This window comes from Geotrypetes seraphini, chromosome 5, assembly GCF_902459505.1.
Source record: "Geotrypetes seraphini chromosome 5, aGeoSer1.1, whole genome shotgun sequence".
Classification (NCBI taxonomy): Eukaryota; Metazoa; Chordata; class Amphibia; order Gymnophiona; family Dermophiidae; genus Geotrypetes; species Geotrypetes seraphini.
The window spans coordinates 5,683,259-6,183,887 of NC_047088.1; the positions used below are offsets into that span (position 1 = coordinate 5,683,259).

A 500,629-nucleotide genomic window follows, 5' to 3' on the forward strand; every position below is an offset into this window, starting at 1 on the left:
GGTCTGACATTGGATGGATTTTATTCAACTTTTGAGATCTGAGCTCAAGAAGCATTACCTGGGCTGGATTTACTAAATGTAGGGGACAACAATCTTTAGTAAATAGGTCCCTCAGTTTGTACCTGGGGCGACAAATGGTAAAGTAACCTGCAAAGGGCATCAAACGAGTCAGCAGGTTTTTAAGGTCAACTTTCCTAATTCAGCTGCTCTAAATCCAAGAGAATGCTTTAATTGTGCCAGAAAATCAGAATCATTCATAGACTCTGACCTACAGCAACTCTGTGTACAAAATAATCTCAGTAAAACATCCTTGGCTTATCAAGTCACAGCTTTGGGGTGTGGTTTTCCAAAAAAGTGCAGCAGAGTTGACATTAATTTTCAAAGAGAAACAATGAGGTGTTTGGAATTTAGTGTCACATGCTCTGAGTCTGGACAGACTAGGCCTCACCATCAGTCACTCTGTGGGCCTGACAGCACTGGGCTTTCACCTCTTCAGCACGATGACATTTGGGACTCTAGGTTTAGCGCTATTAGCTTATCTAATCATTTAGGAGACACCAGGTCGTGCCATTGGCAAAAGGGGACAATAGTAATGTAGTACTCCTCTGAAGCCCCAAAGAACAGATGCGTTGCTGCTGAGAAGTGAGCTGGAACCTCCACGAAGCCTGAAGGAAAGTCACTCCAGAATGCTGTGTATCTGCGTCAGCAAAACAGCTGTCTCTGAGCCTGCAAACACATAAAGACCACATATTTATTGATGAGTGGACTTTCCTGATGCTGTGCAAAATCTAACCCATTTGGAGAAATTGCCCTTGAGAGAAGCCTTGTACTGAGACACCCCTCCCTCTTTAGGCCTTACAATGGAGGCTGTACCCATGTTGGTATGACCTTGAATAGAGCCCTGAAGAAGAAATTCAAGGAAGGAATTTTCCATTCTCTAAAGAATAATAATTAAAAGACAAAGATTGGAAAAGGAAGGTGTCCCCTGTCCCATATAACAGAGCTAAGGGAGTATCTGGTCACTGATGGTGGTACTGTGGGTCTATGGCACCCATGCACCACTGTTTAGCCACAAACGTCACCTGCCACGCCCTCCCCCCTTCAACACAAGCTTCCATGCAAATGGCTCAAAGGCTCTGCACATACGTTTGATTTCAGTGCTGCTGAGTGATCCTTGAGTGCACCTCCCTCCTCCAGGCCAGTACCCAGGGGTCGATGGTTGCTCCCTCAACCACCACTCAGTATGCCATAGTAATGAGTACATGAATCACTAGGCACTTTGGTAATAAATGTGAAAGAAGGATAGTCGTATATACTCTCAGACACAATAGGACATAATCCCACTGCTAACAGTACTTCTTTCAAAAATGCTTTTATAATTGCATCTTTGGGTCCTCAGAGGGCCACCACACACTCAAATCATTTCATTGTGTGGGGCTTTATGCTCCCATTCGTCATTGGGCCCATACTTCTTATTTAAACTTTTTTAAGATAATGTTGAATATAAATACTAAAGTACTTAGCTTTAGGTTAAACGTTATTCGGGGGGGGGGGGGTAGAAATATCCGCCAACATGTTTCGCCCTTACAACTCAGGGCTTTATCAAGACTACGCTAGCGACGTGATGGTGGCAGTAAAATGATTACTAAACACAACGAACGGGTGAGGGAGTCTTGATAAAGCCCTGAGTTGTAAGGGCGAAACATGTTGGCGGATATTTCTACCCCCCCCCCCCCCCGAATAACGTTTAACCTAAAGCTAAGTACTTTAGTATTTATATTCAACATTATCTTAAAAAAGTTTAAATAAGAAGTATGGGCCCAATGACGAATGGGAGCATAAAGCCCCACACAATGAAATGATTTGAGTGTGTGGTGGCCCTCTGAGGACCCAAAGATGCAATTATAAAAGCATTTTTGAAAGAAGTACTGTTAGCAGTGGGATTATGTCCTATTGTGTCTGAGAGTATATAGTAATGAGTACAGCACAAGAACTGGTTACACAGCTTAGCTCAGAGGGTAAGCACTGGAAGAGTTCTTGGGGCAAAAAGAATGTGAACCTAGCTCAAAAGTTGGATTTTGGTACAGAAAATTAAGATCGTATTTGCTTTCAAGAAGCCTTTAGCTGATCCCTTTTAAGTATTAGGACAAAAGTCTGAAGGCAAAACCAAAATAAGAGAAAGAGAAGCAGCCACAGAGCAGAGTGGTGTGATAATTTAGGCTGACCTGTTAATATCATCAGCTAAAATAAAAACCCTCATTCCTTGGACATTGACCTGGGAGGAGAGAGCTAAGGCCCAGGAGGTGGACTAACCAATGATGTCTTGGGCATGAGCCTCCCTAACTGTAGGAGGAATAATGTCCACCCCCCCCCCTTCCCTTGTGTTTCTTCCTTAGTCTGTCTCCGCTGATTGGCCCTAGACAGGGTCCAGCCCAGAGAGCAGGAATTTATATGCCATGCTTCTGGTATAGACCAGCACTGGGTCGTTAACTGTGGTATGTGTGCTTCTCAGGGATTCCTGTATTCCCTGGCCCATACCCATTTCCTATGTTTTCCAGCTGGGTGCGATCCCTGGTTTCAAGCACTTGTGTTCTTGCTCTCCTGTTCTGAGTTTAGGGTTATAAGTCCAGAAAAAGGAGGATGGATTGAGACATGCAGGTTTTACTTCCATTGCTTTCAATCTGTCCTCTTTTCTGGAGCCATAAGGTAACCCTACCCAGCTGGCCCTATGTGGTGTATTCGTGAATTGTTTGTCCATGCTCCTCTCTATGGATCATGCTTCATATTCTATGCCAAAACAAAAACAAGGAAAACTGCAGACGGGCGTACAATGGTGCAGGCAAAGTTTATTGGATAAAATGCGGTTAAAAACATCACCTAGGGGCAAACAAGGCAAAGGACCCGACACGGTCCGTGTTTCAGAAAACACACCTTCATCGGGGGTCCCAAATGAAGAAAGAATCCATTAAAGCCGCAAAAAAGCTTTTTGTCTGTTTGCGAATAACTCCGGGATAAAGTCTATACGTGTGCTGCTAGAAAGTATTCTATGCCTACACACGGATTCCCACAGAGGGATTAGTAAGGAAAATTGCCTATTGATGACAGATAAAGGCCAAATGCCCCTCCAGTCTGACCATCCACAGTATCCATTATTTCCTCCTCTGCCTAAGAAATCCCACCTGGTAGAGAAAGACACAGGGACAAATTTATCCCTGTTCCTGGGAGATCTATCTCCATCCCTGTCTTGTCCCCATTCCTGCAAGCTCTGTTCTCATCTGCACAAGCCTCAAACACTTTAAAATCCATAAGTGTTTGAAGCTTGTGCAGATGAGGACAGAGCTGGCAGGGATGGAGACAGATCCCACGGGGACAGGGACAAATTTGTCCCCGTGTCATTCTCCACATGCCTATCCCAAGCTTTCTTGAATTCACACACAATCTTTGTCTCCATCACCTTTATCAGGTGACTATTCCATGCATCTACCACCCTTTCTGTAAAAAAGTATTTCCTTAAATTACTCCTGAGCCTTTCACCTCTTAACTTCATCCCATGCCCTCTCACTCTGGAGTTTCCTTCCAATTGAAAGAGAATCGCCACATAGGTATTTGAATGTCTCTATCGTATCTCCCCTCTCCCACCTTTCCTCCAAAGTATACAGATTGAGATCTTTAAGTCTGTCCCCATACGCCTTATGATGAAGACCACATACCATTTTAGTAGCCTTCCTCTGGACCGACTCCATCCTTTTCATATCTTTTTGACGGCGCGGCCTCTAGAATTGTACACAATACAATATTCTAAATGAGGTCTCACCAAAGTCTTATACAGGGGCATCAAAACCTCCTTTTTCCTACTGGCCATGCCTCTCCCTATGCACCCTAGCATTCTTCTAGCTTTCGCCGTCACCTTTTCAACCTGTTTGACTAGTGGCATAGTAAAGGGGGGAAAGGCATAGGGGGCACTCCCTGTTCCTTCCCACTCCTCCCATGCTGCGCATGTGCCTTCATTTCCCATTCCATCTGTACCTCTAGCTCTTCGCCGGTGTGAGCAGCTCCAACCTGCTGCTTGTGCCGGCCTTGACATTCCCCTCTGACATTATTTCCCGGTCCCATGACTAGAAAGAGATATCAGAGGTAGAGCTGACACCGGCGCAGGCAACAAGTTGGAGATGCTGCTATGCTGGGGAATCTAAACAGGCATTGAGGAAGGGAAGGGGCTCGCGGGGGGGGGGGGGGTGCCTACCACCCTCACTAAACCAGTGTGCTTGGCCTTGCATTTCTTAGCATTAATTCTTAGCTGCCAATTTTCAGACCATTCTTCAAGCTTCACTAGGTTCTTCCTCAAGTTATTCACACCATTCGGAGTGTCTACTCTCTTGCAGGTCTTGGTATCATCCGCAACGAGGCAAATCTTACCCGACAGCCCTTCAGCAATGTTGCTTGCAAAAATGTTAAAAAGAACAGGCTCAAGAAGTGAACCTTGAGACACACCACTGGTAACATCTATTTCCTCAGAGCGATCTCCATCTTCCACGCAACCAGTTCTTGACCCAGTCTATTACTATAGAGTGAGGGCACTCAGTTGATTTATTAGATACTGTCAAAGGCTTTGCTAAAATCTAAATACATCACATCTAGCACACTTCTCTGGTCACCCAGTCAAAGAAATTGATTAGATATGTCTGACAAGAACTTCCTCTAGTGAATCCACAGTACCTTGGGTCCTCGAATCCACTGGATTCTAGAAATGTCACTATTCTCTCTTTGAAAAGTGTTTCCATGAATTGACTCACCGGCCTCTAGTTCCCTACTTCTTCCTTACTTCCACTTTTGTGGAGAGGGACCACATCCACATCCACCTTCTCCAGTCCTCTGGTTCCACTCCTGATTATGTACACATTTAGGTTGCCTTTTTTTTATTTATGTAAACGCCTCAAAGCCTGATTAGGCAGTATAACAAATTTTTAATGAACTTGAACTCTACAGAAGCACTGAAAAGGTCAACCACCAGAACATCCCTAACTTTCTGGATGTGCCCCATCCGTGTGTGTTGATGCTAGCACTAACTTTATCCAGTTTTTCTGAACACTCCCATGCCCCGGAGGAGGGAAAGGGAGAAAGCAATAATGAGAGGCACTGAGACCCAAGAGAACTCAAGACCAGGAGAGGAGAGAGGCAGAAGGTTGAAAAAGATGGCCGCTTTCACTTCGATTACCTGAAGTGTCTCTCTCCCTGGAACATTGTCTGCAAATGAGAACATTAAGTAGGATCAGCACAAGAGTGAAAGAGTAGCCTGGTGCTTAGAACCAGGGGAAAAGAGATTCAAATCCCACTGCCATTCTGTCCACTTAAGCTACTACTGACAAGGTTAGTCACACGTACATTTCACAGAGCAGATCTAGCCCCTCACTATTAGCAGACCACTTTCCCACATTATTCTTTAGTATTAGCTTCAGCCTCTTAATTCCTTGATTCCGGTGAAGCTTTGGAACATCTAATACTTCTTTTGAAATGATTCCCCTCCTAATGTTTTTGCCACTCCCCATTTACCCTCCTTTTTTATTAATTTTACTTCGATGTATTTTAAACAAACTTTCCCTCCCCTACTTTCCTTCCGTCTCATGTACATTAATCCGAATTTGTCTAGTATTTTTAATATTTGATAAAATATTGCTTTTATTTATCTATTTTAATTGTCCTTTACAATCTTTTTATATTGTACACCGTCTAGACATTTGTTTTGATAGACGGTATATCAAAAATAAAGAAACTTGAATTACTCTGGAAATGCCTCGAAAACCCCCATCTTAGGTAGTGACTCGTGAGTGAATCACCATCGCCCATGAAAAGGCATGAGGCCTAGAACGTACTAAATGGGCCATTTTAATTGAGAGCAGAATCAGCACAAAGTATGTACAGGTCTACAAAAATGCTCTCCCCATTCACAGTTTACGAACCCAGAGCAACTGGACTACAGAGCATCTAGGTCTGAAAACTGATGTTCAGGTCCATGTCTGCAGAATAGCAATAGTACAACACAATGAAAAATATTCCTGCACTTAGGAGCAGACACAGCAGAAGTAAAAAAAAAGGACTTTGCATGGACAAATATCAGTAGAGACCATTGCACTATTTTAACAAGCTCCAAATCAGCAGGAGTTTTCTGCAATTCTGAGATCATTTTCACCCCAGAAAGGTAAACTCTCTCTTTCCCCTCCAAGTCCATATGAGAAGCAGCTATGCCTGACTCAAGGCAGGTGTAAATGTAGACATTTTCCCAGGAATATATTACTCCTGGCGGAATCCTGCGTGACTGCGCAATGCAGAATTTCTACAGAATTGCACAGTTGTATGGAATTCCCTTTTCCTGTGCAAAATCTCGATCGTGTCAGCTTCTTCGGGTCGCAGTATTGGCAGCAATTCCTAAACACTGCTTGTCGTTAACCCAGAAGTCTATCTGTGGCTTGTAGGTTAGTGGTAGGCAGCATGTGAGAGTCATTGCCAATTCCGTGACCTGAAGAAGCAAGCCTTAGAGTACAGGGGAGGAGATGAAGAAAAGTTGCTGGCACAGGGGGAGGGAAGGGGTGAGAGGAAGGAAAGATGCTGGCACAGGGGGAGGAGAGGGAGAGAGGGTGTATGGAGGGGGATAGATTTGACACAAGGCACAAAGAAGGAAGATAGAGAGAGGTGTTGGACATGGGGATTGGTGTGAGGGAGGAAGGGAGGGATACACAGGAGGGGGGAGGGAGGGCGAGAGAGATAAACAGGAGGTGGAGGGGGAGAAGGAGGGAGATGTATCCAGGAGCAGAATGGAGAGATGCCTGGAAATGGGAGTGAGGTAAGAGAGTGGGAGAAATGCTGGACCATGGGGGAGAGTGCAGCAGAAAAGAGATAGGGAGATGTCAGGCTATGAGGGCAGGGAAGGAAGGAGGATAGAGCAGATACTGGGCTATAAGAGTGAAGGAAGGAAGATGCTGAGAATGGTAGAACCCTGATGGGGAGAAGAGGGGTAGAAATATGGTAATGGGGGTCATTGAAGATGAAAGGGAATGGAGGGCTAAAGAAGGAATGAGATGGGCAATGAGAAAGATGATGCAAATTTGATAGGTAGCTGAAAAGTGAAAAAGAAGAGAAGGATAAGAAAGAAGGAGAAAAGAGCTAAAAAGGAATGATCACTATGTCTGAGCAAGTGTAGTGAGGGAATAGACAGGAGAGATTAGAAAAGACAAATGGAGAGCAGCCACTTGAAAGAGAATTAGACGACAGGAAAGCAGAAAAAAGAAACTGGAAGCAACATGATGGAAAAAGAAAACATCCAGACAATAAAGATAGAAGAAAACCATTTATTTTAAATGGAATATGAATAATAATTAGCAAAAATATTGTTTCAATTTTGACAAATAAATTTGCAGCTTTTGCTAGTTTTGTGAGCAGAATTTTGAAATTTTTGCACTTAATTCCACCAGGAGTAATAATTAGCACTGGAAAATACAGAATATAGAATTCTCTAAATGTAGGTTACCAGATTTTGCAAATGGCAGGCCCCATGCCTGCCCCCTCGACCTGCACGAGCAACGAGCGACATCGGACGGCATTTGCACATGTGCTGGTGTGACGTCATGAGGGCACGTGCATGCGTGAATGCCATCCTGACATTGTTCGTTGCCAGAAGCTTTTCAAAACCGGGACAAAGTGTCGGGTTTTGAAAAGCCGTCCAGATCCCCGGACATGTCCTGGGAAATACGGAAGTCTGGTAACCCTATCTAAATGGTGCTGTGTTTAGCTCTGACCCCCACCTCCCCTTTTATCTGTTTGGTATGATCTTGATGTAAAGAACCTACCGCTGGAGGATGAAGGCCCAGAGGATGACGGTGAACGAGATGCAGTCTATGACTATCCAGATCATTTGGTATGTATCTGGGGGCTGAAAGAAAGAAAGAGAAAAAAACAAGGATGAGATTCTGGTGTGCTGGCCCAAGACCCCTCAGGCTCAGTGGTATGAGAGTGTAGAAATTGAAATGAGGTTTCCAGAGGGTGAGCAGCAGAGTCAACCCAGATTGCAGATGGAATTCTGGGATTCTTTCATCATCTTTTCTATTGCTGACAAGTAATGCTCTTTTAAGTCACATGATCTTCCTGAGCCAATCAGGACCTCTATTTCCCATCCATCTATATGGAAACAGAACAGGTCGGTCTAACATTGGATATGCCGAAATCAAATCTAAAGCTTTGTAAGGGGGCAATTTTTCTTACTAAAGCTTGACAATTTGATCAAGTAACCAGTTCCTAGTTTGTTTTAGATTTCAATTTAAGGAACTAGTACTTGCCTGAAAGGCACTTTATTAAGATAGTCCACTTTACCTATCAGCTCTCTGCCCATATATTCCAACTAAATGGTTTACGGCAGGGTTGTCTATCTCTTTTCTAAATATTTGACTACTTGATTCATTTGATTCCTAATAATGTTCAATGTTTAGAACTTTTTGGTAACGCGGTCTATAAGCACAATGTTATGTTATGTTATATTGTTGAACATTGGTCCTCCAAGGCCGAAATGCAGTCGGTTTTCAGTATTTCCCCAATGAATTTACATATATTAAAGAATTTATTAAAGAACAATATATTCACTCATTCTCTTAATCATTACAATACATAAATAAATTTTCAAAATCACCCCACTTATAATACATACAGAGCCCTCCCTATCTTTATCTTATTAAAAAAAAACCCTTGAAGTGTCCATTAGATATAAAATTTGTTTATATTGATAATAATAATAATAACAGTTTATACACCGCAGGACCGTGAAGTTCTATGCGGTTTACATGGATTAAAAGATGCTACAAATTGAGTAGAATTAACAAAGTTAAAAGCTAGTGATTAACAGCTCTAGAGATCAGTTATTGTGGACTAAGATTGTACAGTCAGTTGCCTAAATACTTAAAAAGCTTGATTAGGAGTTTCATTTCATTTCCATAACCTCTTTAAGGTTCATTGTTTATCCCCTCCCTATTGTTTTTACCATAATTTGTCTTCTTTCCTATCAGCAATTTGTATTTCTCTACCCATCCTTTCCTCTCATTTTTACGTTTGTAATGTTAGTCTTTAACATGTTAAGTATGTTTAGTTTTTGCTGTTTTGTTGTTCCCTTAATTTTATGTAATTTTAATGATATATTCATCGCTTAGAAATTTGAGTAAGCGATTAATCAAATATACAATAAACTTGAAACTTGTTTCCTAAATTCCCCATAAGTAGTAAGCATAAGCATTTGTTCCAGATCTTTACCCCATAATGCTGCTTGATGTGAGAAAAGATGTTGATGTTACTTTTAAATTTATATCCTCTAACTGGTGGGGAAACAAAATTCAGATGTGAGCTTCTCTTATGTGCGTTGGTTGTGAGAGAGAAAAGGTCAGTTATATATTTTAGGGTTAAACCGTGTAGTACCTTAAAACAAAAACATCCAAACTTGAACTTCACACATACCTCCATCGGCAGTCAGTATAGAAGTCGGTAGGAAGGTGTTACATGATCGAACTTCTTCAACCCACAAAGTAGCCTGACCGCCGCATTTTGTACCAGTTGCAATCGCCGCATATTCTGGGAAATTGCCAAATAGGCGATCTCTGTCTCGTAGCACCATTCCAATCAGATCTTCATTATCTTTTAGATTAGGAGTTATTGATGGCTTTGAAGCTAGTTTAATTAATTGAAAAGTCCCGCTGTATAATTTTGAATTGGTAATCAATTAATTTACATGAGATCTATTTTCATGCACTGCTTCCATTGTATGTAAATAGATCTTATGGATATTCATTTGGGAAATCCTGTAAACCTAACCTGGCGAGAGTCAAGGTTGGACAACTTTGGTATATCGCCTTCCCTGCAGAGCAGACCATAAGCTACTTATTCCTAACCCTTCCAAGACAAAATTGGTCTAATTGGTGTTGGTTTTTTTAAGGGGGGGGGGGTGCTAGCGCCAGTACTGGAATAAGCTTCCAGTATCTCAGACAACAGAATGAAAGCTCTGACCTTTGTGGCACTCTAGGCAACCATCTAGTATGTGCTCTGGAGCAGTGTTTCTCAACTCGATCCTGGAGTACTCCCTTGCCAGTCAGGTTTTCAGGATATCCACATTGAATTTACATAAACTTGATTTGCATACATTGCCTCCATTATATGCACATTTCTTTCATGCATATTCTTTGTGGATATCTTGAAAACCTGACTGGCAAGGGGGGACTTTAGGACAGAGTTGAGAAAACCTCCTCTGGAGTATGAAAGCTGGCCGGGCTGGCCATACACAGGAAATGAAGACGGAAAACTGACAGGGACGACGGTCAGTCTAGAAGAGGTATGCAGACAGATTAATAGGTTTAAAAACGATAATCCCCGGGACTGGATGGCATCCACCCGAGGGTAATCAAGGAACTGAAAGGGGTTATAGCTGAACTAATAGCCAATCTGTCGATCAAATCGGGAAAGATTTCAGAATCCTAAAAAGTGGCGAATGTTATGCCGATCTTGAAGAAAGGTTCAAAGGGAGATCCAGGAAACTACAGACCAGTGAGTCTGACTTTGGTACCGGGAAAGATGGTAGAGGCACTGATAAAGGACCGCATCATCGATCACCTTGACGGACACAAACTGATGAGGACCAGCCAGCATGGCTTCAGCAAAGGAAGATCTTGCTTGACAAACTTACTGCACTTCTTCGAAGGAGTAAATGGGCAGATAGACAAGGGTGACCCGGTCGACATCATATATCTAGATTTTCAGAAGGCGTTTGACAAGGTCCTGTATGAACATCTACTTCAAAAAATTGCGAGCCATGGAATCAAGGGTGATATACTAATGTGGATTAAAAACTGGTTGGCAGATAGGAAACAGAGAGTGGGGATGAATGGACAATACTCAGACTGGAAAAGCGTCATGAGTGGAGTGCCGCAGGGTTTGGTGCTCGGGCCTGTGCTCTTCAACATATTTATAAACGACCTAGAAATTGGGACGACGAGTGAGGTGATTAAATTTGCAAACGATACAAAGTTATTCAGAGTACTGAGGATACAGAAGGATTGTGAAGACCTACAAAGAGACATAAATAAACTCAAGGAATGGACTGTGAAATGGCAAATGAGTTTCAACGTGGATAAGTGCAAGGTGATGCATGTCGGTAAGAAAAATCATATGCACGAATACAGGATGTACGGTGCTATACTTGGAGAGAGCCCCCAGTAAAGAGACAAGTCAATGAAACCATCTGCACAATGTGCGGCGGCGGCAAAAAGGGCAAACAGAATGCTAGGAATGATTAAGAAGGGGATCATGAACAGATCTGAAAAGATTATCATGCCATTATACTGGGCCATGGTACACCCCACCTGGAATACTGCGTCCAACACTAGTCGCCTTACATGAAAAAGGACATACTACTCGAAAGGGTCCAGAGCAGAGCAACAAAAATGGTTAAGGGACTGGGGGAGTTGCCGTACAATGAGAAGCTAGAGAAACTGGGCCTCTTCTCCCTTGAAAAGAGGAGAATGAGAGGGGACATGATCGAAACATTCAATATATTGAAGGGAATTGACTTAGTAGAGAAAAAGAGATTGTCCACCCTCTCCAAGGTGAAGAGAACGAGAGGAAATTCGCTAAAGTTAGAAGGGAATGGATTCCGTACAAACATAAGGAAGTTCTTCACCCAGAGAGTGGTAGAAATCTGGAACGCTCTTCCGGAGGCTGTTATAGGGGAAAGCACCCTTCAGGGATTCAAGAAAAGGTTAAATAACTTCCTGCTGAACCAGAACGTACGCAGGTAAGGCTAGACTCAAATAGGGAACTGGTCTTTGACCTAAGGGCCACCACGTGAGCGGACAGCTGGGCACGATGTACCACAAGTCTGACCCAGCAGCGTCAAATCTTATGTTCTCATGTTCTTGGGGGTATGTGGCACTGGCCACCACCGAGAATATTGCCTGCCCACCTGTATTGAATTTCCAGTATCGCCGGTAATTTCTTCAATCTAAATATTGGCTAATTTATGTCTATGTTATGAAGTTGGACAGTATGTTTGTTTTGGTGTCTCTTGTGTCTGTGAAAATGTCTAGTTTTTGAGGTACTTGAGGCCTCAGCTTATGAGAATGAAATATCTGCTTTTCTCTCATAATATTGGTCTTCCATCTTGATCTTTTCTTTCATTTTTTAATGTAAGTTGCCATAGTCTGCTGGCAGATTGACGTGATAGCAAATTGAAATAAACTGTAAATGTTAAATGATACAATAAGTACAAAGTCTAGAGTTGCTGTTTGAATGAAATCTGCTATCTTCAATGCAAATGAAATGTTGTGGAAGCTATTCAAAGAAATTAACTAGTTAGCTTTAATTAAATTAGTTTGTCTGTCATTGAGCTAAACTTGTGACTAATATCAATTTATATCACAGTTTACAAAACTCACACAGATTAGGACAGCCATTTGTGAGCAGTCAGACACTCTTAGAAGTTCAAATGTAGTGGGCGGAGCATCACAGGACATCACAGCACCCTAGGTTGTGAGGTAGTTACACTAGGTGGCAGGAAGATGGTTAAGGAGTGCTCTGTCTGTTCCACCCCCTCTTCCAATGGCTCTGTGGCTGACCATCATGCTAATTGTCTAGCTTTGAAAACCCACCGAGGCAGGCACCAGGCTAGCTCTTTTCAGCCTGGCTAAATCCATACATACAGTGCAGAGAAGATTTTAACCCTATTTATTTATTTTTTTGGGGGGGGAAGGGAGGAGTACTGATGCTTCAATGCCTAAAGTTTCGTAGTTAGAAAATAATTTTAAGCATGTAAACCTCTCTTTTATGATAAATACATCATGGTGGTTAATTAGTATGAATCTCCTAGTACTAGCTGGACCTGCCCCAATGCTATTTCTATGTAGAATTAAAGGGACAATTTAGGGAAGAGGAGAACAAACTAAATCAACCCCGCTGATAATCAGCAGGAGTTTTTTGATTAAGTCCCACAGACCACATCCAGGGCCAATATTCACTGGCGTTTAATCAAAGAGTTCTGCTCAATACCTGCCCTGACCACCGTGGAGCCAGTTTGGGGGCAGCATGACAGATAGCTAGACAGATCAGACTGCTTAACTAGGAGACCTAACCTGACTGAACAAATATCCACATACTGGAGCTATCAGTGGTGCCCAAATAACTCCCAGCAGCCACTGATGACCTGAACATGGCCTAGCACTGAAAATGCAGGTCTAAATCAGTCTATGGCAACCAGCATTTATAAAAATGCTGACTGTCATGAGATGAATATTGACTTAAAAGTTTCCTTGCAACATGTTTACCCATACAACCTGGCTCAAAATTGTGCTGCCAGGGCGGTAACAAAAAATGTAGAAGCCCAGGTCAAATGGCAAGATCTGTGATCTCCTACACTGTCTCTGCCCACAGCCCTATCTTCTCATTGTACCCAACCTCCAACCTGTGAGTTTCTGCCTCTTAATGTAGAGACTGAGCTGAGCTAGAGGACCATCCCTCCCCTCAGTGCTGATTCTTCTCCTCTTACACCAGCGGATTTCTTCTGCTTCCTTCTTTCCCTGCATGAGATATTTCTCCACTCGCTCCCTCCTCTGAAACTGCATCATACCATCCCTTCCTCTGGTTTCCTCAGTGTAGAACGGCAGTGTCTCTTTCTTACTATGAGCCAGCTGGGCTTCTTCAGCTGCTGAAGGATATGGCAGGCATTGGTAGTGACAGAATCCACACCTGCACACCAGAGCATTGAGAAAAGCCACGGTTTGTCCACCACATACAGGTTCACCTTTACATCCTTCTGATACACTCTGTGGGGAGAGCAATTTATATCATTTTCTTTAATGGGTTTTATATGTTGTTCAATAGAGTGCACAAATTGACAAACAGTGGAGTGACATAGTGAGGGTGAGAGGCGCCCCTTCCTTTCCATCGTCTCCAGCCCCTCTTGCCATGCACGTACTGCTTCCCTTCCCCCATACCTCTGTAACGTTCCTGGCACAAGCAGCAACCCCCAACGCTGTTGTGCCAGCGTTGGCTCTTCCTCTAATGTCACTTCCTAGGTGGGGGTCCAGGAAATGTTGTCGGAGGAAGAGCTGATGCTGGTGCGCTAGAAGGCTGGGGTTTGCTCCAGGAATGTTACTGAGGTCGGGGGAAGGAAAATTGCACACACATGCAGCAGTGGGGGGTGGGGAAGGAAGACGGGTGGCCTTTGCCCTCACCAAGACGTCGGCAGGGGCTACCCCCCCCTTACTGAACAGTGGTACACAGCGAAACTAGCTGAATACAATACCAAACCATCAAACACATAGATGATTCCTTAGCCAAGTATCTGAATCTGCATTTAAAATCCATTAGAAATGTCTTCGAAAAGTGCTCAGAATCGAGCTTCCAATTCACGCTCATTGTCGCATAGTGACTCTTGCTACGCTGCATCCTTAGAACTTTAGGCAGCTTTAGACCTAAAGAATCACTCTCTTGTTCTCTCACAATAACTGGGAAACCTGCCATTAAACAGCTTTACTTTGGTGTACCCTACGTTCAGTCCTATCTCCAACCCTGAGTCCCTTAGCATTACTAATTCAAGAGGCCGGAATATCATTTTGCATATATGCAGATGATATTCTGCTTCTTTCCGATAGTCCTGACATTACACCCCTTCAAAACAGTCTTATTCAACTTGATAAATGGCTCAGTGATCATCATTTACCCCCCCCCCCCTTCCCCCACTTTTACTAAGCTGTGGTAGAGGTTTCTACCAAGGCCTGAGACACTAAATGTTCCTACACTCACAGAATTCCTATGAGCGTTGCAGCATCTAGCACTCTGGCCCATGGTAGAAATCGCAGCTTAGTAAAAGGGGTCCTTAGAGCTAAACCGTGGCTGTCCTGCTCATACAGCACCACTCTTTGGCACCTCCATCACTCCAATCACTCCATTTTGCTATCTTGGTGTGATTTTAGATTCCCAGTTATCTTTTATGCCCCAGGTTTCCACCATCTGCAAATAGTTTCTTTGTTTTGAGGCTACTTTGCTCAATTAGGGCCTACTTCAACAGGATTCTCTTCATTCATTAATCATCTCACTTTTGACATCAAGATTAGACAACTGCAACTTTGTTTATTTAGGATTGCCCAATTATGCTTTACAAAATTCATCTATATATTTAAGGACATCTGCAACAATATCACTTCTTGTCTCTGGAATCTTGCATTATCTTCAAACTTATCCTTCTAATGTTCAAGGCTTTCCATTGTGGTTTCCGTATTCTCCAGGACAAACTCTTAGATCTCTTAATGATCATCAGCTCTTTTTACCTGCTTCCCCCTGTTGCCCAACTAGAACAAATGGTTAAGGGGCTGGAGGAGTTGCCGTACAGCGAGAAATTAGAGAAACTGAAAAGAGAAGACTGAGAGGGAACATGATCGAAACATTCAAGATACTGAAGGGAATAGACTTAGAAGATAAGACAGGTTGTTCACCCTCTCCAAGATAGAGAGAATAAGAACATAAGAAGTTGCCTCCGCTGGGTCAGAGCAGAGGTCCATCACGCCCAGCAGCCTGCACCCGCGGCGGCCCATCAGGTCTATGAGCTGTCAGGTGTTCCTTGATTTAGCCCTATAATCCCCCTTTTTCTTCTATCTATGCTCTTTCTAACCTATTTCTACTTTTATCTGTACCCCTCAATCCCCCTATCCTTCAGGAATTTATCCAATCCTTCTTTGAATCCCCGTTGCGTACTCTGCCCTATCACAAGCTCCGGGGAGCGCGTTCCATGTGTCCACCACCCTCTGAGAGAAGAATAACTTCCTGGCATTGGTTCTAAATTTATCTCCTTTCAGTTTCTCCGAGTGCCCCCTTGTACTTGTGGTTCCCCATAGCCTGAAGAATCTGTCTCTGTCTATCTTCTCTATGCCTTTCATGATTTTGAAAGTTTCTATCATGTCTCCTTTAAGTCTTCGCTTTTCCAGGGAGAAGAGCTCCAGCCTTTCCAACCTAACAGCATATGAAAAGTTTTCCATACCTCTTATCATCTTTGTCGCTCTTCTCTGGACCCTCTCAAGTATCGCCATGTCCTTCTTGAGGTACGGTGACCAATACTCCAGATGCGGGAGCACCATCGCATGATACAGCGGCATGATGACTTCCTTTGTCCTGGTCGTGATACCCTTCTTAATGATACCCAACATTCTGTTTGCTTTCTTTGAGGGTGTTGCACACTGTGCCGATGGTTTCATTGTTGTATCCACCAGCACACCCAAGTCCTTCTCAAGGTTGCTTTCCCCTAGCAATGATCCCCCCACTGTGTAGCTGAACATCAGGTTCTTTTTCCCTATATGCATGACCTTGCATTTCTCTATATTAAAGTGCATCTGCCACTTTTTTGCCCATTCTTCCAGTTTGTTTAGGTCCCTTTGTAGGTCTTCGCATTCTTACGCAGTTCTAACCCTGCTGCAGAGTTTGGTGTCATCCGCAAATTTAATAACTTCATACTTCGTCCCCGTTTCCAGGTCGTTTATAAATATATTGAACAGCAGCGGTCCCAGCACCGACCCTTGCAGAACACCGCTCGTGACCTACTGCCAGTCCGAGAATTGGCCTTTTACTCCAACCCTTTGCTTTCTTTCTGCCAACCAGTGTTTAATCCACTCTCTAAAGTTAAAAGGGGATAGATTCCGTAGAAACATAAGGAAGTTCTTCTTCACCCAGAGAGTGGTGGAAAACTGGAACGCTCTTCCGGAGGCTGATATAGGGGAAAACACTATCCAGGGATTCAACACAAGGTTGGATAAGTTCTTGCTGAACCAGAACATACGCAGGTAAGGCTAGTCTCAGTTAGGGCACTGTTTTTTGACCGGAGGGCTGGCGCATGAGCAGACTGCTGGGCATGATGGACCACTGGTCTGACCCAGCAGTGGCAATTCTTATGTTCTTATGTTTTATACACGTCCCAGTGCTTTTTTCATTATGGTAACCTGGAATTCTGTGCCTTTGCCTATTAGAGGAGAACTCTCATTAACATTGTTGAAGACCTGGCTCTTTTAAAGGGCATTTAATGTACATGACTGAATGGCTGAGGTTGTTATTATTATTTTAATTTCTTACATGCCACTTCTTTTTTGAAGTGACTTGCAAGTATTTCTCCTTATCTGTCCCAGTGGGCTCACAATCTAACTATGGTACCTGGGGCAACAGAGTGTTAAGTGACTTGCCTAGGGTCACAAGGAGCAGTGCAGGGATCAAACCCACAACCTCAGGGGTTCTAACCACTAGGTCACTCCTCCACTCCAGATTTTTAATGAAAAAACAGGATGAATGGCCCGATCCCATTCCACCCCGCAACACCAGCCTCACACAAATCTCATCTCTACAGTACAAAGAAATAAATAAAATACCTCCTTAAAACCAAAAGCATAAAGAAGAGGAGGAAGCTGTGAGGGAACAGGGAGGAGAGAGATGCAGGACATATCAGAAGAGAAAGGCTATGGGATTGCCAGAGAATGTTGTAAAAGCAGTCATCTTAGCAGGGTTTAAAAAAAGGTTTAGCTAATTTCCTAAAATAGAGATTCACTACTTAATCCTAGGATATACAGCATAAAATCTGTTTTAGCAGGAGACTGTTCCACGCCTCTACCACCCTTTCTATTAAAAAAAAGTATTTCTTTAGATTGCTCCTGAGCCTATCATCTCTCAACTTCATCCTATGACCTCTCATTCCAGAGTTTCCTTTCAAATGAGAGACTCGACTCATGTGCACGTACGCCACGTAGGTATTTAAACATGTCTATCATATCTCCCCTCTCCCGCCTTTCCTCCAAAGTATACAGATTGAGATCTTTAAGTCTGTCCCCATACGCCTTATGATGAAGACCACACACCATTTTAGTAGCCTTCCTCTGGGCTGACTCCATCCTTTTTATATCTTTTTGAAAGTGTGTCCTCCAGAATTGTACACAATATTCTAAATGAGGTCTCAACGGAGTCTTATACAGGGGCATCAATACCTCCTTTTTCCTACTAGCCATACCACTCTTTATGCACCCTAGCATCCTTCTAGCTTTTGTCATTACCTTTTCAACCTGTTTGACCGCCTTAAGATAATCACATACAATCACACCCAAGTCCCGTTCTTCTATCATGTACAAAGGTTTTTCACACCCTAAACTGTACCGTTCCTTCGGGGTTTTGCAACTCAAATGCATGACCTTGCATTTCTTAGCACTAAATTTTATCTGCCAAATTTCAGACCATTTGTCAAGCTTTGCTAGGTCTTTCTTCATGTTATTCAAACCATCCAGGATATCTACTCTATTGCAGATTATGGTATCACACTGTCAAAGGCTTTGCTAAAATCTAAATACACCACATTAGCACACTCCGTCAATCCAATTCTCTGGTCACCCAGCCAAAGAAATTAATCAGATTTGTCTGACAAGACCTACCTCTAGTGAATCCATGTTGACTCCATTCCTGTAATCCACAGAATTCCAGAAACTTGACCATTCTCTGTTTAAAACTGTTTCCATTAATTTGCATATCACACAAGTCATATTTACCGGCCAGTAATTCTCTACTTCTTCCTTACTTCCACTTTTGTGGAGAGGGACCACATCCGTCATCCGGTACAACTCCTGACTCTAGAGACTCATTGGAAAGGTCAATCAGTGGAGTTACCAGAACTTCCTTAAGTTTCTTCAGCACCCTAGGATGTACACCATCCGTCCCCATTGTTTTGTCTATCTTTATTTTAGCTAGCTCCTCACAAACACAACCCTCTGAAAATCGATCAGGGTCTATTACTCCTCCATCCCTATTCACGTTTGTCTTCTTGGATCCCGCTCCCGGTGCTTCAGACATGAACACAGAACAGAAATATCTGTTAAGCAATTCGGCCTTTTCTTTATCAGCTTCTACATATTCCTCCTCTTCACTTTTGAGTCTCACAAAGCCACTTTTGCACTTCTTCCTATCACTAATATGTCAAAAAAATGTCTTGTCTCTCCATTGTACCATGTCAGCTATTTTTTCTTCCATTTGCATCTTTGCTTTCCTGACTACATGACCAGCCTCTCTTAACTTTTCTAGATATTTTTGCCTGTCTTCCTCTTCTGCGATCTTTTGTAGTTTATGAAAGCTAACCTCTTATTCCTTATCTTTTCAGCTACTACTTTGAAAACCAAAGCGGCCTTCTTTTCCTCTTACTTGAACTTACTTTCCACACATAAAGATCTGTCATCCTTGCAATAACTCCTTTCAGTTTTGTCCACTGCATTTCTTTTTTTTTAAATATATTTATTGAATTGTATTTCAACTCCTTCCAGACATTCCTATCCAGACAACAATTCCTTGACATAAACCCCCATCCAAAGTTAGTTTTTTTTTAAAGTTTAGAACCTTTACTTTTCAACGAGTCCTCTTTATATCCATCTTAATATTAAACCATATCATGCAGTAATCACTGGATGCTAGATGATCACCCACTGTAACATCAGAAACACTTTCCCTGTTTGTAAGCACTAAGTTCAGTATGACGCCATTCCACGTGGAATCCATTACCAACTGCTGAACAGTTCTCCTTGTAAAGAATCCAGGATAACATAAACATAACATAAAAATCAACTTCTAGACCACATAATCTTGCAGATCTATGTGGTTTACAAAAGATTACATCAACTTACAACCGAGCAATCATCACAGAGTTTAATTATCCAAAAATCTAGAGACTAAGTAAGTTTTCAAACGCTTTCTAAATTCCAGAATTGAGAAATAATAATAATAATAATAGCTGTATTTATATCCCGTCATACCTTTCAGTTCAAGACGGTGTACAATAAGAGGTGTCGATAACAGCGAGTTAACGTCGGTTGAATTGGGAAGGTGGATGGTTATGTGGTTGGTCAGCATAGAAGGTGGGAGGGGGAACGAGTATGGTGTTGAATCATTTTGGAGGTTCAGACCAATTTGTCGAATAAGTGTGCTTGTATGGATTTTCTGAATGTGTGGTATGTTAGTGAGTTCAGGATTAGGTCACATAGGGTGTTGTTCCATATCCTTCAGAGAGGGTGGGAGCCACAAGGCCCCGCAGCAGCCCAGCATAGATCAGCGGCAGGCTCTTTCAGCACGCGTATGGTTCTGTGGGTTGGTGCGTGCTGGATTCCAATAGAGGTAAGGGTTTGGGGGTGGGCTGTGGGGAAAGAGAAGCCAGTTCCCGAGGTGGGGTGACACGCTCGCATACCGAGTCAACGTGACTTAAAGTTTGCTCAAGTGTTTTGCTTGTCTTGCAAAACTCTTCCAAACCGTGTTACTCGCAAACCGAGGTTTGACTGTATTCTGAATGTCTGCTATTAAATCTCTGTCCGTGAAGGAGACCTGCATATCACACCAATTTAAATATATTTGCCATTCCCTCTTTCCATATTGATCCACTCTGCCTCTTCCTTGCTCTGCAGATCCTGCAATTGTATGGCTTTAATATGATCTTTAACATATAACACTGCTCCCCCCTCCTTTTCTTCTTTCCTGAACAGATTATAGCCCTGTATAACTACATCCCAGTCATGGGTCTCCGTGAACCACGTCTTCGTGATCGCCACTATATCCAACGTATCTTCTTCCATCACAGCTTCTAGATCCAGAATCTTGTTTCCCATACTTCGAGAATTAGTATATACCGCTTTACAGACATTGCCCCCGTTTCCCATCTGTGTAGAGGTATGCAGTGATTTACTTACCTGAAGGCTTATACTCACCTGAGCCTTTGATCACCCTGGCCTATCGCTTCTAGTTTAAAGCCCTCTTCAGTAGATAGCCAGCCTGCTGTCGAAGACACTTCTTCCCTTCTTTGATAGATGTACACCATCCCTGCTCAGCTGCCCTTGGAAAATCATCCAATGGTCCAAGAAGCCAAAATGCGCTCAATGACATCGTTCACGTAGCCACGCATTCATCTCCAGGATGCAAGCTTCTCTGCCCTGGCCTTTACCCTTGACAGGGAGGATAGACGAGAATACCACCTGTGCACCTGACTGCTTCACCTTCTCTCCCAGAGCCACAAAGTGATTTTTGATATGTTTTCAGGGTTACCTGGCAGTATCATTAGTGCCAACATGGAGGAGCAGATGGACGCTTCCTTACTCCTCAGAAGGAATTTGCAAACTACCACTACCTTACACCACCTAATGGTCATGGATCCAGCAATTTTATGGTTTTCAAGTTTTGGTCCTTCCTCTCCCTGGGATGCTCTCATCTCCTCCACTTCCAGGGCAGCATGCCAGTTCTTCAGTTCAAGGGTGGGTAGAGTCAGAGTACCAATCTTGCAGGGTTCCGTAATCTCAGTCCAGCTGTCTTCCCTCAGCACAGCATCTTTTTCCCCACTGCTGGAAATCTTTGACGCCTCGTGAACCATTTCATCGATGTACCTCTCATTCTCATGGATGCCACCTACTCTCAGTTCCTTTATTTCCTTCATGAGGGATTCAAGCAGAAGGCAGCTTGCACATAGAACCACTCCTTCTGCATGGGTAACATTTTCTGTCTGCACAGAGACAGAAACTGTAACCTGAGCAGTAGCTTTGGTGACACGATGTTTCCCAGCCATACTGTGGTTGTAGAAGTACTTACACCTGGAAGAAAAAAGAAAGAGCAGAAAAATCCTGTCTGAGCTATGCCCTGTTCCTGGTTGGGGTGGGCGGGAGTGAATTAATACCAAACAGAGACGTTCCTCAACAGCTATATGTGCCTAATCTGATTTTATACCCCGAAATGCAACCTAAAATATCTTTAATGCTGAGCCTCTACAGCCACTCTCTTAGAACCAGGCTTACTGAGTGTTAGGCACTAGGCCAGCATTCCTCCCCTCAAGGATCACCTGTGATCTCTAAGAAAGTCTTCATAAGAACATAAGAGCTGCCATCTTGTGTCCTCTTGCAATTTAACAACTTTGTGTCATCAGCAAATTTAATTCTCTCACTAGTTATTCCCATTGATAAGTTAAAAAGCAACCGTCCCAGCACAGACCCTTCTCCATTGAGAATACTGACAATTTTACCTTACTGTCTGTTTCTATCTTTTAACCAGTTCTTAATCCATAACAGGATATTTCCTCCTATCCCATGACTTTCTAATTTTCTCAGGAGTTTTTTTTATGAGGTATTTTGTCAAATACTTTTTGCAAATCCATATACACAATATTGAACGGCTCACCTTCATCCATATGTTTATTCACCCCTTTGAAAAATTGTAGTAGATTGGCAAGGCACAATTACTCTTGGCTAAATCCATGTTGGCTTTGTCTCATTAATCCATGCTTATGTATATGCTCTGTAATTTTGTTCTTTATAATAGTCTCTACCGTTTTGCATGGCACTGATGTCAGATTCAGTGGTCTATAATTTCCCTGATCACCTCTCAAACCCTTTTAAAAAGTGGCATTACATTGGCTATCCTCTAGTCCTCCAGTGCTATGCTAGATTTTAAAGATAAGTTATAGATTACTAACAATAGCTCTGCAAGTTCAATTTGTCAATTCTATCAATACTCTGGGTTGTATACCATCCAGTCCAGGTGATTTGTTACTCTTCAATTTGTTAAATTGCCCCATTACATTTTCCAGTGTTACAGAGATTTGTTTCAGGTTCTCTGGCTCATCAGCTTTGAATACCATTTCTGGCTCCTTACACAATTACTTCCTATCTATACAAGGAACTCCTATTCATATCAGCATTTTCACATATAAATTATATATAGCAGCCAAATGTACTGTAGAACATGTTCATATACCCTCATTTTTCCCTAAACCAAGCCCCTTTTTAAACCTATAGCCTGAGTTATAGATACATCCACCATGGCTAAACCTAATCTCAATGAACATGGAAATGTCGGGTGTTTTTTTAACAGCTTTACTAATTTTGATGATTGTAGAGAATATTACAAAGTTTGGTTAGGGTCTGGGGTTTGAATTAAGTATTTATGTTAAATGGCGTAGCAGTGGACAAGGTAAAGTCTTTGCTCTAATGAATTTTGGGCATGCTTAGGAAACCTGTGGACAGTAACAGTAAAAGGGATGAGAGGTCAGGAGGGGAAGCAGCAAAATCTCCAGATGGGCAGACTGGATTTACCAATTTGGTCTTTATTTGCTATGATCAAACACTTGCCCACTTTCCAAGCTTTCTTAGATCACTTCCCAGTCTGGCTAATCCCCCAACTTTGTTGAGGCCTTGGCATCATACACAAAGAAGCAAACTTTTCCTTCTGAGGCTCCATACTATCACAGAGATATTAAATGGAACCAGGACCTATCTTGAGGCACTGCGTTAAGCTCCTGACTTTCCTCAGAGTGAAATTCATTTATCATTCCCTTTGCTGTGTGTCAGCTCCACAAAGTCATCCAGGTCTGGGTTTGTTCTATTGCATCTCTGGACCTTTTTTTCCTAGAAAAAAAATAAACTACAGACTTGGAACGTCAGGGTGGATGTGTTTTAGGTTCTAGCCCTGATTCCTTCTAGTCCCAATTGCTTGTGCTCTTACCGGATCTCTTCAATACTCATGTTTTTATAGGACAAATTAACTCTCTTCAGAGGCTCCGTGTCATTCTGTCTTTTGCATCCATAAATCTGCTGAAATCCTGGAGCCTGGCGCACAACATCCTCTCTGAATTCATCAGGTAACCAGAGAATCTGTAGAGAAAACAGTCAGTGTGACAACCACAGTCTCAAGTACGCTCACGTGCTACTTGTTCATTTTCCCTGACTTCATCTTAATATTGCCTTTTCCAGGCTTCTGGAATCATTCTTGTCCTCTCATAGGGTATATTCTATTCATCCGCCTGACATTGTCCACTTTCACTTTGTTAGTTTTTCAGAGAGCCATCAAGCTCCCAGTAACTGGCTGTCCTTCTGTCTCTCTTCACTGGACACTGAGAAAAAGTGTTTGTTTTGCTCTCACTCTATATCAGGGTTGTCCAACGTTGGTCCTCGAGGGCCGCGATCCAGTCAGGTTTTTAGGATTTCCCCAATGAATTTGCACGAGATCTATTTGCATGCACTGCTTCCATTGCATGCAAATAGATCTCATGCATATTCATTTGGGAAATCCTGAAAACCCGACCTGGCGAGGGCCGAGGTTGGACACCCCTGATATATGTTGTTGTATAGTTAGCATAGAAAGTTCAACTCTGAACTCACCTTCATAACATAACATAAAACTCACTTGTATACCGCAAATACCATTAAGTTCTATGTGGTTCACAAAGGCTAGTAATACAAATGAATAGACATCCGATTTCTAACTGCCAAAAAAATTCCCTAAAAAGATACGTCTTTAAGGCATGTCAAAATTGTTGATATGAATTTGAGAATATAAATATGTGAGTTAAATCCCTAGTCCATATAAATGATTTGTTTCTTAGTATGTAACATACAGTAATTTATTTACCAAACAATTGAATAAACAAAAGTTCATATAAGATGGAATATAATTTAGGGTAGCTCTATAGATCTCTCTGGATACTTTGGTTGCCTTTAGTGTATAAAGAAATGCATCTCACTCTCAGGAATGACTAACCGGGATTCAGAATAATACTGACGTCGATCGTCTCATTTCATTTCTTATAAACCACTTCTGAGTTATCAAAGCAGTGTGCATTCAAAGATACTAGGTTTGTACCTGAAGCAGTGGGATCTGAACTAGGCTTCTCCTCCCCTCTCTACAATCCATGCAAGAGAACCAGGGTAGTTCAACATTTCTGCTTTTTCCTCATCACCCTCCATGCATTCTTGTCTCCTTTCAGTGACTGTCTTTTCTTCTGCTCTTTTCACTCTTCTAGCATGCATTACCAGTGTCTTTGCTGTAATGTTCTCTTTCAGATCTTTTGCGCTTTTTGAATGCTAGTCTTGCTTCTTTTCAGTCACCTCTTTGAAAAGACAATACCGATCTCTTTCCTCACTCACTTGAGAAAGATATAGCGGTGCTAGAAAAGGTTCAAAGAGCGACCAAGATGATAAAGGGGATGGAACTCCTCTCGTATGAGGAAAGACTAAAATGGTTAGGGCTCTTAGAAAAGAGACGGCTGAGGGGAGATGTGATTGAAGTCTACAAAATCCTGAGTGGAGTAGAATGGGTACAAGTGGATCGATTTTTCACTCCGTCAAAAATGACAAAGACTAGGGGACACTCGATGAAGTTATAGGGAAATACTTTTAAAACCAATAGGAGGAAATATTTTTTCACTCGGAGAATAATTAAGCTCTGGAACACGTTGCCAGAGGATGTGGTAATAGCGGATAGCGTAGCTGGTTTTAAGAAAGATTTGGACAAGTTCCTGGAGGAAAAGTCCATAGTCTGTTATTGAGAAAGACAAGGGGGAAGTCACTGCTTGCCCTGGATCGGTAGCATGGAATGTTGCTACTCCTTGGGTTTTAGCCAGGTACTAGTGACCTGGATTGGCCACTGTGAGAATGGGCTACTGGGATTGATGGACCATTGGTCTGACCCAGTAAGGCTATTCTTACATGAAGACAGTGCGCTGCACAGGGCCTCTATTTCTCTTTTACTCCTCACTTACAGATCTCATACGGAAGCACCTGAAACTGTCCCTCCTGGGAGTTTATTCTGTCTCCAGCTCGCTTCAAAGGATCAGAAAGACCACTTTTCTCTGTGGCCTACTGAAAATGCATTAAAGCATTTTGCAATTATTTACCTGTCAGCAGCTGCTATTTATTTTTACAAATATTTTGGGGAGGGGGCGTAGGAATGGAAGTGCTCTCCAGAAGGCGCATTCATAATAGTACAGTGGTGCCTCACACAACAAACTTAATTGGTTCCAGGAGCAAGTTTGTTATGCGAAAAGTTCGTTATGTGAAGCGCGTTTTCCCATAACAATACATGTTAAAAAAAATAATTCGTTCTGTAGCATAAAATATGCTAAGATGACATAAAAAAAGATAAATTTTTTGTTATTATTTTTATTTAGATACATCTAAAAACATACATCTCCCTGTCCTTTTACTTCCACTATCTTCCTATCCCATCTCTATTCCCTTTTGTCCCTCTCCCCATGATCAATCATCTCACCACCTCTCTCTGCCCTCACCCTCAGGGTTCAAGATTGCTTCCACTCTTTTTCCTGTTGTTCTCTCTGCCTGTCACCCTATGATTTAGCATCCCTTCTGCCCTTGTCCAATATTTCCCCTTCTCTCCCTCCCTCTTATCCCCTGCTCCAACATACCGTATTTCGACTGCCCTTCCATCCCCAGGCCTGCCAACTTCCACTCATTTACTGCTTTCTCCCACCTCTGCCAAAGCCCGCCCCCCCCCCCCCCCGCAGTGATCGGCAACACCAGGCACCCCCCCTCAATCGGTGAAACAGGGCCCCCCCTCGATCGGCGAAACAGGGCCGGCGACTGCTTTCTCCCACTGCTGTTGAAGTCTGTAAACAACTTTAACACAAGCCACGGGGCTCTAACAGTGCGTATGCTGCCAACAGCTTCCTTCCTCCTTCCTCTCCCCTCATGATGTAACTTCCCATTTGGTTGATGGAGGAGGAGGAGGGTAGCCGGTAGCGTCACGCACACTGCGCGGAAGGATGCAGCTCGGGCGACTTCGTTGTGTGAAACGAAGTCCGTTGTACGAATCAAGACAAGAAGTTCGTTGTGCGCAGCGTTCGCTGTGCGAGGCGTTCGTTATGCGAGGCACCACTGTACATGCTAACAGGAAAACGTTGATTCAACACAGGAGCACTTAACCCCTCTTATATAGAAGATAAGTGTTCCTGCATTAATATTTTGCAGGTCTCACATGATAATTTAACCCCCAAAAAGCGGACTTATTTTAGGGATACGCTAGAAATGGGCTTAGTGCGTGGGGAAAGTCCCATATTAAAACCTATTAAACCCATTTTTTAGGGCCACTTAAAGAGCCCCATAGTGATGAGCACAACTCACCAGTTCTTGGCTGATGTTGGACTTGAGAATGGTCTCCAAAGTCACATTGACAAACGTTTCACTGTAGTTATGGCTTTTTGGAGGAGCTCGAAGGTCAAAGATGACAGACATGTTGCGAGTCCCAGCAGCTTCTAAGAGCTCTGACAGGGCAGGAATCTTCTGCTTGCCCACTTCTTCTTTATCTTTCCCGGAGAGGGTTCTTGCTGCAGGGAATGGCTGCTTCTGATAACGAGAACAGAGTGAGAATACTAACCTTCCCTGCTTCAATCAGACACGAGCAGAATCTATCTGTGCTCACCCAAAACACACATTCATAGGATCCATCATCATTCCATACACACATCAAAATCCATCACCCCACCCCATTTTCAGTACAGACCATCAACATGTATCTGGTCGGTTTACATTGCTAAAAATTTAAGTAATAAAAGTAAAATTTAAATGTGGTGGAATGAGGATAAGACTATGGCAAAGACATTGACAATAATAGATACGAGATGTGCTAGGGGGGGGGGAGATTTTAAATTACATTAAAAAATATCCTCCCATTCACATATCAGAATCCATCTCTCACTACCACCCCATCCCCAGTGCCTTCCCATATACCCATCAAAACCCAGCACTTTGGGCCAACCACTGGCTCAGCTGGTGAATGCTATGCACTGCCTTGCAGGTGCTTCTGAAATTGGTTCTTGATAAGTTTACAGGATCTGTCAGAGGAGGTGCCAGCAGAGGCATTTCCCAGACAGAAAAAAGGGGCCGTCACTTGGAAAAATATGCTATATTGAACATGAAATTAATTTGGCTACTGGATTTTTCCTCAACTATAAAAAAAGTTTGTATACTTCTACAGCTAAAATCTGTTTCAACTGCTTTTGTATCTGTCTTTCTTCTTGAGTTCTAGGACTGGGGCCTCCTAATTTGTACCGGTCCAGCCTCCTACTTGGGAGGACATCATGACTGTTGTTGAAGGGTGACCCCTACTGGCCATGGTTCAGGTTCTGTGATTGCCAAGCTCCAGAAGGAGTCTTGCTGTATAGCCCCTGGTCCAGAACCATTATTAGAACAAAAAATCTGGGTGTATTGAGGGAGGGCAAAATATAAACAGCAGAAGATTCCCAGACAGTTGTGAACAAAGCCTTGTGGCACCAGATGCCAGCCTGCTTCTAACTGGAATTCAAAAAGGATCAATTCAAAACCACAATCCATCATCAGAATCCACCCAGCAACATATGTAGACCAGCCCAAACTGTAGAATCTATCAGCACCAAGTCCGTTCATCAGAACTCATCAACCACTAACACCAGGATACTTCTATATTTGCCCTTTCAGGGCAGTATCCTCTTCTTTTATTGACATCTGACCCATCTCTTTCAGGCCTTATCCAGTGGTTAATACAGGGGTCATGATCTTTACCTGCAAAAACCAGGTGCCAGCATCAAGCTGTTGGAGCTCTGCCCAGGTGAACGAGCTGCTGTCCTCTTGCTCTCGGTCAGGAAAGACTGTGGCCACATTAGTGGTCCGGTACAAAGTCTCATCATGCATAAGAAAAGGAAATCCATCCGAGCTAGAGGAAAAAGAACCTGATCAGGGCAGCAAGATTCTTTTTCCAGATCTCCAGCTGGTCAAACTTCACATATCAAGAAATGTTCTTCTGATAAACACGTGTATTAAGCTACTTACAGGTCAGGATTCAGCTGGCAGTGGTCAGCATTTCTTGAAACACAGATCACCACTGGCTACTGGCTACATTAAACCCGGGGATCTGATGCTGGGCCCTATCTGGCAGCAGCACTGACTATCCAGGTCTTGACAATCTTTGGCCAGGGGCAAAATTTAATACCTAACTAGGCAGAATATCACTAATGCCCCCTCTCCTCAATCTGCCCCTGGCAGTCAGAGACAGTATTTCAGAGCACTGTCTGTTTAAATACAGCTGAATATTGGCTCCCGGGCCCCCCAGCATGATTTAACCGGGCAGGAAAGGCTTTAACAACCCCTTGGGTTTTATATCACCTATTTATCTGTTCAGTAGCTATGATGTTTTAATCATTCCCATAGTAACTAAAACTCCCTTATCTTGTATTTGTCTGCTTTGAATAGATTGTAAATTCTGTGGAGCATTGACTGTCTCTTATGTATTTATGTATAATGCTAGCCCTGCAGAGCTGATAAATAATAGTAAGACTTAATGGGGATTGAGAGGAGTGGTGTACCAAGGGGGGGGCCGCCCCGGGTGTACGCCCCAAGGGGGTGCACAGCTGGCCACCCTCCAGTGATCTCCCTAGGCCCTACCTAGGTTGGCAAACTGCGGCTCGTCTACAGCAGGTGTGCCCAACCTGCTTCCCTTCCCTTCTCACCGCCATCGGGAACAGGCCGACACCGAGTTCTCCCTGCTTCTCTTCCCCGCGGGGCCGACCAACTCTCGCCACCCAAAGTCAATTCTGACGTCGGAAAGGACGTTTTGTTCCTGATGGTGGCAGTGGCAGCCTTTCTCCAGCGGCGGAGGCAGCAGCATGTTTCCCAATGGCGGTGGCATGGGGGAGGGCTGGGAGAAAGAAAGAAAGAAAGGGGGAGTCAGGGAGCCAGAAAGAAAGAAAGAAAGGGGGCAGGGTGAAACAAAGAAAGAAAGAAAAAAATGGGGCATGGAGAGAGAGAGAAAGACAGACATACAGAAAGAAAGGGGGCATGGAGAGAGAAAGAAAGAAGGGGGCAGGGTGAAAGAAATAAATAAATGGGGCACGGAGAGAAAGACAGACATACAGAAAGAAAGGGGGCATGGATATCCACAATCAGATCCTTATCAATTTGCTGCGATTGAGTCGGAGGTCTGTAGACTACACCCATGTAGATAGAAGTTCCATCTTCTCTTTTCAGAGCGATCCATATCACTTCTTCCTCTCCCCAGGTCCCTTGCATTTCAGTCACTTGGATATTGATCTTTACATAGAGAGCTACTCCTCCACCTTTTTGACCATCTCTGTCCTTCCTAAAAAGATTATATCCTGGTATGTTTGCATCCCATCCATGTGATTCACTGAACCATGTGATAGCGACAATATCTAGATCTGCCTCTAACATCAGGGCTTGCAGATCATGAACTTTGTTGCTTAGACTGCGAGCATTTGTGGTCATCACTTTCCAGCTATTTTTCAGCGATAATCTCCTTTTTCGTATGGATTTTTGTTTCGTTTCACTTTCCATTGCAATACTGTATTTTCAAATTAAAAAAGTGGAGGGAAAATCAATTTAGAGCCCAATTTAAAAAAACCAGGTACTTATGACTTGGATTGGCCTCCGTGAAGATGGGCTACTGGGCTAGATGGACCATTGGTCTGACCCAGGAAGGCTGCTATTATGTTCTTATATGGGTGGGTGGGGTTAGGCTGGGGTCAGCCAGGTGGAGGAATGCAGCGAGTCTTATTCTGTATTATCCAACTTTTCAGTTATCTGATAACCTCACAATCGGTGGCGTACCTAGCATATGTGACACCCGGGGCCCATCATTTTTTGACACCCCCCCCATCTATATGAAAAATATGATTTTTAGTAGCAATCCACAAATCGCACAAGAGTGTACCTAGGAAAAGGCAGCATCTTAAACACTGCAGTGAGCACTAGAACACCAACACATACATTGTAAAACTAAACAAGCCAGATCCTGCACAGTCAATTAATCCTTTACAGTCGATGCTATCAGAAAGCCATGCCCCTTTCATACACACAGACAGATACACCCTTGCCCAATATGGAATAATCACAAACTAAAAATAGAAATATGTAGACAAAAGTTAAACTGAACTGCCAAGAAACCAGACTCTGCATACAATGCAACACTACAACACCACAAAAACAGTAATACATGTCCTCTAATACTGTGCAAAATATAAAGACAGTAGATGTAAATTTGAAAAAACTGATACATAACAATCACCACTTTACAAATTAACAAATAAAAATAAAACAAATAATGAGAAATAAGAAAGTACCATTTTATTGGACTAATCCATTTTTCAATTAGCTTTTAGAGGCCAAATCTTTCTTCAAAACGGTACAGTATTCTGCTCTTATGGTATCCTGTCCTGACCTGAGGAAAGGGGTTTAGTCCAAAATATTGCCTTATTTCCATTTCCTATTTATAAACTTTTATCAATACAGTTACAAAATTACTTGATTCTAAGTAAAGCAACAAAAAAATCTTTCTACCTTTTGTTGTTTCTGCTTTAATCATCTTCTCTTTGCTCTCTTCTTTCTATACAGCGTTTGTTTGCCCTCTCTCCCTTTCATGCAACATCAGCCCTCTCTTTGCCCCTTCCACCCAGCTTCTTCCCTCTCTCTCTATCCCTTCCATCTACTGCCCACACTCTCTCTCTTCCATATGGCATCTTCCCTCTTTCTATGTCTCTTCAATAAACTGTATATCCTGTTACCCTTCTCTCCTTTGCACATGATTCATTTCAGCTTCACCCCCTTTCCATTTTTCTGTATCCACCACCTCCCCTATGCTTTGGCATCTCTCTCTTTCTCTTCTCCTTTCCTTCCTTCCTTCCCACTCCACACCATGGTCTGGTATCTCTATCTCCTTCCCTTCCCTTCCCCCATGCCATAGCATCTCTTCCTCCCCCTCCATGGTCTGGTATCTCCTTTCCTTTTTTCCTTTCCCTCCCTCCCATGGACTTGGCATCTCTGGTTCCTCTCCCTTGTCTTCCTTCTCCCTCCTTCCCTCTCTCTCCCCAATTGGGTGCTGCAGCAGCAGCATTTCTCCCCCCCTTCCCTGTGCAAAGCAGTATTTCTCCCCCCTTGCCTGTGCAGCATTTCTCCTCCCCCCCTTGCCTGTGCAACATTTCTCCCCCCCCCTTGCCTGTGCAGCATTTCTACCCTCCCCCCTTCCCTGTGCAGCAACAACATTTCTCTTCCCTGCCCAGCATTTGCCAGTTCCCCTGCTCAAAGCCGCGAGCGTCTATACCTCACGCAATCCACGGCTGCATTGGAAGCCTTCTCTCTGACGTCATGAATATGTGGAAACTCAGAAGGTTTTACAGCCTAACCAGATGGATTTCTCTTCCCATCATAGCACATAGATAGCTCATATATTGGCTATGCTTCTAAACATTCAGTCAGAACTGGTCAATAAACAAACTGTCCTCCCGTTATCTCTAGACCCAACTGCAGCTTTAGATATGATAAATCATGAGCTGCTCTTATTTCGTCAGGCAGATATCGGGATAATGAGTTAAGTGCTCCCGTGGTTTTGCTCTTATCTCTCCAGCACTACATATCCTTTGTGGAGTCCCCCAGGGATTCCTCTTCCAACCCCTGCTCTTCAATATAAATATATAGGTCTTAATTGGCCTCTTTAATACAGTCTTTGCAGTTGATACTATATATTTATACTGATGATATCCAGATTCTAGGACCCTTAAAGTCTGTAGATGCCTCTTCATTGGCAGCAGTCAGAGATATATTGGCACAGGTCAAATAAATTGTTGATTAATGTTCGAAATACATGTCTTCTAGTATTTTGTAGGAGCCAACAACTTCCCAGGTCAGCCACATTATTATGGTCTCAGGGGTCATACTGAACTCTAATCTTTCCTTCAAAATATATGTGTCATCTATTGCCAAGACTTGTTTCTTTCGCTTACACCGAATTAGGTTTGTATGATCAGGCTGCATTACACATTATCATCAATGTATTTGTCATCATGCATATAGATTATAACAATGCACTCTTGAGGGGTGTAAGCCAGAGGGAGATCAAATAACTGCAATTAATACAAAATAGTGCTTTCAAATGACTTTTAATGCCAAGACATTCACTCATGTGACCCTAATGTTGCAAATTGAACATTGGCATCCGGTAGAACATCATATTATGTATAAGATTTGGTTGTTGGTTTTTAAGATCTTATATTTGGGTTCCCCGTTGCTTTTTTCTTCACATTTTTTTGCCCTATACCCCAACAAAGGCCTGGTGCTCCAGCCAACACCTACTGACTATTCCTTCAGTCTGAGATGTGCTCTAGATACATTCTGGAAATCAGTGTTTAGTGTAGTTGGACCTACACTGTGGAAAGTCTTTCCTTTATCATTACATATGGAGGACTCTCTTTCCCTGTTCAGTTATGGTGAAGACCCTTCTATTTCACCGATTTAATACATGAGCTAGGCCAACTTAAGAAAGCGGACTGTTTCAAACTCTGGAGTCTAGTGGAAGACGGCAGATTTATTCTTTCTCTGTTATTTTCTATTAGATTGTAATTCTTTTCCATTTATTATTGCTATTGAATGTAAGCTGCTTTTGAGGACTTGACCCTAGGCGGTAACCTTGCAACCTTGAATCAACACTGAAGTAATATAGTAACTAAGCAAATGACCTGCATGGTCCATCCAGTCTGCCCAACGGTCACACCCATCATCAAGGCAATGTTGAGCCAACAATCTAGTAATTATTCATTTTACTTGCTAAGTTCTTCTATAAGATGTCCTCGCTTCCCCCCAGATGATCTGAATGGGCACACTTGCTCCTGACTGTAGAAGTCCGTCCGGCATCAGCATCACTCCTGTACATCATATACGAAGTTATAGTCATTGATCTGATGAGTTTTGTGTTGATACCACCCTCTTTCTATTTAGAGATCCTTTGTGTCTATCCCAAGTATTTTTTAACTCTATCACTGTTTTTGCCTCCACAACCTCATTCCAAGCATCCAGCACCCTCTCCATGAAAAAGTATTTCCTGACATTACTCCTAAGGCTACCTCCCCGCAACCTCATATTATCTCCTCTATTTTTACCGCTTTTCCATCTCTGGAGAAGATTTGTTTGTAGATTAATACCATTCATGTATTTAAACATCTGTAGTATATCCCTTCTTCCCTCTAGAGCAGGGGTGTCAAAGTCCCTCCTCGAGGGCTGCAATCCAGTTGGGTTTTCAGGATTTCCCCAATGAATATGCATTGAAAGCAGTGCATGCAAATAGAACTCTTGCATATTCATTGGGGAAATCCTGAAAACCCAACTGGATTGTGGCCCTCAAGGAAGGACTTTGACACCCCTGCTCTAGGATATAAATATTCAGGTATTCAAGCCTCTTCTATGTCTCTTGGTGCAATCCTGATATCATTTTTGTTACCTCCCTCTAGATCCTTAGCAAGATAGATTCTCTGGGGCCTCACCAGTGACTTGTACAGGGGCACTAGCACCTCCCTTTTACTGCTGGTGATTCCTTTTTCTATGCAGCTCAGAATCCTTCTGGTTATAGCCACCACTTTGTCAAATTTTTTGCAGCCTTGAGGTCCTCAGACACTATCATGCCAAGACCCCCCTCCCAGTCTGTGCATATGTCTGATTAAACTGCTTAAGTTTAAGTGGGTTAGAAATTTTTTAAATAAACAAATCAGCTTCTCACCCCCTAGCACATACGAATAGCCTTCCTGGGTCCATCTAGCCCAGTAGCCCGTCTTCACAGTGGTCAATTCAGGTCCCTAGTACCTGGCCAAAACCCAAAGATAGCAACATTCCTTGCTACCGATCCAGGGCAAGAAGTGGTTTCCCCCGTGTCTTTCTCAATAACAGACTATGGACTTTTCCTCCAGGAACGTCCAAACCTTTCTTAAAACCAGCTTTGCTTATCACAACCTCTGGTAATGCATTCCAGAGCTTAACTATTCTCTGAGTGAAAAAATATTTCCTCCTATTAGTTTTAAAAGTGTTTCTCTGTAACTTCATTGAGTGTCTCCTAGTCTTCTACACCAGTCAGGATTTTGTAGACGTTTACTCCCCAAGTGCATCTCTCTGCATGAAAGTTTAGCCGCATTTGCAGATCTGTTCTCATATTTTCTGTTCCCTCTGGTCAGTAACCCAGGATCATAAAGGCTGTAGAATTCTGAAACAGCTAAAATATTTAAGTAAACCTAAAATATTCCATTAGAATAATCTATTGGTGATAATATCACATAGTTTATAAATGTTCTAAAAGGGTGCATGGTAATTAATGCTTGTAAAGGAGAAAGAAATCTGTTTAAGAAAGGCTTTTTTTGTCTTTGATTAAATATGAGACATGATAGTTCATTTAGTATCCAATATTACCCCCAGATTACATTTTCTGGGTTATAACAACTTTTTTGAATCAGGAATCGCCACAAACTCACCAGGGCCTGCATTTATTTCAGCCCCTTTCCCTACAGCCATCGAGTAAATTAATTTATAGTTTCAGCTGCCGCAGTAAGATCTAAGAGCTAGATGCACTAAAGTCAGTAATAGTTGCTAAATCCGTTTTGACTGCTTTAGTGATGATCGCATTTGCTGAACTGATGCCCAAAACGGCTCACTGCATGTTTTTCCCCATGCAAACTAGCCGAGTGATTGATGCACTAACATCGCTTGGTGATGCACCAAAAAAAAAAAAAAAAAAAAGCCATGGGTTTTAGCAATCCCCTCAAAAAAATAAAGACATACACACCCCATCCCCCCTGCCGAAGACATCCCTCCTCGATGTCCTCCGACGAACAGCACCAAGGACTGACCCCCCTCCCTCCCACACCAATGAAAATCAGCAGGAGGGATGCCTACTCCCTCCTGCCATACCGACTCCCCTGTGCGAGAAAAAATTAGCAGGAGGGATGCCCATTCCCTCCTGCTACCGGATGCTCCCTCAAAACCCCTCCCCACCACCTTTGTCAGAAGTCGGGAGCAGGAGAGAAGCTCTATCTCTCCTGCTCCCAGACCTGCCAGTCCAAAATGGCGGGCCTTCCCCTCCCCGATGCATCATGTGAGGCATGTAGAGGGGCCTAAGGCCCTAATTGGCTCAGATGCCAAGGGGAGGGGCCTTAGGCATCTGAACCAAACAAGGCCTTAGGCTCCTCCCTCTGTATCCTGGGATATAGAGGGAGGAACCTAAGTCCCTGAATGGCTTGACTTCCCCATGATGCACTGGGAATGGGAAGGCCCGCCATTTTGGATTGGTGGGCCTCGGCGCATGAGGGACCAATCTTTACACCTGATCCCGACTTCTGACAAAGGAATGGGAGGGGTGGGGGTGGGGGGGTCAGCATGGCAGGAGGGAGTGGGCATCCCTCCTGCCAATTTTCGATGGTGCAGGGGGGTCAGTCCCTGGTGCTGGTTTATTGGGGGGGGGATATTGGGGAGGGCCATCATTGGCGGGGGGGGGCTTTTTCTTTTAATTAGACAGATATTATGCATGTGTAACACATGGACAATATCTGTGTCCATTTTAAGGTAGAACAATTTTTTATTGATTTTCAAATAAAGCACAAATTCACACACCGGGCAAAGCCCCAAACCAGAGCAAAGTCATATATCTTAAAGTAATAACCAAGAATAAACTGCATGCAACCCCACCCCCTCCCAGACCAGGGCAAATCTACCGTGTTAAACAATAAACCAAATAACAGCTATTGATGGGACCACAGCCGCACAAAACCAGAAAACACAGTGAGGCACTGCATCCGCCAAGCCAGTTGCATCTGTGTCCATAAAAAAAAAAAAAAAAGGTTTCCTGCCCCAAATAGCTGAGTGGCAGGAGGCTGCTTCAGGGCTTCCCCTGTCGGCTCTGCGCATGTGTTAGAGTTGCATTCACAATGATTCATTGGCGGGATCAGATGGGAATTACAATGAACCTCCGCTCAAATCATTTGCATGCAAACCTTTTTGTGCATCAACAGCTCTTTCGGATCATAGCAGACCCACACAGTCTTACCAACCCTGTTTAGTGCATTTAGCTCTAAGTCCCACATGGATAAACTATAATCTACTAGGGAGACATGTAGGGCTGCCTAGGTTCGCCTAAGGCTACTGCCTAGCTTTAGATGGGCTTGCGGGCCTCCCTAGGCTTCTGGAGGCGCCTTCAATATAGGTGGCCTGCCTGGTGAGCATTTTTTTTTTAAACGTGCGTCCTGATTGGCTGATTAGACAGCTGTAGGATGCCTAAAGCTGCCTACAATTGGGACGCAGTTTACAGAATCCGGGCTAGATGCCTCTTCTCCTTTACAGGATAGGAGCCCGTCAGTTCAGGAGGATATTCCCAGGGTAATGCAGCATGGAGGAGTCCTGGGCAGGGTTGTGTTGCAGGAACACCACTAATGCATATCCACCGTAGTTAAGTCATACACAGGGTTTTGGTCCTAAGATAGTTATCCAGAAAAAGGCACTGAATATCACTGTTATCTAGCTCTACTTCATTTCCCAGTGGTGAGGTGATGCCCAGTGAAAATTATCTAGATAATGCTGCTGAAAATCCAAATATGGCCCTTGTCAAGGGCACCTTTGCCAGCTGATTAGCGCATTGGCTTGTGTTGGGAAGGCTGAAATACTCACTCACTTATTGAAACTTGGCCTCTAACTTTGCTGCATATCAAGCGATGCAAACGATTACAAGCAATTGGAAAAATGTTTTGTTTAGGCTATAAATATGAAAAGATGAATGCGGATATGTTGGGGCAAAGCAAAGTATTTCAATTGGTCTGGGGGCCGTTGACATCCTTTGTTAATTCAACAGAATTGTCTGTTTATTTTTATGCATATCCAGGACAGAGTGGGTGGGTGGGAGGGGGATATCTTTTTGGTTTATTTCTTGATTGAATAGTTGTAAGGAAGGAGTGGGATATTTTTCTACTGTATTGATGGAATTTAAGTGCTTATGTTGATTATTAATGTTTGTAAAATTCATGGCACTTTGTATTAGTTTTGAAAATTGGGCTCTGTGCATCCTTACCTTACCCTGACGTCACTTTCAAATGCATACGCATCACAAGCCACCATCTTCTCAAATGACATCATTGTGTTCTCTGGTGCCACCTTTGTAAGAAGAGAGCTGAGTCAGCATTTTCTGCATCCTAGGAACAGCTGAGCAGATCCACAGCAGGCCAAGCACAAATTCTCCAGGAGTGAACCTGAAGATCTGTCACTGCACACTACAGGATTGCGAGGCAGATTCAAGCTGGGTGGCACCAGTTAGATATCCCACAAGGGGTTCTTCTGGGCTCCTGGGAGAGCAATCCCAATCAATGGAGAGTCAGGCCTGACGGTACTTCTGCACGTGCCAGATAACGGTACACAGGAGGAAGAAATGACCTTCCTCCTCTACTGCCTGGGTCTGCATTAAATTCTGCACAGCATGAGCAGAATTTTGTGCGTCCTGAGGAGGTGAGGACTTTTGCTCTTGCAGAATTCTGCCAGGAGTACCTGAAGGCGACTGCCTTTGTCTGGTTAGACACGGAGGAAGGTGGGAGAAGAGTCTATAGAAGTCAGATCTCATTCCTCATTTTCTGCCCCTGGCTCAGGCATGGAGTACTCACCATGGGGGCTCCACGGTGCCCAATCAGGTGGGGCTTTGGAGGCAGGTGACTGGACTCCATGATGCAGGGGGAGCAGATAAGCAGAGGCAGCAGATACAAGGTTATTACCACACATAGATACAGGAGCAGAACAAATACTCTCAGTGCTGCAGACAGAAAGGCGGATGTTTGTTAGGTTCACGAGTACCTCATACAAATAGACAGGCAGCATCAGACTTTCCCCTAGACCCTGAGTCTGTGCAATAGGGTCCAGTTAATGCTAGAGACCCTTCACAGTACTGACAGCATTGAATGTCTGAGAGTCCCCTAAATCGATTTGGCTTTCCCAAATTCAAAGTAAAGACCACTTAGAGATTCAACTACTGAAGTTAGTTCCCGCCCAAGAGGGTTTACAGCAGGGCTGCCCCCAAGTCCGGTCCTCAAGATCTACTGGCAGGCCAGGTTTTCAGGACATCCAAAATGAATATGCATGAGAGAGAGATTTGCATACCAAGAAGGCAGTGCAGGCAAATTTCTCTCATGCTTGTGGATATCCTGAAAACCTGGCCTGCCAGTAGATCTCGAGGACCGGGCTTGGGCAGCCCTGGACAGACTAACAGGTCAATATTTAAATTCTACAATTAATGCTTTATTTCTTTGCTGCCTTTACAATAAACCCAGGATGGGTCATCATCAAATAGCCAGTCACGGCATTTCAATAAAATCTGGATATTCAGTACTGTATCCCTAGCGGACTAGGTCCTTTAAGGCTTTTATGTGGATAACCTATTTTTATGTGGATGATTTTGGTGTATCTTTGGAACTTTGACTCTCTCAAATAAAGTCCATTTAGGAACATCGTCACTCCACAGAGTTTTTTTTTTGTTTTCGTCAGAAAGTGAAGCAGCCTTTTTGCTGTCTAATCTCATCCATACAGTTATCCAGTTAAGAGACTCGGGATGGCCGCTACCTGTCTAACCGGTAACCCACATACTGGGCCAATATTGGAACCTGCTGAAATGAAATAAAAATTCACATAGGAGTGTTGTAGGTTTTAATCTATTTTCTAACTGTGTTTGGTTAAGTTTTTCCTGTTATGTTTTCTGATTTTCTAATAAGGAGGAGAAAAGTTTCAAGCCCCCAGGACAGGTAGAGCATAGGTCAAATACCGACCCCAATTTCATTCATGCTTTTAGAATATGTAGTATCTGTCTGGAACGCCATAAGGCATTTCTCTGATAATTAGCTTCCAGATCTATCTACAGTCTGTAAGCCATAATTGCCTCCCACAGGATTCAATTGCGTCTCTCTCTCTTTCCTTCTGTCCCCACTGAGATTGGATGCTAGAGCATTAACTTCCAACAGTATTTTAAGCCAAATGCCCAGAAAGGACCATCCTCCGCTATGCCTCACCCTTGATGCTTGGATCCTGTTGAAAAACAGGCCAAGAAGTGATGAGAATAAATCTGTAGCAATGACCAACATTCCAGTACCTTTCTCTTCAGTATGGAAGAAGAAGCTTGCGATAACCCAGGCAAGGAGTGTCACACCAGCAACAGCAGCAATGTGTAGGAAGGGAGCGGTTGCCTGGGCAGAAAATAAAGAGAAGAAAACGGAGCACTTTGAGAACGGGTCATCCAGGTGTGAAGAGCCCAGAAGAGTCTATCAAGACACATGAGTGCCCTCAGGTCCTTATGAAATACTAGCAGCAAAGCAGCAGGAATTGCAGTGAGACTAAAGCCATGGCCATTTATCGCAGCTCCTGAGCAGACACTGCATGTTAACTGTGACACCACTTGAGTTCTGCCCAAACCAGATCCCAAAATATACTTTCATGTAAAAGCCATGCATTCCTTGGGTAATTTTATAAACGGTCTTTCAGGTAAAAAAAAAATTCCTGTGTAAAATTACCCTGTTTTAAGCATAGTTCCAAAAATATTCTGGCTGAGTGGGAGACAAAAGAGGTAATGGTCAATGGAGGAAAGTCAGTGGAGGAAAGTCAGAGGAGGGGTGGGACAGCAGCGGAGGAAACAGCACTGAAGCAGAGCAAAGATCACTGGCATCGTGACCTTGTTGCAGGCTGCTTCTCTAGGTAAATGGTGCAGGGAGGCCAGGGGGATGAGCGGTCCTTCGAGGTGGTTGGGGGTGAGCGGTCCGGCCTTCAGGGGGGAGACAGGCCTTCAAGGGAGAGACAGGCCTTCAAGGGGGACAGTAAGGCAGGCCTTCAAGGGGGGGGGACAGGCCTTCGGGGTGGGATGCAGACCTTTAAGGGGGGGTCAGGCCTTCAGGAGAGGGAGGGGGCCCTGGTGTAAAAGTACACGAAGGGAAGGGGGGGTTCAAAGAGATGTGCATATGCCGGACATTGGGTGGGAAGAAATAATGGGTCTGAAAATAGAGGAGAGGGAGAGAGTTGATGGACCATGGGTTTTAGGGAGGGAAGGAACAGAAAGGGAGAGAAATTGAACACAAGGGATGGTGTGGAGGGAGAGATAGAGATACTGGATAAGAGGGTAATTGGGAAAAGAAAGGGAGAGATGGTGGACCCTTGGGTGGTGGGGAAGGAGGGAGAGATGCTGGATGAAAGGGTAGTTAAGAAAAGGTGGATCTGTGGAGGGAGACGACAAAAAGGAAAGATGTCAGACATCCGGGGGAGGGAAGGGAAATGGAAGGGGAGGACAGAGATGGCAGATGGATGGTTAGCATGCAGAAAGAAGAAAGAAGGAGACCCTGGCAAGCAAGTTATCAGAAGACAACCAGAGCCTTGGACCAACAAGATTTGAAAAATAACCAGACAACAAAAGGTAGAAAAACTAATTTTATTTTCTGTTTTTGATTACAATATGTCAGATTTGAAATGTGTATCCTGCCAGAGCTGGTGTTAGACTGCAAACGTGAGCTAGGATTTAACAGAGAGAGGAAAAGTCCTTTTTGTTTCTTTATTTTATTTACACCATAGCGCCAGTGTGGTTATGAGAAGCCAAAGGGGGGTGAAAAGCTATAAAATAAACCCACCAGGATGTTTGAAAAAAAAAAAAACCCACAAAAAAACACCCAATTGGGCAGGAAAATCGAATCGAAAAAGCAATTCAATAGGCTGAATCGAATCAAAATTTTTTCCTGAATCAGGCAGCATTAGTTTGCGCTACTGTCTTAGACTTTAGGACCTGGGATTGGGGAGAGATGGCATCCTCAGTACTTTATAATGCAAGTGAAACGAGGATTTGGTCAGACTTTTGAAGGGTCTGCAAAAGAAAAATATTGTATAGGCCGGGGACATGAGACAGCAGGAAACGGGAACTTTTCTTCCTTCTATTTTTGTGAATGGAAAGGCTGAGGATTTCAGAGAGTTCAGTTAAAATATGTGCTTTATAAGAAAATATAATAATGTGTTTTATAAAGTTTATAAGCATTGCTGGCCTACCCGGTGAGGTGTTTCTAGTGGTGGTGGCAGCGTGTCAATGTGTTGAGAGGAAGAGGTGGTCTGGGAAATTCTGCTGAGCAAACTCCGGGCCCATTTCCACCCCCCAGTTAATCCACTCCACTCAACTGGTTCACACACTGAGTGGGTATTTGGATGTTGTTCCTGGGTAGTTGTTTTGGGATCTCTTCCATTGGTTTGTCAGTATCTTCATTCTGATCCAAGGAAGGAAGCTTTGTTAACCTTAGCATTGACCTTCAGAATATGTTTGTAATAGCGCTGCTTGTGTGGCATTAGGCTATGTAATGATCAAAAGAAAAAACCTTTGCACATTTTTGCACTATATGGTGGGTGTATGAGGAGATTCACATTTCCTGCACAGCTAAGTCCGTGTGAAGTTACCTTGTGCTGTATTTGACATCTAGCAAGGTCTCTGTTTGGAAGGAAAGATCTAAGCTTAAAAATGAAGTGGCCAGAAGTTATGGTAAAAGCAGATAGTGTAGCTGGTTTTAAGAAAGATTTGGACAAATTCCTGGAGGAAAAGTCCATAATCTGTTATTAAGACATGGGGGAAGTGTCTGCATGCAAGTCTGCCCAGTACTGGCCTTAGTTCAATATTTAATATTATTTTCCGATTCTAGATCCTCTGTGTTCATCCCACGCTTCTTTGAACTCAGTCACAGTTTTACTCTCCACCACCTCTCTCGGGAGCACATTCCAGGCATCCACCACACTCTCCGTAAAGTAGAATTTCCTAACATTGTCTTTGAATCTATCACCCCTCAACCTCAAACTATGTCCTCTGGTTTTACCATTTTCCTTTCTCGGGAAAAGATTTTGTTCTACGTTAATACCCTTCAAGTATTTGAACGTCTGAATCATATCTCCCCTGTCCCTCCTTTCCTCTCTCCCCTGTCCCTCCTTTCCTCTAGAGTATACATATTCAGGGCTTCCAGTCTCGCCTCATACGTCTTCTGGCGCAAGCCTCCTATCATTTTCGTCGCCCTCCTCTGGACCGCCTCAAGTCTTCTTACGTCTTTCGCCAGATACGGTCTCCAAAACTGAACACAATACTCCAAGTGGGGCCTCACCAATGACCTGTACAGGGGCATCAACACCTTCTTCCTTCTACTGACTACGCCTCTCTTTATACAGCCCAGAATCCTTCTGGCAGCAGCCACTGCCTTGTCACACTGTTTTTTCGCCTTTAGATCTTCGGACACTATCACCCCAAGGTCCCTCTCCCCGTCCATGCATATCAGCTTCTCTCCTCCCAGCATATACGGTTCCTTCCTATTATTAATCCCCAAATGCATTACTCTGCATTTCTTTGCATTGAATTTTAGTTGCCAGGCATTAGACCATTCCTCTAACTTTTGCAGATCCTTTTTCATATTTTCCACTCCCTCTTCGGTGTCTACTCTGTTACAAATCTTGGTATCATCTGCAAAAAGGCACACTTTTCCTTCTAACCCTTCAGCAATGTCACTTACATACATATTGAACAGGATTGGCCCCAGCACCGAACCCTGAGGGACTCCACTAGTCACCTTTCCTTCCTTCGAGCGACTTCCATTAACCACCACCCTCTGGCGTCTGTCCGACAGCCAGTTTCTGACCCAGTTCACCACTTTGGGTCCTAACTTCAGCCCTTCAAGTTTGTTCAACAGCCTCCTATGAGGAACTGTATCAAAGGCTTTGCTGAAATCCAAGTAAATTACATCTAGCATATGTCCTCGATCCAGCTCTCTGGTCACCCAATCAAAAAATTCAATCAGGTTCGTTTGGCACGATTTACCTTTTGTAAAGCCATGTTGCCTCGGATCCTGTAACCCATTAGATTCAAGGAAATACACTATCCTTTCTTTCAGCAACACTTCCATTATTTTTCCAACAACTGAAGTGAGGCTCACCGACCTGTAGCTTCTAGGTTGTCTTTTGTGTCTTTCCATCCTTTTCTTAACACCACTAGGACAGTCTGACCCAAATGCCAGCAAACAAAATAAATATATAAGGTTAAAAGTATCAAATCTGTATTTTGTATATGAAATATTTCTGAAAATAAGTACCCTCTATTTTGTATTATGTTACAGAAAGGGTGGCAGATGCGTGGAACAGCCTCTCAAAAGATGTGGTGGAGACACTGTGTCTGAATTCAAGAAAGCCTGGGATACGCACGTGGGATCTCTTCGAGAGAGGAAGAGATAATGGTTACTGCAGATGGGAAGACTGGATGGGCCATTTAGCCTTTGCTGCCATCATGTTTATGTTTCTAGATAAACACATATTTTCTGGCATTTAACTCAAGCTGCAGACATTTTCAAAATTCTCAGGTACATGGAACCAAAAGTATATGCACATATTATTAATCTAATCCTTTCTCAGAGGCACACGTAGCCTGTTGGAGGTTTCTGGATTACCACAACAAATATGGAAGAGTAACCCTGAAAACCCAACTGGTCGAGTGAGCCTTCAGGAGAGGGTTGAGAAGCATTCTATCAAAAGAATTTCTTTATTATTTATGGCTTGAGCTTTAGGTTCACATATAGTATATAGAATTAAAAGAAATAAAACAAGAAGAATAAAGATAATACCTTTTTTATTGGACTAACCTAGGGCTAGATTCATTTACCTTCCCGATCATGTCCGATCTGTGTGCAATCCATGGCAGGCCGACAAATTTTCAACACATCCTCATGCAAATGGGGGCGATCAGAGGCACGCCCCCCACCGACCGCACAGATCTTCTTTGCCTGTAGATGGTCTGCGCATGCTCACCGCGAAGGAAGAGCTGGAAACTTTTGCGAGCCTTTGGTTTTAACCCATGGGTTGGCTGTACCGTGGGTTAAAATAACGGAGTCGGGGCATAGAGCAGGGCGACAAGAACAGGAGAATCGGAGCAGAGAGCAAGGTTTTTGCACAAGCGACTGGTCCTCAGCAGTTGCTTGTTTTTTGGATCGGGCAGCCCAGTTGGTGTTCCTGAAATTGTTTTGTGAATTGTATCCTTCCTACTTTGCATGCCGTTCCCCCTCATTTGCATGCACTAATCAGATCGGAGGATGATTGGCACAGAGGTTAGTGAATTGGGTCGGAGGAAAATCAGGTCAGTACATGATCGCAAACACGATCGGCGAGCTTAGTGAATCTCGCCTTTAGTGCATTGTTTGATTGGCTTTCAAAGGTGACCCTTCTTACTGAATCTTGTTGTGTGGGTTTCCAAAGTCTTACGTCCCTGGGCACTTTCAGAATTCTCACCATAAAATCATTGATGCAATGTTCTGGTTTGTTGAAATGTTGTCCCATAGAGGTGATATCCTTGTTGGCATTACTGTTTTTAATTTAGGATATGTGTAAATTAGTTCTATTTTTTTGCATCTGGCTTGTCACCTTTGATAGCTAATCAAACAATACACTAATTTAGTCCAATAAAAAGAAGGTATTACCTATATTCTTTGAACTCTACATATTATCTCAAACAGTGGACTAACATGGCTACCAGACCATTTCACTCAGGTTCACATATGAAACCAATGTGTCTGTTTGAGTTGTGCTTATGTCTGGAGTCAGACTTCCTGAGGAAGCAGTAGTGAAATGTGCCACGTTGGAGTCTACAGTTTTTCTCTGGTGTAAATTAACAGCTGTGAAAGCAAATTGTTTCCAACTTCTGAGCTAAGTCTAAGAAATATTTGAGAGAGAAATTTTCAGAGAAATGGATCTTGTTAGGCCAATGAGGTCTTTTGCCCCCCATATTGGGATCTGTACAATGCTTACAAGTTTCATTTGGTCTCTATGGGGCAGCCTTTGCATTCTAGTTTTGTGAAAGAAATCTCCCTTCATACTTTGAGTTTGGTCCCTTGTGAAATGTGTTTGAAAGCAGAGGATTTTTCCCACCCTTCTAGTCTCTGGTTGCTGAGAATATGCGATAGAGCTCCGATGATTTGGGCTTGGACTTGTACATGAGCAAAAGAGAGAGGGACTCTGTAAGGAGTTAAGGAAACAGATACAGAATTGTGGGGACCAAACAGCCTCTTTGAAACTAGTTGTTTTTCTGATCACTTCTTGTTGGTTCATGAGCCAATCGCCATTCAGCTTTAATTTATGTATTTATATACCACTTTTAACCTAAGTGGTGTACATTCAGGTGCTCAAGCATTTTCCCTATCTGTCCTGGCAGATTTGCACTCTCTCTAATGTACCTGGGGCAATGGGGGATAACGTGATTTGTCCAGGGTCACAAGGAGCAGTGTGGGATTTGAACCCACAAGCTCAGGGTTTTGTCTATCTTCTAATTCTCTTTCCAGTGTCTGCTGTCCATTTTTTCTCTCTTCTCTCTTGCTCCAATCCCTGTCTCCAATATATTAATTTTTCCCTTTCAAAATTTCTCCTTTTTTCTTTTCTGCCTCATATTGACCAGGAGTTAATGAAAAGGTTTATAAGTGGTTCTGCGAAGTTCTCATATAGGATGTGGAACATTACACATGATAGCTTGAAGGTGATGTGAGCATTAATATGTAGCCAGTCAGTCTACTGTAGAAAGGTGAGATGGAATTGATTGTGATCATTGTATTATGCAGGATATAAGGAGGACCCCATAACCAATATGTATTAGATACAATTTTAGGTAAGACCTTATAAAAAGATGTAGCTGAATAATGGACATCCTTCAGAGCACATGGAATACATATTTTTTCTGTTATGGAATATTTTGGATTCATGTCTGGAACAAGATGCTGAAGCCATAACATTGTTGTTCCCTGAAAATAAGCTGAAAGTCACACTAACATATTTGTTGCTTGTAGAGTTAGGGGAAATCATATGACTATAACCATGTGACTGTAGCCTATAGAAGTGAATTGTCTAGCAAATGAGAAAGTTTCTGTAAACTAGATATTTGCAGTAGAATAGAGCATGCTTGCAAGGTCAGCATGACCTCATTGAGCATGTTGTTCACTTTCTTCTATTGCGGACAGAGGTGAAACCAATAGCATGTGATGAGTTAAGTCATTGTTGCTAAGGAAAAGTATTAATGAAGTATAATTAACAGGAAACCATGTGACTTGCATAGAACTAATAGAATATTGTTGAAGTATGCAGTTTGTAAATGGATTGTAATTGGAAGATGTGCCAACTACGTATGTTTAGTAATGAATGAATTGATGATGTCATTATCCCAATAAAATAGCCAGTCACCGGTAATTGAAGGAGACTTTGGCTGCCAGCTTACCAATTTAGTAAATGGTCAAACCCTCCTCAAGGCCTTGACTATTAACCACACTTTTGTGTTAGACTTCTTTCTGTGATCTCCTCTGAGATAGAAACAAGAACCGAGGGATATATTTAAGAACTGAGGGTCATGTATGTAGCCTGTCCACATAGGCATTTAGACCAAACAGAATCATATTTTTTCAGTTTGAATATTAGTCTTATTGATATATTTTGTATCAGTTGTAGTTTGTGCATGAGAGTAGAGTTAATACCAACATTGAGAGAGTTACAATAGTCTAGCTGGGAAAGCACAAGCATCTGTGTCAGTATGGCAAAGTGATGACTATGGAAGAAGGATCTGATTAGTGCCATAGGTGTAGAAAGATTTTTTTTCCATAGGTTAGCGATTTGGGGCTCCTAAGATAGCATATATTGATCTGTGTCTGTCATAATTTTGAGCAGGAACCGTTTCTTATATGTTTAATGTACAGCACTGATACCGTTATAAAAATAGTAAGTAGTAGTAGGGTAGAGTCGAGTATATAACTCCAAGGATCTTAGAGGTTCCTGAGGGTAATGTGACAGTTGTAGTGACTGTTTGTGAAACCACTGAACTTTGGTTTTTGTTGTGTTTAATTTGAGTTTATTGATTGTAGCCCAGGTATGTATTTTATCTATGCTGCTGGATACTTTTTGAGAGACATCATGTGCATTGTGTTTGATCGGAATGAGCAGGAGGATGTCATCTGCATAAGACAGTAAGCATCCATTGTTGTTGAAATTAATGTGACCCAAGGAATTCATGAAGAGGTTGTACAGTAGTGGGGAGAGTGGCAATCCTTGAGGAGTGTCACAGAATGCTTTCCAGCTCTCTGGAGAATGTTCCATCTTCCCAAATGAGGTATTTTCTTAATCTGTAGGAAATCTTTCAACCAGCTTAGACAGTGTCCTCAATGCCTATTTCATTTACTTTGGTTAAAAGTAGGTGGTGGTTGACTGAGTCAAAGGCGGCTGATGTATCAAATTAGAGTAGAACTGCCTGGAGTCCCATGCTTAAGGTTTGTTTGATTTTGGTGGCTAAGGTTAATAGAAGTTGTTCTGTGCTATGTTGTGATAGAAACCCAAACTATGAAGCATGGAGGCTGGAGAATTTTTTTGATGCACGTTGAGGGTTGTTTACAGAAGTTTAGTAAGTATAAAGATGCTGGTAATGGGTCTGTAATTTGAAGGATTTGAGAGATTTGTGTTTTGGAAATAGTGGTAAGGGTAACATGACCCTTTTGAGGTGGTTGTTGGCCATTCTGGGGGTGTCTGCTAATAAGCATGCTGCTGTGAGTGGATAGTTTTTTGGGTTTTTTTTTAGCTGGGAGACTATGTCAGATGTTGTTAGAGGCTTGAAGATATTCCAAATTCAATCAGTCGTACGGGGTCTGTTGTCCTTGGGTGTAGTGTGTATTCTGGTGTTATAGTGATGGTTGTCTTATCAACCTCAATTTCTACATTTTGGATCTTGTTTAAGAAGAAGTCAGCTAGTATTTGGGCATTTGACTAGGAATTAATGTCGGATAGACATAATTTTGGAGGTGTAGTCCTAGTGTGCATTAGGCAAAATAGTTTATCGATATCAAAATTTTTCTTTCCTATTATGCAAGCATAGTGGGGGGGGGGGGGTTTGGCTCCAGTGATATTGAATATGCACGGTGCTTTGTAGGAATGATCAGACTAATTTTCTGCAATCTCACTCGTTCTCACTGAACTTAACAGCTGAACCAATAAGTATGAATAAGGGACAGCAGTGCTGCTGGATGTGTGCACAGGGAGTGGAATCAACTCACAGGGAATGGAAGCCCTGAATATGTATACCCTAGAGGAAAGGAGGGACAGGGGAGATACGATTCAGAGGTTCAAATACTTGAAGGGTATTAGCGTAGAACAAAATCTTTTTCAGAGAAAGGAAAATGGTAAAACCAGAGGACATAATTTGAGGTTGAGGGGTGGTAGATTCAAGAACAATGTTAGGAAATTCTACTTTACGGAGAGGGTGGTGGATGCCTGGAATGCGCTCCCGAGAGAGGTGGTGGAGAGTAAAACTGTGACTGAGTTCAAAGAAGCGTGGGATGAACACAGAAGATTTAGAATCAGAAAATAAGATTAAATATTAAACTAAGGCCAGTACTGGGTAGATTTGCACGGTCTGTGTCTGTATATGGCCGTTTGGTGGAGGATGGGCTGGGGAGGGCTTCAATGGCTGGGAGGGTGTAGATGGGCTGGAGTAAGTCTTAACAGAAATTTCGGCAGTTGGAACCCAAGCACAGTACTGGGTAAAGCTAAGAAGAAAAAATTAAAAAATTTAAATTGAACCAGGTTGGGCAGACTGGATGGACCATTCGGGTCTTTATCTGCCGTCATCTACTATGTTACTATGTAACTAAATTTTGGACAGCCTAATCTTGAACTGTAACCATGGCAAATTATAACCTATAAACTGTATATTATCTATGTTTACATTCTGAACTCTTTGAAAAATGGCTTCAACAAGTTGTCCTGGACATATTTCCCGTTCTCCCCAAAGAGCTCACGCAATTGTAGCGAAAGGTTGGATGTTCAAAGCATAGCAGAGACCTACCTGAAGAGAGACGTAGACAGCGGCCCATTCTTCCTTCCATTTGAAATCCAGACTTACAACGCAGGCAGCCACAATCACTGCAGTGACAACCAGGAGGATCTGAGAAGAAAATGCAGGGTTTATATGCATCTAAGCCACTATTAACATAGGAGTGAGAAATGTGTGAGCAAACAATCATTCTCGAGCCCGCACCCTCCTTGGGGAGTCCTCGGGTGGTTTACATCACTCTTCTCCATTGCCTCTGATCTTTCCGAGTGGCTGCATCAGACTCTCTGGCTCTATTCAAATTTAGTCTCAAAGCCCACCTGCCTGAGGCTATTTTTTTATGTCTCCTGTGTATTTCTCTTGAATAGATTAAGTCTCTTTTGCACATCCGGTGCTCTCTAGAAACAATTAAAGCTGGCAGCAGTACCAGTCTGCACCTGTGTGAAAGAGGAGCTGGATTGCAGAGGATTCCAGAGAGGAAAGACTGCGTTTAATGGTCTGAAAGGGGGCAGGTGACCCAAAACCCAGGGCGCAAGATAGTTAATGCTTTGGAACTGACCTATACAAGCACCAACTCAAACTGGACTGTTTTCCAGAAAGTTCAGTAAATCATTTCTGCCTTCTACGCCAGAGGCTCGCTGCCAATGAGTGGGGGCTCTGTGGGGGCCTCAGTGACTTTTCTAAAACTGGGTTGCGTGTGTGTGTGTTTGTCTGAGGAGAAATGGAGGTGTTTGAGGCTGATGAACTATCGGGCTCTGTTTGTGTGTTGCTGTGTGGGGGATGTGTGTTGCCAAGCAAAGAAAGGATGAGTGTATTAGTTGAGAGCAGATGAGAGGCAACAGAGTGTTTGAGCAGAGAGGGCTGTTTATTTGGGAGCAGTCGCTGGATCTGGGTGTGTCAAAGCATTTGGTTCCTGCAATCTGGGGAGAGCAGAGGTCTTGAGGGTTCTTCTTTTCTGCTTCCCGACTACCGTCAATAATAATGGCTGCCACCAGCGCCAACAGAAATGTTGCAGATCTGCTGTCCAGAGATCCCGCTTGCGACATGGTGCTTCCTGAGTCATGGATTGGCAGATACATATGAATGGATGGATTGTGTCATTCTGTTATTGAAGTGAAACCAGAATTTGAATATATATATGTTTTGTATGAAAAGCAAGAAGTCTGGGACTGGTGTATTGCATTCGGGTTCTGTGGGGGGGGGGGTTAATATGGGATTGCATGGTAAGCAAACTCAAAACAATTAAACATTTAGGAGATTTTTGTTCAGCTAAGAATTTTCGGGTTCAGTGATTGAGACCCACCGATCGTGGTAAATGGACAAATGCCGAGTGTCTATGTGTGTGGTATGAAGGTAAGCAGAGAAAGGACTGAACTGAGAAGGAACTGTGTGCGTATGTAGACGTGCCAAGTTACCCATGTCTTCTGCGCTTATGCACCTTATTTTTGTGGATCGACTTAAGAAATGCCTTTTCTCCTGGCTCTCATTGGAAGCCCATTGACTCAACCCCACTCTCTTCATTGAACATGACAAATGGCCCAGTTCCAGGCTGGAGATTTTGCGATAGTCCTGGTTTTGAACTTTAGTGCCTGATCCTCCTCATTGAAATCCCATAAGGCACCTGAATGGGAAGGTCAGACATCCAGGACCATCCCAAAATCTTCAGCTTGGAATTACGCAACTTGGCAGAGATCAGGAGAGAGGGAGGCATAAGGAGGTGTAGGAAGAGTTAGCTACACATTGGAGAAGAGATGGCAGAGGGGAAATATGGTGTAGAATGGGTACAAGTGAATTGAATGACAAAGACATGAAATCACATGGAAATTCCTTTAAAACCAATAGGAAGAAATATTTTTTCACTCAAAGAATGGTTAAACTCTGGAATTTATTGCCAGAGGATATGGTATCAGCAGTAGCTGGGTTTAAAAAAAGGTTTGGACACGTTCCTGGAGGAAAAGTCCATAGTTTGCTATTGAGTCAAACATGGGGGAAGCCGCTGTTTGCCTTGGATCAGTAACATGGAATGTTGCTACTATTTTGGTTTCTGCCACTGTAAGGACCATTGGTCTTATGTCTGATCAAGGAGTGTATATGCTCAGATCTGCACATACGTCCCTGTGGGTGTAATTATTGTATTGTGGATTCTAAGGGAGGCATCTGTAAACGGACCCATCACATTCTTACCTTATGGAACCAGTGTAAGTTCAAGGACTTTCTGCAGAGTATCAATCCCAGAGAGAGCAGCTGTGAATGGAAGAAAAAGGAAAGTTCACTGGGGTCAGAGTGTGGGGAGGAAAAGGACAACCTTGATTAGAACCACAAATCGACTTATTGAAGAGTTAGTACCATTTTCATCCTCACACTTCTATCTATAGCTTTCCCAAAGAATTACTTCTGTTTTTGGAAAAGTAATTTTTGATAAATTAAAGGCATTGCCATGTGCACCTTCGTGGCTCCCAATGTCGCAAATCTACAAGTCACTTGGTTTAAGGAAGGCGGAGGAGGGGAGATATGATAGAGACATTTAAATACCATTGGGCATCCCTCCTGCCGGGGATGTTCAGGGGAGGTGCTGGCAGGAGGGATTGGGCATCCCTCCCACCAGGAGGGAGTGGGAATTTCATCTGCCAGCTCGTTTGCGGTGGGGTTCGGGGGTTCCATGCTGCAGCCGCTCTAAGCGGCAGGGTAATTCCCCCATCCCCATTAGCTTCCCAAAGCTGCGAGTCTATAACTGGCACCCAAACTTGGATGGGAGAGGAGGGAATTTCTGCTGCAGTTTCCCAGGCTTACATTTCAGCTGCCTCGATTCCAGCAGCCTTTTATTTAGGCGTCAGAAGGCGTTTCAACTCTGCCTTTTCTGACCATTGGCAGGGCACCTATCGACGCTGGCTGTAGAATTTCCCCCTAAGTGTATGGCCTTCGATGGAGACCACGTTGTTTAACTTGCTCTTTTACTAAAAACTTGTCAAACCACCCTCGTAATGTCTTTTATATATGTGTATTATACAGTTCTGGATCCTGATAGGCACATTTCACCGATATACAGCCACATCAGTCCAAAGATAAATTCAAAGTCAGACATCCCAGAGGTGTAGAGTCTGTGTAGGACCCACTGAGAGACACACCTGTTTGTAAGAGGCTTTATAGGGCCCACAAAGGCGCAATCATTGTTTGGTATCACAGGGACTGAAGAAACAGGAAGATCCTTTGAAAAATACCCTCGCCCATCAGTCTCCAATTTACTAATAAAAGTTTTAACCAAATTATGTTCCTTGAATAATTGAATTTTCACGTTTAGTTGATTAGTTACATAGCTAATACCTACTGCTGTTCCCCAACTTTTTAAGCCTCCAGTTTAGCTAGTTATTTGCCTCATTTGGGTACAGCGTTTGTTGCTCTGCTGAGAATGAAACTCTCTTTGAGATGTACTTACCAAAAGCAGAGATGAGTAAGTCACCAGGGTGGAAGCCAGTATGAGGAAAATAAGGGACCAGTCCATCCACACGCCATGGTTCCGGAATATTTGCCTGTTTTTGTGCAAAGAAGTCAGTCAAAATGGAGAAAAGAGCACTAGGCAAAAGTGGTTCTATAATGGTTATATGTGTGCACTGCAGAAGAGGCAGCCATGGAAGAGAGGGAAGAGAAGAACACAGAAGGTAGGGAAGATAAATGTGGATGGAAGGAGAGAGCACGAGCAGGGAGGAGGAGTGTGGAACTGAAAATGCTAGAACGGCCAGGAAAAGCGAAAGAGAGGGGCAGAAGGGGAGATGTGGTGAAGGTAGAAAGGTACGGCAGGGAGGAAGCAAGGCTGTCCTGTGGCTGAAAATGAGCCCTAGAGCTAGTGGACGATCGTTGCCCCACTGCAGACGAGGGAGCTTGACTTACTCATTGAAGTTGTGGAAGTCATTCAGTGTGATGAGTAGGATGTAAAGCCACGCCAGGGTGAAAAGGAAGGTGAAGACAGTGAGAGTGAACCAGAATCCATCACAACCCTGTCAAAGAAGAAAAAGGCTCAGCAACTTCATCCTGTCAGAGAGATGCTCAAGAGACTGGAGCAGTTGATTTCTCCCCCCCTCCCCCCCCCATAGTAACTGAAATCTGAAGGAGTCAAAATCTATAGTAACTCCAGAAGAGGTAGCAAGTTTCAGAAACAGGGCCTTCAGGGAGCCTCAGGCCCAGGCCTCACATGAAAAAGAGGCCACCACAGTTTGGCTACTGCAGTTTCCCTTGATTTTAAAAATCATTCATGTACAACATCCATGTCCATGATTTCCTAAAATATCTTCCCGTTTAGAAAAGGGAAATAAAGCAACACATGTCTTAATTGTTTTAAGTGCAGCTTCATATATTTAGAGACTACTTAAGCATTGCATTTGCAATAATTGTTTTCACCCCTCATTGACCAGCTCTAGTACTGTTTTATTTTGAAAAACTTTTACATTTCAGTTGTTCACATTTCTTGGACCAAAATGTCCTTGTTCTTATCACTTTCCTAATTCTTTCACTTATTTGAGTGCCGTTTGTGAAATGTCAACTGAGGACTAGTTTCACCCGACATGTTTTGCCTCAAGGATGTCCCCTAATGGTAATGCTGACATTTCATCTCACCTACGTACAACCATAGTCTATAAATATATGAGACTGCGCTTAATGTGATAGATGGTGATTTAGTGAAGTAAGTGTAAGCAGAGAATTAAGCCAATTGTAAGACATTCATCGTTTTATTGTCATTTTTTTAACTGATGATGGTTAGCTGTGTAAGGACGGGCAAGCAAATTTCAACCAATCCAAAAAATTGTAACCCATTCTGAGCTCATTGGGGAGAACAGAAAACAAATAAAAGAAATAATTCTACAACGAAAAATCTGCCTCTCCTGCATTATTTTGTTTGTTTTAATTATGAGTTCGGTGATGCCTGCGCCTTCTAATTTGCACCGGATTTGGTCTTTGTGATCCTATGAAAAGCTCTATCTACCGGAGTCAAGGCTCCGAGAGATGCAGGAAGAGGCAGTAATCATCCCTGCAGCCGATGTCAAGGCTACAATCGGTCTCTCTCTCTATGCTGGAGAACACAGCTTCCCAGTGTTGGTAATGGGACACAACATGCCTGGTTTGCAGCCTATATCTCCTTTTGCTAGACACCTGAGGCATTTGTGTGGGGGATTTCCTCACAGACTGGGCCTGACTTCAGAGGAGCAGCCAATGTTTGTGTCTAAGGGGTAAATCTTCTGCTATTGGAGCATACAACCTTCCTGGGTTAACAGACTCCTTTTCAAGTTCATTGGTGGACAGCCTGCCTCTGTTGGCAGAAAGTCCTGCTGATACAGGTTGTTTGTGTATCCATTAAACAGGCTGTGGGCAAATCAGAACAGCCACCCATGCTCTTTACATGCAATAAGGTAACCCCAGCATGTGGCAGTCCAGATCAATTGGGAATCCTGATTTCATACCTTGCTTACTCTGGCTTTCTTGCTGTCTATCCACTGGCAACTGTGGAAGCCAACAAAGCAGGGGCCACAGAAATGGCCACAGTCAAAGTCTTCAGCCATCACAAACCGCACCTGGGCTACAGCTCTTAAGGCCTAGAAAAAGAGGACAAAGAATTAACCTCTAGAACAATGGAAAAGGGAGGTTGTTGGAGCGGAAATAGCCATTTGTGTGAAGAAGCTCATCTTGTAATGAGGCTGAAGTGGCTGATGGCTCCTGCTAATGGTAACAGAACAAAACGAGTGGCTTTAAAATGTAAAAAAATAAAGAGTCTGTTTATATTACAGTATATTTCTGACTTATAACCCCATTAGCCTAATGAGTTCAGGGCAGTTTACAATAATGTAAGAGACCGGGCTATCCCTGGGACATTAGAGTGTTTAATAGGGACTCCCCATAGTATTAAGGTACATTAATAGCAACAAAGAAACACTGGCAGGTCTCAGAGGAACTTCACACAATATCTTTCCTACATTTAGTGAGTCATTGAAATAAGTCTTTATCATCAGAATTCCAGGTCTTTCCTCTGCCCTCTTCATACATATCGTTAGCTGAATTACTTGGATATTCTAAAACATAAGACTGAAGGTTCATCAAGCCCAGTATCCTGTTTCCAACCGTGGCCCACCCAGGTCCCAAGCGCCTAGCTAGATCCCAAGTAGTAAAACTGATTCTATGCTGCTTCTCCTAGGAATAAGCAGTGGATTTCCCCCAAGCCATCTCAATAATGACCTATGGACTTCCCTTTTAGGAAATTATCCAAACCTTTTTTAAACCCCGCTATGCTAACTGATTTCATCAAATCCTCTGGCAATAAATGGTAGAGTTTAATTACATGATGAGTAAAGAAATATTTTCTCCAGTTTGTTTTAAATCTGCTGCTTAGTTCTAATATTTGTCCACTGTTGGAAACAGGATATTGGGCTAGATCAGGGGTGGGCAACTCGAGGGCCAGAATCCAATTGGGTTTTCAGGATTTCCCCAATGAATATGCATTGAAAGCAATGCATGCAAATAGATGGCATGCATATTCACTGTGGAAATCCTGAAAACCCGACTGGATTCCGGCCTTTGAGGACCGGAGTTGCCCACGCCTGGCCCGACCCAGTAGGGCTATTCTTATGTTTCACATTTCTATAAATACCTCATCTTAATGCTGTATCAGCCCCAAGGTCTCTAGCAGTGGGAAGCTGCAAAGAAGGGGTCGAGTGTCCTCTCCCACCGACTTTTCTTCTATCTCAATGCAAGTAGAACGTTTGGCATGTTGAAAGGCTATGGGAGAAGCCGCCCTTAAGACTCTTGCATGAATATTATGAAGACATGTTGATGCATGAAAAAATGGGAGAAAAGTGATAATGGCAGATAAAGGCCAAATGGCCCATCCAGTCTGTCCTTCCGCAGTAATAACGGGAAGCAGCACTAAAGCCATGTTCTAGGAAAACCCAGAACATGTCCAACATAGTAATGCCTGGCTTAATCCCTGCCAGGGAGCACAGTTTACTATGCTGGAAAAGAGGGTAGAAGCCCAGCATGGAGCCTTCTAAGTTTAAATACCAAAAACAGTCTCTGGGCCATATAGTTTATTTGTAACTCGCCCTTCTCTAGAGCGGGGAACAATCAAACCTCAAATATCACACTAAAACATATTAAATACTCCAGTGTAAATCTTTGCAATAGTCTAGCTGAGATTCCATTCATCTAATATCAGTCGACTCTAGGCAAAAGCCTAATGCAGCTGGAGTTACTTCTTGAACATACACACCGTATGTTTCTTTGCTTCTTTAAATCCACAGATAATTTGTTCCCCTCATAAGGGCCAGCTTGTACACATGAGGACAGGGACAGACTTGCCTCCATGTCATTCTCTAAACTTCTCCCATCAGATACTTTTCCCCTTCCCATTGGGGTGTTTTTCTGATTCAGCTTTCCTGTTCTGACCCTAGGAAAAGTGTGAGAAGGCTCAAAAGCTAGCCCAACAGAAATGTATTCCCTTATGTTTTTTATTCATCTTTATTTCTACTCCCTTATTATTGAAAAGTAAAAACCATATGGATGACATCTGTGCCTTTTCCTCAGTCACATCACTTATATCAATTAAAGAAATATCTCAGTGTCAATGATTTGCTGAGCCTGATATAAGCTTTGGTAATTAGCAGGTTGAATTATTATAATCAGGGCTGGTTCTTTCTTTAGGTGAAGCAAACAGTCATCTAGAATTTGAGGATAGTAAAAAATCTGTAGACCTTTGAGACTACACACCACAATTTTGAAGACACAGTTTCAAAGTTGTGAATTGGTACTTCTTGGATATGTCAACCCAGACATGTTCAGTACTTGGGGTCTACTGGCAGCAGCCAAAAAGAGGAGTAAATTCTGGATAGATATAGGGGATATGAAAGAGAGCGCACGAGATTGGATGCTGGATGGAGATTGCGCTGGGCAGGAAAGAGACGCTTTGAAGTGAGGGCAAATACATTTGGGTGAAGCTGGGGTGCTGACAAAACAAAGACCATGCTGGGTTGGAAGAAGATTCAAGGGGGAACTTGTCCTAGGGGTGTCCGCCTGACCAACACCCATGCACCAGCCATACTTGACCCCTGTTTGGTGTCCAATTTCAGCCATCCCCAGGAACCTCACTTTCAATTTAATCAAGCAGCTTCTTTCATACGCTTGTTCCAAATATGACAAGATCTCAGGCATGGAAGGCAATCCCCTCCCTCTTGAATGGGTAATCTCTCTAGAGACCTTGGTTTAAAAAGTCTTCGAAAACTGGGTTGTTTAGGACCTTTGGCCCCGATACATAAATATGAGAACAGCTGTTTCTCTGTAGTCTAATAACTGACCTGGGCCAGTGGGTTTTAAAAAATCCCATTACTTCTACTTTTCAGTCCTTCCCTCGCCCAAGTCCAGTCGCTCAGTCTTTGAGAACTAACCCTATTGACGCAGCTGGCATTTTGCTTGTTGCAGGTTCCCAATCAGGTCAATGAACCCACTATTTACAAAGTCACACTGCAGACTTCAGAGCCTACCCTGAAGAAAGCCACAGCATGGTAGCTGAAACGTCGGTTTCTACCTGACAAGACGCAGCGAGATCCGGAAACCTGTAACAAGCACCTATCCAGGAAGATTTACAGAGCAAAGATACTCTTCTAAGGTGCTTGGACTTCAAATCTTTTATTTCTTGGCCCAACCAAGTGTGGCCATTCTAACCTTTTCTCTCCTACACAGGGCCTTATACTCTACACCCACAGCACTTCCACTAAGGGAAGCCATCTGCTTATATACTGGTTACTTGTGAAAGCACACACAATATTTAAAACGTGTTGTCTTGTATTTAAGTGTTTAGATGGCTCTTGTTCTTGTTTCTGTCTTTTAGGGGCAGAAATCTTTTATGTATCAATCAGTGAAATTCTGGAAACATATTCCTAGTAGATGTTCAAAGTTGCTATACGCAATCCTCCACCTCCAACACAGCCCATCTGCTAGTCTGACATCTCCACTGCAACCTGTCCGCCTTGGGAGGCCCTGCTGGGAGTGAAACTATCAATAGTATAGCTTTCAGCTTCTCAGATGTGCTTATTATTACATGAGTGTAATATATTGTGTTTTATTTACTCATAATGCAACTGATGAATTTTGATATATTACTGTAACTTGCCTTGAGTAAAGCGAGCGATCAACTCTGCAGTTCTGCTCGTGATTCTCTTTACCAGCTCTCATTAAAAGGTGGAAGGCACTGAGAGCCTGATTTTGTCCATGAATGGCATGGGCGAGGCCGGCTCATATGGCTGCAGGGAATGGCACTGTGAAAGCACGGGAGCTGTGGATCCGGTTCCACAGGGGTTTCTGGCCTTCCTAGTAATGCTTTGTTTCGCTGGGCTGCCTGAATGGCACCATCTCTTCCAATCACACTGCTCAGGTTTTTCATTCTCCCCCACCTCTCTCTGGGAGGTGAAAAGGCAGCTGGAACTGCACACAATTATATCATGAAAGGAGCTTTCTTTCCCAAGCAGAAAACTCGCTTCGAAAGGAATGAAGCAGCCCCTTCTAACTGGCTCCATCGGTTATTGACCCCCAAGTGCACCTGGCTGGGCATATCTTTCTCGATAAGTACAACTGTAAGACATCGTGGTGTGTTAATAATATGAGCTGATTTTACTCCTCCAGTGTGAATTGGGGGGGACGGGGACATTGTTCAGCACAGAAATTGGAGGATGTCTAGCCTTTAGAAACAGGCATGGCTTTCAGGTTTAAAAACCAGTTACCTCTAATGCACAGGGCTTCCCTAGGTTCTCCCACCTCCAAATATCTACTCTCCCTTGTGGTACCTCAGGGGCAGTGCTCAATTAAGCAGAACCACACAGTAGCTGACAGGTGAAGATTCAGCCTCGAAGGTGTCTGAGATCAGAAAAGAGTCAATTTCTCATGTTAGGATTGGTGCAACGATGCCGTCTGTGGCAGGCGCTAAACTTTGCAATGCGTTGCCTGGAATTTTGTGATACTGGGCTGGGAGGATGAATTTTAAGAAAATGCTGAAAACTCAATTGCTTGTTAGCATTTGCCTGTGTTAGGTTTTTAGGGGGGGGGGTCTTTTCCTTTTTTACAAGTGCTGCTTTGCAACTGTGTTTAACCTGTTATGATTGCAGTTAATATATGGTATGTAAATTTTTAAATAAATAAATAAGTTAAGCCAAACTTTTTATGGCCTCACATCTTGTTTAATTTATTGGAATTGCTGCAGAGTTTGACCAATTTATAGCTAAAAGTTTTTACACAGCAGAAAGTATACTACATGCTTCAGATACTGTCAAGAATGCAAAATCGGCCCAAAGGGTGCAAAGAATAGCTTACAGCCCACTTTCCCAAGATTTAAGAAGACTTTCCCACTGAAGACCTCTGTAGACAGGGCTGAGGGATGAGATCATTACTTAAAAGCAACTACAGTAGAGGTGGCCAACAGAAAGGAAGGACCAGCAAGAAAGAGCAAGCTTTCACTTTGGGATGCTCTTTGGACTTGTGTTGCCACAAAGGATTGCAAATTTCACAGGATTAATTGAGCTCTCCTGACTTTTCCTAACATAAGAATAGCCTTACTGGGATAGACCAATGGTCCATCAAGCCCAGTGGTCAATCCATATCCCTAGTACCTGACCAAAACCCAAAGAGCAGCAACACTCCATGCTACCAATCCAGGGCAAGCAGTGGCTACCCCTATGTCTCTCTCAATAACAGACTGTGGACTTTTCCTCCAGGAACGTGTCCAAACCTTTCTTAAAACCAACTACGCTTTTCATGTTCCTGAATGGTAAAGAGCAAACACACTGTCATGGAGCTTGTTTTCTACATACCTCTTAGGAAACTGTATGACCCTGATACAGGTGTTTCTGCTGAAACCCAATCAAATTGGATCAGTTTTGTAATAAAAAGCTTGTTGGTGTTTCCTGGTTGTCCATCCTTCCTTTTGGCCACCTCTGCTGCCTTGTGATTTGTGGAGTACATCGTCCTGTTGTGTTCTTATTGCCAGATATGGGCCACCACTTGCCAGGGAGCGAGGAGAATAAGAGCTATGGAGCTGGGACAGGGGCACAGGAGAGCCTAAATGCACCTGGCCACCTGCTACGACCCAAAGACAATTACCAGCCATTTAGAAACATAATGGCCTTAAAGTCTACCCAGCCCCACAGTAACCTTGGCCTAGAACCAGCTTTTAGAGAAGCTGTGTTGACAGGAGACTTTGACTCTTGTGCAAGTGAGTCAGTGAGTCGTCCGCCCTGGAGGAAGGCAGGCTGAGTGGCAGCTGTATCTCATGCACTTAAGTGTTTCTGCTTTCCATTTCTTTCCACAGTCCCAAACACCTGAGTATTACAAGGGTAATTTAGCAGCAGCTGGGGCAGAGAGCAATGATTAGGCCTGTGAACTTTAGGCTATATGACAGCTATTACTGCTACTATTTATTATTTCTATGGTGCTGAAAGGCGTACGCAGCGCTGAACATTTTAACAAACAGTAGACAGTCCCTGCTCAGAAGAGCTTACTATCTAATTTAGACAGGACATTTCAGGGTTGGGGAGGTTATAGTGGGTCTAGGTATTTGACAGCAGTGAGGGGGAGTAAAGAGTTGAAGGCAGTTTCAAAAAAGTGGGCCTTTAGCTTGGATTTGAACACTGCCAGGGACGGAGCACGACGTATTGATTCAGGCAGCCTGTTTCAGGCATATGACGCCGCAAAAAAAGAAGGGACGGAGTCTGGAGTTGGCAGTGGAAGAGAAGGGTACAGATAAGAGGGGCTTGCCCGATGAGCGGGGATCACGGGGGAGGGAGGAAGCATAGGGGGAGATAAGTGAGGAGAGATATTGGAGGTTTCAGAGCATATGTACTTGTAAGTCAGCAAGAGAAGTTTAAACTGTATTCAGAAATGGACGGGGAGCCAATGAAGTGACTTGGGGAGAGGGGTAATGTGAGAATAGCGGCTCTCACGGAATATGAGTCGTGCAGCAGAATTTTGAATGGATTGAAGAGGTGATAGATGTGTGTGTGGAAGGCCCGAGAGAGGACGTTGCAGTAGTCTAAGCGCGAGGTGATGAGAGCGTGGACAAGTGTTTTGGTAGTGTGTTCAGAGAGAAGAGGATGGATTTTGGTAATATTATAGAAGAAGAAGAAGCGACAGGATTTGGCGGTTTGTTAGATCTGAGCAGAGAAGGAGAGGGAAGAGTCAAAGATCACCCCAAGGTTGCAATCCAACGAGACAGGGAGGAGGATAATAATAAAAATAATTTTATTCTTATATAACACCAAAGTCATGAACCTTCGAGGCGGTTTACAACAAGATGTGCTGGACAATCAGCGAAGAGTTTACACCAGTGTTCTTCAACCACCGGTCCATGGACCAGTGCTGGTCCACAGAAATTTCCTGCCGGTCCACAGGGCCAACACGTGCATCAGGCCCAAAACAGTGTTCTTCAACTGCCGGTCCATGGTGCGATCGATGTGGAGTTATCTTCGAGCCAGTTCCCTCTTCCTAACTGATTCAGTGCACAAAGCCATGGGTAGTGGCTCCTACGAGCATCCTGCGCCTGAACCGGAAGCCTTCTCTCTGACGTTGCAACGTTGCAACATCAGAGGGAAGGCTTCCAGATGAGGCACGGGACGTGCAAGGTACAATTAGTACTATTATGGGGGCGGGGTCTGGGGTGAAGATTGGGTAGAGATGGGCGGAGTCTGGCCCACGACTTAGCCCAGTGTTCTTCAACCGCTGGTCCACAGAATAATTCTTTTATTTCTGCCGATCCCTAGGTGTAAAAAGGTTGAAAAACACTGGTTTACACTATATTGTTATCAAATATAAGTCATGATGATTCGAGGCAGTTTACAATGAAAGGAGCTGGACAAACAGCGAAGTGGTCACAATACAAAGTCATCGAATACAAGCTTACAGAAAGGAAGAAAAGGAAAGTTTATAAAAATTCTTAGGTTACAATTCGATTAAATAGATTCGTTTTTACAGATTTTCTAAAATTGAGGTAGGATGAGGAATGCGTGATGATTTTACCCAGCCAATCGTTCCATTTGCCTGCCTGGAAGGCGAGCGTTCTGTCTAGGAATCTTTTGTAGTGACAGGCCTTAATTGTCGGATAAATAATAACAACTTTATTTTTATATACCGCAATACCACAAAACAGTTCAGAGTGGTTTACAGGAGAAGAGACTAGAAACATAGAAAGATGACAGCAGAAAAGGGCCATAGTCCATCAAGTCTGCCCACTCTATTAACCCTCCCCAAACTACCCTCCAAGGGGTCACTCACCTCTACACTACCCTCGTAGAGATCCGACGTGGGCATCCCAATTTTTCTTAAAATCTTGTATGCTGCTGGCCGCGATCACCTGCTCCGGGAGTTCGTTCTAATGGCCTACCACTCTTTCTGTGAAGAAGTACTTCCTGGTATCCCCATGAAATTTCCCGCCCCTGATTTTCAGCGGATGTCCTCTTGTGGCCGAGGGACCTTTGAGAAAGAAAATGTCGTTTTCCACCTCTATGCGACCAGTGATGTACTTAAATGTCTCAATCATGCCTCCCCTCTCCCTACACTCTTCGAGAGAGTATAGCCACAATTTGTGCAGCCTGTCCTCGTATGAGAAATCTTTGAGCCCCAAGATCATCCTGGTGGCCATGTGCTGAACCGACTCAACTCTCAGCACATCTTTACGGTAGTGTGGCCTCCAGAATTGCACACAGTACTCTAGATGAGGTCTCACCATGGTTCTGTACAATGGCATTATGACCTCCGGCTTCCGGCTAACAAAGCTTCTACGGATACAACCCAGCATTTGTCTAGCCTTGGATGAAGCCTTTTCCACTTGAATGGCTGTTTTCATGTCTCCACTAATGATCACCCCTAAATCCCTCTCTGCTGCAGTCCTAGCCAAGGTCTCGCCATTCAGTGTGTATGTTTCTATTATAGGGGAGTTGTTTCTATTATAGGGGAGTAAAAGTCAGGGAGTGGGTCATTGGTATGGGCAGACTCGATGGGCTGTGGCCCTTTTCTGCCGTCAATTTCTATGTTTCTATGTTCTGCACGGATTATTGTTGCCAAGGTGCATGATCTTGCATTTTTTCACGTTGAAGCCCAGCTGCCAGGTCGTGGACAAATGTTCCAGTAAAAGCAGGTCTTGCTTCATGCTGTCGGACAACTCATTTTTACTTACAGTGTTACATAATTTGGCATCATCGGCGAATAATGCTATTTTACCTTGAAGCCCCTGCGTCAGGTCTCCTATGAATATGTTGAAAAGGATCGGACCCAGGACCGAGCCCTGCGGCACTCCACTGGTCACCTTCGACGTTTTAGAGAGGGTACCGTTAACCAACACCCTCTGAAGTCTACCGCTCAGTCAGTCGTTGACCCATGCAGTTAGTGTTACACCTAATCCCATTGATTTCATTTTGTTCAATAGTCTACGGTGGGGGGATGCTGTCAAAAGCTTTACTGAAGTCCAAGTACACGACGTGTTTCTTTTTCTGTCACTAATATACTTGAAGAAAGATTTGTCCCCCTTTTTGATGTTCTTTGCTAAGTTTTCTTTCTTCTACTCGAAGCTTGGCCTCTTTGACTGCCAGTTTGACAGCTGCTGACTTGGCCATATATTTTGTTCTAGCCTCTTTTTCCTCTGAACGTTTATAGGAAATGAATGCTCGCTTCTTGTCTTTGACGAGATCTGATATCTCTGCGGTGAACCATTGAGGTCTCTTGTTTCTTCGCTGTTTACTTACCGATTTTATGTAGTGGTTTGTTGCTGTGTGTAGAGTAAATTTCAAGGTTGACCACATAGCCTCCACATCATTGGTCACCGCTTGGTGTTGCAGTGCCTGACAGACAAAATCTCCCATGCGTTTAAAGTCCGTGCCTCGAAAGTTGAGTACTTTTTGTCTTGCTTGATCTAGAGAAACCCTTTTTGAGGTTGAACCATATCATGTTGTGGTCGCTGGAGGCTAGCTTATCGCCTACCGAGACCTCTGAGACGCTTTCTCCGTTGGTGAGTACCAGATCCAGTATCACCTGGGCCCTAGTAGGCTCCAACACCAATTGCTTGAGTCGTGCTCCCCTTATGGAGGACAATAGCCTTCTGCTGCCGCTGCTAGATGCTGAAAGTGCGTTCCAATCTGCATTGGCATATTGAAATCCCCTAGCAGTACCGTATCCCCCCATAAGGTGATATTCTCAATGTCGTTGATTAATGCAGTGTCCTTGTCTTCCTGCTGTCTTGGAGGTCTGTATATTACACCAAGGTACAGGCATTTTTCATTGCCTCTGACCAGGTTAACCCAGAGGGATTCCCTGGTGTACTTGACATCTGTGATTCTCATAGTTTTGATGCCTTCTCTGGTGTATAGTGCCCCCCCTCCCCCTACATATACAGCAAAGATACAGAGATTTAGTTATCAAGTGTATAATATAACCAGTAGCAATTACAAAATAATCCAATAACAATTACAAGGGAGTGCAGAAAGGGGATAGGAAAAACCGGGGGAGATGAGGTAAATAGGTGAGAAGGGAGAGAAAAGAGAAGGAAGGGAGGGAGACGGGGTTGAGTTTAGTAGTTTGGTCAGGAGGGAGGAAGTTAGAGAAATTTATCACAGAGGTATGATTTGAGAGATTTCCTGAAGGATAGGTAGGATGGGTGAACAGATGAATTCTACGTGTGAGCCTAATAGAACTATCCAGATTAAATATTGATTTGTAACAAAGACAGAAAAATTTAAACAGAACTCGGGCTTCCAGGGGCAGCCAATTAAGTTTTTGATAATAGGGACTTATATGTTGCCATTTCTTCAGCCCAAAAATCAGTCGAACTGCTGAATTCTGAATAACTCTGAGTCTTAGAATGGTTTTTTTGAAGGATCCTAAGTAAATGATGCTGCAATAATCGCTCCAGGTTCTGCTGTTATAAGATGGGTCAAGAGCAAATATGTGTATTTTATATCACACTGATATCATCTGAGTGCAGGTCTTTCTGTGTGTGTGTGGGGGGGGGGGGTGAGAGGACCTCTTATCAAGAAACTTACCCCCTCTTTCACTAAAGCATGCTAGCTAATTTAGTGCATACTAAACGCTAACGCGTCTATAGAATATAATGGATGCATTTATCACGCCCTTAGCAAGTAAAAGGAATAATGAGTGAGACTGCTGGGCCACACAGGTCTTCATTGGACAAATTTTCCCCATCTCTGCAGGAACTCAATTTCCCTGTCCCTGCCCCATTCCTGTAAGGTCTTAGGATTTTAAAATGTTGGAGCCTTGTGCAGATGAGGACAGAGCTTGCAGGGACGGGATGGGAAAATTAGTTCCCTTGGGGCTGGGGAAAAATCCATCTTGGCTGCTCAGTCCGTGCTAAGAGCTGGTAAGCAAGATGAAATATTGTGTATTTGGGCATGGAGTATGGCTAAATTTATTAAAGTGAATAAAAATACAGGAATCACATGGACTGGAAAACACAGATCTCATGACCTTTTGTTCTGAAAGTGGATCTGTCTGGAGGACAGTCTTTTGAAAGATGTCAGCGCAGCAGATTGAAAACGATCCTTAATTCTTATACACCCATTTCGCTTTTTCCCTTTCAAATATACAGACCAGTGACAACTAAACCAGTCCCATAAGAGAAGAACCTGTCAGACCGGCACAGCTGCATTTCCATATAGCAGAAAGTGCCCCGAGCAGCAACAGAACCGTGCCCTTTCAAAGTACAGGCACCTGCATGCCAGCAGTAGGTGAAGTGCTGACATATTATTGTCCAGAGCGATGCTTGAGAGATGGAGCATTCAAAGCCTCACTTTTCTTGTTCTGAGGTACAACCAAAGCGCTTTACACATATATAATACAGACTCAGAAGTTTTGGAAAGGAAGGGGTGATAAGGAACCCAGTTGCCATGGCTCTGAGCTGCCCCTTCTCCTCCCTAAGAGTTCTGCATTTAGGGCACCTAACAGTTAAATCTAGCATTGCAGACAGATAAGTATAAACAGAACCTTGGAAGACAAGAATGCAGAACTGAAGGACACAATTTGGGCCTTAGGTAAGACAATTCTGCACGGCCGTTTCATCGCTGGCAAACGCTTACCTTGCAGAATAAGGGGCATATCAAAGAAGGCTCGTTCCCCCCCCCCCAGGTGAAAGAAGACTTCCGTGGCCCCCCAGTGGTTCTTCATGCCCAATTAGACTGGTGAAATAGGGAGGCATTACTCCTCGCCCATCCCCCACTGATGCTTCAGGCCCGATTACTTCAAGGTTTGAAAGAGGTGGTGAGGACCCTCCACTTATACTTCAATCAAGTTATCTGAAGGCTATTGTCATAGCAAACTGATAACATCAGCAGCCCCTGCTGTATTTATTTTGAGTTTTAGCTCCGAACGGTTTACAGGCAAATATTCACAGTGGAGTACATTTGGACAATACAAGGACTATACAGCCATTTAAGTAGAAGATTAGAATGGAGAAGAGAGGGGAGAGGGGAGGGCAGTGGCGTACCTAACATATGAGACACCCGGGGCCCATCATTTTTTGGCACCCCCCCATCTGTACGAAAAACATGATTTTTAGTAACAAGCTACATGTCACACATGAGAACCTAGGAAAAGGCAGCATCTTACATATTGCAGTGAGCAGTACATCAATACACCCATTGTAAAACTAAACAAGCCAGACCAGCACAGATCAATCCTACACCGTCAATCCTAACAGAAAACCATGTCTTTCGAACACACAGAACACAGAAAACACCTTCGCCTAGTATGGAATATGTCATCACAAACTAACCCCTCCCCCTTTTACAAAACTCTAGTGTGGATTTTAGCCACAGTGGTAACAGCTCTGACGCTCATAGAATTCTTTTACAAAACGCTCCACAGTTTTGTAAAAGGGGGGATAAAATAGAAATACATAGACAAAGGTTAAATTGAACCAGTAAGAAGCTGGACTCTGCATACAGTGCACCACAGAAACAGTGACACATGTCTCCTAAAGCAATAAATAAATAGAAATTTTTTTTCTACCTTTGTCTTCTGTGGTTTCTGCTTTCCTCATCTTCTTGTAACTCTCTTCCTTCCATCCACTGTCTGCCATCTCTCTGCCCCTATATGGCATCTTCTCTCCTTCTATGCCCCTTCCAAAAACTGTATGCCTCCCCCTTCCATCTCTCCTTTCACCCTCATTGGTCTGGCATCTCTCTCCTCTCCTTCCCTCTCCCACACCTCTCCTCTGCAATCCCTTTCCCCTTTTTTCCCCTCATTTTCCTTTTCTGCATCTGTCTAGATTACGTTCTTACTACCCTCTCATCAATGCCCTTTTTTACTGTCTACCTTTCCCTCATCCCTCCAGTGTTTCCCTAACTCAATCCTTTTCTCCCCATCATGTGCCCTCCTTTTATTTATCCCCTCCTTCCATCATGTACCCTCTTTCTCCAACCCTTCCATCTAGTACCTTCTCCTCTCTCTGTCCACTTCCATCCAGTGTCTGCTCCCCTCTTTCTCTCCTCCCATTTCCTTTCTGCATTTGCTCCCTTATCTCTCTCATTAGCACAGGGGTGTCCAATGTCGGTGCTCGAGGGCCGCAGTCCAGTCGGATTTTCAGGATTTCCCCAATGAATATACATGAGGTCTATTTGCATGCACTGCTTTCATTGTATGCTAATAGATCTCATGCATATTCATTGGGGAAATCCTGAAAACCCAACTGGATTGCGGCCCTCGAGGACCGACATTGGACACCCCTGCATTAGCACTTCCATCCACCATAGGCTCCCCACTACCATCCAATGTCTCCCCTTTCTCTCGCCATCCACCCCTCTTCAATCAGCATCTGCCCCCTTTCTCTCCCTCCAATATCCTTCCCCCTTATGTCTCTCCCCTTTCTCTGTACATCAATTCTATCCACACCACCCTTCCATACCACCCTGCCCCCTTTTCTTTCCCTCCACCACTCTTCCATTCCAGCAATCCTGCTCCTTTCTCTCCCTTCAGGCAGCAAGGTCCCACGATGATTGTAGCTGCCAGCTGCCAGTCCACCCCACTCCGATGTACTTGCTCTGGAGCAGACTCAGCAGCCGCATGCTGGAAGGTCCCACGATGACTCATCTGTTGACTCTGCTCCAGAAGAAGTAGGTTACGTCGGAGGGGTGGACCCGGCAGACGCAGGGAGTTGTGACAAAGTCCCGCAATGACTGCGTCTGCCGGGTCCACCCTCTCCAATGTAACTTACTTCTTCCGGAGCAGAGCTGGCAGACGAGTCAGCGTGGGACCTTCCCGCACCTCAGCATAGCTGCCAACTCTGCTGCAGCGAAAGTAAGTCAGAGGTAACGTGACCATTTATTTTTTTCATCAAAAGGTGGCATCTATTAATTGACTGTGTATCCTTTCTTTCATTTCTTTCTTTTTGCACTCAGGCCCAATACTGGTCCCTTTCTATTCCCTCCCTCCTTCCTTCCCATGTCCTTAGTGCTCCCAGTCCCTCCGTCCTGTGTCCTTAGTGCCACCAGTGCTTCCGTCCCGTGTCCATAGTGCCCCCAGTGCCCCGTCCTGTGTCCTTAGTGCCCCCAGTGCCTCCATCTCATGTCCATAGTGCCCTCAGTGCCTCTGTCCCGTGTCCATGGTGCCCCCAGTGCCTCAGTCCCGTGTCCATAGTGTCCCCAGTGCCTCCTTCCTGTGTTCATAAGGTCCCCAGTGCCCCCTTCCCAGTTCATAGTGCCTCCTTCTCATGTTCTTAGTGCCTCCGTCCTGTGTCCATAGTGCCCCCAGTGCCCCAGTCCTGTGTCCATAATACCCCCAGTGCCTCCGTCCCGTGTCCATGGTACCCCTAGTGCCTCCATCCTGTGTCCTTAATGCCCACAGTATCTCCGTCCTGTGTCCATAGTGCCCCTAGTGCCTTCTTCCCGTGTCCATAGTGCCCCCAGTGCCTCCGTCCTGTGTCCATGGTGCCCCCAGTGCCCCTGTTCTGTGTCCTTAGTGCCCCCAGTGCCTCCGTCCTGTGTCCATGGTGCCCCTAGTGCCTCCTTATGTCCCTCCCACTACCTTCCAGATTTTGGCCACCCCAAAGCCAGCCTGCCTCTCTACCTATCTCCCTCCCTCGCTAAAGCCAGCCAGCTTGCCTGCCTACAACCTGCTCTCCCTGCCGCAGAAAAAAAAAAGTGCCTCTCCCTTCCTCTCCCCCAGCCTGCGCCGCTACGATCCTACCTCCCCCAGCCAACAAGCCAATCACTGCCTGGCTGGCCCGGAACATCCTCTCCGATGTCAGAATTGATGTCGGAAAAACTTCTTGTCGGTGGGGGGAGGTAAGATCGTAGCGGCGTGGCTGGGGGAAAGAAGGGCAGGAAGACCTGGACCTGGCTGGCTGTGCAACCCCCCCCCCCCCAAGCCGTGCACACGGGGCGGATTGCCCCCCACTTGGTACGCCACTGAGAGAGGGGGTTTAGGGGGGAGAGGCATAGGCTGTGGTTGAAGTTTAGTTGAAGAGGAGGGTCTTTACTGCTTTCCGGAAGGTCATCAATGAGTTCTGTAGTCTGATTTGTAGAGAGAGTTGGTTCCAGAGTTGGGGGATGAAGTAGCTGTAGGAGCGTTTGTGGGCGGTTTGTGACAGGAGGGACCTTCCTGGGGAGATGCATAGGCGTTTCTCTATTTCTGAGCGGAGGGGGCGGGTGAGGATGTACAGGGCTAGCTTGGATTTTATGTAGGTAGGAGGTCTTAAGTAATGCCATGCTCTTAAGCTTTACCATGTATGTAAACTTGTAATCTGTTCTGAATAGAAATCCAAATCAATAAATATGTGCTCTCTCTCCCCCCCCCCCCCCCAACGATGCTTTGATAAAGTGATCTGAGACAGCATGTGTCAAAGTCCTCACGAGCCACCGAGAAGAGACCACCCTGCTTTACAATGCATGAGATGCCCAAGACAATCGGGATTGTGGCCATCCTGAAAAGCCACTGGAGCTGTCACTTCTGGAACTGGGCAAGGAATCGATTTCCTCAGCTCCCAAAAGGACACAAGTTACAACAAGTATTTAAAGTCCTGAAAAATGTGCCACTGTTTTGAAGGTCGGGAAATGCAGGCAGAAAGCAAGAAAGCATGAAGCCCCCGGGGTCTCCCCCCCCCCACCCCCAGAAACCTTAGACACCTTGCAGTACTTGCCCAGCCTAGAAGGACGACTGAAGAGCAGCAGCCCGACGCAGTCCCTTGCAGCCTGGCATTGTGGAGCTCTCTCTTCAGTGACTGCTGCCGAGAGACAGGCGCCACCTGCAGGTCACGAGCTGACACTGCAGGGAAGGAAAGCCTGAGACCAGACTGAAGCAGGATTGAGCAATCCAAAGAAGAAAACGTGAACAAGCTGACTGGGCGTGCAAGACGGTGAAAAGGGCTAGCAGAAGAGGACAGAGCAAAGCTGCTTCTGAGAGCCCAGATCCAGCACTCCCGAGAGGAAGCAGCAGCTGGGAATTTGTGGCTCCCTCCAGTCACCAGCACTCCCCAGCCAATCGGGGTTCAGGATTCCAATAGCCAAAGCACTAGAGCCACTATATGCTCGGAGATGAACAGAAATCCCATTCAGCACCTGGACATTAGGCTAGTCCCTATTCCCACCTGTCCCCAATCAATTCTATTCTATCCCCATCTTACATTCAAAAGATCTTGTAAATTCAATCAAAGCATAAAATGCTTCCTGTAACTGTTAACATTTAACACAAAACCATAGGTATAACTTTGTGAAATATGAAAGACAAACATTTACTAATATGGACTCTGACAAAACAATCATTTCAAACGATGTAAATATAAATCATCTACAGAGCCAGAGCCAATTTCTGTTCCTTGACTGATCATCCTGAAACTGAAAAAATAGTGTGGTAATAGGAGTTCCGAGCAGGCAACGTGTCAGTTTCACTTACATGTGGGACCTCTATTATTATCATTAGGTGTTTTTATATACCACCCATCAAGGTTTATCTAAGCAGTTTTACAATCAGATACTCAAGGATAGCCTTACTGGGTCAGACCAATGGTCCAGCTATCCCAGTATCCCATCTTCATGGTGGCCAATCTAGATCACAAGTAACTCTCACGACGTCAGAGAGAAGGCTTTCGATGCAGCCACGGATTGGGCAAGGTGTCGACGCCTGAGGCTTTGAATGGAAAACTGGCTGCAGCAAGGAACGGTCAGAAACGCTGTTGCTAAACAGGACAGGAATGAGAAATGTTGCTGCTGCACAGGGAAGGGGAGGGAGAGAAATGCTGCTGCTACACAGGAAAGAGGGGGAGAGAAATGCTGCTGCTACACAGGGAAGTGGTGGGGAGAAATGCTGCTGCTGCGCAGGAAAGGGAAGGGGGAGAGAGAAATGCTGGTGCTGTAGCACCCAATTGAGGAGACAGAGGGAAGTAGGGAGAAGGAAGACAAGGGAGAGGAACCAGAGATGCCAAGTCCATGGGAATGAGGGAAAGGAAAGGAGATAACAGACCATGGAGGGGAAGGGAGAGATGCCAGGGCTTGGGGGGGGGGAGAAAACGAGATGGATTCCAGACCAATGAGGGTGAAGGGAGAGATGGAAGGGGGAGGCATAAAGTTTCTGGAAGGGGAATTGAAGGAGAGAAGATGCCTTATAGAAGGGGCAGAGAGAGGGTAGACGGTGGATGAAAGGAAGAGTGACAAGAAGATGAGGAAAGCAGAAACCAGAGAAGACAAGATAGAAAAAAATTATATTTATTTTTTTGTTGTTTTAAGAGACATGCATCGCTGTTTCTGTGGTGTTGCATTGTATGCAGAGTCCAGCTTTTTGGTGGTTCAATTTAACCTTTGTCTACATATTTCTATTTTATCTCCCCTTTTACAAAACTGTAGAGCATTTTTTAGTGTAGGCCGTGGTAGTAACAGCTCTGATGCTCAGAATTCTATGAGAGTCTGAGTTGTTACCACCATGGCTAAAAAACACTACAGTTTTGTAAAAGGGGGAGGAGTTAGTTTATGATTACATATTCCATACTAGGTGAAGGTGTTTTCTGTGTGTTCAAAAGACATGGTTTTCTGTTAGGATTGATCTGTACTAGTCTGGCTTGTTTAGTTTTACAATGGGTGTAATGATGTTGTACTGCTCACTGCAGTATGTAAGATGCTGACTTTTCCTAGGTACTCATGTGTGACGTGTGGCTTGTTACTAAAAATCATGTTTTTCGTACAAATGGGGGGTGACAAAAAATGATGGGCCCCGGGTGTCACATATGCTAGGTACGCCACTGCCCAAATGGTTGCAATATTCCTTGCTACAGGGCAAGCAGTGGCTTTCCCCCATGTCCGTCTCAATAGCAGTCGTTGGATTTTTCCTCCAGGAACTTGTCCAAACCTTTTTCAACCCTTTATTTGGCATTATTGCTCAGAAGCAACATGTGTCTTTTATGGCTCTTATGGGAGATCTGAATCTCCAAATGCCCATTTACTTGGCACTGTTGTTCTCGTTCAACATCAAGTTACGTAAAGCAGCTGTTTCACCATCTGCCAATTAAAGGATTAATACCAACTACATTAACTGCTCTTACTACATCGTCTGAGTGATAAAATATTTCCTCCTATTGGTTTTAAAAGTATCTTCCCTTAACTTCATCGATTATTCCCTAGACTTTGTAATTTTTGATGGAATACAAAAATCGATCTACGCAGGATTTTGCAGATTTCAACCCTAGCTCCCCTCAGTCATCTCTTTTCCAAGCTGAAGAGCTGTAACCTCTTTAGTCTTTCCTCATATGAGAAGAGTTCCATCCCCTTTATCATCTTGGTCACTTTTCTTTGAACTTTTTCTAGTGCCGCTTTATCTTTTTCGAATTGAACGCAATACTCATGGTGAGGTCGCACCATTGAGTAATACAGAGGCATTATAACATTCTTAGTTTTGTTAACCATCTCTTTTCTAATAATTCCTAGCATCCTGTTTGTCATCTTGGCGGCCGTCACACATTGGGTGGAAGGCTTCAGCATATTGTTTATGATGATACCCAGATCTTTCATAAGTGCTGACCCACAAGGTGGACCTTAGCATCCGGTAACGATGATTTGGATTATTCTTCCCAATGTGCATCACTTTGCATTTGTCCACATTAAATTTTATCTGCCATTTGGATGCTCAGTCTTCAAGTTTCCTGCCTGCAATTTTTCACAATCTGCATGTGTTTTAACAACTTTTAACAATTTTGTATCATCTGCAAATTTAATCACCTCATTCATCCTTTCAATTTCCAGATCATTTATAAATAAGTTAAACAACACTGGTACCAGTACAGATCCCTGTGGCACTCCACTATTTACTCTCCTCCATTGAGAAAAATGACCATTTAACCCTAGCCTCTATTTTCTGTCCGATAATCAATTCCTAATCCCCAACTGAACATTGCCTCCTATCCCATGACTAATTTTTTCAGGAGCCTCTCATGAGGAACTTTTGTCAAAAGATTTCTGAAAATTTAGATATACTATATCAACCGGCTCACCTCTGTCCACATATTTATTCACACCTTCAAAGAAGTCAAGAAAATTAGTGAGGTAAGACTTCCTTTGGCTGTCCCATTCTATCATGTCTGTCTACATGTTCCACAATTATATTTGTTGTAATTGTTTACACTATTTTGCCCAGCACTGAAATCAGGCTTACTAGTCTGTAATTTCCTAGATCAGGGGTGCCCAATATGTCAATCACAATCAAACGGTAGATCGCGAAGTCAAAGTGAGTCTATCGTGAGCCCATCCCAGGCTCCGTGATAGACTTGCATTGCCTTCACAATCTACCGGGCTGATCAGCCTTTCTCTCCCCGACGTCAATTCTGCCATCGGAAAGGAAGTTCCGGGCCAGCCAGGCAGCGATTGGCGTCGGGAAGAGGAATGCTGGTTGGCCCGATGCAGGAAGCAGGGAGGGCTTGGGGCAGCGATGGCTTGGGGGCCTGTTCCCCGATGGCGGCAGCAGTGGCTTGGGGGAGAGCAGGGAGAAAGAAAAAAAGAGAGCAGGCAGGGAGACAGAAGGAAAGAAGGGAAACAGAAAGAAAGAGGCATGATGAGAGAAAAAAAGAAAGGGAGGCAGGGAGAGAGGAAGAATAAGTTGGGGGAGGGAATGAGGTCTGGAGGAGAGGAAGCATACAGGCTGAAAGAAGGGAAGAAAGATTGGATGCACAGTCAGAAGAAGAAAGTGCAACCAGAGCCTCATGAAATCACCAGACAACAAAGGTAGGAAAAATGATTTTATTTTCAATTTAGTGATCAAAATGTGTTCGTTTTGAGAATTGATATCTGCTGTCTATATTTTGCACTATGGCTCCCTTTTACTAAACCGCAATAGTGGTTTTTAGCGCAGGGAGCCTATGAGCGTTGAGAGCAGTGCGGGGCATTAAGCGCAGCTCCCTGTGCTCAAAACTGCTATCACGGTTTAGTAAAAAGGGAGGGAGTATTTTTGTCTATTTTTGTATGGTTATTACTGAGGAATATAAATGATAATTAACATTTTCTCTGCATACAGTGTGCTTTGTTTTTTTTAAATTTTATTGTTTATCGGAATTCACAAGTATTGTTCTATGGTAAAAAAAAGTTTGGATGTTTCCTGATTTAACTCGCCAAACACAAGAAAGAAGGAATCTATTTCTTGCAATGAGATCTGAGGCACTGAGCATTGGTGTCTCATTCCTTTTGGCATATCCGTGCAAGTGTATGATTAAGTATTTGGGAATTAAATATGTCTTCTATGCACCGGAACAACTGAGAACATTCTTGGATATGAAAAAGTTGGTGACGTGAATGTTTGGGAGAGATTAAGAAGCGCTCTTATGGATATTGGGACCTCCTGTTAAGCCTTTTCCTTATTTTTAGGGGGCCTTAAATATGATTCTCTTCTCTTTACCAAGATCTGCCCTCCCTGTTATTGGGGTCTAAGGAAGATAGCAATCCTTAATTATTTGAGTTTCTTTCTGTATTTCTTGCACAAAAGTTTATTTTATCTTGTTGAAATTGTTAAATATCAATAAAAAATAAAATAAATTTTTATTGTTGGTAGATCATTTTGACTTGGTCATTTTAAAAGTAGCTTGCAAGCCCAAAAAGTGTGGACACCCTTGTCCTTGATCTTCCCTGGAACCCTTTTTAAAAATTGGCATAACATTGGCCACCCTCCAATCTTCAGGTACTACAGACTATTTTAGTGTCAGGTTACAGATCACTAACAGCAGATCAGCAATTTCATGTTTCAGCTCATTCAGTACCCTGGGATGTAAACCATCTGGTCCAGGTGATTTATCACTGTTTAATTTATCAGTTTGGCTTAGTATATTTTCCAGGTTCACTGAGTTTTTTTTCAGCTCTTTTGCCTCATCACCCTTGAAAACCATTTCCAGTTCAGGTAGATCTCTTACATCTTCTCCCATAAAGAGCAAAGCAAAGAATCCATTCAGTATCTCCACTAAGGCCTTATCTTCATACGTGAGATCCTTGAGCCCCAAGACCATCCTAGTGGCCGTTCGCTGAACCGACTCGATCCTCAGCACGTCCTTTCGGTAGTGTGGTCTCCAAAACTGAACACAGTACTCCAAGTGAGGCCTCACCATGGCTCTGTACAACGGCATCATAACTTCAGGTCTCCTGCTGACGAAACCTCTTCGGATACACCCCATCATTTGTCTTGCCCTGGAGGAAGCCTTCTCCACTTGATTGGCAACCTTCATGTCCTCACTAATAATCACCCCTAGGTCGCGTTCCGCCGTGGTCCTAACCAAGGTCTCACCATTTAGTACATACGTTCTACGCGGGTTTCTCTTACCCAGGTGTATTATCTTGCATTTTTTAGCATTGAAGCCTAGCTGCCAAGTAGTTGACCATTGTTCTAGCAACAGAAGGTCGTGTGTCATATTATCAGGTAATAAGCTTTTGCCTACTATGTTGCAAAGTTTGGCGTCGTCAACGAACAGTGATACCCTTCCTCTAAGTCCTTGCGTCATATCTCTTATGAATAAGTTAAATAGAATCGGGCCCAGGACCGAGCCCAGCGGCACTCCACTGATCACGTCCGATGCTTCAGATTTGGTACCGTTCACCACCACCTTCTGAAGTCTACCGCTCAGCCAATCCCCAACCCATGTAGTTAGAGTGTCTCCTAATCCTATCGATTTCAGCTTGTTCAGTAATCTTCGATGAGGAACGCTATCAAATGCTTTACTGAAGTCCAAATATACCACGTCCAGTGACTCTCTGGCGTCCAGTTGTCTAGTAACCCAGTCAATAAAGCTAATCAGATTAGATTGGCAGGATCTACCCTGGGTGAATCCGTGTTGGTGTGGATCACGCAGTTTTTCTTCGTCTAGGATTGTGTCAAGATTCTGTTTGATCAGTGTTTCCATGAGTTTACACACTATAGACGTGAGACTCACTGGTCTGTAGTTTGCTGTCTCTGTCCTGCAGCCCTTTTTGTGGAGTGGGATTACTTTGGGGGGTTTTCCAGTCCAAAGGGACCCTTCCTGTGCTTAGGGAAAGATTGAAAAGAACAGATAATGGTTCTGCCAGGACTTTCCTTAACTCCCTGAGCATTCTGGGGTGTAGGTTATCCGGTCCCATGGCTTTGAGTCTTGATAGTTCGTCATAGACGCTACTGGGCATAAATTCGAAATCTTGAAACGGGTCTTTCTGGTTATCTCCCGTCTGCAGCTATGGACCAGCTCCCGGCGCTTCGCGGGTGAACACTGAACAGAAGTATTAGTTTAGTAGTTCTGCCTTCTCAGAATCTGATTCCGCAAAGTTACCGTCCGATTGCTTCAGGCGTACTATCCCATCTTTGTTTCTTTTCCTGTCACTAATATAGCTGAAGAAAGATTTATCCCCTTTCTTAATTTTCCGTGCTAGCTCTTCCTCCATTCGGAGTTTGGCCTCTCTGACTGCTGTTTTGACAGCTTTAGATCTGTCTAGGTAGTCCTCCTTCGCCCCCTCCCTGCCTAGATGTTTGTAGGTGATAAATGCGTCTTTTTTCTGTTTAACTAGGTCTGAAATTTCTTTACTGAACCATTGGGGTCTTTTGTTTCTCCTGCATTTACTTACTGTCTTTATGTATCGGTCTGTTGCTTCGTGTAGGATGGACTTCAGAGACGACCACATATCCTCCACATTGTCAGATATTGCTTGTTTATGTAGCTCCTGATGGACAAAATCTCCCATGCGGTTGAAGTCTGTGCCTCTAAAGTTGAGAACCCTTGTTGCTGTGTTTGTCTTAGGGAAACCTTTCTTGAGGTTGAGCCATACTTTATTATGGTCGCTGGAGGCCAGTGTGTCTCCTACTGAGACTTCCGTGATGCTATCTCCGTTGGTGAGAACTAGGTCTAGTAACGCCTGGTCCCTGGTGGGCTCCAATACCAATTGCTTGAGACGTGCACCCTTTATGGAGGTTAATATTCTTTTGCTGCTACCCGTAGTCGCGGAGAATGTGTTCCAATCTGCATCTGGCATGTTGAAGTCTCCTAGCATTACTGTGTCCCCGCGCAGTGTGATGTTCTCTATGTCCTCGATTAATTCCATGTCTTTGTCCTCCTGTTGCCTGGGAGGTCTATATATCACCCCAAGGTATAGGCATTTTTCATTCCCTCTGGCCAGGTTAACCCATATGGATTCCCCGGTGTATCTAACATCTGTGATTCTGGTGGTTTTGATGCTTTCCTTAGTGTATAGTGCTACTCCTCCTCCCAATTTACCCTCTCGGTCGCAACGAAGTAGGTTGTACCCTGGTATAACCATATCCCACCCATGCGATTCCGTGAACCAGGTTTCAGATATCGCTATCACGTCAAGATCGGCGTTTGTTATCTCAGTCTCTAATGCTAGAATTTTATTGCCCAAGCTGTGTGCATTAACATACATAGCCCTCCATATCTGTGAAGAGATTCCTTTACGAGCTAGTGTGGCTCCTAAATTATCAGTGATATTTCTCCCTGAATTATTGTGGATATCATTGGTACTTACCTTAGACTTGGTAGTGTGAGTGCGACTTGCCTCCTCAGGGTGGTTTCTTACTGCTCTGGGATATAAGTATGTACCCTCCCCCAACTTACCTAGTTTAAAGCCCTATGGAGTAGGCGGGCTAATCAATGTCCAAATACGTTTCTACCTCTTACTTGCCAGTGCTCATGTCTATTCCTTATTTTATTACTCCCCCCTTTTACAAAGCTGTGCTAGTGGCTGCTGTTGTGGTAATTACTTCAACGTCCATAGGGAATTAATGAACATTAGAGTGTTTGCCAAAGAAGCCCTTAATTTGGATCCTTTTTCCATTCTTTAAAGGATGTTTTTTTGGCTCTAATAGTCTCTTTCACGTCATTTTTTAGCCATGTCATTTTGAGCCAATCAGGGCCTTCTGCCCCTCCCACTGCATCCCAAGGTGCACTGGGAGGGGGAAGCCCTGTCATTTGCAACACGCAGCCCTATAGGCAGGAGGGAGTGAGCTTCCCTCCTGCCGCTTTCTCATATGAAGGTACGGGGGAGGGGGGTTTCTGGGGATGTGGGAGGGGGCCAGGAATGTTGGGTGGATGTTGTGGTTATGCAGCCTATACCTGCTAGGAGTGTCCCCAGAGCAGTGCACAGTTCAAGTGTAGACACTCCACAAGCAGCCCCATTTAAACCCCAAACTGAGACATTGGATGACTTTCCTTCTTTGACCTATAGAGGGAGAGGGAGAGCAGAAGTGCAGGTTTCCCATCCCCCACACAATCCTAGGTTAGTTCCCAGGAAATCATTTTCACATGAGGGTTTGGGGCATGGCTGCAGACTGTTATCCCAAAGAGCTGAGCTGTTAGAGAGGCAGAAGCAGAATCAGAAGGAGAAGGAGCAGTTAGAGGACAGGCAGTGGCGCTCAGGGTTGAGAGCTCTGAATGGCAGCAACTATCTGGAAAGCATGGAGCTGTCTGAGGCTGGAGCGGAACCGCCTCTCTGCATGCCTGAAGTCCCTCAGGACATGGAGTTGGAACCTGAGCCATATGCTGAGCTACATAATGAAGTCCTGCCCGTGAAGGTTTGCTGTTTCAGAGGCAAGTAGTTGAAACTGCCTAAGTGAGTAACTGAAACCTGGCTTACCTAAGTTGCTTCCAAGTTTTCTTTTTGGTAATCCTGAAGGAGCCGAGGTGCTTGGGGGCACCTATGAGAACTGTAAAAGACTGGTTTTGAATTTTGAGTTTTTTTTTTGTTTTTCCTGGGTGAAGGGTTAATCCAGTCCCAGGCAGTGGGGTTCACTCCGTGTTTTCTGTGGTGGGTTTGAGGGCCTATTTTTAGCAAAGTTATAACCACGCAGAGCACATTGCCTGGCCAGAACGTCAGCTGCTGGGAGGGCCAGTGCCATAGCATTGGCACAGGTTGAAGATAGCAGCACAAGAGACTGTTTTGTTTTTCCTTTGAAACTTTCCAAGTGTTGAACTTAGTTGGCTGAGGAACCAGCAACAGCTTTGAGGAATGCTTGCATTATGTGTTTGGGACTGTATCTAACCAACATTTATTCAGAGACTGTTTAGCTGTATATTTTGATTGTTTTTGGGACTATTCTTGATAACCGAACATCCTGACAAGTTTGTGGTTTTTTTTAAAAATGAAACTGATGAATGTGGAAACAAGCAAGCTGGCTTGATTTAAAGAATAAACCCTGTTATTACCTGAAGATTACCTACCTGGTGTGGTGGTGTTTCCTTCTGTAAATCTTTTTTTCTTCCTTCCTTGTACTGCCCGCAGCGGCTCACAAGTTTTCCTTGTCCCGGTGTCCCAGGACCCATTGCCCTGAGGCTGCCGGTGACAATTGGGGGGGGGGGGGGGGAGGCAGAGACGTCAGGGGATTTTGGAGGAAGTCCAGGATATCAGGGGGATGAGGAGGATGTTGGGGGAGGGGTGTAGGGCTCCGTAGACAAGGTAGTTGGTGGGTATGTCTACAAAACTTGTTTTTGTATGTTTTTCATGTGGACGTTTTTATTTTTGAAAATGGGCAAAAAAAGGTAGTCGTCTAAGGACCAAAAAACATATACCTAATTAATTTTCAAAATAGACGTTTGGCAGCTTTGAAAATGGACATTTTTCCTACTGGGTTTGAAGACGTCTTGCACATAATGTCCAACTTCAGACTTACCACAGTGAGTGAAATAAACAATTGCCACACTCCTTCGTTTCACCAATGATGCTTGTGCAGAGAAGCCGATGAGGAGGCTGTCTACTGTTTAGCTCAAGCTTTACATGAAATAAGATGTTTTAAGTGTAGCCGCTGAGATCACTTTAGTAGTGTTTGCTAGTCCTTCTGATAATATAAAAAAAAAGGTCAAACTTTCTTAATTTCTACCTCTATTAAAATCTTGGGTGTTATATTGGACAGCCACTTAACTTTGGATGATCACACAGATCTATTGACAAAAAAAAGTTTTGCAATTTTGTGGAAACTTCGAACGATAAAATTTTTTTTTGACAGTGTATCATTTAGGTTACTGATACAATCTTCCATTTTATCTGTTCTGGATTATTACAATATAATATATTTGAGGGGGAGGGTAGGGTAAATTTATTGTTACATATTGTATAAGGTATTGATTATATGATAAGGAAGGGTGGGAGATAAGAGCATATTATTTGTACCATTGATGATTATTAAGTGTTATATTTATTGTTAATTTGTTTGGATATATTGTTACACTTATTGTAAATTTGAAAATGAATAAAGAATTTAAAAAATATATATATATAATATATTTGGGATCTCATAAAAAGCTTCAGAAAAGATTAAGACTTATCCAGAACACGGCAGTCCGTCTGATTTTTGGTCTGAAAAAGTATGACCATGTTACTCCATCTTATCAACAGTTGCACTGGCTGCCTTTTGAGGCTAGAGTATTGTTTAAATCTGGTTGTATCTGCTTCAAAGTCTTCTTTGGTATGACGCCTACTTATCTGTCCTCATGCTTTGAATGATATAAACCTAAATCTTGCTGATACATGGGATTTTTTGATAAATTACTTGGTTTTCAGGCAAGTAAAATGAACTTATGGTTAAGTACCATCATTTCTCAGGCCCATTCATATATGTCTTTTAGGAAACTGCTAAAAACTGATTTGTTGATAAATTTGTAAACTGATGTTTTAGAATCCTGATTGGTAAATAGTATATTGTTCTTATAGTGTGTTTATTGTAGTTGATTTTAACGCATTTTAAATTAATTTTATTTTACTTACTGATTTCTAGTTAATTTTATTTTACTCACTGATTGTATAATTTTTATTGTATGTAAACCGCCTAGAACTGTGGTATGGCGGTATACAAAAATATAATAATTATTATTATTATATACTGCTTGACGAGAATAATAGATGTTTCAGAAGGAAATTAATTGAAAGGATTATTGGTGAAACGAATGAGTGTGGCAATTGTTTATTTCAACCTCAGACTTAGGCATACCTTAGATTATGCCCCTCCATCTGTCTTGTCATTCTGTCCCAGGGAATGGTAATATAACCCTACCTGTATATTCCTTCCCTTTACACATAGAATTTCTATCCATATGGATTCCACACTGCTATCTACGAGGTCTGTTCAAAAAGTTCCAGGACAGTTTGAATTGCACACTGATGGGAAGGTCTTTTGAGATATGCTAGATGACATTGAGTAGCTTGAAACCTCCTTTTTCCCCGTTTGTTGATATCTATTTTTGTCTCTGAGTTACAGCAGCTTTTGTGAAAGTGTGTTTTCGTAATAGGCTATTTTTCATCATGTGCGACTTCAATGAACAGCGCTACAGCATAAAGTTCTGTTTTAAATTGGGTAAGACCGCTACAGAAACGTATGAAATGTGGCTTACAACCTTAATTTGTAGTAGAGGACAACAGGAAACCCTGGAAATCCACAGGGATGGGATGGGAAAGGAGGGATAAAAAAATGAATTGGAACGGAGACTAGATTTTCCTGTGCACATACTGACTCAGAAACTTGACACCACCACCCTCAAAAGCTCAGTTCTTTTTCTTCTGTCGCTGGTCTTGTCACTCTCCATACAGCCCCCAGCTTACCATTTCCTTCATACAAGCATGCTATGCCTGTTTCCCCAAGGAAGTCTCTGCTGACCACAAACAAGTTATATGTCTTTTGGGCAGCAACAATGCAGTGGATACAAATTTACATTGATCTTGTGACAATTCCTGGTCTTCCAGTTCCTCCTCATGCCCCAAGTTTCAAGTTTCAAGTTTATTAACACAATTTGATTAATCGCCTATTATAATCACTAAGCGATGTACATAGCAAAAATATATCAAGTAAAAAGGGGTTAACATTTTAACAAAAGAACATTTAGCTTGAACAAACATACAGTTGGGAAGGAAAAGATAAAAGTTACAATTTTTGTTTGGGGTAGAATAAGGTAATAACAATAGGTAAAGGTAAAGGGGAGTAATAACCTCAGCAATTTTAAATTTATTATACTTTAAAATTGCTGAGGTTATTACCTAGGCATCTGTGACCATGTTACCCCTGCATTAGCTTCCATGCACTGGCTGCCCATTCAAAAATGCTGCACCTTCATGGCCCTGGTCCTCGCTTTCAAAACCTTCCATACTACATGAAACCTAAACTTCAAATCTAATTCCCAAAGCGACTACTGAGGTCCCAAGGAGAAAAATAACTGACCTCCTGGCCGCTCCCTCAAAACTGAAACAGCCCGCAAACGCTCCTACTCACATTTCATACCCAGACTTTGGTACACCATCCCCCCATCTGTTAGATCACTAGATGGAGTCTGAAACTTCAGGAAGGCCATGAAAACCTTCCTCTTTACAAACCCAGTGCCTTAAAGTCATTCACCCAGAAATGCCACTCAGTCAATGCACCTATGCCACCTAACCTCACCAGATGCTACTCAGTGCATATGTTTTATTGTCATGTCATCTCTGTCCTGGGCTCCTTTGGGAGGACAGGCTAAAAAATTGAATAAATAAATAAGACCATTGGAGCTCCTTCTGCAGTATCCATGCAAGAAACACCAACACCCTAGTCCTGTTGAGTGCCCCAGGTCAGGGCACTCAACCAGCATGTGCATCAGTGTACCATTCATATGTTTACATCACATACCTTCTTCATTCATCCATGTCAGCCTTTACTCCATGACATTTGATTATATAAGTTTGATTTAAGATCTTAAACTGCATCTCCTGAAAGAGACCATTGCAGGATTGATGGGGAGCATATTAAAAAAATTCCTGCATAGTATGCTCAGAGATAGTATCACCTAGGTCTGTGGATCAAGACTGGGTGTGAGATATCAGAAAGGGGTGTCCATTCGTCCCTTCCCAGTCTATACCAAATGGAGACATAAGCTGCCTAAGAAAAAACTGGTCTATTTTCAAAACATATCCCCCCTTGAGGTGATTTGGAATATTCACTGAAATAATAGTGCCAAAGTTGGAGATATGTGAAGAACGTCTTCTAAGTTCATCTTGTGTGGGACAAATTCCCTTTGAGGCTGGGTCTGCAGTGTCCTAGGTCTTGCTCCTTCCCAAACTACTTCATTCTAGGTGCTCCACCAGCCCCAATTGTGTACAAAATGAATCATAACCCAGTTATTCATATCACCCCCTATTTGCCTCCTCCACCAACACCAAGCTCCTCTGAAAGAATCAAGTAAAATTTTGCATCCCGTGGTCACCCCCTGCCTCCAGCCACCAAAGGATATGTAAGCCAGTACACTACAGGGCCAAGTCCCGACTGCATATTTCTCTCAAGTTTCAAGTTTTATTGATTTTGATAAATCGCCTATTTTGTTCTAAGCGAGCAACAATTAAAAAGAAATGCTATACATAGTTTTAAAAGAGGTACATAACAATACTGACAAACTTGAGAAACAATGGGAAGGGATAAAGTAGGTTAAAGTTACATATTGCATTTCTCAGAGGAGAAGAAAGTGAAAATATGACAGAGGAAAAAACATTAGGGTTGGGGGTTTAGAAAGTCATATTGAGAGAAGTTGAGAAAAAAGAAATGGGAATTATTTAAAATTGCTGATTAAAAAAAATTAAAAAATAATAGTAAGTGAGAAGGTTTTAAATATTAAAAGAAGTTTTAAAAAAGAAAGTTTTTAGATTAGATTTAAATAAGTTCAGGTCTTTGGTTTCTCTAATGTATAAAGGAAGGGCATTCCAAGTAAGGGGAGCCATGACTGAGAATATGTCATGACGTCTGGTTCCGCTGATCTTTAGAGAAGGTACAGTAAGTGTTCCTTTCGTATGAGCCTCATGTACCCATTGCAAGAGTGTGGCAATGTTCTAAATGTGAAGGAATGGAAGGCCCAGTCCATCCCAATCTTGCCCCGTACTAATTTATAACAATTAATCTGGGTCATGCAAGCCCCCAAATAAAAGAGCAAATAATAGATCTAAATTTAGCAAGGTTCTGATAGCATTTAGCCTGTCTATGTAGAAAGCTGCACAGGAATGGGGCCCAACGGGACTCCCATAAAACCCACAGGGTAGCCCTGGGACTGTGGTGATCCTGCGAGGTTCCCCTCTGGGTCCTTGGGGAACGGGGTTGCAGGGATCCCATGGATGATTGAGGCACCTTGAGGGGCTTGAGTGTGTTACCTCAGCAGCGCCTCCTACCTGCCCTCCAGCCGCACTTGCCCCTCCACAAAGCAGCATTCAGCACTCCCAGCATGCTGCCCATAGTTGGCCCAGAAGCCTTCCCCCTGACGTACGAGAGAAGGCTTCTGGGTCAGCTGCGGGTGGGAACCACTGCTCATGGCTGGAAGGCAGGAAGGAGGCCCACCTGAATGGTTCTGGAACACACTCACAGGAGGAGGGTATGAACTTGGGCCAAATGAGGGAGGGGGAGAAGAAGCACATTGGGGCATGGGACAAAAGCTGGAAGGAAAGGAGGAAGGGGCACAAACTTGGGACACAGAAGGGAGTGAGGGAGCATGTTTGGACACAGAAGGAAGGGGGCACAAACTTGGGACATAAAAGGGAGGGATGGAAAGAGATGCTGAAATGGGGAAAGGGAGAATTGTTGGGCAAGAGTGAGAGGGAAAGAGATGGTACACATAGGGAAAGGAAGAATAAGGAGAACTGTTGGACATAGGGAGGGAGTGAAGTAGAGATTGAAGTAAAGGCTGCTTTGTTTACCTCATTGGAATGACTACGAGACAGCATTGTTTGTTCCAAAAACAGACAATATTTGTTTATTGTTAGTATAAAAACTTAGAAAATTACAGCAGCAAAGGCATAGCAGAAAAATATATTGTCAGTTCAGAATATGCAATGGAGAGAAGAACTTGCACCCATATGTTTAGCAGGGGGCTAGCAGTTCCCCGTAGCATAAGTAAGTGAATCTCTCTGGCCCTACCTGTGATGCACATGTTTTTTTATACAGAGAAATTCTTCCTTTGTTCCAAAAAGCCTATCCCCGAATTCTAGTCATGCGATTCCCTATTGGTACAAAAAATTTATACCTAACTATTCCTCCTCTCAGTCCACGCCTCTCTCACTTCTCCCCCCCCACAAGAGGGGCCCTTGCAGAAACAGAAAATTCTTGAACTTTCTTCCTCCAACGCAGAGATCCTTATCACCTTGCAGATGCTAATTAGTGGTTTTACAATTCTGTGCATCTTCAGGATGGCGTCCTTATATGCTGAAAGTTGGCAAAGGTGACCTTTCAACAACCCAGCTGCTTTGTTCCCATAACTCGGTTCAGAGACAGGGAGCAAATGTTGGTACCAAGTTCTCTCATCTCGCTACACCCACATCGTCCTGCAGGGATCCTTGCTCATTATAAATGTTTTATGGCTTTCCAGGGTGCCTGGCATATGAGGCCATACAGCACTGATAACAGTTCAGCAGAACCTTGGAGAAATATCCTCCCAGTAGGGAAAGGAGACAGGAACTTTGCAGCACAAAGGCCAGCTGGGTTAGCATTTCAAAGGATACATATATTCACAGACAGCAAGGTACAGGCTGGGCTTGGCTATGGAAAAATATAGGTCTGTAGTGTCCAGCATACATGAGTGAGGCCAGTATGTCCAGTTTATCCATCTGTATGTCCAGGTTATCCATGTCAAGATGCATGGGGAAGAGAAAGATGAGAGGGAGAAATGTTGGATGTGGTGGAGAGGGAACAATGGGACAAACAAAGGGATACAAGAGGGAGGAATGTTGGACATGATGCTGGAGAGAGGTGGTAGGAGAAATGTTGGGCATGGGGCTTGTGGGCAGGGGCAAAAGATGCTGCACATGGTCTGGGGGTTGAGAGAGGAAGAAATGTTGGATATGGCAGTAGAGGGAGTGGCAGAGAATCACCCTGGATCCCTCCTTCTTTTGCTTCTCTCTTCCCACTCCCTTTCCAGCAAGGGAGGGAAAAAGATAATAATAATAATAACTTTATTCTTCTATAAAGCCACAATCTTGCGACTTCTAGGCGGTTTACAATCAAGAGTGCTGGACATTCAGCGAAATACAATAAGTAGATATTCAGAGGAAATACAGAGATCAGAGACCTCAGGAGGCAATAGTATAGAAATATATAAATATAATATATAAATATAAAAGTATAGAGATGGTGGACAGTGAGAGAGAGGGAGACATGTTGCAAATGGAGGTGAAGGAGAAAGGTAAAAATGCTATGCAGGAGTGGGGAGGGGAAAAAGAGGGAGAATGATCCAGGATAGAAGGAAGTGAAGATGTTGTACAAAGGGAGGGAGGGAAGAGAGAAATGCTGGACTGTGGTAGGAGGAACCAATAGACAGCAACCGCTTGAAAAAGAATTTGCAGAAAAGAGAAACTGGAACCAACTTGATGGAAAAATAAATCCCCAAACAACAAATATAAAAAAAGGAATTTATTGACTGAAATATGTTAGCTTTGGGAAATGTATATAGCAGATGTCTTTGGATTGTGTTCAACAGAAAAGGAAATACATTTCTGGTTTTATTTCTCAAGTGTTGAAGTACTTGCTGACCGTAGCTGTGGCTAGTGGGGATCCCCAAGCACTAGCAGCTGAGGACCTCCTCCAAAGGCAGCCAAAACTTCCCTCCATCAACCATAGCAATCGCTGGCAGCATCCCTGGGCCACTGAGGTGCCAGCATCTGTGACTCAAGGATGCTGCTGCCTACCAAGCTTGGCAAAGAGACCCCTGACCATCTTCAGAGGAAGTCCTTAACTGACATAGCTTGAGGGTCCTCATCAGCTGGAGTATTTATATTTTATATTTACATTAGAGGCTCTGGTAGAGACCCATTTACAAAGTATGTATTCTTCCCAATTAATATTTCCAAGTTTAAAAAGTATCTTTGCTTATTTGTAAATGGGTCTCTACCAGAGCCTTTAATTTGGTAGCATCATTAAATACAGGCAGTCCCCCCAGTATATTATGGTATAATGTCCTGCCCTAAGAAAAGATGTGTACTTTAGAGGAAAGGAGGGAGAGAGGAGATATGATAGAGACATTTAACTACATACATGATGTAAATGCACGCAAGTTGAGTCTCTTTTATTTGAAAGGAAATTGCAATGAGAGGGCTTAGGATGAAGTTAAGGGGTGATAGGCTCCAGAGTAATCTAAGGAAATACTTTTTACAGAAAGGGTGGTAGATGCATGGAACATTCTCCTGGAAGAGGTGGTGGAGGCAGAGACTCAAAAGGGCCTGGGATAGGCACATGGGATCTCTTAGAGAGAGGAGAAGATAATGGTTACCAGTGGCGTACCAAGGTGGGGGGGGAGGTCCACCCCGGGTGCAGCCTTAGGGGGGGTGCACAGCTGGCCCGGCCCCTATTGCGCTCCCACCCTCCCAGCGAGAGCAGCAAACCTCCCTCCAGTAGCGTCGGCTGCTTCGCGGCTTTCTCCTCCCTCTGCCGCGTCACTGATGTCATCAGTGACGCTTCACTGGCAGGAGAAAGCCGCGAAGCAGCCGACGCTACTGGAGGGAGGTTTGCTGCTCTCACTGGGAGGGTTGGAAAGGTTCACTTGGGGGAAGGGGGTGGTTGAGATAGGAGGATCAGTGGGGGTTCGGCTTGGAGGAAGGAGAAGCAGTCTGCCTCGGTGCTCCAAGGCCTGGCACCATTACCTTCTTTCGGCAGCAGCAGCTTTTACAATTCGCTGCTGTTGCCGGCTTCAGGCCATCCGCTCTGCCGGGTCCTGCCTACTTCCTGTTTTCATGAAGACAGGACCCGATAGAGAGGAAGCCTGAAGCCGGCAACAGCAGTGAATTGTGAATGCTGCTGCTGCCCGATGAAGTTCAAGACACCAGGCCTTGGGTGACAGGAGGAAAGGGAGCAGAGGGGGAGAGTGTTGCTGTACCCAATTGGAGGGAATGAAAGGAGATGCCATGGCTTGGAGGGAAGAAGAGAAGCCAGGGCATGGAGGGAAGGAGGAATGTATGCCAGATCAAGGGAAAAGGAAGGAGGAAAGGAAAGAGGAGATGTCAGAGCATGGAGAGGGGGCGAGAGATGCCGGGAATGAGGGAAGGGATGATGCCAGACTGTGAGGTGGGAAGGAAAGAAAGGAGAAGAGAGAGATGCAAGAGCATAGGGGAGGAGGTGGTGACAGAGAAAAAAACGGAGAGGTGACAGAGTTGAAATCAATTATGTACAAAGGAGAGAAGGGGCACGGGATAGTTTGTGGAAGGAGCATAGAAAGAGGGAAGATGCCATATGGAAGAGAGAGAGAGGGTGCACACTGGATAGAAAGAGCACAGAGGGCAGTGAATGGAAGGGGCGAGATAGAGGGTGAACAGTACTTGGAAGGGGTAGAGAGACAAACAGACACTGAATGGAAGTGTGGGGGAGAGGAAGGACAGCTGCTGAATGGAAGTGTGAGGGAAAGGGGGAGCAAATACTGGAAAGAAGTAGGGAGGAGAAAGAAAAAAGGGCACATGCAGGATTGAGGGAAGAGGATAGAGTTAGTTACTGGAAGGGGTGAGGGAAAGATGTGGCAAGCTATAGGTAGACACAGTGAAAGAGGGAAATTGAGGACTGAATAGTAAAAAAGAATTGACAGAGGCAGAAAATAAATTGAGAAGGAAGACCAGGAAAGAACAGGAGGAAGGGAGCGGAGAGATGCCAGAGCAGAGGGGAAGGAGAGGAGACAGATACCAGACCAATGGGGGTGAAAGGAGAGATGGAAGGGGGAGGTATACAGTTTCTGGAAGGGGCATAGGAGAGAAGATGCCATATAGGGGCAGAGAGATGGCAGACAGTGGATGGAAGGAAGAGAGTAACAAGAAGATGAGGAAAGCAGAAACCAGAGAAGACAAAGGTAGAACAAAAATTTTCTATTTATTTATTGCTTTAGGAGATGCGTGTCACTGTTTCTGTGGTGTTGCATTGTATGCAGAGTCCAGCTTCTTGCTGGTTCAATTTAACCTTTGTCTATGTACAGTATTTCTATTTTATCCCCCCTTTTACAAAACTGTGGAGCGTTTTTTAGTGCCAGCCATGGTGGTAGCAACTCTGATGCCCAGAATTGTATGAGCGTCAGAGCTGTTACCACCGTGGCTAAAATCCACACTAGAGTTTTTAAAAGGGGGAGGGGTTAGTTTGTGATTACATATGCCATACTAGACGAAGGTGTTTTCTGTGTTCAAAAGACATGGTTTTCAGTTAGGATTGACTGTGTAGGATTGATCTGTACTAGTCTGGCTTGTTTAGTTTTACAATGGGTGTATTGATATTGTACTGCTCACTGCATATGTAAGATGCTACCTTTTCCTAGGTACTCATGTGTGATGTGGCTTGTTACTAAAAATCATGTTTTTCGTACAGATGAGGGGGAGGTGGGGGGTGCCAAAAAAATGATGGGCCCCGAGTGTCACACATGCTAGGTACGCCACTGATGGTTACTGCAGATGGGCAGACTGGATGGGCCATTTGGCCTTTATCTGCCATCATGTTTCTATGTTTTAGCCTTCAAAAAATGTATTAAGAGATGCCATTAAAAAACATATCACCTTAATCTCCATTGTAATATGTCAGTTTTTGAAATTTACATCTGTGTTTATATTTTGAATAGCAGAATGGGGGGGGGATATGCATAACTGGATCACTTTCCTTGGTTTTTACATTATATGCAGTCTGGGTTTTGGGGGTGGTTTAATTTAATTTGTGTACATTTCTATTTTTAGCTTGTGGTTTATTCTGTACTTGGTGAGTATGAAAGACCAGATTTTCCGTAAGAATTGATATCTGTGTAGTTATCAATTCATACTAAAATGAGGCTTGTTTGGTTTTCTGTTTTGCATTACTTCACAGTTAATACAGAATGCCTGCTGATCAATATGCATTCCATTTAGATACAGTATTTTCCTGTCTGGCTGTATCGGAGGCAACAGGGTAAGTGACTTATGCAAGCTCTCAAGGAGTGGCAGTGGAATTTGAATCTTTAAGCATTGAGTTAATATAGATGAAACATATTTAGTAATGAAACCAGAAACACAAGGCCAGATCGGAAGCCCCCTGTAACACAGGATTTCTGTTTCAGAGCTGCTGACCATCACTGAACATGGCCAAGTGTTAAAGAGCCTACGAGTTTTGCCAGAAAGCGTCAATTTTCAAGTTTATTTGGAGGCGATTGCAGCAATGGAGCAGTATTTCAGTAAGCAAACATCAGATACAATGTGTGGAGTAACTTGTACGTTTCATGGCTCCACATCATTCCCTCCTTGGTTGGGCTGAGAACGTTTCAGCAGCCCCTCATAAAATATCCAAGTTCTTTTCAGACCTAGTAGCCCAATTATTTAATACTACTGTAACCCTGTATTTATTTATTTTAGTTTACATTCAGGTCATTTGTCCCAGGTGGGCTCACATTCTATCTAACGTACCTGGGGCAATAGAGGATTTAGTGACTTGCCCAGGTGCAGAAGGAGCAGCAGGTAGTGAGGCTGTAGCTGACTACTAGACCACTTCTTCCTCCACGCAGCAAGAGGGCGCAAGTGTGTTTATGCAGCAGCCAGTGGTCCTAAATGTATGGAACTTAACTCATCCAACATGGGCTTGACTGTTCATTCACAGAGATACAGTGTGTATAACCATTTAGACTTCTGTCTACAATAGACACACCCACTCCGATCCTGGTCCAGTGATAGTCATCTTCAATGCTTTATAAAGATGCCAATTTAATGTGGAAACTTCCACCTTGCTCTGCTATCAAAGTGCTCCCTGCAGGTAGTGCAGAGACCTCGAAAACAGGCTGGAGGGTTGGTGTTTTTTTTTTTTTTTTTTTACTTTACTATTATTTGATTATTCACCTCAGCCAAATAAGTTTCAAATGGAGATACAATGAAAAAAAAAAAGAGTGGAATAGAGGTTTTTAATCAAAATTTAGACACAACCAAAAAAAGATACGGATCAAACAAAGGAAACAGCCCAAACAGGGACAAAGATGAACTTAATACATGCAACCTGACATGGCCCGTTTTTCAACAGGAAACCTCCGTCAGAGATCTGAGAATCACAAAGTCCCTATTTACTTTGAATGATTTGTTGGGAAACTGAGTGTACACTGGCTGTTAATTATCATAAAATGAAGTTACAATTGCATGAACAAAAATTCTTGGAAAGGAAAACCAAAGTAAATGGGGACACTGTGATTCTAAGACACCTGACGCAGGTTTCATGATGAAACATGTATTAAGTTTATCTTTGTCCCTTTTCTTCAGGCTGTTTTCTTATTTAAAAAACCCAAGCTTCAAAGTTCTGTTTTAAAGGATCCTGAGGAGCAGGCACTGGTGCCTTCAATTACAAGAGGCACTCCATGTGCTCTTGGAACATTGCCCTGAGCCAGCCATAAAGACTGAGGCTCAGCTGGAGTGGCCTTCCTTCACAGGCATTGGGGTAAAGCTGGTGCCTTTGTCTTGGAGGCCACTGCACTGGCTGGTTTCTTGTAGAGCGAGTGACCCTCACACCAGAGGAGCATTAAGGATGTGCTCATGCTTTTATACAAATCATTAGTAAGGCCCCAATTGTATTGTGTATAATTTTGGAGGTCATATCTTGTCAAGGACAATCAAAAGACTTGAGTCAGCTCATAGGAAGGCAACAAAAATAATATGGGGTTTGTGCCAAAAGACATACGAGAAGAAACTTGAAGACCTCAATATGTAGACCCTACAAGAAAAAAAGATGGGGGATATGATACAAATATTTGAAAGGTATTAATATGCAAACTATTTTTTTTTTAGGAATGAAGAAGCAATGTAACTAGGGTTTATGAGTTGTTGCAAGATGGGAGACCTAGGAACCAATATCAGGAAATACTTTTTAACAGAAAGGTTGGTGGATGCCTAGACTACCCTCCAGCTGGAGGTTGTGAAAACAATGATGGAATTCAAGAATGCTTGGGCTAAAAACAAGAGGAAGACCTTGGACCTGGAGTGAATTTTGACCACAGCTTCAGAGGTTAGAAAGACAGACCAATGCTGCTGGCCAGACTTTAATTGTCTGTGCCCCAAAATTGGCAGGGAGAGACAGATGGAGATGCAAATTTCCAAAGCACTTAGACTTACAATATGACATAGTAAGACCAAGTGCTTTGAAATGAACCCTTAAGTACTGTATAACCTGTGCAGAATGTTAGATTCAACTGTGGCCACTTTGTTGTGCCAACATAATGCTTTGGTGCTCTTGCTACCATGCTATGAGGGAGTAAGGCAAATGGTTCTTGACCGCCTCCTGAAGCATAGCATCAGAGTCCCTCAGGACAATGAGGATGCCCAATCCTTGACATGGAGTGTCATTAGCAGTAACCAGGAAGATGGAGACTATTTCAATGTTGATGTGGTCACAGTGCCCAATGCAGCTCCCACAGCCAGAGAGACTGATGCCTCCAATTCAAAGTAAGTTGATGGCCCAGACTTCAGTCAAGTTTTAAAAAGGGTTCCAGAGGTGATTTAAAAAGTTAAGACTGGCAAGTCCAACATTGGTGCTAGTTAAAATGGTAGACACTATTAGAAAGAACAAAATGACAGAGCACATACATAAACACAGATTAATGAGAAAGCCAATACGAGTTTAGCCAAGGGAAATCTTGCATCATCAACCTACTACAGTTCTACATCTAGATAAAGGTGAGCAGGTCAATATTGTGTATTTAGATTTCCAAAAGGCATTTGATAAAGTACCTCATATGAAAGATTCCTAAGGAAATTAGTTTTCAAGTTTATTTCAATCTTGATATCCTGCAACTTACAATAGAAAGGGGGAAAATGGTTGTGTTTAAACAATGCATGAAAGTGAAGGAAAAGGGGAAAGAACTATAATAACTGATAGAAAAGGGGGAGGGGAAAACATGGAGGTAATGTCCTATTATAGATTAAGAACTAGTTAAAGCATAGAAAACAGTAGGGTTACTGTATATATTCAAATATAAACTGAAATTTTGGGGCCAAAAATGGGGTTCTCAGTTTATATTACAGCCTCCTTTGGATGAAGGCGCTTTTTTCTTCCCCTCTCCACCCGATGACCAACAATGCTATTTTCACCCCTCCAGATGAACTATAATAGAGGTGAATATTCTGTTTGTTATGTAGTTGAAAAACTTTAGGAGTAGATAGATAGTAGCAGTGTTTTTATATCATTGCCATTTTCCCTCAACCCTGAAGAAAAGTTTCACTTGAAACATGCATGTCGTGAGAGATGCATAATGCATGCGGATTACATCTAGCATTTTTGAAATAATATCAGATTAGTGAGCACAAAAAAAATGGTCAGATAGCTGAACTCAAGATATCGTAGCAGCACTCTCCGCACATCCAAGTTTTTCAGAATCTGGTCCTTCTTAGAATCTGTGGACTGGAAAGCCAGCAATCTGACCTCCTGATTAATATGGAAAGCCGAAACAACCTTCAGCAAAAAAGACAGAATGGTGTGTAAAGAAACTCCAGCCTCTGTGATCTTGAGGAAAGGCTCTCTGCAAGAAAGAGCCTGTAGCTCAGATTCTTTTTGCTGAAATAATAGCTACAAGAAAGACCATCTTGAGCATTAGATACATCAAGGATGCTTTTTTCAGCAGCTTGGGGCCCGATTGAAGCCTTGCAAGACCATGTTAAGGTTCCAGGATGGAAATGGGTGTTCTACAGTGCCCCCTTTTAGGAATCTGGCTATGTCCAGATAAGACACAAACGAAGCCTTACACTCCCTAGTTCTGAAGCGAGAGAGTGCTGCCACTTGGACTCTTGAGGGATGTTACTGTAAGGGCCCTGGTCAAGGACAGTCTGGAGGAAAGCTAACCCCACCGAGGTCGGAGCAGAGAAATGTTTCCCATGCCTTAGCATAAACAGAGACCATCAAACACAGAGGATCTCTAAACAGAAAATAATGGATATACATTGAAAGAACTAAGGCCAGTACTGGGCAGGCTTGCACAGCTTGTGTCCCTTATATGGACATTCAGTTGAGGACGGGCTGGGGAGGGTTTCGATGGTTAAGATGGGCTGGAGTGAGCTTTGATGGAGACTCCAGTATATGGAACTAAGCACACTACTGGGCAGGGCTCTGGCCCAGAAATATCCAACAAAAAGGACCATTTAAACTAAATTAATTTATGGAGCATGTATGGTTGGGCAGACTGGATGGACCACTCAGGTCTTTATCTGCCATCATTTACTATGTTATGTTACTATGTCTAGGCTTTTTGGCTCTGAGCAGAGTAGCAATGAATCTCTTTTGAATATCCCTTCCTCTCTGACACTGTGCGCTCAAGAGTCAAGCTGTAAGAGAAAAGCAATCCGGATCTTCTATAACCACTGGTTCCTGCGAAAGAAGGTCTGACTGAACACAAAGTCAGACTTGCACCCCTCTGAAGTTACACTAGATCTACATATCACGGTCTGCGTGGCCAATCTGGAGCTGAGAAAATGACTTCTTCCCAATGGCTTGCAATCCTATGGAGTATCATGGGCAACGGAGGAAACACCTACAAGAGCTCGTTCTATAGCAGGGGTCTCAAAGTCCCTCTTTGAGGGCCGCAATCCAATCAGGTTTTCAGGATTTCCCCAATGAATATGCATGAGATCTATGTGCATGCACTGCTTTCAATGCATATTCATTGGGGAAATCCTGAAAACCCGACTGGATTGCAGCCCTCAAGGAGGGACTTTGAGATCCCTGTTCTATAGCCACGGTTGGACCAGAACATTCAGACTTGTGCTTCCTTGCTTGGATCATCAGCTGAAGAATCAATCAGTCTTCTTGTTTCTTGCTGTTGCTTTCAGACCAAATGCTGGGCAACCCCCAACAACAAACAAATTGGAAGGCTGCTGCAGTGTCCATTCTCCCGAATCCAGTGATGTCTACTAAGGAAATTGACCTGGACATTGTCCACTCCTGCTACATGAACTGTTGAAACAGTCTGAAGATGAAACTCTCCCCACCTGAATAGTAAGTGGGCTTCTACACTCAGTGTACTCTTTGTGCCTCCCTTGTGATTAACATACATCACTGCAGTAGCATTATCTGAGAAGATTCAGACCGCTTGTCCCTCTAGACTCTTTTCAAGCCTCTGCAACGCCAACTGAATGGCTCAAAGTTCCAATCTATTGAACAACTACTTCCTTTAGGAGGCCAACCAACATCCCTGGATTGGGCATCCATTGTAGTGAACCCACCCAGCTGAACAGGCTGGCATCCATTGTCAGAATTACCTATGAAGCCATTACAAGGGTCATGCTGTATGATAATGCCTATGGACACTGCAATAGCAGCACACTCTGGAGAGGATGCTTATGAACCTTTGCCCATGGAACCATATCTATTGTGGCTGCAATGGAGCCTAGCACTTGGAGGTAGTACCACGTGGACAAAGCTGGTTTGGCAAACATGTTTGTTATCTGGGTGCAAGTCTTCTGTCTACATGCCTCTGGAAGACAGACAACCTTTTGCTGTGTTGAAAACAACTCCCAGGTATTGGGACAGAACCAGTTGGCTCTTTTGGAAATTCACTATCCAACACAGGCTCTGCAGGACCTGGACCATGTGAACCACCGCTTGTTCTTCCTGGAATAATGAAGCTCTGATCAGTCAATCATCTAAGTATGGATGAACCTGCAAGCCTGTCTTGCGTAGATGGGCAGCTACCACCACCATCATCTTGGTAAATGTGCAAGGTGCTGTCACCAGCCCAAAGGGAAGAGCTGAGAACTGGTAATGGTTCTCCAGGACATGAAATCTCAGGAACTTTGGTGTTCCAGAAAGATGGGAATGTGCAGGAAGGCTTCCGTCAAATCCAGATAGGCCAGAAATTCCCCCGGCATCATTGCCGCTATGACTGATCATAGTCTCCATGCGAAAGCACAGGACTTTCAACGCTGCATTGATGTGTTTAAGATCCAGAATTGTCAATTGTCCGAGTATTACCCCATTGTGTTATAGCAAAGGATTATTCTTGGGCATGACGAAGTACATGGCACATCTGCCCGAACCTGAATCTTTAGAGGGCACAGACTCTATAGCATGAATATCTAACAGCTTCTGAACTGAAGCTACGACCTTGCTTGCTTTCTCTGGTTAGTCCATTAAAGGCTGGGTGAATTCAAGCTTGTGAAGGCTCCGATTGATCTCCAGCACCCAATGGTCTGTTGAGATCTGCACCCAGGCCTCAGCATACTCTGAGAGCAGTCCCCCTATCTTTAGGGGAACTGCTCTGGACCTGGCAGCATTGTGCTTTCTTAGAGGTTGAAGCAGAACGAGACATGAAGCTTTGATTCCACCTGGGACCTGAGAATCTCTCTGGATCCCTGGAAGGATCTTTGAAAAGAAGCTCCTCCTGAGTACTGCTGAAAGCACCTGGAGCCCCTAGAGGTTCAAGGTCTGCTGTCAGGTAGATTTCAGCCAACGATCTGCCACGCTGGCCATGAGATCGTCTAGTACCCTTCCAAACATTTGTCCCTTGAAAGGAAGTCTGCTAAGGATAGCATTTGGAGGTGGAATCTCCCATCCATTGCCTGATCCAGAGCATGTTGCGGGCTGAGATTGAATAAGTCAAAACTTTGCTCATGACTCTGATATCAAAGAGCATCGGCTACGTAATCACTCCTAATAGGAGCTGGGATCAAGGCGTGCCCTCTGCCAGCTCAAGCCCCCGCAACCTGGTATGACAGGCGAATGTCACAAAGAAAGCTGCTTTGATTCCCAAGGCTAATGCTTCAAATTTGTCTTAAGAATTCTATCCTTTCTGCGATCCTGAATATCCTTTAATACCATGCCTTCATCACTTGGTTGAGACATAAGTTTTGTTACCTGTGTTACCAAGGAATCTACCTTGGGCTGAGTAAACAGCTGCTGACACTCCTGTCCCATCAGATACAGCCAAACCATTGTCTTGGCTACTTTAAGGGACCCTTCAGGAGCATCCCAATGCTCGGTGACTAATACACTGATATCAAGATGTCAGGGAAACAAAGAAGACTGGGCTTTCACTCTGTTTATTATAGAGCAGAAAGCAGAGGGGATATGTTGGGAGTCCAAGTTTAATTGTCATAAAGAGTCAGCAATAACACAGCTGAGGGTTTTTTGAATAGCTGGCAGACCGTGGGGGTCATCCCCCTGATCGAGGGCCAACACAGTATCTTATGCACTCACACCTGCGTGTGACTCTGCATCTCCTGACAGAGAGTGCTCGTTCTGTGACAGTAAAGGCATACAGATAGATCCCCCTCATCCTCCGAGCTTCCCTTGGAAAAGCCCACTATATCCTGGACAGTATCTGACACTGAGGCAGAGGCACCATAAAAGTCCATGCCCCCTCATGTGCCTCCTGGTGTGCTGCCAGACTTCCCTTGGGGATCTTGGTCATCCGTGTAAGCTCCCCACATCAGATTGACAAATTCTGGAGAAAATGACAATTTAGGCTTTGTGGAGTGGAAGATTAAGTTTATACCTTTGATAATCTGTTAATCCCTGGAGGATTCCATACGCTAGGTGTTCAATCCCAACCCGCAGTCCAGGTATTACAGAAATCCACAATTTTTATGAGCACATGCTCCACCCCCTTAGCCTGAGTACTAGTAAACAAATCCAGTTAAGTCCCAAAGCCAAGCAACATACTTGAACAAATCCATAACAAGGGGGTACGGGGAGAATCCCCATCAACAGAAGTAATTTATGAACTGGTTTGCTCTGCAAAATATTAACAAGTGATAACAGGCACAAAGGCAACTCAGAAAATCATTGAGGAATAATGTAGTACTATCCTGTAATGTGCAGCGAGCACCTCAAGAAAGGCTAATATGTATACTTCGGTAATGTGTATACTCACAGACACGCCCCACAAGATCTGCCAACTGGCTGGAAAAACTTCAAACCTGTAATGAGAGTGACCAAAGCAGAAAGGAGCAGGCTATTCCAAACAACTGAGGGAAGACAGAGAGGGTGGGTCTTATGGAATCCTCCAGGGACTAACAGAAAGAAGATTATTGAAGGTATAAACCTAATCTTCCATTCTGTTACGTCCCTTCCAGATTCCATATGCTAGGTGACGTGCCAAAGCTACGGTAGCTAAGAAGGGACAGAAGATCCCGAAAACGGCATCAGAATGCACAGCCATAACAACTCAGTAAAAGCGGGCAAAAGTATGAAGGACCAAAAAGCCACCCTGCAAAATTCATCAGGATGAATTGCACGAGATTCCCCCCATGACGCAGCCACACCTTGTCAAACGTGCTTTAAATGAGATCAGCGGCTGCTTGTCGCGGGTGATGGAAATCGCGGAAATGGCCATTCTAATTCATCGAGTTATCGAGGATTTGGATGCCGAACTACCACGGTGAAGTGCAGCAGTGAGAACAAAAAATGTGATCAGACAGCCTGAACTCAATAGTCCTTTCCAAATAAAGGAGCAAGACCCTCTGTACATCTAATTTGCGTAAGATCTTATCTTTGAGCTCCAAACCTATTGGATGAAATGCAAACAACCTAACCTCTTAGTTGACTTAAAGCTGAGACCACCTTCGGCAAGAAGGAACGTACAGTACTGAGGAAACCACCTGCATCCATAATAAGGAGAAAGGGTTCCCTGAACGAACGAGCATAAGCTCCAAAATACACCGTGCTGAGATAATGGTGATCAGAAAAACTCACCTCAATCATTGGGTCCAGAAGAAGTTTATCTTTTAGAGGTTCAAAGGGATCCTCACCAAGGCCCTGTAAAATGATGTTAAGATTCCATGAAGGGAAAGAAAGACGCAAGGGAGATTGCAGACAAAGCACCCCCTCATACACCTAGTCACATCTGGAAGAGCAGTAAGCAAACTAGCGCCTTTGCGTGCGCGCAAACACAAAAAACCTGCAACCTGAACTTTCAGAGAGGACACTGCCAGACTTTGTATAAACCCTCCTGAAGAAGAACCAGGATTACCTAACTGGGAGCCTTCTCAAATCCCCCTGACTCCTAGTACCCCACTGTGGGAAATCCTTTCAGGCTTTGATAGAAGAAGCCATAGTAGATGGTTACTTTGAGTGCCAAAAATTTGACATAGCTACCTCCAAATAACTGCGCGTCATCAAGGCTGAGCGCTCAAAAGCCAATGCTGCAAGACCAAAATGCTGTGGGTTCTCCAGGGACACCGCTCCCTGACTTGAGAAGATATCGATAAAAAAGGAAGCTGGAGCTTCTCGTCCTGCTGAATACATACAAGAACCGCATATTATGGGCAGCGAGGCCAATCTGGAATCACTAGAGACACCAGGCCGGGATGCGTCGCTGTCTGGCGGATGACCCAACCAACCAGAGGCCATGGAGGGAACATCATATAGGAACTAATGAGCCAACCAGGGCCAAACCAAGGAATCCGGCCCTAACTTCCATGCTGTTTGTCAACTGCAATAATGTCCAGCCTTCAAAATCTCTGACAAAGCCTACAAGACCCTCTGGGGCAAGCCCCAGCTCTTGTAAGATCAGACAGAATGCCTCCTGCGAGAGGAACAATGCTCCTCAGACCACACCCATCACCATGGGCCGCCGAGAAAGACAGAAAATGTGCTTCCGCCCAGAGGAACATCACCGATCTTTCTGGCCTGAGAGCACTAAGGCTCCCTCGTGATGTACATACGCCACTGCCGTGGCATCAAAGAAATTTGTACCACTGATCTTTCTGAAGGAGCTTGAGAGCGAGTAGTGCCAACCGAATTTCTCAAAGATCCAGTAGACTGGTTAACCAACATTACAAACCAGGAGTCCACTGCCCCCGAATGAAGCGGCCCCCAGAGAGCCCATAACCCAACAGGCTGGCATCTGAACTAAGAGTCATCCACTCAGAAATCTGAAGAAACCAGCCCTGGCTGAAAGCCAGCCCCTGAAGCTACCAGATCAAATTGCTGTTAGCTGGCTCCGTCCATGGGAGTGGCATCTGAAGGGTGAAACTCAGCAGAGATCACCAAGATAGGAGGGATGCCCGTCAAGGGCACATGGGTGCTCTGGCCCAGGGGATAGTCTCCAAGGAGGCTGCCCAAGACCCCAGAACCTGCAGATAAAACCAGGCCGTGAGAGCCGGAGAGTCCAAGAGAATTCTAAACCTGTTGACAAAGGTTCTCTCTACTTGCCCTGAGAAGAAACATACAACCCTATCTGGAGACGAAGAGGAGCTCTAGAAACTCCAGGGACTGGGAGGACGCCTAGTGCTTCTTCATGAACTTGCCAATGCCTGCAGCAGAGACACTACCATCCCCACCGCACCTTCATACACCCAATGGGACAGAGCCCAAATCACCCGCTGTCCCAGGAAGAGTAGACTTGGACCCCTTGCTGGCAGAAAGCCGCCTCAACTACAATCACTTTGATGAAAAAGCGGGAGCCATCGCGAGGCTCAAGGGGCAGAACTGTGAACTGGAAATGCTGTTGCAGAACATGGAAACGCAGAAACCTGCGATGCTCTGGGCAGAAGGAAATATGGAGGTAAACCTCTGAGATCCAAGGACACTTGAAACTCCCCTGGAAACAGCAGCTAGCACCATGTACTCCATTGTCCATTCAGAAAAAAGTGAATACTCAAGAAGTGGGTGACCGACTGTAGATCCAAAATATGTCTCCAATCCTCTGAACCTTTCTGGCTCGAGGAAGTATAAGGAGTATCTGCTTAATCCCCCATTCGTAGTATGGAACAGGTTCCAGCATCCTGAAAACTAAGAGGCGTTGTAGAATATCGCAGACATTCCCGACAGAGAGAAACTAAGCTGAGGTGGGCAAAGGAGGACTAACAAGTGTCTGATGAAAGTCAAGCACTCCTGACAAAACTGTATATGCACAGGAACCTAAGGACACCTGGAACTGGAACCTTGGTAACATGGGCGTAGCCCTGGGAATGTCTGTTCGACAGCCAGTTTCTAACCCTAGAGACATTCCCAGGGCTACGCCCATGTTACCAAGGTTCCAGTTCCAGGTGTCCTTAGGTTCTGTGCATATACAGTTTTGTCAGGAGTGCTTGACTTTCATCAGACACTTGCTAGTCCTCCTTTGCCCACCTCAGCTTAGTTTCTCTCTGTCGGGAATGTCTGCCAGAGGGTGGTGGTTAATGGAAGTTGCTCGGAGGAAGGAAAGGTGAGTAGTGGAGTCCCTCAGGGTTCGGTGCTGGGGCTGATCCTGTTCAGTATGTTTGTGAGTGACATTGCTGAAGAGTTAGAAGGAAAAGTGTGCCTTTTTGCAGATGATACCAAGATTTGTAACAGAGTAGACACTGAAGAGGGAGTGGAAAATATGAGAAAGGATCTGCAAAAGTTAGAGGAATGGTCTAATGCCTGGCAACTAAAATTCAATGCAAATAAATGCAGAGTAATGCATTTGGGGATTAATAATCGGAAGGAATCATATATGCTGGGAGGAGAGAAGCTGATATGCATGGACGGGGAGAGAGACCTTGGGGTTATAGTGTCTGAAGATCTAAAGGCGAAAAAACAGTGTGACAAGGCAGTGGCTGCTGCCAGAAGGATGCCTGGCTGTATAAAGAGAGGCGTAGCCAGTAGAAGGAAGGTGTTGATGCCCCTGTACAGGTCATTGGTAAGGTCCCACTTGGAGTATTTTGTTCCATTTTGGAGACCGTATCTGGAGAAGGACGTAAGAAGACTTGAAGCGGTCCAGAGGAGGGCAATGAAAATGATAAGAGGCTTGCGCCAGAAGACGTATGAGGAGAGACTGGAAGCCCTGAATATGTATACCCTAGAGCAGGGGTGCCCACACTTTTTGGGCTTGCGAGCTACTTTTTAAATGACCAAGTCAAAATGATCTACCAACAATAAAATTAAAAAAAAACACAAAGCACACTGTATGCATAGAAAATGTTAATCATCATTCCTATTCCAGGGTTTTTCAGAGGTCAAAGCAGATGACTCTAAGCACTATCACCTCAGTAACAACCATACAAAAATAGACAAATATACCCCCTTCCCTTTTTACTAAACCACGATAGCAGTTTTTAGCGCAGGGAGCTGCGCTGAATGCCCAGCGCTGCTCTCGACACTCATAGGCTCCCTGCGCTAAAAACCTCTATTGCGGTTTAGTAAAAGGGGACCTTAGTGTAAAATATAGACAGCAGATATAAATTCAGACACATTTTGATCACTAAATTTAAAATAAAATCATTTTCCCTACCTTGTCTGGTGATTTCATGAGTCTCTGGTTGCACTTTCTTCTTCTGACTGTGCATCCAATCTTTCTTCCCTTCTTTTAGCCTGTATGCTTCCTCTCCTCCAGACCTCATTCCTTCCCCCAACTTTTCCTTCCTCTTCCCTGCCCTTTCTTTCTCTCTGCCTCCCTTTCTTTTTTTTCTGTTTCTCTTCTTTCCTTCTGTCTCCCTGCCTGCCCTTTTCTTTCTTTCTCCCTGCCCTCCCCCAAGCCACTGTCACTGCCATTACCATCGGGGACCAGGACCCAAACGCCACCAATAACAGGCCCCAAGCTCTCCCTGCTTCGGCCAACCCGCATTCCTCTCCCCGACGTCAATTCAGCCGTCGGGAAGAGGAAGGCTGATCAGCCCAAGATCGTGATCAACCTATTGGGGGAAATGCTTCCGGGTCCTGCCTTTGCGGAAACAGAAAGTAGGCAGGACCCGGCAGGAACAAGAACAAATGCTTCACTAACCTGTCTCCCGCATTAGCCCGTAGCGAACGCTTGCTTCAGGGCTCTCAACATGTGCGTGCCGGCTTCCCTTCTCCCCTCCCCCCCCGGACATAACTTCCGGTTTCGGAGGGAAGAGAAGAGAAGCCGGCACGCACACGTTAGAGCCCGGAGCATAAGTTCGCTACGGGCTGAAATCTCCAAGCCGGTTTTTTGGGGTTTTTTTAATGTTCAGCAGCGGCAGATGACAGCTGGGCGGACCGTCCAGCTAAAAGGCCCTAGGGAGAACACTGGCGAGGAAGGCTGATCGGCCCGTAGATCAGGACGGCAACACGAGTGCGATCGACTCGAGTTGCCTTCCTGAGCTACTGGTCGATCGCGATCGACGCGTTAGGCACCCCTGCCCTAGAGGAAAGGAGGGACAGGGGAGATACGATTCAGACGTTCAAATACTTGAAGGGTATTAACGTAGAACAAAATCTTTTCCAGAGAAAGGAAAATGGTAAAACCAGAGGACATAATTTGAGGTTGAGGGGTGGTAGATTCAAAGGCAATGTTAGGAAATTCTACTTTATGGAGAGGGTGGTGGATGCCTGGAATGCGCTCCCGAGAAAGGTGGTGGAGAGGAAAACTGTGACCGAGTTCAAAGAAGCGTGGGATGAACACAGAGGATCTAGAATCAGAAAATAATATTAAAAAATTGAACTAAGGCCAGTACTGGGCAGACTTGCACGGTCTGTGTCTGTATATGGCCGTTTGGTGGAGGATGGGCTGGGGAGGGCTTCAATGGCTGGGAGGGTGTAGATGGCCTGGAGTAGGTTTTAACGGAGATTTCGGCAGTTGGAACCCAAGCACAGTACCGGCTAGAGCTTTGGATTCTTGCCCAGAAATAGCTAAGAAGAAAAAATTTAAAAAAATTTAAATTGAATCAGGTTGGGCAGACTGGATGGACCATTCGGGTCTTTATCTGCCGTCATCTACTATGTTACTATGAAAAACCTGAGTATCTCTGATGACATCTGCAGAAGGAATGAAGAGAACTACGAACCCCTTCCGACGTCTAGCGAAACTGGTTCACAGGGAGCAATATAGGGCGGTGTTTGTAACACCAGAGTAGAAGTCATCCAGACCTATATCAACAAGAATCTGGCCCTTGAAAAGATGGCTGCTGAAGGTGATCCTTGAGGCAGCATCCTTATCCAAAGATGGATCCAAAGAGTTTGGTGCTCAGACACTGCACCAGCAGAGAATGTACTAAGAACTTAAGAGTTCATAAAGGGCACCCAGCACAGCAGCCACACCAATTAGGAGCAGCGGGGGACAGGTATGCACCATAAGGAAGTGGCCACCGCCATTCAGCTACCTGAAGATGCTAGAAAAGAATATTTTGTAACACAACAGCTTCCTGTGATCCTGAGAGTCGTGAAACCTCACTCCCCCATCATTATTATTATTAGAAATACTAAAGATCTCAACTCATTTAAAATTAAGTTAAAGACATTCCTCTTTAAAGCTGCATTCAACCTCTAAATTCTCAATCTTCCATGTAAATTTTAATTTCAATCTCCTATACCCAAACCCTAATGTTTTTTCCCTCCCCCCCTCCAACCTGCTTCTTCTCCGCACTAGGAAACAAAAATTTTGTAACTTTTTCCCTCTCGTTTTCTCCAATGCATTCCAGTTTTGTATAACCTGTTAGTATTGTCAGTTTGAAATTGCTCTGTTTTATTTATTGTAGAAATTTTATTAATATTTTTTATGTTTTTACCCCAATTGTACATTTTATGTAATTCGCTTAGAAATATTAAGCGAACCATCAAATTTAAATAAAACTTGAAACTTGAAACATTAGGGAGAGTGCATGCTGGAAAACCTGTGTCATGGCGGAATCTACATCAGGCTGTTCAAACCTGCCAAAAAGCACCCCTGCCTCCCCTCACCCACTTGACAATAAAACTCCACTATGCATCAATAAACTCAACTACCCTATTCAGCCCACCATGAAAATACTAGGTGTTATTCTAGACCAATGCCTAACAATGAAGGAACAAGTGGATTCCCTGTTCAGAAAAGGTTTCCTTACTCTCTGGAAACTCAGAACCATTAAATCATACTTCGATACGTCAACATTCAGAATCCTAGTGCAATCCCTCATACTGTCAGCTTGACTACTGCAACATCGCCTATCTAGCAATCTCACAAAAGAATATGAGACGTCTCCAAATAATGCAAGATGCTGCGGTCAGACTTATCTTCGGGCTGAAGAAATTCGACCACGTGACACCCTACTATTGGCAGCTGCACTAGCTACCAACGGAATTTGCCTGCCTCTGCTTCAAAGTACTATACGGCCTGACCCCCAAGTACATAACGGACCTTTTCGCATTTTCTAATAACAAACTCAAGAGAAACACATACCCAAAACTCATTTCCCCTCCACTTAGAGGCTGCAAAATGAAAAACCACCACGAACACCTTCTCTCTCACCAAGCAGTCCTATGGGGCAAAGACCTAGACCAACTGCTTTCGCCCACTACATACGGGGAATTCAGGAAACACCTAAAAACATACCTGTTCCAGAAATACCTAAACAATTGACCCGCTCTCCCTCTCCCCTCCCTATTCCATCTGAACTTACAGCACTGTTATAAATATAATCTGTTATCTTCATCTTATCGTAACTTTACGTTGCTATTTATCCCCAACAGGTCCTGTTGGACATTACCTACTAAAATGTACATATTACATTTTTGCTCAGCAAATTGTATTTCTATACTATTGCCTCCTGAGGTCTCTGATCTCTGTATTTCCTCTGAATATCTACTTATTGTATTTCGTTGAATGTCCAGCACTCTTGATTGTAAACCGCCTAGAAGTCGCAAGATTGTGGTGGTATAGAAGAATAAAGTTATTATTATTATTATAAAACATAGACATAGCTTTAGCAGATCAGAAAGAGCTTTCCGGAGATCACATTGTTCTGAAATCAGACCCAGGAGATGTGGACCGAAGCCAGAGAATTGGAAGGATTAAAAAATCCAAATGGAGCTCATTCAGAACATCAGCTGTAAAGAGGCGGACAGAAGCCTGGTGAAAATGTGAAGGATCAGGACCTCCAAATCCGGACATTCAACAGGGTGGCATCTGGTGGACACTCAAGGTGGCTGAAGAGACCAATCTCAGCAATGGCAGGAGACAGAAGAATCATAAAAACTGCATGACAACTACTGCAATCGAGGTCAGGCACGGCCAGACAAGAGAGCTCTCGAACAAGAAACTTTGCCACAGACCAAAAAAGCCCCTACGTGCATGCCGGATGCGTCAAATGAGCGGGGTGAGGATACACCATTCAGAGGAGCCGAATAAAATCCGGTGAAAAGATCAACTCTACAACCATGGCAGGGTTCTGTTGAGGCATATGTGTCGCGTCAAAAAGTCCTTGGACTCAGAACGCAAGCTTACTGAGCCAGACTCCAGAACGGCCTCCGGGCAAGTTTTCTTTGAAAGGCATGAATCCAGGCTCCCTAGCCCAAGAGGACACGGAGCTCCTGCCCTCTCCCCACAGCGTGCCATCAATGTCTACATTCAATAGATTAGAGGCTGGGAAGCCCATCCCAATCAATTTTGAGTCAAATTGAGGGGGTTTTTTTGAGGCAGAAATAAAGTTAAAAAAAAAGATTGATTTTAAAATCCAAGATGGCCGCCATCACAAATTCACACCAAAAAACAAACAAACAAACTCACTCCCCCCCCAAAAAAAAAAAGCGATTTGGGGTCTGGGAAGGTTGGGGACCTGAACCCTACCCACAGAAACTGAGAAAAACGACTTTTAAACATTTCACAAGCCACTCCTTAAGTTCCCATAGGAAATGGAGGTACTCACAGTTCTGTAGTGCCTTTGCCTGCCAGCATTTTTAAAAGCAGTTGAGTGGAGAAAGGGGACTTTCTGCCTCAGAAACAGCACCAAATGCCCAAAATGAAAGATCTTTGGACTGCCAGCTGGCCAGATACCGACTGCAACCTCCATCCGCATGGATCCTCTGCCACACGGTCAGGGGCAAGAAAGGCAGCCTGCACCTTGAAACCCGGGTGGGTTTCCATCCAGACACACACAGCGTGCTCTAAAAACCTGCGACAAGGTCACCTGCCAGCAGACTTCCACGGGAAGGGACACCGGGTACTTCAGGAAGGTGGTACACAGCAGGCTGGCTCCACAGATCCACCAGAGTTTCTCTGTGAAGCTGCAGTCTGGCACTGTGGGACTGCATCCTCTTTTCCAATAGAGGACCACTGGGGAGGGGTCTTAAGGCACTGAAGCCACAGATAAACAAACTTTAATAGTAAAGTAAAAACAAGAAGCAGAGCTACTGCAAAAAAGACATCTACACAGACTACTTGCAGAAATTGAAACTGGCTCTCAGGCTAAGGGGGGTGGAGCATGTGCTCATAAAAGTTGTGGATTTCTGCAATACCCAGACTGTGGGTTGGGCTTGAACACTTAGTGTATGGAATCCGGAAGGGTCGTAATAGGCTTGCGTCTCTTGGACTCAGCGGTACCCACGCTCCTGAACTTAGGATTAGAGAATGACATGGTGAAAAAATTGGTCCCCGTCACCGCCCCGTCCCACCATCCTCTGCACCGCCCCGTCACCGCCATTCCCTTCACCGCCCTGTCACCGCCACTGCAACCCCATTCACCGCCCCGTCACCGTCACCGCTGCATATATAAAAGCCTCAAACGGGTACGATTTTAAATACTTTTCTTTATTTACGTATAAAGGAAACATTCTTTAAAACTTAGTTAAATATTAGTTAATAACTATACAAAAACAAACACGACATGTACTTTTAATGCTTACAATGTTAGCCTACATGGTAAGTAGACGCGGCCGCTGTACCTAATCGCGGCAAATCGTGTACCTAATCGTGTACCTAATCGCGGTCACTATGCTAATCGTGATTAGCATAGTGACCGCGGCTACGGCTGCAAGTCTCCCCTCCCCCCAGCGATCACGGCAGGAGGGCACCCAACCCCTCCTGTAGACCCCCCCAACGGCCCTCCCGACAATCGCAGCAGAAGGGTACCCAACCCCTCCTGCCGGTCCTCCCAATGGCCTCCCCTAAGATCGCCGGCAGGAGGGTACCCAACCCCTCCTGCTGGACCCCCCCCCAACGAACCCTCCCACCCCGGAACCCCCTTAGTCTTACTTTCCAAGTTGGACCGGACGGCTCCTCACACGTATGGCCAGCAGGCTTGCCTCCGTCCAAATGAGGCGGGCCCGCCCCTACCCTGCCCAACCCACAGGATCCTAGGGCCTGATTGGTCTAGGCACCTAAAGCCACTCCCGCTATAGGAGGGGCCTTAGGTGCTTGGGCCAATCAGGCCCTAGGATCCTGTGGGTTAGGCAGGGGAGGGGAGGGGCGGGCCCGCCTCATTTGGACGGAGGCAGGCCTGCTGGCCAGACGAGCGAGGAGCTGTCCGGTCCAACTTGGAAAGTAAGACTAAGGGTGGTATTTCGGGATGGCGGGGTTTGTTGGGGGAGGGTCCGGCAGGAGGGGTTGGGCACCCTCCTATTGGCGATATAGGGGGCCGTTGGGGGGGCCGGCAGGAGGGGTTGGGCACCCTCCTACCAGTGATCATAGGGGGGCTGTTGGGGAGCTGGCAGGAGGGGTTGGATATCCTCCTGCTGCGATCGTCGGGAGGGCCGTTGGGGGGGGGGTTGGGGTAGGCAGGAGGGGATGGGTACCCTCCTGCCGCGATCGTTGGGGAGGGCTGGTTCTGTCGGCATGAAGGGCTGAGCACCTTCCTGCCGGCGATCGTCGGGGGGGGGGGGCGGGTTCTATTGGCAGGAAGGGTTGATCTGACAAATGAGGAGCCAGTATATTGGGGGGCGGAGTCAATGCGGCAACGTGCAGGTGAAACACAGGTAAATAGCGGTTCCTAGAAGGGGGGATATTGGCCTGCGGGGACAAATCTATTCACCGTTTTTGCGGGCGGTAAAAGGATTTGTCCCCGCGTCTGCGGCGATTTGCTAATGAGGTCACCATAACCCGCAGTCAAACCGCAGCCACGCAGCGGTTCGCTGCGGGGATCGCTCCCCGTGTCATTCTCTACTTAGGATGACCACCATTCTGGAGCTCTGGAAGGGATTTATTCCCAACTAATAGACCTCCAACTGTTCCTCAGTCCTAGAGAACAAAGGAGAGGCTAAGCCGGCTGCTCCAGCCCCACTTTTACATGCTGCATGGCACATGGCACAAATCTGGCATGAATTAAGGGTAAAGGAGCCTGAGGACTCCATCCCTGCTAATTCTGATGTAAAACTAGGTGGTCTGAAGGTTCTAGAGAACTTTTTTTTTAAAAAAAGTGGGAAATTCAAGATGGCTACCGTGGCAGCATTTTGACACCAAAAAAATACGGCTCCTAAATGCCTCAACTAAAATTAAAAAGCCAGAGAAAGATTTTGGAGGTGGGGAAAGCTAAGGGAAGGAGCAGAAACCTGAAAAAAAGGGCTTTTAAAGAAATATACAGAGCATATCAGAAAGACTCCTTCCGCTTGTGTGCAGAAGGAAAAACTGAAGGGGGCAACAAAACCCTCTTGTGAAAGAGGGATTCAAAAGCTGAAGTGGATTCCTTTTGCACGGCTTGCGAGCATGGGGATATTATCTGTCTGTCCAGAATGACACACCTATTGCACTAGAAAAATTATTACTATCCCTGGAAATGAGTTAAGAACATAAGAATAGCCACAATGTGTCAGACCAATGGTCCATCTAGCCCAGTATCCCATCTTCATGGTGGCCAATCTAGGTCCCAAAAAGGGAGCCCAAGAAGGCCTCAACGAGACAATCAAGGCACAAGTGCTTTCATTTTGTGACTTGCTCTCTTTTCACTCATGACCCTCAGCTTCGTTTTGGACACCAGATATTTTCCTGTTTTTTCTAAATTTGACCTGTATTGAATACTCTATTTTGTGATAGAACTACCAGCCATTGAGACTCTTGACAAAGGCATAGATACCGAAACACTCTCAGTGTCAACTTTGAAGTCCTCACAGTGGTACTATCAATAAAGTGAACTTTGAACTTTACACCCGTGGCTGAATTATTGACATCTAATCCTCATGACTCCTTTGTTGGGCCAATCTAGGCCACAAGCACTTGGCAAAAATGCAAATAGTAGCAACATTCCATGCTACCGATCCAGGGCAAGCAGTGACTTCCCTTATGTCTTGTCTTAATAGCAGAGTATGGACTTTTCCTCCAGGAACTTGTCTAAACATTTTATAAAACCAGCTGTGTTAACTACTCTTACCACATTCTCTACCAATGCATTCCAGAGCTTAACTATTCTCAGAGTGAAAAAAATATTTCCTCCTATCGATTTTAAAAGTATTTCACTGTAACTTCATTGAGTGTCCTCTAATAGTAATCTTTGTAATTTTTGATGGAGTAAAATATCAATCAACTTGTACCTGTTCTACACTACTCAGAATTTTGTAGACTTCAGTCATACCTCCCCCATCAGCCATCTCTTTTCCAAGCTGAAGAGCCCTAACCTCTTTAGCCTTTCCTTATACGAGAGGCGTTCCACCCCCTTTATCATCTTGGTCACTCTTCTTTGAACCTTTTCTACTTCCACAATATCTTTTTTGAGATATGGCAACCAGCATTGAACACGATGCTCAAGGTGCGGTCACACCATGGGCCCGAAGAGGAATTCCTGTACCAAGACAGGGAGCCAAGCATGAAGTAACTGGAATGGTACTTGTAAAAGCCCATTTCTTAACTGTCTAATGCAACTCCTGGGACATCACAATGAAACGACGGTCTTAGTTAACTTGTTAATTATGTATTTGTAACTATGACCCAACTGTATTGATCTACCTGTACTAGCAACTTTATTGAATGTCTATGTCAAACTGTCCGTTGTAACTTCCTGGGTAACTGATCCAGCCTCTTGTAATCCAATCTTGAACTGAATAGGTAAAGGTGGAATAGTAAACCTGATTAACAAAACAACATTCTTAGTCTTGTTTACCATCCCTTTTCTAATAATTCCTAACATAGTTTGTTTTTTTTGGCCGCTGCACATTAGATGGAAGGTTTCAGTGTATTGTCTACAATGACACCCAGATCTTTTTCTTGGGCGCAGACCCCCAGGCTGGACCCTAGCATCAGATAACTATGATGATTTGCATTATTCTTCCCAATGTGCATCACTTTGCATTTGCCCACATTAAATTTCATCTGCCATTTGGATGCCCAGTCTTCCAATTTCCTAAGGTCTGCCTGCAATTTTCAGTCTGTATGTATTTTAAAAACTTTGAACAATTTAGTGTCATCTGCAAATTTAATCACCTCACTCGTCATTCTAATTTCTAGATCATTTATAAATAAGTTAAATAGCACCGGTCCTAGAACAGACCCCTGTGGCACTCCACTATTTACCCTCCTCCTTTGAGAAAAAATGGCCATTTATGCCCGCCCTATGTTTTTTTATCCAATAACCAATTCCTAATCTACAACGGAACATTGCCTCCTAATCCCATGGCTCTAATTTTCTCAGCTCTCATGAGGAACTTTGTCAAAAGTTTTCTGAAAATCTAGATATACTATATTAACCGGCTCACCTTTATCCACATGTTTATTCACACCTTCAAAGAAGTGAAGAAAATTGGCAAGGCAAGACCTCTCTTGGCTGAACCCACTCTGTCCCACTAAATCATGTTTGTTTACATGTTTCACAATATTTATTTCTTTCTTTCATTTTGCCCAGCACTGAAGTGAGACTTAGCAGAATAATTTCCTGGCTCTCCTTTTTTGGTAATTGTCGGGTGCTTAGGACCTGGATTGGCCACTATTGGAAAAAGATAAGCACTGTTATGTGCAACATTTCTGCCCTGGGCTCTTCCTCTTTCTCCAACGGCATAATCTGAGCTACTTCCTTTCTAAAATTCCAGAGATGATTTCATCTAAAGCAGTGGTCTCAAACTTGCAGCCCAGGGGCCACATGCGGCCCGCCAGGTATTATTTTGCGACCTGTGGTCTGTACTAGAGCTGCCCGCTCTTTGCAGCATCCTCCGGATTCCCCCCTGGCTCTTACCTCCAGATAATTACCGCAGCCTGCAGAGAGGATTGCCGGTGCTGTAGCAATCATTGCAGGCTGCCATCGTCCTCAGCAGCACGTTCCCTCTGCCGTGATCCTGCCCCTGATGTCAGAGGAGGGGTGGGACCGCAGCAGAAGGAACGTGCTGCGGAAAACAATAGCTGCCTGCAAGGAATGAGATTTATAAACTATAAAGAGTTTTACCTCATGCAAAATTGTCATTTCTTTAATAAAACATTAACTACTTTTTCTGAGGCCCTCCTACAAATCCAAAATGTGGCCCTGCAAAGGGTTTGTGTTTAAGACCACTGATCTAAAGGGAGGTCAGGCTACCTGTTCTGACCAGCAAAGTCTTCTGACCTGCAGGCCAAAGAGTAAGACTGCACTCAGTCTTTTAAATAAATGCTCTATTAGGGATGCTTCTGCTAAGACTGGTAAGCAGCCAAGATCCTTACAGGGCCTTTTCTTAAACAGGGGAACTTGAAGCCTCAGTATTGATCCACACTTTTATAATTTCCTTTTCTTGTGGAATGTCGACAAAAAATGGATTATATGGTCTACTTCAAGTCTCAGCACAGCAGGCAGGCACAGATTGGAACAGACTACTAAAGCCTGCTCATGGTATCATATATTGTTTTTGAGTTTTCCATTCAACTTCATATAGTGATCCTTTGTCCTTACTTGCATACGATTTCCCCTTTCATGGTTTTGCTCGGCTTAAAAGTAAAATCTAATGACAGTATGCAAATGGAAGACTTGGATCTGGCCTCGCCTCTCCACTTCTCTACTTTACATTGGTGGAATCATTTTAATATCCAAAGCCTTGATGTTCTAAGTTTTGGTGCTGATTTTGCAAAATGTATTACATTACATTAGTGATTTCTATTCCGTCAATACCTTGCGGTTCAAGGCGGATTACATAAGTTTTCAGAGATTACATAAAAGTTTACAGGAATAGCATAAGAGATATCATAAGATATGGCAAAACATAAGAAAAACACATTTCCTCCTCTCTGACAACAAATTAAGAGGGGGAAGTTGGTAGCTCTAATTCAATGGTCCTTCTCTTACCTGAAGACAATGTTGGCCTAGTAAGCCAATAATCCCCCCACATCTATGGTGGGGAGAGGGGGAGGGAAACCACAACTACCAAGTGAAATCATCCATCTTTGGGTCATCTCAACATTTTCTTTTTCATAAAAAAGGGGCTTTGTAAGTTGATCTTCTCACATAGTAGATGACGGCAGATAATGATCCGAATGGTCCATCCAGTCTGCCCAACCTGATTCAATCTAAAAACTTGTTGGGTTTTTTTTGGGTTGTTGTTTTCTTAGCAAGAATCCAAAGCTCTGCCCAGTACTGTTCTTAGGTTCCAACAACTTGAAGTCTCCGTCAAAGTTCACTCTAGCCCATCTATACCATCCCAACCATTTAAGCCCTCCCCACATCAGGGGTCTTAAGTCCCAAACACTAGCAGCCTGCAGAAATCCCAACACAGGCACCTTAACCAATGCTCTCAGCAACTGGGTTTAGCATTAGGTTTCCTGTGCTGTTCCCCTAGTCAAAATAATGTACAGCCCCAGTCTCAGAGTCGCAAACCAAGGAGAAAAGGAGGGCCTATACGGGTATCAGACAGCCCAACAAACAAACTATGTTTGTGGGAAAATTCCTCATTTACCCAACGGTGCCTCCTCCTCCTATTTAATACGATTTTTATCAAAAAAATTTTTTTATTATTATTATTCAATCTTTAAGTTTACTTGTTTCCTTATTGCTTTTGTTAATTATGCATCTCTGCAATGTCCATTAAGAAAAGAACTTTACTTAGCTTTCAGCGTAGCATAGTAATCAATCCCCAAAACGCCAACGCGTTTCGATAATCTTTATCAAGACGGTCAGGGGAGCTGAAAAGACAAGCATAAACATAACGGGCATTAAAGAACCAAAGTTACCCTAAATTTCTTATATAAATAATTTCTCAGTACTTACATTTCAATTAAACGAACGTCACATACCAACCACCGGCATAAGAAGCACGCCGGGGTCGGCCGACTCAGAGATTTAAATAACCCGCCCTTAGGACGTCATATCCGGGGAACCACCCTATCAATCACGGAACTTTAAATTTTATTTTATTTTAATTTTAAAGGGACCATCGCCTAAACAAAAACCTAGCAATCGGCTTGAGCTAACCAATCAGTCGTTTCGTTTAACCCATTAGGTGTCATGGAGTTCAATGTGAACATCCACCGGAGTTCACTGCGGTTCAGCCTCCGGACAGTGTTGCCCCCCTCCCACCCTACTATAATACGGTCTAAAACTCTCCATTTTAGGTCTCTTAATGTATGCCCACAACTGATCCAATGACGGACCAGCGGGGAGGATTCGGACTGAGTATGGACTCTGGATTTATGTTCCGTTAACCGGATACGTATGGCACGCGTGGTTCTGCCTACATATAACTTAGGACAGGGGCACTGTATGACATAAACCACATTATCTGATCTGCAAGTAGTATTTTGTTTGATCTTATAAGTAACCCCTGTACCTGGATGAGTCCAACTCTCACCCGAAATGGTGTACTCACACCACTGGCATGACCCACATGGCTGGTGATTACCTCTGCTCATGGGGGCTCTAGCCCTAAATGAAACGACTGATTGGTTAGCTCAAGCCGATTGCTAGGTTTTTGTTTAGGCGATGGTCCCTTTAAAATTAAAATAAAATAAAATTTAAAGTTCCGTGATTGATAGGGTGGTTCCCCGGATATGACGTCCTAAGGGCGGGTTATTTAAATCTCTGAGTCGGCCGACCCCGGCGTGCTTCTTATGCCGGTATGTGACGTTCGTTTAATTGAAATGTAAGTACTGAGAAATTATTTATATAAGAAATTTAGGGTAACTTTGGTTCTTTAATGCCCGTTATGTTTATGCTTGTCTTTTCAGCTCCCCTGACCGTCTTGATAAAGATTATCGAAACGCGTTGGCGTTTTGGGGATTGATTACTATGCTACGCTGAAAGCTAAGTAAAGTTCTTTTCTTAATGGACATTGCAGAGATGCATAATTAACAAAAGCAATAAGGAAACAAGTAAACTTAAAGATTGAATAATAATAATAAAAATTTTTTTTTGATAAAAATCGTATTAAATAGGAGGAGGAGGCACCGTTGGGTAAATGAGGAATTTTCCCACAAACATAGTTTGTTTGTTGGGCTGTCTGATACCCGTATAGGCCCTCCTTTTCTCCTTGGTTTGCGACTCTGAGACTGGGGCTGTACATTATTTTCATTATTAAGAACATTTGAAAGGATATATGGTTCCCCTAGTCAGCCAGTGGCACAAAGGCACAAAGTCATTCAGTAAATGACTTACACTAAATCTCTTTATTGTTAAGATCTACAAAAATTAATGATTTATGACAAAGACTAAAAAAACAGAGCGGATGAGAAATGTTTTCAGAACAGCAGAATGGATGATGCTTCAATATGCTGCGAGTGTCTGCATTTTCTCCAGCTCCGCAAGAATAGCCGCCATTTGCACCTTCAAGTTCTGGGACTGATGTATTGTCTGACATTTCAGCAGACCATACCACCACCTTGCCCCTAGTCCTGGCACTGCCATTCTGTTCCATGAGCCTGAGTTCAGCTCACTCTCTCTCATCAGTGTGCAAGTCAAAAAAGAAGCTGGTGCTGCTGCCCAGAACACGCTTGTTTTTCTTTAGCACAGAGATCTGGTTTTCCTGAGCCTCCATATCAGAGCCACTGGTAAAGATCCTGCTGGGACTTGGCTTCTTCTGCAGCTTTAATGTTGACCCCACCTGGCCAAAGTCACTGATCTCTTTCAGCACCTGCCATGGTATTCAAAAGAGAACTTACTGTAAGTGCCAACCCCATAACATTACATGCTGCTCAATACCTTCCAGGTAAAGCTATCCCATCCAATGCCAACCCTCTTACCCACCATATACATTCATGCACTGCATGCTATTAACACTCCCTCCATCTCTGTACCTCATTACCACCCTCCAAGAACAATGCATATTCTTTTCTACCCCCCAGTTACATCATGAAGAGCCAGTGCCCTCCTGATCTGACAGACCCAGAAGAGCAACTGAGATAGCTATACAAAACATAAAAATGTATTTATATACTGCAGTACCTTAGGAGTTCTATGCGGTTTACAAAAGAAAACTGAAACAATGACAAAAACAACAAATGACCTAGAAATTACAAAATTTCTTAAATAAGTAGGTTTTCAATAATTTCCTCAACTAAAGATTTACAAACTCTATCATAAGAAGCTGCCTGAAAAGATAGGAGATTGAAAATAGCTCTTGTGTAAACGACCCTTTACCTTGCTGGGAAGTAAAACGCAAGGTGGTGTGAAGAAGGAATCTGCCGACGCCACCTCAGTGAGGTCTAGAAGCTTGGGAGAATTTTCTGATTCCTGAGAGTGATCCCCACTACTTGTGCTATCCTGAAAAAGAGAGACACAGGTATATTACACTGCTCATCACTATTTCTGCTTTATATTTTCTGCAGGTTGCACTGAGCATGTTAAAACCTCACCACCCTAAATCTACATCACATTAACACAACAGCAAAGAACCCCCAACAGAACACAGCTAAAGACAGATGATCAGTCTTATATACTGCTGTGCATCTCAGGAGGGGAGCGATGACATCTTAATGCTGAAACTAACAAGTTACACTGTTATAAAAAATAACTGCCTATGGCAGTTATATATTATTCCATGCTAATTTTCCCTCTCTTAGTCCCTCCAGACGAATGGGTTGTGCACCTCTACCAGCAGTTGGGAACTGAGAATTATTTTAAGTTAGCTACTAATAGGCTATGTCATCTCCTTTAGAGTCGGTCTTCGACTAGCTAAGCAGAAAACCTCAGTAAATTTCTCAGTGTTCCCAGTCAAAACGCTGCTGCCCACGATAACAATACCCCACTGTTAATTTTATCTATTTTTATAAATGGTAAAAACAAAAACCACAAACAAGTACATCCCACAATGAAAAACGCACATCTTCTCACCACAGCATACATACTGAGGGTTTTGTGCTGATCTGGAGAGTTCAAGTTTCAAGTTTGACCTTTATTTGATAAATCGCTTATAATAACATCTAAGCGATGTACAGTAATAAAAACCAACAGGGTGTGGTATTACAATTAATTTACAATAGTTACTCATAAAACAAACAAAATTAGACGAACAGGAGGGGGTGGGAAGGAAGGGGAAAAGTTACAATGTTGTTCTTAATTAGAGAAAGACATTGAAAGGGAAACACATTGGGTAATAAAGGGTTATTAAAAATATTAGACCTGTAAAGTGCTAAAAAAGTGGAATTTCATATGTCAAACGCGTCTTGAAATAGGTAAGTTTTTAAAATTTTCTTAAAAACAACGAGGTCAGTTTCATTTTTAATGAAGTTTGGAAGAGAGTTCCACAGTGAGTTAAAACTAGACAACAGATTTGCCTGAATTGATTCAGGAGATAGAGAGCCTGAAGAGTTATGGAATGACATAAAAACCGTAATTAGTGATGAAGTTAAAAAAAAACCCAACACACACCAGAAGAGAAAGAAAGCCAAGAAATCACTTTGGATCTCAGAAGAAACAAAACAAAACAAAAAATCTAGCAGAACAAAAGACAAGCAAAACTTTCCGGTGACAGAGAAAAAGTATCACAAATGAACTGACTATTTCAACGCCAAGTTCGGCAAGACAAAGAATGATATCTAAAGGATATTGTCAGAAAATTGAATCGGGAACATGTAAATGGAAAATCCAGATATGCCTTGGATCCATTTCCCTCTTACCTATATAAGAAAATTCCTACTCAGGCTATCTTAGCGCTTACTAGACTTATAAATTCTGCCTTTCTGTCAGGCCTATTTTCTGAAGAGATGGGCCACATTGCTCTGACCCCATTACTGAAAAAAGATGATCTAGACCCTTCTTCACCATCTAGTTATCGACCTATAGCGAACATCCCTCTCCTGACCAAAATGTTAGAGTCTATCATATCTGCTCAACTTTCATCATATTTAGAGAAATTTTCCATCCTTTTACCCTGCTAATATGGTTTCAGAACTAATTTCAGTACTGAATCTCTATTGGTCTCACTAATCTCAAATGTTCAGCAACTATATTCACGTAATAAGTTTGCAATTTTATTATAATTTTGACCTATCTGCAGCCTTTGACGTCGTTCACCACATTTTGATCTACCAACTTTCTGAGATAGGTATTGATTGTACAGTCTTAGACTGGTTCTCAAAATTCTTACGATCTTGCTCATACACACTGTTAATATGAACGGTGCCAGGTCATCTCCATGGAAACTGTTATGTGGAGTCCCGTAGGGATCACCTCTGTCCCCTATTCTTTTCAATATCTATATGTCGACCTTGAAACTTTTCCATCTATCCCCCTTTGAAACACTGTATACATACACAGATAACATCTTCGTCCTTCTCGAGAGATTTGAATCTTACTAACTTCACTAAGAATATAGAATGCATAATGAAACTTCAATCTTGGGCCCTTGCAGTACAAATGAAGCTAAATGAGCCCAAAACAAAATTACTTTGGCTTAAAGTTAGATCAGCTACCTCCGTTCATTACACTGCCTTCTGGATCTTCACTGCAGATTGAATTCTCATGCAAAGTTTTAGGTGTCATTATAGACTCAACACTTTCATGTACTGATCATCTTAATTCTCTGGTAAAAAAAAAAAAAAAAAAAAAAAGCTTTTTTTGTCCCATATGTTGAGGAAAGTGAGATCCTGTTTCCACCAACAACATTTTCTGTTTTTGTACAATCAATCATTCTTTCGAGGTTGGATTACTGCAACTCGGTCTATTTAAGTCTGACCAAGAAAAGTCTTCAAAGACTTTAGCAGATCCAGAATATGCAGCTAGGTTGGTCTTTGCAAAGAGCAAATTTGACCGCTCTTGCTACAACTCCACTGGCTCACAGTAATTTCTAGAGTCTACTTTAAAATGTAACTGCCTAACTTTCAAGATCCTGCATGGCATTCTTCCCCCCTTAATTCCTTTATTTTGAAATGCTGCGAGACCAGATATCATCAGAACTATCCAAAAGCTCAAATTATTTTTCCCCTCACTAAAAGGTGTTACCTACATTGGAAAATTAGGGAATTCTCTCCTTCAAAACTACTTTCTTTTTTTTTTTTTATAAATTCTTTATTCATTTTCAGACTTACAATAAGTGTGACAATATGTCCAAACAAATTAATAATAAATACATCACTTAATAATCGTCAATGATACAAATAATATGCCCTTATCACCTATCCTTCCCCCCCATTCCCATCCTATAGTCAAATATCATGTACATTATGTAATCATAAAATTACCCCCTTCCCCCCTCAAAGAAGAGCGACCAAGATGGTAAAGGGGATGAACTCCTCTCGTATGAGGAAAGACTAAAACAGTTAGGGCTCTTCAACTTGGAAAAGAGATGGCTGAGGGGAGATAGGATTGAAGTCTACAAAATCCTGAATGGAGTAGAACAGGTACAAGTGATCGATTTTTCACTCCATCAAAAATTACAAAGACTAGGGAACACTCGATGAAGTTACAGGGAAATACTTTTTTTTAATATCTTTATTCCTTTTTACATTATACAAACAAGTGTACAATAAATCAAGTCATACTATACATTCTTCACTTGAAACTTTACAATCATCTTATACCAGAAATTACCTCCCCTCCCTCCCTCCCCAAATATTTTTGTAACTACTCATCCTAATGTCATAAAACCCACCCATCCACCCTATACATACTAAATGGGGATAAATTCAATTATTTATTATAGTAATCAATTAATGGTCCCCACACATCTTTAAATTTCTTATAATATCCTCTCTTAATTGCCAATGTTTTTTCCATTTCATACACATGACACACCGAACTCCACCAGAAACAGTAATTCAACCCCCTGTAGTCTTTCCAGTTGTATGTTATTTGTTGGATGGCAACTCCTGTTAAAATCATTAACAGCTTATTATTATTCAAGGAGTTTTGACTTTTGGCCCTCATAGACATCCCAAACAAAACTGTGTCATATGACAGGGCCACATGATTCTCTAACATACAATTTATTTGTCCCCAGATCAATTTCCAAAAATTATTAATAAGAGGACAATAAAATAATAAATGATCTAGGATTCCAGCCTCAAGATGACAATGCCAACATCTAGGGAAATACTTTTAAAACCAATAGGAGGAAATTTTTTATCATTCAGAGAATAGTTAAGCTCTGGAACGTGTTGCCAGAGGATGTAGTAAGAGCGGATAACGTAGCTGGTTTTAAGAAAGGTTTAGACAAGTTCCTGTAGGAAAAGTCTGCTTGCCCTGTACTGGTAGCATGGAATATTGCTACACCTTGGGTTCTGGCCAGGTACTAGTGACCTGGATTGGCTACCGTGAGAACGGGCTAATAGGCTTGATAGACCATTGGTCTGACCCAGTAAGGCTATTCTTATGTTCTGTACCAGACTCTACTCCCCTCAAAGTCTGGAGACGGATGCCCTTCTTCTGGACTGGACACACAAGTTCCTTTATGCGTTTCCACCAATTCCTCTCATACTCAAGACGCTTGTCAAAGTCTGGGCTTGACAGACCTTTGCTCTGATCCCGTAAGGTTATTCTTATGTTCTTACTGAGCTTTGGAATAATTTTCCTGCCCAGCTACACAATCTGGGCTCTTTCCAATTATTCCAAACACACCTGAAAACTTGGCTATTTTCAAAAATGTAAATTTCCGCTTCCCTCTCCACCAATTCTCATTGTACTTCCCTTTTAATTTTTGTGTCGAACTTTATAGTTAGAGAAGATGCGGTATATAAGCTTAAGGTTTAGTTTAGAGCAGCGTATTAGGAGGTTAAGATTGTGGCAGAAATTCCAGCCTCGATTGGTGATGCTTAAAGACGCCAAGGGTAATCAAGGAACTGAAAAGGGGCTATAGCTCAACTGCTTCAACTAATAGCCAATCTGTTGATCAAATCGGGAAGGATTCCGGAAGACAGGAAGGTGGCGAATGTTACACCGATCTTCAAGAAAGGTTCGAGGGGAGATCCGGGAAACTACAGACCTCGGTACTAGGAAAGATGGTAGAGGTGCTGATAAATGATCGCATCATTGATCACCTTGACAGACACGATCTGATGAGGACCAGCCAGAACGGCTTCAGCAAAGGAAGATCTTGCTTGACGAACTTGCTGCAATTCTTCGAGAGAGTAAGCAGGCAGATAGACAAGGGTGACCTGGTCGACATTGTATATCTGGATTTTCAGAAGGCGTTCGACAAAGTTCCACATGAACAACTACTTTGAAAAATTGCCAGCCATGGAATCGAGGGCGAAATATACATGTGGATTACAAACTGGCTGGCGGATAGGAAACAGAGTGGGGGTAAATGGACAATACTTGGACTGGAAAAGCGTAACAAGTGGATTACCACAGGGTTCGGTGCTCGGACCTGTGCTCTTCAATATATTTATAAACAACCTGGAAACTGGTACGACAAGTGAGGTGATTAAATTTGCAGACAATACAAAGTTATTCAGAGTAGTGAAGACGCGGGAGGATTGCGAAGACCTGCAACATGACAAACACTCTCGAGAAATGGGCTGCGACATGGCAAATGAGGTTTAACGTGGATAAGTGTAAGGGGATGCATGTCGGTAACAAAAATCTTATACACGAATACAGGATGTCCTGTGTGGTACTTGGAGAGACCCCCCCCAGGAAAGAGACTTGGGAGTACTGGTCGATAAGTTGATGAAGCCATCCGTGCAATGTGCGGCGGTGAAAAGGGCGAAAAGAATGCTGGGAATGATTAAGAAGGGGATCACAAATAGATTGGAGAGGGTTATCATGCTGCTTTACCGGGCCCTCACCTGGAGTACTGCGTCCAGCACTGGTCGCCGTAGATAAAGAAGGACACAGTGCTACTTGAAGGGTCCAGAGAAGAGTGACCAAAATGGTTAAGGGGCTGGAGGAGTTGCCGTACATTGAGAGGTTAGAGAAACTGGGCCTCTTCTCCCTTGAAAAGAGGAGACAGAGGGGACATGATCGAAACGTTCAAGATAATGAAGGGAATAGACTTAGTAGATAAAGATAGGTTGTTCATCCTCTCCAAGGTGGAGAGAACGAGAGGGCACTCTCTAAAGTTGAAAGGGGATAGATTCCGTACAAACGTAAGGAAGTAGTTCTTCACCCAGAGAGTAGTAGAAAACTGGCACGCTCTTCCAGAGGCTGTTATAGTGATTCAGGGGATTCAAGACAAAGTTAGACAAGTTCTTGCTGAACCGGAACGTACGCAGGTAAGGCTAGTCTCAGTTAGGGTACATACAGTACATTTTCTTTTTGAGATTTTGCTTGGCATATACAACTGTGCCCTTGTACTTATTGATGATACTGAATGATACAGAAAGCATTAAAGAGAGATGGAAAGAATACATGGAAAATCTTTACAAAAAAAGCAATGAGGATAACATTGGAGAAATTGAACAGGAAACTGACGCCGAAGAACCAGATATTTTAAAAGTCATAGCAGCAATTAAAGCTTTATCAAATTAATCATAGGCTCAGAAGGTGCTATCATGGCCCTCACTTGACTGTATCAACAGATTTGGAAGGAAAACACATGGCCAACCGATTGGAGAAGATCATTCTTCAGTATAGGTATGTACAAAGGTGACGATAAGGACTAACAACCATAGAACAATTGTAATAATTCCACACGTCAGCATAATATTGCTGAAAATAATACAATGAAGGCTACAATCACATGTTGAACAAGAACTAGCCATAGTTCAGGCTGGTTTCAGAAAAGGTCGAGGAACAAGAGACATTATTGCCAATGTTAGATGGATATTGGAGAAGAGCAAAGAATACCAAATGCCCCTATACTTCTGCTTTAACTACAGCAAAGCTTTTGACTGTGTGGATCACGATAAACTATGGAGAACTCTAACACAAATGAGAATACCCAAACACACAACTCAGCTGATAAAGATCCACTACGAAAATCAAAAAGCTGCAGTGAGAACAGAATATAGCAACACTGGTTTCCAATAAAATGTGATGTCAGGCAAGGATGCATCTTGTCACCTTACCTGTTCAACCTTTACGGAGAAGCCATCTTCAGAAAAACAAATTTGGAAGAAGAGCGCATTGGTTTCAAAGTTGGTGGCTGAAATACAAACAACCTGCGCTATGCAAATGATACAATGCTCATTACCAGCATCAAAGATGACATGCTGTATCTACTGAGAAATGGCAAAGCTGAAAGTCATAACATGGGATTAGAACGGAACATAAGACGAAGATCATGAATATGGAAAATGATGAAGATTTTGAGCTTGAAGGTGATAGAATAGAAGTTGTAAAAGATTTCAATCTCCTGGGCTCTCTCAAACAAATAATCAACCAGCAGGAAAGAAATACTTTGTAGAATAGTGCCAAGTCGCTCTTCGATAAAGGCTTTTGACAAAGTATTCAAAGGCAAGGAAATTACATTACATTACATTAGTGATTTCTATTCCGCCATTACCTTGCGGTTCAAGGCGGATTACATCCAAACTAAAATAAGAATTACATTCAAAATTTGAAGGAATAGAATAAGCGATGACATAGAATTTTTAAGGTAATAAACGTTGGGTAAAGAGTTACCAAAGGGAAGTGGAGGTCTTTAGGAGTTAAGAATAGGGTGAAATTATGGGTTTTAGATAACGTTTGGTAGATAAGAGTAATAGAGAGATCTAAGGGTAAATAGAGTGTTGGATATTGGGTTGGGATTGATCGTGCTAGATAGGTTTTATGTGTTTTTTTGAAGAGTATGGTTTTAATATCTCTCCATGCACTCATTTTCTCAGTGGTCAATTATGGATGCGAAAGCTGGACTTTAGAACATAATTATAGCCTTACCAGGTCAGACCAATGGTCCATCAAGCCCAGTAGCCCATTCTCATGGTGGAAATCCAGGTCACTAGTACTTGGCCAAAACACCAAAGAGTAGCAATATTCCATGCTACCGATCCAGGGCAAGCAGAGACTTCCCCCATGTCTTAATAACAGACTATGAACTTTTCTTCCAGGAATTTGTCCAAACCTTTCTTAAAACCAGCTACGCTATCCACTTTTACCACAACCTCTGGCAATGCATTCCAGAGCTTAACTATTGTCTGAGTGAAAAAGTATTTTCCTGCAGTTTCATTGAGTGTCTTTACGGAAACAAGACAGAAAGAAGATTGACTCATTTGAACTTTGGTGCTGGAGAAGGATTTTGTGCGTGCCTTGGATTGCCAGAAGAACTAACAAATCGGTTCTGGAAGAGATCAAACTGGCTATGTCACTCGAAGCCTAAACGATGAAGTTACTACTGTCTTATTTTGATCACACTGTCAGAAGAGAACGATCATTGGAGAAGGACATTATGTTTGGGAAGATCAAAAGAACCAAGTGAAGAGGGCGACCTGCAATCAGATGGCTGGACATATTGAAAACAACTATGAGGTTGACAATGGAGGACTTTACCGGACTAGTATAAAACTGATCTCTCTTTAGATCTGTAATTCATCAAGTCGCTAGGACTCAAATATGAGTTGATGGCACCTAACTAATCTACACAAAGTGGCGAGTGTAGCCCTGGCCACTTTGTTGGGCAGACTGGATGGACCATACAGGCCTTCACCTGCCATCATTTACTATGGTTAATGTAGATTGTGATTTGCCAGGCAATGCCATTTGTCTAGGTCAAACCTCCAGTGTAGTTTGTACACACTGCATGTCAGAAGAGCAGGACATGGGCGTGATAGTATGTGATTATCTTAAGGTGGCCAAACAGGTTGAAAAGGCAATGGCAAAAGCTAGAAGGATGCTAGGGAGCATAGGGAGAGGTATGGCCAGTAAGAAAAGCACAGTTACTTACCGTAACAGGTGTTATCCAGGGACAGCAGGCATATATTCTCACATGTGGGTGACGTCATCTACGGAGCCCCAGCGCGGACAGCTTTTCAAGCAAACTTGATTGAAGTTTCAAGTTTGCTACACTGCACCACGCATGTGCATGCCTTCTTGCCCACTAGAGGCGCATCCCCACCTCGTGGTCCTCAGTTCCATAACCAGCAAAGAAGCCATCCCCGGGGAGGAGGGCGGGTTGTGAGAATATATGCCTGCTGTCCCTGGATAACACCTGTTACGGTAAGTAACTGTGCTTTATCCCAGGACAAGCAGGCATGATATTCTCACATGTGGGTGACCTCCAAGCCAACCAAAAAAGGGCAGGTGGGAGGATGGCAATTTAGGAAAACAGGTTACGTAACACCGACTGGCCAAACCGGCCATCGCTTCTGGACAAAGTGTCCAGACAGTAGTGGGAGGTGAACGTATGAACCGAAGACCAAGTGGCAGCTTTACATATGTCCTCCACAGGAGTAGACCGGAGGAAAGCAACAGAAGCTGCCATAGCCCGGACCTTATGCCCCGTGACTCGACCATGGAGCGTGAGACCAGCCTGAGCGTAGCAAAAAGAAATACAAGCAGCCAACCAGTTGGACAAGGTGCGCTTGGAAACAAGATTTCCCAACCGATTAGGATCAAAGGACAAAAACAATTGAGGAACCTTCCGATGAGACTTGGTACGTTGGAGATAAAAGGCCAACGCCCTCTTACAGTCAAGCGTGTGAAGCGCCGCCTCACCAGGATGAGAGTGGGGCTTCGGGAAGAACACCGGAAGAACAATGGACTGATTGAGGTGGAAATCAGACAGAACCTTAGGCAAAAATTTAGGATGGGTGCGAAGAACCACCTTGTCATGATGAAACACAGTAAAAGGTGGATTCGCAACCAAAGCCTGCAGCTCACTAATCCGACGAGCGGATGTGAGCGCAAGCAAAAAGACCACCTTCCAAGTGAGAAACTTAAGATGAGATTTGTCGATAGGCTCAAAAGGAGGCTTCATCAGTTGAGCTAACACCACATTAAGATCCCAAACTACAGGAGGAGGTTTCAGAGGAGGGTGAACATTCACGAGACCCCTCATGAAACGAGTTACCAGAGGATGAAGAGAAAGAGACCGACCCTCGAGATGCCGATGGAACGCCGCAATGGCACTGAGATGCACCCGAATGGAAGTCGTCTTCAGCCCAGACTTAGACAGATGAAACAAATATTCCAGCACCGAAGACACTGGAACTGAACTCGGGTCCAGATGGTTCGAGGAGCACCAGGATGAAAATCTGGTCCACTTCTGGGAATAACAAAGCCTAGTCGAGACCTTGCGTGAGGCTTCCAAAATCTCCCTCACCGACTGAGAAACAGGAACCGAAGTCAAGGGGAAAGGAACCAAGCGGTCAGATGTAAAGACTGAAGATTGGGATGTAACAGCGAACCCCGACTCTGAGACAGCAGAGAGGGAAAAACAGGCAGAAGCAGAGGTTCCCTTACACTGAGTTGAAGGAGCAGGAAGAACCAGTGCTGTCTGGGCCAACGAGGCGCAATGAGAATCATAGTGGCCCTGGTCGATTTGAGATGTACCAATGTTCTCAAGATCAGAGGAAAAGGAAGGAAAGCATAAAGGAACCTCCCCCCCCAGTCGAGAAGGAAGGCATCGGCCTCGAGACCGTCCCGGGAGTACATTAGAGAACAATAGAGGGGCAGTTTGTGAGTCTCCGGGGAGGCAAACAGATCCACCTGAGGAGTCCCCCAGCGGTTGAAGACCTCACGTAGAACCCGGGAGTTCAGCGACCACTCGTGCGGCTGGAGAAGACGACTGAGTTTGCCTGCCAGACAGTTCCTCTCTCCCTGAATGTAAACCGCACGCAGGAATATGTTCTGGGAGACCGCCCATTCCCAAAGGCGCAGGGCTTCCCGGCACAGAGACCAAGAGCCCGTTCCGTCCTGTTTGTTCACATAATACATTGCCACCTGGTTGTCCGTCCGCACGAGGACTACCTGATCGTGTAGCAAGTGGCAGAATGCTCGAGCCGCCAGAAAAATGGCCCGAAGCTCCAACACATTGATGTGACAAAGACGGTCCTCTGCCGACCATAGACCCTGAGTCCGCAGACCGTCGAGATGAGCCCCCCACGCGTACTCCGAGGAGTCCGTGGTCAGGACCTTGAGATGCGGAGGAACGAGAAAGAGCAAACCCCCGGAAAGATTGGAAGAGTTGGTCCACCAACGGAGCGAGCGTCTCAAAGAAGGAGTCACCGTTAATGGACGAGATACTGGGTCGCGATCCTGACGCCACTGCGAGGCCAAGGTCCACTGAGGAAGCCTCAGATGCAAGCGGGCGAACGAAGTAACGTGGACCGTCGATGCCATGTGGCCCAGAAGAACCATCATGCGCTGAGCCGATACTACAGGCATCAGCGAGACCTGGCGACTCAATCGAAGTAGAGCCTCCAACCGAGGAGGGGGGAGGAACGAATGAAGGCGAACCGTGTCCAGCACGGCTCCAATAAACTGATGGGATTGAGTCGGGCACAAATGAGACTTGGGAAAGTTCACTTTGAACCCCAGACGTTGAAGGAAGATGATAGTCTGTTGGGTCGCTGAGATAACCCCCTCCCTGGTCGACACTTTGATCAGCCAATCGTCCAGGTAGGGAAAGACCTGTAGCCCCCGAGATCTCAGGGCTGCAGCGACCACCACCATACACTTCGTGAAGACTCGAGGGGACGAAGCCAGTCCGAAGGGGAGGACCCGGTATTGAAGGTGCAACTCCCCCACTTGAAACCGTAAGAATTTGCGGAAGGCGGGATGCACCGGAACATGAGTATATGCTTCCTTTAAGTCTAGGGAGCACATCCAATCCCCTTCCTCCAAAAGAGGATACAACACCGGAAGCGACAACATACGGAACTTCTCCCGGACTAGGAACTTGTTGAGCTTCCGGAGGTCCAAAATGGGGCGTAAGTCCCCTGTCTTCTTTGGGACCAAAAAGTAACGGGAGTAAAACCCCCGCCCCCGTTGGTCGGGGGGTACAGGTTCCACCGCCCGAAGGCTCAACAAGGCCCTCGCTTCCGCGAGAAGAAGGGGAAATTGGGTTTGGCTGAATGGGTAAGCAGCCGGCGGATGTTCCGGCGGCGTGGTTAAGAAATTGAGCGAGTAGCCCTCGGAGATAATCCGGAGCACCAAAGCATCTGATGTGATCCCGGTCCAGGCCGCAGAAAAGGCTCGGAGTCGACCCCCTATAGGAAGGGGGTTCGGCGAGAGTGCGGAGGGGGCCTGCCCCCATCCGCACATCCCGTCAAAAGGACGGCGCCGGCTTGGGCGTCCCCTGCGCCTGAGGTTTTTGTTGGCCTCCCCTACCCTGCTGCGGTGGGCAGCAGGGTGGAGGTCTAGAGAAGGCCGGCGTAGACTTCTGGGGGTATCGCCGTGGGGGAGGCCGAAATGGTTTCTGTGGCGGGGCCCGAGGTTTAGGACGGACCAAGGAGGCCAGGGAGAGCTCCTGTTCCGACAGACATTTGGTCGCCGCCTCCAGGGACTCATCAAATAATTCAGAGCCAACACAGGGTAGATTGGCCAAACGTTCCTGCAAATTCGGGTCCATGTCCAGGGTACGTAGCCATGCCAGTCGGCGCATGGCCACAGCAAAGGCGGATACCCTGGAGGCCAGTTCAAATGCGTCATAGACAGTGTGGAACAGGTACAGACGCAGCTGAGATAAGTTGGACATGAAAGTGGCAAACCCCTCCTTGTGGGAATCCGGCAGGACCCCTTGATAACGAGGCAAGTCTTTGACCATGCTTCGAAGATAAGAGGAGAATGTAAAGGCATAATTAAGGACCCTGGTAGCCATCAAAGAGTTGGAATAGAGGCGACGACCAAACTTGTCCAGGGTCCGACCCTCCCGTCCAGGTGGGACCGTCGCCGAAATCTTAGCGGGCTGCGACTTTTTCAGCGCCGATTCCACCAGCAACGACTGGTGAGACAGTTGTGCTTTATCAAAGCCCTTCCATGGTATGGTCCGGTACTTGGTCTCCATCTTCGAGGGCACCGCTGTGACTGTAAGAGGGGAGTCCAAATTTCTCAGGAAGGTCTGGTGGAGGACCTTATTGAGAGGCAGACGAGGAGTTTCTCTCTGGGGAGTGGGCAGGTCTTGTTCCTCCAAAAACTCCTTCATATACTGAGACCCAGCAAGCAAGTCCAGGTCTAAGGCCCTTGCCATATCCTGCACAAATTTTGAGAAGGAAGAGGGCCCAGCAGGCGGGGAAGGAGTAAGCGAGGTCCGAGCCGCCAAGAAGGAGGGGGAGGCCTCGCGGGAATACCGAGGCTCCCTACCAGACCCCGATCCCCAGGAGGCCGTACCGAGCGACCTCGAAGGGGTCGGGGACCGCCTATGTCCCGAGGAGCCCTTGGGGGAAGTCCCCGGGGTATGAGGAACCGAGGTCCGTCCCCTCCGTCTCGGCGAGGAGTCTCTTGAACCCCTTCCTCCGGGGGTGCGGAAGAGCCTCGGATTATCGAGGCAGAGCTCCGAGACACGTAATGTCTCCCCCCCGGCCGGCGAGGAGCGACCGCGTCTCCGAGGAGAAGCACGAGAACGCTTGGGTTTCCTCGGCCAACGCCTCGTTCGAGGCCGACTCGAGGGCGAGGAGCCCCGGGAGGACCTCGAGGAAGAGGACGTGGAAGAGATCCTCCTAACCCGACGCACCTTGTCCCGAGGCCTGACACTCCTCTCAGGCTGGTCAACCGAGGTCGAGGTCGAGGGCAAGGTCGGGGTCGAGGTCGGCAGACCCCCGGGGGCCGAAGCCGAAGGCACCGAGACCGAGGCCGCCGACGCCGGGGCAGTCGAGGCCGGAGCAGTCGAGGCCGAAGCCTGCTGCAGGTGCGCGAGGGCCCCGGACAGCTCCGAGGCAATCAGCGCTCTGAGCAAGTCCTGGAAGACCAGAACCCCCATCATGGCTGGCAGGTCCGGGGCCGAGGAGGGCTCCCTGGAGGGTGACCTCGGTCTCGAGTATTCCCTCGGGGCACTGGGCTTTGCTACTCGGGTCGGGGCAGAGGACGACCAACCCGCAGTCGAGGAGCCCGAGGATGGCTTCTTCGCCGACCCTGGAGTCGAGGATGGAAGGGAGGACTTACCCGAAGCAGGCTTGGTCGAGGCAGCAGGCTTGGAGGAAGTCGAGGGTCGAGGCGAGGTCGGGGGACCGAAGGCCGAGGTCGAGGCCGAAGCCGACGTCGAGGCCTTCCCCGCCGCGGGGTCCGCAGAGAAGAGCTCCTCCATCTGGGCACTGCGTCGGCGGAGGGCTCTAGTCTGAAAAGTGGAGCACCTATCACAGGACTCGGTAGGATGCTCAGGACCCAGACAAACCAAGCACCACCGGTGAGGATCGGTAATTGAGAGCAACCGATCGCACCGGGTGCACTTTTTAAAGCCCGTCAAAGGACGGGACATGGACACAAAAACCGGCCGGGAACGAACGAGGTCCCGCGGCCGCGGCTACCGGGAGCCCCCGGAGCCGAATCAAAACTTTATTTTTTTTTCCGACGAAAACTGAAACAAAGGAAGAAAGAAAAGCAAATTAAGCACAGCGACCGTGAAAGAAACACACAGCCGCGGTGTCAGTAGGCTAAATTCGAAGAGCATAAAATCCACAGGGCTTCTGGCTCCGCGGAAAAAACTGAACTGAGGACCACGAGGTGGGGATGCGCCTCTAGTGGGCAAGAAGGCATGCACATGCGTGGTGCAGTGTAGCAAACATGAAACTTCAATCAAGTTTGCTTGAAAAGCTGTCCGCGCTGGGGCTCCGTAGATGACGTCACCCACATGTGAGAATATCATGCCTGCTTGTCCTGGGATAAAAGGAGGTATTGATGCCTCTGTATAAGACTCTGGTGAGACCTCATTTAGAATATGGTGTACAATTCTGGAGGCCGCACCTTCAAAAAGATATAAACAGGATGGAGTCGGTCCAGAGGAAAGTTACTAAAATGGTCAGTGGTCTGTGGGAACAAAGATCTCAATCTGTATACTTTGGAGGAAAGGCGGGAGAGGGGAAATATGGTAGAGACATACTTTGGTTTAGATCTTATTTGGACAATCGCTCTTCAATAGTTTCTTTTAATGATTCTATTTCTGCTAGTTTCTCAGCTACATATGGTATTCCACAAGGCTCTATCCTGTCCCCACTTTTGTTTAATATATTTCTTGCTCCTATTGGCTTCTCCGTATTTGCCTATGCAGATGATATACAACTTTTGCATCCTCTTGACCCTAATAGTTCTTCCGAAATTTCAGCTATCAATGAGAAATTAAAACAGATTTATTTATGGCTTGATAATAATAGATTATCTAATATAATAAAATGCTAGGCCGCGCATGCACACTCAAAAGTCGTGTTCCTTGATCCGTCGCGGAAACACAAGTGCGCATGCGTGCGTTTTACGTCACCACCTGCTCTCCACCTCGCGCTGATCTGTCGCGCTGTGGCACATGTGCTAGATGTGCGCATGTGCTAGATGGTGGGGAGTGAGGAGTTGGTACTTAGGGGAAGGAGAGCAGGCCCAGGAGAGCGAAAAAAGAGGCGATCGCGAGCTTTTCCCGCCCCTCTCCAGCTTCGGGAAGGGATCAGGACTTTGGAGAACCGTATTGTCTGCTGCCCACCCCTTCCCGATGTCTTCCTATTTACCAGTGCACCTCCAGTCGCATACTGAGGACCTCGCAGTCAGTCTTCCCGACCGCAGCAAGCCGCCGATCGCCTCCAGAAGCCCGCTCCGCTCCTCCAACAGCGCAAGGCCCCGAGCCCGAGTCGGCGACGAAACAACCAAAAATAACACTTCCGGGGCAGGCAGATAGCGCGGTAAGGGTGATCCTTCGGGGTGGGGGTGCGAGCGGTCCTACGGGGAGGTGAATCGGACGTCGGGGGGGGGGGGGGGGCATCAGGCTTTCAGGGTAGGGACAGGACTTCAAGGAGGAAAGGAGAGTCGGGGCGGGCGAAAACAGAGTCAGGGTCTCCAGAGGAGAGTCGGGGCGGGCGAAAGGAGAGTCGAGCAGCATGCGCGGTATACGGGTGTGCGCGGTATATAAAAATTTATGTACATAAATATGTGTTTTTTGCGCGCTATACCAGTGTGCACGTTTTACACGGGTGCGTGTTATCTATGTGAAAATACGGTACATATCCTAATGCAGTATTTAAAAACAAAGTCCAACCCAGTTGAGCTCTCACTAGCACTCAACATACCATAACATTTTCACGGTTTCGACACTTAACAGGGTCACAGTTACAACTCTCATGGCATCCCATCTTTTGTTTCCGACACCTACACAATTTATTTCCACAACGGCCTTTGCAGCAACACTGTAGAGAGAAAATCAAAAAGTTAGATAGCCTGCTTTGGCACCTTCCACATCCAGAGTGAGTGCCGACCACACTGTGTGGTCAATGGCCCTTCACTTGTCATTTTGGCCTGTGTAAAGGACCTGGAAACTTCATTTACTTGAGAGCTCAGTCCCAGTCAATCATTGCTGGCCTGGAAAGACCTGATCTCCAGAGAGATTCCAGATTGATTGCCAGTTTATTCCTTTGGCTAGTTCTTGATGGACTTGAGCTTTTGTTTGAGAGGACAGTGCTAAACCAGAGCTCATTGACAATAGCTCATTATTTCTTCAGGTTGCAGCAGCCTCCAGACTTACCCCATTCTTCTTAGCAACTTTATTAGGTTTACTGGGAACCCATTCTGCATCTTCCTGCTCATTCTGGGATTCCTCCGATTCTGAGACTAGCTCCTCTAGCCTCATGCGTGGGGTTAAGCCTGGAGCCCTGGCTGTGGTACGCCTGCAATTCCTTGGCTAATGAGACAAAAAAGGTCACATGGCTGCTGTTCCTACCCTATAGTGCACTTCAGTGATCCTACTCCCCCCCCCCAAAAAAAAAAAAAGAAGGAGCTAAGCCCTTGCTTTAGACCACACGTATCAAACTCAAGGTCCGGGGTCTGATGTTTTAAATTTTTTATTCATTTTCATATATCAACAAATGTAACATAGAAATTTTAAAAGATCACATAAAACATACACTTGAATTCCTTTCAAGTATCACTGTAAATACAATATATTATTCTGTATTTATAAACAATAATACCTAAAATATCTGTATTACCTAATATGTATAATAATTGTTGTTAAAATTTAAACCCTTCTTTACCCTCCCCTCCCAATACACATAACAATTATAATAAAAATAATGACAAATATTTTATGAGATAAATTAAATAAAATGAAACCCACCCCCCTCCCTTCTTAAGATTTTTATTATGGGAAAATGATTTCATTCATTACAGAAATCTGCTAATGGTCCCCAGATCTTCTGAAACTTGACAAAATAACCTCTCTGCTAATGCATACGGAATTCCACCAGAAGTTATAGTTTAACCTATCATAATTTTTCCAGTTATATGTAATTTGTTGTACTGCTACCCCAGTCAATATAAATAAAAGTTTGTTATTGTTTGAAGAAATTTGACTCTTTGCTCTCATTGCTGTGCCGAATAAGATAGTATCATAAGTCAAGGCTACTGGATTTTCCATCATCCTATTTATTTGAGGCCAAATTGAATTCCAGAATAATGATATGAATGGGCAATAGAATAATAGATGATCTAATGTCCCATCCTCAAGATGACAAGTGTCAACATCTATTAGACCTAGAGCTATCTAATTTTTGTAAGCGAACAGGGGTCCAAAAATCTCTATGCAAAAGAAAAAACCATGTTTGTCTCATAGATGCTGACACTGTACATCTTAACCTCCAAGACCAAAGTCGTGGCCATTGAGATGCAGTAATCTGGTGCTTAATCTCAATGCTCCAAATATCCCTAAGACCACGTGGCTGTTTTATGTGGCCTGCAGTGACTATGCCACATCTAAGCGCCTGACTGTGCAGTCCCAGTGGCATTCCAAACGCCTGAACGCACTGCCCCACTCCAAGCTCCTCAGTACCCATTTGCAGGCAAAAGGACCCAGTCCCAGTGTAAAAGTTAGGTTGGATTAGGGCGCTCCACACAAATGCCTGACCACACCACAGGTGTCCAAGGGTGAGGAAGTATCTAGACTTCTATTAAGAATAAGTATCTTAATAAAAAATTTGGCCCACGACTTAACCTGTGTTTTAGATTTCAGCCCCTTAAGTGATTGAGTTTGACAACCCCGCTTTAGACTGTTAACACACGTTACCTTGGGAGGGACATAATCAAAGGGTGAATCAGGGGACTCAATGACCACCTCATTCATGAGTCCACACAGCTTCTTTCCACTTGCCATCTGAATTAGTGTCAGTTTCTGTATAGTGGAAATAGGATGTTAGTAAGTAGGAGTGTGGTAAAAGAAAGAACTAGAGAGTTATGTAGGATTAAAGGAAGAGTACCTGCTTTAATAATTCATTTTCCTGAATGAGATGCTGGTTTTTCTCACAAAGTTCTCTCATCTTCTCAAGCTCCTCTTCCTGTAAGCCAAATGGGAAATTCTTTAAAATGAATCAAACAATGCTAAATTCAAGCTACAAGGCCTGAGAATGCAATTTTGACTTAAACCTCCCATGCAAATGTTAAATTATCGCCTACTTTACACACCTGGGGTCATTTTGACCCCATCACTTATAAAGCACTGAAAGTTGCTTCAGCTTAATAATTTAGCAAATCCTCACTGTCATGGCACTCAAGTGAAACATTTATTGGAAGAACTGGGATTGCCTTAACTTTAATTTTTGGTGGGCAATTTTATTTATTTATTTATCAATTTTACATTTTAACAAAATCAAACATTTTGTACAGAAAGATTATATGAATACGCCTTAAGAAGACTAATAAAAGAAAATATCTTATCATTAACTTCACTCTATTCACACCATCTCAAGTCCTCAAATTGATCCAAGAATCTACGAGTGAATTCAAAGAATAAACTTTATACAGAATAAGAAAAAAAGGTATCTGATGACTGATTCAAGGGGCTTATATTTCTACTTTTAGCTAGCTGTTCCTTCCTTTTCCAAGCATTTTAGTGTCAGGAAAGTTATATGTTGAGCCGGTTCAAAAAACATTTATTTTCTCGGTATCTTACTACACATTTACATGGAAAACGTAAGTGGCAGGCAAATTTATGTTTAATTTATAGACTTGAAAAAAATGAACACGGATATGCTGGGACATACTAAGAGATTTAAGTTAATCTGGGGCCCTTTGTTATCTTTTATGGATTCATTGTAATTGTTTTTTCCTTTGTTCCTGTTGGAATATTGCACCCAGGGGGAGGGAGGGGGGTATTTCTTAGTATGGTTCTATTCCCTTATGAAATATTGGTCGGGTGGTTTTTTTTTTTTTTAATTGTTGTATGGATTTTGATTGATTATAAATGCATATATGATTAATATTGTTTGTATAGATACTGTATTGCATTTTTGTTAGCTTTAGAAACTCAATAAAGATTTAAAAAAAAAAGAAAAAAAGAATTGAGGCCTACAGCATAACCGGTGATGTTCCGGTAATGTTTCAAAAAAAATTTTCTTTCTATTAGCTTGTAGACTGGTATAGTCCTTCGAATGGGTAATATGCCTCACTGCTACCAGCAGGTGGAGACTGAGATCAAACTTGTATATCAGTATAGCTTGCCCCTCTTGCTACTCCAGTTTGCCAAATAGCCAAGCAGAACCTAGGAAATTTCTTAACTGAAAAACAGTAAGGAGTGTAAGAAAACAAACAAACATCTTTAAACAACAGTTGGAACATATATAGAACTTGATCCTGGAAGTATAACATCCCCACAGCTCACCAGCTAAGCTAGCAGAGCCATCGCCACTGTTCTTATTCTCCCCGGCCCTAGAAAAATATTAGAACCCGCAGAAAAATTCAAAATCTGCACGCGAGCAAAAACCAGCAAATACTGCACAAAGACAGACAGGGTGGGGGCTATACCAGTCCACAAGCTAACAGAAAGAAAATTAGCAGGTAAAAACCCAATTTCTACTTCTGTATCGCTTGGTAGACTGGCATAGTCCTTACGAATGGGACGTACCAAAGCAGTACCCATCAAGGATGGGACCGCTGAAGGGCCGACACCAGAACATGTTCACCGAATACTGTGTCCCGACGCGTCTGACAAAGGAATGCAGAGAAGACCAAACTGCAACCTTGCAAATATCCACTGGAGGCACTAGAGAAGACTCAGCCCAAGAAACTTCCTGACCCCTAGTGGAATGAGCCTTGAGAAAGTCAGTAAAAGGCAGAAGCAATAGTCTCCTTGATCCAGCACACAATAGTAGCCTTAGAAGCGCAATCCCCTTACAAGGACCCGCTAGAAGGACAAAGAGATGATCTGATTTCCTGATCTCCTGGGTCCTCTGCACATAAGAGCAAAGGATACGACTAACATCCAACTTACGCAGCTGTCTCTGCTCAGAAGAGCCCTCCCGACAACCCAATAACAGGAGGATTACAGATAGATTGACATGAAAAGGAGAAACCACTTTTGGCAGAAAGGAAGAACAGGTCTCAAGACAACCCACTCCCTAGAAAATGCCAAGAGAAAGCCTGCAGCTCAGAAACACGTCTAGCTGAAGTAATGGCCACCAAGAAGACGGCCTTAAGAGTAAGGTCCTTCAAAGAGCAGTCGCCCAACGGTTCAAAAGGAGGGCGCACCAGAATGGACAGAACCAGATTCAGATCCCAAGATGGAACAGAGAGTCATATGGGAGGGCTGAGCAACTTGGCCGCCCGCAAGAAGCGAATCACATCAAGAATGGCAGTCAAACGCTGATCTTTCAAGAACCCCTGAAAGGCTGACAAGGCCGCAAGATGAACCCGGAGAGAAGACCAAGCAAGTCCCCTATCCAGGCCATCCTGCAAGAACTCTAAGATGTGGCAGGGAAGTATGAAGAGACCACTCCACACGCATCACACCACTCCTCAAATAGATGCCAAACCCTCACATAAGCCTGAAAGGTGGAAAGCCTCTGGGATCCCAAGAGCGTTGAGATCACTTTATCTGAATACCCCTTCTTACCTAGGCGACCCCTTTCAAGAGCCAAGCCGTAAGACAAAAGGGACCCGGATCAAACATTGGAATGGGACCTTGAGTTAGAAGGTCGTCCAAGAGAGGAAGAGGATACGCCACCAGATACTTTATCAGATCCACGTACCACGGTCGTCGAGGACAATCCAGAGCCACCAGAACCACGAGGCCCGGATGTCAAATTATGCGGAGAACTCTACTCACAGAGGGAAAACATACAACAGCCCCACCATTGGCCATGGTTGAACAAGAGTATCCAGGCCCTCAGCCTGTCCGTCTCTGCGACGACTGACGAAGCGGGGCATTTTGGAGTTGACACTTGTGGCCTTCAGGTCCATTTGGGGCTGACCCCAAGACTGTACTATCAACTGAAAGGCCACGGGGGCTTAGACACCACACTCCAGGATTTAGCACGTGATGACAGGAAGTCCGCCTAAACATTCTGTACTCCAGCTATATGGGATGCTGAGGTCTCTTGAAGGGTGACTCCGCCCAGACCATAAGCAGAGTTGCCTCCTGTGCCAAAGTGCTCCTGGTGCCCACCTGATGATCGACATAGGTCACTGCTGTGGCATTGTCAGACAGAACCCTGACTGACTTGCCCAACAGAAAGGACTGGAAGGCTAGCAAACGCCAGATGGATGGTTTTGGTCTCCAAAACATTGATCAACCATGAAGCCTCCTCTGTGGACCAGGTGCCCTGAGCTGAGTGACCTAGCCACTGAGCCCCCCAACCGAAAAGACTGGCATTCATGAGCAGCACCGTCCACTGCGGATGATCCAGACTCGCCCCTTGTACAACTGTATAGAAGAGATCGAGTAGGGCAGAAAGGTGGAGGTATTGCTCTATATGTTAAGGAGGGAATAGATTCTGTTGAAATGGTTACAACAGAAATGAAAGAGAAGCTTGAGTCACTCTGGATCAAAATTCCTGGTCAATATGGCGCAGATACGAAAATTGGCCTTTACTATCGTCCCCCAGGACAGGCGGAGGAAACTGACTCAGAAATGATGGAGGAAATCAAACAAGAATGCAAGATAGGCAATGTAATTATATTGGGAGACTTCAATTTCCCAGGGATAGACTGGAAACTAGCAACCTCCAACTGCGGCAAGGAGGCCAAGTTCCTGGAGGTACTAGGGGATTGCTTCCTGGAACAAATGGTAAAAGAGCCGACAAGAGGCAACGCCACCTTGGACTTGGTCCTAAATGGCCTCACGGGACCGATAACAGAAGTGGAAGTCATGGTTCCACTGGGAACGAGTGATCACAATGTAATCAACTTTAAACTTGACATCGGGAAAGGGAAACATGCCAAAACCTTAACCACCACCTTAAACTTTAAAAAGGGTAAATACGATCGCATGAGAGCCATGGTAGAAAAACGACTCGAGAAGATGGTGGACAAACTTGAAACGGTAGATCAGGCATGGTCCCTACTGAAAAATACTATCACAGAAGCACAAGATCTCTACATTCCGAGGATTTCCAAAGATCGGAGAACAAAGAGCAAAAGAGAACCAGCATGGCTTACCATACAGGTGAAGGAAGCCATAAAAGAAAAGAAGGACTCTTTCAAAAAATGGAAATGCATAAAGACAACCGAAGCTTGGAACAAACATAAAGATGATCAGAAGAAATGTCACAAGGCGGTGAGGGATGCCAAACAGGAATATGAGGAAAAAATAGCCCAGGAGGCCAAAAACTTCAAGCCCTTCTTTAGATACGTGAAAGGGAAAAAACCTGCAAAAGAGGCAGTGGGACCCCTGGACGACCAGGGAAGAAAAGGGTACATCAAGGAAGATAAACAAATCGCAGACAAACTAAATTCCTTCTTTGCGTCCGTCTTTACGAAGGAGGACACCTCAACAATACCTGAAGCGGAGAAAGTGTTTGCAGGAGAAATAGAAGACAGCCTCAGCACAGTTGAAGTGGACTTAGACCAGATATACTATCAGATCGACAAACTTAAAAGTGACAAATCCCCTGGACCGGATGGAATTCACCCGAGAGTCTTAAAGGAATTGAAGGTTGAAATCGGAGAGTTATTGCAAAAACTTGCAAACCTGACAATCAGAACTGGACAGATACCGGACGACTGGAGGATAGCGAACGTCACCCCAATTTTCAAAAAAGGATCGAGAGGGGAACCGGGCAACTATAGACCTGTGAGTCTTACGTCTGTCCCTGGCAAGATGGTTGAAGCACTGATCAAGGATAGCATAGTCCGGCACTTGGACGCACATGACTTGATGAAACCCAGTCAACATGGATTCAGGAAAGGGAATCATGTTTGACGAATTTACTCCAATTTTTTGAGACCGTGAACGAGCAAATTGATAGTGGGAAGCCGGTGGACATAATATACTTGGACTTCCAGAAAGCGTTCGACAAAGTTCCACACGAAAGACTTCTCAGGAAACTACAAAGCCATGGCATAGAGGGAGATATACAAAGATGGATAGGCAAATGGCTGGAAAACCGAAAGCAGAGAGTGGGCATTAATGGGAAGTTCTCCGACTGGGAGAAAGTGACTAGTGGTGTACCCCAGGGCTCGGTACTTGGGCCGATCCTTTTTAATATTTATATCAATGACCTGGAGGAAGGAACATCCAGTGAGATCATCAAGTTTGCAGACGATACAAAACTATGCCGGGCGATCAGATCGCAGGAGGATAGAGAGAAACTCCAGAGCGACTTGTGTCGGTTAGAAACATGGGCGGAGAAATGGCAGATGAAGTTCAATGTGGAGAAATGCAAGGTAATGCATTTAGGCAATAAGAATAAGGAATACGAGTATACAATGTCAGGTGCAACTCTGGGGAAGAGTGAACAAGAAAAGGACCTGGGTGTACTGATAGATAGGACCCTGAAGCCGTCGGCACAATGTGCGGCAGCGGCAAAGAAGGCAAATAGAATGTTGGGCATGATAAAGAAAGGAATCTCGAGTAGATCGGAGAAAGTTATAATGCCGCTTTATAGGGCAATGGTCAGACCACACTTGGAATACTGCGTCCAACATTGGTCTCCCTACCTAAAGAAGGATATAAAACTGCTGGAGAGGGTGCAGAGACGAGCAACAAAACTGGTGAAGGGTATGGAGAAACTGGAATACGAGGACAGGCTTATAACACTAGGATTGTTCTCCCTTGAGAAAAGGAGACTGCGTGGGGATATGATCGAGACCTTCAAAATACTGAAAGGAATCGACAAAATAGAGCAGAGAAGATTATTTACATTGTCCAATTTGACACGGACTAGAGGACATGTAATGAAGCTAAGGGGGGACAGGTTCAGGACTAATGTCAGGAAGTTCTGCTTCACTCAGAGAGTGGTTGACACCTGGAATGCCCTCCCAGAGGAGATTATTGCGGAATCGACCGTCCTAGGCTTCAAGAGCAAACTAGATGCATATCTCCTTAAGAGAGGCATATAAAGATATGGTGGACTATAAATTACGCCAGGTGTACACCTGGCAGGGCCTCCGCGTGTGCGGATCGCCGGACTTGATGGACCGAAGGTCTGATCCGGAGATGGCAGTTCTTATGTTCTTATGTCTGAAGCCACAAGCGATGACTGCCCCAAGCTAAGCCCAGAAGCAGAACAGGGTGATCCAGACTGTGCCTCTGAGGCGACCACCTCCGAAGAAGAGCATACTGAAGAGGACGCATGTGGGCCCGCAACCACCTCACTACATCAAGGGAAGCTGCCATCGACCCCAAGACTTGTAAGAAATCCTGCGGCAGAGGACACCAAGATGCCATAAGCAGGCAAATTTGAGATTGCAATTTGCTCACCTGGGCCTCCGAAAGGAAGACCCTTCCCAAGGAGGTGGTGAACAGGACTCCAAGATATTCCAGGTGCTGAGATGGAGACAATCGACTCTTGGAAAGGTTGACTACCCATCCCAGCGACTGCAGAAACTCCACTACCTGAGCCGTGACCCAAATGCTCTCCTGGAATGGCTCAAATCAACCAGTCGTCCAGATAAGGATGAACAAGAATGCCCTCTTTGTGCAACGTCGCCACAACGACCATCACCTTGGTTAATATCTGCAGAGCCATTGCCAGACCAAATGGAAGTGCTCAGAACTGATAGTGTTGCCCTAAGATCGCAAAACGCAGGAAGCGATGATGGGAGGCCCGAATAGGAATGTGTAAGTAGGCCTTGGCCAGATCGAGAGAGGTCAGAAACTACCACGGCTGAACCGCCAGAATGACAGACCGCAGAGTTTCCATGCGGAAGGAAGGCACGTGAAGAGCCCTTCAAATCCAGGATGGGTCGAAAGGTCCCTTATTTCTTTGGCACCACAAAGTAAATCGAGTACCAACCTGTGTCCCACTCCAGCGGGGGAACTGGAACCACCGCGTTAAGATCCAACAATCTTTGAAAGGTCTGGTGAAAGGCCTGCTGCTTCCATGCCACCTGCAAGGGAGAAGCGAGAAAACGGTCTGGCAAAGACCAGACAAATTCCAGAGCATAGCTGTCCCAGATCACTTCCAGAACCGACCGATTGGACGTGATGTCTGCCCACTGTGGATAAAAGTCTCTCAACCGGGCACCCACCAGAACCAAGATGGGCGCTGGCAACGAGTCATTATGCAGGATGGATGGCAGGGTATCCGGCAGGGACGCTTCCTGCACCCCAATGGGCCCCACGAAAGGACTGCATGCGCTGGAAGAACCTACCTCTTGAGAGCCCAGGAGACTGAAAAGAAGCAGCCCCTTGACCGGAGTGGAAACGGTGGAAATCATGCCTACACCCACGAGCAGCGCCGCCTTAAACCAGCGGCCTAAGCCTATCCTCAGGCAAATGAGGCACTTTAGAATCAGTGAGTCTGAACCAACTTGTCCAGGTCCTCACCAAACAAGAAAGATTCTTTAAAAGGAAACTTTGTCAACTTAGCTTTGGACGCCGAATCTGCCGACCAAGCGCAAAGCCACAAGGTACGGCGTGCTGCCACTCCTAAAGCCAGAGACTTGGCAGAAGCTCGCAAGAGGCCATACATGGCATCCGAGAGATAAGAAGCACCCAATTCAATTTTGGCAACTGCTTGCCTTAGCAAATCCCATTTCTCAGATTTATCATCAAGTACATGCTGGGCCCAACGAAAACATGCCATCAAAGCTCTGTTTAAGGAGGGACTCCAACTTACGCTCCTCCGGGTCCTTCAAGGCCGCCCCGCCGTCAACAGGCACGGAATGCCACTTAGAGATGGCTGAGACCACCGAGTCCACCACATGTGACTTCATTCCCCTTCCGGAATGGGATACAGGTGGGTCATGGAGCGTGCAAAGTGAAAAGGGGCTTCTGGCACCTACCACTGTGCGAACATGACATCCTGAATATCCTGATGCATAGGAAAAGAGTGGGAAGCAGAGAAAATCACCTTAAGCAAGGGTTCCACCGTACACAGGGGCTCCGACATGGGGTCCTCAAAGTGCAAAACCGAGGAGACCTGAAGGATTAACTCATGGAGCTCTTCCTGCTGAAAAATGCACACACCAGAGGCATCTTCGCCGGCTGGGGGGTGCTCGAACCCCTCGCTGGCGGAGTTTGGCCCCCCCCAAGAAAATACAGGAATTCTACCCAAGGGTCCAGGTCCTCAATCACTTCGTGCTCCTCTGGGAAAAAATAATCATCCCAAGAGACCCTTGGGCATTTGGATCAGAGGGGGGCAAAACCGCCGCTGTGTGAGGTCACACCAGGGAAGATGTCAAAGGTAAACCCCCCCTCCTCCAAGACCCCCGGAGTGGACAAGGAACATCCTGCAGACACCACATAAGCTTTATAAAGTGCTAACATAAATTCAGGTGGAAAGACCCCCGGCGGCCCCAAGGGACTCCCAGAACAGGGAGGTCACCTGAGGTAACAAATGAACGAGGAGGTTCCCACCGAAATTGGACCTGAAACCGCCAAAATCGGAGGTCCTGCGGCCTGTCGTGTCTGAAAAGCCTGGGACTTTCCTGACGCTGAGGCTGAGGAACCGACCGACGCAAAAAGGGAATCCCCAGCCGAACCGGCGGTAAGGAAATCCTGTGCTCCCTGACCGTCAGTGGCTGTGGAACCCCCCACGTGGGTGTCAGGGGAAGCCCGGGCTTCCCCACGATCCGAAGCTGAACTGCAAGGCACATGCGGCGGGGTGCCCTGGCCGCTGGCATCCACTACTCCGGCCTGCACAATGCTTGCACAGGCTTGCCACGAGCACCTTGAGCACTTTTCCCTTTAAAAGAGCTCATTGTGCTGAAAACCGCCCTAGCTGTAAAGAAAGTGCAGGTTAATTGAGAAAAAACACAGAAAAAAAGGCAGTTACAAAGGGAAATGAGCCGTTTAGACTAGTACACCTCAGGATTTTTAAATTTCTTTTTACTTAGTCAGAACAGAATCCACGGTTCTCAAAACTGGAGGGCTGACTAACCAGGGGGCCAGGCTGCCTGCTGAAGCCTACTACAAAAATATGGGGAGGTGGAGGAAGGTGGGGGGAGGGACCCAGCACGAGACCCGCCAGGTTTAACACCCCTGAAGTCGAACGGATCCCCATACAGAACCCGCCCAAGCTCTATCCGGCACAAAAAAGGGAACCAGGAGTCCACAAAGTTCCAACAGTGCTAAGAGAGGAGCTGAAAAGCCTTACCACCTGCTACCGGAGACCGAGGAAAACTGGAGTAGCAAGCAATACTGATATTCAAGTTTGATCTTGTCTCCACTTGCTGGTAGCAGTGAGGCATATTACCCATTCATAAGGACTATACCAGACTACCAAGTGATACAGAAACAGCATTTTTGTAAAATTGACACACATCTGCTCAAGATCACTTAGATTTTTACATATCTGCTGCCAGTTTTGCTAATGTACAACTTCTGAAGTATGTGAAAGAGGCACCTGGAACTTTAAGCGTTCTAGTAGCTGTTTCTCCTGTTCCGTGTTCATGTCTTTGGGGGACTGGTCCTCTGTGTTCACAGCTTGCTTCTGTTTTAGCTGATTCAACAGGAACAGAATCTGAAAAGGGGGAAAAAACAAAGAATCAGGTGATCAGGCAAAAAAAGATGACTCTCAGGGTAGCCATTTTCCAATGAAAGTAGATCTAGATACATACTGATAGTGTGTCTCCCACTTTCTCTTCCATTCCCCATACATGAAGTATTTGGGGTCTTAATACATTAACTTTTCTATTAGAGTGGGAAAGCCACCCTCCCATAGCAGAAACTAATACTTTTAAAGTCTGAAAGGCCCAGCATTGTCTGCCATTTGTCTACTCATCTTTTATAGGTCTTCTTTTTTAAAATTTATTTATAAATTTAGTAATTTAGTGATTTACAATATCAAAAGATATCAAGGATAAAGGTTTCTTACAGCGATTTTTAACAATATTCATACAACACAAACATTCCTTTTCAAGCCCACAAATAGTGGAGAGACATGCAACTTTCCAACTAACAAAAATAAGGAAAACAAAGAATTGGTTCTTGATTCATAATGAATCTTAACCATTCAATTACTATTGGGAATCTTACATCCACCATTTTCTCAGTGACAAATCATTAAAACAATAGGAAAAATTATTTCTGTTCTCGAGCTATTAGAAATTGTTGTAATTGAATGGGATCCCAAAATACATATTCAATGTCTTGTAATTTAACAAGACATTTGCATGGAAATTTTAAATAAAAAGATGCCTCAAGAGCTAGAGCTCTAGTTCTTAATTTCAAAAATTCTTTCCTTCTTAGTTGCGTAGCTCTTGAGACATCAGGAAAAATTCTAACGAAATTTCCACAAAATTTTATCAACCTATTTTTAAAGTAAAGTTTCATTATTAGCATTTTATCTATCTCACTCATGCTTGTTATTACCATGGTGGACCTACTCTGAATAACATCCAGTGTATCTTCCAAAAACTCTGTCAGGTTAATTTCACTTGTTACCAGCAGGGCTGTGGAGTTGGTAGATAAATGTTCCGACTCCTACTCCTCAGTTTTTTGTACTTCAGACTCCGACTCCAGGTACCCGAAATTTTCTCCGACTCCACAGCACTGGTTAATTTTCAGATCGTTAAAATGGAATGTCAAGTTGAGAGAAATGAGCATTTTCGACACTACCTTCTTTTTGCTTTTAATCAAGGTTCTAAGGCAGCAGAAGCTGCTCGCAACATTTGTGCTGTGTATATAGTGGGTGCCATAGCTGAAAGAATCGCTCGTGATTGATATGCCAAGTTCAAAAATGGAGTCGGTAGATAAATGTTCCGATTCCTCAGTTTTTTGTACTTCTGACTCCGACTCCAGGTACCCGAAATTTCCTCCGACTCCGACTCCTCGACTCCGACTCTACAGCCCTGGTTACCAGATGGTCCACCTCCTGGTCGGATTGTATTTTCTTTTGCGGAATATAATAACAATTATTGATTGGGAAATTCTCCGGATTGGGTAATTCCAGTATTTCTTTAAAAAACTTCCTTAACAAAATTTCAGAAGATAGTAAGTGAGTCACTGGGAAATTAACCAAGCGTAGATTCCTCGCTCTATGCATGTTTTCCAACATTTCTATTTTAGAGTGCAACACTGTAGAATCCTTAACAGCAGATACTGAGACAGCTTGCAATGTATTACTTTGAGTTTCAACCACAATTAGTCTTTTATCTAAAGAACTTAAGTTAGAATCCACATTCTCAAACTTTTGAGATACAGAATGTGAATAGTCCACTGTTTGTTTCACGGACTTTCTGAGAAACCCTTCAACTCTAGAAATAGCTAACCATAAATCTTTGAGGGTAATATCTTGTTTTTCCACTGCTAGTGGTTGATCCGCTACTACTCCTGAAAATTCAAGTGGTTTAGGTATTTCAGTAAAATCTAGTTTACGTGACTGAGTAGATGATACCACTAGTTCAGTAGATGTAGCGGGCATATTATTCCCGCTAGCACAAGGTACTGGATGAAGAGGGGGGTGTCCTTTCGAGGGGACTCAACGATGCTCCTGATATGGGAGAATTCATATCCGGTAAAGGTCATGATGAAATTTCTGTAGAAAATGTCAAATGTCTATCCATAGGGCCAGAAAGAGGCGTTGAGCTCTTAGGCTTGCTTTTCCTTTTACCCATAGTAACAGATTAGATTTATACTACCTGAGCTCCTGCTCCCCGGCTCCTCGTTGCTCCAAGGGGCGTGCCCTAAGGGGCGGCAGCAGCGGTTACCAATTTAAAGTAAATCAGAAGCAGGGAGGACGGACCCAATGACGTCAAGGGTCCGTCTTCCTCAGTGCCTGCCCGATTCCTCCTCCGGGCCCAGCCGCTGCTGCGGGTGCACAAGGCAGCTCTCAAGATCTTCTCCTGCGTCCCAGTAGGTAAATGGATGCAGCTCCCCTTTTATAGGTCTATATCTGTTTTGCTACTTGGGATCTAGCTAGGTATTTGAGACCTGGGTTGGCCACTGTTGGGCTCGATGGACCTTTGGTCTGTTCCAGTATGGCAATTCTTATATTCTTATGAATGGTGTTACTCCCTAGCAGCTACTGAGAGAAGTCCTTGGCTGTCCAAGTCTCTAAGCAAGCACTGGAACAGTCTTTGCCTGCCCTGCACAGCTGCTCCCACCTACCACCTGGATTGCTCTTGATCTAGGCACATTCCTAGCCCCCTGTCAGTTTGAGACAACATCCCACCACAACCTGAGAAGTATTCACCATATTCAAAACTACTCAGATCTTATAGTATATCATTGCTTTGAGACAAAAGGGGCCCAAAGGGGGCGCCGGCAAGGATTCATTGTGCAGGACGGGCAGCGGGGAAACCAGCAGAAGAATTCCCAGCCCCCCTGAAAGGACTGCATGCGCTGATAAATACGACCCCAGGAAAACCCGGAAGCAAGGAAAGAAGCAGCCCCACGCCCAGGGTGATACTTGTGAAACTCCCGCAGATGCCCATGGGCAGTGCCACCCTGAGATGCCAGGCAGGCACGGTTCTCAGGCAGGTGGGGCACCTCAGAGTCCCGTCAGAGTCTGAACCAACTTATCTAAGTTCTGTCCAAACAAAAGAGACTCCCGAAAGGGAAATTTAGTAAGCTTAGTTTTGGACGCGGCACAGCAGGGGACCCAGCTGAAACCTGCCCCTGTTAGGGGACGTGGCTTGGCAGCGCACAAGATGGAGGCGTAACCGCAGCACTCCTTAAACCCGGGCTACTAACGGAAAAAACTGAAAGGCGCTACGGAGTTTATGCCTCCCGAAAATAAAGGATAAAGTTATTAAGTATGGCAGCAGCAAGACAATCGAAGTCAGATGCGGCATGCACATCAGGTGGGGCGGCAAAACGGATAAAACATAATCAGCTGACGCCGTCGAAAGTGCCGATTCCTGCAGCAAAGCCTTTGATACAGTTCCTCATAGGAGGCTGTTGAACAAACTTGAAGGGCTGAAGTTAGGACCCAAAGTGGTGAACTGGGTCAGAAACTGACTGTCGGACAGTCAGGGGTGGTGGTTAATGGAAGTCGTTCGAAGGAAGGAAAGGTGAGTAGTGGAGTCCCTCAGGGTTCGGTGCTGGGGCCAATCCTGTTCAATATGTTTGTGAGTTGACATTGCTGAAGGGTTAGAAGGAAATGTGTGCCTTTTTGCAGATGATACCAAGATTTGTAACAGAGTAGACACCGAAGAATCCAGAACCTATACCAAACCACTCCAATGCCTGATACATAAAGGTCCATTCCACTCTATCAAAAGCCTTCTCTGCATCCAGAGAAACAGAAAAAGTCATCTCTCTCATCTTCTTTGTCAAATATAACATGTGGAATGCCAATCTAGTATTGTGATATTGAATGTCTTTGAGCAACAAATCCTGTTTGATGCATGTCTATAATATGAGGGAGAGCTTTAGCCAATCTTAACGCTAATATCTTTGCTAGTAGTTTTCCATCTACATTTATTAAAGATATTGGCCTGTAGTTTGAAACCAAAGTGGGATCTTTATTTGGCTTTGGCAAAAAAATAGTTAAAGATTCCGCCATAGTGCCAGTAATAGAACCTTTATTAAGTTGAAACTGATAAAGATTTAATAAATAAGGCAATAGGAAATTTTGATATGATTTATAAAACTCCACCGTATAACCATCACCACCTGGAGCAGATCCAACTCTAAGGGACTTCAAAGCTGTTCCTAATTATTTTAGTGATATTGGCTCTTCCAAGCTTCGTTTTACATGTTCAGGAATTTTAGGACCCTCTAACATTTTCAAAAATTCAAAACCATCTCTTTCTTTATCTAAATAAGTCTCGGAAGAATAAAGAGATTTATAAAACTTTAAGAATTGTTTTAAAATAGGCTCAATTTGTGTAAATGTTTCACCATTTTCATCTTTGATGGCAATTAATTTTGATTTTCTTTTTTCGCTTTAAGATAATTTGCCAGTATTCTTCCCGCTTTATTTGAATTACATTGAATACAATGCTTGCTGAGAAAATAAATCTTTCCTAATCAACTTAGACGAAATCTCATTATATTTGCCCTTAACCTTTAGCAGCTCCTGCTGAATAGAATATTCCCATTTTTCTATAAGTTTTGATTCTAAAAATTTAATCTCTCTCTAAATTTAAAAATTGCTTTTTAATCTGTTTTTTAAGATAAGCAGAATATGAAATAATTTGTCCTCTCATTGATGCCTTAAAAGCATCCCATAATACTTCTATAGAGATTTCATCCTTATCATTCAATTGAAAATAATCTTTCATGATTCTAGAACTTTGCAGCGCATGAAGATGGCTGAGTAGAGGATTAGCTCTGTTGTGACAGGCAAATTTTATTAAGATTTTGGCAGTTAAAATTAAAGAAAAGTGAAGGAAAAGAGAGAATTGAAGTAAGAAATGGCTTCGGGTAAAACTAGTAAAAGTAATCCGGTGAATTCAGGAGCAGGAATTAAAAAAAGAACAAAAATGGATTTGGTATCCCCGACAGCGGTCCCATTGCCTCAGGAAGAAATTGATAACAGTGATTTGATGAATGAACTTCAGAAAATTAAAGAAATAGTAAGTGATAATGCTAAAAATATAAAAAGTTGTGAAGGAGGAAATAGAGAGTCTGACAAATAGAATGTAGGCAGTTGACTTCAAAATTGAGCAGTTAGAAAAGCATGCTGAGTCAAGGACAGATACTGAGGGTAGATGGTGCTTGGTGCATGCTGCGTTGCACTCAGTAGATTTTGTGTTCCTTAATATATATGCTCCAGTTCTGGATCACCCAGAATTTTTTCAAGACCTTCAGATAGCATTAATAGAATTTGGTTCATGTTCCCTGATATTAGGAGGCGACTTCAATCAGGTTCAAGACATTTATGTTGATAGATCATCATCTTGTAAACCTTCGAGATCCAGGTCCTTCACAGCCTTACATGCCCTCAAAGACACTTTCTCACTTGTTGATCCATGGCGGCTATTCAATCCAAAAGGTAGGGAGTACTCTCACTTCTCGCCTCCACACAATACATACACAAGAATAGATTTTTTCCTGATATCCTCCTCTCTATCTCATGACCTCACGAATACCATTATCCATCCAATCTCGCTTACAGATCATGCGGCCGTTTCTCTACACTTACTCATCTCTGCTCCTACCAAACAATCCTCCTCTTGGAGACTAAACAATACTTTACTATTAGACACTGAAATAGCTGAAAGAATCAAATCCTTTACTACTGAATTCTTTGAATTCAATTCAAAGGATCCTGAGGTCTGCCCTTCCATTGTCTGGGAGGCTTACAAAGCTTCAATTAGAGGTGAATTGATTAAATTGGCCTCCTGGAAAAAGAAACAATCCCTGCAAAAAGAGAAAGACTTAGAATCCTCTATTAAAACACTAGAGTTACAACACATGTCTGCCCACTTACACGACCCGTCTATACAACAACGCATCCAAAATCTTAAATACGAATACAATACACTGGTTTCGTGCACAGCTAGGCGTGATATTTTTATCTCGACCTCGGGCCACTACATGGGAGATAACCTTATGGGTCGTCCTTTGGCCAGATATCTAAAAAATAAATCTAAGCGCCTGCACATAACAGCTGTTCAGGACTCACTGGGACAGTTGGTCAAGACTAGATCTTTGATTTCCTCTCAGTTTGAACAATTCTATGCTGCTTTATACAAATCCGAACATTCTGCCTCAGACTCTGAGATGGATTCATTTCTTGCCTCTTTGACTCATCCGTCTTTATCAGATTCTGTAAAATTAGAGCTTGACTCTCCTATAACTGTATCTGAAATAGAATCTGCAATTTTGTCCCTGCCCAACGGTAAAGCCCCAGGTCCCGATGGCTTCACTAATGAGTTTTTTAAGCAATTTCGAACTCTTTTGGCCCCACATCTTCATAAATATTATGAATTTCTTCACTCCGCTCCGGATAAACAATTTAATTTTACTGAAGCTACTATTGTTGTCATTCCCAAGCCGGATAGAGATCCCACTTTGGTTAAAAACTTCCGTCCCATATCTCTTCTTAATTTAGACTATAAGATCATGGCAAAACTTCTGTCACTGAGACTAAATAAAGCTATCCCTTCTCTAATTCATACTGATCAAGTGGGATTTATTAAACAAAGATATATAGGTGATAATCTACGCCTCTTCCATCATATCAATGCCCATGCTAAAACTCTTCCTGATCCCGTAGTTGGCCTAGCCATTGACGCTGAGAAGGCCTTTGATCGCGTGGAATGGCCATTTCTTTTTCACATCCTGAAATGGTATAATTTTGGTCCATTCTTCACAGAATGGATTGAAACCTTATATCGCCATCCTACAGCCCGCATTCTAATTAACAACTCCCTTTCTAACAAATTTTCACTCCACAGAGGTACTCGTCAGGGCTGCCCACTTTCACCTTTATTGTTTAATTTGGCCCTAGAACCTCTTCTTTCTGCCATTCGTCAATGCCCCAAAATTAAAGGCATCTCCACTTCCACTCGTCATATCAAGTTAGCGGCATACGCTGATGATGTCCTTCTCTTTATTCGTGAGCCTACTGACTCCCTTCCTGCTCTCGTTAACATCGTCTCTAAGTACTCCCTTCTATCTGGATACTCAGTCAACTGGGAGAAATCAGAGATTTTTCCTCTTAATGATCATATTTCTCCTTCGGATCTCATTCAATTCCCGTTTCCATGGGCTCGTGGGGCTGTGAAGTACCTGGGTGTTTTAATTCATAAAGATTCAATTCATGCTCAAGATCTAAATTTATCTAAAATTAAAAACTTAGTTCTAAACACAACGGCTCGATGGTCTCCATTATATCTGTCTTGGTGGGGCAGGATTGCTGCTATTAAAATGACTCTTGCTCCTCAACTAAATTATACCCTTTCAATGCTCCCATCTTTGTGCAGAAAACCATTTTTTCATTGGCTGGATAAGAAAATATCTGAATTTGTTTGGAACAAAAAAAAGCCTCGCATTGCTCTTGCCAAATTGAAAGCTTCTAAGGTTAATGGTGGTTTAAATTTACCAGATTTCTATTTTTACTATATTGCATCATTGGCCAAATATGGAGCTTATTGGATCACTAATCCTTATCCCCAAGATCCTCCAGCCTGGTTTGAGATGGAGCACTTTATATGTACACCTTTGCACATTTCCTGCTTGGCAACTATCCCAATTCCTAGAAGATTGAGGGGGTATCCCCTGCTGAGTGCAACGCGGCATGCTCTTCACTTATTAGATGGGACTGCAGAAATTTCAATTAAAGACAGCCCGTTCATATCAATTTGGAATAACCCCAAACTTCAAAAAAAAGGTAAATCATTCTCATGGAAAAAATGGCAGTGTGCTGGGTTGTGGTTTCCTCATCAACTGATGACTCTAACTACACCTGTTCCCTTTGAAATTCTCTGTTCTACCTATTCGTTGCCTCCCTCTACATATTCTCAATGGCTCTCTCTTACTGGAGTGATATCCTCTCTGCCTCTTCGATTTGATTATGGTTCATCCATTCACACTATACGCCACTGGTCCACATTGGCTATATCGAAAGGTAAAGCTATATCGTTATTTTATAGCATCCTTAGAGACAACTCCTTTACCTTCTCCTCTCATTCATTGAAACATTGGGACTCTATGCTGACAACACCGTCCTCTGATATTGACTGGGACCTATTTTGGTCATCAACAAATCGTCCTCTATTATCAGCCAGAGTTTCCCAATCAATGTTCTTCATCATGTGGAATGCAGTATGGACTCCCTTTCGAATGTGGAAAGCTAACCTTAAACAAGACTCGATATGTTGGAACTGTGCAAAAGAATCAGGAACTCTGGACCATATGCTTTTCCACTGTTCTCCAGTTCATTCTTTTTGGATTCGCATTTGGGATACCATTAAACACATTACTGGCTGCTCAACTGAAATCTCTTTGGATATTATAATTCTTCGATCTCAACATCCATGTTTTGCTCTTTCAAACTGTCCTCCTAAACTTATTGATACTATGTTTGTGACAGCCCTTATGCACATCTTAAAAAATTGGAAGACCTCTTCGCTATTAGATTACTCCTTCTGGTGGAACTCTTTAAGCATGTACCATAAATTCGAATCATATGCGTATGAAAAGAGAAACATAGCCCGACTTTCCATGAACTTGTTACCATGCAATTCACCTTGGAAATTTTTGGATTCCTATGTTCGTTCGACCTCATAGACACTCCTGTCTTCTTCTTCTTTGTTTTCTTCTTCTTTCTCTTCCTCTCACCCTTTTTCTTTTCTTTTATCTCTCTTATTTATTTATTTATTTACATATACTTCAGAATCACTGTTCTTTCCATACTGTCGATTCCTCATTATGCAATGTACTTGACTAGATGTTATGCTTGATGATGACAGTTAGATGTCTTGGCTGTGTCTTGTACTTAGGCTTGTATTTGGATTTACATTTGGTTTGTTTTTGTCATTTTTGTACTTTTGATTTTTTCTTAAAACTTAATAAAAATTATTGAACTCAAAAAAAAAAAAAAAAGAAAAGCATGCTGAGAAATCTGAGGCAGAGATGCTGGTGTGTAAAAAAGATCACAGAGAAATAGAGGCGTTGAAAAAGGATTTTGAAGACTTATCAAATCGTGAAAGAAGGAATAATTTGCGTCTGATTGGGATACCTGAGGGGACTGAGCAGAATGATCCTATTCAATTTGTGACTAATTTTATCCCAAAGATCTTGCCATTTAAAAGTTCTTTTCCTTTGGAGATAGAAAGAGCACATCGGATACCGATGAAAAGATCAAATAGTCAGAAGGGTCCCCGTCCAATAATCTTTAAGCTGCTAAGACATCAGCAGGTGATAGAGATTATAAAGCTGGCTAAAACAAATAAGGATCTTAAATGCCAGGATTCTAAGATTTTTATAGTACCTGACTTTGCAAAAGCTACTGCCTACAGAAGAAAACAGCTTTTGGATTTAAGACCTAAACTAAGAGCAATGGGAGCAAGATATGGATTGATATACCCTGCTATTATGAGGGTAACTTATGAGAATAAAACTTATAATTTTGAAGAAGCAGGCAAATTACAGGAATTTCTAGATCAATATAATTTGCCTATGGTTTCATGAAAGTATTTAGAAAATGTAATAAATAATATACTTAGATTATTTTTGGTTTATATTTTTGAGTGAAAATTGAAAGATATTTTATAAAGAAGGAAAAAGTAGAAAAAAAAATAAAAAAGGAGAAAAATATTTTCTAGAAAATTGTTGCAGTTAGGTTTAAGGGGGATCAACATTTCAAACAAGATTTAAAGAATAGAAATGAAAAATTTTAAAGAGACAATAAGAAAAGAAGAAAAGAAGATTTTGACAAGGTAAGAAGAGGGATGGAGCATATAGGAAGTGAAGAAAATATGAGGAACAATTATAAGATTTGGATGGTTTCTTAATGTGAATTTATAATTTGCATTTGAGCGTGACTGAGATAATAATATGAGGACACATAAATGCTGCATTGGAGAAATGTGGGAACTTAGAATATAATAAGATGAAAAATACAAAAGACTATTTATGTAAAGAGAAGAAGATGTGAAGATGGACTGATGGAAATGACTTGAGCATTATTTAGATTTACAATTTGCATCTGAAATTGACTGAGATATAAGGATGATGTTGCAAAAATACTTTATTGGAGAAAGATGAAATAGCAATTTGCAAGAAGATGGAATAAGAGACTGAAACAGCAGGATGAAGATGTACAAGTGTTACAGTTGTGCAGAATGGAGAATAGACTGTAATAGATTGAAGATGCAATGAAAATTAATGAGAGTTTTAAAAAATATGAGGTCTGCTTGGTTGAAATGTTTGATCCTTCTTTTGAAGTAAGGTTAAAAAAAAAATGAATATTATAGGATGGAGTGATGTATGTTCCATTGAAGTTGTGAGAAACTTAGGTTAGACAAAAAAAAAAAAAAATAAAATAAAATAATAATATTAATCTTGGGGGGTATATATTGTAAGAAATGGTTTCCGAAATATTGGGTATATCCTTTTATAAATATATTAGAGGTATAGGATGGAAGAATGTTTGGAAATTTGAATGAGGGGGGAAGTATATAATAAAGAATTATAGTAAATATGGGTATTTAGGGTATTGAAGAATGGATTGACTGCAGGAGAATTTAGTGTTGGTTGTTTGAAAGATTAGAGAAAGAAAAATGAGTATGTTATTGCCTGTGGGGAGTTTATTTTTTGCTCAGTAATATGTGCGTTTCGAAGTTTGCATTTGTGTTAGGGGAGGGGAAGGTGGAGGATGGGAATAGGGGGGGGATGGGGAAAGAGGGGAGGGGGAGACTAATATATTGGTTTAAGGAAAAAGAAAAAATGTATATTTTATGTTTGAGTGGATTATATATGTATTTTATATTTTATTTGTAAAATGGGTTTTAAAATTTTTTCTTTGAATGTAAATGGCCTTAATCACCCTATAAAAAGGAAAAAGGTATTGGAATATATTAAACAACAAAATATAGATATATGTTTCTTGCAAGAGACACATTTGTCTGGAACAGAGTCTATGAAGCTGACAGATAAGTGGATAAAACAATGTTAATTTGCACCAGCGGTAAAAAAGAAGGCAGGAGTTGCAATATTGATTAATAAAAAATGTCCAGCAACATTTAATATGGTTAAGGCAGATCCTCAAGGAAGGTGGTTACTTGTTGACATGAGCATGGGCAATACTACAATGGCGTTATTAAATATATATGCACCTAATTCGAATCAAAGTGAATTCTTTAAATCTTTACAACAATTAGTTTTACCACTGGCTACTACTAATTTAGTGGTGGCTGGGGATTTCAATGCTGTTATAGATCCAATAATGGACAAAAAGCCTAGTAGAATAATGAAATCAATGGGATTAGATAATTTGGTACAAGTATGTAATTTAAAAGATATATGGCGTATTCTTCATTTTAATGATCGGGAATTTACATTTTGTTCACATGTTCATCAATCGTTCTTAAGAATTGATTATATTTTTGTTTCAGATCAGATGGTACAGCAAGTTATAAAAGCTGACATAGAACCAATAGTAATATCTGATCATGGTGGTATATGGATAGAAGTTAACTTAGTAGATCCAGATAATTCCAAACCTGTATGGAGGTTTGATAATACATTGCTTGCTGATTCTAAATTTTGCACAGAATTTCAAAATAAAATAAATGAATATTTTAGACTTAATGATTTAGAGGAAATTTCGATTGGAATTTTATGGGATGCTTTCAAAGCAACTATGAGAGGACAAATTATATCATATTCTGCATATAAAAAGAAACTGTTAAGAAAACAATATGTGAATTTGGAAAAAGAAATTAAGAATTTGGAAATAAAATTGGTTAATAAATGGGAACAGGAGACATTTCAAATATTGTTAAAAAAAATGTGAATATAATGAAATTTCCTCTGGGTTAGTAAGGAAAGATATTTTTGCTCAGCAGGTGAAACATAGAAACATAGAAATAGACGGCAGATAAGGGCCCACGGCCCATCCAGTCTGCCCACCTTAATGTCCCTCCCCTACCTTTGCCCTGTGAATAGATCCCATGTGCCGATCCCATTTTGCCTTAAAATCAGGCACGCTGCTGGCCTCAATCACCTGTAGTGGCAGACTATTCCAGCGATCAACCACTCTTTCAGTGAAAAAGAATTTCCTGGTATCACCTCGTAGTTTCCCGCCCCTGATTTTCAACGGTGGTGTATTATGGTAGTGCATAATAAGGCTGGAAGATTATTGGCAAATTATTTAAAAGCAAAGAAAAGGAAGGAGAAAATAAGCATAATTAAAGATGAGTTAGGAAATTCTCATTCTCAAATTGGAAATATATTAAAACAATTTTTAAAATATTATAAGTCATTGTATTCTTCGGAGTCTTATTTAAATAAAGAGAAAGATGGGATGGATTTTTTGAGTTTAGTTGAAGGTCCTAAGGTTCCTGATCATATAAAAAGAAGTTTAGATAAACCTATATCATTAAAAGAGTTACAAATGGCATTGAAATCCCTTAGAGTTGGGACCGCTCCAGGTGGAGATGGATTTACAGTAGAGTTTTATAAAGAATTTCAAATTTCCCTATTACCGTATTTATTAAAATTATATCAGGATCAACTGAATAAAGGTTGTATATCAGGCACTATGGCAGAATCTTTAACTATTGTTTTGCCAAAGCCAAATAAAGATCCAACATTGGTTTCAAACTACAGGCCTATATCTTTAATAAATGTAGATGGTAAATTATTAGCTAAGATTTTAGCATTAAGATTGGCTAAAGCTCTTCTGCATATAATAGGAATGAATCAAACTGGATTTGTTGCTCAAAGACACTCTTCTAATAATACTAGACTGGCATTTCAGATGTATTATTTAACAAAACAAATTAATGATCCGGCTTTTTCGGTTTCACTAGATGCTGAGAAGGCTTTTGATCGTGTAGAATGGAGTTTCATATATAAAAAAGTTTTCTATAAAAAAATAAATAGTATTCTGGTTAAATTTATTTGGCTGGGTAAAATTGCAAGAGTGGCTTTAGTGTCTTTGCAAAGACCAATTGAGGAGGGTGGGGTAAATTTTCCCAATTTTTATAGGTATCATCAGGCCTATATCATGCGCCAAGGTATGTATTGGGTCCTCCCAGAGCTTTTGGAACAATTACCAGAGTGGTTAAGGGTGGAGAGATCACTTATCTTTCCACTTAGGCTTGATCTTTTGCTTGGTATAAAAGTGCCTAGAACACGTAAGGACAATAGAGTATTAATGGATACTTGGAAAACATTAAGGTTTGTAGACAAATTAACTACTGATTCTATTTTAAAATCGAAACAACAGACTACTTGGGTAAACTCCAAGATACAAATAGGCGGGTTTAAGGTTGTCTGGAAAGATTGGATTAAAGCAGGTATAAGATCATTAACGGAAGTAATTGATAATGGTAAGATGCTTGAATTTTCACAATTGCAACATAAATATGGTCTGAATAAAAAACAAAATTATAAGTGGTTGCAATTGAAGCAGGCTATTCAGGTGGGGTTCCCTGAATGGAAATCTTTAAATGATCATTACAGCTTAGAATTCTTATGTTTCCAGGCAGATTTTCTGGGTCACCAGGCCGCAAAGTGGTATAAAATTATATCTAATTATTTGAATAAGAAGCCTAAAAATGGATTAAGAGATATTTGGAGCATTGAGATTAAGCATCAGATTAATGCATCTCAATGGCCACGTATTTGGTCTTGGAGAATTAAAGGTACGATGTCAGCATCTATTAGGCAAACATTTTTGTTGCATAGAGCATTCTGGACCCCTACTAGATTACAAAAATTAGATTGCTCTAAGTCTAATAGATGCTGGCATTGTAAAATTGAAGTTGGAACTCTAGACCATCTTTTATTTTATTGTCCATGTATTCAGGCATTTTGGATATCAATATGGGATCAAGTTAATATGTTGATGGAGAGTCATGTGGCTTTATCCTATGACACAGTGATTTTTGGAATGTGTATGAGGGCCAAATGCCAAATATCTGCAGCAAACAATAAATTGTTGCCGATTCTTACGGGAGTGGGAATTCAACAGATAACAACTAATTGGAAAGACTGTTCTAGATTGAATTGTAATTTTTGGTGGAACTCAGTTTGTCATATGTATAAGATGGAAAGATTTCTTGCGATACAGAGGGGGTATTTTAAAAGATTTCAAGAGGTGTGGAGGCCATTAATTGAATATTATAACGAGTAAAGTTTATTCTTTTTCCTTAGGGGATAATATATAGAAATGGGATGGGATGGGAGGGATAGGGAGGGGAAAATATTGGAAATATGTTGTTATGAAAAATAAGGAGATATATGTAATAGGATGGGATATTTATTGTTGTGCATTACTGGGTATAATAAAATGTTTAAAGTGTTTGAGGAAGAAGGATGGGGGAGGGACAGATTTCATGTCAGATTAATTGTATTATCAAAAAGGGATGTATAATTATATATAAATTTGGAAGGAATATTTTATTGATATGGAAAAGGGTGGGAGGTGGGGGGGGATAAAAACATGTATAATAATATTGTTTAAGAATGCCAAGTGTGTTATATAAATTAATTGTAATAATACTGTACACTTGTTGAAAGAAATAAAAAGGAATAAAGATTTAAAAAAAAAAAAAAAAAAAAGAAAATAATCTTTCATTTTAGTTTGAAAATTCTCACAAAATATTGGATCAGCAAGCAATGTATTGTCAAACTTCCAAATAGGTCTATTAGTATTTTGATCTGTAATCTTAATTTCAATCCATACCCCACCATGATCAGATAAAATGATTGGATCAATGGCAGCTTGCATCACTTGATGTATCAAATGATTTGAAATAAAAATATAATCTATTCTTGAGAAAGAGTTATGAACATGAGAACAAAAAGAAAATTCCCGTCCATCAAAATGAAGTATTCGCCAAATATCTTTCAAATCGCAAGATTGTACAAAAAGCACAGTTACTTACCGTAACAGGTGTTATCCAGGGACAGCAGGCAGATATTCTTTACGCATGGGTGACATCACCGACGGAGCCCTCGGTACGGACCTTTTTAACTAGAAAGTTCTAGTTGGCCGCACCGCGCGTGCGCGAGTGCCTTCCCGCCCGACGGAGGAGTGCGTGGTCCCCAGTTAGGATAAGCCAGCTAAGAAGCCAACCTGGTGGGTGGGTGGGACGTAAGAATATCTGCCTGCTGTCCCTGGATAACACCTGTTACGGTAAGTAACTGTGCTTTATCCCAGGACAAGCAGGCAGCATATTCTTTACGCATGTGTGACCTCCAAGCTAACAGAGAGGGAGGAGGGATGGTTGGCCATTAGGAAAATAAATTTTGTAACACAGATTGGCCGAAGTGTCCATCCCGTCTGGAGAAGGCATCCAGACAGTAGTGAGTAGTGAATGTGTGAACTGAGGACCAAGTGGCCGCCTTGCAGATTTCCTCGATGGGCGTGGAACGGAGGAAAGCTAAAGAAGCAGCCATAGCTCTAACCCTGTGGGCCGTGACAGCACCTTCCAGTGAGAGACCGGCCCGAGCATAACAGAACGCAATACAGGCAGCAAGCCAATTGGAAAGCGTCCGTTTGGAGACGGGGCGACCTAGACGGTTAGGGTCGAAGGACAAAAAGAGCTGAGGAGATGAGCGGTGAGCCCTGGTACGATCAAGGTAGTATGCAAGGGTACGCTTACAATCCAGCATGTGCAACGCCTGTTCCCCAGGATGAGAATGGGGTTTAGGGAAAAAGGCGGGCAACACAATGGACTGGTTGAGGTGAAAAGCCGAGACCACCTTGGGAAGGAATTTAGGATGGGTACGCAGAACCACCTTGTCATGGTGAAAAACAGTGAATGGTGGATCGGCGACCAGTGCATGCAGCTCACTAACCCTCCTGGCAGAGGTGATAGCAATGAGGAAAAGCACCTTCCATGTAAGAAATTTGAGCGAAGTTGTGGCAAGAGGCTCAAACGGAGGTTTCATGAGCTCTGACAAAACCACATTCAGGTCCCAGACGACAGGAGGAGGCTTCAGAGGTGGTTTGATATTGAAGAGGCCTCTCATGAACCGGGTAACCAGAGGGTGAGCCGTGAGAGGTTTTCCGAGGATAGGCTCATGAAACGCAGTGATGGCACTGAGGTGGACTCTGATTGAGGTAGACTTGAGGCCAGCATTGGACAGAGAGAGCAGATAGTCCAGTACAGTTTCCACCGCCAATGAGGTGGGATTGTGATGATGCAGGAGACACCAAGAGGAGAACCTGGTCCACTTCTGATGGTAACATTGGAGGGTGGCCGGTTTCCTGGAGGCGTCCAAGATGAGACGGACAGGCTGAGACAGATTCTCTGGAGAGGTCAGCCCGAGAGAAACCAAGCTGTCAGGTGGAGCGAGGACAGATTGGGATGTAGTAGAGACTGATGCTGCTGCGTAAGCAGAGTAGGAAACACAGGAAGAAGAATGGGCTCTCTGGAGCTGAGCTGAAGCAGGAGGGAGAACCAGTGTTGGCGAGGCCACCGAGGAGCGATGAGAATCATGGTAGCCCCGTCCCTGCGGAGTTTGGATAAGGTCCGCAACATCAGAGGAAGTGGAGGGAAGGCATACAGGAACCGATCTCTCCAGTCGAGCAGGAATGCATCTGGGGCCAGACGATGAGGAGAGAAGAGTCTGGAACAGAATTGGGGCAGCTGATGGTTGTGAGGTGCTGCAAAGAGGTCCACCTGCGGAGTGCCCCAGCGAGCAAAGATGGAGTGGAGTGTTGGAGGGTCCAGCGTCCACTCGTGAGGTTGAAGGATGCGGCTGAGATTGTCGGCCAGGGAGTTCTGTTCGCCTTGGATATAGACAGCCTTGAGGAAGAGATTGCGGGCCGTGGCCCAGGTCCAGATGCGTAGAGCCTCCAAACAAAGGAGGCGAGATCCGGTGCTGCCTTGCTTGTTTATGTAGTACATGGCGACTTGATTGTCTGTGCACAGGAGAAGAACCTGAGGGCAGAGAAGATGCTGGAAAGCCTTGAGGGCGTAGAACATGGCTCTGAGTTCCAGGAAATTGATGTGATGTTGACGCTCCTGTGGGGTCCAAAGTCCCTGGGTGCGTAGATCTCCTAGGTGAGCTCCCCACGCATAGGGGGAGGCATCCGTGGTGATGATCATGGAGTGAGGGGGTAGATGAAAGAGCAGACCCCTGGAAAGATTTGAGGAGTTCAACCACCATTGGAGAGATTGCTGAAGAGATGATGTCACAGAGATGGGATGAGAAAGAAGATCCGTAGTCTGTGACCATTGGTTGGCGAGAGTCCATTGAGGTGTTCTGAGGTGGAGACGTGCTAGAGGAAGGACATGTACTGTCGAGGCCATGTGACCCAGGAGGACCATCATCTGTCGGGAGGAATGGAGGGATGCATGAGTACCTGACGACAGAGATGGAGCAGGGTTCGCTGACGATCGGAGGGGAGAAAAGCCCTCATTAGTGTGGTGTCCAGAACTGCTCCGATGAACTTAAGTCGCTGGGTGGGAAGCAGATGCGACTTGGGGTAGTTGATCTCGAACCCCAGGAGGTGGAGGAGAGAGATGGTGTGATGAGTGGCTTGTAGCACAAGTTGAGACGTAGGTGCTTTCACCAACCAATCGTCCAAGTAGGGGAACACCTGGAGATTGTGAGACCTGAGGAAGGCCGCTACTACGATAAGGCACTTGGTGAATACCCTGGGTGATGAAGCGAGGCCAAAGGGTAGCACTTTGTACTGATAGTGGCGGTGTTGTACCTGGAACCGCAGGTAGCGGCGTGAATTCGGATTGATTGGGATGTGAGTGTAGGCCTCCTTGAGGTCCAGGGAACATAGCCAGTCGTGTTGAGAAAGAAGAGGATAAAGCGTGGCAAGGGAGAGCATTCTGAATTTCTCCTTGACGAGATACTTGTTGAGGATCCTGAGATCGAGAATGGGACGGAGGTCTCCCGTCTTTTTGGGTACCAGGAAGTAGCGAGAGTAGAATCCCTGACCCCTTTGTTCCGGAGGTACTTCTTCGATGGCATTGAGAAGAAGGAGGGATTGAACCTCCCTCAGGAGGAGGGGGGTTTGGGAGGAGTGAGAAGCAGACTCTACGGGAGGGTTGTCTGGTGGAAGAGTCTGGAAGTTGAGAGAGTAGCCGTGGTGGATGATGTTGAGGACCCACTGGTCTGATGTGATGACCTCCCAACGGCTGAAGAATATGAGGAGACGACCTCCGATTGGTTGTGGAAGAGGTAGCGAAGGTGGAAGACTGGCTATGCCCTGGAGAGAAGAGTCAAAAGGGCTGAGAAGGTTTAGCAGGAGGAAGAGGCTTGTTGGGTTGATTGGACTGAGAACGAGCCTGTGCCTGGTGTTGGTGTTGCCGGGGCCGCCGAGATTGTTGGGAAGGCGGATTGAGTGGCCTGGCTGAGAACCTACGCTGGTAGGAGGATTGAGGCCTGAAAGGACGGGCAGGCGGAGCCTTTTTCTTGGGTTTAATCAGGGTGTCCCATCTGGTTTCATGTGCAGAGAGTTTCTGGGTGGTGGAATCCAGGGACTCTCCGAAAAGTTCGTCCCCAAGACAGGGGGCGTTGGCCAGACGATCCTGGTGGTTAATGTCCAAATCTGAGACTCTCAGCCAGGCTAGGCGGCGCATGGCTACGGCCATGGCAGAGGCACGGGAGGTGAGCTCGAATGAATCATAGATAGAACGGACCATAAATTTTCGTAACTGAAGGAGACCAGAGATGTGTTGCTGAAAAAGTGGAACCTTTCTCTCCGGGAGATATTTTTGGAGGGCGGACAGCTGTTGAACCAAGTGTTTCATGTAAAATGAAAAATGGAAGGAATAATTGTTCGCCCTGTTGGCCAGCATGGCATTCTGATAGAGCCTCTTGCCAAACTTGTCCATGGTTTTACCCTCTCTGCCAGGAGGGGTGGAGGCATAGACACTGGAGCCCTGAGTCTTCTTTAAGGTGGATTCAACAAGAAGGGACTCATGGGGCAATTGGGACTTATCGAACCCAGGAATTGGAATGACTCGATAGAGGTTATCCAGCTTGCGGGGGGCCCCAGGTACTGTAAGGGGGTTCTCCCAATTCTTGTAAAAGGTCTCCCGTAGGATGTCGTGTACGGGTAGCTTAAGAAACTCCTTAGGAGGTTGTTCAAAATCCAAAGCCTCCAGGAAGGTTTGAGATTTTTTGGAGTCTGATTCCAGGGGGAGGGATAAAGCTGCAGACATCTCCCTGAGGAACTTTGAGAAGGAGGATTGCTCAGGTTTGGAGGTGGCATCGGGTGCTGAGGGATCCTCATCAGATGAGGAGAGATTTTCGGGGGGGGGACTCTTCCCATAAGTCTGGGTCCCGGACCTCTGGGTGTGCATGCCGAGACACCGGGGTGGAAGGTGCGGTATGGTGAGTCTTGGATAAAGACTTCCCAGAGCGCACCGAAACGGTACCGGGAGAAGAGGACCGGCGTCGATCCCGGTCCCGGGAAGAATGGTGCCCTGCCCGGTCCCGAGGTGGATCCGTCGTGGTATGAGAGTGAACCACAGGATGGGCATGAAGTTGCTCAGCCGAAAGAATCGGCATGGAGGTGTTAATTGGTACCGATGGGGTGGATACCGGTGGCTCGGTACGGGGCTCGGGCCGGTCTGGTACCGAAAGGAGCGGTGCCAGGATAGTAGGTAACAGGTGCTGGAGTTGATGCTGCAGCTGTTCCTGTAGTTGAACTTGGAGGATGGCCGCAATACGGTCATCCAGGGGTGGCACCGGAACCGCTTTCTTTTGCTTCGGTTCCTTAGGTGCCGCTCCACGCCCCGGCGATGAGGAGGCCGATGACGAGGCACTCACCGAAATCGGGGCGGAGCGCTTTCGGGGTCGGCGCGAGGCCGGCAAGGTCGGTGTCGCCACTGTGGCTGGTGGACGCTCAAGGGAAGAGGGAGGCTTCTTAGCCGGCTTACCTGGCGCCAGTGGCGCCGATGCGGGGTCGGGTGGCGTCGAAGTAGACGGTGCCGATTTTGATGGTACCGCTGTCGATGCTGAGGAGTCCATCGTCGACCCGGTGCCGAACAAAAGGTTTTGTTGGATTTGCCGATTTTTAAGCGTCCGCTTTTTAAGAGTGGCACAGCGGGTGCAGGAGTCCGCCCGATGCTCCGGACCCAAACACTGCAAACACCAATTGTGTGGGTCAGTGAGGGAGATCGGGCGTGCACACCGCTGGCACTTCTTAAAACCGGCTTGCGGGGGCATGAAGGGGAAAACAGCCTCCGCAAAATCGAACCCCGAGGCCTGTATAATGGCAACAGGCCCCGCCGGGGCAAATTGAAAAAAGGGTAAAAAAATTGAAGTTTTTTTTTTTTTTTCAAATCAAAGAAAAAAGAAACCCGAAGGTAAAAAGAAAGAAAAAGTACAAAAATTTGCGAGCGGGAAGGCAAAAAGTGAGTTCAATGGCCGTTGAAAAAACACACGCGTCTTCTTCGCTCCGCGGAAACTAAGAAACTGGGGACCACGCACTCCTCCGTCGGGCGGGAAGGCGCACGCGCGGTGCGGCCAACTAGAACTTTCTAGTTAAAAAGGTCCGTACCGAGGGCTCCGTCGGTGACGTCACCCATGCGTAAAGAATATGCTGCCTGCTTGTCCTGGGATAATTATCTAATCCCAAAGATTTCATAAATCTTCTTGGGTTTTTATCCAATAGAGGATCCATAACAGCATTGAAATCCCCAGCTACTACTAAGTTTGAAGTAGCCAGTGGCAAAATCAGTTGTTGAAGAGTCTTAAAAAATTCATTTTGGTTCGAATTAGGGGCGTATACATTAAACAACGTCATGGTAGTATTTCCCATGCTCATTTTCACATTTACCCATCTGCCTTGAGTATCTGACGCCTTTAATTTGAATGAAGCAGAGCATTTTTTATTCACTAGAATAGCAACACCCGCTTTTTTCCCTATAGCTGGAGAAAAGAAGCAATGTTTGACCCAACCTCCTTCCAGCTTTTTAGATTCAATATTTGAGAGGTGGGTCTCCTGTATAAAACAAATATCCGCATCTTGCCTTTTTAAAAATAATAATGCTTTTTTCCTTTTTATCATGTGATTTAGACCATTAACATTCAAAGATAATATTTTAAGATCCATTTATATTTTTATAATACATTTTGTCCAAAATCAAACCATAAATAATACTTACAAATAACTTTTCCCAGTTCACAAAATATTTTATAATATCCCCCCTCTCACCCAACCCTTCATTATATATCTCCCCCCATCCCCTCCCACCCACCCCCAATTAAATATGAAAACTTGGATACGCAGATTGAGGTTAGGTATAAAATAACTCCCACAAGCTATTACTGAATTTAACTTTAATTACTACCAGTAGATTATTCCATGTTATTAAACTGTTAAATTAACTGTTAAATTAACTGTTAAATTAAACTGTTCTTCTGAATCAAGCAAAACCCTTTTTTTTTCCTAAATCTTATAAATCTCAGACTTGAATATGACATATCAATTCTAACGTAAGAGATGGATTATTATTACCCCTTCACTAATTTAACTATAGATTCCCAATAAAGTTTGCAATTAATAATGGATCCATACCTATGTCTCAACTTATATTATATATTAATTGTCGTCCCAGTACTAGTTTTAAGGGGCATTAAAAACTTATTGGGTCATGAAGGAATCTGTATGAACTCAAAGTCTATCCCAGATCTATAAAGGAAGCCTCCGCTAATCTTACCTTCGTTTAAAGTCATGAGGGGGATTCGAAAAGAAATCTAATATTTAAAAAAAACAAAAAACAAAAAACATTCTCTCAATGCCATCAATCATACTCGCACTTTTTTTTTTTTCCCCCATCAGCGGCATGAAATAAAATCTCCCAGCACACATTATTTTCAGTCATACTTTTGAAACGCAAACTTAAACCGGAAGTACCTCCTCTAACAGGAAATCATCCATTTTAACCAATCCTATTCTGTTCCTATACATGACGATATATTTTTGTTAATATTATTGAAGGCTTCCTTCTCCTCCTTTGTAAGTAACGCCTCTAACTTTTCTATAGCCAATCAACGTTTCTTTTTACATAAGGTCATTGAAGAAAAAAAAAAAAAATTCATATCCTGTGTTAACATCTCAATCGATCTTCGCTATTACCACGGTCTTACATGTAAGTCTACTTTTATCTATTAGTTCTATAAAACGTTTCATTCCATAAATGTAAGATCGTTTAAGATTTTATGTTCTATTCTTTCATCTCTTCTAAGAATGTTCCATGTTGTTCATCTTATAGTTCCACGCTCGTGCGATTCTATTCCGTTGCAATTTAAAAAACAAAAAAAAACATAAAAGTTCTAAGTTTTAACCGAAGATCCTTTGTATTCCTGTTAATAAAAATCAATATTTATGAATTAAATATAAATAAATTATATGTAAATAATAGACATTAACCGGAAAAATTTCCCTTTAGATGTCTTTTAAGAGGTCATTGGTTGTTCATATTGCTCCAGAAATTCTTGTAATTTTTTAGGGTCCGAAAAATTTTGAGCCTTATTTGCAATTGTAACTTTCATTACTGCCGGGTAAAGGAGCCCATATCTAGCCCCTAGTGATCTTAATTGGGGCCTCAGATCCAGGAAGTGTTTTCTTCTAGATGCAGTTTCTCTCGCAAAGTCAGGCACAATATGTATTTTTGCATCCTGACATCTGAGATTTTTGTTCTCCTTGGCTAATTGACAAATTTCCATCGCTTGTTGATGTCTCAAGAGTCTAAAAATTAAAGTCCTTGGACCCGTTTGAGAGGTTTTCTTCTGTGCTGGTATCCTGTGTGCCCTTTCGATCTCCAGTGTAGTCTTGAATTTTAATGGCAACACTTTAGGCAGGAACTGCTCCAGGAAAGTTATAGGATCGTTTTTTTCCACCCCTTCCGGCATTCCTATGATTCTTAAATTATTTCTTTTTTCGCGGTTCCGGCTGTCTTCAAGGTCTCTTTTAATTTCTTCAACCTCCTTCCATATTAATTTGCATTGTCTCATGTCTGTATTTAATTGTTCAGAATTGTCTTCCAAAATATTTATTCTGTTCTCCGTCACATCTACTCTTTTAGTAAGAATTGCAGCATCGTCGATTGCTTTCTGTAATTTTTTATTACTATCTAATACAATCTCCTTAATTTGCAGCAATTCAGCCATAACATCGGGGCTTTCATCTGATGGCAACGGAACTTTTGACGGAGTGCCCGGCTCCGGCTTTGATCTCTTATTACTTCCTGTACCGGATCCTCCAGCCCCCGAATCGCATTTGTTCTGTTTGCTAGATGCCATAGTCAGATATTGTTCAGATTTTTTCCTTTTAAAATTTAATTATTTTGTAGTATATTCTGTAAATAGAGCTTGTCTGCACGGAGCTACTCTCTCACCCAACCATCAGGATTCGCGTCCAAGCCACGCCCCCTAAGTGATGGATTTAAAACAAACTGGAGGAAATATTTCTTTTTTTTTTTTGTATCAATAAATTTTTATTGAAAAAATAAATGGAACAAAATCAACAAACCTCCCATTCGGGACCAACAAACAGGTTACAAAAAGCACAATCCAAATACATGGTCCACAACCCACAATATGCCCTCCAAAAATTCCTTCCCAACAAATAACAAAATATCCCTAACATAAACCTCCCCTCCTCAACAATACAGTAACCAGAACTTCCCAATCCGCACCCCCCTCCCTCCAATCCCCACCCATCCACTGGTTCCTCCCCTACAAAAGAAAACATCCAATACCCCCCTCCCTCCCCTCTCAAAAATCCACCAATACTCAACCCCAAAGCTTACCACTAATCAAATCCCAATCTCTGTGATGCATATCAAAATATCCATGCTGTTTAGCAGTTACACATTCCATATGCAATAAGGACCCCACCCTATCCTTCCAGTCCCCTACGGTAGGCACCACTGGCTTTTTCCAATAAGAGGCTAAGAAATATTTGGCTGCAGAGAGATCCAAACGAAGGAGTTTTTTTTACGCCACCAGACATCCCTCACGTTAGAAAGACCCAATAAACAAGTCTGAGGAGTAAGCAAAACCAACTCTCCCAACCAGGCAGGCAAACATCCAGTAATCATAACCCAATAAGGTCTAACCTTAACACAATCCAACTAAACATGGAAAAAGGTCCCTCCCCCCTCCCCACAGCGCCAACAAATATCAGGTACAGTAGGAAACATAACATGTAAACGAGCAGAAGAATAATACCAACGAGAGACAATTTTATATGCATTTTCCTGAACCAACACACACACTTTACGTATTTCAGAACATATGTCCCATTGACTCTCTGACATCTGAAACTCTAAATCTACCTTCCACTTACCCCAATATGAAAAAATAGGTTTAGTCCAACCCCAAAGAAAAGAGTACATGACAGAAATTGGATGAGGTACCCTCCCCAATAATAACCATAAATTTTCCACTTGTTCCCGTCCCCCTGGAGAATCAACCAACCACCCCTGGGCCCAGATATAATGTCTAAGTTGCAAGTAATAAAAAAAAAATCACCATCATTTAAAGTTCTTATGCCTGCTATAATCCAGTGTTTCCATAAGATTTGAGCTCCGCCAATTCGAATCTTGGAGTTTATCCATAAAGATTGATTTGTTGATTTGCTTATTGGAATAGATGTTTGATTACTAATGTATCTCAAAGTTTTCCATGCATCAATCAAAATTCTGTTCTGTTTATATCTTCTAGGCATTTTTATACTAACAACATGAACTAAATGTAAAGGAAACAGACGCCACTCCAAATATAACCAATCTGGAGCATTATCATAGAGTTCTGGGAGGATCCAATACATACCCTGGCTTAAAATATAGGCTTGATGGTACCTATAAAAATTTGGAAATTTAACCCCTCCCTTCTCAATTGGTAATATACATAGGGGGGTGGGGGGATTGGAAGATAAGATGTAGCGAAATTGAAATTTTGAAGGAATATGATAGTTTTAATGATTGGATAGAAAGATGGGAGGGGGGAGGGTTTTTAATTAATTTACATATTAAGAATATAACGTATGATGTTCAAGTGTTATGATACTATTTCATGTTGTTCTTTTTGTGCACTTGATGTAAGTTTGAAAAAGAATAAAGAAATAAAAAAAAACCAAAACAAAACAAAAATCACCAGGAGGGAAAGAGTACCTCCTTTTGCAAAACATCAAAAGGAAGGATATCATGACCCTGCATTACATCCCTAAATACCCGAATCCCCCTCCTCTCCCACCTAGCAAAAATCCCAGAGGAACTACCCACTACAAAAGTTGATTCACGACGTATAGCCGCCAAAGTAGAGGCCTCCCTCCCCATCTCCCAATGCCTCCTCATCGAACCCCACAGAATAATTAAATGCTTAAGAAAAGGGTTCTCCATCCCCCGCAACCGATCCCCAGTTGACAAAGAACTCCATTCCAGCAGGAGAGCCCATCTTTAAAAACAGCCGCACCAGCGGCGTGCAGCCTTTTGTCGCCGGCCCTCTGCACCGAGGAAAGGCGCTTGGGAGCCCTGCTCCGCCCCCCTCCCGATCCAGCAAGAGAGCCATCTTTAAAAACAGCCGCACCAGCGGCGTGCAGCCTTTTGTCGCCGGCCCTCTGCACCGAGGAGAGGAGCGTGGGAGCCCTGCTCCGCCCCCCTCCCGATCCAGCAGGAGAGCCCATCTTTAAAAACAGCCGCACTAGCGGCGTGCAGCCGCTCGGCGTGCCGACGAAGGCGCACGACAAAGGCGCGTGCGCCTTAGCGAAGCGTCTGTGCGAGGCGCCTGAGGGGAAGCACAATACTTTTCAATCAGGTAACCAAACCCTCAACACTTAAACCCTCAGTGACATTGGCCAATATCCACAATTGGGCCACCTCACCAAACCGGTGCTGACACAAACTGGTCACCTTCAGCGGAAAACTGGAACCTCCAATCCAGACAGACCTACGCATCTATCAACCCAGGCATTTCCAGACAAATACTGTTTTGTTTTTCTCCCTGTCACCCTCCCTCTCCCTAATCTCACCCACCTTCCCCCTAGAACCCTCCACGCCTCTTCCTCTTAATCAAGATAATCCCCTCCTCCCCACCGGAGATCTGAGCCATGGCTCTACCAAACTCCCATCAATGCGCACTGTTGCTCCTACTCTATCTTGTCTGCATCAGAATCTGTACAGCCAACCCTATACCCATCTCCAATACCAATTCACTACACTTCACACCGCGAGGCCAAGCCCAAGCTCCCACCATTCCCACCATATAAACCATACGACCACCCAGAGGTAGGTCCACTTCCTACCCCAACGCCACCGTCCCCCCACACTCCTTCCAAGCCCTGCACCACAAAACAACGGTCACTAAAAAAACTACGAGGCTTCTACCTAAACATAAGATCGATGAGGAACAAATCCATCTTGATCAAGGATTGGCTGAACGAAATTAACCCGGACTTTTTTCTACTCACAGAAACCTGGCTACTGTCAGATAGCGACATCATTATCAAAGATTGTCTTCCCCCAGGCTTCAAGATTCTAACTCTAGCCAGAACCTGGGGAAGGGGAGGAGGATTAGCAATAATCTACAGAGATTACTTAAATTGCACCGTTCTTAACTCTGAATCCTCGCCCAATTTAGAGATATTATCAATATCGCTAACCTCAAAATCCCTAACAGCCTCCCTGGCAACTATTCTGTTCTATGTCCCACCAAAAAAATGGAACCTAGCCAAGGAGGACTTCGCGGAATTTTTAATAACCAACTCACTAGCAAGCCCATACAACTTACTATGTGGTGATATCAATATTCACCTAGAACAAACAGACCAACCAGAAATATCAGATTTTTGGTCACTCATCTCTCAATTAGGCTACTTCATACCACCCCCAACCAAAACCCATCAAAAAGGTCATCAGTTAGACCTGGTGACTTTCTCCTCTAAAGAACCAATCAACCCCAAACTCTGCTGGAAAGAAGATAACTGGTCAGATTCCCTATGGTCTGACCATAGACTATGTAACTTCACTATTGACTGCCAGCAAAGACCTAACATAAACAATAAAACAAGAACTAATAAAACCCACACTTCCAGAGGTAAGATCGACCCACTAGAATTCTGGTCCCACTATGAGAACATCACTATTCAGAATGCAGAAACAGATCAATTCATGTCCTCATGGACCAAAGACAGCACTAACATTCTAAACAAAATCGCCCCCTTAAAAACCCGCAGAATTAGAAACATAAATCTAGAGGGATGGTTTGATTCTGAGCTACTACTGCTAAAGAGAGACCTAAGAAAGTCAGAAAGATTATGGTCTAAATCTGGTACTCAGGAGCACAGGGTTGTGTGGAGATCAAAAGTAAAAATCTACAAAAACCTCACCAAGGAAAAACGAAAAAATTTCTACGCCCAAAAAATAGGAAACGTGACAAACAACAGTAGAAATCTTTTCAACCTGGTCAACGACCTCTACAACCTTGAGACACTCACTGACACCCGGGAGGAATCCACTCTAACAGCCAGCACCCTAGCAGACTTCTTCAATTCCAAAATACAAAAATTAAGATCATCAATAACGCCCCCTGCCAATCCCCACGAGTACTTTCCTATCCTCAATGACACAAATACATCCAACTGTGATCTAGGGTCCAGAACCGACCTAAGTTGGAACTATTTCACAGCCATAGACTGGCAATCCTTTAACAAATACTACAACAAATACAATAACTCCTACTGCAGACTGGATACGTGCCCCCCAAATGTCATGAAAACTGCCCCAATCCACTTCAAAGCCAACATGCTGACATGGGTCAACGCTCTACTATCCGCCGGAAACTTCCCAGCAGAGCAAGGCCACATCTTGATAACTCCAATTATAAAAAACTCAAAAGAACCTCCCAACATCCCATCTAATTACAGACCTATCGCCAGCATCCCGCTAGTCACCAAAATAACCGAAGGGGCAGTAAATGCTGAACTCACCACATACCTGGACAAATTCGACATCTTACACGACAACCAATCAGGCTTTCGCTCTGGCCACAGCACCGAAACCATCATAGCCTCTCTACTCGACTATCTGCACTCACTCTTCAGCCAGGGTTCCAGCGCCCTAATCTTGCAACTTGACCTAAGCAGTGCTTTCGACCTAGTCGACCACACCACTCTCCTAAACTCCCTTGCGCACATCGGCATCTCCGGACAGGTTCTCAGCTGGTTCAACGGGTTTCTAAAAAATAGATCTTACAGAGTGATCAAGAACGACTCTTTCTCCCACAGTTGGGACAATTCTTGTGGTGTTCCCCAGGGCTCACCACTATCCCCCACCCTATTCAACATCTATCTCGTCTCCCTGGGAAACCTCCTGCACAGCTTCAAGCTCAAATTCTTCATTTACGCAGACGACATCACAATAATCATCCCACTAACCAGTTTCACCCTAGAGCTGCTTAACTCTATATCACACCTACTCAGGCAGATAGAACTCTGGATGCTATCCTATAGATTAAAACTAAACGCTGACAAAACTAAATTTTTCCTGGCCTCCCCCAACGATAAAATCAAAGATACCTCAATTCAAGTGAATGGATCGGACTTCCCCCTAGAACAAACCCTAAAAATACTAGGAGTCACCCTAGACAAATATCTTTCCCTTGAGAAGCACACTGATCTTACCGTCAGGAAAAGCTTCTCAGCGCTCTGGAAACTCCACACCATAAAAAAATACTTTGATGACAACTCATTCCGACTGTTAGTACAATCCTCCATTCTCAGCATCCTCGATTATTGCAACATCATTTACCTAGGCTCCATGAAAACCACCAGGAGACTAAAACTGATTCAGAACACGGCCGTCCGCCTTATATTTGGCCTAAACAAATGGGAACATATCACCCCTTACTACCATAAACTGCACTGGCTACCATTCGAATCCAGAGTACTGTTCAAGTTCGTATGCCTCAGCTACAAAACGGTGTTTGGTCTATCCCCAAGCTACCTCATCCCCCACTTTAAATTAGATCACAACAATAAGAACTCTCGCAGAATTCATCTATTCGCCTTCCCCTCCCTAAAACTATGTCAACTCAAACGATTCGTCGACAAAACCTTCTCCTTCCAGGCGGCCAAACTAAACTCATGGCTTGCCCAAATTATACTTGATGCCCCCACTTACCTGGACTTCAGAAAAAAACTCAAAACTCACTTATTCCATGGACAGAATCCCTAACACTGCCACTCGCTCCTTCTACTCCCTTCAATACACATGAACCTCCACCTTCCCCTCCTAATGTACCCTCCAATCCAACTAACTTCACTGACCGGTATTTTTCTCTCCTATTGAACACGCTTGTATATTCCTATTGTACTCCATTGTATATTCTGTCAACTTCATTGACCTGTACACCCCAAAAAAATGTTAATTCTTGTCAACTTAAATGACATGTTCATTCCAAAAAATGTTAATTCCCAATGTTATTTTCTTTTGTAATATTATTAATTGCTGTGAACCGCCTAGAACTCTCTGGGTATGGCGGTATACAAAATAAAGTTATTATTATTATTATTTCCAGTCTCGCCGAGGCTGCTGCCCAACCCAAAATTGTTCCATCTGCACCCCCAAATTAACCCCCTCCAAAGACCAATCCAAAATAAAACGAAGCTGAGCCGCCTGATAATACCAGAGAAGATTCGGTACCGCCCTCCCACCCTGTTCTCTAGGGGCCCACATAACCCGTTTAGACAACCGAGAAGCTTTATATCCCCAAATAAACCTGGAGAAGGTTCTCTGCAAACTTACCAAAAGGCCCCTGGGAAGAGGAATAGGCAGCGTTTGAAATAAAAACAACCACCGGGGGAGGATATTCATTTTCAACACCGCTATTCTCCCCCACCAGGACAACCACAGCCCTTTCCACTGCTGAAGATCTCGTCTCACCTGTACCAAAAGCGGTCCATAATTAGCTGAATAAAGGTGAGTCAAATCCTTAGTAATCTGAATTCCAAGATATCTAAATTTCTCCCTCGCCAATCGAAAAGGAAAGCCCCGTAAAATCCCCCTTTCTACCCCCTCTGCCAAGTTGACATCCATCAATTCTGTCTTATCCATATCAACTGTAAACCCTGCCAAGCCCCCATACATTCTAAACTAAACTAAACTAAACCTTAGGTTTGTATACCGCACCATCTCCGTATGCGCAGAGCTCGGCACGGTTTACAGAGGTTGAGAGGAAAGGAACTACAAAGAAGGGATATAGGAGAGGGACTGAGAAGATAGAGGGGCAGGGTACTAGAGAACGGGAGGTGATTAGATTTTTGAGAAGAGCCAAGTTTTCAAGCGTTTACGGAAGGATTGGAAGGAGCTAGAATTTCTGAGCAGGGATGAGAGGTTGTTCCAGAGTTCCGTGGTTCTAAAGGGGAGGGATGTTCCAAGTTTTCCTGCGCGGTATATACCTTTTATAGATGGGAAAGATAGTTTCAGTTTTTGGGAGGGTCTAGAAGAGAGCGGGTTTGAGGAATTCCAGAAGAGTGGGATAACGGGAGGAAGGACGCCATGTAGAATCTTGAAGGCTAAGCAGGCACATTTATAGAGGACTCTGGAGTATACTGGGAGCCAGTGAAGCTTGGAGAGGAGTGGGGAAACGTGATCGAACTTGCCTTTTGCGAAAATAAGCTTGGCCACGGCGTTCTGAATTAGCTGAAGTCTATGGAGGTTTTTCTTAGTTAGGCTTATATAGATGGAGTTGCAGTAGTCTAGTCTAGAGAGGATGGTGGATTGAACGAGGATGGCGAAATGAGAATGATGAAAGCAAGATCTTACTTTCCTCAACATATGGAGGCTAAAGAAGCATTTTTTTACCAGGGAGTTGAGGTGATCGTTGAAGGAGAGAGAGGAGTCTGATGCCTAGGACTTTGCTTGAAAACTCAAGCTGAAGAGTGGGGCCGGAAGGTAGAGGGATGGAGGTGGGTAAATGATCTGAAATTGGGCCGAGCCAAAGTAGTTTGGTTTTGGACTCATTCAGTTTCATTCAGTTACATTCGAAAAATATCCAAAATAATAGGAAGAGTACCCTCCGGGTCCCGAATATACAACAGGATGTCATCTGCAAAAAGTGCAATACGATGTTCATATGCCCCCACCTTAACCCCCTGCAAACCAGGATGCATATGGATTGCCTCTGCAAGAGGTTCAATAGACCAGTGATTCCCAACCCTGTCCTGGAGGACCACCAGACCAATCGGGTTTTCAGGCTAGCCCTAATGAATATGCATGAGAGAGATTTGCATATGATGGAAGTGATAGGCATGCAAATTTGCTTCATGCATATTCATTAGGGCTAGCTTGAAAATCCAATTGGCCTGGTGTTCCTCCAGGACAGGGTTGGGAACCACTGCAATAGACAATGCAAACAACAGAGGGGACAATGGGCACCCCTGCCTTGTACCTCTGCCGATATCAAAAAATTCAGTATAGGACCCATTTATTTTAATACACGCCTTAGGCCGAGCATACAAAGCTCGAACCCAGCTACAGAATACCTAAGCCTACTTTAACCATAACAGCCCAAAGAAAGTCCCAAATGACCCTATCAAAGGCCTTCTCCATGTCAATAGCCAGTACTGCTATCCCCTCCTGTAAGCGCTGGGCCTCCCACATCACATGCAAAGTACGTCGCACATTATCTCGCACCCGACGCCGATGTATAAATCCCGCCTGGTCTACATGAATAATCTGGGGCAAAACACGAGCCAACCGCAGAGCCAACACCTTAGCTATAATCTTAACATCCAGATTTAAAAGGGAAATAGGTCGATAAGCCCCACAAGTCGTCACGTCCTTTCCCGGCTTGGGTAAAGAAGTAATACCTGCATCCCCCATAGAGCCTGATAACGGGCCACCAGTCCAAACCCCATTCGCCACTCTGGCCAATAAGGCACTCAGTGGGTCCTGGAACTTTTTATAAAACAGACCAGAGAACCTGTCGAGTCCAGGCGCCTTTCCAGGTTTTAAGCCTCTGATCACCCCTCGCACCTCGGACTCAGAAAAGGCCTGCTCCAATCTGTCACCCCTCGTATCTTGGACTCAGAAAAGGCCTCCTCCAATCTGTCATATTCCATCTGAGACACCCTGGGTAAAGCCAAGCCATCTAAAAAATCACCCAGATGGTCCCCCAACGAACTAGACAACCCTTTATATAAATCAGCATAATTCAAAAAACAGGTCTGTATATCAGAATCCGTTCGAGATATCCTCCCACCACTCCCTTTAATTGCCTGAAACATATGTACTGATCTATATTTGCGCAGAAATCTCGCCAACTGAGCCCCAGATTTGTTTCCATATTCAAAAAGACTCTGTTTCAATCTGGCTCTCATGAAAGCGACATCCTCCAACTGAAATTGCTGCAATTCGACGTACATCCCTCAATTTACAATCCACTGCTGGATCCAACGTGTCCTTATGAGATAACTCCAAGCGCAACAACTCTTCCCTCAAATATAAAGTCTGCTCCCCTCTACATCTTTTTTCCCTCGCTCCCCATTTAATCAAGACTCCCCGCACAAATGCCTTCAGGGCATCCCAAAGAATCCCATCCCCTACCTCTCCGTATCATTTTCAACCAAATAGCGGTGGATAGTAAATTAAACCTCCTCCAGCACTTTGGGATCACCCCAAAACGATTCATTTAATCTCCAAAAAGTACACCCTTTCTGCTTACCAAACTCCGTCCAGGACACCCAAACCGGGGCATGATCAGAAATCTGAATACCCCCAATTTCTGCCTCCTCCAGGTCTCCCCACAAATTCCGATGAGACCATATACTATCCAGTCTGATATAACTGCTATTATCATGGGAATAAAAAGTATAATTTCTCTGAGTAGTATGTGTAGTTCTCCAACAGTCAAAAAAATTCACCTTAGACATTAAATCCAAAAAAGCTTTCCAGTGAGACTTAGCATATCCCGATCCCCCCCTAGAATGATCCAAAAGAGCATTAGGGGTCACATTAAAATCACCCCCCACAAATAGAACTCCCCGAACAAATTCCAACAAAGGCGCCTCCAAAGAATGATAACAAGCTGCTTGTTTAGAATTGGGACCATAACTATTGACAATAGTAAAGGACAGGAAATATTTCTTTACTCAATGTGTCCCAAGGGGACAGGGAGGATGAAGTAGCGACTCCTATCCCCCCTCACATGCCACACAACATGTGGAACATGGATGCTCCTCAGCCTGCCATTCACCACAATTAGGGCATGAATCCCAAGTATCCTGATCTGAGGGGTCCAGCTCACCTTTTAATTAAAAACAAGGTATATTGAGGAAGCTTTTAATTCCCAAATCAGGAAATCCAAGATGGCTGCCGTGGCAGCAATTTTAGCATTAAAACAGCCCAGGGAAGCCACACAATTTTTTTAAAATAGTGATTTTGGGATTTTTGAGGTGGGGGGGGACCTAGCACTAATTGCAGAAACCACTAAAAATTGATTTTAAGGACCTCCCCCAAATCGATCTGCCAGGCTGTCAGCCTGCTACTTACTGTGCCATGATGGGAGCTGCAGAATGGAAGCTGTAACAGCTTACAGGGAAATCCTCTGCCTCAACAAGCCTGGAATCCAGACTGCTTATTTCTTCTAATTGCCTCTTGGGCCTGATGCACCGGCTGGAGACCTCAACCCCCTTTGTTAACCCATACATGCTAAACAAGGGGTAGGGTGGAATACAGTCACCTCCAGTCCTAGAGGAAAGCCACCACGGAGTCATGCAGCCTGCACTCAAACCTACTAGTGGATGAACCTAGGGAAAGCTATGCTCCCAAGGGAACGGTCTCTGAGCTCGCCAGCTTAAATGCAGGCTGTTCAAAGTCTGTGCTCTCCTACAGCACGAAAAAAAGCCTAGTAAAAAAGAGCGGAAAACTACTGAACTTAAAGAAAAATAAACACGAGCAATAAAAGACAAGCTCCTACTATCTCACTTGCAGGAAGACAACTGAGGAATTGGAGGACAGCCCAGAGGTAAGAGAGGAGGAGCAAAGTATGCAAATTAAGCTTCCTACAAGATTTCTTGCAAGAAGGGATTGACTACTTGAAGGTTCAGGAATAGAGTTGGGTTGTTAGCAACATCACTTACCATTCAGCAGTCAGGCTGACCTCTTTAAAACAACATTTCTAAGTCTAGAGTGCAGTGCTTGAGAGGTGCCAAGATTTTGGTAACTCCCTTTCCACAGCAAAAGGAAAATCTCAGTTTCTTGAGTGCCTACCTTTTCCTCATGCTGCTGTTCTAGTTGCATGAATTGACACTGATGCTCTGTTGCCATCTCGGACATTAGACTTCGATCCTCGAAGATAGTTTTCTGCAGGTCTGCACAGAGAGCATTACTCTGCTTCAGGGAACTCTCCCACTTACTGCTCTGCACTTTGGAAGAAACCAGCTGCAAAGAAGAAAAAAAGACAGCAAGAGCAAACAAATTGAGTCTGGGCAACATAGCCTGTATTCTGGACTAAAATGTTATGGAAGGATGTTTCTCATATGCAGAGACTAAAGAGAACTGATTTTTAGGCTTTTTGACCCTTTTGCTCTAATCTGAATAGTCTTCAAATGTGTCCCCCCCCCACCTTCTAATGCAGTTGTTGGTGAATCCTTCCTCACATTGCAACCCTTCAGTCAGTACTGTTGGCACATGGCTAGATCTCATCTTAGAGCTTTGACTAGCATCTTCACAGCTTCTGCTGGCTCAGAAACAGAACCTGGGTTTTCATCACTAAGACACTGCAGCCACCCTAATACTACAGCTCAGAATTCAGTGGACTGAATCTCAGTATGTTTCAGAGATCATTAAAGACAAGTTAGCAGAGTGAAGGGTGTGTGTGTGTGTGCTGGAGCTTGTCAGTACAAAATTGCATAACTTATTATGTTACCTTGAGATCTACCAGTATGCAATTAAGTACCAACTAGCTCCTCCATTTTCATTCTGTTCACCTGGCATGGTGTCTCCTATCTTAAGTAGGACAAATGAATGCCCTATATGCCCACATCCTTTGTGTCATATATTTGGAATAGACTTTATAAACTGCTACATGTGCCACCCCTTAATTTTGGGGCTATTTTTACTTCTTAACCTCTGGTTCCCTTGATCACAAGCCTTGGTTTTAACCATGTCTATCAGTGAAATTCTCAGTCTTGTGTGTCTTGACTAGAGTCAACAGTAAAGAAGGGACTTGTGTATCTGCAGAAGACAGTCTATGAACAGCAGTAAGATGGAATCTGACTGTCCAGCAAAGAGCCAGCAGGGGAAAAGCATGTGATTTGGCAGAGTAAAAGCACAGTATAAAACCCCAAATCTGTGGTGCACACTTCTTCAAAAGAAAGATGATGACAGATAAAGACTATGGGCTCCTTTTACAAAGCCGCGCTAGTATTATAATAATCTTAGTTATAAATTCTGGTGGAATTCATTGTGTCACATTTATAAGATGGAAAGAACAATTGCTTTGCAGAAAGGGAATTATAATAATTTTATAAAGATCTGGGGGCCATTGGCAAATTATTGTAATGAGTAGACATCATTTTCCACTGACAGTATATTTATACATTGGAGGGAGGGGAGATGGTATGAAATTTTATTTAAAGGTTAATAAATAGATAAGATTACACTATTTATATGTTATTTTTGATTGGAATAATTGAGGGGAGGGTGGGTGGGAGGGGAATAAATTTATGTATTTACGATGATAATAGAAGGAAATTCAAGTGTTCTGTAAATGTTTTAAATGATGTAATGTTGTGCACTTGTAAGATGAAAAATGAATAAAGAATTTTTAAAAATAAAAATACAAAGCCGCGCTAGCGGGTTTAACGCGTGCGACTTTTCATCACAAGCTAACCCCTGCGCTGGCCGAAAAACTACCGCCTGCTCAAGAGGAGGTGGTAGCGGTCAGCAGTTTAGCGCGCGGTATTACATGCGTTAAACCGCTACCACGCCTTCGTAAAAGGAGTCCTATGTCTTATCTAGTCTGCCCTACCATATGAAAGCTCCGTTAGGAGGTTATTTTATCCACCATTCTTTATTTCCTCAGATTACTCTTGAATATATCCTCTTTCATTTTCATCCCATACCTCCTTGTTCCAGAACTTCCTTTCCATTCAAAGGGGCTCACCTCTTGTGCATTTATATCATGAAGGTATTAAACTGTTTTATCATACTCCCTTTCTCCTGCTTTTATTCTAATGTATACATCTTGAGATCTTTTAAGTCTATCCCCATGTCAGCATTGGATCCCCAGCAACATAAATAATTCAAAAAGCAATTTTTGGAGCCCCTCTGGGGAAGACTAACTATTGAGTAAAGAACACACTAGTTATTCTAAAGAACTTGCTAGTTACATAAATCAAAATAAGGAAAACAAGAGCAAGCTTCTATTTTCCACACTAGATAAGAGCAAATAAAAATTAGAAACTATGAAAGGATAATGTAGACAATCAGATTTAGAGTGTTACAATAGAGAAGTTACTTTATATACTTGAATATAAACTGATTTTTGAGCCAAAAAGAGGCCCAAAAAATGGGGGGCTCTGTTTATATTCAGGTCAGCGTCCACCCGCCTCCTCCCAGACATGTTGCAGGCCTACCCTGGGCCTGCTGTAAGCCTTCGAGGTCCCGCAGTGGGCCAGAACAGTAGGGAGCCCTCCTGCCTTCTGATCCAGAGACACATTCCACCTCCCAGACTTTTAAAAAAAGCTACCTTTAAAGCCCTGGTGGTCCAGCAGTGAACCAGGGCAAGAGCAATCTTCCTACACTCCTGCCCTGTGCAGAGCCACTATATGAAATGGCTGCTGCTAGTTCTCACGACAACCTTGCGAGACCACGAGAACTCATGGCCGACATTTCACTGCTGGACCACCAGGGCTTTAAAGGGAGATTTTGTCAAAGTCTGAGAGGTGGGATGTGTCAGAATTGGCCAGGACTGGAGGTGGAAGGGATTCCTCCTGTCTCAACTCACCACTGGACCACCAGGGCTTACAGCAGGACCGGGGGAGGCCTGCAAGGCATCAGGGGAGGAAAAGAGGGAGGGGGCTGGGTGCAGAGCCTGGCAGGGCACTTGAATATAAACTATCAATTTATAATCGAGTCAACCTTTTTTCCTCCTTTTTGGTGGAGGTGGTAGGGGTAGATCACCTCAGTTTATATTCAGATCTGTTTATATTTGAGTATATATGGTAAGTGAAGAAAAGTCTCAGATGACCGGGCTATTATCAGAAGCCACCTATCTACATGCAGTAGAATCTGTCTGGTATGCAATGCCCAACTCCTCTTACCTCTCCGATGAGGTACTTAAGGGCACATTTTGATTCAGGAATGGTGGCAATCATGTCCCAGCGTTGTTTCACTCGATCTTCACAGTCTGCATCTAGCAGCTTCTGTTGTAAGTCAGCAATCTGTGCACTCCTTCAGAGGGAGGAAACATTGAACATAAGCCATGAATGCCTGGATACAGGGACAACTTAATACCCATCCCATACCCATCTAGGAAAGATTAGGTTCTTATCTTGGCTAATCTTCTTTCTTGTAAATCCACACTTTATTCCAGGACCAGTGGGATATTTCTCTCTACCCGCCAGGTCTTTGTAGGAAGCCTCAGAAGTTCAGAGACTTAAACCCCTCCCCCTCATCACTGAGCCAGTATCCAGCTTCAGTGTCAGTATAAAAGCAACCAGGAACATCTATAGAGGACAACAACAAGAGAGGGAAATGGGGAGAAATCCCCAACAAGTAAATCAATTCTGCTCATATCAACAAATCAAACATTGGAATTGGACCCCGAGTCAGAAGATCGGGAGAAAGGGGCAATGGGAGAGGATGTGCCATTAGCAGATGAACCAGATCCGCATACCACAGTTGCCTAGGCCAGTCTGGAGCCACTAGGATCACGCAGTCTGCATGCTGGGCAATCTGAAAAACTGCTCACCAGAGGCCATGGAGGAAAGACATATAGCAGGCCATCCAACAGCCAAGCCTGCACCAGAGCATCTAGCACTCGGCCTGGCAATCCCTGCACCGTCTGAAGAACCTTGGTGCTTTGATGTTGACACTCGTGGCCATGAGGTCCATGATCAACCGACCCCAAGCCTGAACAATGAACTCAAAGGCTTCCAGCCTGAGACACCACTCGCCGCAATCCAGCACATGATGACTAAAGCAATCTGCCAGGACTTTGTCCATGCCGGCAATGTGGGAAGCCGAGATGTCCCGAAGATGAGCCTCCACCCATTCCATGAGTAGAAAGGTCTCCAGCACCACCAGATGACTCTTGGTGCCCCCCCTGACGATTGACATAGGCTGTCGCTGTGGCATTGTCTGAGAGAACTCAGACTGACTTTCCCTCCAGCAAGGACTGGAATTCCACCAATGCTAGCCAAATGGCTCTAATCTCAAGAACATTGATTGACCAGGACAACTCCTTCGTTGTCCAGCTGCCCTGAGCTGCGTGACCGAGACACTAGACTGCCCGACTGAGGAGACTGGCTTCTTTGAGCAGTCCACTGGGGCTGATTGAGACTCACTCCCTGAACCAGATTGGAAATATGAAGCCACCAGTTGTGTGCAGTCCTGTAACTGACTTGCTAGGAGCAGCTGTAGTTAATTTATTCACCTGCAGCCATTCCAGCAGAAGCTTACGTGATTGCAATTCTCTCAGGCTAGCCCCTCCCCCCTCTTTATTGTTTCTTTGTTTGTCCTTAGACCTGGGAAAGGAGGACTAGAGGCTAGATTGTGTTTTAGGAGCCCTCCTAACCTGGATTCCTGCTGGTGGCAAAATCTTTATTTTAGGAGGTGCTGGCTTCAATTCTTGGGATTTTAGACGTGACAGGTGCCTACCTGTCACAATACAAAAAGACGGATCCCGGAGAACTCTGTTGATACCTTTGAGACCCAAAAGGGCTGAAAAGACCCCTCTTTCTTGGGCATCACAAAGTAAATGGAATCCTGCTGGTGCAAATTCTCCTGAGGAGGCACTAGGACTACTGCTTTGAGGTCCAGCAACCTGAGCAATGTCTGCCAAAACTCCCTCTTCTTCCATGTTGCCTGACAAGGAGAGGAGAGGAAACAATCTGGGAAAGGAAGTGAAACTCCAGAGCATAACCATGCCAAAACACCTTCAGGACCCTCTGAACCATTGTGAATTTGGCTCATCCCCGGCAAAACTCCTGCAACCAGGCTAGGACTGCAACTCATGTGTTGAGAAGAAACGTCCTCTGGAAGGAAAAGATGTCTCATACTGTCCAGGGCATTATTTACAAAATCCACTCAAACAGCCCCAGACAGAACCATCACGCAAAAACCTGGCAAGGTCAGTCCTCCAGTGGGTTTTGTTTTTTAACGTTACTGAGGCACATTAGACACACTCAAGGCTGAAGCAGCATACCCAACTCCTCTCTGAAGAGAAAGGAGCCCTAAAAGGGAAAACTCACTAAGCTTAGCCTTAGATGCTGCAACCACAGACTATCCCCGAAGCCACAGGATATAGCAGGTCATCACACCTGGAGCCATGGACTGGACTAAACTAAACCTTAAGTTTGTATACTGCATCATCTCCATAAAGATAGAGCTCGATACGGTTTACAAGTAATTCAATAAATGAGGGAAAGACATAAGAAATTAGAGGTTAAGAAGAGGATAGCTAGCTTTACATTTTAAATAGATAGCTTTACGTTTCAGAGAAAAGCCAGGTTTTCAGATGCTTTCGGAATAATTGGAATGAGCCTAGGTTCCACAGCGGGGCAGGGAGGTTATTCCAAAGTTTAGTGAATTTGAAGAAAAGGGATTTCCCTAATTTACCTGCATACATGACGCCTTTTAACGAGGGGAAAGATAGTTTGAATATGTGGGAGGATCTGGTAGTGTCAGGTCTTGAAGAATTCCAGGATAGTGGGATTAGGGGAGGAAGAATGCCATGTAGGATCTTGAAAATTAGGCAGGTACATTTAAAGTGAATCCTAGAAATCACCGGAAGCCATTGAAGTTTTGACAGAAGCGGGGCAACATGATCGAATTTGCTTTTTGCGAAGATCAACCTAGCAGCAGTGTTCTGGATCCACTGAAGTCTTTGAATATTTTTCTTGGTTAGACTTAGATAGATGGAATTACAATAGTCCAGTCTGGAAAGAATGATTGATTGTACAAGGTCAGCAAAATGTTGTTGGCGGAAGCAGGATCTTACTTTCCTCAAGATGTGAAGACTAAAAAAACATTTTTTTACCAGAGTTGAGATGATCATTAAAGAAAAGTATAGAGTCAATAATGATGCCCAAAACTTTGCTCAAGAATTCGATCTGCAATGTGGGACCAGAAGGTAGTGGAATGAGCGTGGGTAACTGATCTAATTTTGGGCCAAGCCAGAGTAGTTTTGTTTTGGACTCATTCAGCTTCATTTGTATAGAGAGGGACCAGGATTGGAGTTTCGTTATGCAAGCTGTTATATTTTCGGTGAGGTTCGAATCTATCTCAAGAAGGACAAAGATGTCATCTGCATATGTAAGTAGAGTTTCAAAGGGAGATAGATGGAAGAATTTCAAAGAAGACATATAAATGTTGAAAAGAACCAGGACTGAGACACCCAACAGATTATACATGGCATCATAGAGATAAGACGATCCCAGATCAATTTTAAGAACTTCCTGATCCACGAAGGACCAGTCAGCCGATGCGCAGTCAAGAACTCTTTCAGACCACCGGACCAAAGCCCAGATCACCAGACTGCCACAATTCGCTGTCAGGGCAGCCACCTCAAAACAGAGTGTAAGCAAAACAGCCATCTTATAGTCCTGAGGATCCCCTCAGGACCAAGCCGTTCACCGGCACGGAATGTCTGCACACAAAATGCCGAGACACTGCAGGAAATCATAAAGTTATCTCTATCCCCATCTGGAATGGGGTAAATGGTAAAGTCTGGCCACGGACCGCGGCAATCAATCGCGTCCAGAACGTTCCACAGAGCTTGCCCTACATCCCGAATATCCTGATGCATAGGGAAAGAACGGGATGCTGACCAGAACCCTCTAAGAAAAGGATCGAACTCGAGGGGGTCCTTAGCTGCCTCTTCAAAGTGTAAAACTGAAGACACCTGAAAAACGAGCTGCTGCAACTCTTCCCGAGGAAAAAAAAAAAGCGCTAACTGGTGCCTCAGAAAAAAAAAAAATCTCTATCCAAAATATCAGTCCCCCAATGGATCTGGAAAATCCTCCCCAAGATCCAAGTCCCCACGGTTGCTGAGACGATGGCCGAGGGGCTTGGAATAGAGGCAAACTTTGCAGGAGACTGAATGGGGCGACTGTGGAAGGGAAATATTTCCCTGATGACCCCGGGAACCGAAGCAAGACCACCGCCTGTAAATAAGCCATGCACATGACTAACATCAAATCAGGGCTCAACAACTCTGGTGGCAATCTAGAAATCATAGCATGAGCAGAAGACACATTTAACCTTTTCCTATCGTAATAAATTTTATGTTACGCTGGTTCCAATCATAATTATTTTAGCAAAGTTTTGTATTATTCACCGTTACCATTTACGGCAATTGTAAATACAATGGCCCAATAGATGGGACAAATGATAAGTAGAAGGTGTACTGTATGTCCTATGCCATGGGACATATGATGGCAACGACATTTTTTGGAATGTTCCGTCATCCGGGACACACGATAGGAAAAGGTTAAGACCTGTTCCTGTCTCTATGATATGAGCAAGGTCACCTGAGGCAGTGGGCAAAATGGACACGTTTCCCACCAAAACTGAGGGAAGCACCATCCCTAAACTGGCACCCAAAATCAAATGCTGCACCGAAGCCAAACTCGACCCCGCTGCAATAGAATCAACACCTGTAGCCCGAGCCAACAAAAGAAACCCCAGCCTCACCAGCGGTCCGCAAGTCCAAATCTGCCAGACCGTCAGCAGCTGAAGAAAACCTCAGCATGGATGGCAGGTGAGGCTTGGGTGTCACCAGCATCTTATGCAGTGCGCGTGTGAAGGGGAGCCAGACACACGACACTTGAAACCAGGTCTCCCTCGAGGCAGCCAGAACATTTTGTGCACCCGCCAGCCACATCCACCGCTTAGTGCTCACATAAAATGCACTTGCACTGCTTTTTTGAAGCACTCATAATAAATGCGCCAAACACTCACGTACAACATCGTACAAAAACGACGGTCTCGGGACCACTTTATGCTCTATTTCTTGTGTTTTGTTTTGGGTTTTTTTAAAAACTTTTCACAGCTGTTAGATAGCTCTAAGTCTAATAGATGTTGGCACTGTAATCTGGAAGCAGGGACTCTTGATCATTTTATATTTTTCGACACCGTTCTGTTTGGTATATCTATGAGGAAAAAGTCAAATTTCGTCATATAATAACAAATTGTTGTTAATCATGACAGGGGTCGCCATTCAGCATATTACCAATAATTGGAAAAACTATTCTAATCTTAATTATACATTTTGGTGGAACTCGTTATGTCATATTTATAAGATGGAAAGAGCAATTGCTACGCAGAAAGGGACCTATAATTTTATAAAGATCTGGGGGCCATTGGAAAAATATTGTAGTAAGTAGACATCACTTTCTATGGGAGATTATAGGGGTAGGGGGTGGTAATAATAGCTTGCATTATATTTTTTAATTATAAATAGAATATTATTTTATGTTCAGCTTTTGTTTAAATTATTTTAAGAAGGGAGGGAGGGGATATATATTTTTGTTCTAGATGACATGGTAAAGATTTTCAAGTGTTATATTGAAATTATAATGGTTGTATTTCTGTACACTTGTTGTATGATTTAAAATGAATAAAGAATTCAAAAATAAATAAATAAATAATATATATATATATATATTTTTTCTGCCCCTGCATCATGGCCTTTTGGAATTCAATTTGGTCTCAAATTGTTTATTAGAAAATCATGTAGTTTTATCGTATGACACAATTTTATTTGGTCTCACTACACTTTCAACCTGGTTTACAGCACAGCACAACTACTCATGAAAGATCAGCAGAGTCCACAAAGAGAAGTACTAAACATTCCACAGGCATAGAGTTCCAGAACAAGGCAGAAAAACCCACAATTCGCACATAAGCAACGCTTCTTCTGTGAAAATTATTAAGAGGAGGAAAAAGCCTCAGATCCCCCCCTCCACCAAACTGAGAAACTCAGGTTGAAAACAGGTGGAGTTTTACAGGGTGGAATAAAGTCACTGGCATAAAAAACCTCCTCAATAATATTTCAATAGAGAAAAGCCTTGTGCAATGCAAGTGGAATACACTCTGCCTTGTATCAGGACCCTATGATCTGAAAATGATTTGAAAAGCCAAATTCTATTGAGTAAACAGAAAGGCACCGCACATCGACGGTGGCCAGCGTTTCGCTAATTATAAGCTGCCTCAGGATGTGAAGTCACAGTCAATCCTGCAAAACACAAAGTTATATATGATCAAATACTTAACGTTTGAAGGATAGTTGCTCAAACCTCTCAATGAAATGGACTGGACACTTTTCAACGTACTCTCAAATCAACTCCTCGATCAAACATGGTGGTTCCCCAAACACAGAGAGTAGATTATGCCCCGCCTATTTAAATCCCATTGGTTGTAGTCACATGGGACAGAGATAGAACAGGATTGGATAAAATCCTACATGTTGAAACCTCTCCCGAAAGTGTAGTGAGATTATATTGTTTGTTTTTTCGAGGGGCTTGTGTTGTGTTTACAATTTTATTTGGAACATCTATGAGAATAAAAAGTCAAATTTCAGCAAATAATAAACTTTTATTAATAATGACAGGAGTTGCCATTCAGCATATCACCAGCAATTGGAAGGATTACACTAGACTTAATTACACCTTCTAGTGGAAATCACTATGCCATATATATAAAATGGAAAGAATAATTGCATTACAAAAAGGGAACTATAATAATTTTAAAAAGATTTGGGGGCCATTGACAGCATATTGTGATGATTAGACACCCTTTTTTTTTTTTTACAAATAGTATGTTATAAGAATGGAAAGGGGGGTATATTCAAGTTTATTAAAATATTTGTTATAGCGCTTATTCAAATTTCTAGGTGGTGTACAGCAATAATAAAAGAAGGAGTCTTTAAAAGTAACAAAACATTTTGGAATTAAAATATTGAAAACAAGACAGTTAATTAGTTAGATTGTGAGCCTTCGGGACAGTAAGGGAATTTTTTAAGTACCTTCTTACTTCTCAATTATAATCTTAATGTATATTTTCTTCAAACCGCTTAGAACCTAACGGATGTAGCGGTATATAAGAAATAAATTACATTACATTACATTAATTTAGTAGACGTTGACAAAGAACAAGTAAGTTAAGTACACACAAATGGGAAAGAGGGAAGAACTACAGTATCTTTGAATATAATATATGTATAATATGCTTGAATTATATTATTGGTGGAAGGGGAGGGTGGGGGAGGGACTTAAATTTATGTATTTACAATGATAATAGAAAGATTTTCAAGTGATTTGTATGAATCAATTGTTGTATTATTGTTCACTTGTTGTGAGATATAAAAATGAATAAAGATTTGGAAAAAAAAAACTTCTCACAACTGTCTCAAATTAGAGCAAACCCCACATGGCTCTCTAAACTGTAATCAGTGTCAGTATCGGTGGCAAGGCGTACAGTTGAAGCTCCTCTAAACACAGAGGAGCTGGGGGGAGGGACACGACCCTTTCGAGTGTTTTCGGTGGTGGCTCAGGTCACTAATCTTACCTCTTTGTCCTCTCTCTCAGATGGACATCCTTCAGGACAACCCATCCAGGACAGTCATGCAGCATCTTTTTGATTCCGCTGCGGTGGGAATGCGGCAGACATTTCCTTTGTGGACTGGGCATGTCATATCACACTCAGTCAGGATCCTGAGGAGGTTCTCCTTTGGGACCTCGACTTCCTGGTTTTTGGGGTGATTTTTTTTTGGCAGCCGCACTCTACGATATCTTGAAAGAGTTTTGCTTTTTCAGTTTCTGCAAGAAGAATATTCTATATTCACCAGTGGTCGGGCAATTCTTCATCTAAGGCTGCGCTGAGCAAGTTGCCTTTTAAAGGTTCACTCTTGTTTGGCCAGGGTTTGGATGACCTTATGGCCGGTGTGCAGGACCTTAAGCCTAAGGTACTTCCTGACTCTACCTTACCCGACCAGGGGGACAGAGCGTATGCTGGAACCCCTACGGTAGGACAGCATTTCGAAGCATCCTCCAGACCTCACTTTGCAGGTGCAGTGCGCCGACAATCTTCCAACTTCCACCCATCTGTTCCTCCCAAGAGAAATTTATGATGCCAGGTCTCTGCCGAAGCCCCCCTGGTTCGGGGGGGTGGGTGGGGAGGAGCTTTCGGCCTTCCTTCCAGACTGGCTAAAGCTAACCTTGGACTAGTGGGTCCTAGAGGTACTCGGGGAGGGCCTTCGACTACAATTCTTCCGGCCCATGCTGACTTCTTCCTCTCCTTTTCTGAGGGAAACCGGACAGGGCCGACAGGGTGTGCGTTACGGCAAGCCGATTATTGCATCTGGCGGCCATAGAACTGGTCCCAAGGGAAGACTTGGGCTCTGGAAGATGCTCAATTTACTTCATCATATTGAAGAAAGACTCCAAAGATTGCAGACTGATTCTGGACCTGAAAGCAGTAAACACATTCCTGTGGGTTCCGCGTTTCCAGATGGAAATGGTGCATTTATAATGGCAGCAGTGGCGCCCAGGAGTTTTTGGCTTCCTTGGTTCTCATGGATGCATACCTCCACATCCCGATGTTTCTGGATCATCGGAGGTTCCTGAGGTTTCATGTTCTCAGGAGGCATTTTCAGTTCGCGGCGCTGCCTTTTGGTTTGGTGTGGGCACCCAGATCATTCAAAGTCATGGTGGTGATGGCTGCTCATCTGCGATCACTGGGTGTAGCTTGTACATCGGTACCTTGACGACTGGCTGATCAGAACTCCCTCGATGGTGCAGGGCCGCTTGGCTGGAAAGTCTCGGATGGGTGATCAATCTAAAGAAGAGTTGTCTCGAGCTGACGCAGATCTTGGGAGTACCTGGGAGTCCGGTTATTTCTTCCAGAATCCAGAAAACAAACTCAGAAGTACGATTTGGGACAAGTTTCCGGTCCCAGCACCGACAGCCTGGAAGTATCTGCAGATGCTGGGTCTCATGGTGGCAACCATAGATGTGACGTCCTCTTCAGTTATCCCTTCTGACATAGTGGTATCCCCAGAGAGATGCGCTGGAGGTGAAGCTGCCTTGGTTAGCTGCGGCGCGCAGCTGTATGCTGTGGTGGTTGAACCCGATCACTCTGCACAAAGGGCTCCCTCTAGTCTTGGACTAGGTGACCCTGTTTACGGATGCGAGTCTCTCCGGCTGGGGAGCAATTTGCATGTCGATACTGGTCCAGGGCTCCTGGGTGGCAAGTGAGAGCAGCTGGATGATCATTCGACTGGAGCTGCGAACGATCCGGTTAGCTCTCCTGAGCTTTCAAGGGAGTCTCCACCGGAAGGCCATCCGTGTTCTCGAACAATGCGATGTCTTGTCGCCTATGCCAACCGTCAAGGGGGCATGAGGAGTCCCCTGCTGGGCTCTTTGCTTGGATGGAGCATCATCTGTTCACTTTGTCTACAGTTCTTGTGGCAGGTATCGACAATGTTCAGGCAGACTTTCTCAGTTGTCAGACTCTGGACTAGAGAGAATGGTCCCTATCCGGGCTAGCATTCGAGGCCAAAGTGCGCCGCTGGGGTCGTCCCACCTTGTATCTGATTGTGTCTTCAAAGCACAGGATGGCAGATGGCTTCTTCAGCCGCTGATAGGTCAGCAGCGCAGGAATCGACGCGTGGATTCAACCTTGGCCCAGTACTTCTGTACATTTTTCCCCGTGGCAGCCGGACTTAAGAACCTGTGCACCATCTGATCCTCTCTGGGAATCTCCGAGATCCGCTAAGCTAGCCACATCAGCGGACCCCGCCGAACAGCTGTGTGACAGCAATGGCACAGAAATTGACGCAGGCACCGAGGCAATAGCATGGAGCTGCTGCTGGCTTTCAGGTGGACCAGCAAGGGAGCAAATGGACATGCTGGAATCCAAAGGCTGAACAGACTGCTGCACTGGAGTCTGAGAGGGAGATACAGGCTTAGTTCTCTTTCTCATGAAAGCCTGATCCATCATACCCACAAATTCTGGCAGAAAATAGTCCCTGGCGACCAGAGCTGATCTGCGGGACTCAGATTTGGAATGTTTAGAAGACTTGTGTGATTTTTCCTCGGAATTGCGCTCTACCCCTTTGTGGATGAACCAGGGGAAGAGATGGCTCCCAATCCTGGAGACTCGATCCAATCTGCAGGCTGTCTAGAGGGCTTACTGCAGTTTAAGCTTACAGAGCACCCTCCAGAAGCAGACAAAATTTAAAATGTCTGCGATCTCTCGCTGAAGGATCACTCCCAAAGAGTTGATCCGCAGCACTTGGGCAAACCTGTGGATCAAATCAAATCAAAACTAGAAATTGAATTGAAAAGAAATCACAAGCAGAAGAAACTGATTTCACCGATGCAGCGAGGCTGCAGGAACAAACTGAGCATGACAGGAAGCTAACAGATAGCCTAGAGGGGAGGGAACAAGTTTTAGTAGCCCTGCAGCCGAGGCTAAAGAGGATGCAAGATCCCATGAGTTCAGTCTCCAGAGGGATTGTACAAGAACTGCCTCTGCAGGAGAGACTTTCCACCTCAGGCAATCATCCTCACATGTTTTTTTAAAAATTATGTTTCTACGGTATGTATTTTAATGTAAATACTTGTTAATAATATTTATGTATTTTTCATTTTCTAAATCTCTGACTGCCAATTGGCCAAAACATGGTCTATGTTCGGTCCTTCAGTAAACTTGCTTGCATCATCCTGTTTCATGAGGCCAGTTGAATTCTAAAGACATTACATTGAAGTCCACAAGAATCTGTGTCCTGGGAACAAATAGTAAACACTGTAACTATCTGTAGTTCACTGTAACTCAGGCTCCAGAATAATGGTTACTCATTTGATAAGATCTCAGACATTATGTATTTAAGTGTAGACTTGTCCGTATCACACCCAACATGAAGAGTAGCTAGTATGTTAAAATAACAGGCCCCATACTTACCGGAGCTCCATTTCAGTCACCAGACTCTCTATCTGCTTGGCTGTAGATGTATCCTCGTCTTCAATATTTGCTAGTTCCTTCACAGTATATGTGCGCCTCTGAAAGATACCACACAAAACTTTAGGGGAAAAGTTTAAAAGCAGAAAGTAGCTACACAACTGTAACAATACCCAAACTAAAACGGACAACCACATCACTGGGCTTACGGACTCCAGGCTATGAGAAGATACCCTGCTGTTTAAAGCAAGGGCTGGGGGGGGGGGGGGGGTCTGAATTCTTAGACCAAAAACCTGTTTTTCTTGAAGTGAAGAGCAGATAAAGTGAACATTTGCAGATCAGCATCAAGAAAAACCAAAAAGTCACTCACTTAACAGGTGAAACGACCAGGTCCCAATTTGTATTAGCCTTGGCAAGTTCTGCTGTCCTCACTACAGATGCATCCGGGGACACCTCTTTAGAAAGAAATCACACACACACACACAAATATGCAAAGGGATCTCTCTTTTATTCAGAGTACTGCATGCATATATATAGCATTTCACATGGGTCAGTTTTTTTTTAGCATATGACTGTAGGAAAGACCATATATGGTAACAGGATACATAAAAGCAACTAGAAAAAGGTAGCAAACATAAGGAGGGGGGGGGGGGAAGTTTCCATCTATGGTATATAATACTGTCTTGTCTAAAGTCCAGCAATGCTTCTTATCTAAGTCCTGACGCACAGCACAGGATGTGCACAAGATGTGGGGGTAACCTTGGCAAAACTAATCAGCTATAGAACAGAAAAAGAAAAGACCTTGTGGTCTCTTGACAAACAAGAACTGTTTCAGCAGTTTTTTTTATATGTTACACAAGAAGGAATAGAATAGACTTACAAGAGGTATATGCCCCTTCAACAGGTATGCTTCAAAAAACACAGATCAGTCCTCACACAGATGACTTCAGATGAAAGCAAGGCCAGAGTGACACTATGCTTCCAGTACTTTCTGGTATGCTCTATTCAGCCTAACCGAGATGTACCAGGTTTACAGCTATAATTCAGAGACTTGTACAATTCAACAGATAAAGCTTGGAAAATGTCAGCTCCTTGGAGAGGGTTCTGCAAGTACCAATACCCAACTGCCCTTGAATATTGTTACAAGTAAGAAATGTTACTTTCTCCAAAGATAAGCAGAATAGTCACAAGGGCTATGGAGTCGGTAGATAAATCCTGCGACTCAGACTCCAAGTACCCAAAATTGTCTTAGATTCCAACTCTAAAACCCTGATAGCCACATGTAAATTCTTAGTTACAGGCTGCACAAGTTCTAGTCTATGAACCAGAGTACGATTTAGGCTGCAATAGTCAATATGATTCAGGACCAAAGCAAAAGCAAGAATTTTTAGATCACTCAAGTCACCAAAGAAGCCACTACAGAGCCAAGCAGCTGCAAATAGTTCCAGACTCATTTGTGCCTATCACATACAGATAGGCTCATGTCATATACAAGGGAATGCTGAAAAGTTCTCAGCACAACCAACTTCCTAAACGCTGAGCATTATTTTGCCACAGGAGCTGAAGAGTGTTATTTTAATTTGCAAAGTGTCAATTTGCAGAATCATAATGCTATATTTTGACATTGTTTAAGATCATTGATTGAACCATTACAATGAAAAGTGTGGAATTTTCAAGCGAAGAACTATGAGTCGTCATGAAGTTCCTATTCATGAAGAAGTAAACTCCAAAGAAAACCCATAAATTTATGATGCAAATATTGAGTGACAAAGAATGACAAGAGATTGTTTCCTGTGGTTATCTGCGGGGATGGGAATGGTGATGAATTTTGTTACTGTGTCATTCTCTATGTCATAATGCCTCATTTCACCAATGCCTAAGAGCCAGCGTCATCAGTGATTGTCTTATACTTAGCTCACATAAGAACATAACAGCCCATACTGTAACAGACTGAAAGTTCATCATGCCAGTATCCCATTTCCAACAGTGGCCAACCCAGGCTCCAAGTACCAGGCAGAACTCCAAAGAATAGCAACATTCCAGAACTGAGATTATGATGTCATAATGCCTCATTCCACCAATGCGGTTCGAGAGAGGAGTCGTGGCGGCGGCTTGAGCATAAGCGCGATTGTTGTCCCCCTACCTAGCTGCGAGGCTGCGGCGGCCTTCCTCACCCGGCTCTCACGGCTGGCAGCCAGCGAACCCTAATGCTGACATTGAATCCAAGTAAACAACCGGGACTGCCTAAAGAAACATGGTAATCATATTCTGTCCTGAAAGCCCCCGTCGCAGCTCCTTTCTCGATCCTGCTGCGGTTCGAGAGAGGAGCCGTGGCGGCAGCTTGAGCATAGTGCACAGTGAGAGCCAGGGGCGCGCATGTGCAGTCGTGTTTCCGCGACGGATCAGGGAACACAACTTTTGAGTGCGCATGCGCGGCCTAGCATTTTATTATATTAGATGTACAATCTTGCAGAAGGGGAGCTATACAAAGCTTGAATCATTTGAATAAATCCCGGACCAATACCAAACCAACCAAGTGCTTGATACATAAAAGACCATTCAACTCTGTCAAACGCTTTTTCCGCATCTAAAGAAATGGAAAAAAACGGATCTGCAATTTCTTTAGATAAATTTAACATATGAAAAGCCAATCTAGTATTATCAGAGGAGTGTCTTTTTGCCATGAAACCAGTTTGATGCATATCAATGATAAAAGGGAGAGCCTTAGCTAATCGTAAAGCCAAAATCTTGGCCAAAAGTTTACCATCCAATGGAAAGTAGATATATAGGGGTGGGATGGGGATTGTATATCATATGGAAATAGGAATATTGACAAAAGGGGGGATTTATTCTATATTATAAGAGGATATGTTTGTACATACAAGTGCCATATGATAATTGATTATAATATGTTAATTCACTTGTAAGAATTCAAAAATGAATAAATACAATTAAAAAAAAAAAAAAAAAGTTTACCATCCACGTTTATTAATGAAATGGGCCTGTAATTTGCAACCAAAGTAGGATCTCGATTTGGCTTTGGCAAAACAATTGTTACTGATTCCGCCATAGTACCTGTAATACATCCCTTAGACAATTGGGATTTAAATAAATTTAATAATTGAGGTAATAGAGAAACTTGAAATGATTTGTAAAATTCCACTGTAAATCCATCCCCACCTGGAGCGGATCCAACTCTAAGAGATTTCAACGCCTTTTCTAATTCTTTTAATGATATAGGCTCATCTAAACCCCTTTTTATATGATCTGGAACCTTCGAACCAATAATTAAATTTAAAAAATCTATACTATCCTTCACTTTACCGTCATAAGATTCAGAAGAGTATAGTTCTTTATAAAACTTTAAAAATTTACTTAAAATGCTCTCAATTTGAGAATGCATCTCACCTTTCTCATCTTTAATTGCAATAACTTTTGTTCTTCTTTTCTTTGCTTTAAGGTAATTAGCCAATAACCTACCCGCCTTATTTGAATTTCCATAATACAAAGTTTGTTGATAAAAAAGGTCCTTCCTTATCAATTTTGACGCTAATTCATTATAATTACCTTTTGCTTTTAATAAATCTTGTAAAGTGTCATGTTCCCATTTATATATCAATTTAGCTTCCAAAACTTTAATTTCTTTCTAACTTAGAATATTGATTCTTAATTTGTTTCCTAATATAAGCAGAGTAAGAAATATTACCTCTTAAAGTAGCCTTAAAAGCATCCCAAATATTTTCCATTGAAATTTCTTCTGATAAATTATCTTGAAAATATTTATTAATTTTTAATTCATCTAAAAATTTTGTATCAACAAGCAATGTGTTATCAAATCTCCAAATAGGTCTACTATACTCTTGCTGATCTATTTGAAGCTCAATCCATACACTTCCATGATCAGATATAATAATTGGGTCTATAGAAGCTTTTAACACTTGTTGAACTAAATGAGTTGAAACAAAAATATAATCAATTCTAGAAAAAGACTTATGAACTTGTGAACAAAAAGAAAATTCCCGATCATTAAAATGAAGAATACGCCAAATATCTTTTAAATCACATGAATGTACCAAATTGTCTAACCCTAATGATTTTATATCTCTACAAGGTTTTTTATCTAATAATGGATCCATAACAGCATTAAAATCTCCAGCCACAACCAATGTGGAAGCAGCCAGTGGGAGTAACAATCTCTGTACTATCTTAAAGAATTCATTTTGATTCGATTTAGGGGCATATAAATTAAACAAAGCCAGGGTATTATTTCCCATTCTCATCTCTACATGGACCCATCTTCCCTTTGGATCTGAACCTACCATTTTAAAATTAGCAGTACATTTCTTATTAATAAGAATAGCTACCCCTGCCTTTTTCCTATCAGCAGGAGCAAAAAAACAATGTTTCACCCAATTCTTTTCCAATTTTTTTGATTCTAATATAGACAAGTGAGTCTCTTGGATGTAATAAATATCCGCATTCTGCTTTTTTAAGAATGCTAATATTTTATTCCTTTTAACCTGATGGTTGAGTCCATTCACATTTAAAGAAAAAATTTTAAAGTTACTCATAACCTTTTTTATAAGAATAATCTAACAAAAATAAGTAAATCAAATTATTCCACAGTTCCTGAATATGCATCATTTTCCAAAATTCTAATTTTTATACAAAACCTTATACCTGTAACCCCAACCCTCCCTATCCCACTCCCACCCTTATTCTTCATTGAGAACTTGAAAACGCACATTTGATGGTAAGTTCTGAGATGTACCCCACAAGCTTAAACATTGCAAATAATTATATCAATATAATAAGCCAAAAAAGAATTGAGTGCATATATCATTCATTAATCAGCGATTATTACATAATCCTTAAACAAGAAATAAAATATCATTATACTACATCTCATACATTTTAATTTCATTCAAATGAGATTACATATATATATTAGATTATTAAAGACTCATCTCTCAAATTAACTCTTCTTAAAACTGCAAAGATAAGTTAAATTAATAATAATGTCATTTGAAATAAGGAAACCTATTTCTCTCAATTCATTTCCTCCCTAATATAATACCATCTTTTGCATCTTATTTTAATTAACTAATATGTGTTATCTTCTTTTAAACTCTTACCACAAAATGATATCATCTTCCCATCCATAACATAGATTCCTCAATATAATGCACAGAATAATTATATAATACTCATCTCTCAAAAAATAAAAAACCAAATATGTTATCAGAATTCTCATCTAACTCTTCATAAAATGCTGTCCAAAGAACAAACACGCAGTGTTCTTAATATATTTCAAATTCTAATGCACTTGTAATACTTCCTTGTTTTCTGTGACCCGGAAGTAAAGAAGCAATCGTTGGACTAAACCATTATCTCATATAAACCCTAATGAGACTATAAACTAAAAATAAAACAAAAGAAAGCAAAGCAGCAAATGATACTAAAACAACTAAACACTTTCCATATCATTGTATTTTCCCCCACTTTTTCATCTCAAAAACTGAGAGATACTCAGAACATTCCCTGTTTGTTGCTGTAGTTTCATCTTATTTTTCACCAATCACTTGGGCTCTTCTAGCACTGCTGCAAAGCAATGTTACTTACCGTAACAGTTGTTATCCAGGGACAGCAGGCAGCTATTCTCACTAGTGGGTGATGTCATCCGACAGAGCCCCGATACAGACGTCTCACAAGAATGTTTTGCTTGAAGAAACTCAGAAGTTTCGAGATGCCCGCACCGCGCATGCGCCAGGGCCTTCCCGCCCGATGGTCCGGGCGTGTCTCCTCAGTTCAGGTAGCTAGCAGAGAAGCCAACCCAGGGGAGGTGGGTGGGACGTGAGAATAGCTGCCTGCTGTCCCTGGATAACAACTGTTACGGTAAGTAACATTGCTTTATCCCAGGACAAGCAGGCAGGTATTCTCACTAGTGGGTGACCTCCAAGCTAACCTCAATGGGATGGTGGGAGAGTTGGCAACTTAGGAGAATAAATTTTGTAACACTGTTTGGCCAAACTGTCCATCCCTTCTGGAGAAAGTATCCAGACAATAATGAGAGGTGAATGTATGAACCGAGGACCAAGTGGCAGCCTTACAAATCTCTTCAATCGGTGTCGATCTGAGGAAGGCTACAGAGGCTGCCATTGCTCTGACCTTATGGGCTGTGACCTTGCAGGGGAGAGGTAATCCAGCCTGGGCATAGCAGAAAGAGATACAAGCTGCCATCCAGTTTGAGATGGTGCGCTTTGAAACAGGTCGTCCTAACTTGTTTGGATCAAAGGAGATGAAAAGTTGAGGAGCAGTTCTGTGTGGTTTGGTGCGATCCAAGTAGAAAGCCAAAGCACGTTTACAGTCCAGAGTGTGAAGAGCTGATTCTCCAGGATGAGAATGAGGCTTTGGAAAAAACACAGGAAGAACTATGGATTGGTTGAGATGAAATTCAGAGACCACTTTAGGCAGGAATTTCGGATGAGTGCGGAGGACCACCTTGTCATGATGGAATACTGTGAAAGGTGGGTCCGCCACCAAGGCCTGAAGCTCACTGACCCTGCGAGCAGATGTGAGGGCCACCAGAAAAACCACTTTCCAAGTGAGAAACTTTAGTGGAGCCTATCTCAGAGGCTCAAAAGGAGGTTTCATAAGCTGAGAAAGGACAACATTGAGATCCCAAACCACTGGAGGTGGTTTGAGAGGAGGATTGACATGAAAAAGTCCTTTCATAAATCTAGAAACCACAGGATGAACAGAGAGAGGTTTCCCTTATAGAGGCTGATGGAAAGCCGCAATAGCACTCAGGTGGACTCGTATAGATGTCGACTTGAGACCAGACTGAGACAGGTATAGAAGATAGTCCAATACAGAGGATAGGGAGGCTCGATGAGGCTCCTTGGAATGGGAAATACACCATGAAGAAAATCTAGTCCATTTCTGGGAGTAGCATTGACGAGTAGCAGGCTTCCTGGAAGCCTCCAAGACATCTCTCACCGCCTGGGAAAACTGGTGAGGAGTTACGTTGAGAGGAACCAAGCTGTCAGGTGGAGAGACTGCAGGTTGGGATGAAGTAGAGACCCCTGATGCTGAGTAAGCAGTGAAGGAAACACTGGAAGGAGGTACGGTTCCCTGCTGCTGAGTTGAAGTAGCAGGGAGAACCAAGGTTGTCTGGGCCACCGAGGAGCTATCAGAATCATGGTGGCATGGTCGGACTTCAGCTTGACCAGAGTCTTTTGAATGAGAGGAAATGGAGGAAACGCATACAGAAAGCGATTCCCCCAATCCAGCAGAAAAGCATCGGCCTCGAGGCGATGAGGAGTGTAGATCCTGGAGCAAAATTGAGGCAGCTTGAAATTGTGGGGAGCCGCAAAGAGGTATATCTGAGGCGTCCCCCACTGGGCAAAGACTTGATGAAGGGGTGTGGAATGGAGCGTCCATTCGTGAGGCTGGAGTAGACGACTCAAGTTGTCCGCCACGACATTGTCCTTCCCCTGAATGTAGACAGCTTTGAGGAAGGTGTTGTGGTGAACCGCCCAATCCCAGACTCTGAGTGCTTCCTGGCAGAGGGAGGCTGAGCCCGTGCCCCCCTGCTTGTTGACGTAATACATGGCGACCTGATTGTCTGTGCGAATGAGGACCACCATGTCGTGAAGCAGATGTTGAAACGCCTGAAGAGCATTGAAGATGGCTCTGAGCTCCAGAAGATTGATTTGATGGAGTCGGTCCGCACTGGTCCAGAATCCCTGAGTGCGAAGCCCATCCAGATGCGCTCCCCAGGCATATGTCGAGGAATCGGTTGTGAGGACCTTCTGGTGGGGAGGAGAGTGAAACAGCAAACCTCTGGATAGATTTGAAGAGGTCATCCACCAAAGTAGAGACTGCCGAAGAGCAGGAGTGACGATGATGTGTCGAGTCAACGGATCCGACACCTGAGTCCACTGAGATGCCAGGGTCCACTGAGGAATTCTGAGATGGAGTCTGGCGAACGGCGTCACATGAACTGTAGAGGCCATGTGGCCTAGAAGGACCATCATGTGTCTCGCTGAGATGGACTGGCGAGAAGACACAGATTGGCAGAGATGAAGAAGAGAATCCATGCGCTGAGGAGGAAGGAATGCTCTGAGACGTATGGTATCCAAGACCGCCCCGATGAAGGGGAGCGACTGTGTAGGCTGTAGATGAGATTTGGGAAAATTGATCTCGAATTCCAAACTCTGCAGGAACAGAATCGTAGACAGGGTCGCCGAGATGACCCCCGACGCCGAGGGAGCCTTGATGAGCCAGTCGTCGAGGTAGGGAAATACCTGAAGACCCTGGTTCCGGAGTGCAGCGGCCACCACTATCAGACACTTCGTGAAGACTCTGGGAGACGAAGACAGGCTGAATGGAAGCACTCGATACTGCAGATGCAGATGTCCCACCCGAAATCTGAGGAATTTGCGTGAGGCCGGATGAATGGGCATGTGAGTGTAGGCCTCCTTGAGATCCAGAGAGCATAACCAGTCGTTCTGCTCGAGGAGGGGGTAGAGAGAAACAAGGGTCAGCATGCGAAACCTCTCTTTGACTAGGAATTTGTTGAGGACCCTGAGGTCCAAAATGGGTCGCAGGTTGCCCGTCTTCTTCGGAACAAGAAAGTACCGGGAGTAAAACCCCTGATTCAGTTGGTCCGCCGGGACCGGCTCGACGGCCCGAAGCCGGAGCAAAGCCTGAGCTTCGTGAAGAAGAAGGGCGGTCTGCGTCAAGTTGGAAGGATACTCTCTTGGAGGGTGGCCTGGAGGGACCCGATGGAAATGAAGAGAGTATCCCTCCCTGATGATAGTAAGGACCCAGAGGTCGGTGGTTATGGCCTCCCAGCGATGGTAAAAATGGTGGAGGCGCCCTCCGATGGGAAAAACAGGGGGAGGCAGAACGAGGCTGGTTATGCCCTCGACGAGACAGTCAAAAAGGCTGAGGAGCCTTAGGGACAGCAGCCGGCTGAGACTTTGGCTGACCCTTCTGAGGAGGCTGCCGTTTCGCAGGTTGTCTCGCAGGCGGAGCTTGCCTCGGCTGATAACACCGTTGATAGATCAACGGCGGTCGAGAGGGTCGAGACTGTTGAGGCTTAGGCTTCGGCCGAAGAATAGACTGGAAGGACTTTTCATGATCAGACAATTTCTTCATGACTGTCTCGATGGATTTGTCAAAAAGATCCGCCCCCGCACACGGGACGTTTGCCAGGCGGTCCTGAAGATTCGGGTCCATGTCAATGGTCCTCAACCAGGCCAAACGGCGCATCGCTACAGAGCAGGCCGCTGCTCGGGCCGAGAGCTCGAAAGCATCATAGGCTGATTGCATCAACTGAAGACTAAGCTGGGACAGCGAAGCAACCACCTCCTCAAACTCAAACCGAGCCTGGGACTCGATGTAGGGTGTGAATTTCTGAAGCACAGGCAGAAAGAATTCCAAGTAGGTGGCAAAGTGGAAATTGTAATTCAGGACTCGGGACGCCATCATAGAATTCTGATAGATGCGTCGACCAAACTTATCCATGGTTCTGCCCTCACGGCCCGGAGGAACCGAAGCATACACTTGACCAGGATGAGACCGCTTGAGCGAGGATTCGACCAGGAGGGACTGATGAGAAAGCTGAGGTCCCTCGAAGCCCTTATGATGCACCGTGCGGTATCGAGCATCCAATTTTCCAGGAACCGCAGGAATAGAGTAAGGAGACTCAAAGCACCTAATGAAGGTCTGATCGAGGAGCTTATGCAGAGGAAGGCGCAAGGACTCGGCTGGAGGACGAGGCAAGTGCATGGTATCGAGGTACTCCTTGGAGTATCGAGACCCAGCATCAAGGGTAATGTCCATGTCATCCGCCATCTGTCTGAGAAATGAGGAAAAAGACAGCTGGTCCGCCAGCACCGGCCTTCGAGAAGGACTAGAAGAATACGAGGCTTCCGGCTCCACAGAGGCCTGTGAGCAGCAGGGCGAGTAAAAAACTTCAGGGTCCTCGAACTCTGGGCCTGGAGGAGGAGACCCAGCCGAAGCAGCATACCCCATCCGAGGCAATTTTTTCTGAGGCGAGACGGTGGAGTGTCGAGAGGAATGCCTCGAGGAGTGTCTGGATCGATGCCCCTCCCGATTTCTGGAAGGGGAGCGAGCCCGTCTGTGAGAATACTGGTCCCCAGAAGCCTCCAAGGAGCAGAGTGGACTCGAGGCCGTCTATCGGAGAGGCGGAAGAGTCGGAGCCTCCCCAGAAGTCGCCCAGGTTTGATAGGGGGTTCAGAAGAACTCGTCCTGCTTCCTGCTACGCCCAGGACTGGGAGGTCTCGAAGAGGGACACCACACTGTGTCATGAGGTGGAGTAATAGGTTCCAAGGGAGGCAAGTCGCCAAAGGAAGCAGTCCTCGAGGGGATAGGCTCCAAGGGAGGCATATCGCTAAGGGAGGCCTTCCTCGAGGGAATCGGTTCCAAGGGAGGCATGGCACTAATCGAGGACCGCCTCGAGTCGGACGCCGCCCTGCCGCTACTCCTCGCCGAGCAACGAGGTTGTGCGGCGGGGCGGAGGAGGAGGAGGGGGCGGCCCGCCCCTCGGAACCGGAACTTGGAGGTCACCCTGGATCAAGGCAATCAACCGGAGTCCCATGGTGGACATGAGTTCCACAAACTGAGCCTCTAGCAGGGACTTCAGCGAAGCCGATATGGAGGGATCCGCACCAAAAGGGGGCCCTTCCGCACGGTCTCCGCGCTCTTTCGGTGCTGCGTGCTTTTGCTTGCCAGCCTTCGGCACTTTAAGCACCACCGGTGGAACTATAGGGGTCGATACCTGTTCCGAGGAGACGGAGGAAGGCACCGGCGCCGAGGTCGAGGCCGAAACCGGCGTGAACGAGGCTGGTTTCAGAAGGCCCGAAGCGGCCGGGGAGGCAAAGGGCTTCGCCGAAGGAGTCGAGGCACCAGTCGATGTCGAAGCTGAAGGATCCAACGAAGCTTCCATCTTGAACATGGACTCCCACAGCAGGCAGCGGCGCTTAAACGCTCGCGCCGTCAGAGTGGAGCAAGGCTGGCACGATTTCGGAAAGTGGTCCGGGCCCAGACACTGTAAGCAGCGTCGATGAGGGTCCGTGAGCAAAATCGCGCGTTGGCACTTGCTGCACTTTTTAAAACCGGTGATCGGCCGGGACATAGGCCGGAAAAGTTCCGCCGCAAGGTTGAAGGCGCGGGGCCCCAGCCACACGGCCGACCCGGTATCGGAAGTAAAAAAAATTTTTTTTTTCAAAAAAGAAATCAAAGAAAGAAATAAATGCACGGGAGAGCCAAAAGAACCCAACCCGCGGCAATAAGAAGGCAAAAAAACAGATTCAATGGGCGCAGAATTGAAGTGAACTTCTCAGCTCCGCGTAAGAAAAAGAACTGAGACACGCCCGGACCATCGGGCGGGAAGGCACTGGCGCATGCGCGGTGCGGGCATCTCGAAACTTCTGAGTTTCTTCAAGCAAGACATGCTTGTGAGACGTCCGTATCGGGGCTCTGTCGGATGACATCACCCACTAGTGAGAATACCTGCCTGCTTGTCCTGGGATAACATAGCATTATGAAGACGGATTGCCAGGAACCATTCTCCAAGTAAGAAGCACAATGTAAAGTTTTCTTTGTAGATTCCTAAGAATTTTCCTATATGCCCCTAAATAAATCCTCAGCGTTTTTATTAAAAACAGGGCACACTCATACCATATAGCACATTTAGAACAAGATGATATAATAGAATCTGCACAGAAAGAAATTCTATAATTTACATATCTTCCTCCATCTTCTTTCCAAGTAATCCAAATAGAATGTTAACTAATATTACTGCGTGTTTGAGGACAGTTAATTCAGTTGAATTCAAAAAGGATTCCATTTCTCCAAACATAAAATATAAACATATCTTAACTTTATCTTTTTACTTCCTTTTTTCTTCTTTTCTTTTCAATCCTTCAAATAAAAAAGTACAAGTCCATCAGAACTTTTTATCTTCATCTTATGATATCATCAAATGCTCACAATCATCTAAAAAGTCTTTCAATTTGTCAGGACAATCAAAATTCATGGTTTTATTGGCATAGGTTACCCTCATTATAGCAGGGTTATAATAAGCCAAACTTAACTCCTAATTGCCTCATTTGTGGCCATAAATCCAACATTTTTTTCCTCTTATCAGCAGTGGCCTTAGCAAAATCCGGAACTATGTAAATTTTTGCGTCCTGACATTTAAGTTCTTATTTTCCTTTGCAAGCTTTATGATTTCCATCACCTGTTGGTGCCTTAACAGCTTAAAAATCAAAGGACGTGGTCTTAAATCCTTGCCAACTCTTCTAACAGGAATCCTGTGAGCTCTTTCAAACTCTAAAGGAAATTTTAATTTGAGTGGTAAAATCTTAGGAAGAAACTGTTCAAGAAAGGTGATGGCATCATTATTTTCAACACCTTCAGGGAGACCAATAATTCTCAAATTATTCCGTTTTTCCCTGTTAATAATATCTTCCATTTCTTTAGAGAGAAATTCCACTTTTTCTTTATACATTTTACATTTCTTTAACTCAGCTTCATTTGCTGACATTTTTTTCCATCTGGTCCGTTTTTAGTTCAAATCTTTCCATTCTCGCTGTGAGACTTTTCATTTCTTCTTTCACCTCCTTCAGATTTTTAGCGTTGTCCGAAACTATCTCAGTTATTAGTTTCAGTTGAGCAGAAATGTCACCATTATCCTCTTTCGGCAACGGCACTTTCGCAGGATCCAGCTTTGATCTTTTAGCACCTCCACTACTTGTGCTAGCTCCTTCGTTCTTCATCTGTTTATTTGTAGCCATAACCAGACTTGAAATCACTCAAAATCACTAAAATAAAACTAAATTAGTGACTTATTATTTCCTTCAGAAAGCTTGTGATATCAGAGGTCACTCAGCACTCAACCATCCGGCTGCGCTTCCAAGCCACGCCCCCTCTGTAATAAGACTTCTGTCTGCTTCATAATTTTCAATCCATTGCTTAGTGTACTACTCCAGGTAAGCATCCAATTCTGTTTTCTCTGCTTGACCAAACTTCTTTTCTGTAAAGTGCCCCGCAGTCAGCCGCCATTTTCATTAAACATTGAAGTCATTATTGTTCACAGCTGACGGAAAGCGCTCTCTGAAGTCAGCGAGACTGCATCCAATTCTGAAGTGCCGAGTAGGCTAGAAAGATGACATCAGTATAAACCAGCACTGCAAAGAGCGTAAAAAGCAGGAACCCATAAGCTGCTGCACAATGCCTGGAACTTCACACTAATCCAGCTGTCATCACCATATCCACCCTCAGACCGATAAAGGGCAGGAAATGTTAACTAAGACTACCTCTTTCTGCCGCAGGGTGCCAAGGTTCAGGAATTAAAGCCAGTCACACTTAGTTTATGTTTTAACTCTTATAATCAAATCAAGCAGAGATCTCAGAATGTTCATTCACATCAATATCCTCTGAAAATTCCAGCATGTGAAATGATGTAATCATAGAATTTTGCATCCACATTCTTCCAATCAGTTCCATCAGAATTTCAAATCAGTTCAAATTCAAACTGTAACCCCCCCAAAGATAAAATCCCTACAAAATAACTTATATCAGAATCAAAATAAAATAAAGAGAAAAGCAAAGAGAGAAAAAAAAAAAATTCTCAAATAAAATGTCTCCTACTGTATTCCAGCTGCAAAAATACACTCACAGTTCATTTAGTCATAGGCTGATCACATTGCTCCAAAAACTCTTAATTTCAACGGATCATCAAAGTTTGAAGTTTTATTTGCAAAAGTGACCCGCATGATTGCTGAGTATATCAAACCATACCTGGCTCAATCGACCTAAGTTGTGGCCTTAATTCAAGTAATTTTTTCCTTTTGTAAGGCGTTGCCTTTGCAAAATCCGGCACTATGTAGATTTTTGAATACTGGCACTTCAAGTTCTTATTTTCTTTTACCAGCCTAATTATTTCCTCAACATGTTGATATTGGAGCAGCTTAAAAATTAAAGGACGCGGTCCCTTTTGATTGTCAAATCTTTGTCAGGACCCTGTGCGCCCTTTCTATTTCCAAAGGAAATTTAACTTTAAGAGGTAGAATTTTAGGCAAAAACTGCTCAAGAAAAGCAACGGGGTCATTTTTTTCTACCTCCTCCGGGACCCAATCAATCTTAAATTATTCCATCTTTCTCGATTGGAACACTCCTCAAGATCTTTCTTTAATATTTCTATTTCTTTACAGTCCCTCTTGCACTGAACTATTTCCGTTTCTGCCTTTTCAACTCGTTTGTCTAATTGATCCACTTTGACATCCACTACCTGCAGACTGATTTTAAGACCTGCAAGCTCTTCCTTAACTTCCTGAATGTTTTTTGCATTCTGTAAAACTATCTCTTTAATTTGCTGAAGCTCTTTAAAGATATCAATATCCTCTGAATCATCCGTTGGCAACGGAACTTTAAAGGGGGCTGCCGACTTCATTTTTGACCTTTTATTACTTCCTCCCGCTGAATTAGCTTTTGTCAGCTTACCCGATGCCATTATACTTCAAATACTCGTCTTTTGAGATGATTTAAAAGATTTTTTTTGTAGCTTATTTAACAAATTAAGCCTTTTTCCACGGAGCAGTTCAATCACCTGACCATTCTCCGACGTCTCCAAGCCACGCCCCCTACTTAGGTATTATTATTAAAAATTCAAAGAGGACACAGTGAAGGAGAATGAAAAAGTTTTATTAAAGAAAATAACAGAGATGTGTGAGCAATGGAATCCTTTACATCTTTCTTGGTGGGGGAGAGTTCAAACAATTAAAATGATGATATTGCCTGTGGTTTGTTATCAAATGAGTATGATACCAATTTTTTTCCAGGGGTCATTTTACAAAAAGTTAAATGATATTCTTACTAAATTTGTTTGGTTGGGTAAAAGACCTAGAATTGCTTTAGTATCTCTACAAAAGAGAATTGTGGAGGGAGGGGTAAATTTTCCAAATTTTTATAGCTATCATCAAGCCTATATTTTAAGACAGGGTATGTATTGGATCCTCCCAGATCTTATGGAAAATGTCCCAAATTGGTTATATTTAGAATGGCGGCTCCTGTTTCCTTTGCATTTGTCTCATCTTATTAGTATAAAATTGCCCAGGAAATATAAAGAAAATAGAACTTTGCTTGATACCTGGAGCACTTTACGTTATGTTAGTAATTTATCACCAAATCCAATTTCTAAATCATTAAATCAATCCATTTGGCTAAACTCCAAGATTAAAATTGGTGGATTTAAAATCGTTTGGTTTAACTAATTCACAAAGTTTTAAATGGTTGCAGTTGAAGCAGGCCATCCAGGAAGGGTTCCCTGAATGGAAAGTTCTTAAATCTCAGTATAGTTTGGAATTTCTGTGCTTTCAGGCAGATTTTTAGGGTCACCAAGCCGCACAGTGGTATAAATTGTTATATGGATATTTAAATAAAAAAACAAAGAACTGGTCTTGGAGACATTTGGAGCATTGAGCTCGGGCATCAAATTTCTGCCTCTCAATGGCCACGTTTTTGGTCTTGGAGAATAAAAACTACAAGGGCAGCATCTATGAGACAGACTTGGTTTTTTTTGTTGCATAGAGCTTTATGGACCCCAGTTCGTTTACAGAGGTTAGATAGTTCAAGATCCAATAGATGCTGGCATTGTAGTTTAGAAGTTGGGACATTGGACCATTTGATATTTTTCTGTCCCTATATAAATGCCTTTTGGAAGTAAATTTGGCCCCAAATTAATTCATTGTTAGAAAATCATGTTGCCCTTTCCTATGATACTATATTATTTGGTACTTCAATGAGATTTAAAAGCCCAATTTCAGCTAATAATAATAAACTTTTATTAATATTAACAGGGGTTGCCATTCAACAGATGACAGGGAATTGGAAAGATTATACTAAATTAAATTATACTTTTTGGTGGAATTCAGTGTGCCATATTTATAAAATGGAAAGGGTATTTGTTTTGCAACAAGGTAATTATAATAAGTTTAAAAAGATTTGGGGGCCATTGATGATTTATTCTAGTGATCAGACATCTTAAACACCAGAATATTGGATAAGATAAGGGTGGGTGGGATTATGACGGATAATATATTGATAGTTGTTATTTATTGATATATGGGTGGGAGGGATAGGTTTCTTATATAATTATTTATTTGGAATAATACAAATAAGAATGTCAAGTGATGAATTAAGATATTTCTGAATGAATGTTGTACACTTGTTGTAATTTTTGAAAATGAATAAAGATTTTTTTTTTAAAAATAAAATCGTTTGGAAGCATTGGATTATTGCAGGTATACGGACTTTAAATGAGGTTGCTCTAAATGGGTCACTGCTTAGTTTTTCACAATTGCAACATAAATATGGTTTAAATAAATCACAAAATTTTAAGTGGTTGCAATTGAAGCAGGCTATTCAGGAGGGGTTCCATGAATGGAAAGTTCTTAACTCTCAGTATAGTTTGGAATTCCTATGCTTTCAGGCGGATTTCTTGGGTCACCAAGCCGCACAGTGGTATAAACTGTTGTATGGATATTTGAATAAAAAACACAAAACTGGTCTCAGGGATATTTGGAGCATTGAGATTGGGTACCAAATTTCTGCTTCTCAATGGCCACGATTTTGGTCTTGGAGAATAAGAACTACAAGGTCAGCATCTATGAGGCAGACTTGGTTCTTTTTGTTGCATAGAGCTTTTTGGACCCCAGTTCGTTTATAGAAGTTGGATAGCTCTAGGTCTAATAGATGCTGGCATTGTAGTTTAGAAGCTGGGACTTTAGATCATTTATTTTTTTTCTGTCCCTATATAAATGCCTTTTGGAAGTTAATTTGGTCCCAAATTAATTCATTGTTAGAAAATCATGTTGCCCTTTCCTATGATACTATTTTATTTGGTACAAGTATGAGATTAAAGAGTCCAATTTCAGCAAATAATAATAAACTTTTACTAATACTGACGGGGGTTGCCATTCAATAGATTACTGGAAATTGGAAGGATTATACTAAACTTAATTATACCTTTTGGTGGAATTCAGTCTGTCATATTTATAAAATGGAGAGAGTGCTTGCTATACAGCAAGGAAATTATCATAATTTTAAAAAGATTTGGGGGCCATTGATTACATATTCTAATGATCAGACACCTTAAACACCTTTTTATTATATAAGAATATAAGTAGGGTGGGATTGGGATATATGATATTTGTTTTAATTGGTTTATTACTAATGGATGGGATGGGTGGGGAGGGGTTCTTTTTATGCTTTGATGATTATAAATAAGAATATCAAGTGATTTGTAAAATTTTTGATTGAATATTATACACTTGTAAGATATGTAAACGAATGAAGATTTATAAATAAAAAAAAATACTTTGACACAACATCCTTTAGATTACTGGTTCAGTCGCTGATCCTATCTACCCTAGATTACTGTAACATCGCCTACCTGGGTATCCCCAAAAAAACTGTACAAAAATTAAGACTAGTGCAAAACACTGCAGTTCGCTTGATCTTTCGGACTGAGAAAAACAGACCACATTAGCCCCTACTACAAAAAATTGCACTGGCTACCAGTGGAGGTGTGAATACTGTTCAAATTTGCATATATCTGTTTCAAACAAGTCTGGGGCCCAACACCTTCCTACCTGCAAACACACTTCACTCTACACGTACAGCCAGAAACAAAAACATCTTTGCATACCCAAAGATCACAGGCTGCAAATACAAATCCTTCCTAGACAGAACCTTCATGTTCCAAGCAAACAGACAGCAATCCTGGCTGGGAAACCACATAAATAAAGCCAGACAGACCTACAATGCACTCCGAAAATCAATTAAAACCACTCTATTTGATAAATTCCTTGCCTAAGCAGAAGACCTGTCTCATGGATTCTTTCCTCATGTAACCCCAATGTATTATGTAACTTCTTTCTTCTCTCATGGATTCTTCCCCATGTAACTCCAATTTATTATGTAACATCTTTTCTTCATGCATTCTATAATTCGCTGATTGTCAGCCTTCTTTCAATGTGAACCTAGAAGTCATTTGACTAAGGCGGTATAGAAAAATAAAGTTATTATTAAAGGCTCATGCTACTCTGAGAATCGCCAGTGAAGGTGAGGAGAAGAAAGGGAGGGAGATAAGATGCCCAGATGGCAGCGATTGGGAGGGAGATGCCCAGACAGCAGCAATCGGGAGGAAGGAGGCTGCTGGACTGTGTGATCGGTGACCGCACGTGTTCCCTTACTTAACTGCGGAGACAAGGCCATTCACCACTCTATGGAGCAGTGAATGGCCTTGTCCCCGTACCTGCGGTGACCACTTTTCTTTTTTCCCCGTTTTGGCGGGCAACAGCCTTCATGTTATTCTCTACTGTGCATATCTTGAAATTTAGACTAGCTGAATTGAAGAATACTAGTTCATTTGTATAGAACCTTACAGGACATTAAGCGAACAGGGTATGGACGTTTTAGGTTAGGTAGGGAACACTTATAGGTCATGGACCTGGGGGACTGCCGTGGGAGTGGACTGCCGGGTACGATGGACCCCTGGTCTGACCCGGCAGAGGCAATGCTTATGTTCTTATATGGGAAGAGGAAAAATGAACTTTTAATGATAGTGTGGGGTTTATGCAGGGCTCACCCGAATTTTGGTAGGGATTTGCTCTCCAGCTGCATGCTTCTCCTTCAGCAAAGCTAGATCCTGGGCCAGTGTCTTCCTCTCATCCAAAAGACCATTTAGATGTCTCTGGGCTTCTTCTGTACTGACCAAAACCTCAACTTCATTAGCAAGCCAGTTCTAGTTAGAAACAAGTAAATATTAGCAATGAAACACTACAGTATTTCAAAACTGAAGCAAAAAAATGAAAGAAAAACCAAAACAAAACAAAAAAAAACCACCCAGACACAAGCCAACCAACTTTCCCACTATCTGAACTAGAGATCAACAGAGCTAATGCCTGGAAAAAGATATGGAGCCCAAATACTACCTTTCCCCAGTTTTAACCCCTTACATTCCGGAGTGTCATTAGTAAGCAAGTGTGCAACATGTAAGATGAACAAGCCTCCACTACTACACCTTTATCCTTGCAGCCATTCCTTCCATGCCTCGGCTCTGAGGTTCCTTGCGTCTATCTGCAGCCTCTTTTTGTTTCTGTAAAGCTTCCCGTAGTCGCTTGTTAGCAGCCCCTGCCTAAAAGAAAGTAGCACTTCATGGAAAAATGTTCAGTGGCTTACAAAAGTGCAGTCATACATTCTTGGATACATCGATGGACACTTACTTCCTCTGTTTTTCTTCGAAGGACATTAGCCTGTTTCTGGAAGTCTCTCTCTAGTTTCATCATCTCATATTGCCTTTTCCGGTCCTAAGAGAGATGTGATCCAATTAACATCTAATCGGATAAAGCACATATATAATAATAATAATAATAATAACAGTTTATACACCGCAGTATAGTGAAGTTCTATGCGGTTTACAAAAGATTAAGCAAAGGTACAAATTGACTGACTTTAAGAGGGGTGGAAGAAAGAAAATTAATAGGACAGGAAATGCATTGTTGAGGAGAAAAGTGATCAAAAGGACAGTAGGTCGCTATTGAGAGGAAAGAGATAAGTGGATCAGTTGTCTAGATGCTTTATGAACAGGTGTGTTTTTAAACGTTTCCTAAATTCCTCATAAGTAGTGGGCGAAAGCAATTGTTCTAGGTCTTTACCCCACGATGCTGCTTGGTGTGAGAGAAGGTGTTCATGGTGTTTTTTCAGTTTACAACCTGAAGCTGGTTTGGCTGGCTGATTTAACCAAGTAGGAAGTTCATGTCACATGAGAGCTCTGTATTTGCCTTAACCCTACCAGAAGTTAAATTCTTGGCTACATGAAGGACCTGACAAGCCTCACCTGCACATGTTTCCCCATCCTGGTAACTGATCACCTGCCAACTAAATCCTCATAGCTTCTAGCTAAGTACCCTATTCAAGCTACTCCCTGATGGTGTTCAGATACTGTCACCTACCAAGGCAGAAACAAACAGCTGCAAGAAGTGTATGCAGATCACAGAATCAAAAGAATTGGAAAAGTGTAGCAGCTTTCTGGATCACTGGTTAGTCTCCCATGATTCCTCTGAACATTACTTGATCATCAAATCTTTGTGACTCTGGGCTGTAGATGAAATTTGACCCTTAGGGTTACTTCCAACCATAGGGAACTAACAAAAGAAACTCATTACCTCTCCCCCTTTTTTAAAAGTATGGCTGTTTCTCTTTTCAATTCTGAGCTCTATTTTTATTATTTATTAATTTATTTAATTTTCCATACCACTGAAAGCAGTGCAACATGCAGAAAGTGAAGTTTAGATAGTTTTTCACTTTCTGCAAGTTGCACCGCTATTATCAGACGCAATTAAGGAAACATTTATAAACTATAGAGTTTTACCTCATGCAAAATTGTGATTTAGATTCTAATCTAAAGTATCAACTGCAAGAGGCAAGAATTTGGTGTAGTGCTCTAGGCTTTTTTGTAGAGGGGAAAATCAAAGAGAAATTAGGTTCTTACCTGCTAGATTTCTTTCTGTTAGCCTTAGACTGGTATAGTCCTTAGGCTTCACAGGTGGAGACTGAAAACAAACTTGTATATCAGGCTAGATTACCTCCTAGCAATCCAGTCTGCCGAATAGCCAAGCAAAACCTAGGAAAGACTTCAACTGAATAGGAGTGGAAAAACAACAAATACTTGTAAACTACTGTTGGAACATTTGTAGAACTTAATCCTGGAATAGAAAACATCCCCTCAGCTCACCAGGTAAGCCATAGCCACTGTTCTTACTTCTCCCCAGCCCTAGAAAAATACTAGAACCTGCAGAAAAACACAATCTGCACGCGAGCAAAACAAAAACCCGCAATCACCGCACAAAGACAGATAGGGTGGGGGACTATACCAGTCTACAGGCTAACAGAAAGAAAATTAGCAGGTAAGAACCTAATTTCTACTTCTGTATCGCCTGGAAGACTGATATAGTCCTTACAAATGGGACGTACCAAAGCAGTACCCATTAAGAGTGGGACCCCCGAAGGGCCGACACCAGAATACGTTCACCGAATACCGTGTCCCGACGCGCTTCAACATCCATACAGTAGTGTCTGACAAAGGAATGCAAAGACCAAACTGCAGCCTTGCAAATATCCACTGGAGACACTAGAGAAGACTCAGCCCAAGAAGCTGCCTGACTCCTAGTGGAATGAGCCTTGAGAAATTCTGGAACAGGCTTCTTCTTCAGAAGATAAGCAATAGTCTCCTTGATCCAGCGCGCAATAGTAGCCTTAGAAGCGCCATCCCCCTTACGAGGACCCACTAGAAGGACAAAGATGATCTGATTTCCTGATCTCCTGGATCCTCTGTACATAAGAGTGAAGGACCCGACCGACATCCAACTTGCGCAGCTGTCTCTGCTCGGAAGAGCCCTTCCAGCTACCCAACACCGGGGGGACCACTGCCTGATTGACATAAAAAGGAGAAACTACCTTTAGCAGAAAAGAAAGAACATGCCTCAAGACAGCCCACTCCCTAGAAAACGCCAAGAAGGGAGCCCTACAAGAGAAAGCCTGCAGCTCAGAAACACGTCTAGCTGAAGTAATAAGCCACCAAGAAGACCGTTTTAAGAGTAAAACTCAAAGAGCAGTCACCCAATGGTTCAAAGGGAGGGCACACTAGAACTGACAGAACCAGATTCAGATCCCAAGAAGGAACAGAGGGTCGTACAGGAGGCTTGAGCAATTTGGCCACCCACAAAAAGCGAATCACATCAGGAATGGCAGTCAAATGCTGATCTTTCAACAACCCACGAAAGGCTGACAAGGCCGCAAGCTGAACCCAGTTGAGAAGACCAAGCCAGTCCCCTGTCCAGGCCACCCTGCAAGAACTCTAAGATGTTAGGCAGGGAAGCGTGAAAAGAGACCAATCCACGCGCATTACACCACCCCTCAAATAGACATAAGAACATAAGAATTGCCGCTGCTGGGTCAGACCAGTGGTCCACATAAGAACATAAGAATTGCTGCTGCTGGGTCAGACCAGTGGTCCATATAAGAACAAACCCTCACATAAGCCTGTGAGGTGGAAAGCCTCCGGGACTCCAAGAGAGTTGAGATCACTATCTGAATACCCCGTCATAGATAGACAACCTCTTTCAAGAGCCAAGTCGTAAGACAGACGGGACCCGGATCGAACACTGGAATGGGACCCGAGTCAGAAGCTTGTCCAAGAGAGGCAGAGGAAGAGGATCCGGCACCAGATGCCTCACCAGATCCACTTACTATGGCCACCTGCGCCAATCTGGAGCCAACAGAACCACAAGACCCGGATGTCAAATTATGCGGAGAAGAACTCTGCCTACTAATGGCCATGGAGGGAATATAGACAACAGCCCCTCAGTTGGCCATGGTTGAATCAGAGCATCCAGGCCCTCGGCTTGACCGTCTCTGTGATGACTGAAGCAGTGTGTTTTGGCACTGACACTTGTGGCCATAAGGTCCATGAAGGGCTGACTCCAAGACTGCACTATCTGCTGAAAGGCTACATGGCTTAGACACCACTCTCCGGGATCTAGCATGTGACAACTTAGGAAGTCTGCTTGAACATTCTCCACTCCAGCTATGTGGGAGGCTGATATTTCTTGAAGACAAGACTCCGCAGAGACCATGAGCAGAGCTGCCTCCTGTGCCACCAAAGTGCTCCTGGTGCCCCCTTATGATTGACATAGGCCACCGCTGTGGCATTGTTCGACAGAACCCTGACTGACTTGCCCATCAGAAAGGACTGGAAGGCTAAAAGCGCCAGATGGCTAGCTCTGGTCTCCAAGACATTGAACCAAGAAGTCTCCTCCTTGGACCAAGTGCCCTGAGCAGAGTGACCTAGACACTGAGCTCCCCAACTGAGAAGACTGGCATCCTTGAGTAGCACTGTCCACTGTGGCTGGTCCAGATTCGCCCCTTGTACATGATAGGAGGTCTGGAGCCACCAACGAAGATTGCGCCGAGCCAAGCGCGGAAGCGGAACAGGATGATCCAGACTGTGCCTCTGAGGCGACCACCATACTGAAGAGAACACATGTGGGCCCACGACCACCTCACTACATCGAGTGAAGCTGCCAACGACCAAGACTTGGAGGAAATCCTGCGGCCAAGGACACCATACGCAAGCGAATCTGAGATTGCAATTTGCTTACCCGGGCCTCCAGAAGGAAGACCTTCCCCAAGGAGGTATCTAACAGCACTCCTAGATTCTCCAGGCACTGAGATGGAGACAACCAGCTCTTAGAAAGGTTGACAACCTTTCCCAGCAACTGCAGAAACTCCACCACCCTGAGCCGTGACCCGGGTGCTAACCTGGAACGACTTCGCTCGAATCAACCAGTCATCCAGGTAGGGATGAACCAGAATGCCCTCTTTTTGCAACACCGCCACAATGACCACAATCACCTTGGTGAACGTCCATGGAGCCGTGGCCAGACCAAATGGAAGTGCACAGAACTAATAATGTTGCACCAAGTTCGCAAAGCGCAGGAAACGATAATTGGAAGCCCGAATAGGAATGTGCAAGTAGGCCTCGGTCAGATCTAGAGGTCAGAAACTCCCACGGCTGACCCGCCAGAATCACAGACTGCAGCATTTCCATGCGGAAGGAAGGCACGTGAAGAGCCCTGTTGACCCCCTTCAACTCCAGGATGGGTTGAAAGATCCCTTCTTTTTTTGGCACCACAAAGTAAATAGAGTACCAACCTGTGCCCCACTCCAGCGGGGGAACTGGAACCACCGTGTGGAGATCTAACAATCTTTGAAGGGTCTGGCGAAAGGCCTGCTGCTTCCATGCCACTTGCGAGGGAGAAGCGAGAAAATGATCTGGCAAGGAATGGGCAAACTCCATAGTATAACCGTACCAAATCACCTCCAGAACCCACTGATTGGACGTGATGATTGCTCACTTTGGCTAAAAATCCCTCACCCACCAGAACCAAGACGGGCGCCGGAAAGGAGTCATTGTGCAGGAAGGGCAGCAGAGGACCCGGCGTGGGCACTACCCACACCACGGTAAGCCCCACGAAAGGACTGCATGCGCTGGAAGAACCTGCCTCTAGAGAGCCCAGGAGACTGAAAAGAGGCAGCCCCTCGACCACGGAGGAAGTGGCGGAAATCACACCCACGTGCAGCACCACCTCGAGCCAGTGGCCTAGGCCTATCCTCATGCAAACGAGGCATTTTAGAATCAGTGAGAGTCTGAACCAACCTGTCCAGGTCCTCACTAAATAAGAAAGGTTCTTTAAAAGAAAACTTTGTCAACTTAGCTTTGGACACCGAATCAGCCGACCAAGCACAAAGCCACATGGTATGGCGAGCTGCCACAGCAAACGCCAACTACTTGGCAGAAGCTCGCAAGAGGTCATACATGGCATCCGAGAGCTAAGAAGCACCCAATTCAATCTTTGCCACCTACCACTTGAGAAATCCCCAAGCCTCAGTTTTACAGTCAAGCGCTTGCTCGGCCCAGCGAAAACACGCCCAAGCCACCAGCCCGCCACACATCACCACCTGGACCGCCAGAGCTGTCACATCAAAACTCTGTTTAAGGAGGGACTCCAACTTACGCTCCTCCGGGTCCTTCAAGACCGCACTGCCTTCAACAGGAATGGGATACAGGCAGGCCATGGAGCGCGCAAAACGAAAGGGAGCATCCAGCATCTGCCACTGTGCGAGCATAATATCCCGAATATCCTGATGCATAGGAAAAGAGCAGGAAACAGAGTGGATCCTCTTAAACAAGGGGTCCACTTACGGCGGTGTCTTTCGAAATGCTGTCCTCAAAGTGCAAAACTGAGGAGACCTGAAGAATTTGCTCATGAAGCTCTTCCTGCTGAAAAATGCGTACCGCAGATGCATCTTTGCCAGCTGGGAGGTGCTCAAACCCCTAGCTGGCAGAATCCATCCCCCCAAGAGGATCCTGGAAATCTCTCCAAGGGTTCAGGTCCTCATCAATAACATTTTGCTCCTCTGGGCAAAAATCCTCATCCCAAAAGACCCTTGGGCATTTGGATGAGAGAGAGGAGTAGAGGGGGGCAAAACTGCCACTGTATGGGGCCACACCAGGGAAGATGTCGAGGGTAAACCGCCGCCCCCCCCCTCCCCGAGACCTCCGGAGAGGACACGGAACCTCCAGCCGCCAGCACATAAGCTTTACAAAGTGTTAACATAAATACAGGGGGAAAGATCCCCGGCGGCCCTAAGGGACTTCCTGCCCCAACAGGGGATCTTGACATAACCTGCCCCTGTATTTCCAGATCAGGGGAAAGGTCACCTGAGGTAACTGAAATGAAGGAGAAGGTTCCCATTGAAATTGCATCAGAAACCACTAAAATCGGAGCTCCTGCAGCCTGCCGCGTCTGAAAAGCCTGGGATTTTCCTGACGCTGAGGCCGAGGAACTGACCGACACGAAAAGGGTATCCCAAGCCGTTACGGCAGCAAGGGAATCCTTTTCTTCCCTGACCGTCAGTGGCTGGGGGAACCTTCCATGTGGGCTCAGGGGAAGCCCGGGCTTCCCCGCAATCTGAAGCCGACTTGTGAGGTACATGCAGTGGGGTGCCCTAGCTGCCGGCATCTGCTGTCAACGAGGCTACCCCATCGCTCCGGCCTGCACAACGCTTGAACAGGCCGGCTGCAAGTACCTTGCGTCTGGAGCACCTTTTCCCTTTAAAAGTGCTCATTGTGCCAAAAAGCGCCCTAGCTGCAAGGAAAAGTGCCGTTTAGTTGAGAAAACACAGAAAAAAGGCAGTTTTAAAGGGAAATGATCTCTTTAGACCGGCACCCCTCAGAATTTTTTTGTTATTTATTTTTACTTAGTCAGAACAGATTCCATGGCTCTCAAAGCTGGAGGGCTAACCAACCAAGGGGCCAGGCTGCCTACTGAGGCCCACTACAAAAATATGGGGAGGTGGATGGAGGGACCCAGCACGAGACCCGCCGAGTTTAACACTCCCGAGGTCGGATGGATCACCAAACAGAACCCGCCCAAGCTCTATCCAGCACAAATGGGAACCAGGAGTCCACACACAAAGTTCCAACAGTGCTAAGAGGGGAGCTGAAAAGCCTTACCACCTGCTACCAGAGACTGAGGAAAACTGGAGTAGCAAGAGGGGCATGCTATACTGATATACAAGTTTGATCTCAGTCTCCACCTGCTGGTAGCAGTGAGGCATATTACCCATTCATGCAGGACTATACCAGTCTACCAAAGGTGGGGGGAGGGACCCAGCACAAGACCTGCCGGGTTTAACACCCTCGAGGTCGGACGGATCCCCAAACAAGACCTGTACAAGCTCTATCCGGCAGAAAAGGGGAACCTAGGAGTCCAAAACAAAAATTCAAACGCTACTAAGAGGGGAGCCGAATTAGTCTTACAACCTGCTACGGAGACTGAGACAGACTGGATTGCTAGGGGGGAATCTAGCCTGATATACAAGTTTGCTCTCAGTCTCCACCTGCTGGTAGCAGTGAGGCATATAACCCATTCATAAGGACTATATCAGTTTACCAGGCGATACAGAATATCCGACTTGTGCCTAGAAAACTTGTGCCTTAAGTGTCCAGTGGTCGTGTCTGTAACCGCCTTCAGCTCTCACCTCTTCCAGCACCGGACACAACCGCCATCTTACATCAAGCATTCACTGCCAGGAGAGGTGCCAAATTTTGCGAGAGTTCACGATATTATGTACAAATGCACAAGCTGCACTGCCTCCAATGGTTATCTTATGTTCTGGAACATTGTCCGCCTCACTGCTGTAACATCACGCAAGCGCTTTCCTGCATCTGTATGCGATTGTCCTCTCCACTCCACCTCACAACACAATTGCATACAGACGCAGGAAAATGCTTGCATGAGGTTACAGCAGTGAGGTGGGCAACGTTCCAGAATAATGGTAATATATCGAGGGCCTCAAAATAGTAGCTGGTGGGCCGCGGGTTTGAGACCACTGTAATAAACTGTAACACATTATTGGGTTATACGATTTTCTTTGTTATATATTCCCATGTATACTGCATATGAGATTTTGTGTGAATGTGTTTACTTGGTATGGTGAGAAGTTGTGAATGGTTGTGGGGTGAAGTTACCTTAGGGGCCTTGGGTGTGCCCCTATTGCCCTTACATGACAAACACTTAGGCTATGCAGCCCTAGTTCTCCAAGGTCTTTAGGTTTATTTTTCCACTCCAAATGGGGCCCTGAAACTTGCTTCTGTGGAAGCTACCACCAAAAAAAGGCCTCAACTCCCTTTACAACCTACATGAACAGATCCAGACAGTATAAGCACTCACACCTACCATCTGCTAGATTGAGAAATACTGGCTGGGTAAGGTGAAGATCCATCTGCTGGCAGGACACCCAAACATTGACTTGTCTGGAAGAATGATGAATGTTAATGTGCATAAAACCCACATTCTGCCTCTGCCTCTTCCTGTTGTACATAAACACTCACCCGTTCCTTCAGCTGCATAACCTCTTTATCTTTTTGCTGCTTCCAGTGACGGAACCTCTCTGCTTCCTCTTTCATCTGCCTCATCAGTTGCACCCTCTGTGTTTTCATCAGCTACACAAGAAACAAGGGGCTCTATCAGAGACGCTGCCAAATTTCTCATACAACACTCAGATAATCAATGCCTTTTCAATTTCCAAGTAGTAATGCTTGAGGGTTCAAAATTCCATAAATGACTTTTTTTTGCTTTAAATGTTTAGAAAGAGATGCATAAGATTGCAGAAAGTATATGAACATAATTGACTTAGTGGTTAGTCATTTTTATAGTTTCTTTTTTTTTTTTTTAATAAATCTTTATTCATTTTTCAAACTTACAAGTGCATCAACAAATACAATCTATTGGGCTTAAATAAAACACTTAATATTCAGCAATAAATCAAATTATAGTTTATCTCCCTCTCTCCCACCCCTTTCATATTATGTATATAATAGTTACATACTTTAATATTTTCTATCCTTCTTCCCATTTCAAATTCATAAGTTATTCCTCCCCCTTATCTTGAACTTATACTATTAAGGGAAAAATAAAATTTCTTCTTTGAAATAGTTTGTTAATGGCCTCCATACATCTTGAAATTTTTTATAAAACCCCTTGTTCTTTCCATTTTGTATATGTGACACAACGAATTTCACCAAAAACTGTAGTTAAGTCTTCTCCAATTTTTCCAATTACTTGTTATTTGTTGTACAGCAACTCCTGTCATAATTAATAGAAGCCTATTGTTCTTAGATGAAATTTGGCTTTTAGCCCTCATTGACATGCCAAATAATACAGTATCATATGACAAGGCAACCGGGTTTTCCAATAAACAATTTATTTGGCCCCCTTATTGATTTCCAAAATAAATGGACAGTAGAACAATAAATGATCTAAAGACTCAATGCCAACATCTATTAGATTTAGAGCTATCTAACTTTTGTCAACGAACTGGGTCCATAATGCTCTATGTAAAAGAAAAAAACCCCCACGTTTGTTTCATAGATGCCAACATTGTATATCTCAACCTCCAAGTCCATTTTTATAGTTTCTAATGCTCCCTATCATGGCTAACACAAAAGTGACTTAAGGCTGTGTGTTCTTAGCAACCATTTCTTCTATAGTTTGGCTTCACCCATATCCTAAGATATCCAAGAAGGAAAATTATATTTATCATCTGATTAAACCTTTAGTCATGCCAGACCAGTCCAAAACAAATGAGTTATGTGATGTCCATCTACCAGGGAATGGAGATGGAGAAAAATATAGCTCCAACAGCTTCGCCCTTTAAGGGTATCGTGCAGTCTAGAATGTTCATTATTTCAAATAGCCCAGCAATGGTGCTCATAACAAACATAACTGATAATTGGAAAAGATGTATTGTTAACATTATAGAATGGGGCTCTTAGAGATGTGAAGCATCCATGTGAAAGAAATTAAAAGCAGAAATTACTACTTGTAAGAAGAAAATATTTAAGGAAAACCAGATAGTGAGGGCTTCTCAACTGCTCTGGCATGATTAAAAAGAAAGAAAATTATCAGGTAAGAAACAATTTTCCCTTCCATTACGTCTATGCCAGACCAGTCCAGGAAGAATGGGATGTAGCAACCAGTGCCCCAGTTAGGGTGGGACAAAGAAAACCAGAGGAGTGAACTGCAGCATCAGCAAATGGGAGTTTCAAATGTAATTGGTATTGATATAATCTGGAAAAATGAAGATGGCTAAAGACTACAGCTACTGGGGAGTCAATTCTGAGCAGCTTGCATGAGCTCCAGTACTAGTGTTACAATACGTGAGCTAAATATGTGAATCTTACCTATTTATACCATCTACATACATATATAATTATTGTTTCTGTATTGTCATATACTCATCTTTTTGTATTATTCCAAGTGGGAGGTAGCCTGCTGTTTCCTCCATAATGCTATTCTCCCCTAGATATTTCTTTATTTGCTAAAGTGTGCTGTGAAGAGTATCATCTTTATTCCTTTCTTGAATTTTTTTGGTGTCCTTTTCTAGTTTTAATTCCTTCGATAGGGAGCTCCACCACATTGGGGCCATCATTGAGAACATTCTGTTCCTGATGCTTTTGTATTTGATATCTCTGAAGGAGGATATTTCCAAGTAGGTATTCTTGGCTAGTACTGCGGTTCTGACAGATGAATGATTTTGTGTGTCAGCAACATGATCTTGAATTTCACCCTGATTTCAGTAGCAGGTGGCACTCATCTACTTTGATTTTCCCAGCAGAAATCTAGCTGCTGCGTTTTGTACTATTTGGATCCGTCTGATCACATACTTTGGAGTGCCCAGCTGGATGCATTGCAGTAGTCGAAGATTGAGAGTACCAGGGATATTACTATGTAGGGCATTACTTGATGGGTTAGGTAGGGTTTTAGTCCTCTGACCCAGCAGAGTTTGCCATAAGCATTTTTCATGATGCGCTGGATGTGTATTGTCATGGCCACGTTTGAGTCTAGCCATACTCCTAGGTTTCTCACTCCCTTGGTGGATGATTTTAAGGTGTTGCCTTTCAGAGTTAGTTGGTAACTTGGGCTGCTTCCCCCCTCCCCCCTTTGTTAACTAAAGTAGTTCAGATTTTCCCTGTTGGCTATTAGTCTGTTTATCTGGAACCAACCAAAGATTTTCTCTAGGCTTGTCTTGATCTTCTGCTTGGTCTTCACGTCCCATTTCTTCACTGGGATGACCAGTTGGATGTCATCTGGATAGATGTAGCATTCCCATCCTTGTTCTCTGATGAATTTCCCCAATGGTTGGAGGAAGATGTTGAACAGCATGAGTGACATGGATGATCCCTGTGGTACTCCTATGTCTATTTCTTGTAGTCCCCCCGTCATACTACTCATTGGTTTTTTCAATAGAAAGGATTCTATCCATGCCATGACTTCCTTTGAGGCCTAATTCTCTGCATCTCGATTTTAGCAATGTGTGTTGGACTAGGTTGAAGGCTGAGAGGTTCCAGGAACCCCAGCAGCATGTCCTCTCCTTTAGCATGGTGTTTGAGAACAGAGTTCTGCACCGCTACTAGTACTGTGTCCATGCTCAGGTATCTTCTGAACCATGATTGTGGCTAGTCTAGCTTTGATGAGTTTTCTAGGAAGTCTGATATTTGTTGGCAGGCCAGTTTGTCTATTAGTTTAGATACCCAAGGTTGGTTGGCTACCGGTCTGTAGTTGGAGAGATCTTTTAGGTCTTTTCCTTTATTCTTCAGAATGGGCTTAATGTCAGAGTTTCCATTTGAGTGGGACCTCTCTGTACTGTAGCGATATATTAGTAATGTCAGTGATGTAGGCGAATCCTGGGCCTTCAAGTTCTCTCATCGGATATATCGGGCACATATCAAGACATGGTGAGCCTAGTTTCGCTCTTCCTAGTACAGTGGTACCTTGGTTTAAGAGCATAATTCGTTCCAGAAGCATGCTCTTAAACCAAAACACTCGTATATCAAAGCAACTTTCCCCATAGAAGATAATGGAAACTTGAACAATTCGTTCCACCAAACCCCCCCCCCCCGAGGCTACCAGTGCTGCTCCATCACCCCCTCCCCCCTCAGATTCGCTCGAGCGGGCCAATGCTCCTTCAATTGTAGTCTGCACCAGATGCAGTGCCGCTATCGCCGCCGGAGGATTGCTGCGAAGGGCTCCTTTCCTCTTTTCCATATTGAGGTAAGAGGGCTGCTAGGTCGCACAGCAAACGCCGGCCGACTGCAAGAGAGGGAGCCTCCTACTCAGGCGTCCGCTCTCGTCACCATCTTGTTTCTCTCTCGTGTGCGAGATTCTTGTTACTGACATGCATCACCTTACACTTATCCACGTTGAACCTCATTTGCCATGTCGCTGCCCATTTCTCGAGTGTGGTTATATCGCGTTGCCTAGGAGCTCAGCCAAAAGCCCTAAGAGTGATGTTAGAACTAAATCAAAATAGCACAAAACTGGACCAAAGACTCCAGGAAAAGGGCTTAATGTACTGTAATATTGTACATTAAGGAGAGAATTAGGAAATGTAGTTGAGCACCACAGAGAAAACAAACCAAGCCAAACAGTGTGAAAGTGGGGAACTGTGGAGATGAAATGCCTCACTGAACTGCCAGCTACAAAACTGGACTGGAGCACCTCAAAGTGTGCTCAAGCAGCGACTTTTTAAAAAACACATTAGAAATAAGCCAGTGACAAATAAACATAGGAAAATCATGCTCACCACAAAGAGGCGAGTGACCCCTCAGCCAATAAAAAAACAACAAAACACACTGCCAACTCTGAGGCAGCTAATGGCAGGAAAAATAAAATCAGTCTCCTGATAAACACCCTGAAGGAGAAAAGAAAAACTATCAGGCTGAAAATACAGATACTGGTAAAAGCAGTAAAAATATAATTTTTTTGGGTTACCAACTATTAAAAACTTTAAACACACAAATTATAGGTGCAGAAAGTTTATGGCCATCAACAACTTATCTCAGTGAAGTAAAATCAATGCATTCTTCTTCTTCAGGAGACTGACACACATACAAGTTCTAATAATTTCATACTCCAAAGTCACCTCAGAGGTCAGGAGGGAACTGGTACCACTAGATATCATGCACGCTCAGGAATGCAGGACCTAAAAGCTCTGGGTGTCAACCAAGCTCAATGAGAAAGTTCAGACTATAAACTGAGCAAAGATGACCAGCATAACCCCTTGCTCAACTGTCCAGGATTAAATGGGTCAGGAGCTATCAGACAGGCACCAAAGAGCTCCACGATCCATCCACCATCCGCTTGGAGACAGAGAAAAATACTCAACATTCCAGGCTGTAACATTCCACCCTTAAAGGGTGAAGCTCTTTGGATTTTTTTTCTCTGTAACCACCTGCTGGTGGGGAAACATAACCCTGGGTTATGGTCTGGTTTGGCATTGACAATGGAAACTTGGGCTGCCATTTAATAGGAAAGGCCATTATATTTACCTGATGAGTGTGTTTACTGAGAGGGAGACCTTCTGCTTTGGTCCCGTTTACCTTGTATCTGGACAATGGTATAAAAGCCTACAAGTTTTAATATAGCAGGGATGTAACCAACAATCTATTAAGTTGACAGTATACAAGGAAAATTTGAATTCCTTCTCACTAATCAGATACCAAGAATGTCTGGCAACTGATGGTCAACACCAAGGGTTTTTGTTACTATCATCAAAAAGAAGGCGGAGAGGACAACCTTGTGTACTCCCGCCAGATAATGGGGAAAAAATGGGTATGTTTGCTATTAATAAGCATTTGGGCCCTAGGGTAAGAGTATAAGGACTGAAAATATTTCTTCACACAATGTGTAATTAATCTCTGGAATTCATTGCCAGAGAATATGAATGAAATCGGTTAGCTTAGCGGAGTTTTAAAATAAGGTTTGGATAATTTCCTAAAAGATAAGTCCATAGGTCATTATTGAGCTGGCTTGGGGAAATCCACTGCTTATTCCTAGGAGAAGCAGCATAGAATCTGTTTTACTACTTGGGATTTAGCTAGGTATTTGGGATCTGGGTTGGCTACTGTTAGAAACAGGATCTTGGGCTTGATGGATCTATGGTCTGCCCCACTATGGCAGTTATGAATCAATTCATGAAATTTGGTACATATACTGAACCATTCCACTCTGTCAAGTGCCAAATCTATAAACTATCATCTTTTCTTAAGTTACTTAAGTAGATATGACAAACAGGCTAGAATTGTCATCTGGGGAGCAGGAGTGCATAAAGCCATACTGATCTCTATGTGTAACCGTCAGTTTACTAGCCAAGATTTTGCTCCACATTCAGCAGGTAACGTGGTCTGTAGGGGAACATCATGAAGTGTCAACACTGCCCTTTAGAAACCGTATCCATTATTCAGAACATCTCACAGGATTCAACACTGCTAAATATACTGAGAACAGCAACTACTTCAATACTGCCAGCAAGCTGTACCTGAATCTCCTTGTTCAATTTGCTGACAGTGTGGTCTGTTGATTCCCTCATCTTCAGCAGCTTTGACTGCTCATTCAGTTTCTTTTTCAATTCTGACATTTGGGCTTCCAATTCCTGCAGCCTTCTCCGGCGGCGCTCACTTAATCTATAGAGAGAGACAGCTATGTAAGGACAGTTGTAGTGAAAACTCAAAATGGCATTCAGCTTAAGAAAGTTTAATGGAAGATTAGGTTCTTCCTTTCATAATTTTCTTTCTGTTAATGCATGAAGGAGAAATTAGGTTCTTACCTGCTAATTTTCTTTCTTTTAGTCCCTCCAGATCAAAACCTGGAGAGTTTATGTCCTCTGCCAGCAGATGGAGACAGACAGCTAGTGAGGGAATTTCTATTTTCAAACTGTCTGAGGACCATAGCTTACAGGAGGGACAATACCACTGCAATAGAGACTAGACACTTGAAGGGCAGTTATGCTGAAGCGCTTTGAACATGCAAAGGATCTTAAATTCAACCTGTGTATCAACAGGTAGCCAATGAAGTTCTCGAAGTATCGGAGTAATATGATCGAATTTTGAAACATGTTCAATAAGGCGTGCAGTGGCATTTTGTGCAAGCTGCAAAGCGCGTAAGACACATCTAGGCAAGCCTAAATAGATGGAATTACAATAGTCAAGTAAAGCTGTAATCATCAATGTGATAACAGTTTTAAAATTGTCATTGAGATAATCACGTAACCTCTGAATAGACGCAATTTGAAAAACGTGTCAGATATTACTGCCTTGATCTGGGCCTTAAGACATGAGTAGAGTCAAACATGACTCCCAAATATCTGCACTGCCTTCGCACTGGGACGATGTAACCTGCAAGGGAAATCTCGAATGGACATGATGCCAGATTTTTCTCACGACAGACATTTAACTTCAATTGATTTTGAAACATCCAGTCTTGAATAACACCAAAACAATCATTCAGATGTGATAACGATTCATCCTGTGATTTTTCAATAGGATTAATAATAAATTTATATACCACAAGACTGTACAGTTCTATGCGGTTTACAGTAGTTAAAAAAAAACCATACCAAAAGTTGATAAAACTAAAAAAAAGTTAAAAGCCAATAATTAGAGACACTAAAATAATCAAAATAAGGAATTGAATGTTGTCAACACAAAGGTGAAACCTAACACCTAACAGAGTAGAAACAGGTAAACGTTAAAACAAAATCACTGAAAAGGTGGATCCCTGTGGAACCCCACAAACCAAGGATACCGAATTTAATTTCGTCCCATCCACTTCTATGGGAAAAGAACGATTATCAAAAAATGACTCAAACCAATTCAGAACCATGCCAGAAATACCCATCACTCATAATCTTGTTAGCAAAATTTGATGATTAATGATGTTGAAAGCCGCTGACACATCCAAACACACTATAAGAACATAAGAATAGCCTTACTGGGTCAGACCAACAGTCCATCAAGCCCAAAAGACCATTCTCACGGTGGCCAATCCAGGTCACTAGTACCTGGCCAAAACCCAAGGAGTAGCAACATTCCATGTGACCAATACAGGGCAAGCAGTGGCTTCCCCTATATCTTTCTCAATAACAGACTATGGACTTTTCCTCCAGGAACTTGTCCAAATCTTTCTAAAAACCAGCTACGTTATCTGCTATTACCACATCCTCTGCCAACGCGTTCCAGAGCTTAACTATTCTCTGAGTGAAAACAATTTCCTCCTATTGGTTTTAAAAGTATTTTCCTGTAACTTCGAGTGTCCCCTAGTCTTTTGTAATTTTTGATGGAGTGAAAAACCGATCCACTTGTACCCGTTCTACTCCACTCAGGATTTTGTAGATTTCAATCATATCTCCCCTCAGCCTTCTCTTTTCCAAGCAGAAGAGCCCTAACAGTTTTAGTTCTGACATCAGAGAAAGGGCGGGACCGCCAGAAGAGGAAGCAGCGCAGACGCAGGGCTCACAGAAGGGCCGGGACCGCCAGAAGAGGAAGCATTTCAGAGCAGGGCTCACAGAAGGCCCGGGACTGCCGGCAGAGAAAGCAGCAGGAGAACGGTAGGAGCTTCTCCATGATGGGGGGGGGAGGCTGTGGGGGTGCGAGCAGTCCTTCGGGGTGGGGATGCGAGCGGTCCTGCGGGGGGGGGGGGGAAATCAGACGTCGGGGGGGGGGTGCGAGCGGTCCTGCGGGGTGAATTGGATGTCGGGGGGGGGGGGGGGGCATCAGGCTTTCAGAGTGGGGACAGGACTTCAAGGGGGAGAGGAGAGTCGGGGCGGGCGAAAGGAGAGTCGGGGCAGCATGCGCGGTATACGGGTGTGCGCGGTATATAAAAATTTCTTTACATAAATTACAGTTTCCCACGCGCTATACCCGTGTGCGCGTTTTACACGGGTGCGCGGTATGAGTGAAAATACGGTAAGTAAATGCCAACATTTTAAATTTTTGATAAGGTATGATTTTAATATAGGATGGAATTTATTATAAGGCTAAAAATTTCTTGGTTCTAATAAGGTGGGCGTTGAATCTAATTAATATAAAGTATGGGTCTGATTTTGGATTGGAAAAAAAAAATCAAAACATTAATAAATAAATAAATAGTAAAACAATTATATGGGGGAAATAAATATTAAGGAAATAGGATTTGGAATTTTATGAAATTTTATTATTTTGCTTAGGGGGATTCTCTTTTTATTATTAAGGTTTTTTAAGTTAATGATTGAATGGATTTAATTTGCCTGTGGGGAGTTTTTCTTTTGCTTAGCCTAATATGTGCATTTCGAAGTTTGCATTTATTTTGGGGAGGGATAGGAATGAGGGTTTAAGGGTGTGTTTAAGTTTTTGGTGTGAGGAAAAAGATTATACTTTATTTTTGAGGTGGATATATTTGTATAATAAATTTCATTTATATAATGGGTTTTAAAATTTTCTCCTTGAACGTAAATGGCCTCAATCATCCAATAAAAAGGAAAATGGTATTGTCATATCTCAAGCAACAGAATGTAGATATGTTTTTTACAGGAGACACATTTGTCTGGGGCAGAATCCATGAAGCTGTCAGGTAATTGGATAAAACAATGTTTACATGCACCAGCGGTTAAAAAAAAGGCAGGAGTAGCAATATTGATTAATAAAAAATGTTCGGCAACATTTAATATGGTTAAAGCAGATCCTCTAGGAAGGTGGATACTTGTTGACATGAGCATGGGCAATACTACAATGGCGTTATTAAATATATATGCCCCTAATTCGAATCAAAATGAATTCTTTAAAGCTCTACAGCAATTAGTTTTACCACTGGCTACTGCTAATTTAGTGGTGGCAGGGGATTTTAATGCTGTTATAGATCCGATAATGGATAAAAAACCTAGTAGAATTATGAAATCATTGGGTTTAGATCAGTGTTCTTAAACCTTTTTACACCTATGGACCGGCGGAAATAAAATAATTATTTCGTGGACCGGCAAACTACTAAGACTGAAATTTTTTTTAAAAAACCATCGCCGCCCCGTCCCCGCGAGCTCGGTCCCACAAACCATCTGATCCCATCCGCACAAGCCTCAAATAGTTATGATTTTATATTGAACATATTTTATTAAAGTATAAAAAGAAACAATATTCTATACAATTGTCATTTTATAAATACAAATAATACAGGGCAAAGATCAACAAAACCCCTGTCTCCCCTCCCCTTCACATATATCCCCTCTACTATCAAGAAAACTGAATAAGCCAAATTATTACAGAATGCTACACAAATATCATGTAACAGAATACCACAGTCACACATGACAGGAATGGTGTTAGGGGAGTGGAACTAAGGCAACTGCCCCCTGGTCAGAGAGAGCCCTAAGCCAGCTGGAAGCTAAAGAAGCACTGCCTGGGCTTTGCACTCCTCAGTTATGTCTAGCAAGATACATATTTCAAATCTGATATATTTGAATCACAAGATAGAAATAAAATTATTTTTTTCTACCTTTTGTCGTCTCTGATTTCTGCTTTCATTGCTTTTTCACTCTCTTCCAGCCAGTGTCTGCCCTAAGAACATAAGAATTGCCACTGCTGGGTCAGACCAGAGGTCCATCATGACCAGCAGTCCACTCACGCGTACCATGGCCCAGTACAGTGGCATGATAACCTTCTGTCTCTTCAGTCCAGCATCTGCCCCTTCCATCCACTATCTTTCCCTGCCATCTCTCCTCCTGCCCACCCCACCCCCAATTTGGTCTGGCTTCCATCATCTTCCTTCTGTTCCCCTCATGGTCTGGCATCTCTGTCCTTCCCTCCCCCCTATAGTTTTTAGCATCTCTCTCTTCTCATTTCCTCCACTCAGATCTGATATCATTCTCTGCTCTCTCTTTCCTTTTCTTCTCTTGTCTTCCTTCTCTATTTTCTACCTCCATCTAAATTAAATTCTTTCTTACTATTTAGTCCCGTTTCCCTCTTTTCACTGAGTCTATCCACAGCTTGTCATCCCTTTCCCTCACCCCTCCATTATCTTACTATTTTCTTCCCCCTTTATTTATCTCCTCCTTCCATCCAGTATGTGTTCTTTCCCCACTTCCATTCAGCATCTGCTCTCCCCTCAACTGACATTCATCTGCCTTCTGCTCTCTCTCCCATCATCTGTCCCCTTCTCTCTCTCTCATCTCCTCCATTCCATCATCTGTCCCTTCTCTCTCTCTCTCTCCCCCCCCAACTTCCATCATCTGCCCCCCTTCCCCTCACCTTTGCGGGTCACTTTCTTTCCCCTGAGGGTGGCTCATGTCAGAGGGGAAGCTTTGGCTGAGCAGAACCGCTTGCAAGGAACAGTGGAACTTACTTGATTGATGTCGATGCAGGGGCCCGTTGCCATTTGAAGGAAAAAAAAAAAAGGGACCTGCAAAGGAGAGGAAGGGAAACCTCCAGGACAGCTGCTCTTTGCCCTCCTTCAGCGGCCCAAGAGTCCAGACCAACAGCGGCAGCTCTGTGTACTTTTAACTTCGGCACCGAGCTACCCCTAAGCAGTAGTTTAGCGCGGTTTCATGAGGCAGCCTCGGGGCCTTTGCTAGGCCGGCCCGCTTCGATAATGTGATATGGGCCGGCTTAGCAAAGGCTCCGAGGCTGCCTCATGAAACCGCGCTAAACTACTGCTTAGGGACAGCTCTGTGCTGAAGTTAAAAGCACACAGAGCTGCCGCTGGTGGTCTGGAGGTGAGGAGACAAGGCAGGAGGCAAACGCGGTGGAAGGCAGGAGTCCCGGCGAAGGCAGGAGTCCCGGCACAGCGACTGCAACAGGAAGTTTTTAGTCAGCTGACGCCGGCCTTTCGTTGCAGCGGGGACCAAATCCTTTGCGGACAGGCACCGGTCCGCGGACCAGCGGTTGAAGAACTGTGGTTTAGATAATTTAATACAATCATGTAATTTAAAAGATATATGGCGTATTCTTCATTTTAATGATCGGGAATTTACATTTTGTTCACATGTTCATCAATCATTTTCAAGAATTGATTATATTTTTATTTCGGGTCAGATGTTACAACAAGTTGTAAAAGCTTCCATAGAACCAATAGTAATGTCAGATCATGGTGGTGTATGGATAGAAATTAATTTAGTAGATCAAGATAATTCCAAACCTGTGTGGAGGTTTGATAATGCACTGCTTGCTGATTCTAAATTTTGTACAGAATTTCAGGTCAAAATTAATGAATATTTTATACTTAATGATTTAGAGGAAATGTTGGTTGAAATTTTATGGGATGCTTTCAAAGCAACTATGAGAGGACAAATTATTTCATATTCTGCATATAACAAGAAACAGCTAAGAAAGCAATTTGTAAGTTTGGAAAAAGAGATAAAAAATTTAGAATTACAATTGATTAACAAATGGGAATAGGATATATTTCAAATAATGTTAAAAAAAAATGTGAATATGAGGTTTCCTCTAGGTTAGTAAGGAAAGATATTTTTACTCAGCAAGCTGTATTATGGTAGTTCAAATAAGGCTGGAAGATTATTGGCAAATTATTTAAAGGCAAAGAAAAGGAAGGAAAAAATAGGCATAATTAGAGATGATTTAGGAAATTCTCATTCGCAGATTGGAAATATATTAAAAAAAATTTTAAATTATTATAAGTCCCTTTATTCTTCTGAGTCTTATTTAAATAAAGAGAAAGATGGGTTAGATTTTTTGAGTTTAGTTGAAGGTCCTAAGGTTCCTGATCATATAAAAAGAAGTTTAGATGAACCTATATCACTAAAAGAGTTACAAACAGCATTGAAGTCCCTTAGAGTTGGGACCGCTCCAGGTGGGGATGGATTTACGGTAGAGTTTTATAAAGAATTTCAAATTTCCCTTTTACCTTATTTGTTAAAATTATATAAGGATCAACTGAATAAAGGTTGTATATCAGGCACTATGGCAGAATCTCTAACTATTGTTTTGCCAAAGCCAAATAGAGATCCAACATTGGTTTCAAATTACAGGCCTATTTCTTTAATAAATGTAGATTGTAAATTATTAGCTAAAATTTTAGCTTTAAGATTGGCTAAAGCTCTTCCGCATATAATAGGTATGCATCAAACTGGATTTGTTGCTCAAAGACACTCTTCCAATAATACTAGATTGGCATTTCAGATGTATTATTTAACAAAACAAATTAATGATCCGGCTTTTTCAGTGTCATTAGATGCTGAGAAAGCTTTTGATCGTGTAGAATAGAAATTCATGTATCAAGCTATGGAATGGTTTGGTATTGGATCCGGATTTATACAAATGATTCAAGCACTGTATAGCTCCCCGACTGCTCGTTTATATATAAATAATTATTTTTCGGATGCTTTTAAATTGCAAAGGGAGGTTAGACAGGGTTGTCCGTTATCTCCTTTGCTTTTTGATATAGTACTTGAACCCTTGTTATTAGCTATTCAACAGGCAAGGGACATACAGGGTATTCCATGTGCTGGAGTGGATTATAAAGTATCCGCTTATGCGGATGATATTTTGCTTCATTTGAGAAATCCGGAAACAACAATTCCATGTCTACTTGAAGTAATTGATACATTTGGAAAATTCTCAGGATACAAAATAAATTGGACTAAATCAGAAATTTTACCTTTAAATGTGTATTGTACAAAAGGTATATTTGAATCCTTTCCTTTTATTTGGAAAGAAGATGGTATAAAATACTTAGGTATTTGGTTGAAAAATACAAAAAGTAACAGAGTTGTGTGAGCAATGGAATCCTTTGCATTTGTCATGGTGGGGAAGAGTTCAAACTGTTAAAATGATGATTCTGCCTGTGGTTTTTACCAATTGGGCATGATACCAGTGTTTTTTCAGGGGTCTTTCTATAAAAAGTTAAATAGTATTCTGGTTAAATTTATTTGGCTGGGTAAAATTGCAAGAGTTGCTCTAGTGTCTCTACAAAGGCCAATTAAGGAGGGTGGGGTAAATTTCCCCAATTTTTATAGGTATCACCAATCCTATATCATGCGCCAAGGTATGTATTGGGTCCTCCTAGAGCTTTTGGAACAACTGCCAGACTGGTTATGGATTGAGAGGTCGCTTATATTCCCACTTAGACTTGATCTTCTGCTCAGTATAAAGATGCCTAGAATACGTACGGACAATAGAGTATTAATGGATACTTAGAAAACATTAAGATTTGTAAACAAATTAACTCCTGAGTCTATTGGAAAATCTACACATCAATCTATTTGGGTAAACTCCAAGATACAAATAGGCGGGTTTAAGGTTGTCTGGAAAGATTGGATTAAAGCAGATATAAGATCCTCAAATGAAGTTATTCATAATGGTAAACTGCTTGAGTTTTCACAATTGCAACATAAATATGGTCTAAATAAAAAACAAAGTTATAAATGGTTGCAATTGAAGCAGGCTATTCAGGTAGGGTTCCCTGAATGGAAATCTTTAAATAATCATTATAGCTTAGAATTCCTATGTTTCCAGGCAGATTTTCTGGGACACCAAGCCGCAAAGTGGTATAAAATTTTATCTAATTATTTGAATAAGAAACCTAAAAATGGATTAAGAGATATTTGGAGCATTGAGATTAAGCATCAGATTAATGCATCTCAGTGGCCACGTATTTGGCCTTGGAGAATTAAAGGTACGATGTCGGCATCTATTAGGCAAACATGGTTCTTCTTGTTGCATAGAGCATTCTGGACCCCTACTAGATTACAAAAATTAGATTGCTGTAAGTCTAATAGGTGCTGGCATTGTAAAATTGAAATTGGAACTTTAGATCATCTTTTATTTTATTGTCCATATATTCAGGCATCTTGGTTATCAATCTGGGATCAAGTTAATCTTTTAATGGAAAATCATGTGGCACTGTCATATGATACGGTTCTATTTGGAATGTGTATGAGAACTAAAAGCCAAATATCTGCAGCAAATAATAAGCTTCTGATGATCCTTACAGGTGTGGGGATACAACAAATAACGTTTAATTGGAAGAACTGTTCTAGACTAAATTACAGCTTCTGGTGGAACTCAGTGTGTCATCTGTACAAAATGGAAAGGTTAATTGCAGTACAAAATGGTCATTTTACTAGATTTCAGGATGTATGGGGGCCAATAATAAATTATTATAATGATTAATGTTAATTTATTATTCTTTTTCCTTATGTGATAACTGAAGAAAGGGGGTGGGTGGGTGAGTTATGGAGATTTGCATATATATTTGCATATTTTAAATGATTAATATACATAAGAATTTTATTATTTGTGTATGGTTATGGGAGGGGGTGAGATATAAATCTTTTAGATACATATTGTGATGGAATTTTCAAGTGATAATGTATTATGATAATTTATATTTAATGTACACTTGATGTATTTGTTAAAATGAATAAAGATTTGGAAAAAAAAAAAGATTGGAATAGGCATTAAATTACTAACATATCGGAGATTTTTCCATGTATCCATATATATTCTGTTTTCTTTATATAATCTAGACATTTTAATACTAAGTACATGACATAATTGTAAAGGGAACATGAGTCGCCATTCCAACCACAACCAATCTGGGGTATTATCAATGAGCTCTGGGAGGACCCAATACATACCCTGTCGCAAAATATAGGCTTGATGATACCTATAGAAACTGGGAAAATTTACTCCACCCTCCGCAATTGATTTTTGTAAAGATACTAAGGCAATTCTAGGAGTTTTGCCCAACCAAACAAATTTTATAAGAATACTGTTTTAACTTTTTATAAAAGGACCCCTTAAAAAAAACTGGGACATTTCTATATGATAAACCACAGGCAATATCATCATTTTAATAGTTTGAACTCTCCCCTACCAAGACAGATGTAAAGGATTCCATTGCTCGTACATTTCTGATACTTTCTGCAATAAAAATTTATCATTCTCTTTCATTGTGTCTTCCAGCGTGTTTTTTATCCAAATTCCCAAATATTTTAATCCATCTTCCTCCCATACAAAAGAAAATGAATCAAATAAGCCCTTTGTACAATATACGTTTAGTGGAAGTAGTTCTGATTTACTCCAATTTATCTTATACCCTGAAAATTTTCCAAATTTCTCAATCAATTCAAGTAAGCATAGAATAGTTGTTTCTGGATTTCTCAAATGAAGCAAAATATCATCTGCATATGCAGAGATTTTGTATTCCCGGTCTGAATAAGGAATACCCTGTATCTCCTTTACTTTTGAATAGCTAATAACAAGGGTTCCAAAACAATATCAAAAAGCAAAGGAGATAGGGGACAACCTTGTCTAACCCCCTCCGCAAATTAAAGCGTTCTGAGAAATTATTATTGATATATAATTTTGCAATCGGGGAGCTATACAATGTTTGAATCATTTGTATAAATCCTGAACCTATTCCAAACCATTCCATAGCTTGATACATGAAGGTCCATTCCACCCGATCAAAGGCTTTTTCTGCATCCAAGGACACAGAAAAAGCCGGATCTTTCATGGCTTTTGTTAAATTTAACATATGAAAAGCCAATCTTGTGTTAAATGAGTGTCTCCCAGCAACAAATCCAGTTTGGTGCATATCAATAATAAAAGGGAGAGTTAAGCTAAGCCAAAAGTTTTCCATCTACATTAATTAATGATATAGGCCTGTAATTTGAAACCAACGTGGGATCTTTGTTTGGCTTTGAAACTCAAAGATTTATTAAAAAAAAAAAAAAAAAAGGTCTTCAATCTCCTGCTGAAGGATCACTTGTACAGAGTTGATCCACAGCAAACCCGCGAAACAAATAAAAAAAATACTAGGAATTGAAAACAAATCATGAGCAGAAGAGACCAATTTCAACCATGCAGAGAAGCTGCAGGTAACAAAACTGAGCATGACAGGAAACTCCCAGGCAGGTAGTCCAAAGGGGAGGGATCAAGTTTTAGTAGCCCTGTAGCAGAAGCTACCAGAGATGCAAGATCCTGCCAGTTCAGCCTCCAGAGGGATTGTACAAGAATACTCTTTATAGACCATATAAGAGTTGTCATCTTTACACTTCCGCCACTTCCACTCCAGTCTATGTAACTCCTGTTTAGGAACTTTGTAAAATATCCGTAAACCACAGAACAGATTGATGGCTTAATCTTTCACCGGGGCAATCTCATCAAGACAATCACATGAGGTATACCACACCCTTCAAACAAATCAGTAACATCACACTGTTCCAAACTATCTAACTGAGGAATCCATTTAGATTTCAATTGGCCAAGGTCAACTTCCTCTCAAATTAAGAAAGAGGGAATGGTTATTTCCTGGTGGACTACCCCAAAAACAGAAAAACTAAAGGACAGAATAAAATGATCCAACCAAGGAATGGCAATATGGGAGAAGAGAAAAGAGTGTGTGGTTTTCTGCAAGATCAGTTTGCAGGATGGGATAAAACACCTATCATTTTGACTTTGGAAGTAAAATAACAGACATGCCCTTGATTAATGTGATCTGAAAACTCAGCTGAAGGAAGCATTCCCATTCCAGAAGATTGTCATGTTGCAGTCACTACTGAACCACTTAACTGAGGTGAAGGGCTATCATGACTGATGCAGAGAATTGTTTTTATCTGCGCCTCAGGTGCCAATAAATGGCGTGCTTGCACACAGTCCTGTGAAAGAGACCATGTGGATGGTTATTGCCACAAGGCTTAGACAGAGCAACTTTCAGCTTTATAGAGCAATGAATTGGAGACTTTGGGATGTTTGCTTATGACACTGGGATGAAAACCTTACCTAGTGGCAAGACTAGACATGCACTGATAAAGTCAGTCAGACAGAATAAGGATTGACTTGGCACAGTTGATTAGGAACCCCAGACAATCTAAGAACATGGAAGTTGCAAATTGATCTGATAACTTCTTGCAAGGATATTTCCATGATGAGCCAGTCATTGAGGTAGAAGAACATGCATATTATGTCCTTCTGCAGGTGAGCAACTACAGTGATATATCTGGAGAAAACTTTGTGCTGAGAAGCAGCCAAGAGGGAGAATTCTTAACTGCCAGTTTCCACAAGGAGGGAAACTATAGAAATTTTCTGTGAAAGGGATGGAGTACTATGTAGATGTAGGGCTCAATCAACTCCTGGATCCTGAACCAGGCGTTATCGAACTTTACACAGCAGTTGAGCTCCTAACAGTCTAGAATACAGATGAAATTTACCCCGTTTGACAATTTTTAGAATCAAACTGTTTGTAGAAGAGGGAGAGGACTCCCCCCCTCCCCATTGTCATATTCCTTTCTTGCATCAGCTTTTCAATGAGCCATTTTGGGCAGAAAAGGCAAGCAGAAGGGTTGAGAAGGAATGAAGGAAGAGGGAGCCAGACTCCTTCAATTATCACCTCTAACGCTAAAGGGCAGCCATTAAACAGGTATCTTAATGCCCCAGCTCATCATTGCTCCACCATGACAACCAGTTTTCCAAGACTACTCTGCAACAGTACAGGGCACATGTTTACCATTCACTGGAAGCAGAAAGGGTACCAACATGTTACCCTTCATGATGTATGGCAGTGGATCTTAACCCTGTTGGGTTTCCAGGCTATCCACAATGAATATGCTTGAAATAAATTTACATATCAAAGAGACAGTTCAAGTAAGTCTCATGCATCTGTATTGTGGATATCCTGAAAACCTGACTGGCTGGGTGTGACCCGAGGACTGGGTTAAGAGGCACTGGAGAACCTCTCAAGAATGGGCAACCACAGTCCTTAAGGGCCACAACCCAATGGGGTTGTTGATATTTCCATGCAAAAGAATCAGTACATGCAAATCATATACATAGTTATTTTGGAAATCTTGAACATCTGATTGTATGGGAATGAAAATGAATACATTGGGTTGGTCTTATCTTTTTCAGAATAAACTCTTAATATCTTCTAGATCAGTGGTCTCAAACTCGTGGCCCTGAGGCCACATGCGGCCCGCAAGGTACTATTTTGAGGCCTTCAGTGTGTTTATCATAATCACAAAAGTAAAATAAAACAGTTTCTTGATCATATCTCTTTAGCTACAAATTACATAGAAACATAGAATATGACGGCAGAAAAGGACTGTAGCCCATCAAGTCTGCCCACGCTAATGACCCACCCCCAGACTTCACCCGGCTAGAGATCCCACATACATATCCCATTTATTTTTGAAATCGAGCACGCTGCTGGCGTTAATCACCTGCAATGGAAGTTCATTCCAATGATCGACTACCCTTTCGGTGAAGAAATATTTCCTGGTGTCGCCCACCTTTGATTTTCAGCGGATGACCTCTTGTGGTTGAAGGTCCTTTAAGAAAGAAGATATCATCTTCCACCTCGATGCGGCCCGTGATATATTTAAAAGTCTCAATCATGTCCTCCCTCTCTCTATGTTCCTCGAGCGAGTATAGTTGCAGTTTATTCAGTCTTTCCTCATATGGGAGGTTCTTGAGTCCCGAGACCATCCTGGTGGTAATTCGCTGAACCGACTCGATTCTCCGCACATCTTTTTGATAATGTGGTCTCCAGAATTGAACACAATATTCAAGATGAGGTCTCACCATGGATCTGTACAGGGGCATTATGACTTCGGGCCTCCGGCTGACGAAACCTCTACGGATGCATCCCACCATTTGTCTAGCCTTGGATGCAGCTTTCTCCACCTGCTTGGCAGTTTTCATGTCTGCACTAATGATTACTCCCAAATCACGTTCTGCCCTAGTCCTAGCTAAGGTCTCACCATTCAGAGTGTAAGTTCTGCATGGGTTTTTGCTGCCAAGGTGCATGACCTTACATTTTTTGGCATTAAAGCCCAGCTGCCAAGTCGAGGACCAATGTTCCAATAAGAGCAGGTCCTGCTCCATACTGTCGGGTAAGGTGCTGTTATCTACTATGTTGCATAGTTTGGCGTCGTTGGCGAATAGTGTTATTTTACCTTGAAGCCCTTGAGTCAGGTCTCTTATGTATATTTTGAAAAGGATCGGTCCCAAGACCGATCCCTGTGGCACTCCACTGGTCACCTCCAATGTATTGGAAGGGGTACCGTTAACCACCACCCTCTGGATTCTACCGCTTAACCAGTCATTGACCCATGTCGTCAATATCACTCCCAATCCCATCGAAGTCATCTTGCTCAACAATCTGCGGTGCGGGACGCTATCAAAAGCTTTGCTGAAGTCCAAGTACACGACGTCTAGAGACTTCCCCCATATCCAGTTTCCTTGTAACCCAGTCAAAGAAGCTGATCAGATTGGATTGACAGGACCTTCCCTTTGTGAATCCATGCTGCTGGGGATCCTGTAGATTCTCCTCGGTCAGGATCGTATCTAATTCTTGTTTAATAAGTCTTTCCATGAGTTTGCTCACTATTGAGGTGAGACTGACCGGTCTGTAATTCGCAGCCTCCATTCTGCAACCTTTTTTGTGCAATGGAATGACGTTAGCTGTTTTCCAGTCCATGGGGACTTTTCCGGTACTTAGGGAAAGATTGAACAGCACGGATAGCGGTTCCGCCAGGACATCACACAACTCCCTAAGAATCCTGGGGTGTAGATTGTCCGGTCCTATGGCTTTGTTCACCTTGAGTTTTGATAGTTCACCATGGACGCTGCTGGGTGTAAACTTGAAGTTTTGAAACGGGTCTTCCGAGGTTTGCCTTGCCTGCAGTTGTGGACCGGTCCCCGGCGCCTCACAAGTAAAGACTGAGCAAAAGTATTCATTTAGTAGTTTGGCTTTATCAGAATCCATTTCTGCATAGGTCCCGTCTGTTTTCCTGAGATGTACTATCCCATCTGTGTTTCGTTTCCTGTCGCTAATGTATCTGAAGAAGGATTTATCCCCTTTTTTAATGTTTTTCGCTAGTTGTTCTTCTGTTTGAATCTTGGCCTCTCTGACTGCCGCTTTGACTGCTTTAGACCTGGTCAGATAGTCTTCTTTTGTCACCCTGTTTCCTGTATGCTTGTAGGAAATAAAAGCTTTTTTTTTTTCCTTGACAAGATCCGAGATCTCTGCAGAGAACCACTGGGGCTTGTTCTTTCTCCGTCGTTTGCTTACTGTTTTTATATAGCGGTTTGTTGCCTCATGCAAGGTGCATTTCAGGATTGACCACATAGCCTCTACATTATTGGTTTCAGCTTGGTTTTGTAGCGCCTGATGGACGAAGTCTCCCATGCCCCGAAAGTCGAGGACCTTTGTTGCTGTGTTTGATCTAGTGAAGCCTATCTTGATGTTGAACCATACCATGTTGTGGTCGCTGGAGGCTAGTGTATCGCCTACCGAAACTTCTGAAACACTTTCTCCGTTGGTGAGTATCAGGTCCAGTGTCGCCTGATCTCTGGTGGGCTCCAGCACCATTTGTTTGAGTCGCGCCCCTTTTATGGAGGTTAAAAGCCTTCTGCTGCCACTGGTAGTAGCGGAAAGTGTCTTCCAATCAGCATCGGGCATATTGAAGTCCCCTAGCAGAACCGTGTCCCCGCGTAAAGTGATGTTCTCAATGTCTTTGATTAGTTCCATATCCCTGTCTTCCTGCTGTTTTGGGGGCCTGTATACTACACCCAGATACAAGCATTTTTCGTTTCCTCTGGCCAGGTTCACCCAGAGTGATTCCCTGGTGTAGTTGACATCTGTGATTCTGGTGACTTTGATGTTATCTCTAGTGTATAGTGCTACCCCACACCCTATCCTTCCCTCTCTGTCCCGACGAAGTAAGTTGTATTCTGGTATAGCCATGTCCCACCCATGTGAGTCTGTGAACCAAGTCTCAGATATCGCTATTACATCGAGGTCGGCGTTCGTTATTTCTGTCTCTAATTCTAGAATTTTATTGCCTAAGCTGTGTGCATTAACATACATAGCCCTCCATACTTTATGTTTGCTAAGACCCTGTGTAGAATTTCCCGCCTGAGTTTGAGTGGCTTTTGTATGATTGTTTTTACTGTGTGAACTTACCTCGGTTTCAGAAATGGAGTGTCGATTCACCTCTCCTGGAAAATTACTTACTACGCTAGTACATGAGTGGGTACCCTCCCCCAACTTACCTAGTTTAAAGCCCTTCAGAGGAGGTGGGCTAGTCGATGTCCGAAGACGTTCTTGCCTCTCCTTGTCAGGTGGAGTCCATCTGGTCCCTGCAGTCCTTTTAGTGCCTCTCCATGGTCCAGGAAGCCGAAGTTCATGTCCCTGCACCATTCATGTAGCCACTCGTTCGTCCTCTGGATACGCTCCTCCCTAGCTCTTCCCTTGTCTCTTACAGGGAGGATCGAGAAGAAGACCACCTGCGCTCCCATCTGCCTCAGCCTCTCACCCAGGGCTCCAAAGTCCTTAGGTATGTTCTCTGGGGTGTTCCTGGCAGTGTCGTTCGTACCCACGTGAATAAGGAGCATGGGGAAGTAGTCCTCGGGCCTGATGAGTCGGTCTAGGCAGGCGGTCATGCCCCGGATCCTGGCCCCTGGCAGGCAGCAAACCTCTCTCGACTGCATATCCGGTCTGCAGATTGGTCCCTCGGTGCCCCTCAGCAGGGAGTCCCCAATGACCACTACTCTACGCTTCTTTGAGGGAAGCTGATCAGTTGTCTCTGGAACTGGGACTGTCTGAATGTTGACCTCCTGTGCCTCGCTCGCGGGTCCTTCCTGTAGTATCTGGAATCTGTTCCTCAAGGTTATTAGTGGGGTCGATGTAGGGCTGCCCTGTGTGCAAGAGAAGGAGACAGGAGAAGAAAAGGAAGAAAAAGAAGAAGGTCTTCCATGTTTTCTCGTGGAGGAGGTTACCAGCTGCCAGGAGTCAGCGTCCCCATCCTCCTCCTGCACCCCAGTCGTTAGTGCCAAAGTTGTAGGTTTGGTCAGTTTGGGCGTCTCGAGGATGATCTTGCCTGGCTCCTGCTCGGTGATCTGGGACAGCTCCTGGATGACCTCGTCGATGAAGGCCTCGTCCTCCCTGATGCTCCTCAAGCGCTTCACCTCCTCTCTTAGGCTCGTCAGCTCACGCAGGATGTCTCCGTCTAGCTGGTCTGTCTCGCCCGTCTGTGCGGAGGCTGTAGTTGTCTGCTTGGGGATGGGGAGGGTCTCGGTCTGTGCAGAGACCTCTGCCCTCTGTTCTGGTTCTCCCTCTGTCTGCACGTGGACCGAGGCCATCCCCCGGATCCCTTCTGTGACTGGGCTGCCGGCCTCGATTGTAGTCTCGGCATTCCCCGTCCTCCCCGCCATTTCTAAGAAAAAATTTTTTTTTTTTTTTAGATAGTTTGAAAGTGTGAGAGTGAGAGTGGAAGGGGTAGTTTGAGAGTGGGAGGGATAGAGAGACTGGTAGGGTCTGCCTGATGTCTGGTATGAGAGGATTGTCTGCTTGTTTACTAGCTAGAAGGGTAAGAGAGTTGAATAGAAAAGATAGAAGGGTACGAGAGTCGAGCGGAAAAGATAGTCTAAATGTTAAGTAGCTAGTTGTATGTGCCTGGTATGTGTGGAGTTCTTTCCCTTGGTGGTTGTCCGGAGCCCTCCCTTGAGGCCCTTCTCAAGGCCCTTCGCAAAGGCGCTCTCGCTAAGGCGAGCGCCTTTGCCACCCGCCTTCGCCGTGCGCCGAACGGCTGTGCGCCGTTGGCTCCTCCCCTTTTATGGGCGGAGCTTGGTTGGTGATGTCGGGATGGTAGGCGGAGCTTTCACTGCCTCCTCCGCTTTGCTATCCTCTCCCTGAACTCGCCCCTGCAACTTCTCTCTCCGATGCCTCTCTCCTCCTCCCTGCTAGCTCAAGCAGGTCACTGCACGCTGCCACGTGCTCTGCTAGGCTCAGCTCGCCCTGCACTCTCTGGCTGGCCTAGTGAAGTGAGTTCTCCGTCGCTAGCTCCTCCCCTTTTATGGGCGGAGCTTGGCTGGTGATGTCGGGGGGTGTAGGCGGAGCTTTCACTGCCTCCTCCGCTCTGCTATCCTCTCCCCGAACTCGCCCCTGCAACTTCTCTCTCCGATGCCTCTCTCCTCCTCCCTGCTAGCTCAAGCAGGTCGCTGTACACTGCCACGTGCTCTGCTAGGCTCAGCTCGCCCTGCACTCCCTGGCTGGCCTAGTGAAGTGAGTTCTCTGTCGCTGGCTCCTCCCCTTTTATGGGCGTAGCTTGGCTGGTGATGTCGGGGGGTGTAGGCGGAGCTTTCACTGCCTCCTCCGCTCTGCTATCCTCTCCCCGAACTCGCCCCTGCAACTTCTCTCTCCGATGCCTCTCTCCTCCTCCCTGCTAGCTCAAGCAGGTCGCTGCACGCTGTCACGTGCTCTGCTAGGCTCAGCTCGCCCTGCACTCCCTGGCTGGCCTAGTGAAATATTATTAAGACTTAGCCAAAAGGAAAGATTTAAAAACTATAAAGAGTTTTTACCTCATGCAGAATTGTCATTTCTTTAATAAGACATTAACTATTTTTTCTGAGGCCCTCCAAGCAGTGGCGTACCAAGGGGGGGGGCAGGAGGGGCGGTCCGCCCCGGGTGCCAGCCCTGAGGGGGTGCTCCCGGCCTTGCCGTTCAGTCCCCCCCCACCCCCGAAGGACCGCTTGCCCCACTGACCTTCCTGCACCACCTGTGAAGCAGCCCGCAGCAGTTTCGCGACGTCAGCGAATCCTGAGCGGCTTGGGCGCTGCTTCCTGCGCCGCGGTCCCGCCCCTCCTCTGACGTCAGAGGAGGGGCGGGACCGCTGAGCAGGAAGCAGCGCCTAAGCAGCGCAGGGATAGCTGACGTCGCGATCCTGCTGCGGCTGCTTCATAGGTGGTGCCGGAAGGTCAGTGGGGCGAGCGGTCCTTCGGGGGCGGTGGGGGGGAGACTGAACGGCAAGGCCGGGAGCATAGGTAGTGCTGCTTCATAGGTGGTGCGGGGAGGCCAGGGGGGCGAGCGGTCCTTCGGGGTGGGGCGGGCGGGCGGGCGGGCAGGCAGGCAGGCTTGCAGGCCTTCAAGGGGGAGGGGGGTGACAGGCAGGCAGGCATTCAAGGGGGGACAAGCCATCAGAGGGGGGGCAGGCAGGCCTTCAAGGGGGGGACAGGTCTACAAGGGGGTGGGACAGGCCTTCGGGGGGGGTGCAGACCTTCAAGGGGGGGGGACAGGCCTTCAAGGGGGTGGGACAGGCCTACAAGGGGGTGGGACAGGCCTACAAGGGGGTGCAGACCTTCAAGGGGGGGGACAAGCCTTCAAGGGGGGGGGGACAGGCCTTCAAGGGGGGGACAGGCCTTCAAGGGGGGGGACAGGCCTTCAAGGGGGGGACAGGCCTTCAAGGGGGGGACAGGCCTTCAAGGGGGGGGACAGGCAGGCAGGCCTACAAGGGGGGGGGCAGGCCTACAAGGGGGAGGGACAGGCCTTCAAGGGGGGGACAGGCCTACAAGGGGGTGGGACAGGCCTTCAAGGGAGGTGCAGGCCTTCAAGGGGGGACAGGCAGACCTTTAAGGGGGGACAGGTCTTTGGGGGGGACCCTGGTTTAGAAGTACATGGAGGGAAGGGGGTGTTCAAAGAGACGTGCATATGCCAAACTTTGGGGGGGGGAGGAAGAAATAATGGGTCTGAAAATAGAGGAGAGGGAGAGAGATGATGGACTATGGGATTTATGGAGGGAAGGAACTGAAAGGGAGAGAAATTGGACACAAGGGATGGTGTGGAGGAGGGATAGAGATACTGGATAGGAGGGTAATAGGGAAAAGAAAGGGAGAGATGGTGGACTCTGGGGTGGTGGGGAAGGAGGGAGAGATGCCGGATGAAAGGGTAGTTAAGAAAAGGTGGATCTGTGGAGGGAGATGAAAAAAAGGAAAGATACCAGACTTCCTGGGGAGGGAAGGGAAATGGAAAGGGAGGACAGAGTTGGCAGATGGATGGTTAGCACGCAGAAAGAAGAAAGAAGGAGACCCTGGCAAGCAAGTTATCAGAAGAAAACCAGAGCCTTGGACCAACAAGATTTGAAATATAACCAGACAACAAAAGGTAGAAAAATTAATTTTATTTTCTGTTTTGTGATTATAATATGTCAGATTTGAAATGTGTATCCTGCCAGAGCTGGTGTTGGACTGCAAACGTGAGCTAGGATTTAACAGAAAGAGGAAAAGTCCTTTTTGTTTCTTTATTTTATTTACACCACAGCGCCAGTGTGGTTAGGAGAAGCCAAAGGGGGTGAAAAAGCTATAAAACCCACCAGGAGTTTTGAAAAAAATCACCCAACTGGGCAGGAAAATCGAATTGAAAAACCAATTCAATAGGCTGAATCGAATCAACATTTTTTTTCCTGAATCTGGCAGCATTAGTTTGCGCTACTGTCTTAGACTTTAGGACCTGGGATTGGGGAGAGATGGCATCCTCAGTACTTTATAATGCAAGTGAAACGAGGATTTGGTCAGACTTTTGAAGGGTCTGCAGAAAAAAAATATTGTATAGGCCGGGGACATGAAACAGCAGGAAATGGGAACTTTTCCTTCTATTTTTGTGAATGGAAAGGCTGAGGATGTCAGAGAGTTCAGTTAAAATATGTGCTTTATAAGAAAATATAATAATGTGTTTTATAAAGTTTATAGCATAGCTGGCCTACCCAGTGAGGTGTTCCTAGTGGTGGTGGTGGCAGCGTGTCAATGTGTTGAGAGGAAGAGGTGGTCTGGGAAATTCTGCTGAGCAAACTCCGGGCCCATTTCCACCCCCCAGTTAGTTCACTCCACTCAACTGGTTCACACACTGAGTGGGTCTTTGGGTGTTGTGTTGGGATCTCTTCCAGTGGTTTATCAGTATCTCCTTCTGGTCCAAGGAAGGAAACTTTATCCTTAGCATTGACCTACAGAATATGTTTGTAACAGCGCTGCTTGTGTGGCATTAGGCTATGTAGTGATCGAAAGAAAAAAAAAACAGACCTTTGCACATTTTTGCACTATATGGTGGGTGTATGAGGAGATTAACATTTCCTGCACAGCTAAGTCCATGTGAAGTTACCTTGTGCTGTATTTGACATCTAGCAAGGTCTCTGTTTGAAAAGAAAGATCTAAACTTAAAAATGAAGTGGCCAGAAGTTATGGTAAAAGCAGATAGTGTAGCTGGTTTTAAGAAAGATTTGGACAAATTCCTGGAGGAAAAGTCCATAATCTGTTATTAAGACATGGGGGAAGTGTCTGCTTGCCCTGGATCGGTAGCATGGAATGTTGCTACTCTTTGGGTTTTGACCAGGTATTAGTATCCTGGATTGGCTACCATGAGAATGGGCTACTGGGCATGATGGACCATTGGTCTGACCCAGTTAGGCTATTCTAATGTTATGTTCTCATCTGTAGGGGCCTTTGTTTTCACTTCTTATTTTAATGTATTTTTTTTCTGGGAACTTATCAGTGTTTTTTATAATGGGAACAAAAATGGAAGAGAATTAATGTGTGTGGGATGAGGGGGTAACTAATTTCTTCAGCTAAATAATTCAATCCACTTCAAACAGACATAGGAGAACTCACGCACCATTCACACACCCTCCAACCAAAAACGTCAAAAGAAAAAAAACTGTTCGACAACCTCCTAGCCATTCGAGCTGCAACACTCGACCCCCAACTCTACAACCAATTGACATTGACCACAGACTGCAAAACCTTCAAAAAGAAATAAAAACCCTTCTATTCAAAAAACACATAAAACCGAACTAACACAATCAGAACTGTCCCAAGCATCACCTGCAACTACTCCATATGTACTTCTGATAACATAAATTATGTCTGAATTGTCATGACATGTTATGTTTGGAATATAAGAAAATTTTCACTGCCTGTTTCTATTCTGACCATTTATTCCGTTTCATGGTCATTACAAAAAATATTTTTTTAAATGGGGGGGGGGGGGTGTCAAAAAATGATGGGCCCCGGGTGCCACATACCCTAGGTACGCCACTGCCTCCAAGTACCTACAAATCCAAAATGTGGCCCTGCAAAGGGTTTGAGTTTGAGACCACTGTTCTAGATGTTCTCAATCTGAGTGTATATTCTCACTACCAAGTGAAACCTGGAAGCATAGACTTGCACTACCACTCTTACTTGGCTTGATTGGCATCCTTCTTGGCCATGTGAAGGGCAAGGATCAGGTCTTCTTTCTCTTTCAGCAAAGCTCCCACCTCAGATTCCAAATTCTTGATATTATTCTGAAGATAGATGACAAGATTATAAACACCATCTAAAACCAAGATATGCTTTACTTCCCCTTACATGAAGTCATTCCAGATATAACACCATGACATCCCTTTAACCAACACAGACTAGGATAGATGAGAACCAGCTGCACCACACAAACTGTATGAAGTACCAACCATATTTTCAAGAATATGATTCCATACAAGTTCTGTACATCTTCCATCAATAGAGAAAATACTTTAAAAACTCAGTAATTTTAAAACTGATTCTACAAATCCAGTTTTTTCTCTTAACTCACTAATGTACTGACTCTGAATCATCTGCCATGTCTGAAAAAGGTATGGACAAAGACGACAATTAAGTTTACCTCATACTGGCTCTCCATTGGCTCCAACTGGATATTATTCTGTGTCATCTTTTTGGCCAGGGCCTCTTTCAGCAACAGGGCTTTATTTAACTCAATCAATTCCTTGGACATCTGTGCTTGTCGTAAGGCATGTTCAGTAGTGAAACTGGATGACCTCTTGCTTTTAGGACTGATGTTCACTTCCTAAGGAGATAAGACAGGTTAACATCAGGAAAAACCATGATCTGAAAAGCACTTCCAATAAACTCCTGTTCTATTCAAAATTAATTAGGTTAATGTCTCATCATGTCAGGGAGATTATGTTTTTACATACTATAATTGACTTATTCATAGAGCAACTGATGATCCTAGAAGCAGAGATGAGCTATAGAGAAATTAGGATATCTTTTGCAGTAGATAGAAATGGTATGCTCAACCTCAAGGGCACTCTATCCATCCTCGCAAGCATACTGCAGAAAGATGTCAATCACAGTTTTAGAAACCACCTCCTTCTCTTAGGAGTCTGCTGCCCCCTTCAGTTCATTCCAAAGCATTTAAGAGCTCTATAGTAAAAAAGACAGCAGAAGGAGGAACATGGGGAACTCCTTGAAACCAAGGTTCTGATCTGCTCATATAACGTTAAGTCAATGGAGCTAGGATTTTTTAATGCAGGTGGTCGAGCAGCGCAAGACTATGGCACCTTTCTGTTCCTAGCCATATACAAGAGGCATTAAATTTGCCCTACAGTACCCTGCAAAAGTATGTATAACACATAAGAACCGTACTTTCACATTGGTCAAACCGGAGGAACTTCACATCTTCCTGGAAAAGTTATCTCCCTCTTTTCTACCCCCTGGGGTGGCTTGAGGAGCTGACAGAGCTAGCAGCAGATTATGACCTCTGATTCTGACAGTTCTGAGGCCCATAATTTTGTCCGTTATGGTACTGGTGTGAGGACATGATTTGACCCCTGATCAACCAGTCTTCCAGATAAGGATGAACCAGGACAACCAGGATGTGAAAATGGGCTTCTGCCACCACAATGGTGAAGATCCTGGGTGCTGATGCCAAACTAAAGGGCATTACCACAACCTGGAAATGTTGCCCTAACACATGGAACCGCAGATGCGTCTGGTGGTCTGGAAAAATCAGAATGTGGAGATACGCCTCTGTCAGATCCAGGGAGGCTAGGAACTCCCCTGGTGCCACTGACGATATCACTGAGTGCACTGTTTCCATATGAAAGCGAGACACTTTGAGAGCCGCATTGATCGCCGTGAAGTCCAGAATCAGTCTCCAATCGTCGGATCCTTTCTTTGGAATGATGAAGTATATTGAGTATCTCCCAGAGTCTGAGTCTTGCTCTGGAATGGATTCTACAGCCGCAATATCTAGAAGCCTGTGGACTGTGGTCTTCAACTGAAGTACCTTCTCGGGGCGGCCCGTAGGTGAATCTAGAAAATACTTGGTCAGAGGACAGAGAAACTCCAGCTTGCAGTCATCCCTGAGAACCTCCAAGACCCAGCAGTCGGAGGTAATTGCCTGCCATTCCGCCAGAAAAACCGACAAACCCCCACCCCATCCGCAGGTGAGGCGACAGCGGCCTGGCATCAGAACTGTTTCTTTTCTGGAGCTGCCAGCTGAATTCCCGTGGACCGCTGGCACAGACCTGCTGAAGCGTCATCTGGCAGATGAAGAGTACAGTTGTCCTGTGGACGAGCCCGAGTACGATCGCGAGCGCCTGAAGGGACAAAAATTAGAAAGTCCTAAACCCCTGGAAGGGCGGGAGCTATTAATAGGCAACAACTTGGGCCTGTGATCTTGCACAGTAGCCATAAGGTCATCCAGACCCTGGCCAAACAGCAGCTGTCCTTTAAAGGACAACCAGCTCAAGGTCGCCTTAGAAGATGGATTGCCAGACCACTGCCAGATCCAGAGCATTTTGCGAGCCGAAACGAAATAGGTAGACAGCTTGGCAAAAACTTTCAAGATGTCATACAAGGCATCATATAAATATATCAAAATATCACCACACTTATCTGTAAAAGTAGTCTTCGTAGTGCTGGGCTTCAGAAGCAGGAAAAACCAGCAAAGTGGAGCATAAGCAGGGTGCAGAACGGCTATTCAATCTCCACCACCTGCACACTAACACCACAATTTCCAGCTCTCTGTTTCCCAAAAAGCAGAGGTATGGAAAGGGTGTCTGGTGCAAACGCGGGCAGAGCCATTTTACTTGCCGGTACCCCAATGGAAGGCAAAAGAAAAGACCCTGGTTAAGAGGAGCAGGGATCCCTGTGACCAGCGCTGGAGCCAGAAAGGAAACAGGCAGAGACTTAAGTATGCCTGATAAAGGATATTCACAAATTCCGGGGGAAACCCATCCTCCGCAGCAGGAGCCAACTTCTGCACATCAGGTTTTTTTTGGGGGGGGGGCGTGGCTTGGACGCGAATTCTGATGGTTGGGTAAGAGAGTAGCTTCATGCAGACAAGCTCTATTTATAGAAAATACTATAAAAAAATTAAAATTTAAAAAGAAAAAAACCTGGAAATTAACAGATTATGGCGTCTAGCAAACAGAACAAAGGTGATTCGGGGGCAGGAGGATCCGGTACAGGAAGTAATAAGAGATCAAAACCGGAGCCGGGCACTCCTCCTTCAAAAGTCCCATTGCCATCAGATGAAAGCCCCGATGTTATGGAAGAATTGCGGCAAATTAAAGAAATTTTATTAGATAGCAACAAAAAATTACAAAAAGCTATCGACGATGCAGCAGTGCTTACTAAAAGAGTGGATGTGACAGAAAACAGAATAAATATTTTGGAAGACAACTCTGAACAACTGAATCTGGACATGAGACAAAGCAAAATAATATGGAAAGAGGTCAAAGAAATTAAAAGGGACCTTGAAGACAGCCGGAACCGCGAAAGAAGAAATAATTTAAGAATCATAGGAATGCCGGAAGGAGAAGAAAAAAACGATCCTATAACTTTCCTGGAACAATTTCTACCTAAAGTGCTACCATTAAAATTCAAAACGGCGTTGGAAATCGAAAGGGCACATCGGATACCAGCACAGAAGAAAACTTTACAAACGGGTCCAAGAACTTTAATTTTTAAACTTCTGAGACATCAACAAGCGATGGAAATTTGTCAATTAGCCAAAGAGAACAAAAATCTCAGATGTCAGGATGCAAAGATACATATTGTCCCTGATTTTGCGAGGGAAACTGCATCAAAAAGAAAAAAATTTCTGGATATGAGGCCCCAATTGAAATCGCTAGGGGCTAGATACGGGCTCCTTTATCCAGCAATAATGAAAATCACAATTGCAAATAAAACTCAAAATTTTTCAGACCCTAAAAAGCTACAAGAATTTCTAGACCAACATGAACAACCAATGACATCATAAAAGTCATTTTAATGGGAAATTTCCTGGTCAATACTGAATATTTATTTATACATTATTAAACTTTAATTTATATATATTGATCATATTAACAGAAATACAAACAAGTCTTCGGTTAAATCTTAGAATTTTATGAATTGGTTTCAAATTCCAACGGAATGGAATCGCACGTGCGTGTGCACAAGCATGGAACTATAAGACAAACAACGATCTTAGCAGACAAGGAAAAAACATAAAATAAAATTACATGACCTTGTTTTTCTTAAATGAAAAGTTTTACAATACTAGTAAATGAAAATATACTTGCATGTAAGATCGTGGTAATAATGGAGATTCAAAAAGGATGTTAACACAGGATATGAATTTGTTAACCTTATGTGGGAGTGGCATTGATTGGCTATATATAGACAGGAGGCGTTACTTAAAAGGGAGGAAAAGGAAGTCTTCAATAATATTACCAAATATATAACGAAGTAAAAAGACAGTATAGGATTGGTTGAAATGAAGTATTTCCTGTTAGAAGTACTTCCGTTTTGAATTTGCATTTCAAGTATGTTTTCTTCCGAACGTATGTCTAACGCTTTAAATACCGTATTTTCGCGGATATAACGCGCGCGTTATACGCGTTTTTACCTACCGCGCATACCCCTCACGCGTTATACGCGTGAGCGCGGTATACAAAAGTTTTTCTACATAGTTCCCACCCCGCCCGACGCCCGATTCACCCCCCCCCAGCAGGACCGCTCGCACCCCCACCCCGAACGACCGCTCGCACGCGCTCCCACCCGCACCCGCGATCGGAGCAAGAGGGAGCCCAAGCCCTCTTGCCCGGCCGACTCCCCGACAATATCGGGCCAGGAAGGAGCCCAAACCCTCCTGGCCACGGCGACCCCCTACCCCCACTACATTACGGGCAGGAGGGATCCCAGGCCCTCCTGCCCTCGACGCAAACCCCCCTCCCTCCCTCCAACGACCGCCCCCCCCAAGAACCTCCGACCGCCCCCCCAGCCGACCCGCGACCCCCCTGGCCTACCCCCACGACACCCCCACCCCCCTTCCCCGTACCTTTGCTAGTTGGCCGGACAGACGGGAGCCAAACCCGCCTGTCCGGCAGGCAGCCAACGACAGAATGAGGCCGGATTGGCCCATCCGTCCCAAAGCTCCGCCTACTGGTGGGGCCTAAGGCGCGTGGGCCAATCAGAATAGGCCCTGGAGCCTTAGGTCCCACCTGGGGGCGTGGCCTGAGGCACATGGGCCCAACCCGACCATGTGCCTCAGGCCGCGCCCCCAGGTGGGACCTAAGGCTCCAGGGCCTATTCTGATTGGCCCACGCGCCTTAGGCCCCACCAGTAGGCGGAGCTTTGGGACGGATGGGCCAATCCGGCCTCATTCCGTCGTTGGCTGCCTGCCGGACAGGCGGGTTTGGCTCCCGTCTGTCCGGCCAACTAGCAAAGGTACGGGGAAGGGGGGTGGGGGTGTCGTGGGGGTCGGCTGGGGGGGCGGTCGGAGGGTCTTGGGGGGGGGGCGGGCGGTGGAGGGAGGGAGGGGGGTTTGCGTCGAGGGCAGGAGGGCCTGGGATCCCTCCTGCCCGTAATGTAGTGCGGGGTGGGGGTAGGGGGTCGCCGTGGCCAGGAGGGTTTGGGCTCCCTCCTGGCCCGATATTGTCGGGGAGTCGGCCGGGCAAGAGGGCTTGGACTCCCTCTTGCTCCGATCGCGGGTGCGGGTGGGAGCGCGTGCGAGCGGTCGTTCGGGGTGGGGGTGCGAGCGGTCCTGCTGGGGGGGGGGTGAATTGGGCGTCGGGCGGGGTGGGGGTAGGGGGTCGCCGTGGCCAGGAGGGTTTGGGCTCCCTTCTGGCCCGATATTGTCGGGGAGTCGGCGGTCCTTCAGGGTGGGGGTGCGAGTGGTCCTGCCGGGGGGGGGGGGGCAGGGCAGGGCGGGTAAACGGAGAGTCGGGACAGCGCACGGAGAGTCGGGGAGGGCGAAAGGAGAGTCGGGGTGGCCAGAGGAGAGTCGGGGCGGGCGAAAGGAGAGTCGGGGTGGCCAGAGGAGAGTCGGGGCGGGCGAAAGGAGAGTCGGGGTGGCCAGAGGAGAGTCGGGGCGGGCGAAAGGACAGCCGGGCAGCATGCGCGTTATACCCGTGAGCGCGGTATACAAAAGTTTTTATACATAATATTGTGGTTTCTGCGCGCTATACCCGTGTGCGCGTTTTACACAGGTGCGCGTTATATCCGCGAAAATATGGTAATTCATTACAAAAAAAAAAATAAAAAAAATTTGAGTATGAAATTTATTATTTAGAGACGTTTCATTCTGGTTTGGAAATATTATATTTCTTTTCGATTCCCACTTATGACCTAAAAGAAGGTAAGATTAATGGAAGAGTACTTTATAAATATAAGATAGATTTTGAATCATAAAACTTCCTCCAAGAACCATTAATTTAAATTATTGCCTAATACAACTTATACTGTGATGATAATTACAATATAATATAATTACTAGATAATAATATAATAAAATATATATAAAGACAAAGCTGGGATAAATATTATTGCAAATTTTAATGGAAATAATATAATTAAATTAGTCTAGTGTTACGATAATATATCTCTTATATTAACTTCACTACATCAAAATTGAGTCTATGATTTATAGGCTTGGGAGGAAAAAAGGTTTTGCTAGATATAAGAAAAGTTTAATTGATAAATAAAATAATTTAATGGTAGTAATTAAGAAACATTCTGTATTAGCTTGAGGGAGTTATTTTATACCTAACCTCAACCTGTGTATCCAAGTTTTCGTACTTAATTGGGGATGGGTGGGAGGGGATGGGAGGGAGGGACATAATGGGGGGGGGTGTAAATGGAGATATCATAAATTATTTTGAATACTGGGAAAATTTATTAGTAAAAATCATTATTTTTTTGTATTTGGAAAATTATATTATAAAAATATAAATGGATCTTAAAATATTATCTTTAAATGTTAATGGTCTGAATCACATGATAAAAAGGAAAAAAGCATTATTATTTTTAAAGAGGCAAAATGCGGATATATGCTTCATACAAGAGACCCACCTTTCAAATATTGAATCCAACAAGCTGATAGGAGGTTGGATCAAGCATTGTTTTTTTTCACCAGCTATAGGGAAAAAAGCGGGTGTTGCTATTCTAGTAAACAAAAAATGCTCTGCTTCATTCAAATTAAAAGCATCAGATATTCATGGAAGATGGGTAAATGTGGAAATGAGCGTGGGAAATACTACCATGACGTTGTTTAATATATACACCCCTAATTCGAACCAAAATGAATTTTTTAAGACTCTTCAACAATTGATTTTGCCACTGGCTACTTCAAATCTAATAGTAGCAGGGGATTTTAATGCTGTTATGGATCCTCTCTATTGGATAAAAACCCAAGTAGATTTATGAAATCTATGGGATTAGATAATTTGGTACAATCTTGCGATTTGACAGATATTTGGCGAATACTTCATTTTGATGGACGGGAATTTTCTTTCTGTTCTCATATTCATAATTCTTTTTCAAGAATAGATTATATTTTTATTTCAAATAATTTGGCACATCAGGTGTCACAAGCTGCCATTGATCCAATCATTTTATCTGATCATGGTGGGGTCTGGATTGAAATTAAGATTGCAGATCAAAATACTAATAGACCAATTTGGAACTTTGATAATACATTGCTTGCTGATCCAATATTTTGTGAGAATCTTCAAACAAAAATGAAGGATTATTTTCAATTGAATGATAAAGATGAGATCTCTAGGGAAATATTATGGGATGCTTTTAAAGCATCAATGAGAGGACAAATAATTTCTTATTCGGCTTATCTTAAAAAACAATTTTTAAATTTAGAAAAAGAGATAAAAATTTTAGAATTAAAACTTATAGAAAAATGGGAATATTCTATTCAACAAGAATTGTTAAAACTTAAGGGTAAATATAATGAGATTTCATCTAAATTGATTAGGAAAGATATATTTTCTCAACAAGCTTTGTATTATGGTAATTCAAATAAGGCGGGAAGAATATTGGCAAATTATCTTAAAGCAAAAAACAAGGAAATCAAAATTAATTGCCATTAAAGATGAAAATGGTGAAACATTTACACAAATTGAGCCTATTTTAAAACAGTGCCTAAAGTTTTATAGATCTCTTTATTCTTCCGAGACTTATTTAGATAAAGAAAAAGATGGTTTAGAATTTTTGACAATGTTAGAGGGTCCAAAAATTCCTGAACATGTAAAACGAAGTTTGGAAGAGCCAATATCACTAAAAGAATTAGAAACAGCTCTGAAGTCCCTTAGAGTTGGATCCGCTCCAGGTGGTGATGGATATACGGTAGAATTATATAAAACATTTCAAAATTTTCTATTGCCCTATTTATTAAATCTTTATCAATACCAACTTAATAAAGGTTCTATTAATGGCACTATAGCAGAATCTTTAACTATTGTTTTGCCAAAGCCAAATAAAGATCCCACTTTGATTTCAAACTATAGGCCAATATCTTTAATAAATGTAGATGGTAAATTACTAGCAAAAATATTAGCCTTAAGATTGGCTAAAGCTCTCCCTCATATTATAGGTATGCATCAAACAGGATTCGTTGCTCAAAGACATTCATCTCATAATACCAGACTGGCATTCCATATGTTATACTTAACAAAGAAAATGAATGAGCCTACTTTTGCTGTTTCTTTAGATGCAGAAAAGGCTTTTGATAGAGTAGAATGGACCTTTATGTATCAGGCATTGGAATGGTTTGGTATAGGTCCTGGATTCATACAAATAATACAAACATTGTATAGCTCCCCTTCTGCTAGATTATATATTAATAATACTTTTTCAGAAAAATTTAATTTACAGAGGGGAGTTAGACAAGGTTGTCCCTTGTCTCCTTTACTGTTTGATATTGTTTTAGAACCCTTAATATTAGCTATCCAACAAGTAAAGGAAATACAAGGTATACCACATTCAGATAGAGAATATAAAGTATCTGCATATGCAGATGATTTACTATTGTATTTGAGGAATCCAGAATCTACCATTCCACATTTACTTGAGTTGATTGAGAAATTTGGAAAGTTCTCAGGATATAAGATAAATTGGAATAAATCAGAAGTTCTTCCATTAAATGTACACTGTACAAAAGGATTATTTGATGCATTCTCTTTTGTTTGGAAGGAGGAGGCTATTAAATATCTGGGAATTTGGATTACAAAAACAGTGCATGAAACAATGAAAAGTAATGAAAAAAGCATATTACAAAAGTTGACAAATGTGTGAGCAATGGAATCCTTTGCATTTATCTTGGTGGGGAAGAGTACAAACTGTTAAAATGATGATTTTGCCTGTAGTTTGTTACCAAATGGGGATGATACCAGTTTTCTTTCATGAATCTTTTTATAAAAAATTAAATAGGATTTTGACAAAATTTATTTGGCTTGGAAAAACCCCCAGAATTGCTTTAGTGTCGTTGCAAAGACCAATTGTGGAGGGCGGGGTAAATTTTCCCAATTTTTATAGGTACCATCAAGCCTATATTTTACGTCAAGGTATGTATTGGATCCTCCCAGAGCCCACTGATAATATTCCAGACTGGTTCTGGTTAGAGTGGAGACTTATGTTTCCCTTGCGTCTTAGTCATGTAGTTAGTATCAGATTGCCAAGGTTATTTAAAAAGAACATAAAATATTTATGGATACTTGGAAAACTCTAAGATATATAAGTAATCTAACTCCTATTCTAATAAGTAAATCAACAACACAAACAATTTGGTTAAACCCCAAGATCAAGGTTGGCGGTTTTAAAATCATCTGGAAACATTGGATGATAGCAGGTATTCGTATTTTGGATGATGTAATACAAAATGGTAAGTTGCTGGAGTTTTCATAATTGCAACATAAATTTGATCTTAATAAGTCACAATATTTTAGATGGTTGCAATTGAAGCAATCCATTCAGGCAGGGTTCCCTGAATGGAAAAATCTTACTAATTATCATAGTTTGGAATTCTTATGTTTCCAGATGGATTCAACAGATCATAAAGCCGCACAATGGTATAAATTAATATCTGGATTTGTAAATAAAAAACCAAAAAATGGTCTTAGAGACATTTGGAGCATTGAGATAAAGCACCAAATTACTGCATCTCAATGGCCACGACTTTGGTCTTGGAGGTTAAAATGTACGGTGTCAGCATCCATGAGACAAACTTGGTTTTTTCTATTGCATAGAGCTTTTTGGACCCTTGTTCGTTTACAAAAGATAGATAGTTCTAGGTCTAATAGATGCTGGCACTGTCACGTTGAAGTTGGAACATTAGACCACCTTTTATTTTATTGTCCATTCATCTTAACATTCTGGAAGTCAATTTGGCCTCAAATCAATAGGATGTTAGAAAATCCGGTAGCTTTGACATATGATACTATTTTATTTGGCACAACTATGAGAGCAAGAAGTCAAATTTCGGCAAGCAACAACAAATTACTGTTTATTTTAACTGGAATAGCAATACAGCAAATAACATATAATTGGAAAAAACATGACATGTTAAACTACAATTTCTGGTGGAATTCTGTATGCCATATATACAAAATGGAACTCACCATTGCAACACAAATAGGCTATGTGAGTAAATTTCAAAAAGTCTGGGGACCGTTAACAGATTTCTGTAATGAATGATTAACTTTTCCCATGATAAGATATTTGAATAGAGGGGAATGGGGTGGGATTTTATTTCTGATTATTACATACTATATCAATATTTGAATGAATTTACAATAAAGTTGATTTTATGTATTATTGATTGGGAGGGAGGGAGGGGTGGGGGATTATTATATTCAATAAGAATTATATAAATTTAGATTTCTTGCATAATATTATAACTTTATATAATATTAATTTTCTAAAGAAATGTTAAATTTGATGTTAATATATGAGTTAATCAAGTGTGTATATTCAAGTTTCTAATGAGCTTATTTGGAACACTTGTTGTAACATAAGAAAATGAATAAAGATTTATAAAACTGAAAAACTGCACATCAGTTTTTTGACTGTTTGGAGGATTTGTGAGGCTTCATGCCAGCGACGCGTTTGCATTTCAACGAAACGTCACCAGCGCACTCCCTAGGGGCCCCAGATGCCATTTTCGCGGGTGTCTGAGTAGAAAGCACTAGAAGACCTTCCTTGGAAATCAAAGGCACCAAATCCAGGCAAGCCTTGCATCCATTGCGGGCTACAGCGCACATGGAACACAGCTGCACATCCAACAGCCATCCACTGTAAATGAGGCATGAATCCATCCCATTCTACCTTGGGAAGGCCATCTATGCAATTTTATTGCAAAAACAAAGCTTGGAAATATAAAAAATATGTTTAAATTCAAATTGGGAAAAATCCAAGATGGCCTCCGCAGGTGCCGAGTTTGATTAAAAATATCCCGGGTACATCACAGGAACCCTCAAATAAACGGTGATTTTTTGAATTTTAGAGGTGGGGAGGGGTACTGCATGCAGGGAAACCACCCAAAACCCCTTTTTAAAGATTCCCAAAACCATTGATTCATGCTGTCAGCCTATACTCACTGTGCATGTGCTGAATGGGAAACACTGCAGACAGAGCTGACAACAGCTCATAGGGAGATCCTTGCCTCAGAGAACTGGAAATCTGGATTTCAAACCTTTTGACTGACCCACTGGCCTGACCACCACGGACAGAGCCCTCTACCACCCTCGGACATGCTGCACAGATGCCTGGCGGAAGAACGCAGTCTTGCTCCAATCCTAGTCTGGCTCCAATCCCACGGAACCACTCAGCCTGTGCTCTACCTACTAGCGAATGAACCAGGGGTGAACAAGCTCCCAAGGGAACAGTCCCTGAGCCCCAATTTGATGTGCTGGCTGTCCAGGGGGCTTAATGACAAGCAGGGAACCCCCTAGAAGCAGAGTTTTTCTAAAGGTCTGTTCTCCCAGTCAAGAATGTCCCCGCATGGAACCTCCACAACACGAGGGCGAAAATCACGACTGCAAAATACTGAAAATAAAAGAAATTAAACATGAGCAGAAAAGATAAGCTCCTACAGCCTGGATTGTAGGAAGAAAGACTGAGGAACTGAGGCACCAACACAGTGATGAGGTATGAGGGCTTTAAACATAGAAACATAGAAATAGACGGCAGATAAGGGCCACGGCCCATCTAGTCTGCCCACCTTAATGACCCTCCCCTACCTTTCTCTGTGAAGAGAACCCACGTGACGATCCCATTTTGTCTTAAAATTGGGCACGCTGCTGGCCTCAATCACCTGAAGTGGAAGACCATTCCAGCGATCTACCACTCTCTCGGTGAAAAAGTACTTTCTGGTGTCACCATGCAGCTTCCCTCCCCTGATTTTCCATGGATGCCCTCTTGTAGCCGTGGGACCTTTGAAAAAGAAGATATCTTCTTCCATCTTGATACGGCCCGTGAAATATTTGAATTTCTCGATCATGTCTCCCCTCTCTCTGCATTCCTCGAGAGAGTATAGCCGCAACTTATCCAGCCGTTCCTCGTACGGGAGGTCCTTGAGTCCAGAGACCATCCGGGTGGCCATTCGCTGGACCGACTCCAGTCTCAGCACATCTTTGCGGTAATGAGGCCTCCAGAATTGTACACAGTATTCCAGATGGGGTCTCACCATGGATCTATACAATGGCATAATGACTTCAGGCTTATGATTGACGAAACCCCTACGTATACACCCTATGATTCGTCTAGCCTTAGATGAAGCCTGCTCCACTTGATTGGCAGTCTTCATGTCTTCACTGATGATCACCCCTAAGTCCCGTTCTGCTACAGTCCTTGCTAGGATCTCGCCATTAAGGGTGTAACTTTTGCATGGATTTTGGCTGCCAAGGTGCATGACTTTGCATTTTTTGGCATTGAAACCTAGTTGCCAGATCCTAGACCAGCGCTCCAATAGGAGTAGGTCGTGCGTCATATTGTCGGACATTGAATTTTTGACCGTTGCACTCCTTTCTACTACATTGCATAGTTTGGCGTCATCTGCGAATAACGTTATTTTACCTCGAAGCCCTTCTGCCAAGTCTCTTATAAAGATATTGAACAGGATCGGGCCCAAGACCGAGCCCTGCGGCACTCCACTGATCACCTCCGTCATTTCAGAGGGGGTGCCGTTCACCACCACCCGCTGAAGCCTGCCTCCAAGCCAGTTCTCAACCCATTTTGTCAAAGTGTCACCCAATCCTATAGAACTCATTTTGCTCAACAGCCTATGGTGTGGTACGCTATCGAAAGCTTTGCTGAAGCCTAAGTATACAATGTCCAGGGGCTCCCCAACATCCAGCTTCCTCGTCACTCAGTCAAAGAAGCTGATCAGGTTGGATTGGCAGGATCTCCCCATAGTAAATCCATGTTGACGGGGATCCCGTAGATTCTCCTCATTCAGGATTGTATCCAATTGATGTTTGATTAGAGTTTCCATCAGCTTGCTCACTATTGATGTGAGACTCACCGGTCTATAGTTTGCAGCCTCCATTCTGCAACCTTTTTTGTGGAGTGGAATGACGTTAGCCATTTTCCAGTCCAACGGGACTATACCCATACTAAGGGAGAGATTGAAGAGCTCGGATAGTGGTTCCGCCAAGACATCACTTAACTCCCTGAGCACCCTGGGGTGTAGGTTGTCTGGCCCCATCGCTTTGTTAACCTTGAGTTTAGACAGCTCACAGTAGACACTGCCTGGCGTAAACTTGAAGCTACTAAACGGGTCTACTGAACTATCCCTTGTCTGTAGCAGAGGGCCAGATCCCGGCTCCTCGCGGGTGAAGACCGAACAGAAGTATTCGTTTAAAAGTTTAGCCTTTTCCGAGTCCGCTTCTATATAGTTCCCATCTGGTTTCCTAAGGCGTACTATCCCGCCTGTGTTTCTGTTTCTGTCGCTAATATACCTGAAGAAGGATTTATTACCCTTCTTGATGTTTTTCGCTAACGTCTCCTCGTTTCGGAATTTGGCCTCTCTAACTGCTGTTTTGACGGCTCTTGCCTTGGCCAGGTAGTCTTCTCTCGAGTCCTGATTCCCTGATTGTTTGTAAGAAATGAACGCTCTTTTCTTCTCTTTTATGAGGCCAGAGATCTCCGCAGAGAACCACTGTGGCAAGGATGTGCTGAGACTGGAATCGGTCCAGAGAATGGCCACCAGGATGGTCTCGGGACTCAGGAAGCTCCCGTACGAGGAGCGGTTGGGGAATTTGCAGCTCTACTCACTCGAGGAGTGTCGAGAGAGGGGAGATATGATCGAGACATTCAAATATCTCACGGGCCGCATCAAGGTGGAAGAAGAAGACATCTTCTTCTTCAAGGGTCCCGCGGCAACAAGGGGGCATTCGTGGAAAATCAGGGGCGGGAAACTGCACAGTGACACTAGGAAGTTCTTCTTCACTGAAAGGGTGGTTGATCGCTGGAATAGTCTTCCACTTCAGGTTATTGAGGCCACCAGTGTGGCGGATTTTAAGGCCAGATGGGATAGACATGTGGGATCTATCCGCAAAGATAGATAGGGAGGATCACTGGAGTGGGCAGACTTGATGGGCCGTGGCCCTTATCTGCCGTCTATTTCTATGTTTCTATTATTCCTTCGCCGTTTACTTACTGATTTTATATATCGGTTGGTTGCCTCCTGTATGGTATCTCTTCTACGTTATCTGTTACCGCTTGTTTTTGTAGCGCTTGATGGATGAATTCTCCCATGCCCTCGAAGTTGGCATCCTTGAAGCTTAGGACCTTCCTACAAAGTCCTGGCAGGTAGATGGAAATAACCCACTGGTCCTGGAATAAGGTGGGATTGTTCAAGAACAAGTGGTTTCTTTCTATTGTTGCCTCTAAAGAAAGAAGTGTTGCATCTAACTTATGTTCACTGAGGATCTCATGAGGTTTATGGCATGTGGGATACCAATGCCAAGCAAGTCAATACTTACACTGGAAATTCCTGCACTTCATCTCAAGCTAAAAGGAGAGCTATGATGGATGCAAGTTAAATACAATTTTTTTTTTCAAATGTGGAAGAAAGTAGGCATGAAATCCAAGGCACCAAGATACAGTTTTTAGGATCTGGCACCTGGGAACTTGCCTAACCTTGCTCAACTTTAGAAAAATGGTTAGAATCTTGTTTCATCAAAGCAGGATGGCCCAGAGATTGTTACCCTGGAGGCTTAGTCTTGATCCATCACTCGACAAATACTGAAATTGATAGGCAGCACCAACCCCTTATAAAAAGGGAGGAAGTTCAGCTCTAGCTTTCTTCTGCCTTCATCTGCTGACAGAATGGAATAACCAGTTTGTTTGGACTGGTCAGGCATAGACAAAGTTTAACAGATTCTAAAAAAAATGAGGAAATACTAACATTGGCAAGTCTTAACTATAACGAATGAATATAAGTTTCAAGTTTATTTTAATTTGATATCCTGCTTAAGGTACAGCTTAAGCAATTTACATAAAATTGAGCTAAAATACCTTCCTGTTAGCAAGAACCACCATCTCAGCAATCCCAGCTGAGATCAAGTCAAGTGCATCGTTTGAGAGATACTTACATTTTCTTCTTCCATTTCAGGGCTTCGGCTTCCTGACTCTGCAGCCAAAGATTCAATGGATGATGCAATAGCAGAACTTTCATCCTAAAGCAAAGACAAAATTTAGAGGCCACAGAACGCTTCTTAGAGTGCAATAAGGAGCAACATCTGCTTGCTTTTACCTGTAGCTGAATGATGACTTGTTGCAAATTACGGATCACTTCTATATTCTCCTTCAATTCCTGATCTTGCAGCGTTTCCACCAACTTTTGTAGATCCAGCTTACATCTTAGGATAAATATTTATTTAAAAATTTATATACTGTATATTAGCTTTATGGTTTACAAAGATTACAATCACTTACAAACACAATTGCAAACAGCTCTCATAAAAATAAAAAAAACACAGGAATGCGCTAACAATTAAAATTCATCCGCCCAGCACAGTATCGCAAAATTCTAGGTAATGCATTCCAAAGCTTGGCACCTGCCACAGACGGCATTGCCGCACCAATCCTAACATGAGAGATTGACATCTTGCTCTCTAAGCTCAGTTTCATATTATTTTCTGATCTCAAACAACTTCTAGACCAGTAAATTTCATAAAAGCTCTGGAAGACAAACGGAGAAACATGATAAAAAGTCTGATGTATAGTTGAAAGAATCTTAAAGTGAACTCTTTGCTGAATGGGTAATCTTACCCACCATCCAAAGTTTGGCCTGTGTAAGTAACTTTTGGGCCTCTAATGCTGATGTTACTTTATGTTGCTTATTTTCTAACATAAAAGAAATCCCAAATGGATAATGCCATTTGTAACGAATATTATTTTGTTGCAAACATCTGGTACCTTCACAGCAGTCTTGTCGGCGTTTCAGGGTCAAGGAAATATTTGCAAATAATTCAATTTGGCGTTATTCCACAGCAAGTGGCCAATTTTTCATGCTGCCTATAGCACTATTATGTCTCTTGGTCTCTCCGCTTTACGTGGCCCCAGAGCGCGATGTATCCGTTCAAATTCTATAAGTGGTAAATTTGCTTCTGGATTTTCTGCTTGCAGGAACTTATGACAGAGATTGTATAAAGATTGCCGGTTCTTTAAGTTCTTCTGATTCAGGGACTCCACAAAATCTCAGATTATTTCGCCTTGCCCTATTTTCTCCATCTTCTACCTTGAGGAGTATTTCATCTATTGATGAATCTATTTGTTTACAATGTTTTTGGATTTTTAGACAAATTGAGGCAGAAATAAAACTTTGGAAAAAAGATCGATAAACATCCAAGATGGCCACTGCAAGAGAATTTGTGCCAAAAACGGGAAAAAGAAAACAAACCTGAAAATAAAAAAATAGTGATTTGGGGTCTGGGGAGGTGAGGGACCTGAACTCTACCCTCAAACTGTGAAAAACAAGTTTTTACGTATTCAGCAAGCCATCCCTGAAGTTCCCATAGGAAATAATGGAGGGTTACTCTCAGTTCTGCAGTGCCATGCCTATCACTAGTTTTAACAGCAACTGAGTGAAGAAAAAGGATTTTCTGCCTCAGAAACTTCTTCAAATGATCAGCGTTGAAGATCTTTGGACTGCCAGTCGACTGGACACCAACCATGATCTCAGCTCCCATGAATCCTTGCCACCTGGTTTGGGGGGGAGGGGAATAGCTTGCGCCTTGAAATCCAGGTGGGTTCCACTCTAGATGCATATTGACTGTGCTTAAAACCCATGACAAGGTAACCAGGCAAGAAAACTCCCAGGAGAAGGGGCCCCGAGATTATAAAGGGTCTCTTTTCCCTGGAGAAGAGGAGACTTAGAGGAGATATAATAGAGACTAGAGAGCTGTACGGGAACGGAGACGATGGGAATCCCGCGGGACCCACAGGCATCCCGTAGGTTCCCCCTTCGGGTCACGGGGATCCCGTGGAGATGCACCCTAGGGTCGTGAGAATCCCGTGGGGACGCCCCCTAGGGTCGCGGGGATCCTGCGGGGCTGGATGTACTCAGTCACGCGGCTCTTCTCCCTACCTGCTCTGCTTGCAGCACAGAGCCGAACGGAAGTCTTCCCGACGTCAGCGCTGACGTCGGAGGGGAGGGAGGTTTGTCAGACTGGGGCTGTTGTCGGTCGGTCAGTCGGGGAAGCGCCACAAAAGTAAGGGGGCTTGGCCGGCTGTGCTGCACCCGGGGCGGGAGAGAAGGAGGGAGGAGAAGGACGCTGAAAGCACATGGGGAAGACAGAGGGGGGAGAAGGACGCTGAAAGCACATGGGGAAGACAGAGGGGGGAGAAGGACGCTGAAAGCACATGGGGAAGACAGAGGGGGGAGAAGGACGCTGAAAGCACATGGGGAAGACAGAGGGGGGAGAAGGACGCTGAAAGCACATGTGGAAGACAGAGGGGGGGAGAAGGACGCTGAAAGCACATGTGGAAGACAGAGGGGGGGAGAAGAACACTGAAAGGACATGTGGAAACCAGAGGGGGGGAGAAGGACGCTGACAGGACATGGGGAAGACGAAGGGGGGGGAGAAGGACGCTGACAGGACATGGGGAAGACGAGGGGGGGGAGAAGGACGCTGACAGGACATGGGGAAGACGAGAGGGGGGAGAAGGACGCTGACAGGACATGGGGAAGACGAGGGGGGGAGAAGGACGCTGAAAGGACATGGGGAAGACAGAGGGGGGAGAAGAACGCTGAAAGGACATGGGGAAGACAGAGGGGGGAGAAGGACGCTGAAAGGACATGGGGAAGACAGAGGGGGGAGAAGGACACTGAAAGCACATGTGGAAGACAGAGGGGGGAGAAGGACACTGAAAGCACATGTGGAAGACAGAGGGGGAGAAGGACGCTGACAAGACATGGGGAAGATGGGGGGGAGAAGGACGCTGAAAAGAAATGGGGAAGAGAGAATGGGGAGAAGATGCTGGCAGGGAAGAAGACAGAGATGCCAGACTATGGGGGGAGCGGAGGGAAGAAGATGGGTGCCAGACCAATTTGGAAGGGGGGAGAAAGGGAGAGGCACAGTAATAGAGCAAATGGAAGACGCAGAAGGAAGAGAGACAGTGGATGGAAGGAATTGAATGAGAACATGAGGAAAGCAGAAACCAGGCAACAAAGGTAGGAAAAGAATTCTATTTCTTTTTTTTTTGCTTCAGGATAAAGTAGTATATTAGTTGTGTTGATAAAAATTTATAAACATTATAGGCTCTGGTAGAAACCCGTTTACAAAGTATGTATTCTTCCCAATTAATATTTCCAAATTAATAAAGTCTTTTTGCTTATTGGTAATTGGGTTTCTACCAAAGCCTTTAATTCAGTAGCATAATTAAATGAAATAACTATTTCTGAAGTTTATAGAGACGGGCGGGGACGGAGAGGATTCCTCACGGGGACGGAGGGGATTCCTTGTGGGGACGGGTGGGGACGGAGGGATTCCTCACGGGGACGGGTGGGACTTTGGCGGGGACGGTTGGGATTTCTGTCCCCGCGCAATTCTCTAATAGAGACTTACAAGATCATGAAGGGCATAAAGAGAGTAGAGAGGGAAAGATTATTCAAACTTTCGAAAAATAAAAGAACAAGAGGGCACTCGGAAAAGCTGATAGGGGACAGATTCAAAACGAATAATAGGAAGTTCTTTTTTACCCGTGTGGTGGACACCTGGAATGCGCTTCCAGAGGACGTAATAGGGCAGAGTACGGTACTGGGGTTTAAGAAAGGATTGGACAATTTCCTACTGGAAAAGGGGATAGAGGGGTATAGATAGAAGATTACTACACAGGTCCTGGACCTGTTGGGCCGCCGCGTGAGCGAACTGCTGGGCGTGATGGACCTCAGGTCTGACCCAGCAGAGGCATTGCTTATGTTCTTATGACTCCACAGATCCAGAGTTTCTCAGTGAAGCAGCAGTCCAGTACCACGAGACTGCGTCCTTTCCTCTGACAGGGAACCACCTGGAAGGGGGTCTCAAGGCACTGAAGCCACCAAGAAAGCAAATTAAAAGGAGCAGAGCAACTGCAAAAGGCGTCTGCACGGATTGCTTACAGAAATTGTAACTGATATGTTTGCTAGCTCTCAGGCTAAGGGGGGGGGAGCATGTGCTCAGAAAAGTGTTGGATTTCTGCAACTCCTGGATTGATGGTTGGAATCCGGAAGGGATGTAACCAAAAAAAAAAAAAAAAAAGGACATTACCTCTTAACCCATGACTTTCTAATTTCCTCAGTAGTCTTTCATGAGGTACTTTATCAAATGCCTTTTGAAAATCCAAATACACAATATCAACTGGTTTACCTTTATCCACGTTCATTCTCCCCTTCAAAAAAAATGCAGTAGATCCGTGAGGTTAGATTTTCCTAAAACCATGTTTGCTTTCTCTCATGAATCCATGCTTATGTATATGTTCTGTCATTAGGTTCTTTATAATAGTCTCTACCATTTTGCCTGGGACCGATATCAGATCAACGGTCTATAATTTCCCAGATCAAATTGGTGTCACATTGGCCACCAACCAGCCTTCTGGTACTATGCTGGTTTTTAAAGAAACATTACAAAATTACTAACAATAGCCCTGCAAGTTCATTTTTCAATTCTATCAGCACTCTGGTATGTATACCGTCCAGTCTAGGCAATTTGCTATTGCATAGGCATTGGAACGGGGGAGGTCACAGGGGCTATGGCCTCCCCAAAAATTGCCCGTCCTGTAGGTCAGGGGGTACACGGTCTGAGTGCCACCCACCACCGCTGCTGCTGTTTGCAACTGCAGGAAGGGAAGGGCCAGGCATGTGCAGCAAATGCACATTGCCGGCCCACAAGCCTACCCCACTGACGTCAATTCTGACTGGTCACTGCATGTGCCTAGTTCTTCTCTTCTTGGATTTGCTGCTGCAGCAGCAGACAGCGAGTGGCAGCGGACTGGGGGGGGGAGGGAGGAAGAATTGGCAGCAGGTATGCCAGGCTTTGGCACGGCAGGGAGGGAGGGAGGCAGACTGGCTTTAGCGGCGGATCAGGGGAAAGAAGAATCGGTGGCGGGTAGGCCATGGTGATATGCTGAATAGCGACTCCTGTCATAATTAATAAAAATGTATTATTAAATGATGATATCAGACTTTTTTTTCTCATAGCTGCTCCAAATAAGACCGTATCATAAGATAGTGTTACATGATTTTCCAGTAAACAATTTACTTGATACCAGATGGAATTCCAGAAGGCTAAAATATAGGGACAATAAAACAAAAGATGATCTAAGGTCCCTATTTCAAGATTACAATGCCAGCATCTATTAGACTTTGAACTATTGAGACATAGATAAAATATTAAAAAGTCAAAACAAAGTAAAAACAAAAAGACAGATTCAATCTTTACATAGGATCAATTGCTCAAAGAAATGCAACCCTAATTTCTAACAACATTTCAACATATGTCCATTCATCCTGGTCAGGCGGATGGTAGTACACTCCTACCACTATCCTTTTCCCCCTTATACAAGGAATTTCCACTCTTGTAGAATTTTCAGTCCATTCAAGGCCCTCCTTAACTTAAAAACCTATACCGGTTCAATCTAACCTATCACTACGATATAACTTGTACCTCAGTATGACAGTGTCCCATTGATTATCTTCCTTCCACCAGGTCTCAGATATGCCTATATTTATCTATCTTTTCATTTAGTGCAATATATTTTAACCCTTCCATCTTGTTTCTTAGGCTTCTGACATTGCAAACAGACATTTCAAACTGTGTGTCATATCTATTTACAATTTGCTCAGCAGTTGGCATAGATAATTTGCAATCTTTAAAATCATCCTGCTCTGAATGTAGGACACCTGGTCTACTGTAGCCTGTATTGCAATCTCACCATCAGGATGCTCCGTCTTCCCTTTTGAGCGACTGTCTGCCTTCCCCCAGTTTCTAGTTGAAAAGCTGCTCTATTTCCTTTTGAAATGTTGATGCCAGCAGCCTGGTTCCACCCTAGTTGAGGTAGAGCCTAAGCAAGCAGAAACTATATTTATCCTGCATCTATCAAACCTCTGAGAGAGTCTACTGTACCTATTTTGTTTATGCTGCCATTCAAGATCCAATACTGAAATCAGCAGTCCTCCCAATATCCCGTTATCCATTCCCAGTCCCAAAGAATGGTGCAAACTTACGCAGCATGCCTCTGTAATTCAGCTATCTTCCCCAACAGCTTTTCATTTTCCTGTTCTGTCTACAAGGAAAAGAGAAAAGTTCAGTTTAGATCAATATAGGCAAAGCACAGAATCCGTTGAACCTCTTACATGTACTTGTCTCCTGCTATCCCCATACCGAGACCACTCTCACATGGAGGTCACTGCTGCTCTTTCATGCCCTGTCTTCTCCTTTGTTCTCAGAAATCAATACAAGCACTTCTACTTTATGTATAGGTGTTGCCAAGACCCATTAGGTGAAGCTTGGTTACCTTTCATTTCCTTTGAGAAATGCCAAACCAGTCCAGATAAATGGTTTATGCTCCATTAGCAACAGATGAAGACAGAACCACCAATTTGATGACATCAGCCTATAAAAGCATTTCATGTAGCCTGGCAAGTCCAGTATATCTCTTCCAAAGTTCAAGTAATCTAATCTCCAATTTCTGGGTTATTCTATGTCCAGCTAGGTTCACGGCAACTTACCATAAATTTGGTATAAGTAGAAGTAGGAGCTGGACCATTAAGTATACTTTTAAGAGAGAATGATTTAGAGCACAATTCTTCAACCGCCAGTCTGTGGACAGGTGCCGGTCCGCAGAAAATTTCTGCCAGTCCGCGCAGGGCCGGCGAGATCAAGTCGGCAGTTAAATTTCCTGCCAACTACGGTTCCTGTTCACTAATGCTCCTCCCAGCCTCAGGCGATTAAGACAGTCTGCCGACGTCGGGGCCTTCTCTCTCTGAGTCTCGCCTGTTCGGAAACAGGAAGTTGAAATAAAATAGGCGGGACTCAGAGAGTGAAGGTCCTGACGTCGGCAGCTTGTCTTGATCGCCGCCCCTGCCGAGTTGCTGAAAAGGGCCGCGGGGAAGTTACAAGTAGAATGGAGAGAGCTGCAGATACTGGTGCAGGTGGAGGGAGATGGTCAGCGTGTGCGAGCAAGATCCTGGGGAGCCTTCACAGTGACTTCCTCCCCTCCCACCAGCTCTCCTACTTGCCAGGGCAGTGATTTACCGGCAACTTCCTGCAGGCAACTACTGAGAGCTGCTGGAAGGGGAGACAGCCACTGTAGGAGGCAGGGAAGCTGCTGGATAAAGGGAGAGCTGTTACTGGACTTGGAGAGAGCTAGAAGGAGAGATGCTGCTGGGAGGGGAGGAGGGGATGGGAAGAAAAGAGAGTTAATGTTGGATAGAGGGAGGAGGGAAGGGAGAAGAAAGAGATGCTGCTGGAAGGGGAGGAGGGAAAGGGTTGGGAAGAGAGTTAATGTTGGCTAGAGGGAGGAGGGAAGGGAGAAGGAAAAAAAAGGAAGGAGGGAAGGGAAAAAGAAAAAAGGAAGGAAACAGCTGGCAGGGAGATTACAGGAGGGGAAGGGGGTCAGGGTGGAATGGAGAGATCAGATGAGGGAAAGGGGAGAGAGAGGAATGAGAAAGTAGAGAGACATTGATGCTGGAAAGGGGATCAGCAGAGAAATGAGAGATGGATAAAGATGCTAGATCTGGTGTAGGAGAGATAAAAATGAAGAAGGCAGTGAAGCTGGAATGAATGATGTAAAAAGGAGAGAGGAGGAACAAGCTGGATGGACAGGGAAGAGGGGCATAGAAAGAAGTCAGATACATATGGAAGGGGGAGAGGGCAGGCATTGGATGGAACGGGCAGATGCTGGAAGGAAAAGAGTGAAAAGAAGATGAAAGCAGAAACCAGAGACAACAAAAGGTAGAAAAAATAATTTTATTTCTATTTTGGCATTAGAATATATCAGATTTGAAATATATATCCTGCTAGAGACATAACTGGGGACTGCAGTATTCTGTTAGCATGATATTTCTATGTAGCATTCTATAATAACTTGGCTTGTTCAGTTTTCTTGATAGTAGAGGGGATATATGTGAAGGGGAGGGGAGACAGGGGTTTTGCTGGTCCGTGCTCTGTATATTTGTATTTATAAAATCATAATTGTTCAGAATATTGTTTCTTTTTATACTTTAATAAAATACGTTCAATATAAAATCATAATTGCGGCTTGTGCAGATGGGATCAGATGGTTTGCGGGGACCGAGTTTGCGGAGATGGGGCGTAAACGGGGTTTTAAAATTTTAGTCCTAGTAGTTTGCCGGTCCACAAAATAATTCTTTTATTTCTGCCGGTCCACAGGTGTAAAAAGGTTGAAGAACAAGAGTACTGAAGGCCCATAAATAGGGGGCAGTAGGCAGATATTCTCACACAAGGGTGACATCATCAGTATGCTCTGCTGCAGCGGTGGTTGCCCCAGTTGCATGATATGGACTCTCCCGTTCCTCTTCAGGGGTTGGTTCATCACAGTCTCCATTGGTGGCTCCATTCTTCCAATCTGGTGCAAATAGTGAGGATCAGCCCCAGTGGATAGTGCTTATCACGGACGCTAGTCTCTTCGGCTGGGGAGCTCAATGTCTTGGTTGCTCAGCTCGGGACAGATGGTCTCCGGAGGAGGTATCTTGGTCGATCAATGCTCTGGAGACCAGACCCATCCAGCTGGCTTTGCTAGCGTTCCAGACGTTGTTGATGGGCAAGTCTGTTCGGGTTCTCTCAGAAAATGCCATGGCGGTGGCTTACGTCAATCATCAGGGGGGAACCAGGAGACGTCTAGTGGTACAAGAGGCTGCTCTGCTCATGGCTTGGGCAGAGACTCATCTTCTGGACATCTCGGCTTAACCACATAGCAGGAGTGGAGAATGTCCAGGCGGACTTCCTCAGTTGTTACATGCTAGATCCTAGAATTGTGTCTTTGTCCTGCAGCCTTTGAGTTGATAGTGCAGACTTGGGGGCAGCCAGTCATGGGCCTAATGACCATGAGTGTCAACTGAAATTCCAACTGCGATCATCCCTTGACCCCCTTATATTCCCCCCTCCTTTCTGTACCCTCCTCGCCATTCCTGACCTGTATTTAAGTTGCTGTTGTACTGTCCAAAAGTATTCCACTATGAATGTTTGCGTGTAACCCGTTCTGAGCTGCTGGAGGATGGGATAGAAATCGAATTAAATAAAATAAATAAAGCGCACCGGTTCTTCAGTCAGCACAGGGATGTTCAGGCTGAGGAGCTGGAGTTCCAGAAGTCAGATCATCTGTTTGTCCTCTTAGCGGGTCAATATAAGGGGGACAGCGTTTCCAAAGCTACCATTGCTCTCTGGATCAAGAAGACTATCATTTCCGCTTATCTACTTCAGAAGAAGCCTGTTCCGGAATTTCTCAAGGTTCATTACACTTGGGGTCAGGAAGCTTCTTGGGCTGAGTCATCTTTGGTGCCTCCAGTGGGTATATATAGAGCCATGGTTTGGTCTTCTCTGCATTCCTTTGTGCGACACTACCATGAGGACATTCAGGCGCGTCAGGACGCAGTGTTCAGTGAGCATGTTCTGGTGGCAGCCCTCTGGAGGTCCCACCCATGATAGGTACTGCTTTGGTACATCCCAACAGTGAACTGTACCAGTCTGGAGAGTTGCTAAAGAAGGAGAAATTAGGTTCATACCTGCTAATTTTCTCTCTTTTAGACTCTCCAGACCGGTATAGTCCCCACCCTGTCTGTCTGTTGTTCTTGCGGGATTCACATGAAGAGTGTGATTTTTTTCTGCAGGTTCTAGCATTTTTATAGGATTGGGGAGATTAAAAAGAACAGTGGCTTTGGCTCAGTGGCGAGCTTTGGGGACATTTGCAATTTCCAAAATATTGTTCTGTGTTAGGAGTGTTTGCTATAATTAGCACTTCTTAGTTCTGCTTGGCTATTTGGCAGACTGGTTTTGTTAAGGGGAAGCACAGCTAATTGTATTACAGTTAAAAGGTTTTGTCTCAGTCTCTACCTGCTGGTCATGGTGAGCTAATACCCATCAGTGAAATGTACTGGTCTGGAGAGTCTAAAACAGTGGTTCCCAAACTTGTCCTGGGGGACCCCTAGCCAGTCAGGTTTTCAAGATATCCCTAATGAATATGCATGAGAGAGATTTGCATATAATGGAAGTGACAGGTATGCAAATCTCTCTCATGCATATTCATTAGGGATATCTTGAAAACCTGACTGACTGGGGGTCCCCCAGGACAGGTTTGGGAACCACTGGTCTAAAAGAAAGAAAATTAGCAGGTAAGAACCTAATTTCTCCTTACTTACCTTAACAAGTGTTATCTGTGGACAACAGGTAGATAATCTCACATCCCACCCACCTCCCCTGGTTAGCTTCTTAGCTTGCTTACAGAACCAAGGGGCTTGAGCTGGTGTTGGGCGGGAAGGTACTCGTGCATGCACGGTGCGGGCAGTCGCAAAGTTTATCAACTTAAAGTGACAGTTCATAAGAACATAAGATTTGCCACGGCTGGGTTAGACCAGTGGTCTATCGTGCCCAGCAGTCTGCTCATGCGGCAGCCCTTAGGTCAAAGACCAGTACCCTATTTGAGTTTAGTCTTACCTGCGTATGTTCTGTTCCAACCTTATCCAACCTTTTCTTGAATCCCTTATAAACAGCCTCTGGAAGAGCGTTCCAGATTTCTACCACTCTCTGGGTGAAGAAGAACTTCCTTACATTTGTACAAAATCGATTCCCTTTTAACTTTAGTTGTCAAACTGTCCGTACCGGACTCTGCGGATGACATCACCCACATGTGAGAATATGCTGCCTGCCTGTCCTAGGATAACGTCTATTTAGGTAGTTCAGAGCATAAGTATAGTTTCAGTCCAGTAAGGTATATCATAAGTGACTATCAGAGTATATATTTTCAAAGAGGAGGGTTTTTAGTTTATTTTGGAATCTGTAGTAGTTGGGTTCTGTCTTGATTACCACTGGTAGATTGTTCATGTTTTAAGTGAAAAGCAAATTACTGTAAACATGTGTTTATAGATAACTCCTTTAGGAGAAAAAAAACCCCCAGTAGAAATGATTGCAGTTTTCTGATTGATGCTTTGCAGGAGTCGATGAAGAGTTTTATTCTGCTGAGGTTGCATATAGAATCTGACACATTATGCAAGATAATTTGAAGGTGATGCGTGCATTAATGGGTAGCCAGTGTAGGCTTTTGTAATAAGGTGAAATGGAGTCAAATTTTTTCAAACTGAAAATTAATCCGATTGCTATATTTTGTTATCACTTAATTTTGGCATGAGGGTGGAGTTTATGCTTGCCTGAGTAGCTCCTGAGGGTAGGATGACAGTTGTGGCGACTGTGTGAGAGGTTATGAAATCACAGAACTTTCCTTTCTTTGTATTTAGTTTCAGTTTGCTAAGAGTAGCCCCCGCGTGTACTTTTCTCTTTGCCATTGAATATTCTCTGACTAGCCACGTTTGATGAGGATGAGTCTGATGAACGCCTGCTATCATATACAGATGACATTGTTGCTGAATTTAGTATTGCCCAGTGAGCTCATGAAGAGGAGAGAGGGGAAATCCTCATGGGACAATTGCAGAATGCTTGTCAGCTTTTGGAGAATGTTTCATCTTTGTAGACAAGGTATTGTTTATTTTGTAGGAAGGCTTTGTACCAGTTTAGAATGGTGCCAGAAAGGCCCATTTCATTTTAATTTGGTGAAAAGCAAGACTGAGTCGAAGGTGACCGATATGTCAAATTGTAATGAGATCACCAGGTGACCCATATTTAATTGTTTGATTTTGTTGGTTAAGGTGAGTTTTGTGCTAGAGGCCGAATCCAAACTGCGTGGCATGGAGGCAGGAAAATTTTTCATATAGGCAGGCATTTCTAGTAGCTTGGTTAATACTGGAATGCTAGCGATTGGTCTGTAATTTGAAGGAATTGAGAGATCAGCACATTGGGTCTTGGGAATCAGGGTCAGGGTGATGTGACCCAATTAGGACAGTAGTTGGCCGTGATGTCATAGGCTGTTTAGGAATTTAGTCAGCCAGGTTATAATGTGATCTGGGGCTTCTGCTAACAGGTGGTTAGGGCAGCTGCAAATGGAAAGCTTTTTCAGGAACGTGGAGGTGGTGGTAGGTGTCAGAGGTTAGAATGAGCTCCAAGTTTGGTCAGTAACACTTGAGTTTGATGAGCCTGGACACGATGGAGGGTCTTTAACCTCCAATTGTATATTTTATCTTGCTTAGGAAGAAGTTAGCAAGGATCTGAGCATTAGGCTGAGGGTCAGTTTCAGATGAGCCTAGTTCACATGGATTAGTCACAGGGCGCATTAGCAGAAACAGTTTTTTGATATCAAAGTTATTTTCAATTTCATGGGCGTAGTGTGTTTTGTTTTTATTTTTGATGCGGCAATATTAAATTTGTATTTATTGATGGCAACTCTCCAAGCTATTTTACAGTTATGTTCTGGTAGCTTGGTTTTTTTTGCTATAGCCTTTCAAGCTTTCGACATAATTGGTTTTAGATTTTTGGTAAACCAGGGTGACAGTTTGGTAGTTCTTATGTTTCAAGGCTATAGAATCCAGAGTTTGAATTATTGAGTACCTCCAGTTAGTAAGAAGAGTGATGGGTTTTGTTTGAGGTTGTATTTAATATTTCAGATACCATGTTACAGAATTGGTTTGTATCGATTCTCCCTCTTGTTAGAGTTTCTCAAATAGGACCCTTAGGGGTATGTTTCCCTTCTATAAAGAGATTGAAGGATAATAAATACAGTAGTGATTTGACTAGGATAACAGCTATCCAGACAGTGTGTACAACTAGAGAGAGTGTGTGTGTAGGGGGGGGGGGGATTGGATGCTATGATAGCCAGAGTGTGCCCTTTTTAGTGTGCTGGGCCTGATGGTTTGAGGTCAAGTTGTCTGTCAGTAAGAAATTTATTAAATCTGAAGACATTAGCATTGTCCTGGGATTCAAGTGGAATATTAATGTCACCTAAGACAATTATTCTTGTATACTGGCAGGTGAAGTCCAAAATAATTTCTTGCATTTTTGTGATATTGTGTGACCTGGTCCAGGGGGGCAGTAGACTAGCAAGATACCTATGTTGCTAGGATACGTGTCAGTTTCATCTTCCAACTTGCATGTCATGTATTAAGTTCAGTAAGAATTGCAGAGTCAGTTAGGGTGATTTGGAGACAACTCTTATAGACTACAGCGAGACTACCTCCTCGCTTAGGTCAATGAGTGTGTATAACCCCCTATCCAAGTTCGGGGAAATTCACCCAAAACATTATCTACACAGCAAACCAAAAAAATATTCAAGTCACTCATTAGGCATTTATTAGTATCTTGACAATTCTCATGTAATCCACTGAATGAATTTCATAACATCATAACAATTCTTATGTAATCCGCCTTGAACCGTAAGGTAACGGTGGAATAGAAATCACTAATGTAATGTAATCAGTTTGTTTAGTAGTAGGAGTTTGTTGGTAATTGATCTAGTATTAATGTAGAGCAGACATGTTAAACTCTGGCCTGCAGTGTAATAAAATTTGGCCCGCTAGACAATTTTGCATCTAAGCTGGCCCGCCAGGACAAGCGCCGCAAATTGAACTTCCTCATGTCTGACTTTAAGAAAAAGCTTGCAAGGAATGTTATAATGACTAGGCTCTCCTGTTCTGCTAAATTTTCACCACTGTACAAATCAAACTGGTGCCAGGCAGCTTTTGAGACTGCTGTGAGCGCTTGGGGACAGGCTGCCTTTTGGCTCTGGGGCGGTGACTTACTGGAATGGGTGAGTGCTGATTGGCTACAGTCTTGCCTGCACTCCCTCCCATTTATATCATGTTACATCAAGCCCCAGCCAGATTGCAGGGAAAAAAAAGGGAAAAATTTAGCTGGAGCAATTTTCTTGTCTTTTTAAAAGAGCTTTTTTTCCCCCCAAATGTAATTGTAAGACAGAGTTACTGTGAAATCCCAGCATTTTCCAAACAATTCTTTGGCAGAATAAAGGCTTGGTCAGTGTAACACTAGAATGATCAAATGTTTTCATACCATCAGTGAAATGAATTGTGCACTGTCTGAGAAGAAATCTAAGGTAAATATCTTCATTGCTGTACATATTCTGCTCTAAGTAAATCTGATAAATTTACAGAATGTTAGCATTTATGTGACAAGTATACACTTAAATGTGAAAGTGCTAGCAGGGTGCCTAACATGACAAATGACATAATGCATAAGTGCAAGGGAGGTGTGTAACCTGGACGGGGGAGGAGTGGAAGGAGAGCGAAATTCCCAATTAAATGTGTGACCTTGAGTTACGTGTGTCCCTTTTGCACTTGTGTGACTGCGGTCTATGGGTCGGGTTCTTAATCACGTATTTACTTTTTTTGTTATACAAGTAATAGCACTAGCGCTCTATACTAACTTTGAAATTATTAACGGGTGCTAGAATAGATGTCTGTGTGTCTTTTTTTGCTGTCTCTCTCCTTGGCTACTGTCTTTTTTTTTTTTCTGTGTGTCTCTCTCTCCCCTTGTCCGCTGTCTGTTTTTTTTTTTCCCTTCATTCTCTCTCCCTGGCCCCCTGTCCTTCTGTGTGTGTGTTTCACTCCCACCTACCTGTCTTTCAGTGTGTGTGTGTGTCTCTATTTCTGGCAGTCTGTCAATGTCCCTGCCCACTTTCCCACCTACCCTTTTTTTTTTTAAAATCACGCGTTGTGTTGGAAAGGGCAACCAGCACACAGGAAAGTAAACCACCTCGTAGCTTCCGTGTTGTTGGAAAGGGCAATGGAAAGTAAACTGCCTTGTAGGTCCCAATGTGCGCACGTGCTGCACGCTCCAACATTTCTCTGCCGGCCACGTAGCTACAGAAGCACAGAGCCACGAAGATTGAAGTGCGCATGCGCGCTAAGGGTATTATTATATACAGGATACTTCTAAGACTAAGGGGTCCTTTTTATTAAGGTGCACATTTAGCGTGTGCTAAATTGGTTAGCGTACCTTAATAAAAGGAGCCCCAAGTATCTTAATAAAAAATTTGGCCCGTGACTTAGCCTATGTTTTAGATTTCGGCCCCTTATGTGATTGAGGTTGACACCCCTGAGGCAGAGAGGTAGTTACACTTTCATTTATGAGTGGTTGTATGATATGGATTTATTGCAGGCTGGAGCGAATTCTGAAGAGGGGGATCTGAATTTCTTTTTGTAGCTACAATTGACTGAAATAATGGAAACTGGATTATAAATTAAGATGGGGCAGTTCCTGGGGAATAGATTAGTATGCATAAGAGCTCCATATGGGTTGTAGTTGTAATTTGTGGAGTGCCAAGATGGAAAAGAATTCTCAATTGACAGGTTTCGGAGGCCTTGGGTGGTAACGGATAATGCTCTCCTTAGAGATTGTGCTTATCAGTGCTTTCTTCATGGTGTGTACTTAGCTCATATGAATTATTCTTAGCCCTTATGTGCTGACCTGCTCTAGTTTGTTTCTGTGACTAGTGGTTCTTCTTGGAATTTTCCACAGCAGCTGTCTGCATGCTGTTAATAGTTCATGCAGTTTTTGTGGGTCAGAGATGAAGTCTTTAGGATCCATTTTGTACTTGGCCTTCAGACTGTGCAGAACACAGCCATCAAAATTATCTATTAACGCAAAAAACTATGATCACGTGTCACCTCTTTTATTCAAAGCACACTGGCTACTCGTTGAACATAGAATCAGCTACAAAATCCTACTTTTAGCCTTTAAAATCCATTCGAGTAACCAGCCAGAGTTCATTGATAGACTTCTAATTCCTTATAGTCAGTTAGAGAAATCCCTTGTGTCAGTTACAGAAATGGGCGGAGAAATGGCAGATGAAATTTAATGTGGAGAAATGCAAAATAATGCATTTAGGCAGAAAGAATAAGGAACACGAGTATAGAATGTCAGGTGCAACTCTGGGTAAGAGCGAACAGGAAAAGGACTTGGGTATATTGATAGATAGGACCCTGAAACCAGCAGCACAATGTGTGGCGGCGGCAAAGAAAGCAAATAGAGTGTTGGGCATGATAAAGAAGAGAATCACGAGTAGATCAGAGAAGGTCATAAGGCAGCTTTATAGAGCAATGGTCAGACCCTACTTGGAATACTGCGTCCAGCATTGGTCTCCCAACCTAAAGAAGGATATAAAACTGCTGGAGAGGGTGCAGAGACGAGCAACAAAACTAGTAAAAGGTATGGAGAAACTGGAATACGAGGATCGACTTAAGAGACTGGGATTGTTCTCCCTTGAGAAAAGGAGACTGCGAGGCGATATGATAGAGACCTTCAAAATACTGAAAGGAATCGACAAAATAGAGCAGAAAAAACTATTTACATTGTCCAATTTGAAACGGACAAGAGGTCACGGAATGAAGCTAAGGGGGGAAAAGTTCAGTACTAATATCAGGAAGTTCTGCTTCACTCAGAGTGGTTGACACCTGGAATCTCTCCAGAGGAGGTTATTGCGGAATCGACCGTCCTAGGATTCAAAAGCTAACTAGATGCACATCTCCTCATGAGAGGCATAGAAGGATATGGGTGACTAAAAATTACACTAGGTGTACACCTGGCAGGGCCTTCATTGTGTGCGGATCGCCGGACTAGATGGACCGAAGGTCCGATCCGGAGAAGGTGCTTCTTATGTTCTTATCTAAATCACTCTGTTCCATGTCACAGAATCTCCTTACCATACCATCCTTAAAGTTAATCAACATGTTGAGATCTAATAATTTCACTGTCACCGCACCTTCCCTCTGGAACTTGCTGCCCAATTACTTAAGTGTAGAGTCCGCACTAAACCAATTTAAATCCAAGCTAAAAACCTTCTTGTTCCAGGATGCGTTTGGACAATAACTGTCCTTTTAAGAACATAAGAATTGCCCCTGCCGGGTCAGACCAGGGGTCCATCGGCTTTCCCCTTCTACTTAGTTTAAAGCTTGCTCTATTGCTCTTCTGACGTTATTTGCTAGTTGTCTAGTTCCTGCCGTGCTCAGGTGTAGACCATCTTTCTTGAAGAGCTTGTTCTTGCCCCAGAATGTTGCCCAGTTCCCCATGAAGAGAAATCCCTCCTCTTCCTCACACCATCTCCTCATCCACACATTTATTGATTGTAGTTCCGCCTGCCTCTTCGCTTCTGCCCTCGGTACTGGAAGGATCTCTGAGAAGGCTATCATAAGAACATAAGAAGTTGCCTCCGCTGGGTCAGACACAAGGTCCATCGTGCCCAGCAGTCTGCACCCGCGGCGGCCCTTCAGGCCCATGACCTGTAATGTGATCCTTCTCTAATCCCTTTTATCCTTCTATCCATACTCTGTCTAAAACCTATCTCTACCTCTATCTGTATCCTTCAATCCCCCTATCGTTCAGGAATTTATCCAATCCTTCCTTGAACCCCCGTAGTGTACTCTGTCCTATCACAGCCTCCGGAAGCGCATTCCAGGTGTCCACCACCCTCTGTGTAAAGAAGAACTTCCTAGCATTGGTTCTAAAATTGTCCCCTTTCAGCTTCTCTGAGTGCCCCCTGGTGCTTGTGGTTCCCAATAATCTGAAGAATCTGTCCCTTTCCACCCTCTCTATGCCCTTCATGATCTTGAAAGTCTCTATCATGTCTCCTCTGAGTCTCCTCTTTTCAAGGGAGAAGAGCCCCAGCCTTCCCAACCTGTCTGTGTATGAAAGGTTTTCCATACCTGTTATCATTTTCGTCGCTCTTCTCTGGACCCTTTCAAGTATCGCCATGTCCTTCTTGAGGTACGGTGACCAATACTGGACACAGTACTCCAGATGCGGACGAACCATCGCACGATACAGCGGCATGATGACTTCCTTCTTCCTGGTTGTAATGCCCTTCTTAATAATACCCAACATTCTGTTTGCTTTCTTGGAGGCCACTGCACATTGTGCCGTTGGTTTCATTGTAGTATCTACCAGCACACCCAAGTCTTTTCCAAGATTACTATCCCCTAGCACTGACCCCCCCCCATTTTGTAGCTGAACATTGGGTTTTTTTCCCTAAATGCATGACCTTGCATTTCTCTATATTAAAACGCATTTGCCATTTGCTTGCCCACTCCTCCAGTTTGTTTAGGTCCCTTTGTAGGTCTTCACATTCTTCCGTGGTTCTAACCCTGCTGCAGAGTTTGGTGTCATCCGCAAATTTTATAACTTCACACTTCGTCCCTGCTTCTAGGTCGTTTATGAATACATTGAACAGCAGCGGTCCGAGCACCGACCCCTGGGGAACACCGCTCGTAACCTTCCGCCAGTCCGAGTAGTGGCCTTTCACTCCGACCCGTTGCTTTCTGTCTGCCAATAAGTGTTTAATCCATCTGTGTACATCCCCTTCCACCCCGTGGCTCCACAGCTTCCTAAGAAGCCGCTCATGGGGCACCGTGTCAAAGGCCTTTTGGAAGTCGAGATAAATGATGTCTATGGGTTCTCCTTTGTCCATCTGGCTGTTTATCCCTTCAAAAAAGTGTAGTAGGTTTGTTTGGCACGATCTTCCCTTGCAAAAGCCATGCTGGCTCACTTTTAGTTGTCCATTTTTTTCTATGTGTTCGCAGATGGTGTCCTTTATTAGTGCCTCCATCATCTTGCCTGGGACTGAAGTCAGGCTTACTGGCCTGTAGTTCACCGGGTCACCCCTCGATCCCTTTTTAAAGATAGGTGTGATATTTGCTATTTTCCAGTCCTCTGGGATCTCCCCAGTTTTCAAGGACAAGTTGCAAATTTGTCTGAGAGTTTCTGCTATTTCGTTCCTTAGCTCTTTTAGAACCCTTGGGTGGATTCCAACCGGGCCCGGAGATTTGTCGCTTTTTAGTCTGTCTATCTGTTTGAGGACCTCCTCATGGCTTATCTCTATATGCACCAGTTTTTCTTCCTGATCTCCACTTATAATCTCTTCGGGTTCTGGTACATTCGATATGTCCTCGCTCGTGAAGACCGACGAGAAGAACTTGTTTAACCTGTCGGCTACCTCTTTTTCCTCCTTTACCACCCCCTTTCTGTCTCCATCATCCAACGGTCCTACTTCCTCCCTCGCCGGTTGTTTCCCCTTGACGTATCTGAAGAACGATTTGAAGTCTCTGGATTTCTCAGCCAGTTTCTCCTCGTATTCTCTCTTTGCATTCCTAACTACTCGGTGACATTCTTTCTGGTAATTTTTGTGTTCTTTCCGGTTCTCCTCGGTTTGGTCCTTTTTCCATTTTCAGAACGATTTTCTTTTATCTCCTATCGCCCTCTTTACTTCTGTCGTTATCCATACCGGGTCTTTTGTTCGATTTTTTTTTGCACCCTTTCCTAAACCTGGGAATGTACAGGTTTTGTGCTTCCAGCACCGTGTCCTTGAATATGGACCATGCTTTCTCTACGGTTTCCATCCGTTTTGAGCGATTTTTGAGTTTCTTTTTCACCACTGCTCTCATAGCTTCATAGTTCCCTATCCTCTGAGTCCTCATCTTCAGTTTCCTTCCTAAGATCTTGAACTGTTCAGTCAGTGCATTCTTGCTGTAGTCTCTGCTGGTGACATCGTTCGTCCCAACATGGACTATCACTGCTGTCTCTTCCGTCTCTGCTCCCTCTAGGATTCTTTCAATTTTATCAGCGATGTCCTTCGTTCTTGCTCCTGGGAGACAGGTCACTAGTCGATCCTCTCGCCCTCCTGCTATGTGACTGTCTACTTGCCTTAGGATTGAGATTCCCACCAGGATTGCAGATTTCCCCTTTTTCAGCCTCCGTTGCGGTCGCAGGTCCGTGTCCTTGGAGTTCTTCGTTTCTTCTCGCTCTAGGCACTGGTAGTGTCTTGCCTCTTCTTTCTGCGAGAGTCCTCCGCGGGTATCTTCTACATACATAGTAGATGACGGCAGATAAAGACCCAAATGGTCCATCCAGTCTGCCCAACCTGATTCAATTTAAATTTTTTTTTTTTTTTTCTCTTTTTAGCTATTTCTGGGCGAGAATCCAAAGCTTTACCCGGTACTGTGCTTGGGTTCCAACTGCCGAAATCTCTGTTAAGACTTACTCCAGCCCATCTACAACCTCCCAGCCATTGAAGCCCTCCCCTGCCCATCCTCCTCCAAACGGCCATACACAGACGCAGACCGTACAAGTCTGCCCAGTAACTGGCCTAGTTCAATCTTTAATAATATTTTCTGATTCTAAATCTTCTGTGTTCATCCCACGCTTCTTTGAACTCAGTCACAGTTTTACTCTCCACCACCTCTCTCGGGAGCGCATTCCAGGCATCCACCACCCTCTCCGTAAAGTAGAATTTCCTAACATTGTCCCTGAATCTACCACCCCTCAACCTCAAATTATGTCCTCTGGTTTTACCATTTTCCTTTCTCTGGAAAAGATTTTGTTCTACGTTAATACCCTTTAAGTATTTGAACGTCTGAATCATATCTCCCCTGTCTCTCCTTTCCTCTAGGGTATACATATTCAGGGCTTCCAGTCTCTCCTCATACGTCTTCTGGCGCAAGCCTCCTATCATTTTCGTCGCCTTCCTCTGGACCGCCTCAAGTCTTCTTACGTCTTTCGCCAGATACGGTCTCCAAAACTGAACACAATACTCCAAGTGGGGCCTCACCAATGACCTGTACAGGGGCATCAACACCTTCTTCCTTCTACTGACTACGCCTCTCTTTATACAGCCCAGAATCCTTCTGGCAGCAGCCACTGCCTTGTCACACTGTTTTTTCGTCTTTAGATCTTCGGACACTATCACCCCAAGGTCCCTCTCCCCGTCCGTGCATATCAGCTTCTCTCCTCCCAGCATATACGGTTCCTTCCTATTATTAATCCCCAAATGCATTACTCTGCATTTCTTTGCATTGAATTTTAGTTGCCAGGCATTAGACCATTCCTCTAACTTTTGCAGATCCTTTTTCATATTCTTCACTCCCTCTTCGGTGTCTACTCTGTTACAAATCTTGGTATCATCTGCAAAAAGGCACACTTTTCCTTCTAACCCTTCAGCAATGTCACTTACATATATATTGAACAGGATTGGCCCCAGCACCGAACCCTGAGGGACTCCACTAGTCACCTTTCTTTCCTTCGAGCGACTTCCATTAACCACCACCCTCTGGCGTCTGTCCAACAGCCAGTTTCTGACCCAGTTCACCACTTTGGGTCCTAACTTCAGCCCTTCAAGTTTGTTCAACAGCCTCCTATGAGGAACTGTATCAAAGGCTTTGCTGAAATCCAAGTAAATTACATCTAGCATATGTCCTCGATCCAGCTCTCTGGTCACCCAATCAAAAAATTCAATCAGGTTCGTTTGGCACGATTTACCTTTTGTAAAGCCATGTTGCCTCGGATCCTGTAACCCATTAGATTCAAGGAAATACACTATCCTTTCTTTCAGCAACACTTCCATTATTTTTCCAACAACTGAAGTGAGGCTCACCGGCCTGTAGTTTCCTGCTTCATCCCTGTGACCACTTTTATGAATAGGGACCACATCCGCTCTCCTCCAATCCCCAGGAATCACTCCCGTCTCCAGAGATTTGTTGAACAAGTCTTTAATAGGACTCGCCAGAACCTCTCTGAGCTCCCTTAGTATCCTGGGATGGATCCCGTCTGGTCCCATCGCTTTGTCCACCTTCAGTTTTTCAAGTTGCTCATAAACACCCTCCTCCGTGAACGGCGCAGAATCTACTCCATTTTCTCGTGTAACTTTGCCAGACAATCTCGGTCCTTCTCCAGGATTTTCTTCTGTGAACACAGAACAGAAGTATTTGTTTAGCACATTTGCTTTCTCCTCATCACTCTTTGGTGTCAGGTGTTTCTTGTCCTCTGCTCTGTGTATCTTCCTCATTTCAGCGCTTCTATTGTTCCTGTTCTTCCACTCTCCTATAGACATCTTCGATGAACTTCGAGCTCCCTGATTTGTTCCTCGATATGCCTCTCTCGCATAGGGTCTTCGTCTGTCTGGAAGGGGTCTTCTGAGGTGTATAGTCCCTCCAGCTCCTGGATCCTGAGCTTCAGATGACTGACTTCGCTCTTCAAGCTCATCAGTTCCTGACATTGCCGGTACACATATGACTGCCGCCCGGAGGGGAGGTAGTCATACATGTGGCAGTCCGTGCAATACACTGGGAAGCTCATCTTCCAGGTTCCTTCAGCTTCCATTCTTGTCCACCTTCTAGGAGTCCTGGTGCTCTTTGCTAGTGTGCTCACTCCTGTGCCTGGCTCTTCCTTACCTTCTTCGTCTTCCGCTTCTCTTTGCTTGTGCGTTGTTTGCCTGTGCCTGCCTTTTCCGTTTGCTCGTGTATTTTTGTGTGTTCTCTCTCGAGTCCACCTTTTCTTGTCCTGCTGTGCCTGTTGTTGCCTTTTTGTATGTGTGTGCGTATGCTACCTCCTGGGCCTGCCTCCTTGGCCTACCTTTACTTTATCTTCTGTCCCTGCTGTTGTTCTTCAGTACCTTCCTTGCCTGTCACTTCCCTTTGTACATATGTGGGTGTGGTCCCCCCTGGGCCTACTCGTTCCTTTTCTTCTGTGCTTGCTGCCCCTTTGCCTTCCTTATTTATATGTGTATGTGTATACTTTCTTACCTTGCTGTATTTCTTCCTTGGGGGTTCCTGGATGTAGCGACCCGGCCCTTCTTAAGGTCCTTCGCAAAGGCGCTCTCGCTAAGGCGAATGCCTTTACTGTGCACCAAATGGCTGCACGCTGTTGGCTCCCTTCCTTTTAATGGGGAGTCTGGGCGCTGACGCCTCCTCTAGCCGCTACCTGCTCCTAGCCGCCGCTAGATGTACTCTGGCTCCCCTGGCTTCTCTCCTCTCCCTTCGCCTCTCCTTCGCCGCTGCTTCCACGCGACTCTCAGTAGCCCTCGCGCCGCAGCTCCCTTCCTTTTAGGGGGAGTCCGGGCGCTGACGCTGCGGGGGTGGGCTTCTGATTTTATCCCTACCTATTCTTTTCCCTTCTCTGTGTTCTTTTCTCCAAAGATTGTAGTTCTTGCCCATTTGTTTGAAGTAAGTCTGTATGTCATGTCATTTGTTGTACTAATATATCCTGGTATTGTTTAACATTACTAATTTTTAATTTGATTTTATGGTATTGTCATTGTACACCACCTAGAAGTTTGATAAAGCGGTATAAGAAATTTTAAATAAACTTGAAACTTAGTCCTATGCCTCAGGGGTCTCATGAGGGGTCCTCTCTCACACTGATCATGCAACAGACCGCGAAAAGAAGACAGAGCCGCAATCTGAACCCTAAACGAGGACCAGGCAAGGCCCCGCTCTAGGTCATCTTGCAAGTACTCCAAGATATGAAGGCAAAGATTCAAGAAGGGGAACCACACCATGCGCAGACCACCATTCCTCAAAGAGATGCCAAACTCGCACACAAGTCTAAGAGGTTGGACTAAACTAAAACTTAATTTTATAGACTGGATCATCAACCAAAAAGAGCTAGACTCTGTTAACAGTAATGTAATGCATAATACATAAACTTGGCAAAGAACAGTAGACTAGAGTAGTTAGTTTCCAAAGTGTTTAGCAAACGAAGGTTTCAGAGCTTTCCAGAATAAAGCAAAGGGACCTAAACTACTTAGCATTCCAGAATTCAGTTAATTTAAATGCAAAAGAATGAATCTCCTGAAGGTTCTGTTTTTACCACTAAGGGAGGGAAATGTAAGTTTTAATTTTTGAGAATTTCTGGCAAGGTAAGACCTACGCACATTCCAGTCTAAAGGAATCAAAGTGGTGAAAATGCCAAATAAGATCTTAAATGTAATACAAATGCACTTGAATTGAATTCTGAGATACACTGGGAGCCAATGTAATTCCTTGAGCAGAGGGTTTACATGATTGAATTTACTCTTACTGAAAATAAGCTTAGCCATATTATTCTGTATTAGTTGAAGTCTGTACAGACTAACCTTTGAAAGACCCAAATACATTGAGAGTTACAATAATCCAACTCTGACAAAATGATTGATTGAACCAATACTGAGAAATGTTTCTGTGAACCTAAGAGGGTGGAGACCACCTTATCCAAATAACCTTTCTTATATAGACATTCCCTTTCAAGAGGCAAGCCATAAAAAAAAAAGAACCCAGATCAAACATTGGAATGGATCCCTGAGTCAAGTCTGACAAAAAGGGCAGTGGAAGAAGATCTACCATAAGAAGATGAACCAGATCTGCATACCACAGGTGCCTGGGCTAGTCCAGAGCCACCAGGATCACGTTGCCTACGTGCTGAGCAATGCAAAGCAGAACTCTGCCCACCAGTGCTTAAAGACCGCTCTTCACAGTAACAGCAGAGCGGTTTACAAATTTAAAAACAAAAGAAAGGAACTCCATTAGCAAAAGGAAATAAAATAAATATAGCCTCCTAAAAAAAATAAAAAAAAAGATTTAAAAAAATCTGCAGTCTGGAATCCCTCCTTAGGTTCCAATCCAAAAGGGTCCAATTACAGTAGGTAATAATAATCTTCTAAGAGTATGCTAAGCTGAAAAGATAGGTTTTCAAAAGGCTTCTAAATTTAGTATAAGAAAGTTCAGTACATAAATCCATAGGAAGAGAATTCCATAAATATGGTGCAGAAGCAAAAAAGGCAGAATTTCATCTTGAAGTCAGTCTTGCCAGGTGAACTGATGATAGAGACAACTGCTGAATGTTGAAGAACGTAACTTCTAATTGGTCTGTATGGTACCAAAATCTTTTGATAACTAATCAGGTGTACTTAAATGTAAAGCTTTGAAAGTCAAGGTTAACGTATTGTGCATTAGTCAAATTTTATGGGTAGCCAGTGGTGCTCCTTCAAACGCAGTCACGTGATCATATCTACGAACATCGTTTAAAACCCTAATAGCAGTATTTTGTACTGTTCATAATATTTTAAGAGCAACTTTCAGGAGACTAGTGTAGATTATATTACAGTAGTCTAATTTGGAAATTACTAAAGCGTAAATTAAAGATTGCTGATTTTCAAGTGATGCTGTATCTTACGTGTTTGTTATTTATTGTACATTTGTTGTAAATTATAAATCAGGGGTGTCCAATGTCGGTCCTCGAGGGCCGCAGTCCAGTCGGGTTTTCAAGATTTCCCCAATGAATATTCATGAGATCTATTTACATGCACTGCTTTCATTGTATGCTAATAGATCTCATGCATATTCATTGGGGAAATCCTGAAAACCCGACTGGATTGCGGCCCTCGAGGACCGACATTGGACACCCCTGTTATAAATGAATAAAGAATTAAAAAAAAAAAAAAAAGATTCACAACTTGATTTATCAATATAAGGACGAACAGCTTGAATCTGACAAAGCAATGCAAAACGAATCAGAAATTCTCCAGGCTGAATGGCCAGAATGATGAATTTCAGGGTGTCCATGCGAAAAGACGGAACCCAAAGCGCTCTGTTGAGACCTTTCAAATCCAAGATGGGCCGAAAAGACCCCTCTTTCTTGGGCACCATGAAGTAAATGGAGTACATGCCTATACGGAAATCCTTGAGAAGGCATCGAGACTACCGCTTTGAGGTCCAACAACTTTTGCAGCATCTGATGAAAAGCCTGCTTCTTCCAAGCTGCCTGACAAGGAGAAGAGTGGAAATGATCTGGTAAGGGCTGGGAAAACTCGAGAGCATAGCCATCCCGAATCATCTCTAGGACCCAATGATCCGTTGTGATCTCGGCACACACCTGATAAAACTCCCGCAACTGGGCTCCCACTGGAACTTGGGGAAGGACCCACTATGAGTCATTGGGCTGGGTGGGTAGAGGAGCCTATGGAGGTCACAACACCTTTGGCGAGCTCCCCGAAAGAACTGCATGCGCTGAAAGAAACGACCTCTGGAAGGAAAAGAGGCTGCACCCCAGCCAGTGTGGTACCGATGAAAATCATGCAAATGCTCACAGGCGATGCCACCCTGTGAAGCCTAGCGAGGACTGTCCTCTGGAAGTCAGGGCACCTTAGAGTCACCCAAGGCCTGAAGGGGCTACTTCTATGCAATTTCCAGCAGTATGGCTCTATGTTAGTTGTTGCTCCTATTGGGGCTGTTGCTGTTATGATTAGCACTTCTTAGTTTATTAGTTCTGAAACAAATATAAATGTGCAAGTCACCAAGAAAAGGTCCTTATTATAGACAGGTTACCACAGTAAAGCACAGTTACTTACCGTAAAGCAATGTTACTTACCGTAACAGTTGTTATCCAGGGACAGCAGGCAGTACCGACGGAGCCCCGGTACGGACAATTTTAGAGTGATTGCACTCTAAGAACTTGGAAAGTTCTAGTAGGCCGCACCGCGCACGCGCGAGTGCCTTCCCGCCCGACAGAGGTGCGCAGTCCCCAGTTAAGATAAGCCAGCTAAGAAGCCAACCCGGGGAGGTGGGTGGGACGCAAGAATATCTGCCTGCTGTCCCTGGATAACACCTGTTACGGTAAGTAACTGTGCTTTATCCCAGGACAAGCAGGCAGCATATTCTCGACTGATGGGTGACCTCCAAGCTAACAAAAAGAGGGATGGAGGGAAGGTTGGCCATTAGGAAAACAAATTTTGTAAAACAGATTGGCCGAAGTGTCCATCCCGTATGGAGAATGCATCCAGACAATAGTGAGATGTAAAAGTATGAACTGAGGACCAAGTAGCAGCTTTGCAGATTTCCTCAATAGGAGTGGAACGGAGGAAAGCCACAGATACTGCCATAGCTCGAACTCTATGGGCCGTGACAGAACCTTCCAGTGTCAGTCCGGTCTGAGCATAACAGAATGAAATGCACGCTGCAAGCCAATTAGACAACGTACGTTTAGAAACAGGACGTCCCAATTTATTCGGATCAAAGGACAGAAAGAGTTGGGGAGTTGATCTGTGGGGCTTAGTTCGCTCTAAATAGTAAGCTAGAGCCCGCTTACAGTCCAAAGTTTGCAGAGTCTGTTCTCCAGAATGAGAGTGAGGTTTCGGAAAGAAGACAAGCAGAACAATGGATTGGTTGAGATGGAAATCCGAGACCACCTTAGGGAGAAACTTTGGATGTGTACGCAGAACCACCTTGTCATGATGAAAGACTGTAAAAGGTGGATCCACAACTAGTGCATGTAGCTCACTGACCCTCCTGGCAGAGGTGAGAGCGATAAGGAAGACCACTTTCCAAGTGAGGAACTTGAAAGGAATCGTAGCCAAAGGTTCAAACGGAGGTTTCATTAAGGCAGAGAGAACGACATTAAGGTCCCAGACTACAGGGGGTGCTTTGAGGGGTGGTTTCACATTAAAAAGACCCCGCATGAATCTGGAAACCAAAGGATGAGCTGAAAGGAGTTTTCCATGAACTGGCTCATGAAAAGCCGCAATAGCACTGAGGTGGACTCTGATGGAAGTAGACTTGAGACCAGCGTCAGACAAAGAAAGAAGATAATCCAACAATGTCTTCACAGCAAGTGACGTAGGATTATAATGATGAAGAAGACACCAGGAAGAAAATCTTGTCCACTTCTGATGGTAACATTGCAGAGTGGCCGGTTTCCTGGAGGCATCCAGAATAGAACGAACGGGCTGAGACAAGAGTATCATTCAAAGTCAGCCCGAGAGATACCAAGCTGTCAGGTGCAGAGATTGGAGGTTGGGATGTAGAAGGGTCTCCTGATGCTGTGAAAGCAGAGAAGGAAACAATGGAAGAAAAATAGGTTCTCTGGAACTGAGTTGAAGTAGAAGGGAGAACCAGTGTTGCCTGGGCCACCATGGAGCGATGAGAATCATGGTGGCTTGTTCCCTCTTGAGCTTGAACAAGGTTCGCAACATGAGAGGTAGCGGAGGGAAAGCATACAGGAACAGATTGGACCAATCCAGGAGAAATGCATCCGCTGCCAGACGGTGATGAGAGTAGAGTCTGGAGCAGAAGAGGGGCAGCTGATGATTGTGAGGAGCTGCAAAGAGGTCTATCTGAGGAGTGCCCCACTGAGCGAAGATGGACTATAGAGTGAAAGGATGGAGTGTCCACTCGTGAGGCTGGAGAATTCTGCTGAGCTTGTCTACTAAGGAATTCTGTTCTCCCTGAATGTAGATAGCTTTCAGGAATAGTTGGTGATCTGTGGCCCAAGCCCAAATCTTCTGGGCTTCCTGGCACAAGAGGTGAGAGCCTGTCCCACCTTGCTTGTTGATGTAGTACATCGCAACTTGATTGTCTGTGCACAGCAGGAGGACCTGAGGAAAGAGAAGATGTTGGAAAGCTTTGAGGGCATAAAACATCGCTCTGAGTTCCAGGAAATTGATGTGATGCTTCATTTCCTGGACTGTCCAAAGTCTTTGAGTTTGGAATTCGTTCAAATGAGCTCCCCAGGCATAAGGGGAGGCATCGGTGGTGATGACAAGTTGATGAGGAGGTAGATGGAACAGAAGACCCCTGGAGAGATTTGAGGATATCAACCACCATTGTAGAGACTGACGAAGAGATGATGTCACAGATGTGTGTCGTGAGCAAGGATCCGTCGCTTGGGACCACTGGGTAGCTAGGGTCCATTGAGGAGTGCGCAGGTGAAGACGTGCGAAGGGTGTGACATGAACTGTGGAGGCCATGTGACCCAAGAGTACCATCATTTGCTTGGCAGAGATGGAACGTTGTGGAAGTACCTGCTGACAGAGATTGAAGATTTTTTAGACGGTTGGACGGTAGGAAAGCTCTCATGAGTACTGTGTCCAGCACCACTCCAATGAATTGAAGTCTCTGAGTGGGGATGAGATGAGATTTGGGTAGATTGATCTCGAACCTCAGAAGTTGTAGAAACAGGACTGTGTGGTTGGTGGCCAGGAGTACTGTCTGAGATGAATTGGCCTTGATTAACCAATCGTCCAGGTAAGGAAAGACTTGAAGGTGGTGAGAGCGTAGAAAGGCAGCCACCACAATCAGACATTTGGTGAACACTCTTGGAGAGGAGGCAAGACCGAAGGGCAGTACCTTGTATTGGTAATGACAATGATTGATCATGAAGCGGAGGTACTGTCTGGATGCCGGATTGACCGGTATGTGAGTGTAAGCCTCTTTGAGATTGAGGGAGCATAGCCAGTCGCCTTGATTGAGAAGAGGGTAAAGAGTGGCCAGAGAAAGCATCCTGAATTTCTCTTTGACCAAGCATTTGTTGAGATCGCGAAGATCTAAAATGGGTCTGAGATCTCCTGTTTTTTTGGGGACTAGAAAGTAACGGGAGTAGAATCCCTGCCCCTTCTGATCTAGAGGAACTTCCTCTATGGCGTTCAGAAGGAGGAGGGATTGAACCTCCTGAAGGAGGGAAGACTGAGGAGTGTTCAAAGCAGACTCTTTTGGTAGACTTTGGGCAGGAAGTGTCTGAAAGTTGAGAGAGTAGCCGTGGCGGATGATGTTGAGGACCCATTGATCCGAGGTGATGATTTCCCAACGGCTGATGAAAAAAGTAAGACGACCACCTATAGGTTGAGGTAGGTGGGCAGATGTTAGGAAGCTGGCTATGCCCTGGAGAACTAAGTCAAAAGGGCTGTGTGGATTTTTGCTGTGGAGGTGGCTTCGCAGGCTGCTGTTGTGGGGGCCTAGGGGTCTGTCGTTGTTGCTGACTTTGACGCCTAGGTTGTTGGGGAGCTGATGGCAAGGGACGAGCCACATAACGGCGTTGATAGGCCGACTGTTGTCTGAAAGGCCGCGCCGGTGGAGTCTTCTTTTTTGTTTTTAGCAGAGTATCCCATCTAGTCTCATGGGCGGAGAGCTTTTGGGTGGTAGAGTCCATGGATTCCCCAAAGAGTTCATCCCCCAGGCATGGTGCATTAGCCAACCGATCTTGATGGTTGACATCAAGCTCCGACACTCTGAGCCAAGCAAGGCGACGCATAGCCACAGACATGGCCGTTGCTCTGGTGGTAAGTTCGAATGTATCATAAATTGATCGAACCATAAACTTACGGAGTTGGAAGAGAGAGGACGAGCAGTGGTGAAAAGCCTGTCGTTTTCGTTCAGGAAGGTACTTTTCAAAGGAAGCCATGGTGGTGAGAAGATGCTTGAGATAGAAAGAGAAATGGAAAGCATAATTACCAGATCTATTAGCTAGCATTGCATTCTGGTATAGCCGTTTACCAAACTTGTCCATGGCTTTACCTTCCCTGCCAGGAGGGACAGAAGCGTATACACTAGCTCTGGCAGACTTCTTAAGCGTAGATTCCACAAGAAGGGATTCATGTGGAAGCTGCGGCTTATCAAATCCAGGGATAGGAATCACTTTATACAAAGAATCCAATTTACGAGGGGCTCCTGGGATGGTCAAAGGAGTCTCCAGATTCTTATAAAAGGTTTCCCTCAAGATATCATGGAGGGGTAGTTTGAGAAATTCCTTTGGAGGCTGGTCAAAATCCAGTGCATCAAGAAAGGCTTTGGATTTTTTAGACTCAGCCTCCAAAGGAATAGAAAGGGATTCACACATATCTTTCAGGAAGGAAGTGAAAGATGTGGAATCTTGTTTGGCGGATGGATCAGGGGCAGTAGGATCATCCTCATCCGAGGAACACTCACCCTCAGAAAAAAAAGGCTCTTCGGAGTCACCCCACAGATCAGGGTCCCTAATATGGGAGCTACGGTCTCGAGACTCTGGAGTGGAGGGTTCCAGGTGTCGGGATTTGTGTGCCGACTTACCTGACCTCATAGACACGGTACCGGGAGATGTTACAGGCTGCAACGGTGCCGAAGTCTGAACAGCCTGGTGTTGAGCTCTCGGTTCCGGTGTGAGGACTGGCATAGAGACCGATGAAGCGGAGTGAACCGGTACCGACAAAGTGGACGCAGACAAAAGAGGCTGCTCCACTGCCGGTACCGGTGGCTCAGACTGGACCGGAACTGGAAGGCTCGGTGTCAAGAGAGTAAGAAGGAGCTGTTGTAACTGCTCCTTGAGCTGCACCTGCAGGACGGCTGCAATGCGCTCGTCCAGAAAAGGCACCGGTACCGCCTTTTTTTTCTGCGGTACCTGTGGTGCCGCTCGACGCCCCGAGGATGAGGAGCCCGAGGTCGAGGGACTCACCTCAATTGGGGCGGAGCGTTTCCGTGGGCGCCTCGAGGTCGGCAGGACTGGGCTCGCTGCTACTGAGACCGGAGGACGCTCCAACGGGGAAGGCTTCTTAGCCGGCTTACCTGAGGGATGCGACGCCGGCGCGGTATTGCGCGGTGTCGATGAGGTGGGTGCCGACTGAGATGGGGCCGATGTCGGTGCCGATGTTGCAGGATCAGACATCTCGGCACCAAATAATAACTGCTGTTGAATCTGGCGGTTTTTTAGAGTTCTCTTTTTTAAAGTCGCACAGCGGGTGCAGGTAGACGCTTGATGGTCCGGACCAAGACACTGTAGACACCAGTTGTGCGGGTCAGTGAGTGAAATTGGTCGTGCACACCGCTGGCACTTCTTAAACCCGGGTTGAGGGGGCATGAAGGTAAAAACGTCTTCTGCCAAATCGAAGGCCGAGGCCTCGATGGTGGCAACAGGCCCCGTCGGGGCGAAACCGAAAGAATTGAAAAAAAAAAACCAAGATTTTTTTTTTTTAAGAAAAGAAAAGAAAAGAAAAGAAAATGAAGGAAACAATATTTCCTTAAGGGTTTACGCGAGCGGGAAGGCGTGAGGAAAAAATTTTCAACAGCCGTTAAAAAGTGCGTCTTCTTAGCTCCGTGGAAACTAAGAAACTGGGGACCGCGCGCCTCTGTCGGGCGGGAAGGCACTCGCGCATGCGCAGTGCGGCCTACTAGAACTTTCCAAGTTCTTAGAGTGCAATCACTCTAAAATTGTCCGTACCGGGACTCCGTCGGTGCCGTCACCCATCAGTCAAGAATATGCTGCCTGCTTGTCCTGGGATAATCTCTATACCCAGCTTTTGTGGGTTTAATAGGTTTTGGTCTTAGTAGAGCAATTACTCCTCCTCCCCCTTCATATGTTCTCACCAGGATGATTCTTTCCAGCATTTGGGCCGTTTGTCCTGCAGTCTCACTCAGCTCCTGGCTCAGTTTCCCATTTTCCTTCTCAAGAGACCTATTCTTTTCCATCAGCGACTTCAGATTTTCAGATGGTTCCATACTAGACATAAGACACAAGCTTAAACTTTATCACTGGAATCTCCATGTATATTGTTCCTCAGATAATTCTGTACAGAATATAACACTTTTGCATACTTTGACCAAAAAACGTTTAAAGTTAAACAGAAAAACCACAGCACAAAATGTTATTCAAATATGAGGAATGTCTTTTTTTTTTGGGGGGGGGGGTATTCAAGTTCTGCCCTGAGTTTCCCTCTCTTCCAGACCACAACTGCATCTCCCCATAAACTGAACTCTCTATCCCAGTCTGATCTCTTCCCTTTCCTCTGGATCAATCTTCCAGTTTATGCTCTCCTCCTTGGCTCAAAGTACCAATTCCCTGTTCCCTCCAGGATCAAACCAAGAGTCTAGGTCTGATTTCCCCAGTTTTTTTCAGCTCAAGCTCCAGCAAGACCACTCAGATTAATGAGAAAAAGTCAAAATGGATTTAGTCAAGGGAAATCTTGCCTCACCAATCTACTGCATTTCTTTGAAGGGGTGAATGAGCATGTGGATAAAGGTGAACTGGTTGATATTGTATATTTGGATGTTCAAAAGGCATTTAACAAAGTACCTCATGAAAGACTTCTAAAGAAATTAGAAAGTCATGGGTTAGGAGGTAATGTCCTATTATGGATTGAGAACTGGTTAAAAGACAGAAAGCACACAGTAGGTTTAAATGGTCAATATTCTCAATGGAGAAGGGTAAATAGTGATGTTCCCCAGGGGTCTATGCTGGGACCACTGCTTTGTAATATATTTATCAGTGATCTAGAGATGGAAATAACTAGTGAGATCATTAAATTTGCTAATGACAGTTATTACATCACAAGAGGACTATGAAAAATTGCAAGAGGACCTAGTGAGTCTGGAAGACTGGGCGTCAAAATGGCAGATAAAGAATGTTAGGATTTATCAGAAAAGGGATGGAAAACAAAGATGAAAATTTATAATGCCCATCGCTCTATGGTACGGCCACACCTCAAATACTGTGTGCAGTTCTGGTCGCAGTATATCAAAAAAGATATAGTGGAATTAGAAAAGGTAAAGAGAAGGACGACAAAAACGATAAAAGGTTTGGGACGACTTCCCTATGATGAGAGGCTAAAGCAGCAAGTGCTCTTCAGCCTGGAGAAGAAATGGCTTGGGGTGATATGATAGAGGTCTATGAAATACTGAGTGGAATGGAAAGGGTAGATGTGAAACGTTTGTTCATTCTTGCCAAAAATACTAGGACTAGGGGGGCATGCGATGAAGCTACTAAATAGATTTAAAACAAACCAGAGAAAATATTTCTTCACACAACGTGTAATTAAACTCTGGAATTCATTGCCGGAGAACGTGGTGAAATCAGTTAGCTTAGCAGGGTTTTAAAAAGGTTTGGATAATTTCCTAAAAGAGAAGTCCAAAGTCCATTATTAAGATAGCTTCGTGGAAATCCATTGCTTACTCTTAGGATAAGCAGAAAAAAAATCTGTTTTATTACTTGGGATCTAGCTGGTTTCATGGGACCTATGTTGGCTACAGTTGGAAACAGGATACTGGGCTTGATGGACCTTCGGTCTGTCCCAATATGGCAACTCTTAAGTTCTTATGAATAACAATAAGGGTTCCAACAAAGGGGAAAGGATATCCTTCGATGTATGAATCTATAATAATAATAATAACTTTATTTTTCTATACCGCCATAATCTTGCGACTTCTAGGTGGTTCACAGTGAAGAATAGCTGTACAATCAGCGATTACAATATACAGATGGAGAAGAGGTCCCAGAGCGGCCTGTGATTACATGGTGCAGATTAGTAAGAAGAAAGATACATAGGTTCAATATAGTTTTAACATGTTACAATAGAAATGTTGTAAACCAAGCGAATAGCAGAATACAAATGGAGAAGAAGCCATTGAGCAGTCAGAGAATACCAAGTACAAAGTACCGTGAGAGGAGAAAAAGTGGATTCAGTATGATGAGCGGTAACTTTAAAAAAGGGGGGAGGAAGACTGGCTATGAAATAAATTTGTTGAACAGGGTGGTCTTTAATTCTTTCCGAAAAGCGCCATATGTCAACCTGGCGCCATCAATGAAGTAGCCTAACCAAGTTTGCTGCCTACCAGCTTGAAACTAATCTAATCAGTACAGGTTCAAGGTGATTTACAAGACAAGAGGCCCACATAGCATCATGGGAAAAAAAAAGTTACACAGTTATAATAGGGGAAAACATTACAACACATTATAGAGGAAGGCTACATTGTTATACGAAGGGAAGTAGTCACATCACATTGAGGGAGACTAATAGTATCATGGAGAGAGGGGCAGAGTTACTGAGCTGAAAGGAATTGATCAAATAGGTATGTTTTCAGTCTTTTCCTGAAGGTGGGATAGTTTAGCTCTGTTCTTATGGATGTTTAAAGGGACTGCTAAATGGGAAATTCATTGGTGATAGGGGGAAAATTGTCAGTTGCAATTAAAAGCGTTCTCAATTTGACTTGAGAATTGCTAACAATACCTAATACAGTCCAAATATGCTGATCCACAGGGCCTGATATTTATCTTTATTCTTTTGCTTCCCCATGGCCTCCAGTACAAGTAGGCCAGGCCCCTTCAGACACACATTACTATTTATTTATCTTTAAAATTTCTATACTGTTTTCAGTGATCTCCCCAGAAATTTTTTCCAGCTGGGTGGCACAAAAAAGTAGCTGGATGGAGTGGGACGGGGAAATTTGGTGGTGCAAATTTGATGCTATGCAAATTATCCCTCCCTGTTTACGGTTAAGGAGTAGGAGTGGAGAAGAGGGTTGTTGCGCGGCCTGGAACACTATGAAAATTACCCCTCCCTGCTCATGGTGAAGGAGTAGGGACAACATTCTGGGGAAGAAGCAGGTACTTTAGAAAGGACGGTCTACACCTCACCAAGCAGGGAGCCAGAGTCCTAGCTGAGAACATGAAGAAGTTCATTGAGAAGGCTTTAAACTAATGATCAGGGGAGAGCCGACAGTCGACAACCAGTCGATGGCCCGGACACCAGGACATCCTGAAGAGGTATCTTCAAACAACCACACAGACATAGGGGAAGAAAAAGATGAAACTACAGGAGGCAATGAAAACAAAAAAGATCAAATGAATACAAAAAGGGATGTGAGGACCACTCAATCCAGGAAATTATCACGAACAGATCTTAAATGTATGTACACAAATGCCAGAAGCTTAGGAAACAAAATGGGCGAACTGGAAGAACTAGCAAGGAGCAAACAACTGGATATCATAGGAATAACAGAAACATGGTGGAATGAAGAAAATGAATGGACACGGCATTGCAAGGATATAAACTATACAGAAGAGATAGGATTGGGCAAAAAGGGGGAGGCATTGCCCTGTACGTCCAGGAGGAAATAGAGTCTGTTAGAGAGGGGGAGATGGAAGCAAATGGTAAACTAGAGTCCCTCTGGATAAAGATCCCTGGACAAAAAGATGCAGATATACAAATTGGCCTCTATTATCGACCACCGGGACAGACTGAGGAAACAGACAAAGAAATGATGCAGGAAATTAACAGTGGATGTAAATCAGGAAATGTAACAATCATGGGGGACTTCAATTTTCTGGGGATAGACTGGAAACTGGGAACGTCAGTCTGTGGCAGGGAGACAAAATTCCTGGAGATGATAGGAGATTGCTTCCTTGAACAAATGGTGGGAGCACCGACAAGAGGAAACGCAATCCTGGACTTGGTTATAAATGGCATTACTGGAAGGACAGCAGATGTAGAGGTTGCGGCCCCGCTGGGGACAAGTGATCACAACATGATCAGTTTTACCATAGGCATCGGAAAGGGGAAACCAGTCAAGACTAAAGCCACAACCTTTAACTTCAAAAGAGGAAATTACGACAGCATGAGAACCATGGTTAGAAAACGGCTCAAGAAGGGCAAAGCAGAAATCCAAACAGTTGATCAAGCATGGTTCCTACTGAAAAGCACCATCATTGAAGCACAGAATCTTTACATACCGAAGATATCCAAAGGAAGACGGAAAAAGAGCAAAGGTGAACCAGCTTGGCTATCCAAAGAGGTGAAGGTTGCCGTAAGGGAAAAGAGGAACTCGTTTAAACAATGGAAGAGGGAAAAAACGACGGAGGCCTGGAACCGTCACAAAATCGACCAGAAAAAGTGTCATAAAGCGGTAAAAGAAGCCAAAAAAGTCTATGAAGAAAAGATAGCGCAAGAAAACAAAAACTTTAAGCCCTTTTTTAGATATATAAAAGGAAGGAAATCAGCAAGAGAAACAGTGGGCCCTCTCAACGACCAGGGAAGGATAGGGTCAATCAAAGAACACAAACAGGTTGACGATAAGTTAAATTCATTCTTTGCCTCTGTCTTCACAAACGAGGACACTACAACAATGCCAGACACTGGGAGGGTATTCACCGGGGGCATAGAGGAGAGCCTAACAACAATAAATGTGGAGTTGGACATGATTTACTCTCAGATTGACAGACTAAAAAGTGATAAATCCCCTGGACCGGATGGAATCCACCCGAGAGTATTAAAGGAACTTAAGACAGAAATTGGGGAACTATTACAATCCTTAGCTAACATGTCAATTAGAACCGGGCAAATACCAGACGCCTGGAGGATAGCAAATGTCATCCCAATTTTCAAAAAAGGACCAAGAGGTGAACCAGGAAACTACAGACCGGTGAGTCTCACATCGGTTCCTGGGAAGATAATCGAAGCACTAATTAAAGATCGCATTGTACAACACTTGGATAAGCACAACCTAATAAGAGCTAGTCAACACGGCTTCAGGAAAGGGAGGTCATGTTTGACAAATTTACTACAATTCTTTGAGAAGGTGAACAAGCAAGTAGATAGTGGAGATCCAGTGGATATAATTTACTTGGACTTCCAGAAAGCGTTTGACAAGGTTCCGCACGCAAGGCTTATGAGTAAACTACTAAGTCATGGAATAGGAGGAGAAGTGCAAGGATGGATCGGAAATCGGCTTGAGAACAGAACGCAGAGGGTAACCCATAAATGGGAAATTCTCGGACTGGGAAAAGGTGACCAGCGGCGTGCCCCAGGGCTCGGTTCTTGGGCCCATTTTGTTCAATATTTTTATAAATGACCTGGAAGAGGAAACATCATGCAATAAAATCAAGTTTGCAGATGATACAAAACTATGTCGGGTAGTTGGCTCTCAAAGGGACTGTGAGGACCTTCAGAAGGATCTAAACGAACTGGAAACGTGGCGATAAAGTGGCAGATGAATTTTAACATAGACAAATGCAAGGTGATGCATCTGGGAAAGAAAAACAAAGAACATGATTATAAGATGTTGGGGGTGACTTTAGCCAAATGCGAACAAGAAAGGGATTTGGGGGTACTGATAAACAGAACCCTAAAGCCATCGGCCCAATGTGCGGCGGCAGCGAAGAAAGCAAATAGGATGTTAGGCATAAGCAAGAAGGGGATCACGAGTAGGTCAGAGGATGTTTTAATGCCACTTTATAGAACAATGGTCAGACCACACTTGGAATACTGTGTCCAACACAGGTCTCCATACCTTAAGAAGGATAAAATTCTGTTGGAGAGGATGCAGAGGCGAGCCAAGAAACTGGTCAAAGGCATGGAGAATTTAAGCTACAAGGAACGCCTCGAGAGACTGGGACTGTTCACCCTCGAAAAGAGAAGATTGCGTGGGTATCTGATAGAGACTTTTAAAATATTAAAAGGATTTGACCAAATTAACCAGGAAGCAGCATTACTGACATTTTCAGATGTGACAAGGATAAGAGGTCATAGCCTGAAACTGAGTGGCAGCAGGTTCAGGACAAATGTTAGGAAGTTCTGTTTCACACAACGAGTTGTGGGCGCTTGGAATGCTCTCCCAGAGGAGGTGGTGGCAGAGGCTACTGTTCTGGGTTTCAAACGCAAGTTGGATGCACACCTTCTTGCAAAACATATTGAGGGATATGGGAAATCCGGGTCTCCAACAAGGAGCACCTAAATGGGCCTCCGCGTGTGCGGATCGCCGGACTAGATGGACCTTGGTCTGTTCCGGTGAAGGCGTTTCTTATGTTCTTATGGTATCCACCTTTTTGGCTTCCCTGGGCCACACTGACCGAAAAAAAATTTTCTGGGGCCGCACAAACACTAACTGATGAGTAAAAAATAAAGTTGAGCAGGTCCCAAATTTGCAATCACTAATATAGTATAGAAGATGTACGTATCTAATAATAAACCTTCATTAAAGGGACACTGTGGAGAGGAACCCAAAAAAGCAGTAATACTTGCCCTGACTGAGTAATCCTCCACGTGCATCGCTGACAGTGGGAGCAGCCACAGGCTTCCGCGTCCCCACTCTGATGAGCAGGGATGCAAGCTCCTGATTTTCCCATTCACTTCTATTACAGCTACGGTGAGCCTCTTCAGAGGTGAGCCTCATCAGAGCAGGGATGCTGAATCAGCTGTCAGCAGCACACGTGTAGGATCATTCAGTCAGGGTAAATATTATTGCTTTTTTTGGGCCTCTCACTTTGGGCTTAGGCTGCCTGAAAATGAACATCTCCCCTGCTGTAGCTAGTAGGGATCCCCAAGCCTCGCCAACTGAAGGCCACCTTCCTCTCCAACTTCCCAAGTTCTGCAGCTGGCAGCATTATTGCAGAGCTGCTGCCTTCCTTCCTCCCTGCCCCCCCCCCCCATCTTGGCTTTCATGCATGAAAGCAGGGGCAGCTTGAGGATATTGCCATTGGCTGCAAAGCTTGGAGATTTTGGGTTACCAGACTGGAGGAAGATGTCTTCAGGTGGCAGGGCTTGGGAATTCCCAATAGCTCAAGTATTTGTAAATTGCACTCAGGCGGGGAGAAACTTTGGTGCCCATCTGCTAATTTTGGGCTCCAGTCCCTACCCTAAAATCAGCTGTATATGACTACGCCACTGAATACAAAAATAATTGTGATGCACATATCCAAAAGCTAACATATTCCAGTTAATAAATTCAAAATAAAACAATTTTTTCTATCTTGTTGTCTGGATATTTTGTTTTTCCATCATCTTGGTCCCAGTTTCTCTTTCTGCTTTTTGTCTATCTTCAACTAATTCTCTTTCCAGTGTCTGCTGTTCATTTTTTTCTCCTCTCTTGTTCCATTTCCTCCTTATGCTTGTCTCTAACGTATTGATTTTTCCCTTTCAGCTTTCTTAACTTTTTTTTGCCTCTGTCCACTCAAATCTTGCCTTCTTTCTCATCCTTCTTTTTTAAATGTTCAGCTACCTCTCAATTCTCCATCTTTTCTCAGTCCCTAGCTCTCCCATTTCCCAGCCTCCTATTCCCTTCTATCTACTCCCAATTACCACATTTCTACCACTGCTCTCTCACTCATCTCCCTTTTGACCTCATTCAAATGGCTTACCACTTTCAGAATCCCCCTCCCTCTCTCCAGTGGTCAGGCTGTAACTCCCTGTCCCTTTCTTTCCATCACCTTTCTTATCCCAGCTCTCTTCCCTCCTGTCCTCCCTTGGGTCCATCTCTCCTCCTCTTTCCCCATGGTCCAACATTTAGCTCCCTCTTTTTTGTTTTCTTATTCCCTCCCCCCTTGATGCTGAACAATGAAAAGAGAGGGGGAGGGGAGAGAAAAAAAAAAAAAGAAGAGATGCTGCATCTCTCTAGCTTCCATCCACAGGGCTAAAATTTCTCCCTACCTCCCTTCCATCCCCAGATCCAACTTCTCTCCCTTTCTCTTCCCAACTGCCCCCACCCCATCTCTCTCCCTGCTTGCCTGCTCCCTCCCGCCCCCATCTCCCTTTCTCTTCCCAACAGTTCTTCCTTCAATTATCTCTTTCCCTCTTCCTCCACACCACTCCAGGTCCAACTTCTCTCCCTTCAGACCATTGCCCATCATCTCTCTCTGTCCTCTGTTTCTGGCCCCATAAGTTCTCCCCCCGGGCCCAATCTGGCACTTCTTTTAATATCCTCCCCCTCTGTACTAAAAAAAAATAAATAAAAAAAGTCCAGGAGGCTTCCTTGGCTCACCATGTTCTCTCCCGCCTCTCCACGCCCATGCATCTCTACCTCATTCCTCTCCCAACACAATGTTCAATAATTCTCTCTATCACCCCTTCCTCCTTTCTCTGCCCAACAGTTCTCCTCTTTCTTCATCTCTCCATGTGCATTATCTCTTTCCCTCTCTTAGATACCCAGTTCTCCCTTACTGTTTCCTCCCCCTCACTCCCTCCATTCTTCAATCATATGGCTCATGCGCCCTCCCTCCTTCCTTCATCATTTGTCCATAGTTTGTGCTCCCTCCCTCTCGAGTCCCAACACAACCTTCTCCCTCCCTCCCTTCTGGACGGCTCCCATGCTGCAATTGTTTTTCTGGTGAACGCTGCGGGTGGTGGCGGCGGCTGGCTCCTCATGTGATTCATGGCTGTGCTGGAAGTATTTATTTTATGGTCATCAGCGATCCGTGCTTGTGCTGGAAGCATTCCCTTCCTTCTGTGCCTCCCAGCGAATATTTATTTTCTGGCCGGCTCCCTTGCTGCAGTTGTCCGCAGGCGACGGCTGATTCGGAAGCCTTCTCTGACATCATCCTGCAGAAGTGTGCGCAGGACCTCAACTCCCGAATCAAGCTGGCCGCCGCCCCGATAACATGTGTGCCACGTACAAGCACACACGTCTTAGTTATTCCCAGTACAGGACATTGAAGTCGTCCAGATGCGACAGGATCATTGCTGGTACAACAGCACGAAAGTCAGATAGTAACATTGGTTTCAAACGATTCTATAGCTGGGTCTTCCATTTACTGCTGGCAGATGACCTCACTGGGTATGTGTTGGGCTCAGGAGAGTAACTTTAGTTAGGCCGTGCAATGGTAATTTCCTACATTGCACTATCATGCTGCGCCCAACTAGAGTCTAGAGGACTCCTAACTACACTGTGATATCAAAAGGCAAACAAAACTGAATATGGAAAATGAGACAATGTTGTATGCTATTTGATTACCAACAGTCTGGAGAGATTGCATCAACACTATTTGGTACTTTCCATAAAAGTATCTCCACAGCCTGTTAAGAGGTGCCAAAATGTCAAAGTAACATTAGCATTTTTATTCATAGTACTCATTGCTGTTATATTTAAAACCCCAAAATGTCTAAACACTTACTTTGACAGCACAGGAAGAGTTCCTCCATGAGCCTGTAAGAGAAGGACCTGAAGCTCCTGAACCTGAAAACAAAATACAAAAATGAACAAAGTCAACCAGGGCAATGGTGAAAGTCTAGGGAGCATTGTACTAACTGGTATTAGACGTTAGAATTGCTCCCATTCCTTCCAGGAAAAGTGGGAAATTGTCTCCAAAAGTTGAAATCTGGCTATGCAGTTGGAATGGAATCAAGAAAGCTTCCCACATGTTTGTGTTAATACAGGCAGTCACTGGTACTTTTGCAATACAACTTCATGGCATAACTTGTACTAAGCTTTAAAATTCTTGAGGGCTGTCAATGTAATTCTTCCATTCTTCTCATTACATCAGTCAAAGAAATACAACTTACTGAAGGAGAAATGTATTGCTCTTCCTTGAGTCCTGCCATAGCAGGTGGTTATGTCCTCCTGTCAGTAGAATGAGCCAGAGAACAATGGCTCTGAAATGTCACACCTCTTATAAGGAAGGAGGGGGCTGATACTGCATCCAGCTCCTGAGTATTCTATACCAAGGCAGTTGAAGGCAATTCTTGTGTTTCAGATCTCCAAATCACCCCAAAACCAAATATGATATAGTTAAAAATAATTTCATGATCACTTAATCAGGCATGGAAAATCCACAGCAAAAGAAACACTAAAGTACTTAGCTTTACCAAGAACCCTTGTTGAGTGAAGGAAAGAAGTTAACAGGGAATTCCAAAATTTCCCATTCAATATGACAGCTGTTGCAACTTGGTCCCAAGCTTTTTTACTGATTGTCCTATTATGAGCAATAGGATCACAATGTGGTCCAAGTAGGGGTCAAAGTAAAACAGCTTGAAGCATCCTGCTGGACAAGATTCCACTGCTCGTTGAGGGCTTTGTTGTTCCTCAGCCGCAGTCTCAGGTGCATAGCTCACTAGCTCTAAGCATAACAATTTATGGCAACAGTGTATACTCTTCCAGTCACCGTATGTTCAGTATAACAATCAAATATAATCGGGGCTGGATAAATTCCTCTTATGTCCGCAATGCTTCTTGATTTTATAAGAAGCCTCAGCCCCACCACTTCACCGCTGTATTATCTTATAACTGCGGGAAGAATTACGTGGTGCCTCATCATTGACTGTCCCTTCAAGTGTTTATAAAGTGTAGTTGTGCCAATTCTAATCCATTAAGAAATAAATACAGAATAAATATCTTGTCTTCAGCAGCGGCAGATGACAGCTGGGCGGACCGCCCAGCTAAAAGGCCCTAGGGAGAACACTGGAGAGGAAGGCTGATCGGCCCGTAGATCAGGACGGCAACACGAGTGCGATTGACTCGAGTTGCTTTCCTGAGCTACTGGTCGATCGCGATCGACGCGTTGGGCACCCCTGATCTTGTCTGTATATGTGTGTGTGTGTGTGTATATATGTATATATGTATATATATATATATATATATATATATATATATATATATATATATATATATATACATATATACACACACACACACACACATATACATATATATACATATACATACATATACATATATACACACACACACATATACAGACAAGATCAGGGGTGCCCAACGCGTCGATCGCGATCGACCAGTAGCTCAGGAAAGCAACTCGAGTCAATCGCACTCGTGTTGCCGTCCTGATCAACGGGCCGATCAGCCTTCCTCTCCAGTGTTCTCCCTAGGGCCTTTTAGCTGGGCGGTCCGCCCAGCTGTCATCTGCCGCTGCTGAACATTAAAAAACCCCCCAAAAAAACCGGCTTGGAGATTTCAGACCCTAGCGAACTTATGCTCCGGGCTCTAACGTGTGCGTGCAGGCTTCTCTTCTCTTCCCTCCGAAACCGGGAGTTATGTCCGGGGTGGCGGGGGGGGGGGGGGAGAAGGGAAGCCGGCACGCACATGTTGAGAGCCCTGAAGCAAGTGTTCGCTATGGGCTAATGCGGGAGACAGGTTAGTGAAGCATTTGTTCTTGTTCCTGCCGGGTCCTGCCTACTTTCTGTTTCCGCGAAGGCAGGACCCGGCAGCATTTCCCCCAATAGGTTGATCATGATCTTGGGCTGATCAGCCTTCCTCTTCCCGACGGCAGAATTGACGTTGGGGAGAGGAATGCTGGTTGGCCGAAGCAGGGAGAGCTTGGGGCCTGTTATTGGTGGCGTTTGGGTCCTGGTCCCGATGGTAATGGCAGTGGCTTGGGGGAGGGCAGGGAGAAAGAAAGAAAAAGGGCAGGCAGGGAGACAGAAGGAAAGAAGAGAAACAGAAAAAAAAATGAAAGGGAGGCAGAGAGAAAGAAAGGGCAGGGAAGAGGAAGGAAAAGTTGGAGGGAAGGAATGAGGTCTGGAGGAGAAGAAGCATACAGGCTAAAAGAAGGGAAGAAAGATTGTATGCACAGTCAGAAGAAGAAAGTGCAACCAGAGACTCATGAAATCACCAGACAAGGTAGGGAAAATGATTTTATTTTAAATTTAGTGATCAAAATGTGTCTGAATTTATATCTGCTGTCTATATTTTACACTAAGGTCCCCTTTTACTAAACCGCAATAGAGGTTTTTAGCGCAGGGAGCCTATGAGTGTCGAGAGCAGCGCTGGGCAATCAGCGCAGCTCCCTGCGCTAAAAACTGCTATCGTGGTTTAGTAAAAAGGGAGGGGGTATATTTGTCTATTTTTGTATGGTTGTTACTGAGGTGATAGTGCTTAGAGTCATCTGCTTTGACCTCTTTGAAAAACCCTGGAATGGGAATGATGATTAACATTTTCTATGCATACAGTGTGCTTTGTGTTTTTTTTTTTATTTTATTGTTGGTAGATCATTTTGACTTGGTCATTTAAAAAGTAGCTCGCAAGCCCAAAAAGTGTAGGCACTCCTGGACAAGATATTTATTCTGTATTTATTTCTTAATGGATTAGAATTGGCACAACTACACTTTATAAACACTTGAAGGGACAGCCAATGATGAGGTACCACGTAATTCTTCCCGCTGTTATAAGATAATACAGCGGTGGAGTGGTGGGGCTGAGGCTTCCTATAAAATCAAGAAGCATTGCGGACATAAGAGGAATTTATCCAGCCCCGATATTTGATTGTTATAGCTCACTAGCTCTGGCAGGTTCGGCATCTCTAATGTCATTTGACTGCAAAAATGGAAAATGCTTTGGAAAGCAATTGCTGGTTTAACCAAAATTTGTGTTGTAAATTAATAGACTCTCCAGCAGGTACAACTGGTGTGATGCACCTGCCTTGAGAGTTGATATTACTTTGAATAAGTATCTTCCAGATTAGATAGTCCAAGGGCTCTTACTCAGAGTGTCTTCAGCCGGCGCTTAAAACTGAGGAAATCAGAAGGTAAGCATGCTCCCAGGGGAACTGACCCCAAGCTCTTAAGTGGCACACAGTGGGCCATCTCCACAGGTCCACCCGAAGGCTTGTTCTGTGAAGCTGCAGTCTGGCTCCACAGGATGTGCATCCTTTTCCAGACAGAGATCCCATAAATAAGGGATCTCAAGATACTGAAGCCACGAAAGTTGAACTTTCGTTGAAAAAGAAAAAATAAGAAAATAAAGTAGAGCAGATCAGAAACCTCTGCACAGTTCACTTGCAGAAGGGAAAAACTGAAGTGCCAGAGTACTCCACTGCCATGTGCGAGTTGCTGAAAGATTATATGCAACTGCTGAAGACTCAGTTCGGATGTTCAGATTGAACATCTATTGTACAGAATCCAGAGTGGATGTAACAGGAGGGCAGATTTTCAGTTGGAGATTTACATCTCTCCTCCATTACCCCTCGGCAAAACTCTTAAAACCAGAAGATTTTATACAACATTTTCTTAGCATGCCATACTGTTTCTTATACCCTGCAATTATCAGCAAGGAATCATTGTGGCTTACATAAGATCAATAAGGATTCATAACAATAATCAAAGGATCAGTTAATAGAATTCATGTCTTGGATAACAGTGACAATAAAGGTGTTTTTAGTGATTACCTGCATTGAAAATAGGTAAAGATCTGTCGCAAGCAGGCTGGCAGGCAATTCCAAATCTTGGGACTTTGGAACTTGAAGAAAGACTTGAACATTGATTTTTTTTCCCCACATTTGATATGGAGAGGAAAGAAGCAGTTTGTAGAGCTGAGTCGTTCTTTGAGTTGTAGGAGGCATGCATGACCTGAATGGCTGATGTTAGCCTAGTTGAGTTTTCCCCATGTATAGCTTTGTGTACCATACATGCGACTTTAAATTGGATTCTGCTCTTAACTGTGTTCAGGAGCAGCTACAGTCTCTTAAGACTTTTCATTGGGATGTTACCATATAGAGAGTATGACTGCCTGGGCTATTGTACTAAAGCTGGTTGGTTGATCTTATCATTCTCAGTTACCACAGTCTGAAGAAAAATTTTTGACCAGTGAAGCAGTCTGCTCTCCCATATCAAGTTCAGAGTTGAGGACAACTCCTAGCACTTTTGACATTTTGTCAATGACCTTATCGGCACTGAAGAACTTTGATGCTTGGTATTAGGTGCATGAGGCAGATTTGCATATAACAGAGTAGACACTCCAGATGGTGTGAACAACATGAAGAAAGAACCAGCAAAGCTTGAAGAATGGTCTGAAATTTGGCAACTAAAATTTCATGCTAAGAAATGCAAGGTCATGCATTTGGGCTGCAAAACCCCAAGGGAACGGTACAGTTTAGAGGGTGAAAAACTTATGTGCATGACAGAAGAGCGGGATTATATGTGATGATCTTAAGGTGGCCAAACAGGTTGAAAAGGCGACGGCAAAAGATAGAAGGATGCAAGGGTGAATAGGAAGCGGTATGGCCAGTAGGAAAAAGGAGGTATTGACTCTGGTAAAAGGAGGTAAAAGACTCTGGTGAGACCTCATTTAGAATATTGTGTGAAATTCTGGAGACCGCATCTTCAAAAAGATATAAAAAGGATGGTGTTGGTCCAGAGAAGGGCTACTAAAATGGTGCGTAGTCATCATAAGGCGTATGGGGACAGCAAATATCTCAATCTGTATACTTTGGAGGAAAAGCAGGAGAGGGGAGATATGAAAGACGTTTAAATACTTATGTAATATAAATGCGCATGAGTCCAGTCTTTCATTTGAAAGGAAGCTCTGGAATGAGAGGGCATAGGATGAAGTTAAGAGGTGATAGGCTCAGGAGTAATCTAAGGAAATACTTTTTTTTTAAAGAAAGTGTGGTAGATTTTATTTATTTAAAACAATTACAATCCACTTTTCTCCAAAGCAGCTCACAGTTTAACAGACTTATACATTTTAAAAGAACCACATACAAGGAGATGAAAATGAAGGATCAAAATTACTAGTCATACACACTAATGGTTTTAAAAGAGATAATCATCATTTTCAGAGAGGCAAGGTGCTAACAAGGAAGGAAGGCCTGAGCAAAAAAGAAGTTTTGAGCAATTTTCTACAAAACCTCAAAGTACCAATCATGCATTCCATAAAACTGGTCCAGCAGTTGAGAAATAAGATTTTTTAGTTCGCACATATTGGACACTGTTCATCTCCCTTGGTGGGTTGTACAACATCAGGCATTTAGCAAGTAATTTGGCAAGGTGTCATAAACACCCTGTTGGACAAGTTTTAAGATCTTAAATTGAAGACAAAATAATATTGGCAGCCAATGTAATTTCTTTACACGTGTAGAACAGTCTCCGAGAAGAGGTGGAGGAGACAGAGTGTCTGAATTCAAGAAAGCCTGTGATAGGCAAGTGGGATCTCAGAGAGAGGAAGAGATAATGGTTACCGCAGACCACCTTCAGAAGACAGAAAAGAAGGAACAGGCCACAACACAACACGCTCCTAGAAAACTTCAGGAAGGGAGACTTAAAAGAGAAAGCCTGCAGCTCGGAAACTCATCTCGCAGAAATAATAGCCACCAGGAAGACCGCCTTAATAGTAAAGTCCTTCAAAGAGAGGGAACCCAGGGGCTCAAAGGGAGGGCACACGAGCACGAACAAGACCAGATTGGGATCCCAGGCCAGAACCGAAGGCTGCACTGGAGACCAAAGTAATTTGGCTGCCCTCAAAAAGCAAATCACGTCCGAAGAAGATAAACGCCTATTCTTGAGTAACCCACGAAAAGCAGACAAAGCCGCCAGCTGAACCTGGAGAGATGATCAGGCCAGGCCCCTATCCAGGCCATCCTGAAATGAACTCCAAGATGTGAGGCAAAGAGGCACAACCAGAAACTACCACACTACTCCTCAAAGATATGCCAAACACACACATAAGCCTGAGAAATAGAAAGTCTCCGGGCCCCAAGAAAGAGTGGAGATCACTTTATTCAAATAAACTTTCCTACCTAGGTGCTCCCATTCAAGAGCCAAACAATGCTAGGAATGATTAAGAAGGGGATCACAAACAGATCTGAAAAGGTTATCATGCCGTTATACCGGGTCATGGTACGCCCCCACCTGGAATACTGCGTCCATTACTGGTTGATGTACATGAAAAAGGACATAGTACTGCTCGAAAGGGTCCAGAGAAGAGGGACAAAAATGGTTATAGGACTGGGGAAGTTGCCGTACAACGAGAGGCTAGAGAAACTGGGCCTCTTCTCCCTTGAAAAGAGAAGACTGAGAGGGGACATGATTGAAACATTCAAAATATTGAAGGGAATTGACTTAGTAGAGAAAGAGAGATTGTTCACCCTCTAAGGTGAAGAGAACGAGGGCACTCGCTAAAGTTAGAAGGGAAGAAATTCCGTACAAACGTAAGGAAGTTATTCTTCACCCAGAGAGTGATACAAATCTGGAACGCTCTTCCGGAGGCTGTTATAGGGGAAAGCACCCTTTAGGGATTCAAGACAAGGTTGGATAAGTTCCTACTGGAACAGAACATACACAAGTAAGGCTCGATTCAAATACGGCACTGGTCTTTGACCTAAGGGTCACCTTGTGAGCAAACTGCTGGGCATGATGGACCACTGGTCTGATCCAGTAGCGGCAAAGTTCTTATGTAAGACAAAAGGGACCCGGATCGAACATTGGAATGGGACCCTGAGTCAGAAAGTTGGGTAAGAGGAGCAGCGGAAGATGATCGGACCGCTGGGCGCGATGGACCAATGGTCTGACCCAGTGGTGGCAACTTCTTATGTTCTTATCTGCCACGAGATGACGAACCAGATCCGTGTACCAAGGGCACCTGGGCCAGTCCGGAGCCACCAGAATCACATGGCTGGGGTGCCGAGTAATACAAAGGACTCTGCTCACCATCAGCCACGGAGGAAACACACAGGAGGCCCACCACCGGCCAAAGCTGTATCAGAACATCTATCCTTTTTTCTTTGATATCACTTGATATTAAAATTGTAAATCTGCATAAATAAAATAAATAAAAATTTTTTTAAAAAAAGAACATCTAGCCCAGGGGTAGGGAACTCCGGTCCTCGAGAGCCATATTCTAGTCGGGTTTTCAGGATTTCCCCAATGAATATGCATTGAAAGCAGTGCATGCAAATAGATCTCATGCATATTCATTGGGGAAATCCTGAAAAACCGACTGGAATACGGCTCTTGAGGACCGGAGTTCCCTACCCCTGATCTAGCCCCCTCGGTCTGAATATCCCTGTGCCGAGTGAAGAACTGTGGCAACACTTGTAGCCGTCAGGTCCATGACCAGCTAACCCCAAGTCTACACTATCAACTTGAAGGCTGCAGGATAGAGACACCACTCTCTGGGATCTAGCATGTGACGACTGACATTCTCCACTCCTGCTATGTGGGAAGCCGAGATGTCTAGAAGATGCGTCTCTGTACGGGTCATGAGCAGAGTCGCCTCTTGCATCACCACATGATTCCTGGTTCCCCCCTAGCATTGTCCAAGAGAACCGAACAGACTTGTCCATCAGCAATGGCTGGAATGCTAGCAATGCCAGCCGAATGGCTCTGGTCTCTAGAATATTGATCAATCGACACCTCCTCCCGAGACCAGCTGCCCTGAGTTGATTGACCGAGACACTGAACTCCCCAGCCGACGAGACTTGGCGTCCATGAGAAGCACTGTCTATTGGGTATGAAACATCATGGCATATATTTGATAACAATATAGTGTAAACTCTTCGCCGATTGTCCAGCACATCTTGTTGTAAACCGCCTCAAACTTTCATGGCTTTGGCGGTATATAAGAACAAAATTATTATGATCTAGACTCACTCCCCGCACCATACTGGAAGAATGGAGCCACCAATGGAGACTGCAATGAACCAACCACGAAGAGGAACGGGAGAGTCCATATCGTGCAGAGCATACTGATGCGACTGGACGTGAGCCCAGACCAACCGAACCTCGTCTAGGGAAGCCACCATTGACCCCAGGACCTGGAGAAAATCTTGCACCCGAGGACACCAGGAAGCCATCAGAAGGAGAATCTGTGACTGCAACTTGACCATTCAGGCTTCAAGCAGGAAGACCTTCCCCAAGCTGTTGTTGAAGAGAGCCCCAAGGTACTCCTGGCGCTGAGGCGGAGCCAACCGGCTCTTGGACAGGTTGACTACCCATTCAAGGAACTACAGGAACTCCACAACCTCAGCCTTAACCCAGGAGCTCTCCTGAAAGGACTTTGCTCGGATCAACCAGTTGTCCAGATAGGGGTGAACCACAATCCCCTCCTTGCGCAAGGCTGCCGTCACAATCGCAATAATCTTGGTGAACGTCCATGAAGCTGTGGCCAGACCAAAAGGAAGCACACAGAACTGAAAATGCTATCCCAAGATTAAAGTGAAGGAACCGCTGATGGGAAGCACAAATCAGAACATGCAAGTAGACCTCCGTCAGATCGAGAGAGGTCAGGAATTCCCCTGGCTGCACAGCCAGAATGACAGATTTCAGGGTCTTTATGCAAAAAGACGGAAACTCAGAGACCTCTGTTGACCCCCTTCAGATCCAAGATGAGCTGAAAAGTCCCCTCTTTCTTGGGCACCACAAAGTAAATGGAATACCAGTCGATGCAAAACTCCCGAGGAGGCACTAGAATTACCGCTTTGAGATCTAGCAACCTTTGAAGCATCTGACGAAAGGCCTGCATCTTCAATGCCACCTGACAAGGAGAAGCGAGATCTGGCAAGGGTCGGGAAAACTCCAGAGCATAACAGTCATGAATAACCTCCAGGATCCACTGATCTGTTGTGATCTTGGCCCACCCCTGGAAACTCCCACAAAAGGGTACCCACAGGCACCAGGGGAAGAGCTGGCAAGGAGTCATTGGGCAGGATGGGTGGCGGAGGGACTGGTGAAGGGATCACTCCCCCCCCACAGCCCTCCCCCCCCCAAAAGGACTGCATGCGCTGAAAGAAACAGCCCCAGGGAGACCCGGAGGCAGGAAAGGAAGCCACCCCTCGACCAGAGTGGTATCTGCGGAAATCCCAAACACGCCCCCGAGCAATGCCACCCCGCGCAGGCAAGCAAACACAGTCTTCAGGAAGCTGGGGCACCTTAGAGTCCATCAAGGTCTCTGAACCAACTTGTCCAAATCCACGCCAAACAAGGAAGACACCCGAAAGGGAAATTTCGTAAGCTTAGCTTTAGATGCTGCATCCGCCGACCAAGCCCGGAGCCACAGGGTACGACACGCGGCCATACTAAGAGCCATGGACTTGGCCGAAGCACACAACAGATCATACATGGCATCCGAGAGATAGGAAGCACCCATCTCAATGTTAGCTACTTCCTGTTCCACCATGGACCAGTCATCAGTCCCGATCAGGACATACATGGGATCGACACGTGGGATCTATTCACAGGGTAAAGGTAGGGGAGGGTAACTAGGGTGGGCAGACTGGATGGGCCGTGGCCCTTATCTGCCATCTATTTCTATGTTTCATGACCTACTGAAAACAAGCCCAAGCCACTAGAGCGCCACCCATCACCGCCTGCACCGCTAGGGCAATGACATCAAAACTCTGCTTAAGAAGACACTCCAACCTAAGCTCCTCAGAGACCTCAAAGCCGAGCCGCCCTCTACTGGCACCGTATGCCGCTTTGCAATGGCCGAGACCACCACCGGAGACTTCAAAGTATCCCTATCCCCCTCCAGGATGGGATGCAGGTTAGCCATAGAGTGAGCAAAACAAAAGAACATTTCCAGCACCTTCCACTGTGCAAGCACAATATCCCGAAAATCCTGATGCATGGGAAGCAGGGGGGTCCACCACATGCAGGGAGCTCCTTTGCATCCTCCTCAAAGTGCAAAACCAAGGAAACCTTAAGAATAAGCTCCTGGAGCTCTTCCTGCTGAAAAAACACACACCACAGACACATCATAGCCAACTGGTGGAACCGGAAACCTCTACCAGTGGCAACTGTCCCCCGAAAGGATCCTGGAAGTCCACCAAGGGGTCCAAGTACTCATTAAGCAAAAACTGCACCCAATACAAAACATCATCATTCCAAGAGACCCTTGGCCACTTGGACGAAAGAGGGGGAGACAGGTTCGAAACAAGCGCTGAGGGGGGACGTACAGGGGTGGAAGCAGAAGGACCCACCCCCGAGACACCTGGGGCAGAAGCAGGACCCCCATCCACATGAAGATAAGCCTTGCACAAGGCTAAAACAAAATCAGGGGAAAACCCCCCTGGTGGCCCAATGGGACTCGCTGCCAAAGCAGTGGACCCAGCAGAAACCTGTTACCATCTCTCCAATACAAGTGGAAGGGTACATGAGGCTGCAGACAAAACGGAGGAGCTTCCCGCCAAAATCAGCACAAAACCTGCTGAAAGAACTCCCCGAGGCCTGAAGCAGCTGAGAGGCCTGAACTGCCCCCATCGCTAAAGCAGGCAAACCGGCAGTAGCTGTAAGGAAGTCCCCAGCAGCATCGGCGGTAAGGGAAACCTTATTTACCTGACTGTCAAGAATAGCACTTGGGTCGCTCTTCAATGAAGGTTCTCGACAGAGTATTCAAAGGCAAGAAGGTAACACTCCAAACGAAGATCAGACATGTCCATGCACTCATTTTCTCAGTGGTCAGTTATGGATGTGAAAGCTGGACACTACAGAAACCATTTACATGTACCGATTGTAATAAAAATTTCACTCTAAAAAAAAAAAGTCACCAAATGAGCCACACAGGGCACAAACTGGTTCAACACAACAGCATAGAGGAGCCATTCAAGTCACTTGAGAAAAAGCGCACCAGGTTCTGAGGGAACTGTGTTTTCTTTCATCTCTCCCAACTGCTGCTCTTCCTGGAGATTTTATCAGTATTGATACATTGTAAACCGCTTAGGTCAGTAAAATGCAGGAGCGGTATATCAAATCTTAAATAAACAAACTATATATATGTACCAAGTGTAATAAAAGCTTCACTCAGCTTTCAAATCTAAAAAGTCACCAGAGAATCCACACAAAGAAACTTCCCCACCTATTGTTTGTCCCTTTCGTGTTCTCTTTTCTTTGAATATTGTAGTTCTTATCTTTTTTTCCAGTTCTTGTTTGTCTTAAGTCGAGTCTTTTTGTTACACTAATTTCCCCCGATATCATTTACGGTACTGTCAAGTTTTAACCTTGTTTTATCGTTGTTGTATGCTGTTAATTTTTTATTATACACTGCTCAGAAGCTTGATTGAGCGGTATAAGAAATTTTAAATAAACTTGAAAACAAGAACATAAGCCTTGCGTCGGCTGAGTCAGACCTGAGATCCATCATGCCCAGCAGTCCGCTCACGCAGCAGCCCATCAGGTCCAAGACCTGTATACTAGCTTTATCTAGCTGTATACAATACCTCTATCTATACCCTTCTATCCCCTATTCCTTCAGAAAATTGTCCAATCCCTTCTTGAAATCCAATACCGTCTGCTCACGCAGCAGCCCATCAGGTCCAGGACCTGTATACTAGCTTTGGTGCTGGAAAAGGATTTTAGGCATGCAATGGACCACCAGAAGAGCTAACAAATCGATTCTGGAAGAGATCAAACCGGCTATGTCACTCAAAGTTCAAATGATGAAGCTAAGACTGTTATTTTGGTCACACCATCAGATCATTGGAGAAGGACATCATATTTGGGAAGATTGAAGGAATCAAGTGAACAGGATGACCTGCAATCAGATAACTAGGCAACCTTTTCTATCTGGCACAAAACCAATTTTTTTTTTTTTAGATCCGTAATTCATCAAGTCGCTAGGACTTGGGCACATGTCGATGGCACCTAACAACAAACATTGCAGAATATAAGAATGGATGAAATGTTTGTATGTGGGGTAGTGGAGAATTAAGTAACTTTGCCCAGAGTCACATAAGAATAGCTGTACTGGGTCAGACCAATGGTCCAACTAGCCCAGTTTCCTGTTTCTACAGTGGCCAATCCAGATCACAAATACCTGGCAGAAACCCAAATAGTAGCTGCAGCGGAAATCATATTCTGTTCCTCCTGATCTCAGACCATTATATTAACTATTAAGCTACGCCTCCACTCCTAAGTATCTTGGATCATCAGACTGCCATAAACATTGGATTTGGAATCAGCAAAATACTCTGCATGGAGAGCCGACTGAGTGCCTGCATCAGACAAGAGGAACCATGTCCACACCTGGAATGGGACCAATATGCAGGCTCTTCCTGAGATTCTGGCAAAGTTTCCTCCACAGACATCAAGGGGGGCCTACATGGTTAAGTGTCAATGCCAATGCCCCATGCAGCACCAGCATTTGTGAACATGCCACAGGCTAAATGCCCAGCGAAACAGGCTTTGATAGAGAAATGGATGGCACAAGCACCCCTGGTGCCAATAAACTCTGCATCTGAAGAAGCCTCGTCAAGTGCTTTTAAAGTGTGGACTAGATCCATTTGAGGGCTGACATTGGTAAAGGCTAGAGCTGATTCAGAGAATCTGCAGTTGTAGATGCTGTCAAACTGGGTCCCAACTACCTGGAGACTAGTGTGAAGGCACCTTTTTTGTAGAGGGAGTGTGCTCCTCCAGACACCAACCCTTCTTGGGTACCGATGCGCTTTATGCCCCAGAGCTCTCAGAACCATGTGTAGAGGGGAAATGACGTTTGTGCTTCTTGACCTGCATCTAATGCCAAGCATCAAGGTTCCTTAATGCCGACGAGGTCGACGACAAAAAAAACGAAGGTTCTAGCAGTTGTCCGACTCCAAACTTATTATGGGAGAGCAGACTACTTAAGAACATAAGAGTTTGCCTCCGCTGGGTCAGACCAAGGGTCCATCGAGCCCAGAGGTCCGCTCCCGCGGCGGCCCATCAGGTCCATGACCTGTAAGTGATCTTTTGTCTTACCCTTGGATTCCTACTTCCTTATATCCTGAAAACCCTCTTCTTCCCTCTTATCTTTGCCCTTTTTGCTCCTGTGTCCTCCTTTATCTGTAGCCCTCAATCCCCTTATCTTTCAAGAATTTATCTAGTCCCTCTTTGAAACCCCTTAATGTAGTCTGTCCTATTACATCTTCCGGGAGTGCATTCCAGGTATCCACCACCCTCCTGAGTGAAGAAGAATTTTCTGGCATTGGTTCTAAATCTGTCCCCTTTCAATTTCTCTGAGTGCCCTCTTGTTTTTGTAGTTCCTAGTACGCTGAAGAACCTGTCCCTCTCTACCCACTCTATACCTTTCATAATCTTGTAAGTTGCTATCATGTCACCTCTGAGTCTCCGCTTCTCCAGGGTGAAGAGCCCCAGTCTCTCTAACCTCTCAGTGTATGAAAAGATCTCCATACCCTTAATCATTCATCAGGTCAAAACATTTTTCTTCAGACTGAGGCAACTGAGAAGGATAAGATCAGTCCTGAGTCCAACCAGGTTTACAACAGTAGTCCAGGCAATCCTACTCCTGTATTTGGACTACCACAACTCTCTCTATAATAATAATTTTATTCTTGTATGCTGCCCTGCCATAAGTTCTGAGCGGTTCACATCAAAGAAGACTGTGCAATCAGTGAAGCATACATACATATATATATATCAGGGAAATACAATATGGTAAGATCCCAACGAAAGGTCTTAAGAGACTGTAGTTGCTCCAGAACACAATGGCTAGACTGATTCTTTATAAGACCAGGTTTGAGAGGGCCAGTCCATTACTGGTGGAGCTGCATTGATTGCCAGTTAAGAGCAGAATCCAATTTAAAGTTGCATGTATGGTCCACAAAGCTATACATAGGGAAAACTCAACTAGGCTAACATCGGCCATTTAGGTCATGCATGCCTTCAACAACTCAAGAACAACTCAGTGCTGCAAATTGCCTCTTTCCTCTCCATATCAAATCTATCTTCAAGTTCCAAAGTCCCAAGATTTGGAATTGCCTTCCAGCCTGCTTGCGACAGATCCCTTCCTAACTTCAATTCAGGAAATCACTAAAAACACATTTATTCTCACTATTTAGATCCTTTTCCAGTTTAAGAACTCCAATTAATTTTGCGTTACCTACAAAATTTGCCCTTCTCAACTCAGCATTCATAAACATACTCATTTCCTGATCAGTTAATAGCACAGATCCTAGTACTACAGACCCTTCAAGCATTCCACTTACTGAACATTCGGTCCTACTGTATTTTTAGTCTTTTAGCAAGGTTAAGATTGCTAAAAGATATGGCCTATTATGAGTCTTGTGATAGGAGCTTCATTAGGTGACTGAAAGTACCTTTGCTAAACCTCTAAATTTTAATTTTGGTAAACTGCTTTAAGGGTGGTACATCAAATACTAATTAACAATTTCCAAAACTCATTCATGAGGCTCTTTTTCAAATGCCTTCTGAAAATCCAAATTCATTATACCAGTGCTCTTCAATGTGTGGCCCCAGAGCAGCATGTGGCTCCCCAAAGTCTTTCATTGCAGTTGGCTGAAATGCTCTTCAAATCCTGTAAATACATTTATTTCAATCTTGTCCGCTTGATATAGTAATTGTAAACAATCTCTTAAAGATGTTATTTGGGCATCATCTATGGAATTTGCTAATACACTTCCCCCTCCGTATTCGCGGGGGTTCAGGGCAGAGCCGGCCCACGAATATGAAAAAAACACAAATAATATTCGGGCCAGTTCTGCCCCTAACCCCTGCTTCCCCTCCCTTAAGCCTTACCTGGTGGTCTAGCGGGTTTTCAGGCAGGAGCGATCTTCCCACTCTCCTGCCCCGTGCAGATCGCTCACAGGAAATGACTGCCTTGAGCTCCTGTAGTCTCGAGCCATTTCCTGTGAACGATCTGCATGGGACAGGAGTGTAGGAAGATCGGTCCTGCCCCAAAAACCTGCTGGCTCACCGGGTAAGGCTTAAGGGGGGGGGTTTACAGGGCTTAAAATAGTCCAAAAAATGAAAGTGATTTGAAAGTGATATTTTTCATTTAAAACCGTGAATAAGCGAATCCTTAGATACAGAATTCGCAAATACGGAGGGGGAAGTGTACTGACAAACACAAATAAAAGTAAGTTTTTAAAATATATCCTTGAAGTTTTGTAAAATCAATCTTAGTATTAACTTTTAATGCTCAGTCAGAACAAACACATCCAAGCGGTTTACAAAATTAGTACACATAAGCTTGAAATCTTTGAGGCCCTCCGAGCTCTCTCATATTCACACTGCAGCTCTTTACATGAAAAAGGTTGGAGACCAAGGCATTAAACCAGACAGCTCAGTTATGAACTTGTTTACACTTTCAGAAAAACGCCACCCAGTAAGGTAAAAACTTGTTTTATTCTTATGTTAAAGTAGACTCTCATTTCCAAGGCATCCATCTGAATGTACATTTCCCTCATCTTACCTGCTGCTTTAGGCGCTGAAGCTCAGCAGCCTGAGGGTCAACGTTGATGATTGGTTTGTTTTTAATTTTCCGTGCTCTGTCAGCATACCGTAACGTATTTAAGGTTTCTTCCATGTTGGAATCAGCAGGGCTGATACACGCTATCATTAGAGTATGGCTGTTTCCACCCAGGGAATCTGAAATATGGTGTGAAGTGGGGGGAGGGAGGGGAGAAAGGACAAAAAACAGCTTACAGGGGATTAACAGGCTACCAGCAAAAAATTAGATACAACAATCTGACAAAAGTAACTTACTTCCTATCATATTAAAGGGAATACACTTCATGCAAATCTTACCACACACAAATTTTCAGCCTGTGAAGAGACCTCATTAAAGTCCAATTCTTAGTGCTATTACTCATATAGGTAGTGGTGCTGAGCATGTGGTTAGCACTGTTGCTATCCTAGTCACCTGGATAGTGACTGGTTTTTGGCTCACCCTCACTGCCTAAACCCAGGCGGTTCAGATTTCTAGCCAGATTATCCAAGAATTGGGAAAATACAGATCAATGATTCCAGCATCCAATAGCTCTTGCAAGGGCTTTTCTTCTTTTTAATTTATAACAAATAATTACAAGTTACACCACTTGTTAATGCAACACAGTGCTTAACACAATATTAAAGCACCAACATTTTTAAAAGAAAAGAAAACTGGGGAAACATAGGCACTTCCTCAGACCATAAGAGAGAGAGGGAGGAACTAAGAAAATAATTTGGGAGAATCATTAAACTATAAAACAACAAAAGCAAATAGCAAAGACAGCTATACCTCAGGCCATTCATTACATTATGTTATTTGTCTTTCTACAGTGTTCACTGTTATTTTCTTGAGGTCCAAAAAAACCTCAGTTGTTCAGGCTCTAAATATTTTATCACACATTTGCATAGATATGCTAAAAGATCATTAGCTCCTAGTTTCTTCGTTTCCTCTCTCATTGCTAGGAATTGCTTTCTTCTCTCCTGGGTAGATTTAGTTACAACCGGATATAACTGTAACCTCTGTCCACAATAATAAGAAGCTGAATTTTTAAAGTATATCCTCATAATAGAATTCAAATCTTGCTCAAAGACGTTTGCAATGAGTGTAGCCCAATTTGAGAGAGGGAGTCCGTTAGAATCTCAGTAATATTATGCAAATCGTTATCACACTGTATATTGTTCCCAGGGCATAAATCCTTAGCTTGATCTCGTTTCAGCCTTCTCAGATTTGGTAGCAGGCAAATAAGCTTTATTTATCGGGGGAATAGCTTAAGTTTTCCATGAGATATTTTTTTTGAAGACTTCTACAGGTGACAAGGGGCAATTAAGAACTCAGATTTAAACTAGAGAATGACACAGTGGTTGTTACCCGCGGGTAGCCCACCAAAACGGGGAGAGAAAAATTAGTGGTCACTGGGGGGATGGGAACAAGGCCATTCACCGCCCCTTGGAGCGGTGAATGGTCTTGTCTCCACAGTGAAGCCAGCATGGATCGCACGGTCCAGCATCTCCACCCGATCGCCACATCCTACGTCCCTCCACCTCACCTTAGGTGCACAGCAACTTGGGCTGCCGGTATGGCACTGCTCCGTCATTGATGTACAGAGTGACTTTGCTGCCTGTCTGCTACTGCTTCATCTCTGGATCTAGTTTGGCTTTTGCCCCCTGTTGGACGTATGAGCAGCTTCATCTGCCTATCAAGCACTGCTCCGTCTCCAGATGTATAGGGTGGCTTAGGTGCCTGCCGAATCCGACTTTAATTCTTCTCCCAGCTTTAAATAAGCCACGCATGCGCGGCTACTTGAATTGTTGAATCTCCTCCGCTGACGCAACCAGAAACAGGATGTTGGGTCAGAGGAGAAGATTCAACAGCTCAAGCAGCTGCGCGCATGGCTTATTGAAAGCATGCAGCTGGGAGAAGAATTAAAGTTGGACTCGGCAGGCACCTAAGGTGAGCTGGAGGGAGGGAGATGGCAGGATGCGGCAATCGGGCAGGAGGGGGCTTCTGCACCGTGCGATCCATGATCATGCATGTTCCCTCACACTAGGAAGGAGTGGACAGTAGTCGCGTGGACGGGGCAGGCACAGTGGTTGCGGTGACAGGGACAAACTTTTTCCCCCGTGTCATTCTCTAATTTAAACGTCTATTATAATTCTCAATTTGCTTTTAGCCGCTGCCAATCCCCAACAAAGAAGCTTAGTCTGCTAGGTATGCGGACACACATTATAAAGTCCCAATAAACAACCTTATAGAGTAAAAGTTAGAAGAATTTGCAGCAGCTGAGACAAACCACCCACCACCTTTTTCCAAAAGGGTTTCAATACTGTACACTCCCACCAAATATGCAAAAATGTACCAGTCTCCAGCCCCCCACAGCGCCAACAGATATCCGAAGCCCCAGGGTACATCTTATGCAAACGTGCAGGGGTAAAGTACCACCTAGTGAACACTTTGTATGCATTTTCCTGAATAAGGACACAGGAAGATGCCTTACCCACTTCAATGCAAACCTGGGCCCACTCCTTAAAATATACCCCAAATCCGTTTCCCACACCCTCACTTCAGTGTCGGGCAACATGGTAGAAACAATTATAAAAAAATAAAATTGTGGAACACGTAGACAAGTATGATTTAATGAGACGGAGCCAGCATGGGTTCAGCTGAGGGAGATCTTGCTTCACAAATTTGCTTGACTTTTTTGAAGGTGTGAATAAACATGTGGATAAAGGTGAGTCGGTCGATATAGTATATCTAGATTTTCAGAAAGCTTTGACAAAGATCCTCATGAGAGGCTCCTGAGAAAATTAAAGAGTCATGGCATAGGAGACAAAGTTCAGTTGTGGATTAAGAACTGGTTATCACAGAAAAAAAGAGGGTAGGGTTAAATTGGTTAAATTTATTGTTTATAAATACAGAATAATATATTGTATTTACAGTGATACATGAAAGGAATTCAAGTGTATGTTTTATGTGATCTTTTTAAATTTCTATGTTACACTTGTTGATATATGAAAATGAATAAAAAATTTAAAACAGAAAGCTTTTGATAAAGTTCTTCACGAGAGGCTACTGAGAAAATTAAAGTGTCATGGGGTAGGTGGCAAAGTTCAGTTGTGGATTAGGAATTGGTTATCGGGTAGAAAAGAGGGTAGGGTTAAATGAACATTTTTCTCGATGGAGGAGAGTAAACAGTGGAGTGCTGCAGGGGTCTGTACTGGGACCGGTGCTATTTAACTTATGTATAAATGATCTGGAAATTGGAACGACAAGTGAGGTGATTAAATTTGCAGATGACATTAACCTGTTCAAAGTTGTTAAAACGTATGCAGATTGTGAAAAATTGCAGGCGGACCTTAGGAAACTGGAAGATTAGGCGTCCAAATGGCAGATGAAATTTAATGTGGACAAAGGCAAAGTGATGCACACTGGGAATAACCTGAATCACAATTACCGAATGCTAGGGTCCACCTTGGGGATTAACACCCAAGAAAAGGATCTGGGTGTCATCGTAGACAATAAGATGAAATCTTCCGCCCATAGAAACATAGAAAAATGACGGCAGATAAGGGCCATATAGCCCATCAAGTCTACCCACACTATTTACCCACCCTCTTAGGTCTTCTGACCTCTTAAGTATAATTGTAATTATACTGTCACTCTACTGACCCGCTCATTGTAATTATACTGTCACTCTACTGACCCGCTCATTCAAGTCCTAGTGACCCTATCCTTGGCATGACCTCGTAGGGATCCCACATGGGTATCCCATTTGTTCTTGAAGTCTGGGATGCTGCGTGCCTCGACCACCTGCACCTGCACCTGCCCAATGTGTAGTGGCGGCCAAAAAAGCAAATAGGATGGTTAAGAAGACTAAGAATGTTATCATGCCCCTGTATCGCTCTATGGTTTGACCTCATCTGGAGTATTGCGTTCAGTTCTGGTCTCCTTATCTCAAGAAAGATATAGTGGCATTGGAAAAGGTTCAAAGAAGAGCAACCAAGATGGTAAAGGGGATGGAACTCCTATCGTATGAGGAAAGACTAAAACGCTTAGGGCTCTTCAGCTTGGAAAAGAGAAGGCTGAGGAAGATAGGATTGAAGTCTATAAAATCCTGAGTGGAGTAGAACTGGTACAAGTGGATCAATTTTTCACTCTGTCAAAAATTACAAAGATTGGGGACATTCAATGAAGATAAAGGGAAATACTTTTAAAACTAATTGGAGGAAATTTTTTTTCACTCAGAGAAAAGTTAAGCTCTAGAACGCATTGCCAGAGCATGTGGGAAGAGCAGAAAGAATAGCTGGTTTGGACAAGTTCCTGGAGGAAAAGTCTTATAGTCTGTTATTGAGAAAGACATGAGGGAAGCCACTGCTTGCCCTGTATCATAGAAACAGAGTTTAACGGCAGAAAAGGGCCGGCGGCTCAACAAGTCTGCCCACACAATAACCCTCCCTCCCACAAGTCTACTCAAGACGAACCCTCCCTCCTTGAGGTATCCATCTTTTAAGTACAACCCTGTGGTACCCCCACCTGTTTGTCCCATCGACGCTTGAAGTCAAGCACGCTACTGGCCTCAACCACCTGGCAAGGAAGACCATTCCATTGATCGATCACCTGTTCGGTGAAGAAATATTTCCTGGTGTCGCCATGAAATCTTCCTCCTTTAAAGTTTTAACAGATGCCCTCGTGTCGCTGTGGGACCCTTCAGAAAAAAAGATTTCTTCCTCCACTTCAATGCGACCCGTGATGTATTTGAATGTTTCTATCATGTCCCCCCCCCTTTACGCTCCTTGAGAGAATTTAAGCGCAGTCTGGTTAGACGTTCTTCGTATGGGATATCTTTAAGTCCTGAGACCATCCTAGTGGCCATTCTTTGGATCGACTCCATTCTCTTCACATCCTTTTGGTAATGTAGCCTCCAAAACTGGACACAGTACTCCAGGTGAGGTCTCACCAGGGATCTATATAATGGTAGTATGACATCATGCTTTCGGCTGATGAAGTTCCTTCTGATGCAACCCAGCATTTGTCTAGCCTTTGCTGAAGCTTTCTCCACCCGACTGGCAGCTTTTTTGTCTTCTCGGATGAGAACTCCCAAGTCCCTTTCTGCAGTAGTTCTTGTATCGGTAGCATGGAATATTGCTGCTCCTTGGGATTTGGCCAGGTAATAGTGACCTGGATTGGCCACCGTGAGAACGGGCTACTGGGCTTGATGGATCATTGGTCTGACCCAGTAAGGCTATTCTTATGTTCTTAAAGCCCAAAGTGTGGCCCACAAACATTCCAAGTGTTTGGTAGACAAATTTGGGAGTAAGCCAAATAATCTCCCTGGGGAAGAGTACAACTCTTTTGGAAGTCCTCAAAAGACACCAGGATTCCCCCTATTCAGAACATCTCTACAAGTAAACAAACCAGACTGCTCCCACCTCTTCAACGTGTGGCTCTCTCGTCCCATAGGAAACAATGGTTCATCTCATATGGAGCATAGGGTAGATAGGATCAATCCCCACCCCATCACCGATGTGTAGCATATCAAAGCCTCAAAAGATGTCTCAAAAATGGATTCAGCTGCACCCCCCCTCCCAACAACACGCTCTGACGAGGACAACGAAAGCCAAAACCGCAGAGGACCCACAAAATGTTGCTCCAGGTGAACTCCCAATTTAGTCTCTGCTATCTCCCCAGTCCAGCAAGAACCACAACTACGCCACCCTATAGTACCAAAACAAATTGGGCAGGGCCCTACTCCTACTCGACCGAGCAGACCACAACCCTCGCCGAGAGAGACGCAGAGACCTCCATTGCAGAATAAATTTTTTTTTTTTTTAATTCTTTATTCATTTTTACATATTACAACAAGTGTATAAGAAAAATAATTCAAACTTATAAATATACACTTGATTAACTTTCACATATCATTAAAAATATAACTTTTCAGCCAATACCAATATTCTATAATATTTTGAATATTATGAACTATTCCTAGTATCTAAACAATTGATATCAAGTCAGAAAACCCTCCCAACCCCTCCCTCCCCTTACAAAAGTTCCATTCCCAATATATCAAAAACAGTTAAATACTCTTATACATTATAGGATTTAATATTTATTACCCACCCACACCCCTCCATGTCAAATATCTTACTTTGGGAAAATGTTATTATGCATTACAAAAATCTGTTAATGGTCCCCAAATCTTCTGAAATTTACCAAAATAACCTCTTTGTGTTGCTATTGTGCGCTCCATTTTATATATATGACACACAGAATTCCACAGAAACTGTAATTTAATCTGCTATGATTTTTCCAATTGAATGTAATCTGTTGAATGGCAACTCCAGTCAATATAAATAAAAGTTTGTTATTATTTGACAAAATCTGACTCTTCGCTCTCATTGACATGCCAAATAAAATAGTATCATATGTCAAGGCTACCGGATTCTCTAACATCCTATTGATTTGAGGCCAAATTGATTTCCAAAATACTAATATAAATGGACAATAGAATAAAAGGTGATCTAATGTCCCAGCCTCAAGATGAGTGCCAACATCTATTAGACTTAGAGCTATCTAGTTTTTGTAAACGAAGAGGGGTCCAAAAAGCTCTATACAAAAGAAAGAACCAAGTTTGTCTCATAGATGCAGACACTGTACATCTCATCCTCCAAGACCAAATTCGTGGCCATTTGAGATTAATTTGATGCTTAATCTCAATGCTCCAAATGTCCCGAAGACCAGAATAAAAAGCAAAGCATGTAATTGTCACAGGACCGAAGAAGGGATAGGAATCGGTAAAGTTTTTAACAGAAAGAGTAAACGGGGCAGAACATTCATTTTTATAACCGTTATTCTTCCCCACCAAGACAACCATAACCCGTGCCACCGCTGGATATCTCCCCGAATATTGAATGAAACAACTTGTAAAATGAATTTGTGTAACAATCAAGCCCTGGGGACCTCCCTGTGAACTTTATCTACATTTAATGAAAAGGCATCAACTTTAGAAACCAGTACCTCAAGATCCAATCTCTTCATAGCTTCAAGTAGAGTCTCCAAAGTTATTGCTAACACTACTGCTGGATTCCCAGCCTTCCCGATGTCCTCTTCTGTCTGCAACTTCTTCGGTGCAGACGCTGCCTCCAGAGCTACCTCCAGGGTCTCCTCCTCCACACACCTAGGGCTTGACTCCGGGCTATGCTCCTTCGCTGGACACAGCAGAGCATTGAAAATTGGGGGAGACAAAGATCTCCCGTTCTGTCAGGTCGAGGGCTCCCACTCTTGACCCCGATATGTAACTCAACCCCAGACATTCGGCCCTAAGGAACAGTTTGTTGGAGCGGGGTCGACTAGTGAACCAGCACCATGGCTCTCACAGACCCCTTCCTCTTTGTATGTGGCATTTCCTCTCAAACAAGAAAAGAAAAAAAAAGACAGCTAGAAAAGTCCAAAAAGGTAAGCCACTTGAAGAAATGTGAAGAAGCACAGATGCCATCAAGCACTGTCAGCCATCTTAGTTCCCTGGAAAATGTACATGGCAAGTGCTTTCTAACATATTCTATGTCACCTGGTGCCAACCATCTTGATCTCTCCCCGAAAGGGTATGGGATGTTCTACTTCTTTTTTTTTATTTTATTTATCATTTTAAAATTATTTATCAAGTATAAACTTGTACAGAAAGTAAAATTTAAGTTGAGGATATACAACCATATACATCAAATTTAAATCAAGAATATAAAAAAAAAAATACATATCCATATTTTCCAATTAGAATCAAGAACTACATTAAATTACTTAAATTTTAAACTTAAGTCCACAATTAGAGGATCTAGATGTAACAAGGGCGATTTAATAACAAACAAAAAAAAATCTAGAAGAATGCTACAACTGATCTAAGCTGAACTCAAGGTTCCCCACCGCCAAAAAAAAAAACAAAAAACAAAAAAAGTCTATATCTAGGGCTAGGTCTTATCTTTTTCTTTTTCCAGGCGAGACAATGACAGAAAGGCCGTCAGCTGGAGAGGTTCAAAGAAAACATATTTCTGAGAATAATAATACACTATACATTTGCATGGATGACGTAAATAAAAAGTTGCCCCTAAGGCCAACACCCCCAGCTTTAATAATAGAAATTCTTCACGACGTGTCTGGGTGTCTCTGGCAAGATCTGGATTCATTTGTATCTGCATTTCTAGGAATTGTTTCTGTTTATTTTTAAAGAAAAGTCTCAATAATCAGTTTTTGTCAGGGGCCAAAGCCACTTTTAATACCGTGTTTCCCCGATGGTAAGACACTGTCTTATTTTTTTTGGAAGGCCAAAATATGCTCTAGGGCTTATTTTCGGGGGGATGCCTTATTTACCCTTTCATGTCCCCTCTGTATCTCTATCCTTATTCAGTAGGTCCTGCTTACCCTTTCTCTTCTTTGTGTCACTATCTCCATTTTCAGCTTTCCCCCCCTTTTCCTTTGTTACTGCACCCTGTAGCTAGAATCTTTCCACCCTCCCTCCACTCCGGCCCAGCCCAGTATGAAATATTTCCTTTTGTTTCCCTCCCCTCTCTTTCTCTCTCTCTTCTCCTCCCTCACCCACGAGTCCTGCATCTGGCCCTCTCCCTTCTACCTGCACCTGGCAACACCCCCCTGCTCCGCGGCTCTCTTCAGCAACTTGTCAGCAGCGGTGATCAAGACAAGCTACCGACATCGAGGCCTTCCCTCTACGAGTCCCGCCTTTGTGGAAAAAGGAAGTTGAAACAAGCGGGACTCGCAGAGGGTAGGCCCCGACGTCAGAAGCTTGTGTCGATCGCTGCTGCTGAGTTGCCGAAGAGAGCCGCGGAGCAGGGGATGTGGCCGGAAGCAGGTAGAAGGGAGAGGGAGATAGGAAGGCTGTAGATCTCCGGAGCATGACACCGACCCCGGCCAGGATGATTTCTTTTTCAGGCGTGCATCTTACAAGTCCGGCGTCGCGGCGGGAAATAGCCATGCTGAGCAGTGAGCTCAGCACTACACAGATGAAAGCCTTGTTTGCTGATTGGTCCGGCGGCACGGCCGCCGGACCAATCAGCAAGCAAGGCTTTCATCTGTGTATGTGCTGAGCTCACTGCTCAGCATGGCTATTTCCCGCCGCGACGCCGGACTTGTAAGTTGCATGCCTGCGTGACACACTACCGGAGCCACGGCAAAGGTGGAAAAGAGCCGCATGCGGCTCTGGAGCCGCGGGTTGCCGACCCCCGCGGTAGATGGAGGGACCACACGGAGTCACCCACCGTACCACCCGATTCGGGTAAGCGCAGGTATCGGTGGGTGGCTTATTTGCGGGGGGGGGTGCCTTATTTTACAATTTTTTCTAAAAAGGGGGGGCTGTCTTATTTGATGGCCCTGCCTTATCATCGGGGAAACACGGTAGTAAAGTTTCACTATTTGAGAATTCCAGTAAAGTGGACATATCCAAGTTTTCCTGCATAACCTCTTGTTGTTGTTTCCATTGATTATTAGGAAGATAATAAACTTGTGTATCATTTCTTCAGACAATCCCAAAATTTCCAACATATATCTTTTCAGCATCTCCCGAGGAGTAATCATTAAGACCTTAGGAAAATTCACCAATCTTAGATTATTACCACGGGAAAAGTTTTCCAAAGACTCCAACTTCCTCCTAAGATTAGTGTTATCTTTAGTGTTTCATCGATTTGTTTGGTCTTAAATGACTCTTGGTTAATGCTTACAAACTCTTTTTTAAGCTCTGTTGTTTCCAACTTCAAATCTTAAATATCCTTATCATGAACTTTTTTATTTTTTATTTTTATTCATTTTTCATATAACAAGCGTATCATAAAAATTCATACAATTGCATTAAGTATACACTTGTATTTCCATAACTTACTGTAAATACAACATATCATTATATAGTCCTTACTATAATTTTAGACATCATATAATATTTAATAATTATATCAACTATTATTCAATTATAATCCCTTTCCCTCCCCTTATTTTGATAGTTGCATACAATATAACAAATATGGAGAAATTAGGTTCTTACCTGCTAATTTACTTTCTTTTAGCTTCTCCAGACCAGTAGAGGTTAACTTTACGAATGGGTATATATCTAATCATGACCAGCAGGTGGAGACTGAAAACAAAACTTTGGGACAGTATATCCTAGCCCCTCCTCTCTATTTCCCTCAGTCTGCCGAATAGCCAAGCAGAACCAAGAACTGGAAAACAACAGAGAGAAAAAACAATACTCCGAAAGGAGTAACAAATAACATACCCAAAATGCTGTTGGAAAATGCAGAGGAGAAATTCCCGAAGGAAGAATGTCCCCACAGCTCGCCAGCTAAGCCAGCCGAGCCACAGACGCTGTTCTTCAATTCTCCCCGGCCCTAGAAAAATACTAGAACCCGCAGCAAAAACCAAAAACTGCCCGCGCAACAGCCCGAACAACAACAACAACAGACAGGGTGGGGACCTCTACTGGTCTGGAGAAGCTAAAAGAAAGTAAATTAGCAGGTAAGAACCTAATTTCTCCTTCTTTAGCACTCTCCAGACCAGTAGAGGTTAACTTTACGAATGGGACGTACCAAAGCAGTCCCTCTCACGGGCGGGACCCCCGAAGGGCCGATACCAGTACACGCTCACCGAACACCGCGTCCCGACGCGCCTGCACATCAACCCGATAATGACGAACAAAGGAATGCAAGGAAGACCAAATCGCAGCCTTACAAATATCCACTGGAGGCACGAGCGATGACTCAGCCCAAGAAGCCGCCTGACCCCAAGTGGAATGAGCCTTGAGAAACTCCGGAACAGGCTGCTGTTTCAGAAGATAAGCGGAAGCAATCGTCTCCTTGATCCAGCGCGCAATAGTAGCCTTAGAAGCGCCAGCTCCCCGACGAGGACCCGCCAGGAGGACAAAGAGATGATCGGACTTCCGGAATTCCTGGGTCCGCTGCACATAAGAGCGAAGGACCCGACCGACATCCAACTTGAGCAGCTGCCGTTGCTCAGAAGAGCCCTCCCGACCACCCAAGACCGGGAGAACCACCGATTGATTGACATGAAAAGGAGAAACAACCTTCGGCAGAAAGGAAGGAACAGGCCGCAAGACGACCCGCTCCCTAGAAAACTCCAAGAAGGGAGCCCTACAAGAGAAAGCCTGCAGCTCAGAAACACGCCTAGCAGAAGTAATGGCCACCAAAAAGACCGCCTTCAAAGTAAGGTCCTTCAAAGAACAGTCGTCCAAGGGCTCGAAAGGCGGACGCACCAAAACAGAGAGAACCAGATTAAGATCCCAAGAGGGAACCGAGGGCCGTAGGGGAGGCCTAAGCAACTTGGCCGCCCGCAAAAACCGAATCACATCAGGAAGAGCCGATAAACGCTGACCTGACACCAACCCTCGAAAAGCCGACAGGGCCGCAAGATGAACCCGGAGAGAAGACCAAGCCAGGCCTCTATCCAGGCCATCCTGCAAGAACTCCAGAATGTTAGGCAGAGAAGCGCGAAAAGAGGTCACTCCCCGCGCCCGACACCATTCCTCAAAGAGACGCCAAACCCGCACATAAGCCCGAGAGGTAGAAAGCCTCCGGGACCCCAACAGTGTAGAGATCACCTTGTCTGAATATCCCTTCTTGCTAAGGCGACCCCTTTCAAGAGCCACGCCGTAAGACAGAAGGGAGACGGGTCGAACATGGGAATGGGACCCTGCACCAGAAGGTTGTCCGAGAGAGGCAGAGGAAGAGGATCCGCTACCAGGTGCCTCACCAGATCCGCATACCACGGACGGCGAGGCCAATCCGGCGCCACCAGCACCACCAAACCCGGATGGTGAACAATGCGAAGAAGCACTCTGCCCACCAGCGGCCAAGGAGGGAACACATACAACAGCCCCTCCGTTGGCCACTGCTGGACCAGAGCATCCAGACCCTCGGCCAGACCGTCCCTGCGACGACTGAAGAAGCGGGGCACTTTGGCGTTGCCACCCGTGGCCATCAGGTCCATCAGGGGCTGCCCCCAAGCCTGCACTATCAACTGAAACGCCTCGGCGCCGAGACACCACTCTCCTGGATCTAGGAAGTGACGACTGAGGAAGTCTGCCTGAACATTTTCTACTCCGGCTATATGAGAGGCCGAGAGGTCCAGCAGATGGGATTCCGCCCAAACCATGAGCAGAGCCGCCTCCTGCGCCACCTGAGTGCTCTTGGTGCCCCCCTGACGATTGACATAAGCCACCGCCGTGGCATTGTCCGACAGCACTCTGACCGACTTGCCCAGCAACAGGGAGTGGAAAGCCAACAGCGCCAGACGGACCGCTCTGGTCTCCAACACGTTGATCGACCAGGCGGCCTCCTCCGCGGACCAGGTGCCCTGAGCTGAGTGACCCAAACACTGAGCCCCCCAACCCAGGAGACTCGCATCCGTCAGGAGCATCGTCCACTGCGGGAGATCCAGACCCACCCCCTGAACTAGGTGAGGGGTCTGGAGCCACCAACGCAGACTGCAGCGCGCCAAGCCTCGCAGGGGAACCGGAACATCCATCCCGTGCCTCTGGGGAGACCACCTCCGGAGCAGAGCATACTGGAGAGGACGCATGTGGGCCCGCGCCCACCTCACCACGTCCAGGGACGCCGCCATCGACCCCAAGACCTGGAGGAAATCTCACGCCCGAGGACACCGGGACGCCAAAAGCAGGCGAATCTGAGATTGCAATTTGCTCACCCGGCCCTCTGGGAGGAAGACCTTCCCCAAGGAGGTGTCGAACAGCACCCCTAGGTACTCCAGACGCTGAGCCGGGACCAACCGACTCTTGGAAAGGTTGACCACCCAGCCCAGCAACCGGAGAAACTCCACCACCCGAGCAGTAACCCGGGAGCTTTCCTGCAACGACTTTGCCCGAATTAACCAGTCGTCCAGGTAGGGGTGTACCAGGATGCCCTCCGACCGCAAGGCTGCCGCGACGACCACCATCACCTTGGTGAACGTCCGAGGAGCCGTGGCCAGCCCAAAGGGAAGCGCACAGAACTGAAAGTGCCGACCCAAGATCGCAAAGCGCAGGAAACGCTGATGAGAGGCCCGAATGGGAACATGCAAGTAGGCCTCCGTCAGATCGAGAGAAGTGAGAAACTCCCCCGGCTGAACCGCCAGAATGACCGACCGCAGAGTTTCCATACGGAAAGAGGGAATCTTGAGAGCCCTGTTGACCCCTTTTAAATCGAGGATGGGCCGAAAGGTCCCCTCCTTTTTGGGCACCACAAAGTAAATGGAGTACCTGCCCGTGCCCCACTCCGGAGGGGGCACCGGAACAACTGCCCTGAGATCTAGCAAGCGCTGAAGGGTCTGGCGAAAAGCCTGCGTCTTCCCCGGAGTCTGACACGGAGAAGCGAGGAAAAAATCCGGCAGAGAGCGGGCGAACTCCAGGGCATAACCGTCCCGCACCACCTCCAGGACCCACTGATCGGACGTGATCTCGGCCCATTTGGGGAAAAATTCGCGCAGCCGAGCCCCCACCGGAACCAAAGGGGGCGCCGGCAAGGCGTCATTGTGCAGGACGGGAAGCGGGGGAACCGGCGGAGGGATTCCCTGCCCCCCGACGGGCCCCCCGAAAGGGCTGCATGCGCTGGAAGAACCGACCCCGGGAAAATCCCGGAGATTGGAAAGAAGCAGCCCCACGCCCAGGGCGATACTTGCGAAAATCCCGCAAACGCCCCCGGGCCGCACCCCCCCGAGACGCCGGGCGGGCACGGTCCTCCGGCAGACGGGGAACTTTCGAGTCCGACAGAGTCTGAATCAACTTATCCAAGTCCTCTCCAAACAAAAACGACCCCCGAAAGGGAAATTTAGTAAGCTTAGCTTTGGACGCAGCATCCGCCGCCCAAGCGCGCAGCCACAACACCCGCCTTGCGGCCACGCCAAAAGCCATAGACTTAGCCGATATCCGCACCAAGTCATATAGAGCATCTGAGAGGAATGAGGCCGCCATCTCAATCTTCGCAACCTCCTGATCCACCAGAGACCAGTCGTCAGACTCTCGATCCAAGACCCGCTCCGCCCACCGAAACACGGCGCGAGCGACCAGTCCCCCACAAATAGCCGCCTGGACCCCAAAGGCAGAGACCTGAAAATTTTGCTTAAGGATGCTCTCCAATTTGCGCTCCTCAGGGTCCCGCAAGGCAGAACCGCCCTCAACAGGCACGGTATGCCGCTTGGAAATTGCCGAGACCACCGCATCCACGACTGGCGAAGCTAACGTAGCCCGATCCCCTTCAGGAATGGGATACAGGCGAGCCATGCTGCGCGCCAGCCGAAACGGCGTCTCCGGCGTTTTCCACTGCTCCAGAATAATATCCCGAATATCCTGATGCATAGGAAAAGAGCGGGAAACGGAACGGATCCCCCGTAACAGGGGGTCCCCCACACGCGGAGTCTCCGGCGGCGCGTCCTCAAAACGCAAAACCGAAGAAACCTGTTGAATAAGGTCAGGCAGCTCATCTTTCTGAAAAAGGCGCACCACGGACGCCTCGTCACTGGAGAACGGGAAATCCGACAACCCGCCGCCAGCTTCCGTCCCCTCCAGAGAGTCCTGGAACTCCTCAGAAGGGTCCAGGTCCTCCTCCAGACCGACCCGTTCCTCCGACCACAAATTCTCGTCCCACGACACCCGCGGACGCTTGGACAAGGGAGGCGGCGGAGGGGACGTCACGCCAGACGAAAGAGGCAAAGCCGCAGGGAGCGCGGAGGAAAACCCACCCCCCGAAACCCCCTGGGCGCAACCGGGACCCCCAGCCGCCTGAAAATAGGCTCTGCATAAAGAAAAGAAAAATTCAGGAGAAAAACCCCCCGAGGGTCCCAAGGGACTCCCTGCCACAGCAGGGGACCCAGCAGAACCTTGCCCCTGCATAGTCAAAACAGGGGGAAGGTCACCTGAGGTGGAAGACAAAATGGAGGGGCCAGACAGAGAAGATGGCGGTTTTCCCGCCAAAAAAGCTCCCTCCATAGCCTGAAGCGGCTGAGAAACCTGAATAGTCTCAGCCGCTAAAGCAGGCAAGCCGGCATCAGCTGTCAAAAAATCAGCTGAGAGGGAATCCTCTAAAACCCGACCGTCGGCGGTTTGGGGAATCCCTCCGTGGGCGGACGGAGAAGACCGGGCTTCCCCACCGTTCCCTGCCGACTCGCGAGGCACCATCGGCGGGGAGCTCTGGGCGCCTGCAGCCGCTGCCGACGGAGCTCCTCCACCGCACCGGCCTGAACACCGCTTGCACAGGCCGGCCGCGAGTGCCTCGCGTCTGGAGCACAATGAGCACTTTTTCCCTTTAGAAGTGCTCATTGCTCCATACGCGACCTAGCTGCAAAAAAGTGCCGGTTAGTTGAAAAAATACAGTAAAATACAGTTTTCTTAAAGGGATACAACCCTCCAGACCAGCACTACCTCAGGATTTTTTTTTTTTTTTTTTTACAGAACAGACTCCACAGGCTCTCGAAGCAATATGCCTTGCTTGATTTAGGGGGCAAGGCTTACTGCTGAGGCTCCTCTAAAAAAATGTGGGAAGGTGGAGGAAGTGGGGGGAGGGACCCCGCTCGTGACCCGCCGGGTTTGACACCCCCGAGGTCGGACGAACCCCCAAACAGAGTCCGTCCAAGCTCCGTCCGGCTAAAAACAGGGACAATAAACCCCCTAAACAAATTCCAACAGCCCTACCAAGGGAGATGGGTACAGATCACTCAACACCTGCTGGAGACTGAAAGAAGACTGAGGGAAATAGAGAGGAGGGGCTAGGATATACTGTCCCAAAGTTTTGTTTTCAGTCTCCACCTGCTGGTCATGATTAGATATATACCCATTCGTAAAGTTAACCTCTACTGGTCTGGAGAGTGCTAAAGAATATGATAATTTATTTATATATGAACTTTTATTTTCTCTTCTATTTGATTTAGTTGAGGTTTCATCAAATTGGGAATATTAGCAACCAGGTCCCAGATAGCTTCTAGTGTTAACTCACTCACGGAGTCTTTGAAGATGAAAAGAGTGATCTGCAAACGCTTCTCCTGTTGATGGTTCTCCCTGTTGAACACTCTCCTTGATCTGTGCGTTCCTCTCTGGTGTTGACTCCTCAGTTTCTACATACAGACTCTCTTGCAAATGTAGAGTCTGAATCCCGGCTCCCTCCATGGTTGTCAACAGCCTCCAGAGCAGGACATACTCCCTCTTCGGAGAGTTTCCCCGCCTGCGGGGAGCTGGTAACCTGAGGGCGTGGGGGCAGAGCCCTCGTGTCGGGGCTTAGTGTAGTTTCAAGTTCCAGAGAGATCGCCTCTGTTCCACCAGTTTGGGGCATCTCTAGCGGGACAACCTCCGGCTGCAGGGAATTTTGCATGCCTCTATATTGCCCATTCCGGGTACACTGGAGCTCTGCGAGGCCCCAGCTGTGCTCTGACCTCTCAGTTTGGGCATGTTGGGGAAAATTGAGCAGCAGTCAAAAGGTAAATAGCGAGCTCACCAGCACGTGACGCTCAGCTTAGTCAGTCAGCGGCCATCTTGATTCGGTGCTCCTCCTACTTCTTTGGCCAAACCTACATCTTACTCATCTGTTGAGAATATATTGCTTCTTTCTAAAAAAACTGCTGTATCACTCTATCCTTCCAATAAAGAGGAAGAGGTAAGTCCCCAAAATTGAACAAGGATGGATCAATTTTTTATGTTGATGCCTTTTGCTGAGAACCGACTGCAGAGATAGATTCCAATATATACATGAGCAATTTATGATCCTTTATGTAAAGTGATCTCTTTCTTGGACATACCTGAGCCATTTCCTAACAAATGTCACAATACAAACCATATAATGTGGCACAGATACAGCGTAACCAAAAAGTCTAAATAAAACAATAAACTGACCATCGTTAACTATTTTTGGTTTCAACTTTTTATGTAATTGTGCTTCTTAATGGAACATACTTATATCGGCATAGACTAATTACCTCCCTCAGTTTGCCCATTTAATTTGTGCCTGTCGGTCAATCTTATGATTGTTCAAATAACTAAATATTTATGCAAATTGATACTCCTCATAAGCGTAGCTTGTGTGCATGGTTTTTCTTTGGCACATACTCCTTTTGGATAGCCTACGCGGTAAGAGATTACGGATACTCATTCAAGTTCATTTGGTGGTCTCCTCCACACTCTATAATAAGTTTTAATGTTCTTTGTTTTATTTAGACTTTTTAGTTATGCTGTGCTATGCCACAACACATTATATGGTTTGTATCGTGACATTTGTACACTTGGGAATCACTCAGGTAACCATGGATGTGGAATCCGCAGCCCCTTATTCAGAGTATTTGCCTTATTCAGAGTATTCCGCAGGCTGAGATACTAGAAACTTTGCTAATGACTGACGATGTCATAAAGAGCATCCACCACGTAATCCATCCCTGCCAATAGGAGTTGGGGCAAAGGCTTGCCACCCACTAGCTCAAGACTTGGCAACCTGGTATGACAGGTGCATGTCGCAAAAGAAGCCTCTGTGGCCACTTTGATTCCTAAGGCCAAAGCTTCGAACTGCCTTTTGAGAATCACATCCACTCTGCAATCCTGCATATCCTTTAATACCACACTTCCCTCGCTTGACAGGGATGTGTGTTTGGTAACTTGCACTACCAAGAAATTCACCTTTTGGGCACTCCAGCCCGAGAGGAAAGAAGGGACAGGGGAGATACGATTCAGACATTCAAATACTTTAAAGGTATTAATGTAGAACAAAATCTATTCCAGAGAAAGGAAAATGGTAAAACCACAGGGCATAATTTGAGGCTGAGGGGCGGTAGATTCAAGAGTAATGTTAGGAAATTCTTCTTTACGGAGAGGGTGGTTGATGCATGGAATGCGCTCCCAAGGGAGGTGGTGTAAGAAGGAAACGGTGACCAAGTTCAAACACGCATGGGATGACCACAGAGGATTTCTAATCAGAAAATAATGGGTCTACATTGAAGGAACTAAGGCTAGTACTGGGCAGGCTTGCATGACCTGTGTCCCATATATTGACATTGAATTGAGGACAGGCTAGGAAGGGTTTCGATGTCTGGGATGGTTAAGATGGGCTGGAGTGAGCTTTCACGGAGACTCCAGTAGATGGAACCTAAGCACACTACTGGGCAGAGCTCTGGTTTTCTGGCCCAGAAACATCTAAGAAAAAGGACCATTTAAACTAATTTATGGTTGGTCAGACTGGATGGACCACTCGGGTCTTTATCTGCCATCATTCACTATGTTACTATATAAAATCATAAGTGTTTAAGGCTTGTGCAGTTAAGGAAGAGCTTACAGCAGTGATCTCAAACTTACAGCCCGGGGGCCACAGGTGGCCTGCCAGGTACTATTTTGAGGCCCTCACTATGTTTATCATAATCACAAAAGTAAAATAAAACAGTTTCTTGATCATTTGTCTCTTTAACTATAAATGACAATATTATTATTAAGACTTAGCCAAAAGGAAAGATTTATAAACTATAAAGAGTTTTACCTCATGTAAAATTGCCATTTCTTTAATAATAACAACAACAGTTTATATACCGCAGGACCGTGAAGTTCTATGCGGTTTACAATGATTAAAAGATATTACAGATTGAGTGGAATTAACAAAGTTCAGAGTTAGTGATTAACAGTTCTAAAGATCATTTGGTGAGGACAAGATTATATAGGTCAATTACCTAAGTACTTCAGGAACAGATGTGTTTTTAGGCGTTTCCTGAATTCCCTATAAGTAATAGGCATGAGCAGTTGTTCCAGATCTTTAACTATTTTTTTCTGAGGCCTTCCAAGTACCTACAAATCCAAAATATGGCCCTGCAAAGGGTTTGAGTTTGAGACCACTGGCTTACAGAAATGGGGCAGGGGCAGTGACAAAACTCATGGGGACAGGGAAATTAAGTTTCTGCGGGGACAGGGGGAAATTTGTCCCTGTGTCATTCTCTGATTTGGCTGTCCTTAAAGGCTCTCCACATCAAATTAACAAATTCCAGAGAAAATGTACTGGGCAGCACTGAGTCTCCTGTAGAGGACGCCAGCTGACATCTCTTGGGCTCCACACCCTGCATTTAGGATGCCCGCCTTTCCACAGCTCTAAAAGGAATTTAGCCCCAATAGGCTTCTTGCCCACTCCTCAGCTCTAGCGAGCAAATGGAAAGCTAAATCGACTGCTCCTGACCCCCACGTCACATGCTGCACAGCATGTGGCACAAGGGTGCTCTTTGAGCACCCATCCAGCACAAACCTGGCATTAGTTAGGGTTAAAAGAACCAGAGGCAAAACAAGTGATCTGAAGCTTTTAGAGAAAAAGAAAAGAAATCCAAGATGGCCACCCAGTAACATTTTGGCACCAAAAAAGACACCAAAATGCTTAAATAAGAAAACACTAGAGATTTTAGAGGTGGGGAAACCTAAAGGAACAGGCATAAACCTTTAAAAAGAAAGATTAGGTTCTTACCTTTCTTGCAAACCCACCAGTATTCAAATGACTAGAACTCTCTTTTTTTTTTTCAAATTCTTTATTCGTTTTCAATCTTACATCAAGTGCACAAACAATAAAACAACACAATTAAACACATCACTTGATAATCTTTCTTGATTTATCTTACAATACATAAAATTACCACCTTCCCCTCCCATCATACAAAATGCAGCAGTCAGGATGATTTTCGGGCTGAAGAAGTCCGATCACATAACCCCTTCCTACCAACTCCTACACTGGCTGCCGATGGAGGCGCGCACGAAGTTCAAGCTAGGATGTCTCTGCTTCAAAGTATTAAATGGTCTAGCCCCAAAATACATTACAGACCTCTTCTCATTCCCAACCAACAGACATGAAAGAAAAACACATGAAATTTGTCTCCCCACCAGCTAGAGGGTGCAAATATAAGAGACACCATCAACAATTGCTATCATATCAAGCAGCCAAATGGGGTAAAGACCTAGAAAAATTAATTATGCACACAAACAACTATGAAGAATTCAGGAAACACCTAAAAACTTACCTATTCCTGAAATACCTAGGTAACGAACCGGAACATCAACCCCCCTCGTAACATCACCACATACCTGAACATGCAAACTGTTAACCCCAACCCCTATTCGCTAAATATGAACACTCTATGAACTTACGGAATATTTCTACTTCTGTGTAAACAACTTGGCACCTCCTGGCCTTGCAACACACAAACTGACGTTAACATCATTAATGTCATCAGATGTACACTGCTATATTCTCTAATTCGTTGTACGAAATATACACTGCTATACTCTTTAATTAGCTGTTCGTAAAGCTTCACTTGATTGTATTTATAGTTTCTTTTATTGTAAACCGCCTAGAAGTCGCAAGATTGTTGGCGGTATATAAGAATAAAGTTATTATTATTATTATCATTCCTCTATTATTTCCCCAATAAGAAAAATGTAAAATATACCTCCCCCTCCCCCCAATCATTAGACTGTGTATATTACAATAGAAAATGGTGTTTACTCATTACAATAAGAAGTTAATGGCTCCCAAATTTTATTAAATTTCTTATAGCTTCCTTGTTGTATAGCTATTGCTCTTTCCATTTTATATATGTGACATAATGAGTTCCACCAGAAATTGTAATTGAGTCTACTGTAATTTTCCAATTACTTGTGATATGCTGAATGGCGACTCCTGTCATTATCAATAAAAGTTTATTGTTATGTGATGATATTTGGCTCTTTTTCCTCAGACATACCAAATAGTACTGAATCATAAGATAATGCCACATGCTTTTCCAATAAACAATTTACTTGATCCCAAATTGAGTTCCAAAAGGCTAAGATAAAGGGACAATAAAACAAAAGATGATCTAAAGTCCCTACTTCAAGATTACAGTGCCAACATCTATTAGACTTTGAACTATTTAACTTTTGTAATCTAACTGGGGTCCAAAACACTCTATGCAGAAGAAAAAAACAAGTTTGTCTCATAGATGCCGACACTGTACATCTCATCTTCCAAGACCAAATTTGTGGCCATTGAGATGATGAAATTTGATGCTTAATCTCAATGCTCCAAATATCTCTAAGACCATTTTTGGGTTTCTTTTTAACATATTCACTTATAAATTTATACCACTGTGCGGCCTGGTGTCCCAGAAAGTCCATAGAAAGCATAGAAATTCCAGACTATATTAGGAATTCAGATTTTTCCATTCAGGGAACCCTACCTAAATGGCCTGCTTCAGTTGCAGCCACCTAAAACTTTGTGATTTATTAAGACCATATTTATGCTGCAACTGTGAAAAATCAAGCAGTTTACCATTTAAAATAACATCATTTAAAGTCCTTATACCTGCAATCATCCAATGCTTCCAGATGATCTTAAATCCACCAATTTGAATCTTGGGGTTTAGCCATATGGTTTGATTTGTTCATTTAATAATAGGAATATTTGTTAGATTGCTGACAAATCGTAATGTTTTCCATGTGTCCATTAAAATTCTGTTATCTTTATACAGTCTAGGCATCTTGATACTAAGGACATGACAAAGATGTAAAGGAAACATGAGTCGCCATTCCAGATACAACCAATCCGGGGTGTAATCAATGAGCTCAGGGAGGATCCAATACATACCTTGGCGTAAAATATAGGCTTGATGGTACCTATAAAAGTTTGGAAAATTTACCCTGCCCTCCTTAATTGGTTTTTATAAAGATACTAGAGTGATCCTAGGAGTTTTACCTAGGCAAACAAATTTTGTAAGAATAGAATTCAATTTTTTATAATAAGACCCCTGAAAAAAAACTGGTATCATTCCCATTGGATAACAAACTACAGGCAATATCATAGTAACATAGTAGATGACGGCAGATAAAGACCCGAATGGTCCATCCAGTCTGCCCAACCTGATTGAATTTAAATTTTTTAATTTTTCTTCTTAGCTATTTCTGGGCAAGAATCCAAAGCTTTACTCTGTACTGTGCTTGGGTTCATCATTTTAACAGTTTGAACTCTCCCCCACCAAGATAAATGCAAAGGATTCCACAGCTCACACATTTGTTACCTTTTTTAATATAAATTTTTCATTCTCTTTCACCGTATCTTCTAGTGAGTTTTTAATCCAAATACCTAAATATTTTAGTCCTTATTAGCACTCTCAACCAGCCAGCCAAAAAAAAAAAAAGTCTCCCATGCTCCTCAGACAATGTCTAAAGTCATGCTTCTGACCCAACAACCCCTCACTCCTCCCAAAACATCATTGCAACCACAAAAATCTCCTTCCCTTCACGAAGCAGCAGGCGGTCAGTCCCGACAACCACCCTCTCCATTCCCCAAAGCAGCAGTCGGTCTGACAACATCCCTTCCTTCCCCCGAAGCAGTAGCGTCAGCCGGTGAGCAGAGGAAGTGCCGGTAAACATGCTGCTTCTGGCCAGCCCTGGTAGGGCCTTTCCTCTGCTGCAAAAGCATATGAAACCAGCACACTCAGATAGCTGAATATGACACCTACCTTGCAGTAACCGGGTAAGCTTAGAGTCTCGGTAGGGTACAAAGCCTCCCTTCCTGTCCTCTCCTAAGGCACTTATCACATTGCCCAGGCACAGCAAACCTCGGTTAATGTTGATACCTGTACACAAAGCAGAAGACAAAGCAACATACAGACTTTAGTACAACAGCTAGATAACAGGCTACTGTTTTCAGAAAATGATTTGTTACATAAACAGAGTTCATATTCAGTTACCTAAAGGGTAGAAGAGTGCATGTGTATGAGGGAGGGAGGGGAAGGGAAGGGACTTAGTGCTGAATGCACCACTCTCCTTGGGAGAAATGTATCACATACTAAAAAACCTGGGAAGAGAAATAAACCAAAAGATAAGTAAATCAAACTGCAGCAGCAGCCATTAAAGCAAACAAGATTCTAGGAATTATTTTAAAAAGGGATGGTTAACAAGACTAAAGATATTATAATGCCTCTGTATCGCTCCATGGTGCAACCTCACCTGGAGTACTGCGTTCAGTTCTGGTCTCCTTATCTCAAGAAAGATAAAGCAGCACTAGAAAAGGTTCAAAGAAGAGTGACCAAGATGATAAAGGGGATGGAACTCCTCTCGTATGAAGAAAGACTAAAACGGTTAGGGCTCTTCAGCTTGGAAAAGAGACGGCTGAGGGGAGATAGGATTGAAGTCTACAAAATCCTGAGTGGAGTAGAACGGGTACAAGTAGATCGATTTTTCACTCCGTCAAAAATTACAAAGACTCGGGGACACTCAAAGTTACAGGGAAATACTTTTTTTTTTTTAATTCTTTAATCATTTTTCCATCTTACAACAAGTGAAAAAATAATTAAACATTTGAACTTGAATACATTACTTGAATTTCTTTCTTTTATAACCTTAATACATAAAGTTTAGTCCCTTCCCTCCCCCTATCTTAACTAATTCAATCAACTAAATCGTACAAATATTCTTTCCTATTAATCTAAAAAATTAATAAAATTAGAACCTCCACCCATCCCCATATTTGTAATTTTGGAAAACAATTTGGGGCCAAATAAATTGTTTATTGGAAAATCCTGTGGCATTATCGTATGATACGATTCTATTTGGTATGTTAATGAGAACAAAGAGCCAAATTTCATCCAACAATAATAAGCTTTTATTGATTATGACAGGAGTCGCCATACAACAAATTACAAGTAACTGGAAGATAGACAACTATGATTTCTGGTGGAATTCATTGTGTCACATTTATAAAATGGAAAGAATAGCTATACAAAAAGGAAATTATAAATTTAATGAGATCTGGAGGCCACTGACAATTTATTGTAATGAATAGATACCATTTTCCATTACAAGTACAATTACAGGAAAATATTTTTAAAACCAATAGGAGAAAAAATTTTTTCACTCAGAGAATACTTAAAGTTAAGCTCTAGAACACATTGCCAAAGATTGTGCTAAAGTGGATAAATCCATAGTATGTTACTAAGACATGGGGGAAGCCTCTGCTTGCCCTTCGGTAGCATGGAATATTGCTACTCCTTGGGTTTTGGCCAGGCACTAATCACTTGGATTGGCCACAGTGAGAAGGGGCTATTGTGCTTGATGGACTATTAGTCTGATCCAGTAAGGCTATTCTTATGTTCGTTTCCTGCCAGAGTGGGCAAGAAAGTGAGAAAACGCCAATCAAATAGCTCAAAACTCCAGTTAATTGATCGACCAACACTTCTGACATGGTAGTCCACTGCCCCTGAATAAAGCTGTCTCCACAGAGAGCATCCTAGCCAACATCTATCATGAGTGAACCACTCCATGGCCAAAGTGGTTTGCCCTGGACAAAGATCTCCCCCTGAAGCCATAAGCGGAGACTGCTGTGAGCTGGTTCCGTCCAGTGGAGCAGCATCTGATGGGGATGACACTGCGGAGACCACCAAAAGAGGACAGACTCCTATAGAGGACATGTGCACTCTGGCCCAGGAGCCACCAGAAAGAAAGCTGCCATGGACTCCAGCACCTGCAAATAATGCCAGGCTGAGGGAAGACCCAGGAGATCTCCAATTTGCTTCTGAAATTTCTGTCTGCGGAGCTCAGCAAGAAACACATAGCCCTGCAGGGTGTCAAAGCGAAGGCCCAAATACTCCAAGGTCTGCAACAGCAGCAACCGGCTCTTCTTGAAGTTGACAATCCATCCCAAGTGTTGTAGCAGACACCGTCTCCACTTGTCGCTCACACTCCTGTTGAGATGGAGCCCAGATCAATCAGCTATTCAAGTAAGAATGGTCCTGGACACCCTGCCTGTGGAGAAAGGCTGCTGCAACTATCATCACCTTTGTGAAAGAGCGATACGTTGTCACGCGCTCAAAGGGCTGAGCAGTGAACTGGAAATGCTGTCATAGAACAAGGAAACGCAGAAATCCGCGATGCTCTGGGTACATTAGAATATGGAGGAACACCTCCATGAGATCCAAGGATGCCAGAAACACCCCGGCAGAGACAGCAGCTATGACCATGCACACGGTTTCTATTTGGAAAGGAGGAATCTGCAAGAAGCGATTGACCGACTTGAGATCCAGAAGGGGTCTCCAGTCCTCTGAGCCTGTCTGTGGTAAGATTAAGTATAAGGAGTATCTGCATAAGCCCCATTTGTTTTCTGGAACGGTTTTCTATTGCTTGGATGTCCAAGAGACAGTATAGGATAGGACAGACCTTTGACTCCAGTTCCAGCTTACCTTCCGGAAAGTTCAGAAACAAATCCAAATGATGTCCCGCATCCACTGATTCAATGATACACGAGGCCACTCCTGCTAAAACAGAGCCTCACCTGACTTCTGGCATCACTAGGACCTTCTTGTTTCCATTTTAGGGGCAGCAGTAGCATGGGATCCAGACGCCTAAGGATGTCTTGAATTGGAAGTGTTTAATATGTAAACCAACTTGAAGCCTGATTTGGCGAGATATCAAATTTTTAATAAACTTGTAAAAATTTGTAATGGGACTGGTATTCCTGGGAATATCTATGGGCGAAGAGCCCAAGAATCCCTGATAAAAACTGAGGGAAGTACGAAAAGTACTACGATCCTCTCCCTAAATCCGGTTAGCCAGGCCAGGATGACACTTAGGCCTTTTCCAAAGAAAAAAAAAAAAAAAAGCTTATAAAGGAACTAGTTTTTTAGCTCGTTACATTAACAGGTGCTAGAATTGATGTGTAGACTTAGGCTTTTCTTTTCTTTCTCTCTCTTTTTCTGTCTCCCCCCTGTCCAGCAGCACCCCTTTCCTGCTCCCCTGTCCAGCAGTAGCCCTTCTCCCTTCCTTTTACCTCCCCCCTGTCCAGTAGTACCTTTTCCCTGCTCCCCCTGTCACTGAGGCGATGAGGAAACTGCTGCAGGCAGAGTTTCAACTCTACTGCGCATGCGGCGACATGGAGCCATGATCACGGATCAGGGCTGCACAGAGTTTCAACTGTGCATATGCGCGCTAAGGGTTTTATTATAGTGGATTAGCTGAAAATGGTCTTGGAGGCAGAGACCCTAACCCAATGACAGATCCAAAGAATCCAGCATACCGACACCTCATAAGGAGGTGGTGAAGCCTGTAGCTCCTCCACCTCCCCCCAGTGTGCTGCGGCACACGGTACACAAATGCTATTCTGGCACCAATTTAGCACAATCCATACATGCAGTGGACAGATTAGGGGCCGAGTCCATCCCAAATCAATCTGCAACAAAATCGAAGAGTTTTGAGTCAGAAATCAAGTTTGAAAAAAAAATATTGATTAAAGTCCAAGATGGCCACCACCAGCAAATTCACACCAAAAATGACAAAAATAAAGAAAAATCTGAAAATAAAAAATAGTGGTTTGGGGAGGTGGGAGACCTGAACTCTGCCCTCAGAAAATCTGAAAAAATGAGTTTTACAGAGTTCCAAAGACCACCCCCAAAGCTCCCACAGTAAATAATGGAGATGTACTTACAGTCTGTGAAGTGCCTGCCTACCAGCTCTATTACACTGCAGCTGAATGGAGGAAAATGAATTTCTGCCTGAGAAATTGCTCCAAATGACCAAACATGAAGATCTTCGGACTGCCAGTTGGACGTACATCAACTGTAACCTCCGCCCCCACAGAAACTCTCTACGTGACCTGGGGGGGAAGAAGGGGGGAGAAACGCAGCCTGCGCACTGAAACCTGGAGGAATATTTTACTCAGCACACATACAGCCTGGGTCAGAGGTCAAGTAAACTCCCAGGGGAATAGACCCCCACATCTGAGAGGGGTGGCACAAGCAGGATGGCTCCACAGATCCACTGAAGTTTTTCTGTGAAGCAGAAATGGTAAAACCAGAGAACATAATTTGAGGTTGAGGGGTGACAGATTCAAGAGCAATGTTAGGAAATTCTACTTTACGGAGAGGGTGGTGGATGCCTGGAATGTGCTCCCGAGAGAGGTGGTGGAGAGGAAAACGGTGACTGAGTTCAAAGAAGCATGGGATGAACACAGAGGATCTAGAATCAGAAAATATTAAATATTGAACTAAGGCCAGTACTTTGCAGACTTGGACGGTCTGTATATGGCCGATCAGGGGAGGATGGGCTGGAGAGGGCTTCAATGGCTGGGAGGGTATAGATGGGCTGGAGTAGGTTTTGAAGGAGATTTTGTCAGTTGGAACCCAAGCACAGTACCGGGTAGAACTTTGGATTCTTGCCCAGAAATAGCTAAGAAGAAAAATAAATTTCAATTGAATCAGGTTGGGCAGACTGGTTGGACCATTTGGGTCTTTATCTGCCGTCATCTACTATGTTACTATGTTACAGTAGTCCAGCTCTGCAGGACTATGTCCTTTCCTCCGGCAGAGGACACTGCACAGGTTCTCATGGCACTGAAGCTACCCCAAAACACCCAAATTCTAAGTGGAAAAAACAAAACCCAAACAAACAAACAAAAAAACCCATTAAGAGCAGATTGCTTGCAGAAATTGAAACCGTAAGGGGCTCAAAATCACTAAGGTAGGAGGTGCACATGTTCAGAAAAGTGTTTGGATTTCTGCAACTCTTGGATTGCGGGAAGGGATAGAACACCTAGACTCTAGAGCAGGGGTTCCCAAACCCTGTCCTGGGGGACCCCCAGCCAGTCGGGTTTTCAAGATATACCTAATGAATATGCATGAGAGAGATTTGCATACCTGTCGCTTCCATTATATGCAAATCTCTCTCATGCATATTCATTAGGGATATCTTGAAAACCCAACTGGTTGGGGGTCCCACAGGACAGGGTTTGGGAACCCCTGCTCTAGAGTATGGAATCCGGAAGGGATGCAACAGAAAATCGCTGTCAGCACCCCTGAACATTCATAATTAAATCTATGTACTAGTGCTGCCCGATTCAGGAAAAAAAATATTTCATTTCGATTCGATTCAGTCTATTGAATCGATTTTTTGATTCAATTTTCGTGCTCAATTGGGTGTTTGTTTCCAAACATCCTGGTGGGTTTATTTTATAGCCTCTTAACCCCCTTTGCCCTCTCCTACCCACACTGGTCCTGTAATGTAAACAAAATAAACAAACAAAAAATACTTTTCCTCTCTCTGTTAAATCCTAGCTCGCGGTCCAACACTAGCTCTAGAAGGATACACATTTCAAATCTGACATATTGTAATCACAAAACAGAAAATAAAATTATTTTTCCTACTTTTTGTTGTCTGGTCATTTTTCAAATCATAGGGAAATGCAAGGTCATGCATACAGGGAAAAAGAATCCGATGTTCAGCTACCAAATGGGGGGATTAGTACTAGAGGGAAGTAACCTTGAAAGAGGCTTGGGTGTGCTGGTGGATACAACAATGAAGTCAATGGCGCAATGCGCAGCAGCCTCGAAGAAGGCAAACAGAATGTTGGGTATTAAGAAGGGTATTACAACCAGAACGAAGGAAGTCATCATGTCACTGTACCGCGCGATGGTACGACCACATCTGGAGTACTATGTCCAATATTGGTCGCCGTACCTGAAGAAGGACATGGAGATAATTGAGAGGATTCAGAGAAGAGCAACAAGAATGATAAAAGGTATGGAAAACCTTTCATACGCAGAGAGGCTTGAAAGGCTGGGGCTCTTCACCCTGGAGAAGCGAAGACTCAGAGAAGACATGATAGAGACTTACAAGATCATGAAGGGCATAGAAAAGGTGGAAAGGGACAGATTCTTCAGCCTATTGGGAACTACAAGAACAAGGGGGCACTCTGAGAAACTGAAAGGGGACAGGTTTAGAACCAATACTAGGAAATTTTTCTTCACTCAGAGGGTGGTGGACACCTGGAATGCGCTTCCAGAGGATGTGATAGGACAGAGTACATTAAGGGGATTCAAAGAGGGATTGGACAAGTTCCTGAAGGATACGGGGATTGAGGGATATAGACAGAGGTAGAGATAGGACCATGAAAGGGTATAGATAGAAGAAAAATGGGGATTAAAGAGTTTTAGACAAAGGATCACTTACAGGTCATGGAACTGAAGGGCCGCCGTGGGAGCGGACTGCTGGGCGCAATGGACCCCTGGCCTGATCCAGCAGAGGCAACTTTTTATGTTCTTAAATCATGTTAGCCCCATGTTGGTCTGGTTGTCTTCTGATCAGGCTCTCCTTCTTTCTCCATGCTAGCCATCCATCTTCCATCTCTGTCCTCCCCTTCTGTTTCCCTTTCCTCCCCCGGAGGTCTGGCATCTTTCCTTTTGTTCATCTCCATCCTCCCGCAGTACAGCAATGGACCCCACCATCTCTCCTTTTCTCAACTACCCTTTCATCCAGCATCTCTTTTCTGTGTCCCTATCCCTATTCTCTTCTCCAGTACTGTCCCCCTTGTGTCCCTGTTCCTATGCTCCCTCTATGCCCAGCATCTTATCTCTCCCCATATCCAGCTTCTTCTTTCTCTCTTCCTTACCTCCTGTATCCCCTTCCCCAGGTACAGGCTTTCTCCTACTATCTCTTCTGCCATCCTGCACCCTGCCCACCTACTTTGGAGCAGTATCTGTCCCTCTTGTACCCTTCCCCTTGTGGTCTTGCATTTCTCTCTCCCTCTCTCCATTAGTCCAGCAGCTCTCCTCTGCTTTCCTCCCCCTCTTTTTGGTTTGGTCTCTCTCTTCCCTTCACTTCACCCCCAGGTCTGGCATCTCCCCTCCCCTCTCTTATTCCTTCCTCCTCCTCCCTCTGCACAGGCCTGCCTCCCCACCATGAAGGCACTCTTCCTCCTCCTCCCTCTGCACAGGCCTGCTCCCCACCGCGAAAACCTGCTCCCCCGCAAAGGCCTGCCACCCCTGCCGTGAAGGCACTCTTCCTCCTCCTCCCCACTGCGAAGACCTGCTCCCCATGCATGCCTGCATCTTCCCCCAGCTTCCCCACTCTTTACCTTAAGGCTAATACAGCAGCCTGAAGGATTGCAGATGCTATAGCAATCCCTGTAGCTGCCCGTCATCCTCAGTGGCACGTTCTCTCTGCTGCAATCCTGTCCCTGATGTCAGAGCATGACTATAGCAGAAAGAACGTGCCGCTGAGGATGACGGGCAGCTGCAGGGATCGCTAAAGCATCTGCGATCCTGCAGGCTGCTGTATTAGCCACTCTCGCAGGACTCATCAGGAACAACCCTCACTATCACAGCCGAGGCACAGCCAAATAATCTCTGCGGCAGAACAGGATCAGCAAGAAAGCTCCCGCCACTCCACGGGGCTACCGCTGGCTCCAACTGCAGTTTATCGACTCCTAGGAGGCACACCCGCTCTCAAAATTCTGCCACCTCCCGAAGCTCAGTCCACGCCACTTCCCCCACAATCACAGAGGAAGGAGTCTTCAGTAGAGTTGCGTGGGGACAGAAATCCCACCCGTCCCCGCGAGGAATCTCTCCGTCCCCACCTGTCCCCGCAAGGAATCCCCTTCGTCCCCACACGTCCCTACAAACTTCAGAAATAGTTATTTCATTTAATTATGCTACTGAATTAAAGGCTCTGGTAGAGACCCATTTACAAATAAGCAAAGACTTTATTAATTTGGAAATATTAATTGGGAAGAATACATACTTTGTAAATGGGTTTCTACCAGAGCCTCTAATGTAAATATAAAATATAAATACTCAGCTGATGAGAACCTCCAAGCTGTCAGCTGAGGACTTGCTTTGCAGTTGGCCAGGGTCCCTTTTGCCAAGCTTAGCAGGCAGCAGTAGCATCCCTGAGTCACAGATGCTGGCACCTCAGTGGCTCATGGATGTTGCCAGCGACTGCTGTGCTTGGTGGCTGTCTCTAGAGGAGGTCCTCTGCTGGCGGTGCTTGGGGATACCCACCAGTCGCAGCAAGGGTCAACAAGTACTTCAACACTGTAGAAATAAAACCAGAAATGCATTTCCTTTTCTTTTGAACACAATAGAGTCCCCATAGACTGGAAAACCAGCTAACGTCGTTCCACTGCACAAAAAGGGTTGCAGGGCAGATACTGCAAACTACAGACCAGTGAGTCTCACATCAATAGTATGCAAACTCATGGAAACACTAATCAAACGTAAATTAGACGCAATCTTGGATGAGGAGAATCTACGGGATCCCAGTCAACACGGATTCACCAAGGGTTGGTCCTGCCAATCCAATCTCATCAGCTTCTTTGACTGGGTAACAAAACAGCTAGACTTGAGAGAATCCGTGGACGTCATATACCTAGACTTCAGCAAAGCTTTCGATAGTGTCCCGCATCGCAAGATGAAATCAATGGGGCTGGGAGAAACACTAACTACATGGGTCAATGACTGGCTGAGTAGCAGACTTCAGAGGGTGGTAGTTAACGGTACCCTCTCTAAAACATCGGAGTTGACCAGTGGAGTACCGCTCCACCAGTGGGCCCGCTCCTTTTCAACATATTCATAGGGGACCTAACTCAGGGGCTTCAAGGTAAGATAACGTTATTCGCTGACGACACCAAACTATGCAATATAGTGAGAGACGGCAATTCACCCGATAGTATGACACAGGACCTACATTTGTTGGAGCTTTGATCCTCGACTTGGCAGCTGGGCTTCAACGCTAAGAAATGCAAGATCATGCACCTCGGCAGCATAAATCCGTGCAGAACTTACACCTTGAATGGTGAGACCTTAGCTAGAACTTCAACAAAACGAGACTTGGGAGTGATCATCAGCGCAGACATGAAAACTGCTTATCATGTGGAGAAGGCTTCATCTAAGGCAGGTGTGTCCAATGTCGGTCCTCGAGGGCCGCAGTCCAGTCGGGTTTTCAAGATTTCCCCAATGAATATTCATGAGATCTATTTGCATGCACTGCTTTCATTGTATGCTAATAGATCTCATGCATATTCATTGGGGAAATCCTGAAAACCCGACTGGATTGCGGCCCTCGAGGACCGACATTGGACACCCCTGATCTAAGGCAAGACAGTTGTTAGGTTGCATCCACAGGAGTTTCGTCAGCCGGAAGCCTGAAGTCGTAATGCCATTATACAGAACCATGGCGAGACCTCATTTGGAATACTGTGTGCAATTCTGGAGGCCACACTACCAAAAAAATGTGCTGAGAGTAGAGTCGGTGCAACTGATGGCCACCAGGATGGTCTCGGGGCTCAAGGATCTATCGTATAAGGAAAGGCTGAAAAATTTGCGGCTGTATTCACTCGAGGAACATAGGGAGAGAGGAGACATGATCGAGACGTTTAAGTATATTACCAGCCGTATCGCGATGGAAGAAGAGATTCTCTTTCTCAAAGGACCCTCAGCCACAAGAGGGCATCCGCTCAAACTCAGGGGTGGGAAATTTCATGGCGACACCAGGAAATATTTCTTCACCGAGAGAGTGGTTGATCCTTGGAACGAGCTCCCGGTGCAGGTGATCGAGGCAAACAGCGTGCAAGAATTTAAGAGCAAATGGGATGCCCATGTGGGATCCCTTAGAGCAGTGGTTCCCAAAGCCTGTCCTGGGGGACCCGCAGCCAGTCGGGTTTTCAAGATATCCCTAATGAATATGCATGAGAGAGATTTGCATACCTGTCGCTTCCATTATATGCAAATCTCTCTCATGCATATTCATTAGGGATATCTTGAAAACCCGATTGGCTGGGGGTCCCCCAGGACAGGGTTTGGGAACCACTGCCTTAGAGGGTTAAGCCAAGGGAACCTGTCACCAGAAGTGGGATCCCTAGGATAGTAGACTTGGGGGTGGATCAGTGGAGTGGGCAGACTGACAGGCTAGGGCCCTTATCTGCCATCATCTTCTATGTTTCTAATACAAAGACATCTGTTATATACATTTCCCAAAGCTAACATATTTTAGTCAATAAATTCCATTTTTTACCTTTGTTGTCTGGAAACTTATTTTTCCATCAAGTTGGTCCCAGTTTCTTTTTTCCGCTTTCCCATCTTCTGTAAATTCTTCTGTTGCTGTCCATTGGTTCCTCCTACCATGGTCCAGCATTTATCCCTTTCTCATCTTTCGCCCCTGCCCACCAGTCTCATGCCCAACATTTCTCCTTCTATCACCCCTCTCCAGCATCATGCCACATCTCTCCCTCCATTCCCTTCACCACTATGCCCAACATTCCTCCCTCTTGCATCCATTTCAATCTGTCCGTTCCACCACAATATTTCTCCCTCTCATCTGTACCTCACTCCCTCCATATGACCAAAAATTCTCCTTTCTTCCATTCCCCATGTACACAACCATCTCTTTCCCTCCCTTCCTCCATCCTCTCTCCCAAGTTCATGCCTTGTGTCAAAAAAGCATTCCCTCCCCCACCTCAGCATCTCTTTCCCTCCCTTCCTCTCTCCCAAGTTCATGCCTTGTGTCCAAAAATGCACTCCCTCCCCCAACGCACTCCCTCCCCCCTTTTGTGTTCTGCGTTTGCCTCCCAAGTTCGACCTCCTTCTGTCCTGCATTTGCCTCCCATGTTTGTGTCCAGCCCTCATCTGACAACAAATTACCAACTTTCTCATCCAAATGGAGCTCGAGCCATGAGACTCATTTTCTATTTCCTGCCTGCCCTGCCGCAGCACACATAGCCGACCTGAAGTCTTCCCCGATGTCAGAACTGACGTCGGAGGACGGGCTTTGCATAAGCCCTCCCTCAGACGTCAGCGCTGACATCAGGGAAGACTTCCGGTCGGCTATGTGTGCTGTGGCCGGGCAGGTAGGAAAAGAAGACTAGCCTCGCGGCTCGAGTTGTATTGAACCCCCGCAGGATCCCCGAGACCACGAGGGGGGTCCCCGCGACCCTAGGGAATCCCTGCGACCCGAATGGGGAACTGCGGGATTCCCGTCGTCTCTGTTCAGCTCTCTAGTCTCCAGCAGAGGCAACACTCTCTTCTGCCAACCGTGCACTCACAGTGGGCGCCGCCCCCAACACTCCAACCAGCTCTCTGCCACGTCGGAACATGTGGGTTCGCAACAGAAACGCTACAAGGAGAAGCTCTCTGTTCCAGCCAGCCAGCCGCGGTGAGTTTAGAGTCAATAATTAATGGGGCAGCGCTAAATTTCTCCATGCTAGGGTAGAGTCCCGGTTAACTCTCCACACTTGTCAGCCATTGAATCGGGAGGCCGATTTTTAAAAAAAACTGAATCGATTCTGGAGCATTGAGATAAAGCAGAACATTTCTGCATCTTGATGGCCACGAATTTAGACTCAAAGGATGAGATGTACAGCGTCAGCATCAGAGACAAACATGGTTTTCTTATTGCATAGAACTTTTTGGACCCCTGTTCGTTTACAAAAGTTAGATAGTTCTAAGTCTAATAGATGCTGGCATTGTCATCTTGATAAAGGGACACTGGATCATTTGTTGTTCTATTGTCCTTTAATACTCAAGTTCTGGAAGTCGATATGGAGACAGATTAATGCTATACTTGAGGCATCGATTCCTTTGACATATGAGGCAGTCATATGTGGGACGATGTTACATCTGAAACCCTCATTGGACATATATAGAGGGCGGCTTTTCCTTATCATGACCGGGGTAGCCATACAAATGATTACGTGTAACTGGATGAACTGGGATTGCCTTAACTTTCATTTTTGGTGGGAAAGTTTGTGCTTAACTTATAGATTTGAAAAAAATGTATGCAGATATAATGGGTCATACTAAGAGATTTAAGTTAATCTGGGGCCCTTTGATATCTTTTATGGATGCGTTGTAATTGGTTTTGGGGGTTTTTCCCCCTTTGATCCTGTTGGTATATTGCACACACACACCCAGGGGGAGGGAGGGCGGGAGAGAGATATTTATGTCGTGGTTTTATTCTTTTGCAAGATATTAGTTGGGTGGGGTAGGGGAGGATTATCATGATATGGGTATTTTGATTGATTATAAATGCATATATGAATAATGCTGTTTGTGTAAATACTGTATTGCATTTTTGTTAACTTTGAAAAATTAATAAAGATTTAAACACACAAAAAAAATTGAATCGATTTGAATCGTGAATCAGGTAGTACTATGTACCCCATAGTTTGTTTATAAAAATTACAGCATGACCAAAATGTTGCAGCTAAGGTTCTAATGCACAGCAAGTGACACCCTAGTTACATCTCTTCCATGCTCTACATTTATTTCCTTTGGAGTCAAGGGTAACATTCATGATTGTTTGGCATTCTGGGAATTCAGTAAGATTTGGCCTATTTAAGCAATAGATTGCACCGTTATGTCCCTTCAAAGACCTTGAAGTTCACTGCCTGTGAATTTTAGCAACCCAGGCCCAAATAATTGTCAGTTGATGAAGACAGTCACAATTTTCATTTAATTTTTATTTAGATAAAACTAAGAAAGAAAATGAAAGGAACAGAAAAGAACGATGTCTATTCATCACAATATTTTTCCAATGGCTTTGTATCTTTGTAAAGTTTGTAAAGTTATTATATGTCCCTTTTTGTACTGCTATTACTCTTTCCATCTTAAAAATATGGCACAACAATGATATCTGACTCTTTTTTCTCATAGACATTCCAAATATCACAGTATCATAAGATAACGCTACATTGTTTATTGGAAAACCATTTATTTGATCCCAGATTGAGTTCCAAAAGGCTAAGATATGGGGACAGTAAAACAAAAGATGATCCAAAGTCCCTACATCCAGATTACAATGCCAGCATCTATTAGACAAAGAACTATTTAATTTTTGTAATCTAACTGGGGTCCAAAAAGCTCTATGTAACAAAAAAAAACCCAAGCTTGTCTCAGACGCTGACATTGTACATTTCATTCTCCAAGACCAAATTGTGGCCATTGAGATGCTGAAATCTGATGCTTAATCTCAATGCTCCAAATATCCCTAAGACCAAGGTTTTCTTTTAACCAAATCACTAATAGTTTTATACCTCTGGTGATCCAGAAAGTCCGCCTGAAAATATAAAAATTCCATACTGAACTGAGTATTAAGAGTTTCCCATTCAGGGAACCCTGCCTGAATGGCCTGCTTCAGTTGCAACCAACGAAAACATTGTGATTTATGAAGCCCAAATTTATGTTGCAATTGTGTAAAATCAAGCAGTTTACCATTATAGAGATGACATCATTTCAAGTTTCAAGTTTCAAGTTTAATACAGTTTTGATTAATCGCTTCATCTAAATTCGAAGCGATGTACATTATGATAAAATTACAATGTAAAAACAAAATCATAGAAGATAATACTAACAAGGTTAATGACAAATGTGACAAAACTGGGAACAAAAGGAAAATATAGGGAAGAAGTTACAATTTAAATAAGGTAAAATAAACATATAGGGAAGGCACATAAGGGGAGGGTAAAGATAATAACTTTAATAAGATAAAATTTAAAAGGAAGATAAAAATTGGAAGTGAGACTTGAAAGAGTAACATTAAGAGATTCTCATGATTATTAAGAGTCACTTAGGAGCTAATTAGTTTATGAATGCATCACTAAACAGAAAAGTTTTTAGTTTACATTTAAATTTATCTAAATTAGTTTCTTCCCTTAGATAGCTCGGTAGAGAATTCCAAGTCTGGGGAGCAGTGACTGAAAAAATAAACTGACGACGCGTATTTATTATTTTTAGTGATGGAATCGTTAGTAGATGCTGTTCGGCAGATCTTAAAGTTCTATTAGCTGTATAAGGGATTAGCAATTTGTGAATGAAAGCTGGAGTTTTAAATAGAAGTGATTTAAAGGTGAGCAAGCTGAGTTTATATATTATTCGATGAGCCACCGGAAGCCAATGGGCTTCCTTAAGGAGAGGAGTTATGTGATCAAGTTTTTTGTTTTTTTTTTATAAATCTTTATTCATTTTCAAATATTACAAGTGTACACTTGACAATCTTATTTATATTCATCCAAATATATAAATATAAAAGAATCCCACCCCACCCACCCATATATTAATAATTAACAATTATTATCATTCATAATCCCACCCCCCCCCTATATCTTATCCAATACTAAGGTGTTTAAGATGTCTGATCATTAGAATAAATAATCAATGGCCCCCAAATCTTTTTAAACTTATGATAATTTCCTTGTTGCATAGCAACCTTTTCCATTTTATAAATATGGCATACTGAATTCCACCAAAAAGTATAATTTAGTTTAGTATAATCTTTCCAATTTCCTGTAATCTGCTGAATGGCAACCCCTGTCAATATCAATAGAAGTTTATTATTATTTTCAGAAATTGGGCTTTTAAATCTCATTGATGTACCAAATAATATAGCATCATTTTTTTGTGTATAATTTTTGTACACTTGTTGAAATTTATGAAAATGAATAAAGATTTACAAAAAAAAAAATAAAGTTCTAATTCCTGCAATTATCCAATGCTTCCAGACGAGTTTGAAACCGCCAATTTGAATCTTTGAGTTTAGCCATATGGACTGATTAGCTGATTTATTAATAGGAATAGTTGTTTAATTTGGCCCAAATTAATAAGTTATTAGAAAATCATGTAGGACTCTCATATGACACCATACTATTTGGCACTGCAATGAGAACTCAGAGTCCGATCTCAGCAAATAATAATAAGCTGCTATTAATATTGACAGGAGTCGCCATGCAACAAATAACTCAAAATTGGAAGGACTATACCAAATTAAATTATACATTCTGGTGGAACTCTGTCTGTCATATATACAAAATGGAAAAAGTAATAGCGTTACAACAAGGGAATCTTCATAATTTTAAGAAAATATGGCAACCATTGACTAATTATTCTACTGATCAGATTTCTTAGCACATTGGTAGTAGATATATAGGATTGGGGAGGGATTTGTATAATTTTTGGAAATAAGAATTGAAAAAAGGGGAGGGATTTATTATTTATGACATGATGTATTGATTGTAATTACAAATGTTATGTAATAATTAATTATATTATATGTGAATTAATTGCTGTAAAAAAAAAAAAAAAAAAATAGGAATAGTTGTTAAGTTACTAACAAATCTTAATGTTTTCCAAGTATCCATTAAAATTCTATTTTCTTTGTATAATCTGGGCATCTTGATACTGAGAACATGAGAAAGATGTAAAGGAAATATGAGTCGCCATTCCAAATATAACCAATCAAGAGTATACTCAATGAGCTCCGGGAGGACCCAATACATACCTTGACGTAAGATATAGGCCTGATGGTATCTATAAAAATTTGAAAAAAATTTACCCCACCCTCTTTAATTGGCCTTTGCAAAGATACTAAAGCAATTCTAGGAGTTTTACCAAGCCAAATAAATTTGATAATCGAATTCAATTTTTTATAGAAAGACCCCTGAAAGAATACTGGTATCATACCCATTTGATAGCAAACCACCGGCAATATCATCATTTTAACAGTTTGGACTCTCCCCCACCAAGATAAATGTAATGGATTCCAATGTTCACATAATTCTGTAACCTTTTTTAACAAAAGTTTTTCATTTTCTTTTACCGTATCATCTACTGTATTTTTAATCCAAATTCCTAAATATTTCAATCCATCTTCCTTCCAAACAAAAGAAAATGAATCAAACATACTTTTTAAACAATGTACATTGAGTGGAAGAATTTCGGATTTATTCCAATTTATTTTGTAACCTGAAAATTTACCAAACATTTCTATCAATTCTAACAGACAAGGAATGGAGGAACCAGGATTTCTCAAATATAGTAAAATATCATCTGCATAAGCAGAAAACTTGTACTCCCAATCATTACGAGGAATACCCTGTATCCCCTTTGCCTGTTGAATAGCTAACAATAGGGGCTCTAAAACTATATCAAAAAGCAAAGGAGATAGTGGACAACCCTGTCTAACTCCCCTATGCAATTGAAAACGAAAGGGCATAGACAGGGGGTGGGTAAGCAGAGTGAGCAGACTTGATGGGCTGTAGCCCTTTTCTGCCGTCATCTTCTATGTTTCTATGTTTTCTATGATCCGATAAATTATTATTAATATATAATCTTGCCATAGGGGATACTGTGATATTTGGAATGTCTATGAGAAAATAGAGTCAGATATCATCGTGTAATAATAAACTTTTAATAATGACTGGAGTTGCCATCCAACATATTACTAATAACTGGAAAGATCATAGTAAACTTAATTTTAATTTTTGGTGGAATTCAGTATGTCACATATATAGAATGGAAAGATCAATAGCGGTACAAAATGGAAATTATAAAAATTTTATTAAAATATGGGAGCCATTAACATATTTTTGTCATGATTAGATGCCATTTTTCTATTAATTATACACCATTTAGTATTGGGTGGGGGGAGGGTTTCAAGTATAGCACAGTTACTTACCGTAACAGGTGTTATCCAGGGACAGCAGACAGATATTCTTAACGCATGGGTGACGTCACCAACGGAGCCCCGGTACGGACACTTTTAACTAGAAAGTTCTAGTTGGCCGCACCGCGCATGCGCGAGTGCCTTCCCGCCCGACGGAGGAGTTCGTGGTCCCCAGTTAAGATAAGCCAGCTAAGAAGCCAACCCGGGGAGGAGGGTGGGACGTAAGAATATCTGCCTGCTGTCCCTGGATAAAGCACAGTTACTTACCGTAACAGGTGTTATCCAGGGACAGCAGGCATATATTCTCACATGTGGGTGACGTCATCTACGGAGCCCCAGCGCGGACAGCTTTTCAAGCAAACTTGATTGAAGTTTCAAGTTTGCACACTGCACCACGCATGTGCTAGCCTTCTTGCCCACTAGAGGGCGCATCCCCACCTCGTGGTCCTCAGTTCCATATCATAGCAAAGAAGCCATCCCCGGGGAGGTGGGCGGGTTGTGAGAATATATGCCTGCTGTCCCTGGATAACACCTGTTACGGTAAGTAACTGTGCTTTATCCCAGGACAAGCAGGCATGATATTCTCACATGTGGGTGACCTCCAAGCCAACCAAAAAAGGGCAGGTGGGAGGATGGCAAATTATGAAAACAGGTTACGTAACACCGACTGGCCAAACCGGCCGTCGCTTCTGGACAAAGTGTCCAGACAGTAGTGGGAGGTGAACGTATGAACCGAAGACCAAGTGGCAGCTTTACAAATGTCCTCCATAGGTGTAGATCGGAGGAAAGCCACAGAAGCTGCCATCGCTCGGACTTTATGACCCGTAACACGACCCGCAAGCGGGAGACCAGCCTGAGCGTAGCAAAAAGAAATACAAGCAGCTAACCAGTTTGACAAGGTGCGCTTTGAAACCGGGTGTCCCAAACGATTAGGATCAAAGGACAAAAATAATTGAGGAACCTTCCGATAAGACTTGGAGCGTTGGAGATAAAAGGCCAACGCCCTCTTACAGTCAAGGGTATGAAGCGCCGCCTCACCAGGATGAGAATGGGGCTTCGGAAAAAAACACCGGAAGGACAATAGACTGATTGAGGTGGAAATCAGACACAACTTTAGGTAAAAATTTTGGATGGGTGCGAAGAACCACCTTATCATGATGAAACACCGTGAAAGGAGGATCCGCCACCAAGGACTGTAGTTCACTGATCCGACGAGCAGACGTGAGTGCAATCAAAAAGACTACTTTCCAAGTAAGAAACTTAAGATGCGACTTGTCGATGGGCTCAAAGGGAGGCTTCATCAGCTGAGCCAAGACCACATTAAGATCCCACACCACCGGAGGAGGTTTCAGAGGAGGATGGATATTCACTAGCCCCTTCATGAAACGAGTCACCAGAGGATGAAGAGAGAGAGAACGACCCTCAAGATGCCGATGGAATGCTGCAATGGCACTGAGATGTACCCGAATGGAAGTCGTTTTCAGGCCAGACTCAGACAAATGCAAAAGATACTCCAGAACCGAAGCCACAGGCACCGAATCCGGTTCCAGACGATTCAAAGAACACCAGGATGTAAACCTGGTCCATTTCTGAGCATAGCAAAGCCGAGTCGAGACCTTACGCGAGGCCTCTAAAATGTCCCTCACGGCCCGAGACACCGGAATCGAAGTCAGGGGGAGAGAAACCAAGCAGTCAGATGTAAAGACTGAAGATTGGGATGCAACAGCGAACCCCGACTCTGAGACAGCAGAGAGGGAAACACCGGCAGAAGCAGAGGTTCCCTGGTACTGAGTTGAAGAAGTAGGGAGAACCAGGGCTGCCTGGCCCAACGAGGCGCAATGAGGATCATGGAGGCTCCGGTCGATCTGAGATGAACCAACGTTCTCAAAATCAGCGGAAACGGCGGAAACGCATAAAGGAACTTCCCCTCCCAATCGAGAAGGAAGGCATCCGCCTCGAGACGATCCGGAGAGTAAATCCGAGAACAATTGAGGGGCAGTTTGTGGGTCTCCGGTGAGGCAAACAGATCCACCTGAGGAGTTCCCCAGCGGTCGAAGACCATGCGAAGGACCCGGGAATTCAGAGACCACTCGTGCGGCTGGAGAAGACGACTGAGCTTGTCCGCCAGCCGGTTTTGCTCTCCCTGAATGTAAACTGCCCGCAGGAATATGTTCTGCGAGATCGCCCAGTCCCAAAGGCGGAGAGCCTCGTGACACAGAGGCCAAGAGCCCGTACCCCCCTGTTTGTTGACATAGTACATCGCTACCTGGTTGTCCGTCCGCACGAGTACCACCTGGTCGTGCAGTAGGTGGACAAAAGCTCGCGCAGCTAGAAAAATGGCGCGAAGCTCCAGCACATTGATGTGACAACGACGGTCCTCGGCCGACCACAGAGCCTGCGTCCGCAGACCGTCCAGGTGAGCTCCCCACGCGTACTCGGAGGAGTCCGTCGTCAAGACCTTGGTGTGAGGAGGAACGAGAAACAGCAAACCCCCTGACAAATTGGAAGAGTCGGTCCACCAACGGAGCGATCGACGTAAACAAGGGGTCACCGATATCCGGGAAGACACCGGGTCGCGATCCTGTCGCCATTGCGACGCCAGAGTCCACTGCGCGAGCCTCAGGTGCAAGCGAGCGAAAGGCGTGACGTGAACCGTCGACGCCATGTGACCCAGCAAAACCATCATGTGCTGGGCCGACACCTCCCGCTGCCCCTGACAGTGGCGGCACCACCGAAGCAGGGTATCCCGCCGAAGAGGGGGGAGAAAAGCGCGGAGGCGAACCGTGTCCAGCACGGCTCCGATAAACTGGAGAGACTGTGCCGGGCACAATTGAGACTTGGGAAAGTTCACTTCGAACCCCAGGTCTTGTAGAAGATTGATAGTCTGTCGGGTCGCTAAGATAACCCCCTCCCTGGACGGGGCCTTGATTAGCCAATCGTCCAGGTAGGGAAAGACCTGTAGACCCCGCGTGCGTAGGGCCGCCGCCACCACTACCATACACTTGGTGAACACCCGAGGGGACGACGCCAGACCGAAAGGAAGAACCCGATACTGCAGGTGCAAATCCCCCACTTGAAAGCGCAAGAACCTGCGGTAAGCGGGATGCACCGGAACATGGGTGTATGCTTCCTTCAAGTCCAGGGAGCACATCCAATCCCCCTCCTCCAACAGCGGATAGAGAACCGGAAGCGATAACATACGGAACTTCTCCCGGACCAGGAACTTGTTGAGCTTCCGCAGGTCCAAAATGGGGCGCAAGTCCCCGGTCTTTTTTGGGACCAAAAAGTAGCGGGAGTAAAACCCCCTTCCCCTCTGATCGGGAGGAACCACTTCGACCGCCCGGAGGGTCAACAAGGCCCTGGCTTCTTCCTGGAGAAGGGCCAACTGGTTCCGATTGGGAGGGCAAGCCCCGGGTGGCAAGTCTGGAGGCTGACTGGAGAAGTTGAGCGAATAGCCCTCTGAGATTGTCCGGAGCACCCATGCGTCCGACGTGATCGCCGACCAGGCCCCGGCAAAGGTCGTCAGCCGACCCCCGATGGGGAGGGGATGGTGCGATATTGCGGTGAGGGCCCGCCCCCAACCGCCTATCCCGTCAAAAGGACGGCGCGGCCTTGGCGGCCCCCTGCGCGGCAGGTTTAGAGGGGCCACCCCTACTCTGTTGGGGCTGTCGCCGTGGCGGCGGTCTGGAGAAGGCCGGCGTCGACTTCTGAGGGTACCTCCTCGGGGGCTGCCGGAAAGGACGCTGGGCAGGAGCCTTAGGCTTCGGCCGTACCAGAGAGGCCAGGGAGCGTTCCTGTTTGGACAGTCGCTCCGTCGCCGCATCCAAAGAGTCATCAAATAATTCCACCCCAACGCAAGGCAAGTTTGCCAGGCGTTCCTGCAAATTTGACTCCATCTCGAGGGTACGAAGCCACGCCAGCCGGCGCATGGCCACCGCACAGGCTGACACCCTCGAGGCGAGTTCAAACGCATCATAAACTGCGTGGAATAAATATAGGCGCAGCTGGGCCAGATTCGAACTAAAGGTGGCGAACCGGTCCCTATGCGACTCAGGCATCACCTCACGAAAAGAGGGGAGGTCCTTCACCATCGTACGGAGGAAGGAAGAGTACGAAAATGCGTAGTTCAGGACCCTTGTAGCCATCAGAGAGTTCGCATAGAGACGACGCCCAAATTTGTCTAGGGTCCGGCCCTCCCTACTCGGGGGGACCGTCGCCGAGACCCTGGAGGGCTGCGATTTCTTGACCGCCGATTCCACTAGGAGCGAAGTATGGGAAAGTTGGCCCTTCTCGAACCCCTTGATGGGGAGGGTGCGATACTTAGACTCCATTTTGGAGGGGACCACAGCGACCGTCAATGGAGCCTCAAGATTCCTCAGGAAGGTCTGACAGAGGACCTTGTTAATCGGAAGGCGCGGGGACTCCCTAGGGTGGGCAGGAAGATCCTGCTCCTCCAAGAACTCCTTGGTGTAAGTGGACCCTTCAGACAAGTCAACACCCAAAGCCGTCGCCATATCCTGCACAAACCTCGTAAAGGATGAGGGTTTAGCAGGAGGAGAGGGAGACCGAGACTTCCCGGCGGAGCCGAAGGGAGAGGCCTCGTGGGAGTATCTGGGCTCCCTACCTGACCCCGACCCCAACGAGGCACATTCCTGCGACCTCGACGGAGTCGGAGACCGTGTGCGTCTGAAGGAACCCTTCGGGGATCCCCCCGGGGTCCGAGGCACCGAAGCCCGACCCTTCGGCCCCGGCGAGGAAGCCCGGGAGCTCTCCCTGGCCGGAGACCGGAACAAAATGGGGTTATCGACCCGCAGGTCCCGCACCTGCAAGGCATCGGCCCCGGCCGGCGACGAGCGACCACGCCGCCGAGGCGAGGTCCGAGACCGCTTGGCCTTCCTCGGACGGCGCCTCGCCCGAGACCTGCCCGAGGGCGATGAACCTCGCGAGGACCTCGAGGACGAAGACGAGATTCTTCGCACCCGGCGCACCTTGTCCTTTGGGCGCACGCTACGCTCCGGCGGATCCCGCGAAGCCGGGTCCGAGGGTACCGCCGAGGTCGAGGCCGTGGGCGCCTCGGGAGCCGAAGCCCCGGTACCCGAGGCCGAGGTCGCCAACTGCGGGGCCACCGAGGCCGAAGCAGCCGAGGCCGAAGCAGCCGAGGCCGAAGCCTGCTGCAGATGTTCAATGGCCCCGGTGAGCTCCGAGGCGATTAACGCCCGGAGCAAGTCTTGAAACACGGGGATTGACATTCCCTGTGGCAAGACCTGCCGCTGCTCCTCAGAGGGCGACCTCGGTCTCGAGTATTCCCTCGGGGCGGCGGACGCAGGCATCTTGGGCTTAACAGAGGCGGACCCACCCGCCGACGAGCCCGAGGATGGCTTTTTGGACGATCCTGGAGCTGAGGAGGGAAGCGGAGACTTACCCGAGGCCTTGGAAGAGGCCAGCTGCTTCGAAGGCATCGAGGCCCGAGGCGAAGCCGACGGTCCCGAGGCTGAGGTCGAGGCCGATGTCGAGGCCGAGGTCAAGGCCGGGGCCGAAGCCGAGGCCGAACTCGAGGCCTTCCCCAGAGGGGACTCGACCGAGAAAAGTTCTGCCATGCGGGCTTTGCGGCGTTTAAGTGCCCGCTTCTGGAAAGTGGCACACTTCTCGCAGGACGCTGTCGGGTGTTGGGGCCCCAAACACCGCAAGCAGCACCCGTGCGGATCAGTAATTGATAAAAGCCGTTCACAGCGCCCGCACTTTTTAAAGCCTGTTACGGGCCGGGACATGGGCCCAAAAGAGAGCCGGGAACAAGCGAGGTTCCTCGGCCACGGCTACTGGGAGCCCCCGGTAGCTACGAAACGAAAAGTTTTTTTTATTTTTTATTTTTTTTTGGAAAAGAAAGAAAATAAAGAAAGAAGAAGACAAAAAAACGCAGCGACCGTGCGAAAAACCCTACACAGCCGCGGCGACAGAAGGCACAATTTAGCACAAATTCTCCACAGGGCTTCTGGCTCCGCGGATGAAAATGAACTGAGGACCACGAGGTGGGGATGCGCCCTCTAGTGGGCAAGAAGGCTAGCACATGCGTGGTGCAGTGTGCAAACTTGAAACTTCAATCAAGTTTGCTTGAAAAGCTGTCCGCGCTGGGGCTCCGTAGATGACGTCACCCACATGTGAGAATATCATGCCTGCTTGTCCTGGGATAACACCTGTTACGGTAAGTAACTGTGCTTTATCCCAGGACAAGCAGGCAGCATATTCTTAACGCATGGGTGACCTCCAAGCTAACAGAGAGGGAGGAGGGATGGTTGGCCATTAGGAAAATAAATTATGTAACACAGATTGGCCGAAGTGTCCATCCCGTCTGGAGAAGATATCCAGACAGTAGTGAGTAGTGAACGTGTGAACTGAGGACCAAGTGGCAGCCTTGCAGATTTCCTCGATGGGAGTGGAACGGAGGAAAGCCACAGAAGCAGCCATAGCTCTGACCCTGTGGGCCGTGACAGCACCTTCCAGTGAGAGACCGGCCCGAGCATAACAGAACGCAATGCAGGCAGCAAGCCAGTTGGAAAGCGTCTGTTTAGAGACAGGACGACCTAGACGGTTTGGGTCGAAGGACAAAAAGAGCTGAGGGGACGAGCGGTGAGCCCTGGTACGGTCAAGGTAGTATGCAAGGGCACGCTTACAGTCCAGCGTGAGCAACGCCTGTTCCCCAGGATGAGAATGGGGCTTAGGGAAAAAGACAGGCAACACAATGGACTGGTTGAGGTGAAATTCCGAGACCACCTTGGGAAGGAATTTAAGATGGGTTCGCAGAACCACCTTGTCATGGTGAAAAACAGTGAAAGGTGGGTCGGAAACCAGGGCATGCAGCTCACTAACCCTCCTGGCAGAGGTGATGGCAATGAGGAAAAGCACCTTCCAGGTTAAAAATTTGAGCGAAGTTGTGGCAAGAGGCTTAAAAGGAGGTTTCATGAGGGCTGATAAAACCACATTCAGGTCCCAGACGACTGGAGGAGGCTTCAGAGGTGGTTTGACATTGAAGAGGCCTCTCATGAATCGGGAAACCAGGGGATGAGCCGTGAGAGGTTTTCCGAGGATAGGCTCATGAAACGCAGTGATGGCACTGAGGTGGATTCTGATTGAGGTAGACTTGAGGCCAGCGTCGGACAGAGAGAGCAAATAGTCCAGTACAGTTTCCACCGCCAAAGAGGTGGGATTGTGGTGATGTAGGAGACACCAAGAGGAGAACCGGGTCTACTTCTGATGGTAACATTGGAGGGTGGCCGGTTTCCTGGAGGCATTCAAAATACGACGGACAGGCTGAGACAGATTGTCTGGAGAGGTCAGCCCGAGAGAAACCAAGCTGTCAGGTGGAGCGAGGACAGATTGGGATGCAGTAGAGACTGATGCTGCTGTGTAAGTAGAGTAGGAAACACAGGAAGAGGAATGGGCTCTTTGGAGCTGAGCTGGAGCAGGAGGGAGAACCAGTGTTGGCGAGGCCACCGAGGGGCGATGAGAATCATGGTGGCTCTGTCCCTGCGGAGTTTGAATAACGTCCGCAACATCAGAGGCAGTGGAGGAAAGGCATAGAGGAACCGATCCGTCCAGTTGAGCAGGAATGCATCCGGGGCCAGACGATGAGGAGAGAAGAGTCTGGAACAGAACTGGGGCAGCTGATGGTTGTGAGGAGCTGCAAAGAGGTCCACCTGCGGAGTGCCCCACCGAGCGAAGATGGAGCGGAGTGTGGGAGGATCCAGAGTCCACTCGTGAGGTTGAAGAATGCGGCTGAGATTGTCGGCCAGGGAGTTCTGTTCGCCCTGGATATAGACAGCTTTGAGGAAGAGACTGTGGGCCGTGGCCCAGGTCCAGATGCGGATGGCCTCCTGACAGAGGAAGGGAGATCCGGTGCCGCCTTGCTTGTTTATGTAGTACATGGCGACTTGGTTGTCTGTGCACAGGAGAAGAACCTGAGGGTAGAGAAGGTGCTGGAAGGCCTTGAGGGCATAGAACATGGCCCTGAGTTCCAGGAAATTGATGTGATGTTGACGCTCCTGGGGTGTCCAGAGTCCCTGGGTGCGAAGATCTCCCAGGTGAGCTCCCCATACATAGGAGGAGGCATCTGTGGTTATGATCATGGAGTGAGGGGGTAGATGAAAGAGTAGACCCCTGGAAAGATTGGAGTTCAACTACCATTGAAGAGATTGCTGAAGAGACGATGTCACAGAGATGGGATGAGAAAGAGGGTCCGTGGTCTGTGACCATTGGTTGGCTAGAGTCCACTGAGGTGTCCTGAGATGGAGTCGCGCCAGAGGAAGCACATGGACCGTCGAGGCCATGTGACCCAGGAGGACCATCATTTGCTGAGCTGGAATGGAGTGATGAAGGAGCACCTGACGGCAGAGGTGGAGCAGGGTTCGTTGGCGGTCCGAGGGGATAAACGCCCTCATTAGAGTGGTGTCGAGAACAGCTCCAATGAACTGAAGTCGCTGTGTGGGAAGTAGATGCAACTTGGGGTAGTTGATCTCGAACCCCAGGAAATGGAGGAAGGAGATGGTGTGGTGAGTGGCTTGTAGCACAAGTGGAGACGTAGGTGCTTTCACCAACCAATCGTCCAAGTAGGGGAACACCTGGAGGTTGTGAGACCTGAGAAAGGCCGCCACCACAATAAGGCACTTGGTGAACACCCTGGGCGATGATGCAAGGCCAAAGGGTAGCACTTTGTACTGATAGTGACGGTGCTGTATCTGAAATCGGAGGTAGCGACGTGAAGTCAGATTGATTGGAATGTGAGTGTAGGCCTCTTTGAGGTCTAGGGAACATAGCCAGTCGTGTTGAGAGAGAAGAGGGTAAAGCGTGGCAAGGGAGAGCATTCTGAATTTTTCCTTGACCAGGCACTTGTTGAGGTCCCGGAAATCGAGGATGGGACGGAGGTCTCCTGTCTTCTTGGGAACCAGGAAGTAGCGGGAGTAGAATCCCTGACCCCTTTGGTCTGAGGGTACCTCTTCGATGGCATTGAGAAGAAGGAGGGAGTGGACCTCCCTCAGGAGGAGGGGGGTTTGGGAGGAGTGGGAAGCAGACTCTATGGGAGGATTGTCTGGTGGAAGAGTCTGAAAATTCAGAGAGTAGCCGTGACGAATGATGTTGAGGACCCACTGTTCTGATGTGATGACCTCCCAACGGTTGAGGAAGAGTTGGAGGCGTCCTCCGATGGGCTGAGGAAGAGGCAATGATGGAGGGAGACTGGCTATGCCCTGGAGAAAAGAGTCAAAAGGGTTGAGATGGTTTTGACGGAGGGAGAGGCTTGGCAGGTTGATGAGACTGGGAGCGAGCCTGAGTTTGATGCTGGTGACGAGGACGGCGAGGCTGCTGTTGAAGCGGGTTGAGAGGTCTGGCCGAGAACCTGCGCTGGTAGGAGGACTGCTGTCTGTAGGGGCGAGCAGGCGGAGTCTTCTTTTTAGGTTTCACCAGAGTATCCCACCTGGTCTCGTGTGCTGAGAGTTTCTGGGTTGTTGAGTCCAGGGACTCCCCGAAGAGTTCGTCACCAAGACAAGGTGCGTTAGCCAGGCGGTCTTGGTGGTTAATGTCGAGGTCAGAAACTCTTAGCCAGGCCAGACGCCGCATGGCAACAGCCATGGCAGATGCTCGAGAGGTCAGCTCAAATGAGTCATAAATGGAGCGCACCATGAATTTCCGGAGTTGGAGCAGACTGGAAATTTGTTGTTGAAAGAGGGACCTTACGTTCAGGAATGTATTTTTGTAAGGAGGAGAGTTGTTGCACCAGATGCTTCATGTAGAAGGAGAAGTGAAAGGTGTAATTATTTGCCCTGTTGGCCAGCATTGCATTCTGAAAAAGGCGCTTGCCAAATTTGTCCATAGTTTTTCCCTCTCTGCCAGGAGAGGTGGAAGCATAGACACTGGAGCCCTGAGTTTTCTTCAAGGTGGACTCCACCAGGAGAGATTCATGGGGCAATTGAGGTTTGTCAAACCCTGGGATGGGAATGACCCGGTACAAGCTATCCAATTTGCGAGGGGCCCCAGGGACAGTGAGGGGGTTCTCCCAGTTTTTATAAAAAGTTTCCCGTAGGATGTCGTGGACGGGTAACTTAAGGAATTCTTTGGGAGGTTGTTCAAAGTCTAGGGCATCGAGAAAGGCCTGGGACTTTTTAGAGTCGGACTCTAAGGGAATGGAAAGAGCTGTTGACATTTCCCTGAGGAATTTGGTGAAAGAAGATTGTTCAGGTTTTGAAACGGTATCAGCCACCGAGGGTTCCTCGTCCGTCGACAAAGCGTCTTCCTCGGTACCGTGCGGGGATTCTTCCCATAAGTCCGGGTCCCTGATATCGGGGTGCGCACGGCGGGACATGGGTGTGGAGGGCTCGGCATGGCGGGTCTTGGAGAGAGACTTGCCGGAGCGTACCGAGGCGGTACCGGGAGAGGAAGATCGGTGCCGTTCCTGGTACCGGGAAGGGTCGGTATCAGAGCGGGCCTGCACCGTAGGTTGGGAACGGTGTGGTTCAGCCAAAAGTACCGGCATGGAAGTGTTAAGCGGTACCGAGGGGGTCGACACCGATGGGATCGTGCGAGGCTCGGACCGGTCCTGTACCGGAAGGTGTGGGGCCAGCATCGCCGGCAAAAATTGTTGGAGTTGCTGCTGCAGCTGCTCTTGTAATTGGGTTTGGAGTATGGCCGCGATGCGGTCGTCCAGGGGGGGCACTGGTACCGCTTTTTTCTTTTTCGGTACCATAGGTGCCGCTCTACGCTCCGGCGATGAGGCCATGACGAGGCACTCACTGAAATCGGAGCGGAGCGTTTGCGGGGTCGGTGCGGTGCCGGGAGGACCGGCGTCGCAACTGTGGCAGGAGGGCGCTCAAGGTAAGTGGAAGGCTTCTTAGCCGGCTTACCTGGGGCCAGCGACCCCGAAGAAGGATCCGGTGGCATCGAAGTAGTCGGTGCCGACTTTTGGGGTGCCGTCGACGTCGCGGCAGATTCCATGGCAGATCCGGTGTCGAAAAGACTATTTTGCTGGATCTGCCTATTTTTCAATGTGCACTTTTTAAGAGTAGCACAGCGGGTGCAGGTGTCAGCCCGATGCTCCGGACCCAAGCACTGCAGGCACCAATTGTGCGGGTCGGTGAGAGAGATCGGGCATGCACACCGCTGGCACTTCTTAAAGCCCGGTTGAGGGGGCATGAAGGGAAAGACGGCCTCCGCAAAATCGAAACCGGAGGCCTGTATGGTGGCAACAGGCCCCGCAGGGGCCGGCCTGAAAAAATAAGGAAAACTCGACGAGTTTTTTTTTTTTTGAAAGCAAAAATAAAGGTAATCCGAAGGAGAAAAATAGAAAAAAAATGAGAAAATACGCGAGCGGGAAGGCAAAAATTAGTTTTTCAACGGCTGTTGAAAACACATGCGTCTTCGCTCCGCGGAAACGAAGAAACTGGGGACCACGCACTCCTCCGTCGGGCGGGAAGGCACTCGCGCATGCGCGGTGCGGCCAACTAGAACTTTCTAGTTAAAAGAATCCGTACCGGGGCACGTCGGTGACGTCACCCATGCGTTAAGAATATGCTGCCTGCTTGTCCTGGGATAAATGATCTTATAATGAATAATGGGCTTTGAGGGAAGGTGGGGAGAGGTTTACTGTTCTACTTATAGATTATAATGATAAGATGTTCAAGTGCTCAGATTAATTGTGTTTATTATGAATTTTTGTACACTTGATGAAAGTTTAAAAATGAATAAAGAATTTAAAAAAAAAAAATATGGCACAACGAATTCCACCAGAATGTATAATTAAGATTCTTATGATTTTTCCAATTGTTAGTAATATGTTGAATGGCTACCCCTGTCATAACTAATAAAAGTTTTATCTAGCACACTCAAGGAGGGAGGGGGGATTTGGGATGTAATTAAATATAAGATGTTATATTGTTGTATAATATTGCATATTCTATTTTAATCGAGCATGGGATGAAGGAGGGGGGGGGGAATTTTAAATTATTATAGTTCATATGTTAGATCAGTGATTCCCAACCCTGTCCTGGAGGAACACCAGGCCAATCGGGTTTTCAGGCTAGCCCTAATGAATATGCATGAGAGAGATTTGCATATGATGGAAGTGATAGGCATGCAAATTTGCTTCATGCATATTCATTAGGGCTAGCCTGAAAACCCAATTGGCCTGGTGTTCCTCCAGGACAGGGTTGGGAACCACTGCGTTAGATAATTACAGTGCTATATTGAAATTATTTTTATGATACATTTTTATGCACTTATTGTTTATAATTTAAAATGAATAAAGAATTAAAAAAAAAAAAAAAATTTAATTTTTATTTGTCTCATACCTTTTAGCTGAAAAAGGCAAGTTACTATCAGAAATAGTGGGTATTTCCCTGTTCCTAGAGGGGTCACAATCTAAGTTCATACACAGGCTATAATGGGTTAAATTACTTGCCCAAGGTCATCAGAAGCGACAACGGGATCTGAATTGGGTGTCCCCGATTCCCAGTGCACTGCTCTAGCCATTAGGCTACTCCTTCACTCCACAATACCCTTCTCTGGCAATTGGACAGATTGAAATAGTTTGCTTGCACAGTTAAAAGGTAATGGGGGTCAGTATTCCCTAAAACTGTGTTCGTTTCAAAAGTTAATAGATTGGCCTTTGTACCCTCTTTACTCCCCTACCTTTAGTCCCTTATATTTTCCCCATCTAATCAATAATAATAAAATGTTAAGCACGCATGCGCACTCACACCGCGTGTTCCCTGTTCCGTCGCGACGGCACGTGTGCGCATGTGCACTTATACGTCACAGTCTCCTTTTTTTTACAGCCCGGCTCGCTGAGAGGGAGAGCGTCGCTGGCACCGGGGAGGGGTGGGGGACGCCAGTTCAGCTCGGCCGCTCCGTCTCTGCCATCTCAGCAGCGCCCGAAGCTCCTCAGCAGCCTGTCCCGCTCCCTCGAGAAGGGCTCCCGATGGCGGCGCTGCTGCTGGTGACACTGCTCCCGCTGCTGTGCGCGAGCGACGCGACGCAGCTGGACCCCCGCGAACGGCAGACAGAGGTGAGGATGGATTGATGGGAGATGCTGGACTGTTGGGGGGGGGGATAGACAGAGGGGAGATTCTGCTTTGGTGGGGGTTGGGGAAAGGAAGGGAGGCCTACTGCTGACCAAGGGAAGCAGGAAGAGGTGCTAATGGACAGGGGGGAAAAGGAAGGGAGGCCTACTGCGGGACAGGGTGATCAGGAAGAGGTGCTGATGGACAGGGGGTGGGGGAATAGGAAGGAAGGGAGGCCTACTGCTGGACAGGGGGATCAGGAAGAGGTGCTGATGGACAGGGGGGAAAAAGGAAGGGAGGCCTACTGCTGGACAGGGGGAGTAGGGGGAGCAGGAAGAGGTGCTGATGGATAGGGGGGAAAAAGGAGGCCTACTGATGGATGGGGGGGGGGAAAGGAAGGGAGGCGTACTGCTGAACAGGGGGAGCAGGAAGAGGTGCTGCTGCTGGATAAGGGGAGGTAAAAGGAAGGGAGAATGGACAGGGGGAGCACGCAAGGGGTGGTGATGGACAGCCAAAACAAAGAAAGACAGAAATACAGAAAGCAGCTAAGGAGACAGAGAGAGAAAAAAATAAAGACAGACACACACATACATTCTAGCACCCGTTAATGTAACGGGCTATAAAGCTAGTTATGCATAAAATCACCTTTGTCCTATATATGTCTGTCTTAATTAGATTGTAAGCTCTGTCACTGGCTTGAAAAAAGGGCATACAATAAATACTGATTAAGTGAAATTGGAATGGGACAAACACCGACTCTATATGAGAATGGAAATGTATGATGCTCTATTTGGCTATAGTTTGAATGGAGTGGAGGAACCTGCAGAGCACCATTTACACTAATACTCCTACACATACTTACCTTCTCTTAGCCGATCTCCCTCAGCTTTGGTCTTTTTTTGTCTTTCTGATCCTGCCAAATCTACCAAATGCAACTTGCATCGAAAGCTGAAGTTCCTATTTGAAAGGCAGAAAAATGCCATAGGTCAGTTAACATTTCCACAATTACAAGATAAACGATATGTTCTAGCTCTGCAAAAAACCTCAAACATGTCTAACACTACAGAAATTATAAGCAATTCTAATCAGTTAAACAAATGCAGCAATCTCCCTCTAAGGATGACTACTATAAATTTTACTCACTAAAGAGACTGAGGGGGCAAATGTTTGTCAACACCACAGCCAAAACGGTCTAGAGCAGTGGTCTCAAACTCAAACCCTTTGCAGGGCCACATTTGGATGTTTAGGTACTTGGAGGGCCTCAGAAAAAATAGTTAATGTCTTAAAGAAATTACAATTTTGCATGAGGTAAAACTCTATAGTTTATAAATCTTTCCTTTTGGCTAAGTCTTAATAATAATATTGTATTTATAGTTAGAAACATATGATCAAGAAACTGTTTTTATTTTACTTCTGTGATTATGATAAACATACTGAGGGCCTCAAAATAGGACCTGGCGGGCCACATGTGGCCCCCGGACTACAAGTTTGAGACCACTGGTCTAGAACTAAATGAGGAGAAAGATGAACAGAAAACAGTCATAGCCTCATACATACTTATCAGTTTTCTTGTTCTGCTCAATAGCAATGGTGAAGATGGCATGTGATCGAGAGGACTGAGAATTCATAGCTGTGGAGGCCACAGTGCGGGAGTTGTTACCCTGCTCCAGGCAAAGAACAGTATCCAATGCACAGGTCACATGTCGTTCAGTCAATCCAACAATCTGATTACAAGGAAAGGAGACATTTGTTCATTTAAGAGCACATTAGATCCTTTGGTCAGCATTTTTTCTTTCTGGAACATACGTACAGTAAAACCTTGTATTGCGAGTAACTTGGTGTGCGAGTGTTTTGCAAGACGAGCAAAATGTTTTATTAAATTTTAACTTGATAAACGAGTGAGGTCTTGCGATACTAGCAGGTACAGTATACGCGAGTCACGTCATCACAACTGAGCTGATGGTTCTCTCTCTGACACTGTGGGAGTGGAGTGATTGTTCTAAACAAGCGAGGTCTTGCAGTATTTTGTATTAAAGTTTATGGGTTGTGGAACAAATCGTCTGAGTTTCCATTATTTCTTATGAGGAAATTTGCTTTGAAATGCAAGTGTTCTTGATTACAAGTATGTTTCTGGAACAAATTATGCTCGCAAACCAAGGTTTTACTGTATTCCAAACCAATGCTCACTACAAAACACAATATTTGAAAAGCATTTCTATGCACCTTGAAATGAGTGTTTGCACAAAAACATACCTTTATGTTTTCCTTATGATCTTCACGAATGCTGATCTGGGAGGATTTCTCGTTAGATGGACATAACAAGTCTAGTATCTCTTCATTATAAATCTGAATGTAAAAGAAAAAGTATCCAACTCAGTACAGGAGCATCCTACACCAAATTTAGCACATAGAGAATATGTTCAGATAAGTCAAAGTAAAAGCACATTCCTGGCAGAAATGTTTCAAGTTTCTTTATTTTTGATATACCGTCTATCAAAACAAATGTCTAGACAGTGTACAATATAAAAAGATTGTAAGGGACAATTAAAATAGGTATATAAAAGCAATATTTTATCAAATATTAAAAATACTAGACAAATTTGGATTACCGTACATAAGACGGAAGGAAAGTAGGGGAGGGAAAGTTTATTTAAAATACATCGAAGTAAAATTTTTGCGGTTTTATAAATTTTACTAGTCTTTAAGCCCATTACATTAACGGGTGCTAGAATATGTGTGTGTGTGTCTGTATTTATTTCTCTCTCTCTCTCTTAGCTTATTTCTGTATTTCTTTCTTTCTGTCTTTCTTTTTCCTCGGCTGTCCACCACCACCCCTTGCCTGCTCCCCTGTCCATTCTCCCTTCCTTTTTCTTCCCCTGTGTCCACCACCACCCACCCCTTCACTGCTCCCCTTATCCAGCAGCAGCCCTTCTCCCTTTGTTTTAACTCCCCCTTGTCCAGCAGCACCTCTTTCCTGCTCCCCTTGTCCAGCAGTAGGCCTCCCTTCCTTTTTCTGCCACCCCTGTCCATCAGCACCTCTTTTCTTTTCTACTCCCCCTGTCCAGCAGTAGGCCTCCCTTCCTTTTTTTTGCCCCCCCCCCCCGTCCATCAGCACCTCTTCCCCTGTCCAGCAGTACCTCTTTTCTGTTCCCCTTGTCCAGCAGTAGGCCTCCCTTCCTTTTTCTGCCACCCCTGTCCATCAGCACCTCTTTTCTACTCCCCCTGTCCAGCAGTAGGCCTCCCTTCCTTTTTTTGCCCCCCCCGTCCATCAGCACCTCTTCCCCTGTCCAGCAGTACCTCTTTTCTGTTCCCCCTGTCCAGCAGTAGGCCTCCCTTCCTTTTCCTGCCTCCCCTGTCCAGCAGTACCTCTTTTCTGTTCCCCTGTCCAGCAGTAGGCCTCCCTTCCTTTTTTTGCCCCCACCCCTCATCCATCAGCACCTCTTCCCCTGTCCAGCAGTACCTCTTTTCTGTTCCCCCTGTCCAGCAGTAGGCCTCCCTTCATTTTTCTGCCCCCCCCACCCGTTCATCAGCACCTCTTTCCTGCTCCCCCTGTCCAGCAGTATATCTGGAAGAGGCAATGAGAATAATGAAATAACTGACATTACAACAAATTTAGGTTCCTTTTTAAATTTTTTTGCATAAAAGTTAAATAGTTTTTGTACTCTAAGTTATTTTATATTACAGTATTCCAAAGGTGGAAACTACCTTTTATAGTTCTATTAAACTATATTGTGTCTATTTTACTATACTTATAATCTCTTTCATACCTTTTGTTTTCTTTACTGTTTTCTGTACTTGTTTTATGTGGTGAACCCATTTCTTTCTTCCCCACTTGGCTAGTATAAGTGAGTTTCAGGAGCGGGATTAGAGCTTAGGAAGGGAAAAAAAACCTAGGATGGTACCTCCATATTGTAAAGGCTTTGAATAGCCCAATAGAACCTATGATAATAGAAAGGAGTCTACTTAAAGGGGATTGAGTGTTCCAGTGAGTTGGGCTCCCTTTCTCTAGACCCAGGAGGTTTAATGATCCAATCAAAGAGAAGGGGGAGGAGAGATGTTAGTTCCCCTGTAACAGCAGTCTCAAACTTATCTCCGTTCACGTCTGCCCTCCGCCGAAAACCGCCTGATGCCGCCGCGGCCTGCAGGCACCGACTGCCTCTGCGGCCTGCTCCGACTCCCTCCTCGCCGTCGCTTACCGTCTCCCCCCCCCGATGAAGCTTGATGTGTTTCGGCAGCCTCCTGTCTGCCGGTCGGCCGCCCTGGTCCCCGGCACGTTGGAGAGAGGAGCCGTGGCGGGCGGGTGAGCAGGCAAGAGGGAAGATGCTGGCAGGTGCGCCTGTGCTCCCCCCTCCGAATCAGCAGCAGCAGTAAGGCGGCACTCTGGTGGTGAGTGATAGCGAGGGGGGAGTTGCTCCGTGTTCTGGCCTGCCTCCTGTTCGAAAATCAAATTCAGCACGGAGGCATACCTCACGGCGCCAGGAATCACGGAGTTTCAAGAGCGCATGCGCGCTCTAGGGTTTTATTATAGATTCATTTTTACAACTTACATCAAATGTAACAAGAAATAACATTTGAATTGGAAAACATCACTTGAATTGCTATTAATATCATCTGAAATTCATGAAATTTAACCTCCCTTCCCATCCCTATCACATCAAAAATATTCATTATATTGTATAATATACATTTTAATAAAATATCAAAAAATACCATCCCACCCACCCATCTCCACCCCCTCATTTCAATTCTCTTAAGGAAAAATGTTTTACTCATTAAAAAAGTCTGTTAATGGTCCCCAAACCTCTCAAAATTTACCAAAATATCCTCTACGTGTTGCTAATGTTCTTTCGATTTTATATAGATGACATACAGAACTCCACTAGAAACTGGAAAAATCAGAGCAGATTAAATTACAATCGAATGTAATCTGTTGAATGGCAACTCCAGTTATAATAAGTAAAGCTTATTGTTTTTTGAAGAAATCTGACTTTTCGAAGTATAATTAATAAAAAAGGATGGTAAATGGGGGGATGGTAAAAACATTAGGAGGGGAATCATTTCAAAAGAAGTATCAAATATTTCAAAGCTTCACATGAGTCAAGGAGTTAAGAGGTTGAATCTAGTACTAAAGAATAAAGGCATCTTTAAGAGGAAGGTTTTAAGTTTGGGTTTAAACTTTTCCAGGGAGTTCTCTAATCGAATGTCTAATGGGAGAGCATTCCACAAAATGGGGGCGGTAGCTGAAAAGATGAATTTGCAAGTAGTATTGTAAAATAGTTCCCGCATTGATGGTAACATAAGAACATAACATAAGCAGTGCCTCCGCTGGGTCAGACCAGAGGTCCATCACGCCCAGCAGTCCGCTCACGCAGCAGCCCATCAGGTCCAGGACCTGTATAGTAATCCTTTATCTATACCCTTCTATCCTCTTTTCCTTTAGGAAATTATCTAATCCCTTCTTGAACCCCAAAACCATACTCTGTCCTATCACACTCTCTGGAAGCGCATTCCAGGTGTCCACCACCCTTTGGGTGAAGAAGAACTTCCTAGCATTGGTTCTGAATCTGTCCCCTCTTAATTTTTCCGAATGCTCTCTCGTTCTTGTAGTTTTTGAACGTTTGAAGAATCTGTCCCTCTCCACTTTCTCCATGCCCTTCATGATCTTGTAAGTCTCTATCATGTCCCCTCTAAGTCTCCACTTCTCCAGGGAAGAGCCCCAGTTTCTCTAATCTTTCAGCATGTGAAAGGTTTGCCATATATTTTATCAATCATGTCGCTCTTTTCTGAACCCTCTCGAGTATCGCCATATCCTTCTTAAGGTACGGCAACCAATATTGGACGCAGTACTCCAGATGCGGGCGCACCATCGCCCGATACAACGGCAGGATAACTTCTTTCATTCTGGTTGTAATACCTTTCTTGATGATATCTAGCATTCTATTCGCCTTCTTAGAGGCCGCTGCGCACTGTGCCGACGGCTTCATTGTGTTGTCCACTATTACCCCTAAGTCCTTTTCTTGGGTACTTTCAGCCATTACCAGCCCTCCCATCGTATAGCTGTACTTCGGGTTTCTGTTTCCTACATGCAAGACTTTACATTTCTCTACATTAAACTTCATCTGTCATCTCGTCACCCACTCTTCTAGTTTGTTCAGGTCCCTTTGTAAATCTTCAGTCCTCTTTAGTCCCAACTCCACTAAATAGTTTGGTGTCGTCTGCGAATTTTATTACTTCGCACTTTGTCCCTGTTTCTAGATCATTTATAAATACATTGAACAGCAGCGGTCCAAGTACCGACCCCTGCGGAACACCACTCGTGACCCTCCTCCAGTCCAAGTAGTGGCCTTTCACTCCCACCCTTTGCTTTCTACCCGCCAACCAATTTTTGATCAATCTATGTACGTCTCCTTCCACCCCATGGTTCTTCAGTTTCCGTAGTAGGCGTTCATGGGGTGCCTTGTCAATCTAAGTATACAATGTCTACGGGGTCTCCTTTGTCCATCCGTTTGTTAATTCCTTCGAAGAAGTGCAATAAAAGTTAGTTAGGCATGATCTTCCCTTGCAGAAGCCATGTTGGCTTGTTTTCATCAGTTTATTCCTTTCTAGATGCTCGATGCTGTCTTATCAGCGCTTCCACCATCTTCCCCGGAACCGAAGTCAAACTTACCGGTTTGTGGTTCCCCGGGTCACTTCTTGATCCTTTTTTAAAGATGGGCGTAACATTAGCTATCTTCCAATCCTCTGGAATCACACCTGTTTTCAGGGATAGATTACAAACCTGCTGTAGTAGTTCCGCTATTTCCTCCTTTAGTTCTTTCAACACCCTAGGGTGGATTGCATCTGGGCCTGGAGATTTGTCAGTTTTTAATCTATTTATCTGCTTGTGTACGTCTTCAAGACTTACCTCCATGGATGTCCATTTTGCTGCTTGATCTTCTTTGAAGATTTTATCAGGTTCCGGCACATTGGATGTGTCCTCTTTTGTAAATACTGACGAAAAGAACATATTTAGTCTATCCGCCACTTCTTTTTCCTTCTTCATCACTCCTTTCCTTATCTCCATCATCCAGAGTAAATTTTGGTTATTTGATCGGAGGGTTCTGGATGATGAATAAAGGATCAAGAGTTTATCTATGAACGCCGGATGGTTAGAGATTTTTTTGTGTTAAAAGTGAGGAGTATTTTATAGGAGAGATGAGTAATAGGTAGCCAATGTGCTTTGGAGGAGAGGAGTGACATGGTCAAATTTTTTTGCATGATAGATTAATTTAACAGCAGTATTTTGAAATGGTTGTAGACGACGGATTTCTTTCTGGGTTATACCTTGATAAATGGCATTACAGTAATCTATATTTGAAATTACTAGTGAGTGAATTAGGATATTAATTGAAGTGGGAACAAGAAAAGAAGAAATAGAACAGATGAGCCTAATGCTTATGAAAACATTTCTGTATAACTGCATTAACTTGTTGATGAAAGGTGAGTTCCTTGTCTCGAACAACTCTGAGAAGTTTAACTTTACTATCCGTTTGAACTGGAGATGAGTCGATACAGATGGGTAGACATAGATGTTCATCTGGAGAAGGCGAAAAAAGGACACTAGTAGTTTTTAGAATGTTCAGTGAAAGTTTGTTATGCCGAAGCCAAAGGCTGATTTTATTGAGTTTTTGATTAATTTCAGTTATTTCATCAGGGGATGTAGGATTTAAAGGGTGAAGTAGTTGGATATCATCGGCATATGTAAATACAGTGAAACCTATAAATTGAGCCAGAGTGAGTAGTGGTGCCAGAAATATATTAAAAAGAAGGGGAGAAATAATAGAGCCTTGAGGGACTCCGTAGTTTTGGTAAATAGTGGAGGAGATAGTCATTGAAACTGACTATAGTTTCGATCCTGAAAGTAAGAAGAGAATCATTGCAAAACTATCAGAAATATTGATAGATTCTAGTTGTGTGAGAAGTAGGGAATGATCAATTGTGTCAAAAGCGGAAGTGAGATCTAAAGAAATTAGAACATAGGATTTACGGTAATCTTTAAAATAATGAATTGAAGTAGTTAGCCCGATGAGCAAGAGTTTAGTAGAGTAATTTTTCCGAAAGCCTGTTTGGTAGGGATGTAGAGTAGAGAGCTGCACGGGAACGGGGACAATGGGAATCCCACGGGTTCCCCCTTCGGGTCGCGGGAATCCCGTGGGGACGCCCCCTAGGGTCGCGGGAATCCCGTGGGGACGCCCCCTAGGGTCGCGGGAATCCTGCGGGGCTGGATGTACTCAGCCGCGAGGCTCTTCTACCTACCTGCTCTGCTTGCAGCACAGAGCCAAACGGAAGTCTTCCCGACGTCAGCGCTGACGTCGGGAAGACTTCCGTTTGGCTCTGTGCTGCAGGCAGGGCAGGTAAGGAGGAGAGTAGCCTCGCGGCTCGAGTGGCATACCAAGGGAGGGGGGGCGGTCCGCCCCGGGTGCAGCACAGCCGGCCAGGTCCCCTTACTTTTGTGGCGCTTCCCCGACCGACCGACCGACAACAGCCCCTGTCTGACAAACCTCCCTGCCCTGTAGCCACGAATCTAAATTACCTTCTTACAGCAGCTGTAAGAAGGTAATTTAGATTCGCGGTTAAGGGCAGGGAGGTTTGTCGGACCGGGCCTGTTCGGTTGTCGGGCGGGCGGGGAAGCACCACAAAGGTAAGGGGGCAGGGAGAGAGAAAGGGAGGAAAGGTGGAGTGGAGAGGAAAAGACGCTGACGGGGCAGGGAGAGAGAAAGGGAGGAAAGGTGGAGTGGAGAGGAAAAGACGCTGACAGGCCATGGGGAAGACGAGGGGGGGTGGAGAAGGACGCTGACAGGCCATGGGGAAGACGGGGTGGGGGTGGGGGTGGAAAAGGACGCTGACAGGCCATGGGGAAGACGGGGGGGTGAAGGACGCTGAAAGGCCATGGGGAAGACGGGGGGGGGGGGTGGAGAAGGACGCTGACAGGCCATGGGGAAGACGGGGGGGGGTGGAGAAGGATGCTGACAGGCCATGGGGAGGAGAAGGACGCTGACAGGATATGGGGAAGATGGGTGGGAGAAGGACGCTGAAAGGAAATGGGGTAGAGGTGGGGGAGAAGGACGCTGAAAGGAAATGGGGAAGAGAGAGTGGGGAGAAGACGCTGGCAGGGACGAAGACAGATGCAAGACTATGAGGGGAGTGGAGGGAAGATGGGTGCCAGACCAATTTGGAAGGGGGGAGAAAGGGAGAGGCACAGTAACAGAGCACATGGAAGACGCAGAGGGAAGAGAGACAGTGGATGGAAGGAATTGAATGAGAACATGAGGAAAGCAGAAACCAGGTAACAAAGGTAGGAAAAGAATTCTATTTCTTTTTTTTTCTTCAGGATAAAAGTAGTATATTAGTTGTGTTGATAAAAATTTATAAACATTAGAGGCTCTGGTAGAAACCCGTTTACAAAGTATGTATTCTTCCCAATTAATATTTCCAAATTAATAAAGTTTTTTTGCTTATTTGTAAATGGGTTTCTACCAGAGCCTTTAATTCAGTAGCATAATTAAATGAAATAACTATTTCTGAAGTTTATAGGGACGGGCGGGGATGTAGGGGATTCCTCACGGGGACGGGTGGGGATGGGTGGGATTTCTGTCCCCGCGCAACTCTCTAATGTAGAGTATTAGTTTTTTCAGCGAAGTTTGACAGTCGATTGAAGACCAGTAACCAAGAAATGGAGAAATTAAGGAAAAATTATGTCTTTACCTGCTAATTTTCTTTCTTTTAGTCTCTCCAGACTGGCACAGAAACGGATGGGTTAAAGCTTCTCTGCCAGCAGGTGGAGACAGACACTGACTTTTGGCTACAATACATGTGGGCTGTGCAGTCCCAATTACACTCAGTCTTAGCAAATAGCCAAGCAGAAAAATAACTAGGCTGAAAACAAAAAGCATCCTAACTCCACACTTACATGGAGAAGGGAAAACAAACAAACACACTGAACAAAATGACAGGGCGGGGTCTGTACTCAAAGGAGTCGTGAGGATGAGATGTCAATAATTCAGCCACAGGTGTGGAAGTTCAAAGTTCACTTTATTGATAGTAGCACTGCGAGGACTCGACACTGACAGTGTTTCGGCATCTATGCCTTTGTCAAGAGTCTCAAAGGCTGGTATTTCCATCACATAAATAGATCATTCAATACAGGTCAAATTTAGAAGCGAGCAGGAAAATATCTGGCGTCTAAAGCAAAGGACCCGCTAAGAGGACAAAAAGATACAGAGAATGAATGGTTTGGGCTTTTATTGTGCAATGTCTTCTATCTGACGGTAATGACCTTTGCACCAGGAGAGACATCACTGATAAGTCAGTCAGCCAGCCTCTAAAACAGTAGCCAAAGTAAGAAAGATTTAAATAGCTTGTTATGTGGGTAAAGTATATTGTTTTAAACTAAGTTAAGAACATAAGATTTGCCACTGCTAGGTCAGACCAGTGGTCCATCGTGCCCAGCAGTCTGCTCATACGGCGGCTCTTAGGTCAAAGACCAGTGCTCTATTTGAGTTTAGCCTTACCTGCGTACGTTCACTAGTCACTTTGTTTGTGGTGGGTTAGGTGAACTAACAAAAGTTTTGTAGTTTGTTGTAGCGTCTCCCCTCCTGATGAAGCAATTAAAAGTGAAACTGGCTAGGAAAGCTGCACTGCAAGATGATTTCAGTTGGTGGTTAAGAGCAGCAAGGTTTAGAAAGCAACAAAGCCAAGTGGATAATAACAGCTTGAGACAGCACAATGTTATAAATGTTACAATGTGTTTAAGAGACTAGTGATAAATTAAGTAACATTGTTATCTAAGGAGGTTATAGGGACTGTGAAAGTGCTGTGATGGTCCCGATGACAACCTATGCTTGCTTTTATAAGTTTTGAGCACAGTGATTGGTTGTCTGAGCACTTTTTGATAATACACATTTTGTATGATTACCTTTAATGAAACCGTGTTGTCCCAGATCTTGTAATCCTTTGGATTCTAGGAAATTCACTATCCTTTCCTTCAGCAACACTTCCATTATTTTTCCAACAACCAAAGTGCGGCTTACTGGCTTGCAATCTCTCGCTTCATCTTTGCAACCACTTTTGTCCACTTTTTTTCTAATCCTGTGAACCTCTCCCATCTCTAAGGAGTTGAGCAAATCTTTAAGGAGGACCCACCAGAACCTCTCTGAGCTCCCTCTATATCCTGGGATGGATACCATCCAGTCCCATGGCTTTGTCCACCTTCAATTTTTTAAGTTGTTCATAAACACTTTCTTACATAAACAGTGCAGCATCCGCTCCATTCTCACATGTAAATTTGCCAGTCAATCACGTCCTCCTCCCACATTTTCTTCTGTGAACAAATAGCAAATTAGCATTTTCCTCATCATTCTCCACATAGCAGTTTGAAGCTTCTTTCAGTCTCAATCCCATTTTTTGCCTTCCTCCTTTCACTAACAAAATTTTTGTCACTCTTTTTTTACATTTCTAGCCATTAGCGCTTCTGCTTGCGCTTTTGTCAGACTTCTCTCTCTCTCGCTTGGCTTCTTTCAATTGAGTTTTTTTGTATTTCACAAACACCAATTTTATCTTTATTTTCTCCACCACTTCTTTGGAAAACCATATCGATTTCCTTTTTCTCTTGCTTTTGCAATTTTCCTCACATAAAAGGTCAGTGGGCAATTTTATTGCTCCTTTCAGCTTGGACCACTATTTTTCACTTCTCCCATCCTATCAACTCATTCTTCAGGTCCTTTCATTTTACTAAAGTCCGCACCTTTGAAATCCAGAACTATGAGTTTTGTATGTCCGCACCCCACTTTAGCTGATATATCAAACAAAACTGTTTAATGATCACTACCGCCTAACTTGGACTCTAAATACACTTTCCCAATTTGATCAGCATCGCTTCTTCCCTCATGGGTTCCCTCACCATTTGCCTCAAGAGAGCATTTTGAAAGATATCGTCTAGGCTTCTTTCCAATTCCACAGATGGAACTTTCCAATCCACATCCAGCAGATTGAAATCACCTGTAAGTATCTCCTCTCCTTTCTTTCACAACTTCTGGCTAAGTGTATAAATGAGGGGTTATAAGGTCTTGACTCTAGAAGTTAAAAAGGATTTTTTGAATCATAAAATTGGTGGGGGCGACAAATTCGACAAAGGCGTTGTTTAGTGCTGTTCGGAGACTTATGATTGCCACCTCAAGTACTGTTGAATCTTCCTTTGATAGTCAGGAATTTTTGCATTTCTTTCCATCTAAAATTCAGGGGTTGTGGCACAGTTCTGTGGAAATTTGTTGCCTATGATAACCTCTCCTGGCGTGGAGCTGTGGACGGAATTTGACACTGTAACTGAATAAAAAAATGATTATTCAGGACCTGAATAAGGCCACTTGCTTGCTTGATCCTAGCCCTATTGGCATTTATGCATCTTGTTGGACACACTGTCACCGCCTTTATTTAATTGTTTAAGTATCTTCATTGGTACAACAAAAGCAAATGTCACAAAAAGCAATATTAATCCTCAATATATCTGTGATGCACATAAAGATATACAAACAGTACATAACAACATAAAAATAGCCTTACTGGGTCAGACCAATGGTCCATCAAATCCAGTAGCCCGTTCTCACGGTGGCCAATCCAGGTCACTAGTACCTGGCCAAAACCCAAGGAGCAGCAATATAGCACAGTTACTTATCGTAACAGGTGTTATCCAGAGACGGCAGGCAGATATTCTCTACATGTGGGTGACGTCACTGACGGAGCTCCCTAGCTCCCTAGTCCTAGCAGACTTGCTCGAAGACCTTCAAGCTTGCGATTGGCCCGCGCATGCACGCGTGCTCCTCCCGCCCTGCCTAGGGCATACGTCTCATCAGCATGTCCTCAGTTCAGATAGCAAGCAAAGAAGCCAACCACGGGGAGGTGGGTGGGTTGCAAGAATATCTGCCTGCTGTCCCTGGATAACACCCGTTACGGTAAGTAACTGTGCTTTATCCCAGGACAAGCAGGCAGCATATTCTCTACAAGCTAACTAGAAAGGGATGGAGGGAGAGTTAGCAATTTAGGAGAATAGATGTTGCAAAACTGACAGGCCAAACTGGCCGTCACGCCTGGAGAAAGCATCCAGACAGTAGTGAGAGGTTAACGTATGAACTGAGGACCAAGTGGCAGCCTTACAGATTTCCTCAATGGGAGTGGAGCAGAGGAAAGCAACAGACACCGCCATCGCCTTGACTTTGTGGCCTGTGACTCGACCCGGCAGGGAGAGACCAGCCTGAGCATAACAGAAAGAAATACAAGCGGCCAACCAGTTAGAAATGGTCTGCTTAGAGAGACAGAGCGACCCAAGCGATTAGGATCGAAAGAGAGGAACAGCTGGGGAGCCAAACGGTGAGGAGCGGTGCGCTTCAAGTAGAAGGCCAGCGCACGCTTACAATCAAGAGAACGTAGAGCCACTTCCCCAGGGTGAGAATGAGGCTTCGGAAAAAACACAGGAAGAATAGATTGGTTGATGTGAAACTCAGAAACAACCTTAGGCAAGAACTTAGGATGGGTACAGAGAACCACCTCATCATGATGGAAGACAGTGAAAGGTGGGTCCGCTACCAAGGCTTGAAGCTCACTGACCCAACGGGCAGAAGTGAGAGCAATAAGAAACACAACTTTCCAAGTAAGATACTTTAAGTGAGCCCGTGCTAGCGGCTCGAACGGGGGTTTCATCAATTGAGCAAGGACCACGTTAAGATCCTAAACCACTGGAGGAAGTTAAGTGGCGGATGAACGTGGAAAAGTCCTTTCATGAAGCGGGAAACCACAGGATGAACAGAGATAGGCTTCCCGTCAATTGGCTGATGAAAAGCAGCAATGGGCACTAAGGTGGACTCGAACCGAAGAGGACTTGAGCCCAGTGCCAGATAAGTGCAACAGATAATCCAGGACAGCCGACAAGAAGGCAGACAGCGATTCCAGCTGCCTAGTAGCACACCAGGAAGAAAAGCGGGTCCACTTTTGATGGTAACATTGACTAGTGGATTCCTTTCCAGGACATCCAGCACAGGCTGGGAGAACTGGAACAAGGACATTAAGTCTCGAAGAACCAAGCTGTTAAGTGCAGAGACTGAAGGTTGGAATGGAGCAGAGAACCCTGATCCAGCGTAAGCAGAGAAGGAAAAACAGGCAGAGGAAAAGGCTCCCTGGAACTGAGTTGAAACAGAAGGGAGAACCACAGCTATTGGGGCCACCGAGGCACAATCAGAATCATGGTGGCATGCGAAGACTTCAGCTTGACGAGAGTCTTCAGAATCAGAGGGAATGGAGGGAACGCATACAGGAACTCGTTCGTCCAATCCAGAAGGAAGGCATCCGCCTCGATCCTGAGAGGGGTGTAAACCCTGGAGCAGAAGCGGGGCAACTTGTGATTGAGGGGGGACGCGAACAGATCGACGTCCGGAGTCCCCCAACGAGCAAACACCTGACGCAGGGTTACGGAGTGGAGGGACCACTTGTGAGGCTGCAGCAGACGACTCAACTTGTCTGCCAACCAGTTCCGCTGGCCCTGAATGTAGACAGCTCGAATGAATATGTTGCGGCGGATGGCCCAATCCCAGAGCCGCATTACCTCCTGGCAAAGGGACCTAGACCCCATGCCCCCCTATTTGTTGATATAATACATGGCGACCTGGTTGTCCTTGCGAACTAGCACCACTCGGTCGCGAAGTAGGTGACAAAAGGCTTTCAGAGAGAGGAAAATCGTTCGAAGCTCCAGAAGATTGATGTGACAAAGGCGGTTGTCATGGGACCAAAGACCCTGGGTGCGCAGACCGTCCAGAAGAGCCCCCCCCCTAAGCATAGGTCGACGAGTCCATCATGAGGACTTTTTGTGGAGGAGGAGCATGGAACAGAAAATCTCTGGAGAGATTGGAAGAGAGCATCCACCAACGGAGAGACCTCCTCAACAAAGGAGTCACGATAATGCGTCGAGAGAGAGAATCCCGATCCTGATTCCATTGGGACGCCAGAGTCCATTGAGTAATACGGAGGTGAAGTCTGGCAAAAGGAGTCACGTGAACCGTGGAGGCCATGTGACCTAGGAGGACCATCATGAGCCGAGCCAGCGCCGAGTGCAGATGGGTCACCATTCAGCACAAACGGATAAGGGCCTCCTGACAAGGCCGAGGCAAGAAGCGGTGACGAACCGTGTCCAGGACCGCTCCGATAAACTCGAGAGACTGGGACGGGCAGAGATGAGATTTGGGAAAGTTCACCTCGAAGCCGAGACTCTGAAGGAGCAAGATGGACTGTCTCATCGCTCGCAGCACTTCGGTGCGAGAGGACACTTTGATTAAACAGTCGTCGAGGTAGGGAAACACCTGCAGGCTGCGGAGGCGCAGGGCCACAGCTACCATAACCAGACATTTTGTGAAAACCCTCTGAGAGGTCAACAGGCCGAAGGGAAGAACACGATACTGGAGATTGAGATCCCCCACCCGGAATCTCAAATACCGGCGAGAGGCCGGGTGTATCGGAATGTGCGTGTACGCCTCCTTGAGGTCCAGTGAGCACAGCCAGTCCCCCTCATCCAAGAGGGGATACAACGTGGGAAGGGTGAGCATTCTGAATCGTTCCCAGACCAGAAACTTGTTCAGAACACAGAGGTCCAGGATCGGACGCAGATCCCCCCCCCCCCCCCCCGTCTTCTTGGGTACCAGAAAGTACCGGGAATAAAACCCAGAGTTCCATTGTTCCGTGGGAACCTCCTCGACCGCCCGAAGGCAAAGAAGGGCCCGAACTTCCTGCAGGAGAGGAAGCCGAGACTGAGCAGAAGGAAACTCTCTTGGAGGCAGGTCCGGGGGTACGTGACTGAAGTGGAGGGGGTACCCCTCCCAGATGATAGACAGTACCCAACTGTCTGTGGTAAGGCTTTCCCACTGGGTATAGAAACGATGGAGACGACCCCCGATGGGGAAGGGGGAAGGCTCCAGGAGGAAGGGAGCCCGAAGGCTCAGACTGGAATTGTCAAAAGGATGGCACGAGCTTCGCTGGGGTCGGCAGCTGGGTCTTAGATTGATGTTGCTGCTGCTGCAGTGGCCGTTTTGAAGGAGGCAGTGGATTTTTCTGGATACCTCCGGAGAGGAATTTTATATTGTCGAGCCAAAGGGGCCTTAGGTTTAAGTTTCATCAGAGATGCAAAGGACCGCTCGTGGTCCGAGGGGCGCTTCATGGCCGCCTTGATGGAATCATTGAAGAGCTCATGACCCATACACGGGAGATTGGCAAGTCGATCCTGTAGATTCGGATCCATATCCACAATCCGGAGCCAAGCGAGGCGACGCATGGCGATCGCAAAGGCTGTAACTCTCGAGGACAATTCAAATGCGTCGTAAGAGGCCTGAAACATATACAGGCGGAGTTGGGAGAGGGTCTCCTCGAAGAGACGAAATTCCTGACACCGAGTCTCAGGTAAGACCTCCTGGAACGAGCAGAGGGCATCTATACTGAACCGGTGAAGATGAAATTGTAGTTAAGGACACGGTTCGCCATTATTGAATTCTGATAAAGGCGGCTACCAAAATTGTCCATTGTACGTCCCTCCCTGCCCAGGGGGACGGCAGCGTAAACCTTCGAGGAGTTAGACTTCTTCAAGGAAGACTCAACCACCAAGGATTGGTGGGAAAGCTGAGCACTCTCAAACCCTTTCACCGGGATAGTCCGGTAATGGGACTCCAACTTGGAGGGAATAGCCATGACCGCATAAGGTGTCTCCAGGTTCCGGAAAAACAGAACAGAAGGCGACAGAAGGCGAAGCGCCTCACGAGGTATTCCTGGGTAAAGCGGGAGTCGGACTGAAGATCCAAGTGCAGAGCTCTGCCTATGTCAGAGATGAAACGAGAAAAGGAGGAGGTCCAAGAAGAAGAATCATCCTCCGAGGAAGAATCCGATCGAGATCGGGGTGCGGCCAAGAAAGAGGGAGAAACTTCCCTGGAGTAGTAAGCCGGAGCCTCAGAGTCCCGTGAACGGGAGACTGAAGAGGTTCGACTAAGGCATGTAGGGGGCGTCGAGGAACGGCCCCGTGCCAGATGGACCGGGGAAGACCCCGGGGTCCGAGGAAATCACTGGGGAAGCCTCGGAGAAGACGGCGTATAGGAAAAATCTGGCTTTGAAGCAGGCCCTTTAGAAGCTGGCAATCGCCTCGATGGGAACATACACTAGAGTCCAATTCGAGGACAAGCGTGTGTCTGGATGGTCTCGGGGTCGGAGACCCGCCCCGACAGGGCGGGGAAGACTAGGGCCGTTTAGAAGAGGTGAGCCTCGCCGTAGTAGCGGGGGGAAAAACTGGTCCTCGGCGATTCAGGGGAGGAAGACTCGCTCGAGGGAATCCGACGAGTCTTACGGGTGAGGCCTCGAGAGACGAGGGGACGCTCAGGCTGGTCAGACTGCGATTGTGTCGAGACCGAGGTCAAAGGCGTCTAAGTCAGGACTAGTTGGCTTACCACCGAGGAAAACTGTGTGGTAATAGCAGCCTTAAGCATGTCCTCGAACATAGGCACCAAGACCAAAGGTAGGTGGGTCGAAGGTGCAGCAGTGCGCTCCTTCGGGGGCGACCTTGAGGAAGAGTATTCCGTACGTGAGGAGGCACACTTAGATTGATGTCTCAAAGACGCCGACGAGGCGGCACTGACATGAGACTCTGAGGTAGGCTTCTTCGCTGGCATACCCGAGGAGGGAAGAGGAGACTTACCTGAGGCCAGAGTAGCAGGAGCGGTCGAGGCCGGAATCTTCGAGGCCGAGGCGTCCAACGAGGGCGTCAAGGCCGAGCTCGAGGCCAGTCCGCAGGATCCATGGGGCCAAAGAGTTGGAGAATCTTGGTCATCCGTCGACGAAGAGCCCGCCGTTGTAAAGTCGCACAACGGGAACACGACTCAGCATGGTGCTCTGCACCCAGGCACTCCACACACCAATGATGAGGATCGGTGATGGAGATAACCCGGTTGCACTTAGTACAGTTTTTAAATCTGGAACGAAGCCGGGACATAAGAAAAAGGAGGGCCGCGGCTATGCGAGGCCAGGCGGCCAGAGGAAGATCGGGAACCCAGTCAAAAATATACAAACTGAAAATAAAGAAAATTAAAGACGCGAGCACAGCGACTCAACAGAAAACTAACCCAAATAAGCCACGGTGCAATAGGGACAACGAAATCGCGCGAAGCAAGGGAGCAGTGCTTCTGACTCCGCGGAAAACAGAGAACTGAGGAGACGCAGGGCGGGAGGGGCATGCGCGGGCCAATCGCAAGCCTGAAGGTCTTCAAGCAAGTCTGCTTGCGAAAACGTCCGTTAGGGGGCTCCATCGGTGATGTCACCCACATGTAGAGAATATCTGCCTGCTTGTCCTGGGATAATCCAAGCTACCAATCCAGGGCAAGCAGTGGATTCCCCCATGTCTTTCTCAATAACAGACTTTCCTGGAGGAAAAGCCAATATTGTCCAAACTTTTCTTAAAACCAGCTTCGCTATCCGCTCTTATCACAACCTCTGGCAATTCGTTACAGAGCTTAACTATTCTGAGAGAAATTTTTCCTCCTATTGGGTTTTTTTTCCCCCAAATCTTTATTTTCAAAACTTACAGTAAGTGTAACCATAAATACCACATTTTATACATCAATAACACACACTTAATATTCCATTACATAATTAGTCCCCCCTCCCTCCTGATCCTATTGGTTTTAAAAGTATTTCCCTGTAACTTCGAGTGTCCTCTAACCTTTGTAATTTTTGACGGAGTGAAAAATTGATCCACTTGTACCCGTTCTACTCCACTCAGAATTTGTTAGACTTCAATCATATCTCCTTTCAATTGTCTCTTTTCCAAGCTGAAGAACCCTAACCTCTTTAGTCTTTCCTCATACAAGAGGAGTCCCATCTTCTTTATCATATTGGTTGTTCTTCTTTGAACTTTTTCTAGCACCACTATATCTTTCTTGAGATAAGAAGACCAGAATTGAACACAATACTCCAGATGAGGTCGCACCATGAAGTGATACAGGGGCATTATAACATTCTTAGTTTTTAATTCCTAGCATCCTGTTTACTTTTTTGGCCACCGCCGCACATTGGGCGGAAGGTTTCATTGTATTGTCTACACTCTACAATGACACCCAGATCCTTTTCTTGGGCGCTAACCGCCAAGGTGGACCCTAGCATCCGGTAACTGTGATTCGGATTATTCTTCCCAATGTGCATCACTTTGCATTTGTCCACATTAAATTTCATCTGCCATTTGGACGCCCAGTCTTCCAATTTCCTAAGGTCCACCTGCAATTTTTCACAATCCACATGAGTTTTAATAACTTTGAACAGTTTAGTGTCGTCTGCAAATTTAATCACCTCACTATTCATTCCAATTTCCAGATCATTTATAAATAAGTTAAATAGCACCAGTCCCAGTACAGACCCCTGCAGCACTCCACTGTTTACTCAACTCCATTGAGAAAAATGACCAGTTATCCCTACCCTCTGTTTTCTATCCGATAACCAATTCCTTATCCACAACTGAACTTTGCCACCTAGCCCATGAAAATTCCTCTTGCATGGCATCTATCTTTTTACCTGGAGCATCTACAGTACTTAGAAGCCAGAAAATGTCATTTGAAGATTTGCTGTTTCATTTAGCGTCTGAAGAGTTTGCCAAATGCTCTCCAGGGTCACCGCTGGCAATTTCAACCACTGTGGAGTAGCTTCAACAGCGGCTCCCAGTGCACTCTACTTTTATAAAATTCCCACAACGTCTGCCCCTCGAAACAGGGTTTCTCCCACAAGAATAGTTCCACAGGTATCCCCCTTCTCTGCTGCGAAAGGAGCAGGACACGACAGTGGTACAGCAAATGGAGCGAAAGATGTTTCCAGATCCAGTTCCTCAGCTTCTCCTTCCGCTAAGGAAACAGCAGACATCACTCCGATAACATCATGGGGCTCAGAGGCAATAGTAAACTCCCAAATGGAGCGTTGCATTGGGGAAGAAGTCCTTGCCACAGAGGGTTCTGCTCGGACACTTCTTTTACTCTTCGAATGAGACATATTGAGAAAGAGATAACATTGGTTGCAACTCTCTCAGTCATCGGTCAGGAATGCTATCAAACAGCCGCCGCCATCTTGGATCACTTTTGCCTTCTTTAAGGGAGCCCTCTGGGTTCTCCCATTGCTCAGAAATCATAACTCATGTTCGGATGCCACGGAAAGGTGCTAGGCTAAGAGTGGATTCCATTAAGTAGAGAACAATAGGTAGTAGGCTGAGGTGGATCAGTTTTGAACTCCTTTAGAGGCTCAATAAGAAGGTCAGTAAGTTTAGTTGATTATATATTTCTGGAAAATTTTTCATTGTAAAAATCTATTTTCTTGAACAAGTGTTATACTTGTAAATTGTGAAATTAGCAAAAATAAAAAAATACAAATACAAAAGGTCGGTCAAGGCAGCAGACTTTAACAGCCTGCAGAGGGGTCCTCACCCTGGTCTGCAGCAGAACTTACTCCCTGATCTACCTCACACAGCATCACATTGTCCTTGAATGAGACTTCACTCCAGGAAAGAGGCAGAACATCCAAATCCTCCTACTCAGTGACACCATCTGACCAACTGTCAGTCTGGGGGAGAAGCAGGTCTTCTTAGAGGAACAGATGTGGAGCCAAGGGAAGGCTGCACAGCCGGTCACTCTCCAAAGGACCTAGAAAGCGCACAAGTGCCGCCGACATAGGCTTACCAAAGCAAGTTTACAAAGTAAGACATAAAGGCCAAAGAGGACCAAGAACTCCCCTCAAGAGGAGGGTTAGAGCACTTTCTTTTTGATTTGGAGACAATCAGAGCCCTTACTAGGCACTGGCGGCAAACTCCTGGACTCCAAGAAGGAAAAATCATCCCCCCCCCAACCATCCCAACAATCTCTTAATGAGATAGTCAGAGGCTGATCCAGAGGTCCCCGCCTCACCACCTTGCACAGCAGAACACATGATGCAGGGGCACTCTCCCAGTGCTTAACCAGAGCAAACTTAATATGAATTCATGATATTGGAACCCATGGACTCCATCCCTGACAGTTAGGATCAAAAACAAGGTTGTTGGTTGTTTTTTTTTAAGGAAGTTTGAGAACTTAGAATTCAAATTGAGAAATAATCCAAGATGGCCACTGCCAGGATTTCCCTCTGAAAAAACGACTAAGTCCAATGGAGGACAGCCAAAATCAGCAATTTTAGAACTTTTAGGGTGGGGGGAACAAGGCTAAATCAAAATATACCTTGAAAAACGATAAATTCACACACTTCCTCTCTTCTTCCCCCCCCCAGACTGCCCTGTGGGCTTTGATAGCCTTACTCACAGACCAGATGCTAGAAGAAGTGCTGCAGCCTGCCTCAGCTCCTCTAAGAGTAGCTGTAAACCAGAGAGGACCTCTGCCACCAGGAAAGCTGCCTCTTCTGGATCTTCAGCTACTAGCTGGGCCCTCCTGCTGGACTGAGCCTCAACTTCCGAGACCAGGAAGAAAATTCAGCTAACACTGTGTGCGCTTTGAAGAAATGAATTTGGCATTCATAGAACCTGCACTAGCACTCCTGATCAAGTCAAGGAGTGAGCAAATAGTAGGGGAAAACCCCAAGATCCACAGTTCAAGCTAAGCAGGTCCCTGCAGGATCCACTTGTCAGCTGCAGACCAAATTCTTCTCCTCTCATATAGGCTAGGCAGAGCTTTGCTGGAACATAAAGTCCCGTGCAAACACGGCAAAAAACAAATAAGACCGAGCAGTTGCTTCTGCAGGCTGGCTTACAGAAGAAATAACTGACTGGGAGCAACAGGGAGAAGGAGAAGGTGCTGAAAACAGTAATCAGTATCTCATGCAATGGACTTGCGGGAGCGGATGGAAGACCCTTGGTTCAGCATATCATCCCTATTGCAATGGAAAGGAGCCTGGGGGTGGGGGTCACTGAACCATTTGCCCAGTCTCCCTTCTCTCTTCCAAACCAATTCTCTTCATTTATGTTTATTGGTATTTGATATACCGCTCTATCTTGGAGAAGTCTAGAGCAGTTAGATTGTAAAATAGGGCAATGGAGAGTTAAGTGACTTGCCCAGAATCAAAAGGAGCTAGCGCTGGGGTTGAACCCACAACCTCAGGGTGCTGGTGATTACTGTGAGCTCTGCTGTTCAAACTAACCCCAGCCCAGGCCAATAGAGGTTACAGCCCAATTGGTTTGGGGGGAGAGGGGTGGAAACTACTATAGGGCACCACCCCCTGCCCCTCCTCAAGAGTTCTACTGTAAGAGGAGCTGCAAAATCTGCAGAATTGTTTGGTTTTATCAAATTATAAAAAAAGTTATTTAACAAAAAAAAAAAAAACCCCACAAAGAAAAAAAAAACAACTTACCTCTAGGTACGATACTTTCATCGAGAACTGCCAGTCTTGCTTTTGCTCGATTTCTTTAAATAAGGTATTTATGACCCTGGGGATAACTCCCATGGTAGGTTCATTCTCTTGATCCTGGGTATATGTGCCTCCCATGGAGTAGGTTTTTCCTGACCCCGTCTGTCCATATGCCAGGACTGTCGCATTGTATCCTGTTAAAGAGGTAACCGTGATTCATCCTGAGCACTTGATACTGGAACCAGCTAACACTATTTTCCCAAGGAAAGCTCAGCACTGCAGCTACCAATGGTTTTAGTGGTGGTGGTGAGGGAAAATGTTTACAGCAGAACATTTTTTTCTACCAAAAGTAAAAAGAAGTGTCTACAGCAGGGGTCTCAAAGTCCCTCCTTGAGGGCCACAATCCAGTCGGGTTTTCAGGATTTCCCCCAATGAATATGCATGAGATCTATGTGCATGCACTGCTTTCAATGCATATGCTTTGGGGAAATCACGAAAACCCGTTTGGATTGCGGCCCTCAAGAAGGGACTTTGGAGATCCCTGGTCTACAGTACTTAAAATACAGGGCCATTCTTCAGGAGTATGATAATTAAGGCATGGCCCACAGTAGCCAGGCCCCCTGCAAGCAGTTATATAATCCATGAAGAGGCAGGACTGAGTTTGCAGAACCTGAGTTCTTATTAATACTTAAGGAACATGGGCCATTTTAAATCAAACAATAAAAAAATAAGGTACTGGTACTCTTGAGTATCCCCACAAAAAAAATATATCCTGGTTTATTGAAAAATAAACACAAATGAAATTAACAGGTAAGCTTACATTTCTTTTCCTTGATTTCTACATAAGGAAAATGTCTTTCTTTTAAGAAATTAAACATATAAGAATACTCTTGAAGCAAATACAGAAACAAGAAAACTTACTAAGGAAAAATTAGGTTTTTACCTGCTAATTTTCTCTCTTTTAGTCCCTCCAGACACAGATGTGTTTATGCTCCTTTGCTAGCAGGTAGAGACTGAGACATTGTCTTTAGGCTACACTACAAGTGGGTTGTGCATCTACAATCAGTCTGAAGAATAGCCAAGCAGGAACAAACTAAGAACTTAAAAACTGAACTAGAAGACACCAACTAAAGAGAATACCAAGTCCCAAACAGGAAAAACACTGCTAGAACAAGAAGCTTCAAAAATTCCCACAGCTCACCAGCTAAGCCAGATGATCCAAACGCTGTTGCTCTTACTATACTCCCTCAAAACCAAAACAAAATCATGCAGAAAAAAAACAAAACAAAAAACGTATTCTTCGTGAAAAGACAACAAATAAAAAATGACATGGTGAGGTCTGTGCCAGTTTGGAGAGACTAAATGAAAGAAAATTAGCAAGTAAGAACCTTTTTTTTTTTTTTTTTTAAATATCTTTATTCGTTTTTACATTATGCAAACAAGTGTACAATAATTCAAGTCATACTATACATTCTTCACTTGAAACTCTACATTCATTTTATACCATAAACTATCTCCCCTCCCTCCCTTTCCATATATTACCCCTCATAATGTCATAAAACCCACCCATCCCTCTAATCCCACCCATAAAACCTAATTTCTCCTTCTTTAGCGTTCCTCCAGAATGGATGAAATGTACCAAAACAGAACCCATCATAGGTGGGATCCCTGAAGGGCTGCCAAAAGAAAACACTCACTGAACACCATGTCCTGACATGTCAGAATGTCCACACGGTAGTGCCAAAGGAATGGAGTGAAGACCAAACTCCAGCTTTACAGGTATCCACTGGAGGCACTAGAGAAGACTCAGCCCAAGAAGCTGCCTACACCCGAGTGGAATGAGCTCTGAGAAAATGCAGAACAGGCTTCTTCGGAAGAAGGTACACTGAAGTGATAGCTTCCTTGATCCAACACGCAATCGTAGCCTTGGAAGCACCATCCCTTACGAGGGCCCGCTAATAAGGACCAAAAGACGATCCAACTGATGGAACTCCTGGGTCCGCAGAACATAAGCACAGAGGGCCCCAAGGACATCCAATTTGTACAACTGTCTCTGCCCCAAAATGCCTAAGACCAGAAGAGCAATGAACTTGTTGACTTGAGTTGAAAGGAAGTAACCGGCCGCAGCACAACTTCCACTCCCTAGAGAACTCCAGGAAGGGAGGCATACATGAAACGGCCTGCAGTTCAGAAATGCGTCTTGCGAAAGTAATGGCCACCAGGACCACAGCCTTAAGAGTAAGGTCCCTCAATGTGCAGGAACAGAGAGGCTCAAAGGGAAGACAAATAAGCATGGAAAGAACCAGATTGAGATCTCAGGCTGGAAACAAAGGACGAACTGGAGGCCGGAGCAATTTAGCCTCTCTCAAGAATCAAATTACATATGGAGAAGAGGCCAAATGCCAACCATGCAACAGACCACGAAAAGAAGACAAAAAGCGCAATCTGAATCCTGAGGGAGGACCAGGCAAGGCCCTGGTCCAGGCCATCCTGCAAGAACTCAAAGATGTAAGACAAAAGGCACACGAAGGGGAACCCGCCATGCATGGAACACTACTCCTCAAAGACACCATAAATCGCACATAAGCCAGAGAGGTGGAAAATCTCCAAGAAGAAGGTGAAGATCACCTTATTTGAATAACCTTTCTTACTTAAGCGTTCCCTTTCAAGAGCCAAGCCGTAAGAAAGAAGGGAGTCGGATCGAACATTGGTCAGGCGAGAGGAGCAGAACAGGATTTGCTATGAGAAGATGAATCAAATCTATATACCACGGATGCCTAGGCCAGTCCAGAGCCACCAGGATCATGTGACCTGCGTGCCGAGCAATGCGAAGAACTCTGCCCACCAGTAACCACGGAGAAAAGACATACAGCAGGATGTCCGCCAGCCAAGTCTGCACCACAGCATCCAGTCCTTCAGCCTGGTAATCCCTGCGAAGACTAAACCTCAGCGCTTTGGTGTTGACACTCATACCAAGAGGTCCATGACCAACTGGCCTCAGGCCTGAACAATCAACTCAAAGACTTCCAGGCCGAGACACCAGCCTCCAGGATCCTGCACATGACAACTGAGAAATCCGGCTGGATGTTGTCCACTCCCGCTATGTGGGAAGCAGAGATGTTCAGTTAATGAGTCTCTGCCCAACCCAGACCAGCAACTGCAGGAACTCCACAACCCAAGTCGTGACCCAGGAGATCTCCTGAAAGGACTTCACTTGATAGGGATGAACCAGAGAATGTACTCCTTGCACAAGGCCACCACCATAATCTTGATGAACATCCACGGAGCAGTGGCCAGACAAAAAAGGAATCGCACAAAATTGATAAGTGCTTTCCCAAAATCGCAAAGCGAAGGAATCGCTGATGGGAGGCCTCCGTCAGATCAATAGAAGTCAGAAATATCTCCAGTCTAAATAGCCAGAATGATGGATTTCAGAGTCTCCATGCGAAAAGACGGAACCTGAAGCACCCTGTTGACACCTTTCAGATACAAGATGGACCGAAAAGACCCTCTTTCTTGAGCACCACAAAGTAAATGGAGTACCTGCCGGTAGGAAACTCCTGAAGAGGCACAGGGACTACCACTTTGAGGTCCAGCAACCTTTGCAGCGTCTGACGAAAAGCCCGCTTAGTCTAATTTGCCTGACAAAGAGAAAAGAGGAAACGATCTGGCAAGGGCCGGGAAAACTCAAAAGCAATGCTGTCCCGAATCACCTCTAGGATCCACTGATCCATTGTGATCTCGGCCCACCCCTGGTAAAACTGCAAACAGGCTCCAAACGGAACCAGGGGAAGGACCCACCAGTCACTGGGCCAGACGGGCAGAGGAGGCGCCCCCCAGTGGAGTCATGAAATACCCTCCCCCTGGGCAGGCTCCACAAAAGGCCTGCATGCACTGAAATAAATGACCTCTGGAAGGAAGAGAGGCCACACCTCAGCAAGGGCGGTGCTGATGAAAATGACACAAATGCCCACGGTCGAAACCACCCCACGACACCTGGCAAGGACAGTCCTCTGGAATACAGGGCACCTTAGAATCACTCAAGGCCTGACAAGCTCCTTCCCAAAAAGAAGTCCCGAAAAGGAAATTTACTGAGCTTAACATTGGAAGCCGCTTCCACCGACCAACCCCAAAGCCACAGGGTACAGTGAGTGGTCACTCTAAGGGCCATGGACTTGGCAAATGCCCGCAACAGATCATACATGGCATCTGAGAGATAAGAAGCACCAAGCTCAATCTTAGCCACCTCTCTAACCACCAAGGACTATTCAGACTCCCGGTCCAGGACCCTCTCAGATCACAGGAAACAAGCCCGGGCAACCAGACCACCACAAATCGTCACCTGGACAGCCAAGGCAGCCACATCAAAACTCTGTTTAAGAAGAGACCATCTTTTTTTTTTTTCCAAATTCTTTATTCATTTTTCATCTTACTTCAAGTATACAATATTACATCAATTGAATCATACACATCACTTGAAATTCTTTCTGTCATCTTAAATACATAAATTATCTCCCTTCCCCACCCACCCTTTTCACAAATATTATGATCTTATGATCCTGGGAGTCCCTCAAGGCCGAGCCGCCTTCAACTGGCACCGTATGTCTATGAGCGATAGCTGAGATCACAGGAGACTTAAAAGATCTCTCTATCTCCCTCAGGAATGGGATACAGCCTGGTCATGGACCACGCCAAGCGAAAAGGCACATCCAGAGTTTTCCACTGTGCGTGCACAACATTCTAAATATCCTGATGTATAAGGAAAAACAGGAGGCCAACCGAATCCCTAGAAGCAAGGGGGTCCACCACACAAGGGGGGTCCTTTGCTTCCTCCTCAAAGCGCAAGATAGAGTGGGAGGCCCCCTGGACAGTAAGGGAATAATGCTTGAGTATTTGTAATCTGCATAGAATTGTAGGATATGCGGAATATAAATTAAAAAACCAAAACAAAACCTGAAGAAAAACCTCCTGCAGCTCTTCCTGGTAAAAAAAATGCATACAACCAAAGCATCATCACCAACCGGTGTCTCTAAAACCCAGCCGTCCACAACATCCTTCCCATGAGAGAATCTTGAGGGCCAAACCCAAGATCCAAGTCCTCCTCAGGTGAAACTGGGTCAGCCAGGAAAATTATTTTGGTCCCAAGAAACCCACAGCAACTTAAATGAAGGTGGGGGAGACTGGACAGTGGTAGACGCCATAGGAAACTGAACGGCGGCAGACATGGAAAGCAAAGACCCCCCCAGAAGAACCGGGGACCCACGGGGAAGAAGCACGACCCCCAGCCGCCTGCAAGTAAGCCTTGTACATGGCTAAAACAAAATCAGGGGCAAAACCCCTCGATGGAAAAAAGTACTTCCTGCAGGAGCAGAAGAAATATTTAGTACCTGTTCCTGTCTTTCCAAAACAGGAGGCAGGTCACCCGAGGCCACAGGCAAAATAGCCAGGTTTCCCACCAAAACCGAAGAAAAGCCCACTGAAAAACTGTCTCTTGAGGCCTGTAGCAGCAAAGAGGCCTGAATAGACCCAGCCACTAACTCAGAACTACAGGCAGCAGCCACTGAAGCGGTAAGGGAATCCCCAATACTATCAGCGGCAAGGAAAACCTTATTTCCCCGACCATCGGCGGCTGGGGAAATTCATGTGTGGGCGGTAGGGGAAGCCCGGGCTTCCCTACTGCCCACAAACAAGCGGTGTATGTGGAAATACACACCGGCACCCGAAGCCATCAAGGATTCCCCCTCAAAGAGGCCAGAACACTTCGTGCACCCTCCGGCTGTATCCACCACTCGATGCAAAAACAAAGCGTACTTTGTCTGCTTTTTAAAAGTGCTCATTGCAAATGTGCATGAGATCAAAGGAAAAAAATGCTGGTTACAAAAAGAAAGCAAGGGTAGCTAATTTAAAGCTTCCTTCCAAACTGGCTACCTCAGGACTTTTTTTTAAAAAAAATTTTAATTTTACAAAGCAAAAACTAATGGACAAGAGAGCAGACCCCATAGACTCTCAAAGCTGTAGTCTTTCCCTGAACTATGGCAAGGCGTACAGCTGAGGCATCTCTAAGGAAAATAAATTTGGAGAGGTGGGGGACTCAACCATTCGAGTGTGGCACCCTTAAGGTTGGACAGAGCCCCGAAAGGGTTCCCCAAGCTCTGTCCAGATTGAAAAAAATAAAAATAAAAAGTTAAGCAGCTTTTTTGGTCATGGTTGGCCTTTTCAGCAGCAAATACTATCTGCATTCAAGACTACACATAGCTTATATATACCACTAGCTCCTCACCTTTGAATATTCCTTTGATGAGAGGTAAAACAGCAGTATTAAATACTTCCTCTTGTTCAGTGGATGGATCAAACACATAATCATAGGTGAAGGATTTCTCATTAGCCACAACCACCTAAGGAGAGAAAAAAAAATAAACAGATGGAATAAAACTGACATTTGTAGTTGGGTCATTCCAACTACCAGGGGCCCCCGTTCAACCTCCTCCAAACAGCAAAGTTTTATGCTGATGTTCCCTAGGGTCTCAAATATAACCATGCAATATTTTTTGGCTGATCTCTATTGGTTCAAGACTTACGGACACCTTCAGGGTGCCATGCTCTGCATAACACAAAATAGCCACTTTGTCCAGGCACTGAAGCCCAACAAAACCTGTCAGGGGATTACATTTTTTTTAGATTAGTACAACCTGTGGTACTAAGGGCTCCTTTTACAAAGGTGTGCTAGTGTTTTTAGTGCACACTAGCTGAAAAACTACCGCCTGCTCAAGAGGAGGCAGTAGCGGCTAGTGCTATTCCACATGTGAAGGCCCTAATGCGCCTTCATAAAAGGAGCCCTAAGTTTCTGAGCAAAGTTTAGAAGCTAAAACAAGCTTGCCTCCCTTTTTATGGGCCAGCAAACTATATGAAAAACATTACAAGAAGAAATTTAAGACCTACTTTGACTCCTCATTGCTCCTGACCTATATTTTGATTCAGGCCATAACTGGACCAATAGTCAGACTATGACATACGTCTAGGATTTACTCTAGGAAGCTTTGCAGCCAACTGGAAGATGCGATATCACCATTTTTTGGGTCCAGCCTTTCTTTGTTGTAAACCGCCTCGAACTACTACGGCTTTGGCGGTATATAAGAAATAAATTATTATTTTATATTTAATTTTTTTCTTTGTATCGTTTGAAAAAGTATTTTTTTTGCAGCCAAAGCCACCTTGTTTCATCTTGGACATGACTTTGCTTTGGTCAGAATTAAGGGCCCAAAGACATGTATCATTTCCATGCACAGATACAAAGAGATAAGGTTTTTGCCTTCATAATATCTTTTCCAGTAGATAGGAATTGTATGCTGGAGGTAAGGAAGAAGTAGGGAATTACAGGCCGGTAAGTTTGACTTCTGTGGTAAGCAAATTAATGGAAACGCTTTTAAAACAGAGATTCACTAGAGGTAGGTCTTGTCAGACAAATCCAATCAATTTCTTTGACTGGATGACTAGAGAATTGGATAGAGGATGTGCACTAGATGCAGTGTATTTAGATTTTAGCAAAACCTTTGACAGTGTTCCACACAGATGTTGGAAAAAACCTGAGGGAATGGTACAGTTTAGGAGGTGAAGAACTTATGTGCATGACTGAAGAGCGGGACTTGGGTGTGATTGTATGTGATGATCTTAAGGTGGCCAAACAGGTTGTAAAGGTGACTGTGAAAGCTAGAAGGATGCTAGGTTGCATAGGGAGAGACATGGCCAGTAGGAAAAAGGAGGTATTGATGCCTTTATATAAGACTAGTGAGACCTTATTAGAATATTGTGTACAATTCTGGAGGCCGCACCTTCAAAAAGATATAAAAAGGATGGAGTCGGTCCAGAGGAAGGCTACTAAAATGGTGTGTGGTCTTCGTGATAAGGCGTTTGGAGACAGACTTAAAGATCTCAATCTGTATACTTTGGAGGAAAGGTGGGAGAGGGGAGATAGAGACGTTTAAATACCTAAGTAATATAAATGTGTACAAGTCAAGTCTCTTTCATTTAAAGGAAACTGCAATGCGAGGGCATAGGATGAAGCTAAGAGGTGATAGGCTCCGGCATAATCTGAGGAAATACTTTTTTACAGAAAGGGTGGTTGATACGTGGAACTTCTCCCAAAAGAGGTGGTGGAAGCAGAAACTGTCTGAATTCAAGAGGGCCTGGGATAGGCACATGGGATCTCTGAGAGAGAAAGATAATGGTTGCTGCGGATGGGCAGACTAGATGGGCCATTTGGCCTTTATCTGCCGTCATGTTTCTATGTTGCTAATCTTAGGGTACTCTGTCCATTCTCGCAAGCATACTGCAGAAAGATGTCAATCACAGCTTTTGAAACCTCCTCATCCCAGGTGAAGCCTCCATCTCCGATGTTCCCTTCAGTTTACTCCAAAGTATGCAAAAGCTCTGGAGTAAAAGATAGGAGGACAACATGGGAAACTCCCTGAAAACAAGGTTCTGATTTGCTCATATAACACTATAACAGTCAATAATGAAACTATAATATATAAATGAACGAACATTATTGTTGACCAGTAAAACATCAAATAAAAGCAACAGCTTGACAATTAGTGGAGTTCAATTATCATCTTAGATTCTATTTACACACTGATTCTGAACCCATTGTTTGACTGGAAGAGAAGTCTCAGCTATGGAGAAGACCATGAAGCATAAGGCAGAAGCAGGCGCATCAGAAATATTGGGCTGAGGGTTCAGCATACCATTCCCATCTACTAGTATGTACCTACCGTATATACTCTAATATAAACCGGGATTTTGGGGCCAAAAATTTGGCCCAAAAATGGGGTTCCCAGTTTATATTCAGGTCAATTCCCCCTCCCAGAATTTTTTTAAGGCCGCCACCGCCAGGCTCTGACCCCCCTCCTCCTCCCTACCCTATCTTCATATCTCTGCCAATCTGGTGGAGGTGCAGCAGGTCCTCTGCCGATCGCTGGTGGAGGCACAGCGTGCAGGAGCAAGTTTTACAAACTCCTGCCCCGCTGCTAACCGGCTGCGTGATCCAACTCAGTGGAATCTGCATCCTTTCCCAAGCAGAGAATCTCAGGACACCGAAGCCTCAGAAAAACCAAACTGAACGCAAGAAAGCAAAAATGGTAAGCAAAGTAGATCAGAAAACCTCTGTATAGTTCGTTTGCAGATAAAAGGGCTCAGCCTCTATAGCTGAGGTGCTCAAAGCTGTAAGTATCCTCACTCTGCAAATCCAGTTTGCAGGAAGGGATAACTCACTACACATACGAGATCCAGAGTAGATGTAACTGAAGTTATAGTTATAATACCTAGAAATGTGCTCCATTAAGCAAAATAGCAAATTTTAAGAAAAACAGAGCTTTATGCAGTGGCTATGAGGGACCTTAGTATGGCCTTTAAAAATTGTTTTAATGTATTTTCTGATCAAGCACAATCAAATTCATGGGAAAACTTCAATTTGCACAATTTCTCCAACTTTAGGTTTTTTTGGACAACTCTATAGCAGCAGTTATGATTTACAAGGCCACACTGACCTGAGGCTCACCAGCTACAAAGGTAAGGCAGCATTGACAGCCTTCACTGCTCTCCTTGGACACCAGAGGCCGGCAACGTAAGGCAACACGGACTGGGATCCCTTCATCCTTCATTTTCCAAGGAAATGCCACTGTAGAGGACAGAATGTAGATACTGGAAAACTCACACAATTCATTTTACAATCCGAGTTAATTATGGATGATAAAAGGTCACAGTATCTGGTAGATATTCTTTGTGCCTACACAATTATGTTAATCACAGCAATGGAGAGAGAATCTTTCAGAAATTGTTGCCATATTGTAACTAGAGAAAGGACGGCTTTTAAAATGGCTGAAGAGAATACAATTTTTAAAAAAAAGTTTTTGTATTGTATATTTTAAATAGTGATTTTGATTTACCACTAACTATCAGCAGAAAAGTTTAAATTAAACTTATACAATGCCTGAATTATTTGCATGGCATTACACACGTAGCAAACTAAATAGTAACTCACAGGCCATGGATTCTACTTCTTTCTCCCAACTCCCCTCCTTTCATAGCACATCTCCCCTGCCCTCTTTTTTTTTTAAACTGGCCATCAGATTGGCATTCCAAAATCTTAATTTGTATGCCATGAAATTATGATTATATAAGAGCAAAGTGTGCAGAAAATAAACAAGGAATAATCCCCATTCTGTGACTAGCTGTCTTGTCTCTGATAACTGGGTCTTTGGATACAGGACTTTTGGGGTCTGGCTCACAGGACTCATATACTCGGATTTTTCATGTGATTTTATATGTATTATATTTGTAAGCTGATTTGCATAAAGAAAGATTGTCTGACCCAGGTTGATGTAGTCTATCCTACGCCCCACTTGTTCTTTTGCTATTTGACTTTACGTGAGGTTTCTGTCCCTTTTTGTGTTCTCTAACTGACTATGGCATATTTTACTTATCTTGCCATTTCTCCTTTTGGATCTTTTCCCTCTCCAGGATACAGATCCCTCAAAAATGAACCTGCTATAACTCAAGTGCACTCTGAAGTCTCTGCTCCTAAATCTAGACAGGGTGATATAATGCGAGACATCCTCCTTTGTCCCAGGGTACTAAAAGAACTCAAACATGAAATTGCTGACTTGCTGTTAGTGATCTGTAGTAACCTGTCATTAAAATTGTCTATAGTCCCTGAAGATTGGAGGGTGAACATAAGAATAGCCTTACTGGGTCAGACCAACAGTCCCATCAAGCCCAGTGGTCCGTTCTCACGGTGGCCAATCCAGGTCACTAGTACCTGGCTAAAACCCAGGGCAAGCAGTGGCTTCCCCCATGTCTTTCTCAATAACAGACTTTGGACTTTTCCTCCAGGGAACTGTCCAAACCTTTCTTAAAACCAACTACGCTATCCGCTCTTACCACAACCTCTGGCAAAGTATTCCAGAGCTTAACTATTCTCCAAGTGAAAAAATATTTACTCCTATTGGCTTTGAAAGTATTTCCCTGTAACTTAAGAGTGTCCTCTAGTCCAGTGTTCCTCAATTACATTACATTACATTAGGGATTTCTATTCCGCCATTACCTTGCAGTTCAAGGCGGATTACAAAAGAATTATCCAAGATGTATTACAACAAGAAATTACAAAAATAAAAATAAAAATGGGTCATTTTCAAAGAGAGTAAGAAATGGGTAAGGTTAATTGTTTGGGGTAGTTGTCTTTAGTGAGAGCTGGAGTTTGAAACTTGCGGTATTATTTCTTTTTTCAGAGTTTTCTTGAAGAGTATGGTCTTTATTTTTTTTCTAAAAGTCTTGTAGTCGAGGGATGCCGTCAGTAGATTGGCGATTTGGTTGTCTAGTTTGGCTGCTTGAATGGCCGTTTGACCTCCTTAATTGGGGGGTATGAGAATGGGGTGTGAGTTTTCCTATGTCTGGTTGCAGTGTTGTGGATGAGGCGGTTATTCAGGTAGTTTGGACTGTCTCCGTATAAAGTCTTAAATAGTAGGCAGTAGAATTTAAATTGTATTCTTGCTGGGATCAGAAGCCAATGCGATTGGAGATATGCTTCTGTAATGTGGTCATGTTTCTTTAATGAGCAGATGAGTCTTAGTGCTGTGTTTTGGATAGTTTGTAGTTGTTTTGTTATGGTTTTAGGGCATGGGAGGTAGAGGCTATTACAGTAGTCAAGTAGGCCTAGTATTAAGGACTGAACTATGAGCTGGAATTGTGTTTTCTCGAAGAATTTCCAAACTTGTCTTAAATTTCTCATGACTTGTATTGTTTTATTGATTTGCGGTTGCATGGTGCAGCATCTGTCGATAGTTATTCCTAGCAGTTTTAGGGTGGTTTGTATGGGGTAGTTGATTGCGTTGATTTCAATGTTGGTTATGGTTGGTATTTTGTTGTTTTCTAGGAGGATGAATTTAGTTTTATCTGGGTTCAATTTCAGTTTGTGATCTTTCATCCAGGTTGCTATTGATTTTAGTGTTTGGTATATTGTGTTTGTCATAGAGAGTTCTGGTTGATCGAAGGGTATGAGAATGGTAATGTCATCGGCATAGCTGTTTGAGATTATGCCTTGTTTGTACAGGTGAGAGCTGAGGGAGGCTGTATAGAGATTGAAGAGAGTCGGGGATAGAGTGGATCCTTGGGGAACTCCACAGGGGTTTGACCAAGGTTCAGATTTTTGTTTGTCTGATTTTACTCTATAGGTTCTTGATTTAAGGAATCCTTCAAACCATGTGAATATTTTATCTGCGATACCTATTGTATCTAGGATTTGTAGTAGTAAATTATGGTCCACCAAGTCAAATGCAACGGTCAGGTCTAGTTGTACGAGAATCATTTTTTTTCCTGTGCTGAGATGTTGTCTGACTGTGTCCAAGAGAGATCCTAGAGTATTTCTGTGCTGAAGTTGTTTCTGAAGCCGGATTGTGTGGGATGGAGTATGTTATGGTTTTCTAGGTAATTGGAGAGGAATTTGGCAACTAGTCCTCCTATTATTTTGACGTAGAGTGGAATAGAGGCAATGGGTCTGTAGTTGGCTGTTTGGTCTATTGGTCCTTTGGGGTCTTTGAGGATCGGGGTGATGATGATTTTGCTGAGGTTGGTAGGGTAGTGGCCATTTATTAGCGAGATTTGTGAGTGCGGAATTTTGTGCTGGATGTTTTTAGGAGATATGGTGGACAGTTGTTGAGGTCACAGGATGCATGGCTGTATTTTTTGTAGTATTTGTTGAATTCGGACCATTGTATGTTGGGGAATTGAGACCATATTCTGTCTGCTGTGGTAGAATCACTATCTATGGGGAGAATTGTGAATTTGTTAGGATTGGTAAAGGTGTCATTGAGGGTAGCTCTTGCATTGGTAATTTTATTTTGGAAGTGTTCTACTAAGAGTGGCTGAGGGGGGGGGGTTGTATTGTTAGTGGTCAGGTAGGGTTTGGTGTCTGTTAGGGTTTTTAGAATGTGGAATAGTTTTTTGGTGTCTTGGGTTTCAGTGCCTATTAGGTTGGTGTAATGTGCTTTTCTCTTGTCCTTTAATTGTGATTTGTATTGTTTGTTGATTTTTTTCCAGGCGGATTTTGTATGATCCAAGTTCGATTTTTTCCATTTTCTCTCTAGTCGTCTACATTGTCTTTTGAGTTGCAGCAGTTCGGAGTCAAACCATTTATCTGATCTTCTGCTGGGTTTGGATTTGGTTTGCAGTGGGGCTAAATCATCAAGAGTGTTGGAGCATAGTCTTTCCCAATGCAAGATGAAGTCCTCGGGGTTGTTTTCTAGAATAGTTTCATCTATTTTAGACCAGAATATGGAGAGTTTGATGTGTTTGCGTGAGGTGTATGTTACTTTATTGAGTTTTGTAATAGTTTTTTTTTGTTGTTTTTGGTCCAGTTGATGTTGAAAGTGTAGGTGAAGTGGTCTGACCAGATGGATCTGGACCATGTTCCGTTAGATGTATGAATTTCTGTTAAGGATGGTTGGTGGGTCATGAAGGCTGCAATATCAAGTTGGTGGCCTTTTTCATGAGTTGTTTGTGGATTTAGCATTTGGAAGGATAAGGCTTTGAGAAATGAGAGAAAGTCGTCTACTTGTTTGGATGATTGATCATCTAGGAGTAGATTTAGGTCTCCTAGGAGTAATTTGTAGGTTGCTATTAGTGAGTTTTGGTATATGAAGTCTTCCACTTCGGTTCTTGCTAAACATCAGTTTCCCGGCGCTATGTAGCAGAGCATGCAGTTTAGTGTGGTGCTTGAGAGTTGGCAAGCTAATAGATCCATGTACAGGTTAGATGTTTTCTCAATTATATTAAGGGTTAGATCTTGTTTGATTAAGATTGCTAGGCCTCCGCCTCTTTTTTTTTCTCTGCAGACCACGGTAATTTTGTATCCTTGTGGGCAGACTTCAGTTATTCTGGGGTCTGAGTCGGAGGTTAGCCAGGTTTCTGTGAGGAAAAAAGACAGTCCACGTTTTCTTGTGTTATCCAGGTTTTTATAAGCTCTGTTTTTGGACCTAGCGCTCTGATATTTAAGTAGGCGCATTTGTGTGTGGATAACTCTGTTTGATAGTCGTGAGTTGTGTTTGGGTATATAAGTGATTTAGGGTGCCGGTGTGGTTTTGTCTTTGTGTGTGTTGGTCTTCTTACCCATGCTGTGGTAATGGAGTGTAGAGTGTTAGATTATAGGTTTGAGTTTCTGTCACTTGATGTTCTCCTATTTTGGAAGAGAGATTTATTTATATCTGTAGCGGGTGTAGGGAGGAGGTAATTTGCTGCTGTCTTCCCGCTGGTTACTGCAAACTAATAAGACTGAAATTTAAAAAAACGTTTCCGCCCCATCCCTGCGAGCTCAGTCCCCAGAAACCATTTGATCCCATCCACACAAGCCTCAGTTATGATTTTATATTGAATATATTTTATTAAAATATAAAAAGAAACAATATTCTGTTCAATTGTCATTTTATAAATACAAATAATACAGAAGGCACTGCTTTTGTTCTTATGTTCTTAGAACAAGGATCAATAAAACCCCCATCTCCCCTCCCCTTCACATATATCCCCTCTACTATCAAGAAAACTGGATAAGCCAAATTATTACAGAATGCTATACAGAAATATCATGCTAGTCACACATGACAGGAATAGGGGAGTGCAACTAGGGCAACTACCCCCTGGTCAGAGAGTCCCTAAGCTACTGCCTGGGCTTTACAGTCCCCAGTTATGTATAACACCAGCTCTAGCAGGATATATTTTTCAAATCTGATATATTCTAATCACAAGATAGAAATAAAAAAAAATTGTTCTACCTTTTGTTGTCTCTGGTTTCTGCTTTCATCTTCTTTTCACTCTCTTCTTTTCTGCGTCTGCCCTCTCTGTTTCTTCAGTACAGCATCTGCCCCTTCCATCCACTGTCTGCCCTCTCCCCCTTCCATACGTATCTGACTTCTTTCTATGCTCCTCTCCCCTTTCCATCCAGCCTGTGCCTCCTCTCTCCTTTTTACATCATTCATTCCAGCTTCACTGCTCTCTTCATTTTTATCTCTCCTACTCCTTTTGTCCCTCTCTCTCACTTCTCTGCTGACCACCTTCCCAGCATCAATCTCTCTCTACTTTCTCATTCCTGTCTTTCCCCTTTCCCTCATCTGATCTCTCCATTCCACCCTGACCTATCCTCTCCTCTAATCTTCCTGCCAGCTGTTTCCTTCCTTTTTTCCTCCTTCCCCGTCCAGCAGTACCCCTTCTCCCTTCCCTCCTCCCCCTATCCAACAGTAACTCTCTTCCCTTCCCCCTCCCAGCAGCATTTCTCCTTCTCCATCCCTCCAGGTCCAATAGCAGCTCTCCGTTTATCCAACAGCTTCCTGGCCTCCAACAGTGGCTTCCTCCCCTCCGCTCCCATCCCAGTAGCTCTCAGTACTTGCCTTCAGCAGCGATTCACTTAGGCAGCCTTGGGTCCTTTGATAGGTTGCACCGCCTCTGAGAAAAGAGAAATTTGCATCAGAGGCGGGCCGTGACTCAACAAAAGCCCCAAAGCTGCCTAAGTGAATCACTGCTGCAGGCAAGTACTGAGAGCTGCTGGGAGAGGAGGAAGCTACTGTTGGAGGCTCTCGCCAGCCTTGAACAGACAGGAAGAATTAAGCACACTGATCTTGCTGTCCCTGCGCGGACTGGCAGGAATTTTCTGTGGACCGGCGGTTGAAGAACACTGCTCTAGTCCTTGTAATTTTTGACAGAGTAAAAAAATCAATCCACTTGTACGCGCATTCTACTCCACTCAGGATTTTGTAGACTTCAATCATATCTCCCCTCAGCCATCTCTTTTCCAAGCTGAAGAGCCCTAACCTTTTAAGTCTTTCCTCATACGAGAGGAGTTCCATCCCCATTATCTTGGTCGTTCTTCTTTGAACCTTTGCTAGTGCCGCTATATCTTTCTTGAGATAAGGAAACTAGAATTGAACACAATACTCTAGGTGAGGTTGCATCATGTAACGATACAGGGGCATTATAACATTCTTAGTTTTGTTAACCATCCCTTTTTTAATAATTCCTAGCATGCTGTTTGCTTTTTTGGCCGCCGCCACACATTGGGCAGAAGGTTTCATCGTATTGTCAATGACGATACCCAGATCTTTTCTTGGGTGTTAACCCCAAGATGGACCCTAGCATCCGGTAACTGTGATTTGGGTTATTCTTCCCCAATGTGCATCACTTTGCATTTGTCCCACATTAAATTTAATCTGCCACTTGGGTGCCCAGTCTGTCAATTTCCTAAGGTCTGCCTGCAATTCTTCACAATCCGCTTGCATTGTAACAACTTTGAACAGTTTAGTGTCATCTGCAGATTTAATCATATCACTCATTGTTTCAATTTGCAGATCATTTATAAATAAGTTAAATAGCACCGGTCCCAGTACAGATCCCTGCAGCACACCACTATTTACTCTCCTCAATTGAGAAAAATGACCATTTAACCCTCTCCTCTTGTTTTCTATCCAATAACCAATTACTAATCCACAACTGAACTTTGCAACCTATCTCATGACTCTAATTTTCTCAGGAGCCTCTCATGAGGAACTTTACACTGATTCTTAAAAAGGGTTCCAGGGAAGATCCAGGAAATTACAGACCAGTAAGCCTGATTTCAGTGCTGGGCAAACTAGTGGAAATAAGTATAAAAAATAAAATTGTGGAACAAAGACAAACACGATTCACCAGTTTGCCTGACTGACGGTGGGACTAAACATGGATAAAGGTGACCTAACTGATGAAGTGTATCTAGGGCTTCAGAAAGATTTTGACAAAGTTCCTCATGAGAGGCTCCTGAGAAAATTAGTCATGGGATAAGAGGCAATGTTTAGTTGGGGTTTAGGAATTGGTTATCGGATAGAAAACAAAGGGTTAAGTTAAATGGCCATTTTTCTCAATGGAGTTGGGTAAATAGTGGAGTAGGACCAATACTATTTAACTTATAAATGATCTAGAAATTGAAACGACGAGAGAGGTGATTAAATCTGCAGATGACACTAAACTCTTCAGAGTTGTTAAAACACATACATAAGATACTTAACAGAAGCTCTCCTTTCGGAAAGTCTGAGCTGTGAATGATGCAGACCATAAAGCAGTCTCCAATTCTTTAGCAATGGAAGCAGCAGCAGATGACAAGGTAGGAAGCAGCAGTGGGAGGGTTAGAGACTAGACCAGTGTATCTCAAACTTTTTTAGCTGCAGCACACTAAACAGAGCAAATGATTTTGTGGCACATTATAAGTGAAATTATAAAAGTGAAAAAACAAAAACTTAAGTTATTTATTTATAGTTATTTTTATTTGATATATCGCAATTTTTAACAAAAAGGCTAAGTCAAAGCAGTTTATAAGAATAAAATTAAGGGCAAAAGTTAAAATTCAATTAAAAAAACAAACACCTCAAAACAAGACAGGGTACAGAGACCAAGACAAGGGAATGACTGAGCACAAATCGGCTAACAGGGGAAGGAAAGGTTTACAAAGCTTAGGGAAGAACAGGAAAAACAAATGGACAAAATTATAAAATAAGATTTTTTTTAAAAAGCCATTAACTGAAGAATAATCCAATGTTGAATGTCATTTTTAAAATAGCAGGCTTTTATAGTTGATGTTTAAAGATCTTAAGAGATTTTTCAGACCTCAAATATAATGGTAATGAGTTCCATAATGTAGGTGCCATGACAGAAAAACTAGAATCCTGGTTATGTAATGGCAATTGCAACAATGGTGAAACTAAAGTAAATAGAATTGTGATGGATGTACTTGTTTTTGAGTGCAAATTAACTTAAAATGTGGCTTGATAGTTAGAAAAGCAAACATGCATTTCATCATCCACCATATGACAATTTGCACCTACTGTTTAGTAAAGGCCTTAATGCCCTGATAATGCAATTCGATATGAGTTCTGCCTTTGATCTAGTGGACCACATGAAACTGCTGCAATGCCTAGATGCCCTTGGTATCCGGGATAAGGTGCTGAACTGGTTCCGTGGCTTCCTTATATCCCGCAACTATCAGGTTCGTTTTAATTATGAACTTTCCGACACCTGGAGCAATCCATCCGGTGTGCCCCAAGGCTCTCCACTATCCCCATTGCTCTTCAACGTCTACATGTCCTCACTGGGCACGAAGCTAACCCAGCTGGGGATAAAACTATTTAGTTATGCAGATGCAGTGTTCTCCCCAGTGCTTTTCAGCTGGGCGCTCCGCCCAGCAAATTTAGATTCCCGCCCAGCTGTCATCTGCCGAATCCTGCTGCCGCCACTGCTTTTCACGCAGCGTGAAGAGCCGCCGAAAGACTCCCGCCAGACTTAAAACAAAACCCAGCAAGCAACTCGAACCCGGCTTCCCTCCGAAACCGGAAGTTACGTCGGGGGGGGGGGGTAGGGAAGAGAAGCCGGCACGGACCATTAGAGCCCCGGAGCATGCAGGAGATAGGCCAGCCACGGAGGGAAGCTTACTTGCTCTTGCTTACTTCAGGCATTTCTCGCTGCCGGGTCCTGCCTACTTTCTGTTTCCGCGAAGGCAGGACCCGGCAACGAGAAAGGCCCGAAGTAAGCAAGAGCAGCAAGTTGTAAGCTTCCCTCTGTCGCTGACCTTTGGGAGATAGGTCAGCGACGAAGGGAAACTTGCAACTTGCCTTTGTCTGTAGCGAATCTACCGGGTGTGTGAGACGGGGGGGGGGGGGTGAATGGGAGTAGAAAAGCTGCTGTACCTAATTAGAGGGGAGTATGAAGAGAAATGCTGATAATACTGCTGTACCCAATTGGGGGGGGGGAAGAGAAATGCTGATAATACTGCTGTACCCAATGGGAGGAGGGGGAAGAGAAATGCTGCTGCACCCAATTGGGGAGAGAGAAGGAAGGAGGGAGAAGGAAGATCAGGAAAAGGAGGAAAGAGATGCAAAGACCATGGGAGGGAGGGAAAGAAGATACCATACCATGGAGTGGAAGAGAGAGATGTCAGAGCATATTGGGGGGGGAAGCAGGGCCGGATTAAAGGATAGGCCCAGTAGGCACAAGCCTAGGGCCCAAAATGGTCAGGGGGGACCTCCAGTATTGTGCTTTGGGGCCTTACCCTTGCTGGATTCGCTGGCAGCAGCAGCCTCATCATCCCGGGCACCCCCCCAACCCGATCCGACCCTCCTTTACCTCCTTCCCTCATCAGTGACATGCCAGAGGGAATCATGGCAGGAGAAAGCCCTGAAGCAGCCTGCTTAGAGTGGAGAAGTGCTGTTTAGAGTCTCGTGATGGGAGGGAGGGAGAGATAGGAGGGTCGGGGGGGGGGAGAGTAGCAGTCTGCCCCGGGTGCTCGGCCTGGTGTCATGAACTTCTTTGGCTATCAACAGCATTTACAATTCACTGCTGTTGCCAGCTTCAGGCCTTCCTCTCTGCCGGGTCCTGCCTACTTCTGTTTCCATGAAGGCAGGAACTGACAGAGAAGAAGGCCCGAAGCTGGCAACAGCAGTGAATTGTGAATGCTGCTGCCTGAAGAAGTTCATGACGCCAGGCCTTGGGTGACAGAAGGAGGAAAGGGAGCAGAGGGGGAGAGACTTGCTGCACCCAACTGGAGGGAGAAAGAAGATGAGGGAGGGAATGAAACGAGATGCCAGGGATTGGAGGAAAGGGAGGGAGGAAGAGATGCCAGGGCATGGAGGGAAGAAGGAAAGTATGCCAGACCAAGGGAAAAGGAAGGGGGAAAGGAAGGAGGAGATGTCAGAGCATGGAGGGGGAGGGGGAGATGATAGAAAAGGAAAGGAGTGAGATGCCAGAGAATCAGGGAAGGGAAGATACCAGACTGTGGGGTGCAAAGGAAAGAAAGGAGAAGAGAGAGATGCCAGAGCATAGGGGACGGGGTGGTGACAGAGAGAGAAAAATGGAAAGGTGGCAGAGCAGAAATCAATCATGTACAAAGGAGAAGAGAAGGGGCACAGGATAGACAGTTTATTGAAGGAGCATAAAAAGAGGGAAGATGCCATATGGAACGGGGAGAGGGCAGAGTGGATGGAAGGGGCTGATGCTGCATGGAAGACACAGCGGACAGATGCTGGCTAGAAAGAAGAGTGAAGACAAGATGATTAAAGCAGAAACGACAAAAGGTAGAAAAAAATTTTTTTGTTGCTTTATGTAGAATCAAGTAGTATTGTATCTATTGATTAAAGTTTATAGATAGGAAATGGAAATAAGGCAGTTTTTTGGGGACTAAACCCCTTTCCTCAGGTCAGAACAGGATACCATAACAGCAGGGGTGCCCAAATGGTCGAGCGTGATCGACCAGTAGATCGCAAAGGCAATGTGAGTCGATCGCGTTGCTTTGGCAATCTTTTTCTTCCTGCCTCCCTGAGCCAGGCCAGGCGCGTACAAGCGCCGGACTTACAAGACTTCACCTCCGACGTCAATTCTGACATCAGAGAGGAAGTTCTGGGCCAGCCAATCGCTGCCTGGCTGGCCTGGAACTTCCACTCTGACGTTAGAATTGGCATCAGAGGTGAAGTCTTGTGAGTCCGGCGCTTGTACATTCCTGGCCTGGCTCGTGGAAGCAGGGAGAAATCGGCATGGTGGCTTAGGGGGTAGGGAAAGAATCAAGGAAGTGGAGAAATTGGTGCGATGGCTTGGGGGGGGGGGGGCAGGGGGAGAGAGACCGAAAGAAAAGGGGAGGGTAGAAAGAAAAAAAATATTGGATTTATAGTCAGAAGAAGGAAGTGCAAACAGAGACTCATGAAATCACCAGACAAAAAGGTAGGAAAAATGATTTTATTTTCAGTTTAGTGATCAAAATGTGTCTGTTTTGAGAATTTATATCTGCTGTCTATATTTTGCACTTTGGCCCCCTTATACTAAACCGCAATAGCAGTTTTTAGCGCAGGGAGCCTATGAACATCGAGAGTAGCGCAGGGCATTCAGTGCATCTCCCTGCTCTAAAAACTGCTATTGCGATTTAGTAAAAAGGGAGGGGGTATATTTGTCTATTTTTGTATAGTTGTTCCCGAGGTGACATTGCATAGAATCGTCTGCCTTGACCTCTTTGAAAACCCGCAGAATATAAATGATAATTAACATTTTCTCTGCGTACAGTGTGCTTTATGTTTTTTTAAAAATTTTATTGTTGGTAGATCATTTTGACTTGGTCATTTTAAAAGTAGCTCGCAAGCCCAAAAAGTGTGGGCACCCCTGCTGTAGAGGCATTTCTTGTATGACTGGGCTATATTTATCTTTTTTTTTTTTAGTTGTTTAAATTCATGCAGAAATAAATGGCTAGATTGAACCTAATGACTTCATTAACGCCTTTCCCTTTTTTAACCTCTATACCATTTGAAAGAGGGCAAATACTTCTTAAATTTAGTAAAAATATTCTGGCACAAATGTCAAACCTTAAAAAAGGAAGTCATATTGAGCATTGGAAAATAATAATAATTAACTAATAAAAGTAGTACACATTTAGGGCTCCTTTTACTAAGTTACGATAGTGGTTTTAGCATGCGCTTAGCGCGCGGAGGAATTGCCACGCGCGCTAGATGCTAATGCCAGCATTGAGCTGGCGTTAGTTTTCCCACATAGCGCAGGGGTTTGCGCGCGCTAAAAATGCTAGCGCACCTTAGTAAAAGAGGGGGTTAGTTTTCCCCACCTCCAAATTTCCCCATCCCGCCCCACCCGGCTACTTTTTCATGCCACCCGGCTGGAAAAAATTTCTGGGGAGAACACTGCAGATGATTTTACGATTATCATCCCATTCACCAATTCTGTCTCCGAAACTATTCCCAAAGCTTCAGAAGCTATAAACATGATGGAACAATGGATGACAAACTTTAGGCTCAAACTTAATTCAGATAAAACGACTTTTTTCATTGCTTCACCACATCCACTTGACATTAAATCACCCCTCTGTATCAATAACCTTAGTTACCCTATCCAGCCCTCCATAAAGATACTAGGTGTAACTCTGGATCAATGTCTAACCATGAAAGACCAAGTAGATTCCTTAATCAGAAAGGGATTTTTCACTCTCTGGAAACTCAGATCCCTTAAAGCTTATTTTGTTACATCGGTTTTTAGAATCCTAGTCCAATCCCTCGTACTAAGCATGCTTGACTACTGTAACATCGCCTATTTGGCAATTTCCCAAAAAAATATGCGACGCCTACAACTGTTGCAGAATGCAGCAGTCAGACTAATCTTTGGACTAAAAAAATTTGACTACGCGACACCCTACTACCGGCAGCTACATTGGCTGCCAATGAAGGCACGCGTAAAGTTCAAATTTGCCTGTTTCTGCTTTAAAGCATTACACGGACTTGCCCCCAAATACATTACTGACCTTTTCTCCTTCTCAACCAACTGACACAAGAGAAGTTCACATTCCAACTTCGTTTCCCCCCCAGTGAGAGGTTGCAAACTGAAAAAACACCATGAATTCCTTCTCTCACACCAAGCAGCATCATGGGGTAAAGACCTAGAACAATTACTTTCGCCCTCTACTTATGAGGAATTTAGGAAACGTCTAAAAACACACCTGTTCCTAAAACATCTTGGCAACTGATCTGCTTATCTCTTTCCCCTCAATAGCGATCTACTGTCCTTTTGATCACTTTTCTCCTCAACAATGAATTTCCTGTCTTATTACTTCTCTTTCTTCTTCCCCTCTTGAAGTCAGTCAATTTGTACCTTTGCTTAATCTTTTGTAAACCGCATAGAACTTCACGGTATTGCGGTATATAAGCTGTTATTATTATTATTATTATATGAAGTCGTTCTTTTTTTAAATTACTCTCAAAACTGAAAATCCAAGTTTGCAAAGATAAGAAGATCCAAACAGTAGCAAAGTCTTAATTGCTTTGTTGCTCGTTAGGATAACTACTGCATAAAAATAAAATGACTTGTTTTTAAGGACCAATCACATCAAAGAAGGATGCTTAATAATAATAATAACAGTTTATATACCACAGGACCGTGAAGTTCTATGCGGTTTACAAAAGATTAAAATATGGTACACATTGATTGAACTTAACAGAGGTAAGAGAAAGTGGTTAATAGGTCAAGAGAAAGAGTTGTACAGTTGTCAAGATACTTCAGGAACAGATATGTTTTAGGCGCTTCCTGAATTCCTCATAAGTAGTGGGCAAAAGCAATTGTTCTAGATCTTTACCCCATAATGCTGCCTGATGTGAGAGAAGGTGTTGATGGTGTTTTTTGAGTTTATATCCTCTAAGGGGGGGGGGAGGGGAGGGGGAAACGAAGTTCAAATGTGAGCATCTCTTGTGTCTGTTGGCCGAGAAGGAAAAAAGGTCAGTTATGTATTTAGGGGCTAGTCTGCTTGTCTGGATGGTCATATCCTTACGCACACAGGTGCTCATAAAATTGACAGCCTCTTGTGTACGTGACATACATATCATCTATTCTAGTGCATTTTAAAAATAAAGTAAAGTTCTGGGATCTCATGTGGCAAACCTTGAATCTCTTTGGGCACTCAGTTTGAGAGACACTGGACTAGACTAATGAAGACATGAAAAAGAACTGAAAGGGAGACTTGAGGTAAGAAGCTTTGAAGTGCACTTTGATGTGTTGCCTGTAGAAGTCGTAATTCAAGTTTCAAACACCTTGGAACAATTCCAGTATTAAGAAGCAGATTATAAGCACCTATTATTGAGTATTAACGATATATTTGAAAGACTGAAATAATACCTAAAACTTGGCCTATGTAGCACGTTCTATTTGTGTCAGTAAAAAGTAGCACCCCCACCCCTTTCTTTTTTTAAATTAAGCTTCATTTTGTTCACATAAGTGGGTCAAGAGATGCATCATGACAGGGGAACATTTTTTTTTTTTTTTTTTTTAATAAGGGAGTTGAGAAGCATTGCTTTAAACTAAAAATACCAAAAGGTCTGGCAAACCCTGTGCATCAGTGCTAGGGAGGAAGAAAGGAGTAAAACGGGCCTAGCGGAACCTTCCGGAGGCTTCTCGGCGCATGCGCGATACTAGCCGACAATGACAGGCTTCTGTTACCTCCGCCTCGAGGGGACGACGCTGCCGCCTGTCTTTGCGCGTTTTCTCAGACCCGGCATTAAATGCTGCGCCAACGGAGCGCGCCCTCACCTCCACCGGGGAAACCACCGCTCGCTCCGCTCCCAAACACCTACCGCCGCTCTGCAAACCGCCACCTTTCAAACCGGCTCCGCCTTCTAAGCCGTCCAATAAAACGCCGGACGAACCCGGGGGCGAGCACGCAGGAGCGGACCGGACGTGGGAGCTCCGGCGCCAGCGACGTGACGTGCACCGGAAGCGCAGGAGGGCGGCTGCCAGAGGCGCGCGAGAGCTGCATGAAGGGAACGGTTCCCAGTAGAAGTCCAACTGCTCAGCTGGTAAATCCCTCCTGTCTCTTCTCACCTGGGCTTCCAGATCCCCAACCATATATGTCATGTCTGTCTGTCTGTCCATCAGACATGTCTACTTGCTCTGAACCACAGCCGTTGTAAGTAAGGTTTATTTCATTTGCATTATTAAACATCTTTTCCTATTATCAAACTGGAGTTCTCTATACCCCCCAAAATAGAAGCCCCATTCACCTATATGCAGATGCTTTCGGGGCGCTCACCTAACTCGCACCCAACTAACACCCAAAAGTAGACCTGGTTTTGCAAAGGAGTCCTCTTTACACCATGAAATGGAACATTTAGTATATGCTTTGATTGAGGAGCACATAGGCCAAGAGTTAAGAACATAAGAATAGCCATACTGGGTCAGACCAATGGTCCATCAAGCCCAGTAGCCCATTCCAGGTCACTAGTACCTGGCCAAAACCCAAGGTGTAGCAATATTCCATGCTACCAATCCAGGACAGTCAAATAGACAAAAATAGGGGCAAAATTCGGGTTATTCTTCCCAATGTGCATCACTTTGCATTTGTCCACATTAAATTTCATCTGCCATTTGGACACCCAGACTTCCAATTTCCTAAGGTCCGCCTGTAATTTTTCACAATCCACATGCGTTTTTACAACTTTGAACAGTTTAGTGTCATCTGCAAATTTAATCACCTCACTCGTTGTTCCAATTTCCAGATCATTTATAAATAAGTTAAATAGCACTAGTCCCAGTACAGACCCCTGCAGCACTCCACTGTTTACTCTCCTCCATTGAGAAAAATGACCATTTAACCCTACCCTCTGTTTTCTATTCGATAACAAATTCCTAATCCACAACTGATCTTTGCCATGACAGTTTAATTTTCTCAGTAGCCTCTCATGAGGAACTTTATCAAAAGCTTTCTGAAAATCTAGATACACTATATCAACCAGCTCACCTTTATCCACACCTTGAAAGAAGTTGAGCAAATTTATGAGATCTTCTCCCTCGGCTGAACCCATGCTGAATCTGTCTCATTAAATCATGTTTGTCTACATGTTCCACCATTTTATTTTTTATAATCGTTTCTACCATTTTGCCCGGCACTGAAGTGAGGCTTACCGGTCTGTAATTTCCCGGATCTCCCCTGGAGCCCTTTTTAAAAATCGGCGTAACATTGGACACTCTCAAATCTTCAGGTTTTTTTTTTAAGAAAACAGCAGTGGAACTGGGCAAATTTTGAAGGTGCATGTTTGATATTTATCCTACAGAAACGACTGCTTGTGAATCAAGAGGATATAAGCTTGGCTTTGGAACTGATGTAGTTTAATAGCTGTGTGTGATTAGAGCTACATCCTTAGCACCCTGAAGTTGTTGGTTCAAATCCCCCACTGCTCCTTGTGACCCTGGGCAACCAGAACAGAAAAGAATATGATAAAGGAGCCAAATGTAAATACCACATAGGATATAAGTGCTTTATAAATACTTAAAAGATAAATAAAATTTAATAGTGGTGCCAGCATTTTACTGCATACAATTTTAATGTAAAAAAAAACAGCATAAAATCGCCGTTCTAATGATGCCATAATGCTAACACACGACAACCTCAGACGTAGGACGTCTATGCAACTCCTTAAAGGCAATTCTGCAAAGGACATCTAACAATATAGTCGTGCTTAGATTTGCTGAGTGCAATTCTCTATAGTGCGACTATGCATTATAGAATGCGCTCAGCATTGTGCTCTTGGATATCTAAACAACACCTAACTTTCAGACATCCTTTACAGAATCTGCCCCTAAATGTCTGTGAAGACCTAAATTTCCCTTAACCTTTTCTGTCCTTACTAAAAGGAAAGTCCAGATATCTATTGATGTTGTAGGTAAGTCTAAAGTTGCAGAAGAGTCCAAAAATGAAGAAGCTGGTTTTGGTGTAGCCCACAATGGGGCTAAAACATACCCCAAAACTAGAAGCTGACTGGAGTGAGGAATTTGTTGAAATCACAGTGCTGCTTTCAGTCGGGTTTTCAGGATTTTCCCAATGAATAAGGTAAAATAGCTTTTACGTAATACTGCATCTATCTGAGTCTTCATAGTAAGATGCTGGTCTAAGACGACTCCTAATATTTTGATCGTTGGATGGATTGTATATAAGGTTGAATTTATGCTAATGGTGGGTTCAGAAAGAATTTTACAGGAAGACGCCATGAAGAACTTTGTCAGTCATCTTTTCAACTCCACTACCTTCCCAAAAAGCTGCTCCTGCCTCCCCCCAAAAAAGTATTTTTTTGCAGACAAGTTGCTCAGAAGTTTCTGTTCTACTCTATGGTTTTATTATTTTCAGGTATTTTTTTCTAAGTGTTTAGTTGGAGGTTTGTTGCTCAGAGGTTCCCACTAGTTGGGACCTCTGTCTGGGAGAAGACGCAGACTTGCGCAAGTCCGCTGCTGGCAGGATCAGCCCTTGGGGACACCTAGCTAGCCAGCCTGCTTTTATATTTTTTGAGCTCGCATCCCTGATTTATCAAGTGCATGAGCACAAGCTGTTCGACGCCGTCCCGGCTTGACTGAGCTTAATAGTGGGCCGGCTTTCGCAGTGCAAGGTTTTCCAAGGGTTGAGGCTCTATTCGACTGCCAGCCCAAAGACCAAGGACTCGTTTTATGAAGGTGCGCTAGGGTTTTTAGTGCATGCACAAAATTACCGCGCACCATAGTGTGCGGTAACCGAAAATCTACTGCCTCCTAAAAAGGAGGCGATAGTGGCTAGCGTGCTCGGGAATTTAACACGCACTGTTGTGCGCGTTAAGGCCCTAGTGTGCCTTTGTAAAAGGAGCCTCAAGTTTGTCCAGTGAACCTGTGAGGCAGAGTTCTTCTTTATTTGTCCCTGCTGTATTCCTATGCTGAAGCAGGTAGGCACGTGGCACAGTGAGTAAAGCTATTATAGCCTATGGGAAAAACTGGTAGGGTCTCCAAAAGTGAAATTTAAAGGTTTCTGCAGCTGGGGCTATGGTCTCCCACCTCTAAAAACCCCTTTCCCTGCATTTTTTGTACTTCAGGAAAGTCCCCACAGGCCATTTTGGCCATCTTAAATTTTAAACAATCTTTTTTTCTAATATGAATCATGCAGCAATATTTTGATCAAATTGAAGGGGAGAGAGTACATTGCAGCAGTCTAAACGAGGATAATGGTTTTAGTAGTGTGCTCAGTGACTAGCCTCCTCAATATACTTCTCTTAAGTTCTCTTTGTTATGATCAGTCTGGACTTTAGAATAAGATCTGCGATTGTCTAACTGTAACCCGTTCATTATCGTGACTAGTCTGTCTTAAAACCGATTGTGAATGTCAATTTGTAACCCGTTCTGAGCTTGTGGGAGAACGGGATAGAAATCAAAATAAATAAATTTTGGTAATATTATAGAGGAGGAAATGACAGGTTTTAGTGGTTTGTTGGATCTGAGCGGAGAAGGAGAGAGAGAAGTCAAAGATGACCCTGTGGTTGCAAGATAAAGAGTGTTATCCACAGACATAGAGAACGGTGGATGGGGGAAGGTGGCTTTAGGCCGAAAGATAAGGAGATCATATTCAGTTTTAGATGGCGGTGAGACAGCCAAGCGGCAATACTGGTCAGGAAGGCTGGGATTCGGACCTGAATTCCTGTAGAGATATCTGATGTGGAGAGGTAGATCTGGGAGTCATTAGCATAGAGGTGATTCTAGGAGACCCCAAAATAGGGAATCCACAATCAATATCTGGTATGTTAAAATCACCTATTAGTAATACTTCCTTTTACCAACATATTCTGAATGCCTATTTTTCTGTTCACGTCTGTCTGTGAAGGAGGCCTGTATATCACACCAGTGTAAATGCATTTTATCCCAGGACAAGCAGGCATGATATTCTCACATGTGGGTGATGTCATCTACGGAGCCCCAGCGCGGACAGCTTTTCAAGCAAACTTGATTGAAGTTTCAAGTTTGCTATGCTGCACCACGCATGTGCATGCCTTCTTGCCCACTAGAGGGCGCATCCCCACCTTGTGGTCCTCAGTTCAGTTTCTTCCGCGGAGCCAGAAGCCCTGTGGAAATTGTGCTCTCTCTTTTTTGCCTTCTGACACCGCGTCCGAGTCGTTTTTCTCGGTCGCTGTTCTTGCTTTATTTTTTTATTTGTTCGTGTGTTTTTTAATCGTCGAAAAAAAAAAAAAAAAAGATTTTTCGTTCGGCTCCGGGGGCTCCTGGTAGCCGCGGCCGCGGGACCTCGTTCCGTTCCCGGCCTTTTTTCGATTTCATGTCCCATCCTTTGACGGGCTTTAAAAAATGCACCCGGTGCGATCGGCTACTTTCTCTCACCGATCCCCACTGGTGGTGCTTACTTTGCCTGGGTCCCGAGCACCCCACCGATTCCTGCCCCAGGTGCTCGACTTTTCAGGCAAGAGCTCTCCGCCGCCATCGTGCCAGAATGGCGGAGCTTTTTACTGTCGACCCCGCGGAGCAGGCCTCGACGTCGGCCTCGGCTTCGGCCCCGGCCTTGACCTCGGCCTCGACTCCCTCGGCCTCGCCGAGACATCCTGCTTCCTCGAAGCCGACGGCCTCGACTTCGAAGTCGACGGGGGGTAAGTCCTCTCTTCCTTCCTCAGCTCCAACTTCAAAGAAGCCATCCTCGGGATCCTCGACGGGGGCGGGTGGGTCGTCCTCGGCCCCGCCCCTAGCGTTGAAGTCGGGTGCCCCGCGGGAATACTCGAGACCGAGGTCGCCCTCGAGGGAGCACCCGCCGGCCCCGGATCTACCAGCCATGATGGCGGTGCCGGCTTTTCAGGACTTGCTCCGTGCCCTCATTACCTCGGAGCTGTCCGGCGCCTTAGCGCACCTGCAGCCGGCTTCGGCCCCGAGTGCCCCGGCTTCGGCGGCCTCGGTCTCGGTGCCCTCGACTTCGGCCCCCGGGGTGGTTCCGGCCTCAACCCCGACCTTGCCCTCGACCTCGGTCGACCAGCCGGAATGGAGTGTGCGGCCTCGGGTCAAGGTGCGGAGAGTTCGGAGGATCTCTTCCACTTCTTCCTCGTCGAGGTCCTCCCGGGGCTCCTTGCCCTCGGGTCGGCCTCGGGCGAAGCGCCGGCCGAGGAAGCCCAAGCGTTCTCGCGGGTCTCCTCGGAGGCGCGGTCGCTCCTCGCCGACCGGGGCTGAGACGCTACGTGTCTCGGAGCTCCGCCTCGATAATCCGAGGTTGTTCCGTTCCTCCGAGGGAGGGTTGTCGAGAGACTCCTCGCCGAAACGGAAGGGGCAGACCTCGGTGCCTCGTACCCCGGGGACTTCACACAGGGGTTCCTCGGGGCATAGGCGGTCCCCGACCCCGTCGAGATCGCTCGGGGCGGCCTCTTGGGGCTCGGGGTCTGGTAGAGAACCTCGTTATTCCCGTGAGGCTTCCCCTTCCTTTTTGGAGACGCGGGCCTCTCGATCGCCCTCCCCTCCGTCCAAACCCTCCTCCTTTTCCAGATTTGTGCTTGATATGGGGAGGGCCTTGGACCTGGATCTGGTGTCTGGTTCACAATACACCAAGGAGTTTTTGGAGGAGCAGGATTTACCTTCTCCCCCCGAGGGAGACCCCTCGTCTGCCTCTTAATAAAGTCTTCCATCAGACCTTCCTGAGGAACTTGGACTCCTCTCTTACAGTCACAGCGGTTCCATCTAAAATGGAGTCGAAGTACCGTACCATCCCATGTAAGGGCTTCGAGAAGGCGCAACTGTCTCACCAGTCGTTGCTGGTGGAGTCGGCGTTAAAGAAGTCCCAGCTTTCTAGGGTCTCCGCTGCGGTCCCTCCCGGGCGGGAAGGGCGGACTTTGGACAAGTTTGGTCGCCGCCTCTATTCTAATTCCATGATGGCGGCCAGGGTCCTTAATTATGCTTTCACTTTTTCATCTTATCTGAGGCAGATGGTGAAGGCATTACCCCGTTATCATGGGGTCATGCCGGATTCCCATAAGGGGGACTTTGGTAAATTTATGGCCAACTTGTCACAGCTGCGCCTATACCTTTTTCATGCGGTTTACGACGCATTTGAGTTGGCCTCCAGAGTCTCCACCTTTGCAGTAGCGATGCGCCATCTCGCATGGCTCCGAACGGTTGATATGGACCCGAACTTGCAGGAGCGCCTAGCCAATCTGCCATGTGTCGGATCAGAATTGTTCGATGAGTCCTTGGAGGCGGCGACCAAACGCCTGTCCGAACACGAGCGCTCCATCGCCTCCTTGGTCCGTCCTAAACCACGGGTAACGCCGCAGAAGCCATTTAGACCTCCACCGCAGCGATACCCTCAAAAGTCTACACCAGCATTCTCGAGGCCTCCGCCCAGGCGCCCACCGCAGCAGAGCAGAGGGGCGCAGCCGAAACCTCAAGACGCAAGGGGCGTCTAAGCCGGCGCCGTCTTTTTGACGTGATGAGCGGATGGGGGCGGGCCCCCTCCGCACTCTCTCCGGACCCCCTGCCCATCGGGGGCCGGCTGCGGGCCTTTCATTCGGCCTGGACTATGATCACGTCAGACGCTTGGGTGCTCCGTCTCGTCTCCGAGGGTTACTCGCTAAACTTCTCGGCCACGCCGCCGGAACAACCGCCGGGGGCATCTCTTTGCAACCGAACCCAGCTTCCTCTTCTACTCTCGGAAGCCAGGGCCTTGTTGAGCCTTCGGGCGGTGGAGCCGGACCCCCCAAACCAACGGGGGCGGGGGTTCTACTCCCGTTACTTTTTGGTCCCAAAGAAGACCGGGGACTTGCGCCCCATTTTGGACCTCCAGAAGCTCAACAAGTTCCTGGTCCGGGAGAAGTTCCATATGTTGTCGCTTCCGGTTCTCTACCCTCTGTTGGAGGAGGGGGACTGGATGTGCTACCTAGACTTGAAGGAAGCGTATACTCATGTTCCGGTGCATCACGCCTTCCGCAAGTTCTTACGGTTCCAGGTGGGGGAGTTGCACCTTCAGTATCGTGTCCTCCCCTTCGGGCTGGCGTCTCCTCGAGTCTTCACGAAGTGTATGGTGGTAGTCGTGGCTGCCCTGAGATCTCAGGGGCTGCAGGTCTTCCCCTACCTGGACGATTGGCTGATCAAGGCATCATCCCGGGAGGGGGTTATCTCAGCGACCCGACAGACTATCATCTTCCTTCAACGTCTGGGGTTCGAGGTGAATTTTCCCAAATCGCAGCTGTGCCCTGCTCAATCCCTTTAGTTTATCGGGGCCGTGCTGGACACGGTTCGCCTTCGTGCGTTCCTTCCCTCTTCGAGGCTGGAGGCTCTGCTTCAACTGTGCCGTCAGATTTCGCTGCAGCGCTCCGTCTCAGCGCACCGGCTGATGATTCTACTCGGCCACATGGCATCGACGGTTCATGTCACACCGTTTGCCCGATTGCATCTGAGACTCCCTCAGTGGACCTTGGCCTCCCAGTGGCGTCAGGATCGAGACCCGCTCTCCCTTCCTGTAACAGTGACTCCTTCCTTGAGACGCTCGCTCCGTTGGTGGACCAACTCTTCCAATCTTTCCGGGGGTTTGCTCTTTCTCGTCCCTCCACATCGCAAGGTCCTGACCACGGACTCTTCGGAGTACGCGTGGGGGGCCCACCTCGACGGTCTGCGGACTCAAGGTCTATGGTCTGCGGAGGACCGTCTTTGTCACATCAATGTGTTGGAGCTTCGCGCCATTTTTCTGGCAGCTCGAGCGTTCTGCCATCTGCTGGCAATCAGGTAGTCCTGGTACAGACGGACAACCAAATGGCAATGTATTATGTAAACAAGCAAGGGGGGACGGGCTCTTGGTCCCTGTGCCGGGAAGCCTTGCGCCTTTGGGAATGGGTGGTCTCCCAGAACATCTTCCTGCGGGCGGTTTACATTCAGGGAGAGAAGAATTGTCTGGCCGACAAACTCAGTTGTCTTCTCCAGCCGCACGAGTGGTCGCTCAACTCCCGAGTTCTGCGAGAGGTCTTCGACCGCTGGGGGACTCCTCAGGTGGATCTGTTTGCCTCCCCGGAGACTCACAAACTGCCCCTCTATTGTTCTCGGATTTACTCCCAGGACCGTCTCGAGGCCGATGCCTTCCTTCTCGACTGGGGAGGGAGGTTCCTTTATGCGTTTCCTCCTTTCCCTCTGATCTTGAGGACGTTGGTTCATCTCAAGTCATCCAGAGCCACTATGATTCTCATTGCGCCTCGTTGGCCTCGTCAGTACTGGTTCTCCCTGCTCCTTCAACTCAGTGCCAGGGAGCCTCTACTTCTGCCTGTTTATCCCTCTCTGCTGTCTCAGAGTCGGGGTTCGCTGTTGCATCCCAATCTTCAGTCATTACATCTGACGGCTTGGTTCCTTTTCCCCTGACTTCGGTTTCTGTTTCTCAGTCGGTCAGGAAGGTGTTGGAAGCCTCGCGCAAGGTCTCGACTCGGCTTTGTTATTCCCAGAAGTGGACCAGATTTTCATCCTGGTGTTCCTCGCACCATCTGGATCCGAGTTCGGTTCCGGTGTCCTCGGTTCTGGAATATTTGTTGCATTTGTCCAAGTCTGGGCTAAAGACGACTTCCATTCGGGTGCATCTCAGTGCTATTGCTGCTTTCCATCGGCATCTCGAAGGACGTTCTCTCTCTCTTCATCCTCTGGTGGTTCGTTTCATGAGGGGTTTAGTGAATGTTAATCCTCCTCTGAAACCTCCTCCTGTGGTTTGGGATCTTAATGTGGTCTTGGCTCAACTGATGAAACCTCCTTTTGAGCCTATTGACAAGTCTCTTCTTAAGTTTCTCACTTGGAAGGTGATCTTTTTACTTGCGCTCACGTCTGCTCGTCGGATTAGTGAGCTGCAGGCTTTGGTTGCGGACCCGCCCTTTACTGTGTTCCATCATGACAAGGTGGTTCTTCGCACCCATCCTAAATTTTTACCTAAGGTTGTGTCTGATTTCCACCTCAATCAGTCAATTGTTCTTCCGGTGTTTTTTCCGAAGCCCCACGCTCATCCTGGGGAGGTGGCGCTTCACACTCTTGACTGTAAGAGGGCGTTGGCTTTTTATCTTCAACGCACCAAGTCTCATCGGAAGGTTCCTCAATTATTTTTGTCCTTTGATCCTAATCGGTTGGGACGTCCTGTTTCCAAGCGCACCTTGTCCAACTGGTTGGATGCTTGTATTTCTTTTTGCTACGCTCAGGCTGGTCTCAAGCTGCATGGTCGGGTTATGAGACATAAGGTCCGAGCGATGGCAACTTCTGTTGCTTTCCTCCGGTCTACTCCGATGGAGGACATCTGCAAGGCTGCCACTTGGTCTTCGGTTCATACTTTCACCTCCCACTACTGTCTGGATACGTTATCCAGGAGTGACGGCCGGTTTGGCCAGTCAGTTTTGCGAAATCTGTTTTCCTAAATTGCCATCCTCCCACCTACCCTTTTTTGGTTGGCTTGGAGGTCACCCACATGTGAGAATATCATGCCTGCTTGTCCTGGGATAAAGCACAGTTACTTACCATAACAGGTGTTATCCAGGGACAGCAGGCATATATTCTCACAACCCGCCCTCCTCCCCGGGGATGGCTTCTTTGCTGGATATGGAACTGAGGACCACGAGGTGGGGATGCGCCCTCTAGTGGGCAAGAAGGCATGCACATGCGTGGTGCAGCATAGCAAACTTGAAACTTCAATCAAGTTTGCTTGAAAAGCTGTCCACGCTGGGGCTCCGTAGATGACGTCACCCACATGTGAGAATATATGCCTGCTGTCCCTGGATAACACCTGTTACGGTAAATAACTGTGCTTTACAGTAAAATACAGTGTCTTATATATCACAATTTTCTACAAGGAATCTATGTGGTTTACAATATGATTTAGAACAGTGGTCTCAAACTCGCGGCTTGCCAGGTACTTTTGAGGCTCTCGGTATGTTTATCATAATCACAAAAGTAAAATAAAACAGTTTCTTGATAAATGACAATATTATTATTAAGACTTAGCCAAAAGGAAAGATTTATAAACTATAAAGAGTTTTACCTCATGCAAAATTGTCATTTCTTTAATAAAACATTAACTATTTTTTCCTGAGGCCCTCCAAGTACCGACAAATCCAAAATGTGGCCCTGCAAAGGGTTTGAGTTTGAGACCACTGATTTAGAACATCCTGTTCATCTGTCACATAATTGGCAGCAGCACTGGTTTAGGAAAATGAAGGGGTAAGGATAAGAAAGTGACTAAAGTGAAAATAGTTTCTTCCGGAATTCAATGTAGTTGTTGGGTTGTCTTAGGCTTATTGGCAGTTTGTTCCAAATGAGAGGTCCTTGGTAGTCGAAGGTAGCTTCAAATGTCTTCTTTCGCCATACAATTTGAGGAGATGGTTAGGATAGTTTGTAGCATTGCGTAGTACGTGAGTTGAAGAAGGAATGTGGAACTTTAATGTCAGCAGTTGGTCCTTCTGAGTTCTCACCATATATCGCTTTGTGGACCATGCATGCTATCTTGAACTAGATCCTTTTTTTCCATCGGCAGCCAATGTGGACTTGCTCTCTCATATTGGTTCCTTTTTAGATTTAGTCTTGCAGCTGTGTTTTGTAGTAGCTGCAGTCTCTTGCATTCCTTTTCTGTAATGCAGCAGCCTAGGTATGGTATGAGGACAGATGTGCTACTGTCCTGAATCTGGTTTCAGTCATGACTAGTCTTATTGTCCTCAGTTGTCTCATTTTAATGTGTGTGTTGAAGGTTAAATTTGAGTCTAGTGTGACTCCCAGGACTTTGGAGGTATTTTTTACCTATAGCCTCTCACCAGTTCTAGGTCTGTGCTCAGTAGCGAGTTGTAGTCTCTGAACCATAGTATTCTTGTCTTGGATTTGTTCAAGTTAAGGAAGTTCCTCATCGTCCAAGTACATAGGTTATTTATGGTATTTTTCAGGTATGTTATGGTGCTATTGAAGGATTCTTTGGCTGTGCAGAGAATGAAGATAGCATCTGCAAAAGAGGAAAGGTTATTCCCCAGTGCAGGGGATACTGGTGAACCTTATGGCCTTCGATTTTTGTGATCTTTTGCCTTCTTTCCAGACTCTGTAAGATCTATTTCTTAGGAATTGTGAAAAATATTGCACTACTGCACCTTGTATTCCAAGTTCATTTAGTTTGAGACGTAGGAGAGAGTAATCGACTGTATCAAATGCTGCAGAGATGTCAAATTGTAGTACTATAGTGTTGATATCTTTAGATGTTAGTTCCAGTGCTGTGTATAGGTCTGAAACCATCGGTTTGATCTATGAATTTAACTAGTTGTCTACTTACACAGAATTCCAGAAATTTTACAGGCCATGGAATACCCACTACCAGTCTGAAGGTTGACCCACAGTGTTGCATAAATCTTTTCCAAGAGCTCTCTCTGTTTTAGATTTAATTGTTTCTTTTTTGTTGTTGTTTTAGTTTTGCTTATTAGTTGCATTTGTTTTTGTGTTTCGAATTCTGTTTTTTTGTTATCCTCTTTTACTTCTTTTTTTTTTCCAATTCTTTATTCATTTTAAAATCAAACAAGTGCACATAAATATATCATAAATTGATTCCAATATAGCACTTTAAAATCTAACACATAAAATCTAATAGACCATTAATGATATAAACCCTACCCACCCACCCTTCATCAGTTATTCTATATAAAATATATTATACTATTATTATAAACATAATTATAAAATTTCCTCCCTAAATCCTCCCTCCCCCCTGAGTTTGCATATAATAAATCTAAAAAAAGGAAGAAAAATGATGCCTATTCATTACAATACTTTTCCAATGGCCCCCAAATCTTTACGAAGTTATTATAATTCCCTCTTTCCAACGCTAATGCTCTTTCCATTTTAAAAATATGACATAACGAATTCCACCAGAATGTGTAATTAAGATTTTTGTAATTTTTCCATTTATTGGTAATATGTTGAATGGCAACCCCTGTCATAATTAATAAAAGTTTATTGTTGTGTGATGATATTTGACTGTTTTTCTCATAACCATTCCAAATAAAACCGTATCATAAGAAAGCGCAACATGGTTTTCCAATAGAGAATTTACTTGAGTCCAAAAAGAATTCCAAAATAACTTAATACAGGGACAGTAATAAAGTAGATGATCCAATGTCCCTGGTTCCAGATTACAGTGCCAGCATCTATTAGATTTAGAGCTATCTAACTTTTGTAAACGAACAGGGGTCCAAAACGCTCTATGCAACAAAAAAAACCAAGTTTGCCTCATAGATGCTGACACTGTACATCTCATTCTCCAAGACCAATTCGTGGCCATTGAGATGCAGAAATCTGCTGCTTAATCTCAATGCTCCAAATGTTTCTAAGACCACATTTTGGTTTTTTATTCAAGTATCCAGATAACAATTTATACCACAATGCGGCTTGATGTCCTAGGAAGTCTGCTTGGAAGCATAGAAATTCCAGATTATATTGATTATTAAGATACTTCCATTCAGGGAACCCCACCTGAATAGCCTGCTTCAACTGCAACCACTTATCCTCTTTTACTTCTGCTACTTCTGAAGAGACTGGACTCTTCATTTAGAACAGTCAGGTTAGGGTTCCAGAGGTTTGTGGTTTCCTTTGCTTACCCCATTTGTATTTAGAAGTGGGGGGGGTCTCTGTGGAGGAGGGGAACTACACGTGGTATTTTCTCCAATTTATTGATGTACTGGACAGGACCATTTGGCTGTGATCTGATAGATAAGATTGAGGTCTTACACCATCTTGTTGATGTGTAGGGGTTGATGCAGAAAAGTGCACTAGGCGTTAGTACCAGTTAGCTCTGTTTTCAAACATTTTTGTGGGCCCCTATACAAAAATGGGTTTAAGCTTAATGAGGTGTTTGGCTATTCAGCACAGATTTAATGTGCAGAAGACCAAAAACACCAGGGCTGGAGCGGTGGCTTGCATCTAGTGTGTTCTCCCATGTTTTTGTTATTATATAGAAAGGTCTTAACCATGTATCAACACTTTAAATATAAACAAAATAGATAAAGAGAAGATAATCTATTAAATATATGAAATCAAATCATCAAAACTAACACCATTCAAAACTGAAATGAAGGCCACTATAGCATCTAATCTAAATCAAAATATTATCATGAATATTCAAAATATGATTAAAATTAAGTCATAATCCTTATTGAGTATTTAAGTGTTTAAAGAAAACTGTGATGGACATATCATAAATTATACAGACTTCAATCTTTGGAACTCTTATGATGTATACCATTCCAAGTTCCTGTCTTGTATATTGTTATAATCATTTATGTCCACCACCTCCTACCAGTAAGAAATCTTTTAATTTATTTATTTTAATTACATTTAATAATTATAGCTACTTAGTTTATTAAATTTACTGTTGTTATAAGCACTAATCTTAAATACTTTTAAAATATTAAATAATAAAATAATAGCTATGTGTGTGTGTGAAAAAACTAAATTGTAATTTCATTTTAGATTTCCATTAGATTACAATACATTGAATATAAGCTTAAAAATCTAAAGTGCATGTGCATAAAGCCTAATTAATTAATTTAATAATTGTGAAATGTCACTCTGTGTAAATAGGACTAAAAATATATATTCCTAAACTGTGCATTTGCTTGAATCCTTTTAGAAAGTATGAATAAATAAATTATGTGCAATGTAACTAATCTTTATAAAAAAGGCAACACTTAGCTTGATGTGTGGTGGAGCCTGCCACCATCAACGTTGATAAGATGGAAGAACTGATGCCTTTATCTTATATAGGCGTTTCAACCCAAACACGGGTCTTCTTTGGGGGAAGATTTTGAACCAACGCTGCCTTACAAAATGTAGGTGTTTGCTGTGTCATTTGGGATCATGACCTACAGTTTTAGAAGTCTTGATTTAGAACTTCCTCCTTTTCAAACTCCCTCTGTTCTCCACTCTCTTAATCACCCTACCTCCCAAATTACTCCCATAGCCCCAAAACCACCTCCCAACAACAGTCCCCACTCCAAAACCTATGCCTTCCCAACTGCCTTGCCCCTCTGGAAACTGTCCCCACCCTCAAAACTCTCCCCTGCAACTGCCCACCACTCTACAAATTGTTCCCACCCACAAAATTGGCCCTAACACATGCATCCACACTCTTGCATGAGAGATGGAAAGAATTTCATAAGCCATGCTCTGCATGCTTTCCCCACTTGATCAGATTTTAAAAACTCCATCTGCAAATTACATTACATTAGTGATTTCTATTCCGCCGTTACCTTGCGGTTCAAGGCGGATTACATAAAGGATCTATCTGGCCATTTCCAAAGGAATTACAGAATAGATAGATTGGTTCGTAGAGATGAGGTGGTTCTTGTGGCTTTAGGTTGTTTTAGAGAGTAGAGATGCAAATCTCCAGTTCTCCTGCTGTGTGTAAGTAAGCTTGCTCCGCCTGTTTCCAGGGTAACTAGCAGTGAAGGCTATGAAAAGGCAGCTCTAGTCACATAGCAATTTTGGAATTGCGCCTTTCAAACAGCCTCTTCTCTGAGTGCGTCTGATCGGAAGACAGGATGATAACCCACAAAGATATAAATACACACACACATACGTACATGCACTGACACGTGGATATATAAGAATAAGAACAGACATTAAAAACAGAGAGAGATATACACACACACATTCCACGAGCCATGCTCTGCAAATTTTCCCTTCCTGTTACTCCATTACTTTTGAAGGTTGTTTTTTTTTTTTGTTTGAGTACAGGTCTTGCATATCTCGGGGAAGACGGCTTATAGTGGAACTTAGCAAATAAAATGTATTATCCCAGGACAAGCAGGCAGGTATTCTCACTAGTGGGTGACGTCATCCAACGGAGCCCCGATGCGGACATCTCACAAGCATACTTGCTTGTAGAAACTTTTAGAAGTTTCGAGTTGCCCACACCGCGCATGCGCGAGTGCCTTCCCGCCCGATGCACCGGGCGTGTCTCCTCAGTTCTTTCTCTTCCGCGGAGCTGAGAAGTCTGTCTTCGACTCTCTGCATGAAGTTCCTTCACTTGTGCCTTCTTTGCCCATGGATTTGAGGTTTTTTGGGCTCATCGTTGGTTCACGTTGCGTTTTCTTGTTTTTTTTTTTTTTTTTAAATTTCTTTCGATCGTTCGACCGGGCAGGGCGCGTGGCTGCGGCCCCGTGGCTTCGATCTTGCGGCGGAGCTTTTTCGGCCTATGTCCCGGCCTGTTACCGGTTTTAAAAAGTGTGTCAAGTGCCAGCGCGTGATTTCGTTGACGGACCCTCATCGACACTGTCTTCAGTGTCTCGGGCCTCAACATCTTCCGAAATCGTGCCGGCCTTGCTCCACACTTACAGCACAGCGTCGCTGTATTTTGTGGGAGTCGCTGTTTAGCATGGAGGCGTCCCCGGAGCTGCCCTCATCGCAGAGCGCCACACCTTCGACTTCCGCTTCAACATCTTCGGCCTTGAGTCTGCTCAAGCCTGCCTCGTTCGTGCCGGCTACGACTCCGACGCCTGCTGCGGTGCCTTCCGCTGTCTCCTCAGGTCAGGTAGTGCAGCCTCCCATTCCTCCAGTGGTGCTCAAGGTGCCCAAGGTTTCTAAGCCCAAGCCCCCTGGTGGCCGAGTTAGCGATGTCCGTGCTGGAGGTCCCATTGCGGATGCGGATCCCTTTGCCGGCTTCGTTCCATGCCATGATGGAGAAGCGATTTGTCAAGCTCTTTACTAAGATTGGGCCGACGCTTCTCTCCCAGATCCAGTCTGGGCACGCGGAAGCCTCCCGCGAGGTCGAGTCGCCTCCGGTGCCTCCTCGGCACACACTCTCGTCGTAAGCAACCTTTTCGGGAGTTTTCACCGGAGTACTCGCCTCCTTCTCCTATGCCGGAACTCGAGAACTGCGGGGGTTCGTGCTCCCCCTGCCAGTCTTCTGCCTGGGCGGACCAGGCCGCCTCATCTTCTTCGAGCCCATCTCGAGGCCCGGCCCTGGCTGACCAGTTGTCCTTCTTGTCCTTCCTGAGGCAGATGGCGGTGGATCTGGATATCACCCTGGATTCGGATTCCAAGTTTTCTAAGGAATATTTGGAGACGATGCATCTTCCCCAACCTCCTGCTGAGTCTCTCCGTCTGCCTCTACATAAGCTTCTAGACCAAACTTTCATGAGATGCTTCGAGACTCCATACTCCATTCCCGCGGTCCCAGGGAAGTTGGATGCCAGGTACCACACGGTGCACCATAAGGGCTTTGACGGGGCGCAGCTCTCTCACCAGTCCCTATTGGTTGAATCTTCCTTGAAGCGGTCTCATCCCTCCCAGGTCTATGCCTCCACTCCTCCTGGCCGGGAGGGCAAAACCATGGACAGATTTGTCAGGCGCATCTACCAGAACTCGAAGATGGCTTCTCGAGTCCTGAATTACAGCTTTCATTTTGTGACCTACTTTGAGTTTTTTCTCTCCATTCTTCAAAAGTCAGCTACCCACCTCAATTCCATTGCCCTCTGGCTCCACTCTGCAGCTTGAATTCTCCAGTAAGGTCCTGGGCGTCATTATCGATTCTACACTGTCCTTCAACGACCACCTCAACTCCCTGGTAAAAAAATGTTTCTTCAGCCTTCACATGCTGAGGAAAGTTAGATCTTGTTTCCATCAAAAACATTTTGCCGTTCTCGTCCAATCCATCATCCTTTCCAGATTGGACTACTGCAATGCTATCTTCTTAAGCCTAACAAAGAAAAACCTTCACAGACTCCAACGGATTCAAAATGCCGCGGCCAAGCTAATCTTTTCAAAAAGTAAATTCGACCATGACACACCGCTCCTTCTCAAACTTCATTGGCTTCCGATAATTTCCAGAGTCCACTTCAAATGCATCTGTCTAACTTTCAAGATCATCCATGGCATCCTTCCACTATTAATCCCGCTCTCCTGGAACTCCTCAAACCCTAATACCTCCAGACCCATCCAAAAATCGAAACTATCCTTCCCCTCACTAAAAGGAACTTCACTCCCAGGAAAATTAGGGACTTCCCTCCCTTTCAGACTCACCGAGCTCTGGAACAACCTTCCCTCCCCTCTTCGGATCCTAAGTGCTCTCCAACCCTTCTGTAAACAGCTGAAAACCTGGCTATTCTCAAAAACCTAACATCCCTCCTAATCTGACACCATTGTCCTCCAACTTCCCTCTTTCCTCTGTTCCTCATCTAACACATTCCATGGAGTTCCTTTCCCTTCACTTTTCCTGTAAACCGTGCCGAGCTCCACGATTGTGGAGAAGGTGCGGTATATAAACCTAAGGTTTAGTTTAGTTTTAGTTTATCTGGACTCTCAAGCTCGCTTCGAGTACTCGGAGGTCCTGGCGTCGTTGTCCCAACTCCGCCTGCAAATAATGCAATTGTCTTACGACGCTTTTGAACTCTCGCCCAGAGCTGCTGCTTGTTCGGTGGCCATGAGACGCTTGGCGTGGCTTCGGACCATTGATACATACCCAAATCTCCAGGACAGGCTAGCGAACGTTCCCTGTGCGGGAGCGGACCTTTTCGACGAGTCCATCGAGGCGGCGACGGAGAAGCTGTCCAAACATGAAAAATCTTTTCAATCTATTCTCCGCCAGAAGCCCAAGCCTGCTATCTCTTGTCCGTCTCGTCCGCCTATGATTTATCAGAGGCGCTACCCGCCGAAGCAGGCCCCCACCATCCGCCCGCCTGTGAAGAGGCAGCACCAGCAGAAGCCCCAACAAAAGCCTCAACCTTCTGCTGTCCCAAAGGCTCCCAAGCCTTTTTGATTGTCTGGTAGGGAGCATAACTTCCATCGTTCTGCCCTCCCCGCTTTTTCCCATCGGAGGTCGTCTCCATCATTTTTACCATCGATGGACGACTATTACCACCGACCTCTGGGTCCTTTCCATCGTAAGAGAGGGATACTCTCTTCAGTTCCATCAAGTTCCTCCGGAACATCCTCCAAGAGAGTATCCTTCCAACTTAACCCAGACCGCCCTTCTTCAGGAAGCTCAGGCTTTGTTCCGGCTTTGTGCCGTCGAGCCGGTCCCTGTGGACCAACAGAACAAGGGTTTTTACTCCCGGTACTTCCTTGTTCTGATGAAGACGGGCGACCTGCGTCCTATTTTGGACCTCAGGGTGCTCAACAAGTTCCTGGTCAAGGAGAAGTTTCGCATGTTGACCCTGGCTTCTCTCTATCCCCTCCTCGAGCAGAATGACTGGTTATGCTCCCTGGATCTCAAGGAGGCCTACACTCGTATTCCCATCCATCCGGCCTCCCGTCCATACCTCAGATTTCGGGTGGGACACCTTCATCTTCAGTACAGAGTGCTCCCTTTCGGCCTAGCTTCGTCTCCCAGAGTCTTTACCAAGTGCCTGGTTGTGGTGGCCGCAGCACTCAGGAACCATGGTCTGCAGGTGTTTCCCTACCTCGACGACTGGCTCATCAAGGATTCCACGTCTCAGGGGGCCGTCCAGGCCACTCAGAGGACAATCGGTTTCTGCAGAGTCTGGGATTCAAGATCAACTTTCCCAAATCCCATCTTCAACCTTCCCGACTCTCCCCTTCATTGGAGCTGTTCTGGATACTATTCAACTCAGAGCGTTCCTTCCTCCTCAGCGCCTAGCGGCGCTTCTTCATCTTTGTCGCTCAGTCTCTTCTCGCCCATCCATCTCGGCGAGACACATGATGGTGCTCCTGGGCCACATGGCCTCTACGGTTCACGTGACTCCTTTTGCCAGACTTCACCTGCGGATTCCTCAGTGGACCCTGGCTTCTCAATGGTTGCAGATCTCCGACCCTCTGACTCGCTACATTCAGGTCACTCCTGCTCTGCTGCAGTCGCTTCACTGGTGGATGCTCTCTTCCAATCTTTCCAGAGGTTTGCTGTTTCACATGCCTACCCATCAGAAGGTCCTCACGACCGACTCCTCGAACTATGCTTGGGGCGCTCATCTGGATGGTCTCCGCACCCAGGGCTATTGGACGAGTGCGGATCGTCTGTGCCATATCAATCTGGAACTCAGGGCGATTTTCATTGCTTTCACAGCTTTTCAGCATCTGCTACACGACATGGTGGTCCTCATTCGCATGAACAATCAGGTCGCCATGTATTATGTCAACAAGCAGGAAGGCACGGGATCGGCCTCCCTCTGTCAGGATGGGACAAAGTGTGGAAGGCAGTGAAAGGGACATAGGAAGGAGGCACTGGGGGCACTAAAGACATGGGAAGGGGGCACTAAAGACATGGGAAGGGGCATTAAGGACTTGGGACAGAGGCAATGGGGGCACTAATGACACAGGATGGAGGCACTGGGGACATTTAGGACACAGGACAGAGGTACTGGGGGCACCAAGGACATGAGAAGGAGGCTCTGGGGGCACTAAGGACATGGGAAGGAAGGAGGGAAGGAATAGAAAGGGACAATTGTTGGGCCTGAGTGCAGAAAGAAAGAAACAAAAGAAAGGATACACAGACAGAAGGAAACGCAACCAGAGACTCATGAAATCACAAGAAAACAAAGGTAGGAGAAATGATTTTATTTTTAATTTAGTGATCAAAACGTGTCAGTTTTGAGAATTTATATCTGCTGTCTATATTTTGCACTATATTTGTCTATTTTTCTTTAGTTACTGAGGTGACATTGCATATTTGAAAGTCATTTGCCTTGACATCTTTGAAAACCCCCCAAATATAAATGATAATTAACATTTTCTCTGCATATAGTGTGCTTTGTAGTTTTTTAAAATTTTATGGTTACCATTATGAATTAATAAGATATGTGTACATGAAAAATGAATGGAAGAAATTGGGGGTGGGGTTGGGGTAGGGTTAGGGCTAGGGTTAGGGCTAGGGTGAGATTTGGGCGGGGCTAGGGTGGGATTGGGAGTGGGACTGACAATTAATAGATGTCCCCTTTTGATGAAAAAAATAAATGGTCACGTTAGGCATAACTCTGTATGGTAACATCTCTACAGAAGCTCACGTAAACCGCTCTGAATTGACTCTCCAGTCATTTATAGAAGCTCTCAAACAAGAGCGGCTTCCTGAATGGCTGTGGTGAGTCTTGCAAGAATTTGTGGGAGCCATTCAGGAAGCTGCTCAGCACTGAGTAGCAGCATGGGAAGTGCGCTCCTGCTCAGTACAGCTGAATCGCCAGACCTTGCAGCAGTGGGGCAGGAGCCCACTACACCTCTGGACCACCAGGGATTCCAGGTACTCGGGTCATATGGAAAGCGTGACGGCAGAGAGGAGATATAGTGGGTAGGGAGTGGGGCCTGGGAAGGAGGGGGTACAGGGTGGAGAACTTGGGAAGGAAGGGGGCTGGGTGCAGATTCTGGCAGGGCAGGACATTTGAATATTAAGCCGCTTCTTATATTCAAGTCAGCCATTTTTCCTCCTTTTGGGGGGGGGAAAATGAGGGTCTTGACTTATTCAAATCAACTTATACTCAAGTATACACGAGGCCTAGATAAGAATAGACTCGGGACAGAACCAGTACAGATTAATTAGATCCAGCAGAAAAGCAATGTAATCAATTTTGAGATGTGCATCCTTTGCAGAGGAACAGCTTTTAATGTTCTCTCCTTGCTTTGTGCTTTCACTGCTCCCAGATATACTTGGGCATCTGGAGCCCTTGGGCAAGGTGACCGTGGAGTCAAGAATGGACAACAGAATCCCCTATGAGGATTATCCATACCCTGTTGTCTTTCTCCCTGCCTATGAAAACCCCCCTACCTGGATTCCCCCTCAGGAGGTAGGTAAGGGAGGTCTGCTGTCCATGGCAAAGCTGCTACAGAGCAGTGGCTCTTAACGTGATCCTGGGAGACCCTTTAATTCAGCTGGTTGTTAGGATAATTGTATGCAAATATCTCTTGCACATTCATTTTGGGTTTCCTAGTCCCTGTGAACTACTGCTTAGAGTTATAAATTCTAAAAACATTCATTCCTTTTCCTATGCCAGAACTGAATTTTTCCGAATTTCACAGCAAAAATAAATTCTGGGTAATTTTGGACGCATAGCTGTACTTATTACCTACACTATGCAAACCTTACTTTATTCTAGAGAAAGAGCATGAAAAATTCAATCTGAAACAGTATTATTGGCCAGAGGTCAATGCTTCCTGAATCATAATGGGTTCCCAGAAGCAGGGGGCTTGTGGGCTTCCTGTTAAAGTCGGAAGACCATGCAGCATGCTGCAGTCTGTGAGTGGGGTCCTGTGCTGACTGCTTCTATTGCCTTTTTGCTTTGGGTAAATTGCGCTGTTTTGTTTTCAAGTGGGTAATAGTTTGGGAAGAGCTGCTTAAGGTAGCCCTTTTCTCTTAATGCCACAGCTCTGGACTCTGCCCTGGTCATTTTCATGTGTGCAGATCAAAGACAATAATCCTTAGGAAATCTGTTAAATATTTTGAGTTTGTATAAGTGGGCGCAATTTCAATGCATGCTTCTCCACTCTTACAACGGAGCAGCCAGTGCAGTCCTTGAAGCTCTGCTCTAATTTCTAACTCTTCAAGCTTAGCAGCTGACCCTGTTCACTCTTTTGTATACTGTAGAGAATTCATCACCCAGACTACAATAATGAACTGACCCAGTTCCTGCCTCGGACTATTGTGCTAAAGAAGCCTTCTGGAGCTCAGGTGTGAAGTACCCTATACTGTGCCAGTGCTGCAGGGGTAGTGGGATGCTAGGAGCCCACTAGAGACAAAGGACCTGCATGGACTATGTAAACCGCTTTGACTGTACAGTCCGTTCTCATTATTCTCACGTTCTTGATGCACAAATTCACATATCCACAGTTGCAGCGCATTTATGGACCTGCTCTTAAAAAAAAAACTGCTTTCTTTGCTTTCATTTTCACTTTGCGTCTGGCGTTCACTTCCAGCTATGGCCCCCCAGTGTCCAGAGAGTGATTTACGAGCATCTACACTGCTGTCCCATATCCACTGTTCACTTTCTGTAATTTTGAGGCACAACTTCTACTGCTGGAATCCCATAGATTCAACCTTTCATTATTCGCAATTTTGTGGTTCACAAATATTTTTGGGAACCATATTGTCACGAATAACAAGAACGGATTGTATCATGGAAAGGTAATATATAAAATCCATGACACCCCTGGAGGTACCAGATATTGAGAGCGTTCTTTACTATAGAGCCATAAAGAAATACTGAGCATTGGTAATTTCTTTATTGTCGTGTGTGTCTCTTTCTTTAGCTGGGATTTAACATCCGAGGAGGAAAGGCTTCACAGCTTGGCATCTTCATATCTAAGGTCTGCTTTTTTATTCCCACACCCTTAACTGGAGCCTTTTAATAATGGGGAAGGGGGGGTATATTGCTGCATCATTGGTTTATTATTATTCTGAACACATTACATGTTTGATATGTTTGATTTACATTATCTGTGGAAAGGGAGGGTGTGGGGGGATTTAAAATATGTATTGAAATAATATTAAGAAATAACTTTCAAGTGATGTATAGGAATTAATTGATGTAATATTGTTCACTTGGTGTAAGATGAAAAAATGAATACAGAATTGGGAAAAAAAAAAGACAGGCTGGTTCTGATTAGACAGATCACACCTTACATGAGGTCCTTATGTATATACACACCATTGTAGCGCTCCCTTTAGGAAACTCCTACATGGCCCTAGGAGTGGGCAGCCTGCACTTATACACTAAAAAATGGCAGAAAGTTCCTTTAAGAAAGGAAGGGTGTAAGTTGAAGCATTTTGTTCACTGAAGGCTACAAACAGCGAAAGAGCAGAGTTAAGGCTTTGCATACCATCAGGGTACATCATCTGCTATGTAGTTTTAGACTCTCCCCACTTTACGTTCATGTAGCCTTTTTCTGCTGCTAGGTGATTCCAGATTCAGATGCCCACCGTGCTGGCCTACAGGAGGGGGACCAGGTACTAGCAGTGAATGATGTGGATTTTCAAGATATTGAGCACAGTAAGGTGAGGGTCCCAGCCCTGCTCTTCTGCTTTTGATATACTGCAGTTCACAATAAGCTAATCATCATTTGAGCCTCTCTTCTATCAGGCTATAAACTATAATGAATTCCTTTCACTTTCAGGCTGTGGAGATTTTGAAAACGGCTCGAGAGATTTTCATGCGCGTGAGGTACTTTCCCTACAGTAAGTGTCTTAGTGGTGTAACCTGTACTCCTAGGGGAGCTCTGCACAACTGTGCATGGTAGATTTTATCATGAGCCAGTGGGAGATGGAACCGCTGTTGCCATGGCCTTTCTGCACGGCGTAGTACTGAACTCCTTTTGTGTTCTTGTGATATTGAGTGCCATGCTGCCTGCTGTGCTTGGTTCATGTGGTACAGGAGAGCTGGGAGAGAAATTGGGGACAATAGAGTATAGGGAGATTAGGGGGGATGGTAACAGGATGCGCATAGCAGGGGACAAGATACGGTCTGAATTTAGTTGTCTTTTCTCAATAGTTCTGAGTGACATATTCAAGTAGAACAGGGATTTTCCTGTCCCTGGAGGGTTTACAATCTCTCAAAAAGAGAATATTGTACAGGGATAACCTGAGGAAGGGAAACTAGGGAAAGACTAGGTTCTTAACCTTGTTAATCTTCTTTCTTGTAAACAGGAGTGGTAGTCTTGATCAGCGAGTTAAACCCACATTCGTTGTACGGGTTGTAGAGAGCCCACTGTTTGTTTTTATGCTCTACCTCCCATCACTCTAGGATGAACTCCACCTCTCAGGCAGTGCTAAAGCTTCTAGCACGTACTATAGTGCAAATTCCCCCAAACTACATAATTCTGCTCTAAATGCAAACAATAACATCACTGCTTTTAAACCACTACTAATCAAAACAAGGTGGTAATAAAAGGAACCACAAACCTGTGTGCCATCTGCACCAATAGTTCTGTTGCTCTTATGAATAAATTCTTCAGTCCTGACCCTACTGGGCAGGTGATAGAAACAAGACATCTGACTAAGCAGGCATGTCTGAAGCAGAACAGGCTCGTATACATCAGACAGGATGGGCGTCAAGGCTACCATTCTTGTTTACAAAAAGGATTAGCAAGATAAGAACCTAATCTTTCCTTCTTGTGCAACAAGACCGGTAGACTTGTCCAGTGGGACATATTAGAGCGGGGCAGATGAGCCTGCTACCAGTCCTGAGGATCCAAAAATGGTGTCCAGCCAGGCTGCCACATCCACCATGTAAAATTTAGTGAATGTATGGAAATTGTCCAAGTAGCCGCCCTACAAAAGATGCGGCAAGTGGAATGTTTATGTTTATTAAAATTTGATATACCACCAAATCTTAACATAGTTCCCAGCGGTTTACATAAACACCGAGGGCCGGATTCTGTATAGGACGGCCCAGGAGAGGCGTCCTATACAGAATCGGGCCTACACTAAACCCCGATTCTGTAACCGGCGTCCATGTTACAGACGCCGGTTACAGAATCGGGTTAGAGTAGACACGGCCGCTATACTTATCGCGGCAAGGGATCTCTCTGCCGCTATAAGTATAGCGGCCGCGACCGCCTGTCTGATTGCCGGCAGGAGGGTGCCCAACCCCTCCTGCCGGAAGACGCACCCCCCTCCCCACGCTAACAGCCTCCAAACCTCCCCCCACCAAACTAACCTTTAATTGTTGGCCAGACGGGTATTGCCCGTCCAGCCGGCAGGCCCGCCTCATCGAAATGAGGCGGGTCTGCCCCGTCCCGGCCCATCCCGTGAAGCCTAAGGCCTGATTGGCCCAGGCTCTAGAAGTCTGGACCAATCAGGCCTTAGGCATAGCGGGTCCGCCCATCCCTACTTTTCTTATACCGCCTAATCAAACTTCTAAGCAGTGTATACAATAATAAAAGATTATACAAATACTATAAAATAAGATTAAAAAATTACATTAGGTATTGTTAGTAGAACAAATAAATAAAAAAAATGGATGAACTAAAACAGGAGGGAAAAGGGTAAGAACTGCAATATTCAGAGAAAAAGAGAATAAAAAAGGGACAAACAATAGGCAGGGGAGGACTAAACTGGAAACGAGGTAATTAGTCCTTACAAGGACAGTTATGATCCAAAAGCATCTTGGAATAGAAATGTCTTTAGTTTTGTTTTGAAGCGAGTTAAAGATGATTCTTCACGTAAATAATTGAGGTGCGGTAACAGCGAAAATGTTGGATCTCATTGTATTAATGTGCTTTAAGTATGGAATAGTGAGAAGGCTCTGAGTCATGGAATGAAAAACTTTGGATGGAGTATAAGGGATAAGAAGTCTGTCGATGAATTTGGGCTGGTTATTTAAATGGGTTTTGAATATTAGTAAGAGAATTTTATAGCTAATTCTATGTTCTACTGGTAGCCAATGTGCTTTGGACATTTTGTTCTATTTAATGTTGGGAGAACAAGCCTATTGTCCTGTATCAATCTTAATACATGTGCTAGAGAATAGGGGATGGTTAGAAAGCTAAGATAATCAGGAACCAAAGAGTAAAACGACTTGTGAGTATCAGTATTTTGAATTGAATGCGGTATATAATTGGAAGCCAATGATATTGTTTGAACAATGGAGTAATTACTTTATGGCTGTATTCTGTAATGTCTGTAGACGTCTAATATTAAATTTAGTGAGACCTGCGTAAGCTATGTTACAGTAATCTATCCTGGATATCAAGAACGCACGAATCTGTGCCTTCACTGCCACTGGAGACTGCTTTCCACTTCCAATATAGGCAGAGAATATGACTATCCTGATCCATCTGGATATGGCTGCTTTAGATGCCAGTCTCCCCTGATGTGCCGCATTCATAAGTTATGATGAGGTGATAGGACAGCCAGAACTCTTTGATCACCTCCAAGTAATGAATCAAAATTCATCGCACATACAGAACTTTGTCCACTCTATCTGCTTTCTTCACTCCCATAGATGTGAAGGCTGGGAGTCGCACCTCCTGGTTCAAAACTGGACACCACCTTCGGTAGGAAGGATGTGATTATTCTAATCAAGACACTAATAATAATAACTTTTATTTTTTCTATACAGCCACAATCTTACGACTTCTAGGTGGTTTACACTGAAGAGAGCTGGACAATCAGCGAATTACAGAATACAAATAGCGAAGATGTCACTGACTAGACTCTGAGATGCGAAGAAAGGGTTCCCTGCAGGACAGAGCCTGCAGCTCTGATACTCTTCTCACTGATGTCACAGCCACTAAGAAAAATGTCTTAACCGTCAGATTTACCAGAGATGACTGCTCCAAAGGCTCATATGGGGGCCTTCGCAAGGGTCTGCAGGACCAGATTAAGGTTCTAAGATGGAAAAGGTTGTTGCACGGGAAGGTGAAGATGTAAGACTCCCTTCAAAAATCTGGATACATCCAGATAGGATGCCAATGAGCACTTGCTGACCTGCTTTCTGAAGCAGAAAAGTACGGCTATCTGTATCTGGGCCCTTCTTCAGTTCTTCCTGCAGGAAGTTGAGCACCACTAAAATTGGTGCGGTCACCGAGTCTGAGCATTGTCGCTCACACCAGTTCCTGAAGCACTTCCAGCCTTTTGTGTAGGCCTAACGTAGACTGCTTCTTTGACCTCAGGAGCGTGGCAGCAACTTCAGGTGAATAGCCTTTATGACCTAAGGCTTCATGCTCAAGAGCCATGATGTAAGACCAAAGCACTCTGGATCCTCTAGGGCAGGGGTGCCCAATAGGTCGATCGCGATCGACTGGTAGATCGCCAAGGCAAAGTGAGTCTATCGCGGAGCCCATCCCAGGCTCCGTGATAGACTCGCGTTGCCTTCAAAATCTACCGGCCGATCAGCCTTCTGCTCCCCGACTGCCTGGTGAAGACAGCTTCCCTCCCTTCCACTCACTCACTGCCTTCTTGCCCACAAGCGAACTGAACTCAGGCTGCGGGGCTTTAAGACTGTGTGTGCTGGCTTCCCGTCTCCGAAACAGGAAATTATGTCATTCCTGTTTCAGAAGAAAAGGGAAGCCGACGCATGCAGTGTTAGAGCCTGCCCCCGCCTGGGTTCAGTTCCTCTAACAACACGTGCTCCGAAACAGGAATGACGCACCCTGCAAACTCCGGCCTTGGGACGAGACACTTTTGATAACTGGCTGCGGCCACAACGGCAAGTATCTGGACTGCTGAAGGGGCAGGACAGGGCAGCCATGCTTTGAGCATCACCTTCCCTCCCTGTGCAAAGTTTCTGCTCATGTCCGCCCCCGAGGAGAGCACCGCTGAACATAAATGGGCGAGTGCCATTCTCCCCACATATTTTTCTGTCTCCCTCTCCTGGCTCCAGCATCCCCAGAGCCAGAGAAGGAAAGTGGCTGCGTCCCGTTCCTTCACTGGGGCTTCTCAAGAAGGCAGTGCAAGTAGGGATTAAAAATAAAACAAAAAATATTATAATGCATCTCTATTGCTTGGCCACTAGCCGGCAAGTCTGAGAGGTCCAAACCGGACCTTGTAACGTGTGGGGTGATGCCGCCTTTTACCTCCAGCCTGGCTACCAAACACAGAGGCGGCAGCAGAAGCACAGTAAATGCCACAGGCGTCCGAGAGAAGGGAAGGAAAAGAGAAACCAGACCATGGAAGGAGAGAAAATGCCAGATAATGGAGGGGGGAGGGAGAGATAGAAGAGAAGGAGAGAAGAACGATGCCAGGGCATGGGGGGAGGGAAGGGAAATTAAGGAGACAGATGCCAGACCAGAGAGAAAGGAAGGAGAGGAGATGCCAGAGCATGGCAGGGGAGGAAGAGATAGAATGAAAGGAGAGAGATGCCAGGCCATGGGGTTGAGTAGGAAGGAAAGGAGGCATGAAGAGAGAGAGAAAGAAAGGGCAGGGAGAGAGGAAGAAAAAGTTTGGGGAGGGAATGAGGTCTGGAGGAGAGGAAGCATATAGGCTGAAAGAATGGAAGAAATATTGGATGCACAGTCAGAAGAAGAAAGTGCAACCAGAGACTCATGAAATCACCAAACAGCAAAGGTAGAAAAAATGATTTTATTTTCAATTTAGTGATCAAAATGTGTCCGTTTTGAGAATTTATATCTGCTGTCTATATTTTGCACTATGGCCCCCTTTTACTAAACCGCAATAGCGGTTTTTAGCACAGGGAGCCTATGAGCATTGAGAACAGTGCGGGACATTTAGCGCAGCTCCCAACACTAAAAACTGCTATTGTGGTTTAGTAGAAAGGGAGGGGGTATATTTGTCTATTTTTGTATGGTTGTTACTGAGGTGACATTGCATAAAGTCATTTGCCTTGACCTCTTTGAGAAAAACCCGGAATATAAATGATAATTAACATTTTCTCTGCCTTTCAGTGTGCTGTGTTTTTTTTTTTAATTTTATTGTTGGTAGATCATTTTGCCTTGGTCATTTTAAAAGTAGCTCACAAGCCCAAAAAGTGTGGGCACCCCTGCTCTAGGGCAATGGAATCTTGTGAGAGACAATTCAGATGACAATGAAGCCTGAGAGCCTTGTCTCTCTGCAGACAAATTAAGCCTGCGTACTTCGGCTGCCTCAGCCAATCTGGAGCTACCAGGATCTCTCGACCTGATCCACCAAAGAACTCTGTCTATCATTGACCATAGGGGGAACACAAACAGGAGCTCCTTTGTAGACCAGGCTTGAACAAGAGCGTCCAGCCTGGTGTTTCTGGGCACATACACACACATACATACCATGCCTGACTATGCAGTCAAAAGCTCTCCAAAGAGAGGCCACTCCCTAGGATCCAAGATCTGCCAACTTAGGAATTCCACCTGCACATTCTCTACCCCAGCTATGTAAGCCACTAAGATGGACTCACTGAAAGGATAAGTGAGCTTCCAGGCTCAGCGGTGCACTCCTAGTGCCTCCTTGCCTGTTTACATAGGCTACTGTGGTTGTGTTGTCTGAGGAGACTCATACTACCTTTCTTTCTAGGGCGCTGCCCAGGATTTGCAGAGCTAAAAGTATCGCTCTTGGCTTCAAGCGGTTGATCGACCACTTCCTCTGACATGGGGATCAATGCCCTAGCAATGGACATCTCTCGCAATGAGTTTCCCAACCAAATAGACTGGCATCCATCGTCACATCTGTCCGCTGGGAGATGCATAGCAGCATTTCCCTGTTCAAGGACTGTGGCTCAAGCCACCATCCAGGCTTCTCCATGCCTTGCCTGACCCTGGCAGTGGGGGAGATCCAGGGTGTCCACTTGCAGAGACCAACGTGAGAGAAACGACCCCTGAAGAGGGCACAAGTGCGCTCTTGCCTAGAGAACATCAATTGTGGCTATCATTGGATCCCAGCAGTTGAAGATACTGCCAAGCTATGGGGGCTAGCAGGCTGTGAATCTCCAGAATTTGCCTCTTGATCTTCATTTTGCATGCTTCCGGGAGGAAGATCCTGTTCTGTGCCATCTCAAAGCAGATTCCAGGGGCTGAGTCAGGATCAAGTGACTCTTCTGAAGTTTACCTAACTCAACGTCTGTAGAAACTGGTCCACTTGCTCTACCGCTGTCACTCCCTCGTCTCTACAGGGTGCTTTTATAAGCCAATCATCCTTGTAAGGGTGCACCTGAATTCTCACTTTGCGGAGGCGCACTGCCATAACAATCATTACTTTGGTAAAGATTTGTGGTGCTGTTGCTAGGTCAAAGAGAAGCACAGTGAATTGGAAATGCTTGTCCAAAATATAGAACCTCAAGAACTTTCTGTGAGCTAGAAAGAAGGGCATATTAAGTAGAGAGGCAAAGTATTTCCCCGGTGCAATCGAGGCAATGACCAACTGCACTGTTTCTATGTGGAAGTGGGAAGTCTTGAGGGCTGTGTTGACTTTTGATCCAGAATCAGTTTCCTGACTCTCTTTTGGACATAATGTATATGGAGTTATCTGCCCAAGCACCATTCTCCTTGTGGTACAGGCTCTATGGCTCCTAAAGCAATGAGCTTCTGAACCATTACCCATACCCAGGCCACCTTTTTCAGCTTCCCTGCTGGAGAAGCGAGAAAGAGGTCTGGGAGAGGCCAGTAGAATTCTAGCTTGTACCCCTCCCAAATGATATCCAGCACCCACTGATTTGAAGAGATCTGTGTTCAAGCCTGCCAGTACTCTGCCACCCCCCTTCTCAGGGGACTGGCTGTTCTAGTGTCATTGGAAGTTGCAGAGAAATGAGATCCCCAGTACCTGGTGCTCCTGAACCTTTGCCTCTGGCCCTGGAATGTCCTCTGATTGCAGGATGCTCCCAAATACTGGCAAAACTGCAGGGAACCATGAAAATTTCCCCTACCGGACCCCCTCACATTCCAGTGTCTGCTATTTGATAAGGATTTTGACTTCCAATCCACCACACTAGCCACTAGATCATCCAGGCCCTTGCCAAAGAGCAACTGTCCTTGAAAAGGGAGTTTCCTCAGTGTTGCCTTGGAGGCAGTCTTCCTCCCATTGTCTAATCCATAACATTCTGTGGGCAGAGATGGCGAAAGCTGAGATCTTGCTTAGGACCCATTCTGCGGGCGGAGATGGCGAAAGCTGAGATCTTGCTTAGGACCCATTCTGCGAGCGGAGATGGCGAAAACTGAGATCTTGCTTAGGACCCTGAAAAAGTCATACAGAACATTTTCAACATAATCGATCCCTCTCCAAATGGAAATGAGGGTTAGCATTGCTATCTAGAGCCCGGCTTAGCCAAGAGTGGCATGCCTCGGCAATATAAGATGCTGCTGCTGCTGCCATTTTCAGTCCTAGCACAGTAGCCTCAACTTGTCTTTTGATGGCATTCTATCTTGCGGTCCAGTATGTTCTTGAGGACTATACACCCTTCACTAGGAAGTAAAGTTTGCTTCGTAATCTGCACCACCAATGAACCCACTTTAGGCAAAGCAAACCACTGCTGAAACTCAGCATCCATCGGGTAGAGCTTAGCCAGAGATTTAGTTACCTCTAAGGGCCCCTTGGGAACATTTCTGTGGTCTGTTAAAATCCTAATAATCTCTTAATGTGAGGGAAAACAGGCATTCTAGTCTTTGATGCCATTCATAAGTGAGTGCTGATCTGTGGAGGCTTGAGGCAGCTCCAACTTTAATTCCTGGAGCACCTCTGCAATCAAACCTTGCAGGCTAGAGGGCTGCTATTTGATCTTGGTAAGGTCCTCCTGGCTGGGATGGTGAATCTCCCAGAGTTGAGGACTCTGAACCTTTGTCCTCTGAGTCCACCAGAGCTTGAGTCCCTGTGAAAAACGCATGGATCCTTGGGGTGGACTGTGCGCCTTTTGCTAAACTTCTGCTGAGGCCCTCACGGGATTAGGTTGGCTTTTGAAACTTAAAAAGACTTCATATATATCATGTGTTTGAATTTAGGAGCAAACCACTTCACAGGTTGCCAGAGGGTCTTGGCAGGGTCTCCCACACTGGCTTCTGGTATGTGTCCACTGGCATATGGCTGCACTTCGCCGGGGATACCAAGTCAACTTTCTCTGGCTCCTGCTGGAGTTTCAAGCACAGAAGATGGTCGAGCTGATGAGCACCTAAGCCACTAGAAGCATAAGGAGAGATAAAGGCCGAAGCTCCCATTCCCCCCCCCCCACACACACACACACACAAAAGCTGTGTGGCATGTAGAAAAATTACCCCCTTCAGATAGGCATCTGCCCCAAATCTGATATGAATCCAAAGTATCTCCACCTGAGGAATCCATCTATACTGTTTCTATCAAAAATAAGAGGTATCCAAGATAGCTGCCGCATTAGCAATTCTGGTACCTAAAACAGCCTATGGAGAAAAAAAAAATGCAGGAAAGGGGTTTTAGGAGGTGGGGGACCTGATCCCTAACCTCAAACCTTTAAAAATTACTTTTAAGGACCTCCACCCTACCAATTTCCCCCATAGGCTACTCACTGTGCCATGCTTCTGTGCTGGAGCTACATAGGGAAACCTCTGATCAGAGGTGAGAGAAGATTTCTTCCTCAGACAAGCCTGGCGTCCAACAGATGGCTTGTTTTTTTGGACCTTCAGATCCCCTGCCGGAAAGCTAATGGGATTTATCCCAGGACAAGCAGGCAGCATATTCTTGACTGATGGGTGACGGCACCGATGGAGCCCAGGTACGGACAATTTTAGAGTGATTGCACTCTAAGAACTTGGAAAGTTCTGGTAGGCCGCACCGCGCACGCGCGAGTGCCTTCCCGCCCGACAGAGGCGCGCGGTCCCCAGTTTCTTAGTTTCCGCGGAGCTAAGAAGACGCGTTTCTCTCAACGGCCGTTGTGAGAAAATCTTTTTGATTCTTCCCGCTCGCGTAAACTCTTGAAGGAAATATTGTTTCCTTCCTTTTTTCTTTATTTTCTTTTCTTTAAAAAAAAAAAACCCATTTGTTTTTTTCTTCTTTTTTCGAATTTGCCCCGGCGGGGCCTTTTGCCACCATCGAAGCCTCGGCCTTCGATTTGGCTGAAGCCGTTTTTACATTCATGCCCCCTCAACCCGGGTTTAAGAAGTGCCAGCGGTGTGCACGACCAATTTCACTCACTGACCCACATAATTGGTGTCTACAGTGTCTTGGTCCCGACCATCGAGCGTCTACCTGCACCCGCTGTGCGACTTTAAAAAAGCGAACTCTGAAAAATCGTCAAATCCAGCAGAGATTGCTTTTTGGTGCCGAAATGTCTGACTCTACGACACTGGCACCGACATCAGCTCCGGCGCAGTCGGCACCCACCTCATCGACGCCACGTGATACCGCATCGGCGTCGACTCCTTCAGGTAAGCCGGCTAAGAAGCCTTCCCCGTTGGAGCGTCCTCCGGTCTCGGTGGCAGCGAGCCCAATCCTGCCGACTTCGAGGCGCCCACGGAAGCGCTCCGCCCCAATAGAGGTGAGCCCCTCGACATCGGGTTCCTCATCCTCGGGGCGTAGAGCAGCACCGCAGGTACCGCAGAAGAAAAAGGCGGTACCGGTGCCTTCACTCGAAGAGCGTATAGCTGCTGTTCTGCAAGTGCAGCTTAAGGAACAGTTGCAACACCTTCTTCCTTCATTCTTGGCACCGAGCCTTCCGGTCCCGGTCCGGTCTGAGCCACCGGTACCGACAGTGGAACGCCCTATTTTATCGGCTTCCACTTTGTCGGTACCGGTACAATCTGCTTCCTCGGTCTCCATGCCGGTTCTTGCACCGGAGCCGAGAGCTCACCATCAGGCTGTACAGACTTCGGCTCCGGTGCATCCAGTGACATCTCCCGGTACCGAGTCGATCAGGTCAGGGAAATCGCTTCGCAAATCTCGTCACCTAGAACCCTCCACACCAGAATCTCGGGACTGGAGTTTTCAAGTTCGAGATCCTGATTTGTGGGGTGATTCAGAAGATCCTCTTCTTTCTGAAGGGGAATGCTCTTCTGGTGATGAGGACCCTTCTGCTTTGGGACCTTCCTCTAGACCAGATGTGTCCTCTTTTTCTTCCTTTTTGAAGGAGATGTGTGATTCTCTCTCCATCCCCTTGGAGGCTGAGTCAAAGAAATCCAAAGCTTTTCTAGATGCACTGGATTTTGACCAGCCTCCAAAGGAATACCTTAAGTTACCTCTCCATGACATCTTAAGAGAGACCTTTTATAAAAATTTAGAATCTCCTTTAACTGTACCTGGAGCTCCCCGCAAGTTGGACTCTTTGTATAAAGTCATTCCCATTCCTGGGTTTGACAAACCCCAACTACCTCATGAGTCCCTTTTAGTTGAGTCCACACTCAAAAAGTCTAAGGGGGCTAGTGTGTATTCTTCAGTCCCTCCTGGCAGAGAGGGTAAATCCATGGACAAATTTGGAAAAAGGCTGTACCAGAATGCGATGTTGGCCAACCGGTCAGGAAATTACGCATTTCATTTCTCATTTTATCTAAAACAGCTTATACAAAATCTGACTGTTTTCGAGAGATATCTCCCCGACCGGAAGAAATCTGCTTTTCACCAAAATTGTTCCTCCCTTTTGCAGCTTCGTAAGTTCATGGTCAGATCAATTTATGACACTTTTGAACTGACCTCCAGAGCCACAGCTATGTCAGTAGCCATGCGACGGCTGGCCTGGCTTCGAGTTTCCGAACTCGATGTCAATCATCAGGACCGGCTAGCCAACGTACCTTGTTTGGGGGATGAGCTGTTTGGAGATTCCATGGATTCCATTACTCAAAAGCTCTCGGCTCATGAAACTCGGTGGGACACTCTTCTTAAAACTAAGAAAGCAACTCCACCTACCAGGCCTTTTCGTCAACACTCGGCCTACCAACGAAGATTCGTGGCCCGTCCTCTACCACAGACTACACACCAACCAAACTATCCTGTTTCTCCGACTTCTGGGGTTCGAGATCAATCTACCCAAATCTCATCTCATCCCCACTCAGAGACTTCAGTTCATTGGAGCAATACTGGACACAGTCCTCATGAGAGCTTTTCTACCATCCAATCGTCTTCACACTCTCCAGTATCTGTGTCAGCAGGTGCTTCCTCAACGCTCCATCTCTGCCAGGCAAATGATGGTACTCTTGGGTCACATGGCCTCCACAATTCATGTCACTCCCCTTGCACGTCTCCACCTGCGCACTCCACAATGGACCTTGGCTACCCAGTGGTCCCAAGCGACGGATCCTTGCTCACGACACATATCTGTGACATCATCGCTTCGTCAATCTCTGCAATGGTGGTTGATATCCTCAAATCTATCCAGAGGTCTTCTGTTTCATTTACCTCATCAACTGATCATCACCACCGATGCCTCCCCTTATGCCTGGGGAGCACATTTGGACGAGTTCCAAACTCAAGGTCTTTGGACACCTCAGGAAATGAAGCACCACATCAATTTTCTAGAACTCAGAGCGATGTTTTATGCCCTCAAGGCTTTCCAACATCTTCTCTTCCCTCAAGTCCTCTTGCTTTGCACAGACAATCAAGTTGCGATGTACTACATCAACAAGCAGGGTGGAACAGGATCTCGCCTCTTGTGCCAGGAGGCCCAAAAGATTTGGTCTTGGGCCACTTCTCGCCAATTATTCCTGAAAGCGATTTACATTCAGGGAGAGCAGAATTCTTTAGCAGACAAACTCAGCAGAATTCTCCAGCCCCACGAATGGACTCTCGATCCTCTGACTCTCCAGTCCATCTTCGCTCAGTGGGGCACGCCTCAGATAGACCTCTTTGCAGCTCCTCACAATCACCAGCTGCCCCTATTCTGCTCCAGACTCTACTCTCCTCACCGTCTGGCAGCGGATGCATTTCTCCTCGACTGGTCCAATCTGTTCCTGTATGCTTTCCCTCCTCTGCCTCTCATGTTGAGAACCTTGTTCAAGCTCAAGAAGGAACGAGCCACCATGATTCTGATTGCTCCGAGGTGGCCCAGGCAACATTGGTTCTCCCTTCTACTTCAACTCAGTTCCAGGGAACCTTTTCTTCTTCCACTGTTTCCTTCTCTGCTTACACAGCACCAGGAGACCCTTCTACATCCCAACCTCCAGTCTCTGCACCTGACAGCTTGGTATCTCTCGGGCTGACTTCTCGTGATACTCTTTTATCTCAGCCCGATCGTTCCATTCTAGATGCCTCCAGGAAACCAGCCACTCTGCAATGTTACCATCAGAAGTGGACAAGATTTTCTTCCTGGTGTCTTCTTCACCATCTTGATCCCACTTCCCTGGCAGTGGAGACATTGTTGGATTATTTTCTTTCTTTGTCTGACTCTGGCCTTAAGTCTTCTTCCATCAGAGTCCATCTCAGTGCCATTGCTGCCTTCCATGAGCCGATTCATGGAAAACTTCTCTCAGCTCATCCCCTGGTGTCCAGGTTCATGCGGGGTCTTTTCAATGTGAAACCACCTCTTAAAGCCCCTCCTGTTATCTGGGATCTCAATGTGGTTCTTTCCGCCTTAATGAAGCCTCCATTTGAACCTTTGGCTACCACTCCTTTCAAGTTTCTCACTTGGAAGGTACTTTTCCTTATTGCTCTTACCTCTGCCAGGAGGGTCAGTGAGCTACATGCACTAGTTGCAGATCCACCTTTTACGGTCTTTCATCATGACAAGGTGGTTCTGCGTACACATCCAAAGTGTCTCCCTAAGGTTGTCTCGGAATTCCATCTCAACCAATCCATTGTTCTGCCTGTCTTCTTTCCGAAACCTCACTCTCATTCTGGGGAACAGGCTCTGCATACTTTGGATTGTAAGAGGGCTCTAGCTTACTATCTAGAGCGTACGAAACCCCACAGATCAGTTCCCCAACTCTTTCTGTCCTTTGATCCGAATAAATTGGGACGTCCTGTTTCTAAACGTACGTTGTCTAATTGGCTGGCAGCGTGCATTTCATTCTGTTATGCTCAGACCGGACTGACACTGGAAGGTTATGTCACGGCCCATAGAGTCCGAGCGATGGCAGCATCTGTAGCTTTCCTCCGTTCCACTCCTATTGAGGAAATCTGCAAGGCTGCTACTTGGTCCTCAGTTCATACTTTTACATCTCATTATTGTCTGGATGCATTCTCCAGACGGGATGGACACTTCGGCCAATCTGTTTTGCAAAATTTGTTTTCCTAATGGCCAACCTTCCCTCCATCCCTCTTTTTGTTAGCTTGGAGGTCACCCATCAGTCAAGAATATGCTGCCTGCTTGTCCTGGGATAAAGCACAGTTACTTACCGTAACAGGTGTTATCCAGGGACAGCAGGCAGATATTCTTGCGTCCCTCCCACCTCCCCGGGTTGGCTTCTTAGCTGGCTTATCCTAACTGGGGACTGCGCGCCTCTGTTGGGCGGGAAGGCACTTGCGCGTGCGCGGTGCGGCCTACCAGAACTTTCCAAGTTCTTAGAGTGCAATCACTCTAAAATTGTCCGTACCGGGGCTCCGTTGGTGCCGTCACCCATCAGTCAAGAATATCTGCCTGCTGTCCCTGGATAACACCTGTTACGGTAAGTAACTGTGCTAAATTGTTAGCTGAATTTGCAAATAAGAAACCAAAAATTGGCCTTAGGGACATCTGGAGTATTGAGATTAAGTACCAAATTTCTGCGTCTCAATGGCCACGAATTTGGACTTGGAGGATGAGATGTACAATGTCGGCATCTATGAGACAAACATGGTTTTTTTTCTGTTATAGAGCATTCTGGACCCCGGTTCGTTTACAAAAGTTGGATAGCTCTAAGTCAAATAGATGTTGGCATTGTCATCTCAAAGCAGAGACTTTAGATCATTTATTGTTCTACTGTCCTTTTATTATGGTATTTTGGAAATCAATATGGGGCCAAATTAATTGTTTGTTGGAAAATCCAGTGATATTGTCTTATACTATATTATTTGTCATGATTATGAGGGCTAAAAGCCAAATATCATCTAAGAACAACAGGCTTTTGTTAATAATGACAGGAGTCGCCATACATCAAATTACAAGCAATTGGAAAAGGCTTAATTAGTTTTTGGTGAAATTCATTGTCATATGTATTAAATGGAAAGGACATTGGCCATTCAGAAAGGGAATTTTAAGAGGCTTCAGATTTGGGAGCCATTAGCAAAATATTGTGACGTTTAAAGTGTTTTCCCCTTTAAATATGCACATCCGGGAGGGGGAAGGTGGGGGATGATAGGTTAATGTATTTTGAATAATTAATATGGGCCGATAATAGATATTTTATGTATGGACATGGTAATTGATAAGGGGGATTCAATTCTGAAAAGAATATTAAGTGTGATATTTGAGCATAAAATGTTGTATTTATTGTAAGTATTGAAATTAATAAAGAATTGGGGGAAAAAATCCCTTACCAAAGCCACTCAATGTCATGGGGGAGGAATGCAGTCAGCCTTGATACTGGATAAAACCACCACAGGACCCACTTAGTCTGCACCGAACCTGGGGCAAGCCCACTGCGGATGAACCTGGGACAAGATTGCTCCCAAAGGTACAGACCCTGAACTGATGCAGACTGGCCACAGAGGAATCTTGCGAGGCATGTGCCTGCAGGCTACAGACTAGAGAGCTGCACGGGAACGGGTATGATGGGAATCCCGCGGGTTCCCCCTTTAGGTCACGGGGATCCCGTGGGGACGCCTCCGAGGGTCGCGGGGTTCCTGCGGGGTTGGATCGCAGTGTACTCGAGCCACGAGGGTAGTCTCCTCCTTACCTACCCTGTCGCAGCACACAGCAGAACGGAAGTCTTCCCGATGTCAGCGCTGACGTCGGAGGGAGGGCTTAAGCAAAGCCTTCCCTTCCTCAGACGTCAGTGCTGACATCGGGAAGATTTCCGGTCGGCTGTGTGCGGCAGGGCAGGTAGGGAGAAGGCAATGGCGTACGAAAGAGGGGGGGGGGGCGGTGCGCCCCGGGGAATGTGCACAGCCGGTCAGATCCCCCGATCGACCGACAACAGGCCCAGCCAACAAACCTCCCTGCCCTGTAACCGCTAATCTAAATTACCTCTTATAGCAGCTTCACTACTCCAGCTGCTGTAAGAAGGTAATTTAGATTCACGGCTACAGGACATGGAGATTTGTCCGACCGGGCCTGTTCTGTTGTCGGTCGGGTGGGGAAGCGCCACAAAGGTAAGGGGTAGGGAGGAAAGGTGGAGTGGAGAAGAAAAGACGCTTAAGGGAAATGGGTAAAACTGAAGGGTGAGAAGGCTGCTGAAAGCACATGGGGAAAACAGGGGGGGGAGAAGGACGCTGAAAGGACATGGGGAAAACAGGGGGGGAGAAGGCCGCTGAAAGGACATGGGGAAGACAGAGGGGGGAGAAGGACGCTGAAAGCACATGGGGAAGACAAAGGGTTGGAGAAGGACGCTGAAAGGACATGGGGAAGAGAAAGTGGGGAGAAGACGCTGGCAGGGAAGAAGACAGAGATGCCAGACTATGGGGTTAGCGGAGGGAAGATGGGTGCCAGACCAATTTGGGAGGGGGGAGAAAGGGAGAGGCACAGTAACAGAGCAAATGGAAGACACGGAGAGAAGAGAGACAGTGGATGGAAGGAATTGAATGAGAACATGAAGAAAGCAGAAACCAGGCAACAAAGGAAAAAAATTTTTTTTTTTTTTTTTTTGCTTCAGGATAAAGTAGTATATTAGTTGTGTTGATAAAAATTTATAAACATTAGAGGCTCTGGTAGAAACCCGTTTACAAAGTATGTATTCTTCCCAATTAATATTTCCAAATTAATAAAGTCTTTTTGCTTATTTTTAAATGGGTTTCTACCAGAGCCTTTAATTCAGTAGCATAATTAAATGAAATAACTATTTCTGTAGTTTACAGGGATGGGTGGGGATGTAGGGGATTCCTCGCGGGGACATAGGGGATTCCTCGTGGGGACGGAGGGAGTCCTCACGGGGACGGGTGGGATTTCTGTCCCTGCGCAACTCTCTACTACAGACTTCAGCCCTGAGAGTCTGTCTCTTTTCTCGCAGCCAGAAATGCCCCCGAGTGACCAGGATTCTCTGCAGCACTGAAAGCCTCTGGCCAATGGTGTAGTAAAGGGGGGGGAGGGCTTGGTAGCCCATCCTCTCCGCCTCCCCCCCCCCTTCTCTCATATGTCTTTAATTTTTCCTGAGCAAGCAACATTACAAACTTGCTGCTCACATCGGTGTCGCCTCTTTCTGACATCACTTTCGGGCTCTTTGCCTCGGAAGTGATGTCAGAGGGCTAGCAGACACGACGTGGGCAGCAAGTTCATGATGTTGCTCCCGCCTGGAAAATTAAAAAGGTATGGGGGAAGGGGAGTGGAGGGGGCACCATTACCTCCGACTGGATAAGAAAAAAAAAAACCTGAAAATTAGAAAAATTAAACTCGAGCAGAACAGACAGGCTCCCTATTCCTTGTTTGTAGAGAGTAAAACCAGGGAGCATGAAAACAAACAGTGGCCTTTCTACAACCCTTGCAATTAATGAGAGCTTAACCTACTAGTCAAGACTACCAGTACTGTTGCATAAGAAATGTGTGTATAGATGTAACGTATGGGCAGGAGTCATAATCTGCTGCTTTAAAATTAAGGCTTCTGGATTTTTTATTTTTTGGTAGAAAAGTTATGAATACTGCTGTGCGGTTCTAAGATAGCAGAAGGGCCTGTAGATGAGAGCTCCCAGTGGATTGTTGCAATAAGTATAGCTATGATATACTATTTTTACACTCCCAGGGAAATTCTGCTCCTAAACTTTAAAATATTTGCATCTTTGAGAAATTTGGGGGGGTTATCAATGGTTAGATTGTATTATTTGGATGAATTTAGTATGCAGAAGTCCCTACAAGCAACCCTGTTGTTCTCTTCCCTTTAGATTACCAGCGTCAGAAGGAGAGAACAGTTCACTAAGGCTAGCCAGTCCTCTGTGGTGAGGCCTCCTACAGCAGCCACCCATTACAGACTTCACTTCCTTTCTGCAGCGGTGTCCATGTCTCGTTTACTGTCATGCTTAGCAAGTGCAGAGAATTCATGCTTTTTGTGGCCGGAACAGTTTGCTGCAGCCTTTGAGTACTATGTGCTGAGCCCTGGAAGTCTGGGAGTACTGTAGTCAGCAGCTATGCTTAATCTGTGCTGTATATAAAGAGGGATACAGACCCTATCATGGCTTTCTGGGTTTTATTTCCTGCCCTTGGGCTAACATTGCTGGTTAATTGAATGTCTTTCACGTAAGATAACACATGACTCATCTACAAAAGAAAGGTAGAAACATTACACTATCAATAGTAGGAGCAGACCAGCGCTAAGTTGTCACTACAGCTTCAAGGTACCTGCAGCTCCCGTTTTCTTGTGGAGAAAAACCCTGATTCCTGGAGCAGGTCTACTTTGGATACACTTTCCTCTTGGTTAAAAGTTATTGCATGGCATCATGGCTGACAAAGGCCCAAAGAAAGGAGTAACTGTCAGACATGTGAGGGCCAGGGTCCTCCCTGGACACTCATACATAAAGACACTACTACTGTCCCTCGCTTATTTTATTTTTACAATTGTTCCTCTAATTTCATATCTACACACCTGCTTTATTACCCATATAAATGTCTGCTGGCAGAGGAGGTCTAGACTTTGCTAATGCTGCTGTTCCTTGAATTCTACCACTACTGCCGGGCACTTTGCTTTTAGTAAAAATATATAGCTCACAGCAAGACTTTTCTTGCTAGACCTCCAAAAATGGAATTCTTCAGCTCTTGTGACACTAAGGTACAAAATGAGTCCCAAGCTGAAATCTTCCTTGGTGAATGCTCCCTCCTGGCTGTGGCAGTGCCACCTTTACTTCTTGTCCCAGTTGTCGTCATCACTGTTCTCCCCCTGCTCCTCTGCCAGGTTGCTCTCATCAATATTTTCCAGGGAGGCTGCATGCTGTATACTCAACTGGGAGAGGGAGATGCAGGGAATTGTGTTCTGCTCTGGATAGAGCCAAGGTTTGAAGTGAAGCTTGTTCTTTTGCTTCCAAGCTGGGTAATTCACACATGCCTGGTGCAGTTTCTTGAGAACCTATCCAAAAGGAAAGGAGTCAATCATTAGACTGCAATGGCGTATCATGGGGTCACTACCCCATGATTTTAAAACACTCTTAAAATCTTATTTCCTTTCAATCAATCCAGAATGAATGAATGGGATATGTACATTAATCAGCAGATAGACCAAAAAAGCAGTTCCAAGTGGTTCACTGACTATTATGCAGCATAGAACGTTCTGTATTTTTCTCCGTCTCTATGTAAATAGTGGACAGACTGTGAAGCTTCTCTGACAGAACCAGACCTGGTTGGTTTTGGGTGTCAGTTGAGCAGAGGCTCACTGCTAGATGAATTAAGGCACAGTTACTTACCGTAACAGGTGTTATCCAGGGACAGCAGGCAGATATTCTCTACATGTGGGTGATGTCATCCACAGAGCCCTGTCACAGACAGTTTTTCAAGCAAACTTGATTGAAGATCTTAAAGTTTGCTAGTGCTGCACTGCGCATGCATGTTCCTTCCCACTCAGCTAGAGGGCGCATCTCAACGTGGTCCTCAGTTCAGATAGCTAGCAAAGAAGCCAACCCAGGGAGGTGGGAGGGTTGCAAGAATATCTGCCTGCTGTCCCTGGATAACACCTGTTATGGTAAGTAACTGTGCTTTACCAGACAAGCAGGCAGCATATTCTCTACATGTGGGTGACCTCCAAGCTAACCAGGATGGGACGGTGGGATAGTTGGCAATTTAGGAGAACAGATTACGTAAAACCAACTGGCCGTTGCGCCTGGAGAAAGTATCCAGACAGTAATGAGAGGTGAAAGCAATGTTATTATTCAGGGACAGCAGGCAGCTATTCTCACTAATGGATGACGTGATCCAACGGAGCCCCGATGCGGACGCTTCTTTGAAGAAAAGCTCGAAGTTTCGAGTCGCCCGCACCGTGCATGCGCGAGTGCCTTCCCGCCCAGACCAGGGCGCATCTCCTCAGTTCAGATAGCTAGCAGAGAAGCCAGCCCAGGGGAGGTGGGTGGGACGTGAGAATAGCTGCCTGCTGTCCCTGGATAACAACTGTTACGGTAAGTAACATTGCTTTATCCCAGGACAAGCAGACAGGTATTCTCACTAATGGGTGACCTCCAAGCTAAACCATAGTGGGATGATGGGAGAGTTGGCAACTTAGGAGAATAAATTTTGTAATACTGTTTGGCCAAACTGTCCATTCCGTCTGGAGAAAGCATCCAGGCAATAGTGAGAAGTGAAGGTATGAACCGAGGACCAAGTGGCAGCTTTACAAATCTCCTCGATCGGTGTCGATCTGAGGAATGCTACAGAAGCTGCCATAGCTCTGACCTTATGGGCTGTGATTTTTTTGTCAAAGGGCAATCCAGCCTGGGCATAGCAGAATGAGATGCAAGCCGCCATCCAGTTGGAGATGGTGCGCTTGGACACAGGGCGTCCCAACTTGTTCGGATCGAAGGAGATGAAAAGTTGAGGAGCAGTTCTGTGAGGTTTGGTGTTCTAGGTAGAAAGCCAAAGCACGCTTATAGTCCAGAGTATGAAGAGCAGATTCTCCAGAGTGAGAGTGTAGCTTCGGAAAGAACACTGGCAGAACGATGGATTGGTTAAGATGAAATTCCGAGACAACTTTCGGATGGGTGCGGAGGACCACCTTTTTATGATGGAAGACTGTAAAAGGTGAGTCCGCAACCAAGGCTTGGAGCTCACTGACCCGTCGAGCGGAAGTGAGGCCAATGAGAAACACCACTTTCCAAGTGAGATACTTCAGGTGAGCCTTGTGAAGAGGTTCAAATGGAGGTTTCATAAGCTGTGAGAGGACAACATTGAGGTCCCAAACCACTGGAGGCGGTTTGAGGGGAGGATTGACATGGAAAAGTCTTTTCATGAATCTGGAAACCACAGGATGAGCAGACAGAGGTTTCCCTTGTAGAGGCTGATGGAAAGCAGCGATTGCACTGAGGTGGACTCGTATGGAGGAAGACTTGAGGCCAGACTGAGACAGGTGCAAAAGGTAGTCCAAAACTGAAGGCAAGGAGGAATGTTGAGGCTCCTGACGCTGAGAGACACACCAAACAGAGAATCTAGTCCATTTTTGGTGGTAGCATTGTCTGGTAGCAGGCTTCCTTGAAGCTTCTAAGACATCCCTCACAGGTTGGGAGAACTAGAGGGGCTACTTTGAGAGGAACCAAGCTATCAGGTGTAGAGACTGCAGGTTGGGGTGAAGTAGCGATCCCTGATGCTGTGTAAGCAGATGGAAAAACTGGTAGAGGGTATGGCTTCCTGCTGCTGAGTTGAAGTAGGAGGGAGTACCAAGGTTGTCTGGGCCATCAGGTTGTGGAGCAATCAGGATCATGGGGGCATGGTCCGACTTCAGCTTGACCAGAGTCTTTTGGATGAGAGGAAACGCATATAGAAAGCGATTCGTCCAGTCCAGGAGGAATGCATCTGCCTTGAGGCACTGAGGGGTATAGATCCTGGAGCAGAAGTGAGGCAGTTTGAAGTTTTGGGGGGCTGCAAAGAGGTCTATCTGAGGCGTTCCCCACAGGGAGAAGATGTGATGAAGGGGTGTGGAGTTGAGGGTCCACTCGTGAGGTTGTAGAAGACGGCTCAAGCTGTCTGCTAAGGCATTGTCCACCCCCTGAATGTAGACCGCTCTGAGGAAGGTGTTGTTGCGAATCGCCCAATCCCACACTTTCAGAGCTTCCTGGCAGAGGGAGGCCGATCCCGTACCTCCCTGCTTGTTCACATAGTACATGGCAACCTGGTTGTCTGTGTGAATGAGGACCACCTGGTCGCGAAGGAGATGTTGAAAGGTCTGGAGAGCGTTGAAGATCGCCCTGAGTTCCAGGAGATTGATGTGGCACTGGCAGTCCGTGCTGGTCCAGTGACTCTGGATGCGGAGGCCGTCCAGATGAGCCCCCCCAAGCATAGGTCGACGAGTCGGTCATGAGGACTTTCTGATGGCGGGGGGTTTGGAACAACAAGCCTCTGAAGAGATTGGAGGATAGCATCCACCAGCGAAGAGACTGTTGCAGAGCAGGAGTGACCTGGATGTGTTGAGTCAGAGGGTCGGACGTCTGGGACCACTGAGATGCCAAGGTCCACTGAGGCATCCTGAGGTGAAGTCTGGTAAATGGCGTCACATGCACTGTAGAGGCCATATGGCCCAGCAGGACCATCATCTGTCTCGCCGAGATGGAAGGGCGAGAGGACACTGAATGGCAGAGGTGAAGAAGAGCCTCCATGCGTGGGGGAGGGAGGAACGCTCAGAGTTGGGTAGTATCCAGGATCGCCCCGATGAAGGGAAGAGACTGGGAGGGCTGTAAGTGGGATTTTGGGAAGTTTATTTCGAATCCCAGATGTTGTAGTAACCAAATTGTCTTCTGGGTCGCGAGGGCGACTCCCTGAGACGTAGGATCCTTGATGAGCCAGTCGTCCAGGTAAGGGAACACCTGGAGGCCGTGGTTCCTGAGTGCTGCAGCTACCACTACCAGGCACTTGGTGAAGACTCTGGGGGATGAGGCCAGGCCGAAGGGAAGCACTCGGTATTGAAGATGAAGATGTCCCACCCGGAATCTGAGGAATTGGCGTGAGGCCAGATGAATGGGGATGTGAGTGTAGGCCTCCTTCAGATCCAGAGAGCATAACCAGTCGTTCTGCTCGATGAGAGGATACAGGGATGCCAAGGTCAACATGCGAAACTTTTCTTTTGACCAGAAACTTGTTGAGCACTCTGAGGTCCAAAATGGGCCGCAGTCGTCTTCGGCACAAGGAAGTACCGGGAATAAAATCCCATGTTCTGTTGGCCCCGAGGGACCGGTTCGATAGCCCCGAGCTGCAGCAAGGCTTAGGCTTCCTGAAGAAGAAGGGTGGTCTGCGTCAAGTTGGAAGGATACTCTCTTGGAGGATGTTCCGGAGGAACCTGGTGGAATTGAAGGGAGTATCCCTCCTTGACGATGGAGAGGACCCAGAGGTCGGTGGTGATAGTCGTCCATCGATGGAAAAAATGGTTGATGCGACCTCCGATAGGTGGAGTTGCTGAAGGAGGTAGAACAACAGAGGTTATGCTCTCTTTGAGACAGTCAAAAGGGCTGAGGAGCCTTAGGAACAGCAGATGGTTGAGGCTTTTGCTGATGTTTCTGTGGGTGCTGCCTCTTTACAGGCTGCCGGATGGGGGGAGCCTGTTTCGGGGGGTAACGCCGCTGGTAGATTAGCGGCGGGCGTGATTGACAAGGAGGAGCAGGCCTGGGCTTCGGACGCGGGCTGTGTCAAGAGGTCGGCCTCAATGGGCAAGGTGAGTAGGTCTTCACTGAGGCCCCCAGGTAGTGGATGGGGCTGTAAGTGGTCAATCGAAGCAGGGGTGGTTGCCGTAAAGGCTCGAATCCCGTCGGGGTGATTGGTTCCAATGGAGGCACTCGCAAAGACTCTGCTCCTTCCTTCCAAGTATCAAGTGATTAATTAATATATTTCTGATGGATTATTGTACACTTGTAATTTTTGAAAATGAATAAAGATTAAAAAAAAAAAAAAGACACTGCTCCTTGCATCAAGTGAATCGGCTACAATGGAGGCACTCGCAAAGACTCTGCTCCTTGCATCGAGTGCGTCGGTTCCAATGGAGGCATGGGCAAAGACTCTGCTCCTTGCGATGCATGCATTATTGCTAGACCAGACACTCGCAGAGACTCTGCTCCCTGAGAGTGTGTTCCCCGCTGAGGCACTGGAGGGGGCTCGACCTCGCGGGAGGCCTCCACGTGCCCAGGCTGGATTTGGGAAAGAAGCTGAGGCCCCATCGTGGTAAAGAGCTCGATCAATTGCTTCTGTAGCATGGTCTGGAACGAGGCTGGCAAGGATGGATCCGCATCTGAAATGGGACCACCTTCCCTCGGAGCAGTGTGTGAGTGCTTGGACTTCAAGGCCTTGGGCACTTTAACACTACTGGGGGAATGGGCTGCTGAGCTACCTGACCTGAGGAGGTTGAGGAAGGCATCGCAGCAGGCACCGGAGTCTGAGCCGGGACGAACGAGGCAGGCTTGATGAGACTCGGCGCCGCAGAGGTGGTAGGCTGTGGAGTTGCGGATGATGTCGAAGGCAAAGGTCCTTTCGTGGTCAACGGCTCCGTCGAGGACTCCATGAACAGCGATTCCCACAAAACGCAACGGCGCTTGAAAGCACATGCGGTGAGTGTAGAGCAAGGCCGGCACGATTTCGGGAGATGTTCAGGCCCGAGACACCGAACACAGCGTCGATGAGGGTCCGTTAACGAAATCGCGCGCTGGCACTTGTCACACTTTTGAAAACCGGTGATAAGCCGGGACATAGGCCGAAAAAGCTCCACCGCAAGATCGAAGCTGCGGGGCTGCGGCCATGTGGCCTGCCCGGTCGAACGGAACGAAGAAATTTTTTTTTTTTTTTAAACAATAAAACACGACGAAAATCAGCGATTAAGATCAAATAAAACCAAAACTGCGGACTTAGAAGGCACAAGTGAAGAAAACTTTGCGCAGAGAGTCGAAGACGGACTTCTCGGCTCCGCGGAAAAGTAAGAACTAAGGAGACGCGCCCTGGTCTGGGCGGGAAGGCACTTGCACATGCGCGGTGCGGGCGACTCGAAACTTCGAGTTTTTCTTCAAAGAAGCGTCCGCATCGGGGCTCCGTTGGATCACGTCACCCATTAGTGAGAATACCTGCCTGCTTGTCCTTGGATAATGTATGAAACGAGGACCAAGTGGCGGCCTTGCCGATCTCCTCAATAGGTGTGGACCTGAGGAAAGCAACAGAAATCGCCATCGCTCGGACTTTATGCCCCATGACCCGACCCTGCAGCGGGAGACCAGCCTGTGCGTAGCAGAAAGAAATACAAGCAGCCAACCAGTTGGACAAGGTACACTTGGAAACAGGGCGCCCCAACCGATTAGGATCAAAAGATATGAAGAGTTGAGCCGTCTGATGAGACTGGATGCGTTGGAGGTAAAATGCCAACGCCCTCTTACAGTCAAGAGTGTGAAGCGCCACCTCTCCAGGATGAGAATGGGGCTTAGGAAAAAACACCGGAAGAACAATGGACTGGTTGAATTGGAAATCCGAAACCACCTTAGGCAAGAACTTAGGATGAGTACGAAGGAACAACTTGTCATGATGAAACACAGTAAAAGGCGGGTCCACAACCAGAGCTTGCAGCTCACTGACTCTGCGAGCAAACGTGAGGGCAATCAGAAACACCACCTTCCAAGTGAGATACTTCAGATGAGCCTTATCAATGGGTTCAAATGGAGGTTTCATCAATTGAGCCACATTAAGATCCCAAACCACCGGGGGGGGGGGGGCTTGAGCGGAGGATGGACATTGAAAAGGCCCTTCATAAATCGGGAAACTACCGGATGGACCGAGAGCAAATTCCCATCAATTGGCTGATGAAAGGCAGCAATCGCACTGAGGTGGACTCTAACAGAAGTCGATTTGAGACCAGACCGAGACAAGTGCAGCAGATAATCCAGCACGGAGGACAAGGAGGCAGACAGTGGCTCCACACGATGTGTAGCACACCACGCAGCAAATCTAGTCCATTTCTGGGAGTAGCATTGTCTAGTGGAACTCTTCCGAGAGGCCTCGAGGACATCCCGCATCGACTGAGAAAAACCGAAGGAGGGAGTTAGGTGGAAAGGAACCACGCTGTTAAGTATAGAGACTGCAGATTGGGATGCAGCAGCGAACCCCGGCTCTGAGACAGCAGAGAAGGAAATACATGCAGAAGCAGAGGCTCCCTGGCACTGAGTCGGAGGAGAGGGGAGAACCACGGCTGTCTGGGCCACCGAGGAGCTATCCAAATCATGATGGCGTGGACCGACGAGTTGAACGAGAGTCTTTAGAATCAGAGGAAATGAAGGGAACGCGTAGAGGAACCGTCCCGACCAATCTAGAAGGAAAGCATCTGCCTCGAGATGATCCGGGGAGTAAATCCTGGAGCAGAAGCGAGGCAACTTGTGGTTGAGGGGCGAGGCGAACAGATCTATCTGCGGCATCCCCCATCAAGCAACACCTGACGCAGAGTCGAGGAATGGAGCAACCATTCGTGCGGCTGGAGAAGGCAACTCAACCTGTCCGCCAGGCAGTTTTGCTCACCTTGGATGTAGACCGCTCGAAGATGTTGTGGCGTATCGCCCACTCCCAGAGCCGAAGAGCCTCCCGGCAAAGAGACAGGGAACCCGTACCCCCCTGCTTGTTCACATAATACATCGCCACCTGATTGTCCGTGCGCACCAGGACCGTACGATCCTGAAGCAAATGCCGAAAGGCTACCAAAGCATTGTAAATGGCCCGAAGCTCCAGCAGGTTGATGTGGCAGCGATGGTCGGCGCTCGACCAAAGACCCCGAGTCCGGAGACCGTCGAGGTGAGCCCCCCAAGCATACGCGGAGGAGTCCATTGTTAGGACCTTCTGCGGTGGGGACATGAGAAAGAGAAAACCTCTGGAAAGATTGGAAGAGAGCATCCACCAGCGGAGTGAACGCTTCAAGGAGGGAGTCACCGCAATGTGCTGAGATGCTGAATTCCAGTCCTGTCTCCAGTGGGATGCCAGGGTCCACTGAGGCACTCGGAGGTGAAGTCTGGCAAAAGGAGTCACATGAACGGTGTAGGCCATGTGTCCCAACAGGATCATCATCTGTTTGGCTGAGGCCGTGGACTGAAAGGAGACATGCTGGCACAGGTGAATGAGGGCAGCCTGCCGAGGCTGAGGCAGAAATGAGCGGAGGCGATCCGTGTCCAGCACCGCCCCTATGAACTGCAGAGACTGAGAGGGGCACAACTGGGACTTGGGGAAGTTGACCTCGAAGTCTAGATGCTGAAGGAACATAAGTCCGTTGGGTCACTGAAATAACCTCCTGCCTTGACGGTGCCTTGATGAGCCAGTCGTCGAGGTACGGGAACACCTGAAGACCCTGCGACTGCAGGGCTGCCGCCATCACCAAGAGACACTGCGTGAAGACCCGTGGGAACGAAGCGAGCCCGAATGGGAGGACCCGATACTGCAGATGAAGGTCTCCCATCTGAAAGCAAAGGAACCTGCGAGAGGCTGGGCGGATCGGGATGTGAGTGTAGGCCTCTTTCAGGTCCAGTGAGCACAACCAGTCCCCTTCGTCCATCAGGGGTTACAACGTGGGAAGAGAGAGCATACAGAACTTCTCCTTGACCAGGAACTTATTCAGCACCCGGAGGGCCAGGATAGGGCGCAGGTCCCTGGTCTTTTTGGGGACTAGAAAATACCAGGAATAGAACCCAGTGCCCTGCTGACACAAAGGGACCTCCTCCACCGCCCGTGGGCAAAGGAGGGCATGAGCCTCCTGGAGAAGAAGGGGGAGTTGCAAACTGTTGGAATGACACTCTCTTGGGGGCAGATCCGGAGGCGGCGTCCGGAAATGAAGGGAATACTCCTCTCTGATGACGGAGAAGACCCAGTTGTCTGAAGTAATCAGTTCCCAGTGGCGACAAAAGGCAATGAGGCAGCCCCAGATAAGCGGAGAAGGCTCAAGGACGAAGGGGGCCGGCCCGCTCCGACAGGGATAGTCAAAAGGACGGCGCAGGCTTGGCCTCTGCTGCTGCTGACACCGAGGTGGCGGCCTGGGAAAAGCCGGTGTGGACTTCTAGGGGTAGCGCCGGGAAGGCAACTTGTACGACTTAGGAGCGGGCTTCGCCTTGAGTCTGACCGAGGAGGCAAAGGAGCGTTCATGCTCGGAGAGGCGTTTTATGGCCGCCTCGATGGAGTCGTCAGAGCTCGTTGCCCAAGCAAGGGAGATTTGCCAGATGGTCCTGTAGATTCGGGTCCACGTCAACTATGTGGAGCCAAGCTAGACAGCGCATGGCTACTGCAAAGGCGGAGACCCTCGAGGAGAGTTCAAAGGCATCATAGGTCGCCTGAAACATATAAAGGCGAATCTGCCCTTCTTCTTATTTTTAAGCTTTGTAAACCGTGTCGAGCTCCACTTCCGTGGAGATGATGCGGTATATAAACTTAAGGCTTAGTTTAGTTTAGTTTAATATCCAGCAGTCGGCAAAATTCGGTCCGGCGATGGATAGCCAAATCATCCTGAAAAGAGGGCATGGATTTGATGCAATGTTTGAGATAGGATGTAAAAGTAAAATTGTAATTCAGAACCCTGTTCGCCATCATCGAATTTTGGTACAGGCGCCTGCCAAACTTGTCCATAGTCCGGCCTTCCCGGCCCAGCGGGACAGCCGCGTAAACCTTGGAAGGATTAGACTTCTTTTAAGAAGCCTCCACCACCAAGGACTGGTGGGAGAGCTGAGTCTTTTCAAACCCCTTTCATGGGACCGTCCGGTACCTGGATTCCATCTTGGACGGAATGGCTGGAATGGTGTAAGGTGTCTCCAAATTCCGGAAGAAAGTCTGCTGCAAGACCAGATTCAGGGGGAGGCGAAGGGATTCTTTCGGTGGATAAGAAGCTCCATCTCCTCCAAATATTCCCGGGTATACCTGGATTCTGACTGGAGGTCCAGTTGCAGCACCTTGCCCATGTCCATCACGAACCTGGTGAAGGAGGAAGGCTTGCCTGTAGAATGCCTTTCAAGGGGCGAAGCCGAGCGGGATTTCTGGTCAGCAGAGAACGAGGGGGAAGCTTCCCTCGAGTACTGCTCCAGCAAGTCAGTGTCCACAAGCATGGACGTCGATGAGGTCCCGCTGAGAGAACGAGGGGGAGTCGACGACAGCCTGTGCTTAGAAAGCCTGGAAAGCGAGGACCCGGGGGTCCGAGGGACGGAGACCCGGGAAGCCCGCCCCGGTGAGCCCCGGTTAGAAGAGACCTTCCGACGCAGCAGGGAGGTTGGAGTCTTCGACCTCGATGCCCCTCGGCTCGGAGACTGAGACGGCACGGGAGATCGGCCAAGACGAGGGTCAGACAGTACGAGGTCCGACGGTTTGATGGACCCTGTAGTGCGAGGACCTGGTGACCTACCCCGCCTCGGGGGAGAATCCCTGGGCCGTTTGGCGGACCGCTGCCTCAAGGAAGAAGTACCTTTAGGCCGGTGCTTCGAACGAGGTCTGGCGGCAAGGGAAGTACGCTTCGATGGAGTAGGCGAGGAGTCACTCGAAGACAAGCGGCGGGACCGACGCACCTTGCCTCAAGAGCCCTCGGCGCGACGCTCAGGCTGGTCAACAACGAGCGAGGTCGAGGCAAGCTGAGCTAAAGCAGAGAAGATCTGCAAGGTTAAGATAACCTTAAGCATATCCTCAAACATCAGCACCGAGACTAAAGGATTTGGACGAACTGGTGCAGCAGTGTGCTACGAGGGCGACCTCGATATAGAATATTCCCGTAATGTGGAGACACGCTTAGGAGGAGGTCTTGCAGAGGCCGGCAGAACTACACTTACTGCCTGGGTGGCCAGAGACTCTCAGAGGACGGCTTCTTCAGTAGCTGAGCTGAACCTGAAGGAGGAAGAGGAGACTTACCCGAGGCCGAGGTCTTCGAAGCCGGAGCAGCCGAGGCCTTCGAAGTAGAGGTCTGCACGGGAACGGGGATCGCGGGAATCCCCCCTAACCCACAGGACTCCCACAGGGACCCCCCTCTGGCCCACGGGACTCCCACGGGGACCCCGCTCTAGCCAGCGGGACTCCCACGGGGATGGAAGGCTTTGGATGCAGGGTTCATCCTTATAATATAATGGACACGTCAGCCTTAGTAAAAGAGGGGGTTTATAAGTTAATTACCTGAACAGAAAACAAAAAAAGGGTTCCACCAAAGATATTCCACAAGGAAAACAGAAGCGCAAACACAAAAGAAACTGTGTAATTGATGATCCTGTCAGAAGTAATTGCTGCTTTTTATGGGGACGGGCGGGGATGGAGGTAATTCCTTGCGGGGATGGGTGGGGACGGAGAAGATCCTGGCGGGGACGGGCGGGGATGGGTGGGATTTCTGTCCCCACGCAACTCTCTACTTTAAGTCAAGGGAGACATGCTCGAGACCAAGGTCGAGGCCGAGACCAGGGTCGAGGTTTTATCCACTGGCAGGTCCAAGGTGAAGAGTTCCACAATCTTGGCCCATCATCGATGAAGAGCCCATGGTTGGAGAGTGGCATGAGGGCAAGAGTCTGTAGGGTGATCAACACCTAGACAAAGTATACACCAACGGTGCGGATCTGTGATCGAGATCACCCGACCGCACTGCATGCACTTCTTGAAACCAGTAAGAGGCCGGGACATAAGGCAGGAAAAAAACAGGGTCCCCCGGTCGCGATCAATGTATGGAAGGTTTTGGTTTTTTTTGGTAAAACAGAAAAGACGCGGGGCACAGCAACTTCCGATGAAAACAATAAATGAAGCAGCAGTGCAAGAAAGGCACTTAGATTTGCAGAGAAGAGAGACAGGGCTTTCTGGCTCTGCGGAAAACTAAGAACCGAGGACCGCGTTGAGATGCGCCCTCTAGCTGAGCGGGAAGGCACACGCATGCGCAGTGCAGCACTAGCAAACTTTAAGATCTTCAATCAAGTTTGCTTGAAAAGCTGTCCGCGACGGAGCTCCGTGGATGATGTCACCCACATATAGAGAATATGCTGCCTGCTTGTCCAGGGATAATGCTTATTTCCTTCCTGAAGATTGTAATTGAGCTGACACTCAGTGGTGCCAGGCCCTTCCACCCCACCTCCAACTACAAGGAATGAAATGAGGGTAAAGATTAATCTAGTGCACTAGGTGTGTCAGTCTGGACAGTAGGGTAGTGCCTGCATTGGTACAAACTGAAGGGGGCAGCAGATCCCAGGTTTTCTTTTTTTTTCCAAATCTTTATTCATTTTTACATCTCACAAGAGTACAATAATATAACAATTGATTCATATAGATCACTTGAAAATCTTTTCTATTATCATCATAAATACATAAATTTAAATCCTTTCCCTTCCACCAATAATATAATTCAAACATATTATACATATATTATATTCAAAGATACTGAAAAACCAATAATATAACTATACATCCCCCCTTTCCATTCTTATAACATACTTTTTGTGCAAAAAGGTGTCTAATCATTACAATATTCAGTCAATGTTCCCCAAATCTTTTTAAAATTATTATAGTTCCCTTTTTGTAAAGATCCCAGTTTTTCAAATCCTCCCCCTTCTCCACAGGGCTCTGTTGTCCCCTTCAGTTTTTCCTTCTAAATACGAGCCAGGTGGTTTCTCTCTGATCTGCTCTGTCCATCTATGGGTCCTCAGTGTTACAAACAGGTGCAGAGGTCCTGCCCTTGATTTCTGGGACTGCTTTTGTACATTCCTACTGTCCAGAATGATACTATAGCACTAGAAAAGAGATTAGATTCTTACCTTACTAATATTTTTTCTAGTAGATAGGTGTGTCATTCTGGAACCACACCCTGTCAGTATTTACTCTGCCTGCCTACTGTCTCAATCAGGAAGTTAAGTCAAAACTGAGATTTTGATGTTAGAGCTTAAGAAGAATAACTTATTGATAACACATAGTGGGAGCATGTTTGAACTCCATAAATGTTTCTGATTGGTATGGTTATTTTCATATTTGGATTGTTCAATTAAAATACTTTCACAGCAGAATAGATTTGTAGTTCAGGGAGTCTCCCAGTACTACTCCTTATGTGTTCCTATATAGGGCGCTGGAGGACCTTCAAAAAGAGGAGGAAAAAGCCTCACACTCATGCTTCTACTGCCGTTAGGCTTGCATTTAGGTGTCAAACAGAGCTACCTCATCAGCTAAAAAACTTCCTCCTCCTTCCAATACCTCCAATTACCTTTTTGTGATCTATTCATCTTTTTTTTCCTTTAAATATCATTCAAACTATTGAATTGAAAGCCACAATTATTTTTCTTTCAATGACTTACAATATTGCTATTTCTACAGCTGTATTCAGGTGTGACCATAAAATTGCTACCCACTAGTGTGAAAGCACTGCGTTCGGATGTGTGTTGGTCTGAAATATAGGAAAAAAATTACTAAAATAGTGAAGGAAGTGATAGGTAGTAAGAAAAATTCATTCAGAAAATGGAAAAAGGAAAAACTTGAGGGGAACTGGAAAGAGCACAGGAAGTATCAAAAAGAATGTTACCGTGTGGTTCGAAAAGCCAAAAGAGAGTATGAAGAGAGGCTAGCCAGGGAAGCACAAAATTTCAAACCGTTCTTTAGATATGTTAAAGGGAAGCAGTCGGCTAGGGAGGAGGTGGGGACCGCTGGACGACGGAGACAGGAAGGGAATGGTGAAGAAGGAGAAAGAAGTCGCGGAAAGACTTAAAAATGTTCTTTTCGCCTGTATTTACAAACGAAGACACAACCAACATACCGGAACCCAAGCAATTCTTCAATGGAAATCAAGCAGAAAAATTAACATCCATGGAAGTGAGCCTTGAAGATGTGAGCAGGAAGATAGAAAAACTAAAAACTGAAAAAAATCCCCGGGTCCAGATGGAATCCATCCAAGGGTTCTGAAGGAATTAAAGGAGGAGATAGCGGAACTACTGCAGCAAATCTGCAACCTATCCCTGAAAACAGGCGTGATCCTGGAGGATTGGCAGATAGCCAACGTTACACCCATCTTTAAAAAGGGATCAAGAGGTGACCCAGGAAACTACAGACCAGTGAGTCTGACCTCGGTTCTGGGGAAAATGGCGGAAGCACTGATAAAATAAAACTTCGATGAACTTCTGATAACCAGCCAACATGGTTTCTGCAAGGGGAGATCGTGCCTAACTTATTGCACTTCTTCGAAGGAATTAACAAACGGATGGACAGAGGAGACCCCATAGACATATACCTAAATTTCCAAAAAGCCTTTGACAAGGTGCCTCATGAACGTCTACTCCGAAAACTGAAGAACCATGGGGTGGAAGGAGACTTACATAGATGGATCAGAAACTGGTTGGCGGGTAGGAAACAGAGGGTAGGGGTGAAGGGCCACTACTCGGACTGGAAGAGGGTCACGAGTGGTGTTCCGTAGGGCTTGGTGCTCGGGCCGCTGCTATTTAATATATTCATAAATGATCTAGAAACAGGGACGAAGTGTGAGATAATAAAATTTGTGGACGACACCAAACTAGTAGAGCTCGGACTAAAGAGGACTGCGAAGAATTGCAAAGGGACTTGAACAAACTAGGGGAATGGGCGACAAGATGGCAGATGAAGTTCAACGTTGAGAAATGTAAAGTATTACATGTGGGAAGCAGAAACCCGAGGTACAACTATACGATGGGAGGAATGTTAATGAATGAGAGTGCCCAAGAAAGGAACTTGGGGGTAATGGTGGACATGACAATGAAGCCGACGGCACAGTGCGCAGCAGCCGCTAAGAGAGTGACTAGAATGCTAGGTATAATCAAGAAGGGTATTACAACCAGAATGAAAGAAGTTATCCTGCCATTGTAACGGGCGATGGTGCGTCCGCATCTGGAGTACTGCGTCCAATATTGGTCGCTGTACCTTAAGAAGGACATGGCGTTACTCGAGAGGGTTCAGAGGAGAGCAACACTTCTGATAAAAGGGATGAAAAACCTTTCATACGCTGAGAGATTGGAGAAACTGGGTCTCTTTTCCCTGGAGAAGAGGAGACTTAGAGGGGATATGATAGAGACTTATAAGATCATGAAGGGCATAGAGAGAGTAGAGAGGGACAAATTCTTCAAACTTTCAAAAAATAAAAGAACAAGAGGGCATTCGGAAAAGTTGATAGGGGACAGATTCAAAACAAATACTAGGAAGTTCTTTTTTACCCAACGTGTGGTGGACACCTGGAATGCGCTTCCAGAGGATGTGATAGGGCAGAGTAAGGTACTGGGGTTTAAGAAAGGATTGGACAATTTCCTACTGGAAAAGGGGATAGAGGGGTATAGATAGAGGATTACTGCACAGGTCCTGGACCTGTTGGGCGTGAGCGGACTGCTGGGCACGATGGACCTCAGGTCTGACCCAGTGGAGGCATTGCTTATGTTCTTATCTTATATGCTGCTGCGTGTATGCATCGCAATCCTGATCTCTCCACACTAACACTGTGAACTGCTGTCCACACTACTGCTGCAGGAAATATTTTTTTCACTCAAGAGAATGCATTGCTAGACAATGTGGTAACAGCAGTTAACGTAGCTGGTCTTCAAAAAGTTTGGACCTGTTCCTGGAGGAAAAGTCCATATTGAGACAGATAAAGGGGAAAGTGCTACTTGCCCTGGGATCAGTAGTGTGGAAATGTTGCTACTATTTGGGTTTTGCAGGTACTTGTGACCTGGATTGGGAAAGATGAACCACTGGTCTGACCCAGTAAAGCCACTTATGAGATTCCTATGTCTAATCTTGCTCTAATCCAGGGGTGTCCAACCTTTTGGCTTCGCTGGGCTGCACTGGCCGAAAAAATTGTTCCTGGGGCCACGCAAATGCTGCAGCAAGACAGAGGAAGGAGCCAGCAAGACGGTAAATACCTGGGGGCAGCAGAGGAAAACACTGCATCGCCCTCAACTGGGGCCGCACAAAATATTTCACTGGGCCGCAGGTTGGACACCCCTGCAATCTGTCACTCCTCATTTTCCCTGTTAGAATACTTTTGCTAAATTATTACTGTATTCCTTAAGTGCTTACCTATTGTTCACTCACATTATTTTATCCTTGTTCTAAAGCAATTTGACATCCTTGATATAGATGCTGTCTGTGAAATAAAAATGAACCCAAAACCCAGCTGCCTGCTGTAGTCCTGGGTCAGACATGCCCTCTCTGTACTCAGCAACTTGCACTCTACTTCTTACCTTAGGGGCCAGGAACTGGGTGCATTTATTCACTACCCATTTTGGCAGGGAGCCTAAACATGTAAGAAAATAAGACTGTATTAGCAGAAAGCCATAGTGAAAAATACATACTGGATCAGTCTGGAACTGTTTTCCCCTCAGAAATTATTTCTTTATATATACAATCTATACTTCCTCCATTAGCTACACATTCTCTCATACTATCCCATAGATGTTTCATTGGCCATTTCTGTGCTAGGCAGAGAATATCTCCACTTGTGCTGACTGGCTGCAGAGGCAATGGAGTGTGGCCTTACCTTTGGGATCAACCTGAGCCAAGTAAGTGACAGTGCAGCTATTGGGCCCAGTTGCAGTGATAAGGTAACCAGCCAGCAAGGAGACTGCTCGTACCAAGTCTTTCCTGGGAGGATACTCCTACCAGAGACAGAAGGAAACTATTAGAATACCAGCTGGACAAGGAAGAGAGTTCACCCATTGCATCAAATGACAAGGCAGCTCAAGCAGCACTTAACCTGTGTAGATCATACTTGGTCTGTGATATTCTCCCTTCTCCACTAAAGTCCCTTCCTGTGACAGTTTTGCTTGCTCTGTTCAGCACCCTCTCCGGGGTTGACCCAAGGATATGTGATAACCTAGGCAAACATTTGGCCATACCTATTCACCCCAGTATCTCCTCCCCTCCAGCAGAGCATCTTATCTTTTCTTACCTCCTTACGTTTCCCCTGCTGCTATAATACTGCTACCTGGCCTGCCAAGAGCTCTTTATAGCTTTTGTGAAATCAGCAAAGAGTCTTGCAACATAGGCCCTTCTTCTCCAACATAAAACTTTCCATCAGAAGTCAGGTGCAGCACAACTTGATCACAGGCCTGTGCTTATAGTTTCTGTGAGCCTGAGTGAGGCCTTTCAAATGCTGCTCCCTCATTAATTTTTTTTTTTTTTGTCACCCTAGACAAACACCTAGTTTGCCTAGTTGCAAGGCTGGCCCTGGCCTTCTCTGCAAGAATATTTTCCTACCTTCCACTTTTCTATCTATGGAAAATGTTACTTGTCATACTTTGCTAGATATCTGAATGTTTGTGTCATGTCCCCTTTTCCAGGATATATCTTTAGGTCCCTCAGTCTGTGTATAGCTTATAATGCACTTCATATACCATTTTGATAGCTCTTTTGAGCTGCCTGTACTTAACCCTAATGGCAAGAAGGGAGGGGATCCTGCACAGAATAGCAGGTACAACACTGGCTCACATTTTGGGCAGGGTGCATGGAACATGCTGGTCTTTACCATCATTTACTATGTTACCTTGTCAAAGTCCTATAAAAACCAGAGGTAATATTACTTTCAAGCTCAAATCTCCCCCCAGATATAGCGACCCTCAACCTGAAGATTTCTCTTTCTTCCTAGTTCCTTCCAACCAGAGAATATTTGCCCTCTCCCTGTGTGATACTCACAGGGTGTTTGACTGAAAAGCTGAGGATCATTCGATGATTATCCAAAACAAGCCACGACCTCAGGGTCACCACGTCTCGATTCTTCAGGGGTTTTGGACATTTCCCTGACAATGAAATAGCACTAATTAAAGGAAAATTATCTTCCACAGTTTCTGTTTGGGGAAGAGGAGGTAACAGGAAAAAAAAAAGAGAGAAGCTTATTTCAAACAGGGGGAACTATCAAGGAGGAAGAACTTTCTGGAGTGTTGCTAAAATTGCAGTGAGGCTACTGTCCCAACAGCATGTGTTGTGTCCTAAGGGTGGCAGGAATTCCTACGTCCACTGCTGACAGTGGCCATAAAGTAGTACTCACAGGAGTAGTAACCAACATCGGCATTAGCACTCAGGCGTGCAATATCATGTGTCTCAATCATGCCCGTGTCCCATTTCCTGCGGTAGGCTGCATCATGAAGCACATCATACACTGTGTCTGCTGCCACATCCTTGATGGTAATCTGACCCTGTGAAGGAAATATGAAATCCATTAGCCCCCTTCTTACACCCATACCTGCTCACTGCTCCTGATCCCATCGTTGCCTTCTTTATTCATGCATCTAAGTCTCATCAGTTTTCACCACATCTTAGTACTTAAAATCATAGGCACTAGCTCTGTGGCTGCTAGAGCACCCCTAATATTCTTCCCAGCACTGCCCAGCCATCAGAGCCGAATTTTTCAATTTTTGCAGGGGAAAGCAGGAAGAAAGGCTCTCTTCTCAGCTACTGCTCCCACCTCCCCCTGCAGCACATTGGTCAGACATTCATTAGCCAGCCAATAAGGTACAAAGAAGACCCCCATACAGACTGAAGACTACCTCTAATTCAGTGTATTGCAAACTATGTGCAACCTGAGGTTCCAGGTGCGCTGCAAGACACTTCCAGAAGCCCTCGAACCGCAGCCACCAGTTTAACATGCTGTGACTTCATAAAGTTTGTGAGACACTGCTCTAATTTCAGGAAACAAGTAAAAGCCTGGCCGTTCTCCCATGCATTTAATATTTACTCATTCTGCAACTGCACATTTTCAAAAAGATATAAAAACAGGATGGAGTCAGTCCAGAGGAAGGCTACTAAATGGGCAATGGTCTACTTCATATGGTGCACAGGACAGAGTTAACTTACTTTGGAGAGACAGAGACGTTTAAATGCCTATCTTATGCAGTGGCATAAATACACAGGCGAATCTCTCAACTGAAAGGAAACTCCAGAGTGAGGAGGCATGGATTGAAGTTAAGAGGAGTATGTGTATATGTATTTTCTTTGTAATCCTCTCCAGACCAGCACAGATGGGTTTATGGTCCTCTGCCAGCAGGCGGAGACTGAGAACATACTGAATTCTAACAGTTCTACCCTCAATCTCCAGCAGGTGGCGTGGTAAGCCCCAGCCATTTTGGAAGGCAGAGTAGGCATCTGTCCAGTCCCTTCTGTCTCTGGCAGTGTTCAAGGCTCAGAAGGGGTCATTTCATTGGGTTTGAATGGACCCCACCCCCCACCTACCTTCACCTTGTGCAAGGCCGGGGCTTTGCCGCCCTGAGATGGAGGCGGCTGGACCCAGATGCCAATGCCGTCTTTACTGTATTTGCTGAGCCAGCCTTGCTCAGCCTCGCACTGCGTCTTGAAGGAGCCGAAAGCGGCATCATCGGGCACCTGCAAGGGCTCCCCGGCCATGGCCTAGGGCAGAGGAGGCAAAAGAAAAAGCGGTCAAGGCTGCACCTGAGCGAGCAGGTCCCATCCCCCCCCCAAGGGCCTGGTCGTACCTGAGGCAGCCAGCGAGGCCCTTCCCCCCAGGCCCAGCCTAAGGCGGAAGCGCGAGAGGCACCAGGTGAACCGGCCGCGCGCCCATTTCCTCCCGCTCCCTCCAAAGCGCGTGGCCAGCGGCGCCGGCCTCTCCTGATTGGCTGACGGCCAGGCCTTCAACGGCACGAGCCGCTGCGCCTCCTGACAACACAATAAAAAACGGCTGAAAGCTCGCGCTTGCGGTCAAATGGTCAGTCCAGAGACCATGACCCAATTAGTCAAGGCTACGGTTAAGGAACAGAAAATGACATCCATTGTCCTACCTTTCGTGTCTGGGCTTGTGTTGGTCCCATTTGGCACTTGTCAAACTCCATCATTCTGGAGCATCTCCCCTCTTTGTACTTTTATTCTTGCCCTATCTAGCAGCACCCCTCCCCCACTCCCACTGCCAGTGGCATAGTATGAGGGAGCACCATCACCCCTTCCCCCCCCCCCCCAATACCTCTAGTTGAAGTTGTTTGCAGTGGTCAACAACATACTCTTAGGTATAAACTAGCCTTCCCCTCTCTACTGGGCATTCTCTATGCAGGTAAACTGGGAAAATCTCTTCTCTTCAAAATCACAGGACTTTGGAACGACCTCACCATCCCGCTGCAGAACCTGGGCTCCCTCCAATTATTCCGCAAACAACTGAAAACTTGGCTTTTCACCAAATTGTAATTCTATCCTCCCCCCTTTTTCTTCCCTTCTACATATAAGTTAATGTAAACCTTTTCCCTTTCTACCTATAAGTTCTTGTAAACCGTGTCGAGCTTCATATTTGTGGAGATGATGCAGTATATAAACTTAAGGTTTAGATTAGATTAGATTAGACCCCCATCAGCACTCCCACTGTCACTTCTGGGTGCTACGCATAGGAAGTAACATCAGAGGGAGAGCCAAAAGGGTCACAAGGAGCACGCTGTTGACCGCCATGAACAACTTCATCTAGAGGTGAAGGGGGAGGGGTCCCACTGCACATCTTTAAGCCTCTATCCCTCCTGTTCAGCTTCTCCCCTTATTCTTTTTCCTATCCGTCCTCTCCCAGCACCAGCATCACCCCAAATTTTCTCTTGTCCTCTTTAAGAACATAAGAATTGCCATACTGGGATGGACCTAGTATCCTGTTTCCAACAGTGGCCAACCCAGGTCCCAAGTACCAAGCCATCTCCAATAATGGCCTATGGATTTCTCTTTTAGGAAATTATCTAAACCAGGGGTGTCCAACCTGCAGCCCCCTGAAGTATTTTGTGCGGACCCGGTTGAGGGTGATGCGGTGTTTTTCTCTGCTGCCCCCATGTGTTTACCATCTTACCGGCTCCCTCCTCTGTCTTGCTGCAGCGTTTGTGCAGCTCTAGAAACATTTTTTTCAGCTAATGCGGCCCAGGGAAGCCAAAAAGTTGGACACCCCTGATCTAAACCATTTTTAAACCTCTTTAAGCTGACTGATTTCACCACATTCTCTGGCAACAAATTCCAGTTTAATTACACATTGGGTGAAGAAATATTTTATCTGATCTGTTTTAAATCTACTACTTAGTAACTTCATCACATGCCTTCTAGTCCTGGTATTTTTGGAAAGAGTGAACAAGCGATTCACATCCACCCTTTCCACGCCACTCCGTATTTTGTAGACCTCTATCACCCCTGAGCTATCTCTTCTCTAAGCTGAAGAGCCCTAGCCACATAGGGAAGTCAACACAAACCTTTTATCATTTTTGTTGCCCTTCTCTGTACCTTTTCTAATTCGGCTATATCTTTTTTTTAGATACAGCAACCACAACTGCACACAGTATTTGCCCTCTCCTACCCACACTGGTGCTGTGGTGTAAACAAAATAAACAAAAAAGACTTTTCCTCTCTGTGTTAAATCTTAGCTCACGTTTGCGGTCTGGCAGGATACACATTTCAAATCTGACATATTGTAATCACAAAATAGAAAATAAAATTATTTTTCTACCTTTTATTGTCTGGTCATTATTCATAGTAATATAGTAACATAACATAGTAGATGATGGCAGATAAAGCACAGTTACCTACCGTAACAATTGTTATCCAGGGACAGCAGGCAGATATTCTCACACATGGGTGACGTCACCGACGGAGCCCTGCAGCGGACAGCCTCGAAAGCAGACTTGCTTGAAGATCTTTCTAAGAGCTTCCGAGTGCTGCACCGTGCATGCGCGCGTGCCTTCCCGCCCAAACTAGGGGGCGCGTCTCCTGTGAGGATCCTCAGTTCAGATACCTAGCTAAGAAGCCAACCAGGGGAGGTGGGTGGGTTGTGAGAATATCTGCCTGCTGTCCCTGGATAACAACTGTTACGGTAAGTAACTGTGCTTTATCCCAGGAGAAGCAGGCAGCATATTCTCACAAATGGGTGACCTCCAAGCTAAGCAAAATGGGACGGAGGGAGAGTTGGGAATTTAAGAAAAAAGATTTTGCAAAACAGATTGGCCAAAATGGCCATCCCTCCTGGAGAAAGTATCCAGACAGTAATGAGAGGTGAAAATATGAACCGAGGACCAAGTGGCAGCCTTGCAGATTTCCTCAATAGGAGTTGATTACATTACATTACATTACATTACATTAGGGATTTCTATTCCGCCATTACCTTGCGGTTCAAGGCGGATTACAAAAGGTTAATTTAAAAAAGACAGAGTTACAGTGATTTGCTAGAGAGGTAAGTTGTAGATCTTAGGAGCATTTAGAGGTCGTGTTGTTATTGCTGTTTCAGGAATTTCTTGAAAAGTGTGGTTTTTATTTCTTTTCTGAACGTCCTATAGTCTGGGGTGGTCATCAGAAGGTTGGAGATCTGGTTGTCCAGTCTTGCGGCTTGGGTGGCTAGGAGGCCGTCGTGTAGTTTTGTTCTTTTTACTTCTTTGATTGGGGGGGGTATGAATGGGGAGTGCGTTTTTCTGTGTCTGGTACTGGGTGCTTGAATGAGGCGATTGTTCAGGTATGATGGGCTGTCTCCGTGTAGGGTTTTAAATAATATGCAGTAGAATTTGAATTGGATTCTTTCTTGGATTGGGAGCCAGTGTGAGTTGACGAAGGCTTCAGTGATGTGGTCATGTTTTTTCAATGAGTAGATGAGTCTCAAAGCTGTATTTTGGATTGTTTGGAGTTGTCTTATCGTGGTTGCAGGACATGGAAGGAAGAGTATGTTACAGTAGTCCAATATACCTAGTATTAGGGATTGTACTATAAGTTGGAATTGTGTTCTTTCAAAGAATTTTCGGACTTGTCTCAGGTTTCTCATGATTGCGAATGATTTTTGAATTGTTTTATTTATTTGCGGTTGCATTGTGCAGCATCTGTCTATGGTCATGCCTAGTAGTTTTATGGTGGTTTGGATGGGGTATTTGGTTGTGTTTATGTCTAGGCTGGTTGTGGTTTGGATCTTGTCATTTTCTAGGAGGATGAATTTGGTTTTGTCTTGGTTGAGTTTAAGTTTGTGATTTTCCATCCAGGTTGTGACTGCTTCAAGTGTTTGGTGAAGTTTGTCTGTCATGGTAGGTTTAGAATGATCGTATGGGACGAGGATGGTGATGTCATCCGCATAACTATAGGAGGTTATGCCTAGATTATCCAGATGCGTTCCTAGAGAAGCAGTGTAGAGATTGAAGAGGGTAGGGGATAGTGGAGATCCTTGTGGTACGCCGCAGGGGTTTGACCAGGATTCTGACTTTTCTTTGTTTGATTTTACACTGTAGGTTCTGAGTTTTAGGAATCCTTCAAACCAGGAGTATACTTTGTCTGAGATGCCTATTGCATCTAAGATCTGTAGGAGGATGTTGTGGTCTACTAGGTCGAATGCCGCCGATAGGTCCAGTTGAATGAGTAGCATTTTTTTCCCTGTACTAAGTTGTTGTCTGACGGTATCCATAAGGGAGCCTAGTAGTGTCTCTGTGCTGAAGTTTGTTCTGAAGCCTGATTGCATGGGGTGGAGTAGGTTATGGTCCTCTATGTAATTGGTGAGGAGTTTGGCTACTAGGCCTTCTATAATTTTGACATATAGCGGAATTGAGGCTATAGGTCTAAAGTTAGATGGGAGGTTTTGTGGTGCTTTTGGGTCTTTTTGGATTGGGGTGATGACAATTTCGCTGAGGTCAGCAGGGAATGTGCCTTCTGTGAGCGTGATTTGGATCCATTGTAGAGTTATGGTGCGGAATTTTACACTAGAGGTGGTAAGGAGATATGAGGGGCAATGGTTGAGGTCACAGGAGGCATGGCTGTATTTTTTGTAGAATTTGTTGATCTGAGGAAAGCTCAGATGCCGCCATAGCTCGAACTTTGTGGCCCGTCATTCGACCCTGTAGAGGAAGACCAGCCTGAGCATAGCAGAAAGAGATGCAAGCAGCCACCCAGTTTGAGATGGTACACTTCGATCAAAGGAGATGAAAAGTTGAGGAGATGTTCTGTGAGGTTGAGTGCGTTGGAGGTAGAAAGCCAAGGTACGTTTGCAGTCCAAATATGAAGTGCCGCTTCTCCAGGATGAGAATGAGGCCTTGGAAAAAAAACTGGCAGAACAATAGATTGATTGATGTGAAATTCTGAAACAACTTTAGGTAAGAATTTTGGATGAGTACGGAGGACCACCTTGTCATGGTGAAAAACTGTGAAAGGTGGGTCCGCAAACCAAACTGACTCTTCGAGCAGATGTGAGGGCAATCAGGAATACAGCTTTCCAAGTGAGATACTTGAGGTGAGCTTTGTCAAGTGGTTCAAAAGGAGGCTTCATCAGTTGAGCCAAAACAACATTAAGATCCCAAATCATTGGAGGCAGTTTAAGTGGTGGATGAAGATTAAAAAGTCTTTTCATAAAGCGGGAAACCACGGGATGTGCAGAGAGAGGTTTCCCATCAAGAGGCTGATGAAAAGCAGTAATAGCACTGAGATGGACTCAAATAGATGTAGATTGAAGTCCAGATTGTGACAAGTGAAGCAAATAGTCCAGAACAGATGCCAAGGAGGAAGACATTGGCTGCAGCTGACGTGTGGAACACCAAGCAGAAAATCTAGTCCATTTCTAGCCGTAACACTGTCGAGTGGACGGCTTCCTGGAAGCAAGTAAAATATCTTGAACAAACTGAGAAAATTGAGAAGAGTCTGTTATGCAGAAAGGTACCAAGCTGTCAAGTGTAGACTGCAGATTGGGAAGAAGCAAGGACCCTTGACTCTGAGTGAGCAGAGAAGGAAAAACTGGCAGAAGTAGAGTTCCCTGGTGCTGAGTTGAAGTAGAAGGGAGTACCACGGTTGTCTGGGCCACCGAGGAGCTATTAGAATCATAGTGGCGCATTCAGTCTTGAGCTTGACAAGAGTCCTGAGAATCAGTGGAAATGGAGGGAAGGCATAAAGAAACTGATTTCTCCAGTCCAGGAGAAAAGCATCCGCTTCGAGACGTTGAGGAGAGTAGATGCGGGAGCAAAACTGAGGCAGTTTGAAATTGAGGGGGGACGCAAAAAGGTCTATCTGAGGGGTCCCCCAACGAGCAAACACCTGACGAAGTGTGGGGGAATTGAGTGTCCATTCGTGAGGTTGCAGAAGACGACTCAATTTGTCCGCCAGACAGTTGTGTTGACCCTGAATGTAGACAGCTCTGAGAAAGATGTTGCGATGAATTGCCCAATGCCACAGCCTCAGAGCCTCCTGACAAAGGGAGTGCGAACCCGTCCCTCCCTGTTTGTTGACATAATACATGGTCACCTGGTTGTCCGTCCGGACAAGAACCACTGTGTCGTAAAGAAGGTGTTGAAAAGCTTTGAGAGCATTGAAAATCGCCCTGAGTTCTAACAGATTGATGTGACACCAACAGTCTGTTGAAGTCCACAGCCCCTGAGTATGGAGACCATCTACGTGGGCTCCCCATGCGTAAGTGGACGAATCGGTTGTGAGAACTTTCTGATGAGGAAGATTGTGGAACAGCAAACCTCTGGAAAGATTGGAAGAGAGCATCCACCAGCGGAGAGATTTCTTCAACAAAGGAGTTACTATAATTTGTTGAGAAGGCGGGTCCGTGGCTTGTTGCCATTGAGATGCCAGGATCCACTGAGGAATGCGAAGGTGAAGTCTGGCAAAAGGAGTCACATGAACCATAGAAGCCATGTGATCGAGCAGAATCATCATTTGCCTTGCAGAAATGGATGGAAGACAAAACACCTGCTGACAAAGCCGTATGAGGTATCTTGACGTGGTAGTGGAAGATATGCTCTCAGGCTGACAGTATCCAGAATTGCGCCAATGAATTGGAGAGACTGTGAAAGTTGACTTGGAACCCCAGACTTTGAGACTCCTCACCTCGGCGATCTTCAGGCCGGATTCCTGCTCCTGCACGGAGCCTTGCTGCGGCCCCCTTCCCCCAGCTGGGCGTGCAAGCTTGCTCCACCCCTCCCGACTAGCCGGGAACATTCAAATTCGGCTGAGGGAATGGCGCATGGCCGTTCGGTGCGCCGGCTAAGCAACTGCACGGAGCATAATCAGCTCCCTCACACTACAGCTCCCCACCTGCAGCCTGGCACGACCAAATAACGGGTGAAAGATCTTCCCCACCGCTCCCTCATCCTTCTAGCTACTCAGGGACTGCCAACAGGAAAACTTCTCTACTCCTCAAGTCCTCATCAGCAATTGGTGCCTGCCTGAGCGATCTCTTCCTCCTGCCTAGAAGACTCTCACTGGCCCACAGCCTGGCCAAAATCTGATAAGTATCTGCATGACTACTCCGGCAAATCTAATTGTAGGACTTTGTTTATATAAAGTATTTGCATGATCTCTCTGATCAATTCCTAACTTGATCTCTGCATGATTTAGTGTACAAGCATCACTGCTCTGAAGCCTTTCAGTCTCTGTTGTCCACTCTGTATAGGATGGCTCTCCTAACCAATTATCTGATTTGGGTCCTTATAGTCTATTGGATTTGCTACAAAAGCAGGTCAGTCGCTGCATTTTATGCTATTCCCATTCCAGTAATTATAAGATCTCGCTCTACTACTTCAGAACATCCTAGAGATGTTATTCCTTCTTTATACGACTGTTCTGTTAGGGATCCTTTCCAAATCCTGGCCGTGGGCCCTTATCTGCCGCCTATTTCTATGTTTCTATAGGGGAGGGACATTAAGGTGGGCAGACTAGATGGGCCGTGGGCCCTTATCTGCCGTCTATTTCTATGTTTACCCCTCACACGAAAACCTATTAGACCCTACTGTAAAAGACAACGGATATTGAGAAAGATTACCTACCCTGTAAGCACCGACGCTCCTCACCATCAAAATCTTCATGGTTTCTACTTAAATATACGCTCTATTAGGAACAAGTCACAGCTGGTCAAAGACTGGCTGGAAGAAGCTAACCTTGATTTTGTTCTAACTGAAACTTGGCTGGTCTCAGACAGCGACTTTATTATACGCGACTGCCTACCCCCTGGGTTTAAAATTATTTCTCTACCTAGAAGCAGAGGTAAAGGGGGAGGATTAGCAATTATCTTAAAAGAATCATTCGAGTCCACAATCCTAGCCTCAAATTCCTCAGCGAACCTTGAAATCCTCTCCTGCAAACTCTGGTCAGATCAATTAGAAGATGCTCTAACAATTACCCTATTCTACATTCCTCCTAAGAAATGGCCCGCAGCCAAAGACACTTTCTATGAATTCCTCCTTACAAACTCGACACTAGGCCCATACAACCTACTGACAGGTGATCTAAACATTCACCTAGAGCAGGCAGACCAGGGTGACTCCAAAGATCTACTATCCTTCATCTCTTCCCTAGACTTCTTTGTGCCGCCTCCAGAAAAGACCCATCAAAAAGGCCACCAGCTAGATCTGGTCACTTTTTCCTCCAAAGAGCTAGTCAATCCCAAGATTTTCTGGAACCAAGCCATCTGGACCGACTCTCTATGGTCAGACCACCGTTTATGTAGCTTCCAATTCAACTGGCAAGTAAGATACCCCCCAATCAAATCAAAAAAGGCAATAAGAGCTAAGAAAATGGTAGCTAGCAGAGGTAGGGTGAACCCAGTAGAATTCTTGTCACATGATGACATAACTTCTAGTTCAGACTTGGACTCCTTTTCGGCGGACTCTTGGACCAACACAAGTACACAGATTTTAAACAAAATGGCCCCCACTAAACTAAAAAAAAATAAGAAGTAAGAATTTGGACGGCTGGTATGATACTGAGTTAGGAAATGTAAAACGGGAATTACGGAAACACGAAAGACAATGGCTGAAATCAGGGGACAATGTGGGAAGGTCAAATTGGAGACAAAAACTAAATGAATAAAAAAAATTAATAATAAAGAAGCACACCAACTTTTACGCCCAAAAAATCAGATCTCCGAACTCCAGCAGTAGAAATCTCTTTGAATTAGTCAACAAGCTCTATGACATACAGACGACCTGGCCGACTTTTTCAACAACAAAATCAACAATTTGAGATCTAAACTAACTGGCCCCACAACCAAACATTTGAACCACCCAGTTGCTCAACACAAAGATGAACCTAGGGTAGATATGATCTGGAACAACTTTACTATTCCATCCTGGCAACAATTCTCCAAATATTACATGAAATATGCCAATTCCTACTGCAGACTAGACAGCTGCCCCCCAAATATAATGAAAGTTGCTCCAGTCTCGTTCAAAGCCAAGTTATATGACTGGCTCTCCTCTCTCTTACTAACCGGTACCTTCCCTGAAGAATTAGGCCAGATTCTTATCACCCCGATCATCAAAAATCCTAAAGAATCTACCAAACTGACCTCTAATTACAGACCAATTGCGAGCTCTCCCTTCTTCGTTAAACTGATGGAAGGCTTGGTCAACCAGGAACTAGTAATGTATTTGGATAAATTTAGCGTACTTCAAGACAATCAGTCAGGTTTTCGTTCTGGGTTCAGCACTGAAACTGTCATTGCATCACTGCTGGATTTCCTTCATACCATATTCAGTCAGGGTACCAGTGCCCTAATCCTACAACTAGACCTGAGCAGTGCCTTCAATCTGGTCGACCATATCATTCTGATCGACTGTCTGGAATCAATTGGTCTTTCAGGTAATGTGCTAAAATGGTTTCAGGGTTTTTTGAGCAAACGGTCATACCAAGTCTAGTGACAATAAAAAATCCTGCAGTTGGGTAAATTCTTGCAGAGTTCCGCAGGGCTCTCCTCTATCCCCCACATTGTTTTAACATATACCTTGCCTCACTAGGGAATTTACTTCAAAGCTTAAAAATTTAATTTTATATCTATGCTGATGATATCACCATAGTTATTCCACTTACTACTCTGACCTCCGAGACAAAGATTCATATATCATTCATTCTACAACAAATTGAACTATGGATGACCGACTTCAAATTGAAGCTAAACACAGAAAAAACTAAATTTTTCCTGGCAAGCCCTAACAACAAAATCAAAGACTCATCAATCTTCTTGAACGGTCAAGTATTCCCTATTGACCACTCCATTAAAATTCTGGGAGTGACTCTGGACCGCCACCTTACTTTAAATGCTCACACAGATTTACTGGTTAAAAAATGCTTTTCGTTACTTTGGAAACTCAGAACCATCAGAAAATACTTTGATGCAGTATCTTTCCGCCTACTGATTCAATCTTCCATCTTAAGCATGTCAATTATTGCAACATAATTTACTTGGGAGCCTTCAAAAAAAACCATTCTAAGACTCAGAGTCATTCAAAATTCAGCAGTTCGACTGATCTTTGGGCTGAAGAAATGGGATCACATAAGCCCCTATTACCAAAAACTCCATTGGCTTCCCCTGGAGGCGCGAATTCTGTTCAAGTTCTCTTGCCTGTGTTATAAATCAATACTTGGTCTGGCCCCCACTTACCTAGTTTCCCAATTTAATCTGGCAAGTTCTATTAGGCCCACACGAAGAATACATCTGTTCACCTACCCAACAATAAAGGCCTGCCACTATAAAAGATTCCTGCCCAGAACCCTCGCCTTCCAGGCAGGCAAATGGAACGATTGGCTGAGTAACATTATCTCACACTCCTCAACCTACCTCAATTTTAGAAAATTGATAAAAACGAGTTTGTTCAATCGATTTGTAAACTAAGAATTCCATAGCACTGCAAATTCAACCATTAACCTTAAGAACTTTATAGCTTTTTACCTCTTCCGTTATATAAAATTGTATAGATCTCTTTGAATTGTTGACCTCTTCGCTGATTGTCAAGCGCTTCTTGTTGTAAACCGCCTCAAACTTTTCATGGCTTTGGCGGTATATAAAAATAAAATTGGAAAACCGCCAACGTAATCCCACTCCACAAAAAGGGCTGCAGGACAGAGACAGCAAACTACAGACCAGTGAGTCTCACGTCTATAGTGTGTAAACTCATGGAAACACTGATCAAGCAGAATATTGACACAATCCTAGACGAAGAAAAACTACGTGATCCACACCAACACGGGTTCACCCGGGGTAGATCCTGCCAATCTAATCTGATTAGCTTTTTTGACTGGGTTACTAGACAACTGGATGCTGGAGAGTCACTGGACGTAGTGTATTTGGACTTCAGTAAAGCATTTGATAGCGTCCCTCATCGAAGATTACTGAACAAGCTAAAATCGATAGGATTAGGAGACACTCTAACTACATGGGTTGGGGATTGGCTGAGCGGCAGACATCAAAGGGTAGTGGTGAACGGTACCCCATCTGAAGCATCTGATGTGATAAGTGGAGTGCCGCAGGGCTCGGTCCTGGGTCCGATTCTATTCAACTTATTCATAAGAGATATGACGCAAGGACTTAGGGGAAAGGTTCGCAGACGACGCCAAACTTTGCAACATAGTAGGCAGAAGCTTATTACCTGATAATATGACACACGATCTACTGCTGCTGGAACAATGGTCAACTACTTGGCAGCTTGGCTTCAATGCTAAAAAATGCAAGGTAATGCACCTGGGAAAGAGAAACCCGCGTAGAACTTATGTACTAAATGGTGAAACCTTGGTTAGGACCACAGCGGAACGCGATCTAGGAGTGATCATTAGCGAGGACATGAAGGTTGCCAATCAAGTGGAGAAGGCTTCCTCCAGAGCAAGACAAATGATGGGGTGTATCCGCAGAGGTTTCGTCAGCAGGAGACCTGAAGTTATGATGCCGTTGTACAGAGCCATGGTGAGGCCTCACTTGGAGTACTGCGTTCAGTTTTGGAGACCTCACTACCGAAAGGACGTGCTGAGAGTCGAGTCGGTGCAGCGAACAGCCACCAGGATGGTCTTGGGGCTCAAGGATCTCACGTATGAAGAAAGACTAGAGAAATTGCGGATGTACTCACTTGAGGAAAGAAGGGAACGAGGAGATATGATTGAAACGTATAAATATATCACGGGGCACATCGAGTCAGAAGATGATATCTTCCGGCTCATGGGACCCTCGACCACCAGAGGGCATCCGCTAAAAATCAAGGGAGGGAAGTTTCATGGCGACTTCAGGAAGTATTTCTTCACCGAGAGAGTTGTGGATCATTGGAACAGACTCCCACTCCAGGTGATAAAAGCCAGCAGCGTGACGGATTTTAAGAGAAAATGGGATACTCACGTGGGATCTTTAAGGGAGTAAACTCAGGGGGGGAGGATACTTGGAATGGGCAGACTTGGTGGGCTATAGCCCTTTTCTGCCGCTTTTTCTATGTTTCTATGTTTCTATTATTATAATAGTCTGTTGGGTCGCTGCAATAACACCTGGAAGAGAGGGGGCCTTGATGACCCAGTCGTCCAGGTATGGAAATACTTGAAGACCTTGGGTGCGAAGAGCTGCAGCTACCACCAGACATTTTGTGAATACCCTGGGATGGAGGCTAAGCAAAAGGAAGGACTCTGTATTGGAGATGAAGATCCTCCACCTTGAATCTGAGGTACTTGCGAAAGGCTGGATGAATAGGGATATGAGTATAAGCTTCTTTGAGGTCCAGCGAGCACATCCAATCTCCCTGAGCCATCAGGGAGTACAAGGTCGGCAAAGAGAGCATGCGAAACTTCTCCTTGACCAAGAATTTGTTGAGAGCTCTGAGGTCCAGAATGGGTCGCAAATCCCCCGTCTTCTTGGGAACTAGAAAGTAACGGGAATAGAACCCCAGAGGAATCTCCTCGGCAGCTCGAAGGCAAAGTAGAGCCCGAGATTTGTGAAGAAGAAAGGGAAGTTGCGACTGATTGGAAGGACACTCTCTTGGAGAGTGATCTGGAGGTACTTGAAGCAAGCGAAGAGAGTATCCCTCTCACAGGATGGTAAGAACCCAGAGATCTGAGGTGATGAGCTCCCACTGGTGATAAAAAGTGCACAGGCGACCCCCTATGGGCAGAGGAGAATTGTGAAATAGGGAGATTGGAATGCTCAAGCTGTGGCAGCAGGAGTTTGTGACTTCTGTTGACGTTGCTACTGCTGAGGACAGCGAGGTGGAGGCCTGGAAAAAGCAGGAGTCGTTTTCTGAGGGTAACGACATGGAGTCTGTTTATATGCCCTAGCTGGTGTAGTCTTGGGCTTTGGTCGAAGCAGAGAAACAAAAGAGTGCTCATGTTCAGAAAGGCACTTAGTAGCTGCTTCAATGGAGTCATCAAATAACTCATTCCCCTGACAAGGTAAGTTTGCCAAACGATCTTGAAGATTGGGGTCCATGTCAACAATACGTAGCCAGGCTAGTCTACGCATCGCTACAGCAAAAGCAGAGACACGAGAGGATAATTCAAAAGCATCATATGAGGCTTGAGTCTCAATTGAGAAAGAGTCTTGAGGATTTGCTTAAACTCAGGAAGTCGTGATTTGGAAATGTCAGGATAAAAGGAAGGCAACAGTTTCAGAAAATGATTGAAATAGTTGGTGAAAGTGTAATTATAATTAAGAACTCTGTTGGCCATCATAGAGTTTTGGTATAAACGACGACCAAATTTGTCCATGGTACGACCCTCCCTGTCTGGAGGGACTGCAGCATAGATCTTTGAAAGATGGGCCTTTTTCAAAGATGACTCCACCACCAAGGACTGATGAGAGAGTTGAGATTTTTCAAACCCTTTACAGGGAACAGTACGATAACGTGATTCCAGTTTGGATGGAATAGCAGTTATAGAATAGGGAGTTTCCATATTCCTAATGAAAGTCTGTTTAAGGACTGGAGTGAGAGGCAATCTCAAAGACTCTTTAGGCGGATGAGAAAGTTCCATATCCGCCAAATATTCAGGAGTATAGTAACATAGTAGATGACGGCAGATAAAGACCCGAATGGTCCATCCAGTCTGCCCAACCTGATTCAATTAAAAATTTTTTTTTTTTTTTCTTCTTAGCTATTTCTGGGCGAGAATCCAAAGCTTTACCCGGTACTGTGCTTGGGTTCCAACTGCCGAAATCTCTGTTAAGACTTACTCCAGCCCATCTACACCCTCCCAGCCATTGAAGCCCTCCCCTGCCCATCCTCCTCCAAACGGCCATACACAGACACAGACCGTACAAGTCTGCCCAGTAACTGGCCTAGTTCAATCTTTAATATTATTTTCCGATTCTAAATCTTCTGTGTTCATCCCACGCTTCTTTGAACTCAGTCACAGTTTTACTCTCCACCACCTCTCCCGGGAGCGCATTCCAGGCATCCACCACCCTCTCCGTAAAGTAGAATTTCCTAACATTGCCCCTGAATCTACCACCCCTCAACCTCAAATTATGTCCTCTGGTTTTACCATTTTCCTTTCTCTGGAAAAGATTTTGTTCTACGTTAATACCCTTTAAGTATTTGAACGTCTGAATCATATCTCCCCTGTCTCTCCTTTCCTCTAGGGTATACATATTCAGGGCTTCCAGTCTCTCCTCATATGTCTTCTGGTGCAAGCCTCCTATCATTTTCGTCGCCCTCCTCTGGACCGCCTCAAGTCTTCTTACGTCTTTCGCCAGATACGGTCTCCAAAACTGAACACAATACTCCAAGTGGGGCCTCACCAATGACCTGTACAGGGGCATCAACACCTTCTTTCTTCTACTGACTACGCCTCTCTTTATACAGCCCAGAATCCTTCTGGCAGCAGCCACTGCCTTGTCACACTGTTTTTTCGCCTTTAGATCTTCGGACACTATCACCCCGAGGTCCCTCTCCCCGTCCGTGCATATCAGCTTCTCTCCTCCCAGCATATACGGTTCCTTCCTATTATTAATCCCCAAATGCATTACTCTGCATTTCTTTGCATTGAATTTTAGTTGCCAGGCATTAGACCATTCCTCTAACTTTTGCAGATCCTTTTTCATATTTTCCACTCCCTCTTCGGTGTCTACTCTGTTACAAATCTTGGTATCATCTGCAAAAAGGCACACTTTTCCTTCTAACCCTTCAGCAATGTCACTTACATACATATTGAACAGGATTGGCCCCAGCACCGAACCCTGAGGGACTCCACTAGTCACCTTTCCTTCCTTCGAGCGACTTCCATTAACCACCACCCTCTGGCGTCTGTCCGACAGCCAGTTTCTGACCCAGTTCACCACTTTGGGTCCTAACTTTAGCCCTTCAAGTTTGTTCAACAGCCTCCTATGAGGAACTGTATCAAAGGCTTTGGAGTCCGAGTGAAGATCCAGTTTGAGGGCTTGTCCCATATCAAAAACAAACTTAGCAAATGAAGTAGACTTTGACGAGGAGGTCTCATCTGGAGAAGGACTACGAGACCGAGGAGCCACAGAATAGAAAGGGGAAGCTTCCCTAGAGTATTGAGACAATGGTTCAGATTCAAGACGCATGGTAATTGAAGAAGCTGCACTGTCAACATGAGGTGGAGTCAAAGAATGTCTACGTTTCAGACTCTGCAATGGTGAAGTCCCCGGTGTCCGAGGCACAGAATGTGTCGAGGCAGGAGGAGAAGAGTCTCGGATAGCTGACTTCGAAGAGGAGGAGTCCTTGATCTGGATGAACTTCAAGTCGAGGCAGCCGGTAGTCGAGACTTGTGCTTCGAGTTGGAAGAGCGAGGCAGAGAAGCCTCGGTGTCCATAGAAGTGGATTGTACTGCAGAGGACTCTCGACGAAGCTTGGAAGCAAGATGCCTCGAATGCTTAGAGCGATGTTTCGAACGAGGCAACACTGGAGGCTCAGGTGAAGAATCACTGGAGGATAGCCGCTTCGAAGTAGGAGACCTGCCTCGAGACACGAGGACTGGAGGGTCAGGTTGGCTTCCAGGCTGGTCTACCAGAGGCAGAGTCAAGGACGGAACCAGTTGAGTCACGAGGGAAGATATCTGAGTGGTCAAGATGGACTTCAACATGTTCTCGAGCATGGACACCGAGACACACGGATCCGGTCTCATAGGTGCAGCAGTGCGCTCCAAAGAGGGCGACCTCGAAGATGAGTATTCCCTTTTCTTGGAGGCACGCTTAGAAGGAGGTCGTGAGGACTCTGGAGGCTTCTTAGGAATGGCACCTGAAGGAGACAGGAGACTTACCCAGCGAGGCCATCTTCATAGGAGGTATCGTTGAAGCCTTCAAGATCGAAGCTGACGATGTCAAGGGCTTTGCAGGGATGGAAGCCGGAGTCGAGGTCGAGGCCTTCGAGACCGGGGCTTGCATCGAAGTTGGGGTCGAGGCCTTCGAGACTTGGGCCGCCGTCGGGGCCGAGGTCTTGTCAGAAGGCTGCTCCATACCGCCAAAAAGTTGGTGAAATTGGGCACACCGTCGACAAAAAACCCGAGACTCAAGAGTCCAACAACAGTGACAATCTTCAGGTGAATGACTCGGGCCCAGACAAGAGAGACAATGGGAATGAGGGTCGGCAGCGTTTAAACCCGGTAAGAGGCCGGGACATAGAAAAAATAATGTCCGTGTCGAAAGATGCGAGCGGTTGGGCCTAGGCCCAAAGCCCGCCGACCCGACGAAAAGGAGACAAAGAAAAAAATGTAATTAATTTTTTTTTTTTTTTGAAAAGAAACACGATAGAGAATACACAGCGACCAAACTACAAAAAAATAAGAAACAGCCGCGGTGAAGAGAGGGCTAAGTGCTGCAGAGCTGAAAAGAACAGGTCTTCTCGGCTCCGCGGAAAACTATGAACTGAGGATCCTCACAGGAGACGCGCCCCCTAGTTCGGGTGGGAAGGCACGTGCGCATGCGCGGTGCAGCACTCGGAAGCTCTTAGAAAGATCTTCAAGAAAGTCTGTTTTCGAGGCTGTCCGCTGCAGGGCTGTCGGTGATGTCACCCATGTGTGAGAATATGCTGCCTGCTTGTCCTGGGATAAAGACCCAAATGGTCCATCCAGTCTGCCCAACCTGATTCAATTTAAATTTTTTCTTCTTAGCTATTTCTGGGCAAGAATCCAAAGCTCTACCCAGTACTTTGCTTGGGTTCCTACTGCTGAAATCTCCGTTAAAACCTACTCCAGCCCATCTACACCCTCCCAGCCATTGAAGCCCTCCCCAGCCCATCCTTCACCAAATGCGTACAAGTCTGCCCAGTACTGGCCTTAGTTCAATCTATAATAATAAAACGATAAGCGCGCAAGCGCACTCTTGCCGCGTGTTCCCTGATCCTGATCTGTCAGGATGTGGCGGCACGAGTGCGCATGCGCGTTTACTACGGATCCAAAGGTGCGCTAGAGACGCGACAGGCGCGTTCAGCGGCGGGACATTTAGAGGCAGCAACAGAGGGGGAAAATAAAAGTGTACCATAGTCGTCAGAGGGTGCGGGGCAGCGGTCTGGGAGTGACAGAAAAGGAGAAGCAAGAGTTGGTGTCACTCGGAGAGGGCCGCCGCAGTCCGTTACCGCCTAGGCCTCCCGGCTACTCATATGCACCCTCCGAATGGCTGGGGCACAAAGAGCGCCTCCTGCCCCCCCCTCCCCGGGACGAACCGAGAAATGGAGCTAGTCTGGCCTCCACGACAGACCCGAGGTGCCCAGCAACTTTCTGCCCAGGCTCTTGCGCTGACCCCGCCGCCCGGGACCCGAGTCCTGTGCCCCCCCTTCCCTTCCCACGGTCCCAACTACGAACCTGACGATTCCAGCAGCGTGTGCAGCAGTCTTCACACGCTGCTTCGGGCCCTTCTACTGCCCTGATTTGCTCTGCCGCGTCTCTGATGATGTCATAGGAGGCAGGAAGAGAGACAGATTGAAAGACAGACAGCGGGAGGAAGGGAGACAGAAAGAAAAGAAGAAAGACACAGGGGCAGGGAAATACACAGAAAGACAGACAAAGGGGGCCAGGGACAGAGACAGACAGAAAGAAAGACAGCGGGAGGGAGAGAGAGACAGAAATAAAGATAGACATATATTCTAGCACCCGTTAATGTAACGGGCTAAAATACTAGTTTTTAATATTATTTTCTGATTCTAGATCCTCTGTGTTCACCCCATGCTTCTTTGAACTCAGTCACAGTTTTACTCTCCACCACCTCTCTCGGGAGCGCATTCCAGGCATCCACCACTCTCTCCGTAAAGTAGAATTTCCTAACATTTGAATCTACCACCCCTCAACCTCAAATTATGTCATCTGGTTTTACCATTTTCCTTTCTCTGGAAAAGATTATGTTCTACGTTAATACCCTTCAAGTATTTGAACGTCAATCATATCTCCCCTGTCTCTCCTTTCCTCTAGGGTATACATATTCAGGGCTTCCAGTCTCTCCTCATACGTCTGCTGGTACAAGCCTCCTATCATTTTCATCGCCCTCCTCTGGACCGCTTCAAGTCTTCTTACGTCCTTCGCCAGATACGGTCTCTAAAAAGGAACACAATACTCCAAGTGGGGCCTTACCAATGACCTGTACAGTGGCATCAACACCTTCTTCCTTCTACTGGCTACGCCTCTCTTTATACAGCCCAGCATCTTTCTGGCAGCAGCCACTGCCTTTTCACACTGTTTTTTTGCCTTTAGATCTTCGGACACTATCACCCCAAGGTCCCTCTCCCCATCCGTGCATATCAGCTTCTCTCCTCCCAGCATATACGGTTCTTTCCGATTATTAATCCCCAAATGCATTACTCTGCATTTCTTTGCATTGAATTTTAGTTGCCAGGCATTAGACCATTCCTCTAACTTTTGCAGATCCTTTTTCATATTTTCCACTCCCTCTTCGGTATCTACTCTGTTACAAATCTTGGTATCATCTACAAAAAGGCACACTTTTCCTTCTAACCCTTCAGCAATGTCACTCACAAACATATTGAACAGGATTGGCCCCAGTACCGAACCCTGAGGGACTCCACTACTCACCTTTCCTTCCTCCGAGCGACTTCCATTAACCACCACCCTCTGGCGTCTGTCCGACAGCCAATTTTTAACCCAGTTCACCACTTTGGGTCCTAACTTCAGCCCTTCAAGTTTGTTCAACAGCCTTCAGCCCTTCAGATCTTGTTGGTCCCAGGCTCTGGCTGTCTTCTGATAACGCCAGGATCTCCTTCTTTCTTTGTGCTAACCATCCATCTTCTATCTCTGTCTTCCCCTTCTGTTTCCCTTCCCTCCCAAGAGGTCTGGCATCTTTCCTTTCTTTCGCAGCTGCAGCGATAGACCCCACTATCTCTCCTTTTCTCAACTACCCTTTCATCCAGCATCTCTCCCTCTTTCCCCACCACCCCAGGTTCCACCAGCTCTCCCTTTATCTTCCCAACTACCCTCCTATCCAGTATCTCTACCCCCACCCCCGTGTACTTCTCTCCCTTTCTGTTCCTTCCCTCCCTAAATCCCATTGTCCACCATCTCTCTCCCTCTCCTGTTTTTAAGATCCATTATTTCTTCTATCACGCCCCCATTTCCCCTCTCCCTCCCCCAACTCCCCTCTACCCCAAGTTCATCTCTCCCTCCCCCAAGTCCATCCATCTACTCCCTATCTCTCCTTCTCCAGTCCACCAACTCCAAGTCCATCTCTCCTCTCCCCCCAGCTCTGACTCCCAACACAGAAGCCCAGTATTTGGCTGACAGAGGGTAACACTCATGCATTGTGGCACTTACCAAGAGCTCCTGGCGCTTCGCACAGTGGACATACACTTTTCCTGTGAGCTGCAGAAGATAGGGCCTTACAAAAGCCGAGTGAGAAGCGTCTCCACACTGCAGCACTTTCAATGTGCTCGCACCGCTCCTCGGGAGCCCCCGTGCAGCACCACATCACCCAGAAGAGCAGGCGCGCGCCACTGAGCAGCAGCAGCAAAAGCAGTGCATGCAGGTGGTGGATTGGGGGCATTTGCCGGGCTCTGGGGGAAGCGTGAGCATGATGCGGGAAGATGAGGCGCGAGCATCTGCTGCCAGCCAACCAATTAAAAATCACCTTGTTGCCACCGTTCTGCACCCAGAGGTCCACTCAGCTTTCCCTCTGCCACCGGAGTCCTTGCTTATGGTGTAACTTCCGGTTTTGCAAAACCGGAAGTTACATTAGATGGAAGGATTCCGATGGCAGAGGGAAAGCCCGAACGGGTCTCTAGCAAGGGGGCAGACGATCGGTGAGTGCAATTTTTTACAAAATCAAATCGATTCGCCGGAAGTGAATCGGTGAATCGATTCAAATCGTGAATCGGGCAGCACTACTGACCATAAGACACACCCTAGATTTAGAGGAGGAAAATGAGAAAAACAACATTCTGAACCAAATTCTCCCTGAAAGACTCTGCACCCAACCCCACACTCCTTGCCAAGCTCTGTACCCTGTCCCCCTCTGGTGGTCTAGTGGTAGACCGGGACAGGGCACAGGGCAGGCAGGCCTAGTGACTGACTGGCGGGCGGGGACATGGCGGGCAGGCCGGCCTCCCTCCTTCCAGACAGCCCCCTCTCCCAGACAGCCTCCCCAAGACAGGAAGGCCTCCCCCTCCCAGGCAGTCAGCCCTCCCAGGCAGGAAGCCTCCTTCCTCCCAGGCCTCCCCGTATGCAGGCCCCTGCCCCAGCCTCTCCCCCATACCTATTTTTAATACAGCAGGGCAGGCCCCCCTCTTCCCCCGTTACCTTTTGTATCATTCTGGCACCCTTACTTGCCAGACACGGCTGCCTGGTCTCCGCGAGCAGTGACTGCTGCCATGGCTGCTGCTGAGTCCTCTTCTTTTTCCTTGCGGCAGAGTGAGTTCTTGTGGGAAGTGGCGCAGGGCCGGGCAGGTAGCCTTGTGCGCTGCTCTGCCGCAAGGAAAAAAGAAGAGGACTCAGTGGCAGCCGCAGCAGCGGTCACTGCTTGCAGTGACCAGGCAGGCAGCTGCGTCCAGCGAGGGAGGGCGCCAGAATGAAAAAAAAAAAGGTAACGGGGTGGGTATTCACTCCATAAGTCGCACCCTTATTTAAGTGCATCTTAGGGAGTGAAAAATACGGTAAATATAAAAGGGGAGAGTGTGGTGCAATGATTAAAGCTACAGCCTTAGCACCCTGAGGTTGTGGGTTCCAACCCACGCTGCTCCTTGTGACCCTGGGCAAGTCACTTAATCCTCCCATTGCCCCAGGTACATTAGACAGATTATGTGCCCACTGGGACAGACAGGGAAAAATGCTTAAATACCTGAATAAATTAATGTAAACCATTTTGTGCTCCACTGGGAGAAAGGTATCGAAAATTGAATATAGAAAATAAATAAAATCATAAGTGTTCAAGGCTTGTATAAATGAGTCTGCAGGGATGGGGTGGGGACAGCTCACTAGGACAGGCTGGACTCATTTAGAGCACTGGTCTTTGACCTGAGGGCCGCCACGTGAGCGGACTGCTGGGCAGGAAGGACCACTGGTCTGACCTAGCAGCGGTATTTCTTATGTTCTTATGACAAACTTTGCTCCCATGTCATTTTCTAGGGTAGGAGAAAACAGCAATACTGACAGAAAAACTACTGGCTTTGCAACTGCTTTGTCATACCAGCTCTTTACCTAGAGATCATCAGAGATGGTAACCACCAGGTCTTTTTCCTTTGGGTGACTTGTTTGAAATTCAGCATCCCAAACACATTATTTTGCATACCTTTGACTAGAT

At 44.8% G+C, this 500,629-nt stretch overlaps 4 protein-coding genes across 14 annotated transcripts; 1 reads left to right on the plus strand and 3 right to left on the minus strand.

Annotated features, from left to right (window-relative positions):
- Positions 1-213: 213 nt before the first annotated feature.
- Positions 214-70,770, minus strand: GDPD2 (glycerophosphodiester phosphodiesterase domain containing 2). 8 transcript variants are annotated; one of them, XM_033945667.1, is made up of 16 exons: positions 70,655-70,770; positions 54,948-55,079; positions 53,383-53,489; positions 52,931-53,024; positions 51,682-51,741; positions 49,513-49,611; positions 39,757-39,850; positions 38,285-38,430; positions 37,702-37,784; positions 28,383-28,533; positions 26,967-27,188; positions 23,554-23,702; positions 13,694-13,838; positions 7,842-7,924; positions 5,216-5,244; positions 214-726 (listed from the first exon to the last, which is right to left on the minus strand). In XM_033945667.1, the coding sequence occupies exons 2-16, from the start codon at positions 55,044-55,046 to the stop codon at positions 677-679; spliced, it is 1,611 nt and encodes a 536-aa protein (XP_033801558.1). In that variant the 5' UTR covers positions 55,047-55,079; positions 70,655-70,770; the 3' UTR covers positions 214-676. The 8 variants fall into 8 exon arrangements, 6 of the variants coding, with proteins under 6 accessions (XP_033801558.1, XP_033801552.1, XP_033801554.1 ...); XM_033945661.1 differs by lacking the exon at positions 5,216-5,244; XM_033945663.1 differs by lacking the exon at positions 5,216-5,244 and having other exon boundaries at positions 70,641-70,759.
- Positions 70,771-116,015: 45,245 nt separating this feature from the next.
- KIF4A (kinesin family member 4A) lies at positions 116,016-419,486 on the minus strand. Of its 3 annotated transcripts, none has more exons than XM_033944715.1 (31): positions 419,158-419,486; positions 404,536-404,666; positions 401,274-401,388; positions 394,997-395,187; positions 374,834-374,926; positions 374,138-374,304; positions 373,443-373,537; positions 342,803-342,919; positions 320,294-320,469; positions 304,539-304,600; positions 295,250-295,382; positions 269,492-269,550; positions 263,540-263,645; positions 263,379-263,462; positions 248,384-248,566; positions 247,924-248,027; positions 226,470-226,614; positions 220,483-220,593; positions 212,249-212,332; positions 212,047-212,160; positions 211,612-211,767; positions 192,930-193,027; positions 182,066-182,195; positions 179,010-179,180; positions 144,593-144,709; positions 135,068-135,145; positions 134,878-134,982; positions 133,342-133,497; positions 132,890-133,006; positions 117,009-117,131; positions 116,016-116,502 (listed from the first exon to the last, which is right to left on the minus strand). In XM_033944715.1, the coding sequence occupies exons 1-31, from the start codon at positions 419,453-419,455 to the stop codon at positions 116,302-116,304; spliced, it is 4,020 nt and encodes a 1,339-aa protein (XP_033800606.1). In that variant the 5' UTR covers positions 419,456-419,486; the 3' UTR covers positions 116,016-116,301. The 3 variants fall into 3 exon arrangements, with proteins under 3 accessions (XP_033800606.1, XP_033800607.1, XP_033800608.1); XM_033944716.1 differs by having other exon boundaries at positions 419,114-419,264; XM_033944717.1 differs by having other exon boundaries at positions 419,024-419,176.
- PDZD11 (PDZ domain containing 11) lies at positions 419,231-459,821 on the plus strand. Of its 2 annotated transcripts, none has more exons than XM_033944720.1 (7): positions 419,231-419,379; positions 439,922-440,064; positions 440,862-440,945; positions 441,524-441,580; positions 442,170-442,268; positions 442,388-442,448; positions 459,537-459,821. In XM_033944720.1, exons 2-7 carry the CDS (start codon positions 439,972-439,974, stop codon positions 459,569-459,571), a joined length of 429 nt encoding a protein of 142 aa, XP_033800611.1. In that variant the 5' UTR covers positions 419,231-419,379; positions 439,922-439,971; the 3' UTR covers positions 459,572-459,821. The 2 variants fall into 2 exon arrangements, with proteins under 2 accessions (XP_033800611.1, XP_033800610.1); XM_033944719.1 differs by having other exon boundaries at positions 419,333-419,489.
- A 3-nt stretch (positions 459,822-459,824) lies between these two features.
- LOC117360638 (START domain-containing protein 10-like) lies at positions 459,825-480,016 on the minus strand. Its single transcript, XM_033944718.1, has 7 exons — positions 479,703-480,016; positions 479,443-479,616; positions 478,262-478,409; positions 477,910-478,013; positions 476,756-476,873; positions 476,460-476,512; positions 459,825-460,711 (listed from the first exon to the last, which is right to left on the minus strand). Exons 2-7 carry the CDS (start codon positions 479,611-479,613, stop codon positions 460,487-460,489), a joined length of 819 nt encoding a protein of 272 aa, XP_033800609.1. The 5' UTR covers positions 479,614-479,616; positions 479,703-480,016; the 3' UTR covers positions 459,825-460,486.
- Positions 480,017-500,629: the final 20,613 nt, after the last annotated feature.

Bases quoted from the DNA above. Each gene is read 5' to 3' on its own strand.
- GDPD2 (XM_033945661.1), bottom strand. From the start codon at position 55,046: ATGGCTGAAGACTTTGACTGTGGCCATTTCTGTGGCCCCTGCTTTGTT. The intron at 13,839-23,553 runs GTAAGAGCACAA...CTCTCCCCACAG, and splicing joins ATGAGTATTGAAGAGATCCG to AGTGTATCAGAAGGATGTAA. The intron at 727-7,841 runs GTAGGTTCTTTA...ATGTGTTTGCAG, and splicing joins TGGGCCTTCATCCTCCAGCG to GCTCAGAGACAGCTGTTTTG.
- KIF4A (XM_033944715.1), bottom strand. From the start codon at position 419,455: ATGGACAGACAGACAGACATGACATATATGGTTGGGGATCTGGAAGCC. The intron at 401,389-404,535 runs GTCAGTGTGGCC...TTCTCTCCTTAG, and splicing joins TTGTAGCTGGTGAGCCTCAG to GTGGTTGTGGCTAATGAGAA. The intron at 395,188-401,273 runs GTGAGGAGCTAG...CCTCTTTAACAG, and splicing joins CATCAAAGGAATATTCAAAG to GATACAATGCGACAGTCCTG.
- PDZD11 (XM_033944720.1), top strand. From the start codon at position 439,972: ATGGACAACAGAATCCCCTATGAGGATTATCCATACCCTGTTGTCTTT. The intron at 440,065-440,861 runs GTAGGTAAGGGA...TGTATACTGTAG, and splicing joins CCTGGATTCCCCCTCAGGAG to AGAATTCATCACCCAGACTA. The intron at 440,946-441,523 runs GTGTGAAGTACC...CTCTTTCTTTAG, and splicing joins AGAAGCCTTCTGGAGCTCAG to CTGGGATTTAACATCCGAGG.
- LOC117360638 (XM_033944718.1), bottom strand. From the start codon at position 479,613: ATGGCCGGGGAGCCCTTGCAGGTGCCCGATGATGCCGCTTTCGGCTCC. The intron at 478,410-479,442 runs GTAGGTGGGGGG...TTTCCTTCACAG, and splicing joins CGGCCTTGCACAAGGTGAAG to GGTCAGATTACCATCAAGGA. The intron at 476,513-476,755 runs GTAAGGCCACAC...TTACATGTTTAG, and splicing joins GGCTCAGGTTGATCCCAAAG to GCTCCCTGCCAAAATGGGTA.